The sequence below is a fragment of the Schistocerca nitens genome, chromosome 5 (assembly GCF_023898315.1).
Source record: "Schistocerca nitens isolate TAMUIC-IGC-003100 chromosome 5, iqSchNite1.1, whole genome shotgun sequence".
Lineage (NCBI taxonomy): Eukaryota > Metazoa > Arthropoda > Insecta > Orthoptera > Acrididae > Schistocerca > Schistocerca nitens.
Genome location: NC_064618.1, coordinates 750,838,117 through 751,367,957, shown reverse-complemented (window position 1 = coordinate 751,367,957; position 529,841 = coordinate 750,838,117). Strand labels below are relative to the sequence as shown.

At 42.2% G+C, this 529,841-nt stretch overlaps 1 long non-coding RNA gene, 1 other non-coding gene and 1 pseudogene across 3 annotated transcripts; 2 read left to right on the top strand and 1 right to left on the bottom strand.

Annotated features, from left to right (window-relative positions):
• The first annotated feature begins 72,108 nt into the window (after nucleotides 1-72,108).
• On the top strand, nucleotides 72,109-72,183 carry Trnal-caa (transfer RNA leucine (anticodon CAA)). Its single transcript has one exon. It is a non-coding gene; the product is annotated as a tRNA-Leu (tRNA).
• A 100,747-nt stretch (nucleotides 72,184-172,930) lies between these two features.
• LOC126259716 (uncharacterized) lies at nucleotides 172,931-512,322 on the top strand. 2 transcript variants are annotated; one of them, XR_007546554.1, is made up of 3 exons: nucleotides 172,931-173,072; nucleotides 512,044-512,114; nucleotides 512,265-512,322. It is a non-coding gene; the product is annotated as an uncharacterized LOC126259716 (long non-coding RNA). The 2 variants fall into 2 exon arrangements; XR_007546553.1 differs by lacking the exons at nucleotides 512,044-512,114; nucleotides 512,265-512,322 and adding exons at nucleotides 179,010-179,104; nucleotides 263,443-263,728.
• On the bottom strand, nucleotides 386,021-386,138 carry LOC126261050 (5S ribosomal RNA; annotated as a pseudogene).
• Nucleotides 512,323-529,841: the final 17,519 nt, after the last annotated feature.

The following is a 529,841-nucleotide window of genomic DNA, read 5'->3' as shown; positions in this document are numbered from 1 at the left end:
ATCCCTTCCACAAACAACGTATGGATTGACAGACAGAGACTATATGTAAATGTTACCTAAAAGCGGTATATAGTAGTAATATTACATTCTTTGTTTTAACATATGTAAGCACAATTATAATTATAGAATATATGAAAAGGTTTTCTTCAACATGTATATTATTTTGTGTAATATACTTTTCTGCTTTTCACTATTCACGGAATTTCAGTTGAGTGATTCTATTTGAAATATTACGTATGATGTGCATAGTATTCACTCATTTTACTTAGACAAAAACGTGTCGATCAATAGCGAATATTGCTTCTTGTAGGATACTGATCCAATGAGATCTGTATGCATGGACACTCACCTGTTTCCGAATACCACGAACCCTTTTTAACGCCTCGATAAGCATTTCTTTTGACAGGTGCTTTAGAGCTGTGCAGCGATTTGACGTGTTGAAGAGGAGAAGGTATCATGTTCCGTTTTCGACTCAGTTCATCTGTGTTTTGACTGCGATTGTCAGTCGCCTATGGTGAGGGCATGACAATTTACTTTAAAATGTAATTAAACACTGAGGTACATAGTTAACTATTAGTACTGAGTGTCAGTGCATTCATAAGTATTGTTTGCTCAGAAATGCGGCGTACTGTGACACGTTTGTCTACGCAAACTAAGAACAATTCTGCGAACTGTTAAGTAGGCTAGGATTGTTAATATTTAAAAAAATCGGGATCTGATATATCGATATTTAATAAATTATCATTATCAGATTTCGACATAGCAAAGAAAACTATCCCTATATCGATGTATCGACGGAAAGAATAGCGACGTACCGGCCTACAAAAACACCGGCTGCACTTTGTAAATTGAAACGTCCCCTTTGAACAATTTATACTCGACTGTGCTTAAACTGACGCACAATATTTTTAGCGCAACGCAATCTGACTTTCAATAATCTCTAGAAGAGAATGGCCCTGACTAACATTAACCTGTACTTTTCACAAATCACTTACCTCACAAAAATCTTCGCTGCTCAAGCTACTGCAATACAGCGAGCGCCACTACTGCCAGCTAAATAAAAGATTCAAACTATGGAAGGCACTAACTACTGATAGGGATAGTTAGCAAATGAAAGATATTAATAGAGAACAAACAATGTATTTACCTTGATATCATCATATATATAGCAGTTCATGACAAATTACAAAACTCCGCCATCTCTCTCCCCACATCCACCACTGCTGGCGGCTCACCTCCAACTGCGCAACGCTACGCGCTGTTCACAGCCAGCTGCCTAACACTACAATGGCAAGTATTACAACAATGCAAAGCAGCCACATACTGCACATAGCACAGCCAGTGATTTTCATACAGAGGTGGCGTTACCAATAAAAAACCTAAACAGCCTACTTACATAGCCCCCATGCTCCCCACAAAAAATTTTACAAATTTTGTTGGGCACTGGCCAATACATATTTGTTAAAAAAAATTTTCACAATTACAATAACAAAGAAATCAAATGCACACACTTATTGATACAATGTTGGTCAAAAGCTAAACTTTCTCACAGTCCATAAAGACAGTCCTAATCGTTCATCGTAAAACCGCCGTTTCTTTTCTCAAAGTCTGAGCAGTAGAAGAAAATGCACACGAAAGTAGTGGATTTCCATGCAGTCTTGAAGAAGTAGTGTTGTCCTTCCAACGGAAAGACCGTGCTGACTCTTGACATGCAGGCAGGTAATGGGCCACAACAGAGCAAACCCACAGCGGAGTCAATCGAAGTTTTGAAGAATATCGTTTGGTAGGTCATCACAGAGCAGACCCACTGTATTCCTGGTAGAGATTACGGTATTGGTGGGCCACCAGAGGTGCAGACCCACTGCAGTCCTTGTAGAGATAATGGTATTGGTGGGCCACCAGAGGTGCAGACCCACTGAAGTCCTTGTAGAAATAATGGCATTGGTGGGCCATCAAAGATGCAGACCCACTGTAGTCCTTGTAGAGATGGCTAGCAGCCATCCGTTGCGACTGTGCAGGTGCACAATCACCATCGAAGAGTCTTGCGGAGAATATAGCAAGTCCATAAACCACCACTTGTGCACTCACAAAGTTTTTGGAATTGTCCTTAGAACCAGCAATGCTGTTATCCAGTCCCTTGCTGAATTATTAACACACATACAAACACTAACAGTCCCTACTTCTCACATATTGTCCATATACTATGACCAACAAAAACGTGTGCAGTGAAATGTAACTTACAAGTTGCTTAATTTGATGAACTGCTGTCAATTACAATTTTATAACATAAGAATACAATTACAAAGGTACAAAATACATCATTCAAGAACATAAGAATACAGATAACATTTGTAGTACAGGCTTTACAACAGAATAGAAATAAACATGTACATCAATGTTATAGGAATTTTGACATAAGTTCATACATAAAAGATCAGAATAACTTTTGAAACATCAACTTCACACCTAAGCATTAACACAGACCAGAATAAATAATATCTAAGCATATTTACAAGTTAAATAACATATTATTAATACCAATTATATTTGAGGATAACAGTATTCCTCATCATAGTGAATAGTATTAGAAAAAAAATTCTATGAAACTACACAGAGACAGGAAGAAAACAAATACACAAGGGTACACAAACACATAGGGGGATAACACAATGGAAAGGACAGGGTTTGTTTTACTGCAGTACTTTGCAAAAAAAACTTTCTTTACTTCTCAGAGATCTCCCTTCGTTCTTCATTATTTCCAAAAAGTCCTATCTATACCTGTTTTCTGTATTCTATCCATATTTGTTTCAAAATAATTATGGCTCATTGTACAATACTCATTTTGGCCCAAATATTTTTTTATATACCTTGTCGATGCATTGCTTCCAATTCATCATAGTTAGTTTCTTATATAGTCTACCCTCTCTTAAGCTAACTTAAATCTACTGAGCTCAGATATATATACCAAGGGACGAGGCAATGCAGCATCACATAAAACAATTAATATAAACAGCAATGAAAAAAAACGCAGATTTGCGAAGCAAGCAGCATTAAGAAATTAGCAAAGCAATTGTAATATTACAACTAATCTAAGGCAATGTGCAGCAAACAATAAAAATAAATCATTAGTAAAACTGGCTTAACAGAATAATACAAAGTCAAATTCAATAACACTATGCCTGGCAAACAGCAGCAACTTATACCTAAACATGACATAGCTCAAGCAGAAAAAATATTACAGTAAAAATGGCCATGTTTAAAACTTACGTCACATCTTAACACTAGAGTGATGCATCACAAAAACTTACTCTACGAAAAAAATTACCAAGTAGTTGAAAAGAAAATTATGTATGCAGTTCCTGTTATTAGTCCCTTCTTATTGTTCTTTCCATTCCAAGAGCTCCTTTTTCGAAGAATGTGGGTCATAAAATAATTATTTGATAGATCTGTTGACAGAAAGTGTTCACATTAGCAAATGAAATTTATTTTTTTTCTTTTATAAAACCCATGCTGCAACACAGCTGGAAACTAGATATCAAATGAAATAAGCAACTATGAAAGGCAAAGCATAAAAGTATCATTCAATAGTCATGTGACATTTCATAAGTTAGTAGAAATTCTCACAGCTCTCGTAGAAAGACGCTTGTCGTAATCAGGTGTGCAGATGTAAAAATATTTCTCGTCATTTCATTAGGCATTTCAGTAAATATCATAAATTACGAGCTCCACAGTATGCTTTCAACAAGGAAATGTCAATAGCGAGGATAATGGTCTGCCCTTTTTTTTTTACCTGTGCCGCTGCTCGAAATAATGGCTTTTTCTCCAGGCGTCTGACACACCTGGCCGCTCATCTGGGTGCCCACGACGCATTACGTGCAGGTGGTCACTGAACTTTCTTACCGAAATATTTACGACACCAGTTTCCGCTACAGTGACAGTCTCATATAAAAATATTTCACAGGTCAAGAATTTGGGTTACAAATCTGTAGAAACAAAATCCTATAAATATAACAGCGTCCAAAAAAATTTTCGTCGGCATTGTGATACATTCACGCATTTACACACATTTCATAACTCTTAAAGTACGATTCTCGGTTTCCAACCAGAGTCCCTAACTTCTATTGATTATTCATATACATATAAACACGTAATCACATTCCTTATATAGCATCAGCTTATTGATCATAAACATACCTCAACAGCATAATACACATCGTCGTCATAAAAATAACATCATAACATCTCAGTCAATTCTCAAAATCGTCGTAGCTTCCTCCAATAATTTCAAAACCTAAAAAATTCTCTGCCATTTCAATAGTGTCATCTACCTCAAACGTACTTTAAAAATCATGATCCCATACCAAATACATCATTCAAAGCTCACGTAGTATCACAATGGTTCTGAAAAAATATGAACAGTTTACAAAGTACAGACAAAATACAGTTTCATAAGTGTGAAGTTATCCAACTGTGTAATTGCATAAACATCTGTCACTGACGTAGTAAAAAGAATGTTTGTTTCTCTGTCAAATAATCAGATAGCTGTGTAATTCTGTGTTAGAGAAATATGGTACCGATGTGTAAAGTTGTATAAGCAAATACCATATTAGCTAGGGCTCCTTGTGCATGCCAAACACATGGTACACAAAGTAGGCGTGTACCCCCCTGAGGATTAATGTAATTATACCCTCAGGTGTTACAGATTATTGCAATGGAATGAAATGTATCACGGAAAAACTTTATATCATTGTACTTCAAGTATCTTTAAAAATAAATGTTTTAAGTACAACATTAATCACTCAAATGCGTGTACTGTAGCGCTAAACTGTGCGTCTTGTTGTAAGACAATCTCTGTGAACGTCTCGTAGTTATCGTCCTCCGAAATATTGGATATTTAACTTCAAACATTGTTGTATGGTAACAGATTCTAAGTCTGACAAAGCTTACTAGCAATGTAAAGTGAAAAGTTATATAGCCAAGACAAAGTTAAAAAGCAGATTATCTTTCTATAAACGGTTTTACATGTGAAATGTGGTGTAAACCTTTACTCTTCCTAGTACGCAGAGTTTCAACTTCAACGCAATTATCATGTGGTATACGTCGGATTCTGTAAGGTCCATTGTAAACTAGAAAGAATTTGTGACTCAAGTGTTTCTTCTTATGTGACAATGAATGAGCTTTAATGAGAACTTTCTGACCAATATACAATTTCTTTGCATTTGCTTTACCGTGTAGTTTTCTCCTTTTGTCTGCTGCAGATTTTATATTTTTAAGAGCCAAATCAATTATGTCTTTGTGTCGAAGTTTACGTGTATTCGGGAAAGGTACAAGCTCTCTGATACTGTTCGGTGGTTTTTCATTCTTCAGTACAAGAGTAGGTGGTAAAGCAGTGGAATCATGAGGCATTTCATTCAGCACGTTTTGAAATAAGTGTAAATATCTGTCCCAATGCTGATGCTTTCTGTGACAATAAAGTCTGCAAAGCTTATTGATTTCTTTCATAATCCGTTCGGAGGGGTTACAATGTGGTGAGTACAATGAAATAAAAACAGGTTTGATTTTATGGTTGCGAAGCATGCGTGACCAAACAGCAGATCTGAATTGCGGTCTGTTATCTGAAATGACTTTACTAACGTGTCCAACTGCACGTAAGAAATTTTTAACGAAGGCGTTGGATACAGACCGTCCAGTGGCTTTACGTAATGGTGTGAAAGAAACAAATTTTGAAGTAAGTTCAACAGCGACTAGAACGTACGAAAATCCATTAGATGTTCTGACAAGCGGTCCCAAGAGATCAACAGCAGCAAATTCTTTTAATTTAGAAGGAATGATAGGAAACAACGGAGCACGATGGGAGATAGTAGATGGTTTCGCCTTTTGACAAAGTTTACAAATAGACAAGACTCTTCGAATTCTCTTTTCCATATTGTTAAAATATCAAGTCGTTCGAAGAATATGATAACATTTTCGTGGGCCAAAATGTGCGTAGCTGAAATGAATGTACCAAATGAGCTTATTAACAAAATCGTCAGGAATGCAAAGTACCCATAGCTTATCATCAACAGTGCAGCGTTTGAACAGTATGTTGTTTCTAACCAGATAATAATGCCGAATCTGAGTGTGTGTCTTTTCATGCCATTTGCTTTTGATATCTTTCCAAATCGGATCTTTATCTTGTTCATGAGCAATGTCCTTTAAAGATGTGGTGATGAAGTTTTCAAAGGCGACTTTCTGAATGTAAAGAATACTGAAATTTTTCTCAATGTTGCCTTCTGTGTTACTTTTCTCAATCCCAGCCGGTGCGCGTGACAGCGCGTCCGCAACAATGTTCTCCTTGCCGGGAATGTAGACTATTGTGAAGCGGAATTCTTGCAGAAACAATGCCCAAAGTTTTAACCTGTCATGGTTTAATTTTGAAGACATAAGAAATTGTAATGCACGATGATCACTGTATACTTTTACGTGCTTACCAGAAAGAAAGAAACGGAATTTGTTAAATGCCCAAACGATAGCTAAAGCTTCTAATTCAGTAACGGAATAATTTTTTTCAGATTTCGTTAGCACTCGGCTAGCAAAAGCAATGGTTTTCTGAACAGTAGTGTCATTTTCTATGGCTTCTTGAAATAAATGGGCACCAAGTCCGACTTTAGAAGAATCCGTGCTAAGGCAGAAATCTTGTGACAGATCTGGATGAGCTAGTATTGGCGCGTTAAGTAGAGATTCTTTCAAAGAATTGAATTCCAACTGTGCTTCTTCGTCCCAGTTCCAAATAGTATTTTTTCCAGTGAGAGAACAAAGTTTTGGTGTAACAAGAATTTGCATATTCAGAAAACGACGGTAAAAATTTACGAGACCTAGAAAACTGCGGACTTGTCTTTTTGTGGATGGAACTGGAATGGCTCTGATTGCTTCTAACTTTTCAGGATCCGGCTGAATGCCTTCAGAAGAAATAATATGTCCCAAAAACCTCACCTTTGACCTACCGAATTCAGACTTTTCCAAGTTAACTGTAATTCCAGATTCTGCAAAAATACCTAACAAACTGTTGAGGATGCGATTATGTTGTTCCCATGAAGCTTCTGCTATTAGAATATCGTCCACATATAAGGTGATGTGACGTTTTAAGAACTCAGGTAATATGGAATTTAGCCCGCGAATGAATGCTGCTGAAGAAATGTTCAAACCAAAAGGAAGTTTCCGAAACTGATAACAAACGCCGAAACAAAGGAAAGCTGTGTATTTTCTACATTCTGGATGAAGTTCGATCTGATAAAAGCTGGATCTGAGATCAATGGAAGACAACACGTTTACACCATTAAAATTTTGAAGAAGTTCTTCCAACGTTTGCGGCCTGTCTGTTTCAGGAATAATGATAGTATTGATTTGTCTCGAATCTAAGACAAGCCTGATCGATCCATTTTTCTTCTCAACAACATGTAATGGATTGTTGTATGAGCTTACTGCAGGCTCAATAATGCCCTTGTCAAGCATAGATTGTACTTCTGTTCTAACACGGTCCCTATAATGCGCCGGAATTACGTATGGTCTAACACAAAATTTAGTATGCTCACAAACACGAAATTGGTATTGAAATCCCTTGATTGTTCCTGTTTTGTGAATAAAAACTGTGGAATGTGCTTGTAAAATCTCAAAAAGGTCTTGCCTATCATTGTCATTACAATCTTCAATTGTTTGAATTTTATTCTGAATTAACTCATTAGTATCAAATGCGCCGTCGATATCACCCCTGTCAGTACCTGCAGAGTGATTGTTAGTGTCAAGTTCCGTCGAAAATTCCGAACTGTTGTCTAACAGGAGGTAAAGCCGATTAATTTCTTCGTCATGGTTTGAGAGCCAATCTTCAAATTTCAAAGCTACTGACTTACCTTCTTTTCCTAAACTTATTTCAGCATCGTGAAAGCTTAAGATTGCTTTGTATTCATTCAAAAAGTCTACTCCCAGTATAATTTCCGTCGACAATAATGGAACAATAAGAAAGTTCATAGAGAAGCTGTGGCTTTGACAAAAGAATTCTAAGTTGGTTTGTTGGCGTACATCTACACTTTTTCCAAAGATTGCACCTTGTAATTTAATCTTACGTAACGGAAGTGTGGGGCAATCGTTCGATTTGTTGCATTTGCTAAAGGCTGTTTCACTAATTACTGAAATGGGACTGCCAGAGTCAACTACTGCCGTAAATTTTACGTCATTTACTGTAATGTGAATCACAGGATATGCAATGTTGTTATGTTTTACGTCATGTTCTTGGAGTAAGATGTCCCTAATGTCTTCCATTTTTACGTAATTACTAGCTATGGCAGCTGCGTCGTTAGTCTCATACGAACGTTTTGTGGCTGCCTGCGGTATGAGTCATTGCCTATTGTCTCTTTGTTGGCGCGCGTCGTTATTGGGATTTGGAGACCTAACTTCTACAAATTCACCGTGACGAGAGGGCCCTGCCCTGTTTAAATCCCGCCAGTTCTGATGCAATTCAGGTCTGTCGTTACGATCACATCGTCTGTCGTCATGTTGGTAGTTCCTGTAGTTTCTTTCTTGTCGGTTAAGTGGTGGAGAATTTCTCCCTGAATCGTAACTGCGCGCTGGACCGTTGCGTCTAAAGTTATTCTGTCTCCCGTAATAATAATTGTTTTGGTTCCCATATTGTCTGTTTCTCTGATTGTCTCTGTGATAGTCATTACCGCGGAGAGGTGATCTTTCCCTGTAATTATTACTACTCTGCCAACGGTTGTTATATGGGTGGTGTCTGTTTTGGTCACGATTTACGTTATAAGAATAGCCTTGTCGTGTATTATTTCTGTCATCGCGGAATTGTGACAGATATGACCTGTAATTGTTGTGTTCCTGTTCTCGCGTTCCGCGATTGTCAGTGTCAATTTCCAGTTCTTGTAACAGTCCCTGAAAAGCTTCAATGTTGTCTTTGCAACGTCCTGCCAAAATAATATGTCGTAAATGTTCAGGCAGTTTGATTAAGCAAATTCGGATGAGTTCTGAGGGGCTGTATGGGTTTGAAAGATACTGATTCTTATGCAACATGTCTTCAAAATATTTCATAAGACTGGAAAATTCAGATTGTTCGAAACGTTTCATCATTATGATGCTATGTTTTACTCGGTCTTGTGTAGCTTGAGACCAATATGCTGAGAGGAAGGCATGATAAAAATCTCCTTCACTGTGACAATCGTGAATGACCGATCGCATTCTTACAGCTGGTTCATTCTCCAAGTAGCCACACATAAATTCTAACCTGTGCTCCAATGACCAGTTGGGAGGAAAACAATGAGAGAATTGATGGAGCCACGCTTGTGGATGAATGTCGTTGGCAGAATTCTTAAACGTTTTGAATTTACGTGTAGTAATGAACAGCTTATAGTCAAAATCATCATGTCGGCGAGTCGCATATCGGTCATTGTTAGGTCGTGTCGGCCGTTCCATCTCAAAATTCGGTGCACATTGCCAGTTTGTTTCATAACTTCCGAAATGCCCTGTGTTATTATTTTGCGTCTTTTCCGTATTTCTAAGTCCCTCTTCCCGTGTTGGGGCGCGAGTGTCCTCTGAAATACGTAATTCTTGTATTACCTGTGTCAGCTGATCTTGTACTTCGCGGATTTCTCTTTGGTGTTGCGTATTAATTTGATACAGATTTTGTTTCAGTTTCCTAATTTGTTCGCTCTCTTCTGTGTCATTAAAGACTACCGGTTTTGTGTCATTCAGATTATCATCTACCTTCGTAGATAAGTTAGTGACCTGATCCGAAAGTTCGGCTACTTTCTCCGATAGTGTACTTATTTCCTCAGTGTGTTTTTCTGAACCAAATTTCAGAGTATTTACTGTGTCCTTTAAATTTTCATGAGTTTTTGCAAGTTGCGTAACCGAATCGGTAGATGCAACTGAGTCAATTTTAGCTTGCAAGGTGTCGTGATTTTCATGAACAATGGTTTGCGGTTCTTTTATGGCTGCTTCGTGATTCAGTAATGCATTTTCATGACGCGAAAAAATAGGTTGGAAATGCTCACAAATTTGTGTTTTTACGTCATTACAGACTTTTTGACATTTCGATTCAATGTGATGTAACTCAGTAGTTAAATCCTCACGTGTTTGTTCAAGAGTTTGCTCCAATGAGTCTAACTTTTTAAGATTTTGTTCCACTGTGTCTAACTTTTGAAGATTTTGTTCCATTATGTCTAACTTTTGAAGCTTTTGCTGTGTTTGTCTCTGATTTTGTTCCATTTGTTGCATTAATTGCAATAATAATGTATTAGTGTCTGGAATCTGTTCCTCTATGCTTTTCGGCAGTGCATTTGCACCGGCAACATTTACATTTTGACAAGCAGAAATTGTGTCTTGACTTATTTGAGAAAACGGTGAGGACCCAAAACCTGAATCTACAGTATTTGCAAAATTGTGTCCTGTCATTCCCGATTCCTGAGGCGAGCTGTTGCCGACCGATCGATCGATAATGCTTCCCTCTTCACTAATTGTTTCACTGTCTATGCCATTGTTTGCCGCAAGCTCCATTTCCCTATGCGCAATTACCAAATTACTACTTTGAATATTAGTTAATTCATTACACGGTGGCGCTAACACACTGCTTTCGTCTTCGCTGTCATTTCTCAATTTACTTTGGAGCCTAGTGTTACGTTTTTCACACGCCATTATTGTCACAATATTTCACACGACAACACAGAAAAACACAATTTGAAGAGCAAAAATAAGAGAACACATTAACATAACACTGAAATTAATATCTAGTTAATTGCAGCTGCGAAATACTTGGTGCAAATCTACATGCATGCCACACCTGTTTTACTGTACAACAATGAAAGACTGCAACTACAAAGGAAATTCTCTACAATTACGCGCTAGCAATAAACAAAATCTACACTAATTACACAAACTACAAGAACAAATGAGAAGATTCCAGTGAGGTATCCTAGGCTAAGGGTCGACATATGAAACGTCCCCTTTGAACAATTTATACTCGACTGTGCTTAAACTGACGCACAATATTTTTAGCGCAACGCAATCTGACTTTCAATAATCTCTAGAAGAGAATGGCCCTGACTAACATTAACCTGTACTTTTCACAAATCACTTACCTCACAAAAATCTTCGCTGCTCAAGCTACTGCAATACAGCGAGTGCCATTACTGCCAGCTAAATAAAAGATTCAAACTATGGAAGGCACTAACTACTGATAGGGATAGTTAGCAAATGAAAGATATTAATAGAGAACAAACAATGTATTTACCTTGATATCATCATATATATAGCAGTTCATGACAAATTACAAAACTCCGCCATCTCTCTCCCCACATCCACCACTGCTGGCGGCTCACCTCCAACTGCGCAACGCTACGCGCTGTTCACAGCCGGCTGCCTAACACTACAATGGCAAGTATTACAACAATGCAAAGCAGCCACAGACTGCACACAGCACAGCCAGTGATTTTCATACAGAGGTGGCGTTACCAATAAAAAACCTAAACAGCCTACTTACAAAATATACTACCGGTTTTAGAGCTGTATATTTAAGTAGTGATTTAATAATAGATATTCTGTAGATCAACAAGCTAGCAGTCTGCCTATCTCCTTAGAGCAAGAATTGAAAGGAAAACGATGGACGTTCAAGATTGTCGGTAACCACTTCGCTGACAATGGTAACTGCATGTCAGTGGCACAATAAAAGGTGCCAGTTGTGTCCCTCTCTCGATTTCGTCACAACTTCATGTCGACTTCCCTGTTTTTTAGTTTCTGCCACAGCCAGCGACCTAGCAGTTCTGTCAAAACTGTGTGGTGAAGTTTCTGTTGGAAGCGCCGAGCACCGATTACGTCAGCGTTTCCTCCCATACTACTCTGTACACCGCAGACCAGTCTGGTCGTTTAGATTTTTGTTCATCATTTTCGGCAACCGTTTTTGAAGAATGCCTATATGAGGAAATAGCACAATAGTTGCGTTTAACGCAACTGGTGTTCTGTTTCTTCGCATCGGAAATCTTGTTACTCTATTCTCACCACCATCCCCATTGCAATCGGATTTCTGCTTTTGTGCCACGTATACTTGCTTCACACAGTCAAACAGAAAGACTGGACGTGATGAAAGCTCAAAATACAGCAAGACTTCTTCAAACAGTGAAAGTAAATTTATGTTCTACTACAATTACAAAAAGAAAAACAGCTTCAAATATTTACTGAAAATTGTGGAACAAATATGATTTAAAATAAAAATATCTGCACTCGACACTGCCATTTTCATATCGCTGTATCGTCGGAAGAAATGTCGCAGATACTCACCCATATCTTTTGGAAAAAAATATCAAGGGACTGTAAACAACTGACATTACCGCTAACCTATGCAGCCAGTGCCATCGCCGTGTGGATAAAATACGAACTACATCAAGCTTCCCCCCTTACCAAGGCTTAGCTATCGCAATGTACTGTTGTGTTTGAAAATACTAAATTTTTGACACATGAATACCGGCACGTGCATAAAAAAACAGTGCTTTCCTGGAACACTGACCACCGTTCTCACTATCGGTGGCTTAATAATTAAGCAGAACATAGACACTAGTAGCGAATAACACTATTTTTCTACTGAATATAGTATGGTTGACGTCGCACCAGATGAATATTTAACCACGTGTGCTATGTTTCCAGATGTTCTTTGCGCACCTCAGGTTATGAGAGACTGTGTTCTAGCCAAACGAACTTCCTTTGGGAAAGGGTACTTCCAATCCTTGTCATAAAACATGTTATTACGGTTCATTTTTCATCATGCTTCAAACACTGCCCGCAAGTGGGCCACTTAATCTCTCCTAGCTGACGTCACTTCAGCTACTCTGTGAACAACAATCGACGTTGGTATATCTCCAGACACTACCATTACGCTTTAGGTCTGTAAACTGATGGGAGAATTAAATATTTTCTGGAACATTGTTCTAGCTACCGACCTGGCGTCCCACCATCTGCCTGTCATTTGTAAATGTGAGCCAACGCCCACACAACCAGTATCGTGGTTCACAATGTTTTTGTCCACACATTAACTGTTATGTATGAAGTTTCAGTTTAAACGTGAATAACTCTTCTCGTTTTTACTGTAATGGACAAAATCAATATATCTTAGGAGACTGTTTTATTACTTCACTCACGATTGGCCAGCAATGACGCAATGTTGGAGCCAGGCGAGGTATCGCTATTTTCATCCTTCAATTGATATATTGTTTGAGGTTATACTTTTGATTTCACTAAAAAAGTCACAAGGCGTAAGATCGCATGATCTCGCAGACAATTCCTGGCTGTCACGCAAAGAGATAAGTTTTTGAGAAAACTTTTCATTCAGCTGAGCAATCGTTTCGCGGGATGTGTGACATGTCGCACCATTTGTTGAAACCAAAGATTATCATTTTCAACGGAATGTATATTTCGGTAAACGTCGCCGTTCACAGTGACGACATCTTTCTCGTCATTTTCAAAAAAGTACGGGCCGATCGCTCCTCCTGCCCATAACCGCCACTACACAGTCATGCGTTTTGGATACATCTCATCTTCCACAGTCACTCGCGCACTTTTGTTACACCAAATTCTGCTATTCTGCTCACTGATGTACCCACTGAAGTGGACGAGGAACTCATTTGAGAAAATTATTGTTTTTGTGAAGTTCTCGTTCTCCGCTTGTCAAGCCAAGAGCCATTGAGCAAATCGATGTCTCTTCGCATGATCTGCAGGCTTCTACTCTTGCGTGAGTTGAATCTTGTACGCATCGATTTTCAGATCTTTTAAAAGGAATCCATGCACTGAACTTGGTGATGAATTGAGTCGTTGATCTCGTTCGCGAACCGATTTTCTGGGGCTTACGGTCACATTGTCACGCACGACAGCAATGTTTACTTATTTTCCAACAGTACGCGAACGTCCTGCTTCTTAACTTTTGAAACAGAAACCGTGGTCTCAAACTTTTGGATTAACTCCCGAACTGATGATTCGGTTGGAGCAGCATTACGTCAGAGTGTCACACGCAATTCACGACCGGCTACCGTGGGACTTTCACTGTTTTTGTAATTTATTTATTTATTCGTATGGCTAGGGCCCCCCGTCGGACAGGCCATTCACCTGGTGCCGGTCTTTCAATTTGACGCCACTTCTGCGACTTGCAGTCGATGAGGATGATAGGATGATGATGAGGACAGCACAACACCCAGTCCCTGGGCGGAGAAAATTCTCCGACCCAGTCGGGAATCGAACCCGGGCCCAGAGGATTGACAATCCGGCACGCTGACCATTCAGCTACCAGGGGAGGACGCAGTTTTTGTAATAACTTTTTGTCACTTGAATACGTTGCTCCGTTGTCATATGCTTCATGAAGAAAATAAATATCAAACACGAAAGTTATCAGGTTACTAACAGGAAGGATTGAAAATAACAAACATGAAAAAATCACGGCTGTCGACCGTCGTATGGCAAAACGGCACAAATTTCAAATTCGTCCTTACTTCTCGGGTACCCGGTACTTCACAGAAAGTGACATTTTAAGATGTACTTTATTTTAATTAAGTTGATGAATTCGGCCGTGAGCTAAATAAAGTTTGCTGCTTACTTCAGGTGCAGGATGGTAAGTAGCGTGGCCACTGCGGGCTTAAGAGGTTAAGAGAATAATTCATTGTATCCCTACCAGTGTTGACAACAAAGGAGAGAGCGCAGCTCGCACCGACCAGATACTATGGTATAAATGTGAAACGGAAGCGAATGCCCATTATAAAGACGGTCGTCTTCAAATGTGGTACATCTTTGAAGGAAGTAATACGAAATCGAATTAAGGCGGCAGTAATACAGCGCAATGAGCAAACGAAAAATGACATTCAAAACATTTAGCAAACATTTGTGAATGTATCTCACACTGCAATTACTGTTATTAATTAATTAATGTACTAATCATGTAGGTTACCAGTGAATAATAACTTCAGTAGGGAGATGTGGTAAAGTGGCCAGGATGGGAAAAATGGCCACTGTACAGTTTTTTCTATGAACAGTGCTGCTGTCTGTTGAGAAGTAGTGAGACTAGTGACGAAAAAAAAACAGTCACAACGCCAAGAAGGAGCTGTGCAACTTGCATGAGAGTTGATAGGCGTTTTTCTATGTCTAGAAGGTGCACCAGTCGTATAAGAGTGGTGCTAGTAGCTCTACTATGAGGTTGCAAATCAGGTTTATTATAAATACACGTTGTAACGGTCGTGAACATTGGCCTTTGAGACTGGAAATGCTGAGATGATATTGGTCAAGAATGCCTTTAAGGCGACAAAGACACCATTCTCACCACCTCACTGAGTTTGAACGAGGTCGTGTAACAGCGCTACCAGAAGCTGGATGTTCATTTTGCGTAATTGCAGAAGGACGAGGCAGGAACGTAGCCATTGTAGATGAGTGCTGACAGCGGTGGCCACGGGAATATAAGGTCACAAGTAGACTGGACTCCAGATGGCTACGTGGCCTTGCCGAGAGGGATGGCCATTGTATTCGGCGTATGGCTGTGGCACGTCATACTACATCTGCAGCAGCAATTTGAGCTGCAGTTGGCGTCACAGTGACACAACGAACTGTCACTTCAAGTATGCCTCCGAACCAGACGCCCTGTAGCGTGCATTACACCAACCTCATTGCGACTTCAGTGATATCAAGCGAGAAGTTATTCGAGGGCAGGGTGGATGTCTGTTGCGTTTTCTGAAGAAAGCTAGTTCTGCCTCGGTGCCAGTGATGGCCGTTTGTTGATTAGAAGGAGGTGAATGGCGGGACTTCAACCAATCTGTCTGCTTGCTAGACACACTGGACCTACACATGGAGTTATGATCTGGGGTGCCATTTCGTATGACAGCAGGAGCACTCCCGTGGTTATTCTGAGCAGCTTAACTACAAATTTGTACGTCAGTCTGTTGATTAGATCTTTCGTGCTGCCATTCATGAACAGCATTCCCGAGCGTGCTTTTCATCAGGATAACGCTCACCCACATACCGCTGTTGTAGCGCCACGTAACGTGTATCCACAGGACATGTGGCCTGTAATTGAAGACGAGTCATGATGATCTCTCCATTGGCAAAAGATTCCGGAATAGTCCCCCATTCGGATCTTCGGGAGGTGAGTGCCAAGGGCGAGGTTACCGTGAGAAAAAGATTGAATAATCAACGAAAGTATAACGTTCTACGAGTCGGGGCGTGGAATGTCAGAAGCTTGAACGTGGTAGGGAAACTAGAAAATCTAAAAAGGAAAACGCAAAGGCTCAATCTAGATATAGTAGGGGTCAATGAAGTGAAGTGGAAGGAAGACAACGATTTCTGGTCAGATGAGTATCGGGTAATATCAACAGCAGCAGAAAATGGTATAACGGGTGTAGGATTCGTTATGAATAGGAAGGTAGGGCAGAGGGTGTGTTACTGTGAACAGTCAGTGACCGGGTTGTTCTAATCAGAATCGACAGCAGACCAACACCGACAACGATAGTTCAGGTATACATGCCGACGTCGCAAGCTGAAGATGAACAGATGGAGAAAGTGTATGAGGATATTCAAAGGGTAATGCAGTATGTAAAGGGGGACGAAAATCTAATAGTCATGGGCGACTGGAATGCAGTTGTAGGGGAAGGAGTAGAAGAAAAGGTTACAGGAGAATATGGGCTTGGGACAAGGAATGAAAGAGGAGAAAGACTAATTGAGTTCTGTAACAAGTTTTAGCTAGTAATAGCGAATACCCTGTTCAAGAATCACAAGAGGAGGAGGTATACTTGGAAAAGGCCGGGAGATACGGGAAGATTTCAATTAGATTACATCATGGTCAGACAGATATTCCGAAATCAGATACTGGATTGTACGGCGTACCCAGGAGCAGATATAGACACAGATCACAATATAGTAGTGATGAAGAGTAGGCTGAAGTTCAAGACATTAGTCAGGAAGAATCAATACGCAAAGAAGTGGGATACGGAAGTACTAAGGAATGACGAGATACGTTTGAAGTTCTCTAACGCTATAGATACAGCAATGAGGAATATCGCAGTGGGCAGTACAGTTGAAGAGGAATGGGCCATCACAGAAGTTGGGAAGGAAAACATAGGTACAAAGAAGGTAGCTGCGAAGAAACCATGGGTAACGAAATACTTCAGTTGATTGATGAAAGGAGGAAGTACAAACATGTTCCGGGAAAATCAGAAATACAGAAATACAAGTCGCTGAGGAATGAAATAATTAGGAAGTGCAGGGAAGCTAAGACGAAATGGCTGCAGGAAAAATGTGAAGACATCGAAAAAGATATGATTGTCGGAAGGACAGACTCAGCATACAGGAAAGTCAAAACAACCTTTGGTGACATTAAAAGCAATGGTGGTAACATTAAGAGTGCAACGGGAATTCCACTGTTAAATGCAGAGGAGAGAGCAGATAGGTGGAAAGAATACATTGAAAGCCTCTATGAGGGTGAAGATTTGTCTGATGTGATAGAAGAAGAAACAGGAGTCAATTTAGAAGATATAGGGGATCCAGTATTAGAATTGGAATTTAAAAGAGCTTTGGAGGACTTACGGTCAAATAAGGCAGAAGGAATAGATAACATTCCATCAGAATTTCTAAAATCATTGGGGGAAGTGGCAACAAAATGACTATTCACGTTGGTGTGTAGAATATATGCGTCTGGTGACATACCATCTGACTTTCGGAAAAGCATCATCCACAATATTCCGAAGACGGCAAGAGCTGACAAGTGCGAGAATTATCGCACAATCAGCTTAACAGCTCATGCATCGAAGCTGCTTACAAGAAGAATATACAGAAGAATGGAAAAGAAAATTGAGAATGCGCTAGGTGACGATCAGTTTGGCTTTAGGAAAAGTAAAGGGACGAGAGAGGCAATTCTGACGTTACGGCTAATAATGGAAGCAAGGCTAAAGAAAAATCAAGACACTTTCATAGGATTTGTCGACCTGGAAAAAGCGTTAGACAATATAAAATGGTGCAAGCTGTTCGAGATCCTGAAAAAAGTAGGGGTAAGCTATAGGGAGAGACGGGTCATACACAATATGTACAACAACCAAGAGGGAATAATAGGAGTGGACGATCAAGAACGAAGTGCTCGTATTAAGAAGGGTGTAAGACAAGGCTGTAGCCTTTCGCCCCTACTCTTCAATATGTACATCGAGGAAGCAATGATGGAAATAAAAGAAAGGTTCAGGAGTGGAATTAAAATACAAGGTGAAAGGATATCAATGATACGATTCGCTGATGACATTGCTATCCTGAGTGAAAGTGAAGAAGAATTATATGATCTGCTGAATGGAATGAACACTCTAATGAGTACACAGTATGGTTTGAGAGTAAATCGGAGAAAGACGAAGGTAATGAGAAGTAGTAGAAATGAGAACAGCGAGAAACTTAACATCAGGATTGATGGTCACGAAGTCAATGAAGTTAAGGAATTCTGCTACCTAGGCAGTAAAATAACCAATGACGGACGGAGCAAGGAGGACATCAAAAGCAGACTCGCTATGGCAAAAAAGGCATTTCTGGCCAAGAGAAGTCTACTAATATCAAATACCGGCCTTAATTTGAGGAAGAAATTTCTGAGGATGTACGTCTGGAGTACAGCATTGTATGGTAGTGAAACATGGACTGTGGGAAAACCGGAACAGAAGAGAATCGAAGCATTTGAGATGTGGTGCTATAGACGAATGTTGAAAATTAGGTGGACTGATAAGTTAAGGAATGATGAGGTTCTATGCAGAATCGGAGAGGAAAGGAATATGTGGAAAACACTGATAAGGAGAAGGGACAGGATGATAGGACATCTGCTAAGACATAAGGGAATGACTTCCATGGTACTAGAGGGAGCTGTAGATGGCAAAAACTGTAGAGGAAGACAGAGATTGGAATACGTCAAGCAAATAATTGAGGACGTAGGTTGCAAGTGCTACTCTGAGATAAAGAGGTTAGCACAGGAAAGGAATTCGTGGCGGGCCGCATCAAACCAGTCAGTAGACTGATGACCAAAAAAAAGCGCCACATGCTCTACAGGGTGTCGACGTTTTGCCTTGACCTGCTCGATTACCAGATCTATCTCCAACGGACGATATCTCGAGCGTCATCCCCAAACAGTATTAACCATCCCTGTATAAATCATACAAGTGCAAAAGGCATAGAACTCCATCCCGCAAACTGACACCTGGCACCTGTACAAAACAATGCATGCACGTCTGCATACTTCCTTTCAACATTCTGGGTGTTACTGCGGTTATTAACGGGACAACATGTAACATTTTCAATGGTTTATCTAGAGCTTACATTAAACTGTGATCTCGCATTTTTAAACATTTAGATATGTTCCCAGAACATCATTACTCTACAGTAATTATTTTTTGGTAAAGCACTTTCTTCCGTCAGTCTATATCGCCATTGTTATCACTGATACTGACAGAGGAAGATGTTTCGTTATCTTTTAGTAAACATTTTATTATTTTGAGTTGTCTTATGTATGGAGAATAGTAAGTTTTAACAATGTCAGTGTTCAAACAAAGTATTTTAACCTAGAATTGCGGTTCTTTGTTATTTCTTTCAGTTTGATAGTTCCATCTGTGAAACAGTAATCACGACACGACGTGCGACAGGGATAAGTGGCCACACCACTCGTGGAGAAAAGTAGCGAAGGTGTTTACCCCAACAAGAGTTACTTACTTTCAAAAAACACTCATAATACAATAGATGAAACTGCCTCCTAAACGCTTTAACATACAAAGGTATCATCTGCCATTCCATCCCTTAAATTATTCGAGCCGACCATTGTGAACGAACGGTTCTAGGCGTATCAGTCCGGAACCGTGCGACTGCTACGGTCGCAGGTTCGAATCCTGCCTCGGGCATGGATGTGTGTGATGTCCTTAGGTTAGTTAGGTTTAAGTAGTTCTAAGTTATAGGGGACTGATGACCTCAGATGTTAAGTCCGCCGGCCGGGGTGGCCGAGCGGTTCTAGGCGCTACAGTATGGAACCACGCGACCGCTACGGTCCGGTGATGACCTCAGAAGTTAAGTCCCATAGTGCTCAGAGCCATTTGAACCATTTTGTTAAGTCCCATAGTGCTCAGAGCCATTTGAACGATATGAATTATAATTATTCGAAGCCGCCTCTATTCCGTTATATCTGACATAATACAAAAGTCTGATTGGAAATGGTCTACTGCAGCCGCTTGATATTCTTTCAGATACTAGGTCGTGAAGACACACAGAAAACTACCGTGAAATCTAAGAAACAAACATGGAGTTCTATATCATTGTTACTGGTCACATCACCCGCTACGGAACAGAAAATTGGTCTCTATGTAAGCCTTCAGAAAAATTCATGTGGTTCCTGTATATTACTCTCTTTTCCTCATAAAAATTCTTCGATTGATACCTTACGATATGTAGATACAAAAGATAAGTTATCAATTTAGTAACAATGGTTTGGTGAAAATTCATTCACATTATTTAGCGGTTTGAGGAAAAGGACAAAATGAATTTGTAGCCTTCGCACTAGTCCTAGACACAGGTAAGGCAAAACGAAAGAAACATAATGTTTACCTGTGCCTCCTGCGTTATTATTTTATTGTAATAAAACTTATTTGACATTAATTTTAGAAGCAGGGATCCTGGTACATCAGTTGCAACGAATTGCACCAGTTTAATAGGATAGATTGGGTGTAGTTCTCCTTTCCTTCATTAGTTCAAGGGTATTGCTTTTTGACAAAACTGACATGCACGCAACACTTGTTGTGTATTCATTATTTTATCCATTGTGTGAAATGTGTAATTAAATTCAGGCGATCCTATGGGGAGAGATGTGCTTTTCGGCAAGGTCACCTAATACAGATCTTTCTGACATCCACAGGAGTATGTTGACGGTTCAGCCGTAATCTCACACAGGGGCCGATCTATGACAACCTGCTCTTTGACAGAGTCCCTTATGTCAGTGGATTTCCCCATTTCCAGCCCACATCGTTGCTGGAATGTTTCCTCATTCGTTTCTGTTCCGCTACAGTATTTTCCTTACCACGGCATGTGCCTGCAGTGCCACCTGGCAACATTCAGTCTCGCTATGGGCAGTGGGCATAATGTTTTGGACTCACAAGTGTACCTCACTTACATTAAATAACAACTGTAGCGACGTGAATGGCATCAGGAAATAGGAATATAGCCTAAAAAAAGTTGCCACATCACGCAAATTAGTGCACTACCAAAGAGAATGTTATGCACTTAATGTTTCTCATGTTTTATTCGATTTAAACGGTAAGTAATAGTGAAACCAACCTCCCCGGTAGCCGCACGGTCTAACGTGCTGCTTCCTCAGCGGGAAGATGTGCCGGTCCCCGGCACGAATCCGCCTGGCGGATTGGTGTCGAGGTCCGGAGTGCCGGCCAGTCTGTGGATGGTATTTAAGGTGGTTATCCATCTACCTCGGCGAATGCGGGCTGATTCCCCTTATTACGCCTCAGTTACAATGTGTCGGCAGTTGCTGCGCAAACACGATTTCCACGTACGCGTACACCATAATTACTCTACCATGCTAACATTTGGGGCTACCGGGGGGGGGGGGGGGGGGGGGGGGGGGTGTCCACTGGGGACCGAAACGCATAATAACCTAATAACCCTATGACCCTGGGTTCGGTGTGGGGCGGCGGTGGGTGGACTGCTGTGGCCTGTTGTGGGGTTGTGAACCACTGAGGGTCACGGCGAGACGAAGCCTCTCCGTCGTTTCTAGGTTCCCGATTTAATACAATACAATACAATAGCGAAGTCAAGTTTTTGGAATAATAAATGTATTCAGCATGTACAATAAATAATATAAACTCAGTGGTTCGTCTCCGTAGCTGAGTATGGCTGACTTCCAGGCAGAAGACGCTGGTTCAATTCCCGGCTCTTCCAGGGTTTTTCGTTGGTGAGAGGGCTGGAACGGGGTCCACTCGACCACGCGATGCCAACTGAAGAATGAATGAGAAGCAGCGGCTCAAAGATTTACAAGTTCGACATCGATCAGAAGAGCAGTGTGTTGACTCCACGTCCTTGCACAATGTATAGAAATAAAGCCATTGGTTTAGGATGACACAGCGGTTGGTCGCCCCCGATTGTCCCGTCTGTGTTCATAATGGATGAGTGTTGCATTACCGATAGACGCAGTAATCACCAAATTATGGGCCAAGTTTTAAATACCAAAATTATGGCAGTTAGGACCTACCTTGCTAATCATAAATCATGATCACTCTATCCTTTTCAACAGTTTTGAACGGTGGGTGTTGTTTACCTACAAACTTTACGCGCGTATATCGTAGGGGTGGGATTGGAAGCAACGGGTAACCTAATATCCTCGCTCATTGGTCTGTAATTAAGTCCACGCCTATGTAAATGTGCTTAGGATTACTTATAGAGCGTGCGCTTCATATTAATGCGAGGAAGGAACGCGCTGCCTGCATATATGCAGCACATTCATCCTGGTAAAACCTCGACATTATCATTCCTGCTGCGATGGTCGTATTAGATTGTACAAGTTCGAATAACTCGGATAAATTCAGTTCTACTAATTACGTGGACAAAACTTAGCCGGTCGTTTTGGCCGAGCGGTTCTAGGCGCTTCAGTCTGACATGGTGGATGTGTGGGATGTCCTTAGGTTAGTTAGGTTTAAAGTTCTAGGGGACTGATGACCTCAGATGTTAAGACCCATAGTGCTCAGAGCCATTTTTAAAGACTTTTTATTTGATCAGAATTACAGTTCCTTTATTCTGCTCTGGGTCGTTAAATGACAAAGATAGTCACAACTACTTGTCTATAAGGTTTGCATTCATTAGTAATACCAGTTATGTTCATTATTATCAGTAATCTTATTCAAATTATTTCTTTGGTGCACTGAAGCAACTTGACTTGAATACTATTATTTACGTCACCGAAGCGGTATTCTGTGTATAAATTAAATTATTTTCATAGAAATGATTATCATTATTCGTATGATAAACTTTGTGTATGTACTAATGTGGTATGAAGGTGCTAGTAATTGTGAGTGAGTAACTGTCGTCATTTTAATTACAACTCTCGGGGCATCGTCTGAAAAACAACGTTCTCAGTACAACGTCAAGTGCTTTGCATTTTTTCATCTGTTTCTCGCAGCACCCTATTACATTTCTATATTTCTAGAGAATTAAACAAATTTAGAGAAATTTGTTCCGTATTTTCGGGAATTAAAATGTATAGTATTGTCATAGACATTTAGCCGTTTAATTTCGATCACTCTTCATCCGAGTCTGACAATTAAAATAGGATCAGACTGCGATTCATTTATTAGTGCCTCTCCTGTCAAAAGTACTTGAGGGTAAAGGGTTGCGAATACTGACAGTGTCTGGTGACTGGCCATATTCATTGCATGTCCGCGTATCAACAGTTGATTCTATTTCCTGTAGAACCTATAATTAAGATAGGGATAGGAGAGAGTCGTCGCACCACATCATGAATTTTCCACAGTCGTCTCCAAGTTATTTTCTTTGCTGGGTACTGGCACAGTCTGCTGCTGCGAAGCATCATAAGAGAGAACTGATACAAAGCATCGTTAACAGTACGAAATTTCGTATACTAGGGTAACTGTACATAGATCTCGTGTAAGAGAGAGAAATTTTTTCACATTTACGCTAAATATTCAAATTTTATTTTGAATGAAGAACTAGAACTAAAAAAGTATATTGAAAATTTTCGTGATATTTTATTACAAAGATGAAATAAGTTATGATGGCAGCTCTTTGCTATTTTATTTTTTATATTCTTTGGATATTCGTGTGACTAGCACTCCATGTACCTACCTTAGCATAATAAGACATTCTTCTTTTTCTTGTGTCGTCTCCCGCACTGGCGCAGGCGCATTGTTACTAACGGATTTGTTATTTGGCATGGTTAGTTCATAGAGCGGTCGGATGCCCATCCTGTCGCCAACACGTTACCTTTGCATACCATCGCATTCCATCAGAGTTCTCACCACTCTGTCACACCAAAACGATACTATATGCTTTCTCTCATAATGGATACCTAGCTGAACGTCCTGAACGGTTTGTGACACCCAAGATGTTCGCCGTAGATCCTGATGGTGCGAGCCTTTGTAATCATTGTGGCGCGCCGTTTTTCATTCGATGTTCATGGTGCAAGTTAATGGTTTGTTTTCGGTATTTCTTGAATGTCGACGATACCCATTTTGTCAGGTGTAATACATGCATTCCATTAACGGTTGATCTCTGCACCTCCATGACACTCATTTTCCTCGCCCTCCTGATGGACGTGGTGAATCATTAGCAGCTAATATTTGTTCTGTCGTAATTGTTAACACAACGTATCAAATGAGCCTGACGAAAAACTGAATTTGAGACCTCGCACTCAAGAGGTACCTTGTCAGAAATTACCCCTTAACAATCTTGGAAATTTTGATAGTTGAGTTCGGGTGCAGCTTGTATCTCATCAGAGCAAGCAGAGGAAACTGTAAATACTGTATTTAGAAAGATTATTGACAGGTTCCCTACAAGCAGACTCTCACTTAATTGTAAGAAGACGCACCATGTTCACTTCTGCACAACAAGAGCGCGTCATTACAGGTAAGTACAAAGCACGAGCAAGAAGCAGTAAGCAAGGACGACTATATATAGGGTGGTCGATTGATAGTGACCGGGCCAAATCTCTCACGAAATAAGCATCAAACGAAAAAACTACAAAGAACGAAACTCGTCTAGCTTGAAGGGTGAAACCAGATGGCGCTATGGTTGGCCCGCTAGATGGCGCTGCCATAGGGCTAACGGATATCAGCTGCGTTTTTTTTTAAATAGGAACCCCATTTTTATTACATATTCGTGTAGTACGTAAAGAAATATGAATGTTTTAGTTGAACTACTATTTTCGCTTTGTGATAGATGGCGCTGTAATAGGTACAAACGTATAAGTACGTGGTCTTGCGTAACATTCCGCCAGTGCGGAAGGTATTTGCTTTGTGATACATTACCCGTGCTAAAATGGACCGTTTACCAATTGCGGGAAAGGTCGATATCGTGTTGATGTATGGCTATTGTGATCAAAATGGCCAACGGTCGTGTGCTATGTATGCTGCTCGGTATCCTGGACGACATCATCCAAGTGTCCGGACCGTTCGCCGGACAGTTACGTTATTTAAGGAAACAGGAAGTGTTCAGCCACATGTGGAACGTCAACCACGACCTGCAACAAATGATGATGCCCAAGTAGGTGTTCTGGCTGCTGTCGCGGCTAATCCGCACATCATTTGTGATAGATGGCGCTGTAATAGGTACAAACGTATAAGTACGTGGTCTTGCGTAACATTCCGCCAGTGCGGAAGGTATTTGCTTTGTGATACATTACCCGTGCTAAAATGGACCGTTTACCAATTGCGGGAAAGGTCGATATCGTGTTGATGTATGGCTATTGTGATCAAAATGGCCAACGGTCGTGTGCTATGTATGCTGCTCGGTATCCTGGACGACATCATCCAAGTGTCCGGACCGTTCGCCGGACAGTTACGTTATTTAAGGAAACAGGAAGTGTTCAGCCACATGTGGAACGTCAACCACGACCTGCAACAAATGATGATGCCCAAGTAGGTGTTCTGGCTGCTGTCGCGGCTAATCCGCACATCAGTAGCAGACAAATTGCGCGAGAATCGGGAATCTCAAAAACGTCGATGTTGAGAATGCTACATCAACATCGATTGCACCCGTGCTATATTTCTATGCACCAGGAACTGCATGGCGACGAATTTGAACGACGTGTGCAGTTCTGCCACTGGGCACAAGAGAAAGAACGGGACGATGACAGATTTTTTTGCACGCGTTCTATTTAGCGACGAAGCGTCATTCACCAACAGCGTTAGCGTAAACCGGCATAATATGCACTATTGGGCAACGGAAAATCCAGGATGGCTGCGACAAATGGAACATCAGGAACCTTGGCGGGTTAATGTATGGTGCATCTCATAGACAAGAATTAAAGATTATCTGGGGTGAAGCCTTCGTACAACATGAATCAGTAATATATACATAATAATTATATACATTTACCTCAACATCTTTTGCGAAGTCGTTATCTGATTGTCAACTCCCATAAAACTTCAAAACAATACATAGCAATACTACACATGTTGACAACCATGTAAATATCTATATTGTCCTGCAGTATAACATACCTTACAGTTTCTACACCATTAGGCATCGTCAAAAGTAAAAATCCAACAAGAAACACGCATTTCCAAACATAAAATCTTTTACAAACATCTCATGTTGGCGCATAATACTCTCACAAGGCTCGGTTGTAAACCGAAGGCAGCTGCCTTCACGTACCAAAGATAGTAAGTAACGCTGTACCGTTTGTATCAAAGCCTCCAACGATGCTACTGTCTACTCAGCGGTGTTAGGTTTTATTGTGTCTTATTGGTCATTCTATATGGATACCTTTTGTAAAAATTACGTTACAGATCAAGGTGAAGAACACTATTCGCAATCATCCGACATCGTATTCAGAAGCACCGAGACACGTGGTGTTAAATGTATTGAGAGTTGGCAATACTCTCTTAGGATTTAATGGTTGGCTACAGCGTGCATACACAAGCTCTGGAATCTAAGATATTGTTGTCGCGTTTCGCAGCGCATGGATTAAGTAGTAGTAGTAGCAATTTGGAGGCCAGTGTAGGGGCCCGCCTGCTGTCGTGCGCAGGTGTGTTGGGCGAGGGGTCGTCGCGGAGCTGTCGTGCTACCGTACTGCCGTGTCCGCCAGCAGCGATTCAGGATTTGGTATTTAGTTGATATCTTTTTATAATTTACAGCGCGCTTATTAATTTAAAGAAAAGGGTTTGTGTATGTGCGTAGCAGCAGACGGTAATTTCGATAATGATAGGAGTTGAATTCTTAAGGGAAACCATTGTTAGATTAAGTATTGATTTTTGTCATTGATATCTTTTGTAATTGTCAGGGAATTGTTTCCCTATGTATTATATTGAGAAGTATTTCAGTCTGTCCCAAGAGTTTGATTAATTTGTAATATTGCTTTAATGCCACTGGAGGCAGATTTACAAACGAAGCGATTGTTCAAAGTGCTTCTAGCGTTTTGTTAATTGAATGAGAAAGAATCGCTTTCAGAATATAGTTTTTTTTGTTTGGGTTATCATTTATCGAGTGTAGATTTGACAAAACCCTTTCTCTTGAATTATATGTAGTTGTAGTAAGCAGCAGCAGCAGCCGCAGCAACAGCAGGAGCCGCCACACAGAACATGCATTGCACTCAGCATGAATAATAGGTTTTTTTTATGTTTTTGTTAAATAATGGAATGCAGCAGATCAAGCAGTGGCAGAAGAAAGACCAAGTAAGTTATTTGCTGCGCACAGGACCAATAAAAAATATAATAAAGTTTTGGCGATTTCTGTAATAGTAAAGTTAACAAGAGTACAAGCACGAGATTCTCAGTAGAAAACATGAGATAAGAAGATAGAGCTAGCAACATCCACCTGGCGACGTTGCCAGGATACGTGTTTATTTTTTTTTTTTTTTTTTTTGAGACTTAGATATGCTTCGTCTTTCTACTGCCAACTGCAAGCTTACGCAACAGTAATCATTAGTGGAATCACTGCATTTGATCGCTTGCACACTGCTTTGTATTAACACAAAATTTTATTTCAGCAATTTTGTCTTTGAATTTGTTGGTGCATTGTGTAATAGTTAACTGAACAGTGGAATTTGTAGGATAGTGGTGTATTTTAGTGACATGTTTTCGTTCGTATTGCGACAATGAGGACGCGAGCACAAAAGAAAATGGAAAATAATGCAGATTCTACTGCAAACGCGAACGTAGGTACGGTTGCGAACATGATTATAGGAGCGTTTTCAAACGCAGTTTCCGAAAATTCGGAACAGAGAGTAGAAAATTCTTTTGAGAATATTGAGATCCGGGAATTTTCGAACAATACTGCGGAGAATCGGAATGTAGGCGATCATTTGCCAACAATGCGTGATGAACAACTGTGTGCTACACGCAACTTAGGACATGACAATACAGTGACGCAAACAGAACGCATTATGAGAAATTCCAGCGTTGCTTCCGCCTCAAAAGTGCAGAGTAATATTGTTTTCCCCACTTTCGGTGGAAATTCAGGTCTGGTTGCCACTCCGATAGAGCAGAGTAATTTTGCCTTTCCTTCTGTTAGTGGAAATGCAGGTACTGCTTCTGCTTTAACAGAGAAGAGTAATGTTGTACTCCCTGCCCCCAGTAATGATATTTTACAATTATTACTGAGTAAACTCACTGAATTTAATGACAGACAGGAGAGTAAACTCACTGAATTTAAGAGTAAATTCACTGAATTTAATGACAGACAGGAAAGTAAACTCACTGAATTTAAGACTAAACTCACTGAATTTAATGACAATAATGCAAATAATTTCAAATCGCTTCAGAACGAAATTAACGAGAATCTCACATTGTTTCAGGGTGAGGTGAATGACAGTTTAAATAGTAAATTTGAAGAAATGACCAGTCAGTTGAAAAGTCAGCTACGTGAAGAATTCAAATCAGATATTAATAATGTTGTATCCCGACTTGATCACGTACAAAATGTTGATATTGTTGATGTGAAATGACAGACGTCACAACAAGAACTGTAAGTAGAGGAATTAGCGAAAAATGTTGAGTCATTGCAATTACAGACCATCAATGAAGTTTCAAAGATAGAAACTCCATTAACGACAGTAGCTAAACAGGTAGATGAATTACGCATGATGACGGAACTGAGTAGCTGGTTAGATACGAGGTCAGATGACACTCAGCCGGTACCGATCGCTGATACTGAAGAATTTCGGTCTCTGCAACGTTTTAAACAAGGGCAGATGACAATTAATCAGCGAAACAAACGTGACGTAAAAAATATATACAGGAACAGCTTGCCAGCATCGAAGAAAAGATCGATCGCAGCAATGACACGGGTAGATCCGATAATTACCAAATTGGTAATGACAATGAGCGCGTTAATTATGGAAATGCCGACCACTTTTCTCGTGGATATGATACGTTTGCGGGACGTAATGAAGGAAACGTGAGTCATGCTGTAAAAGAAAACTCATCCGCTAAGAAAAATGACGAGTTTGACTATAAGCATTTTCTCACAGTTAGGAAATTTGAAATTTTTCGGAATGCTAGTCATGAAATCCACCTTCGAGAGTGGTTGCAACAATTTGACTATTCTTTACCACCAATATGGCCAATTGGCCACAAACTGGAATTCATTTGCAGTTATCTTGAAGGAGAGCCTGCAACAAGAATGCGCTCAATAGTACGTGTCACACATATGGTGATTTTTATCACGCATTCTTATCTGCTTACTGGTCAGAGACTACACAAGATCGTGTAAAACATTACATCATTATGATGCAAAGTTATGAGCAGTCGAAATTTTCAACTCCAGTGCAATATTTTGAAAACATGATGCGCATGAACAGATATTTAACGAATCCGTACAGTCAGTCGGAATTAATTCGTATCTGTTTGACAAAACTGCCGATCAGATTACGCCACATAATTCTGGCAGGTAGGTGCAAAGCTTACTTGGAGGCATTCCAAGCTCTTTTGCAAGAATTAGAATTTGACAACTATGAAAACACACAAAGAGATAATAGTAATCAGTATTGGGAAAATAATAATCCGCGGCGTGACCGGAAACGCGTATGGAACTCGGACGAACCTCACGCGTACAGGGAGGAAGAAGATAGGCGCGACATGCGGCATCAACCGTATAACACAGATCATAGACGCTAGAGAAATGATTTTTATGATCATAGGAACTCTCAGTACAGTAATAGAGATCGCGGAAATGAAAATTATTTTAGAAGGAATGGTCGCGGTAGGGCCAACCGAAATTGACGCGGACACGCAAATTACAATTCGGAACGCGGTGCTCATGCAGAATACAGAGCATGGAGCCCACGTGATAATTATGGTCATAACAATTATGAGAACCAAAACAGTTACGATGAGAGGGCAAATCAAAATTGGCAGAATCGCAGAAATTCCAATTTAGAGCGTGGGGGCAATGTAGACTCAGACCACCCAACCCAAGCAATAATTCGCGGCAATACGAGCCGGCACAAGAACGACTAGCAACAAGGACTACAAACGAACCGTTTGTAGCGGCGGAAAGCCGACACACAAATTATGTTAACTTTGCTGGACTGGAGGACATTGGAGACACATTATTACAAGAAAATGATAACAGCGAAATTATGTATGTTCATCCAATTATAAAAATCTCGGTAGGAAATATTCTACTTTCAGCTGTACTTGATTCTGGCAGCCCTGTGAATGTAATTAGCGAGTCAATGTTTAAGAAGTGTGAACAGGCATCTGTTTGTCCAACCTTGCCATTATTAAAGGCCAAATTAAAGGGAGTCATTCAAGGAAAGAGTGTAGACGTACGCAATCAGACTTCTTTAGTTTTCAGGTGTCAAGGACACGAGTTTTGTGCAAATTTCTTAGTAGTCCCTCTTTTATCAACAGAAATGACTTTGGGTGTGGAATTCCTAAGTGAATATAAAGCAATGTTAAACTTTTGTAATGCTGAGTCATGTTACGAGTCAATCAAATGCTAGTCACGCTGAAATTTCAAGGATGGCTAACAAAGGAGGATGAGGAAGTGAATTATCTGCGTTTTCTCTTTCGGCTTGAGGCACAACAGTCACTGAATTTGTCTAATAGTTGCACAGATAACATCACTACGTTTTACTGTGAAACAGAACAACCCATTAGTACAGAACAATTAATTAAAAGGAAAGTTTACCGAGATGAAGTAGCTCCTACTGCAGGCACTGATGAGTTATTTGAAATATTACAAACAAATTGTGAAGTTTTATCTCACAAGACAGGAACAATACGTAACTTTCTTTATGAATTCAAGGTCAAGGAACATAATAAATTTTTTGTACCACCATATGTCATCCCATTGACAAACAGAGACAAAGTCAAACAAGAAATACAATCCATGTTAGAGCAGGGAATCATCGAACCTGCTGTGAGTTCATATAACAGCCCAATACACGTGGTTGAGAAAAGGGATAATTCAATTAGACTGATTCTTGACTCCGGACAAATTAAAACAGTAATCCAACCTGAAACCGATTGATCACAGACTCTACATGAACTACTGCAAAAACACCATGAAGTGGTAAGTGTAGCATTACAGAACATCAAAAAAGCTGCAGACAGAAGAAAGAAGCTGCATAATCCACGAGTCAACGTCAAGAATTTACAGGTAGGTCAAAAATTATTGCTTGGATCACATGGACTATCTCATAAGGGAAAATATTTGAGTAGGAAGTTTTTCTTGATGTATGAAGGACCCTTCCGTATACGACGCATTGCACACACAAACGCTGTGGAACTTGGGACAATACGAACACACAAATCGCGAGGTCTTCATCACTTATCACACATTAAAATTTTCAAGGAATAAGGCCCTAGGGGGTTTACTGATCTTTAGCAAATATATGTTAGGTAAGCATAGGTGCCCCAGCCGTTACAGTATATTCTTCCGATTTTATTTTTCAGTACTGTTTCATAATCTTTGATTAACCTGTTTATCTATTAATCTTTTACTATCAATCTATCCTGTGTGAAAGACCAAGAATGAATGAGTCTGAATGATTTGTATTGTTTGAGAGAATGAGAACTTTGCAAAGGACATTTCTGACGAGAGGACTATACCAACTGTTGACATCTTGCGATTGTTCACTGAAAGAATGAAATTTTCGTGACTTATTTGAAGGAAAATGCAAGAAATAACTATGTACGTTTTTAGGGAGAAATAACATGAAATAACAGAAACTGTTGACATTATCTTCAGGTAAAAATATAGTGTATAAGTGGCTCTGAACTGAGAAGGTATAGTTGATGGGCAATAGTTGTTGTTGTTGTTGTGGTCTTCAGTCCATGCTACTCTATCCTGTGCAAGCTTCTTCATCTCCCAGTACCTACTGCAACCTACATCCTTCTGAATCTGCTTAGTGTATTCATCTCTTGGTCTCCCTCTACGATTTTTACCCTCCACGCTGCCCTCCAATGCTAAATTTGTGATCCCTTGATGCCGCAAAACATGTCCTACCAACCGATCCCTTCTTCTACTCAAGTTATGCCACAAACTTCTCTTCTCCCCAATCCTATTCAATACCTCCTCATTAGTTACGTGATCCACCCACCTTATCTTCAGCATTCTTCTGTAGCACCACATTTCGAAAGCTTCTATTCGATTCTTGTCCAAACTGGTTATCGTCCATGTTTCACTTCCATACATGGCTACACTCCATACAAATACTTTCAGAAACGACTTCCTGACACCTAAATCTATACTCGATGTTAACAAATTTCTCTTCTTGAGAAACGCTTTCCTTGCCATTGCCAGTCTACATTTTATATCCTCTCTACTTCGCCCATCATCGGTTATTTTACTCCCTAAATAGCAAAACTCCTTTACTACTTTAAGTGTCTCATTTCCTAATCTAAATCCCTCAGCATCACCCGACTTAATTTGACTACATTCCATTATCCTCGTTTTGCTTTTGTTGATGTTCATCTTATATCCTCCTTTCAAGACACTGTCCATTCCGTTCAACTGCTCTTCCAAGTCCTTTGCTGTCTCTGACAGAATTACAATGTCATCGGCGAACCTCAAAGTTTTTACTTCTTCTCCATGAATTTTAATACCTACTCCGAATTTTTCTTTTGTTTCCTTTACTGCTTGCTCAATATACAGATTGAATAACATCGGGGAGAGGCTACAACCCTGTCTCACTCCCTTCCCAACCACTGCTTCCCTTTCATGCCCCTCGACTCTTATAACTGCCATCTGGTTTCTGTACAAATTGTAAATAGCCTTTCGCTCCCTGTATTTTACCCCCGCCACCTTCAGAATTTGAAAGAGAGTATTCCAGTCAACATTGTCAAAAGCTTTCTCTAAGTCTACAAATGCTAGAAACGTAGGTTTGCCTTTTCTTAATCTTTCTTCCAAGATAAGTCGTAAGGTCAGTATTGCCTCGCGTGTTCCAACATTTCTACGGAATCCAAACTGATCATCCCCGAGGTCGGCTTCTACCAGTTTTTCCATTCGTCTGTAAAGAATTCGCGTTAGTATTTTGCAGCTGTGACTTATTAAACTGATAGTTCGGTAATTTTCACATCTGTCAACACCTGCTTTCTTTGGGATTGGAATTATTATATTCTTCTTGAAGTATGAAGGTATTTCGCCTGTCTCATACATCTTGCTCACCAGATGGTAGAGTTTTGTCAGGACTGGCTCTCCCAAGGCTGTCAGTAGTTCTAATGGAATGTTGTCTACTCCCGGGGCCTTGTTTCGACTCAGGTCTTTCAGTGCTCTGTCAAACTCTTCACGCAGTATTGTATCTCCCATTTCATCTTCATCTACATCCTCTTCCATTTCCATAATATTTTCCTCAAGTACATCTCCCTTGTATAAACCCTCTATATACTCCTTCCACCTTTCTGCCTTCCCTTCTTTGCTTAGAACTGGGTTTCCATCTGAGCTCTTGATATTCATACAAGTGGTTCTCTTCTCTCCAAAGGTCTCTTTAATTTTCCTGTAGGCAGTATCTATCTTACCCCTAGTGAGACAAGCCTCTACATCCTTACATTTGTCCTCTAGCCATCCCTGCTTAGCCATTTTGCACTTCCTGTCGATTTCATTTTTGAGACGTTTGTATTCCTTTTTGCCTGCTTCATTTACTGCATTTTTATATTTTCTCCTTTCATCAATTAAATTCAATATTTCTTCTGTTACCCAAGGATTTCTATTAGCCCTCGTCTTTTTACCTACTTGATCGTCTGCTGCCTTCACCACTTCATCCCTCAGAGCTACCCATTCTTCTTCTACTGTATTTCTTTCCCCCATTCCTGTCAATTGTTCCCTTATGCTCTCCCTGAAACTCTCTACAACCTCTGGTTCTTTCAGTTTATCCAGATCCCATCTCCTTAAATTCCCACCTTTTTGCAGTTTCTTCAGTTTCAATCTGCAGTTCATAACCAATAGATTGTGGTCAGAATCCACATCTGCCCCTGGAAATGTCTTACAATTTAGAATCTGGTTCCTAAATCTCTGTCTTACCATTATATAATCTATCTGAAACCTGTCAGTATCTCCAGGATTCTTCCATGTATACAGCCTCCTTTCATGATTCTTGAACCAAGTGTTAGCTATGATTAAGTTATGCTCTGTGCAAAATTCTACAAGGCGGCTTCCTCTTTCATTCCTTCCCCCCAATCCATATTCACCTACTATGTTTCCTTCTCTCCCTTTTCCTACTGACGAATTCCAGTCACCCATGACTATTAAATTTTCGTCTCCCTTCACTACCTGAATAATTTCTTTTATCTCGTCATACATTTCATCTATTTCTTCATCATCTGCAGAGCTAGTTGGCATATAAACTTGTACTACTGTAATAGGCATGGGCTTTGTGTCTATCTTGGCCACAATAATGCGTTCACTATGCTGTTTGTAGTAGCTAACCCGCACTCCTATTCTTTTATTCATTATTAAACCTACTCCTGCATTACCCCTATTTGATTTTGTATTTATAACCCTGTAATCACCTGACCAAAAGTCTTGTTCCTCCTGCCACCGAACTTCACTAATTCCCACTATATCTAACTTTAACCTATCCATTTCCCTTTTTAAATTTTCTAACCTACCTGCCCGATTAAGTGGTCTGACATTCCACGCTCCGATCCGTAGAACGCCAGTTTTCTTTCTCCTGATAACGACGTCCTCTTGAGTAGTCCCCGCCCGGAGATCCGAATGGGGGACTATTTTACCTCCGGAATATTTTACCCAAGAGGACGCCATCATCATTTAATCATACAGTAGAGCTGCATGTCCTCGGGAAAAATTACGGCTGTAGTTTCCCCTTGCTTTCAGCCGTTCGCAGTACCAGCACAGCAAGGCCGTTTTGGTTAATGTTACAAGGCCAGATCAGTCAATCATCCAGACTGTTGCCCCTGCAACTACTGAAAAGGCTGCTGCCCCTCTTCAGGAACCACATGTTTGTCTGGCCTCTCAACAGATGCCCTCCGTTGTGGTTGCACCTACGGTATGGCCATCTGTATCGCTGAGGCACGCAAGCCTCCCCACCAACGGCAAGGTCCATGGTTCATGGGGGGTGGCAATAGTATAATTAGGAAACCTTCTAACTGACACTCGTTGTGATTTATGAGGTAATTTGAAGAGTGATGATTTATGCGGATTTTCCATGTTTATTAGTTTGCCAGGTAAGGTGTATTATGATTTATGGACCAATCATGAATAGTGTGACACAATGAGGAAGCACTTTGCAGACATTTATAGAACAAGAGAAGGTAAGAAAGATACACTTCTAAACGAAGAAACCCACAATGGTATTCTATGAAAAAAGATATAGCTTATACACATTTTCGTAAAATTTAAGTCACAGTAATGTTAAGGTAGAGTACACACTTACTTAAAATCGAAGTCGCAGTAAAGTTAAGACTTAGCTATGGGTCACGAAAGGAGTTCTGATACAAATACACAGCAAAGTGTTGAATTGTGTGATGAATGAGTGCCAAGAATTTTTTTTTTTTTTTTTTTTTTTTGCTCCGTGAAATTGTGGAATGGTAAGAATGATAGTGTTGTTTCTCTTCTTATTGTTGTTAAGGTTGAGTTTATTGCATTTCCTACAGGAAACATGATCGCAACGGAAGTTTTCTCCATTGCAGAAACGAAAACACTTAACGTGACGTAATTTTGTGTAGTAGACGGTATTTTCAGATCGGAGCGTAGCACGCCTACCGTTAAAGATCGCGAGAAGAAAGACGTTCCGGAAACAGTCGGCCGTGACAAAAACACCGAGCTATGACCTAGATAATTATGTCGTGCATTAAACGATTTCTTTTCTCTTTCCAGAGCGAAATGACTCTTACGCAAGAGGCGAGAGTATCTGTCGTATTTTATGAATGTGTAAATAGTAGTGTAATATAAGTCAATTTATCTTGTGTTTTTCTATTTCATGATTGTAATTTAGTGATGCAGTGAAGATTCCAGCACGAGGTTAATTGGAAGGTGTGATTTTTCTCTTGTCATGTCATAAATTTATTTTTGGCACCTTGATGAATAAAACATTTCTTTCAGTTTATACTGGACAGATGGAGGGGTTTTGTGTGTTGTATTTTGTAAATAATTTTTTTTATTATGTACTTTGTATGTTGTTTCTTATTCTTGTTCTTTGTGACCGTCCAAGGTATGGCCACACAGATTCATACAAAGACTAGAGAGGCCTCCAAACAGAGACAATGAGGATTCCATATAGAAACGATTGAGACGCTATACCACAGACATTGACGTTTGGCATCAGAAATATTGACAGTCATTACAGACTAATAAATTTGGTATAACTTAGCAATTAGAGTGTAAAAAATTCTGACGCAAAGTCACGTAATTATTCTCTAAATTTTGTACATATTCATGAACTGATTTGGCGAGCCGTTGGCTAGACTTTTTCTAAATGATTCTGTAACTTTTATTATATATAATAGCATCACTATGGAATTACTTCTCTATTTGCAGGATTATTTAAATATTTTATAACCAAAATGTACTTAACAATTATTGTAACAAGTATTTTAACATTCTTTTTCAGCATCACTAGTAATGTAAAAATAGTAGGTAATTAGAGTTCGACGGCACAGGATTTATGCCTTGAAATTAAAATGATATTTTTTTGTGTGGTGCCACATTTGTAATGATTCGTGGTCACAATCAAAACTTTGCCACTGTTATTGGCCAAACTAATCGTAAGAAAATTAACTTGCCACCGTGTGGTGAGCCTCATATTATGACTGAATTGAAAAATACATGCCACAAATCGTTGATTGTTGTGGCGAGAAATTTAAAGAAAATTGACTTTGCCACCGTGTGGTGAGCCTCACATTATTAGTGACTTGAGATGTATGCCACAAATCTGTAATTGCTGCGGCAATAGAGTTAAAGAAAACATTTAAATGAGCTCAGAGCTCACATGCCTGTTTATATGGTATAATATTATTCCTTCATTTCTGTAATTAGGTTAGAGATATCGTATTTTAAAGGGAGAATCTATTTTCCATAAAATATGACGTTTTCAGTATACAGAAATACTACATACGTTTGAGGAGGTGCTTATGCAATACGCAGTGACGTGTGGTTGTCAGTGGACACGAGGTCCCTGAGTCTGCCAACACTGTCAAACTGTGTCATCCTGGGAGAACGGACGTTACGTATGGTTGTAAGTGGACACAAGGTCCCTGAGTCTGCCTACATTGTCAAACTGTGTCACCAGAGGAAAATTTGACTTTAGGTGTGGTTGTCAGTGGATATGAAGTCTGCCTACACCGTAAATTAACTGATGTTGGAATGTTAGTGTGGTTCATATTAACAGAATCTTCCGTCGGTTCTTGGTAGAACAACATTATAATAATAAATGAAAAGCACCAGTTTGCTTTTGTTCTACAATATTACTTTTATTGCTAACCGGTTTTCGGCTTACAAGGCCATCTTCAGATATTTACTGAGTATTATCACCAAAGAAGTTAAATGTTAGCAGACAACATTCGAAGAGAAGTAACACATCTAGAGTGAAGTAGAAACATACAGTGAGTAACATCTTTGCAATGAAATGGCAAAAACTGAACACTACATAAATAACAATGGAGTTGACAGGAAAACCTTTAGCACAAAATAGGAATAGCATGCCTACATAACAGTTTCTATTAATAAACAAAACTAATAAAATAAGATAAAATTAGTACTAGCCAAGGCTGCATCAAGAGGTATGAAACATGGAGAGTGATACACAACCAACTAAGAAAGAAGAGACAGTTGTCAATGTAAATACAGAATACGTAAGGAACTTAAGAAATATCGATAAGATAAACAGAAATTACTAAATGCAGGAAAATTGAGGTGTTTGAGGGAACCTACAGTTTCAGAGTGTGGTGGTACTGCATTTTAACATTAACATTATAATCAAAGCAGTGGCTGTGTACCAGTTTTCATTAAATAAATGAGCAAAGTAAAATATGAACAGTATTTGATGAGACAACTACTACGGGCGTTAAACATGGACAGTAATGCAAGTACAAGTTAAAAGGAAACCCTTAACTATTGAAACTGTGGCCTATGTGGAATACAAAGACAACTGCAACAAATAAAACAACTTAATGACTACAGGAAAATGGGAATATGTAGGAGGAGAGAGTGTGGGAAGTAATGAACATCAAAGATGATTATATGAAGTTCAGGAGAGGGGAAGTGTTGAGTTGTGTCTGGTCATTTAGGATGAGATCTGGACTGTGAGCAAGATGTTTGTTAATTTCCAGGGCTTCCAGCAGGTCGAGTTTATGGCCTTTGTTTGCTAAGTGAAGTACATGGGACACTGGCTGGTAGTTGTGACCCTCACTCAGTACATGCTCAGCAAATGCAGAGTCTGAATTCTGCAACCTCCAGCTGCGTTCATGTTCAGCCAGCCTAGTTGATATGTCTCTGCCTGACTGACCAATGTAAAATTTGACACAATCAGAACAGGTGATTATGTATACCCCACTGTTGGCTAATAACTGGATCTTGTCTTTGCTATTAAAAAAACACTGAGCTGGGTAGTGAAACTAGAGAACTGTACAACAAGAAGTCCATGTTGGGTGATGTATTAGGTACATTTACGTTTATCAAAGGCACTTTCTGGTGTAGGCCCTACTGTTTGACGAAATATATATGGATATCATTGGTTTAGTTCTTAAAAAGAAAGAGATTGTACTTAAAACATGAAAAGAAATTACCAGATTTAGTAAAACAGAAAGGTTGTGTTAAAAAATGTGGCGGGTAAGTGTTAAGTGAGCAATAAAACCTTTTACTCAAGGGAGAGGCGCAACCAAAGCGATTGCAGATAGTTTAAAAATGACGGGAGAGGAACAGTGTAATTTAGTACATAAGGCAAATAAAATAATTGGAAATGAATTTTCAAGCAGGAGGATGAGCGAAAGTGTTAAAATAAGTAAATCTGAAACTGAAAGAAAATAAAGCATTGCTGGTGAAACTTGACAAAGGAAACATATCCATCATCATGAAACAAGTCGATTACACGGATAATGTCAATAGTTTCTTTTTCGAGCACAAAGTTGTACAAGTGAATTGTGACTACACTAGTTTGAAAGAAACGCAGTTTTTGTTTACTGAAAAAGAAATAGATAATCGTACTGCAAGTAATCCAGAATTTCCGCACCTGGACGGTGGGAAAAAGACCAATAGCAGTGAAGCCGAAGAATGGGTGAGGCCCGTCGTCACTGGGAGAAAGGGACCAGTATCAAAAGTAATCGAACGATTAAATGAGATACTTCTTCAATGGTATGCTTATAATGAAACCTTTTCGGTTAAAAACGGTGGTGAGATGGAACAACTGATAAAAGAGAGCAAATTAAGTCACGGTGCAAGTTAGATGCAACTAATTTGTATACAGCAGTGCCAGTTGAGGAAACGATAGCCATTTTAAACAATTTGCGGGATCATGGTAAGATGTCTGACAGTGAAATGGAAGAATTTAATAATCCTACGAAGTCGTCTTATCGTTCAATTACTTTATGTTTTACGTACAGTAGAATTACCTAGCAATTGGTTGCGCAGGTTAGATTGCGGACAACTTCTTGAATGCGTACGATACAGCTTCTGTAAGGAAAAGATTAACTGCTGTGATCAACTATATATGTACAGAAGGTATGTTGACGATATAATTATAATGTATCAACGATCCGAGGAAGAAATAAATGAACTGGCGAGTGACCTTAAAAAGATGCTTTAGAATACAGCGTTTATATTAGAGTACCAGCAACAAAGATTTTTAAATTATCTTCTTTTGAGAATCGCAATAAGAATAACAGTTTTGAGACAGGAACATTTAGAAAATTCACGTACACAGGTGTGGTATTTTACAAGACCTCATGTCACCTCCATAAACATATAACAGCATTCTTCAAAAACACTATGAATAGAAAGGAAGATGAGATTTTTTGTGGTGTAAGAGAGGACTGCGTTAGCATCTTAAATGAGAAGACAGAAGGTCCAAGGAGCACTTCTGGGCCCATTTTAGCGTTGTCCTCCTTGGGAAGCACCCAAAAAGTTATTCTGTTTAATAGTGTTAGGTTTTAACGTGTCCTATTGGTTATTTTACATGAATGTGCACTTTGCAACAAAAGTGCAGTTTTGCTGGGACTTGATACACTGTGTGATCAAAAGTATTCGGACACCCCCACAGACCTACGTTTTTCATATTAGGTGCATTGTTCTGCCACTTACTACGACATCAGCGACGACAGTAGTCTTTAGACATCGTGAGCGAGCAGAATGGGGCGCTCCGCGGAACTCACGGACTTCGAACGTGGTCAGGTGATTGGATGTCATTTGTGTCATACGTTTGAACGCGAGATTTCTACACTCCTAAACATCCCTAGGTCCATTGTTTCCGATGTGATAGCGAAGTGGAAAGGTGAAGGGACACATACAGCACAAAAGCGTACAGGCCGACCTCGTCTGTTTACTGACAGAAACCGCCGACAGTTGAAGAGGGTCGTAATGTTTAATAGGCAGACATCTATCCAGACCATCAAACACGAATTCCAAACTGCTTCAGGACCCACTGCAAGTACTACGATAGTTAGGTGGCAGGCGAGAAAACTTGGATTTCATGGTCGAGGGGCTGCTCCTAAGCCACACATCACGCCGGTGAATGCCAAACGACGCCTCGCTTGCTGTAAGGAGCGTAAACATTGGACCACTGAACAGTGGAAAAAAGTTGTGTGGAGTGACGGATCACGATACACAATGTGGCGATCCGATGGCAGGGTGTGGATATATCGAATGCTCAATGAACGTCATCTGCCAGCGTGTGTAGTGGCAACAGTAAGATTCGGAGGCGGTGGTGTTATGGGGTGTTATGGTGTGGTCGTCTTTTTCATGGAGGTGGCTTGCACCCCTTGTTGTTTTACATGGCACTCTCACGGCACAGGCCTACATTGATGTTTTAAGCACCTTCTTGTTTCCCACTGTAGAAGAGCAATTCGGGGATGGCGATTGCATGTTTCAACACGTTCGAGCACCTGTTCATAATTCACGGCCTGTGGCGGAGTGGTTACATGACAATAACATCCCTGTAATGGAGTGACCATCACGGAGTCCTGACCTGAATCCTATAGAACACCTTTGGGATGTTTTGGAACGCCGACTTCGTGCCAGGCCTCAACGACCGACATCGATACCTCTCCTCAGTGTAGCACTCTGTGAAGTATGGGCTGCCATTCCCTAAGAAACCTTCCAGCACCTGATGGAACGTATGCCTGCGAGAGTGGGAGCTTTCATCAGGGTTAAGGGTGGGCCAACGCCCTTTTGAATTCCAGCATTACCACTGGAGGGCGCCACGAACTTGTAAGTAATTTTCAGCCAGGTGTCCGGAAACTTTTGATCACATAGTGTACATTATTTAAAGATTTTACGATGGACAGCAGCATCACTGGGGGTTGTGGTGTACAGGATGGATCTCCTTAGAGTCGTCAGACGCATTTTCTCCGGTGTTTCGGCAGATATTTGCAATCTTGTTTCTCTAAAGTGGTGCTGGTGTCAGCCCGAACAAGTGCTGCTCATCACGCCTTTCATGCGGTGGCCAGCGTCTATGGAAAGCGTCGGTTTGTTGCCCATTACGAACAAAATGATTTTTAAAGCGGAATTGTAAGTGTCCATTTGACAGAGTGGTCACAGATTAGTCTAGTCTGATTTTAGTTTCAGCAATATGTGTTAACAGGGCAATAAAACACGACTAATGACGAGTACTCCAGCAGTACCCCAGCAGTACTCCAGCACCTCCCCGGCCCGCGCTGACTGCTAGGCCATGCAGAAGCCTGCTGCTCCCAAGTGGAACTCCTCGTAGCACCACCCTCAGATTTAGTAGTGAAATGGCCCGGTGGATAGCCCGTCGAAAACTGAACACAGATCAAGCATGAAAACCGGAAGGAGGTGTACCGAATTGTGAAAAAGAAAGCAAAGTACAATCAATGAAAGTCCAAGTTCAAGATGTGGAACATTGAGGGAGACTAAACAGGCACTCCGCCGTGGTTGTGTGGTCACGGTGTTGGACTGCAAGAACTTTCCGTCCGGACATTGACGTGTCTGCCCTTCTTCTGTAGTCGTGGCAATTGTCATACCGAAAAATATTATGGTACGGCATTGCCGGCCGGAAGGCCCCATCCAGGGAAGTTCGACCCCGCATTGAGGCACTCATGTGCAGGTGAAGATGATGAAATGATAATGAGGACAACACAACACGCAGACCACGAGCGGAGAAAATCTCCAGCCAGCCCGGGAATCGAACCCGGGCCCGTGGCATGGGAAGGAACCTCTTTTTTATTTTTTGTTTATTTTTGTTGTGTAATTGATCAGAGGCCTTCTGCGCCCCGCTGTTAATATGTTGAGTCACGTCTTCTCGAAATTGATGTGTTCCGTTTAATTCTTCAGAAATGTTCATTGGTTCAAACAGGAAACCTTCTTCTCTCTTGGCTGAACACATTCCAGCTGCGAGGCGGGTCGTGGAAAGCAATCCCAAGGAAGTTCGAGAAAAATTGTCTGTATTTTGGGTGACGGACAACGACTTAATGACGGTCATTGAGGTATGTCCAAACATCGAGTACAGAGTAACCACTCAGCTAAGCAAGCGGATGCCGTTAGATTATACAGAGGTTGTAGAATATGAGGCATGCGGTAAGAGTATAACACCGTCGCAAGTAAATGTGATAATTAGTAAGAGCAGGTCAGATCCTGCATACAACTCTTACAGAACTGAAAACAGCAAATAAACGGGTGTGAACTGTCTACAACAAAGGAATTCGAGACACAAAATTTCCAAGACAGGTTGCAACAGTCTTAAAATGTGATACCTGTGTAGAACATTTAGGAATTACGTACGTCTGGAGATCCCTTCCTTGCACGTTCGTGTTGCAAACTGACATTACATGACGACAAAGACACAAATTTGAATATAGCAAACAGACACGTCAATGACCGAATGGACACATTTTTTTTATGAAAAAAATATGGGGAGGATGGAGATTTGAACACGGATTTCTCGGGCAGTAGTCCAGCACTATGAGCAAAGAGCCAGGAAGTCGGATGCGTTCAACATTACTCGATGTTGCATATCCCTATCTTGAACCGTTCACTGATTCTATTATGCTTCTTTTTTCACAGTTCAGTACACCTTCTTCTTGTTTTCCTGCTTTTTCTGTGTTCAGTTTTTGACGGGCTATTCACAGGCCCTATTACCATTAAATCTGAGAGGGGCGTGATGGGGAGTTTGCCTTGTCAGTGGTCGCAGCTGGATTCCGCTTATTCGTCGTGTTTTACTGTTCCTATTAATACGTACCGGTAAAACGAATATCGCACTAGACTAATCTGGTAGCGCTCTATCAGAGGGGCACGTAAAATTCCGATAACAGTGATTGAAACGAGAAACTAACCGACGCCATTCCGTCGACGCTGAGCGACGCATGAAACATGTGATGAGCAGTATTTCTTTGGGGTGACACCAGATACAGGTTGCAAAAACAAAATCGCAAATACATGCCGAAACACCAGGGAAATTGCGCCTGACGACCCTTAGGAGTGATACTCGGTATACGTTACAGGATCGCATTATCTTTGGCAGCTGAAGTCATCTGCCTTTAGTATACAACTGTGCCTTGTGAGAGTATTGTGCACCAACGTGAGACATTCATGGAAGAGTTTTATGTTTGACAACGCATTTTTGCTGATGGCTAATGGTATGGAACTTTAAAGTATGTTACACTTCAGGACAATACAGGTATTTGAATGGTTGACGATATGTATAGTATTGACACGTATGGATTCGTTTCCTTGTTTTTTAGCACTTAAAAATGAGATAACGTAGTCGTGAAAGATATTGGGTACATATAGCGCACAATGAACAACTGATGGTTACATTCGCAGTACTGAACTCTTTTAACTTAGATGCACTATCTCTCAAGAAATTTGTTTTAAATATTCCTTTACAGTTCGGAAGAAATAATGAAAACCATAATTACAATATTAGAGGAAGGATGGCCTTTATTACTTTTCATTAAAACAGACTTTACCTAAGAAAGGGCTGAATGATGTTCAAATATGGCTCCAAGCACTATGGGACTTAACATCTGAGGTCATCAGTCCCCTAGACTTAGAACTACTTAAACCTAACTAACCTAAGGACATCACACACATCCATGCCCGAGACAGGATTCGAACCTGCGACCGTAGCAGCAACGCGGATCCGGACTGAAGCGCCTAGAACCGCTCTGTCACAGCGGCCTGCAGCAGAAGATGTGCTACCAAAATCCTTGACCTCTTGTCCAAAGATATTAAATGCCAAATAGATAGCAAAGCTAAATTTTAAAGTTGGCTAAGAAGGTTCCTTCTGGACAAGTTCTTCTATTCCATAGAAGAGCTTTTATTTATAAATTAGTGGCTTATTTATTGGAATATCGTTACAACTTATTTGTGTTATCAAAGATCGTTTTTTTTTACGTAAACTCATCTGCAAATGGTCAGCATGCAACCGTATTTAAATAAGAATTAAGTGAAAATTCTGTAAACTAATTCGTTCCTCGTTAGTATGGTATATCGTACAGATTGCTCCATGGACTATGTAACTAACTAAGTGACCTGAAAAATTTGTCAACACCGACCACCTCAATCAAAAGTGAATCACAAAAATTGTTTGACATAGTTCGAACCATTTTCATGAAATCTTCTGGCGCTCCTTGACTGAGCAGTTTTACATTTGCTAATGAAAATACACGTCATGTATGTTGTACAGTACTGCAGAACATTCACAGTTTGTATTTGCACTGATGTACATAATTGGGTTGTTGGATGACACAAACAGTGAAGTGATCAAAATGAAGGATCAGTGCTCACGGGGAATATAGTAAATTAACTAGGAAGTATCTAGAGTTCATTTTTGTTTCGGACTTCCAGCCAATTCAAGATAAAGAAACTATGGGTTGTCCCAGGTAACGAATTGTTGCAAGGTAATGAATTGCATAACTGCTTTGCAAGTCATTGTACTGCATGAGATAGGAAATTTCCAGGTCGCACTCAGCTAGCGGTGCATATTCTGCCAGTTATCGCTTTCCATTATCATATCTTGCAGCTGAGAGAATATACTGCGAAATTAGCGAGCCTGAGGCGTATAGCGGTTGTTTCTACGTGATAGTAGGTGCAGTAACAGTAAACACAGGCACAATGTGTATTCAGTTCACGGTTCACCGTCCTCCTACACAACCCACTATACCCCTGGTGCATGTGGGGTAATCGTAAATATGTAAACTTTCAGTTATAGTCAAAAATCTTTCTTTTCGAGTGTTAAACTACTGACTTAAAAATTTTGAAGTCTTTGAGTGGGTCCAAACTCGCAACCGTATTAAACCAGAAATGGCATGAAAATTACGACGTCATAGTTACAAGTGCAACAGTACATAAATATGTGCAGGTTTCTTGCAAGCAGAGATTGTCTTGACTACGTCAGGATACGGCAAATGAAATACTTTCAGTGGTCGATTGGAAAAAATCGGGCGAATCTAAATTAGAAATAAAAGAGAGAGAGAGAGAGAGAGAGCGATGAAGCAGCTGGTCTATCTGCGGCCATCCATTTTCGCCACAGTACTTTCTCGCAATCACCACACTCACTACGTACTAAGATTTCTGCAGTGATGTTGATTTTTAGGGATGGTTGACGCCATAAACTCATTACGGTGTACGGAAGTGAGAATTCAAATCAGATGCTTTGTGCGGATGTAGCACTGGACGTCCTGCATAGCAGCTGACAGCAACTTTTTTTCTTCACAGTTTCTTTGAGGATGTTTTCTCAATGCTTGCTTGCTGTACCTTGGGCTCGATAACATTTAGTGAATTTCACGCGGAAACGAAAAATTTCAATATTTAATTTTAATGTGAGTTTTTGCATGAGTTCTTTTTATTGCTGGTGGTTTTGGAGGCTTAGATAAACGTAGATAGGACTCAGCTGCATCAAATTTGTACCGACTTTATGAATTTTGCCAAACGAACAACTTCGAATTCCAGTTGTTCCCGAAATGTATTATCTGCGTTAACCATTGATTATGAACTAGAATTGATATTTTGCTTATTAATTAATATGCCACGTTCAACCACGCAGAAGAAACTGCGTAATTTTTCATAATGATAGGTATCATGGGCAATATACTTCAGCTTTTAACGGTTCTTCCTGACAAACGTACAACTACACGATTCAGATAGTAATATGACCTTCACGTTGTTTTAGTAATGAAACAAAATTCTATAATTTAAACCACCGTCACAATAGTGAGTTTCCTTTTTTGTAATTTTCCAACGTCTGTAGGCGGCAAACATATTAGGCGACTGTACTACAACTATAACGGAATAAATATTATTATCCTTTTATGTTGAAATACATGACTCATTACTGTAAATTTAATAACTTTTCATGTATATTTAGTGATGGCAGTATTTGAGAATCATTTTCAAGACACTGAATGCCCTTAGCATGTTGATGCCCATAATGGTTCAAATGGCTCTGAGCACTATGGGACTTAACGTCTGAGGTCATCAGTCCCCTAGAACTTAGAACAACTTAAACCTAACTAACCTAAGAACACCACACACATCCATGCCCGCGGCAGGATTCGAACCACGAGCGTAGAGGTGGCGCGGTTCCAGACTGAAGCGCCTAGAACTGCTTGGCCATACCGGCCGGCTTGATGCACATAATGAAATAATTTCACAAGAGCCACTATGTTCAAATGTTTAATCGTTATTTTTCCTTCTATTACGAGATAGTTTCATTAAAATTTCCTTATCGCTTACACTTTTTGCAGTTGTGCTGTTTTTCTGGAAAAGGAAACATTAATTGAAACCGTATTCAACTAGACACATGTGGTAGTGTATATAAAATAATTCTGTTACACCAAGTGTAAGTTGTTTATGTGTTACACATTGGTTGCCTTTCAACGGTAAATTGTGACTGCTAAGATTGTTCATTGCAGTTTTTTTTATTGGTCACAAAATTAGGCTAAAATTTTCACTATAGTGTCATTTGTGTCTAGCGAAATAAAAACACTTTCTCGGGGAGTAACTGATATTTTAAAGAAGTCAAAGAACTATCATCGTACGCAGCTATGACTATTTGGAATATTTATTAATTTACACGTTTGAAGACGGCGAGGGATCCAGTTTGAAATGGCTCAAGATAGTTGATATTAAATTACTGGATTGCACTGTGACTGGCTCCTGCACGGCTGCAACAAAACGACATCCAGAAGATGCCAGTGGCAGATGACGCCCAGCGACGAATGGTCCTTTCGACCGGCCACCCTGTCACAGCCACCAGGGCGCCCACCAGGGGTGTCCGTACCCGTAGCCGACGCCCACCCAGACGCCAAAGCGGAAGAAGGGCCTTCGGAAGTGTGGGGGGCGGCGCAGCCGGAAGTAGAACGTCTCCTGCGGCTGCAGCGCCTCCGCCTCCTCCTCTGCCGGCCGGCACGTCACCACCGCCACCATCACCGCCGCCAGCACCAGCACCAACACCAGCGGCTGCACCTGGGAAAGCACTGCCGATCACCACACAAACCACTCATTACAGTTACATATACAGCGACGTATCACTTGGCGCCCCATCCCCTCGGACAGTCATTGCCTTTCCTTGAGCTCTCGGTAAGACAATAATAGTCCTGCATCTACTGTTCGTATTTTTTCCTTTAAAGTAAGTACTGCATAGACATTGCTGAGGCCTTTAAACGGACGAGAAAGTAATAAATAAAGTGGAAGCTTACTTCAAAATTCTTTAGGGATTCATACTGATGGGAATTTAAATTGGGAAAAAACATATCCTAAAACAACTTATTTCAACCACATTTGAGATTAGAATCATTGCAACCCTCGGAGAGAGGCAAATCAGTAATTTGACATATTTTGCATATTTTCATTTAATAATTTGATGTGAAATAATGTTCTGGGGTAACTCATCTTTAAGAAAGAAAAGTCTTCATTGCACAAACACATGCTGTAAGAATAATATGTAGTATCCGCCCACGATCATGTTGTAGACATCTGTTTAAGGAGTTGGACATTGTGGCTATTCCTTTACAGCATATTTATTCCCTCGTGAACTTTGTTGTACACAATCGACTACAGTTCACAATGAACAATTCTATACATAGAACTATTACTACACCAGAATAAAAAAGATTCATTACGTCACATTAAGGTTGTCTCTAGCACAAAAATGGGTGCACAATGCTCCAACAAACATTTTTGATCACTTACCCAGTGGTGTAAAATGTGTGACAGACAGCAAAGCAAAATTTGAAAACAAACTGAAAAAGTTTCTCTTGACAGGTCCTTCTATTCCGCAGAATAATTTCTGTTACTGTAGTGTGGAAGAGGTGGTGGGTAGGAATAACTCATTCACATCTCGGTATACCCTTTTTTGTAATAAAAAATAAAAGAACTTAGACATGTTCACAATGTAACCCTATATACAAATTAATTTGCACTGTGAATACAAAACGACTCTTTCCACATCATTACGATCTACGTGCAAAATGACCCATATAACACGGAACTAACTAACAAACACTTTCTCAAGCACGATTGCGTTGCCTATCAGCTGTAGACCTATTTCATTGTGCTATCTATTAAACTGAGTGGAAAAAATAAAAATATACTTTTTTGTTTAGTAATGGCTCTTTTTATATTCACAGGTTAAACGCAAGACACTGTTCAATAGCATAAGCTATGTGTTAAACAGGAAGAAACCCTCCCTTCCTATCTGAAACAGGAAGCTGAACTGACACTGTTTGCTCATGATACAAGCATCATTATTAATCCGGTCAAAGAAACTCCAATTGAAAATGATACGAATAAGGTCTTCGGAAAAGTTATTAATTGGTTTTCTGCAAATGGGCTTGCTCTAAACTTTGAAAAAACACAGTACATCCAATTTTCTGCTGCAAAAAGTACAGTTCCTTCAATAAATGTAACACATCAACAGAAGTCAGTAGACAGGGCACAGCATACTAAGTTTTTGGGTGTACACTAGATGAGAATCTTAATTGGAAAATTCATATTTTGGATCTTCTAAAGCGACTAGGTTCAGCAACTTTTGGAATCAGAATAATTGCCAATTTTGAGGATATAGAAATTATTAAGCTGACATACTTTGCACATTTTCACTCTCTGATGTCATACGGAATAATATTTTGGGGTAACTCAGCATTTAGACAAAAAATATTCACTGCTCAAAAGAAAGTGGTTGGAATAATGTGTGGGGTTCATAGTCGCACATCTTGTAGGCATCTTTTTAAAAGACTGGGAATTCTTACAACAGCCTCACAGTACATTTACTCACTAATGAAATTTGTTCTCAACAACATGGACCAGTTTAAAAACAACAGTGACATTCATGATTATAATACCAGAAAAAGAAAGACTTACACTATCCTTTACTCAACCTATCTTTGGCACAGAAAGGGGTAAAATATGCTGCTATAAAAATTTTCGACAAATTACCAGATGAAATAAAATGACTGACAGACAGCAGTAATAGCTTCAAAAATAAATTGAAATCATATCTCCTTGATAACTCCTTCTATACCATGGATGAATTCTTGAATAGGAATAAATAAGAAACTTCCTGGCAAATTAAAACTGTGTGCCCGACCGAGACTCGAACTCGGGACCTTTGCCTTTCGCGGGCAAGTGCTCTACCATCTGAGCTACCGAAGCACGACTCACGCCCGCTCCTTACAGCTTCACTTCTGCCAGTATCTCGTCTCCTACCTTCCAAACTTTACAGAAGCTCTCCTGCGAACCTTGCAGAACTAGCACTCCTGAAAGAAAGGATAATGCGGAGACATGGCTTAGCCACAGCCTGGGGGATGTTTCCAGAATGAGATTTTCACTCTGCAGCGGAGTGTGCGCTGATATGAAACTTCCTGGCAGATTAAAACTGTGTGCCCGACCGAGACTCGAACTCGGGACCTTTGCCTTTCGCGGGCAAGTGCTCTACCATCTGAGCTACCGAAGCACGACTCACGCCCGGTCCTCACAGCTTCACTTCTGCCAGTATCTCGTCTCCTACCTTCCAAACTTTACAGAAGCTCTCCTGCGAACCTTGCAGAACTAGCACTACTGAAAGAAAGGATATTGCGGAGACATGGCTTAGCCACAGCCTGGGAGATGTTTCCAGAATGAGATTTTCACTCTGCAGCGGAGTGTGCGCTGATATGAAACTTCCTGGCAGATTAAAACTGTGTGCCCGACCGAGACTCGAACCCGAGACCTTTGCCTTTTGCGGGCAAGTGCTCTACCATCTGAGCTACCGAAGCACGACTCACGCTCGGTACTCACAGCTTCACTTCTGCCAGTATCTCGTCTCCTACCTTCCAAACTTTACAGAAGCTCTCCTGCGAACCTTGCAGAACTAGCACTCCTGAAAGAAAGGATAATGCGGAGACATGGCTTAGCCACAGCCTGGGGGATGTCTCCAGAATGATTTTCACTCTGCAGCGGAGTGTGCGCTGATATGAAACTTCCTGGCAGATTAAAACTGTGTGCCCGACCGAGACCCGAACTCGGGACCTTTGCCTTTCGCGGGCAAGTGCTCTACCATCTGAGCTACCGAAGCACGACTCACACCCGGTCCTCACAGCTTCACTTCTGCCAGTATCTTCTGCTTAAAACTTTCATTTTTCCCATTACTCCCCATATACTTGAAATTTGGTCAGGCATCTGAAATTACACCTTGAATTAACTTATAGTAATAAAATTACGATATTTCTCACTGCACACTGTGTATTTTTACAATATTTCTAAAGAATTTTATGAGATTTATACCCCGTTTCAAAGAAGTTCCACAAGTTAAATCAAATATCTTTAATTACTTCATAATTGAAATAAGTGTCCTAAAAACTGTCTAAACTTGATCATTTTACACAGAGCATCCAGTTCAGGGAAAAGGATGCCGTCATCTTCATAGAGGGTGATTCAGCTGTCCTTACTGATGTCTTCTTATGCAATCCGCAATGTTATATCTGGCTTTCATAAACCACGCGTGACATTTTTATTTTCACTCGCTCGCCAGGCGCAAACTATTAGTTCTACAGAAAAAATGAGCAGAACCTTTCTTGTAGAAAATCTAATGGAGTTAAATTTTGCACTGGGATAAGTTCTCGCTGGAGGACATGGTTTCCCAGTTATCAAAGAACAAAAAACGTTTGATTGGGCTCTTACGCGACTAAAAGTTTGGCTGTTTTGTTAACAGTATTATTTTAAACGTTTCCTTGATTGTAATGAAACAAAAACTACTTTTGTAAACGTTACGCTAGAACTAACTACGTTGCCAGTCCTAATCAAACTTAACTCTTACAAGCACAGTAGTTTCGTGGTTAGAAGCCCAATAACGACGTAATTGTTCTTTTATGCCGTTCAAATTCACAAAACTGCAAGATAAAATTTACACAGACGTTAGTATCACAAATTGTAACAGCTCGACTAAACCGCTGGCGTAATAAGGCCAGTAAATGAAGAACATAAAGATCGAATATGGAAAATAACTCGTGCAGTTTGCAAATATTTGCGTAGTGGAAGGAGACTGGGGCTGAATGTGGGAGAGATTGCATCGGAAGCTCACTTTGTCACTTTTATACGTTTTTCTTGCATAACTTCAGCGAAAATTTATTCCAATATATAATTAATTTTCCTACATTAAATTTGTTACAGAAACGTCCTGTTCATTTCTTCTGTAGGGCTAATTGTTTGTGTGTAGCGAGAGAGATAGAATATGAAAGTCTCACATGTCGGTTTTGAAGTAGGGGCAGCTGTATCACCCTATATATATCCAAAGGTTCTCTATGAGTTGATCCATTAGAAATGGTTTGTGAAAGCCTACGACTATGAAAATAAATGGTTCATTTATAAATAATTTGTCTTTACCAGTCATGATTTTCTGTAATTTATACTTTACAAGACGCGTTTCTGGAAACGATTCATATTTTCAAGTGCGTGGTAGACAGACAGAAAGGCACTTGAAAATGGGCATCATTTTCCGACATGCGTCTTGTAAAACATAAATAATAGAATATCGTGACTGGTAGAAGAAAAGTTATTTATAAACCAACCCATTGCTTTCTACAGTGCTCCACTGTGCTGCAATATTTAATAAACTAAGAGAAAAAGGGATAAAATCTCTAAATCATCCATGGCTCACCTTGGGTCTCCACATGGCGTCGGATCTCTATCCAGCTCTGCCGACTACTACTAATCACGTAACGACAGCCACGCCTCGTTTTATAGAGCGAGCGTGTTGTCACAGCCGGGATTTTCTAACGGACTTCCCCACGGCTTTTTATAATCGTCCGCTGACTTTGTCCAGTCACTTATAGGTGTCACCTTGGATATAGATCGCCGTATTATCTGGAGAACTCGTTTTATACGCACAGCATTCCATCTCCGAAAGACTGTCACTGTTTACCAGTACATTCAGTGTCACCGAGCGAATGAATAAAAGGTCAGGTTCTCACAACCAAGTTTCTGATTTCGATAAGCAGCACGTGAGTGAATTAAGACCCTTGTACGTGTTGAATATTGTACTTTTTCTGAGAATGTTAATAGTAACCCAAGAACACTGCAGATGATGAAATTACCTATAACGAAACTGAAAGTAATAAAAACTGCCAACTATTCAGTCACATCTGGATGAGGCTTCAAATTGGAGCATAGGTGGTAAATTTTCTCCAAATTTTCGGAAATGTAAAGTTGTGTACTTAACAAAATGAAACAAAAGAAAATAAAACGAATATCCTGTGGCCACATTATCAGTAAAATACAACTGGAATAAATAAAATCGTACAAATTCCAACAAATTCCAAGACTTTGTACCGGCATAAAATCGAACGATCACATAGACTCATTCTTAGATAAAGCAGATAGCACACCTCCGTTCGCGTAAATACAACTAACAGGGTATGTTCACTGCAGAGAAAGAATGGCAGCGCAAATAGTCGCTGATTTGTTGGCCTACCGCAGGGAGTCACGGAAAAGAAGGAAAACTTTACCTGGCATCTGGAAGATATACGTCAATTACCCAGAGAAAACCTAAACACTAAGTGAAGACCCAGCACTTAGTAATCTAGTAGTATAGTACAGCATCCCACGGATCGTTCCCGAAGGGACTGCGAAGACGAGATTGATTACAGCACGCACAGAGGCATTTAACACTTTTCACTGGCTTTCGGAATGTGCCCTTACAGTCATCCCAACACTGTAAATGTTATACTACAGTCTGTTTTGAAAAATCAAAGCATACATGAGTTTAAGTTTTTGTATTCAGATACGAAGTTAGAAAGGCTTATGAAAGGACTGATTCCGATATACAACAAATTTTACATCCGCAGTATACTGAAACAAGTAAACGAGGCGAAAATGTAAGACAGGTTATACAGAGGTGGTATGCTATTAAAAACTCACTGGTATAACACAATTATAGTCCCTAGTGAGATATAAAGTGCATCACTGGCACAGGAAACTTTTTGAGACAGGTTAAAATACGTAAATATTAAACCACTTCATGAGAGAGGTGACAAGGCAGACTTAAACAAGTGTCGTCTAGTTTCCTTACTGACATCTATTTCCAAAATGTTCGAAAAAGTAATGCACTCAAGATGAGTCGCACACTTAAGTGGGAAAAATTTGCTTAGCATATCACATTTGGACTTCAAAAAGGTTTCTAGACTGAGAATCCTATTTATGCATTCACTCATCAAATAGCACAAGCCTCAGATAATAATATATCGCATGTTGGTACTTTTTGTGACCTCTCCAAGGTTTCTGATTGTATAGAACGTGATACTCTCTTAGAAAAACTGTAGTTTTATGGAACTGATAGCTTTACCGATAGCTGGTCCGAATCACACTTGAGAAACAGAATGCAAAAGGTTGCGCTGAATAATTCATACAGTGTCGGGAAGGTAGAGAATTTTAGTGACCGGTATAAAATCACAAGGGGAGTCGCATAGGGTTCAATTTTGGGCCCACTTCTATTTCTTATTTGTGTGCTTGACCTTACACTTAACGTTCAACAGGCGAAACTGATACTTCTTGCAGACAATACAAATGTTATATTGAATCCCATTAGAGAGAAAGCTACAGAAGAGTTAGTAAATGATATTTTCCAAAGGTTAATTAAACTGTTCTCTGAAAATGGACTTAATTTAGAAAAAAAACACACTACATCCAGATCTGCACAACAGTCATACCAACAGCTGATGTGGTACATCAGCAGGAGTCATTAAGTAGGGTAGAAAGTTTCAAATATTTAGTTGTACATACTGATGAAAATTTGAACTGGAAGAAGCATATTAATGAGCTTCTAAAACAATTTAATTCAGCTACTTTTGCTCTTCGTATAGTTGGTAATCTTGGAAACGGACATATCAACCTCCTGTCGTATTTTGGATATTTCCACTTAATAATGTAGTACGGAATAATTTTCTTGGGTAACTACTCAATGAGAAAGAAAGTATTGATTGTACAAGAGCTAGCAGTAAGAGTAATACATGGTGTTCTCCCACGGACCTCATGCAAGCACCTCTTCAAGAAGCTAGGGTTGTACAAGAGCGAGCATTAAGAGTAATACATGGTGTTCGCCCACGGACCTCATACAGGCACCTCTTCAAGGAGCTAGGCTCTTTAACTGCGCTGTCACAATACATATTTACGCTAATGAGATTCGTCGTAAATGATTCATCACAATTTGAGAATAAACGTAATGTACATACCTACAACAAGAGGAAAAAATTACCTTTATTACCCATTATTAAACCTGTCAGTTGCTCCGAATTCAGTATGCAGCAATAAAAAGTTTCGTTCATTTGCCCAAAAACATAAAATGTCCGATAGGTAGTGAAGCTAGTTATAAATCTAGTTTAAAATCATTTCTCCGGGACAACACTTTCTACTCCTTTGACAAATTTCTACTTAAAAACTGGCAGCCAGGAAAAAAAGTGTTGTTGCATGAGTAGGAATGAAATGATATGTCCATTAATGTTAACACTCATCGTGTATACATATCGTGTAAACTGCCTCTTTCCACAGCATGTCGATAAACGAATCGTTCAAATCATCTATGGAATATGTAACTAATTAGCTAACTAATTTATACAACAAAAAATGATAAATTGCCTTTGGTACACATCTTGGATACTTCCAGTTCATTCCATTATTATGACTATGCATCTAAATCAGCACTAAAATATTCTTTTGTATGTTCTGTAAGACCTTTTTCAAAAGCTTCGGATAGAGAATTGAATATATCTGCAGGTCTATAAATACAACTTAGAGAGAGCATGAGAACAATATACAAGAACCAGATTTGCATATTACAGCCATACATATAGACAAACCAGTATTCAGACACATATTTATGGGCTAAGCGTTCAATATCCTGCTGAGTAGCACATGGGAACCTAACCAGTTAACTGTGCTTTGATCTTCCCCTAGCATTCTAATTACTAAGAGCATCACATTAGCACTGCAGAGAGCTATATCTGGATATTGGCACTGTTAACGAACTTGTACAGTATTTTATATATGTCTATATCGTTGGAGGGTAACAAGGTTTGGAGGCTGCTTGGAATTATGATCAAGAACCCGAAGATTAGTTGCACGGACTTTTATGTAATACATGTTCCGACGACATTGTCGGAATATATAGTTTGGATCTTCTTCCTATCCACAAACACTCAGAAGAGTGGCTCCTAAGTACACCTGATAGAAATGTTTGTTGAACTTGCAATAATGAAATTTCCGCCGTGCCTTAATTGCCGTGAAGCTCCTCGATGTTTGTGTCTTATTATACCATGGTACTCTTGGAATAGCGGAATAAATTACTGCGTAGTGATTTTGACTTGAGATGTTCTCGACCTTTCGTCATGCCAGTTCGATGATATTTTACACGTTCACTCCGGCGCTAAGAATTGGGTTCTGGCAGTGGAGTGGTGCACGTATTCATGATTTCCAGGATCTGGTGGCTCTGCTTTTCCTGTGGGACGGCGGTCGTATTCAAACGCTCTGGGCTGCTACTTTGATACACTAAACACTTATTTTCAAAGTCTGTTCTTTCAAAACAACTAGAGATTCCATAAAGTAAGTTTACACTAATTTAATCACAAATTATGTGATATTTCATTTGTTCACAAAGTCCTCTTGTCGAAAGGTCGCACAAAACTGTATCCACAGCTGTTCGTTGCACCACGCTCATACGTTAGTGTATTTCTGGTACCATAATTGGTACAGTCGAGCGTGAGCCACCGGCGGTGCACGCCGCCTGATGGGAAACATAGCGTGCGGGTTGTCAACAGGCGGCCCTCGAGTCGGATCTGGTCCATTAGTGGTTTCAGTCCGGCCCACGGAAGAAACGCTTGGCTCGCCTCGCGTTTGTAGATCATGACGCACACGGCTGCAAGTTAAGTTATTTAGTGTTACAGAAACAACATACACCTATGCTGTCGGTAACCACAAGTATTTTTGGACAAATTTTTTGAAAAATATTTGCTACTAGTCTTCGTGGACATTGACACACTAAATTTCACGCTCTCTAATGTCATGCCTATGGGCAACAAGCGAAAACTTCCTCCTAATCGCTTTTTAGATCCGAAATTGCGTTTTTGTGTATTCTTTTTACTGGCATTAATTAAAATAATCCTTGTCCGTTGTAGACGTTTTAAAACTCTGAAACTGTAGGTAGTTTGTAACGAATTAGCTGCAACTTTTCCATGATGACATTTCAAGATACCTGTTATTCCATTTTCAGATTTTGACATTTATACGCATCGTAAGCATTGTTTCTTTACTAATGACATTGTAGAACTTCGTAATGGAAATATTTAAGACAGCTGTTGTTAAAAGTCGTAAGTAAAGGTATTGTATTCATGACAAGTAAATAAATGTAAACATCTGAAGTTGGATAAACATAAACCGAACGTATTCTCAAAAACTGCTATTTCGAAGAATAATTTGTATGCGTGGTGTGTCGGGAGAGGAGTGCCATTCATATCGGTGCCTTACCCCATAAATATTAACGTCACGGAGGCTGTAGCTTTGAATTTATGCCCTAAGAGCGCTGCTATAGCGTCACCTGACATGGTGGACCGCGAGCTGAAGTAACGATGTTAATCAGGCCTGCAGGTCACGACACGTGGCCCATGCCGGGTCTAGCGTATGCCACCGGTGGTACGCGCCAACCTGAACTTGTTAAGTAGTCATTTTTCCCTCGTTCCAAACGTAAATGGAAAGGAAAGATATGATAATACGTGGTACAATAGGAAGAGTGGTTCTCAGAAGCTGCAGATGTGGGTCAAATGTCATTTAACTACGCTTAAGGACAGAAAGTAACTTGCGTTAAGTTTGCACAAAGCAACTAAGAGTTCATTTTTCATACACTAGCTATACACTGCGGGATGTGACTGACAATCCAAGTACTGAACAAATCTGACACGATGTCGAGGGAGCCATGAGCATCTTGAACCATACTCCGAACAATCCCGTTGAGTTTTTGTCGAACGTTGATCAGCCATTGCAAGTCATGTGATTTAGTGCTTAACAGATTGTGAAACGTTGCATACCCCTCTTACCCGGAGCTTATATGACGTAGGGCGAAGTTCGAACAATTCCAACTAAGCAGCTGCGGCGACAGAAACCGTGCAGCATTACGCGTGCACCTGGCAATGACACTGCGCAATTAGTTGAAGTTACATTATGTCGCAAGTCCGCTTTGAACGCTTGAAAAATAGGATATTTTCGTGATTCGTTTCCAGTAAAGTAAAAATGTGTACTAAATCTGATGACATAATTTTATTGGCCGGCTGGAATTGCCGAGCGGTTCTAGGCGTGACAGTCTGGAACCGTGCAACCGCTATGGTCGCAGGTTCGAATCCTGCTCCGGGCATGGATATGTGTGATGTCCTTAGGTTAGTTAGGTTTAAGTAGTTCTAAGTTCTAGGCGACTGATGACCTCAGAAGTTAAGTCCCAGAGTGCTCAGAGCCATTTTTTTAACATATTTTTATTCTTTAATAGTTTTGTCATCAAGAAATAATTTTTATGTCCACATCGGTCTTTCCCTGTAATTGCTGTACCAGGTGAAAGGACCCCTTGCAGTCGGAACACGGGGCGTTGGCTGGAATTCACGAAACCCTCCTTTTGAACCTCTAACAGAATAATTTCGGGTAAGACATTTCCAACACCTTTTCAATCGGCATACATACTACGACTGCAAAATATTAAGCTGTAAGAAAATAGTGACATTTTGAAATATATGAAATCTTTTTGCCCAAAAAGTCAATACAAAAGCGTGCACTGAAAAGTGGTTTGAAGGTATCTCGAAATGGCTACGTACGCTGATAGAGAATTCAATTTACAATTCTGGCATTAAATTCAGATCAAAATCGTTCGTAGCGTTCTCAGGTTACGTTTCTGGTCAGTTTGAAAAATGCGGTTAATGGTTTGAGTTATATGTTTTGTAGTTAAGTTAAACATACACAGTCAGCGATCGTTGGACAATACAGCAATCCTTCCAGATCCAAAAAGAGGTCCTCCTCTATCTTCTTTGTTTCCATGGCGGTCCTGCAGCCGTCTTTGGCAGCTTCTGTCATCCGCTGCTCCGCTCGCTAAATGCGGTTTTCGCCGCGCAGGATTAGCCGAGCAGTCTAGGGCGCTGCAGTCATGGACTGTGCAGTTAGTCCCGGCAGAGGTTCGAGTCCTCCCTCGGGCATGGGTGTGTGTGTTTCTCCTTAGGATAATTTAGGTTAAGTAGTGTGTAAGCTTAGGGACTGATGACCTTAGCAGTTAAGTCCCACAAAATTTCACAAACATTTGAACATTTTTTGATGCGTTTTTAGTCCTCTTTTGTGCAGACGCTGTAATGGGCTGGTACCTTCTCAAGTTAATGTTCATAATTTCCATAATGCCTTTTAGGCTACTGTTGAAATTGCACGTAGCCTTATTTCCCGTTTTGGATGGTTTTTGGTGATAAATATATTGAAAAATCCGCCTTAGTTGCGAAAATTTTCTGGTCTTTACCCAGGTTTCGGCTAGAATAATCTAGCCTTCTTCAGAAGCATAAAATTACCACCTACAAAAAGCGTGAATTACCGCCTTTTGCCGCGCTGGCCGCTGCGAGACGTGCAAGAAGAGTGTTAGTGAAGTTCTGGACGTACCGACAGGGAGGTGGAGCCATGCCGACTGCAGTTAAGTGGCCAACTGTGCTAGGTCCTGGGAGAGTCCCTCAATACTTCTTAAGCGATGAGACAGGCAGCCAAGAGTTGCATTCACTTCACGAGATGGTTACTCTGACTAGTGGCAGTTTACACACATGACCAATAATCATTTGCCGAATCTTCCTAACGTGCGATGACCGATGCAACGATGGAATAACACACCCAAGCCAGAACTGGAGGTCAGCACTACGTCTTCAGACTCCAGTGTTTAGGTCATCCGGAAGCAGAAAGGAACCACTACTACCAGAGTAGGAAGAAAAAAAAAGTAACACCACCTGGCCCGCAAGTAAAGGAAGTTGTCGACCTACATGCTTTACCGGAGAGCAGCGGCAAGGTGAGGAAAAGTACACTGCCGTAACATACACTAAGCTCTACGACAGGTAATTGGGGTGTTAGCGGCCACTAGGCAAGAAAATTCCCACTGGTTGAACTTCAGAAATAATACCATATAGGATGCAACAATTAATAATAACAAGTGGAGGCAGGCTAATTAGGTTCGCCTTCCCCTAACGCTCCACTCGCTGCTCTTCGTTTTGGCGACACTGCGAGTAGCCACACGCAAGCAAATGGCGAAATCTCACAATGGTGGAGGTTTCACTACTTGAATTAAGGCCCACTCAACTTAAGCTTCCTGGGTTTGATTGACAACGAGGTTGTACCCCTCGTGACTACAGCCCTTCCATCCGGCAGTGCATGCGTGCCACCAGTGGTCCCAGTGTGTTCCCGCGTACGCGGAGCAGGCTGCTCGTCCGTTCCCAACCGAACTGCCGACTCACACGATACGGAAATACCACAACGTCGCCCCAAAGATAGAATCACAGTTACTAGATAGCGATAACCGCCTCTGCTGCCACTAGCGGACAGACAATGCTTGCAAACGGAGTGGCACCAATGAACACAAGAAGAAGATGACAACTGTAACTATACCAACTAAACGATGCCAACCTAACAACGGCACCAACGCGAGCCGCAGCACGGCTCAACCTGCCCCCCCCCCCCCCCCCCAAATACAAACCCAGGGGCAACCCAACTAGTAGTCTGTTGTTGTTGTTGTTGTGGTCTTCAGTCCTGAGACTGGTTTGATGCAGCTCTCCATGCTACTCTATCCTGTGCAAGCTTCCTCATCTCCCAGTACCTACTGCAACCCACATCCCTCTGAATCTGCTTAGTGTATTCATCTCTTGGTCTCCCTCTACGATTTTTACCCTCCACGCTGCCCTCCAATGATCCCTTGATGCCTCAAAACATGTCCCACCAACCGATCCCTTCTTCTAGTCAAGTTGTGCCACAAACTTCTCTTCTCCCCAATCCTATTCAATACCTCCTCATTAGTTACGTGATCTACCCACCTTATCTTCAGCATTATTCTGTAGCACCACATTTCGAAAGCTTCTATTCTCTTCTTGTCCAAACTAGTTATCGTCCATGTTTCACTTCCATACATGGCTACACTCCATACAAATACTTTCAGAAACGACTTCCTGACACTTAAATCTATACTCGATGTTAACAAATTTCTCTTCTTCAGAAACGATTTCCTTGCCATTGCCAGTCTACATTTCATATCCTCTCTACTTCGACCATCATCAGTTATTTTACTCCCTAAATAGCAATACTCCTTTACTACTTTAAGTGTCTCATTTCCTAATCTAATTCCCTCAGCATCACCCGATATAATTTGACTACATTCCATTATCCTTGTTTTGCTTTTGTTGATATTCATCTTATATCCTCCTTTCAAGACACTGTTCATTCCGTTCAACTGCTCTTCCAAGTCCTTTGCTGTCTCTGACAGAATTACAATGTCATGGGCGAACCTCAAAGTTTTTACTTCTTCTCCATGAATTTTAATACCTACTCCGAATTTTTCTTTTGTTTCCTTTACTGCTTGCTCAATATACAGATTGAATAACATCGGGGACAGGCTACAACCCTGTCTCACTCCTTTCCCAACCACTGCTTCCCTTTCATGCCCCTCGACTCTTATAACTGCCATCTGGTTTCCGTACAAAATGTAAATAGCCTTTCGCTCCCTGTATTTTACCCCTGCCACCTTAAGAATTTGAAAGAGAGTATTCCAGTTAACATTGTCAAAAGCTTTCTCTAAGTCTACAAATACTAGAAACGTAGGTTTGCCTTTTCTTAATCTTTCTTCTAAGATAAGTCGTAAGGTTAGTATTGCCTCACGTGTTCCAACATTTCTACGGAATCCAAACTGATCTTCCCCGAGGTCCGCTTCTACCAGTTTTTCCATTCGTCTGTAAAGAATTCGCGTTAGTATTTTGCAGCTGTGACTTATTAAACTATAGTTCGGTAATTTTCACATCTGTCAACACCTGCTTTCTTTGGGATTGGAATTATTATATTCTTCTTGAAGTCTGAGGGTATTTCGCCTGTCTCATACATCTTGCTCACCAGATGGTAGAGTTTTGTCATGACTGGCTCTCCCAAGGCCGTCAGTAGTTCTAATGGAATGTTGTCTACTCCCGGGGCCTTGTTTCGACTCAGGTCTTTCAGTGCTCTGTCAAACTCTTCACGCAGTATCTTATCTCCCATTTCGTCTTCATCTACATCCTCTTTCATTTCCATAATATTGTCCTCAAGTACATCGCCCTTGTATAAACCCTCTATATACTCCTTCCACATTTCTGCCTTCCCTTCTTTGCTTAGAACTGGGTTGCCATCTGAGCTCTTGATATTCATACAAGTGGTTCTCTTCTCTCCAAAGGTCTCTTTAATTTTCCTGTAGGCAGTATCTATCTTACTCCTAGTGAGACAAGCCTCTACATCCTTACATTTTTCCTCTAGCCATCCCTGCTTAGCCATTTTGCACTTCCTGTCGATCTCATTTTTGAGACGTTTGTATTCCTTTTTGCCTGCTTCATTTACTGCATTTTTATATTTTCTCCTTTCATCAATTAAATTCTATATTTCTTCTGTTACCCAAGGATTTCTATTAGCCCTCGTCTTTTTACCTACTTGATCGTCTGCTGCCTTCACTACTTCATCCCTCAGAGCTACCCATTCTTCTTCTACTGTATTTCTTTCCCCCATTCCTGTCAATTGTTCCCTTATGCTCTCCCTGCAACTCTGTACAACCTCTGGTTCTTTCAGTTTATCCAGGTCCCATCTCCTTAAATTCCCACCTTTTTTTCAGTTTCTTCAGTTACAATCTGCAGTTCATAACCAATAGATTGTGGTCAGAATCCACATCTGCCCCTGGAAATGTCTTACAATTTAAAACCCGGTTCCTAAATCTCTGTCTTACCATTATATAATCTATCTGATACCTTTTAGTATCTCCAGGATTCTTCAAGGTATACAACCTTCTTTTATGATTCTTGAACCAAGTGTTAGCTATACTAGTAGTCTAACCAAACTTAATTTGATTAAGATGTACCTGGTATTGCTCACCGTTTCGGTTGTCCTTAACCAGAAGATTGACTTGGCCTAAAATACGCATAATTGTACACAGACCCAGAAAGCGGGGAGTAAACTTACCAACGTCGCCAACACGCACCTTCCTCCCGGGAAAATTACGGACATACACTTGATCAGCCGGCTTACCTTTGAAGGCTCGTCGATTTCGGTTATAATGATCGGCTTGTATTTTGTGGGCCCTGAGAATATTGCGCTTCACGTGATTCCAGTTTTCCTTGACCTCCTGAGGGGTAATGTCCGCAGGAATTAGATCTTGAATCCCCCACAAGTTCGAAAAGGGTGGGGGGGGGGGGGGGGGGGAAATTAACAGGATAAGCAAAGATCAGGTAAACTGAGGTAGCCTTCAAAGCCTCATGGCTGGCGGTATTGAAGGCAAAGCTAAGCCAAGGGAGACTGGAATCCCACTAACTGGGAGACTTCTGATGAAAGATAATCAGTGGAGATTTAGGGTTACGATTGACCCTTTCCGCGAAGGAGCCCTGCAGATAATACGGAGTGGTAGTCACGCGCTTCACACCACTTTGAAAATAGGAGACCTTGAAGGGGTCCGAAAGAAATGCCAGCGCATTATCACTAACGATTTGCTTAGTGGTCAAAAACAGTAGATACGTTAGTTAAATGCGCAAAGGTGGCAGCAGCAGTCAAATTACGACTCGGAAGAAGCCAGGTAAACCTCGAAAACGTGTCGATAATAACTAATACGTACCGATGGCCTCCTTTGGTGCGAACTAAAGGCCCCACATTATAAATATAGAGCTTGTCCAAGGGGCAGGATTCGCGCTGAGAACTCAGGAAGCCCTGTTGAAGAGTGTTCTTCGTTTTGGCCACAAGACACAACTGACACCGGGAAACAATCTCTCTAAAGTCTCGGTCCACAGACGGCCAAGTCAGATGATCCTTAATCTTCTGCAAGGTCATGTAGGTTCCAAAATGCCTGTCAATCAAAGAGTTGTGAAAGTAATGGAAAACCAGCCGTACATTGGTTGCTGGTAGACAGATCTTAATCTGCCTGGCACGTCCCACTCTTTTACACAAAATGCCTTTGCTGATAACGTATTCATCCAAACGTTCTCCCACCGGAAGCCGTTTCTTAACGGGTCCCCAAGGGGGTCCTGATCCTGATGGTCGGCAATGTCACTAACCAAATGAGAAATACCGCCTAACACGACACAACTAAGATTGCCCTCCGAAGCTTCTTGGCCTCCCTCACTACATGAATGTTCAGTAAAGATACGGCTGAGGACGTCTGCGAGCACATTCTCAGTGCCCCTAATGTGTTTAACATCGCACTGAAACGCCGAAATGCGAACCGCCCACCTCGCTATACGGCCGGTTTTACGCTGTCTGCCTAGCACCCAGCTTAGAGCTTGCTTGTCAGTCTCTAACTGAAATACTCTATGTTCGAGATAAAAACGGTACCTCTTCAGCACGAACAAGACGGCCAAAGCCTCACATTCATAAACAGAATATTTGAGCTCGGCGCTGGTTAACCGACGAGACGCGTATGCTAATGGCTGCCTTTGACCCTCGAACTCCTGGAGGAGGACTGCCAAAATTCCCGCATCAGATGCGTCGGTTTGAACAATAAATTTCTTATTAAAATAAGGCCCTCCGAGAACCGGACGATTGGCAATAGCTGCCTTAATGTGATCAAACCGGCCTCTTGAGCAGGTCCCCATTCAAAACGCACTCCCTTTCGGCGCAGTTCATTTAAAGGAGCCGCCAGCTGAGCAAAATTAGGGACAAAACGCCTAAAATAATTCGCCAAGCCTATAAACCTGGCAATCCCACGTTTATCAGTAGGCGCCGGGAGAGACCTCATTGCCTTAGTCCGCTTCTGGTCAATGCCAATACTGATACTAGATGACCTAAGAAGGGTACCTTCTGCCTGGCTAATATCACCTTACTGGGTTTAACAGTCAAGCCGGCCCCCTGCAACCTAGCAAAAACTTGCTGGATATGTTCCAAATGCTCTTGAAACGAACGACTATAAATTACCAAATCGTCCAGATAATTATAAACATAGACTAATTTCAAGTCAATAGCAAAACCAAAGGGGGCCCTGTTAAACTCAAACAGATTCCAATCAGTACAAAATGCCGTAACGTGTTTACATTCTTCGGCTAAGGGAATCTGATAATAGGCCTGATTCAGATCGAGCACAGTGAGCCAATTAGCCACGGTAAACCAAGTAAAAGGGTTATGAAGATCAGGTAAAGGAACGATTCTAGGATAACCTTCGTATTTAGGCGACGGTAGTCAACAACAGGCCGAAAATCCCGCACCTGATTCTTAGGGACGAGAAATATAGGGGAGGCATAAGCAGATGTAGAAGGCCTAATAACTCCTTGTTCAAGCATTTTGGAGATCTTTCCCCTTAGTATCTTCATCGTAGGAGGTGAGAGACGATATGGGGATAGCCTGACGGGAATATGGTCAGATAGACGAATATGGTAGTCAAGAATATTAGTAACACCCAGTCTGTCACAGAGAAGCTCTGGGAACCTCTCCAACGAATCCCTAATTCAGAGGCCTGCTGGGAAGACAGATGGGTGAGATCAAATTCACTAACCTTAGTATCAACAGCCAGCATTCCCGCATCTCGATGCACCTTATGTTTAGCACATTCACAGAACCCAAATTTATGAGCAGAAGCGAACTTAAAGAAAAGGGTGTACCCGGAATAATCCAAGACAAGGCCAGTTTTACCAATAAAATCACACCCCAAAATCAAATCGACCGGCAGCTTCTTAACCAAGGCCAAAGACAAGGGCTACAAGAAATCGCCAACCTAGGTACTCCTTCGGACCTAACCATGCAGAGGCAACAGCTGCCCGTTGGCAGCCCGACATCTCTGCACCGGATGAGGGGCCGACCTAAGCCTCACAAGATGGCCAAGTTCAAGGAACCATTCCAAACTTAATAATTAAAAGGAGATATAGGAATCCAAAAGGGCACAAATAGGTTCGCCTCCTACTCGAGAACAAATATAAGGCAGAGGCGGTGATGATCGAGCAGCGACACGGGCACACCAGGGTTTAAAGGCTCGATCCCGGTGTTCCTGCCAAGACGGGCGTCATTTATTGAACGCAAGTACGAACTAAATGCCCTGTCCGAACGCACCTGAAACAACGCCGCGATTCCGTTTCAGCAGACTCAGCTGATGTAAATAATCCGGCACTCTTCTCGACAACGCCCACGGGCTGAACCTTAACTTCACAGCATCTGTCGTCCGAGAGCGGCAACATGAATATCGCTACAAAGGCGGCACGAAGTTCCTCCCAAGTGGAGGGACGAACACGAAAAACAAAGTGTGACTTATCCGCCGCTCGCATCCCCCTCACGACAATAGAAACTAACTCTTTTTCTGGCAAGTCAAATAACAAGGCCAAACAGGGTCGTCTTGACGCTCTGCTACCAGCTGAAACGTGGTACCAAGGATGGCAGGATTGGATTGCGATTGTGGACGGGGCTGTAATCAATTACTGTTGGTTAGTTTACTTTTCAATCACGTACACTTTATTTGGCAACAACAACAAATAAAGGGTGATAATAAATTAATAAGTGATGCACGGCTGAAGGCCTTAATAACAACAAATTCAAACTATTTTTCGGTTGAAGGCCCCATTAGTAATAATTTAAAAACTGTTTCACGGCTGAAGGCCAGAATAGCAATCTTTTAAGAACCAGTTAAACATCTTCAACAATCAATTACAGTTATTAAAATTTTTTTAAAGAACCTTAATCAAAATATCACTGCTAGAATACAATTGTCTAATTAAAATTTTAAGACAAGTAACAATCACGGCTGAAGGCCTTAATGACAACAACTTCAAAATCTGACCAAACCATGGTGAAGAGGAGGGGGGGGGGGGGGCGGAGAACGACAGACGTTGCTCCTGGGATCGACCTGGGAGACTCGCTCAAAAATTCCCAAGTGATGAGACAGGCAGCCAAGAGTTGCATTCACTTCACGAGAAGGTAACTCACACTAGTGGTAGTTTAAACACATGACCAATAATCATTTGCCGAATCTACCTAACGTGCGATGACCAATGCAACGATGGAATAACACACCCAAGCCAGAACTAGAGGTTAAATCAAATGGTTCAAATGGCTCTGAGCACTATGGGACTCAACTGCTGTGGTCATAAGTCCCCTAGAACTTAGAACTACTTAAACGTAACTAACCTAAGGACAGCACACAACACCCAGCCATCACGAGGCAGAGAAAATACCTGACCGCGCCGGGAATCGAACCCGGGAACCCGGGCGTGGGAAGCGAGAACGCTACCGCACGACCACGAGATGCGGGCAACTAGAGGTCAGCACTACGTCTTCATACTCCAGTGTTTAGGTCATCCGGAAGCAGAAAGGAACCATTACTACCAGAGTAGGGGAAGGAAAAAAAAAATAACCACCCAGCCCACTAATCAAGGAAGTTGTCGACCTATATGCCTTACCGGAGAGCAGCGGCAAGGTGAGGAAAAGTACACTGCCGTAACATACACTAAGCTATACGGCAGGTAATGGGGCGTTAGCGGCCACTAGGCAAGAAAATTCCCACTGGTTGAACTTCAGAAATAATACCATATGGAATGCAACAATTAATAATAACAAGTGGAGGCAGGCTAGTTAGGTTCGCCTTCCCCTAACGCTCCACTCGCTGCTCTTCGTTTTGGCGACACTGCGAGTAGCAACACGCAAGAAAATTGCGAAATCTCACAATGGTGGAGGTTTCGTTACTTGAATTAAGGCCCACTTAATTTAAACTTCCTGGGTCCAGCTGACAACGAATTGGTACCCCTCGCAACTGCAGCCCTTCCATCTGGCAGTGCATGCGTGCCGCCAGTGGTCCCAGCGTGTTTCTGCACTGCACGGACCTGGCTGCTCGTCCGTTCCCAACCGAACTGCCGACTCGCACGACACGGAAGCAGCACAACGTCGCCCCAAAGATAGAATCACCGTTACTAGATAGCGATAACCGCCTCTGCTGCCACTAGCGGACAGGCAATGCTTGCAAACGGAGTGGCACCAATGAACACAAGAAGAAGACGACAATTGTAACTACACCAACTAAAAGATGCCAACCTAGCAACGGCACCAACGAGAGCTGCAGCACGGCTCAGGAACAATACCTGACGACATTAACAGCCTAAAAGTAGGATAAATTACACATCAAAAAAAGTTTTGCATCACCTCAGTTCCGAGAACTCTGGAACCTGTACAGAAAACTGGAGTAGAAATCAACGTATACATCATTTCCTCCCTCATGAAAACCACACATTGCATGTTGTACCACCATACAGCGAGACCTTCGGCGGTGGTGGTCCAGGCTGCTGTACACACCGTTACCTCTAATATCCAGTACCACGTCCTCTTGCATTGATGTATGCCTGTATTCGTCGTGGCATACTATCCACACGTTCATCAAGGCACTGTTGGTCCATATTGTTCCACTCCTCAACGGCGATTCGACGTAGATCGCTCAGAGCGGTTGGTGGGTCACATCGTGTATAAACAGCCCTTTTCAATGTATCTCAGGCATGTTCGATAGGGTTGATGTCTGAAGAACATACTGGCAACTCTAGTCGAGCGATATCGTTAACCTGAAGAAAGTCATTCACAAGATGTGCACGATGGGGGCGTGAATTGTCGTCCACGAAGACGAATGCCTGGCCAATTGCTGACGATATGGTTGTACTATTGGTCGGGGGATCAAGTATCACACAGCTGTTACGGCACCTTCCATGACCCCCAGCGGCGTACGTCTGCCCCACACAATGCCAACCCAAAACAGCAGGGAACCTCCACCTTGCTGCACTCCCTGATCAGTGTGTCTAAGGCGTTCAGCCTGACCAGATTGCCTCCAAACACGTCTCCAACGATTGTCTGGTTGAAGGCATATGCGACACTCATTGGTGAAGAGAACGTGATGCTAATCCTGAGCGGTCCATTTGGCATGTTGTTGGGCCCATCTGTACCGCATTGCATGGTGTCAAAAAAAAATGGTTCAAATGGCTCTGAGCACTATGGGACTTAACTACTGAGGTCATCACTTCCCTAGAACTTAGAACTACTTAAACCTAACTAACCTAAGGACATCACACACATCCATGCCCAAGGCAGGATTCGAACCTGCGACCGTAGCGGTCACGCGGTTCCAAACTGAACCGCTTAGAACCGCACGGCCACACCGGCCGGCATGGTGTCATGGTTGCAAAGATGGACCTCGGCGTGGACGACGGGAGTCAAGTTGCACACGATACAGCCTATTGTGCACAGTTTGAGTCGTAACACAACGTTCTGCGGCTGCACGAAAAGAATTATTCAACAGGGTGGCGTTGCTGTCAGGGCTCCTCCGACCCCCGTGGGTAGTGGTCATCCACTGCAGTAGTAGCCCTTGGGCGGCCTGAGCGAGGCAAGACATCGACAATTCCTGTCTCTCTGTATCTCCTCCATGTCCAAACAGCATCGCTTTGGCTTTGGTTCTCTCTGAGACGCCTGGACACTTCCCTCGTTAAGAAACCTTCCTGGCACAAAGTAACAGTGCGGACGCTATCCAAACGCGGTATTGACCGTCTAGGCATGGCTGAACTACAGACAACACGAGCCGTGTACCACCTTCCTGGTGGAAAGACTGGAACTGATCAGCTGTCGGACCCGTCTGTCTAATGGTTTTTTACATCTTTGGGCGGGCTTAGTGACATCTCTGAACAGTCAAAGGGACTGTGTCTGTGATACAATAGCCACAGTCAACGTCTATCTTCAGGAGTTCTGGGAACCAGGGTGATGCCAAACTTTTTTTGATGTGTGCAGAATGTCAACGGTGCATGTTGCAGGAGCCTAGTGAGAGTCGTTTACAAGATATCAAGATATTGTATAGCGCAAAGTTTATATATCGACACTTGTTTGTGCCATTTATCCTGGACAGATGTTAGATACGATGTTGTTATGTTTGCTTACAGCGTGCTTTTATGTTCCTTGAATGCATTGGGACTTGCTAGTCAGTTAGTGTTTGGAAGTCCAAGCAGTACGTCGTGAGTGGATGATGGGATTTATGAGTGCAGAAAAAACAGACCTGCTCAATGTGTACACGCAGCGTAGGAATGACGTAGTTCATTCCCGTACTGAGTATGCGGCAAAATATCCCAGTAGATATCAACCGTCTCAGCAATTACTTATCAACCTCTTCAACCTTGAAAGTAATAGCGTAACGCCTAGACAACGTTGTTTTTTTTTTTTTTTTTTTTTTTTTTTTTTTTTTTTTTTTTTTTTTTTTTTTTTTGTCATCAGTCTTCTGACTGGTTTGATGCGGCCGCCACGAATTCCTTTCCTGTGCTAACCTCTTCATCTCAGAGTAGCACTTGCAACCTACGTCCTCAATTATTTGCTTGACGTATTCCAATCTCTGTCTTCCTCTACAGTTTTTGCCCTCTACAGCTGTTAGATCTACAGCTCCCTCTAGTACAAATGGAAGTCATTCCCTCATGTCTTAGCAGATGTCCTATCATCCTGTCCCTTCTCCTTATCAGTGTTTTCCACATATTCCTTTCCACTCCCATTCTGCGTAGGACCTCCTTATTCCTTACCTTATCAGTCCACCTAATTTTCAACATTCGTCTATAGCACCACATATCAAATGCTTCGATTCTCTTCTGTTCCGGTTTTCCCACAGTCCATGTTTCACTACCATACAATGCTGTACTCCAGACGTACATCCTCAGAAATTTCTTCCTTAAATTCAGGCCGGTGTTTGATATTAGTAGAATTCTCTTGGCCAGAAATGCCTTTTTTGCCATAGCGAGTCTGCTTTTGATGTCCTCCTTGCTCCGTCCGTCATTGGTCTTACACCCTTCTTAATACGAGCACTTCGTTCTTGATCGTGCACTCTTATTATTCCCTCTTGGTTGTTGTACATATTGTATATGACCCGTCTCTCCCTGTAGCTTACCCCTACTTTTTTCAGAATCTCGAACAGCTTGCACCATTTTATATTGTCGAACGCTTTTTCCAGGTCGACAAATCCTATGAACGTGTCTTGATTTTTCTTTAGCATTGCTTCCATTATTAGCCGTAACGTCACAATTGCCTTTCTCGTCCCTTTACTTTTCCTAAAGCCACACTGATCGTCACCTAGCGCATTCTCAATTTTCTTTTCCATTCTTCTGTATGACAACGTAACAGAAGGAAACAAGTGCCAACAGAAGAGAAGGAAATTAACATTCTTGCTGCGGTTGCTACTGATCGCACGTTAGCTCCCTCGCAATGGCACGAGGAAGTGGCCTGTGTCTGGCAAGTGTCCTACACATTCTCCATCGACATGGGTTCCATCCCTATCTCATCTCTCTCCATCAAGAACTGCATGGACACGATTACGAGAATCGCCGTGTTAACTTCTGCCCATGGGCATTAAGACTGGGTACTCCAGATGAATCACCTATGTTGTTTAATGATGAAGCTACGTTTACCAATCATGGCCAGGTAAACCGCCAAAACATGCACTATTCGTCTGTCGACAATTCTCGTAGACTTCGCCACGCAGAACGTCAGGGTCCAAAATGGTTCAAATGACTCTGACCACTATGGGACTTAAGATCTGTGGTCATCAGTCCCCTAGAACTTAGAACTACGTAAACCTAACTAAGGACATCACACACATCCATGCCCGAGGCAGGATTCGAACCTGCGACCGTAGCGGTCACGCGGTTCCAGACTAAAGCGCCTAGAACCGGACGGCCACACCGACCGGCGTCAGGGTCCATGGAGTGTAAACATGTGGTGTCGGATAGTGAACCATCAGCTCATAGGCACGTTTTTCATAGACGGGACACTGAACGCGCATAGGTATTGCAGCCTCCTAATAGACCATCTTCCATGGATGCTGGAAGACGTTCGTCTGCAGACTATGAGGAATCTGTGTACCAACATGATGGCTATGAAACTTCCTGGCAGATTAAAACTGTGTGCCCGACCGAGACTCGAAATCGGGACCTTTGCCTTTCGTGGGCAAGTGCTCTACCAACTGAGCTACCGAAGCACGACTCACGCCCGGTACTCACAGCTTTACTTCTGCCAGTATCTCGTCTCCTACCTAGTTTGGAAGGTAGGAGGCGAGATACTGGCAGAAGTAAAGCCGTGAGTACCGGGCGTGAGTCGTGCTTCGGTAGCTCAGTTGGTAGAGCACTTGTCCGCAAAAGGCAAAGGCCCCGAGTTCGAGTCTCGGTCGGGCACACAGTTTTAATCTGCCAGGAAGTTTCATATCAGCGCACACTCCGCTGCAGAGTGAAAATCTCATTCTGGAAACATCCCCCAGGCTGTGGCTAAGCCATGTCTCCGCAATATCCTTTCTTTCAGGAGTGCTAGTTCTGCAAGGTTCGCAGGAGAGCTTCTGTAAAGTTTGGTAGGTAGGAGACGAGATACTGGCAGAAGTAAAGCTGTGAGTACCGGGCGTGAGTCGTGCTTCGGTAGCTCAGTTGGTAGAGCACTTGCCCGCGAAAGGCAAAGGTCCCGAGTTCGAGTCTCGGTCGGGCACACAGTTTTAATCTGCTAGGAAGTTTCATATCAGCGCACACTCCGCTGCAGAGTGAAAATCTCATTCTGGAAACATCCCCCAGGCTGTGGCTAAGCCATGTCTCCGCAATATCCTTTCTTTCAGGAGTGCTAGTTCTGCAAGGTTCGCAGGAGAGCTTCTGTAAAGTTTGGAAGGTAGGAGACGAGATACTGGCAGAAGTAAAGCCGTGAGTACCGGGCGTGAGTCGTGCTTCGGTAGCTCAGTTGGTAGAGCACTTGCCCGCGAAAGGCAAAGGTCCCGAGTTCGAGTCTCGGTCGGGCACACAGTTTTAATCTGCCAGGAAGTTTCATATTAGCGCACACTCCGCTGCAGAGTGAAAATCTCATTATGATAGCTATGCTGCCCATAGTGCACGAAGTATTATATCCTGTCTTCACGAATTGTTTCCAAATCGTTGAATTGGACGCAGAGGACCTGTACCTTGACCGGTCCGTTTCCCGGATGTGACGCATGTAGACTTTTTTCACTTGGGAAAGCTGAAAGGCGCTGTCCACATGGAGATAGCAACAACGCCCGACGATATACTACAATACATCACTGCAGCCAGCTCGGGTGCATCCGCTGAAAAGCTAATATATATGCACCAGTCGATCTATACCAGACTGGAAGCATATATTGCCGCTAATGGTTGTCATTTTGAACACAGTCTGTGATGGCCAATTGTCTCATTACTGGTCAGAATACACAAAGCTATTGTATGTACTTGTTCTTTAGTGTGTGCAACGACAAGTGTTGTATAATTATCGGTGTGGGAACGTTTCAAAATACAGGGCGAGTCAAAAGTCCTTGGACACCTTCATAAGTTGGAAGATTGAAGGGAAAATTGAAATGTGATGATGTTAACATAGGTTTGATGTGGGGCCGCAAATTTTGGAGTGAATGTCATTCATGGCCACCATCTTGAAATTCGCCATTTTGGATTCAAGTCATTTTTATTAAATTGGAAGGGGGGTGTATGACACATCAAATAACACTCGTTTGAGCTCTGGAATTTAATGGTGTAATTTGTTTTTGTCTATCTTGTACAGTTTAGAGGTTATTAATGTTGAAAGTTGGGAAATTAATTAATGTTGAAAGTTGGGAAATTACCTGCATACCAAATGCTACAACCCATGTTCTACGTGTTGTCCATCCCGTGCAATGCACAACTGTAGTCGCCGCAACCACATTAATAACCTCTAAACTGTACAAGACACACAAAAACAAATTACACCACTCAATTCCAGAGCTGAAGCGAGTGTTATTTATTGTGTCATACACCCCCCTTCCCATTTAAAAAAATGACTTGAATCCAAAATGGCGGATTTCAAGATGGCGGCCATGAATGACATTCACTCCAAAAGTTGCGGCCCCACGTCAAACCTATGTTCTCATCATCACATTTCAATTTTCCCTTTAATCTTTCAACTTATGAAGGTGTCCAAGGACTTTTGACTCACCCTGTACATCTCGTAAACGACTCGCGCTAGACTCCTGCAAAAACACCACTGATAATCCAATTTACCCTAGCTTTATTTTGTTGATGTCAGTGGGCATTCATTCAAAATGGTTTCTGCACAAAAAATACAGTTTCCAAGTATTATTGGAATCTGTTGATTGGCTAACAGTAAGAGCCCTGACTACCAGTCCATTCTGTGAAAACCGTATATCAACAGTACTTTCTATTTCCGCAATATTTGTGGTGCAAGTTTTAGGTGATTCACACTGTATAATCTCCAAAGCCAGTGCTGCCACGTGCCGTGTGTGAGTGGTTATTGCATGTGTACGTTGAACATAGAGAACTGTCACATTAATGTAGCTGGACCGTACATATTATTCTAAGTACAAGTCATTACTCTCCCCACTCCAGCGAAATACGGCTAAATTGGTGGCTGTTTCTATGTCACTAATAACTGCCCTGTTCTTCAGAAAGACTCCGAGACCCGACCGACGTTACGGAAAATGTACACTACTAGCAATTCATACACCGCCCCCAGCATGCTGAAGAAGTCCTCTAGATTGCCCTTACACATCTGCAACATTATCGCTAATTTCACTACCGAAAATAAATCACCAAACTATACAACTCTTTATCAACGGACTATGCCCTTCTGTTTTGGTTTCTCTAATGGAGTATTACGATATCGTGGTGCCAGGGATTTCAGTGCGTACCAAGACTGCACACATGCCTCGGCCAACAAAAATTAATTAATTACTTTATTAGAGGTGATAATCAAAACATTATGCTTTCGGGGCGAGAGATCGTATTTCCTTGATGGCTGTAGTTGTAAAGCGTTCGGATGAATCTTTGCTGGAAGTATGGGAGGGAGGAGGATTTTGATTTACGAACCCGTAGGAAAAGAAAATCGAGGAGCTCTTAGATGATCATCAGCTTGCCTTTAGGAAATGTAAAACGATCAGAATGGTAGTTCTGAAGGTACGCTTGATGATCGATGAAGAAGTTAATATAAATCAAGACACGTTCTGGATTTGTTGACCTAGAAAAATCGTTCGTCAATGTAAATTTTTAAAGATGTGAAACTCTTTGAAAAATGAAAGTAAGCCATAGGGAAAGGGGTAATATGCTTTATATACAAGAATCAAGAAGGAAAAATAAAAATGGAAAACTGAGAACGAAGTGCTCGGATTAAAAAGGGTCTTAGTTAATGAAGACAGCCATTTGGCCCTGTTGTTCAGTGTGTACATCGGAGGAAGAGTAAAAGAAACAAAAGAACGATTCAAGAATAGGATTAAAATTGAAGGTGAAAGGCTGTCAATAATTCGATTCGCAGATGATATCGCTATTCCCAGTCAAAGTGAAGAAGAATTACAGGACATGTTAAATGGAATGAATAGTCTAATGAGTACAAAATGTGAATGTAGAGTATATCGGAGAAGGTTGAAAGTAAGGAAGAGTAGCGACAAACTTAACATCAAAATTGCTGACCATGAGTTACACGAAGTTAAGGAAGTCTGCTACTTCGTAAACAAAATGACACATAACAGACGAAGCAAGCCGGGCGTACAAAGTACACTGCTGGCCACCGTAAATGCAACACCCTGAAGGAAGCATCCGAATCAAGTGAAATTTACACCATAGGTTTGCAGCGATGAGATATGCAACTGATTAGAATTTCAGCGCAGACGCACATGACGCGTGCCTGTGGCGCCACCTCATAGCGCCATTTAAGGCTTGGCGATTTCGACGAGTGTACGTTCGGCACGTGTGTTTACCTTGTGGTTGTTTCACAAGACGATCAGTTATGCCTGGTAGACAACAGCGAACATCGTTTGATCAAGTATCCGAGTTCGACAGAGGAAGGATAGTGGCTTACCGAGATTGTGGATTATCATACAGAGAAATAGCTAGTCGTGTTGGACGAAACCAAACAACTGTAATGCGGATATGTGACCGTTGGATGCAGGAGGGTACGACGGACCGACGTGGTCGATCGCATTCACCTCGGTGCACCACTGCACGTGCTGATAGGCAAATTGTGCGCATGGCAGTGACGGATCGCTCAGTGACATCCCGAACCATAGCACAGCACATTGCGTCTGTAACGCATCATCCAGTGTCTGCGCGTACCATTCGACGCCGTTTACAGCAGAGTGGTCTGTCCGCAAGACGTCCATTGCTTTGTCTACCATTGACGCAGAACCACAGACGTCTCCGTCGCCAATGGTGTGATGACAGACGGATGTGGACGGCAGAATGGAATGACGTTGTCTTTACTGACGAGGCACGCTTCTGTCTGCAGCACCACGATGGTCGGATTCGAGTGTGGAGACACTGTGGAGAGAGGATGCTGGACAGCTGCATTATGCACCCCCACACTGGTCTTGCACCGGGTATTATGGTATGGGGCGGTATTGGATATTATTCTCGCACGCCTCTAGTACGCATTGCCGGTACTTTAAATAGCCGGCGCTACATATCCGAGGTGCTGGAGCCAGTTGTCCATCCTTACCTTCAGGGCTCGGCCACAGCCATATTTCAACAGGATAATGCGCGACCACACGTGGCACGCATTGTCCAAAGGTTCTTCGTCAATAACCAGATTGAATTGCTTCCCTGGCCGGCTCGCTCTCCGGATCTTTCGCCGATAGAAAACATGTGGTCCATGGTTGCTCAACGAGTGACCCAGATTACATCCCCAGCTGCCACACCAGATGATCTTTGGCAACGTGTGGAAGCTGCTTGGGCTGCTGTACCCCAGGAACACATCCAACGTCTCTTTGACTCAATGCCGAGACGTGTGGCAGCGGTGATCTCCAACAATGGCGGCTACTCTGGCTACTGATTCTGGCAGGAACCACATGTCACAGACGTCTGTAAACGTAATCATTTGATACTTGGTCAACATGTTATCTACAAAGTAAATTTTGTTGTGCTACCTCTTGTCTTTCTTGGTGTTGCATTTACGGTGGCCAGCAGTGTAGATTAGCAGAGGCAAAGAGGGGATTCCTGGCCAAAAGAAGTCTGCTAATCGCAGTATTAAACATAGGCCCTAGTTTGACGCAGAAATTCGTGTGAATAAGCTCCTAGAGCACTATGGCGTTGTATGGTAGTGAATGACGAACTATGGGAACACAGGACGAGAGAGAAACCGGATTACATCTGCTGTTACAGTAAAATGTTGAAAATTAGGTAGACTAACAAGATAAGGAATGAGGAGCATCCCCGCAGAATCAGCGAAGACAGTAACATATGGAGAACACTCAGAAGAATAAAGGATCGGATGACAGGACATGGGTTAAGACATCAGGGAATAACTTCCATGGCTCTAGAGGAAGCTGTAGACGGGAAAAATTGTAGGGGACGACATAGGTTATAGTACATCCAACAAATAACTGAGGACGTAAGGTGCAAGTTCTAACCGGAGATGAAATGTTTTGGCACAGGAGAGAAATTCGTAGCACGCCGCAACAAACCAATCAGAAGACTGATGACTCAGAAATAAAAACAAAACAAAAAAAAAAACAAAAATAGCGAGTTCGTCGTTGGAGATCGACTTGAGTTCAGATTAAATAAGGATTTGGAACATAGGTGTGTCCTTTCCAAGGGTACATCCTCGGATTTGGCTTTAACTGTAATTGTATCTCCGGTTCAACTGCCCTGGCAGTAGTTTTTCTGTCCTCATTTGAAGCAATCAGTTTCGGAAGTTTGTGAGAAGCCACTGTGAGTGAACCAGCTTGGTTCTCCCGCACCTGATCATCATGGAACATTTACAATGGAGACAAGTGATTAGCAGTGACCCTGAGGCAATATTCTGAGAGCAAGATTAACACCTTCTTGAGATAACGCTACACTAGTTCTCGAGTCAATCTGAAGCAAATTACTCAGAGTTCCTATGAAGCCCCTTGCTTGGCTTCCCTCAGCTACACTCCTGGAAATGGAAAAAAGAACACATTGACACCGGTGTGTCAGACCCACCATACTTGCTCCGGACACTGCGAGAGGGCTGTACAAGCAATGATCACACGCACGGCACAGCGGACACACCAGGAACCGCGGTGTTGGCCGTCGAATGGCGCTAGCTGCGCAGCATTTGTGCACCGCCGCCGTCAGTGTCAGCCAGTTTGCCGTGGCATACGGAGCTCCATCGCAGTCTTTAACACTGGTAGCATGCCGCGACAGCGTGGACGTGAACCGTATGTGCAGTTGACGGACGTTGAGCGAGGGCGTATAGTGGGCACGCGGGAGGCCGGGTGGACGTACCGCCCAATTGCTCAACACGTGGGGCGTGAGGTCTCCACAGCACATCCATGTTGTCGCCAGTGGTCGGCGGAAGGTGCACGTGCCCGTCGACCTGGGACCGGACCACAGCGACGCACGGATGCACGCCAAGACCGTAGGATCCTACGCAGTGCCGTAGGGGACCGCACCGCCACTTCCCAGCAAATTAGGGACACTGTTGCTCCTGGGGTATCGGCGAGGACCATTCGCAACCGTCTCCATGAAGCTGGGCTACGGTCCCGCACACCGTTAGGCCGTCTTCCGCTCACGCCCCAACATCGTGCAGCCCGCCTCCAGTGGTGTCGCGACAGGCGTGAATGGAGGGACGAATGGAGACGTGTCGTCTTCAGCGATGAGAGTCGCTTCTGCCTTGGTGCCAATGATGGTCGTATGCGTGTTTGGCGCCGTGCAGGTGAGCGCCACAATCAGGACTGCATACGACCGAGGCACACAGGGCCAACACCCGGCATCATGGTGTGGGGAGCGATCTCCTACACTGGCCGTACACCACTGGTGATCGTCGAGGGGACACTGAATAGTGCACGGTACATCCAAACCGTCATCGAACCCATCGTTCTACCATTCCTAGACCGGCAAGGGAACTTGCTGTTCCAACAGGACAATGCACGTCCGCATGTATCCCGTGCCACCCAACGTGCTCTAGAAGGTGTAAGTCAACTACCCTGGCCAGCAAGATCTCCGGATCTGTCCCCCATTGAGCATGTTTGGGACTGGATGAAGCGTCGTCTCACGCGGTCTGCACGTCCAGCACGAACGCTGGTCCAACTGAGGCGCCAGGTGGAAATGGCATGGCAAGCCGTTCCACAGGACTACATCCAGCATCTCTACGATCGTCTCCATGGGAGAATAGCAGCCTGCATTGCTGCGAAAGGTGGATATACACTGTACTAGTGCCGACATTGTGCATGCTCTGTTGCCTGTGTCTATGTGCCTGTGGTTCTGTCAGTGTGATCATGTGATGTATCTGACCCCAGAAATGTGTCAATAAAGTTTCCCCTTCCTGGGACAATGAATTCACGGTGTTCTTATTTCAATTTCCAGGAGTGTATAATCCTTTACACCTTAGGTCCATAATGTCCCCTGTAGCTTGGATATTATTGCAAGTAAACTCTTTCTAATTTTTCACGGCAGCTTTAACAGCTGATTATTCTTCTGCAAATGTACTAAACCTGAGACAAACATGGGCCTTATATGATTGCATGATGAATATCCACCGGGTAGCTCAATCAATTGCTAGAATGTTTCCGCGCGTTTACGAGTAGTTTGCTTATCCTAGGGTTCCCTGGTCTTTCAGAACGCAGTAATTTCAAGAAGCAAATAAAGTTGTTATAAAAGGGTCCATCTAAACCGATTAGTACATTATCTATACATCTCTAGTCTAGAATAAATAATTCACTTTGCAGCAGAATGTGCGCTACTTTTGAAACAACTTGGCAGATGTCGTGTGAAACAGAGCTATGTTCTTATCCAGTGAGCTCTCCAGAGCTGTAGCAGAATGAAAACTTTGAGTTCGGGTCGTTTGTCGTGTCTGGATATCTCAATATAGTAAAGTACTGCCGAAAGGCAAGGATCTGGGTTTACTTCCCGGCCAGAGAAACATCTGAATCTGCCAGAAACAAGCCAAAGATGTTTAGTAAGGCTATTCTGCAACAGCCGTATATTAAGTTAGACAGCAGAGACAGCACAACACATGTCCATTCCCTTGAGAAGTCAACGTAGACACTTACCGAATAAGGTCACTGTTTAAATGCTTCATACCGTCCCGTAGATACCCCAGAAAATTGTGAACTTCGTTCAAGGATACAGAATAACTCTTCGTCTCGAAGCCGCCAGTAAAGAATTTCCCTGTGCGGCTAGTCCCGGCGGAGGTTCGAGTCCTCCCTCGGGAATGGGTGTGTGTGTTTGTCCTTAGGATAATTTAGGTCAAGTAGTGTGTAAGCTTAGGGATTGATTACCTTAGCAGTGAAGTCCCATAAGATTACACACACATTTGAACATTTTTGAAAGAATTTCCTTTGAGCTGAAACCCTTTTATTTGCATGACCGACGATCAAAGAAAATTCGTGGAATATTTTACAGTTCTGACTTTCTCTTCGAACCGACGTATTTTGCGAGAGATACACTCCTGGAAATTGAAATAAGAACACCGTGAATTCATTGTCCCAGGAAGGGGAAACTTTATTGACACATTTCTGGGGTCAGATACATCACATGATCACACTGACAGAACCACAGGCACATAGACACAGGCAACAGAGCATGCACAATGTCGGCACTAGTACAGTGTATATCCACCTTTCGCAGCAATGCAGGCTGCTATTCTCCCATGGAGACGATCGTAGAGATGCTGGATGTAGTCCTGTGGAACGGCTTGCCATGCCATTTCCACCTGGCGCCTCAGTTGGACCAGCGTTCGTGCTGGACGTGCAGACCGCGTGAGACGACGCTTCATCCAGTCCCAAACATGCTCAATGGGGGACAGATCCGGAGATCTTGCTGGCCAGGGTAGTTGACTTACACCTTCTAGAGCACGTTGGGTGGCACGGGATACATGCGGACGTGCATTGTCCTGTTGGAACAGCAAGTTCCCTTGCCGGTCTAGGAATGGTAGAACGATGGGTTCGATGACGGTTTGGATGTACCGTGCACTATTCAGTGTCCCCTCGACGATCACCAGTGGTGTACGGCCAGTGTAGGAGATCGCTCCCCACACCATGATGCCGGGTGTTGGCCCTGTGTGCCTCGGTCGTATGCAGTCCTGATTGTGGCGCTCACCTGCACGGCGCCAAACACGCATACGACCATCATTGGCACCAAGGCAGAAGCGACTCTCATCGCTGAAGACGACACGTCTCCATTCGTCCCTCCATTCACGCCTGTCGCGACACCACTGGAGGCGGGCTGCACGATGTTGGGGCGTGAGCGGAAGACGGCCTAACGGTGTGCGGGACCGTAGCCCAGCTTCATGGAGACGGTTGCGAATGGTCCTCGCCGATACCCCAGGAGCAACAGTGTCCCTAATTTGCTGGGAAGTGGCGGTGCGGTCCCCTACGGCACTGCGTAGGATCCTACGGTCTTGGCGTGCATCCGTGCGTCGCTGCGGTCCAGTCCCAGGTCGACGGGCACGTGCACCTTCCGCCGACCACTGGCGACAACATCGATGTACTGTGGAGACCTCACGCCCCACGTGTTGAGCAATTCGGCGGTACGTCCACCCGGCCTCCCGCATGCCCACTATACGCCCTCGCTCAAAGTCCGTCAACGGCACATACGGTTCACGTCCACGCTGTCGCGGCATGCTACCAGTGTTAAAGACTGCGATGGAGCTCCGTATGCCACGGCAAACTGGCTGACACTGGCGGCGGCGGTGCACAAATGCTGCGCAGCTAGCGCCATTCGACGGCCAACACCGCGGTTCCTGGTGTGTCCGCTGTGCCGTGCGTGTGATCATTGCTTGTACAGCCCTCTCGCAGTGTCCGGAGCAAGTATGGTGGGTCTGACACACCGGTGTCAATGTGTTCTTTTTTCCATTTCCAGGAGTGTATATCTAAAGAACAGTTCCGGTTTATTGATGCCCACAAAATTTCTTCGTGTTTCGATCGTCGCTTTGTGAGGAAAAAACGCTGTTTTTCAACGTTTCGCCCACTTTTTAGATCGTTATAAATTCACGGCACATACTGAATAAACCAGTCACTTATCTTGGTAGCTTGTTAGAATCCTGTTCTTTGCCGCACCGCACTAATATGACAGGGAAAGCACACGCTGAAATACAGATTTTATGGGTTTCACGCTCCCCCCCCCGCTCCCCACCCTTAGAAAAATAGTGGTAATCCTGTATTCATTTAGCCAAGTAATTGTTTGACTTTCGAAATTAAAATTGTATGCCGCTTCCATTTCATACTACCTTAAGTCACTCGAAATATTCAACGTAAAAGCAGTGCTGACGACGAATTGCTGCGTTTAAATATTATTTTTCTAAATGCAACAGTTTATGTAGATATAGAGTGGCTTGCGCAAAAAGGTATTTTCGAAGGAGAATTTTTTTAATAACATAATTATATATTCATATAGCTTAAATTCTATTTGTTTTGAAATCGAAACCGTTTGCTGTACTACGCGAAAGTTCATGATTTGACACTGAGGTGATCAAAGTCACAGGATAGAAGTATGGCGGCAATATTGCCTACAAAGGTATAAACGGGGGCGGCATTGGTGGAGCTGTCATTTGTAGTCAGGTGATCAATTTCTAGAGGTTTCCACCGACATTATGGGCGCACGACGCCAATTAACAGACTTTGAACGCGGAATCGTAGTTGGAGCTGGACTCACGGGACATTCCATTTCGGAAATCATTTGGGAATTCAAAACTCTGTGATTTTTACATTTATTTACGTGTCGTGAACGTTATGTCTTTACCAACGACGTTGCAGAACTTTGCAACACAAATTTTTAAGCCAGCTATTGTTAAAAGTCGTAAATGCAAAGAAATTATGTCCACGATGAGTAAATAAATGTAAACTTCAGAAGATGTAGTGAACATAAAATGAATGTACCCTCAGAAAGATGTATTTTGAGCATTTTTGTAGCTCAAGTGTCGTTTAACAATCCTTAAGGACAGAAAGTAACTTGCGTTAAGTTTGCGTAAAACAATGAAGAGATCATACATATTTCATACGTTTTCTGTACACTGCGAGGTGTAGCTCAGAGCCCAAGTATTAAGCACATCTAAACGACATTGAGAGAACAGTGCGCATCTTGATCCATGGTTCGAGCAGTCCCGTTGAGTTCTTGGCGGCGGTTGGATGGTCATTACAAGTCATGTGATGCAGTGGTTAACACACTGTGAAACTTTGCATACGACTCTTACTCGAAAGTTCTATGACATCGGACAAAGTGCGAACGATTGCAACGAAGCAGCTGCGCGACAAAAACCTTGCAGCATTACCCTTGCACCTCCGCAACTCCGCAACGTGTTAAAGTTACGTCAGGTCGATATCCATCTTTGAACGTTTGAACAGAAGGAGATTTTCGGGATTTGTTTCAAGTAAAATAAAAAGTAATGCTAAATCTGATCATATAGTTTTATTCCTTGCAGATTTGTCGCCAAGAAATAATTTTTCTGTCCACGTCCACGCACTCTGTGTAACGGCTGTATCAGATGGAATGACTCATTGCAGCCGGGAATTACTGAAGCCTTCCTATTGACTTGTAGGAAAATAATTTCGTATAAGACATTTTCAACACATTTTCTATCGACATGCACAGGATAACTGCAAAATATTTTCTAAGAAAATGCTGATATGTTGAAACACATGTCATTTTTTTTTGCCCAAAAAGTCGATACAAAAGCGTGCACCGAAAAACGTCTTTTGAAGATATCTCAAAACAGCAACGTAAGCTGACATAGAATTCAATTTAGAAAGTCCGCATTATATTCCAATCAAAATCGTTCGTACCGTTCTCGGGTACGCTTCCCGCCAATTTCAAAACTAAGGCTACGATAAAAATGTGGTTAAAGGTTTGGGTTACATTTTTTGTAATTAAGTTAAACATGCCTAATCACTTTAAATATTATTTTTCTAAATGCGACAGTTTATTGGGATACAGAGCGGCTTGTAGAAAAACGCATTTTCGAAGGGGAACTTTTTTTAATAACTTAATTACAACATTTACAGCTTGAGCCTTATTTGTTCTGAAATCGAAACCGTTTGCTGTACTGCGCTTAAGATCATGACTTTACAATTAGGTGACAAAAGTCATCGGATAGCGGTATGCACATGTACAGATGGCAGCAGCATTACGTACACAAGATATAAAAAGGTTGTGAATTGGCGCAACTCTCATTTGTACTCAGGTCATTCATGTGGAAAGATTACCGACGAGATTATGACCAGACGACGATAATTAACAGATTTTGACAGCGGAATCGTAGTTGGAGCTAGACGCATGGGACATTCCATTTCGGAAATCTTAGAGAATTCAATATTCCGAGACCCACGGCGCAAGAGCGTGCTGAGAATACCAGAATTACCCCTCACCACGGACAAAGCAGAGGCTGGCGGCCTCGACTTAACGTCCGAGAGCAGCTGCGCGTGCGTAGAGTTGTCAGTGCTAACAAACAAGCAACATTGCGTGAAATAACCACGACGAACGTATCCGTTAGGACAGTGCGGCGAAATTTGGCGTTAATGGACTGTGGCAGCAGACGACCGACATTGATACCATCAGCACGACATCGCCTGCAGCGCCCCTTCTGGGCTCCTAATCATATCGGTTGGACCCTAGACGACTGGAAACCCGTGGCCTGGTCAGATGAGTCCCGATTTCGGTTGCTAAGAGCTGATTGTAGGATTCAAGTGTGGCTCAAACCCCACGAAGCCATGGATCCTAGTTGTCAACAGGCACTGTGCAAGCTAGTGGTGACTCCATAATAGTTCGGGACGTGTTTGCACGGAATGGACTGGATCCTTGGTCCAACTGAATCGATCATTTACTGGAAATGATTATTTTCGGCTACTTGGAGACCATTTGCAGCCATTCATGATGTTCCCAAACATGTCACCTGGCACAATTGTTCGCTATTGGTTTGAAGAACATTCTGAGCAATTCGAACGAATGATTTCGCCACCCGCCGGCCGGAGTGACCGAGCGGTTCTAGGCGCTTCAGTTTGGACCGCGCGACTGCTACAGTCGCAGGTTCGAATCCTGCCTCGGGCATAGATGTGTGTGGTATCCTTAGGTTAGTCAGGTTTAAATAGTTCTAAGCTCTAGGGGACTGATGACCATAGATGTTAAATCCCATAGTGCTCAGAGCCATTTGAACCATTTTTTTTTTCGCCACCCAGATTGCCCGAGATGAACTCCACCAAACATTTATGGGACATAGTCCAGAGATCGGTTCGTGCATAAAATTCCACACCGGCAATACTTTCGCAGGTATTGGGTTACAGAGGCAGCATGGCTCAGTATTTCTGCATGGGACTACCAACGACTTGTGGAGTCCATGCCACATCTGTCTGCTGCACTACGCCGTGCTAAAGGAAGACCGGTACGATATTAGAAGGTATCCCATGACTTTCATTACCACAGTGTGTACCAAAATAAGTAAATACGTCCCTTAAAACTTCCGGGCTGATAGTCAGTGGTCGAAGTATAGAACTCTCCCCTGACGTTTCGTCTCCGACTGCGGGAGACATCAAATAGCTCTGAGCACTATGGGACTCCACTGCTGTGGTCATCAGTCCCCTAGAACTTAGAACTACTTAAACCTAACTAACCTAAGGACATCACACACACCCATGCCCGAGGCAGGATTCGAACCTGCGACCGTAGCAGCAGCGCGGCTCCGGACTGGAGCGCCTAGAACCGCACGGCCACCGCGGCCGGCGTTCGCGGGAGACATCCTCGGAGGTACAGGGGCGAACTGCGAAGAGAACGCGAGGAAGCGCTAATTATATAGGCAGTACTGAGGGCGCCACTGTCGATCCCGTCGCGTCGGCTATGAGATTGTCTCTGGTAATGCCAACATTCTCCATTGAAAGTAATCGATCGTCACGCTTGCGGTGCAACGCTGACATACAAATTTTATCCAGTTTAACACATTCGTCTTTCCCGTTAAAATTATTACTGTGTTTATCAATCTCAATAGCCTCTCTTTACATGCGGGACGGAACGTTGGGTCATAAGGTGAATAGAAAGGCCACACATACTGATCGTTATCTACATAAATATTCAAACCACCACCCTAGACAAAAAAGAGGTGTATTGAAAACCTTGGCAGACAGGGCGTACAAAATTTGTGAACCTGTTTATTTAAAAGATGAGACTGAACATCTACGGTCAACTTTCGTGAAGAATGGCTATTCTAGCAAGGATATAGATCGAGCACTTCGTTCTAGGCAGAGAATCAGGAGCAACGACGAACAACAGTCGCCCAAGGGCAAAGTTTTTCTTCCGTTCATTAGTAAGGTCACAGATCACATTGGGAAAGTTTTAAGCAAGTATGGAGTGGAAACTTTTTTCACACTCACCAGGAAAATAAAAGAATATTCGGCAAAAGATGCACGACACCCTTTGGCTACACCGGGGGTATATGAAATTCCTTGTAGTTGTGGACAGGTCTATATCGGTACTACAAAGAGAAGTGTGAACACCCGTCTTGTTGAACATAAGAGGAATTGCCGACTGGGTCACATGGATAAATCGGCCGTAGCGGAACATGTTTATCAGGAAGGTGATCATGAAATAGGCCGGCCAGGGTGGCCGAGCGGTTCTAGGCGCTTCAGTCTGGAACCGCGCGACCGCTACGGTATATGTTTTTTTTTGGGAGGGGGGGGGGGGTGCAGGCAAATCTTAAAGTATGGCCCGGTAACCGCAAGTTTCAGCTATCACCATTTTGTCCTAAATGAATGAAGCACGTCTTCGCTATTTTCGCTCGCCACGGTATTGGCAACATTCACTGAAAAGTAAATTTTGACTAGGGGTGATGGGTATGCCTATGATCTTTTAACTTTGTGATTATTTTGTAGACGTTCCTTTACTAATTTTAATTTTCACTAAATGTGGTGGCACTATACTTTGCTTTTTACCACGTAGGTTACACCTGATGATGCAGCATTAGGCCACGAAACCGGTTGAGTTTTAATAAACAACCATTTTACCAGCTGTTACCACCAGGGGGGGGGGGGGGGGGTACTCGAAACCGCTTCTGCTATCTGTGCACGAATCAAGGCCAGATCTAAACTCCCATATGTCGTTGTCCTTGTGTCACAACCTCACAACCTGCACTCATACGTTACGTATATTGCCGTCCAGAAGAGACAGAAGGACGGAAGGACAGATTTAGTGAGAGTCGATGGCCTGATGTTTGCGAATAAATACGAAGCAGCAGAGTCTGATTTCTTAACAGATATGATACAGCGTTCCTTCGGACATGCATGTATGCATGCATCGTAATTTTTAATAACACAGGCACTGCTATTTCGTTTTCCAAAGCGTAGCTGATACCGATATCTCTGTAAATAATTTAGCTATGAAAAAAGACTATACGTCGTTTAGTAAGGACTTTCACACACTTCATCTGGATGAAAAGAGAATTACGATGTATTAAACGGTAGCACATCTCAGCTGAATCACCAGATGTGTAAGAAAATCCGGCTAACTGTGAGTAGGACTTACGCATCGACGGTCCGGTAAAAATTTAATTATGATATAGAAAGTCCATCCACTTCGGGAATCGAGCATTTCATGGATTTTCACCTTTTATCGATATCGATACTGGCAAGATATCAAAATACGTGACATACACTGATGAACTAAACATTATGACTACCTGCTTAATAGCTAGTTTGTCCGTCTTGGACGAAATACATCACCGATTCTGCGTATCAGGCATCCGACAGTTTGTTTACAGGTTTGTGGAGATAGGTGGCATTAGATTTCTACGCACAGTTCATGTAACTTGCAAGAATAACGGGCCGCTAATTCGCTTATGCGGTGATGGCGCCCTATAGCGTCTCAAATGGGATACATGGGATTAACATCAGGTGACTTTGATCGCCGAGACATCAACGTGACTTCACTATAATGTTCCTGAAACTACTGAAACACGGACAGTTACACTACTGAAATTGGCATCACCGTCGGGAAAAACATCAAGCATGAATGGACGCAGGTGGTCCGCAGCTGTCAGTGTGTCTTCGATTACTACTATGTATCCCATACAAGCGCAGGAGAATGTCTCCCATAGCATAATACTGCTCCCAACAGCCTGCGTCCGTGGGGCGCTGCACGTTTTGAGCCGCGTTCAGATCGGTGACGGCGTTTGTGAAGATGATCATCGAACTAGTGAAGTAAAAATGTGGTTCACCCGAAGAGCCGACACGTTTCCATTGCTCGACAGTCGAATTCCGATGGTTCCGTGCCCACCGACGATGTCGTTGAGTCAACATATGAACACCTAGGTCTGCTGCGGAGCTCCATGTTCAACAATGTACGGTGAGCGGTGCGATCCGAAACACTTGTGCGTGCTCCAGCGCTATAGTCTTTCGGAAGAGATGCCGCATGAGCTCCATGTCTCCCTACTTTAGAGAGAAGCAAGTAGTAGTAGTAGTAGTAGTAGTAGTCTGTGAAGAGTCGTGGACGTCCAATCAGTTAGCAAATAGTGGTAGTTTCACTGCCCTTCTACCTCTTTCCGTAGATGCTCAAGACAGCAGCAAGTGAAAATTCCATCAGCTTCGCCGTTTTCGAGACACTCGTTCACAGACTCTGAGTAATAATAATCTACCCTTTATCAAAGTCGCTTATCTCAATGGGTTTTCCCCCCTGAATTAGAGTTTATCACATTTATTAGCATGTAAATGAACTCGAATGCTGAAATAATTTAATGAAATTGTGGCCCTGTCATTATTGTAGTCAATTGTGGATGGGTGATTAATATATCAACACAGGACTGATATTTCATAAAAATTATGGCACAGGTTTATTGATCATAAAATAGGACGAACAATACAAGTTAAGTGTGATAGCAAATAAATCGTGATATATTCGCAACACACATAGATGCAACACTGGGTGGTGATTGATTGCCAGAGACCACGGTTTGTTTGTTTGAACTATTTACTCTGGCTCAAAACATTAATAATGTAAACTTAAATTATCTAACGGTAATAGACTTTGATGAATTTATGCTACACAAAGGTTACACTATGTTGGCGCCCTAACAAGCTGAAGCAGCTATACTATACCACTTTCTTGGTGTATAACGCTGTGTCAAGTGATGGTCGTGATTCAAGTATCTGCAGAGCAGCGACGTGTGGCGTCTGTGATTGATTATCGCTGGCACGAAATATGCAAAGCAGTGGCTGGCTAGCTGTTAGGTGCAACACAATTACTCCAAAAAAGAGCCCTGAAATATCGGCAGATTCCAGTGTGTCCATTCGCCAATCATGCCATGGACCAATGTGACTTACTTATACGGCAGTACGCACAGGCAGATCAAAAGTCAAGGTGGCAGACCCGACATGAATAAGATTGCCCGTAGCACAGTGAGTTGTATGAGATGACTTAGCTCTAAACCTGTCGGTACACCTATGTTCTCATCACAGGCTCCCCAGTCAAGGCCAACGCTAGTGCAAAGTCACACTCAGGACAAGTGTCCCAAGTGCAACCCATTCGTAACAAGAGTCAAAACCAGAATCCTCTCCAGACTGGGGTCTGAATCAGAAGACCAAGTTTCTCCTCCTCTCACTTTCCGTCAGACATTGGTGAACTCCCAAAACGCACTCAGGCAACCACCCCCACAAGGGTTTCTCGCCAATTACAAGATTCCATGAGCTCTATGTCTCCCTTCTTTCAATCCTAATCAAAGTTTTATGGCTGCGTGCCGGCCGGAGTGGCCGAGCGGTTAAAGGCGCTACAGTCTGGAACCGCACGACCGCTACGGTCGCAGGTTCGAATCCTGCCTCGGGCATGGATGTGTGTGATGTCCTTAGGTTAGTTAGGTTTAAGTAGTTCTAAGTTCTAGGGGACTTATGACCACAGCAGTTGAGTCCCATAGTGCTCAGAGCCATTTGAACCATTTGAATTTTATGGCTGCCTGGGCGTGGCAACCATAATTTGGATATGGAGTAAGACGTGACCAGGTTGTGACTAAAATCTGGTGGCAGGAAAACGATTAGTAACAAATAAGCGCCAGCTAGTATGAAACAGTTACTTAGCTTTACTGACAGCGAAGAGTGTACCGTAGATACAGTTCCAATTAGTGTCCAAAGAATATTCCTGATTCGTGGCCTAAGTCGTTATACAATACTGAATCACACAGCGAGCTAGCTAACCAGACAACGAACGACGGCACTGACGACTGCAACGAGCCGTCTGCAAGACCCCCTGACTCGGGGCCAGCGCTCCTGTTATATCGTGTAGCTGGAGGGCACTGTAGACCCCAGCTCAGCAATGGCGCGTCTTCGGTCGGCGGCAACGCCATGCGCCGCCGGCGGTCGCGACGGGAAACTTTGGCAAGAGAGGCGACGGTAGGGCGCGCGCGCTATTCGGTTGGGTCTGCGGATACAACACAAAGTTAAGTTCTTCTCCTTTCTGGAGGAGCTGCCACTCCCTGATTCATAAATTCCCTTGCAGAGAGAAGAAGATGCTGTGCTGCGAACTTGTTTATTCCCACGGCCACTTTAGGCAGCATGTTTTGAGTTTCTGGTTAGACCTAAAGTGAACAAAATATTTATCATGGAGATCATTATGTGGATGGCCAAAGGTTACAGTGTGTCTAACCTGGGGCCATGGCTAAACTAAGAGAAATTCTTGTGTCCCAACATTAACCATTTCAGAGCTGCCATAAATGTTGCATTCCATTCTAAAAGTGATTTCTAATGCCTGAGGCTTTCCAAAAACTCGGCAGGTAGAGGTACAACAACACTTGACGGCTCCCTCGTTAGCATCTGGTCCACGGTGAACATGGAAACACGTGAATTTTTATGGTCGCTATCCCTGTTCACAAAGGGCGTTTACAAACGCCTTAGCTGGGCAGCCTAAATTTTTCTCGCCCCTGCCCCTACCGTGGCTAGGTACTCAGTTTTTCCGCCTCTTTGGCTGAAAGCATTATCTACACACAGATGTGATAAATTCTTGTGACCAGCATTCTCTCTCCGATAAATGTTTCGAGGTGTTACTTTCCCTAATAGCTGCACGTGGCTTCTAAGGCCCAAACGTGCACAACAAGATTCACTGTTTAGTGACCAAACTGTCTGATTGTTCTCAATTTCAGGAAGTATGATTCGAAGAAGAGCCACCATAAAGATCGTGCATACATTAAGAGTGTACTCGTACATGCTCCCATCAACTCCTGCACGTGTTGATAACTTCCTGTTGTCTCACAAAAATGATGTCTAGGTGTAAACACATTTAAGAGTAGCCTTGAGTATTAAAGATAGTGACGCAGTGAGTCATCCTCTCTCAAAATATTTAAGGAAGTACCAGTGCCTTACAGAAAACATAGAAAAGAGGACTGTAATTAGTTTAGTGGCTTCTCACTTCATTTTTGAGCCAGCTGAGCGATATCATCTGCATTTGCATCTACATCTATACTACGCAAACCCTGGTAAAGTGAATAGATTGCAATTACTTAATCTTGTCTTGGCAGTGCCTACGGGAGGGATACACGGGTGGCGATAGTTTATTCCTGGTTCTTAAACTTCGTAAGTAGGCTTTCATGGAATGGTTAGCCTCTGTCATCAGGTGTCTGCCATTACACGTTTTTCTGCATTTTCATGATACTCTCTTGTAGGCCAGATAAACCTATGGACATTGATGCTGCCGTTTGTATGTTTTCGACATTCCCATATGGCATACATAGAAGGTGATTACAAACAGTCAGATAACTTTGTAAAGGTTTTAAATGGTAGGTTGTGCTGAGAAACAATTGTTAAGAAAAAATGCGATACGCTGTGGCATTTCCCGGTTAATTAGCATTATAGTTAGCCAATTAGGCCATCGCACACACAGCTTTAAGTGGTCCGCCAGATATAATTAGTGTCAATTGTCCTCTTAGCGTAGATGATAGCACACGAAACTGCTCAGTGTTTGGCTTCGATTCGATCCTTACTACCGCTCCCTGTCCAATTATTGTATCATTTCTTATTTGCCTTTAGGAAACCAAACGAAGAACATATTTGGCGACACCAGCTCCTTTGGGCTGCTTGAATTTGTGTGCGTAACAGCCTGACAAGCTAACACCAAAGATAATTAAGTCGAAAACGGAGCAGCGTATCGAGGGTTTTTCTTAACACTTATTTCTTGACACAACCTACCCTGTAACACTTACCTGCTTTTCGAACTGTTCTGAACACCTTGTACATTCACATTTCACACATTCCAGCAATATTCTAAAATGCGTCACATACGTTTGTTGTTACCAGTCACCTTTGTAGACTGACTGCATTTCCCGGTATCCTACTAATGAACCAATGTCTGACGCCTGATTTTTTTGGAATTTCTGCCCCATGTTTCATCCATGTTTTATTATATTTCATAATAAATTTAAGAAGGCTTACGCTGCTGCATGCCAGCAAGCATTTATGGTCCTTAATAGTCCCCACCCCATGAAGCGACCGATGCTCACACAACGCGGGAACGGAGTCGTGAGCAGGAGCCGTGTTGTACTGAAATGTACCGAGAATATGGTCATTCACACTACGAGGCTTGGCATCAAACGCATAATTTTGTTTATTAATATTAACTGTTTAAATGTTTGCAAACGACTCCAACTAGACTGTGGACATTATGCAAACAGACAGCTCCCTAACCATGATTTCACCAACTCCGAAATCAAGCTCACTATTTAATTAGAACTTTATTTAATACTGTCAGTTTTTGACCGAGTAAACCGATCGATCAGAAATGCTCCCTGTGCAAGCAGACGCGAAACACTGACGCTAGCTGGTTACACAGACTTGGACTAGTTTTTGGATAGGCACCACGTATGTGTAGCACACTGAATATATGTTTCACATAAAAGTGATTTCGCGAGTACCTCGGAGAGTTTTTATTTGCGAATTCGCGAGTGCCCGTCTTCGAACGGTTATTAAAGTAGTGTGGAAATGCTTTTATAAACTTGCAACGCCGCTGAATACGTTCAAGTATTACCGATACACTGGCACTAAAGAATCTTTTTTTCCTTATTTTTTTTATTATAAAATAAGGTTTCTTCCTACTATTTCGAGACTTTCATTAAAGTAGTATTGAGATTTTCCATCTTGTCATTCCATCACTCGCAGTCGATTTTATGCACGTTTGGAGCCACTACCTGAGGAGAAGACCAACTGGGACATCGAGATAACTTTGCATGACGGTTAGCAAACCTCTTGATGGTGAATAAGGGAACTGGACCTTCTCTTTACGAGTTGGCCAACGTAGCCTTCCACATGCAACAGCAATTCAAGAGGAGTAACTCGCGCTGTTAGCGTGTCTGATGCAGTAATGAGTTGAGCTATTAGCACTCCTTATCTAGCCCTAAATAATTAATCAGTTTGGTAATGGAGTAAAATCACGATAAGAGCTGCTACAGCTTATCAACGAATGAGTCTATGTGGCGATTCCACTTCATATACCTCCAAATTGTTACTCAGTTATTTGTATGAGACGACTGAATCAAACTGTCACTCGTTATTGCTGTCATAAGACGCTACGCAGTTAAGTTTTAAGAAGTGCAGAACTTCACATTCCTGAACTGCTAAAGCGGGTTTCCTCTTTGTAATCTTATCAAAATCTGAATATTTGTGTAGCTTTTGTCAAACAGTGCATACCTAGATCTGACTGATTATTGTGCACATTTTTTTCGAGCAGTACTGCTTAAGTTAACTCCATTGTCTCTGTTAATGACATATATATATGACTCTGTTTTCAACAGACGCAGGAGCTGCCATCCGCCGAATCAACTCAGCGATGTCTACAGAAGACTGTTACGAAGGACATACCGGAATGCATCTCCGGCACTGACAGTTTAGCAAAACAAATTGAATACCTCAAATCTGCGTTCAAGTAAATTACGGTAATATTCCGCTTCGTCAAGATCCTCCCTATTCTTTCCGTTACATTTTTTGGGCCACTCAGTGTACCGCAAACCCACGCACACGGACCGTTATTTGCACCGGGATTCGAACCACCACCCACAACAGAAGCGGGGTGTTATCAAGACGTTAGCGGACAGAGCTAGAAATATTTGTGAACCTGAGTTGCTCGACGCTGAGATGGAACATCTCCACAATGCACTAACGAAGAACGGATATTCGTCCGCCGAAATAAAACGTGCGTTGAGGCAGCCACGCAGAAATCATACTGACGTACAGGCTACTGCAAAATCTAAGGTTTTCCTGCCGTTTGTCAAAAATGTAACGGAAAGAATAGGGAGGATCTTGACGAAGCGGAATATTACCGTAATTTACAAGCCCACCAGGAAGATACAGGGCCGGCCGAAGTGGCCGTGCGGTTAAAGGCGCTGCAGTCTGGAACCGCAAGACCGCTACGGTCGCAGGTTCGAATCCTGCCTCGGGCATGGATGTTTGTGATGTCCTTAGGTTAGTTAGGTTTAACTAGTTCTAAGTTCTAGGGGACTAATGACCTCAGCAGTTGAGTCCCATAGTGCTCAGAGCCATTTGAACCATTTTTTGAAGATACAGGAATACCTTAGGCCTGCCAAGGACGCTCGCAAACCATTGGAAAAATCTGGAGTGTATAGGATCCCATGCAGCTGTGGTGATGTTTATGTGGGTACCACCAAAAGAACTGTTTCTAAACGTTTGGAAGAGCACAAGGGAAATTGTAGAAGAGGAGAAACGGAACGATCAGCTGTTGCGGAGCATGCTTTCCGGCCTGGTAACCACAATATTCGTTTCGAGGAGACGCAAGTACTAGCGGCCACGAGCGGATACTACGAAAGGCTCTACAGGGAGGCAATCGAAATCGCTAAACACCCAAATAATTTCAACCGAAAGGAGGAGGGCGTCAAATTAAACGGTATATGGATGCCGGTGTTAAAGAAGATGTGTACCACTCGTCCACTACTGGGTGATGGCAACGGCGATCGACGGCGACGGACAGCGGCCAATTGCACTGACGTTTTCAAAACACGTGACGTCACGCCGCGGCGCGGGGGCGCGCGGACACGGAATTTAGCGGCAGTCAGTAGCGAGCCAGTGTGTGTTGGACCTTCCATCAAGCTACGGACCCCCTTGAAGATGTCTCCCGCAGTCGGAGACGAAACGTTGGGAAACAATACGGAATTCATCAACCGACCACGGCATAACAGCCCGGATAATTATAATGGATATGAAAGGTAGATTCACCATGCTTTGGAGTCTGAGCAATCGCCGGAGCACAGGAAGACAGATATAAACCAACTGACTTCATTACTTATTCTGGTAACGGTCCTCCAAAATTAGAAAGTTTTGAAAGTATTTAACATCAAGATGTTGTTCCTTCCATCAGCCAGAATAGCTAGTTCCTGGTTTCTGTCCCTCTGGGTCCCAACAACATGAACAAAACTTTAACATTTTTTACATAACTAAAGTTTATCAGCATAGTAAGGAACGAATACAAAAAGAAATTGTCAAAAAGTAAACAATCAGTTGTTTTAAGGTTGTGATTGCCCTTTGAAGTGTAAATGTAAAATTTTCACAAAATTAATCTTTGTTATCACAGCGTGCAAAGAACATAAGATGAAATTGGGAAAAGGGAAAAAATCAATTGTTTTAAAGAAGTGGTTTCACTTTTGACTGACTGGGAAATGCCGGCCGGGGTGGCCCAGCGGTTCTAGGCACTACAGTCTGGAACCGCGCTACCGCTACGGTCGCAGGTTCGAATCCTGCCTCTGGCATGGATGTGTGTGATGTCCTTAGGTTAGTTAGGTTTAAGTAGTTTTAAGTTCTAGAGAACTGATGACCTCAGAAGTTAAGTTCCATAGTGCTCAGAGCCATTTGAACCATTTTTGACTGGGAAATAGAGTAATCACCATCCATCATTTCCTGTGATATATTTTTGGCAAATTCGCTTATTCCTAGACAGTATCCCAGATCTCGAAACTTCCATGAACTCATAGTGCCGAAAACAAATGATAGTCCTCAATAAGAAGCAAAAATAGTCATAAAATGTAATACATTTTGTATCACAACTACATACTATCCCAGTGGTTTCATTGCGAGCAATAGAATAAACTAAAATTTTCGTTACAATAACTTACACATACTTTTCCTGTCAATGGTCTCCATAAAAAAACGCATGGCCGAATTTCCTACAGTCACGCAGCACTGTCTCCTCGCCGACTATTGCTTTAAACGCCATGACTAAATACTACCATACACTACACCTCATTAGTGTCTCGCAATAGTAGCAGTGGTTCCATGCGATAGGCACTGGTACTGCAAAAAAGAAAAAAAATGCCCACTGGGGCTCGAAGGATTAAAAATTATTTGGGACATGTAGAGAATTCCAAGTTCCTGTGGCAACGCTTATATTGGCCAGACAATTCGTCAGTTCGTAAATTCCGGAATAGGCCTGTGAAACATCCGGAGAAATTCCCCCGTTGGCCAGACACTGTTCGACTGAGGGTCACTGGATTGTTTTTGACGCGTTTCGATATTGGGACTTTCCTGAAGGAGATAGAAATCAGATAATATCAGTAACGATGTAATGAATTTTCCTTAAGCAATAGATGGAATCGGAATTTAACATGTGTCGCGTCACGCCTGTGATGCGGTCAGTAGATCTTACAAGGGATTGGTCAGACTTGTCATATCGAAACCTTTGTTACTTTTTTTACCACTGTGAGTTAAACTCCGTACCCGTTATTTTAGCTGCTAGTATGACCTGGAAGTCTGTAAAAAACCTTTATGAAGTAAGACATTTGTCGCGTGGTTTTCGCTCTTGTAACTGCCTATAGTCAAGGCTGACCTTTCTCACTACGTTATACCAACGGCATCTAGGGAGAATGTGGCGTTAGCGACGCGCCGCTCTCTTGCCACAGCAAGCGTTGATTCGCTCCGTGAAAGAGATAGTAAGATAATTAAACCTTCGTTCACAAGTACAACCAATTTGTTAGTTACAACATTCTTTCCAAATTGCTATGGAATAGACACTTCTTTCCATATTGCTGTGGAATAGACGCAAATAAATATACGGTTTAGAACGCGTCAATTTTATTTTTTGTAATTACCGCAAAAATATGAAATATTGATGTACTGTTCCAAACACAATTTTTTGTGCACCAGGAACATACAAGTAAAGACGTTAGTCTGTGAGTCACTGACGTTATTAGCCGTCTGTAGACCAAACTGGGCCAAACTGGAATATCCGTATATGTGGAGGAGTGCCACGCATATTTGATCAAATTTTGAAATCGTGGAGAGGAAAACTGACACTCTACTACTGATTTCAACTTGAGAGTATTGTCAGGGTGATAGATTGGAAACTGCAATGATCTGTGTACAACAATTTCCTCTGTTAGTTATCCGTAAAATGCCTTCCACTAGCGGAAAAATTCTCTTGGATCATGTTCATAGTGCCGGATGGAATCTGATGCATTTCTGCCTCTTTGTCAGGTTGAGCTCGAAATACAGCTATTAATGAATTAGAGCTTTTATGACCTGACCACGAATGTAAAAGGAGAAGAGATTTGTTCCCGCGGAAAGAAAGAAAAGCATCACCCATAAAAACTATAACTTTTTCATTTACCATTTCTCCCGACTTCGATGCGCCTACCGTAAGACGTCTGAGTAGAAATTTGTTCTGTTGACGCGTGGTCCAAAACGTCCAGTTGATTCTTGAAGACATACATACATTTTAGGCTGTTATGAACCATCCAAACTAATTATGGCCATTTTAGTGTACGAATGTGTGAGTGCAGTCGTGGACTGCGCAGTCACCTCTGTATGTTTTTTCCTCTTTGAGTGACAGTGTTCTTCTAGCACGCATTTCTTTTTGAAAAGCGGACTGATCTGCATTGCAAACGTAAGATTCACTGAAACTAGCAATCTTATGCTTTACATTCGTAATAAAAGCTTCTATCATTTCCATCCGAATCACTTCACTTTCCGGCCGGATTCTCGACACAAGTTTCTTACCACAGTTTTATGTGAACTTTTGACGCGACTAATCCAACTTCGAGAAGCCGTAAATTCTTTAGCGACTATAGTGTTGGCAGTACCTAACGTCCAATCACGTAAAGTTGTATCGCTGACGCCAAATGACTTTCGCCTGGCTTCGCGCACTAACTCCGCTGCAATTTCTAGTCGACTCTTACGTCGTCCATGAACTTCCTTTTTTCATGTAGACAGTTCACTTGCAGAACGGACGAAACGATATTTAGTTTGAGCCGTACTAACAAGTAGGCGTTTCTTAGCACTGCTGTTCAATCAACGCATCAACGCTTTTTCTTTGTCTGATAAGGTAATTTTACTTCCTGCTGTTGCTTTCGGAGATAAGAAGCGCCAAGCAAGAAAAACAGCCGTTTTCTGACGGCACTTTCACTGGAAGAGTCTTCGTGAGTACAACTCTAGTCTCCATAAGTACAACTTTCTTCAGTTTCTTGCCGCCTGTGGATTCGCAGTCTACAGTATTAAGTGTTTAAGTCGTTTCTAGCCATATGTCTGCGCTATTCACATGCTAGTCCAGAACTTTAACTGCCATTTCGCACGTCTCATAGTCTTCAAGCGTGTTTTCTGGTGATGGTTCATTTGGCGTCTGTTGTGAGCAAGCAGAAAACACTTAAAAGAGTTCACCATCACTTCTGAGGGGAGGCTTAATGTTCAGCGTAAAGCAGTTTTCGGAGTGTAGAAGTACAGAATATCTGTAACTAGCGTCGGAACGATATGTTTCGAAATACGTACCAGAAATTAAAAGAAGTGTATCCCAGAGAAAGGAATATTAGTATCCCTTTTTCACCAAAACCTTACAGCGACTATCCTCTTTGGTGAATGCTACTGTAAGGCAGCCACACTTCCCGACTACGTGCGCAACGTTCACGTGACCAACAGTTCACTACTCGCGATTTGCAGGAGTGGCCAGCCTTCTCTAGAAGCACCAAGCAAGAAAAGCAGTCTTTTTCTGACGGCATCTAACGCATGCACCATGAACTTCCTGTGGCCTTTGGCTTCATAGGGTGCTGTTTCGTATCTGGAAACGGCACCTACTCGTAACGCCGAAATATTATGTCAGATTGTATTCGGAATCTGATAAAATCTGCAAGTGCAAACCAGTGGTTACTTGTAACAGTGCTAGGTGATTTTCTGTCCTATTCTGTTTCTGTACTGAGCATGAGAAACGAGCATATATGTGCAGATCACCATGTCCCAAGACATGGGACAAGTTATATAACGTTGAGGTGGAACTGTACGAGTTTTGTAATGTCACTTCCTGTTATTCTATGTTGAGGATAGGTTCTGTGATATTTCTGCAGTGTGCTACATAGGGTTGAACCAATAAGAAGCATGAAAGCTCTCCACGTCATAACCGAACACCAAACATGCCATATTGTGTTTGTCATTTTCAGTTGAAGTCTGTATTTGGTCGGTTTTACACTATAACGTACGCCCTAGGAATATATAGGCCCACTGAGGATCTCTTGAAAAAGCATCGTTATGGGTATGGTTTGTTGTAATGAAATGACAGGAAACGTTATATTGGTGGTTAACATATGCGTTTATATTGAAGTTTTTATTCATGTATACTAAGACAGAACAACAATGGATACAGGAGGAAATGTGCATTTTAATGAATTTTATGCAAGTCCATTGTCGTAAACAAACTGTGTCGTAGTGTTACAACATCCCCTGTTATTAACGGACTCTTCGATTTTTTCGCCCAAATTTTCCTCCTCCGTTTATTTCTAACCCGGAAAGAATAATTCTACATTTTTGTGTTTAAATCTATTGCGAATTGTATTTTTTGAAATAATTACAATCTTAAAACTTATTTTCTTGAAGAACGACTTTTTTACAGTTGGTTGTGCTGAATTTTGTGAATATTGGATCGCCTGACCTTCCAAATTGTAGCAACAACCAATGACAAGCCTACTAATTTAGTAGGTTGATGCATAAGTTTAATAAACGCAACAGACACACGTAACAGAGGCTGTAGCCATTAAAAATATATTCTCCTTCGATATTTACAACAGTCTTGTCAATGCTGGGATAACTGTTCCGTTTCGTGACTGTGGAAATCACGAGGTCTTGAGGCGAAGAACTCGTCGAGCTATGTTTGGAGCGCGTTTTCATCCGGGAAGGAAGTTCCTTGAAAGCTGTTCAACAGAGAGCGGAAAAGGAGAAAATCTAGTGGCGGAAGATCAGGTGAATCAGATGGGTGTGTAATGACTTCCCTACCCAACTCCTGTACAGTGTTTCTTGCCAATCTAGCAGGGTGTGGGCGGGCGTTATCGTGGTGTAGCATCGCTTCACGCAGTCCTCCTGGTCGTTGTCTTTGGACTGTGTCTGCAGGAAGCCTCAGTTGTTGATATTAAATGTCAGCAGTGGTAGTTACACCTAGGGCTACCAATTCTTAGTACACCTCACCGTCACTGTTCCACAAGATGCTTAATATTATCGTTTGTAGATGCACGCAGTTCTTTTTATGGGGAGTTCTTGATTTGTTTGGGCTCAACAATTCCTGTCGTTTCCTTATTTTAGCACAAAGACACCACTTCTCGTCAACGGTAACGATTCAGTATAGAAATGGTCGGCGTTGTTCACAAGTCAATTAAAAAAAAAAAAAAAAGTGTGTAAATTCCTAAGGGACCAAACTGCTGAGGCCATTGTCGCCTTTCCTTACACATTACTTAAACTAACTTATGCTAAGAATTACACACACACACACCCATGCCTGCGGAGGACACGAACTTCTGGCGGGAGGGGCCGCGCAATCCATGGCTTGGCGCTTCAACTCGCGCCGCCACTCCGTACGGCCACAAGCCAACTCTTGACGAGCAAGTAGAAAGCACATATGGGCCCCTACTGATTTTTGTGATTTGGGCTCATGGGATCCCCATACTCTGATGTTTTAATCTTCCCCTTTGCATGCAAATATCGCACGATGGTGGAATGATCACTGCCATTTCTCCAGTATACTGACTTGGATCATTGTGGATTAATGCTTTTAAACGATCTTCATCAAACCCTGAAGGCCTTCCTGAACGTGAAGATTCACTAATGTCAAAACGATCCTCCTTAAAACGGGAACACCATTTTATTGTTGTGCTCTGTCCAATGTCATTATCCTCATACATGGCACACATGTTTCTGGCTACCTCTGCTTCTGTCACCCTTCTGTTGAGAAGAATATGTCGGAAATTTTCCGATTCTCCACTTGACACTCCATTTTCTAGAGCCCACAAATCACTCATTATCTCCAAATGACAACATGAAAACTCAAACAGCAACAGTGAAATACAAATAAAAAATGACAATCAATAAATAAACCCATAACAACTGGAATACTAACATGCTAAACAAAAACGCTACGAATTTATGCACCAGCCTAATACATTTTTCTCCAGTATCTGCAGTTTGATTCAAGTTAAACATGTTTGAAAGCGAAGAAGATTCATCAAAAACTCATCCGCAAAAGAAGTTTAAAACTCAAGGCAAACATCACCAAAACCAGGCTCTCTCAAGAAATGTGAAGAGACAATGTTTACCCAGAACGTTGTGTCCACCGATGTACTATCGATATAAAACCGTCCAGGCGATATCAACGTTATCTGGAGAGGAATGACTGCTAGTGAGACACACACAGAGTGCGTGTAGTATAAGTGAGCGTGGTGTCCATCTGTAGAATGGGGAAGGCGTGCAGTCTATTTGAATTTGACCGAGGGCAGATGGTGATGGTCTGGAGGCTTGGCATGAGCATTTTGGAAACTGCACGGCTTGTTGGGTATTCAGGGAGTGATGTGGTGAGTGCCTTCAACGCTTGGCGAAACCAAGGTGAAACCACATTCAGACATCACGAGTTGAGCGGCTACCCTTCATTACACATGTCAGACATCATAGGCTAGGCAGACAGGCAAAACAGGACAGGCAGCAAACTAGTGGAACTAACCTCACGCTTTAATGCTAGGCAGAGTACAAGTGTATCTGAGCACACAGTGCACCAAACACTGCTAACGACGGGCCTCCACAGCAGACAATACATAAATGGTCCAATGTTAACACCACAACATCGGCAACTATGGCTGAAATGGGCATATGATCATTGGCACTGGATGTTGGCACAGTGACAGTATTAAGTGGTCTAACAAATCCTGATACATACTTCATCATGACAATGAGAGGGTGCAAATCCATTGACACGTGTACTGTAGGATGGAGAAAGGCTGGTGGCAGCTCTGGAGAACATTCACATGAGCATCCATTAGTCCAATAGAGCTCATGCAAGGCACCATGATGGCCAAGGAGTATTGTACACTGGTTGCAGACGACATACGAGGTGCGGCTAGAAAAAAACCGGACTGATGCTGGAAAAAACATTTATTTACAATTATTTACAATTTCATGTTATCTCCTTCAATGTACTCTCCTCCTCGGTCTCTACACAGCTCCATACGAATTTTCCACTGTTCATAGCAATGCTGCAGATCATTTTCGGTAAGTCCATACATTACTTCCGTCGCTTTTTCTTTTACTGCTTCAACAGTCTCAAATCTAGTTCCTTTCAAAGCTGACTTGACTTTAGGGAAAAGAAAAAAGTCACAGGGGGCCAAATCAGGTGAGTAGGGTAGATTATCTAAGATGGGAATGTTGTGTTTTGCCAAAAACGTCTTCACTGACAACGCACTGTGAGCTGGGGCATTGTCTTGGTGAAGGATCCATGACTTTTTTCTCCACAAATCGTTCCGTTTTCTCCGTACTCGCTCACGTAGGGTAGCCAGGACGCTAATGTAGTAATGCTGATTCACTGTTTGTCCCTCTGGTGCCCAATCAATGTGCACAATCCCTTTGATGTCAAAAAAAAACAATCATCATTGCCTTGAATTTCGATTTTGACATTCGTGCTTTTTTTTGTCGTGGAGAACCAGGAGTTTTCCAATGCATCGATTGGCGTTTAGTTTCGGGATCGTAAGTAAAAAACCACGATTCATCGCAAGTAATAACATTTCGTAAGAAGGTGGGATCACTTTCAATGTTTTCCAGGATGTCAGAACAAACCATTCTTCGGCGTTCCTTCTGTTCAATTGTGAGACACTTTGGAACCATTTTTGAACACACTTTGTTCATGTTGAAACTTTCATGAAGAATCTGCCTAACACTTTCCTTGTCAACTCCTGTTAACTCAGACACTACTCTGATAGTTAAACGGCGATCTTGTCGAACAAGTTTACCGATTTTTTCAATGTTTGCATCAGTTTTTGCTGACAATGGTCTTCCAGTGCGAGTGTCATCACTGGTGTCTTCGCAAGCCATCTTTAAATCGTTTAAACCACTCAAACACTTGTGTTCGCGATAAACAATCGTCGCCGTACACTTGTTGTAACATTACAAACGTTTCACTTGCAGATTTTCCTAGTTTGAAACAAAATTTGATGTTAACACGCTGTTCTTTCTGTACACTCAACATTTTCCGACGCACAGACAAAACGCCAACTACTTAAAACAGACGCCACGGGCAGACTGAGTGCAGGAGGCAGATGAAACTCGAGCAGTAGGCGGAGCGAGAGTCACGTGACAGGCCACGCAACTTTCAGCCTTATTGCATTCGTTTTATTGTTTCACCAGTACTAGTCCGATTTTTTTCTAGCCACACCTCGTACAATCCTTCATGGAGGTCATCTTTCCCAGCGGCAGTGGCGTTTTTCAACAAGATAATGTGCCATTTCACAGGGCCAGTAGTGCGATAGAGTGGTTCAAGGAACATAGTGGCGAGTTCCAGTTGATGTGCAGGCTCCCCCAACTCACTAGATTTGAACCCGATCAACCATGTCTGGGATGTGATTGAACAAGGTGACAGAGCTCATCACCCCCCTCCTTGGAATTTATGAGAATTAGGTGACATGTGCGTGCAGATGTGGTGCCAGTTCCCTCCAGTGACCCAACAAGGCCTCATTGCTTCCACACCATGATGCATCGCTGATGTTATACGTGCCAAAGGTGTGCGTACCAGCTATTAATCAGGTGGTCATAATGTTCTGGCTATCAGTGTAAGTGAGGACCATCCAAGAGACAAGAATTTTGTACTCCCTGTATCAAGCATTTTAGTATTTCATATGGTGGACAAACTGACCTGAGGTAACATGTCCAATACAAAGGGCATCAAATTAATCGAAAATGTACTTCTGTGAGTTCACATGTACTAGCAAGCTATTTTCTTAACTCAGACAGTAAAGACACATGTGAAACAGCCTTAGTGTATCATGCAGTCAAACATAATCTAAGTTATTTAAGTCTGGACAGTGGAAGCAATCTTGTGTCCTGTATTTTTAATGGTTGTGCAAATGCTTCCAAATTTTCATGTGGATGCACTAAAGCAGAAATGATTGTGAAGAATTTTCTTGCTCCTAAAATTGTTAAAGACTCTGTGTCTACTTTAAGTTCTCCAGGAAAGTTAAATGTCTTTAGTAAAAGACAGTACCAATGTGGACATTGTAAAAAATAACATTTCACATATCAGTTGCTGAGAAGTAAAAACCCTAACTTACTAAAAGCTAATATTTCTAATCATATCATCAAGTAAATTTGCTGTTGAAAGATTAGATATTCATCTTGAAAATTTAGCTTATAATGTATAATTACTTCTGTCTCAGCAAAAAGAGGAGAAGAATTAAAATCACTCTTTAATTTGGAGGGGACTGATTTTGAGGCATGTCCCAAGTAGGTGCCTCTAATAACACCAGTCACTTCTAGACAGCTTCAGAACTGGGAGGCAGTTAAAAAGTTACTTCAGTAGTACACCTGTCTGTCCAAAATCACTGTCTAACATTTTCGTGGAAGATGTCCCAGAGGAAGAAGAGTTACCTCAAACCTACTTTAGTTTCTTAAGTTCTTGTAAAGTTGTGAGTCAGCTGGAAATGATTGCTAAAGCAGTAGAATGGTTTGACTTAAATGTACTAGAGGCACACCAACAACTGAGACTTCTCAGTTCTAAAATTCAGTAGAGAAAGAAGACAAATGTTTGGTAGAAAAGTGAAGGAACTCTTAAATGTACTGTGTATGCCATTACAAAAAATAATTTCTAAAGATCTTAACAACTATTACAGCAATATGCTTTAGTATCTGCACAAAAAGTATAATATGGGGGATGACAGTCCCTATGCATCCCTTGCAGCATTTTATCTTCAGGAAAGTGTAGAGTTTAAAGTTTCTGGAAAGGCTGTAGAATTATTTCAGCTAACTGAAAATATCTCCATAGGTGACATATGTGAAGAGTCCAGGAGTCAAGACTATCTGAGCAGCAGTATAAACAAATTTGGTGATTATGTTGCAAACTGGCTTAAGTTCTTTTCTTCATTACCTGAGAAAAGTGTACAAAATATTTCCAAATTAGTAAGATCTTTGTTCAGTACACCTGGCTCCAGTGCATTTGTGGAGTGAATATCTTCATTCATGAACAATAAGTGGCATGGCACAAGAAACATTTGCTCTACAGATCAAGGCAAAACTCCAGGTGATGGTGAACTTTGAAAACATGCCCTGTTCAGAATTTTTTAAATTTGCAAATAGTGGTATTCAGTTACTAAAAAGTGCCAGAGGTTCAGTGAAATACAACTGAAATCAATCTCACTCTGACTGATAAGTCCTTGAAAATGAAAAATATGTACCTTCGTGTTCTACAGATGTGTACATTCATGCTTTTAATATTTTGTCTAGTCTATTAAATGTGCAGAAGGGCTGCATATTTTTTGTGATGTACTATGTATGCATATTTCGGTTTTGAAAATACTGTTATGGACAAAGAATGAGTCATCACTCTTTTTTTATTTTACAAAACCTGGCAACCCTAGGTTTACAAGCCATGCACAGCTGACAGCTGCCACTGGAAAGCACTAAGGTTGCAAATCCCATGAACTACCATGTTCCATGTGATGCAGGCACAGTGTCTAATGAGGATGGACTTACTGTCGATGTACATGTTAACTTTAGCTGCCTTGTCCCATATGAGGTTGGTTTAAGCGACATAAACATTGATAGCAGCTTAACTGTCACACAAACTTCCTCATAAAGGATAATCTAAATTTACCCAGAAGGTTTAACAGAACTAATGCCCGATTTCTTCTGCATACTTCCATTTAAGTTCATTAAGCTTTGTAAAAACCATACTGATCTGCTACAAGCCTAACAGCACATCTCTCACTTAATTTGATGGCTCTTGTTATTCCTTCACAAAAAGGACTTGACACACTGGAGTAACACTCTAGAATTTATTCTTCGGTAAACTGAACTGCGTCTTCAGTGGTGACTACAGTATTTATTGATTGGCATTACTAATGTTCCCCTATTACTTTTCCCAAAATAATAATGTTTACTTCAAATGCATTACCAAGTTTTTGGTGATTCAGGTAGCATAGTACATTATTCTGTTAAAATTATATATATGGAGACTCAAGATGTATGTGGGGGAAACAGTATACATATCGGAAACAATATGTGTAATAGTTTAAATGCCCTACTGTTATGGTGGGGGTGGGGGAGGGAGCAGCATGGGGGTCCAGAGCTTGTAGAGCTAATAGGTGGCTCCCGTATGGCCAAATGGTGCTGTCTAGTGTCATGCTCATCTTGCACACTTTCTTCCTTAGGGAAAGATGAGGGAGGGCAGCCAGCTGAAGTGCTGTTGCCAAACTACGTCCAACGCAGGGTGACTTGCTGAGAGCTGGAGCTGCCAATGACATATGGTGATGTAAATTCAGGTGTCCAAAGGCTCAGTGAAATGGGATAATAGTTTTAGTTGCATACTGCAAGGTAACTTCACCACACACAATGTCCACAGGGCTACATCTGGAAGCACTTCAGGGTCAATGAGGGAGTACAGTCTGCACCAGACATCTGCTAGTGATATGTTGCCCATCTGTTCTTCATATATGATTTCACCTAGCAGAAGCATGGGAGTGCTTTGTTGCAGCAAAGTGCAATGAGCAGAGTGCAGTGGTAATGTTCCAGGTGCAGTGTCACCTGCGGTCTTGGTGATGGTGCAGAAGGGGGTTGTCAGTCCACACACAGAGCATGGCAGGAGTGGAGGGTGACCAGCATGGATGCAACGGCCATAACTGTTTGAAATCACAAATGCAAACAGTCTGAATGATACAGTCTGAATGATACAGTCTGAATGATACAGTCTGAATGACACAGTTCTTGCATGAAACATGGATCACACGCCAGATAGCATTTCAGGGGCAAGTAATGTTCATGTTTGGTAGCTGCTAGTCCTTGTGGCAAAGTGATTGTAGATCTGTAGTTGCTGGAGAAAGTGGTACCTGGGGTTGGCAGCATTGCATGATGTTCATACCTTGGTGACATTGTCTCATAAGGGTTAAGTTCATGCACTGGTGTGTTTATTGCCAAGACAAGATGATTTCGTGGCTGTGTTTGCACAGATGAACATGCTTTGTCACACATATTATATTCTGTGCAAATGGTATTGATGGAATATAAATAAATAAATAATAAATGAATGGTTAATTTGTCCATAATAACTTTTACAGTCATGATCATACACAAAAACATTAAAAATCCTTGATTGAGTACAATCATTTAGCCATTAAATGTTGCTTTAAGTTTGTCATAATGTTTCCATTTAACAGTTTTGTATTATTTGGCAATTTGTTATAAAAATGTCATCCATCAGAAAATGGACTACAATATGTTGCTCTGTTATTGCTAAATTTTATGTGGTAATTCTCACTTTCTCTTATATTGTAATTATGGGTTTCACTCTTGATTATTTTCTTTTACAATCAGTAGGCCTATAGTGCTGAGAACATACAGTGAATACACTGTTAGTATGTTATATGTAATGAAGTATTCTCTACAGGACTGACATTTACTAATATTAGCTATTATCCTAATTGCTCTTTTCTGGTCTCTGGAAGCCCTATCCATGTATACCATTCGTGCCCCAGTCAAAATCTCGATACTGTATCATAGGTGGAGTGTATGATTCCAAAATAGATTTATCTCGAGACAGGGGGTGCTATTATGCTAGAAAGACATTTTAGCAGATAGATGTTACAGGAGATTTTTTTACACATAAAGCTGATGTGTTCCTTCCATGTAAGATGTTCATGTACTATAATACCAAGGAGTTTATGTTTATCAATTGCTTCAGCTGATAACTCTGGCTCAGTATCCACTTGCCTTGATTTATAATTTAGCAGAAATTCCATGAGAATTGTCTTGTCCTTTTTTAGTGCTAATTTGTTTTTGGTGAGATATTCCATGATGAGGCTAATGTTCTCTGTACTATTTTGCACTGCTAACTGTTTTGTAGAGTCCCAACTTTTGAAAGAGGTGTCATCAGTGTAATTTACAAGGTTGAATTTTGTGGAATACTTATATCACTGATGTACACAATAAACAAGAAAGGCCTGATATTGCTTCTTGGAGGGATTCCACAGTTAATAATTTTATAAGATGATTTTACAGTTTGTGTATGTCCCCGAGTTATATGGTACAGCTTAACACATTATCTGCTGTCAGCAATGCAGGATATTATCAAATTTAATGCCACTCCTCTGACTCCATAAGTTTCTAAATTATATGGCATACTGGAACAATTGACAGGCCCAAAGACCTCAGATAGGTGTAAAAATGTGCCAATAACCTACTTTCCATTGTCAAATTTATCCAATGCTGCTTGAAAAAAATGTAGCTACAGCTGTTATTGTAGACCTGTCCTTCCTGAAACCATGCTGAGAGCTTTTTAGCAGATTGTACTAGCAGAAAAATGATTCAAGTTAATCAAGGAGTAGCTTTTCCAACAACATACTAAGTACTGATTATTTTTTTATTTTTTTTTTTTTACTATATCTTCGTCATTTACCAGCCATGGCTGGACAGACTGCGTCATAAATACAATGTTTATCAACTAACATTTATACAACACCATATACAAAATTTATATTACAAATAAAAGAAAATATTTATGCAGTGCTCAAAAACACATAGAACATAGCGGGAATGAAATATAACTAAACAGGAAAGTAATACTTCATAGCAGCAAATGAAAGTACCATAAAGCAAAATGTCACACACCCAAAGTTTCATTTTGGCAAAATATGTACTTTAAGTAAAACACAAAATTAAATGTGTAGTTAACATAAGAAGAAGATTAAATTTAGGCGAAATTATATATAAAACACAACAATATTTATTATGTTGTCCATTCAGTAGAACCGCTGTTGAAAAACTCTTCCAATGAATATACTGGATGTTGTTTCATGTCCTGAGCAATTTTTTTCCGAAATAATTCAGGTGGCAGGGATTTCACTTCTGGAGGCAGTTGATTGTACATTTTTAGGGCGACTGTTGGAAAGCTGTCTTGTGTACTTGATAGGCGACACCTTGGCACTTCAATGTTCCTCTTACAGCGAGTGTCATGATTATGTATTTCTTGTCTTATGCTAAAATTCCCTTGATTTTCTTTTATATACATGAGGCAGAAAAACACATACTGGCTAAAGACAGTCATTATGCCTAGCCTGGTGAAAATAGGCTTACAGTGGTCCAGTCTTTTGCTACAGGATATGATCCTGATGGTTTTTTTTTGTAATAGCAACACATCTTTGCTGCCTGAGGAGTGTCCCCGCAACAACAGTCCATAGCTAATGTGGCTGTGGAAGAGTGCATGGTAGACTATTGTGAGAAACTGGTCAGTTATTACCCTCTTCAGCTTCCTCAGGAGGTATATCACATGAGAAAGTTTGGTGCATACATATGCAGTGTGATCATTCATGGAGAGTTTGCTGTCAATCTTGAAGCCCAGTAGTCTGACAGTCTCCATGTTTTCTTGGTCTTCAATGTTGGTTAGACTGCATATCAAATGTTGGGTTTTTTCTTCATTGATCTTCATTTTGTTTATTACGAACCATTCTTTTATTTCTTCAAACATCAAATTTGATGCACCAAGAGCTTCTGCGGCTGTATGTCCTTTGGCAATAAGGGTAGTGTCATCTGCAAACTGCAACATTTGACTATTACAGCTCATATCATTGACATATATGAGGAATAGGAGAGGTCCTAAGACTGATCCTTGGGGCACTCCATGTTCCAGTTTTTGTTCAAGAGAAGTTGTTCCATGCACTGATACTACCTGCTTTCGGTTTTCCAAATAAGATTGGAGTGTTGATAGAACAACACCTCCTACACCATAGCATCTTAACTTGGCTGTTAGTGTTGTGTGTGAGATGCAGTCAAAGGCTTTGCTGGGGTCACAGAGTGTCAGTGCCACACTCTCTCTCTCTTCAAAACTCTGTCGAATTGTTTTTAATAAGTCCAGTGTGGCTGTCACTGTTGATCTCCCTTTGCGGAATCCGTGCTGTGTGTTTTGGAATAAGTTGTTTTCCTCAAAGTAATTTAGTACCTGGCGGTGCATCACAGACTCAGTAACTTTGGCTAGTACTGGTACCACTGAGATTGGTCTGAAGCTGGACACCTCACAAGGATCCCCCTTCTTATATATTGGTACTGTGCGCACCAGTTTAAGGAAGTCTGGGAAGACACCAGAAGATAGACATTTGTTTATTGCTATGGCTAGTGGCTGAGCTAATTCTGCAATAATTTTCTTTAGCAGTGTGCAGGACATGCCATAGATGTCTACACTTTCTGAGTGTTTGTAGGAGTTCACAATTTTTATCATGTCTTCAGCGTGTACTTCCTTCCAGTTTTGAATACTGCAACTGTCTGCATTTCTTATGTTTCCGGTTGGATCTAGGTCAGAGTGTGGAATTTCACTCACTGTCTTTTCCACTATCCTGACAAAATATTCATTGAAGTCATCAGGGCTACACGAATTTAAGCAGGAGGTAGTCTTCTTTCTGTTCTCATTTACAAGATTCCAGGCAGCTTTACAAGGAGTTTGGGCCTCTTTAATGTATGTATCATTATATTTCTTTTTTGCTTCCTCTACTGCCTTCCTATAAGCTTTTTTGGCTTTTAGGTAGTTGCGGTGATGTAATTCTTTAGCTGGAATGTCTAAAGCTGATTTCATTCGGTCCTTGCACATTGTTACAATACACTTCAATTTATTGAGCTCGGCGGTGTACCATTGTTTCACATTGATAACTTTCTGCCTGCCTTGTGATTTGTCCAGAGGATTCTTCACTGGTCTTACCGGGAACATGTCATCAAATACTGCTTTTAAGGTTTGGAACAGACATAAGAAAGAATCACTGCCTACTAACTCTGCAATTTTCTGCTGCCAGTTTACACAAGATAGAGCTGCTTTGAGATCATTTAGTCTCTCTTCTTTAACAAATCTTCTTTTGAATGTGTAATTTGAATGCCATGTGCTTATCTGCGGTTTGCTCCTCATACTGGTTTCCATTACTGGTGCACAGTGATATGCTATCATAGGTTCAACTACACTGAGTTTATAATCCCAGATGTTGAGGTTGGTGATTATGGTGTCCAGGCATGCACCACCCCTTGTTGGGAGCTTATTTGCAATAAACAACCCATAACTGGTAATTAATCTCATAAAGACCCTCTCTCTGGCATCTCCATCACCTACGTGTATGTTAAAATCTCCACACAGTGCGATTTTTGACTTTAGGCGTGTTAGGTAACACAAACAGTTCTCCATATGTCCAATAAAATTCTCAAAGTCACCATCTGGTGGATGGTACACAGAAACAACAACAAAATCAATATTTGTTAATAACAGTGCAGCTAATTCAAGATCAAAATCCACACAAAAACTGCTTAAATCAATTTCCTTGATGCTATGATCTCTGTTGGCATACACAGAGACCCCACTGTGGGTTGCAGTTCTTCGAAACCAAGCACTGGCCATGTCTAAGTATTCAACAGATTTATAGAAACCACCTTCTGCTTCAGCTAGCCAGTGTTCACAAATACATAAAACATCTGGTTTAATTTCTTCTATAAAAAATGATAGGAGATCCATTTTGGTTCTTATGCACTGCACATTTACACTTGCAATGATTATAGGCATATTCAGTACTACAAACATTCTTGTGCAGTGATCCTTGATCCTTGTTTTTAACTTCATAATCTATTTTATTGGCATAACGGATGGTCTCCGGAACAAAAAACGCTTAATTACATTTTTGGGCCATACAGCAGTGTCCATTAGCTTGTCTTTTAGATGAAAGTCTACACCAATCTTAAAACTACTATTTACACCCTTAGATTCCAATTTTTCTACGTGAAAGTTGCTATGATCTGGAAGGATTTTCTTCAAAAAGTTAATTACGTTTTCTGCTGTCGTTCCACTTTTCACCTTTCCTAAATGAAACCATGCTCTCTTTTCCCCATACAGCATTCCTTGGTCATCACCAGTGCCTATTATTTTATTTTTCCTGTCACTAACACTTGAATTTCCAACTACTGAGATGGCATTTTTTGCAGGAGTTGATCTGATAGTCACTGTCTGTGGCAGTTTTGCATGGTATATCTGTATTTAGCGCTGTATTATTTGTTTGTTGTTCTGCAGATGTTGTGGGGGATTTCTTGTCCCTATGGCGAAAACTTCTTTTCCTAGAACTTACTACACGCCACTCTGTATTGGGTGAGAGTTTATTTTCTGAGGAATCTGCAGAGTTGTAGAGACTATTTTCGTCTTTATTAACGCCAGATACTGTTTTGTTGACCGATACACTGTTTACATCAAAACACTCATTTGATTCCATGATATCAGTTTGATTACAATTTACGGTTGGAGATTTTTCGTCTGGAATGATCTGTTTTCCTTGTTGTAGAAAGGGATTTGAACAGTTTCTGTCACTACTTACATTATTACAGCATTCATCAGCGCCGTTTTCTCGATCACCAACAGTTGTTTTGGATGTGTGAGTCGGGTTGCACAACACATTAACCACAATATGGTGTTTATGTTTATCTGCCGCCAAATCCGTTTGTTTACCAATGTTTTCCTGTACAAATTCACTTACTTTGCTATAACCACTTTCCAAGGAGTCAGCACCGTTTACAAGTGGTTTTTCACATATGTTTACGTTATATTTTGGAGACTGCAATTCTTCAATCTTAGAATCAGCACTGATAATTGTATCCAGCTTTTTATTCATTGATAGGTTATCTTCCGATATTTTATTTGTTAACTTGAGTATATTTTGCAAGTATTCTAATAATTTTACGTCACCGTTCACTTCAATATCACTTTTGTGTTTCTGCACTTCAGGTTGATGTAAATTTTCGCTACTTAACCTCTTTTCGCAGGACACACAGTGAAACTTAATTCGGTCTTTAGAACACGCTACTGTACGAGCTTCACTGTTACTAACGCCTACACACTCGTTGTGAAAGGATTTATTACACCATAATCCACAAACTAGCACTATATCTGTCGTTTTAATAACTTTTTTGCACGCTTCACGTGATCGAACAATGAAAGAGGCCTATAATTTTGTATATTGGTAATTATTCCCTTTCCACTGACTTTTAACAAGTCAGGAAATGAGCCCTGACTGAAAGATCTGTTTATTAAGTGCTGTAGGTGCTTTATTCATTCATCGCTCCAGTCTCTCATAAATTTGGCAGAAATGTCATCCTAGTCACTGAATGCATTTGATTTTAAGTTGGAAATGATTTCCAATTCTGTAACATACCTCAGGAAGAATGCATTACTACTGACATTGCTGGGATTTAGAACCTGGGGTTGGTCAATCACATCAAACTGAACCATGGTTTAAAACTGTTTATGCCACTGGCTCACAAATATAAACAGTGCAGAGTGGCAAAATAATGAAATAGGCAGAAAAACAGGGTATCACTGTGGGTATTCATGCACTACACCCAGTGAAGAATAGAATGAATCCCCACTTTTGACTGAAGTACACTTTTATTGCATGTAACTTGGAACAGAGTAACATGAAGCCATAAAAGTAAGCAAATATGGCTACTGACTAATTTAGAGTCAAAGAAGCTAGCCTAAAGAATGGATAGCTACAGATGGTTTGGCTATTGATAGTCATCAAAGGCTCTTCATTGACTACAGGCAGGACTTAAGAAGTGATTCTTTCTACTAAATTGTCCAAAGAAAGTTTTGTTTCTGTTAATGTGTTACTAATTTGCTCATTTAAATAGTCAAAACTGGAATTAATTGTTGATACTAATGAATTTTTCACATCTAATCTTGATTCATTTAATTTTAATTCCACTACTAATAATTGATTGTAAGTTATTTTTAACACATGGCTAGAGTCAGAATGGCATTCAAATACTGAATAAACAGTGTCTTTATTTGTATCTATTGGCTTGCAGACACCCTTTCTTAATCAGTGAAGAACTTCTCTCTTACAGCCACATTGACGTAATGTAATTTTGTCAACAGACTGATTTACTTGTACTTCCATACAGTACCTTACGGCACCAAGATCCTATGCCTCTTATCTGGCAGATAAATCATCTTGTATTTGTTTTCTCCTTTCTGGGTTTGCTGCAGCAACTCTAATGTTGTCTACATAAATGAGTGATAGTACTGGATGTTCTCCTACTCTGTCTACAAAGATGTGCACAATTGAATTTGTGAGTTGCAATCCAGTTGATGTTAAGGTTGCATTCAATTTGGTACAGTCCACAAATGGATTTTACACTTTATCACCAGACTTCTATGTTTGGAGCATGTTACTTGCCTTCTTGACCATATGTTTATCTTTCCCTGCATCTTTCATCATTTGTAAGAAGTTGACAAGTGAGTCTGGCTGCTCCATGAATATTTCTATGTCAGTTTCACCAGTGAGGAATGCAATGGTGATATTCAGCTGTGAGATATGCAAGTGAGACTTGACAGACAGGGCCATAAGTTCTTGCAAGTGGAGAATGTGATTCCACAAAGACAACTTCATGCCATTGGCTGAATCCTTGTCCAACTGTTCTTGTGGTTTTTTTTTTTTTTTTTTTTTTTTTTACTTAGCAAAGATCCATCACTTCTTCATTTATTCCTCAAAACAGTCCTTCAGTCAAATAACACTTTCATTTGTTGACCTGTCTACAATGTTCCAGGTATTGTTTTCCATCAGTGACCTGATTTTATCATATATAGCCTCAAACCACACTGAATGATCTCAACCACATACTTCATCAATGAAACTGCCCTCTGTTGCATTTGAAATGAAGTTAGCATCAAGAATTGAAACATCTAGTGAATCTATGCCAGGAACAGACTGCTGAGCAGGAGCGACACTTGAGGAATTATTGCCTTTGTCAAGAGATAAGTTACTGTCAGGGTTGAATTCTTGGCTGGTGGTGACTGGAAGCTCATCTTTATCAAAGCCATAGTATGATTCATCATCTTATGATGGCTCCGATTTCATGTTTGTATCACCATTGAAATTACCTCAAATGGAATTCATGTTGATACTTACTCTTGGGTAATGATATTGTTCCTTTTTTACAGAAGTCCATACAAGTTTGTTTGGGCTATAAACTGCCATGATCAAGGAACTTTACATCTCTTGACATATGAATCTCGTGATCTCCTGGTACTCTAACTAAATAAGATTTATGGAAGGTTCCTTGGATAATCAAAATTGGTGGTACCACCTTCTTTTCAATAATTTTTAATCTGATTTTTGGCTACAGATTATGAGATTCGTGTTTCCAAAATAGTTATGCTATATATTGGTGCATTTGCTGAACCTTGCAACCTTCCAAATTTATCCATAATGTAATATTAATTTTCCATGTCTCTTTGAGTAAATGTTGTGTTACGAAAATTAGTCACCCTATCAGTTCTATTTTAGATGAGTTACAAGAAAGACACACAATTCAGATATTTTCCAAAATATTTCACAACTGTTTGTGAAAAATGAAACACTCAGTAGCAATGGTCTGCAACATGCCATGATAACAGGACATAGAGAACAACGGAACCATAATAAGTGATTTAAATGGCATATGTAGGTAGGCCCAATAATGCCCTCTTTTGTGTGACTGGACAGGTTAGTATTATGCAATGTTCATTTGGTGCAGAGCCATTGTTGGAAATATTTACCCAAGTGCCACTATGCCTCACCAACATCACAGAGCAGAATAGTGGGATGTAAGAGTGTTCTTGTTCGGCAGAATTATTAGTCTCAGAATATTGGCATGTAAGGGTGTTCATATGGGGCAGAATTATTAGTCTCAGAATACTGATATGTAAGAGTGTTCATATGGGGCAGAATTATTAGTCTCAGAATATTGGCACATAAGAGTGTTCGTATGAAGCAGAATTAGTGGTCTCCAGAAGGTGGGAATTGTCGTTCCTCAACATCGTGACTAATACAGGGCACGCTGCTTTAAGAGTGATGCATATATGGAACCAGTGGGGACAAGAGGGCTGTACACAGTGCCTACAGAGTGCTGCATAACGCTAGGTTACCACTGAGCAAGATGATCTCAATCTTGACCCTTGGGCATATGGGACAAAACAGCTTTTCCATAATGTTGGAATAAAATTAGAGCACTGAAACAGGTGGTGACATGACTATGGTGATGGTCTGGTGCCATTTTCTGTGGGCTGGACAGATGGTACACATGCCATTGCATCAGCTTCCACTAACCAAAACCTACTAACGCTGCAGACTGCAATGGGCATGTGAAAACTGACACTGATGTGCTGAGTGGCAAAATGTAATGTTTTTGGATGGGTACTGTTTCAGCTTGTCCTAAAGTGATGGCTGCATATGCGTTACACACCAACATGGTGAATGCAATCTGGCAGACTGTACTGATGAGTGGCATAGCAGACAAATGTCAAGTGTGATGGTCTGGGGCACCATTGCCTGTAACATGTCACCTTCCCTCCTATGTCTTGAGGATAATCTGAACAGCTACTGCCACTGCCACGTGATGGAGGTTTTACAGCTCGAGATACTGCCGCTCCTGCAGGCCATATCATATAGTATATTTCAGCAGAACAACACCTAGCCATATAGTCCTGTCCGTTCACCTGACGTTTTGCCCATCGAATGTGTCTGGGGTCTGGTCAATCAGTAACTTTTTCACTCAGGTCCTGTGGCCACAGTTGATGATATATGGACACATCTACAAACTGCGTGGCAGACCATTCACCACCAACATATTCAGGCACTCTTTGATTCCATGCCCCATCATCTACTGTCTCTGATTGCAGAACATGGTGGCATTACTTTGTACTGAATTTCCACAGTGACAGTAAATCTAATCATTTATGGAGTGTCATATCTCTAATTGGTGGAATAAATTTCATTGTAATCACATCTCTCAACCTTGGTGTTTCACTTTCTGCAGAAAGTAGTTTTTTGTGTAACTGTTCATGAAATTTATTTATTCAGTATATAAAAAATTATTGCTGAGATTCAACAACATATTTAAATTTTCATAATTACAGTCAAATTGTAGAAAAATATTTACTGTCTTTTATACATGGAATATTTAAAATTTTCAGAATTTATTTTTCATTGTTATTTAAAACAATGTATGTTATTAATTTCATCCTTATATTTTTGTAAACTTCAGAAAATGTATCTTTGTTTAATTTATTCACCACTGAAAAATAGTGAATCAGTACAAATATTAATTTGAACCATTACCCTTTCTAGAACATGTGAGAAAGTCATGTTCTAGCCTTTTGCGACCTGTGGGCCTGATTGACATGATTTCTTAAGTTCCCAGGTTAATTTTTCACCTGATGCAAGAGCAACTCCTGTAGCCTATAAAATCTTAACTGCAGTGTCTGTGATGTTTACATTTTTGGGATAATGCACTGAGATGAATGGCACCTCTCTCCAGACATGCTACACCAAAATTTCTCTCTCAAAATATGCTTTTAAAAAGTACTTTAGATTTGTGTTCATCACATTTTCAGATGGTTATTTATGCATAATGAATATTGCTTCTTTATTGAATATTGTTTCTTTACCAACAAAGTGTTAAAAAATTGATCCCAACATAGAAGTAAAATTCTCAGTCACTTGTTCAACAGCTCGCTAAGATAGGGCATTTTTCCTGATAGAAATGCTATTGTTAAACCATTGCAGAAAAAAGGGGATAGGTCTGATGCCAACAGCTACCATCCAATCTCACTTCTGACAGCTTTGTCCACAATTCTTGAAAAAGTAATGGATTGAAGACTAGCTTCACATATTTGTAAAAATAAAGTACTAACGAAATGCCAATCTCATTTTCAGAGAGGCTTTTCAACAGAAAATGCTATATATGCTTTCACTGATTAAATAATAAATGCTGTGAATAACTGGGCATCACCAATTGCGATTTTTGGGTGATCGCTCAAAGGCTTTTGATTGTGTAAAACATGGAATTCTTCTAGATAAGCTGAAGTATTGTGGTGTGAGTAGGTAAGTGCACAAGTGGTTTGATTCATATTTAACTGGAAGAGTACAGAAAGTTGAAATAAACAATTCATATAATGCACAAAAGTCAACAGATTCCTCAAACTAGGGAGGTATCAAGAATGGGGTCCCACAAGGTTCAGTCTTGGGTTCCTTGTTGTTCTTAATATAGTTAATGACTTACCACTATATTCACAAAGATGCAGAGCTAGTCCTTTTTGATGATGATACAAGTATAGTAATCACACCCAACAAACAATAATTAGCTGAGGAAATTGTAAATAATGTCTTTCAGTAAATTATTAAGTATTTCTCTGCAAATGGACTCTCATTAAATTTTGATAAAAGAAACTATATAATATTCTGTATAGTAAATGGTGCAACACTATTAGCAAATAGAGAATGTTAACAGAAGTCTGTAGCAAAGGCAGAACACTCCTAATTTTTTGGTGTGCATGCATTGATGAGAAATTGAACTGGAAGAAACATGCTGATGATCTACTGAAAAATTTGAGTTCAGCTGGTTATGCTATTAGTTTTGGTTATTGCAAATTTTGATGATGAATGTATAAGTAAATTAGCTTACTAGCCTATTTTCATTCACTGCTTTCATATGACATCATGTTTTGAAGTAATTCATCATTAAGGATAAAGGTATTCATTTCACAAAAGTGTGAAGCCCAGCCTAGATCATCTTGCAGACATTAACTTAAGGAATGAGGGATATTCATAGTAGCTTTGCTATACATACATTCACTTACAAAATTTATTATTAATAACACATCCTAACTTTTCATAGCTTCAGCATCTGCCCCTGGTAGCTGAATGGTCAGCGTGACGGAATGTCATGCTTACTGGCCCGGGTTCGATTCCCGCCTGGGTCAGAGATTTTCTCCACTCAGGGATTGAGTGTTGTGTTGTCCTTATCATCATCTTTTCATACCCATTGACACACAAGTCGCTGAAGTGGCGTCAACTTGAAAGACTTGCACCAGGTGACCGGTCTACCTGATGGGAGGCCCTAGCCACATGGCATCATCATCATCATAGCCTCAGCACTAAGAGAGAGGCTTATCTTCACTACTTTGGGTTAAATCTAACTTTGCCACAGAAAGGGGTGAATTAAGATTCCACAAAAATCTTTGATCACTTACCAAATAGCATCAAAAGTCTGATGGATAGCCAACCAACATTAACAAAACAAATTAAAAGAATTTCTGAATGAGAACTCCTTCTTAGACAACTCTTTTTCAGATGTAAATTAGTAATCTTAAGACTAAAAACAAAGCAACACATTTCAGCTAATTCATTATAAATTACCTTCACTGTTGACTGTTGCAGTGTTCTAATACAGCCACAAAGAACAAGAATTATTTATTAATGTTTGTACAAGAAAGGATAGAAAGACAAAATACACAAATGAGATACACAGATCCAGTCAACAAGCAATTATAAGTAACTCGGCAATTTTTAGCTACAGGCATCTCATTCAAGTATTTGAAATTCAGATTGCTAGTATTCACAAACACTAATAGGAAGCATTTTTTTAAATATTTGTCAAAAAATACTTATGATGACTGAGCGCATAGGAATGGGTTGTTTCTGCAAGACTAAATAAATGCTATGTGAATGCCTCACTCTCTCGCCAACAGATTTCTTCTCAGGCCAGACTGAAACAAACCATGGGCCAGATCCATCCTGTGGGCTGCCAGTTGCCTACCTCTGTTCTAATATATATAAATAAAACGTGTGTCCATTCAGTCAGTCATGGTACAGTCACTGACAAGTTCACATCTGGCATGTATTTTGTGTGCCAAATTCTCATTCTTTGTCTCAACCTGCAGTTGGCTACATGTATATGCAAATATTGTTTCTTGTTTCTACATGCAATCTCTCTGAAATGTGTTTATCATGAAAAATACACACTAACAGAGAAGTTCTCTTTAGTATAAAATGTGTTTATGAGAAATTTTGGTGTTCGAACAAGAAACCAAAACATGAAATAAAATATGATATAATGTCTGTGAAAAAGCTTCTCTACTATGAAATTTAAAATGCAAAACCTCTATGTTTGTCTATACAAAGAAGACAATGATCCTCAAATTTGTAACTACCACAAGGATGAGTATAAAATTTTAGTCATAAAATTGTTCTTCTGTGAAATTTAGTTAATATCATCATTTTCCTACAATGTTAAGCATGTACTGAAGTGGCACAGTCTAATGCTAGAAGAGTAGGTATTTGATTCATAACTACAAGAGTGATTGTTTTGTAAAAGGAGGCAAGGGTGACATTTAGTGCCCACACATGATAGGCTTTCAGACATTTCGAATGGAGTAAAAAATCAATTCTTTGCCTTCCCCTTTTTTTATTGGAGGTATATCCAGGATGAAACATCTTGATAAAACGTCAAAGATGAGGTAGACCAGGTTTTATGTTTAACCACTTCTGATATGAAGTTACATGAAACAGTCTTTTAGTTATGTAATGACTTCAGATCTAATTACTTGTGTTCATGACTTTGGCCCAAAATAACTGCAGTAATCCTGACTTTGCAATAAGTTACGTGGAGCACCAAAAGGTTCTTTTGCCTGGCAATATCATTCTACTGGATAGAACTATTTGATAACACTGTATTCCTGCTATTCTGAGGACGGAGTTCATTCTTTCATTACCATCATCTGGCTGAAGTGATTTAATATTAAGACCAGTCTACATCAAACCAGTATGGGCCCAGTTTATGTGATTGGCAAAAGTGACATTTTTTGAGTACACAAAAACTTAAATTCATAAGCTGAAAAGTGCAGAAATAAAAGTTCGTTAACCTGATGAATATGGCACATATGACTGCTGCACACAGAGTTTGACTAGAAATGCTTTCACACAGTAATTGTGTAAAATGCCTGTATTGTCAAACCACAACCAAACAGACCCATCATACGATGGTAATTATGAGTGGCAGAAATACTAACGCTTTCTTGGATGACAAGAGACAGTGCGGTGTTGGGTTACATGACTCACATGTCTGTTCCAGTTGACTTACACATTGTGCATGCAGCCGATCCTCTTCTTTGGGTTATCAGCTACGTCGCTCTTGTAGTTTAATTCTTCTCCAAAGACTATTATTAACCTGCTCTATATTCTTGCAATAAATTATGTACTCATTGGCTCTTGTCAGTTAAACAACAATATATTTTCAACTCTCATCCCAAAGTAACAATTATTATGTACAAATTCCAGCAAGCCAGCTGGTTCCAAGATAAATGTTAGAATCTACTACACATTTGTACAGTTACATACATTCTGCTACATGCAGAGCCAAGACATAAAGTATGAATTTCTATATAACACACTCTTCATCTGTCTCTTTAACAGTCCTCATGACACCACACACGATGGAACATTATTCATATACTCTTTGACTTTTTGATATAACTTCCAAGGTGCTGTTGGTAACCACCTGTCAGGGCTGCTCATCTGACACAGCTCCTGACCCATCATGAGATCTGTCCTTCCTGCACACACAGACATGTGTGGTGCATTAAAAAGGCTCTCTCACCCTTGTCATTAAAATAATGGGTGTTTGAGACAGTGGAGAGCCAAGTGTTTCTAGAATTTACCCCAAAATTCTCGAGGCACTACAAAATGATTAGCAATAAACTTCACATCAAAATTCAGGATCACAAAGTATAGGAAGTTAAGTAATTTACTGAGTTTCTCCTTAAATTTTACTGTAGCAAATTACAGTTCCAAAATTTATCATTTGTTAGTTATAAAAACTGTTAATGCACTATTTTTAATCAATTTTTTAGGAGTTAACTCTATGATGATGTGCAAGTTTTTACTTAACTTGTAGTTGGCTTTAGCACCAAGGAGCTATGAAGTCTGTATAACCTTATTAGTAAAGAAGTAGGTCGCAAGTCTTTGCACAGGAATGAGCGAAGTTTTTGTGGTTACTTTTCACACATTCACTTCCCACTTTTATTTGCAGTTCTTCCAATTCACTAGACACCTCACAAACCTTTTCCACACCAGTTAAAGTTACAGTCTGCATAAGGAAAACTTCGTGTGTAGTTTTTTTGTTCACAGTATTCATAAGAAAAAGTCTCAAACAGTTAGTCACCAAGGTCAGAATACTGGTGATGCCTGTGGCACTGAAACCACAATGTATATCAATTACACTTTGTTCTGAAAGGATCTAGAATGTTATGAGTCAAAATAAAATTTTATGAACTTCTGTTTCTAAGATTTGATATAATTCCCAATGTTTCAATATTTATTACAAATAAAAATCTTTGCAACAATTATAAATGTCAAAGGTGGTTATGAAAGTAACAAAATAAATTTCTTTAGTTTTTTTTTTTTTTTTAAATTATATATGTTATGCTATGACATTAATGTAACATAATGTCGATTGTAAGTTAGTAAAAAATTTGTTCATTTCCTCATGAAAGACGTTAAATGATTTTAAAAAACTCGATGTTTTACAAGTTTTTAGTGATTGCCTTTCATAGGCAAATGCTCTACTGACTGAGCTATCCAAGCATGGTTCATGACTTGTTTTTGCAGCTTTACTTCTTCCAGTACCTCATCTCCTATCCTTCAAACTTCAAAGAAGCTCTCCTGTGAAAAATTCATTCTGGAAACACCCTTCAGGCAGTGGCTAAGCCATATCTCTGCAATATCCTATCTTCCAGGAGTGCCAGTCTTGCAGGTTTTGCAGGAAGGCTTCTGTGAAGTTTGGAAGCTTGGAGATGAGGTACTGGTGGAAGTAAAGCTGTGAGGATGGGTCATGAATCATGCTTGGTTAGTTCAGTTGGTAGAACATTTACCCATAAAAGGCAAAGGTCTTGAGTTTCAGTCTCAGTCCAACACACAGTTTTAATCTGCCAGGAAGTTTCATGAATCAGGTACTTTACATCTGAAAATAGTTGTAAACATGTTAAAAAATCAAGTGGTATCATATATTTCTGAAATGAAGAGAAATTTCATGAGATCCTGACTCATCACAAATTCTCCTAGCTTGGAAGCAAAATAACACATAATGGATGAGCAATGAGAACATTAAAAGCATGTTAGTGCTGGTTAAGTGCATGCCAGTGGAATTATTCCACTTTGTGCTCTGTCTGCAACAGCATTGAAGCACTATGCCTTGTCCTGGCCAAGAGAAGTCTGTTAGTATCAAACTTGATCTGAGGATGAAATTTCTGAGAATGTACATGTGGAGCACATCATTATATAGTAGTGAAAGATGGATTATGAGAAAACAGGAAAAGAAGATAACCACTGCATTTCAACATCTACATTTGAGATGTGGTGCTATAAAAGGATGTTGAAAAATGGGTGGGCTGATAAGATAAGGAATGATGAATCAGTGAAGAAAGTAACAGAAAACATTGAGAAGATGAGGGGGCAGAATAATACATTATGTCTTAAGATATCAACGAGTAACTCTGATGGTACTAAAGGAGCTGCAGAGGGTAAACAAGTAATTGATGTCATAGGGTGCAAATACTGTTCTGAGATGAAGAGGTTGACACAGAAAGGAATTTGTGGAGAGCTACATCAAGCCAGCCAGAAATCCGAAGACCCCCACCCCCTCCCCCTGACCAAATATAAGTTCATAGTATCGTTAATAAATGCTGAAGTGTTTCTATGTAAAATGTTTTTTGGAAGTCAATTAATACTGCATTTACCTGATGGCGTTCGGAATTCCTTGTGAGGAAAGCCTGAGCTGGTTTTCAGATGACTGATGTTCTTTGAAAACATGCAGGTTGGCATAAAGGAGGTCTTTCTGCTTTGCAAGCAGTTTGCATTTGTGCTTAGAATATGTCCTCTGCCTCTACAACAAATAAATGTTGACCAGCTATGTACAGGTGCTACATCAAAAGTACTGCATCACATAATCATAAACAATGACTGGATCACAATGTTTAGAGAGAAATTACAGGAAGGACACTGGGGAGAAATGGTTAGTATTATGATCAGGAGGACAGTTTTGTGATGTGAAGCCTTTAGCTCCGATTGTTGCAAACTCCTTTATGGAGACTTTTGAGGATATTACCATAGACATCCACTTTAAGAGCTAGTCATTACTAAAGGATAGTACAATTGCATTATTATTAAATGTTCTGCATATACGAAATTGTGCTATTGTTCATTCACTTTACCTTTGTCATTTCTGTTTTCCCCCGTGTCCATCATTACATATATATTTCAATTATATTTGTCATCTTCTGAAAGCTTCTCCTTCTTTTAATCTTGCAAAAATATGACCGTGGACTTCCTTTCCTACATTTCAATTGTAGATGCAGGCAGCTGACTCCAGGGAACACCAGTACCTCTCAAGATGATATAAAACTTGAAGGAACTTCCTCCCAACTTGGCCCCACTTCACTTTAATAAAAATACTTACCATAATACTGTTATTAAGTCTTCTCTTATTAAAAATTGCATATAATACAAAACAATTGTAGCACATCATACTCTGGGCAATACATCTTAACCATCCTTCTACATACGTTAGAGTGAAACAAAATAATGTATAAAAAAATGAATTATGTTTTTTGTTCATTTGTCTGAACCTTACTGTGCATTCATAATTAGTGTATTTGCTGACGCTTGTGGTTGGTTTTTGATTCTGTCATTGTCACTGTTTCATTTTTTAATAAATTTTACCTTTACAATATCTGGTTGGTCTTTCACCATGTACTTACACAATTGATGACTCATTCACCATTTGACCCCAAGGACACAAAAAACTTGACATGTTCTTCAAACATCTCAAAAGCATTAATGGTAATTTCCAGTTCATTACAAAAATGGAAAAAGGTGATGCCTTACCCCTTCCTGACATTCAAATCTACCACAAATGAAATTGATGCCTTGGCCATATCTTCTACAGAAAATGAACACATACCAATCTATAGTTTGTAATGTCTCCTTTCCTTCCAGCTTCCTTTTGTGGCTTTAAATTTACAGCGATCATGCCAAACATTATGGCCACTGACCTACTTAGATATAAACCAGTCCAGGCAACACCAACTCCACCTGCTCAAGAATGACTGCTAGTCTGACATGTGCATGATGCATGTAATACCAGTGAGTGTGCTGTCCATTTGTAGAATGGGGAATGTAAACAATCCATCTGAGTGACCAAGAGTGAGTTATGATGGCAAAGAGGCTTGGCATGAGCATTTCAGAAACTGCACAACTTGTCAGGTGTTCACGGAGGGTGCGGTAAGTATCTTCAACAATGCCAAAACCAAGGTGAAACCACAGCCAGACATTGTGGAGTCAGGTGGCCACCCCACATTACAGATGTTGGATACTGTAGGCTGGGCATACTTGTAAAACAGAACAGGCAGCAAACTCTGGCACAGCTAAAATCAGATTTTAATGCTGGGCAGAGCACAAGTGTACCTCAACACACAGTGCAATGAACACTAATGATGGGCCCCTCACAGCTGATGACTCATGCACGTGCCAATGTTAACACCACAACATCAGCAACTATGGCTGAAATAGGCAAGTGACCATTGGCACTGGATGTTTGCACAGAGCAGAGTGATGCATGGTCTGATGAATCTTGACACCTTCTTCATCATGCCAATGGGATGGCATGAATCTGTCATCTTACAGGGGAGCAGCTACTTCACATACATACTGCGGGATGAACACAAGGTGAAGGCAGCTCTATTATGCTCTGTAGAACATTCACATGGGATCCATGGGTCCAATGGGGCTTGTGCAACACACCATGATGGCCAAGGAGTATCATACATTGGTCACAGACCATATACTCCCCTTAATTATGATCATGTTCCCTGTCAGCAGTGGCATATTTTGACAAGATAATGCACCATGTCACAAGGCTAGAAGTGTGATGGAATGGTTCAAGGAAAGCAGCACCAAGTTCCAATTGATGGGCTGCCCCCCCCCCCCCCCCCCCACTCACCAGATATGAAACTGATGGAACACATCTAGGATATGACTGAACGTAGCTGATCGCCGCCACCTACACTGAATTTACAGGTGACTTGTGTGTGCAAATGTGGTGCCAGTGACCTATCAAGGTCTCATTGCCTCCCTGCCGCACTTCACTACTGCTACTATCTATGCCAAAGGTGGACTTACCAACTATTAGATACGTGGTCATAATGTTCTGGCTGATCCGTGTATGTATGAGAGTAAAATTTTATTGAATAAAAGACACACCACACTGTCAGAAAAAAAAAGAAAACATATAGTTATAAAATTTGAACAGAAGTATTACATCCTTCACTCTTTTCTTATGGCTTAAAATGGTGCTGTAAGAAATTATGTCTTTACTCATATGAGTCTGATTTCAGTCTCAGAGAATAGTTAGCTCCAGACCCAGAAGCACTGTTGGAAAGCAGAGGGCTGGGTCATATAATACAGTGTTATTGTAATTGTCATTGCAAAGAAAATGTTTCAATATTGTTATTGATAATAATAATAATAATAATAATAATAATAATAATCACAATTGGACTTGGACTTCATTAAAACATAGACTGCTGGTTTCACTTACAGATACTGAAATGGGGAAAACAATAGCATGCTTATAGCGTGTGACCATTGTGTCACTGACCTGACTATTTCCAGCTAACTTACAGACCAAGAATTAAAGAAAATGAACTTTAGTGTGGGGATGTAGAGTTTCAAACCGTAGTACCAAAATAAAGAGAAAATATTCTAAATAACATTATACAATATGCATGTTACGGAAATGATACAACTTCAAATTATCGAGGCTCAAAGAAAGAAATGGACAAGAAGTTATTATTTACATTTCTATCATTGTAACAAAAAGGGATGGTAAGATCTCTTTCACAGATATTTAAATACAAAGATGAACTTGATTTTCTGCTTAAAATAAAAATTTTTGCTACAGCTTGCACACCATCAGCCATCATTGCATAGTACAGAAGCACACTGTTACATTGGTACATTTTGTAAGAATGATATCAGGTGCTAATAATGTGCCCTGTGAACTGAGATATCTACACAGGTTCTTCAGGAACAATGCTACAATCATCACCAAATAAATGAAATGACCTCAAACCAGAATCTCAATGAGATCAACCAGGAGCAAAAAAGGAAACTAGCTTTTTTGTCATGCTGTGGCTTTGTATTTGGCAAGATAAGTCACCTGCTGAAAAAAACACAAAATCAAATTGATCTTCACGCCTCTGTCAAAAATTCACAATTAATGAGACCAATTCAAAATACAGCACGTATCAGAACACTTAGGGTTGAAAAGATATCTAGTGAGTGTAGTCACTCTTACATTGGACAAACAGTGTGCACTGTATAACCTTGCAGTAAGGAGTACTGATGTTTTATAACCTACACTATCCTCAAAAACCTGCTTTAGCTGAATATGCTCTAGAAACTGGTGACCAGAAAAAATTTGACAAAATCTGTATCATGGTTCACTCTAATGGCTTCTGGAACTGTGTAAAGAGGCCATTGGAATAAAAAAAAGCTTCTTGAAGCTAAGAGTGATGTGGGAGTCATTGTTCATTGGTTTTAAATGGGTGCATCAAACCTGGAGTCAACATATACCCATGTATAATGATGTCATGAATGGCAGTAATGACACAGCCAAGAGCAAGGGTACATAAGGGCATACCAGCAGCCAGTCAGCTGTCATTCCACTTGATAATGGCCAGTGAGCACTTTGTTGTTTTATGTTATTGTATAACTGTATAACAAAGACCAAGAACATTTTATTCACTAGCAAGCTGTGCACATGAATGGCCACCACCAAACTGTATCCAAGTGACAGCTGGACAAGCCAGTTGCTGAGCAAGCCACCCAGCACAATGTGCTTGACTTCAATGATTGCTTCATAGACTGTGCCATTGAGATTCTTCCCCCCAACACCAACTTTTCTGAATTCCATATGTGGGAACTCTCCCTGCACCTATCCTTTCCACAACCCACCTTGGCCTTAATTATTGCTAGCCCCTGTCCTCCACCTACTATCCCTTACCCTGTTCTTGTTCTAGACATCTCTATGTACATTTAGAAGTCATTGTTATGAAGCTGAATAATACTTAACAGCATATTTTTCAGCTAGTCACATAACTAAGTAAATGCATGTTTATGTATTATGAGAAACAGCAATGTTATAAAGCATTTCTAAATTGGATGATGTAATGAGCAAATATTTTAATACTCATTTTGTGAATTACTTGTGGCTCCAAACTTCTTTTTGTCTAGGGGATGATGTAAAGGTCTAGGTTTGCTGAATGTTAGTGAAGATACTTATTCACATTTTCATCACATTTTCTTTTATTTCCCATCCAGGTTTGGTAAAACAATGAAATATATGCATCAGTTTTCTGTGCATCACTAAAGAGAGTCAAATTTCGTCAAACACAGATTTCATACTGACCACTATCCTCAAGCAACAAATTCATAAAAAATTCCAAATGCTTATCCACTACAAATTACTGTTACTAACATAAAAAGTCATACTTGGCACACATTCTGTCCACAGTACAAAGACTAATTTACAACCGTGCATCTAAACAAAGGCTGTCCCACATGAGCCCAAGATGAGAACTAAGTACTTTTCGTGCGTGTGACAAATTATATTTGGCAATAGACAAAGTCATACATGCTTGGTCTCTTGTGGGCCTATTATTGACCCAGTGTAAGTAGGATTGTCTTAGTAGATTTTGAAGTTCAGTGACACTATGTTTGTGTGTTGTTACACCAAAATCTGAATTCAGATCACCACCTATTACAATATCATAATTTATCCATCTAGTTTTGCCAAGTACATGTAACAGCTGGTCCAGTTTCTCTAGATTCTCTAGAAATACACTGATAATGCCCTTAGGTGATCTTTACAGGGATATTACTGATAACTTAAAACTGTCTAGAACTACACCAGCAGCTTCAAAGTTCATCACACAAAAAAATCTAGATCCAATCTACTGATTGAGCATCTAAGTGACTTGTTAACATAGATTGCTACACCACCTCTTAAATGCAATTTTCTGCAATAGCTATTGACTATATTATAATTATCAAATTTAACATTTGTCACTCTCAGTAGCCCAGTGTTCACTCAAACACAAAATATCAAACACATTTTCTATTCCAAGATTATTGACAATAAGTTCCATATCCCTCACTTCTTGAATGTTAAGATAGAATATTTTAAGATCAAACTTGTCTTTCCTTACAGATGTACCATTATGGTGAGGGGCTATTTAATCTCCTGCACTATTTATCTTATGGGTTTCTTCTCCTTGCTGCCTTCAACTAAAAAATCATTTAGACAGAGAGGAGGAACTGTTTTTCACTTGCCCACAACACTTGATACTGCTACAGCTCGTTGAACTCTATTCCCTTCTTCATGTTCATGTCTTGATTTCAATGACTGGGTTGCACATAATTTTGAAACAGAGTTTTGTAAAAATAATTATGTACACAACAGTGACAAAATAATAAGCATTTTATATTTTCTTTCAAATGAATGGTCTTTGAAAATTTGTGTTTGATCTTGAAAAACTATAATAGTTATAGGTAATTAAGTATTATGAGAAATTTTGTAAGCAAAATGTGAAATGCAAAATATATGCCATTTATGGTTAAATAAATCAAATGGAAATTATAGGATAATTTACTTTTATTTTTGATTTTAAAAGAAGTTATGTTCCAAAGTATTACAGAAAAACTTGGAAAACTGTGAAATTTAAATAAATATTTTTGTAAAATATACCAGTCCCTTAGGCTGCCTCTTGTGCCAGAGACTTTTAATTATAGGTTAAACATAGCTGTAAAAAGAATGAAATCACAAATTTCATCAAACAAGATAAGTATCATGATCAGTTATTATTTGAAGACCCCACATGATTCTTGTTTGTTATAACATGACTTTTGTGCTGCCAGTACACATGAATTATTTCTCCTTCTCTCCTCTCCCCTTTGCCCACTTCCAGCACAACCTTCTCACACAGTATCTAGCAGCTTACTGTCTTGTCCACACCATATCCCTGCGTACTCCCAGAGTTAGCATTAGCATTAGCATCTTCCCCTCACCCCTATCCTGTTATCCTACTCTGCTATCCCCCCCCCTTCCCCCACCCACCCACCCACCCACCCCAGGAAAGATCACTGCTCACTTCAGACACTGGCACAGTTGGGGCTTAGCACCTGGTGACAACAGTGGTCAGGTGCATGTGTGAGCTATGCAAGTGTGAAGGTGTGTTTTATCTACATCTGATGGATGACATAATCCGATGAGTAATAATACCTAGCAGTCTTTTTTCACTGTACCTGTTTGTCACTCAGTGCCTCCCCCATGTGGTGAGAGGCAATCTATGCTTCTCTTATTTCCATTAGTCCATCCCAGATTTTCCATCATTTGGCGTGTACAAACTAGATACAGTAAATTATTCACTTTTTAAATTATTTTCACAGAACTTCTGAAGTGTTAGTTGATTTGTGCATCTGATAGCTTTCTTCTGAAATTTAAAAATTTCTTAATGTGTAAAGTTTCTGTATCTAGTGTATAGGACATTTTCTTCATCACAAATGTATTCCTACTTAGTTATGTCAAGATCTCGTCAATATGATTTCTTCATACCAGGAAATCGGCCACATCTATTTCCAAGAACCTATTATAGACTACTTCTTGTAGGCCTGTAATTTGAACACTAAGAACAAAATCCTCTGTATTGTCAGTTCCATTTGTTCAAAATTTTGAGCATGTTTTATTTTGTCTTCCAAAATATTACTTTCATTTAACTGATTTAATTGTTGAGACTGCAAACATCTCTGCCATTTAATCTGTCAGTTTAAATGACAATTCTGTAACTGTCTCATGAGAACAATTTATGTAATAATTATTCTGTTTTCTCTTCATTATTACATTGTTTTTCAGTAGATAAGTGAATTCTCTTTAGATTATTAACAGCAGTTTCTGATTTTGGCTTCAATTTTTTATTTTATTTTTGATGTCAGTGAAGTAGACAATACACCTAGACACCTTAATCATAATCTAACCTCTTACCAAGAGAAAGGAGAGTATTATAGCAATCTTGTCATGCTGACAACTATAACATTCAGATCAGTTGCACAGAGACAGCTTGACAGAGCAGCTACTGATCATTGGAAGACTGAGGTAAATATAGTGCATCACTCTTCCTTCAGACATTCTGTAGTACCCCTTTGCTGTCAGATACTTTATTTTCTTTTTCAGGTTTTGACATAGTAACAATGCAGAAATCTCCCCTTTTTGTGGCAACATAATAGAATATGGTCCAAGTTTTAGACACACAAGTATCTGCCTCATCATGATTCAGTTCAAGGCATTACAGGTCTCTTCAGAAAATAGCATGGACTAATTGTTTCAGCTGACTTTACTGCACACTGCACATGCCTGTGTTTAATTTGTAACTGCCAGAAGTTTCTTTATTGTATGCCTGTTAGTTATTGTTCAGTGCCATACTGAATAGAATGTTGTGTTGCACTGTTTGCAAATTTTGATATGGCAGAGTTAAAGGAACAACACATCTGCATTAAACTTTGCATGAAACTCAAGAAAATCTTTGATAATGTCTCAGATTTAATTAAAACCTGTACTTAAGACACAGCATGCAATGTTCAGTTTGTAAGTCTTTTTAATTACTGTTTGAGATTTTCTCTTAAGTTTTAAGCTAATTTCATGATTAAGTCTCTATTAAAAATTAGTTGTTGATGATGAAAAACCCAGTTCCTGCTTTTTTCTTATGACACCTCAAAAGCAATCAATGGAAAATCCAGGATGGAATAACAATACAACTTGGGACAGATTGGTATTCACCACACAGAGCAGGTGTTGAGCACTGGACAGGTCCATTTAGAAGTAAACTGTGTGAGATACAGCCATGTGGGATACCTCCACTTGCACATTTTCTATTATGGATGTAATGCATATGTCATACACACACAAAATTACCAAATTCAGCATTTAACTAATTTCATTATTTGTAGTATATTTTACCAACTGCTGATGACAATAGTATATTAGCTCATAATTTTAATTTTAATACCTGTAAACCATTTTAATAACAAAAGTCAATTCTGCAAAAACTTTTTGGTTTTATGGTTAGCTTAACATATTTGAAAGCCCTAATTTTCCTTTTTCAAGCTAATGTTTGACTTTGCACAAAAATCTGATATTTTAAGTTATTCATATTCAAACTTTACATACTCTGGAATGTTCTGGTTCAGAGGAACTGGCATGAGCAGAACATAGGCTGTGAAGTGAAGTGACTTGTGTTGTGAAGGCATAAAGATAATTTAGCAGTGACACCTTTTATTAACAACACTATTATAGAGCACAATCTCTAAAATATTAAGTAAAATTCTTTTAGAACAATTATTTCAAAAGAGCACACTAATATATAAAAAATCTTATTTGTTTCAAAATTAGCAGTAATAATTTCTCAAATCAATAACACAAAAATGTTCAGCGAGAGACATAGCATTAGACATAACAATGGAACTAAATCACTCTATATGTACACTACAAGTCTTACAAATCATAAGTAGTACCAACTCAACAATGCTTGAGACCCTCTGTCAGAGTACAATTAACAGGCTAACACTAAATTCCTTACCTAAGAGGCACAAAATATTCCAATTAAAACTTAAATTACAGATGGTAAATGTAACATAATTAACCACGTACACAGCAATGTTGGCATAGTCAAAATATTACACTAGCAGAAAAACTTCCTCATCTGCACACATCATTGAATAATATGAATAACGTAATATCATACAAGTGTGACAAGCCCTTAACGTAGCTAAAGCACAATTCTGAAAGATATCATGACATCACAAACAGTACCATGAGACAAACAAAGTAGGTAAGATCACTGTGCTAATAATATTGTGTCTACAAGTATCTGTGGCAGATGGTGAACAATGATCTGCTGAGTTTCAAAATACACCATGCACACAACTAAATGAATCCACTGTGGTAAGCGACAAAACCAGTAACAACTAATATACATAAAAATAATTAATTTTTGAAAATGTAATATAATTGGATGTATAAAAGTTTACTCACCAAGAGGTGGCAGGAAAAACTGTGTATAACAGTTATGGCCATGTGCATGATTTCAGAGACAGTGGCTTCTTCTGGCATAGGGTTTGAAGGGGAAGGAAGAGGAATGAAGGCAAAGAACTGGTGAGATTTATGAATTGAGATAGATACAGAAAAGTCACCCAGAACCTGGGTCAGGAGAGGCTTACTGGATGGGATGAGAAGGAAAGACTGATTGTTGGGGATTGCACTGGATGAGATTTGAAAGCCTGAGAGCTTCAAGGTGGACGATAGAGTAATAAGTAAGTTAGAGGTTACTGATAAAACATTGTACAAGAATTTATAAGAGCAGAAAGCTAAATGCATTATACATGGCAGACAAGGGAGGTGGGGGGCCAGGAAAGATAAATAGATCAGGAAAATAAGCAAAGAAAAGGAATAGTTACTAAAATTAAATGCTGAGACCAAAGAAATTAACGTAGTTTTAGGTGATGTGGATGGTGAGAACCAAGGACATGTTGTAATACTAGTTCCCATCTAAGGAATTCTGTGTAACTGTGGGAGAATCCAGATGGCATGTTTGGCAAAACAGGCACTGAGATCACGACTACCATGTTGCAGAACACGTAGAAGGCCAAACAGTGTTTACATAACAGCCGGTACATGACATATGTTGTGTCAAAGGTAGCTCTCCCTTTGATAATGTGTATTTTGCCGGTTACAGCACTAATATAGGTGGTGATACAAGGCTGAATATGGCAAATCTTACAGCAGGGACAGTTACATGTATAGAAGCCATAGGATAGGGAAATGGGTGCAGAGGGAGCATAGAGCCTGACCTGGATATTGCAGAGATTAGAGGGGGGGAGGTGGGAGGGGAGGGGGAAGGGGCCAAAAGCTGTTCTAGTGGTGCTGGGCAAAGTATAGGGCATGATTTTTTTCATGTTTTTGTGCATCTGTTTTTTGTCAAAATGCACTGATCGGTTGTTACTGCTATCTCCTGCATACTTTTATTTCCCAAATACAGGAGATGTTATTTTTCCCAATGACTTCCTCTCTCTGTTTGCTCTGTTTTTAAGCTTTTGTCTGTTTTCATGACTTTTCCATTAACATTCCTAATCACAATTTTGTCTGTCATAAAGTTCACTTTTCTCATGAGAAATTCTTGCCCCCTAGTCTGTCCATATGATTTTTGTTTGAATTTTTCTGCACTTTTTCAATTTCATTGATCATTTTCCTTTATTGTCTTCCCTTTTTCTCTCATTTTTCTCCCTCTGCTTCTTTTTCACCACTCCCATCATCTCTAATATTCCAAACACTCCTCTCTTCTCATGACAGCTTTGATGCTCTGCATGCCCGGTACCATGGCAGGAAGAGACAAAGTAACTCTTTCAAAATCCATTGTTACAGTTTTGTAGCCCAGATTTTTCTGTTTGTCATAATATCAGGTTAATAAGGTGAGTGTGGAATGACTTCCCAACATAACTCCCACGTAACATTTTTTGTCAGTCTAGAAGAATGCGGGCAGTCATTATTGTGAAGTAGCATCACAACACACAGTCTTCTTGATTGTTGTTCTTGGACTGCATCTGAAAGATGTCTCAGTTATTGACAATAAATGTCTGCAGTGATGGTTATGCCCTGGGGAAGCAATTCATAGTATGTCACATTGTTGCTGCTCCATGTGATGCACATTATCTTTTATGGAAGTGCACAGGTCTACGTATGAGAAATTGCTGCTTTGCTTGGGCTCAGCCATTCCTTTCTTTTCCTTACAGTAGGATAACGACAAAACTTCTCATCACCAGTAATGATACAGGATAGGACTGGACAGTGTTGTTCACAAACCAATTGATCATGAACAAGCACACATGCACATATGACCACCCCCTGTTTTTTGCAATTTTGACTTAAACCAAATCTGGTTTTTGAAGCTCCCCCATTGCATGAAAATGTCACACAATGGTGAGACGATCACCTTTCATCACATTTCGCAGTTCTTGAGTACACTGATGTGGATAAGTGTGAATTAATGTGTTTCAGTGATCCTTATGAAACCTCAAAGGTCTTCCTGAATGTGGAGAGTCACTAATGTCAAAACGATCTTCCTTAAAATGGGAAAACCATTTTCTGCTGCTCTGTCCAATGGCACAAATGTTTCTGGCTGACTCTGCTGCTGTCACCTCTCTGTTGAACTCAAACAGAAGAACATGTCAGAAATGTTTCAATTGGCACTCCATTTTCTACCATCCATGGCAACATTAACTATCTCCAAATGACAAAATGACAATATTTAAACTCAAATGGCAGCAGTGAACTACATATAAAAAATGAAAATTGATATATAAACCCATAGCAACTTGAATACCAACATGAAAAACAAAATGCTACAAACTTATGCACCAACCAATAATTGTACACACAATGGAATAATAATCATCATTTTCATCATCATCATCCTAATCAAAAACAGCAGTCATTTTATACCATGTCCTTTGTAATAGAAGAGTTCAAATATTTTGTCACTTGCATTTGCTAATAACATGGATGTTATTCATGTTCTTGGAGCCATTATGTGAGGCATCAAACAAAATTTGGACTGGGCTGAGGATTTCTTGATAGGGAGCATGAAGCATATTATCTTGGATGTAGAGTCACTGACACATGTGGAAAGTACTTTAGACTGGCCCCAGGAAAGTGGGTTTGGACCTCTGCTCTTCATTCGAACATTAAATACCTGGCAGACAATAGTAATGGTAGCTTCAAATTTTTTGCATAATTTTGATGTATTTAACCCTTTGTGATGATGTGGTTTCATTTGAGGTCACCCATGATATTTTGATTTTGTGGCAAGAGCACAGTGGCTCATTCGTAACCACACATCTGGATGTAGATAGTGCTGCCATCTAGCGATGAAAATTTGAACTATGTCAATATTTCTCAGGTGGTTGCAGTTAGCTATTCAAATATAAGTGCCATTATTGTTTGTGGTGTGCTGGTTCTCTTTTTCTTGATTTGTGATTGAATTTGTCTTCGAAATGTAAGTTTCACAAATGGAACAAATTCATAATACTTTCTTACATAAGTATATGCTATATGTATTGCAACAATAATAAAAATCATGTACTTTTTCCGTATTTACTCTGGTGGTTTCATTTGAAACCACTGCAGCTGCAGAGGTAGTATTAGAAGCTTATCATTTTTTTTTAATTTCAGTTTCGCAAAATGTTTTCTCACAAATTAAAGAATGAGGAAATTCTGGTGTGTCTTTTAGAAGAAATTCCTTCTGATGTGGTCTCTGAGACTGACAGTACCAGTGATAATGAAAGTGATATTTTGGCTGAAGACAGTGTCTTGATTCACAAGTGCCAAGACCAGTGACATATAATGTTGTTTCTGAAAGTGAAAATGATAATCGTTCTGAAAATGACAGTGATTACAGTTTCAGTTCTGAAGATAACGTGTCACTAATAAGGTCTGTGAATTTTACATGGGCAATGGATGACAGTATGACGCATTCTGTCAATTTTTTTAGAGGAAGTTGGTGTCAAAAGAAAACTGAAAACTGAAGGTGAAGGTATGCTGCCAGTTGACTTCTTTTTATATCTATTTGTTGGCAATATGCTGGAACACATAGTATTCCAGACTAATCCTTATGAAACTCAGAAAGGTAAGAATTACAGACCTCTTGAAAAAGATGAACTCAAGATGTTTTTGGCTACAAATATTTTAATGGGTATCAAACAACCTTGCGCTGGTCATCATACAACGAACTCAGAGATCAGTACATTTCTTCACTTATGTAATTGAAAAGATTCAGATGGATTTTATATCATATATGTATAAATGACAATGCCCTCATGGCACAAAAAGGGAATAAATGTTACAACAAATTGTATAAAATTCTACCACTAATAAATCGATTTCTGACAAGGTTCAAAGAATGTTATGATCCAACTAAGGAGCAATCTGTTGACGAATGCATCATGAAATTCAAAGGGCGAATATCATTCAAACAGTATATGCCTCAAAAGCCCTTTAAGAGGGGGTACAAAATATGGGTCAGAGCTGACAAAAGGGGATATATCTGCCATTTTGAGGTACATGTACTAGGAAATCAGATGGTGCAGTGGAGAAATGTTTGGAAGAGAGGATTGTAAGAAATTTGTGTGAAGGCTTAGAAGGCAAAGGATATCACATATCTTTTGACAATTTTTTTTACTAGTGTTCCACTTTTGCAGACACTAAAACTTTATGGTATGCTAGCCTGTGGTACCATTAGAGCCCACAGAAAAGGACTTCCTCCTCTGAAACTGGACAAAAGTTGCAAAGAGGAGAAAGTGACTGGTTAGTTCATTCTGATGGGATTGCATGCATGAAATGGAAAGATAAACATGTTGTCACATTACTATCAACAATTGACTCACCTGTAACTTTGAAAGAAGTTGGTAGGAAAGAAAAGGATGTCACAATTACAAAAATACCTTGCCCACAGATAGTGAAATCTTATAATTCAAACATGGGATGTGTAGATAAAGCAGACATGATGAATAGTTTCTATGCAATTGACAGAAAATCTAGATGCTGGTGGCTCAGACTGTTTTGGTATATGATTGATATTTCTATTGGAAATGCATTTATATTGTTTTGACTAACCAAGCAGAATGAAAAGAAAAAGCTGAAGGAATTTTGGTGGTGTGTTGTAGCTGGCCTTGTAGGATCCAGTGTTTTCAAAGACAGTCCTAGTTGCCCAAGTGCATCATCTGAACCATGCACCAAAAAGTGTAAAACTGTTGTTCCAGTGGAAAAACGCACAACAGAATCAAAACATCTGCCAGTACAAGGCACATTGAGGTGATGTGTACACTGTAGCACAAAAAGTAATCCACATAGAAGCAGATGGACATGTTCTTCCTGTCAAGTTGCTTTGTGTTTATCAGCAGAAAGGAACTGTTTTGTGCCCTATCACGGAAAGTAATGAAGTTTATAGTGGTGGTCTCATTTGAAGCCACCGCATTTAGTGTGCAGTGGTTTCATTTAAAACCACCCTGTACCTGCTAAAATACTGCATGAAAAAATGTTTTTCACATTTTTCCATAATATTGTATGGGTTATATCCTAATAAAACCAAAAAAAATTTAAAAAAATGATTTCATTTATTTGGCATCTGAAAGGGTTAAAGGTAAGGAAATACTGTCTGAAAGAAGCTGCACTGTTATTCAGTCATATCTTGATTAGATCTCAAAGAGATGCTTTAAATGTTCAGAAATGTGAAATTGTGCAGTTGACAAAATGGAAAAATTGAGTACAATATCAATGAGTCACAACTGAAATCAGTCAGTGTGTGTCAAATAAAGGTGGGACTATTCCACTTACACCACTCTTAATGAAAACTTTTTTTTAACATCATTTAACAAGTAGCACGTATTCAGTAGTTACACAAAATAATTAAATTCTTATTCATGACATACTTCATTATTATTTACTGTGTAATTTCTTCTTCCCTGATGATAGTAACAGCACAGTCTGTTTACCAGAAATTATTTTCTCTAAAGAAATATTTGTGATTGACTATATATGCAAACCATTTGAAAGTAGATTTTCAAGGTTTCTAAAATTTATTTGTTTCTTTATGGTTATGTCACATTTTAAAGCCTTCATGTCCCTCTTTTCAACAAATGTTTTAATTTCTCCAAAAGCTTCAATTTTAAGTTATTCATATTCAAAATGTTCTTGTTCTAGAATGTTATAATCTCAAAATTCAGTACTATAGTGTTGTAGTTTTTATTTTTCTGTTTCCACCAGCATCTAGATTCATGCTTTCTGTTAAATAGTCTGTTAGTCTGTTAATTATCCCAATTAGCAAATTTACTTTCTCAAAACTTTTTTTGCAAACTTTGGGAATCCTCTTTCACGGTACTGCTCTCTTATAAAATAGAGCCAATAACTTTGTCATTTGCTGGCATACAGCTTTTAGCTAAACAAAGTACTCCTTTGCCTATTGTATCTTTGTGTCCTCTAATTTTTGTCTTTTATGTGGGTAATCAAACAATTTGTAATTTCCTGTAATACAAACACCCATAATTAGGCATCACGCACAAACCTTTGGTAGTTACAAAGCACACAACCTATGTTTTGTCATGTAATTCTCAGTTCAAGCCCAGTAGTCAATATATAACCATCTATGTAATACAGTCAGTACCGAGCAGTGAACTTGTGCACCATCTGCCTTTCATTATTGAGATAAACCAAATACAGAGGGGTCCAAAAAAAAGGTATCCGCTGTTTAAAAGTCCATAACTTGCAAACTAATTGACAGAGTTGTCTCATTTTTGGTGAAAGTGTAGCTTAAAGTCCATCTTAAAGATATCACTGTAGGTGTTTGAAATGGTCACCATTAACATCCACACACAAATGATGCCGCCAAACTGCAGCACGAACTACTGACTGCAACGTGTTCAGTTGGATATTTGCACATGAATGTACGATGGATTCTCGAAGTTCATCCAATGTGCATGGCTTTTGTTGATAAATGATGTCCTTTAGTGTTCCCAACAGGTAAGAGTCCAGAGGAGTTAGGTCTGGGGAGGATAGTCCACAGCACCTCTATGGCCTATGCATCTTCCTGGTAGATTTTTGTTGAGATACGCCCTAACATGAATTTGGTAGTGGCCTGGGGCACCATCTTGTTGAAAGTAAACTCTTCTGTCTCTATACAAGTCTAAGATGGCAGGTAAAATGGATGTCTGAAGCTTCTTAAAGTACACCTCACCAGTAACTGTGCCGTCAAAGAAGAATGGCCCAATCCAGCCCCGGTAAGACAACCCACACCACACATTTACTCCTGGAAACTTCACAGCTTTGTCTACATGGACGTTCAGATTTTCGGCAGTCCAGTAGATGCAATTGTGGCAATTTACTGTGCCATTGAGTTTGAACTGTGCCTCATCAGACCACACAATCATCTCTGCAAAGTCTTCATCATTGCACACCATGTTGGTAAACCACTCGCAGTACTCCATACTATGATCTGGGTCATCCTCATTCGTTGTGTGTAGCAATTGTGGGATGTAGCACTTCCACTTTGCTGTCTTCAAAATTCGCCAAACACGTGAGCGACTCACTCAAGTTTCACGGGCACACTGTCTCACAGACTTCTGTAGTGAGCGAGTGAATTGTTGTACCACACAACGGGAGTTAGCTGGACTTGTTATTGTTAGAGGTCGTCCAGATCATTGTTTGTGTACATCTTTAACACAGCCTTCAGCTTCAAATTTGTCTCAAATGCGAGGAATCGTTAAATGTGTTGGTGGCTCTGTTTGATACTCTTTTCGCCATTGCCGTTGAACCTCATTAATGTTTTCGTACTTAAAATACCACTTCAAAACTGACTTCCTTTAATTGAATGTAAGCCTTGTGTCAGTCATGTTTACTCGAGTAACTAGGTGCAACTAAGAACAAAACACTGACTATCTGGCGACAGACATCTGACAAAACAAAACAACGCAATACACCGCTTGTGTGGCGATTGTCAGAACTACAAACTATTACATTACCAAATATGAGACAACTCTGTCAATTAGTTTGCCAGTTATGGACTTTTAAACAGTGGATACATTTTTTTGGACCCCTTGCATTTTGTTACTTGTTTCTAAAAATGTGAAAACCACTCATTCAGTACCTAAGAGTGAAAATGTGAAGGTTATGTAATTATCAGTAAAGTTCCTGTGTTGTTTTCTGCCAGTGCACAGTTGTTCAGGTATAAAATTAGTAATTTGCCACATTAAAGCTTTGTTCTGCAACTCTTAGATTAGGTGACATGATAACCTCAGATAAATTAGCTGTCTAAATTCATGAATCCAAGCTGATCACTGATATTTTGATATGCAACAATAAACTATGAGATGATTGAATACTAATTTCTGTAAACTTGCTATATATTAGTTAACAAATGTTCACTAAATCCAAAACCACTGTAAGACTCTTCAAGAACCAATTGCAAGAGACATAAGAGGTATAATTACAGGTCTATATCACTTCAAACTTGTGCAGATACCTGGATCTAGCAATTTGCGGGGATGTGAAATAGAATGCTCACATAAGCCACGTGACAAATGAAGAACATTGGAGGATACTGGGGAACTGCAGTCAGCCTACGGGTAGATGCTTATGAAACACTTACGTGACTCATCCTAGAATAATGCTTGAACATGTGAGACTCTTATCCCATAGGATTAACAAAGGATATTGAACATATATGTAGAAGGGCAGCACAAATGGTCACAAATTTGTTTGACCCATGGGAGGATGTTGCAGAATTGCTGAAACCATGACTGGCAGACACCTGATGTTTGATGCCAGTAGTCTGATGAAAGTGTACTTACAGAGTTCTAAAACCAGTATTAAGTGAGGGATATCCCCCCTCTGTGCCACTCCCATAAGGACCACAAGGAGAAAATTAGACTAATTGCAGTATGCCTACGGAAATTTAAGCACCAATACTTCACATGCTGCATGAATAAAATTGAACAGGAAGAGTCGTTAATATTTGGTACATTTGGAATTACCCTCTGCTATGCTCTTTGCAGGGATTTGCAGTAAATGTTTCTAGACCTAGTTGCAGTTTGAATCAGTTAGTCACCAAACCCAACCAACTACTCATTTTGCCATTGCATAGGAGCTATTCAACATTACTATTGAAATACAAGCACTGCAGGAGGCATGTACTTGATTTGTTCTTTAGCATCACTTGTACTTCAAATTGTTCATTATGCTTTCATACTGCATTACCTGGTATCTTGTGACGTGTCCACTCAAATATGCCTGCTGTTATGTTCCCATTTCTACTTTTTATTTTGCAGAAAATAAAAATAAATGTTCAATATTTGCTGAGTTGGTGAAATAAAACAAAACAAATATAGGCTGTAAACACAATATCTCTAGAGAAAATGTGATTCATGAGAGACTTCTTGCACCTCATAGTACACTATAAATAAATCAATTAAAATAACATTCTACAAACTCTACACATGAAATCAAAAGACAATAATTGTTTATCAGCATCATATATGTATATGTTCATAAGCAAACTGTGATTAAATGTATACAATCAATGTGAAACGTTACGAGTCTTTCTGAAACTGAATCACCAACACACATATATAACTTTGGATTTGTATTTACATGTAAACTATCATGTTTATACCATCCTACTGATAGAGATGCCACACACTTTGTAAAAGATACAGGAATGCAACAGAAGACAAGTATGTGCCTTGAGAAATGAAATAGTGAAGGCACGGGAGAACTAAATAGGCAAAAAGACAATACCCAGTAGAAATTCTTTGATGATACACACAAGATATCACATCTAACTGATGAAAAGAGAAAATATAAAAATACAGTAAATAAAGCTGGCAGATAGGGATACAGATATTTCAAAAATCAGATTGAGTGGATGCAAACTGATAGGGAGGAATGGGTTGGACAAGAAATACAAGGCTTTGGAAGCATGAATGATCATGAGCATAATAGATGGAGTATATAAAAATTAAAAATACATTTGCAGGAAAGAGAGACAGCTATATTATATTAAAGAGCTCAGATGGCAGGCCAGTACTAAGCAAAGAGGTGAATGCTGAAAGGGTTGAAGGAATACACAGAGGTTCTATGTAAGCAAAACACATTAGAAGACAGTGTCATAGAGAGAGAGACAAAACAATTCCACCTGGCGTGCAATTACTACAAGACAGATGAAATACCTTCAGAGTTCAAGATGAATGTGATAATTCCTACACCAAAGAACACAGGTACTAATGTTTGTGAATAATACTGGATCATTAATTTAATAAGTTATGATTCCAAAATAATTATGTGAATTATTCACAGAGGAAGGGAGAAACTACTAGAAGCTGGCATCAAAGAAGATCAGTTATGTTTCCAGAGAAACCTAACAACAAGCAAGACAATACTTACCCTATGTCTTGTCTTAGAAATAGGGTGAAAAAAGGGAAACCTACATTTATAGTATAGAAAAGCAGCTGTAGTAATATCAGAGGCACAGATGGAAAGCCAGTACTAAAAAAAGAAGGGAAACCTGATAGGTGGAAGGAATGCATAGAGGGTCTATACTCTGTGTCCCTCTTAAAAGTTGTTAGGTGCATTTTCTCTGATGTTTTAAGAAATATTTGCAATTTCGTTTCTGTAGTGTGTAGCTGAAGTCAGCTCAGTGTCAAAGGATAGTATCAGTTTGTTTCCCACATTAAAGGGGAGTTTTATGTGCCCATTTGATAGAACAGCCCCACATTAGTCTAGTGCTATATTCATTTTAGTGATATGTATCAACAGGGACAGTAAAATGGGAAGAATAACCAGTACTGTGGAGCGGCCATGTGCCACCACTTCAAAAATTATTTTCTTTCTAAGAAAACAAACTGTTACTTTCCATTGATACTGGGTGTTGCATGAAAGATGTGATGAGTAGTGTCTGTTTGGATGACTTCATCTACAAATTGCACAAACAAAATAGCAAATATCTGCCAAAGCACCAAGGAAAATGCACCTGATGACTTTTAGCAGAGACACCCTGTGTAATAGAAACAAACACAAGTATGATATTATAGAGAGAAGAGGAAATAATTGTAGATGAGATGGGAGATATTATACTAGAGATGAATTTGAAAAAGCACCAAAAGACCTGAGAGGAAACAAAGCCCCTGTAGTCGATGAAATTCCTTCAAAATTATTGAGATCCTTGGGAGACCCAGCCAGGACAAAATTATTCTGTCTGGAGTGCAGGATATGTAAGACAAATGTAACACCCCCAGACTTCAGGAAGCTACAGAGTAATTTGAAAAAGCACCAAATGACCTAAGTGGAAATAAAGCCCCTAGAGTAGATGACATTCCATCAGAATTATTGAGATCCCTGGGAGAGCCAGCCAGGACAAAATTATTCTGCCTGGTGTGCAGGATATGTGAGACAAGTGTAACACTTGTTACCTCTGGAAGAATGTAATAACTACAGTTCCAGAAAAGGCAGGTGCAAATACTACCAAATCATCAGTTTAATTTTTAGAATACTGATATTATATATCTAGAGAATAATGTAAAAAATAGTGGAAGCTGAAGTTGGGGAAGATTGGCTTGTGTTCTGTAGAAGTGTGGGAACATGTGAAACAATACAACTTATCCTTGAAGACAGGTTGAAGAAAGTGTTTGTAGATTTAGAGAAAGCTTTTGGCAGTGTTGATTAGACTACACTCTTTGGAATTTTGATGCTATCAGGAATGAAACACAGGGTACAGAGGTTATTTACAACATGTACAGAAACCAAACTGCAGTTATAACAGGTAGTTGAAAAGGGAGTGGGTTTGGGTAGTAGTTTCATTTGTACATTGAGCGAGAAGTGAAGGAAACCAAAGAGAAATCTGGGAAGGGAATTACAGTTCATAGAGAAGAAATAAAAATTCAAGGTTTGCCAGTGGTAATGTAATTCTGTCAGAGATGGCCAAGGACTCACAAGAACAGCTGAACTCAATGAATAGTGTCCTGAAAAGAGAGAATAAGATGAACATCAACAAAACCAGGCAGTTTTATGGAAAGTAGTGAAATTAATTCAGATGATGCTGAAGGAATTAAATTAAGAAATGAGTTACTAGAAGTAGTCAATAAATTCTGATATTTGGGAGGTAAAATAACTGACAATGGCTGAAGTAGAGATGATATAAAATGCAGATTGACAGCACCAAGAAAAGCAATTCTGAAAAAAAAAAATAAACATATTAACAGCGAGTATCAGTTTAGATGTTAGGAAGTCTAATCTGAAGAAATTTGTCTGAAATGTGCTGTTGTATGGAAGTGAAACATGAACAATTAGCAGTTCAAACAATAAGAGAATAAGTAACATAAATAATGAGGAAGTACTGAATGAAAATGGAGAGAAAAGAAATACACTGATGGTTGGTTGGTTGTTTCGGGGGAAGAGATCAGACTACGAGGTCATTGGTCTCATCGGATTAGGGAAGGATGGGGAAGGAATTTGGCCGTGCCCTTTCAAAGGAACCATCTCGGCATTTGCCTGGAGCGAGTTAGGGAAATTACGGAAAACCTAAATCAGGATGGCCAGATGTGGGATTGAACCGTCGTCCTCCCGAATGCGAGTCCAGTGTGCTAACCACAAATACACTGATGAGCCGAAACAATTATGATGGTCACAAGCTTAATAGCCTGTTGTCCATGTTTGGAACAAAATACATAATTGATTCTGTGTATCAGGGATCCAACAGTTTGTTAGTTGGTTTGTGGAGATATGTGGCAATAGATGTCTATGCGTAGGTCACATAATTCACGTAAATAATGGGCCACCGTTTTGTGTGTGATGTTGTGGTACCCGACAGCGACCCAGATGGGTTTCATAGGATTTATATCAGACAAATTTCGTCGCTGATACAACATGAGTTCACTATGATGCTCTTCAAACCACTATCGCATGATTCTGTTGAAATTTGACATCACCATAATGAAGACATCAAGCAGGTGGCTCACAGCTGTCAGTGGTTCTTTGATTACTACAGCAGGTCCCAAGCAAGCACAGGAGAATGTCTCCAGCATAATATTCCTCCCACCAGCCTGCATCCACAGTGTGCTGCATATTTCAAACTGCCATTCACCTTGATGACAGCAGTGGAGATCACCATTGACCTAGTGCAGCAAAAATATGATTAACTCAAAGAACTGACACATTTCCATTGACAATGTCAAATCCCAATGGTCCCATGCTCACTGCGATCATAACTGGTAATGTTACTGGGTCAACAGATGAACATGTAGGAGTGATCTGCTGCAGAGCACCATGTTCAACAATGTACAATGGAAAGTGTGCTCCATAAAACTTGTGTGTGTAACAGCATTGTGCTCTTTCATGTGACATACACTGTCTATTCTAATGTACAGAGCGGAAAAGCCTCCAAACCACACATTCTGTGGAGAGTCATGGATGTTTGATCATTTAATGCTTCTAGTACTTTTACGGCCCCTCTGGCTCTTTCCATAGATGCTCATAACAGTAGCACATGAATGTTTGACCAGCTTCACTGTTTGCAAGATACTCACAGGTTCTGAATAATAATAATCTGCCCTTTGTTGAAGTCTCTTATCTCAATGGATTTCCCGATTTGCAGCCCATATCTACACTAGGGCAATCCTCTGTCCATCTCTAATCTGCTTACATTGCTTACATACATTTGTTACCATGCCATGTGCTCACAACACTACCGGGTGGCATCCAATGTCATACTGGGCAATGGTCGTTATGTTCTGGCTTATCAGTGTATGATTCACCAAAAGAAGGGATCAGTTGACAGGAAACAACCTCACGCATCAAGGAATTACCAGTTTGGTAATGGAAGGAATTGTGGGTTGAATACAGTAAGCAGGTTCAGATGGAGGTAAGATGTGGCAGTTACACAGAGATGAAGAGGTTTACCGGTATACAGGATGGACAAGCATGGACAGCAGTATCAGTCTGTGGACTGGAGTCCATGAGAAATACTCAAGAATCCATCAGCAATAATTTTTCTAAGCTACTTCCTTCAAAACAGCTTAAATTACTGAAGATCCTTCCACTGAATCTGCCTGGCATGTGCCTTTTCTGATAACTGGATTTCAGTTCACTCTGGGTGTGTATCCATAGGTGTTTTATACTTGTGACTATTTTCAGTGATTTATGGGTCCTCCTGATTATATTACATTTGAGTACAATGAGATTGAAATGCCAGTCTCTACAGATAGATGTCTTCAATCTTCTGTAGTTTTGACTTCATTGTTGATACCAGAATGAGTAGATGGTAGAGCGCTTGCCCGCGAAAGGCAAAGGTCCCGAGTTCGAGTCTCGGTCGGGCACACAGTTTTAATCTGCCAGGAAGTTTCATTGTTGATAGTTTGTAAAAGTTTCATTAGCTAACAGTTCATTGTGGGAAATCAAAAAATTATGACTTGGTTGCATTTCTTTGTGTAATCAGTTATGAAGCATTAAATTTAATATGGTAACAATGAATCGTATGGTATTTAATTATAGTACTTAACTTTCATTTTCTTCTGGCATCAACAATGGAGATGTGTAACTACTAACCACATATTCAACAGAATCTGCTCCAAAGACAAATCTTCTAGCAACTACACCTCTGTCAGCAGCAGACCCTTCACCTTCCCAAGCAGCAGTGTTTGTCACCATAATCTGATGCATCAATAAAATTGTAAATAGCAGCTGCAGTTACAGAGTCTTAACTCGTGAACCACTATCAACAGAAAGTTGTCCCAAGAAATTCAATCATTTTAATATGAAACAAAGGATTTCTGCAGGAGGTTAAGCAGATTGTGCCTTAGCTTTTTGAGATGAATGTCCTTGCTACCCACCAGCAACCACAGTCCATGTAGTTGGCAGCCACATTGTGCATTGACATAGCAAGTGGCTACCAAACAGTGCCAACTATGCCCAAAGATTTCCAACATTGTGCACCCGGAATGTGGCAGTCATGTTGTCCTTCATTCCAGCATACAATTGCTGAACAGCACCGAGCATCTCAAAGGATGCCTAACACTACCACCACTGGCTATCACTCCCAAATGACAAATACACATTGTGACCAGTTGACTTCAATAGATTGCTGAGTGCTGCCCATCTTTCAGGATACTGAGGCAGCAGACAGACTGTGATTTGGTGCTGGTTTCATGCTCACTTCAGAAACACATCATGCAAGTGCTCTTCTCCTTATGAGCACCCACATGCCACACATGACCTTCACCAGGTTTTAGATGTCACGGCCTTATCAATGTACACCAACAGCCAAACCAGGTTAATGAAACCACCTTGTTTCCACCATCTGCCTTTCGCACCAGCCACCTCTATGTGCACAGTCATCATACTCACCAACATTTTTAATTGGACATGGTGTCTGAGATCAGTGCAATTCTGAATACCACTTCCCTTCCTTACGATGCAGATATCACATTGCAACATACAGATCTATTTCTCACAACATAGATCTTGGTAATGACAAGACTTTCTCATGAATTTTCTTGCAAGCTGATGTGAATGAACCCTTGATAGGGGCGGATATCCTATGCCATTTCCATTTGTGCCCAGCTCTATGACAGGGAGTGCTCCACTGTAGATCATCTGGTGTCATTCATGGTACCATTGGAAGATATCCATCACACATTGCTCCGCAACACACAGGCAGCTCCACATCCCCTGTGTATAGGCTTCAGCCATCTCATTACTCTTTCAGGGATCAACTGGTGGCAATCAATAATTTGAAGTGGTGCCAGAAAGGAACATCTCATATTGCAAGATGACAATTCCTCACTACAGGAGTTACTGCATAAGCAGTGCCACCAGTTGGTGGAGGCCAAACTTCAGCTTTCTTCATTATAGCCTTCACCTATTTCCACCACAGTGCACCTTCTGTCACAGGATTTAAGCTTCATGGATGCCTGGCATAAAGTGGAGGACCTACAAGTCAGAGTGTAGAACTTCTTTAATGACACTGGGGATGATAATGAGTGTAATTACCTTGGAAAGTTACTATCTCAGATGCTGCTAGCTTTGGACTCAGTGGGCACTAAAGGTGATGCCCACATATGTCACAACAGAAGAAGAATCATGGACACGATTCACAGTGTGTCAATCAGCTGGAATCTTCACAGACATCATTGCCTACCCACTAAAATTACCCTGATTCTGCATCTACAAAACACATACAGGTTAGTGCAAGTGCAACCAGTGACAGTCGTAGTGAACCCCGTATGTGTGCATTTGGTGTTCCCTAGCCATTGACCTATCATGGCATTGAGGATGATACAATACATAGAACTGAAACTACAGAGGGCTGCCTGACTTTTAAAAGGCACCACGTCTTTTTTCTAACAAGTTACAGATGCAAAAACCATGCAAATGACTGATTAACCAAAACCATTCTATGCCCTTGGAACAGTGTGTGACCTTCCCCAGTTCATTTGGCTTCAAAAAGAGACAATACATTTCAAATGTGTGGAGATCATAGGGCTCTCCATATCCAGACTAATCCTGATCAGTATCTGGTACCAAATATCCAAGAGTTTTCACATTCTTTATCCAGTGCATCAGTTTTCAGTATTATAGACTGCCTGAAGACTGACTTGCAACTATTCATGGCAATTTAGCACATTCCTAAAACTACTATTATTACCCTCTTTAGGGCATCTGAATTCTTACACAGGCTGTTCAGATTGAAAAATTCAGCACAGATGTTCCAGAGATACGTTGATTCCATATTGTGCAAGCTCCCATTTAACTTTCTGCGCCCAGACGACATGCTCATTATTTATTATTCAACACAAGAACAGGAAGAAAACCTCCAGCAAGTTTTTCAAGCCCTGGATCAGTTGGACATATTAATGAATAATGAGAAATGTCAGTTATGATAAAACATTGTAAGCCATGGGGTCATTCCATATTGTCAGAGGGGATTGGGCCAACAAAGGTTAGGACAGAATTAATTGAGCTGATGCCTAGGCCACAATTTAAAAGAAATTATGAGATTCTTAGGTGACATTTCACATTCATGTAAATAATTAGCTTCTATTTGCATCACATTCACAATCTGTGGAAATCCAAATTCCTCTAATAAATGAAATGTCACACTAAAACACAAAAGGGAATCAAAGATGGGCTGTGTTTAGAGGCAGTGTTATGAACTTTTTTTGCTTATCAAGTGACCATGAATTACTAGCTCTGTATGAGGTGCCAGATACTTTAAGGGAGATATGAAGGGTTGACTCGTAACAATTGTCACTGATTATTGACTTTTGGTTCATGCTATCCACAATTGTAGTCAGGACATGTCCCCTTGCCACTACAGACATCTATTGAACAGTTTTAACCAATATCGGGCATGTGAACAGAGAGGAAAATGTGGTGGCAGACTATATGTCTCGAATTCATGCTCTTAGTACGCTAATTGATTTCAGTGACTTGGCTGCAGCACAAGAACAAGACAAACAGTAACAGGAGCTACTACATGACTGCAACATGCACTCACAGGTGCAACATTTTAGGATACCTGAATCTCAAGTCTAGCTATGATGTGATACATCACAGGGCAGGCCACATCTCTTGGTCCCAAAGTCATTCAGGAAAATAGTCTTTTACAGCTTGCACAGTCTGTCACACTCAGTGGTTTTCCCCACTCTGAGGCTAGTTATGGAGTGGTTTGTGTGGCATGGGGTCAAGCCAGAGCCTTCACTGGTACAAAATGTTTAATGTCATGTAACCTATATCTGTGCACCATGGCTAGTATTTGTTCACAAACAGTCAAGTGAACACTGTCACAACATGCTACGAGATGACACAGCTCATGCCACCCTTCAGAAACCATATTCTGGGATCTTCAAGATCCTTCAAAGGAGAGAACAGACACTTCCCAGCTTAATAAAAGGAAAACCTTCAATAGGATCAGACCAATGCCTAAAGCCCACTTGGGTACTGACAGAGGAAGAACATGACAACCTTCCTTCACAACCTTTAAATACATCTGATTCCAGCTCTGCTGGCATGAAACTTCACACACTTACTATCATCCGCACAGCAAGGTTGCCATCTGTTCACCTGCTCCAAGCATGGAGCCAACAATGGCCCACCATGCTCCTGTTGCATCAGACCTCTTCACCTTCCAGCATTTCTCAATGATTATATGCCAGAGTTATATTCCAATCCTAAGCCCCCTCACTATGCATTGCTCCACAGTTGTGAGGGTTATACGAGGGGGGGGGGGAGGGGGGCGAAGGGAGCCACTGTGGTGGTTTTGACAAGATCCATCGACCAACAAATGGATAATATTATGTGAATGAGTGATGTCTTTTCTTTCATACATGTCCAAAGGAACAGACACCACATGGAATCTGCAGCTACAATAAATTTTATACAAACTGAAGGTGGAGGTGGAAAAAGGAAAGGAAAGTGAAGGAACTAATGATACCAGCTGCTTTGGGGCTTAATGCAGAATCAGTGGCAACAAGTGAAAATGTGTACCACATCATGATCCTGACCCAAGATCTCCTGGTTCCTGGGCAGTTGCATTAACCACTGCCCCACCCAGATACAGAGCTTTTCACAAATGAACAGACTATCTCAGAACCCTATCTGGCTGACCCACATTCCCATCTAGTGGCACAATATGCAGGCCCTATTTATGTCCTCCACGCTCGCTAATTTTAGATTCCTGTTGGAGGTCAAAAGCGAATGTGATCTCCACTGAAGATTGTGGATTAATTACACATTGAGGTACATAAATTGTATGAATTTATGGTCTCCATTCTTTTGGACATGTCCAAAAGAACAGACTCCATTTGGAATCTGCAGCTGTGGTACATATTATGTAATTTGAAGGTAGAAGTGGGAAGAAGGAAAGGAAAGGGGTTTTTTAGGTTAGAAGGCCTCGGGAAAGTACGGGGTGGGCTGCAATCACAAAGGGTGTATGGCAAATACAGGACGTGCTCGGATCAAGGAACAGTCGGAATTGTAGTTGTAAATTGTTGTAGTTATGCTGGGAAAGTCCCTGAGCTTCAAGCGCTAATAGAAAGTGCAGAAGCTGAAATCGTTATAGGTACAGAAAGCTGACTAAAGCCTGAAATAAGTTCTGCAGAAATTTTTACGAAGTCTCAGACGGTGTTCAGGAAAGACAGATTAGGCAGAATTGGTGGTGGAGTGTTTGTGTCTGTCAGTAGTGGTTTATCTTGTAGTGAAGTCGAAGTAGATACTCCGTGCGAAATGGTATGGGTGGAGGTTATACTTAACAGCCAAACTAAGTTAATAATTGGCTCCTTCTACCGACCCCCAGACTCCGATGATATAGTTGCTGAACAGTTCAGAGAAAATTTGAGTCTCATAACAAATAAATACCCCACTCATACGGTTATAGTTGGTGGGGACTTCAACCTTCCCTAGATATGTTGGCAAAAATACTTGTTCAAAACCGGTGGTAGGCAGAAAACATCTTCCGAGATTGTCCTAAATGTTTTCTCCGAAAGTTATTTTGAGCAGTTAGTCCATGAACACATACGAATTGTAAATGGTTGTGAAAACACACTTGACCTCTTAGCCACAAACAATCCAGATCTAATAGAGAGCATCATGACTGATACAGGGATTAGTGATCACAAGGTCGTTGTAGCTAGGCTCAATACCATTTCTTCCAAATCCACCAGAAACGAACGCAAAATAATTTTATTTAAAAAAGCAGATAAAGTGTCACTAGAAGCCTTCCTAACAGACAATCTCCATTCCTTCCGAACTGACTATGCAAATGTAGACGAGATGTGGCTCAAATTCAAAGATATAGTAGCAACAGCAATTGAGAGATTCATACCTCATAAACTGGTAAGAGATGGAACTGATCCCCCGTGGTACACAAAACAGGTCCGAACGCTGTTGCAGAGGCAACGGAAAAAGCATGCGAAGTTTAGAAGAACGCAAAATCCCGAGGATTGGCTAAAATTTACAGACGCACAAAATTTGGCACTGACTTCAATGCGAGATGCCTATAATAGGTTTCACAATGAAACATTGTCTCAAAATTTGGTAGAAAATCCGAAGAAATTCTGGTCATATGTAAAGTACACAAGCGACAAGACACAGTCAATACCTTCGCTGCGCAGTGCCGATGGTACTGTTACCGACGACTGTGCTGCTAAAGCGGAGTTATTGAACGCAGTTTTCCAAAATTCCTTCACCAGGGAAGACGAATGGAATATTCCAGAATTTTGTAAAGGATGAGCCAGACAATAAGGGATTTTACTTTATTATATGAGCCTCCAACCGGTAACTTCATTTTTCCATTGCGGCCAAGCCACGGCCGGCAGTGTTAGCTGCCTGTAAATTCTTTCGTCCCACGGTCTAGTAACAGGAAGTCAGCACCGAGAAAGGGCACCTTGTTCACGCGCCTCTCTCGTGTGCTGACGAGGTAACGCCGTCCCAGGCGTCGCTTAGCAGGCAACGCTCTGGAAAGTTCCCTGCCGCCCGCACGGTTTGCTCGGTCCTGACCAATCAGGGTCGAGGAAGCCGCGTGGTGTGTCGAACATACCCGGCCGCCCGTCGCCGGGCCCGCTCTCTTGTATTCTTGCTCACCCGCGAGTCGGATGCACGCCCTGTAGTATTGAACATCTCCCGCTTCTCCCGGTGCTGCGGCACTGTGGACTTAGTTTTGGCAGACAACCACTTTCGGTGGCTTCGCGAACAATGTTCGCCAAATTATAAGCTCTGGCTCACCCTCACCTCCCTAGGCCTATGTAGCCCCTTTTCATCATGCTTTAGCCAATAAATAGCCTTTCTCTAAAATTTACACTATTATTCCATAACGCCCACCGCCTGCCCATACCCGCCATCCTGTACAACTGGTGTCAGAAGTGGGATTCGAACCCACGCCCACAAAAGTGGACTGCGAATGATATGGTATACGGTAAGGTTTTTGTGCAATTGGCCGAGCTTCTCCGGTGAACAAGGTGCCCTTTCTCGGTGCTGACTTCCTGTTACTAGACCGTGGGACGAAAGAATTTACAGGCAGCTAACACTGCCGGCCGTGGCTTGGCCGCAATGGAAAAATGAAGTTACCGGTTGGAGGCTCATATAATAAAGTAAAATCCCTTACTGTCTGGCTCATCCTTTACAATTTGAAACATGAACAGCTGCTAGCATGAGTTTCTTAGAAGTAGATAACTTAGGGGTTGCGAAGCAACTCAAATCGCTTGATACAGGCAAGTCTTCAGATCCAGATTGTATACCGATTAGGTTTCTTTCAGATTACGCTGATACAGTAGCTCCCTACTTAGCAATCATATACAACCGCTCGCTCACCAATAGATCTGTACCTACAGATTGGAAAATTGCACAGGTCGCACCAGTGTTTAAGAAGGGTAGTAGGAGTAATCCATCGAACTACAGACCTATATCATTGACGTCGGTTTGCAGTAGGGTTTTGGAGCATATACTGTATTCAAACATTATGAATCACCTCGAAGGGAACAATCTATTGATACGTAATCAGCATGGTTTCAGAAAACATCATTCTTGTGCAACGCAGCTAGCTCTTTATTCGCACGAAGTAATGGCCGCTATCGACAGGGGATCTCAAGTTGATTCCGTATTTCTAGATTTCCGGAAAGCTTTTGACACCATTCCTCACAAGTGACTTCTAATCAAGCTGTGGGCCTATGGGGTATCATCTCAGTTGTGCGACTGGATTCGTGATTTCCTGTCAGGAAGGTCGCAGTTCATAGTAATAGACGGCAAATCATCGAGTAAAACTGAAGTGATATCAGGTGTTCCCCAGGGAAGCGTCCTGGGATGTCTGCTGTTCCTGATCTATATAAATGACCTGGGTGACAATCTGGGCAGTTCTCTTAGGTTGTTCGCAGATGATGCTGTAATTTACCGTCTAGTAAGGTCATCCGAAGAACAGTATCAATTGCAAAGCAATTCAGAAAAGATTGCTGTATGGTGTGGTAGGTGGCACTTGACGCTAAATAATGAAAAGTGTGAGGTGATCCACATGAGTTCCAAAAGAAATCCATTGGAATTCGATTACTCGATAAATAGTACAATTCTCAAGGCTGTCAATTCAACTAAGTACCTGGGTGTTAAAATTACGAACAACTTCAGTTGGAAAGACCACATAGATAATATTGTGGGGAAGGCGAACCAAAGGTTACGTTTCATTGGCAGGACACTTAGAAGATGCAACAAGTCCACTAAAGAGACAGCTTACACTACACTTGTTCGTCCTCTGTTAGAATATTGCTGCGCGGTGTGGGATCCTTACCAGGTGGGATTGACGGAGGACATCGAAAGGGTGCAAAAAAAGGGCAGCTCGTTTTGTATTATCATGTAATAGGGGAGAGAGTGTGGCAGATATGATATGCAAATTGGGATGGAAGTCATTATAGCAAAGACGTTTTCGTCGCGGCGAGATCTGTTTACGAAATTTCAGTCACCAACTTTCTCTTCCGAATGTGAAAATATTTTGTTGAGCCCGACCTACATAGGTAGGAATGATCATCAAAATAAAATAAGAGAGATCAGAGCTCGAACAGAAAGGTTTAGGTGTTCGTTTTTTCCGTGCGCTGTTCGGGAGTGGAATGGTATTGAGATAGTATGATTGTGGTTCGATGAACCCTCTGCCAAGCACTTAAATGTGAATTGCAGAGTAGTCATGTAGATGTAGATGTAGATGAATAAATGATATCAAGTGCATCAGGACTTTATGTGGAATCAACAGCAACAATGAAAATGTGTGCTGGACTGGGATTCAAACCCAGAATCTCCTGCTTGCAAGGTAGTTGTGTTAACCACTGTACTAACCATAAACAGTGCTTATTACAAATGTTTGGGTGATCTCAGTATGCTCCCTGGCTTCCCCACACTCCCACCTATGCCACCAATCTGGTCCCCATCCATGACCTCCATGCTCGCCAATTTTGGCTTCCTGCTGGAGGTCAAATGTAAATGTGCATCCTCACTGAAGGTTGCGGATTAACTGCCCACCAAGGAGTCTGTTCTTTCAGACATGTCTGACAAACACCATGCAGAATCTACAGCTGTGTTACATACTACATTATTAACACAACTGCCTAGTAAGCAGGAGATCCTAGGTCTGGATCTCAGTCCAGCATACACATTTTCACTCATTGCTGCTGATTCTGTATAAAGTCCCAATGTAACTGATATCATTAGTTCCTTCTCTTTCCTATCATTTCTCCCCCCTCCACTTCCAGTTTACATAATACGTATCACAGCTGTAGATCTCACATGGTGTCTGTTCTTTTGGAAATCTCTGAAAGGACAGACATCATGCATTAACATAACTGATTCACCTTCATAGGTAATTAATCCACAGCTTCCACTGCAGATGCACATGTAAGTTTGGCCTGCAGCGCAAGTCTAAAATTAGTGATCATGGTGGATATGGACAAGGACTGCGTATCAGCAGTGCTTGGTGGGAGTGGGGGTCAGCTTGGGAGTGTACCAAGTTAGTCCATGCATCTTTGATAAACACTGTGTCTGGGTGGTGCAGTATTAACACAGCTGACAAGTAAGCAGAAGATTCCAGGTTTGAATCCCTGTCTGGCACACATTTTCACTAATTGCTGGTGATTATGTATAAAATCCCAATGCGGCCTGTGGTGATAATGGATCAGAGGATATCAAAAGCTGTATCATAAAAAACAGCACCTCCTTGAACCCTAACTGGATTAGAACCATCCATGTTCAACTACTTAACTGACTACTCCGATCTGTTTCCCCTAAATTTTCTGCACCTGTAAATTTTGTCTTAACTGTAACTGGGAATACTTTACTTTTCTTCAGTATGGCTGAACATTACATTCACACATGCAAGTAAAAACCCAAAAACTATAACATTCTGAATGATCACCCATTAGCCCAAGTTAAATGGATTACTACTGATAAGATTTTCTCCTAAGCAAACTGAATAACTCTGGTTGTGTTTCTATCTAAAAATGCAATAGTGGATAATGCATAACATGCAAAATTCATCAGCAGAGCACAATAATCCACATGAGATCAAATGCAAAACAATAAAACAAGCAAATGCAGATAAATACTTACAAAATATATAAACAACAAAGCACTGGCAATTAAAAGCAAAAAAAAAAAACTGATAAAATTGATTAAATATTATCATGTTAACTGAATCCACCATTGCTTCTTGATAGAACAGCATTATAATAAATGAAAAGCACTAGTTTGCTTTTGTTCTACAGTATTAATTTATTGCGTGAACCAGTTTTCGGCTTACAAGGCCATCATCGGACACTTTTTGACTACTGTTGCCAAAGTAGTTACAATGTTTGTAAACAGCATTGGAAAAGTAGTTACACATCTAGACTGAAGCACAAAAGCACAGTAAATGATATCTTTGACAGTGTGGTGTATGGTAAAAATCTGAACAACAAATAATGTAAAGGGAGTAAACAGGAAAAACTTTAACACACATGTGGAAACTTATGACAACATAACAGTTTATCTTAATAAACAAAACCAGTAAAATAAAATAAAATTAGTTCTTCACAAGACTACCTCAGGAGGTACAAAACAAGGAGAGTGATAAACAAACTATTTAAAAGAAATAATTATCAGTTGTAATTACAGAATATAAGAATAACTTAAGCAATATAAACAAGATAAACAGAAATGAATAAATGCTGGAAAATGGAGGAATATGAGGGAACATACAGTAAATGCCACCTCTGAGAGTGTGGTGGTACTGCAGTTTTCCAGTTTTTGTTTGAAGTTTTTTCCTCTTTACTCCCTTTGTATTTGTTTATTGTTCAACTTTTTACTTTTTTCATTGCATCACCACCACTCTGTCAAAGATGTCATTTATTGTGTGTTTATGCTTCAGTCTAGATGTGCAACTACTTTTCCAATGTCATTTACAAACATTGTAACTTCTTTGGTGACAACAGTCAGTAAATGTGTGATGATGGCCTCTTATGCTGAAAGCCAGTTAATACAATAAATTAATACTGGAGAACAAAAGCAAATTATTGTGTAACTTTTACTTCATTGGTAAAATAGCAATATTGTTTTACCATTATATGAACTATGTTGTAAGTCTGTGACTTAGCAAAATTATTATGATTATGGAAACAAATAAGTTAATGGATGAAATCAGGTCTCAACTGTTATTCTGAATGTTATTATGACAATAAATCAAAACAGACTTGCAGTATGACACTTTATGAATCCATAAAATTAATTACTATGAAAGTTATTCTTGCTTATGCACATTGAGCTTTTACATCACTGATTAGAACAAAATAGTTTGTTAGTCCATGCTCATCAAGTGTGTGATCCAATAATGGCCTAGTCTTGCTGGGCTCCTTGATTAGGGAAACCTATTACAGATTTAACACGAACACTCAATGTTTGCAGGATTAACTCCAGTTTGCATCTTTGCATGGCATAACAAATGTACGACATGCTTTTTCTCCATTAACATGTGACGTAATGTGATGTCACAATGTTTGTTACACACATTAACAATCATTTTCAAGTTTATGATTTACGATCACAGCACAACACTTTTCACAATATATCTGTTGGCAGTACTAAAGTAAATCAAGTCAGTTGTACTCTAAATCATTACTCTGTTGTTTAAACAGAACAATAAGTACAGTGCATAGTTGTCTATGCAATCGCTTCAATCACATGGTAATCAGCACATCGTACATTCACAGTTAGAGTTCTTCATATCAATATGTGATACAAAAATGTATAACCATATTTTCTGTTTGGTTTCACAGTCTGTGGTATGCACTAAACAGATTGTGCTGTCTTCAATTGAAAACAGTATCTTTATGGAGTGCACATAGCCTACCAGTCTGTATACCTAAGTTTTATTTTTAATGATTCAAAATTTGGTTTTCTTAAGGGCTCCGATGTAGTGAAAGCTGTTTGCACAATACAGTGAGAATGTACTTAATTTATTAGATTACAAATTAGAGGCTACTGGCATTTTCTGTGACCTACCAAGACCCTTTGACTGTGTGGATCACAGCATTTTCTTAAGTAAATTAGAATATTATGTTGTTATTAGCAGTGCTGCGTGCTGCAAAATACCTGTGCAGCAAGCAGTCAGTCTTCATCTGAGTGGGAATTAATTACCAATGGTGTTCCTTAAGGTCTGTTGCTTTTTCTTGTGACCATTAATGACCTCTCCGCTGTTACATTGCCAGACGCTAAGTTTGTTTTGTTTGCAGATGATACAAACTTTGCAATAACTAGCAAGTCAAGTACAGATTTAGAAATGGCTGCTAATCAAATTTTCACTGACATTAATAAATGTTTTAAAGCTAATTCACTGTCACTAAACTTTGAAAAGACTCACTATATGCAGTTCAGAACCGGCAAGAGATTTCCTTCCCACATTTGTATAACATATGAAGGCATGCATATTGAAGACACTGATAGTGTTAAATTTCTGGGATTACAACTAGATAATAAATTCAGTTGGGAAGGGTACACCACAGAGTTCCTGAAGAACCTAATCAAGTCTGTATTTGCAATGAGAATGATGTCAGATGTAGGAGACATAAATGTAAAAGAATCTACATACAGGTACATTGCTTGCTTTCATTCTATTGTGCCATATGGAATCATATTCTGGGGTACTTTGTCAAAGTGAGTAAAAGTTTTAGCATGCATAAGTATGTAATAAGACTTTTCAGGTGTAAATTCAAGAACATGATGTAGAAACTTGTTCAAGAAACTTTGTATTCTAACCACTGCTTCTCATTATGTGTATTCCTTACTGAAATTTGTGACAAGTAATATATCTATATTTCCAACCAATGGCTCAACACATAACATCAATATTAGGAATAAGAACAATCTACATTATGACCTAAAATCACTTACCTTGGTCCAAAAATGGGTCCGATATTCAGGAACACAAATTTTCAATAAACTACCAGCAACATTTAAAAACTTGGTTTCAGATAACACACAGTTTAAACCAAGATTGAAAGACTTTTTGATAGGCAACTCTTTCTACTCTATAGACAAATATCTTAACAGGGACTGTTAAACCAGCTTAAGGTAAAAATGTATGTTTGATTTCAGTTTTGACAGAACTTGGTCACAACAACCAAGATTAGGTATTTTGTGTATGATAAATTTATTAAAAGTGCATAACTATGTTTCATTCTGACAGTGTATTAATTCTGTACATATTAGCAGTTCCAGTTTACTGTAATGTTTTCACCTACTGTGACAATCTCCTAACAAATGATCAGGGTAGTGAGTATTATATTCAAATGTTTTATGTTTTTTTTATTCTTTCTGACTTGTTCTACACCAATGAGAATCATCTATGTATTTAACCATGGTGCACACAGAGATCATAAATGCAGCACTGTCCAAACACTGATATTTTTCACTAGCCACAAACATGACGTCCAGCAGCACATAAGCAGCATAACAGTCACCTCCACTCTCTTCCTTTCTCCCAACTCTTTCTTGATGCCTTCTCTTTTGACCTATCAATATGATTCTACAGCACTCATGCACTTCAGTTCACATAAAATTTCCAAATATTCTGATTATACTAGTTTTCACTTTTATATGAAAGCACAGTTTCACATTACTTTGTTCACAGAAAATGAATCATATATAATGTGAACAAATAAGAAAGTACACAACATCAAAATAATTGAAAATAGCAATCAAATTTGCAACAATTACATATGTAAATAAAAACATATTTATAACAGGAACGAAATTTACAAAACTAATTCTGAAATAATCTTTTCAATCTATGATGGAAATAAAGTAGTAAAGAAGTAAAGGAAAATATAGTGAAAAAGAAAATTGTATAACACTCTTTAGAGTTATCTTCACAAGCTGCTATCTTTAGCTTCTTCCCTCTCCTTTCCTTTCTCCCCCCTCAACCTTTAATTTACATAAAATGCTGCACATTATGCATGTTTTCTGCTCTTTTGGACATGTCTGAAAGAACAGACACCACGTATTCATATAAATGATTTGCCTCAATGGGCAGTTAAATGACAATCTTCAGTGCAAATGCATATTTACATTCAAACTCCAGCAGGAATCTAAAATTAGCAAGCACGGAGGCCATGGAAAGGGATTGCTGATAGGTGGTGCTAGGTGGAAATGAGTGTTAGCCAGGGAGCATACTGAGGCAGTCTGTACATTTGCAATAAACACGGGGTCCAGGTGGCACAATGGTTATCACAAGTACCTGGTAATCAGGAGATTTTGGGTTTGAATCCTGGTCAGGCACACATTTTCACTCATTGCCACTGATTCTGCATAAAATCCCAATACGGCTGACATCATTAGTTCCTTCCTTTTCCTTTTCTCTCTCCCCCCCCCCCCCCCCCTTCCCTCCGCTTCCAGTTTACATAAAAACAATAACAGAAACAATGAGTAAGAATTTATCTCCACAGACATTTTTGTCTTTGTCTTTCTGTTTTCTTTATGAAATGTTGTCATGTGCTTTGGTGTAATGTGCTATGTAATTATTCCATGTGTAATCACATCAATAAAATTTGTAATTCATAACAATATTATGTGAAAATCATTCTACATACTCTCCTCTACCTAATTCCTGCAGCTTCATTAAATCTGTCGTGAAACTCTCTTTGCTTTAACGATAGTTTTATGCCCCATCTGTTAAATCATCCTGTGTCCTCCCCTTCCCTCACAATATTGCTCAGGACATAACTGGCTACAGTGAACAGTAAACTACTACTGACTTTTATTCATTGTCACATCACATTTTCAGCTTGTCTTGAGTACTAGAACCAAGTACATTGCCCTCAATGGAAATTGTTCATCAGAAACAAGGGTATAATCAGGTGTGCCCAGGGAAGTGTGATAGTACCGCTCCTTCTGTATACACATAAATGATCTAACAAATAAGGTGAGCAGGACTCTGTGACTATTTGCTGATGATGCTGTAGTTCACAAGAAAGTCTCTTCTTTGAATGACTGTAGAGCGATACAAGATGACTTAAACAAAATTTCTATTTGTTGTGATAAATGGCAACTTGCTCTAAATGTAGAAAAATCTAAGTTAATGCAGATCAGTAGGAAAAACTATTCTGTAATATTTGAATACAGTATTTGTGGTTTGCAGCTTGACACAGTCATGTTGATTAAATATCTAGGCACAATGTTGCAAAGTGATATGTAATGGAACAAGCATGTCGGGATGGTAATAGGGAAGGCAAATGGTCATCCTTGGCTTATTGCCACATTTTTACAAAAGCACAACTCATTTATAAAGTAGACCACATATAAAATACTTGTGCAACCCATTCGTGAGTACTTGGGGTACACATAAGGTCAGAGTAAAGAAATACATCAAAGCAGTACAGAAAAATGCTGCTACAGTCATTATTCATAGGTTCAATTGACATGTGAGTGTTACAGGTACAATTTGAGAACACAAACGGGCATCACTGGAGGGAAAACAATGTTCTTTTTGTGAAACACTCTTGAGAAAATTTAAAGAATAGGCATTTGCAGTTGACTGCAGAATTATTTTACTACTACCACCATACATTTCACATGTTGTCGTTATGGTCTTCAGTCCAGAGGCTGGTTTGATGCAGCTCTCCACACTACTCCATCCTGTGCAAGCTTCTTAATCTCTAAGTAACTACTGCAACCTACATCCTTCTGAATCTGCTTAGTGCATTTATCTCTTAGCCTCCTCTATGATTTTTACCCTCCATGCTTCCCTCAAATACTAAATTGGTGATCCCTTGATGCCTCAGAATGTGTCCTACCAACTGATCCCTTCTTTTAGTCAGGTTGTGCCACAAATTCCTCTTCTCCCCAATGCTATTCAGGAGTTCCTCTTTAGTTATATAATCTACCCACCTAACCTTCAGCATTCTTTTGTAGTACCACATTTTGAAAGCTTCTGTTCTTGTCTTATCTAAACTATTTATCATCCATGTTTTGCTTCCATACAGGGTCACACCCCATACCAATACTTTCAGAAAAGACTTCTTGACACTTACATTTACACTTGATGTTAACAAATTTCTCATCTTCAGAAATGCTTTCCTTTCCAAAGCCAGTCTACATTTCATATCCTCTCTACTTCTCCAGAAAGCAAAACTCATCTACTACCTTAAGAGTCTCATTTCCTAATCTAATTCCCTCAGCATCAAGTGATTTAATTTGACTACAGTCCACTATTCTCCTTCATGTTCATCTTATATCCTCCTTTCAAGACACTGTTCATTCCGTTCAATTGCTCTTCCAGGTCCTTTGCTGTCTCTGACAGAATTGCAATGCCATCAGCAAACCTCAAAATTTTTATTTCTTCTCTATGGATTTTAATTCCTACTCCCAATTTTTCTTTTGTTTCCTTTACTGCTTGCTCAATATGCAGATTGAATAACGTCAGTGATAAGCTACAACCCTGTCTTACTCCCTTTTCAATCACTGCTCCCCTTTCATGCCCCTCGACTCCTATAACTGCCATCTGGTCTCTGTACAAATTGTAAATAGCCTTTCGCTCCCTGTATTTGACCTGTTGCACATTAAGAATCTGAAGGAGAGTATTCCATTCAACATTGTCAAAAGCTTTATCTAAGTCTACAAATGCAAGAAACGAAGGTTTGCCTTTCCTTAACCAATCTTCTAAGATAAGTCACAGGGTCAGTATTGGCACTGCACATTCCAACATTTCTATGGAATCCAAAATGATCTTCCCTGACATCAGCTCCTACCAGTTTTTCCATTCTTCTGTAAAGAATTTGTGTTAGTATTTTGCAGCCATGACTTATTAAACTGATAGTTCAGTAATTTTCACATCTGTCAACACCTGCTTTCTTTGGGATTGGAATTATTCTTAAAATTTGAGGGTGTTTCATCTATCTCATATATCTTGCTCACCAGATGGTACAGTTTTCTCATGGCTGGCTCTCTGAAGGCTATTAGTAGTTCTAATGGAATGCTGTCTACTCCCGGGGCCTTGTTTTGGCTTAGGTCTTTCAGTGCTCTGTCAAACTCTTCAAACAGTATCATATTTCCCATTTCATCTTCATCTACATCCCCTTCCATTTCCATAATATTGTGCTCAAGTACATCAACCTTGTATAGACCCTCTATATATTCCTCCCATCTTTCTGTTTTCCCTTCTTTGCCTAGTACTGGTTTTCCATCTGAGCTCTTGATATTCGTTCAGGTGGTTCTGTTTCCTACAAAGGTCTCTTTAATTGTCCTGTAGGCAGTATCTATCTTACCCCTAGTGATATATGCCTCTACATGCTTACATTTTTCCTCTAGCCATTCTTGCTTAGCCATTGTGCACTTCCTGTCGATCTCATTTGTGAGACGTTTGTATTCCTTTCCACCTGCTTCAATTACTGCATTTTTATATTTTTTCCTTTCTGTGTATTCTTTAAATTTTCTCAATAGAGTCTCTTCTGTAACCAAAGGATTTCTAATAGCCCTTGTCCTTTTACAAGGCGTGTTTTTTAAGTAAGTAAAGTTTTGCCACACCACGACTGCAGCGCTGCGGTCGGCATTCTGCACATGCACACTGGGTACCTACATCTGTTGTCTATGCACTGACGACATTACAGTCTGATTCTTCCTTGTTTACATTGTGTACTGAATGTTTAAAATGCCTCCGATAATCATGAGTCCTGCCGACTGTGAAGTACAGGCTGTTATAAGATTTCTTAGTGCTAAAGGCCTAAAAGCGATCGATATTCATCGTGATATCTGTGCAGTTTACGGAGAAAACATTATGAGTGATGGAATGGTAAGAAAGTGGGTGATAGCATTTAAAGATGGCCGCACAAAGGTGCATGATGAACAATGGAGTTGGCGTCCTTTAGTCATTAATGAAAGTTTGGTGCAGGAAATGGACAATTAAGTGAGAGAAAACAGACACTTTATGATTTCCTCCTTGCAGGATGACTTTCATAATGTTTCTCGTAGTGTTTTGTATGGCATTGTGACTGAGTACTTGAATTACCGAAAATTGTGCGCATGTTGGGTACCATAAATGTTGACGGATGTGCACAAAACCAAATGTTTAGATGGTGCATTGACTTTCCTTGAGCTGTACCACAATGACGGTGATTATTTCTTAAGCCATATTGTTATGGGTGATGAAACATGGGTGGCCTGTGTCACACCAAAATCAAAGCAACAGTCCATGGAATGGCGGCATTCAGATTCACCCAGAAAAGTGAAGTTTGAGCAAACAATTTCCGTGCAGAAAGTCATGAGCACAGTTTTTTTGGGACAGAAAAGAAGTATTGCTTGTGGAATTTCTGCCTCATAATGAGACAATCAATGCAGCAGCTTACCTTCCCTCTTTCCTGACGAAGCAACCATTGGTTGCGAAAGCTAGAATTTTGTAGTATGAATGTGTTTGTTTGTGTTTCTATCGACCTGCCAGTGCTTTCGTATGGTACATAAAATTATTGAGATATCTTAGCACATCTTTTTATAATTTCAAAATGATACTTACTTAAAAAACACGCCTCATACCTACTTGATCCTCTGGTACCTTCACTATTTCATCTCTCAAAGCTACCCATTCTTCTTCTACTGTACTTCTTTCCCTTGTATTTGTCAGTCATTCCTTAATACTCTCTCTGAAGCTCTCTACAGCCTGTGGTTCTGTCAGTTTATATCAGGTTCCATCTCCTTAAATTCTCACCTTTTTGCAGTTTCTTCAGTTTTAATGTACAGTTCATAACCAATAGATTGTGGTCAGAGTCCACATCTGCCCCTGGAAATGTGTTACAGTTTAAAACCTGGTTGCTAAATCTCTGTCTTACCATTATGTAATCTATCCTCTTCCACGTATACAACCTTCTTTCAGGGTTCTTAAACCAAGTGTTAGCTATGATTAAGTTATGCTCTGCACAAAATTCTACCAGGCAACTTCCTCTTGCATCCCTTACCCTCAGTCCATATTCACCCACTACTTTTCCTTCTCTTCCTTTTCTACTATTGCATTCCAGTCCCCCATGACCATTAAATTTTCATCTTTTGCTTAAGGCCTGTGAATACAAGATAAGAAAAATTAGTGTTTGTGTTGAGGCATATAGATAGTCACTTTCCCCTCACACCATTTGCATGTGGAACAGTAAAGGAAAAGAAATGTCTTGTAGTGGTACAAGATACCCTGCACCATTGCCGGCCGCGGTGGTCTAGCGGTTCTAGGCGCTCAGTCCGGAACCGCGCGACTGCTACGGTCGCAGGTTCGAATCCTGCCTCGGGCATGGTTGTTTGTGATGTCCTTAGGTTAGTTAGGTTTAAGTAGTTCTAAGTTCTAGGGGACTAATGACCACAGATGTTAAGTCCCATAGTGCTCAGAGCCATTTGAACCTTAGCCTGCACCATTAGCCACATGGTGGGTTATGGAATATGTATGTAGATGTAAATGAATCATGTCAACTGTATAGGTGATCCCTTTCTTCCCACATGTGCTACACAGCAACAGTTTCCTATCCTTGTTATCATTCCTTATAACATGTATAGTTACCAATACCATAGCAGCCTTGTAGCCCCTGAATTCATCATATCCTTTAACTGAAGTAGATAACTTTAGGTGTATTCATCAACAGAAGATAAAGATATTAACCTCTTGAGCTGAATGTCATTTTTGGATAAGACATTATGTACAATAGCTCCTGAATCCCTGTCCCTCAAATATATACTTTAATTGCCTGTATCTCATAGGGTGAGTCAGCGAATAGTAATCTCCTCCTGTTACACAGAAAATTCCAACATTCTCCATGGTTTTCCTGAAGTAGTTTGCTTCAAGGCAAGTGATCTAGAAAAACATTCATTTTCCACGTTTGATCCAACTTTGGCGTTTAAATTCATCAATATTATTTCATATTGAGAAACTATTAAAACCTTACTAGATATTATTGAATACAATAAGTGCAGTGTCACATTGGCAACTTCTCTATCCTTCTTGTACATATTCCAAATAATATCAGAATTTTGGTGCTATTCACTATTGGTTTCATGTAACTTTCTGTTCCTAATGTTAAATAACTATTACTACCATTCCTGTCCAGGTCTAGGTTTTCCACAGTTTCCATAATTATTTTTCAGCTTTTGTTTTACAAAAAGTAACTTTTAGAAAAATATCCTTAAAAATTAATATCACTGCTGCTCATGTCTTGAAATTCTCTTAATTCATAGAGTGGATATACTTTCACTAGTTAAAGGACTTGGGCCAAAGATAATTAAGAAGTTTGTTAAAACATTTTAGACCCTATACCCAGGATGATGATTCAATTAAAATCTAATACTTGATGGAAGAAAAAGCTTGTGACAGTGAGAGAGAATGCACTGTTGTTTAAATCAAAGAACTCAAAACCAGAGGATGTGTGTAAATTAGTAGATTGAAAATATTGTTACAATTTTCCTTAATTCCAAGGAATTGGGTTACAGTCAATGTCTATTAAAATTTCAAACAATGATTCATGTTAAATGCCCTTGTAATTTGACTTGAAAATCAGGGCAAAAGTTCCTGATATCTTCTCCATTCCAGTGCCTGGAGCAGTCATGTCTACCACACTGAGTACAGCACCACCAACTGACTGGGCCATGCACAAACATTTGCACAGGATTTCCTTCCACATCTCATCCAGCCTACAAGAGCTCATCCATCACTGCTCTCATACCAGCTGTGATGTCTTACATACCAAACTTTTGGTGAAAATTCTTACCACCCACAACCCAAACTGCCACCCTCTTGCCCAGAACAACCAGCTATGAGGTTTCCTGCACCAAGTGTATTCTTGCTCCAGCCAAGAAACCAAATACTGCTTACAGCCCTCCTTTTTGTCTTCCTATTCAGCAGATTTGGCAGCTTAGGATTTCTGGCTGTTCTCAAAAGTGAAATTGTTGCTAAAGGATTAATCAAGACAACACCGGCAATTTCCAAGGGTAATTCTTATGATTTTAAATGTGGTTTTACAAAATATTTACTGTGATGTTTCAAATAGATTTGGTTCATTTCCATTGTTTTTCTGTAAAGAGATAAATAGTCTATATGTACATATTCTTAATGAACATACTCATTATGAATGCTGTCATTACTCTTTGTCAGTGCAGTATATGAAGCAGCCTCAAATGTTGCTCTCTATGTCTCTTCTACAGCAGATGCAGTTCAGTGCAATTTGCTGCAGTAGCTATGCATAGAAAGGCATTAAGAAGTTTTTGTGAATTTCTCTACCTTGATTCATAGAGTCAACATGATTTCAATCCTCTACTTCAAATTAGTGTGTGGCAGCCCATCAGCAACTGCATTAACTTATATAGCAAAAACTCTGGTCACTGGCACAGCTATAGACTGCAGAACAGTCTTTGCAGCAGTTTGGCCTAAGCTTTTGATGCACGTATGCACATGTTTTCTTTGTATTGCTACTGGACAATAAATTGCGTATATTTTGCATTTCCTGTCTCAGTCATTCGACCATGAGTATCCTCATCTGTGTGCCTCTGGTAGTGAATTCAACTCATTTGAATACCAACAAGATGCCATTCAACAGACATGCCACCTTCATTTCATGTCCCTCCCTGGTAGCTAAGTGGTCAGCGTGACAGAACATCATACCTAATGGCCCAGGTTCGATTCCCGGCTGGGTCGGAGATTTTCTCCGCTCAGGAACTGGGTGTTACGTTGTCCTTATCACCATCATTTCATCCCCATCAATACACAAGTCACCGTCGTGGTGCCAAATTGAAAGACTTGCACCAGGCGAATGGTCTACCCGAAGGGAGGCCTTAGCCACATGGTATTTCCATTTTACCTCAGCGTCACATGAAAACCACTTCACCTATAAGGGGCATTTGAAAAGTCCATGCAAAGTCCCAGAGATGGCACCACCAGCACATATTGAGGCCATGTTTAGTTAGTAACATCTTTGGAAAGAACACGCACCAAGTTTCAGCCATATTGGTCTATTTCTTTGTGTTTGGTATTCGTGTGAATCAAGGAAGTCGAGTGATTGTCAAAAAATGGACAAAAAATAATTTTGTGTGGTTATTAAACATTACTTTATGAAAGGCAAAACACCTCAGGAGACTAAAGAGAAGCTTGATAAAATTTACAATGACTCTAAACCTTCAATCAGAAGAGTTTATACATGGTTTCAAAATTTTCGGAGTGGCCATATGGGCACAAGTGATGCTGATCGTTCTGGACATCCTGTAGAGGTTACGACTCCAGAAATTATTGATAAAATCCATTATATGGTGACGGATGACAGAAGAGTTAAGGTGCATGAGATTGATAGTGCTGTGGGCATCTGAAATGAACAGGTATATAATATTTTACATAGACATTTGGACATGAGAAAGCTGTCTGCAAGATAGAGCTGTTCATAAAATTAATAACATAACAGGCCCTCCAATCTGGCACAAGGCATGCAGATTAGCTCTGGATAAACTGTGCATGGCCGAGCTGGCTGCACAGGGTGTTTTGTTTTAACTTGAGACAACTAAATGTATCAAAAACAATGCATCACATGAAAAAAAGGTTCTAGTTGGAAAGTTAATATTAGTAAACAAAACATCTGTCTGTGCTATGAATGGCCAATTTCCAACCAACCCTCCTGTATAGGAGGATCAACTTTATATTTTCAGATGGGAAACCCACATCTTTAGCGCATATTCAGATTCTATACCAAAAAACATGTGTAATTTGCTGAAACCATTGTTTTCCATTTGTGGTAGATGGCACTGTAATCAGCAAATTCATGTAAGCCTGTGGAACTGACTTATTTGATACATCGTGTAATCCTTTGTGCTCTAACGGATGATATTTATGTTTGAAATATGCTTTAGCGTTGCAAGTTTGATTGCACAGTACCACATGGTTAGCCATTTCATTGTCTGGTTATAAACTACATTTAACATGATCTAGGAACAATTTTGCGCATGGAACAGTTTTCCGTTCACATCAGGATGGCTGAGATCACTGAGCCCCTTGCCTGTCACCATTATGGTGCTTGATTTCAGTGAGTCGCCTGGCCTCTCACCATTGGGATGCTTGGTTTAGTTGAGTCCCCTTGCCTCTCATGATCAGGGTGCTTGATTTTGGTGAGTTTCCATGGCTGTTGCACCTGTCACTATCACTTCATTAACATTTTACCTTGTTACAATGGCTGTACTTTGTATTGTGCTGATAGCTACATAGCGGCCAGCATGATAGCTGCAGCAGTTAGATGGGAACACATACCAAAATGAGTCACCCTGACAGCAGGATCTGAGAGCAACCATTAAAATCAAGCATTTTGGAACTCACCACAATAAACCCTATAGGGAATGGAAAACTATGTTGCAATACAAACAGCTTATTTACCAGGAATATCAATGTTTATCTTTATTATTTATGTTGTACAATCACATTTGCAACACTCAAGTAAAGTTTAGAGATCATTATCAACTGCTAGAAGACAAAGGTTTACATTTACATTGTAAATGAAATGTACAAAGAAAAGGATCATTCTTAATCGCAAAAACAGGTACTGTTATACTTGATATTTTTCAATTACAGCACAATCTTCATGAATGGGAAACAATGGTTTGACTAAACCACACATATTTTTTGGAATGGAACCCAAATATGAATAAAAATGGGCAGTTCCCTTTTGGAAACACAAAGTTGACTCTGCCCACACAGGAGGGTTGGTTAAAAGGTAGCTAACTGTAGCACAGACAAATGTGCCTCTTACTGATATCAACTTTTCATCTAAAACTTTTTTTGTACAATGTATCATTTTTGAGATATTTGGTTCTCTCAAGTTGAAACAAAAACCCTGTAAATGAGTTATTACATGATGATGTCATCAGATAGTCTGACAGTACTTCGGCATGCCCATTCAACTTGTACCCAAAAAGAATGGTATACATAGTCTGTGCAGTAGCAGGTGTCTCCTTGTTCAGTGTGTTGGGCTGTGGTAAAGCGTCTTGCATATTCCCATGACTCGAGAGGATATCCTAAACATGGCTACTGTCATCCCTTTTGGAATTCCTTTACATGCCATATCAACTCAAAAATGCAGCACAGATTTGGCAGCTGTTCATAGACAATATTTGTATCAACTTTTTCTTTTGCTACACTTTCTTAGATGACTTTTAGCCCTCTATACCTATCAACATGAACACAAAGAGCACCTCAAACAAGATTTTTTTGGTCTAAACAAGCTCACTGTCATAGTCAGTTATGATAAATGCCAGCTGTGACAGTCAGAAGTTAAATTCCTTGACCATTCAGTTAGCAGCAATAGCACACAGGCTACAACAAAATGGACTGATCTCATTAGTCAACTAAAGTGGTCACAGAACTTTTGAGAATTACACCGTCTTTCCCCCTCCCTCATTCACGGACAAATTTCTTTGTATGGATGCCATCACACACACACACACACACACACACACACACACACACACACACACACACCCACACACACACACACAGACTCTCTCTCTCTCAATTTATCACTGAGTCATGTAAGACAGAAAGAGCCTGCTTCAAACAAGAGAAATGAGTCACTAGACTCTTCCAAAAATACACCTTGTTCTTGGATTGCATGGAGTAAATTACAAACTATAATATATTGTGTTGCTCACAACCATACTCCATCTTGAAACTTCCTGGCAGACTAAAGTTGTGTGCCAGATCGAGACTTGAACTTGGGACCTTTGCCTTTCACGGGAAAGTGCTCTACCAACTGAGCTACCCAAGCACGACTCACACCCCGTCCTCACAGCTTTAATTCCACCAGTACCTCATCTCCTACCTTCCAAACTTCACAGAAGCTCTCCTGCGAACCTTGCAGAGCTATTTCTGCGAGGTTCATAGGAGAGCTTCTGTGAAGTTTGGAAGGTAGCAGACGAGGTACTGGTGGAATTAAAGCTGTGAGGAAGGGGCATGAGTCATGCTTGGGTAGCTCAGTTGATAGAGCACTTTCCCATGAAAGGCAAAGGTCCCGAGTTTGATTCTCAGTCCATCACACAGTTTTAATCTGCCAGGAAGTTTCATATCAGCGCACACTCCATTGTAGAGTGAAAATTTCATTATAGAAACAACCACCAGGCTGTGGCCAAGCCATGTCTCTGGAATATCCTTTCTTCCAGGAGTGCTAGTTCTGCAAGGTTCGCAGGAGAGCTTGTGTGAAGTTTGGAAGGTAGGAGACGAGGTGATGGTGGAATTAAAGCTGTGATGATGGGGTGTGAGTTGTGCTTGGGTAGCTCAGTTGGTAGAGCACTTGCCCATGAAAGGCAAAGGCCCTGAGTTCATGTCTCGGTCCGGCACACGGTTTTAATCTGCCAGGAAGTGTCATATCAGTGCGCACTCTGTTGTACAGTGAAAATTTCATTATACTCCATCCTTCTTTTCTGCTTTGTAATTGATCAACCTGATTATTTATTTGTAATAATGTTATGTTGCCTGAACTCTTTAATGGAGTAATGTTTTAAATTTATAGGGTTCCTTTATGTTTTTGATGTCTTTTGGTAGTTTATTGTATATCTTGACTCCTTGGGAAAACATAGGGGTTTGGGTCTTTGCTCTATTATTCTATCTATGTACGAGCAATCACTATATCTGGTACGATGATCATGTATGGATCTGTTTGCTGCACATTGCCCAATTTTTTTCTGTATAAAAACTGCAGTTTGAAATATGTACTCACTTGGAACAGTCAGAATAGCACATTTCTTGAATATCTCAATGCAATGGACCTTTTTATGACTCTTGCTCACTATTCTGTTGGCTCATTTTTGTAGTTTGAACACATTTTCCACATTCTGGGTATTTGGACCTGTAAAGTCTCTTAGCAAAGACATATTATGTAATAAAGAGAAAGCATTATGTGTCATGTTTTGTTCTTGTATAGAATTATGTACTGTATTTTTTATTTATATAATATCTGTGTCGGCAAGTACTGAAACCACCACAGACGACACTTATTAAATATCATTCAAAGATTAGAATATGTGACTAGTATTAATAGTACAGAACGAACATTAATTTCTCTGTCGTCTTCTTGGAGTTACGTGAGTAGGAAGAGCCTGTGACATTATATTGTACGCTTGCGTAGCATTCTTTTGTCAAGATTGTGAGAGGGACGCCATTAGACATAGCTTGGGAAAGGTGTGTAATAACTTGATTTGTTTAAATGTTTTGAATAGAGTTACTTAGTGAAACCTTGCATTATGATTTGTAATAAGCTTGCCTGGTATTTTATCCCATCCCTTTAAGAAATTTTCAGTTATTTAAATATTATTCTTGGTGCAGAGTTGCACTACGAATGAACGAGCCGCTGCCGCAGCGCATTCAAACTGCATTAAATGAAACCAATCATACCGCAAAGAAGCGGGCAGGTAATAGTGAAGTAAAATTATTTCTTTCAGCTTTCGGAATTGCAGAGCAGAGCAGCAGATTTTATGATGTGTTTTACAGGTTGACGCGGGCTGCTGATAATATATTATTAACAGTGCAAAAAGATAATTTACCTTCATAACATAAAAGAAATCTTGCTGTGCGTAGTTCTGGTCTGGCCAACCTTATAGTAAAAACATCTTTTTCTATGACGATAGTTTCATGTTCTCGTGTTAGTCGTGGCACTTATTGGTGTTTTACTGTTAGCAAAAATCCACTGCAAAATTTTGATGTTGAACAATCACTGCGTACTGTAACATCAGTATTGATAATGAAGTAATTTTCATTAACCTTTTCAATAACTATAAAGTAAGGAAGATATGTTGAACTTTATAGCAAGTTACAGTAACGAAAAAATGTTCCTTTAATAGAAAGCCAGATTCAGAATAATAAGAACATAATATATTTTGTTTTGTTGAAAATTAATGATCCAAAGAAAGTCATAGCACAGCATCACTAAAAGGTATTTCGGGGCTCTTTTTGTAGCAACATATTTTATCTCATATATTAGTTGTTACACGAGTAATAGCAAAACAAAGCAAATAGTAAAGAGCCAGCGAAACTAACCCCAGAATATTATGCCATAACAGATGACAGAATGTATGTGTGCAGAGTATGTTGCTTTTCGGCCTGAGCTTTTAGACACTTTGGTTATTAATCATAAGGCAAAGAATGCTGTGCTAATTCTTTCTCTAAGTACTGTGAAATGTTCAGTCTATTTTAACTATCGATCAACATACATACCAAAAAATTTTAAGCCAGCTGCACACTCTGTGGTTTCATTATGTGCTTTAAGTTTTATTGTATTAGTTTTTTGTATTTATGTGGAAGTTCATGTTATTAGTCTTTTCTGCATTAAGAAGTATCTTATTGTTATTTGACTAGCTGCAGATTGCCATAACTGCCTTTTCAGCTTTTACTCCTAACATTCCTCATATCCTATCTGTGATTATTATATTGCTGACATCAACTAATAATACAGTTTCTTCTTGTGTGACCCACAGTGAGAAGTCATTAATATAAACAAGAAACAATATCGGGCCTAACATGCTCCCTTGAGAGACTCCAGTCTTCAAATATTCTTATCTGAAAGTTGTTTCACCATATAATTTGAGCACTTGAAATTTAGGATATCTGCATCCTCTGCACTCTGTCTCCTATGTGAGACCTAAACCATATTTACCACCACCCTTATTCCTAGTGCTTCAAGCTTACCTGGAAGTATTTCATCATCAAATGTGTCACATGCTTTACTGAGGTCTAGAAAAATGTCTGTTACTTGTTCTCCTTTATCTGTGGTTCTAAAACTACTTTTGTGACACTCATTTTTGTAGATTTTGCTTCTGTTCAGTTTACAGACCTGAAACCAAACTATTCTTTGAACAGAATTTGGTATTTATTTAAACAGTCCATAAGCCTGTTTTTTGTAATAGTTTCTGCTATTTTTGAAAAGGAAGACTTTGTAGAATAGAATAGAATTTTCTGTAGCACTCATTTTATGTATGGGAAGAACATGCTTTAGGAAATCAGGGAAGCAACCTAACGAGAATTACTCATTTATCATGTCTATTATGGGTGCTTTTAAGCTGTTAATGTAGTCTTTTAGTAGACGCACTGGAGCTTCAACTAGACCTGTGAACATTTTACTCTTAAACGTATGTACAGTTCTACGATGTTCTCCCCAGTGGTGGGTAGCATCAGCATTGTGTAAGGTACAAAGTTCTTAATAGTAGTATGTAGTACCTTTGAAAGTTATTCTTGCTGTCTGGTTGCTATATTACTAAAGTAGTTGTTTACAAAATTGGCTATGTCCTTAGGCTTATCTATTAAGCTGTCTTTATTTCTAATTGTTATGTTCATCTGCTTTGGCTTTTTGTTTCCAGTTTATTGTTTTACTGTATTCCAAATGACTTTGCTTTTATTGTTTCAGTTCTGTATGGTCTTACCATTTTGGATCCGTTTTGCTTCCTGTAGCCATTTGATGTATTTCATTTTGTATCTGAGAAAGAACCATAAGAAAGCTGGATCACTCTTATTTTCCTTAATGGAACTGAGATACTTGAGAGTTTCAGAGGATTTTCTGATACCTTTTGTCATCCAGATATTTCTGCTATATTCCCAAAAAATGGAATGTTACTACTGTTGCAGCTGATGATTTCTGCCCTGCTTCTGGTAATGATGCTGCTTCCATCCCCAACATCCTTCTCCTTTTGCCCACTTCACTGCATCCTGGATCTTCTGTTGCTACTGACTTTACATTCTCTGTTGTTACCGCTGTTGATGTAGCCATTGATGCTGACACTGATTCCCCTTCTGCCCATGTTATTAAAGTTGCTACAATTACAACTGTTGCTTCAGTGATATATAAATGTAGGAGGTTAGGCTTATCTTTGGTAGACATTTGCTGATTGCATTCTTGAGTGGAGCCTCTTCTGTCTGAGTTTTCTGTTGTCTCCAGAGGAATTGGATTGTTTATTTCACTGTTTATGTAAATAGAAATATTATTTGCCTTTTTTGTTTATGTGAATTCCAGCTTTTGTGAATCACATTCTTTCCAAATCATCTGTATCTAGAAAGAAAACATTATCCATTGATCTGCAGATCTTTTGGTAAACCCTGCTGGCTCTTTGGATTTCCTTGTTCACATAGGACCATTCCATTAGATCATGCCTATTAGTTAAGCCAATTACAATAATTTTTTGATCTTATATTGTGTTTAACAATGTTTTCGGTGTTTGTACAGCTTCTTGGCATGGTTTTTTTTTTCTTTTTCTTTTTTCCATATACACCCACGTCGGCCGGCCGGAGTGGCCGTGCATTTCTAGGCGCTACAGTCTGGAACCAAGCAACCACTCTGGTCGCAGGTTCAAATCCTGCCTCGGGCATGGATGTGTATGATGTTATTAGGTTTGTTAGGTTTATTAGTTCTAAGTTCTAGGCGACTGATGACCTGAGAAGTTAAGTCGCATAGTGCTCAGAGCCATTTGAACCATTTGAACACCCACGTCATGCAATTGCCACTGAGGCACCAAGGCACCGCTCGTATATGCATTAGCAGGCAAACGCTCAACAGGCAAGTGAGATATTGAATGGTATCCATAAATGCAACAGGCATTTGAGCAAATTAGAGACCTACTTTCTCAGGCTATGACGTTGGCACACACACTACCCACTGACACCTGTCAGTCTCTTCTGATGTGAGTGATTCTGTGACCAGAGCAATTCTCCAACAGTTGATAGCAAGAATACAACAACCACACCACTTCTTCTTGAACAGGTTGAGGATCCCAGTGCAAGTGGTTGACTTACGACGGAATTGTCAGTGGTCTATGAAGCAGTATGTCATATCAAATATGATGCTGAGAGCAGGCCTCTGACTACCAACACAAATTATTGGCCCCTGGTACATTCCACCCAGACTCCATCAAAAGATCACTGCACATGGTATTTTCACCATTTAGGTTATATTGTACAGTTCTCAACCAATGTTCAGCATCTCTATGGTGCAGACAATGTCATGGCACCCTATCTCTCTTGGATCAACACAGTGTCATTGAATACTGACTATGACAAACTAGCAGAAACATAACTACAGGACACACAATGATGCAAACTCCTACAAAACACTGCAACCAATTTGCACATAGAATGCCATGCCATGGCTCATTAACACAGGTGTTGTGTAACATTTCACAGAATCATCAACCACTTGTATCACTCAGTATGAGTAGAGTCATATGTGATAAACCACACTGGCTGTTCCTTCTGGGCATACATCCAGCAAGACTTGTCACAGGACACTTTGCGTAGCCAAATGTCAAAAGGGATTATAAAACTTGGACCTCATCATGTGTCACCCACTAATGCTCCAAGATAGGATTGCATGCACAGGCACAACACTGCTGTTGTGCAATCCCTAAAGGGCACTTTTAGCATGTTCACATGGACCTCATTGTGTCCCTCCCAGAATGAGGTGGTATCTGTTACATCCTCACAGCAATTGACAGGGTAACTCACTGGGCTGAGGCTATACCAGTACCTGACATTTCAGCAGAAACCATGGTGAAGGCATTTTCCCATCCATGGATTTCCCATTTCAATCAATTGTCTCCATAATGACTGATCACAACAGACAATTTGAATCAACACTTTTGACCAGGCTCTGACACTTGTGTGGTGTTCATTCAGCACTTCCAAACTATAGCGTACCATGTTTGAAGTTATGGTCTTGTGGAGTACTAGCACGGAACACCTGAAACATTTCTCAGGTGTGACAGAGCAGAGTATGTAGAGGCCCTACCATGAGTATTTTTAAGTGTGTGTTCAGCATATAAGGAAGTTCTCCCCACATTCCTCACAGAAATCATTTATAGAGAACCACTAAGTCTACCAGCAGACTTCACAGAGCCATCTACCACCAACAGATAAAGAGCTTCTTATGCTCATCTACAAGGTGATGTGGCATATTGCTTGTCTCAAGATATGATCTCCACAACCACCTGCTTCACATAAAATATTATTGTAATGTTGAGCAATAACACTGAGAACTTAAATGTGGAAGACAGGCTAACATGCAAGGCAGAGATTACTACTAAAACACTACACATGAGTTAATAAGAGTATAAGGCCAAATAGATAGTGTGAACCAAGGACTTGTTGTAGTGTTAGTTCCCACCTGTGAAGTTCTGAGAAACTGGTGTCTGGAGAAGAATCCAGATGGAACATGTGGTGCAACAGGCACCAAGATCATAACTCTCATTTTGTACAGCATGCTCTGTAGCAGGATATCGTGTGCTGCCTGTGTACACCCTCTGCCTATGGCCATTCATCCTGATTGATAACTGGGCAGTAGTCATGCTGATGAAAGAGGCCAAACAGTGTTTACATAACTTCTGGTATATGACGTGTCATTTCACGTGTGGCTCTCCCTTTGATAGTATATGTTTTGCCAGTTACAGGGCTAGAATAGGTGGCAGTAGGAGTGTGCATAGGGCAACACACAATATCCTGTTGCAGAGCATGCTGTACAACATGACAGTCATTATCTCAGTGCCTGTTTCACCACATACGCCATCTGGATTCTTCCCCCAGACACCAGTCTCCCAGAATTTCACAGTTTGGAACCAGCATTAAAACATGTATTTGGTTCTCACTACCCATATGGCCTTAATTTACGTTAATTCTTTCTGTCTTAGCATTTCTTCACAGTAATTACTCCTTTCTTCACTCCATTTTTGTTTTCTTCCTCTATCGTTTTCTGACTTGTGCACAATGTTTTAGAAGTAATCTCTACCTTGCATATTACCCTGTCTTCTATCTTTAAGCTCTCAGGTTTTCAAATCTTGTCCGGTGCAGTCCCCAACAATCAGTTTTCCCTTCTCAACCTGTCCAGTAAGTGTCCCTTGACCTGGAGTTCTGAGTGACTTTTCTGAATTGTACACCTTTCCCTAAACCTCTGCAGTCCTTTTTCTCCAACCTTCTTCCTTCCCCTTCAACTCTTCTGTCAGAAGAAGGAGCCACTGGCTACAAAAGCTTGTAAAAATTAAATCATTTTGTGTATGTGTGTTCCCCTGCTGCCACTTGGTGAGTAGATTTTTTGTATATCCTTTTACACAGTATATTGCATGTGGATTATTTCTCATATTATAGTGTGACTGTCTTATACTGGAAATGGACTGTGGAACAACAAATTATACATGGAGAATTTGGAAAAGCACAGAATGCAATGTGATATTTTACTACAGGTATATATTGTACAGTATTTAGTTTAAAAGTACATTAGAAGTAAAATATTTAAAACACTTATCAAATACAGTAGTTAAATAAAATTCACTCAGATGATTATCAAAAAATAACACTACAGTTATTTCTACTAAAGCAGTACTGCACTATGCAGTATAAAATATACTACAAAATAAACAGCTATTTTTTAAATCTACAGTTCATGATCAATAAATTGTGGTCAGAGTCCCCATCTACCTCTGGAAATGTATTACAATTTAAAATTTGGTTCCAAAATATCTCTCTTACCTTTATATAATCAATCTGAAACCTTCCAGTGTCTCCAGGTCTCTTCCTCATATACAACATTCTTTTTTGGTTCTTAAACCAAGTATTAGCAATCTGAAATGAAATTTTCAGTCTGCAGTAGATTGCACATTGATATGAAACTTCCTGGCAGATTAAAGCTGTGTATGCTGGACTGAGACTCTAACTCGGGACCTTTGGATACCACAGGCAAGTGTTCTACCAGCTGAGCTATCCAAACATGACTCATGACCCATCCTCACAATTTTACTTCTGCCAGTTCCTCATCTCCTACTTCCAAACTTCACAGAAGTTCTTCCATGAAACCTTCTTTCAGAACTGTTGGTCCCACAAGTTTTTGAGGGAGAACTTCTGTGAAGTTTGGAAGGTAGGAGGTGAGGTACTGGCAGAAGTAAAATTGTGAGGATGGGTAGTGAGTCATGTTTGGGTAGTTCTGCTGGTAGAGCACTTGCCTGTGAAAGGCAAAGCTCTTGAGTCTGAGTCTCAGTCCAGCACACAGTTTTAATGTGCCAGGAAGTTTCAAGTATTACAAATGTTTAAATTACACTCAATGCAAATTCTACAGCACAATGAAATTTTCATCTCCCTTAACTATGTTAATAATTTCTTTAATTACATCATACATTTCTTCATTGTCTTCATCATCTGCAGAGCTAGTTGACATATGAACTTTTATTGCTGGTGTAAGTGTGGGCTTAGCATCCGTCTTGGTTACAATAACACATTCACAATGCTGTTCATAGTAGCTTTCCCACATTCTTATTTTCTTATTCATTATTAAACCCACTCTTGCATCATCCCTACTTGACTTTGTACTTATAACCCTGTATTCCCCTGACCAGAAGTCCTGTTCCTCTTGCCACCAAACTTCACTAATTCCCACAACATTTAACTTCAACCTATCCATTTCCCTTTCTAACTTTTCTAACCTACCTGCCTGATTAAGGGATCTACCATAACATTCCACAATACAATATATGGACTGCCAGTTTTGTTCCTCCTGATGAAGACATCCTCCTGTGTAGGCCACACCAAGAGATCCTAATGGTGAACTATTTTACCTCCAGAATATTTTACCCAAGAGAACATCATCATCATTATTTAAACATACAGTAGAGCTGCATGCCCTTGGGAAAAATTACGGCTGTAATTTTCCCTTACTTTCAGCCGTTCGCAGTACCAGCACAACAAGGATGTTTTGGTTGATGTTACAAGGCCAGATCAGTCAGTCATCCAGACTGTTGCCCCTGCAGCTATTAGAAAGCTGCTGCCCCTCTTCAGGAGCCACACATTTGCCTGACCTCTCATAAGATACCCCTGTGTTATGATTATATCTACAAGGGAGTATCTGTATTACAGAGGCATGCAAGCCACTCCACTAATGGCAGGGTCTGTGATTCATTGGCAGGTGGGGTGAAGGGGGGGGGGGGGGCTTAGGAAATTAAAGGGATGGGACTTGGATAAACTGAAAAAAAAATACAGATTGCTGAAAGTTTCAGTGGGAGTATTAGGCAATGCTCGACTAGAACAAGGGAAGGAATAAAGTAGAAGATTAATGGGTAGCTTTAAAAGATGAAAACAGTAGAGGATCAAATAGATAAAATGTCAAGGCCTGTTGGAAATCCTTGGATAACACAACAGATATTCAGTTCAACCGATGAAGGGGAAAAATATAAAAAAACCAGTGAATGAAGCAGGTAAAAGGGCTGCAGATGTCTAAAAAATGAGATTGACAGGAAGTGCAAAATGGCCTAGCAGAATGCCTAGAGGACAAATGTAAATATAAACCAACTAGAGGAAAATCAAAGAGGCCTTTGGATAAAATGGGAGCAGGTGTATGAATATCAAGAGCTCAGATGGAAAACCAGACCTAAGCAAAGAAGCGAAGCTGAAAGGTGAAAGCAGTATATAGAATTTCTATACAAGGGATTAACCTGAATACAATATTATAGAAATGGAAGAGGACATATTGAAGATGAGATCGGAGATATGATACTGTGAGAAGAATTTGACAGAGTAGTGACACACCTAAGTAAAAACAAGGCTCCAGGAGTAGCCATCATTCCATCAGAACTACTGATAGCCTTGAGAGAGCCAGCCATGATGAAACCCTTTCATCTGGTGTGCAAGAGGCAGAATATCCTCAGACTTCAAGAAGAATGTAATAATTCCAATTTCAAAGAAAGTAGTTGCTGGCAGGTGGAAAATTACTGGACTGTTAGTCATGGTCACAAATACTAACATGAATTCTTTACAGAAGAATGGAAAAACTGGCAGAATCTGACCTCAGGAAAGTTTAGATTCCAGAGAAGTGTATGCACCCACAAGGCAATATTGACTCTACAACTTTCCTTAGAAGTGGGTTAAAGAAAGGAAAACCTAGGTTTATAGCATTTGCAGACATGGAGTAAGCTTTTGACAATGCCGACTGGAATACTCTCTTTGAAATTCTGGAGGTGATAGGGGTAAAATATGTATAGCAAAAGGCTTTTTACAACTTTCACAGAATTTAGGTGACAGTTATAAGAGTTAAGGCTCATAAAAGGGAAGCAGTGCTTGAGAAGAGAGTGAGACAGAGTTGTAGCTAACCCTGATGTTATTCAATCCAAAACCAAAGAAAACTGGAGTAGGATTAAAAATTCAGGGAGAAGAAATAAAAACTTTGAAGTTTGCTGATGATATTGTGATTCTTGCAGAGACAGAAAAGGAGTTGGAAAAGCAGTTGAATAGAATGGACAGTGTCTTCAAAGGAGGGTTGTTGTTTGTTGTGGTTTTCAGTCCTGAGACTGGTTTGATGCAGCTCTCCATGCTACTCTATCCTGTGCAAGCTTCTTCATCTCCCAGTACCTACTGCAACCTACATCCTTCTGAATCTGCTTAGTGTATTCATCTCTTGGTCTCCCTCTACGATTTTTACCCTCCAGGCTGCCCTCCAATGCTAAATTTGTGATCCCTTGATGCCTCAAAACATGTCCTACCAACCAATCCCTTCTTCTAGTCAAGTTGTGCCACAAACTTCTCTTCTCGCCAATCCTATTCAATACCTCCTCATTAGTTACGTGATCTACCCACCTTATCTTCAGCATTATTCTGTAGCACCACATTTCGAAAGCTTCTATTCTCTTCTTGTCCAAACTGGTTATCGTCCATGTTTCACTTACATACATGGCTACACTCCATACAAATACTTTCAGAAACGACTTCCTGACACTTAAATATATACTCGACGTTAACAAATTTCTCTTCTTCAGAAACGATTTCTTTGGCATTGCCAGTCTACATTTTATATCCTCTCTACTTCGACCATCATCAGTTATTTCACTCCCTAAATAGCAAAACTCCTTTACTACTTTAAGTGTCTCATTTCCTAATCTAATTCCCTCAGCATCACCCGATTTAATTTGACTACATTCCATTATCCTCGTTTTGCTTTTGTTGATGTTCATCTTATATCCTCCTTTCAAGACACTGTCCATTCCGTTCAACTGCTCTTCCAAGTCCTTTGCTGTCTCTGACAGAATTACAATGTCATCGGCGAACCTCAAAGTTTTTACTTCTTCTCCATGAATTTTAATACCTACTCTGAATTTTTCTTTTGTTTCCTTTACTGCTTGCTCAATATACAGATTGAATAACATTGGGGAGAGGCTACAACCCTGTCTCACTCCTTTCCCAACCACTGCTTCCCTTTCATGCCCCTCGACTCTTATAACTGCCATCTGGTTTCTGTACAAATTGTAAATAGCCTTTCGCTCCCTGTATTTTACCCTTGCCACCTTCAGAATTTGAAAGAGAGTATTCCAGTTAACGTTGTCAAAAGCTTTCTCTAAGTCTGCAAATGCTAGAAATGTAGGTTTGCCTTTTCTTAATCTTTCTTCAAAGATAAGTCGTAAGGTTAGTATTGCCTCACGTGTTCCAACATTTCTACGGAATCCAAACTGATCTTCCCCAAGGTCCGCTTCTACCAGTTTTTCCATTCGTCTGTAAAGAATTCGCGTTAGTATTTTGCAGCTGTGACTTATTAAACTCATAGTTTGGTAATTTTCACATCTGTCAACACCTGCTTTCTTTGGGATTGGAATTATTATATTCTTCTTGAAGTCTGTGGGTATTTTGCCTGTCTCATACATCTTGCTCACCAGATGGTAGAGTTTTGTCATGACTGGCTCTCCCAAGGCCATCAGTAGTTCTAATGGAATGTTGTCTACTCCCGGGGCCTTGTTTCGACTCAGGTCTTTCAGTGCTCTGTCAAACTCTTCACACAGTATCTTATCTCCCATTTCATCTTCATCTACATCCTCTTCCATTTCCATAATATTGTCCTCAAGTACATCGCCCTTGTATAAACCCTCTATATACTCCTTCCACCTTTCTGCCTTCCCTTCTTTGCTTAGAGCTGGGTTGCCATCTGAGCTCTTGATATTCATACAAGTGGTTCTCTTCTCTCCAAAGGTCTCTTTAATTTTCCTGTAGGCAGTATTTATCTTACCCCTAGTGAGACAAGCCTCTACATCCTTACATTTGTCCTCTAGCCATGCCTGCTTAGCCATTTTGCACTTCCTGTCGATCTCATTTTTGAGACGTTTGTATTCCTTTTTGCCTGCTTCAATTACTGCATTTTTATATTTTTTCCTTTCTGTGTATTCTTTAAATTTTCTCAATAGAGTCTCTTCTGTAATATTTCTTCTGTTACCCAAGGATTTCTATTAGCCCTCGTCTTTTTACCTACTTGATCATCTGCTGCCTTCACTACTTCATCCCTCAGAGCTACCCATTCTTCTTCTACTGTATTTCTTTCCCCCATTCCTGTCAATTGTTCCCTTATGCTCTCCCTGAAACTCTCTACAACCTCTGGTTCTTTCAGTTTATTCAGGTCCCATCTCCTTAAATTCCCACCTTTTTGCAGTTTCTTCAGTTTCAATCTGCAGGTCATAACCAATAGATTGTGGTCAGAATCCACATCTGCCCCTGGAAATGTCTTACAATTTAAAACCTGGTTCCTAAATCTCTGTCTTACCATTATATAATCTATCTGATACCTTTTAGTATCTCCAGGATTCTTCCAGGTATACAACCTTCTTTTATGATTCTTGAACCAAGTGTTAGCTATGATTAAGTTGTGCTCTGTGCAAAATTCTACAAGGCGGCTTCCTCTTTCATTTCTTCCCCCCAATCCATATTCACCTACTATGTTTCCTTCTCTCCCTTTTCCTACTGACGAATTCCAGTCACCCATGACTATTAAATTTTCGCCTCCCTTCACTACCTGAATAATTTCTTTTATCTCGTCATACATTTCATCAATTTCTTTATCATCTGCAGAGCTAGTTGGCATATAAACTTGTACCACTGTAGTAGGCATGCGCTTTGTGTCTATCTTGGCCACAATAATGCGTTCACTATGCTGTTTGTAGTAGCTAACCCATACTCCTATTTTTTTATTCATTATTAAACCTACTCCTGCATTACCCCTATTTGATTTTGTATTTGTAACCCTGTAATCACCTGACCAGAAGTCTTGTTCCTCCTGCCACAGAACTTCACTAATTCCCACTATATCTAACTTTAACCTATCCATTTCCCTTTTTAAATTTTCTAACCTACCTGCCCGATAAAGGGATCTGACATTCCACGCTCCGATCCGTAGAATGCCAGTTTTCTTTCTCCTGATAGCGACGTCCTCCTGAGTAGTCCCCCGCCTGGAGATCCGAATGGGGGACTATTTTACCTCCGGAATATTTTACCCAAGAGGACGCCATCATCATTTAATCATACAGTAAAGCTGCATGCCCTCGGGAAAAATTACGGCTGTAGTTTCCCCTTGCTTTCAGCCGTTCACAGTACCAGCACAGCAAGGCCGTTTTGGTTATTGTTACAGGGCCAGATCAGTCAAACATCCAGACTGTTGCCCCTGCAACTACTGAAAAGGCTGCTGCCCCTCTTCAGGAACCACATGTTTGTCTGGCCTCTCAACAGATACCCCTCCGTTGTGGTTGCACCTACAGTACGGCCATCTGTATCGCTGAGGCACGCAAGCCTCCCCACCAACGGCAAGGTCCATGGTTCATGGGGGGGCAAAGGAGGGTATAAAACAAATATCAACAAAAGTAAAACAAATATAATGGAATGTAGCAAAATTTAATCAGGTAATGCTGAGAAAATTGGGTTACAAAATGAGGCACTTAAAGTAATATATGAGTTTTGCTGTTCGGTCAGTGAAAAACTGATGATGATCAAAGCAGAGAGGATATAAAATGTAAATTGGCAGTGGCAAAAAAGTATTTCTGAAGAAGAGAAATTTGTTAACATCAAATATAGACTTAAGTGTTAGGAAGATTTTTCTGAAGGTATTTGTCTGTAGTGCAGCCCTGTATGGATGTGAAACATGGATGACAAGAAGAGAATAGAAGCTTTCGAAATGTGGTGCTCAAGACGAATGCTGAAGATTAGATGGGTAGATCACACAAGTAATGAGAAGGTACTGAGTAGAATAGCAGAGAAAGAAATTTGTGGCATGAATTAAGTAGAAGAAGGGATCAGCTGATAGGACACATTCTGTGACCTCAAGGAATCATTTATTTAGTACTGTTGGGAAGTGCAAGGGGGTAAAAGTCATAGAAGGAGACTGAGAGATGAATACAGTACACAGGTTTAGAAGTATGCATGTTTCAGTAGTTATTTAGAGTTGCAGAGGCTCATACAGGATAGGGTAGCATGGAGAGCTGCATCAAACCATTCATCAAACTGAAGATCATAAACAGCTATTTACAACACAGTCTGCAAGGTGGTGCAGATTCATTTTACCACTGCTTCAAGGAATTCATCTACCTTCTATTGGTAGGTCATTTCATGCATTTTCTTCCCTGTGTATTGTTTTATACTCATCTGGTGCAACAACTGTATATAGTTTAGTTCACTTTGTCTCTTCATTAATGTAATCACTTTGTTAGTACAGGGTGTGTCTGTGTTACCTGAGTTTTTGATTTGAGTAGTAGTGGGTGACTCAAGGTAGTGGAATGTTGTGTTTGGGCTCATTATTTTCCCCTTCAACCACAGTTTACTTACAATGGAGAGCTGAACTGTACAATACCAGGCATTTGTCATACAGAAGTTACTTAAAAACACAGAATCTGTGACCACACTCAGGGGAAGTTCTGTCTCAATTCAGAGTTCCACATGATGGTGCAATTCCAGCCTGCAATACCATTCTGCTATGGGTTAATAATGTTTGTGAGACGTGTTATGCATTGAAGAAAAAACTGGGAGTCAGTGCAAAGATGGCACATCACCTGAAAATGTTGAAGTTGTGCATCATGCAATTCAACAGAGCCACAACTGATCTGCAAGATGACATGTACAGTCTTTCGGGTTATAAAATGTGTCCTTTTGACATATTTTACACCATCTAAAATTTCCTCCCTACAAAACTGAGATTGTTCAGGAGTTGAAGCTCCAACATTTTGTGAGAAGGTGATATTTTGCTGAAGTAATGAAAGAGATGTTGGAGGAAAAACCTGTAATTGTGATTTTAATGTCAGCTGAAGCTCATTGATAGCTAAAAGGCAGTGTTCAAAAAGGAAACTGTCGTTATTGATCTCCCGGCAACCCTCAGCCACTGTACCAGCATACACTGCATTGTGACAGGATTACAGCATGGGATGGATGAAGGAAATTCCATGTCATTGGGTCTTATTTCTTGAAGAAAATGGGAGAGCGGTCACCATATACTTGGAGCATTATTTGACCATGTTGTGTGAATTTCTCATCCCAGAACTTCATCACCATGGCATAAATCAATGAAATGTTTGGTTTCAGCAAGATGGTGTGACAGCTCACACTTCCAATGTGTGTATGTCTGAAGAAAGGAGGTTGTTTCCTAGGAAAGTGATATCCAGCAGAGGAGATGTTGACTGGCCATCCTGCTTTCCAGACCTTATTTCATGTGACTTTTGTGGGACTTTCTAAAGAACAAAGTGTACATCAGTAATGCACATACTGCACTTCAATTAAAGAATACCATTGAGTGAGAGATTCATACTATACCCCATCACATGTTAGAGAGAGGGATAACAAACTTCACACAGAGGGTCGACAAGTGTGCCAAAAAAGAAGGCCAGTACTTAAAGACATTATCTTTCACAAATAATTAATTACTGTCAAAATTAATGTATGAGATGTAAACTGTTAGTTATTGTGTATCTTTTGAAATAAAACAAGTTGCTATATCTTAAAATATCACTGTGTACTAAAAAAAACCATCAAACAATGCTGATTCACTCTGCATTATCCAATATGTCTCACATAGTGGGAACATCTTCTGTGATCTCTTGTTCTTTTTTTCTTATTCACTCTCATCTTCAACTGCTCTGCTTTACCACTCTCAGTTCATACAGCATCAATAATGTCTTAATATCTATGATGCCTGAAATCAGTTCATTTCATTTCATTTCAGTTCCCCATTGTTCATGACTGCCCAGCAGTTAAAGGTTTCATGATCAATACGGCACTGTGGAACATTATGTTCGAACTAGAGTTCATTGCTGTTGAAACTCACTGAATTATTCACCCGTTGCATTTTTTAAATGAAACACTTGTTTCAGTAATTTCTTATAGTGATCAGATTACTTCTTGCAATGCCAGGATACTGAAAATGCAACAGTCTTCAGATTTGTGGATTTCAAAAAAATATCCATTTCTGTATCAGCATCTACCATTGAAATGAACTGTTCACAGCCATAATGAGCCTTGAATGCTAGTGTGATGCTAGAATCGAGCAGAGAAGAACATCAAGCAGAATCAAGAGCTGGAACTATGCGAGACACTTTAACTGTGAACAGTAGCCCTACAAGTGTGGAAAATGCTAGGGAGAAGAAAGAGCTGCTGCATGGTAGTAGCCACAGCTGACATTTGGGCCCTTAGTTATAGAAAATTTGAGGGAAGCGTTCCAGGCTGCCAGCATATTCAAACTTAATGCATAGCTAAGTCAACTAATTTTACATAATTTTGTGTGGAAAGATAAATATAAACACAAAAGCTGCACGGGGTAGCTGTGCAGCCTGAGGTGTACTGTCATGGTTTGTGTGGCTTCCCCCATCGCAGGTTTGAGTCCTCCCTTGGGAATGGGTGTGTGTGTTGTCCTTAGCATAAGTTAGTCTACGTTAGTTTAATTAGTGCGTAAGCCTAGGGACCAATGACCTCAGCAGTTTGGTCCCATAGTTCTTACCACAAATTCCCAAATAATCACAAATGAAACCAATATCACCCTCATAAACATCCTTCAGAGTATTTGCTCAATATCATGACCAGCAAATCCAAGTAGCTGCAGCTTGATACCAGTTCTTTCACTTGCAGAAAAAGCCAGAACACACATACTGCCACAAAACAACAACAAAGGATGGGGCCCCTCCACGCCCACACCAACGTGGTGACCAAACCAAAGTTCTACTGTCATCTCCGTATAACATGTTAGTTTTTGAATCAGGAGTCACAGGATGCGGGCTGTGATGTTATCCACACGTCTGGGTAAGATTACTCATTAACATGGTCCATCAGGAGATAGAAAGTGGACGAAAGCGATCGAAGGGTAGCGGTTGTAAGGGCAGAGGAAAAAAAGTGCCAAGGCAAGCGCCAAGGGAAAAAAAAACCTCTGCGACAGTAGGACGGATAGTAAGGGCAGTAGCGGCTTGCTATCTGCGACAGTGCATGCAAGGTGTGGTTATGTTAGTGCGAGGTATCGTGCATCGTCACCTTTGTCGTTGCGGAAGCTCGTTGTGAGGCTTGCTGCAGTTGCTGCGTCCCTGTAAAGGTTCAAGGTCGTCATACATTAGTGGGCGATCGGTCATAGATTGGCTCACAGACAGTATAGGGGGTGTGTGTGGCTGGTTTGCGTGATGTGTACTGTACGGTTTCCCTGCGGTTGCCTGTTTTTCGGCGGGTCGAGCATCTGGGGTTACCAGTAGTAGCTGTGTTGTAGGGGCTCGCCAGTACTGTCGTGTTAGCGTGATATGGACCATAGATGTTTAGTTCCTTGCCAATAGTGTCTTTGGTCTATTATGCTTCCATCTATGGTTGCAGTCGTAGTTACCTAGACAAATGATAAACGGGTTGCGCGAGTCTCTCATGTTATTGTACAGTCGTGTGGAGAGTTTTTGGAATACCTGTAAGATGGTATCTAGCCGATATTCCCGGTGACGGTCCGCGATGCGTGTGTAGCGCGGAGCGTTGCTTATGATTTTGAGTACTTTGATCTGTATGAGCTGAAGACGGCGCGCGTGTGGGCGCAGCGTATCCCCAGACAAGGGCTGCGTACGTCATCAGGGTGTGGGGCGGCTGGTGGAATTTATTGTTGTTATTTAAATGTAGAATGTAATGTAGAAAAGATCCATTTCCCGGCCGATGCACCATATGTGGGGCGGCGGGTGGAATTAATTATTATATAAAATGTTTTTTTTTTCCGGCTGATGCACCATATGTGGGGCGGCGGGTGGATTAATTGTTGTTCTAAAATGTTCCTGTTATTTATTTATTGCTGTTGTTTGACGTTCTCAACACTGGCTCTCTAACTACAATATTGGCAACCAGAAAGTGATTAGTAAAGCGTGAAGCCTGTAATTAGAATTCCTAGAGCCCACTTCATCTGAGAAATACATTTATTGCTACAGCTTATAGCTCTGAGGAATTAGGAGATTGTCTGGGATTCATAATCAAAAACGATTCTCTAAAAATGGTTCAAATGGCTCTGAGCACTATGGGACTTAACTACTGTGGTCATCAGTCCCCTAGAACTTAGAACTACTTAAACCTAACTAACCTAAGGACAGCACACACATCCATGCCCGAGGCAGGATTCGAACCTGCGACCGTAGCAGTCGCGCGGTTCTGGACTGCGCGCCTAGAACCGCTAGACCACCGTGGCCGGCAAAACGATTCTCTCTAAAATGTTCACTATATTCTGAAAGTCACAGACCAAAAAGAATCCACACAATCCAACTAACAGAGCAGTTCAGAGTCTAATGCGCTGATGCAACTATAACTGTTCAAATTAAATGTTTAAATGAATGCTCGCCATAATTTGATGATAATGTTCATCAAACGCCACGCTAAATAATTGTAGAATGTCTGTCCCGCGGCGGCACGTGAAAATACGACATACGCAAACTGAAGATAGATCATTAAAGTCATCCCAGAATTAACACTTCACTTGAAAACGATTTCATGGTTACGCGTATCCCGAGTAACTTATTACAGCATCCGAGGCTGTTTATAGCAATGATACCGACGCGACGAGACTCCCGACACAGGTTGTGCGCTCATCAGCGTCTGGAGAGAACTGGGGCCTTCCTTCCTCGCGCAGCGTTCTTATATATAAAGCCGCGGTGTGGACGGCTAAGGGAACGCCTGATCAAATCGGCTCTCCCGACTAGCCGCTGGGCTAGTAATGCACCACTTTAAGTTATCGAATAAATCATTGCTTCCTTTACTGATGGCCGATGAAGCTCTCAATTTAAATGTGCAATCAGCACACAGGCAAGTAATCATAATAAAAGTCTGACATGGCTAAGTCTTTATTATGTGTAAAATGAAGAAATAATTGGCTTCTCGCATCTAGGTTGTGTGGCCGTAATAGCAGTTGCATTTACGGACAGTTTTGTGAAGTTTGGAAGAGAACCGCGTGTGAAATTTCGGCCTTTGTAAAATCCCATGTGGCATGTTTCATATTCGTCTATGGAACATTTGGCGAGCAATTTCTTTATTAGATATCCACTGAAAAAGCACTGAATGTGAAACTCATACGAGAGTAATGACTGTAAATTGCGTGATAATTTGGGTTGGACTTAACTACATTCCTGGCTGCCTTGTGTGTGTACCGGGTTGTCTGAACTGTGAGCTGAGGACAGTGATATTATTCCTTAATAAAATACGGGCTGTTGGCAAGTTTTATTTTGAACCTAAAGAAATAAGAGAATTTGTTACAGAATTTTGACATTTTTCTAAAGAGATGAAACAATTGGCCTCCACCCGAAAATTGTTATAAGATATTACAGGATAGTTTGCTACCAGAGTTTACGAGGACTTTACAGACGTAAGTACTGACGGTGTTTTTCTTCAACGCTGCTTTTAAAGCCATCTGAACAGTACTTATGCAGAGAAATGGCTGGTGGTCAGACGCCGTACTGAGTTAGGTGGAACTTGTGTAGTATACAGTACGACGGGAGACAGTGATCAAACAATTACGCGACATTTGTAACCCGTTGTGCCGCACCTGGCGGCAATTTTCCACAGGATGTTCCTGCTGCCTTGCAAGCATATCAACACAAGTTTGCATTTGTGTTGTAGAAAGAGGATACTGACCACTCATAACATCCTCTCCCTTTTTTCTTGCGGTACAAGACTCTACAGAAAATGTTATAACGAGAGTAGGATTTGTTACGAACTTGGAGGTAGGGAAGAGAGGGCATTACCGTGAACATTTCAGTGATGCGATTGTTCTCATCAGAGTTGATGGCAAACCAAGACTAATAACAACTGTTCATTTATACAAGCTGTCGTCACAAGCAGAAGTTGAAGAGATGGAGAAATTATTTGATGAGTTAATTCATTATATAAAAGAAGATGATAACCTAGTGATCACAGGGATTGGAACACAGTAGTATGTGAAGGAACAGAAGAAAGAGTTACAGGAGAATGTATGCCTGGTGTAGGAATGAGAGAGGAGAAAGGCTAATTGAGTCCTGCAGTAAATTTCAGTTTTCAAAAGCAAATACATTGTCCAAAAATCACAAGAAGAGGCGGAATGTTTGCGAAAAGCCTGAAAATAGGGGAAGATTCCAGCTTCATCACATCATGGTCAGACAGATATTTCGAAATCAAATACTGGGTTGTAAGGCATGTCCAGGAGCAAAAATAGACTTGGACCACAATTTAATGAGGATGAAGAGTGGGGTGAAGTTTAAGCAACTCGTCTAGAAGAATGAGAGAAGAAAGAAATGAGATTCTGAGGTAATGAGGAATGGAGAGATGGATTTAGAGTTCTCTGAGGTTGTAGATACTGTAATAATCAGTACGCCATAGACGGTTCATCTGCAGGAGAATGGACTCTTCTAAAGACAGACAGATGCTGGACAGGCAAACATAGATACAAGAATGTAACTGTGAAGAAACCTTGGGTAACAGAAAGAATATTTAAATTGATTGACAAAACAAAAGTGTACAAAACTGATCAGGGGACATTCAGGAATATGGAAGTATAATTCAGTTATGAAAATTAAATAAATAGAACGTGGAGGGAACCCAAGGTGAAATGCCTTCAGGAGGAATGTGAAGAAACTGAAAAAGAAATGATCATTGGAAGGACACAACAGTCAAAACAACCTTTGGTGAAATTAAAAGCAAGGGCAGCACATTAAGAGTGCAATGACATTTCCACTGTTAAGTGCAGAAGAGAGAGCTGATAGGTAGAAATAGTATACTGAAGGCCTCTAAAAGGGGATTTGCCTGATGATGTGATTGAAGAAGAAATGGGAGTCGATATGAAAACATGAGAGATCCAGTAGGCCTCTACTAGAGACAGAGATTAACAAAGCTTTGGAAGACTCAAAATCAGAAGAGTTAAATAATACTCCTTTGGAATTTCCGAAAGCATTGGGGACAGTGACAACTAAGTGTTCTGGAGACATACCATCAATCTCCTGGAAAAATATCATCCACACAGTCAACTAGATAGTAAAGGCAGATAAGTGTGAAGAATTAGTGCCTAATGAATGAACAGATTTTGCATCCAAATTGTGGACAAAAATAATATACAGAAGCATGGAAAAGAAAATTGAACCTAAGTTGGATGACAACTGGTTTGGCTTTGGAAAGACAAAGGCACCAGAGAGACAGCTCTGACATTGCAGCTGATAATGGTAGCAAGACTTTAAAAAATCAAGGCATGTTTGTTTGATTTGATGGCCCAGAGAAAATATTCGAGAATATAAAAAGGTGCAAGATGATTGAAACTGTGAAAAAAGTGGGACTAAACTATGAGGAAAGGTGGTAATACGTAAAAGAATCAAAAGGAAATGATAAGTATGGAAGACCAAGAAAGAAATATTCAGTATAAAATGGATGTAAGACAAAGCTACAATCTTCCACCCACACTGTTCAATCTATAAACTGAAGAACCAATGACTGAAATAAAAGAAAGGTTCAGGAGTGCAATTAATTCAGGGGGAAGGGATAAGTGATACGATTTGTCGATGACATTGCTATCCTGAGTGAAAAATGAAGAAATATTACAGGACATGTTGCAATGAATGAACAGTCCAATGAGTACAGAAAGCGGACTGAAAGTAAATCAAAGAAACGTGAAAGTAATGAGGAGTAGTAGAAATGAGACAGAGCAATAAACTTACCGTAATTCCACAAAGTAGATGAAGTTAAGAAATTATACATGAAGGCATAAGCAGTCAGAAACTGGGCATCCGGCTCAGGATGGTCGAATAAATAAGAAAGCGTCAGTTCCGAATAATGAACCCCAGAGGGTTTATTCTACAAAAATTACACGTTTGTGGCTCCTAGGAAACCAACTCTGGTCTGTAGAGGTGGCCATTAAGACGAGAATGTAAAGGATAACTTGTTGTTGTTGATGTTGTTGTGGTGTTCAGTCCTGAGACTGGTTTGATGCAGCTCTCCATGCTACTCTATCCTGTGCAAGCTTCTTCATCTCCCAGTACCTACTGCAACCTACATCCTTCTGAATCTGCTTAGTGTATTCATCTCTTGGTCTCCCCCTACGATTTTTACCCTCCACTCTGCCCTCCAATACTAAATTGGTGATCCCTTGATGCCTCAGAACATGTCCTACCAACCGATCCCTTCTTCTGGTCAAGTTGTGCCACAAACTCCTCTTCTCCCCAATCCTATTCAGTACCTCCTCATTAGTTATGTGATCTACCCATCTAATCTTCAGCATTCTTCTGTAGCACCACATTTCGAAAGCTTCTATTCTCTTCTTGTCCAAACTATTTACCGTCCATGTTTCACTTCCATACATGGCTACACTCCATACAAATACTTTCAGAAATGACTTCCTGACACTTCAATCTATACTCGATGTTAACAAATTTCTCTTCTTCAGAAACGCTTTCCTTGCCATTGCCTGTCTACATTTTATATCCTCTCTCCTTCGACCATCATCAGTTATTTTGCTCCCCAAATAGCAAAACTCCTTTACTACTTTAAGTGTCTCATTTCCTAATCTAATACCCTCAACATCACCCGACTTAATTCGACTACATTCCATTATCCTCGTTTTGCTTTTGTTGATGTTCATCTTATATCTTCCCTTCAAGACACCATCCATTCCGTTCAACTGCTCTTCCAAGTCGTTTGCTGTCTCTGACAGAATTACAATGTCATCGGCAAACCTGAAAGCTTTTATTTCTTCTCCATGGATTTTAATACCTACTCTGAATTTTTCTTTTGTTTCCTTTACTGCTTGCTCAATACACAGATTGAATAACATCGGGGAGAGGCTACAACCCTGTCTTACTCCCTTCCCAACCGCTGCTTCCCCTTCATGTCCCTCGACTCTTATAACTGCCATCTGGTTTCTGTACAAATTGTAAATAGCCTTTCGCTCCCTGTATTTTACCCCTGCCACCTTTAGAATTTGAAAGAGAGTATTCCAGTTAACATTGTCAAAAGCTTTCTCTAAGTCTACAAATGCTAGAAACGTAGGTTTGCCTCTCCTTAATCTAGCTTCTAAGATAAGTCGTAAGGTCAGTATTGCCTCACGTGTTCCAGTATTTCTACGGAATCCAAACTGATCTTCCCCGAGGTCGGCTTCTACTAGCTTTTCCATTCGTCTGTAAAGAATTCGCGTTAGTATTTTGCAGCCGTGGCTTATTAAACTGATAGTTCGGTAATTTCCACATCTGTCAACACCTGCTTTCTTTGGGATTGGAATTATTATATTCTTCTTGAAGTCTGAGGATATTTCACCTGTTTCATACATCTTGCTCACCAGATGGTAGAGTTTTGTCAGGACTGGCTCTCCCAAGGCCACCAGTAGTTCCAATGGAATGTTGTCTACTCCGGGGTAACTTAGGGGAGTGGAAGAGCAATGTGTTAGCTGGTCAGGTGCCAGCGAGCAAGAAAGAGCAGCGTCATTGCTCAGTGCCATGTGTGCCCACGTCCGATGCACCACATAACGCTCTCACGCTGCCCCATCAGCTTAGGCGGGTGTACAAAGTCCACTGAAGGCGTCCCTTGTTCAGGGTTCCCTACTGTGATAACCTGAACAGGTTAGCATCACACATTGAAGCCATGGGAGGCTGAGTGTGGTCTGCCCAGTATCCAATTTAGAAGTCTACTGCCTCTACCCTTTCCAAGTGGATGGTCCCTACACATCCTTCCCCCTTTGCAGGAGTTAATGCTGAAATATTTAACAAATATAAAGTGGTGGAAAGCCATGACCCTCTTGGACAGACACCGCATGAGTAGGACCTTATGAACTAAGGAGAGTTTCCAGAATGAGATTTTCACTCTGCAGCGGAGTGTGCGCTGAGTCTCGGTCGGGCACACAGTTTTAATCTGCCAGGAAGTTTCATAAGGAGAGTTTGCTCATCATTGTTATTACCTCACTTCAAACGAACAAGAGTGTAAAGTACATTTCCTTTGCTATGTCTTTGATTCTTTTTTGTTCACTAAACATGGCCTCATCATTTCTCTCCTGGCGCACTCGGATGGGTGGCCTGGTGACAACATAGAGGTGCGGTGCACGGTGGTGATGGGTAGAGCATTGCATGTGGCGAAAGAGACCACGTACCTGTATTGGCATGAGGTAGGCCTCTTTGTGCGGCTGCAGAATGTAACTGCGCTGTGGAGGCGTGGTGGCTAATGATGTATGCTGGAATGATGTGAGACCAAGAAATCTGCAACACTCCGTCTGGCGGGTATAAGTGGGTGGCCCAGGGTGAGCGTTTGCGCAATGAAAAGGGTTACAGGAAATAGGGGTTCTTCCACATGAAAATACATTACTTCCATTAGCGACAAGGAAAGGACTATTTTAGAGCCTGATTACTACCAATTTTGTTCTGTCACTAGTCATATGAAACCAACTTTTATCCGCTAAATACAAGAGTACTGATATCAATCCCAAAAATTCCTTTAAAAAGCACTTCACATGACTAATCTTATAACTATTCATGCATGTCTAAGGGGAGAGGGAGGGGCATGGGTGTCCATTCTTCACCGGTTGTTAAAGTTGCCTGGTGGCTGGCACTCAGGAACAACAGATTGTGGTGGTTTACAGAAGCGTTTACAATAACCAATTTTGTACAAAAATTAAATAATAACACTAAGCAGCACTAGGGCTTGAGGAGAGGAAATGCTATAAGGCATTGTCACAGGTAACACATATTTCTGCCACTGCCAATATTCAATTTGCGCCACATGGCAATCCACATTAATTTGTCCTTTCTCCTGGGCAATGAGATCATCCACGGACTGTAGCAGCCGGCCGGAGTGGCCGAGCGGTTCTAGGCGCTTCAGTCTGGAACCGCGCGACCGCTACGGTCGCCGGTACGAATCCTGCCTCGGGCATGTATGTGTGTGTCGTCCTTAGGTTAGTTAGGTTTAAGTAGTTCTAAGTTCTAGGGGACTGATGACCTCAGAAGTTAAGTTCCATAGTGCTCAGAGTCATTTGAACCATTTGAACGGACTGTAGCAGATGCTCGTCAGTTAAGTTAAGTGGCAGCAACCACCTGTTATAGGAGCACACCTCTAAAGTTAAAACATGTAGACACAGCAGAAATGGTTACAAACTGATCTCGAAGTGATATCCCAACTGAGCGGATAGTTTAAAGGTGGGAGTGATAATGTCATACTGATGATGATGAAGTCCCATACTGCTTGACAGAGCATAGGGGAATGATACGGGAGACCCGCACCGCCGTACTAGACAAGGTCCTAGTGGAGGTGGTTTGTCATTGCCTTCCTCAGACCGTAATGGGGATGAATGATGATGATGAAGACAACACAGCAACACCCATTCGTCTCGAGGCAGGTGAAAATCTCTGACCCGCCGGGAATCGAACCCAGGACCCCCTGCTCGGGAAGCGAGAACTGGGAGCTATTTAATAGCAATCCACTACTGGATAAGGGTACACGGCAGGTTTAGGGTACCATGGTATGGCCATAGTAGACTAAGGTAATTAGCATTTGTAGTTGGGCATGCTTACAGAGTTGGGTTCAATTTCTAATAGCAGTGACTGGTAACACAGTACTTTGCAAGCTGATAATTACCATAAATTAATTGGTGATTTACCTATCCAATTCGGCACTAAGCTTAGGACAGGGTCATGTTAGAAGTGTGTGGGAATTGTGTATTTAACTGAAGAAGATAATTTCTGAATAGGCATCGTATTGGGAATTTTCCATTGAAACCATCGATTCACTGTCAGTTTTCGTATTGTGCACTACATGACATTTCTGTGTTGGTACTGGATTGGAAGTAAGAGTTCTAGGAAAGGTAGAAATTAGGAGTACAAGACTGGCTGCTCCATTGGGAGTTGAGTTGATACCCGATAGGTGAATACTGTGTAAGGCATCAAAGCTTTCTCATCATAACTCGGAAGCAACTACAGGGGTCCTCAGTACTTTTTCTAGGGTGAAGTGCATAGACTGGGAGCGGAAACAAGTGCAGATTATAGAAGTCAACTACGAGTTTACGAAATATGCGGTACAAGCCAAAACCATCGGGGCGAGACGAGGAAGAAGAACATTCTTCTGAATATCAACACATTTATACACGAAGGAAGGTTGCCCTACTATGAAACACTAAATCCGACCATGTTGGTGGTACAAGCCCTACAGCCGGGTATTAGCAACCGATGATGTAGACAAGATGAGAAATTCTACCTGTGTAGTTGTCAGTGTTCCGAGGACACGAAACCACACTGTCTTAGCAGGAGTGTATTGGACTGCACTTAGGGCGAAGGTGTAAAATCAGCAAATAACATTAGCATAACCTGTGTATTGGACACGGGCATTCGAAAAAGGCTCATTTTAAAGATTTCTAAGTTTTGTAGGAAGAGGCTAGGCGACACGATGAGAAGAGAGGCGCAATATTTCAGTGATCTCGGCTGGAAAGGACGAGATAGTGAACCAGTATTGCTGGAAGAGTTTAGCCAGGGACTACTCTCGGTGACGAGTGTACTTTCCAAGTAGCGGATATAAAATAACATGTTACACTCTGTTCAGCTATAAAATTAGTGTTGTGGATAAGAACTCGGAAAACAAATAGAAAACGATTGCATGTCTACCCCATTGATATGTGAGTCCGGTTGAGTTTTTCTGCCAATCGCGCACTGTGGCAAAATCACGTGCGTTTATGTGGCAAAACGTGATGCTGTCATTTTATCCAGCATGCAATGTTACATTTAGCCTTCATAAATCATGCGCAATATTTTCAAATTATCTTGCTCGCTATGCTAAAACCATTAGTCGTACAGTGATCTTGGCTGGAAAAGACGAGAAAAGGCCAGTTCACGCTGTCCGTCACGTCACCGTCTCATCAAGGTGCATTCACACCGTCCGTAACGTCACGGCATGTCAAGTGAGCTCAACTCGCGTGGCTGTCCTCAGCTGTTTTTTTTTCGGCGGAGTGGCGAGTTTCGCAAGAAGACTTTCAACTGTTTTTACGCGTGAAGTGCAGATACACAGAGAGGTAGCTTACCCACGATAATATTTTAGTCCACATTTGCACGAAAATGACATTAACTGGACTCAAATGGTTCGCAGCTTGCAGGGGTAGCTTGTATATTAGAGAAGGAAGACAAGAGCAAAACAACACAAGAAAGTGTGTGGTTCCGAAAATAATCATTACGTAGAATAAAAAGGGAATTTCACACACTATTAAAGGAAGTCGAGGGAGAGGGATCTTAATTTTATGTTTTAGAAAACCGATGCATCAGTTTGTTTTATTTGTTACGTCAAACCGCTCCCAGAATTATTAAATGACATGCAATGTTACAGGTTGCCCTCACTTTCTTCTTCTTCTGTAGTGGTCAATCCAAGGATTGGTTTGCAACAGCTACAATGGCAGCTTGTCTCCATTCTGTGCGTCTTTCAGCTTTTCTCTTCATTTCTTTATAGGTGTTACATCCCACATCTTTCACGATTTAATCCATGTACCTCAGTCGTGGTCTTCCTCTTGGTCTTTTTCCCTCGACATATCCCTCTATGATTGTGTTCAGGAGTCCTTCATGTCTTAATAGATGGCCTGTAAATTGCACTCTTCTTTTAACAATGAAACTCCAGAAGCTTCTCTTCTCACCTGCTCTTTCCAGAACCACTTCGTTTGTGACCTTGTCGATCCATTTTATTTTGAGCATGCGTCTATAGCACCACATTTCAAAAGAATTTAGCTTCTGCTGTTCCTCTGTCTCGAGAGTCCATGTTTCACACCCATAGCATGCCACACTCCACACATATGATTTCAAAAATCTTTTCCTGGTTTCAAGGCTGATGCTCTCAGATGTTAATATGTTTTTCTTCTTGTTAAAAGCAGCCTTTGCTTGAGCTATTCTACTTCTCACTTCTGCCTTGCTCCTTCCATCCCTGGTAATATTACTGCCCAGATAAGTAAATTTATCAACTTGTTCAAGCAGTTCATTGCCTACATGAACTTGGACTTTCACTTGATCTTCTTTGTCGCATGCCATTACTTTTGTTTTTGCTTTATTAATTCTCATATTATATTCTTCACCCATAACTTTATCCATTCTATTCAGTAGGACTACAAGATCTTCTTCACTTTCAGCCAGGACAGCTCTATCATCGGCATATCTTATCATATCTATTCGTTGGCCATGAATTACTACACCCGTCTGTGAATTTTCCCTTACTTTTTTCAGCGCCTCTTCAATGTATACGTTAAAGATAACAGGGAATAGTGCGCAACCTTGCCGGACACCTTTCCGTATCTGCACCTCTTCTTGTTTTGTCCGTCCACGGATAACTGCTGTCTCGTTTTTGTACAGGTTCCATATCATTTTTCTATCTTTATGGTCTATTCCTACTTTTTGAGTACCTCAAACATCTTATCGTATTTAACATTATCAAAGGCTTTCTCTACATCTACGAAAGCTATGTATGTTTTCAGGTTCTTATCTAGTCGTTTCTCTATTATTAGTTTTAGAGCAAATATTGCTTCTCTGGTTCCTCTATCTTTCCGGAATCCAAACTGGTCTTCGGAGAGTGTAGCTTCGACTTTTTGATCTATGCGTTTTAGGATAATTGAGGTTAATATTTTAGAGGCGTGAGTAACTAGGCTGAGTGTCCTATAATTTCCACATCTTGTAGCATTTGCCTTCTTTGGAATTGGGACCATAATGTTTTTCTCAAAGTCTGTAGGAATTTTACCCTGCTCGTACATGTTGAAAACAAGATTATACAACTCCTGATTCAGTTTTGCTCCTCCAGATTTCAGAAGTTCGGCTGGGATATTGTCTATACCAGGCGATTTGTTGTTTTTCAATTTTTTCAGAGCTAGTTCAAACTCTACCTTTAATATAGGTTCACCTATGTTGTGTGCATCTACTTCTGTTTCTTCTTTCATGATGTTTTCAGACAGGTCTGGTCCGCTGTACAGTTTTCCTATATATTGTTTCCATCTTCTTGCAATTTAATCATCGTCTTCCAACATATTGCCATTTTCATCCATCATAGCCCTACATTTGTTTCTTCTGTCTCCAAAGCAATGTCTCACACATTTATAGGCCTTGTCGATATTTCCCTTGCTCATGTTGTCCTCAAATGAAATACAGAGATCATCAAGGTATTTTTCTCTTGCTTGTTTTGCCTCTCTGTTGATTCTGTTTTTCAGACTCTTGTATTTCTCTTGGTCTTCCTTCTTCACAGAATTTTTTAATTTCCTTCTTTCTTCCATCATATTTAGTAGGTCATTAGTGATCCATTCCTTCCTTTTCTCTGTCCTTTCTTTTCCTATTACTTCTTCTGCTGCTTCTAAAATACCAGTTTTTATTTTTTCCCAGCTGCTTTGGATGTCATTGCAGCCCTGTGTATTTGTTTTCTTGTCTGTTTCTAGTTGATAGTGCTTCAGTGTATTTTCGTTTTTCAGGTTTGTCAAATCCCATTTACATGTACTTCTTCTTTTAACGTTCTTGAATTTTAGTCCAGTCGTCATCATAACGAGTATGTGGTCACTTTCCACATCACAGCCTGGATGTGATCTGCTGTCCTTAACTTGGTTTTTAAATTTTTTGCTTCACTAATATGAAGTCAATTTGATATCTGTTAATGTCACCAGGCATTTTCCAAGTATATCTTCTTCTTGGATGATGATTAAAGAAGGTATTTGTAATGCAAAGTTTATTTCTTTGGCAGAATTCTACAAGTTTATCCCCTCTTTCATTTCTTAATCCTAATCCAAAATTCCCTGCCACATCCTCTTCTTTGCCTTCCCCAACAACGGCATTCATATCTCCCATGATGACAAGGTTTTCAGCTCCTTTAATTCTGCCAATTACTTCTTCAAGGTGGTCATACATCATGTCGATTTCATCATCCTCGTGCCTCGTAGTTGGCATGTATACTTGGATTATGATTGTGTCTCTTGGTTTAGTTTCCAATCGGACATAAATTATCCTCTCACTATGTTGAACAAATCCTTTTACTCTTAACCCCATCTCTTTATTGAGGATAATTCCCACTCCTGCAATCCCGGGACTGTCTTGTGCTGTTCCAGTGTGTATGATTCTGTAATCCCCTGACCAATAGTCGCCAGCGTTTGGCCATCTCATTTCTGAGACTCCCAGTACATCAATATCCATTCGTTTCATTTCCATTTTCAAGTTTTCCAGTTTACCACATGTAAGAAGTGAGCTGACGTTCCATGTTGCTATCCTTCTTACATTAATGTTTTTGGATTTTGGTATCTCTTTAGTTGTCCCCGCCCGGAGATCCGAATGGGGGACTATTTTACCTCCGGAGAATTTAACCAAAGAGCTTTCCATCATAAGCTGTTGATACTTGGGATACCCGCCCGGATCTTTAATGGAGTGGTTTCCCGTTGCCTTCTCCATTCTATGCCGTTGGCCACCTTATGGCTCCTCCGCCTTTAGGAGCAGTTTCCCACCCCAAGGGCAAGAGAGTGCCCTTCCTTCTAGCCGCTCATCCGCCCTCCTAGAAGGCCGTTGGCACTTGATAGAAGGTAATCTCCTTATCCCGGGAGATATTCGGCTCAGTAGAAGTATAGGTTGGAAATGGAAGACCCCTAGCCCTCGAAACCTAATAGCGTCAGGGTCGGAAAAGAACAAGAGTTGGCCGAGGGTGGCCAAATAGGAAAGATAAAAGTGAGGAGCCTGGCATAAGTAAGGTTGCCATCACATCCCGTGAAAAATTCGTTTGTTTTAAATTAAGTTTCGTACGTCTCCCTTCAAGATTTATATGTTTTCTTTACGTCTTGTATTTGGCTTTTAACAGTTCAAGTGCCTTATTTGTACTGGGGTTAGCTAGTGAAACAGCATAAATATTCATCACTGATGCCTGCAAAACTGTTTCACACACAATCCAGAGAGCTACTTAACAATAAATAAGCCTGCCACATACACCTATTCAAACAAGCAACTTGCAATATCTGAAGGTTTCGGGTCATTTTTTTTTATGAAACGCTGCAAATGCCTGACAATATACAAATAAATTCCACCTACTAATCACAGTACTTTTCTCTCACTTCAAGTTGCAGCCATATTGCATGCATTTCATTGTAAAATATGAAATGCCTTACCATTATGTACAAACACCCACTTAAAAAATGTAGTACAGCGCAAATAACTTAGTATGCTCATGTCATACAATTCAGACTGTTGCCTCACTCTTCAATTAATCTTTCGTCATGTACTATAAATTTTAACAAAAGAAATAACGAAACGAAACAATTTTATAACAAATAACGAACCAAAACAAGTAACATTAACCACTAAAACCACATCCAAACGAAATATGGAGATCTGTGTATGGCCGTATTTCGGTAGGAAATGTATTGGGGGGGGGGGGGGGGGAGTTCCCTGATCAACAACGAACGGATGACGTCAGCCGTCAAAACTTTCTTGCCGAGAAACCTTAACGGTACCGTGACGTGACGTTATGCGGCAGGACGGCCAGTGTGGATACCATTTGAAATGCTTTGCTGAATGTTTCGACGGGACGAGACGTGACGTGACGTGTCGGCCAGTGTGACTTAGCCTATAGTGAACAGGTATTGCTGGGGAAGATCGCAGAGATATTGCGGCTCTCTTCTTACAGCGTCGCCTAACCTCTTCCTATAAAACACTGTCTTTGAAATACACTTCTTTCGAACGCGCCTGTCCTTTTTATGTAGGAAATTAGTGTAGTTACCTTTTGTACTGGTGTACGTTATCGCTAGAGGCCTCAGTTTCCTAGTTACTCAAGAAAAACACACGCTCACATCCACACTCAGTCCGCATCGGTCAGGATTTCTGATATATTCTTCGTAGCACTCCCTCCTACTTCTGTCCAAAAATTTGCGACTGCACAAATTATTTCCCAGATTCGATCATTTTTGGTCTTCACTGACTGGCCTTATTACGCCACCGGCTTAATAGGGCACTTACAAATTGTGAAATATACGTCTGTGTAAATTTTACTTAATCCATTGAATTTTAACAGCATAAAATAAGCAGTTAATCGTTGTATTCCTCAGGCCTTCTGACTATGAAACTATTGTGCTTGTAAAGGTTAAGTGTGGATCGAAATGTCAACTTAATTAGTTTTACAACAGTCGTTTTTCCGTCATTGCCCTCACGGTCAAATTTAAATCAATAATATTGACGAAATAGCCATCAATGCAGGTGGCGTAGTAGCCCAATGAATAGATACAAAAAAAAGGCCGAATATCGAGAATAGTTCTTGTAGTCTGAGATTTTTATAGTGATGGGAGGAACTGCCACGAGCAACATACTAGAAATCCTGACTGGTGAGGGATAATTGTGGAGTGAAAGTACGTTTGAAGGTCAATTTTGTACGTTTTCCTTGAATAATGAACAACTCAAAAACCCTGACATCCAGCGAATGTACAAAATTCAACTATATTAAGTTTTCTTCAAAAAGGGCCTGCCAGTTTTTTCCGTAGGACTACTAGTTTGCGAGTAGAACGCGAAAGAATAAGAAAATCTGGCGCATGGTTTAGGAAGCCGCATTATTATTGCCGGTTGCATAAAAGGACAGTGGCAGGGGCAGTTGATTACCCTGTATCTGAGGATACGTCGGCAGATTTTTTAAATGTGTCTTTTCTGATGTTATCTTTTCAATCGGTTTGTAGATGTCAAATCAACTGCTTCCTTTGTCTCAACAATTTGTATTAGGTCGCTTTCTTATTTGTTTCTCCGTTTGGCACAAATTTTGTAATTGAGTTCAAACTAACATCTCGAGAGCTAGTGACTTGAGAGTTTCAATTTAGCATAGCCCATAACTTGATAACAATGCAGTTTTGACTCAACATCCTTGTCTGGTGTGTAGCGGAGGATACTTTGCATACCACTGCTATTTCCATCTTTTCCTGTTCCAGTCATAAAAGTTTCGCGGTAAGAACGATTTCATGTAGGCCGTTCAGCTTGAAGCTCTCTAACTTCTACTTTGCACGCTCTTTTCGCGAGATATGCATAGAAGGAAGCACCATGCTGGTGAACACAGGTGAAGAGAAACTGAAATAAACCTGAAATTTACAGCACATCTCTGTTGTAATCTCATAAAAATGTTAAGAATCGTTTGAAAATCTGTGCTTGTCAATTTTTACTATGACAGCTAAAATGAAAAAAATGTAAGGCGTATGCAGTAGGTATTAGTAAGGAGATTAGAGAGCAGTTGTCGTGGACAACAATCAAACAACAGTTAATATAATAATAATAATAATGGCGTGTGACGAGGGCCTCCGGTCGGGTAGACCGTTCGCCTGGTTTAAGTCTTTCGATTTGACGCCACTTCGGCGACTTGCGCGTTGATGGGGATGAAATGATGATGATTAGGACAACGCAACACTCAGTCCCTGAACGGAGAAAATCTCCGACCCAGCCGGGAATCGAACCCGGGCCCTTAGGATTGACAGTCTATCACGCTGACCACTTTTTTTTTTAATTCCACAAAAACAGTAGCAAAAATGGCTACAATGAAATGACATAAATAAGGTGACAGATAATTGCAGTCATAAATTACAGCATTCAAAGAATGAGTCTTTAGCAGTAGCACAATTTAGCACCTTCACTGTCACCTTCAACTGGTGGCAGTTCAGCATGCACTTTTCCTTCTTCTGCAACCTGAGGTTCCTCATCATCATTTCCCAGACCCAAATTAATCATTCAGTAAATCCTTGATGTGTGTTCCTCCAAGAGTAAATTACGTGGACAGAAGAGCAGTCTCGAACAGCGACATCACAAAGTCCTTCACTACCTTGTTATTTTTGTCAGTTCCAGCCTTCTAAATGCATCCTTAGGGAGTTCAAGATCTTCCTTTATATCAGACACCAGATGTTTGTCGCCATATTCTTGTATCTACTGTACTACTGATTTATTTTTCATGTGTGACTTGCAGGAGATGTTCGGGTTGGGAACGTGACCCAACCCATTCCCTCTCTACTAGGAATCCAGTGCCTAACCTATACCCATTATGTTGAAGACAATTCGGAGCATGTTACCATATTTCTTATTGTGTTTCTCATATTTAAGTATTTTCTCGAATTTATTTTCCATATACATCTTGTATTCAATATGTTCATCGTTCCCAATATTGTGAAAAACTTAACTTGTATATTTGCCCATTAACCAAATCACTGCGTTATTTTTTGCCTGAGGGTAGTAACTTTCCTCTGGTCTGAAGAAAATGTTAGTCGGTACATTGTTTGCTGAAGTTCTTGTAATTAGAGCAATTTTCTCCCTGGCCCACCTTCAGTTGATAATCCGATCTCCACATGTGTAACGATGAGGCACACTATCAACGAGGTTGCATTTGCTGCAGAGGTTTGTGTCACTTAAACTGATGGCAAAGAGACGCTCATTAGTGCTGATGATGTTATTGACTACCTTGTACCACGCTGTTCTCACGTCAGACGAAAGAACATCACTACTGATGTTTTTCCAGACCACATTCCATGCTATTCCAGCATATTTAGTTTCTATGTTATTTTTCCTTTCATGTTTTCGTCTTTCAGCTAAAATCGCCTTTGCTGTAACATTTTTGGGGTTTAAAAGCGTTTTGCTGAGATTACTTAGTTCAAGATAATACTCCCTAATGTGCTTTAGCTTAAAATTTATTTTTTGTATATTTATCGGCGGCCCTACACTTTTTGGCCTGACAATATCGTATAGTTTTTCTGTAACGCACCCTGGATCATTACACATTATGCTCCATGTTCGTTTGACATACAATGCCATCGCTTTAGACTTGATGTCGGTTAGACCCATTCCTCCATTGCTTGGATCCAAAACTGCTGTCTTTACCGGCACTCGAAACGATTCCCCTTTCCACAAGAACTTTGCTAAGGTGAACATGATCGTCTTCGCCACCATTGATGGAATGGGGAGAATCTGTGCTACGTAGTAGGCCTTGGATAAAATATACGTGTTGATAAACAGTATTCTCTGGAACTGGTCTATGCTATGTTGACAGTTTTCAATCAAAGCTCCCTTGATTTTTCTTGCCACCTCCGCACCTGATGCGGAACAGTATTTCGCAAGTACCATCTCTAGTTGTGTCACATCTGTTTGGTCTCTGATGATGACGCCTACATCGTCCGCGTAAGCACCTACCACGGTCTTTGTTCCTTGAATGGTAATGGCTGTCAGCCTGTGCTGCAGCTGTCTCAAGAAAGGTTCCAGCGATATAACGAACAGGAGCATAAATAAGGGGCTTCCCTGGGTAACACCCCTTTTTATTTCAATTTGTTTTGTCAGTTGCAATAAAAGTGGTAATCACTTAAGTGAACTAGTCATGCATTAGTTATCTGTTGCACGAGTCGCACATTTTCGTTTTTAGTTTTACAAGTATTGTCATAGCTATTAAAAATTCACAAGCACAAATTTTGAAGACTATCCGTAAGGGATTACGAATCTATATGGTGCTAGAAGAAATTGTTTCATACCTTTTAGTCCTTTTTAAAAAGGGTTTACGAATTTTTTTAAAATAATTTCTTACGGTTTAGCAGTATATTTCCAAGCAACTCCACTGAAACGAAATTTTAAATGTGTTGAAGGAGCATATATCACAGAGAAAGCTGGAAAATAGGACCGCAATTTTGACCGTATGACTCGCCTTCAAATTTCTTAAATCAGTGCGAGGCGTAGCTGTTAACCTCCTACGTAAGAAATAGACGGTCAGTGCTTATTACAAGGAACTCGGTGTACCTCCCGTCGGCCGAACCTTATGAAGCATATTGCCGTAACGGTCTGGAATTAGTGTTAATGGAAGTACAACGCCTCCTAATTTAGTGAATACCCGCCCGGAGGGTTTATTTCAGCCAGTCCGCTTTTGAGGAAGTTACAGCCTGGGAACGAGTTACGGGATGAAAAACAGGTCGGCGGTTCGCGGTCTTCTATAATAGAGATGGCTGTGCGTTCATTATTAATAATTGCAGCAGGCGGAGACGAGAGTTAATTTGCATTCTGCCGGTGAAGCAGTTCGCCACTTAATTCGGTACTCGACGCAGGCAATAAATTTCAGACCACTAGGCTATAGTCTATTTGTGCACGCCCACAGAAGAAAATAAAACTCTATCCTATAGCTAGGAGAGATTACTGGGACGAGTTTCGGCGGCTGTTGTCATCAACTGCCGCTGCGTGGGATTCCTGAAGATACATGAGCACGCATTTATCACTTTCCCAATTCTAACCGTGAACAAACTAATTGGAATCATGCACTCGTAAGAAAGACGAAAGTAATTTTCGCGTGATGTGTCACTGCCAAGTAACATATCTCGATGAAACTTGGACGATACATAGAAACAGTTACTACAGTAGAGAACAGAAAGTAACTGAAAGAAATACGCAATGAGAGGAACAGAAATGACACTTATTCATTCCCGGAAGTCATCGCTATTGACGATGGTCCTCTGGACTTTATAAAAGACCGGACGTGGTTCTTAATAGGGTGTTTGAGGCCTGGTACCAAGGAAGGCAGGATTGGGTTGCGATTGTGGACAGGGCCGTAATCAGTTACTGTTGGTTAGTTTATTTTTCAATCACGTACACTTTACTTGGAAACAACAACCAATAAAAGGTGACAATAAATTAATAAGTGTTCCATGGCTGAAGGCCTCAATGACAACAAATTCAGCTATTTATCGGATGAAGGCCCCAATATCGATAATTTAAAACTGTTTCACGGCTGAGGGCCTGAATAGCAATCTTTTAAGAACCAGTTAACTTCTTCAGCTTGCAATTACATTTATTAAAATATTTTTGAAAGAACAACCATAAAAATCTCACTGCTGGAATACAATTGTCTAATTAAAATTTTAAGACAAGTAACACTCACGGCTGAAGGCCTTAATGACAACAAATTCAAACTACTTATCGGCTGAAGGCTCCAATAGTAATAGTTTAAAACTGTTTCACGTCTGAAGGCCTCACTAGCAATCCTTTTAAGAACCAGTTAAACATCTTCAAACTTGAAATTACAGTCATTAAAATATTTTTTTAAAGAAAACAATCATCAAATCTAACAAAACCAAGGGGGGAGGGGGGGGGGGCGCAGACGTTGTTCCAAGGATCGACCTGAGAAAGTCCCTCAAAACTTCGGAAGCGATGAGACAGGCAGCCTAGAGTTGTAGACACTTCACGAGATGGTAGCCTAACTCAGACTAGTGTCAGTTTAAACGCACGACCAACAATCTACCTAACGTGTGATGAGCAATGCAACTATGGAATAACACACCCAAGCCGAAACTGGTGGTCAGCACTACGTCTCAAACTCCAGTGTTTAGAGCATCCGGAAGCACAAAGGAACCACTACTACCAGAGTAGGAAAAAAATAACAAACACCACCAGGCCTACAAATAAAGGAAGCTGTCCAACTACACGCCTTACCGGACAGCAGCTGCAAGACGAGGAAAAGTACACTGCTGTAACATACACTAAGCTCCAGGGCAGGTAACTGGGGCTTTAGCGGCCACTAGGCAGGAAAAATACCACTGGTTGAACTTCACAAATAATAGCATATAGAATGCAACAATTAATAATAGTAAGTGGAGGAGGGCTAATTAGGTTCGCCTTCCCCAAACGGTCCACTCACTGCTCTTCGTCTCGGCGACACTTCGAGCAGCAACACGCATGCAAATGGCGAGATCTCACAGTGGTGGAGGTTTCACTACTTGAATTAAGACCCATTCAATTTAAAGTTCCTGGGTCCAGGTGACAACGAGGCTGTACCCATCGCGACTGCAGCCCTTCCATCCGGCAGTGCATGCGTACCGCCAGTGGTCCCGGCGCTGAGTGGACCTGGCTGCTCGTCCGTCCCCACCGAACTGCCGACTCACACGATACGGAAATACCACAACGTCGCCGCAAAGATAATACCACTGTTACTAGATCTCGATAATCGCCGCTGCTGCCACTGGCGGACAGACAACGCTTGCAAATGGAGTGGCGCCAATGAACACAAGAAGAAGAAGAAGATGAGAACCGTAACTGTACCAACTAAACGATGCCTACCAACGCGAGCCGCAGCACAGCTCAATGTTTGGTCACCACGAACGGCAACGCGTGTTCTGCAGCGTGCTCCTATGCTTGTCATGAGTTTGGTAGGATTTCTTGTGGTAGGGGGTTCCATTCATTCACCAACACTGCTGCCAACTCCTGAACGGTCGTTGGTACATGTGGACGTGTTGCGCCAACGCATCCCACGCGTGATCGACGTAATGTAACTCGGGGGAACGGACAGACCAGTCCATTCACCGAATGTCCTCTTGTTCCAAGAGGTCCTCCACCTGCGCAGTTGGACCTGTTGCGCGTTGTTGTCCATCAATTACCTTCTGTAGTACACTGTAGCAGTTCTTTCTATTTTGACCCAAGTCTCATCGACTACGTTACCTGGCAGCGACACATCATACGAAAATCGTCTAGTGTTGCATACCCGTGTACAATACGTGTAAGTAATCATTGCTTCCTTTTCATGATTCAAATTCAAATGGCTCCAAGCGCTATGGGACTTAGCATCTGAGGTCATCAGTCCCCTAGACTTAGAACTACTTAAACCTAACTAACCTAAGGACACTACACACATCCATGCCCGAAGCAGTATTTGAACCTGCGACCGTAGCAACAGCGCGGTTCCGGACTGAAGCGCCTAGAAACGCTCGGACACAGCGGCCGGCTTCCTTTTGATGGCGTTTGGCGATAATACATTGGGAATTATGCCCAGTAGTGTTTCTACATTTACTTGTTTATAATAACTAGTATCGCTTGTGGCCGAAATTCGACCCATTGAGTGACTGGACCTGATCTGTGATTAAAAACAAAAAAAATCATCTGTCTTGAAGTGATATACTGCATGTAAAACTGTAGTTCAAATAGTAGCTCCAGAAATGACCGAAACAAATGCTGGATTGTAGCTACGAGTATTCTTGAAATATTTCTTTGATTTCTCTTAAACTGTTCCATCATTTGAAGCGAGTCCTTGATGCAGAGCGTTGGAAAATAAATCTTATGTTAACGGCAGCAAATTAATTTTTACTTATGACAACACAATGTGAATCCGTTGTATCGCATAAAGTAACTTCAGATGCGAAATTATTTGCATTACAAAATCTGCGCTGTAAATTCATCAAACTGCCGTTCAGTGCACATTAAAATTGTCTTTCAAAACAGCAATGGGATTATCATTATCACCGTCCACACTTTTACTATTACTTTGTCTACACAGAAACTGTGTATTGTGTCTTACTGTTTAGAGGCACAAAACGCGTGGGTGTTTTCAGCTCGTTACTAAATGCAAATAAATAGGAGGCCGAGTTGATAGGAGCTGAAGGAGTCCCGGTTGCAGTAATATGCGGTACTGCACACTGTTAGAGAGAAGGATTATTATTCAAGAAACACATAGTACAATGAAGTTAGTTATCTTCAGTAGTTTGTAGGACTGCAGCTGCGGCTATGAATTGACAATCTCGTAACATGGAATACCAGGACCTAATACAACATTTTCTCAGGAACTAAGCCTGATGGGCCCTCCTCAGAGAATCAACGAAAACATTACAGAACTGGCTGAGAGCCGATTATGAAAGTGCGTCTGCCTAGGTTGAAATCTAGCTAACAAGGGAACCTCCCCATCGCACCCCCCTCAGATTTAGTTATAAGTTGGCACAGTCGATAGGCCTTGAAAAACTGAACACAGATCAAGCGAGAAAACAGGAAGAAGTTGTGTGGAACTATGAAAAAAATAAGCAAAATATACAAACTGAGTAGTCCATGCGCAAGATATGCAACTTCAAGGACAGTGTGAGCTCAGGAGCGCCGTGGTCCCGTGGTTAGCATGAGCAGCTGCGGAACGAGAGGTCCTTGGTTCAAGTCTTCCCTCGAGTGAAAGGCTTATTTTCGCAAAGTTATGATCTGTCCGTTCGTTCATTGACGTCTCTGTTCACTGTAACAAGTTAAGTGTCTGTGTTTTGCGACCGCACCGCAAAACCGTGCGATTAGTAGACGAAAGGACGTGCCTCTCCAATGGGAACCGTAAACATTTGATCGCAAGGTCATAGGTCAACCGAGTCCTCCACAGGAAAACACCTCTGATATATTCTATACGATACTGGTGACGGCATGTGCGTCACATGACAGGAATATGTTGTCGACCCACCTAACTTGTACACTTGGCAAATGGGTAAAAAGATTCTTCTACCTTGTCCGATTTAGGTTTTCTTGTACATGTGATAACCACTCTCAAAAAAGTGATGAAAGCATAAGAGTTTGTCACATAAACTGCAACAGTTTCACAGTCGCACAGTTTTATCTGTGCTCTGTCAGATAAATATGAAGATAAAAAATTAAACTTTTCAGTCGAAGGAGGCCTTGAACCAAGGACCTCTCGGTCCGCAGCAGCTCACGCTAACCACGGGACCACGGCGCTCCTGAGCTTACATTATCCTTGATGTTGCCTATCTTGCGCATGGACTACTCGGTTTGTATATTTTGCTTATTTTTTTCGTAGTTCCACACAACTTCTTCCTGTTTTCTCGATTGATACGTGTTCAGTTTCTCAAGGCCTATCTGAAACGTCCCCTTTGAACAATTATACATGACTGTGCTTAACCTGACGCACAATATTTTTGTTAGCGCAACGCAATCTGACTTTCAGAAATATCCCTACAAAAGAATGGCCCTGACTAACATTAAACTATACCTTTCACAAATCACTTACCTCACAAAAATCTTCGCTACTCAAGCTACTGCAATACAGCGAGCGCCACTACTGCCAGCTAAATAAAAGATTCAAAGTACTGAAGGCACTAACTACTGATAGGGATAGTTAGCAAATGAAAGATATTAATAGAGAACAAACAATGTATTTACCTTGATATCATCATATATAAATATAGCAGTTCATGACAAATTTCAAAACTCCGCCATCTCTCTCCCCACATCCACCACTGCTGGCGGCTCACCTCCAACTGCCCAACGCTATGCGCTGTTCACAGCCAGCTGCCTAACACTACAATGGCGAGTATTACAACAATGCAAAGCAGCCACAGACTGCACACCGCACAGCCAGTGATTTTCTATACAGAGGTGGCGTTACCAATAAAAAACCTAAACAGCCTACTTACATAGCCCCCATGCTCCCCACAAAAAATTTTACAAATTGGTTTGGGCAGTGCCCAATACAGATTTGAAAAAAATTTTTCATAATTACAATAACAAAGAAATCAAATGCACACACTTATTGATACAATGTTGGTCAAAAGCTAAAATTTTCTCACAGTCCATAAAGATAGTCCTAATCGTTCATCACAGTAAAATATCAGTCTTTTTCTCAAAGTCTGAGCAGTAAAAGAAAATGCACACGGAAGTAGTGGATTTCCATGCAGTATTGAAGAAGTATTGTTGTCCTTCCAACGAAAAGACAGTGCTGACTCTACATGCAGACAGGTAATGGTCCACAACAGAGTAAACCCACAGCGGAGTCAGTCGAAGTTTTGAAGAGTATTGGTGGGTAGGTCATCACAGAGCAGACCCACTGTAGTCCTGGTAGAGATTACGGTATTGGTGGGCCACCAAAGATGCAGACCCACTGTAGTCCTTGTAGAGATGGCCAGCAGCCATCTGTTGTGACTGTGCAGGTGCACAATCACCATTGAAGAGTCTTGCGGATAATATAGCAAGTCCATAACCACCACTTGTGCACTCACAAAGTTTTTGAATTGTCCTGAGAACCAGCAATGCTGTTAACCAGTCCCTTGCTGAATTATTAACACACGTGCAAACACTAACAGTCCCTACTTCTCACATATTGTCCATATACTATGACCAACAGAAATGTGTGCAGTGAAATGAATGCTTACAAGTTACTTAGTTTGATAAACTGGTGTCAATTACAATTTTATAACATGAGAATACAATTACAAAGGTACAAAATACATCATTAAAAACATAATAATACAGATAACATTTGTAGTAATATGGGCTTTACAAAAGAATAGAAATAACATATACATCAGTGTCACAGGAATTATGACATAAGTACATATACGAAAGATCAGAATAACTTTTGCAATATCAACTTCACACATGATCATTAAAACAAAACAGAACAAATAATGTCTAAGCATATTTACAGGGTAAATAACATATTATTAATGCCAATTATATTTGAGGATAACAGTATTCCTCATCATAGTGAATCTAGCTTAGTATTAGAAAAATTCTACAACATAAGTCTTATCAGATAAACATATAAATATAGGAAAAACATAAATACACAAGGGAACACAAACACATAGTGGGATAACACAAAAGGAAAGGACAGGGTTTGTTTTACTGCAGTATTTTGCCTGGAGATCTCCCTTTGTTCATCATTATTCCCAAAAGTCCTATCTAAGCCTGTTTTCTGTATTCTGTTCACATCCTCTGTCAAAAATAGTTTTTCTCCACTGTACAGTATCCTTTTTTTTTTTTTGCCAAACCATTTTCTGATCGCTTCTCAATGCATTTCTTATAAATTCATCATAGTTAGTTTCTTATATAGTCTACCCCCTCTTAAGCTAACTTAAATCTACTGAGCTCAGATATATATACCAATGGACGAGGCAATGCAGCATCACATAAAACAATTAATATAAACAGCAATGAAAAAAGACGCAGATTTGCGAAGCAAGCTGCATTAAGAAATTAGCAAAGCCATTGTAATATTACAACTAATCTAAGGCAATGTGCAACAAACAATAAAAATAAATCATTAGTAAAACTGGCTTAACAGAATAATACAAAGTCAAATTCAATAACACTATGCCTGGCAAACAGCAGCAACTTATACCTAAACATGACATAGCTCAAGCAGAAAAAAATAGTACACTAAAGATAACAATGCAGATAAGGGAAATGTATAATCACATCTTAATGTCTAAGTAATTAAAGTGGTGCATCACAACAACTTATTGTAAAAAAAATATTACCATGTACTTGAAAAGAATATTATGTATGCATTTACTGTTACTAGTCCCTCCTTATTGTTCTTTCCTTTCCAAGTGCTCCTTTTTTGAAAAATGTGGATCACAAAATTATTATTTAATAGATCTGTTGACAGAAAGTGTTCACATTAGCAAATGCATTTAATTTTATTTTATGAAACCAATGCTACAAGACAGCTGGAAACCAGATATCAAATGAAATAAGCAACTATGTACAAAGTAAAGCATAAAAACATCGTTCAATAGCCATGTGGCATTTCATAAGTAGTAAAAAAATATCTCATCTAGAAAGACAGTAGTCATAATCAGGTGTGTAGACAAACTATTTCTTGTCATTTCATTAGGCATTTCAGTAAATATCAGAAAGTACGATATGTTTCCAAGTAATGAGCGTGTCGCATTTGCGATGCTTTCTACAAAGGAACGTCAATAGCGAGGATAATGGCCTCCCTTTTTTTTTTTACCACCTAATGGCTTTTTCTCAAGGCGGCTGGCACATCTGGCCGCTCACAACGAATTACGTCACGGTCACTTACCTTTCTTAACGAAATATTTACGACAGCAGTTTCCGCTACAGTGGCAGTCTCATATAAAAAAAATTCACAGGTTGAGAATTTGGTTACAAATGTGTAGAAACAAAATCTTATGAATATAACAGTGTCCAAAAAATTTTCGCCGGCATTGTGATACATTCACGCATTTACACACATTTCATAATTCTAAAATACGATTCTTGGTTTTCAACATCCTTTTTCCCTAACCACTACTCATTATTCCTTACTTTATTACACATATACATATTCGTCGACACGTCTTCAATATTTCATCTTAGAAATCCGTAGCATAATCAAATTCCTCATATACGGTAGCATCATCTTATTGATCATAAACATATCTCAACAGCATAATACACATCGTCGTCGTAAAAATAACATCATAACACCTTAGTCAACTCTCAAAATCGTCGTAGCTTCCTCCAATAATTTCAAAACCTAAAAAAGATTCTCTGCTCATGTCAAAAGTGTCATCTACCTCAAATGTACTTTAAAATCATGCTCCCTTACCAAATACATCATTCAAAGCTCTCATAGTATCACAATGGTTCCGAAAAAATATGAACAGTTCACAAAGTACAGACAAAATACAATTTCATAAGTGTGAAATTACCCAACTGTGAAATTGCGTAAACATGTGTCACTGATGTAGTAAAAAAAAATGTTTATCTCTCAGTTAAATGATCAGATAGCTGTGTAATTTGTGTGTTAGAGAAATATGGTACCGATGTGTAAAGTTGTATAAGCAAATACTATATTAGCTAGGGTTCCTTGTGGTTGCCACACACATGGTACACAAAGTAAGCGTGTACCCCCCTGAGGATTAATTATACCCTCAGGTGTTACAGATTACACCAATGGAATGAAATATATCACGGAAAACCCTTGTATCATTGTACTTCAAATATCTTAAAAAATGCATGTTTTAAGTGCGAAATTAATCACTCAAATACGTGTCCTGTAGCGCTAAACTGTGCGTCTTGTTGCAACATAATCTCTGTGGAAGTGTCGTATTTATCATCCTCCGAAAGCTAAGTTCTGCAGAAGTCAATGTACTTACCTCATGATAAACAAAAGTGAAATACTTTGCGTATAGATATTGTAGTTATTATGCTTATTGGCGTGATGAAGAAAGTACTGTACAGTAACGTATTGTTGTGCCACGAAAAAGGCTGTCTCACTGTTGCTATACCACAAAAGTTGCTACTAAAACATGTTTTACTTTCCAGAATAATGCAGAAAAACTGTGCAGATATAAAACAGAAACACCGCAAAAGCAACATTGTAAATTGTCACACATTAGTAGCGTCATGATAAAACCATGTAGTTGTCACATAACTAACCACTGTGTCGTCTGGTATCTCACAGAAAATACTTTAAATCCAGAATGTATTTTCAAGTAAACCAAAATGTTGCATGTTAACAATTTCTAAGTCTGACAAAGCATACTAGAAATGTGAAGTGAAAAGTTTTATGGCAAAGACTAAGTTAAACAGCAGATTATCATTCAATAAACGGTTTTACATGTGAAATGTGGTGTAAACCTTTACTCTTCCTAGTACGCAGACTTTCAACTGAAAAGCAATTGTCATGTTTTATACGTCGGTAAGGAATGCTAAATCTTTTCTCAAGGTTAGCGTCTGTGTTATTTTTCTCTGAGCCAGCTGGCGCAAGCGGCTGCCTGCGGTGCGAGTCATTGTCTGTCTCTTTGTTGGCGTGCGTCGTTATTGGGATTAGGAGACCTCACTTCTACAAATTCGCCTTGCCGAGAGGGCCCAGCTCTGTTAGAATCCCGCCAGTTCTGATGAAATTCAGGTCTGTCGTTTTGTCGGTAGCTTACACAGTTTCTTTCTTGTTGGTCACGTGGTGAAGAACTTCTCCCTGAATCGTAACTGCGCGCTGAACTGTTGCGTCTGAAATTATTCTGTCTCCCTTGATAATAATAGTTCTGGTTACCATATTGTCTGTTTCTATGATTATCTCTGTCATATTCATTACTACGGAAATCCGATCTTTCTCTGTAACTATTATTCTGCCAGCAGTTGTCATAAGGGTGGTGTCTGTTTTGGTCACGATTTACGTTATAAGAATAGCCTTGTCGTGTATTATTTCTGTCATCGCGGAATTGTGACAAATGTGACCTGTAATTGTTGTGTTCCTGTTTCCGCATTCCGCGATTGTCAGTGTCTATTTCTAATTCTTGTAACAGTCCCTGAAAAGCTTCAATGTCGTCTTTGCAACGTCCTGCTAAAATAATATGTCGTAAATGTTCAGGTAATTTGATTAAGCAAATGCGGATGAGTTCTGAGGGGCTGTATGGGTTTGACAGGTACTGATTCTTGTGCAACATGTCTTCAAAATATTTCACAAGACTGGAAAATTCAGATTGTTCAAAGTGTTTCATCATCATGATGCTATGTTTTACTCGGTCTTGTGTAGCTTGAGACCAATATGCTGAGAGGAAGGCATGGTAAAATTCTCCTTCACTGTGGCAATCGTGAATGACCGATCGCATTCTTACAGCTGGTTCATTCTCTAAGTAGCCACACATAAATTCTAATCTGTGTTCTAACGACCAGTTGGGAGGAAAACAATGAGAGAATTGATGGAGCCACGCTTGTGGATGAATGTCGTTGGCAGAATTTTTAAACGTTTTGAATTTACGTGTAGTAATGAACAGCTTATAGTCAAAGTCATCATGTCGGCGAGTCGCATATCGGTCATTGTTACGTCGTACCGGCGGTTCCACTTCAAAATTCGGTGCGCCTTGCCAATTTCTGTCATAATTTCCGAAGTGTCCTGTGTTATTATTTTGTGGCTGTTCCATATTTCTAAGTCCCTCTTCCCGTATTGGGGCGCGAGTGTCCTCTGAAATACGTAATTCTTGTATTACCTGTGTCAGCTGATCTTGTACTTCGCGGATTTCTCTTTGGTGTTGCGTGTTAATTTGATTCAGATTTTGTTTCAGTTTCCTAATTTGTTCGCTCTCTTCTGTGTCATTAAAGACTACCGGTTTTGTGTCATTCAGATTATCATCTACCTTCGTAGATAAGTTAGTGAACTGATCCGAAAGTTCGGCTACTTTCTCCGATAGTGTACTTATTTCCTCAGTGTGTTTTTCTGAACCAAGTTTCAGAGTATCTACTGTGTCCTTTAAGTTTTCCTGAGTATTTGCAAGTTGCGTAACCGAATCGGTAGATGCAACTAAGTCAAATTTAGCTTGCAAGGTCTCATGATTTTCATGAACAGTAGTTTGCAGTTCTTTTATGGCTGCTTCGTGATTCTGTAGTGCATTTTCATGACGCGAAAAAATAGGTTGGAAATGCTCACAAATTTGTGTTTTTACGTCATTACAGACTTTTTGACATTTCGATTCAATGTGATGTAACTCAGTAGTTAAATCCTCACGTGTTTGTTCAAGAGTTTGCTCCAATGAGTCTAACTTTTGAAGATTTTGTTCCATTGTGTCTAACTTTTTAAGATTTTGTTCCACTGAGTCTAACTGTTGCTGTGTTTGTCTCTGGTGTTGTTCCATTGTGTTTAACTTTTGCTGTGTCTGACTCTGATTTTGTTCAAGCGTTGTGTCTAACTTTTGTAGCCTTTGTCCCATTTGTTGCATTAACTGTAATAACAATGCACTGGTGTCTGAAACACGTTCCTCAGTGCTTTTCGGCAGTGAAGTTGCACCGGCAACATTCACATTTTGACAAGCAGAAAATGTGTCTTGACTTATTTGAGAAAACGGTGAGGACCCAAATCCTGAATCCACAGCATTTGCGAGATTGTTTCCTGTCATTTCGGATTCCTGAGGCGAGCTGTCGCCGACCGATCGATCGATAATGCTTCCCTCTGCACTAATTGTTTCACTGTCCACGCCATTGTTTGACGCCCGCTCCATTTCCCTATGCACAGTTACCAAATTACTACTTTGAATGTCTGTTAATTCATTACACAGTGGTGCTGGCAAGCTACGCTCGTCGTCACTATTATTTCTCAGTTTACTTTGGAGCCTAGTATTACGTTTTTCACACGCCATTATTGTCACAGTATTTCACACGACAACACAGAAAAGCACAATTTGAAGAGCAAAAATAAGAGAACACATTAACATAACACTGAAAATAATATCTAGTTAATTGCAGCTGCTAAATACTTGGTGCAAATCTACATGCGTGCCACACCTGTTTTACTGTACAACAATGAAAAACTGAGACTGTGCTTAGACTGACGCACAATACTTTTAGCGCAACGCAATCTGACTTTCAAGATTCCCTACAAAAGAATGGCCCTGACTAACATTAAACTATACCTTTCACAAATCACTTACCTCACAAAAATCTTCGCTACTCAAGCTACTGCAATACAGCGAGCGCCACTACTGCCAGCTAAATAAAAGATTCAAAGTACTGAAGGCACTAACTACTGATAGGGATAGTTAGCAAATGAAAGATATTAATAGAGAACAAACAATGTATTTACCTTGATATCATCATATATAAATATAGCAGTTCATGACAAATTTCAAAACTCCGCCATCTCTCTCCCCACATCCACCACTGCTGGCGGCTCACCTCCAACTGCCCAACGCTATGCGCTGTTCACAGCCAGCTGCTTAACACTACAATGGCGAGTATTACAACAATGCAAAGCAGCCACAGACTGCACACCGCACAGCCAGTGATTTTCTATACAGAGGTGGCGTTACCAATAAAAAACCTAAACAGCCTACTTACATATCCACTGTGCCAACTTGTAACTAAATCTGAGGGGGGTGCGATGGGGAGGTTCCCTTGTAAGAAGTGAACGAGGCACACTCCAGTTTCGTCGAGCTGCACAGCCCGCTAGAGTGCGATGTGCTCGGCAGACGACGGGCTGCCAACCTTGTGTTGGCGCGGCGTTGTAGTAGTATCTGTGGCAATGATACTACACTGTGTTTCTCTAGCTGTTCGTCTTTCAGTCCGACCCGTTGTGTTCTTTTTCGGGGCATACCCTAAAACAAATATAGTTTCCCTATAATAAAGGAAATCGGAGCTATTCAGATACTGAAAATAGGAACATTTCAGATTTTGTGGCGTAGGCGGCACACGACCACAAAGTTAGGTTAATTTCCTCTTAGACGAAAGTAAGTGATAAAACAATGCTAATAAACAACTTTTGCTGCCCTCGACGGCTTCGTTACTACGTTTCGCTTTCCACTGCTGACAACATCAACGACGTAGCAGTTGTGGCATTGTAGCTGTGCGGCATGCGTGTGTGTTGCAGTAAATCAACTATCTGCAACATTTAAACACGAAAACCTTTAGTACGTGATTTCACGAAACGTTGTTATTTTCGTGTGTCATTTCTCCCTTGGCACCTAATCGGTACGCAGATCAGAAGTTGGTAGCACCACAATTTCGATGTTCAAGTATTGGAGATTTTAATGCGTGATAGAGAAGGTAGCATCAGAGTTATGAATGTGAATGCATCTAATACCTTTTACCACTCCTGATGGCTATATTCACACATGATTTTTTTTGTGCACCTCTACGGCAAAGTACCTTTCGAATAATACATTTTTCACTGAGCTCCTTGTATAATTAATTTTAAAAATTGGTACTTCAATTTTCATTTTCGCTTACTAATATCATGATTTATAAGGGTTGTGTTCATTTTTAAATTAATATACGTATAATAATAACGATTTGTTCTATTTGCCTGGGCACCATTGCACTTAGCATCTGAGGATCTTGCCTAGCAAGCAAGGCTGCGTGTTCTAGCCCTGATGAGCCAATCCGGACCGACTGAGCGTCGTGCCATCCTGTCATCCTCTGCCAACAGCGTCAATGGATGCAGTGTGGAGGGGCTAGGCTCAGCACGCCACACTCCCAATCGTTGACGGCTTTCATGATTGTCGGCATTTTTGACTTTGGAGCCGCTACGTCTGATTCGCGTAGCCCCTCTGATGGCCTCATGAAGCTGAGAGCACCTCGTTCTAGTTCTTATATCAAGGAAAAACTCCCTGTTGCAGTACCAGGAATCGAACCGGGATCATCCGCATAGCAGCCACACAGTGAGCAACAGAGGTGGATTAGCATGTCGTTCAATTATGAGAACAATTCTGTGCTTCCTGTGGGTAATCCTTCCTCTATTAATATGATAGTCTCCACTGTATTCTGCTCTCCTTGACATCAGTTTTCCTTATTCAGCAGCAGTTTGTCATTCCAAAACAAGCGGTTGCCAGTAATCTATAATCGCCCCTGAGGCATTTACGGTGCATTTATCGTGTTTACGGAGAACACCTCTTCGGAAGTATCTGATCGGAACGGATAAAGATTTTGGAACACTTTTTAGCAGCGAATGGTAACTAGAGAACGATATTAAGATTAGCGATGAATGATACTAACCACCATGACAGAGAAACTAAGCAGATGTAAAACTTTTATAAAAGAAAGTAACCATGCATCAAAATTTAAATTTAAAAAATTATATAATTTTAATAAACATAAATTCAGGAAACAGAGTTTACTGAATTATCTTTGCAAAAGATAATGTAGGGTATCATATGGAGAAATCGTAATGGCAACCCATGCATACGAAAGAAGCGCTATTCGTTAAAGCTAAAATTATTTCCAGAGTCAGTTACAGCTGACGCATTTCCCAGAAAATCTTAGTTCTTGAAAGGTGAAATCGGTGAACAGATCCCAACTGTTCATCCATTCTCTCGTGCATAAGCCTGGTGTTGTATTTGAGTCCACAACAAACAGAACTTCTGTTGTTGTTGTGGTCTTCAGTTCAGAGACTGGTTTGCTGCAGCTCTCCATGCTACTCTATCTACCCCGTGCAAGCCTTTTCATCTCCGAGTAACTACGGCAACCTACATCCTTCTGAATCTGCTTTGTGTATTCATCTCTGGTCTCCCTCTATGATTTTTACCCTCCAAGCTTAACTCCAATACTAAATTGGTGATCCCTTGATGCCTCAGAACGTGTAATACCAACCGATCCCTTCTTCCAGTCAAGCTGTACCACAAATTCATTTTCTCCCCAATTCTATTCAGTACTCCACATTAGTTACCTGATCTACCCATGTAATCTTCAGCATTCTTCTGTAGCACCACGTTTCGAAAGTTTCTGTTCTCGTCTTGCTGAGCTATTTATCGTCCATGTTTCACTTCCATACATAGCTACACGCCATGCAAATACTTTCAGAAAGCACTTCCTGACACTTAAATCTATATTCGATGTTAACAAATTTCTCTTTTTCAGAAACGCTTTCCTTGCAATAGCCAGTTTACATTTTACATCCTCTCTACTTCGACTCTTACCAGTTATTTTGCTTCCCAGGTAGCAAAACTCATCTACTACATTTCCTAACATAATTCCCTCAGCATCACCTGACTTAATTCGACTACATTCCATTATCCTCGTTTTGCTTTTGTTGATATTCATCTTATATCGTCCTTTGAAAACACTGTACATTCCGTTCAACTGCTCTTCCAGGTACTTTGCTGTCCCTGAGAGAATTAAAATGTCATCATCAAACCTCAATTTTTTTATTTCTTCTCCGCGGATTTTAATTCCTACTCCAAATTTTTCTTGTGTTTCCTTCATTGCTTGCTCAATATACAGTTTTAATAACACCGGGGATAGGCTACAACCCTGTCTCACTGCCTTCTCAATCAGTGCTACCTTTTCTAGCCCCTCGACTCTTGTAGCTACCATGTGGTTTCTGTACAAATTGTAAACAGTCTTTCACTCCCTGTATTTTACCCCTGCCACTTCAGAATTTGAAAGAGAGTGTTCCAGTCAACATTTTCAAAAGCCTTCTCTAAGTCTACAAATGCTGTTAACGCAGGTTTGCCTTTCCTTAACCTATGTTCTGTGAGAAGTCGTAGGATCAGAATTGCCTCGCGTATTCCAACATTTCTACAGAATCCACTCTGACCTTCCCACTGGTCGGCTTCTACCAGTTTTTCCATCCTTCTGTAAAGAAATCGTGTCAGTATTCTGAAACCGTGACTTATTAAACTGATAGTTCAGCAATTTTCGCACCTGTCAACACCAGTTTTTTTTTGGGATTGAAATTATTGTATTCTCCTTGAAGTCAGAGGGTATTTCGACTATCTCATACATCTTGCTCACCAAATAGAACAGTTTTGTCGTAGCTGGCTCACCCTAGGCTATCAGGGGCCTGGTTCAAATGGCTCTGAGCACTATGGGACTTAACATCTGAGGTCATCAGTCCCCTAGAACTTAGAACTACTTAAACCTAACTAACCTAAGGACATCACACACATCCATGCCCGAGGCAGGATTCGAACCTGCGACCGTAGCAATCGCGCAGTTCCGGAATGAGCGCCTAGAACCGCTAGACCACCGCGGCCGGCGGCTATCAGTGGTTCTGATGGAATGTTGTCTACTCCCGGGGCCGTGTTTAGACCTCGGTCTTTCAGTGCTCTATGAAATATAAAATTCTTCAATGAATTACGTATTCATGCATGAGGATATTCCCGCCGCACCCATTCAGAGCAGAAGGTGTACTGAAATATACCTCCAATATTGAAAAACTAGACTATTAAAAGCGAACAAGACACAAAATGCTGACAGAATTTCTCTTAGATTGTAGATTGAATACGTTGTGCAATTACACCCATTTTCTGCCTCTTATTTATGAACATACTCTCATGGAGTAAATTGTGCCAGGTGATAGGAAAATATTACAAGTCACTACTGTTTACAAAAAATAGTAAGTAATGCAGATACGGAGTCAGAAGCCGATATCACTGCTCAATAACCCAGATCGCAGATAACGTGGTGAGTCCAGACAACGTTGTCAAAAGCTTTCTCTGAGTCTACAAATGCTAGAAACGCAGGTTTGTCTTTCCTTAACTTATCTGACTACAAGTGTTGTTGACGATATCAAGACTGACAGCTAAATGACGATGCTGCCCGGAGGTCGATACTGGCCTGTGATCAGATGGAGGCAGGTGGTGTTGATCGAAGGCTGAGAGACTTAATAACACTTTGGCGTGGGCTAAGAAACTTGCAGCTGCAGCACAGCCGAGATTTTCACAGTTCCCTTGTTTCTTCGAACTCTTTGGGTCCTGGAAGGCTAATGTACAGCAGGTAGTTTTGTGGGCAGCGATCCGTGATGTTGGCAAATCTTCAATGCTGATTTCGATTTCGTTACTGACAATAAGCACTGATGGCTGATGAAAATCGACCCCAAAATATCGACGTTTTTAACATCGATGTTAAGTGATATATTTATAGAATACCGTAAAAAATCAACATATAAATACTATTTTTTTAGTCATAAGTCTTGTGACTGGTTTGATGCGGTCCGCCGCGGGTTTCCTCTCCTCTTCATCTCAGAGTAGCACTTGCAACCTATGTCCTCAATTATTTGTTGAAGCTATTCCAGTCTCTGTCTTCATCTACACGTTTTACACTTTACAGCTCCTTCTAGAGCCATGGAAGCTATTCCTCGGTGTCTTAATAGGTGTTCTACGATTCTGTCCTATCTTCTTGTCAGTTGTCTCGACATATTTCTTACCTTTTCGATTCTGCACAGAATCTCCTCATTCCTTATCTTATCGGTCCACCTAATTTTCAACAAGCGTCTGTAGCACCGCATTTCAAATGCTTCGATTCTCTTCTGTTCCGGTTTTCCCAAAGTCCATTGTTTCACTACCATACATGCTCCAAAAGTGCATTTTCAGAAATTCCACCCCAAAATTAAGGTCTAAGTTTGATACCAGTAATCTTCTCTTGGTCAGGAATGCCCTTCTTGCCAGTGCTAGTCTGCTTTCGATGTCCTCCATGATCCGTCCGTCACGGGTTATTTTACTGCTTACGTAGCACAATTCCTTAGCTTCGTCTACTTTGTGACCATCAATCGTAATGTTGCTAATCTCCTAATCTCGCTGTTCTCATTTCTGATACTTCACATTACTTTCGTCTTTCTTCCATTTACTCTCAGCCCATATTCGGTACTCATCAGACTGTTCATTCCATTAAGCAGATCACACAGATAACAATGTCATTAGCGAATTGTATCATCGATATCCTTTCACCTTGAATTTTAATTCCACTCTCTAACCTTCCCTTTACTTTCATCATTTCTCCTTCGACGTGTAGACCGAACAGCACGGGGCGAAAGACTACATCCCGGTCACACACTCTTTTTAATCCGTGCATTTCCCTTATTAACGTGTCTTTATATTAATTAATCTTACAACCATCATCGTCTGCCTCTCTGGTGCGTTTACCTTCCTCATAGCGAAACTGATCGTCACCTAGCGGATCCTCAATTTTCTTTTCCATTCTGCTGTATATTATTCTTGTCAGAAACTTGGATGCGTGAACTGTTAAGCTGATTGTGCGATAGCTCTCGCGCTTGTCAGCTCTTGCACTCTTCGGAATTGTTTGGATGATATTTTTGCGAAAGGCGAATGGTATATCGCCAGACTCATATATTGTGCACACCAACGTAAATAGTCTTTTTTTTTTGCCACTTCCCCCAGTGATTTTACAAAGTCCGACAGAATTTTATCCATCCCCTCTGCCTTATGTGATCTTAACCTTTCCAATACTCTTTTAAATTCTCATTCTAATATTGGATCCCCTATCTCTTCCCTGTCGACTCCTGTTGTTTCTTCAATAACAACAGTCAAATCTTTCCACTCATACAGACCTTCAACATACTCTTCCACCTATCCGCTGTCTCCTCTGCATTTAAAAGTGGAATTCCCATTCCTCTCAAATGTTACCACCCTTGCTTTTACCGTCACCGAAGGTTGTTTTGATTTTTCTGTATGCTGGATCAGTCCTGCCGACAATCTTTTTTTATTATTTTTTATTTTATTTTTTTATTACATCACGTTTTTCGTGCAGCCATTTCGCCTTCACTTCCCCGCACTTCCTATTTATTTAAAAAAAAATGGTTCAAATGGGTCTAAGCGCTATGGGACTTAACGGCTGAGGTCATCAGTCCCCTAGACTTAGAACTACTTAAACCTAACTAACATGAGGACATCACACACACCCATGCCCGAGGCAGGATTCGATCCCGCGACCGTAGCAGCAGCGCGGTTCCAGACTGAAGCGCCTAGAACCGCTCGGCCCAGCGGCCGGCTACTTATTTCATTCCTAAGTAACTTTTATTTCTGTATTCCTGAATTTCCCTGAACATTTTTGTACTTCCTACTTCCATCGATCAAGTGAAGTATTTCTTGAGTTAACCATGGTTTCTTCGCACTTCTCTTCCTTGTATCTATGTTTTTCTTTCCAAAATCCGTGATTGCCCTTTTCATAGATGTCCATTTCTTTTCAGTTGAATTATTACTGAGCTGTTCAGTATCACAATATCTATAGCCGCAGAGAACTTCTAGTGTATCTCTTCATTACTTAGTACTTCCGTATCGCACTTCTTTGAGCACTGATTCTTCCTGACTAATCTCTGTAACTTCAGCATACTCATCATCGCTACTAAATTGTGATCTGAATCTATAATTGCTCCTGTACCTTAGAATCCAATACCTGATGTCGGAATCTCTGTCTGACCGTGACGTAATATATCTGAAATCTTCCCGTATCACCCGGTCTTTTTCAGTTATACCTCTTCCTCTTGTGGTTCTTGAACGGAGTATTCGTTATTACTAGCTGATATTTATTGCAGAACTAAATTATTTTTTCTCCTTTCCCACTCCCAGCACCAAGGATTATTTCCCTGTAACTTTCTTCTACTTCTTCCCATACAATCGCATTCCAGTCCCCCATGACTGTTAGATATTCATCTCCCTTCACGTGTTGATTTATCCGTTCTATATCCTCATACACTTTCTCTATCTCTTCATCTTTGGCTCGGGGCGTCGGCATGAACGTCTCAATTATTACTGTCGGTGTTGGTTTGTTGTCGATTCCGATGAGAACAACCCTATCACTGAACTGTTCCTGTTCATAACGAATCGTACTCCCGTTATACCATTCTCTGCTGCTGCTGCTGATATTACCCTACACTCATCTGACCAGAAATCCTTGTCTCAAATCCTTATCTCCTTTCCATTTCATTTCACTGATCCCCAATCTATCTAGATTATTATCATTTCCGCTTTCAGATTTTCTAGCTTCCCGACAACTTTCAAGCTTCTTATATTCCAGGCCCCAACTCGTAGAACGTTATCCTTTCGTTGACCATTCAGTCTCTGTCACACTGTCATCTCCCTCTTGGCAGTTGCCTCTGGGAGATGCGAATGAGGGACTATTCCGGAATCTTTTGCCAATGAAGAGATCATCATCACACTCTTCGATTACAGGCCCCATGTCCTGTGGATATGAATTATGTGTCTTTAATGCAGTTGCTTCCATTTCCTTCTGCGTCCTCATGCAGCTGATCATTGCTGATTTTTCCGCGTTTAGGAGTAGTTTCTTACCCCATCGCAAGAGAGTGCCCTGAACCTCTGTCCGCTCCTCGACCCTTTTTGACAAGTCCGTTGGCAGAATGAAGGTGACTGCTTTTACCGGCCAAAACTGATGACTTTTTTTTATATTCAAAATTTAAGCGCTTATTGGATTCGAGCCCAGGAATGAGGACGTTTTGATTGTTAATCAAAGACGCTACCACCCTCCCCCCTATCCCCGGATTTTTTTTTAAATCTCATTTTGTTCGATATTGTTCATTCCATTTGTTCGGGGCCGACGTCCCATGACACCCGTTCAAGTTCATGAGTGACCTATTCACTCAGTTTTTTTTTCATTGTAGTGGGCTGTTAACCCTCTGACCGAACCAGCTGAGCTACCGTGCCAGCTATCCCTAGCGCACAGGTTCAATCGACAACTTGAGAGGCACTCGCCTTGCTCATACTGTGGCATCAAGCAGTCAGGCCTGCAATATGAGTGGTCTGCCAAGCGTGTGGACTCATTCTTATTTATCGAGTAACATGAACTCTAGTACTCACAATTAAGTTACAAGTTATTCTCCTGTTTGAAAATTACGCAACGGAAACGCACATCTGACTTTTAGTAATTTACACAACTCTGGCTGTTCACTACGCACTGGCAATACCACATTTTCTTTTTAATTTAACGGCTTTGATCAACACGTGGCCATCGCACTGAATATGAATGGCGCACACATTATAAATTCTGGATATCATGACAACATACAATTCGAAGGAAAAGGCCACCAAACTTTTTCTTTTCACTATCTTATTTATTCCGATAAATTCTATAACCTAAACACACAAATTCTATAACCTACAACAATAACACATGAGAAATTCCGCCCAGAGGGCATGGCTTTACATTGGTGATTCTCTATCTTATGGTCTCGTAATTATTTAACGCTACAGTGCACTTTCTGGATAGGATGGTGGATCTTTTGCTATATCTCACACTTCGACACTCACAACCATCATCACGAAACTTTCCTCCAGACCGAGCGGTACAAAAGGAACATGCATAACCCACTACCTCTGAAACTACCTTGCTACTCTCCCATGCAAACCACACATACTTAAATTACATGACATACAGCACACTGCAACATGGAATACAACACAAGGAATAGTCACAACATTATAATCACATCACTTTCAGCTTTCCCACTTCAATTAGTATTCATCCCAGTTTCACACGACACTGCCCCACTTCGTAACTTTTCTTTCCTACTACGAACTCTGGAGGATATTCGCACGTCTTCCTGTGCAATGCAAGCCAAGTGGCGTTGCTGGATAGACGGCTGACTCACCTTGGTTCTCTGTCAGAGTATTATAGTTTGAATCAAGCGTCACACGGAAACATAACACGCAAAGTAATATTAAGAACATATTCATCACACACGCGAGTCCTCAACTGATACCATGGACGAGTACTTCTCTTTATCCGTTGTCTCATACACAGATTGAGACTCACACAGTAATCACCACGTGGAAGTACTCGTCTCTAATTTCAAGTCCTGCACACGCCATTTCTTAAATATTTCCAACTTATAGTACACACGCTAGTAATTCAGCTTAACTTAAGCACTCGGAAGTATTTCAACTTATTGCTACACGTGGTTTCATTGTGACCGTTGGTCACTTCCGAAGATTACTACAATCCCCTTAATATTACCTGCCTGACATTTAATTCTCCCCACAAAAGTTCCTGAAATAGAGAAAGTATTATTCTAAACTACTCTTAAGTATTTCACATGCATAACATGTCTACACTCTTTTGTCTTTATGGAGCACATCTGAGACAGGTCTTACCAACACTAGATCCAGCGGCAGAGTGCTGAAACATGGCCGTTCTTCAGGTCCTCTCGCACCTCTGCTGAAGTGGCGGAGCACCTTGCTACCGTATTGGTCAGCCACATTTCAGGTGCTCAAAGCTCCGGTAAATTTAATCTCTGGTTCCACCAAAGGTGGCCAAAGGATCGTCTCAAAGATGATCATATATTCACATTCACTATCTGCGGTTAGCAGACGACCATACATTCATTCATTTCACAGATCTCACCAAACTGGATGTAGGGATTTATTTTGTGGGAGTGCACATGTGATCAATTAAATAAATAAATTGTCATTATTTCCCACACTGGTATCCGGCTTCGCTGTATTAATTGAAATTGAGTTATTATTAGAAAAAATATGTTGTACTGGCAAGAATAGCGAAGAATGTTGTACCTATTTTCAATGTCGAGTGGTACTGTACCCTTTCAAACTAATACTTCTAATATCATATTTATTAATCAATAAACACAGCGATAATCAGCGTTACTTATCTCATAACTTTCTGAATATAGTCTGTTAAAATTAAAAATTATGAAATAAGTTTCCGTTTCAGTCTGCTGGTGGAGAGCATATCGTGTTTTTGATAATAGTCTTTCAGAAGCTGACAATGTGGCTATGCAGCTCAAATACTTCAGCTTTTTGTAGCTTTGGATAGGTGTTACCGATACTGCGATTCCATAATTGTTGAATCTTGCTTAAGATCTAGAAGGCGATCTTTTACATAATAGCCGGCCGGAGTGGCTGTGCGGCTCTAGGCGCTACAGTCTGGAACCGCTTGACCGCTACGGTCGCAGGTTCGAATCCTGCCTCGGGCATGGATGTGTGTGTTGTCCTTAGGTTAGTTAGGTTTAAGTAGTTCTAAGTTCTAGCGGACTTATGACCTCAGCGGTTGAGTCCCATAGTGCTCAGAGCCATTTTTTTTTTTTTTTTTTGCATAATAACAGAAAATATGATCGTAGGTCTGTGTCTGTTTCAGTTAAAAACTGTTCTTTTATTGCGCTATTTTACAATGTTCACCCATAAATGAAATTTGGTTACATTGTTTTCCTGTTTTCCTGTAATTCGTCAACGTGGTACCCATCCTCAAAGACAGTCGTTTCAACAGCTCCAACAAATCCTTGATGATTTAGAGTGCCTTCTAAAGCACCTAGAAAGTCTATGTTCTTTAATCGAGGATCGAGCAACTTTGATATGGTTAATACATTACTATGTTCGGTTATTAACAGGCGCAGAATGGCGGCGCGGTTCGAGGCGCCATGTCACGGATTGCGCGACCTCCCTCGGGCATGTATGTGTGTGTGTGTGTGTGTGTGTGTGTGTGTGTGTGTGTGTGTGTGTTGTTCTTAGCATGTTTAACTTAGTTGAAGTAGTGTGTAAGTCTAGGGACTGATGACCTCAGTAGTTTGGTCCGTTAGGAATTCACACACATTTGAACATTTTCAGTTATTAATAAGCTTTTTTATGTTTGTTATGATGTTACTTTTCACATTTTCTCCAATAGCCTGCATTGGTTGCATGTCAGATATTATTACATTCAACATACAAGTTATCAGGATTACTTTACTGCTTGAAGCGAATTTTGCTTCGCAGACTTCGTAAGCAATTACTTCTACAATCCGCAGAATGTCACAACAATCTGCCCGATCTGAAATATCTGCTGCTATTAACCTAGGTGATGCAGTTGCATGACAAATAATTATATTATTTTTCGCTGGATGCAGCTGCAAAAGCCGGCCGAGCTGGCCGAGCGGTTGTAGTCGCTACAGTCTGGAACCGCGCGACCGCTACGGTCGCAGGTTCGAATCCTGCCTCGGGCATGGATGTGTGTGATGTCCTTAGGTTAGTTAGGTTTAAGTTAAGTCCCATAGTGCTCAGAGCCATGTGAACCATTTTTATTTATTTATTTATTTATTTATTTTTTGCAGCTACAAAAATCTTTCAATCATACAGAGGGTGATTCTGTGGTACTGTTACAAACTTTCAGCAATGATAGAGAGGGATAAGTGTATCAATCTGAGGAAAGGCGCCCTGGTCCAGAAACGACCGAGTCGAAAGTTCTAGTCAAAAATCGTTCTGATACCTCTCAGGGTGGAATACATGTAGATTTATTGTTGTTGGCGAGATTGTAGGGTAGGCAATCCCGCCAAGCACTTACTTGTATATGTCGGGATAATAACTCAGTCAATCCATTGCAGATGTCGTACGGTGCGCTAACATGAGATGTCCTGATGTAAATGTCTTTACTGCAGTAGACTTCAGTCTTTGTCTGCATATCGAAGTGCTAACATCGACGAAGCCTTACCGAGTTGACTCGTACCTGGTGGCATAACTTGCACACATGATTTCCGTGCATGGGCAAGCAAATGGAAGCAGCAGAGAAGTGGAAAGGTTGTACAGTACCAAATATCTGCATAGAAAAGTCCGATTCACGTCATGTTTCCAAGACTGTTCCAACGATTAAACGAGGTAGGGTAACTACTACCACAGTACAACGACCGAGGAAGACGACAAACAACACGGACTCCCGACTTAAAAAAATGCAGTGCTTGGTCGAGTGGAAGAGGCGCCTGCAATGAGCACTCGATCAGTTTCGTAGAATACCGCGTGGCGAGTATTACGGGAAATTCTGCTACACGACTATCATCCACACAAGTACTTGTTTTGACTCCTGCTGACTTCGAACCTCGTGTCGTATTCAGTCAGGGATTCTTGCAGCGCCTTATGCTCGATCATCACTCTCACGCGTACGTACTTACGAATGAAGCTTGTTTCATCGGAGACGGAATGAAAAATAGTCACAGTAGTCACATTTAAGAAGTTGCAGTTGTGAAGAGCCGTCAACACAGATTATCCATCAAGGTGTGATAGACATAGTCAATGTTTATGTAATAGGCCCGTTTCTTCTTCCTCTCGACTTAAATGCACCAGAGTACACAATGTTTCTCAGAGAAATACAGCATAGGTTCGTGGAACATATCCCACTTGTTATTAGTCGACGGTTGCGTTTCCAACTCAACTGAGCTCCACCTCGCTTTGGACTGAGGATTCGAGAACACCTGGATCAGATATTCCCTGAAATTTGGAAATTTGCGATAAGGTCTTGAGGGACCAAACTGCTGAGATCGTCGGTCCCTAAGTTTACGCACTACTTAATCTAACATAAACTAACTTACGCTAAGGACAACATACAGCCATGCACGAGGGAGGACTCGAACCTCCAACGGCGGGTGCTGCGCTGACCGTGACAAGGCGCCCGAGACAGCGCGGCTACCCCGCGCGGCTCATTCCCTGAAAAGTGGATAGGTAGATGAGTTCCTGTTCCGTGGCCAGCACGTTCCTCTGATCTCACCTCACTTGATTTCTTTCTGTGGGTCCATGTAAAAGGCTTATGTATGAGACGCCTTTCAAGTCTGAAGAGGAACTCCCGGGAAAAATTCTCCCTGTCTGCGGCATTGTTCGAACGACAACAGGGATATTACAAAGGGGACGACAGAACTTTGTGCGACGATGCCGTTCTTGCACTGACGCTGGAGGACACCATTTTAAATCACTGTTGTATATATAACGGCTCGTGAAACCTCTGCAGGTAAATATAATTTATTATTACTGTACCGTAGACTTGGGGTTTTCGGCCTCTCTGACATCAAGTTACGTGCGCCTTTACCGGTCCATCTACAGGGGAAATTGTCTGAGGGTACTGAGGAGTATTCAGCGCGAATTCTGTACGTCATGATCACGGTTCGGAAGTTGGGCCCTTAGTTTGAGCGCAGCGCCAGGCTAAGGCGGAACTTAAGAGGATTTTCGTTATATCTTACATTATGTAAAACGATGAATTACGTCTAATGGGTACTTCTTGAATTACTTTGAGCACTGGTCCTCTTCTTATCGCATGATATTGTACTATATTTTGTTTATAACCACATTAAAATCCTTTTCGCAGCAGTAATCAGCTCAGGGAGTTTATCAGTCTATTAAATAATTTTTTTTTTTTTGCTATCAAATTGAGCATGTGGACAAACCCCGATATATTACTTTCTCTTCCAAATGACAGACATCCTGAGGCAGAGCTGGATCACACGGCAAGGGGAAGAAGAGATCCGGGACTTTCCAGGACACGCTGGAGGGAACTGTGAAGCCGGAACAAGAAGCATGCCTAATCCATGACAATGAAAAAGCTACCGGTACTCGTTTAACCATTGCACTGATGATATTAGGCATGTTCAGAAAAATATTTGTTTAAAGTATGGCCAGCCGCTGTGGTCGAGCGGTTCTAGGCGCTTCAGTCCGGAACGGCGCGACTGCTACTGTCGCAGGTTCGAATCCTGCCTCGGGTATGGATGCGTGTGATGTCCTTAGGTTGGTTATGTTTAAGTAGTTCTATGTTCTAGGGGACTGATGACCTCAGATGTTAAGTGCCATAGTGCTCAGAGCCATTTGAACCACTTTTTTAAAGTGTGAAAATATTCTGGTGTTGGTGATAAGAAACCTAGTTGTTTCACCAGCATCAGAGGTCGATATTTTGTCTTTAACTTCGATGCTACGATGTTTCACAGATTTTCCTATCGGTTTTGATAGATCGATGGTAAAGTTCGCAAAAAATGGTTCAAATGGCTCTGAGCACTATGGGACTCAACTTCTGAGGTCATTAGTCCCCTAGAACTTAGAACTACTTAAACCTAACTAACCTAAGGACATCACACACATCCATGCCCGAGGCAGGATTCGAACCTGCGACCGTAGCGGTCTCGCGGTTCCAGACTGCAGCGCCTAGAACCGCACGGCCACTTCGGCCGGCTAAAGTTCGCACATCGATATTATACGTATAACTATCGATGATCATAGAACAACAATAGCAGTCAGAGGCCATACTGCCACAAGCGACTTTCTTGGTAAGAATACTGGGACAGGTGGACTAAGGAAAAGTAGACATTACGCCACGGCCACGACGAGCCACTCCTGCGTCATAGCCTTGCTTGAAAAAGTGTGGCTAAGTAGACGGCAGTGTGTACGTTAGATTCAGCTGTATCCACTAACTTTCATTTTCATCTATGGTAAAATTGTCATCGATCCAAAAGTTGGTTTGAGACCAAAGCGTTTTGCTATGTATAGTATTATTGGAAGAAGTATGCTATTATCTTCCTCCACTGTTTGAACTGACTTATCCAGCCAACTACAGGAGCCCTGCAGTCTACACATTCACAACACACTCTCGCTTGGAACAGCAATCAATATAATCAGAAAAAATGTATGGATAGTTGATATAAATGGGACAAAAATGTAATCTGCAAATGAATTACAGGAAGATAACTCTGCAGCGACTGTCTGAATTTCCCAGGAGAATGAAAGAACTACTTATGCAGCTAACATTTCTGATTGAATCGTACTGAGTCTTCAATCTCTCGCAGAAGTATTGAATTCCAAAGTGAGGGTAATTCTAACAGTTGTTGTTCAAGATGAGGTACGAGACCACCCTCCCGCGCTGCAGCGGCTGTTTAGGTCTGTATCATGTGCCTGGCAGAGCGATAGCCCTTTTCATTGTCTCTCATGTGGCGTTGTGGCGCCGTCGTCCTAGGTGCCTTACCAGCCTGTTGCTGGAGGCTCTTGCACCTCACACTGTCTCATCACCCATCCCGCTTTTGGACGTCCCCTGCCCTTCTTTTGCTTCCGCCACTTTTTCCTCGACCTGAACCACGTCCGTACGGTGATAAGGCCAGTGCACTTGACATCCACACATCCACGAAGGCGACCTATGGCTTTCCTTAGCAGCGCAAGTCACCGAACTTGGTTGAGGGGAAGCATCCCCACGTCCAATGGCCTGCTGTTTGGCTATCGTTGAGCGCTCCTTATCCTGACACTGACGTCTAGTCTGCATCATACCTTACTGTCAATAGGAAGCAAGTATGCCGGTCACGCCTTCACGGGATTCGCCCCGCAGACACCCCGTTGCCTGTCGCTTGTGATGGTTTGGACACAGGCGAGCATTAGTCCAGTGAAACTGTCAGAAAAAAAGCCTGTACCTTTAAATCGTGGAAATTGTCACCAACTATTCTTTGTTCGAAATTTGAAAAATTGGTATTTTCTGAGGCGCTGTAGCGCCTTAGATATTGGGAGTAGAAAAAAATGGCAAGAATCAAATTTGTAGAGAATTTTATGCTCTTTAAAAAAGAAAATAGACGTTAAAGCGATAGGAGCAAATGAAACTGAGATATTTTGAAAAACTGAAAAAAGTCCGAAATTTTCGAATTTTTTTGACTGCAGAAAGTTTTCCCAAGAGAAATTTTGTTGGCAAAACTCGGTTTTCTAATCTTTCCAACCATATGAACGAGTTGAAAAAATAAACTCTTCTACCCCACCTTTTGCAAGGTATATCTACTATTTGACTGGACTACATCGCCTCGTGTGCGATCGCCGAGAGGGGTCTGGGTTTTCCCTAATTACCCGTACGACTTCTCATCAGAGACCTACTCAACTGCTCCTCTTTCCGGCCGCGGGATACATCCCGTAAGCGAAGACGAACTCTGTGAAGTGGATTTGTGGACACGCAGCACACTACTTGTTTGCTGATGGCGAGAGAAGTACCCCTGATTTTTGCAGTTCCTTAATGAACACCACTGTGCAATTGTCGGCAGTCCAAAATACAGATAATTTTTCTCCAGTTTCCTTTGCAGTTTCTTCAAAAATGGTTCAAATGGCTCTGAGCACTATGGGACTCAACATCTTAGGTCATAAGTCCCCTAGAACTTAGAACTACTTAAACCTAACTAACCTAAGAACATCACACACACCCATGCCCGAGGCAGGATTCGAACCTGCGACCGTAGCAGTCCCGCGGTTCCGGACTGCAGCGCCAGAACCGCTAGACCACCGCGGCCGGCGCAGTTTCTTCCTTAACCCACCCCAGATCAGGGGTGTTTCTGTCATGAAGAGTTTATCCCCGTATCTTAGAACCGATGTATTCTCTAGTCATCGAATTGTTCTCGGAATAATTATACGTCGATAGTCTCAATGAGTCTGACGTCTTGCTGCGCCGTCCTCCTCCCGACGCAGGTTTCCTGCTATTCTCGGTGGTACTAAAGTTAATTTAAAAAAGGAAATAAATAAATTAACCAGTTCATTGTACCTCTTTCCTACGTTCCCCACGCTTCCCTTGGTTTCCGGAGGGTGGGAAAGGCACATAGTGGCCAGGCCTCGGTTTGTAACCCCTGCAGACTTTTCCTCCACCCCACACTTTGCGCCCCATGAAGGTTCCCATAAAAAAAAGGAATGGCGTCTTTGATTAGTAATCAAAACATCCTCGGTCCCGGATCGAAACACGCCACTGTTTAAATTTCGATTAATAATCAGCATGGCGGCCGAAGACTTCCAGCATGAGAAGTCATCCTCACTCTGCCAACGGCCTTGTCAAAGAGTGCGAAGGAGCGGACAGAGATTCAGGGCACACTCTTCTGTTTGGGGTGGGAAACTGCCCCAAAAGGCGGAAGAATCAGCAATGATCAGCTGCATGAGGATGCAGAAGGCAATTCAAACCACTGCGTTAAAGACGCATAACGTCTATCCACAGAACATGTGACCTGTAATCGAAGAAGTGTCATGATGATATCTCCATTGGCAAAAGATTCCGGAATAGTTCCCCCTTTCGGATCTCCGAGAGGGTACTGCCAAGGGAGAGGTTACCATGAAAAAAGGTTGAATAATCAACGAAAACGTAACGGTCTACGAGTCGCGGCGTGGAATGTCAGAAGCCTGATCGTGGTAGGAAAACTAGAAAATCCGAAAAGGGAAATGGTAAGGTTCAATCTAGATATAGTAGGGGTCAGTGAAGTCAAATGGAAAGAAGACAAGCATTTCTGGTCAGATGGGTATAGGGTAATATCAACAGCAGCAGAAAATGGTATAACGGGAGCAGGATTCGTTGTGAATAAGAAGGCAGAGCAAAGAATGTGTTACTGTGAGCAGTTCAGTGATAGGGTTGTTCTTATCAGATTCGACAGCAAACCAAGACCGACAACGATAGTTCAGGTATACATGCCGACGTCGCAAGCTGAGGATAAAGATATATTAGGATATTGAAATGGTACATACAGTTTTAGGGTAAGTAGGAAGAGAAATGGGTACAGGAGAATATGGGCTTGGGATGAGAGACGAGAAAGACTAATTCAGTTTTGTAATAAATTTCAGCTAGTAACAGCCGAATACTCTGTCCAAGAACCACAAGAGGGGGGGGGGGGGGGGTATACTTGGAAAAGGCCGGGTGATACGAATTATTTCAGTTTGATATCATTGTCAGACAGAGATTCCAAAACAAGATACTCGGGGGAAGGCGTACCCAGATCACATCATAGTAGTGATGAAGAGTAGGCTGAAGTGCAAGAGATTAGTCACGAAGAATCAATACGCAAAGATGAGGGATATGGAAGTACTGAAGAATGACGAGATACTCTTGAAGTTCGCTAAGGCTAGAGATACAGCAATAAGGAACAGCTCTATAGCCAGTACAGTTGAAAAGGTATGGGCATCTCTTAAAGGGGAAATCGCAAAAGTTGGAAAGAAAAACATAGGTACAAAGAAAGTACCTGCGAAGAAACCATGGGTAACAGAAGAAATACTTCAGTTGATTGATGTAGGCAGGAATTCAGAAACGCAAGCCGCTGAGGAATGAAATAAATGCTGGGAAGCTAAGACGAAATGGTTGCATGAAAAAAGTGAAGAAATCGAAAAGAAATGATTGTCGGGAGGACTGATTCAGCATACAGAACAGTCAAAACAACCTTCGGTGAAATTAAAAGTAGGGGTGGTAATGTTAAGACTGCAACGGCAGTTCCACTGTTAATTCCAGAGGAGAGATTGAATGGGTGGAAAGAGTACGTTGAAGGCCTCTATGACGGGGAAGATTTGTCTGTTGTAATAGAAGAAGAAACAGGTATAGATTTAGAAGAGATAGGGAATCCTGTTTTGGAACGAGAATTTAAGAGAGCTTTGGACGACTTATGATCAAGTAAGGGAGAAGGGATAAATAACATTCCATCAGAATTTCTAAAATCATTGGGGGAAGTAGCAACAAAACAACTATTCATGTTGGTGTGTAAATGTAAGAGTCTGGCGATATACCCTCTGACTCGGAAAACTACCAACCACACAATGCCGTAGAGTGCAAGAGCTGACAAGTGTGAGAATTATAAAACAATCAGCTTAACAGCTCATGCATCCAAGTGGCTGACAAGTATACAGAAGAATGGAAAATAAAATTGAGGATTTGCTAGATAACGATCGGTTTGGCTTTAGGAAAAGTAAAGGCACTGGAGAGGCGGTTCTGACGTTACAGTTGATAATGGAAGCAAGAATAAAGAAAAGTCAAGACACGTTCATAGGATTTGTCGACCTGGAAAAAGCGTTGGACAGTGTACAATGGTGCAAGATGTTCGAAATTCTGTATGGAGGGACGGGTAATATACAATATGTGCAAGAGGCAGGAGGGAATAAAAGGAGTGGACGACCAAGAACGAAGTGCTCCGATTAAAAAGGGTGTAAGATAGGGATGTAGACTTTCACCACTACTGTTCAATCTGCACATCGAAGAAACAATTATCGAAATAAAGGAAAGGTTCAGAAGTGGAATTAAAATTCAAGGTGAAAGGATATCAGCTATACGATACACTGATGACATTGCTATTCTTAGTGAAAGTGAAGAAGAATTACATAATCTGCTAAATGAAACGAACAGTCTAATGAGTACAGAACATAGATTGAGTGTAAATCGAAGAAAGATGAAAGTAATTCGAAGCAGCAGAAATGAGAACAGCGAGAAACTTAACATCAGGATTGATGGTCACGAAGTAGATGAAGTTAAGGAATTGTACTACCTAGGCAGCAAAATAACCAATGGTGGACGGAGCAAGGGCGACATCAAAAGCAGACTAGCACTGGCAAAAATGGCACTCCTTACCAAGCGAAGTTTACTGGTATCAGACATAGGCCTTACTCTGAGGGAGAAATTTCTGAGAATGTGCAGGATTATGTAGTAGTGAAACATGGACTGTGGGAAAACGGGAAGAGAATCGATGTATTGGAGATGTGGTGCTACAGACGAATGTTGAAAATTAGGTGGACTGATAAGGTAAGGAATGAGAAGATTTTGTGCAGAATCGGAGTGGAAAGGAATATGTGGAAATCGCTGACAAGGAGAAGGGACAGGATGATAGGATATCTGTTGAGACATCAGGGAGTAACTTCCATGGTACTAGAGGGAGCTGTGGAGGTTAAAATTCCTGAAGACAGAGATTGAAATACACCCAGCATACAATTGAGGAGACGAAGAGGTTGGCACAGGAGAAGAATTCGTGGCGGGCGGAATCATATCAGACAGAAGACTGGAGTCTAAAAAAGAAAAAAAAGACTGAGTTGTTGGGAAATATGCCACTTCTTTACGCGGTAAGAAATGATACTGGGCTCTCTTTACGAGAATAGTTTATATGGTTGTTGTGAACCGCTGGATCATATACCGAAAGATACATGGAGCAAGCTCTCTGGATTTATTGGAGTTCCGACGATCTCTTGCTGTCTATTATCTGATAATGGCTACCATACGCAGAGTGGGACGTCCCTTATCAACACCAAGAGGAGCATTCCATGAAGTGAGATATGATGGAAAGGACCACTTTTTGTCAACACGTAATTCCCGAAGACGTTGTCACTTTGCTTGTCGCAAAGGCGGAGCATTAACATTTGTAAGAAATGTAACATTACCAGTTGTCGCAATTGCTTTGAACCTTCTCGCACAAAATAGGATGGAATAATGTAACAGCATAAATATGTAGCTAGACCTGCAAATCATTAGATTTTAAAACTAATAAAGCTTGTTCTTCAAAATTGTATGATATTTGTAACACAGAAATATCATAACAATGAAAAATATAATGAGTATATGTAATTTTGGTTAGTATATATAATTTACCTTTTCAGATAATAAAGCTGTAATGATTTACTTATGAAAATGAATATTCAACAGAAATACCAAAGTCTGAATGTTTGTATAAACATGAGATAGGCTACTGTCTTATCCCAGTAATTTATTTGTAGATCATGCAGTTCTGTTCATCTGAGTACTTTAAAAATAAATAAAGAATCTATTTACGTTTTTTGACATTACTGCACTAAATATACTGAAGAAACATTGTCATTTCTCAAAAAAATATACACTGGGTTGTAATGGGTTAAAGTGAATGTACTCTCAAAAATGCGTGTTTTTATGTTTACTTGGTTGCTGAGATGTGAGAGGAAAGGGGTGCCGTTCATATATGTGTATGTGACTCCATAAACATTAATGTCACGGACGCTATAGTTTTGACTCGATATGCTAGGAGAGCTGCTGTCTTGTCACGTGATGAAGCGGCCTGAGAGCTTAAGTACGTGATACAGGCACGCGTGTCACCAGAAGCAGCCCTTGCCCATTCCACAAACTGCAGATTAAAGACTGCCTTGGTGCATTCGACGTCTTGTGCTATTGTGTCTTTCATTCCAAAGACTGCTTTGATGCCAGTCTATGCTGTCCAAGCCTCTTCGTCTCTGCACAAGTGCCGCAACCCACACTCATTCGAACCTACTTATTGTACTCAGTCCTTGGCCTCCCTGCACAACTTTTACTCCTCAAACATCCCTCCATTACTAAAATGATAATGTCTTCATCATTCAGGATGCATCCTATCAGCCGACCCCTTCTTTTAGCCAAGTTGTGCCACAAATGTCTTTTTCCCGTGTTCAGTTCAATGCCTCCCCATTTTTGATTCGACCTACCCATCTAATCTTCAGCATTCTTCTACATCTACATGGTTACTCTGCAATTCACACTTAAGTACATGGCAGGGCATTCATCGAACCATTTTCATACTACTTCTCTACCATTCCACTCTCGAATGGCGTGTAGGAAAAAGGAACACGTAAATCTTTCCGTTAGAGCTCTGATTTCTCTTATTTTATTATGATGCCCATTTCTCCCTACGTAGGTGGGTGTCAACAAAATATTTTCGCATTCGGAAGAGAAATTTGGTGATTGAAATTTCGCAAATAGATCTCGCCGCAAAGAAAACCACCTTTGTTTCAGTGACTGCCACCTCAACTCGCGTATCGTATCTCACCCCTGTTACGCGATAATGCGAAACGAGCTCCCCTTCTTTGCACTTTTTCGACGTCCTCCGTCAATCCTACCTGGTACAGATCCCACACCGCGCAGCAATATTCCGGCAGAGGACGGACAACTGTAATGTAGGCTGTCTCTTTAGTGGGTTTGTCGCATCTTCTACCAACAAAGTGCAGTCATTGTTTCGCCTTCCCCACAATATTATCTATGTGATCTTTCCAATTTAAGTTGTTCGTAATTGTAATTCCTAGGTATTTAATCGAATTGACAGCCCTTAGATTTGTGCGATTTATCGTATACCCAAAATTTATCGATTTCTTTTAGTACCCATGTGGATGACCTCGCACTTTGCTTTGTTTAGTGCCAATTGCCACTTTTCGCACCATACAGAAATTCTCTCTAGATCATTTTGTAATTGGAATTGATCGTCTGATGATTTTACTAGACGGTAATTTACAGCGTCATCTGCAAACAATCCAAGGGGGCTGCTCAGAATATCACCTAGATCATTTATGTAAATCAGGAACAGCATAGGGCCTATGACACTACCTTGCGGAACGCCAGATATCAGTTCTGTTCTACCCGCTGATTTACCGTCTATCACTACGAACTGTGACCTCTCTGAGAGGAAATCACGAATCCAGTCACACAACTGAGACGATACTCCATGTGCACGCAAATTGATTAATAGTCGCTTGTGAGGAACGGTACCAAAAGCCTTCTGGAAATCTAGGAATATGGAATCGATCTAAGATCCCTTGTCGCCAGCACTCATTACTTCATGGGAATAAAGAGCTGGCTGTGTTGCCCAAGAACGATATTTTCTGAATCCGTGTTGGTTATGTATCAATAAATCATTTTCTTCAAGGTGATTCATAATGTTCAAGTACAGTATATGCTCCAAATCCCTACTGAAAATTGAGGTCAGTGGTATGGGTCTGTAATTCAATGGGTAACTGCTATTTCCTTTCTTGAATATTGGTGTGACCTGTGCTACTTTGCCGGCCGCGGTGGTCTCGCGGTCTAGGCGCGCAGTCCGGAACCGTGCGACTGCTACGGTCGCAGGTTCGAATCCTGCCTCGGGCATGGATGTGTGTGATGTCCTTAGGTTAGTTAGGTTTAAGTAGTTCTAAGTTCTAGGGGACTGATGACCACAGCAGTTGAGTCCCATAGTGCTCAGAGCCATTTGAACCATTTTTTGTGCTACTTTCCAGTCTTTAGGAACAGACCTACTCTGTAGGAATCAGTATGGGTTTCGAAAAAGACGATCCTGTGAAACCCAGCTCGCGTTATTCGTCCACGAGATTCAGAGGGCCATAGACTCGGTTTCCCAGGTAGATTCCGTGTTTCTTGACTTCGGCAAGGCGTTTGATACAGTTCCCCACAGTCGTTTAATGAACAAAGTAAGAACATATGGACTATCAGACCAATTCCTAGTTAACAGAACGCAGCATGTCATTCTCAACGGAGAGAAGTGTTCTGAAGTAAGAGTGATTTCAGGTGTGTCGCATGGGAGTGTCGTAGGACCGTTGCTATTCACAATATATATAATTGACCTTGTGGATAACATCGAAAGTTCACTGAGGCTTTTGCGGATGATGCTGTAGTATATCGAGAGGTTGTAACAATGGAAAGTTGTACTGAAATGCAGGAGGATCTGCAACGATTTGACACATGGTGCAAGGAATGGCAACTGAATCTCAATGTAGACAAATGTAATGTGCTGCGAATACATAGAAAGAAAGATCGTTTATCATTTAGCTACAATATAGCAGGTCAGCAACTGGAAGCAGTTAATTCCATAAATTATCTGGGAGTAAGCATTAGGAGTGATTTAAAACGGAATGACCATATAAAATTTATCGTCGGTAAAGCAGATGCCAGACTGAGACTTATTGGAAGAATCCTAAGGAAATGCAGTCCGAAAACAAAGGAAGTAGGTTACAGTACACTTGTTCGCCCACTGCTTGAATACTGCTCATCGGTGTGGGATCTGTGCCAGATACGGTTGATAGAGGAGATAGAGAAGATCCAACGGAGAGCAGCGCGCTTCGTTACAGGATAATTCAGTAATCGCGAAAGCGTTACGGAGATGATAGATACACTCCAGTGGAAGACTCTGCAAGAGAGACGCTCAGTAGCTCGGTACAGGCTTTTGTTGAAGTTTCGAGAACATACCTTCACCGAGAAGTCAAGCAGTATATTGCTCCCTCCTACGTATATCTCGCGAAGAGACCATGATGATAAAATCAGAGAGATTAGAGCCCACAAAGAGGCATACCTACAGTCTTTCTTTCCACGAACAATGCGAGACTGGAATATAAGGGAGAACCGATAGAGGTACTCAAGGTACCTTCCGCCACACACCGTCAGATGGCTTGCGTAGTGTGGATGTTGATGTAGATGTAGAAGTGAGCTGTTGTATATGATTGCTAAGAAAGGCGCTATTGTGTCTGGTAAACCATCTGGACTGGAAGACTTGCCTTTCTTAAGTGACTTGAGTTGTTTCGCAACACCTAAGATACCTACTTTTATGTGACTCATGCTAACAGCTGTTCTGGTTTCGAATTCTATAGCACTACACGCAACAGCTTCTGTTTTCTTGTCTGAAATAATTATCGTCCACGTTTCACTTCCATACAACGCTACACTCCAGACAAATGCCTTCAGAAAGATTTCTTATCTCAAATTGGCATTATATGTTAAAGAATTCCTTTGCAAAGAGGCAAAATTGCAACTAGTCAGACCACACTACGCGCCTCCAGTCACCTATTGTTACCTACTGTCCAGTTTCAGTGTTATATGATTCCGTGAGTACGTGCAGCTTTGAGTGTAGCTGAGAGAAATTGCTTTTGCTAGACACTCGACCCTAAATATCAGTTAAATTGTTGGAATGTAGCCCCATTCACTGGCGCCAATAGCTCGTTTTCAATTTAAAACAGGTTGCCATTGACAGTGTGTGACACCGGTCTCCACCTTCCTGTTGGGTAGAAGCTTTAACGACCGCTGTTCTTAAGGAGCGTAACATGGCTGCGAGTGTTACACTGTTCCTTGGACAGTCTACTTTGATACACCAACATATCGGGTAATTTCATTCTCGGTGTAGTCATGAGCAACTTTCAGCCATTCTTTGACGTCTCCACGTCGACCGGTCTCACTGCGCTGATATCATGCAACCATGCGGTACATTCACACTACTTTACTGCTATGATATGCGTCATTGGTAGAGAGTCACATGACAGCCTGGTACCAGTTCTACACTATTTCCAGCCCCCCATAGCCAACTTTGCGCCCTCCTAAGATGGTTACTAATATTTTGTTTGATGTGCTTGAGCCATGCATGTCTCGTGTTCGTGCAGTCTCTTATTGAACATCCTGTTTTTGCCGTACTGCCACCTCGTTATGTTAGTTTCAATTACTGATGTCACTAAGTTGCTACTTTGCCTGCCCGTGACCAGCAGCAGCAGCGCTTATCGATATAAGCCCTGCCGTATTATCTTTGCGGCACTGCTGTTACTTCCCGGTAGTCGTGTGTCGTGAAGTCAGTTGGAACGCGTCAGCAGTTAGTTCGGCCCTGGCAGTGTTTGAGTTGGCACGCGGCACAATTTCAGTCGGGGCGCGGCAGCAGTGAGGTCTTGACCGCCATGACTTGCTCGACGGTTGCCGACACACATGATCTGAGTGGGGATGACTTTTGGTTGGTCGTCGGTCGGTCGTCTTGTCGGACGACGTGTATTTGGCTGGCGATCGCTTATGGGTCGGCTGTGTGTGCCGACTTGTGATTCGTCCTTGTTATCGTACAGTCACTGCCGTTAGCATTGTCTAGTTCTGCGTGCAGTGTTCGTGAAACGGTGTGTAGTTTGACAGCCCCGTGTATGATTGGTTGTGGGTGCCAATATCTTCTACGTTGTTCCGTTGAACTCCCTGTTCTGTCCTGGTCGGGTGAAGTAGAAGTTATTTTGTCGGTGGGTCCGCTGACTGTCGGTCGGTTGGGTTGTCGGATCGTGAGTGGTTGACCCGACTGCCTGTCTCACCTAAGCGACCGTTAGTGTTTGAATTACAGGCCGACCCTCGAACATCTGGGCGCCGTTGTGTGTACTGCCTTATTTTTTAAATTTGTTCTTGTTGTTGGCACTTGTATGGCTTCTAGCCGGTTTTGTGTTTTAAATTAGAGTTGTTTTACTCTTAAGGCCTTCAGCCTAGTTTAAAGTACTGTTTCACGTAAGCCCTTTGGCATTAAAAAAATTGAGTTTTTAAGTATTCGGCCTTCAGCCGATTTGAATTTAACTTGTTTACTTCAGCCTATTGAATTTTTAAGTCTTCGGCCTTCAGCCGGTTTGACTTTCAGTAATTTGTTCTTAAGGCCTTCACGTAAGGACTTTGGTATTTAAAAAAAATAATGTTTTGGAAAAGAAAATGTTCAAATGTGTGTGAAATCTTATGGGACTTAACTGCTAAGGCCATCAGTCCCTAAGCTTACACACTACTTAACCTAAATTATCCGAAGGACGAACACACACACCCATGCCCGAGGGAGGACTCGAACCTCCACCGGGACCAGCCGCACAGTCCATGACTGCAGCGCCTTAGACCACTCCGCTAATCCCGCGCGGCAATGTTTTGGACTTTTACGTGTTCGGCCTTCAGCCGATTTGAATTTAACTTGTTTACTTCAGTCGAACTAAAGGACTGTTTTAAGATAAAGCTTGCCTTTTAACTTTCTGATTATGCTTGCATTTTATTTTATTGGCCTTCAGACGTTTTTAAATTAAAATGGCTTTCAGCCGGTAATTAAGACCCAAAGATAAAAGGTGTGTGTTTCAAAAAAATTTTTGGGCTCTTGTAATGTTTGATCAAAGAATAAAGTTGTATGTTCGAGTGTAACTGAAAGCCGCTTGTTTTGGCCCCTTTCCACAATTTAAACTTCCTGTCCTGTCGAGCGGGTTTAGCAGGGCGTCTCAGTGCTGATAACCGTTATCAGAATGAATAACATGAGACATATTGTTTGATTAATAAGACATGAGCAGACAAACAAATACTGACTGTCGTCGTCGTGGATGAGATTCGTGTTTTATATTGCAGTAAACAGTAGCTTGGAACAGAGGGAATGAAACCTGCTGACAGATTAAAGCTGTTTGTCAGACCGATTCTCAAACTGGGTAGCTTTCCTTTTCATAGCAACGCTCCTGTCGACTTTTGTTTTCTTTTTTGAGAGCAATTGCTCTACCGACTTTTTTTAACATCATATTTTTAAAATTATTCTTGTTAGAAAAAGGCGGTGTAACAAATAATAGACATAAACTGCTTCTTTCAGTAGAAAACAATAATGGGCTGTGACGATTTTCGTGGCCGCACTCGCCGGTCCTGTTGTTCCTCATGTTACAGCCAGGAACTGAAAAGTAGGAGAGAAATCAAAACGCTTTGAAAAGCAAACATCTCAAAGTAAGCAAAATACACTTTTTTTGAGTTTGCAGTTCATCCAGCGGGCTCTCTTCACTGACGTTTTCTAGAATAAGTAAGGAAAACAATTCTCCGTTGGTGGGTGAGTATAAGAGCGGTCCTCTCTGGCACTCCTGCCTCCGGGCACCACATCTCGTAGAACTGAGGGAGATAACTGTTTCGTCATGGTCAATGTATGCAACGTTTTCGTGTCCAGACCCAGGTTCTCATAGCTGGGACGTCCAAGCTGAATGGAGGATCTCGTAACTCCCCCCCCCCCCCCCCCCCCAGGAAATTAGAAAAGTATTATTGTATTTCGGGTTGCACACAATCACCGTATGTCGTTCATCCAGGTGGATCCAGATGTGTAGCGCATTCTTCAGGCCTTCGTCAAGGAGATAATGCACCACTTGGGCTCGTAGCCATCTAACCGTGTTCGTCTTGGCTCGTGTGTAGTACGTTCTGCACGAGAAAAAATAACAATTGTAGAGTCAATAGCGTGTTGGGCTAGGCCGAGAAGGAAGGAAATCATCTTCATCACTAGATGCGACACTTCCGCAGAGAGGCACATAAGTCGGTTGGCGTCGTAGCCTCTAACGTGACATATCTGGCACAATGGTGAGTTCAGCATATTGATGGCGGGAAGACGAAATCCGGTGATTTTTTTTACTATTAACTACCATATGCCATTGTTCGTGTTTCTGTGTCAAGGTTGATTTGGCGAATTGACGGCCATATCACCAGACAGTGTATTATGGGGCGCCGTGCTTCCGGAGGGTTTAGGAGGCGTCTGCTTCTGAGTATTCGACAGATGTCGCGTGTTGTCACCAGTCTATTGGCCGGTAGATCTGTAACAACGTAGCTATCTCCAAGCAAAAAATCTCTGATATGATGAAATCGTCACAAATGTTCTTCACAATCACCATCGCAGTTCGAGGATCTTGTGGCAGTTCGTCTATCAAGCTGTTGTCTACCATACGTTTTCAACATCGCACGGAGATAAAGTTCCAGTGTACGGTCATGAACGACCCCGAGGCCTTCTCTACCAATGGGTAAGGTCAGTGCATCGTACCGGATGTTGAAGAGTAATTCCGTGCTGGCGAAGTAGCCAAATACTCCCATTACGCGTCGAGCACCGTCTTCAGCACTGGAAGAATCTGAGCGTAGTGGGGGATACGGGACGCCAAATAGGTATTTTATAGGCAACCACTTGAACCATGTCTAAGGTGTCCAAGTCATTCGGTCTGTCCATTTCAGACAGCTTGGAGCAACCTCTTGAAGTTGATTGCTACCCTGCACCGTACATCATTTGTGAACACGAATCCCATACACTTCATACTGCCCCGTATCTGAAAGGGTGCCATGCAGTCAGCAATAGTCCAGTACCAATATTCATGGTCACCAATTTGTCTACATTCGTACGGCTACATGTAGCGGCACCGTATCTATTGATCCAGTCCAATGCTGCACTTGCGTCGTTGCCAGCCTGTACGACCACGACCGCGAGCCTGCACCACCAGTAATAGGTCGTCTGCGTACACCATGCACTGTACAGTGTGTCCCTGTATTGTAAGTCCTGTCAAGTGTTCGCGAAGGCCGCTGAGTAGTTGAAGGGCCAGCACATGTATGATTGAGGGGAACGGATATCCTCGTCAGACTGATCTCGTAGTATCGGCCATTAACAAGCACTTTAGAAGTTGCAACCTGGTGTTCCGCATTACAGAGGGGATCAGGTTGTGGAAAGGGGCCAAGGTGAATTACTGTTAGTTACTCAAGAACAAAAACTTCATTGCTCGCACCAGTGCACAGTTTTGTCTTTAAAACAACAAAGATCAATTCACGGCTGAGGGCCCAAGTAACTCCTCCAGAATAAGTTTAAATGATTCCTTTTAAAACACCAGGATTTAGAGTAACGGCTGGAGGCCATACTTAAATAAAATTGCAATATCTTCTCGGATAAAGGACCAAATAATATTTCAGATCAGCTAAGGAAGTTCTTTAGAAGCCAAGCGTTTACAATTTTCGGCTAAAGGCCATATTAAGGAAAATTCAAATAAATTCTTCGGCTGAAAGCCCAATAAAAAAAATTATATAGTATAAGAGAGGCTTTAAAGATAAGCCTTTACACAGTACAACAAAAACATCTTAAGGAAACTTGAAGTATCTTGTCGGATGAAGGCCCAAACAATTACTCAAGAATAATTAAAGACCACCTTAAGATAAACATTTACAGAACACGGCTGACGGCCGTTTCAAGAATTCAAGATAATTGAAGTGAAACCTTACAGACAAGGATTTACATATTAAAGCCACAGATTCTGAAACAAACACGGCTGAAGGCCTAAATACAGAGCAACAAGAATTTTAAATGAAACGCAGCTGAAGGCCTAATCTTAAAATAGTTCTCATGAAGTCGGCTGAAGGCCGTATAATAAACATAAAACAGACCATATTAATACACGGCTGAAGGCCTGGAACGGTACCTGCGACCAAATAAAACTACAATCATAAACGACAAACAGTGGTGCTCAGAAGTGTTCCTAGGGTCGGCCTGGAGTGGAAACTCTAACAACAGTTTAGGTGAGACAGGCAGCCAAGCTAACACTAAACAATCGGGTGGCAACACGACCTAGGGACGGCTGAAGAACCAACCAACAGCCTGATCAATTCCATCAATTCCGTTCCACCTGACACACTCGCTCCTCTATTTCGACCGATCAACTGACTACTCCAGTACGCAGACAGCATTCATCTGCTCAGTGGAAATCACAGAAGCTACATACGGTACCACGTAAACACACTTGCACAAGAACTCGAACAATCGTAAAAGCAATCAGTGTGGGACAACAAGGACGAATGAATTCGACACACAGGGAGTTTACACAAGCGGCTGGCAACCAAATACACGTCGTCCTATGAGACGACCGACCGAACGACCAACCCCGGTCGTTCACACTGAAGTTACGTGTGTCGGCAACGGTTGGGCGAGTCTTGGCTAACCGAAGCGGATTGCAGCTCCAACCGGACTCAACTCGGTGTCCGTTCGGAATTCGGAGACACGGCCACCCGGGCACACTGGCTCTGACCCAACCATGCAGAGGTAACTCTTGCGCATTGACCACGACATCTCCGCACAAGTAAGGAACCGACCCACGTCCGGCAAGATGACTATCTGACGAGGCCCAGAAACGGCCAAAGAACCAAATACACGTCGCCCGATGACCAACCGAATGACCAACCAACAGTCGTCCCGCTTCAATCTCCTCCCGTTTGACAGTTCATGTGTGCCGCCAGCGGTCAGCGAGCACTGGCTGTCCGTACCTCACTGGCCTTCCGTCCCCGCCTTCACTGCTGCTGCGTCCCGACTGAGCTCCCAACTCACCACGAGCAGGAGATACTATCGGTCGCTTCAAAGCTCTTATCGATAAGCGCTGCTGCTGCCACTCACGGGCAGGTGCGACAGGAACTTAGTGACGCCAGTAAATCGAATAAGAAAACGAGGCGGTAGTATCGCAAAGAGAAGATGACAAACAATAAAGAACATGAACACGAGCTGCGCAGGGCTCAGAGGTGGCTCTGCACAGTAGCCGTATCAGCGTGGAGAGGTAGGGCTGTGGGAACTTTACTTGTGTCAACACTTCCGTAATACATGTATGGCTGACCCTGTCAAAGACTCGATCAAAGTCTATGGATGTCAGAGCTTCGGGTAGCCGAAATGCTTTCACTAGTGCGACCGAATCGCGGTATTCGTCGAGCGTCGTCTGGATGTTGCTGTTGCCGCCAAGAGATGTCATCAAGTAACATCACACGATGTACTATTCTTGTAAGCCTTGCCGCCATAAATCTGGTAAACGTGTTAAAATCACAGCTGAGTAGCTGTAGTGGGCGGTAATCTCCAAGTTATGTGTCACCTGAAGGTTTAGGTACTGGAACGATCAGCCGCTCTACAAAGGCAGGCAGAAGTGGCACGTCGGGAGACATTAGTTCGCGGCAGATTTCATTCCAAAAGTGGTGAGAGATTCGATAAAGAGTCAAGAGCGCACCTTCTGGCATTGCGACTTATTGCCCCCCTTATCTATAGCTTGTACCACTTCGTCCTCGTTAATTTCCCCCAGTAGTATGACTTCCGCCTCCCGATCGAGCGCCACAAAGACCGTGTGAGTAACGTCTTGTAGGGGCGTCCTGTAGTGTTCTTTTGCGGTGTATAATCGGTTTTAATGGTTATCGAAGGCATTTGCTATGTCATGTTGTGTCGTCAGATACGTGCCAGCCTTTGTGTCAGTGACATGTCTTAGAGTTCAGTGGCGCCGCTTATGTTCATTAATAACACGGTGCATCAACGGGCGTTCGTTCGTGACTCGAACTAGTGACCTCGGCGGACCGCTGCTCCTTCAGATGAGAATCTATAATACCAGTGAGGTTTGCCTTGGCTCGTTGTACCACCACCTGTCGTTCAGGAGATGGAGCCTGTCTGGTATAGTCTCGTAATTCCGTGAAATAGAAGTTTAAAGTCTGCCGTCTCCATTGTAAGTGTTCTTCCCGCAACGCAAACAACGCCCGCTGTATCGACATGCTGGTACAGTAGAACCACCAACGTAATGTTAGGGGGATACCCGTCGACGCCCTTCACAAGATTGACAAACTTTGTAAGGAGAGCGATTAAGTGTAAGTTTTTTCAATTTTATTTGACTTCACTACAGTAGTCAAGTACAGTACAGTAAAGTACAGTAAGTTTACGTGACTAGTTTCTGTGAAGCTCAGTCACCATTATCAAATGTAACAAGTATGAAAGAAGTCGGATATTGATTCTGAGAACCTGATATACAGGGTGTAAACGGTATAAGGCGCCAAAATTATGCAGATGGCACATCTCGCAATGCTTGACAAAAAAGTCTAGTAACATGTTTGCGTATTTCCTACGGTTGTCCCAGGAAAAAAAAAAAAACAGTTCGTCTCAGGATAATGGTTTTGGAAAAGTAGATACTTGGCCGTGCACGTACGTAAGCAATCGGTACCTGTTATTGCCCGCTGCGCGTATTGACATCGCGAGCGTAAATCGTAAACACATAGGCAACTGCGGCCTGATTGGCTGCGTCATTGTAATACACCGAGCGACGACAGTAGGCGAGTAACCTGTGCAGATGTTATTGCAACTCTGTTAACTGTTAGGATGGAAAGGAGCTTTACTATAGCTGAACTATGCGTTAAGCATTTAATTTATAGCGAGGCAAAAGGTGTTGAGAGGGCAGCTGTACGAAGTTATCGAGAACGCTTCCCACAACGACGACTTCCTGCACGAAAGACATTTGCTGCTGTGCACCAAAGGTTTGTGTCATTGTAATTCTCTACTTGTATGCCATTATTATGCATTTACATCTTAATAAAGTACAGTAGTTATCTGCACATTTGTATATTTTCGTCCGTATGCGAAACGTACCTTATGTTCTGATATGCTTTCCGTTTTTGTTACATCATGACAGAATACAACTGACGAGTACGTATTTAATTTCCTTAGTTTGAGAGATACCGGCTCTTTACTGCCCCGCGCAGAAGGCAGAGGCCCACAACGCACCGATCGTACATTGAAAGCTGAGGAAAGAATTCTGGACTGCATCCAGGAGGATCCTTCTCAGAGTACTAGAAGCATCGGCCATGTGGGTATATCGCATACTGTCGTTCATCGCACTTTGCAAGATGAGCGTCTGCAGCCTTACCACATTCAACGCGTACAAGCATTGGAAGAACAAGATTTCCCTCCACGACGTGAATTCCCAGAGTACTTTTTGTTACACAGTGCGCAGCATGATTTTGTCAACAAAATACTCGTCACAGATGAAGCGTGCTTCACTCACGACGGAATAACTAATTTCCATAACATGCACACGTGGAGTGTACACAATCCTCGCCACGTAGTGGCAACACGTTTTCAGCGACGATTTTCCGTAAATATGTGGGCGGGTATGCTCGATAATTACAAGGGCAGTTCAATAAGTAATGCAACACATTTTTTTTTCTCGGCCAATTTTGGTTGAAAAAACCGGAAATTTCTTGTGGAATATTTTCAAACATTCCCGCTTCGTCTCGTATGGTTTCATTGACTTCCGACAGGTGGCAGCGCTGTACGGAGCTGTTAAAATGGCGTCTGTAACGGATGTGCGTTGCAAACAACGGGTAGTGATCGAGTTTCTTTTGGCGGAAAACCAGGGCATCTCAGATATTCATAGGCGCTTGCAGAATGTCTACGGTGATCTGGCAGTGGACAAAAGCACGGTGAGTCGTTGGGCAAAGCGTGTGTCATCATCGCCGCAAGGTCAAGCAAGACTGTCTGATCTCCCGCGTGCGGGCCGGCCGTGCACAGCTGTGACTCCTGCAATGGCGGAGCATGCGAACACACTCGTTCGAGATGATCGACGGATCACCATCAAACAACTCAGTGCTCAACTTGACATCTCTGTTGGTAGTGCTGTCACAATTGTTCACCAGTTGGGATAGTCAAAGGTTTGTTCCCGCTGGGTCCCTCGTTGTCTAACCGAACACGGTAAAGAGCGAAGGAGAACCATCTGTGCGGAATTGCTTGCTCGTCATGTGGCTGAGGGTGACAATTTCTTGTCAAATATTGTTACAGGCGATGAAACATGAGTTCATCACTTCGAACCTGAAACAAAACGGCAATCAATGGAGTGGCGCCACACCCACTCCCCTAGCAAGAAAAAGTTTAAAGCCATACCCTCAGCCGGTAAAGTCATGGTTACAGTCTTCTGGGACGCTGAAGGGGTTATTCTGTTCGATGTCCTTCCCCATGGTCAAACGATCAACTCTGAAGTGTATTGTGCTACTCTTCAGAAATTGAAGAAACGACTTCAGCGTGTTCGTAGGCACAAAAATCTGAACGAACTTCTCCTTCTTCATGACAACGCAAGACCTCACACAAGTCTTCGCACCCGAGAGGAGCTCACAAAACTTCAGTGGACTGTTCTTCCTCATGCACCCTACAGCCCCGATCTCGCACCGTCGGATTTCCATATGTTTGGCCCAATGAAGGACGCAATCCATGGGAGGCACTACGCGGATGATGAAGAAGTTATTGATGCAGTACGACGTTGGCTCCGACATCGACCAGTGAAATGGTACCGTGCAGGCATACAGGCCCTCATTTCAAGGTGGCGTAAGGCCATAGCATTGAATGGAGATTACGTTGAAAAATAGTGTTGTGTAGCTAAAAGATTGGGGAATAACCTGGTGTATTTCAATGCTGAATAAAACAACCCCTGTTTCAGAAAAAAATGTGTTGCATTACTTATTGAACTGCCCTCGTACATTATTGGGCCCTATGTTTTACCTGCAAGTTTGACTGGTAACTATTACTGAACGTTTCTAGAGGAAACATTGTTACCAACGTTGTTAGAAGACATTCCGTTAGGCATAACATGTGGTTCCTCCACGATGGTGCTCCACCCCACATTGGTCACAGAGTACGCAGATTTTTGGATAGTCGATTTCCAGGACGATGGATCGGGCGTTCGGGCCCACGTCGATGGCCAGCACGCAGCCCTGATTTAAATCCACTGGATTTTTACTTTTGGGGCCATATGAAGAAACTTGTTTATGCTGAGCCACTAAATAATGTGGACGAATTGACACAGAAGATTTTAGATGCTGCCAATACCATAAAGGCCAATGTGCATGTGTGTGAACGAGTGCGACGAAACTGGGTTCGCCGTAATGAGGCATGTGTAGAAGCGAATGGTGGACATTTCGAACATTTATTGTAGCATTGGTGTAAGAGGAAACGAAGTAATGGGTTTTCTTTTCGTTACGATGTTGTTGTACAGAAGGAAAATAATGTGAATTTAGTATTCGTTATGGCATTGCCGTAAAAAGGTGAAACAGTTGATTGTAATAAATGCACAACTATCTACTTGGTGATTGATTGAATTTGTACTAATGGAAATACATTTTCTTTGATATTAGCTTGTCATTACTACTACGACCTTCGTTATCGACTTGTTGAGAAACAGACTGGTTGTATTCAATTCACGTAAAGCGAATTACACATTCTTGACAACCCAAAATCCGTTCACATTCCTTTTTTCGGTACCACCTGATTATCACACCACGTCGTTGTACACGCCTAATGATTTCAATCCTCTGGTCGGCTCGTTGCCTTTCTCTGGCCGACCCGTCATTGTAGGCAATAAGTTCGGTACGCCGTGTACTGTCGGTTGACTACGTAAACAGAAATGCATATACTATCTATCCTACGAACATTAGGTTTTAATAATACAAAAATAAAGTACAAGATACAAGAAAATGTCATTAGACTTTTTTGTCAAGCACACCGAGATGTACCATCTGTATAATTTCGGGGCCTTATACGTTTACACCCTGTATATGTAACATGTAACCACAATAGGAAACAATACTGTACATTTATCATGTTAAACTAAACTTCACTGTGCAGTGATGGTAACGAAGCAACCTTTGCCATAGGAGACAATACTGAAAACTTAATCACTTAAAGGACGCTAGGTAAAGGTAACATTTGCGACAGGGAATGAGATGAACAATATAGTCCAATGATCAGAACAATAATAATGGTAGTCCACAAACCCCAAAGAACATCCTTAATGTATGTTACATGAATATAAAAGTCATCAACTAAATTTCGAAAACTGCATAATGAGGTTTAATCTGACATGATAAATGATGTGTCGGGAGCTGGGCCAACACCTTGTAGATAGAGGTGGCTTAAAGGGCACGCGAGACTAACGCAGACGGGCGTGAAGTACTGGAACAGGATACGTAATTAATGCTATGAAGAAAAGAACGGAGCTTCTCATATACTTATCTTTAATGTCTTCTTGTACATCTCTATGGTGCACACAAGTGAGACTCTAATTACAATCACTGTAAGGCTAATGGCGCCTTGCTAGTTCGTAGCCATTAACTTAGCTGAAGGCTATTCTGTCTCTCGGCTAATGAGAGAGAAAGGCTTCGTACGTCTAGTCGCTAGCTCTGTCGTCCGTACAACTGGGCTGAGTTCGAGTCAGTCTCTCGAGACCTGCCTTGTGGTGGCGCTAGGTTTGCGATCACACAGTGGCGACACGCGGGTCCGACATGTACTACAGGACCGCGGCCGATTTAAGCTACCACCTAGCAAGTGTGGTGTCTGGCTGTGACACCACAATAAATTTACAGTATTGCTTCCTACCACAAAGGTGTTGTGGTTAGATGTCACATACATTTCAGGTTGTTATAATTAACAGCCGACTTATTTCACACTTGTCACATTTGATAATGGTGACTGAGCTTCACCGAAACTAGTCACGTAAACTTTCGGTAATTTATTGCGGCTATGGCTTGACTGCTGTACTGTACTGTACTGAAGTCAAATAAATTTGAAAAGAAATTTGCCAAACTTCTTCCGTAGTTAGGTGACACTCTGGGGTTTCAACTGGAGCCACATTCATTATCCATAGGCTACGGCTTTGCCACACCTGCTGTCTTCAGAGAGTGATACACCAAAAGGTCGGTGAAGGCCGCTGGCCATAGTTCTGCATGGATGTCTGGTTGGAGGCGGCGCGCGACGTAGACGTGATCGATGCGGACAGTGGAGTGACTAGTTACATATGTACGTCCGGTTCGGTCTCCATGGACATGTTCCCAGGATCTACCAACTGCAGATCTCTTACCACCGTTGTCAACTCTGGGCACGGGTTATTATGTGGGTTACCGATCCTTCTCCGTCAGCGCTCAACTGAAGCCGCCGCCGAGGGTGTAACGAGCGTGCTGTCCTAGAAAGGGCGGGGCTATTTCTTCCGCGAAGAGGCGTGTTCGTTTTCTTCGTTAATCCGGTTCTGACGGCGCCCAAGAAGTTGATAAGCCGCATTCTAAGACTGTCACAGTCATTCCACAAGCCGATGTTAGATAGGTGACGTCCTCCGTCACGATATATCCTTTAAAGAGTCTCGCTATGCCACTACTGCTTCCTGAAGCTGGTGACATCAAGCTGTCATAACCAAAGAGAGACGGGAATTCGTCGACGTATACTGTAAAAGAGCGATATACACTCCTGGAAATTGAAATAAGAACACTGGCGACAACATCGATGTACTGTGGAGACCTCACGCCCCACGTGTTGAGCAATTTGGCGGTACGTCCACCCGCCCTCCCGCATGCGCACTATACGCCCTCGCTCAAAGTCCGTCAACTGGACATACGGTTCACGTCCACGCTGTCGCGGCATGCTACCAGTGTTAAAGACTGCGATGGAGCTCCGTATGCCACGGCAAACTGGCTGACACTGACGGCGGCGGTGCACAAATGCTGCGCAGCTAGCGCCATTCGACGGCCAACACCGCGGTTCCTGGTGTGTCCGCTGTGCCGTGCGTGTGATCATTGCTTGTACAGCCCTCTCGCAGTGTCCGGAGCAAGTATGGTGGGTCTGACACACCGGTGTCAATGTGTTCTTTTTTCCATTTCCAGGAGTGTATAAACTGAAGAGCCAAAGAAACTGGTACTCCGGCCTAATATCGTGTAGAGCCCCCACGAGCATGCAGAAGTGCCGCAATACGATTTGGCGCGGACTCGACTAATGTCTGAAGTAATGCTGGAGGGAACTGACACCATTAATCCTGCAGGGCTGTCCATAAATCCGTAAGAATACGAGGGGATGGAGATCTCTTGTGAACAGCACGCATCAAGGCATCCCAGACGTGCTCAATAATGTTCGTGTCCGGGGAGTTTGGTAGCCCGCGGAAGTGTTTAAACTTAGAAGAGTGTTCCTGTAGCCACTCTGTAACAATTCTGGACTTGTGTGGTGTCGCATTGCGCTGCTGGAATTGCCCAAGTCGATCGGAATGCACAATGGACATGAATGGATGCAGGTGATTAGACAGGATGCTTTCGTACTTATCACCTGTCAGAGTCGTATCTAGATGTATCAGGGGTCCCCTATCACTCCAAATGCACACACTCCACACCACTGCAGAGCGTCCATCATCTTGAACAGTCCTCTGCTGACATGCAAGGTCCGTGGATTCATGAGGTTGTCTCTATAACCGTACACGTCAATCCGTTCGATACAATTTGAAACGAGACTCGTCCGGCCGGAAACACGTTTCCAGTCACCAACAGTCCAATGTCGGTGTTTACGGGTCCAGGTGAGGCGTAAAACTTTATGTCGTGCAGTCATGAAGGGTACATGAGTGTGCCTTCGGCTCTTAAAGCCCATATCGATAAGTTTCGTTGAATGGTTCGCACGCTGACACTTGTTGATAGCCCAGCACTGAAATCTGCAGCAATTTGCGGAAGGGTTGCACTTCTGTCACGTTGAACGATTCTCTTCAGTCGTCGTTGGTCCCGTTCTTGGAGGATCTTTTTCCAGCCGCAGCGACGTCGGAGATTTTATCTTTTAGCGGATTTTTGATATTCATGGTACGCTCGTGAAATGGTTGTACGGGCAAGAACCCACTTCATCACTACCTCGGAGATGCTGTGTACCATCGCTCTTGCTCCGACTATAACGTCACGTTCAAACTCACTTAAACCTTGATAAACTTTCATTGATGTAATAACTGCGTCGGACTGTTGCCGTCTGCCGGCCGCTGTGGCCGAACGGTTCTAGGCGCTTCAGTCCGGAGCCGCGCTGCTGCTACGGTCGCAGGTCCTGATGACCTCAGATGTTGAGTCCCATAGTGCTTAGAGCCATTTGAACCATTTCTTTTCTTGTCGTCTTATACAGGCGTTGCCTGTTTACTTATCACTATATTTGAATACGCATGATTAGCCCAGTTTCTTTGGCGCTTCAGAGTATACCTGCCGCATGCTGCATATCGTCTTCATCCGTAACCGTATGGTATTAGTATTAATGGATGGGATGCGGAACGCCTGTTGCTGTCCTACTGGTTGTGGGGCAGACATATTAGGCGCACATTGGCCTTGACGGTGCGCCCTCAGTTGGTGGCGTCAATGAGCCGACTATTGTCAGTTATAAGGTGGGCTCTGTGTGGGTTGTCGCCTCAACGTGATACCCGCACTTGTAGGCGGCTGGATATCTTCGCCGTCATTGGCGAATCTTGTGGACGTGTCTTATCGTCAGCCGTTACGGCAATGTCTTCTTCTAATATGCCGAGTTCTGGGAGTTCCTGGAGATCTGCCTTAAACGTCTCGCTGGTGTGAGAAGGTCATCGCATTCGGTGGTGTAACATCGGTCGTCGTCGGGGACACCAGCACACTCTATTGTGGCGTCGTCATTGTCTGCTTGTTTGTCTTCATCTTCTCCCGTACGGAGAAAGCAATCGTCCGATGATGTACGACAACTTTTCTTTCGACTTTTTGGTGACCTGTGTGTGCGTTGTCGTACTTGCTTCTCCATAACCGAATATTGTTTGGAAGCTCCATAATCTTGAAAATCGGAGACGAAGGCGGCCATCGGTACCATCAGCCGGCCATATTCGTCTCAGTTCCTGCGACAGTGGACTTCTGTGGCAGCTGCTGAACGGGACGTTCCTCGCCTGACATGTTGGACGTGTTGTAATCCGCCTGTGTCGACTGTCCCAAGGGATCTTCCGTCATTGGTACTGGGGAATGTGCAAAGGAGACCTCTTCCCGAAGACGGCAGCATACATCGGAGGCATGGATGCTGTCATGGGCGGGAGTACACTTCGCCTGTTGGTACTTGCCAAGCCTCCAGGCACAGAAAGTGGGGGGGGGGGGGGGGGAACTGACAGCGGAAACCGAGAAAGAAATACAGCTCAAGATTTAACCGGGAGGTACAGCCTCCCGTACCTGTGTTGTGCCTACGGTAAGAAGTCTTTAACTCGGCCCACCACTGTAAGTGCACGCTGATATCACAGGGTCTTTTTGTCCAGGTGGCTTAGTAACGAAACGAGTACTACTGACACGATGTGTCTATCGTCACCATGCGCTATGTGGCAACAACACGAGTCACACAGCTGTCGCAATACTTCGCTGAGGTTTTGTTGGATCTCAGTCGGCGAGAGAGTGCTGAGGCAAATATACTGGGTGATTCAAAAAGAATACCACAACTTTAAAAATGTGTATTTAATGAAAGAAACATAATATAACCTTCTGTTATACATCATTACAAAGAGTATTTAAAAAGGTTTTTTTTTTCACTCGAAAACAAGTTCAGAGATGTTCAATATGGCCCCCTCCAGACACACGAGCAATATCAACCCGATACTCCAACTCGTTCCACACTCTCTGTAGCATATCAGGCGTAACAGTTTGGATAGCTGCTGTTATTTCTCGTTTCAAATCATCAATGGTGGCTGGGAGAGGTGGCCGAAACACCATATCCTTAACATACCCCCATAAGAAAAAATCTCAGGGGGTAAGATCAGGGCTTCTTGGAGGCCAGTGATGAAGTGCTCTGTCACGGGCTGCCTGGCGGCCGATCCATCGCCTCGGGTAGTTGACGTTCAGGTAGTTACGGACAGATAAGTGCCAATGTGGTGGCGCTTCATCCTGCTGAAATATGAATTGTTGTGCTTCTTGTTCGAGCTGAGGGAACAGCCAATTCTCTAACATCTCCAGATACTGTAGTCCAGTTACAGTAGCACATTCGAAGAAAAAGGGACCAAAAACTTTATTGGTTGAAATACCAACGTTTAATACACCACCTATCAGGAGGTTTAACACCATACTTCGTTCGAAATGCACACTGAACAACTGTCGTCGATTCACTTCTGCCGTACTCAATAACACAAAAAGCTTTCTGTTGAGCGGTCGCCATCTTAGCATCAACTGACGCTGACGCCTAGTCAACAGCGCCTCAAGCGAACAAATGTACAACTAAATGAAACTTTATAGCTCCCTTAATTCGCCGACAGATAGTGCTTAGCTCTGCCTTTTGTCGTTGCAGAGTTTTAAATTCCTAAAGTTGTGGTATTCTTTTTGAATCACCCTGTATTATTTGATTGAAGGCTTCCGAGTTTTCCCAGTTTCTGCCGACTGACTGCAGCGAGAATGAGCTAGAGTACTTCAGAGTATTTGATAAAATAATAAGTGAAATGAAAACATACCTCACATGCATCACACCCTTTGGTTCGGCATTAATTTTGTGACAGGAAGGCATATAAATGGAAAATTTGTATAGTTCCTAGGAAAATGTGCAGTTGGTTCTGGTGCCAAATCTACACTACATCATACTCCGCAAGCCACCTAGTGGTGTGTGGCAGAGATATTCATACAGTGCTAATGAAATAGCTTTAAAGTTCCAGGTTGAATAGATGATGTAGAGCATCGCTTTTGGACACATTTTTATAAGTATGTGTTAAGAGATGCGTTCCCAAACATCGACATGATTTTGAGGATATTTATGACAGTGTCAGTGACTGCACCATTCTGTCAACGCAGTTTCAGCAAACTGAAATGATAAATCGGGTACGGGTGTGGGAAAAGACTGTAAACATTAGCTAGCTTGGCTACAGTGTATTAGACAGTTGCTAAAATTGACTGCAATGATGTAAACAATAAGTTTACTTCAATCAAAGCAAGGAAAGGCGAAGTAAAACTTCAATATAAGCATTCCAGTTCCTCTACTGATAATTGTAGCAATTTTTATTTCCAATAAGTTATTTGTGGCACTACCAATTATTAGTGAAGAGCAAATGAAATCTGTTTTGATTACACATCATACAAAACCCATAGTACAGTAGCCGCTATAAACGCTAAAGTATAAATTTTGTTTTAGTTTCAATATTTTTAGAAAGTTTATACAATTTTCAATATATTTGCCGCCCCAGTACCCCAGGCCAACACCCCATACGTCAGTTAACATTAAAGCAAGGTATTGTTCAGTGAGCAGCAAGAAAGATTATTTACAGTACACGTGGTGTCCCAGGAGGAATGCTCAATATTCAGGGATCAGAAAAAAAAATGGTTCAAATGGCTCTGAGCACTATGGGACTTAACAGCTGAGGTCATCAGTCCCCTAGAACTTAGAACTACTTAAACCTAACTAACCTAAGGACATCACACACATCCATGCCCGAGGCAGGATTCGAACCTGCGACCGTAGCGGTCGCGCAGTTCCAGATTGTAGCGCCTAGATCCGCTCGGCCATTCCGGGCGGCTCAGGGATCAGACAGGAATGATTATTCGAAGCGTATGTTAGTAAAGATGGGTTCTAAAATTCATAACTTAAGAACTATGAGCACTTCATATTCGCCATTGTGAAACACATCTCTTCTGGTGAACAAATGCTGATAGCTCTTAAAGTATGCATTTTAGAGCCGATGTTTACTATACAATTTTTTCTTGTTCTGGATCATACTTCCTCTTCGCATAACCTGGAAATCTCCCAGAGCTTGTAGTAGAAAAGTATTGTTTCACAGTATCGAAGTTGAAGAACTACTCATAGCTCTAAGGTACGCATTTTAGTGCCCTTGTTTACTAGACTTCTTTTTACTTTGAATGATCGTTCCTGTTATATCCCTGAATACAGACAATTCCTCCTGCAACAGCGTGTATAAATGTGACGTAGAATCAATTGCAAACCTATACTGTGTTCATTTAGCGCCTACACAAGAACCAATGGACATGCGAAAAGACTAGGAGAAATAAAAGTAAGTTATATAGCACAACTGTTTAATCGTAAATAGTAGAATAACGTAACTGTACTGCCGGAAAACATTACATGTCTCATAGAAAAGAAATTAATTGATTGTTTTTTACTAACAAAATTAAAAATAGCATTGCTGACAACTAACAGATTTAAGTCAGGACACTTCTCCCCGTGGTGACTTTGGCCTAAATCACATGTTGTGGTTTCTTAGAACTAAGCATTCTGGGGCATCCATTACTGAGGATACAAATAAAGTCGACTGTCACATAATAAAATATTGTGCGTCATGAATCAGTGTTTTACGTGTCTTGAACTGAAAGAAAATTCAAAACTAGTGGTGGACGAAATGTTATCTTCGTTTTTACAGTTTGCAGTCGAATATTTCGTGCAGTAAGTGCGAAGGGAAACTGGATCCATACGATACGGTATAGTTCTGGACGATTGCAAGCAGTGATGGATATCCGAGATCTCGCGCCTGCGCCTTTTGGTTGGCAACTCAGCTGACGTCTGCACCCCACGCTACCTTTGGTTGCCTATACGTAGGCGTTCCCTGTCCAACCCGGATCCAAAGGCTGAAATTGTCTAAGTACGCTCAATTATGGTAACAGGTATTACTGCTTTATTCTACGCCCTCATGCTTCAGATGTTTATTGACATACGTGTCTTTATGCAGTCTATTATCATCAACAGATCATTTTTACTGTGATGTAAGCTTGAAACAAGGAGGAAAATAAAAGTTAAGACGTTGATACAAAAGCATATAATTACTTGTTGGTCAAACATCGCAAGGATTCATAAACAGTAAGAACGGTACGTTCACCACATATTCTAGCAAAAGCATTAGGTGATGTCAAAACTAATGGGGCACTGCTGCTTTACATCTGAACGCGGCACACGATGTACAAGCTAGAAACACTTCTGTTATTTCCTGTAGCATTTACATTTAATCCTTCGTTCGTTCCTATTTTGTGCCTGCCTGTTCACTGCCTTAACCTTTATAAATTGATGTAGCCAAACTCCGTACTACATACAAAGAAGGCCAATGTTGGCTTGTCCGCAGCTCGTAGTCGTGCGGTAGCGTTCTCGCTTCCCATGCCCGGGTTCCCGGGTTCGATTCCCGGCGGGGTTAGGGATTTTCTCTGCCTCGTGACGACTTGGTGTTGTGTGCTGTCCTTAGGTTAGTTAGGTTAAATTAGTTCTAAGCTCTAGGGGACCGATGACCATAGATGTGAAGTCCCATAGTGCTGAGAGCCATTTGAACCATTTTTTTTGATGTTGGCTTGCCAAGTAACTCAAAATACAAAGAGAAAATAAGTACTTTGGACTGATGGATACACATAACCAGGAAGAAGTGTAGCAAGATAATCAAAACTTTAAGAGAGGCAACGTATCATTGATGCTGAGGTCTTCCGTCGGAGACTGGTTTGATGCAGCTCTCCATCTTAGTTTTCCTATGAAAGTTTTTTCATCTCTGCATAAATTCTGCGACCTGAATCGATTTGAGCCTGCCTGCCGTAGTCTTTGTCTCGCTATACAATTTTGACTCTCCACACTTCCACCCATTACCAATTAGCGATCCGTTCTTTTAGTCAAGTTGCGGCAAATATTTCTTCTCTCCCTATTTCTATTTAGTATCTCCTCATTATTTATCCGTTCTATGTATGTAATTGCCAACGTTATTCTTTAGCGCCACATTGATAATCTAATTCTCAAAGCATCACCTGATTTAATTAGACTACTCCCTACTACCACGTTTCACGTCTCTACGCGACTACAAACAAGAGAAATATCTTAAGAAAACACCACCATGAAGTTATATTAGATGTTTAAATATTTCTCTTTCTCAGAGCTTATCTTGATATTGCCATCTTGAATTTTATATCCTCTCTACTTCTACCATCTGTTTATGTTGTTTCCCAAATAGCAAAACTCATCTGCTACTTTTGGTATCTCATTTGCTAATCTAACTCTCACAACATCACCTGATTGAATTAGACTATTCTCCACTTCCTCTGTTTGTCTTTTGTTGTTATCATCTCATAACCTCTTTTCAAGACACTATACATTTGGTTCAATTGCTCTTTTGAGTCCTTTGCCGTCTCTGATGAACTGCAGTGTCATCGACACACCTTTGTATGTCTTCTCCCAAATTCACTCAGTTTCACTTACTATTCGCTCGATATAAACTGCTGCCAAAAAAAAGTGAGGCACCCAAAAGGGGAAGAGGAAACGATCTCATTGGTAGAGAGCGTATGCGATATTTTAGTGATTACAAAATCGAGCCAAATTTGGAAGGAACTTGGCAGTATGTCTCTACTGACCAGTGTCACATTGCGTCCCTGGAGGCATGCACTGATTGGGATGGAAAGGATGTCATGAAGCCGGTGTATCCTCTCATGCGTCAAGCTGGCATACGACTTTTGTTAGATGGCCCTTGATATCGTGCATACTGGCAATGAGACTAAGATGACGCCCGAGACGCTATCGGACGTCATAGTAAATTCGTACACGTACACACGATCGGTGGGTATGTAAGCGATTAGAGTTGAAAGTAAAACGGCCACTGAGAGGATTAGTCATTCACGTTTAGTGTTTTTACTAGGCCTGGTAGGCTATATAATAGTTGTGAACGTTGTCAGATATTGAGGATTTGGAGAAGTGATGCACACGTGTGAGACAGTGTTATCAGCACCTGAATAAACTTCTAACAGGCCTCATTGTTGGTCTCCATTTGACCGGCTGGTCGAATCGTCCAATATCGAGATCCGTGGGGCATTCGGATCGACAGTGTACCGATGTTGGACTGCATTGGAAAGTGATGGCACGCGTTCTCGTCGTCAAGATTCCGAGCGACCGTGTCTGACAACACGGGAGGGTCGCCGTATACTGCACCAAGCACGTGAAACCCTTGACGTCCGCACCTGTCATCTGAGAATGGACTTCCAGCAACATTTAGTGTCTTCCCGCAGAATTTCTCGGAGAATAGCGGTAGCGCAGTCTCCCGCTAACAACACAAACGGCTACGTTTGGAGTGGTGTTGTGATCGGGAATCGTGGACTGCTTGTGAGTGGGGTCGCACTGTGTCCTGCGATGAATCGTGGTCCTGCAGTGCCGCGGATGACCATCGTCGACAAGTATGAAGGCGACCAGGGCAAAGTATTCTTCTTCTGAAGTTTTCGAGAGTCACAGCGGTGTTACTGCTTGCATCGTGATGTGGGGAGCCATACGGTATATCTTCAGGTCATCGCTGGTAGCGACTGAGTGAACTCTGGTGACACAACGTTACATCAAAGACGTCCTGCGTCCTCACGTGTTCCACCTCGTGCGACAAGACCGCCGTGCCATTTTTCAGCTGGACAGTGATCGTGCTGCGCGGGATTAGCCGAGCGGTCTACGGCGCTACAGTCATGGACTGTGCGGCTGGTCGCGGCGGAGGTTCGAGTCCTCCCTCGGGCGTGGGTGTGTGTGTTTGTTCTTAGGATAATTTAGGTTAAGTAATGGTTCAAAATGGCTCTGAGCACTATGGGACTCAACTGCCGTGGTCATCAGTCCCCTAGAACTTAGAACTACTTAAACCTAACTAACCTAAGGACATCACACACATCCATGCCCGAGGCAGGATTCGAACCTGCGACCGTAGCAGTCGCATGGTTCCGGACTGCGCGCCTAGAACCACGAGGTTAAGTAGTGTGTAAGCTGCTTAGGGACTGATGACCTTAGCAGTTAAGTCCCATAAGATTTGACACACATTTGAACATTTGACAGTGATCGTGGCTCTGTGAACTGTCTGCGTGATATTAAACACGTGGCCAGCAGGATGGCCAGATACGTCGCCGATGCAACATATGTTGAACCAACTCACACGTCAGCTCTGGCCCAGTATCAGTATCCAGGATACCAAGTATCAGTTGTAACAGTTGTGGGCTAGCCCGCCTCACGAGGGGATACAACGGCTTGACGTGACACACAAATGAATCAGTGCATGGACTGAGACCAGACGAGGTGCAAAACCATACTAATACGTGAGCTCAAACCTCCAAGTTCTTTGAAAATTTTAGTCGACTGTGCGATAACCGAAATAGCATCACATACCATCTCAACCTGTGAATTTTCATGTCGTTTCCTGTTCCTTCCCCTTATGCCTGCCTCTTTTGTTTCAGGCAGTGTACAATGAAGCTGTGCAGCACCTCTACAGAAAATACTTCTTATAGATGCAGTCTGGTTTCTGCACAAGTTGTTTGTTTCGCTGCCTGCACTTTATCATTAATTATGTTTCGAGCCGGCCGGAGTGGCCGAGCAGTTCTAGGCGCTACAGTCTGGAACCGCACGACCGCTACGGTCGCAGGTTCGAATCCTAACTCGGGCATGGATGTGTGTGATGTCATTAGGTTAGTTAGGTTTAAGTAGTTCTAAGTTCTAGGGGACTGATGACCTCAGAAGTTAAGTCCCATAGTGCTCAGAGCCATTTTTTTATGTTTCGAAAATAAATAATACTTTCACTTATCAGTTCCTTCCTGATATAAGTAACGGTCAGCAAATATCATTGATTTGCAAAGCGGCGAGTTATTTCTAAATACATGTATGACTTTTGCCTATTTTAAGGAATAATTTTTGGTTCACTATGTCTCCAGTTCTTCGCTCCCTCTGTCGATTACTATAAAGTGAATATTTTCTGTATGATACCTACCAATAAATTCCTGGACTCGTTTTCCTGTTTTATTCCATTTTCCTAGGCTATATTCTCTTAACGTCATCTCTTATTAATATTTTGTCTCACTGCCGTGCGTAGTGTCCGCGCAGTTTAGGGCGCCATGTCACGGACTGCGTGGCCCCTCCCGCCGCAGGTTCGAGTCCTCCCGTCCTCCCCCAGTAACGGGCATGTGTTGTTCTTAGCGTAAGTTAGTTTAGGTTAGTTTAAGTAGTGTGTAAGTCTAGGGACCGATGATCTCAGCAGTTTGGTCCCTTAGGAATTCACACACATTAACATTTTTCGGTCTCACTCAGCTATTACGTGTTTTTAATTCCACTAGACTTTGTCTGTTTTTAGCCGTAAAGGGGGACGAAAATCTAATAGTCATGGGCGACTGGAATGCAGTTGTAGGGGAAGGAGTAGAAGAAAAGGTTACAGGAGAATATGGGCTTGGGACAAGGAATGAAAGAGGAGAAAGACTAATTGAGTTCTGTAACAAGTTTCAGCTAGTAATAGCGAATACCCTGTTCAATAATCACAAGAGGAGGAGGTATACTTGGAAAAGGCCAGGAGATACGGGAAGATTTCAATTAGATTACATCATGGTCAGACAGAGATTCCGAAATCAGATATTGGATTGTAAGGCGTACCCAGGAGCAGATATAGACTCAGATCACAATATAGTAGTGATGAAGAGTAGGCTGAAGTTCAAGACATTAGTCAGGAAGAATCAATACGCAAAGAAGTGGGATACGGAAGTACTAAGGAATAACGAGATACGTTTGAAGTTCTCTAACGCTATAGATACAGCAATAAGGAATAGCGCAATAGGCAGTACAGTTGAAGGGGAATGGACATCTCTAAAAAGGGCCATCACAGAAGCTGGGAAGGAAAACATAGCTACAAGGAAGGTAGCTGCGAAGAAACCATGGGTAACAGAAGAAATACTTCAGTTGATTGATGAAAGGAGGAAGTACAAACATGTTCCGGGAAAATCAGGAATACAGAAATACAAGTTGCTGAGGAATGAAATAAATAGGAAGTGCAGGGAAGCGAAGACGAAATGGATGCAGGAAAAATTTGAAGACATCGAAAAAGATACGATTGTCGGAAGGACAGACTCAGCATACAGGAAAGTCAAAACAACATTTGGTGACATTAAAAGCAACGGTGGTAACATTAAGAGTGCAACGGGAATTCCACTGTTAAATGCAGAGGAGAGAGCAGATAGGTGGAAAGAATACATTGAAAGCCTCTATGAGGATGAAGATTTGTCTGACGTGATAGAAGAAGAAACAGGAGTCATTTAGAAGAGATAGGGGATCCAGTATTAGAATCAGAATTTAAAAGAGCTTTGGAGGACTTACGGTCAAATAAGGCAGAAGGGATAGATAACATTCCATCAGAATTTCTAAAATCATTGGGGGAAGTGGCAACAAAACGACTATTCACGTTGGTGTGTAGAATATATGAGTCTGGCGATATACCATCTGACTTTCGGAAAAGCATCATCCACACAATTCCGAAGACGGCAAGAGCCGACAAGTGCGAGAATTATCGTATAATCAGCTTAACAGCTCATGCATCGAAGCTGCTTACAAGAATAATATACATAAGAATGGAAAAGAAAATTGAGAATGCGCTAGGTGACGATCAGTTTGGCTTTAGGAAAAGTAAAGGGACGAGAGAGGCAATTCTGACGTTACGGCTAATAATGGAAGCAAGGCTAAAGAAAAATCGAGACACTTTCATAGGATTTGTTGACCTGGAAAAAGCGTTCGACAATATAAAATGGTGCAAGCTATTCGAGATTCTGAAAAAAGTAGGGGTAAGCTATAGGGAGAGACGGGTCATATACAATATGTACAACAACCAAGAGGGAATAATAAGAGTGGACGATCAAGAACGAAGTGCTCGTATTAAGAAGGGTGTAAGACAAGGCTGTAGCCTTTCGCCCCTACTCTTCAATCTGTACATCGAGGAAGCAATGATGGAAATAAAAGAAAGGTTCAGGAGTGGAATTAAAATACAAGGTAGAAAGGATATCAATGATACGATTCGCTGATGACATTGCTATCCTGAGTGAAAGTGAAGAAGAATTAAATGATCTGCTGAACGGAATGAACAGTATAATGAGTACACAGTATGGTTTGAGAGTAAATCGGAGAAAGGCGAAGGTAATAAGAAGTAGTAGAAATGAGAACAGCGAGAAACTTAACATCAGGATTGATGGTCACAAAGTTAATGAAGTTAAGGAATTCTGCTACCTAGGTAGTAAAATAACCAATGACGGACGGAGCAAGGTGGACATCAAAAGCAGACTCGCTATGGCAAAAAAAGGCATTTCTGGCCAAGAGAAGTCTACTAATATCAAATACCGGCCTTAATTTGAGGAACAAATTTCTGAGGATGTACGTCTGGAGTACAGCGTTGTATGGTAGTGAAACATGGACTGTGGGAAAACCGGAACAGAGAAGAATCGAAGCATTTGAGATGTGGTGCTATAGACGAATGTTGTAAATTAGGTGGACTGATAAGGTAAGGAATGAGAAGGTTCTACGCAGAATCGGAGAGGAAAGGAATATGTGGAAAACACTGATAAGGTGAAGGGACAGGATGATAGGACATCTGCTAAGACATGAGGGAATGACTTCCATGGTACTAGATGGAGCTGTAGAGGGCAAAAACTGTAGAGGAAGACAGAGATTGGAATACGTCAAGCAAATAATTGAGGACGTAGGTTGCAAGTGCTACTCTGAGATGAAGAGGTAAGCACAGGAAAGGAATTCGTGGCGGGCCGCATCAAACCAGTCAGTAGACTGATGACAAAAAAAAATAAAAAGCATTAAGAGGTTTGCAATGTAGAACTACAAACCTGATGTTCGTTTCGTGTTGTTTTTCAAATAATTCATTTGTTGTTGGTCTGCTTTCTTAACTTTGTTCAGTACCATAGACTATTCAGGATCAAAGTATACAGATAACTTTGGTTTAGAATCTACTTTATTTGAAATGTTGCCATGAGTTGATAAAAAGAATTTCATGTGATACTGTTGGCTAAGACAGCTGGAGGTGTGGGGTAACTCAAATAGTCGCAAAGGATAGTTTCATTGGGCAAATTGATTCCCCTCGTGTGTGTGTGTGTGTGTGTGTATGTGTGTGTGTGTGTGTGTGTGTGTGCGTAGGTGGGTATTTGTATGTCATAACTAAACATACATTTATAGTATGTGAACCACCTCATGGAGTGTGGAGGAGGGTACCTTCGTCCCATTATCAGTTCCGTCCTTTCCTGCTCCATTAGAGAGTGAGTCAACCGCCTCTGTAGCTGGGGTTATGTGGATTCGAGAAGTCCTAGGTAGGTTTCCGAAGATATATGAAACTAGATGTTTACGCACAGTTCACACAATTCCCTTAAATTTCTGTCCCGAGTTTTGTGATCGAAGAGTTGGGACCTATTACCGTCGCACAAGTGTTATGTCAGAGTTTAGATACGGTGAATCTGGTGGCTAAAGCGTCAACGTGAGTTCACTATCATGCTCTTCAAAGCGTTGTAGCTCGACTCTGGCACTGTGACATCCTGCTGGAAAAATTTTCACCATCAGGGAAATTATCAAACACGAAGTGGTGTATGTGATCCCTGATTATGTTGACATAGTCGGCAGTTGTCATGAGGCCTTCAATTACTACCACAAATCGCAAGGAAGTGCAGCGCCATAGCATAATAATGTCCCCACCAGCCTGCATTCATGGTGCAGTGCATATTTCAAGCAGCTTTTCACCATTCCCAACACGTCCATCGGCCTGGTGCAACAAGAAACTTGATTCATCCAACCAGACGTACCGTTTCCAAAAAACAAAAAAAAAAAAAAAAAACGAAAAAAACAAAGAAAATGTTGAAATGTGTGTGAAATCTTATGGTACTTAACTGCTAAGGTCATCAGTCCCTAAGCTTACACACTACTTAACCTAAATTATCCTAAGGACAAACACACACATCCATGCCCGAGGGAGGACTCGAACCTCCGCCGGGACTGTTTCCATTGATCCACGCTCTGATCTCCTCGATCTCAACAAGGGAACACCTAGAGATCGTGTGCTGTGGACTCCTATTCAGCGATGTACACTCAACGGTGTGCTCTGAAACACTACATCAGCATTGCAATCTGTGGTCACATCCGCCACTGATCGGCGCCTATCTTGATTTACAGGGAGGGAAAGCCACCGCCCCCCACGTTCTACATAGCCGAACAGCTTCGTTGTTTCCGTGCTACTTGTTCCCAGAACCCATTTCTCAAAGAGCTCACATTTACTGCCCATAAAGTAGCTAAAATTATTCCCCATCCGTCTCTGCTCCGCCTACGAACATTTCTTACCGCATCACGTGCCCACAACTTCACCAGGCGTCATTCACTCACGCGGTGGTTCAAAATGGTTCAAATGGCTCTGAGCACTATGGGACTTAACTTCTGAGGTTATCAGTCCCCTAGAACTTAGAACTACTTAAACCTAACTAACCTAAGGACATCGCACACATCCATGCCTGAGGCAGGATTCGAACCTACGACCGTAGCGGTCGCGCGGCTCCAGACTGTAGCGCCTAGAATCGCTCGGCCACTTCGGCCGGCTTACGCGGTGGATAGTGGTCATTATGTTTTGGCTCATCGCTATTGGAGGGTACAGCGAAACTCTTTGGTGTGAGTGCTGGATGAGTGTGTGAAGACTGTAGCGTCATGTTTGAGTTGTCGATAACATTGAAAGTAAAAGAAAAGGGTGGGTCAAACTTGGAGCCAGTTGTTTCTAGCAAATAGTGCCAACAATCCCAGCTGATGGACAGATCACCATCAATTGCGTCATATGGCTTGCTCCGTGAGATATTAAGGAGAAGTTTAGAATTCATCATAGTACATTGTCGTATGTCTGGTGCTGGTGATAGAAACGTTACACCATTTCAAAATCTGCTAAAGTGTAAAAGAATTTGTCGTTGTTCTTGACAACAGCTAATACTGTGAACAGTTCATCAGACGGGAGTGTAAAATTGGGTGAAGTACAAATACTTACCTTCTTGTTTTCTTCTTTGCTGCAACAGCTGATTATCGTAGATAATCTGAAGTTTTTCCGATATGCAGACTTTAAGTGCATTATGCATAATAATGAAGTTTACAGACGCACTGATTTAAATGATACTGTTTATTACCACGTTAGTAGGACCGACGACAAGCATAGATTCCGCCTCAAAATTTACAGTATACATTATGATGGATTAATTGTTATAAACAGACTTTAAGTGAATTACAATTAAAAGTTTTACATTGAGTTCAAAATTCGGATGGGAAAATACCTCTAATTCAAATGGTTCAAATGGCTCTGAGCACTATGGGACTTAACTGCTGTGGTCATCAGTCCCCTAGAACTTAGAACTACTTAAACCTAACTAACCTAAGGACATCACACACACCCATGCCCGAGGCAGGATTCGAACCTGCGACCGTAGCAGTCGCACGGTTCCGGACTGCGCGCCTAGAACCGCGAGACCACCGCGGCCGGCATACCTCTAATTCACAGGTACGTGTTTTTAGATACAAAGGTCACAGTAATTTTTATATTTTCGTAGCGAAATACGAGATGTTCAGTTTAACAACTATTCAGTTACTTCTTTCTTTCCTTATGGCCAAACTAATTAATACAAAGATTACCTGCCATATAATGAGACATGAAATTAAATTTAGAATTTCGTGCTACAAGTAAAACTTACTTTGGTTATCAGAAAGTTAGATTTGTTTGCATTTGATAATAATACCCTCACCATGAATTTTACAGTTTTAACATATTCCTGTAGCTCTGAACATACGAAAAGTTTAAGACCATTTAATAGAAATACATGTGGGTTAATATTGCATTGAAATATGATGGTTGTAATGTCTGATAAATTACATTCGATCAGTAATTTTTTGCGATTCCGTTTTTGCGAATTACAGAAGAGCCATATACTCTTATTCATTGCTAAAAATGTCAGCAACTCATTTCAATTCGTAGAACATTATTAAATAATTATTATTTCCGCAATATTTCCCTAAGGTGATTTTTACTCATATTTGGCTGGTTTGTATTACTGTCTTTTGCATTCTTTGTATCTACGCTTACCTGTAATTGCTAGTAAATTCAGTATAGACCGTCCGGCTAGCCGCGCGGTCTAACGCGCTGCTTCCCGAGCGGGAAGGCGTGCCGGTCCCCGGCACGAATCCGCCCGGCGGATTACTGTCAAAGTCCTTTGTGCCGGTCAGCTTGTGGATGATTTTTAAGGCAGTTTTCAATCTGCCTCGGCGAATGCGGGCTGGTTCCCCTTATTCCGCCTCCGTTACACTATGTCGGCGATTGCTGTGCAGACACTGTCTCCACGCATGCGTACACCATAATTACTCTACCACGCAAAGATTTGGGCTACACTCGTGTGTTATGCTGTTATGACACGTTCCCGAGAGGGGGAGGAGGAGCAGTAGGAGGGGGGGGGGGGGGTCCACTGGGGCCGAACCGCACAATAACCCTGGGTTCGGTGTGGGCGGTGGTGGGGTGGGTGGACTGTTGTGGCCTGTAGTGGGGTTGTGAATCACTGAGGGCTATGGCGGGACGAAGCCTGTCCGTCATTTCTAGGTCCCCAGTTCAATATACAATACAAAAAATTCAGTACAGCTATCAGTATCTGGAAATCAGTATTTAGTAAACGAATATTTTATTTGTGACTTCGGATGTGGTTGAAATCAGCTGTTATGCTTCATGATCAGAGTACACTATCATCTTTCCTCGACTTTTTCTTGCACCACAACGATTCGAACCCGCAGCCGCAAGTCGAGAGGCAGAACAGCCATGTGCGTTAGTGACTTCTGCAGTAGAAAGGACTAATTTCTCACCGAAGAAAGTATAACACTCTGAAACATCTGTATAATTTTGGAATCGAAGAAAGTACGATTCACAGGGTTAATTTTGGCGCGGCTTTTCAAATACATGCTACCGATACATTCTGAATCACATACTCAGTAGTATTACAATTATTTTTTCCCAATCCTCAGTACGTGTGTTGCATTATAACCCATTGATTACGAGTGCTGTTTTTCTCACGATAATTTCGATTGTAATTAGAATAATGATGCATTTTTCATCATTAGCGGCAGTATATTTTGGCTTTGATTACTTGGGTTGCAAGTTGATTGTCTAGTAGGCGTCTGTAGTGAACTTTGACGTCAAACAGCGGTAGAAACAGCCCTCAGATGTATGCTTACAGGTAGTGTACTTATTAAACTCCTTTCTGTCCAACATCGGCAACCTGTCATTTGAATATGTTTCCCACAAAAATAAAAAAAGGATAAAACCTTACACCTCAGCATTCTTCCCGCCAGCTTGTAGGTGAAGGGTAGAGTTTGAGTGCTTCTGCCACTAGTTTTGAGTGGATTATGAAATTTTTTCCCAGCGAGATAACATAATTTTTATGGTATCGTCAAGTTTTGAGCTGTATTGAGATTTTAGGCAGTCCTTGTGTAGCGCTATGCATGTAGTTGTGTACTTAGAACCGGTCTGTATTATTAATTACGTAACTAGGACCGATCTTCAGTGTCCAAACCAAAATAAATAAAATACACTAACAAACTGCCTATTGGCTTATGTCTCACCGCGAGCTATTTCACGTGGAATGGCGATTTCTACGAACAGCTGGAAGGCGTCGCCATGGGTAATCCTCTTAGTCCAGCGGTGGCCAACTTCTTCATGGAACAATTCGCACAGGCACTGGACTTGGCGACTTGCAAAGCTAAGGTGTGGTACAGATACGTCGATGATACTTCCGTTGTGTGGAGCCATGGTGAAGAACAGCTCGCTGACTTCCTAAGACACGTGAACAGCCACCATACAGACATAAAATTTACCATGGAAGTAGAAAAGGACAAAAACAGAAGCCAATAGGCAGTTTGTCAACAAGTGGCCACGAAAGCCTTAACAATTTTGAAAATACGCTAACCTAACCTTCCTCTCGTGCATCTGGACAGTTTCCTTGTTTTGGGGGGTGCACTTGAGGAAGGACCAGGTTTCGAGACCCGGAAAGGTCGCCTCCATTTTTAAATTCGTGACAATTCCAAGCGCCTCTGGAGGTATAATTGTGTTAATGGGGTGCACTTGTGCTTTCTGTCCAGGACAACAAGGGTTCGAGTCCTAACTAACCTAAGGGCATCACACACATCCTGCAAATTCCCAGATGGGGGTGGGGGAGGGGGGATGGGACTTCGGCACTGCTCTGGGACAGAGAAAGTCCCATCAAAATTCGAAATTACCGCCAAAATTTGAAATTCTCATCAAAATTGAAATTCGTTCCAATAGAGTAGGAGGGGGTGGGTTGGGGGGTTGGGGTGGGAGGTGGATGCAGGGACCCATGTGCTGGCTGTCAAAAACAGATGATGTCATCTGTGGTTGGGGGTGGGCGTGTTTTTGGGGTTATTAATTGACCAATTTAATTAAATGCATATCAATTTGATATCAAAATTACGCCAGTACTCCCATCTCCCTGTTACTCACACTAAGTCACCATTGTGTACTAGTGTTATCCCTTTATTTTCATATTGTTTATCGCTATTTTAAAGGTTTCTAAATTTTTTAGTGTGAACTTCAGCTTAATCAAATATTTTGTGAGCCCCTGTGTTCCGGTGTAGCTACAAGCGCCGGCACAAAGATGAAGAGTGCAAGAGAACATAAGGGTGTGACACGACGTCAACCAATAGTACGCTGACTAGGACGTCACCACGATAGGAGCGGCCTCTAGACAAAGTGAATACAAGCGCCGCTCCTGCCGGTCCCGGCTCGATAGTACCAGACTGGGACTCGCAGACCAGTGCAGTACTAGGAGAGCACTACGATAGCAGTAACGTGTGATTCACATCAGTTGCTTACATGGACCTTGCATACAGCAAAGGACTTTGATTGCTTGCATGTCGCCCATCGCTTGCGATACCGTTGTAAATTCAAAGTATTCTCAGTCTTATTATTTGTAATAAAGACTATTAATGTGATTTGCTTGAATTATTGTATGTCCCTACCAAACTCATCCACCCTCACCGCCCTACGCTTCCTCCACAGGCCGTCCTTCTTCTGCGTGAATCCCGCAGGCTCTACCGCTCCTTCCTCCGCACTCGTGACCGGGATACTCTCACCCGCCACCGGCAATTACAGCGACATATCCGGAACCCCCTTACAGCAAAGAAACGCCGGTACTGGCGTCAGACATGCACACGCCTCAACTCCACCCTCCCTGTCAACTCCTCCAAGTACTGGTCAGCCTTCCACCGCCTGACTGGTAGCCATCCCACCCCGCATTACCCCATCATCCATGACGACCGCCCCTTTCCTGACAGCCTCAGTAAGGCTAACCATTTTGCTTCCCACCTATCCGAGGTCTTCTCCATTCCTGACGATCCCCAGTTTGATTACTCCCTCTTCCCCACTGTCCTTGACCGCACTGACACCTCGGTCCCCCCACTCGCCCCTAGCTTCCAGTACTTGGATCGGCTATCCCCATCCGACATCAGCACACCCATCACCATGCAAGACATCACACTCGTCCTCCGCTCCAAACGCAACACCGCCCCTGGTCATGATGGCGTCACCTACCGTCACCTCAAGGAATCCCCTCCATCCTTCCTGTCTGTCCTTGCTACCCTGTACAATGTCCTCCTCTCCACTGGATTTTACCCTGACCTGTGGAAGACTTCCCGTGTCCTGCTGTTCCCTAAGCCTAACAAACCCCCCTCTGCTACCTATTCCTATCGTCCCATCTGCCTCACCTCCGTGTTCAGTAAGGTCTTTGAGGCCATCCTCTCTCGCCGTATCCACCGCCACCTTAACCAGCACCGCCTCCTTCCTCTTACCCAATGTGGCTTCCAGCCTTCCTTCTCTGCTGACGACCAGCTCCTTAACCTTACCCATCTTCTTTCCCTCCAACTTAACTCCTGTCGCTCTGCTATCTTTGTTTCCCTTGACCTCCAGAACGCCTATGACCGTGTCTGGCATCCCGGGCTCCTTTTCAAACTCCAGACCTATGCTCTCCCCATCAACTTCGTCCATCTCGTTGCTTCCTTCCTCTCCCATCGTCCCTCCTATGTGACTATCCACAATTCCAACTCCCGTACTTTCTACCCCTCTGCCGGCGTGCCCCAAGGTTCTGTCCTTTCCCCTCTCCTCTATCTCCTGTACACTGCTGATATGCCCAAACCTCCCCCTCCTGTTCATCTTCTCCAGTTCGCTGATGACACTGCCTTCCTAGCCCTTTATCCTACCCTTCAACGGTCCCAACGTACTCTCCAAACCCACCTTGACCAATTCACCGCTTGGTGCAACCAGTGGTTCCTCCGTGTTAATCCCTCCAAGACCCAGGCGATCATCATAGGCTGCACCACCCGCTCCTTCCGCCTCCATGATTTCTACCTTACCATTTATGGCCGTCCTATCCACCTCACTCCTACCTTCAAATACCTTGGCCTCACCCTCGACCGCCACCTCACCTGGACTCCCCATCTCCTTACCATCCAAAACAAAGCTCACAACCGCCTCTACCTCCTGAAACTCCTGTCCGGCCGGACATGGGGTCTGCATCCTTCCACCATCCTCCACTCCTACAAATCCATGATCCACCCCATCCTTTGTTATGCCAGCATCGCTTGGATTTCCGCCCCTCCCCAGTTCTATAACGCCCTCCAAATCCTCGAACGCCATGCACTCCGCCTCGCCTTCCGCATCCGCCTTCCGTCCCCCACGCGCATCCTCTATGACCTCATCCCCTTCCCCCACCTTCTCCTTTTCCTTGAACACATCCGCACACTATATATTGTCCGTCGCCTTGATCCCCCTCACCCCCTGGTGTCTCCCTTCCTCTCCACTCCTGACCAGTTGCCGCGCCTTTACCGTTGTGTCCCTCCTTCTCTCCATCTCCACACCCTCCATCTCCTTTCCCAGCACAACTTCCACCGTCTACCACTCCCGGATGATGAGCTTCGCCCTGACATCTACCCTTCCTACCAACTCTAGCCCCCTCTTCCTGCCTCCTCCTCAGGGCTCCCTCTCCTCCCCCTCCCTCCTTCTGAGCGGATTTCCCCTCCTACTCCCCCTCCATCTCTTGTGCCTTCTTTCAGTGTCTCTGCGCTCCCTCCTGCCCTGTCTTCCCTTTTCCTCTCCCGCCCCATGTGTCTCCTGCCTCTTCGTGAACCCACGGTTGCCCCTCCTCTCTTCATCCCGCCGCTTCCCCAGCTGCCCCATGCTCTCCCCTCCTTTTCCATCCTCTCTGACCTTTCCCTCGGCAGGTCCCACCACCAGGTGAAAGGAGAATAAAACTACCAAGTTTTATTCTTCGTCGTGTGTGCTCCAAGTGGGTTTTAAGTGTGTTGTTTCGGAGTGTTTTTAATACTGTGGCTGACTTTTAACCTGTGCCTGCGCATCCAGTGACTTCTCTGTGTTTTAAGAATCGCCAACTGTGTTTTTTTTAACTTTCTGGTGACTTTTTTAACTGTCCCCAATGAACGTCTACATATCAGTGTATTTTTACCTCCATTTTCTCCCCTTACTCTGTTTTATGTTCCCCTTTTTTTACCTCCTTATGTATGTATTATTTTATTCTTGTTTTAGTTGTCATGTCACTCGGCTGAAGAGTGGCGGATTGTGCTGCTGACAGCCCTCCCCTGCCCATATGGGGCAGGGGAATGAAATCACAATAAAGAAAAAAAAATTATTGTATAGCATTCCAACTCCCGTAAACTCGATCCTCCTCACCCACTAGTCTCCCCGATCCTCTCCCGCCCCCGCCCGCTGCCGCGCCTGTACTCCCACATCCCACCCGGTCTCCATCTCTCGACCCTCCTTACCCTCTCCCGAGGTGGCTTCCACCAGCTCCCCCTCCCTGATGATGTCCTCCTCCCCTCCATCTGCCCCTCCTATCAACTTTGACCCTGCCCCACCTCCCACTTCCGGTGTCCTTTCCTTTAGGTACCCTCCCTCCCTTCTCTTCCCTTCCCTTCTCTTTCCTTTTCCCCCGTCCCCTCCCTCGACCTCTCTGCCCCCGGGCTTCCCCTCCCCCTTCCTCCCTTCCTCCCTCCCCCTCTCTCCCCTGCCCGTGGCATCTCTGCTCTCCCCTCTCGCTCTCCCACTCCCCTTCCTCCTCCTCCTCCTCTCTTGGCAGGTCCCCGGACTCGTACACGCTCAGTGAACATTCGCGCGCCGGAGATCATCGCCGTCAGTGTTTCGTGTGTGTGCCTTCGTTTGTGTGTAGTGTTGTTCGCCGTCACGCCACCACCGTTCACATGCCGTCGCCATCATCCATGTTCTGTGCACCGTGTCGCCCAGTGTTAGTGATGTTTCTCGTCCAGCGTGAACGTCTCCATGTTTTTTCGATTTTTAGTGTCTACATTTTTTGCCCACCGTTTTTACTGTCTACTCTGTGCCACCTTTATGTACTACTTGTTGTCAACCTCAAGGCTGAAGAGCGGCGTATTGTGCTGCTGACAGCCCGCCTTTGTATAAGGTGTTTAAAATCACAATAAAGAAAAAAAATAGCATTCCGAGAACGAAGCATCCTTTAGGCACTCTATACGAGACGAGTGGGCAGGACCCCACACCCTGAAAATGAAAATTTTCTCTTGTGCGTGTAACGACTGCTGTCATCGATACACATGTTACTGATTGTTGCGTGAACTTAAATCTGATTATAACCATTTGATTTTAGAAATAAGCTGTCCGCTTTACTGTAATTTCGCTAAGATGCATATTTTGATTAACGGCACATTCGGCTCACCAATCTGATAACATTTCTCTTAAGTTTTCATTAACACGATATATTCAGTTGCAATACTGGTGATTAATTGTACACTTTTCCTTATCATTTCGGGCAAATTTCTTCGAAATCGATGTCTTAGCGGCAAATCGCATGCACACAAACACGATCGATTATGGTATATACCGGACAAAGTGGGAACGTTACGGGTTGTGTACATATTTTCGAGTGTATGATATAACCCGCCAAGCGGAATTTACACGTCTACAACGTTTCCGCTGCCCCGATAAGGGATTACCACACAGGTACTCCTCTTAATCAAAGGGCTCCACTATTTCGTTTATGCTCTTGTAGAGGTGTGCTTGGGTATTGTCGCATAGGGAATTCAATGTGTACGAAGACTGCGGCTGTGTATCTGCAGACAAGTAGACATCAACTGATACAGTCATTTCTGAAAGGGCCTTACTGCAGATTTTGACAAAGTGAATTAAGAACGGTACCAGGTTCTATACACATAGATACTCCTTTCTGCAAGGAAAGGGCTTTATTCCAGACATTGTAAATGTGTTTTTGGTAAATCGTTACAGCAACGTCATTTTTGAAAGGGCTTTACTCCTGGGATAATGCCCTTTCAATAGTGATCAGTTTCGCATGCCATCAAGTCATAATGTTAAACGATACTGCTAAATTGTATGCGTAACGAAACGAATAATGAGTCTGTAATGTATGTATACGATGAAGGCACTGCGAAGAAAGGAGCAAATGAAATGTTTTCCTTCCGATTTGATTATATAGAAGAATAAGTACCAGAATATGTCAAGAAGCTAGGTTTGTTTTCCGATAGTTTCGCTGGACGGCACGAGAATAACTAAGATTCTAATCTGCGCATCTTTGATGAACACTAAACATTTGGTAAAGAGGAACAGTTCTTTTTATCCGTGGACATTCGTGTAACGTATGCGGTAGGAACTGTTCCATGTTGGAATGGATAAAGAGCTTATAGAGAGTATAAGATTAAATAATATTGTGAAATCATTGCAAGTGCTTGCAAACATCGTACGCTCACCATAATAATAGAAACGGAAGATATCCACAACTTGGTCGCCGATATGCTACAGGGAAGGGCTGTTATCGAACTAATCAAAACGATGACATGTTCCAGGATACCAGAAAGTCAAGTTTCAACCATGTTCCGTTATGCATTTTGGACAGCCGGGTGTTGTGGCTTCTAAATACATACGATTACACAAACATAATTCGATTTTATGTTTCTGGAAGTGTCTGTTGTTTTCAATTTTGGAAAGGCTTACACTGGACCAGTGGCTGTTAACAGGAAAACCACAAGACAATCGACATTTGCTTGATCATATTCCGTATGAATATCGGTATTTCTATAGTGATTCTATGAAATGGCCTCTATGTAACAGTGCTACTGCTGCTGCTGCTGTCTTGATGACTAACATTGTATGTACTTTCATTAGAGTTATGATACTGTGAAAATATGTGGGAGAAAAAAAAACTTAAAACACTACTATCTTGTATATGAATTACTTCCTCAAGCAAAGAGCCTTCATCTTCATTCCAAGATTTAGGAAATACTTTATTGCAAAAAGATTGAAAAATCTAGCAACTGCAGTTATGGCAAAATATCCATTTTATTCTGTTCTTTACACACGGGGAAGCCCAGTCTGTTACATTCTGTATGTTCATCTATAGAATGTTTTCCTTCTTTCCTGAAAACTTAAAATTTGAATTAAAGAACTTTCAAAAATGACTGTATTAATTTCGTAGCTATTTTTTCGTGTTCATTATTCAGTGTGACTACTTTTTCGTACCAGCAGTGATCAAGATTTCCCAACATGTCATTCCTTATTATGAAAATGGTGGGGTTTTGTGCCCTATGACCATGTGAAATGGCAGGCGCTGCATTCGCCTGATAATGTGAGACATGTCTTCAGTCACGTGGATCTGCAGTTAGGACGGATTGCGAAACCACTCGTGGCAATGAGAGAGACAGCACACGCCAAGTGAAGCGCCTAATAAGATGGGAAAGCAGTTGCGATGACCTCCAGAACACTGCGTGACATCTCAAGGACAGCAGATCCAGAACTAAAGCCCAGTGCTGCAGTGGAAGGGCACCAGGTGTGACGTCACTATCCACATTGTCCCGTCTCCAGCACACATCAGACTGAAGTTTGCATGATTTGAGAATGGCATCCCTACTGAATGCTGAATCAACGATTAAACTTGTTTAGCACGCCGAGCAACACGTTGCACACCCGTTATTGATTTTCCTACTCGGGTGGTAAAGGATAGCAGCTCACTGATAGATAACTTCTTTATAGACCAAGATAAGTTTAACCAGATAAATGCTCAGCCTGTTGAGAATGGTCTTTCTGATCATGGTGCACAGCTAGTTACAATATATGACATAGCTCCATTCGGCAATACTAAACAGTCCTCCAAAGTAGTACGTTCAGTCAACGATTTAACAATTGCAAATTTCAGGGAAAGCCTACAGCAGTTAGACTGGGATGAGGTGTACCGTGAACCTGATGCCAATTTAAAATATAATTTATTTCATGACATTTTTGTAAATGCATTTGAAAACTGCTTCCCCAAGAAAATAGTTAAATATACTCGTAAGAAACCTTGTAACAAACCATGGCTTACTAAGGGTATAAAAATATCTTGTAACCGGAAAAGGGAAATGTATCTGACAGCACGAAAGAGTAGTGACCCAGAAACTATCAAAAATTATAAAAACTACCGTGTTATATTAAGAAAAGTTATTAAAAAATCCAGGAGTATGTGTATCATGTCTGAAATCAGCAACTCTGATAATAAAATTAAAACAATTTGGAATATTATTAAAAGAGAAACAGGTCAACCAAGAGCAGAGGAAGACAGTATTACCATCAAATTGAATGAAAAATTTACGAACAAAAAGTCAGATGTTGAAAATATTTTTAATAATCATTTTCTAAATGTTGTGGATATAGTAGGATCCAGGTGTTCATTAGAAGATGCTAGGCTGTTAATGGAAGAGGCCATACCTATGCAATTTGATACAATTGAAATCTCACCCACTTCTCCCTCTGAAATTAGGAAAATAATAAACTTGCTTAAAAGCAAAAACTCACATGGAATTGATGGCATTTCCAGCAAAATACTAAAAGCTTGTTCTCAACAGATAAGTAAGATTCTCAGCCACCTGTGTAATAGCTCTCTGGAACAGGGCATTTTCCCTGATAGACTGAAATATGCTATTGTTATACCTTTGCATAAAAAGGGGGATGGATCTGATGTCAACAATTACCGTCCAATCTCCCTTCTAACAGCTTTATCTAAAATTTTTGAGAAAGTAATGTATTCAAGAGTAGCTTCACATATCTGTAAAAATGAAGTACTAACAAAATGTCAGTTTGGTTTCCAGAAAGGTTTTTCAGCAGAAAATGCCATATATGCTTTCACCAGTCAAATTTTGAATGATCTGAGTAACCGAACACCACCCATTGGGATTTTTTGTGATCTCTCAAAGGCTTTTGATTGTGTAAATCACGAAATTCTGCTAGACAAGCTCAAGTATTGTGGCATGAGTGGGACAGTGCACAAATGGTTTAATTCATACCTAACTGGAAGAGTGCAGAAAGTAGAAATAAGTAGTTCTCGTAACATGCAAAGATCAGCACATTCCTCAAACTGGGGAACTATCAAGAATGGGGTTCCACAAGGGTCAGTCTTGGGTCCTTTGTTGTTCTTATTATATATTAATGACTTGCCATTCTATATTCATGAAGAGGCAAAGTTAGTTCTCTTTGCTGATGATACAAGTATAGTAATCACACCTGACAAACAAGAATTAACTGATGAAATTGTCAATACTGTCTTTCAGAAAATTACTAAGTGGTTCCTTGTAAACGGACTCTCACTGAATTTTGATAAGACACAGTACATACAGTTCCGTACAGTGAATGGTATGACGCCATTAATAAATATAGACCTTAATCAGAAGCATATAGCTAAGGTAGAATATTGCAAATTTTTAGGTGTGTCCATTGATGAGAGATTAAATTCGAAGAAACACATTGATGATCTGCTGAAACGTTTGAGTACAGCTACTTATGCAATAAGGGTCATTGCAAATTTTGGTGATAAACATCTTAGTAAATTAGCTTACTACGCCTATTTTCACTCATTGCTTTCATATGGCATCATATTTTGGGGTAATTCATCACTGAGGAATAAAGTATTTATTGCACAAAAGCGTGTAATCAGAATAATAGCTGGAGTCCACCCAAGATCATCCTGCAGACATTTATTTAAGGATCTAGGGATATTCACAGTAGCTTCTCAGTATATATACTCTCTTATGAAATTTGTTATTAACAACTAAACCCAATTCAAAAGAAATAGCAGTGTGCATAACTACAATACTAGGAGAAAGGATGATCTTCACTATTCAAGATTAAATCTAACTTTGGCACAGAAAGGGGTGAATTATACTGGCACTAAAGTCTTTGGTCACTTACCAAATAGTATCAAAAGTCTGACAGATAACCAACAAGTATTTAAGAAGAAATTAAAAGAATTTCTGAATGACAACTCCTTCTACTCCATAGAGGAATTTTTAGATATAAATTAAGAAAAAAAACAAAAAATATTTAAAAAAATAAAAAAAATAAAGAGAAACAAAAAACACAATAAAATAAAGTTGTTATATTAACTTAAGTATGTTGTTAAATTAACCTAATTATGTCATGTATTGGAAAATTCGACTCGTTCCACATCATTACGAAATATCGTATTCATGATCCATGGAACTAGTATTAATCTAATCTAATCTAATCTAATCTCAGCCACACTAGTGCCGTGTTACACTGAGCCTAGCCTTGAAAATAGCCTAATTTCGGCGAAGAACAGGTCACACAATTTTCGTTAGCTATACCATACCCAGTTGAAACCACACACTGATGATTTGATTACGCAAGGCTCCCAAATGGTTCAAATGATTCCAAGCTCTATGGGACTTAACATCTGAGGTCATCAGTCCCCTAGACTTGGAACTACTTAAACCTAACTAACCTAAGCACATCACACACATCCATGTCCGAGGCAGGATTTGAACCTGCGACGTAGCAGCAGCGCGGTTCCGGACTGAAGCGCCTAGAAACGCTCGGCCACAGCGGCCGGCAGATATGCATGCAAACCTGGAGACACGCTGCCATCACCGTAGAAGACGGAAGCGTCCATAGAATCATTGTTAAAATGTAGGAGATGGGGTAACACTTCCCCATAGAAAATGTTGAAATAAACACCATTGTCGATGTTCACGTTAACCCGAATCAATTGGCCTGATTCACGGTACGAAAACTGGCCTCTTAAACTCGTGAAGACCCTCCGGAATGAACAACACACTCTCCACACACTGCGAATTAAACATCCTCATTACAGCATCGGTGTACTCGATGCCCCGCATAATTTGGCAACAGGCAAAATAGCGACTCACCGGTCTACTCTACGCGGTTCCACTCCCCTATTGTCCTGTTTCTTTGTTGTCTGGCCTACTGAAGACGTGCTGCCTTATGTGACGCGAAGGATCTAATGGCAATAAACAAATGTGACCTCTTCGAAGCTGTCCACGTCGAAACTGGTATCAATGACCATGACGCAGCCCAGGCAACAGTGATTGGCACACTAAGAAAAGGATAACTAAAACAAGCGGAAAAATACATATGTTCAGTAAACTAGATAAGAAATCATAGTGTCATATCTCAATGGGAAACAAACTTTCAGAAGCATGTTGAGGAACTATGGCTCAAGTGTAAAAGAATGGTTGAACATGCACTGGATAGATACATGCCCAGTAGGGCATTGTATAATGGGAGCGAACCTTCATGGTGAAGTCATTGTAAAGAAACTTTTAAGGAAAAAGTGATTATTGCATAATAGGTGTAAAACAAAGCATACGCTATATATAGAGAGATATTGAATGAAAAGCGTCTGGCTGTGAAGAGAGCAATGCCTGATGCCTTCAATGACAACCATAGCAGATTATAGTCAAACGATATTTCACAAGACCCAAAGAAATTCTGGTCGTATGTAAACGCCGTTATTGACACCAAAGTTAGTGCCCAGTCCCTAACAAATGACACAGGAACTCAAACTGAGGGTAGCAAGGCAAAAGGTGAAATGCTTAACTCCGTCTTCAAATGATCGTTTACTAAGAAAAATCCAGGAGGATAGCTCCAAATTTAATCGTCGTACCACTGAAAAGATGAACGAAATAAGTATTACTGCCAGCGATGTTGATAACCAGCTGAAATCGTTGAAATTGAGGCAAAGCTTCAGGGCCTAATGGAATCCCTGTCAGATACTATGCTGAATTTGCGACTGAGTTAGCCCCTCTCCTAACTATAATCTATCGTAGATTTCTCGAAGAAAAAACCGTACTCAGTTCTTGGAAAAAAAAAAGCACAGGCCACACCCATCTACAAGGAGGGTAGTAGAACTGATCCACAAAACTACCATCCAATATTCTTGACATCGTTTCGATTTGTTGCAGAATCTTAGAACATATTCTGAACTGAGACATAAGGAGGTGTCTTGAACAGAATGATCTCAGTGCCAACCAGCACGGATTTCGAAAACGTCGACCATGTGAAACCCACCTCACAGGTTTCTCACCTGACATATTGAAGGCTTTGGATCAAGGCAATCACGTAGATTATTTCTTGATTTTCGAGCATTTAACTCATTACCGCACCGACGCTTATAGCCAAAAGTATGATCATGTGGGTTATCAAATGAAATTTTTGACTGGACTGAGGATTTTTGGTGGGAAGGACGCAGCATGTTATCTTGGATCGAGAGTCATCGTCAGATGTAGAAGTTGTGCCCTAGAGATCTGTGCTCTTTACATTGCATATTAATGACCTAGCAGACAATATTAATAGGAAAGTCAGACTTTTTGCAGATGATGCAGTTATCTATAATTAGGTACTATCTGAAAGAATCTGCATAAATATCCAGTCATATCTCGATGCAGAAAATGGCAACTTGCTTTAAATGTTCAGAAATGTAAAATTGTTTACTTCACAAAACGTAGTATCCTATGATTATAATATCAGTGAGTCACTGTTGGAGCCGACCATATAATACAAATCCCGAGTGCAACTCTTTGTAGGGAAATGAAATGGAATAATCACATATTCTCAGTCATGGGTAAAGCAGGTGGTAGACTTCGGTTTATTGGTAGAATACTGGGGGGGGGGGGGGGGGAGTGCAATCAGTCTACAAAGGAGATTGCTTACAAATCATTGGTGTGACCGATTCTAGACTATTGATCAGGAGTGTGGAACCGTATCAAATGGGATTAACAGGGGATATTGAGAGTATACAGAGAAGGGTAGCACGAATGGTCACAGTTTCAGTACAACGATAAACCTGTCCAAAGTTGGAAATTTTACTTTTTTATTTGATTTTTTTGTTTGATCTGTGGGAGAGTGTAACAGAGATAATGAAGGAACTGAAGTAGAAGACTCTTGAAGATAGATGTAACCTACGCCCTCTCTTTTTTTACTATCAGTCTCTCCGAATCGCCCCCTCTCCAATCCAGCATCACGAACGTCCAACTGCGCAACCGTGCAAATCTCGCTTTTATCCTTCTAGCCATTAAACTAAGGTGACTAGACTTCCTCATTTTCTAGGGACAGTTTTCAGTTTTCTCGCTTTGTCCTCAGTTCCTTTCCTTTAAAACTGATTTGAGGAAAACGAAAGTCGTAAATTTCTTTTTTTCCCTCAATTTTAAGAAAATGACAGCTAATTTATTTGGGAAAAGACGGTATAATTCTTTCCCCATGCCGCTAGTCTCGGACCCTTAGAGACAAACTTAGAGGCTGACACCAACTCATTTTTATGTATGGGTACCTGTATGTTGAAATAGAAATACCTGTACGTGATCGATTATTTATAGGAAATAATAGTAGAACTAAAAACATCAACAGAACCACTGAATGCAACTACACTTGGGCGATTATCTGCAGACAGAAAAACAAAAAGAGGAGTTGAGGGTGGTAAGGTATCAAGTCGCAATACGATCGCAAGCCAGCGCACGTGCCCCGTTCCAGCGCTCGAAGGATTCGAATAACGGCCATGCCTGTTTCTGTTTTCTACTCACAAGGGAACCTCCCTATCGCACCCCCCTCAGATTTAGTTATAAGTTGGCACGGTGGATAGCCCTTGAAAAACTGAACACAGATCAACCGAAAAAACAGGAAGAAGTTGTGTGGAACTACACTCCTGGAAATGGAAAAAAGAACACATTGACACCGGTGTGTCAGACCCACCATACTTGCTCCGGAAACTGCGAGAGGGCTGTACAAGCAATGATCACACGCACGGCACAGCGGACACACCAGGAACCGCGGTGTTGGCCGTCGAATGGCGCTAGCTGCGCAGCATTTGTGCACCGCCGCCGTCAGTGTCAGCCAGTTTGCCGTGGCATACGGAGCTCCATCGCAGTCTTTAACACTGGTAGCATGCCGCGACAGCGTGGACGTGAACCGCATGTGCAGTTGACGGACTTTGAGCGAGGGCGTATAGTGGGCATGCGGGAGGCCGGGTGGACGTACCGCCGAATTGCTCAACACGTGGGGCGTGAGGTCTCCACAGCACATCGATGTTGTCGCCAGTAGTCGGCGGAAGATGCACGTGCCCGTCGACCTGGGACCGGACCGCAGCGACGCACGGATGCACGCCAAGACCGTAGGATCCTACGCAGTGCCGTAGGGGACCGCACCGCCACTTCCCAGCAAATTAGGGACACTGTTGCTCCTGGGGTGTCGGCGAAGACCATTCGCAACCATCTCCATGAAGCTGGGCTACGGTCCCGCACACCGTTAGGCCGTCTTCCGCTCACGCCCCAACATCGTGCAGCCCGCCTCCAGTGGTGTCGCGGCAGGCGTGAATAGAGGGACGAATGGAGACGTGTCGTCTTCAGCGATGAGAGTCGCTTCTGCCTTGGTGCCAATGATGGTCGTATGCGTGTTTGGCGCCGTGCAGGTGAGCGCCACAATCAGGACTGCATACGACCGAGGCACACAGGGCCAACACCCGGCATCATGGTGTGGGGAGCGATCTCCTACACTGGCCGTACACCACTGGTGATCGTCGAGGGGACACTGAATAGTGCACGGTACATCCAAACCGTCATCGAACCCATCGTTCTACCATTCCTAGACCGGCAAGGGAACTTGCTGTTCCAACAGGACAATGCACGTCCGCATGTATCCCGTGCCACCCAACGTGCTCTAGAAGGTGTAAGTCAACTACCCTGGCCAGCAAGATCTCCGGATCTGTCCCCCATTGAGCATGTTTGGGACTGGATGAAGCGTCGTCTCACGCGGTCTGCACGTCCAGCACGAACGCTGGTCCAACTGAGGCGCCAGGTGGAAATGGCATGGCAAGCCGTTCCACAGGACTACATCCAGCATCTCTACGATCGTCTCCATGGGAGAATAGCAGCCTGCATTGCTGCGAAAGGTGGATATACACTGTACTAGTGCCGACATTGTGCATGCTCTGTTGCCTGTGTCTATGTGCCTGTGGTTCTGTCAGTGTGATCATGTGATGTATCTGACCCCAGGAATGTGTCAACAAAGTTTCCCCTTCCTGGGACAATGAATTCACGGTGTTCTTATTTCAATTTCCAGGAGTGTATAAAAAAAATAAGCAAAATATACAAACTGAGTAGTCCATGTGCAAGATAGGCAACATAGAGGAGCGTCTGAGCTCGGAAGCGCCGTGGTCACGTGGTTAGAGTGAGCAGCTGCATATCGAGGGGTCCTTGGTTCAAGTCTTCCCTCGGGTGAATATTTTAATTTTTTTACTTTCGCGAAGTTCTGATCTGTCCGTTCGTTCATTGACGTCTCTGTTCACTGTAATAAATTTAGTGTCTGTGTTTTGCTACCGCACCGCAAACCGTGCGATTAGTAGACGAAAGGACGTGCCTCTCCAATGGGAACCGAAAACATTTGATAGCAAGGTCATAGGTCAACCGATTCCTCCACAGGAAAACACGTCTGATATATTCTATAAGACACTGGTGACGGCATGTGCATCACATGACAGGAATATGTTGTCGACCCACCTAGCTTGCACACTTGGCGAATGGTTAAAAAGATTCTTCTACCTTGCCTGATTTAGGTTTTCTTGTGTATGTGATAATCACTCCCAAAAAGTGATGAAAACATAAGAGTTGGTCAGATAATAATTGTCTGAAAATAAAAAATTAAACTTTTCACTCGAGGGAAGACTTGAACCAAGAACCTCTCGCTCCGCAGCTGCTCACGCTAACCACGGGACCACGGCGCTCCTGAGCTAATACCGCCGTTGAAGTTGCCTATCTTGCCATGGACTACTCAGTATATATATTTTGCTTATTTTTTTCATAGTTCCACACAACTTCTTCCGGTTTTCTCGATTGATCTGTGTTCAGTTTTTCAAGACCTATCCACTGTGCCAACTTATAACCAAATCTGAGGGGGGTGCAATGGGGAGGTTCCCTTGTCAGTAGCGGCTCCTTTGGTATTGAGGTAGCTAGAGGCAATGTCTTTACTTTCGTCAAGGTAATTGAAGGTTTATTAAGGAACTATTCGGTGTTTCAATTTTTCCTCTATTTCACTTTTCCTCTTCATTTGCTCAGTTTGTATTCTGATCTGAAATTAATTTTTTTCTACTCTTTACCACCCCTAAAATTTTTCCGCCCTAGGCGGCCTCCTGGTCTTGCCTAATGGTAGAAACGGCCCTGAACAGCGTCAGACACGATAGCTCCTTTCTGCTATTCTAATGGAACGGGGATAATAGATACTGAGGTTTAGTGTGAGGTCCTGTTGTTGCGATGAAAAGTGACGTGATAACCCCTAGAAAATTGGAAATCTACATCCAGGTTTGGCGGGGGTTTGAAGACAGACAATAGCTCTTTGTGAAAGGGTAGGTGGAAACCGACACAGCGGATTCTGCCGACTGGCTGGCGCCAAACTAAGACTGTTGTTACCCTGGGTGCACGAGGTAAAGGTCCACCCTCCCTTGCGTGCCTTCTAAATACTGGGTTCCAACAAAAGAGGGAGTGAACGAATCCCATCGCTACATTTTAATTGAGTATGTTAAAAGTAATTCCTAAATTCAAGACGTACAAGGAGTGGACAAAAATATGAAAACACCAAATACAAGACATTACCATGCCCAATACGGTGCAGGAAACCCGTCGGCATTCAAAACAGCTTCCAGCCGTCTCGGTAAAAATGGTTCAAATGGCTCTGAGCACTATGGGACTTAACATCTGAGGTCATCAGTCCCCTAGGCTTAGAACTAATTAAACCTAACTAACCTAAGGACATCACACACATCCATGCCCGAGGCAGGATTCGAACCTGCGACCGTAGCAGCAGCGCGGTTCCGGACTGAAGCGCCTAGAACCGTTTGTCCATAACGGCCGGCGCCGTCTCGGAATCGATGAATAGAGTTCTTGTACGATTTTCAGTCGGATCTTATACCATTTTTCCTGCGAAATAGTGGCACGTTTAGGTAACGATAATGGAGGTGGATAGCAGTCACCTCAATAATATTGAGGTCAGCTGATTGGTGACCACGGGAGATACGACCATCCTCGTGCTCACAAAACCAGTTCTGGACGATGCGAGCTATGAATAGGAACCCTGTCGTCTTGGAACAGCGATCACCACTGGTAAACAAATATTATACCGTGGGATAGACCTCATCAGCCAAAAACGTTACATAATCATTCGCAATAACTCGACCTTGCATTGTATAAGCTCTCTCCCGTGTAGCACTTGGAACCTGCTCTACATCTCCGTCTAGTACCATGAAAGTCATTCCCTGATGTCTTAACGGATGTCCTATGATCCTGTCCCTTCTCCTTGTCAGTGTTTCCCACATACTGCTTTTCTCTACAATTCTGCGCAGAACCTCCTCCCATACAATGCCTTGCTCCAGACGTACATTCTCAGAAATTTCTTCCTCAAATTAAGGCCTATGTTTGATACCAGTAGACTACCACGGTATAGCTGCCAAATAATCACCGAAGCCTCGTCACGTTTCACTCTTGGCGGCAAACAGCGAATATGCCATTCGTAAACTCGGCCAGAAGTAGGAAACAATATGCAGTAAGATTCATCCGACGAAACATCTTTCTTCCACTCGCCCATAGCCCAGGTCATATGCTTGAGGTTCCACGTTTTCCTGTTACAGGCATACGCATCACTGTTGAATGGTTTTGGAATTCCAGCTTGTCCTGCAGTTCCTTCTTATGGAGCTCCCTTGGTATTGTCTTGGTGCTGACAGAATTAAAGAGTACAACATTCAGTTCTACAGTGACTTTGGCGCTGTCGTCCTCTTATCTCTCGTAACAATCCTCTTCAATAACCGTCTGTTACGCTCACTTAACACACACTTTCAGCCGAGTTGTGACTTAGCGGATGATGATGTTCCGCTTCTCCTGTATGCGGTATAAACCTTCGGTACTGTGCCCCCTGAAACGCTAAACATGTCGGCTACTTTGGTTAACGGAAGCACCCACCATTGGAGCACCAACGATCAGTCCACATTCGAAGTCACTTAGCTCCGGCCGGCCGCAGTGGCCGAACGGTTATAGGCGCTTCAGTACGGAACCGCGCTGCTGCTTCAGTCGCAGGTTCGAATCCTGTCTTGGGCATCGATGTGTGTGATGTCCTTAGGTTAGTTAGGTTTAACTAGTTCTACACTACTGGCCATTAAAATTGCTACACCAAAAAGAAGTGCAGATGATAAACGGGTATTCATTGTACAAATATATTATACTAGAACTGACATGTGATTACACTTTCACGCAATTTGGGTGCATAGAGCCTGAGAAATCAGTACCCAGAACAACCATCTCTCGCCGTAATAACGGCTTTGATATACCTGGGCATTCAGTCAAACAGAGCTTGGATGGCGTGTGCAGGTACAGCTGCCCATGTAGCTTCAACACGATACCACAGTTCACCAAGAGTATTGACTGGCGTATTGTGACGAGCCAGTTGCTCGCCCACCATTGACCAAACGTTTTCTATTGGTGAGAGATCTAGAGAATGTGCTGGCCAGGGCAGCAGTCGAACATTTTCTGTATCCAGAAGGGCCCGTACAGGACCTGCAACATGCGGTCGTGCATTATCCTGCTGAAATGTGGGGTTTCGCAGGGATCGAATGAAGGGCAGAGCCACTGGTCGTAACACATCTGAAATGTAACGTCCACTGTTCAGAGTGCCGTCAATGCGAACAAGAAGTGACCGAGACGTGTAACCAATGGTATGGCGATGAATACACGCTTCCAATGTGCGTTCACCACATTGTCACCAAACACGGATGCGACCATCATGATGCTGTAAACAAAACCTGGATTCATACGAAAAAAACATGTTTCGCCTTTCGTGCACCCAGGTTCGTCGTTGAGTACACCATCGCAGGCGCTCCTGTCTGCGATGCAGCGTCAAGGGTAACCGCAGCCGTGGTCTCTGAGCTGATAGTCCATGCTGCTGCAAACATCGTCGAACTGTTCGTGAAGATAGTTGTTGTCCTGCAAACGTCCCCATCTGTTGACTCAGGAATCGAGACGTGGCTGCATGATCCGTTACAGCCATGCGGATAAGATGCCTGTCATCTCGACTGCTAGTAATACGAAGCCGTTGGGATCCAGCATGGAGTTCCGTATTACCCTTCTGAACCCACCGATTCCATATTCTGCTAACAGTCATTGGATCTCGACCAACGGGGGCAGCAATGTCGTGATAAGACAAACCGCAATCGCGATAGGCTACAATCCGACCTTTATCAACGTCGGAAACGAGATGGTATGCATTTCTCCTCCTTACACGAGGCATCACAACATCGTTTCACCAGGCAACGCCGGTCAACTGCTGTTTGTGTATGAGAAATCGGTTGGAAACTTTGCTCATGTCAGCACGTTGTAGATGTCGCCACCGGCGCCAACCTCGTCTGAATGCTCTGAAAAGCTAATCATTTGCATATCACAGCATCTTCTTCCTGTCGGTTAAATTTCGCGTCTGTAGCACGTCATCTTCGTGGTATAGTCATTTTAATGGCCAGTAGTGTAAGTCTAGGGGACTGATGACCTCAGATGTTAAGTCCCATAGTGCTTAGAGCCACTTGAACCATTTGAACTTAGCTCCTACATAGTGCAATGACTACACAGAACACTGTTATGATCACGGCTGACACTTACAACGTACTGAGGACACAGCACAGGAGCCGTTCATGGTTAATTACGACAGCACAACGAGGAGGCGTGGCTAGCAACTACATGTATGTTCAACCATGCATTCCTTGCGGTGTTTCCATTGTTTCCATACGTTTTTCCAGCACGTGTGTAAGCGAAAAGGGTCTGTCTCACACTAAGATTAATTACCTTTACAAAGACAGAATTATTACAAGATGACATTAGAAGCTATGGCAGCGTGGAGAAACATACTGTCGCCTGATGGGCTGGCACAAACAGTCGTTGTGCGGGCCATTCTGGATACAGCACCGCTCTAAAACATCACAGGGTTCTGGACAGTCGGAAGCGGCAGATACATAAGATTTTGTCATCAATATGTGTGAGCTGGCGGGTATCTTGGAGTATAGTGGCGCACAATGCTGAGACGTTATGGATCGAGTTCCTTGCTCCATTAGATTGATTTGCCCTGAATAGGTACAATCGTCTGTTGTCCTGTGTTATAAATATTGTTCCAATAGCTATTCTGATTGATTGTAACATTAAATAGCATTTACGGTCAACATTCTCACAAAATATCTGCTTTTTTGGTAATTAACGCTAAAAAATCATTAAATATCAAGATCTGCTCACGTGATCGAAAACGCTCTCTTATTGGCTGATGCTCTGATGACGTCACACGCTGGGAGTACGACGAAGCTATACTTGTGTTATAATAGCGTTAGTCGACGTTACGAGGTTCTTACGTATTTTAACTGCAAATACTTCAGCTATTTAGTGGTCGTAAACGCAGTTACAGCTTCTAAGTAACAATAAAACAGAATTTTGTGGACGCTGATAGTGGAAACCTTGCTAAAGTTGTCGCGTTTATGTTCCCCATTTAGTGTGGCGATATGTGCAACGACGGACATTTTTTCTCTGCTCCCTGCAAGATCATTAAACCCTCTCAAAACTAAGGAATTGTGGAACTTTTGCAAATGGATCCGTATGTTATAAATAGATTTTCGATTATCAGTCACGAGCTAGCAACCAAAACACAAATTATTCTTGGTAAAACTTAGTGCCGATTTCCTGGATGGAAAGAACTTAGAAAAAGTACTGCATCCATCATGCATTCCATGGTGCAATGGATAACGCATTCGATTGCAGTGTCAGAGGACACGTGTTTTTAAAAGTTTTACATGAAATACGAAAATAGCGTTAGCAAAATCTGATGGTAGCAGTTGCTTCGATTGTGGGATGCATTATACAGAGCTTCACATTATACTCTGAGAAACGAACAACAGAGAATAAAGGCATTTACTTTGCGAACAAACAATTCAATTTTTTGGAAAGCATTGCTAGTAGTGAAGATATAACCATACCCTCACCGGAAGTGAACAGTAACGAAATCCTAGACACAGAATGGAATATATACCGCAAGGATAGGATAAACGCCAATGGTGGAGGAGTATTTATAGCAGTAAAGAATTCAATAATATCCAGTGAAGTTATTAGCGAATGCGAATGTGAAATAATCTGGGTTAAGTTAAGTATCAAAGGTGGGTCAGATATGATAGTCGGATGCTTCTATAGACCACCTGCATCAGCAACCGTAGTAGTTGAGCGCCTCAGAGAGAACCTGCAGAACGTCGTGAAGAAGTTTCGTGATCATACTATTGTAATAGGGGGAGACTTCAATCTACCAGGTATAGAATGGGATAGTCACACAATCAGAACTGGAGCCAGGGACAGAGACTCTTGTGACATTATCCTGACTGCCTTGTCCGAGAATTACTTCGAGCAGATAGTTAGAGAACCAACTCGTGAAGCTAACGTTTTAGACCTCATAGCAACAAATAGACCGGAACTTTTCGACTCCGTGAATGTAGAAGAGGGTATCAGTGATCATAAGTCAGTGGTTGCATCAATGACTACAAGTGTAATAAGAAATGCCAAGAAAGGAAGGAAAATATATTTGCTTAACAAGAGTGATAGGGCACAAATCGCAGAATATCTGAGTGACCACCATCAAACGTTCATTTCTGAGGAAGAGGATGTGGAACAAAAATGGAAAAAATTCAGAAACATCGTCCAGTACGCCTTAGATAAGTTCGTACCGACTAAGGTCCAAAGCGAGGGGAAAGATCCACCGTGGTATAACAATCATGTACGAAAGGTACTACGGAAACAAAGAAAGCTTCATCATAGGTTTAAGAGTAGTCAAATCATAGCTGATAAGGAAAAGCTGAACGAAGCGAAAAAGAGCGTAAAGAGAGCAATGAGAGAAGCATTCAACGAATTCGAACATAAAACATTGGCAAACAATCTAAACAAGAACCCTAAAAAGTTTTGGTCATATGTAAAATCGGTAAGCGGATCTAAATCCCCTATTCAGTCACTCGTTGACCACGATGGCACCGAAACAGAGGACGACCAAAGAAAGGCAGAAATACTGAATTCAGTGTTCCGAAACTGTTTCACTGCGGAAAATCGTAACACGGTCCCTGACTTCAGCCGTCGCACGGACGCCAAAATGGAAAATATTGAAATAAACGATATCGGAATTGAAAAACAACTGCTATCACTTAGTAGCGGAAAAGCATCCGGACCAGACGAGATACCCTTAAGATTCTACAGTGATTATGCTAAAGAACTTGCCCCCTTTCTATCAGCAATTTATCGTAGATCGCTGGAAGAACGTAAAGTACCTAGCGACTGGAAGAAAGCGCAGGTCGTTCCCATTTTCAAGAGGGGTCATAAATCAGATGCGAATAATTATAGGCCTATTTCGCTTACGTCAATCTGTTGTAGAATAATGGAACATGTTTTGTGTTCTCGTATTATGACGTTCTTAGATAATACAAATCTCCTTCATCATAACCAACATGGATTCCGCAAACAGAGATCATGTGAAACTCAGCTCGCCCTATTTGCCCAAGAAATCCACAGTGCCGTAGACACTGGCGAGCAGATTGATGCCGTATTCCTGGACTTCAGGAAGGCATTTGATACGGTTCCGCACTTACGTTTAGTGAAAAAAATACGAGCTTACGGAATATCGGACCAGGTTTGTGATTGGATTCAGGATTTCCTAGAAGAAAGAACACAACATGTCATTCTTAACGGTTCAAAATCTGCAGATGTAGAGGTAATTTCGGGAGTACCGCAGGGAAGCGTGATAGGACCTTTATTGTTTACAATTTACATAAATGACTTAGTTGACAACATCGGTAGCTCCGTGAGGCTATTTGCAGATGACACTGTTGTCTACAAGAAAGTAGCAACATCAGAAGACTCGTACGTACTCCAGGAAGACCTGCAGAGGATTAATGAATGGTGCGACAGCTGGCAGCTTTCCCTAAACGTAGATAAATGTAATATAATGCGCATACATAGGGGCAGAAATCCATTCCAGTACGATTATGCCATAGGTGGTAAATCATTGGAAGCGGTAACGACCGTAAAATACTTAGGAGTTACTATCCGGAGCGATCTGAAGTGGAATGATCACATAAAACAAATAGTGGGAAAAGCAGGCGCCAGGTTGAGATTCATAGGAAGAATTCTAAGAAAATGTGACTCATCGACGAAAGAAGTAGCTTACAAAACGCTTGTTCGTCCGATTCTTGAGTATTGCTCATCAGTATGGGACCCTTACCAGGTTGGATTAATAGAAGAGATAGACATGATCCAGCGAAAAGCAGCGCGATTCGTCATGGGGACATTTAGTCAGCGCGAGAGCGTTACGGAGATGCTGAACAAGCTCCAATGGCGGACACTTCAAGAAAGGCGTTACGCAATACGGAGAGGTTTATTATCGAAATTACGAGAGAGCACATTCCGGGAAGAGAAGGGCAACATATTACTACCGCCCACATATATCTCGCGTAATGATCACAACGAAAAGATCCGAGAAATTAGAGCAAATACGGAGACTTACAAGCAGTCGTTCTTCCCACGCACAATTCGTGAATGGAACAGGGAAGGGGGGATCAGATAGTGGTACAATAAGTACCCTCCGCCACACACCGTAAGGTGGCTCGCGGAGTATAGATGTAGATGTACAACGAGGTGTAGGACGGTGAGGTTATACGGAGAGATACAAAGCGCGTACAAAGTTCAGGTGACAGAAACGTAAGAACTGTGACGTCTGAAGTAGATTTAGTTCATCTTTCCACGAGATGATGAAACTGCAAAAGTTTAAACAACAAGGATCCTAGCAAGACAGTACAAGGATTGAGAGTTGGCAATACTCTCTTAGGATTTAAAGGTTGGCTACAGCGCGCATACACAAGCTATGGAATCTAAGACATTGTTGTCGCGCTTCGCAGCGCACGGATTAAGTAGTGGCAGTTTTGAAGCCAGTGTAGGAGCCCGCCTGCTGTGGTGCGCACGTGTGTTGGGCGAGGGGTCATCGCCGAGCTGCCGTACTGCTGTGTCCGCCAGCAGTGACACAGGATTTGGTATTTAGTTGATATTTTTATATAATTTGCAGCGCACTTCTTAATTTAAAGAAAAGGGTTTGTGTATGTGCATAGCAGCAGATGGTAATTTTGATAATGATAGGAGTTGAATTCTTAAGGGAAACCATTGTTAGGCAAATAGATTAAGTATTGATTTTTGTCATTGATTTCTTTTGTAATTGTCAGGGAATTGTTTCACTATGCATTTAACTGAGAAGTATTGCAGTCTGTCTCAAGAGTTTGATTAATTTGTAATATTGCTTTAATGCCACTAGAGGCAGATTTACATACGAAGCGATTGTTCAAATAGCTTCTAGCGTTTTGTTAATTGAATGAGAAAGAATCGCTTTCAGAATGTAGTTTTGGAAAAAAAAGAATTACGTGTTTGTGTTATCATTTATCGAGTTTAGATTTGACCAAACCCTTTCTCTTGAATTACATGCAGTTGTAGTAAGCAGCAGCAGCCGCAGCAACAGCAGGAGCCGCCATACAGAACATGCGTTGCACTCAGCATGAATAATAGGTTTTTTTATGTTTTCGTTAAATAATGGATGCAGCAGATCACGCAGTGGCAGCAGAAAGACCAAGTAAGTTATTTAAGTTATTTGTTGCACACAGGACCAATAAAAAGTAAATAAATTTTAGGCGATCTCTGTAATAGTAAAGTTAACACGAGTACAAGCACGAGATTTTCAGTAGAAAACACGAGATAAGAAGAAAGAGCTCGAGACTTTCAAGATAAAAACATAAACACAGTTCTAGTATAGTAAAGCGTGTGTAATCACATTAACTGGAAAATATCTTTTCGAGCGCAACGTGTGTGAACAGCAATTGCAAATGTAAGAGCATGTAAACAACAAGAAAAATACAATAATATTCTGATAATCAAAATATCCACGGGTGTGCTGCCGGTCTATAGTGTCCAACGGGCACAATATTTCGGCGATCATACATGTCGCCATCATCAGGTGAACTGACGGACTGAGCTCCTGTGAACGTGCCGGCACGGAGATCCGTACGCTAAGGCCGCTCAGAGGGAACTGGGTTCGGTCGCGGCGGCGGACGATTTAAATACCCTCCGCCCGCGGCGCGCTCCCTCCGCCGTCCGCGCCCCGCGCCACGGTCGCGCGGTGGAACAGATGCGACGGCGTCAGAGATGACGTCGGTGTGATGGCTCTGTCCGCCGTGGTCGTCACAACTATACGTTTTCTCGATGTACTCTTGATTAACCCGATCGCTGGTTCCCAAGCCTTGCTAAGATTATAGCCACCAATGACGACCTCATAAACCGCGACTGTGGCTATAATCTTAGCAAGGCTTGGGAACCAGCGATCGGGTTAATCAAGAGTACATCGAGAAAACGTATAGTTGTGACGACCACGGCGGACAGAGCCATCACACCGACGTCATCTCTGACGCCGTCGCATCTGTTCCACCGCGCGACCGTGGCGCGGGGCGCGGACGGCGGAGGGAGCGCGCCGCGGGCGGAGGGTATTTAAATCGTCCGCCGCCGCGACCGAACCCAGTTCCTCTGAGCGGCCTTAGCGTACGGATCTCCGTGCCGGCACGTTCACAGGAGCTCAGTCCGTCAGTTCACCTGATGATGGCGACATGTATGATCGCCGAAATATTATGCCCGTTGGACACTATAGACTGGCAGCACACCCGTGGATATTTTGATTATCAAATACGCCGGGAGAAACTCAAGAATCACAATAATATTCTGCTTCTGAGCTAAGTTTTGTAACTGTAATTCAGTTTTCATGTAGGACGACTGTCGTGTCGTTTTACAAATAAGTTAAAATGTGGTTTCGGGTTAGATTCGAAATAGCGATATGTAGACATCGTCTTATAAAATTCGACCGTTTGCTGCTCTAAAAACTGCGCTACCGAATAACTGGGTGTAGTTAGGGAAAACGGCAAGTTTCACTGATAGTTTAATTTCGTTGAATGACGCTATCCTTCGTCTTTACAGTGGAAGAGCATATCTCCGAGATAAGCTAATGTTAACTTCATTGTACGTCGACATGGTGGCAATTTGCCGGCACAGTGCAAAACATTTTACGCATCTTCTCATTCTGTAGAACATTCAAAAACAACTTTTCAGGAGTTGTAGATTTATTTGTACTGCATGGTACTACACATTATCTGCAGCCCGTTTCCGGAAAGTAAATCCCAAAACAAGACATCGCTTATAACACTAACTTGCGGTGAAACAAGCTAATGTTACACTCTGGGAGGATTTTTAAGGTTGACAGCGTGTGTGTCTAATGGGCAATAGTATCGGAGTATAATTTTGAATTTGGTGAAAGCAATAGGAAAAAAACCAAGCAGACTTTAATCTTGGGAGTTAATGGAAGTGATAAAATCGTAAGTGAATGAAAAAACATGAACGGTCGCCAGCCCAGATAGGCTTATTAATTTGGAATTATACGTTTAAGAAAATTGAATATTGGCTATTGAAGTTACTTTCGTTGAGATTTTCCTTTGAATAGCAAACAGGATACAAACTGACACAGTGCACTCTGAACTGTATGTACCAACAGTTATCAACAACGCACACGTATGTAAATTGTAAGAAGTAATTTTGCACTAAGCTCATGCTAATGACAGCTACACTCAAGTGCATTACTTAATCAAATACTGAAATGTTACTTCAAGAAGTGCAGAACTAAATTTGTACATGAGGGGCTTTTATCTTAACTGACAAACAATTAAAAAAAGATGAATAATGTCATAAATACACTCTTTAAGCTCCTTTACATACATCAGGTTTCCTTAGCAACAGTAATGGTTCATTTTTTTCCTAATAAGTGGAGAACATGATGGAGACCCATAAACTAGTATAGTTTCTCTAGTCAACTCTCTCTGATTATTACAGTAAAAAAAAGACTAATTCAAAAAGATAATCATTCAGTAGTTCATAACCGGGCTTAATTAACTTCAAATAGGATCCATTCATGATAGAAATGAAACCACACTATTTTTGAAAATGAGCTTAACTTATTTGCTTTTCTATCACCTGCGAAGCAAGTATTTTAGACAACAATATTTACACAATCTTGCACTGTATTCCTACAACACTATACTTTGTAGTAAACTAAGGATACTTTAGCAAAATCCTATCCGACTTCACTTATGTGGTTTTAACTTTAATTTTTACTACTCCTTTTACATTAGGCAAATAGTCACCTCAAAACACTTGAATGCAAGAATTGTTCGTTTAAATCGGGATACTCGCTTTTAGTAACACTTACGTGAGGACCCTGCTTAGGTTCATGATCAGGATAGAAAGTATGGTTCTGGACACAAATTTGTTTTTGCGATTATTATTCAAACCACACACAAATTAACTGGTCCATGCCCATATACATTACTGAATGTACGAAGTTAGTGAAGTAGTGGCGAAGATTGGTGGTAAGCGACATGGCGGCTAACTGTACTCACGGCTCTTGATGTTCGCATGCTCTATAAACTCTCTTCTTAGCCTCGGATTTTCACCATATTAGAGCCATTCCTTTTTGCCGATAATACCATATAATAGCCAAATCCATATCCGAGGCAAATCCATTGTAAAGCAGCTTCCAATCACCTCTCTTAGCACCGTCGAAGTGCACCGTGCTACGGCTAGCCACATACTGCGTACCGTTCACACCAAGGAGCCGCTCAGTTCGACCGCCAAAACCAACTTTTACGTCGCGCCATGCCACTTCCGTTGCGTAGGGACTTCCCTACATCTTTTATACAACACAAATATAAGTGCCCTAAGCATGAACCAGCTTTCAATAAACATTTTCTTTTTATGAACATACACATATTATAATAATTTATATTATAATAATTTATCATTTCAACAAATCATTTTGATTTTTCATATATACATTACAAAATTCTAATTATCCTGTAACAAATCAAGTACTTTAAATAACAAAGAATACACACTCCATAATTGCAGATACACAGTTACATAATATAAACCTACTTCCAATCGATATGTGTGTTATACGCTGTGAACTAGCGATATGACAGTGGAAGCAGCGACCTAGCCAGTGACGGCACAGGCATCACAGGACTTGGATGGAGCGTTTTAGAGGGCGTTCAAATTATTTGGATTTAATTTCCGTTTTTATAAAAAAAATTCTGAAATTAAAGAGGGAATAAAGCATGTTAGCGGCATAAAATATCATAATTAATCATTTAAGACAATTTCCAGAAAAGAGTCAAATATCCTATTGTTGCATTTGCCATTTTAGTGTGTACGGATAGCACAAGATATAAATACTGCTTCTTGAAAGCAAATCAGTAACGTGTGGTAGTTGGTGTGTGACTATTTTAGTAAAGAATAGTCTTATCCTGACTAACCTTTGTCTATTCCATGTTACGGACCAGATGACAGCCTTGTCATCTTTATTAGTTCCTGCCGAACTGTTAACATGTCGTGTACAGAGTGTTGGATGCGTCCATTGTGCGGAGGTTTAGGTAAAAGTTGGGTCAGCTGTGCTTGAGCAGTACAATGCAGATCTCGATCTGCTCGATTCCACGGGTTAAGGAATCTGCATGCACAAGCACAATACAACAACAGCTTGACTAATGCCACAGATAGCTAGACTAACTGGTTACTTGATGATCAAAAAATCTTGTTTACTGACTCGTTTCGGGCACTCAATTGAGTTGTGATGTTCACGGCTGATATCTGTGATTGCATACCCTACATATTATTTTGGATAGGGTCCGCCGTTAGCAAAACACAATTTTGTTTTTTAACCCAAACATGTTTCACTGCAGTTGCAGCATTTTCAGTTGGCTTTTATTTTGTGGCTGTTAAAGATAAAGAATTTTCTTTACTGTTTGTATACATGTAACAATTAGTTTTTAAATAAAAATTACGGATATTTCAAAAAACACATAAAATTATGAATTAATACCTTTTTACCACATGGTGTGGTTTTACTGATGTGTTGTATTTCTACAGTGACTGTTTTGTTTCCCAATTTGTCATGTGCAACCACTTACACCTTAAAGTAGATAAATTGTTTAACCCAAAATTGTGTGTGTGTGTGTATTTACATTATGTTTCACTTACGTTTTCTTTTTCCTCATCTTCATCACTTTCAAACACTATATATTGAACTGTCACAATTTATCTGCTTTAAGGTGTAACTGGTTGCAGATGACAAAAAAATGGTTCAAATGGCTCTGAGCACTGTGGGACTTAACATCTGAGGTCATCAGTCCCATAGAACTTAGAACTACTTAAACCTAACTAACCTAAGGACATCACACACATCCATGCCCGGGTCAGGATTCGAACCTGCGACCGTAGCGGTCGCGCGGTTCCAGACTGAAGCGTCTAGAGCCGCACGGCCACACTGGACGACTGCAGATGACAAACTGTGAATCAAAACAGTCACTGTAGAAACACAATGCATCAGAAAAACCACACCATGTGGTAAACATATATGAATTCATAATTTTGTGTGTTTTTTCAAATATCTGTAATTACGATTTAAAAACTAATAGTTACATGTATACGAACAGTAAGGAACATTCTTTATCTTTAACAGCCATAAAATAAAAGCCCACTGAAGATGCTGCAACTGCAGTAAAACAAGGTTTGGGCTAAAAAACAAAATAGTGTTTCGCTAAAAGCGGACCCTATCAAAAAACATATGTATTGTTAAGCAAACACGGAAAAAAGAGCTTCAACCCCAAGACGATTATTCCATACTCATGTCGCACCTTAAGACAACAATTTCCAAAACCTTTAACGCCACAAGCAACTTATACCACTGCACCATTCTGTCCAATGTTATTTATAAACCGTCTTGATTGAAAAAAAAATGTTTATTCACATGACCGATTTTGGTTCCTCTTGAACCATCTTCAGATCTGTAACAATAATGACACTACTTTACCATTTCACATATGCAAACTTTTTTCATCCTATCCAATCAACATCAAATGTACCAGAACGTAGCTGCAATTTCGGTTACAGGAGTAACCCGTCCGTACACAGCAACCTTCACATGCTGCGTCACATAAAACTGGTTGGCAAAATGAACGTCATTTATATTAATTATAAAACTATTACCGACAGGTGGCGTCTGGTACATTTGTTACATTACATATGCACATACTGTATTAAGTAGATTTTTATAATTTACTTTTATCTCTAAAAATACTTAATTAAAATCTGTAGATGTCAAGGAAAAAATCTGTGCTTGTCAGTATTGAAATACACAGTAAAATTATCATTTTTATACGATCTAGAAACAAAGGGCGATTTCTATATCCATGGCGCTGGTGTACACTTGTTTCCCTCCATGGTCTGCTTCCGTGGTTCCCGACATTTCGGTGTTGTGCCGCGATCCGCCCAGTCGTATGACGGATTATAAATAACATTGGAAAAACCGGTGATTGCGGTTATCCAATCAGACACTATGTCTGTTTCTGCACCATTCTGTCACTTCTTCATGTCTTCTTGTTCTGCTGACTCCTTACAGTCGACTGACACATACACACCACATCACTGCCATGTCTTACGTCAATTGACGTCCTGGGATCAGTACCACACCATTTACAACGTTCCAAAACGAGCGGTGTGCTCTTTTAAGGGAGTTACTAATACAGGGTGGGTCAAAAAGGACTTTATAATCTTTGAATGACACAGAAATTTTGTAGAGATATCTCACAAAATCGATAGATGTGACATTCTGTAGAAAACAAACTCAACTTTGATTCACGTAGTGCATCAGCACACCATTCCGCCATCAGGAGTGCAACCGTAGTGCACAGTTAAAATGGCAAATGTCACTGGTGCGAACGGTAACTTCTGTGTGTTGTTTCAAGAAACGAACTCTGCAACAAATGTTCTGCGTAAATTTCGAACCGAATACGCTAAAGAACCTCCAAGCAGGCCTACAATTTTCTCTCGGCGCTAGAACTTTGTTGAGATGTGTTGTTCACTGCGACGTGATAAATCACCAAGTCGCCCGATTTGCTGCAGCTAGCGTGGGAAGAAATTGATTACCGGTGGGATATTTGCCGCAACACAAACCGTAGTCAGCATCGAACCAAAATGCATTTATCACTTTCATGTGAAACTTGAGGTTGTTTGCTACAAAGTGACACATCTACCGATTCTATAAGTTATCTCAATAAATTTCTATCTCATTCCAAAGTTTTTGACTCATCCTATGCATTTTTGCGGTGAACCTACAAACACTCGCCAGATGTATGCATTGCGCAAGAAAGCGATTGTCGTTTCCTACAGCCCCTGGCAAACCTCATTTCCATTTCTAAATTGCTTCTAGTATCTTTACATGTTCATGCTTATATTGTTTCCATTTTTGCATTAGAATCAACTGTCTTTTGGCGAATGTGGTTCGTGAATTATGTATAATAAAATCATAGAGCAAGCAAATTATTTTCACTATTTGTATTTGGGCAGCGGCATTTCTTTTAATTACCATAAAGACATAAATAATAAAACAGCAACATTACATGGTGTCTACGGAACAATAAAAAGAACATCAAGCAAAAGGCAACTAAAGAACGCAATTGAAATTCTATAAAACACCGGCGGTTCATGCGCCACTTTACGGATCTGAGGCTTGGATAGCAAACAAGGAGGAAATGAACCGAATAGTGACGTCAGAAATGAAAAATCCTCAGAACTTTTAAACGATGTAAACTAGAAGTAGACTAAGAAACGGAAATATTAGAAGTCAGCTTAAAATATTGTAATAAGAGAAAAAGTCAACTCATATTAGTAGAAATGGAAACAACGTGTAGACAGGATGCAACATGGCAGATATCCTAAACAAGTTTTGCAATTTGTATCCAAAGGGGTAAAGGAGCTCGGATGCTGAAACAGGAACAGGTTCTTCGAAACACAATCAATGGATGTAGGTGATTATGATGATGATGATGATGATGAATTGTTATGCCCGTGCTTGGCAATGGAAGTTAGGAAGACCTCTGCACACAGTCGCTTTATTTCTTTTAACAGGAACTTACTATTGGAGTAATGTTAGATGGTACATCATGACTGAACTACGATGAAAGGAACGTATATTTGTGTTGTAAGATATAAAGCAGTAGTGCAAAAATTACGAAATTTCGGGTAGCCATTATTGAACAATTCATCTTTTAAGTGCTATACGCGTCTATCTAACCGTCTCTCTTTTTGCGGTTGAAGTCTTATATCCGCGAAAAATGAGATTAAGTACAAGGCGCTGAACACGAAATAAACACACGTGGTTATCTATGTTAGTTAGTATTTTACTAATCGGCGTGAGTATCAATTTGTATATAAGAAAATTGTACATCTTAAGAATGTTCTGTGTGTTTAACGGATGGATTTTCTTGTTGCTTAACTATCCTTCGGTAATACTGGTTGTTATGCAATTCATTTCTGGCTAAGAGGCCACAATGTAACTAATGGAACGAAATTTTTGGTATACTTTTCATACCCACATTTCCCCGTTAGGGACTGAAGTTTGGAAAATGATTTCTCGGTGGGTGCCTAATTTACATAACGGATGTTCTATAAAATTTAATGTTTCTAGCATCAAAAGCTTAGACTGGATATTCATATTATTAGCACCTACGGCACTGAAAAATAAGTTTACTGGAAGCCATGACGGAATTTCTGTAACTTCTTACGTTGAATAAGCCACGGAATAGCTCCTTTCCTAGATCTCATTCATAGACAGTCGCTTGCGCAGCGAACAGTCCCATCTGACCGGAAAAGAAAAAAGTGTAAATAGCCGGATGCAGAGAATTACACAACAATATCGCTGACCTCAGTCTGTATCAGTATACTGGAACATAATCTAAGCTCAAAAGTTACATCGTTCCTGGAGCGAAGCAAACTTCCTTCAAAGAGTCATTAAGTTAAGAAAAATCATTCGTGTGAAATATATCTTGTTTTATTCATATACACCTTGCAAGCAGGAGATGCAGATGAAAGGGTAGATCCTGTCTTACTAGATTTCAGAAACGTATTGCACACGGTCCTCCATTGTCGAAAATTAAGCTAGGTATAGTTGTACACACTATCTTCGCTCAAAGAATAGTTGACCAATAGTGGGTTATACCGGGTGGCGAATGTTCCACATTAACGAAAGGAAAATCGAGCGTGTCTCAAAGAAGGATAGTAAAATGTGTAATGTTTAGAACCGAGAGAAACGATTTGTCAGATATGATCAGCAGTTTCGGGACGTAGCTGTTGTAACAGGGAAGTATCGTTGTTGCACGATCGTAAAGGAGCGCTTAGGCAAAATTTACACTTGGTGTAATGAATGGCAGCTCTCATTAAATATATGTAAATGTAAGATAATCCTTACAAAGAAAAATAGCCCGGCAGGCGTTTCGAGGCGCTTCAGTCCGGAACAGTGCTGATGCTACGGTCGCAGGTTCGAATCCTGCCTCGGGCGTGGATCTGTGTGATGTCCTTAGACTAGTTAGGTTTAAGTGGTTCTAAGTTCTAGGGGACTGATGACCTCAGATGTTAAGTCCCATAGTGCTTAGAGCCATTTTGACAGTATCTCATTACGACATTTGAGCGCCTCATATCTTATAAGTATATAGTGAGAAATTTAATGGGACGAGCATGTGAAATCAGTATTACAGGAAGACGAAAGGAAGACACAGACTTGTGGGAGGGGTTCTATGAAAGTGCAATGCATCTTTAAGTAGGTCGCATACGAGATGATAATGCGATCATTTCTGTCTTTACAGTGTTTGAAGTTCTTATCAAGTCACCGTGGCAAGAAACCGAACGAATTCAGAGACGCTCTACTCGGATCGCAGAAGGTCAGTGTAGCCCCTACGAAATTGAGAGATCGTCGGGAAACTTAAATAGTAATCCTTGGAAAAGAGGCGACGCACCTCTCGAGAAACACTGTTGGGTAAATTTTGAGAACCTGTATTCTAAAAAGACAGTGCGACAGTTTATGAGGTTTGAAGCATGTAAGTAGACATTTTTCCCTCGCTCAATATGCGAATGGTATAGGAAAGACAGTTGTTAATATCGGGACGCTCTACACTCTGACACGCACTGTACAATGGTTTGCGGAGGATATGATTATATAGATTTACATTTACAAACATTGAACTATAGTTAATCCTCTTAGAGGTTGAATTCTGAAATTTTTTCTATGCATCAAACAATACACTCTCCACATTTCGTGTCTGTAGAACGAATGGTTTGGTCGGGCGTTGGTCCTTTCATCGTATGACGTAGCACCCCCATAAACAAATCATTCCTCAGTGGAATGTCCAATAAATATTACAACCAAGTTTCATGTTTCTGCGATCAACTTGGCATCAGACTTTGATCTCCTTTATGTCCCCTTAGGAGCTGAACTGTGAAACATTTCTTAGCTAGCGCCTATTTCTCACACAGATTGTTTCTCCAAATTTCATGTTTCTGTCACTTGTTGACTGGTAGTTATGTATCAGATTCTTACTTTATACATGGTGTTTGTAAAGGAATCGTCATAGTTTGTACAGTAGATTGAGCGGTGTGCAGGTAAAAAGACGACTATGTGAAACCCAGAGAGAGATGGAGAACACTTAGAGACGTCCCCAGATCTCCCTCTGCCTGCTGTCATTTCTGCAGGAGGCAGACAGCTCGCCCGAACGCACGAACATTCGCGAAGGATTGTCGTAATTTGTACGAGTTTGGTCTTTACAATGCAAATGCTGGGCACCTAGTAAACACATATCGTGATTCTGTAGATAGTGGAGTTTACTGCTGCCACGATATCATCGCTGAGAGCAACAATGACAAACTGAGAACTGATTTTAATTCGTGAAAACTAAGAAACTGATCGAATACCAAACCATGACAACTTTGACATACAGTTTTATTGTTAGATTGGGTGAAAAAAAAATTTCTGTCGCAAATCCTTGGAAAGAATCCTTGCACTAACAAAGACTAACAGTCACATGACTATCAAATGCAGATCTAAGTAATAAAAAACGCACTCACTAGCGTGTAACGACAATGCTATATGTATGGATCAAAGAAAAAACAATAAACTGTGTAACGACCTTAATGTAATTTTTTGCGGAACTGGAAGCTGAGTCAGGTCCTAATTTTAAACTATGCGGCACATTAACGAACAAGTCGTCAATCTGTGACTTTTAGGAGTTTTTCCACGCTTGCTTAGGCAAATGCCGGTCCAATCGTCGTCCCAGAAAATGCGATACACAAACAGAACACGATTAATTTCACGTCACTTAGATGTTTCATATGACGTAATTTTTCCTTAGCCTTTCAATTAGGCTCGTGAATTTGTTGATACAGATGTAGAATATGAATGTGTTAGTAACTGTCGAACATAACGTATTGACCGATGCAGAAAGTTCCCGATTCATTAAGGTCGTTGGACAGAATATGATGACACTGGATTATGTACTTAAGATCCTGATAGTCATCTCATACGTTACTACACCCGGCTTTTATGCAACCTTGAGAATGATTTGACATGGTTATAGGTGGTACCCTTAGTCTTCGGGATGGAATACATTTCATTTTGAGGTTTATGTTCGGACTTATAGGCGGCCTCTTATATTTTTCTCTTTCTTCCTTTCCTTTTTATTCGTTCGATTCCACTTGGTACAATCCTACATAATTGTATAGGACTTATATGTAGGGAGATAGACATTTTTTGATATACAGAGATTGAGAATCTTCTTTGTTTCTATGACTACATGAGGCAACTACTGTCGTTGCATTAATCCACTCAGCACAGTACAGAGTGGTCTTACATAGGGGTTCTAATAAAGTGCCGACGGTGACCAAGTGTTTGATGATTTTTATAGTACGATTTCATTGGTTTAATTCGTAAATGCAATTGGGTTTTAAGATAAACTCTTTCATGCTTTTTATCGTTAGTATTGCGGCAGCTATTTGTCGTACCACACATAATACGACCTAGACTACACATATGTAACTTATGTATTCTGACATGATTTTGTCATATTTTCTTGTATTTTAATTTATTTTATTATTTATTCATATTAGTTAATTATAAAGAAAAATTCTTCCACTGGACATATGATTGTATGCAGTACATTTGATTGTTGTGTTGCATGGCCTATTAAAACTACGTGGTACGAATTTATGAATAATAGCGCATACATATGTTCATCTATCGTGCTATATTCGAGTAAAACAGTGAAAATTATTGACAACAGCATGACATAGGCAGAAGCATGTTTGCCCTAATGTTACATATAGTTTTAATGATACACAATATGTCTTTTTGAGCCACTTACATAGTTAACATGATAACTGTCAATTGTTAACCTATGTTCTATTTTTTTTGTAATAGTACATTTGTTCTACTCATTGTACAGGGGCCTGAAGATGGCATCAATGTAATGCCGAAACTGGTAGCACATAAGAAGTTCATAAAATAAATTTCTACAATACATACGGCTGTTGGTATGCTAGCCGTTGTTCCACGGTCCATAATGGATCAACGAAGATAACGTATTTCATTGTCGTATATTATCGGTCTGGAGCTCGTTACTATGTTGAATGCCTTAGACTAGGCTCAAGGAGCAGTTTAAATTGGAAAGGACACATGAAACTAATCGAAGGTAATGCAGATGCTAGACACAGGTTCACTGGAAGAATCCTCAGGAACTGTCGTCCGCTCACAAAGGAGCTAGAATAGAGAAGAAAAGAAATAGAGAAGATCCAAAGAATAGCAGCATGTTTGGTTACAGTTCCGTTTGGTTAGCGCGAAAGCGTCACAGAGATACTCAGCCACTTCAGTGGCAGACGCTGCAGGAGAGGCGTCGTGCATCAAGGCGTGGTTTACAGTTGAAATTCCGTGATCGTACTGTCGTAGAACAGTCAAGCTCTATATTTCTTCCTCCTACGTCTTTCTCGCGAAAATACCACGAAAGCAAATTTAAAGAGACCCGAGCTCGTTCGAAGGCTTACTAACAATGGTATTTTTTTTTTTCTCCGCGGACCATTTGCGGCTGGAACAGAAAGGGGGCGGGGGGAGGTTGGAGTGACAGCTGCAACCAAAGTACCTTCGCCGCACCCCATAAGCTGGGTAGTAGTGTATAGATATAGCTAAATACTAAGGCAGACTAGTTGAACAACCAGATAATTAAGATTAAGTAGGCCGTTGGGGAGTGTTCCAAGTAGGGCCGAACAGTCGAGGAGAGATGTGAGGGAAATCGGCGACGCACACGACCAGAGTAGCCGAGCTTATCATGCCGTCAGCCACTTGGTCTGTCATCTTCGTAAAGGCAGTGGATATTTTCGATTTTCGGCGTACTAGGACGATGTCTGCAAATACATGCCCAGCAGACGTTGCGGTTGGTGCTGTGAGCGGATTTCCGGCACGAATTTCGATAACTGGTTGGATCTGATACACTGAGAACATGTGGGAGCGCTGCCATCATTACCATACGAAGTCGATCAGGTCAATTGTCAAAAATTTGTTTCATTTCTCTATACGTCCATCGTTTCAGCGATGGTTGGGGGACTCGGCTGTTCGCTGAAGATGTCAAATCAAACACCTTTCAGCCGTCTAATTTCGAAACTTATTTTATTTGGCTACCAGTTTCAGCGATTTACTACGCCATCTACAGGTCCTGTGTACAGACAACTGTAGCAGTGTGAAATAGATAAGAAAAAAAGTTGGTGGTACAAGTCTTATACAGGGTGGTCCATTGATCCTGACCGGACCAAATATCTCACGAAATAGGCGTTAAACGAAAAAATTACAAAGAACGAAACTTGTCTAGCTTGCAGGGGCAAACCAGATGGCTCTATCGTTGGCCCGCTAGTTGGCGCTGCGATAGGTCAAACGGATATCAACTGCGTTTTTTTTAATAGGAGCCCACGTTTTTTATAACATATTCGTGTAGTACGTAAAGAAATGTGAATGTTGTAGTTAGACCACTTTTTTTCGCTTTGTGGTAGATGGCGCTCTAATAGTCACAAACATATGGCCCACAATTTTAGACGAACAGTTGGTAACAGGTAGGTTTTTTAATTAAAAATACAGAACATAGCTACGTTTGAACATTTTATTTCGCTTGTTCCAATGTGATACATGTACCTTTGTGAACTTATCATTTCTGAGAACGCATGCTGTTGCAGCGTGATTACCTATAAATACCACATTAATGCAATAAATGCTCAAAATAATGTCCGTCAAACTCAGTGCATTTGGCAATACGTGTAACGACATTCCCCTCAACAGCGAGTAGTCCGCCTTCCGTAATGTTCGCACATGCATTGACAATGCGGTGACGCATGTTGTCAGGCGTTGTCGGTGGATCACGATGGCAAATATCCTTCAACTTTCCCCAAAGAAAGAAATCCGGCGACGTCAGATCCGGTGAACGTGCGGGCCATGGTATGGTGCTTCGACGACCAATCCACCTGTCACGAAATATGCTATTCAATACCGCTTCAGGTTCGAATCCTGCCTCGGGCATGGGTGTGTGTGATGTCCTTAGGTTAGTTAGGTTTAAGTAGTTCTAAGTTCTAGGGGACTTATGACCTAAGATGTTGAGTCCCATAGTGCTCAGAGCCAATACCGCTTCAACCGCACGCGAGCTATGTGCCGGACATCCATCATGTTGGAAGTACATCGCCATTTTGTCATGCATTGAAACATCTTGTAGTAACATCGGTAGAACATTACGTAGGAAATCAGCATACATTGCACTATAGATTGCTATCGATAAAATGGGGGCCGATTATCCTCCCTCCCATAATGCCGCACAATACATTAACCCGCCAAGGTCGCTGATGTTCTACTTGTCGCAGCCATCGTGGATTTTCCATTGCCCAATAGTGAATATTATGCCGGTTTACTTTACCGCTGTTGGTGAATGACGCTTCGTCGCTAAACAGAACGCGTGCAAGAAATCTGTCATCGTCCCGTAATTTCTCTTGTGCCCAGTGGCAAAACTGTACACGACGTTCAAAGTGCGATTCCTTGTGCATAGAAATATGGTACGGGTGCAAACGATGTTGATGTAGCAGTCTCAACACCGACGTTTTTGAGATTCCCGATTCTCGCGCAATTTTTCTGCTACTGATGTGCGGGTTAGCCGCGACGGCAGCTAAAAGACCTACTTGGGCACCATCATTTGTTGCAGATCATGGTTGACGTTTCACATGTGGCTGAACACTTCCTGTTTCCTTATATAACGTAACTATCCGGCGAACGGTCCGGACACTTGGATGATGTCGTCCAGGATACCGAGCAGCATAAATAGCACACGCCCGTTGGTCATTTTGATCACAATAGCCATACATCAACACGACATCGACCTTTTCCGCAATTGGTAAACGGTCCATTTTAACACGGGTAATGTATCACGAAGCAACTGGCTGAATGCTATGTGATACCACGTACTTAAACGTTTGTGACTATTACAGAGTCATCTATCACAATGCGACAAAAGTGGTCCAACTAAAACATTCATATTTCTTTACGTACTACACGAATATGTAATAAAAATTGGGGTTCTTATTTAAAAAACCGCAGTTGATATCCGTTTGACCTATGGCAGCGTCATCTAGCGGGTCAACCATAAAGCCATCTGCTTTCCCCCTTCAAGACGAGTTTCGTTCTTTGTAGGTTTTTCGTTTGATGCTTATTTCGTGAGATATTTGGCCCGGTCAGTATCAATGAACCACCCTGTATACAGTGGTAGTATGTAATAACATAACAGTACCAATCAGCACAGTAAGTTCTTTCAGAGGCATTGCATAACATGAAATATTGACCTCCGTTTAGTAGGTTCCTTTACTACGATTATATGACGTTTGTACTTTGCTGAGTAGTTTAAGTTAATACAGTGTGCAACTGTTCTCTTATTTCATTCCTTATTGTATCTGTAACTTTACGTAACGTACTGTACTGGTTGTTATGTTGTTACATAATACCGCTGTATGTAAGACTTTCACCACCCCCCTTTTTTGGCTATCTATTTCATACTTGTATCATTGTTGTCTGTACAAAGGACCTGAAGATCGTGTAGTGAATCGACAAAACAGGTAGCCAAATAAAATAAGTTTGGAAATCAGATAGCTGAAATATGTTTGATTTAACATCCTTGTCATCATTTTGTCTGGACAATCTGAAATATTTCTTCTGTATATAACTCGGGTACTTGTTGAGCAGTGGCAGGTAATGTAGGAACGACAGTTAGCAATCTTACAGAAGCAATGGAAGAGGAGGAAGCGGAAGTAAGTGGAAGGGTAGTGCCTGCCAGAAGTTTCCCAGCTGTTTAAAACGTGCTATATTCGAACTACTTAACAGGTAAGATGACCGCTGTTTTCTGCTTATGTCCACTGAAATGCGCCTTAAAGATGGTGCTAGGGAAGTTGCAGACTAGAATGTGAAGCGAGTGCTCATTTAAACTCGTCGCGTTACAGTCCCACACTCCTATTTATGCTGTTGTTTGTCGGCCGTTTGCAGGCACTTACTTCTGAATTACTCATAATTATCTTCTGCTACAGGCGTTTATTCCGCCTGGTGTTCGCAAGGTATTTAATTTCACCATATTTCAAAAGTTTCAGTGCCTGGGAGCTTGCGTTTTTTCTTAATGATTTTAGTTTTAACGCGAGAACGTCCTACATTTCATACTCGATGAAATACAACTCAAAAGATACCGATATTTTAGCTCATATTATTGCATGCCACGAAGAGAAATAGGATGCGAACTCCGTTTCACTCCGTTATTACTGGCAGATATAAACTGTACGCCAAACCAGTACGGGAAGCCACGGGTTGGTTCAAATGGCTCTGAGCACTATGGGACTCAACATCTGAGGTCATAAGTCCCCTAGAACTTAGAACTACTTAAACCTAACTAACCTAAGGACATCACACACACCCATGCCCGAGGCAGGATTCGAACCTGCGACCGTAGCAGTCCCGCGGTTCCGGACTGCAGCGCCAGAACCGCTAGACCACCGCGGCCGGCGGAAGCCACGGGTTTCTTTTATGTATGCAGTGCTCTTAATTATTGTTCAACCATGCCTCACGGTCGCTCACACAAACGCAATTGTGCCAAGACCTCTCTCGTCAAACTTCAACAAAATTCTTTTGTCCTCCTTGCTGCAATTGCCTGATAGAAGCAAACCGATCAGATACTGTTATACTGGATAACGACACTACTTAGCAAGTGGATCGTATATAATAATTGTGGTATTTAAACGAAGCATTAAATAAATTATGTCTAACATACGTCGAATATGGCGGGAAACGTGACACAGGAAGAAAAAACCGCCAGCAATACAGTAACAGCAAAAAGTCTGACCTATTTTGCAGCCATTCTGTTATTATTCCTCTTTCTTTTTCCGTTTGGCTCATCCAAGGACCAAGCGCCAATTTCGGTGCTTCCTCCTTTCTTCTTCTTCCTTCTCGTTCCTTTATTGTTCTTTCTACTTTCTCCAGTATTCTTTCATCTTATCACTATCTATCCTTTTTCTCTCCTCAGACCATTTTGACCCTGCCTTCTTCTCCCTCCTGCTTTGGAATTCTTCCATTTTTTACCCTTTCTTCTTAAAAATCTCTTTTTCTGTTGCATCTTTTTCACTTGCGTTATTTCCTTCCCAGTCATTCCTAACTTAACTTCTTCATTACTTCTTAATTGCGGTTCTAGGCGCTTCAGTCCGGAACCGCGCGACAGCTAGGGTCGCAGGTTCGAATCCTGCCTCGGGCATGGATGTGTGTGTTGTCCTTAGGTTAGTTAGGTTTAAGTAGTTCTAAGTTCTAGGGGACTGATGACCTCAGGTGTTAAGTCACACAGTGCTCAGAGCCATTTGAACCATTTGAACTTCTTAATTTGCATATCTCTGTATTTCTTAGCTAACCGAGTATTTTTCGAATGACTTCAAGTTTGTGTAATTTGTAATTCAATGCTTAACATTCACTTGCATAGAGACTGTGTTGTAGTGCTGTGTTTTCAAATTTTTAGACAGAGACCTCTTGTTGTAAATGTTCCTTGTTATACCATAGGCTCTCTCCACTTCACGAACTCTTTCTTCTACAGTGTTTTTCTAAGCCATTTCCATGTGTCATTAATCCAAGATATTTGAATTTGTTAACCATCTTCCTTCCAATATCTGTTTCTAGGAATTCTGTAGCATTTTTTATGCTTGCCATAAAATTTGTTTTGTTCTACAGGACTCCTTAAACCTGCTTTATTGCCTATTTCTTCTAAGAGACTAATTTTATTTCTGCATTTGTTAGGTTTTCAGAAAGAATGGCAAAATCATCCGCAAATGCTATACAGTGAATTTCAGTACCTTTGTTATTAATCCCCAGTCTTATTGGTGATACAAGGACATTTCGACTGTCATAATTTTATCAGTAAACTATTAAAATATTCCTAACAAAGTTCCCAAATTCACTGCCCTCTGGAAATGTTATCACGCTCAAAATATTCTTGAGACCGAGAGATAGCTGAAACCGAAGTGAAAAGCTCTGAGACATTTAGAGAGTCGTGGAACGTGTATTGGAAGGCCGTAGGAGGGGTAGTGTTCTTTGTAGTTGACAAAAATTTTGTGTCTGATGAGGTCGAGTTGAATGTGACAGTGAAGTTATCTACTCGCGTGTAAACAGCATAGGTGAAACCAAGTTAACTGTCGGATGTTTTTACCTTCCACCCGATTCTGCTGTGGCTGTTCTGGAGCCACTCAATGAATGTCTATAGTCAGTAGCACATAAACACTCAGATCATGCATTGCTAGTTGGAGGCGAATTTAATGTCTATGGATTCATTTTTAGGGGTAGACAGACAGACAGTCAAGCGAAGTATTTTTGAACACGTTTTCTGAAAAGTATCTCGAGAAGCTAGTTCGGTATCCCACAGATAATGGCAGTGTCTTAGACCTCGTGGCTACAAACAGGACAGTCCTTATCGACAACGTCAGTAAAGAAACGGGGATCAGCAATTATGATGTCATTATAACAACTATGTTTACGAAAATTAATAAGTGAAGAAGGCTAGGAGAGTGTTTCTACTAGATAGAGCAAATAAGCAGTTACTATGCCGTAGCCCGATAGACCCAGGTTCTTTTACGAGGTATTACTCCCCCTCCTTCCCCCTCCTTCTCCTTCCTCATCACTTGCAAGGTGAGGCCACGTGCTTGGGACCGGCATTGACTGAGATCCTATTATTATTATTATTATTATTATTAGCGAATAAGTCTGTTAGAACTATGCAAAGTAAGTTACTTACAGATGGGCATCCGCCTTTCTTTGTGGCCATATTTCTTTGCTCCTCTTCCTGTGGGCTTTCTTTCTCTCTTGAGACCACGTTGTTCCAGGCTGATTCTTTGGGGTTATCCTCTTCGTCAGCTTGCCATTTTTAAACTTAATGAACTTTGGACCGGTAAATTTTGCGGTTTTGGACGTCTTCTGGTAAACTGCCGACAATTTTAGATTAGTTTTGATCTCGCCAGGCCATTTTATCATGTCCATTTTGGCTTTACCCCTGTTGGCATAGAATTCGACCATTTGTCTTGTAAATCTGCCTTGATTCACTCTTTTAAGGCGCCCGTATATTATTAAAGTGCTGTTTCTGATGTCATTAAGGATATTGGTGTATTGTTGAGTTCTGTTGTCTCAGGTCGATATCGTTCGTACCCAAGTTTTGGACATATAGTTTTTCTCGCGATCTTGCCTTCCTTTTTGGCAATGTTTTCATTGTCTGTTACCCTGTTCACAATTAGTGTTTTTGATCCATAGAGGCGTTCTGGTTTAATAACTGTGTTGTAATGTATTAGTCTGGCGTCCTTGGAGATACATTTATTGTTGTAGATACTGTAACACCAGAGCTCTAAGGCTCTAGTAATTTATTTTGCCTTTTTGTTTTATTTAACATTCTGTAGTTAAATTGTTGTAAATATTATTTGACTGTATCGATACCATAAGAATGTTTGTTTTTTCCTTTGTAAAAACTTTGATGTCCTGATAAAATACTGTGTAATGTGTAGTGGACTGACAAGGCTGCCAGTCCACAGAGACGGGTAGCCGAAAGGGCACACGTACACACACGCCGACTGGCGCGAAGTCTGGAACAGGATACGTGATGAATGTGATAAAGATAAGAACGTAGCTACTAGAACACTTAACTTTTATATCGTCCTTTGGTATACAGCATTCTTGATGATACAAGTGAGACTATCTTGAGATACATGCAACGTTACAAATGGTTAATGGCGCCTTGCTAGGTCGTAGCCATTAACTTAGCTGAAGGCTATTCTAACTGTCTCTCGGCAAACGAGAGAAAGGCTTCGTCAGTGTAGTCGCTAGCAACGTCGTCGTACAACTGGGGCCAGTGCTAGTCAGTCTCTCGAGACCTGCCTTGTGGTGGCGCTCGGTCTGCGATCCTGACAGTGGCGACACGCGGGTCCGACATGTACTAATGGACCGCGGCCGATTTAAAGCTACCACCTAGCAAGTGTGGTGTCTAGCGGTGACACCACATAATGTATTGTCTTTATTAGTTAAATTCTTTGCCTCACTTGGAGGTAGACAAAACTTATTATATATAACTGAAACTTTGTCAAATAATTTTATGTTGAACCGTCAATATGTGCAAATAATATGTTTTGTTCAAAATGTCTTGTTAGTTTGTGTTTGCTGATCCTCACTTAGGATTCTTAGTTCTTTATATGTAAAAAAGGCGTTGTGGTTCCTCTCTGGAACGGAAATTTGCAGCACGCACAAAATGTGGTTGGCAGGGATAGAAAGGTGGAACCAAGAGTTAGTCGAAGACGAACCGAACCGCCAACAGCTCCTGTGAGGTGTATTGTACTGGTGCCGAGAAAGGCTTTTTTTCCACTGCACCAAAGTCTTGGATGGATGGATAGATGGATTAAGTACCTTGTTCTGTTTCTGGAAATCGTATTCAACAAACTGAGGAACGTCTCCACCAAGAGAATGACAGAACTTACCATTACCAACAGCAAATCCACCTGCCAAGATGTACTCGCCACCACATTGCGCAATCACTGAAACGAAGTGGAAGAATTATAGATTTGTAAGGTGATGGATCAGCATTTTTCGTGTGCTGAAATAGAAGGTAACTCATACCTGCATTTATGTACGTACCTTGATGTTTTCCTGATCACAATACATCTTAGGTTCCTCTCCGGATTAACTATGGTTACCGAGTGTTCTTGTTGTGTAAAATGAAAGTCATAAAGTAAAACAGTTAGTAAATTACTTTTATTGGAAATTTGGTAAAAAGGAGTATTTAAATTTGCTGTGGAATTTGGTAAAGTTGAGGGAGGCAGTAAAGGTAGTTTTGTGAGAGCCTCCTAGTATTTGAGATAAATCAATTTAAGTTTTGTGGGCTTTTAAAATCATTTGCTCAATTACTGACTTTAAAGTTAAAGACTGTGATGATAACGAAAAGGCAATAGACCATTTTGAAGTTAGTTTCAAATTAAACGTTATCAAAGATTGGTTTGAAATGCTTTTCCTAGTAAATAAATTTGTTGCGCATCTTGTTGAAATAGAACCACAGGTGAGTCAATGTTCAAAAAAATATGTACTGGTTTGCTTTACTCCAGTAGTGAAGAGTGGTCAAATGCACAAAGTTACTTGATTATAGAAAGTTCTAACTGCTCTTAATATTTATGTAGAATTCTGTGCTCATTGTGTTCTAAAAAGTGTAATATCAGTTTATGGGCACCCACTTACTGTTTTATCCTCACTGAAGGTAAAGTTGCTATGAATGTCATTATCCATGAGAACAGTTACTTCTTTGCCTTTAAAGAATAGTGGGAATCTTATTGCATGTGAATATTATTTAAATTTGTACTGTGCAGAAAATATCTGATGATGGAGGACTAGGCCCATGCCAAATTTCCAGTTTAGTAGTGACTTGCATGTGTAGTATTGATGGAGTTATTCAGTTAGGCAAAGCATTTAATACTGATGAATGTAACAGTGTCTTTTGTGATTGTGAGAACGTGAACATCTTGCTGCTACTTCTTTCACCCACTACACCGTTTGTTGTGGATTGTGACTGGTTTCATTGCTGTGTCTTTCCACTAAAACTGCTTACTTTTTCTAAAAAAAAGAATGTCACACATTTCTATGCCTAATTAGACTGGCGACCATATTATTTATCATTAGAGCAATTTGATTAATGAAAACAGTTTCTTAACAGTATCTGTTTCTAGTTGTGTATTTACGTAATTCTAAATTTCATGTCCGATAGGCAACCTCCTTTAGGCATTTCACGCTCAAAACTACAAAAATCCTTACAGAGGGTAACACTGTTCTCTTTCTGTATACCATAATTGGTTAAAAAAATAGTTTCACGACGTAAATAAAGAGCAGTACGAGTGTTATAATACATTTGGGTAAATCGAGATTATAATTTCCATTTTTTGACATTTGTTTTAGTTTGCTTTTGTTTCGGTTCAGTTATCCTTAATGGTTTTACCGAAATATTTGCCGGCCGCGGTGGTCTCGCGGTTCTAGGCGCGCAGTCCGGAACCGTGCGACTGCTACGGTCGCAGGTTCGAATCCTGCCTCGGGCATGGATGTGTGTGATGTCCTTAGGTTAGTTAGGTTTAAGTAGTTCTAAGTTCTAGGGGACTAATAACCACAGCAGTTGTGTCCCATAGTGCTCAGAGCCATTTGAACCATTTGAACCGAAATATTTAAATTGTAAAACGAGCTTAATTTTGTTATATTTCGTCCCCATTAGTTTTGGTGCTTTTTGTTGCAGTCCACGTACTCTGTCTTTTCAAACGATAACCGGTGACCGACTTCGTCCTTAGAGTTCGAGCTGATTTTGTGCTGATGATGTGTCGCGAGTTAAGACGGCTAGTTTGTCTGCAAATTACTGTCATTAAGAATAATTTCACAAGCTTCTGATTTACTTAAAATATTTAGACGCCAGGAAATCTAGCTATAAATTATTTATGGGGAGGAACCTATGCTGGTGGTGCATTGCTAGTTTACGTCGGTCGTTTTGGTATGTTAAATAACGACAGTGTTTCAATCAGTGGTTTAAAAGAACATAATAGCTGCATAATTCCACGCTACCCGTTACACGAAAATCTGCCCCCCCCCCCCCCCCCAACCCGGAAAGGTAAAGGTTTTCAGAATACCTGCTTTATTCTCACCACCAATGAGGAAAGCCTGACAGAGTAAGGTGAAATGTGAAATGCCACTGCATAGAGAAACTTGTCGGGAGAATATTACTTTATTTTAAAAAAATTTAGGACACGGCTTGTATTAGACTGGACTGGACAGTGCTTCACACTGAGCAAGCTACAGTGCCCACACTAACTGTGTAAATGGATTTTTTGTCACAGCAAATCAATCGTTGCTCAGAATAAAAGTAGTATTTTATCAAAGCGGTCGTTGAAAGCTGCACATATTTAAAATGTTTCATTGTATGTACAACAGCTAAATTCTTTAATTCGTTATTTGGTCTGTATTTTGCCGTCTTCAGATTACATGAAACATGCAGCGCTGGTCAGCTTTAATATTTTATATTGCCTCAGAATGGCGCAATGTAGACCGAAATCGGTAAGTGAATAATAAATAAATTCCAAGTGCAGCTCAGAATAAAGTTGTTGACCCTGAACTGCACGTACCTGTTGCCCGTACATGCAGAATTTGTGGAGATTCTCGTCGATAACGGTGCAAACGCTGATTTGTGCAACAATGATAACAACAAACCACTGGAGCTTGCTATGAATCTTGTTCTCGGTAATATTTTTTTCAGTGGACAAGTCACGTTATACAATCAATAGTTTATCTTGTTGCAGCGAAGTGGACTATGGTGGTTAACTCACACTGAAACTGCACGCTGTCGTTTTTCGTTGCTATGTTGTTGGTAATACCAACACACCAGAAGAATACTTGAGCCAATAGTTAAGTATTCCAGTCTATATTTACGAATGAGGGAAGAACGATATAAAGGGACGAGTGAAATGGTTTTATGCATGGTATTTTCGTATCAGAGAATATAAGAACACTCCTGTTAGCTGCAACTGAAAGACCAAGAGTAGTCTTCATTGTAGTACATGGCACCAAAGTAATCGGTTCACACACTTGTTTCTCAGCCGTGTTGCCCGGAAACCGGGACCTGGTTTCCTCACGAGCCAACACACGTGACTTCCGTAGCGGTACTCATTCATCATGACCACTATAATGACATCTCCTTGTATCCGGTCGCGGGACGCTCATTAATTTTCCGCCCCGAAGAACATCCGACTGTCCACTCCATGTAACTGTGTAACGACTCGTCAGTAGGCACAAGACGCTGGAAATCCACGTCGGTGTTTGGATGAAAAGCTTCCTTTGGAATACCGAAGTCGTTTTACGATACCTGTTATACCAACATCGTAAAGGAATGCACCAGTATAATATTCCTTCAGATAAGCGAATGATGCGCATCCTGTAGTCATGAAACAGCTGCGTAGTAACAAAATGTTTCATGAGACTGAAAAAAGACTTAGAAAAGTATAGTATTTAAGAAGATTCGGAGGTCAGAAGGCATACACAGTGTGAGGGACATAAACTGTTGACATCAAATACTTCTAGAGCCATTTAAGAAGTTGTTATTCGTTCCAACTCTGATGAATTGTAGAGAAGTCCTTGCTAATCCACGTAAAGTCACTTGTCTAACAGGGCTGATTACAGTGATGTCGATATCGACTGAGTCATTTTTAATATAAAGTAACTGTAGTTATTATGTTGGTATTAATATAGACTTGTAAGCGCCAAATTCAACGACTCTTTCTTCTCCAAAATACACTGATGTGTAAAAAGTAAGGACGAAAGCAAGTTTCTTATGATGTGTCACTGCTAAGTAACATAGCAGGATGAGACTTGGACCCGTTATAGTACAGAAGGTAAATGAAAGAAATACGCAGATGAAAAGAAGTAAGCTTTTATTCAAAGATAATAACTACAGTGGAGTCACCGCTTTATTAAACAACAATGGACGTATCCTCTTCTAGTAGTAAATAGGAGAAAGTGCACCATTTAAAACTTCAATATTTCTCTGTATTGCGCATTAAACCGGTTGTTACGTTATGCTGGACTGTCTCATTGGGCATACGGGCCGTTCCGGCATGATGCTGACAGGGTTTACAGAGTCGAAATAGTGAATGGAATGAATAAAAACCTGCCCTTTCTTTTTATACCGCTATCGCAGCAGCGCAAGATTCTATTTACTCCGTATTGAATGCGACATACTTACTTACTTGGAAATCAGTCAGATGTTCAAAAGATCGAAAACCTAAGTTCTAAACGCCGAAATTACTCGTAAGTATTTAAGAATTACATGGAGTGATATGTTCTTAAATTAATCTCTCTAAGATCTACGATATGAGCAGTATTTTAAAAAATGTTGATACAGATCCGTCTGTAACTAATTTCACTACGAGAAGAGGTTATAACTCGTTCTGTGTGAATTTTGTTACGGCTCATCTGGGTGAAAAAAGAACTGCACTATTTTTAACAATGCCATAAATGTGTGGTTAACAGCCGAAGAAAATCATCCAGTGTATCTTAGATGATTTGTTGTAAAACTAAAATATCTCTGGTAGTCACGTGGTAGATAACCTTTCTATCCTTTTTAAATATTTGATTATTCGCTACATAAACATATTACTAGTTCATCGACGTTTTTGTCTAAGCTACTTTGAATGTTTTTGTCATATTTCTAATGAGACACTATTGTATTCTAATTTATCTCATTTTTGGTTCAATCTGTGTAAGACAAAAATTGACCTACAATTGAGGTGAGACGTCACCCAGCGACCTCTCATGTACAAGTCGGCAGTGTTTTCAAAATGACTTTTCTGTAAGCCTACAACTTCCTCTGAAGACAGGAATCAGTACTGAGTCTTGTTCTTTTCTGACGCAAGGTCGAGAAGGCTGGATTCAACCATATTCTATCCCAAGTCGTGTTTCTCGGTTTAGCGAAAGCCTTTGATAATTTTCATGCTTTCTTCTTATAACGAAAATATTTGCCAAAGGAAAGTGACATAAAATATATGTTTTGAATGAAGTCAGCTTACCAAACAGAGCCCCGTAGGCCTCTGTCCAACCGGAGATACAGCCCGAAGCGGCAGTAGCCCGGAAGTATGTGGATGATCTGCTAAATAAAATCGCCGAGGGTTTTTATAGACATCGTAGCTCCATACAGGTAGGTCGCCACATTAGGACTTTATTCTAAATGCAGAAATACCTGTAACTGATCACCTAACTGGTCACCACTAATTTCAAGAAAGCTAATTTGTTAAGAGTGACTTGTAGACGGGCTTGTAGAGATCAGCAGTGAGTGCGCCAGAGGGATATCGCGGAGTCCCAACAAGGGGACATGCGAAATGAAAAGTGCGCGCAAAATGCCGTGGCTGCTACATGCCGTTCTAAAATGAAGCCTACATTCACATTTTTTCTAAATTTTAAGCGGTGCCACTCCACGCCCACACTTGCAAGGTGCCCATTCAAAAAGACCTATTGGCACCTCTGCTTTCGTTAGTATCCAAAAAGAATGCCGCCGAAAATGCAGTGATTTATTTTCGCCTGGATTTTTAACCATTTGTAAATTCCAGAGAAGCGTAACGAGTGTTGAATTTTGAGTAAAACCTAGACATTTCTTGCCATGTCAAAATTTGCTTCTTCTGCCAAAACACAGTGGAGTTTATTCTGTCTCACATCACTAACATATTGTGCAGACACAATTGCGAGAGAATTCTGAAACAGTGGTTTATTAAGTTTATTAAATGAGGAACCAAGGAAAATTAAAGTAAGTAGCTTATGAAAAAGCGCAGCTTCTGTACAAAAGAAACTGTAACGTCTTCACATATATTGTTCCAAAACCCATAGGATTTCTCGTTTCACCAGCTGTCGATGGCCCTTAAAAATTATATTCTTTCACAAAAAAAAGTATGTAGTTATTGGAATAACACGGTAGATAAAGGAGTATAATAAAATAATGAGATGGTAAAATACTCTCGTCCTTGTATGCTACCCTTTGCAAAAATCTCATTTCGATATCCGAAACCCTTTATGAAATATAAAGAATGTTGCAGATATTTCACTCTGGCTTTATCGATGGCGCGGCGGGATCGCAAATGAGTGTACTACATTAGATCAGTTTTCTCGAGATTGGTGACAGTTAGGTACCTCTACCCAAATCTAAAGGAAAATTCAATATGTTAGCTAAATTTCGTATGCAAAACATATTATGTAATATACACAAAGCGCAAAATCATGGCTACCCTTATTTTTCATTGCACACTTTCCCAAAATTCGCACAGTGTCTTACTTTCGCGTAAATATGACAATACCTATGGCCATTAACGAAATGGTGGACGCGTCATCATGAACCTGACAGATAAAGCTATGAGCAATGCAAAAATGATTTTTTTTTTTTTTACCGAACAGTTTCTGTAAAATCATTTGAGAAAGATAGCAGGTTGCGCGCCGCGATTATGTCATCGCTGACCGGCCGAAAGGTGGGAAACACTTACCAGCCTTTTGAACAAACGAATGAACTCTCCCAGCTCATTGGACGAAAACTGGTCACCGTGCATCAGCCACCATACCCTGCGCTAGCTATAAACCCCGAGCACGCATATACCAGCCTGGCTTGGTCGGTAGCTTGATAGTGTTTGCTAGCTCCCAGATTCGGAGCAGCAGGTTATGCTTCGGTTGGATTGAAGCACGTGTGAATGCCCCATATGCGGTAGGGTGATGGCTACAGTGATGAAGTGTGGTGTTTAACCGTAATCATTTCTGTGTATCGTACACGACCAGTTGACCGAAGTCTACAATCATGTGGTCAAGTGGGCCTCAAACACTCGGTCTCTAGTTTGGGAGGCATTCATGTGGGTGCTCGGTTTGATGTGTGGCATTTAATGAAGGACATTTATTGTCAGCGGAGATGTTATGGGAATTTGATGAACATGCTTGGATCCTATTTAATTGAGTGAGCTTTGACTCTGTTAAACTAGTTGTGAGTGATTCGTAACGGTACAAGAGGCCACCATCACATTTTTATGTAGGTATTTTTATGTGCTATGAACAATCTGGTTATTTTAAGTAGGAAGACGTGCTTTAGAAGTTCATAAGTTTTGTTTAAGAGCTACATGCCAAATCACACTCTGATGTGACTCGAATGCTTTTGTAAACATTTACCATTTAATATGTACATCGTCAGTTGCGAGTGGAGTGTTGAAGGATGAAATTATTTTCGGCATGAATTTTCATTCTCATTGCTTATCGGCTGTGCGCATTTTTCTTTGTGTATTCATTTATATTGGTTGTTCTAACTCTGCTCCCTTATGTTGTATTAAATTAGGTTGTTAGTGTGGGTTGCTTTCTTAACTGAATTAGTAAGTCATACGATCATGTTTCAGAATCCACCTGTGACTGATGTACCAAGCTGTCAGATCAGCCCGATTACTATAGAAAAAGCGATTGTTTTTCAGTAATTCAAATATTTCTTCGACCTGTTAATTTAAAAAGAACTGTAAAGATGTAATTTCTAAAATAATGATTTTGTTTTGCCTTTAACCTCATATTGAAAGCTGTTTCTTTAAATTGCTCCAAGTTTCCTTTGTTAATACCTCTACGGATTAAAGTTGAGGAAGGACTCATATTTTGTATCCTAGCACTTTACCGCTTCCTGCTCCATGTATTGCTAACTTTTCGGACAGACTGGTTGACTACCAATGCAAGCTGATAGAAATCACATTCTGACACGAATTTAACCATCTTCGGCAGCAGAAAACTCACAATAATGTAGTACGCTATTGAAATGTATTAAAGCAGTCAGACTGGTGCTATCTGTATCTCAATCTCTTCGATTTTCTTGTTGATATGTGGAAATGGCACAAGGCATTATATGAGCCCATAGTGAGCATTCCACAAGTGCAAACCCAGTTGCGTATTATTGATTTCTATTACTGTGTGGTGAATTTTATTTTATTTTATTTTATTTTTTGTATTATACGTATCAGAAGTTAATTATCGCAAGAGGTTGAGAGCAAGGGTTTGCTGTATTCATATGCGTTCTGGTATCGTGAATTGTTGCTTAATACCGTAGATTGATTTAAAGGCCACACTTCCACAACTCTGATCCATACTCCACTTCCATACAAGTCCTGCGCCCACACTACTAATGATAAAAATTAAGAATAAGTGAGCTCTCATTAATTATAAGCTGATACGAAAATGTGCATCGGCACAACTTTCTCAATTTGTACAGGACTGTATAACAGAGTGTGAGTGAAATAGCGTGGCAATTGGAAACGTACTTGGTATCTCAAGTGATGCATTGCCTACAACATAAATGTTGCCACCCAGTGTCACAGGGACACGGTGCCAACGCAACATGGCATTTCTCTCAACAAGAAATTAAACATCCAGTCTGCGTGAGTGGCGCATTGGTAGAAAAGCACATTTTCCGGGTTTGCTGCGGACACAATTCTGCTCTGGTATTGGTAACAGTTGCCTCACATGTGGGAGTGAGATGGCGTGGCAACTGGATACGTACTGCAAAGTTGAAGTACACGGAACAGTACAACTGCTGCGGGCAACACTTCTAAGGTCAACACAGATTCGCCGTGAGATTATATCAGTATGTGGACCCAATGCAATCACAAGTCTGGCCGTTACGAAATGGTAACAATATTTTGACCAACGTCCCACAGAAGATGATGATGATTGGTTTGCGGGGCGCTAAACTGCGCAGTGATCAGCACCCGTACCAAGTCCTGATTTTTTACACAGTCCAATTTTTACACAATCAGATCTAGCCACTGTCACGAATGATGATGATAAAATGATGACAACACAAACACCCAGGCCCCATGTAGAGAAAATGCCGTACCCGGCCGGCAATCGAACACGGGACCCCGTGATCAAGAGGCAGCAACGGTAGCCGCTTTTTTTTGTTCTCATTTTGTTCGTTGAATTTGTTGGTGGCGGACGTCCGATGACACCAGTTCAGGTTGTTCGTTGATCCATCCACTCAGTTTTTTTATTACAGAGGATAGCTAATCCCTCTGACCGAACAAGCCGAGCTACCATGCCGCCACCACTAGATCACTTGCTGCGGACTGCCGCACAGACGATAGTCATGCTAATCATTTCCATCTTTCCGGCAAATTGAGAGAACATCTGGGTGGGAAAGAGATTTTCCAACAATGAAGACGCGCACACAGTGGTTCTAAAATGGCTCCGTGACAAAGGGGTGGATTTCTAACGTCGAGGAACTGAACAAGTGGTGGAACGTTCAGACCGTTATTTACAGAGATTCGGTGACTGTGTTGAGAAATATTGTGTTCAGCGGTTGGACATAAACGTGGAAACACTAAGAACACCACACATTACCACGTCTGATACAGCATGGGAAAAGCTTTGTGACTCAAAATAGCTTCCATTCGTATTGTATTCAAGGAAATCTTACACCAATCTCCATGCAAAATACGCCCGTAGAAGTGGATAGCGATCACACAACCTTCTCTCTAAAGTAGACAACAAAGGTTCAATAAAACTGAGATAATGTTCTGACAAGAATTTAATCATTTTAGATAACAGAGGCCAGGGGAGATTCAACAAGTCATCCTTATGTTCGCAAAACTAGGTCTCGACGATGCAAGCTGCGTGGACAGGGCCCTTATCATTTTGGAGCACAGAATCACAAATATGTGAATGGCTCGAAGACTTCTTAAGTCAGGGCTTCACAACATACGTGCTCGCGGAGCAAGCTGTGAGCAGCAAGGCGCGAGCACTGAGCAGCGCGAGCACGCTACCCCCACTACGGGACCAGAGCGGAGAGTGGGGAGAGTCACGTGGGGTACACAACAGCTGCCGCCAGTCGATGTAAATCACCTGCAGGGATATCACTCACGAATTATTACTGCGACAAATGAAACAAATAAAGGAGAATGTACACGTGCCACATAATTTTGTTAGCTTAGTGTATGCCTTACCATCTGTAGATACTGAAACTAAGAATTCCACGACAATCCTATATTTTCAACACTTTCTTCAACACTGCTTAAAATATCACCTCCGGTTGTAGTGTTCTTCATGGCTACTACATCGAGGAGCTCCTCCCTCACCTGAAGATCTCTATTAACACCTCTAATAAATATGGCAAGCTGCGCTGTTCCAGTGATATCAACACTTTCGTCCAGAGCTAGAGAATACGCCATAAAATCTTTACAGCTATTTGCAAGCTGGCTCTGGACGTCGTCTGCCATGTCCTGTATGCGACGCATAATGGTCATGTTAGATAATGGCACAATCCGAAACTGTTCAACTTGAGAGGGACACAAATGTTCCGCTGCAACTACCAAACATTCCTTTATTAAATCGTCATCAGTTAAGGGGCGCAGGGATTTTGCTAAAAGCAAAGCAATTTTGTAACCCACTCTGAGAGCTGCCTCAGTTGATTTTTCTTCGTCGTCCAGATCTTCGGATAGCTTCCTTTTAAGTTTAATAACTTCCTGTGCACGTTCTGGTCAATCTCATTTTCCACGTCCGTAGTCTTTCGTGTGGTACGACATATAATGTCGCTGCAAATTAAATTTCGTAAAAGAATTCAGCGTTTTGTGACATATTAAACATTTTGCAACACCATCTTTTTCTGTATACAGATACAATTCCCCGCAATGGGGGCTGAACTGCGAAAGCATAGTTGGGGTTACACAACGGCGACTTGACATGATTCTTAACCAGCGAAGTGACTTAAGAGCTGATCGTAGTACTTTAAACGTTACACAGTCGGCGCGAATTCAATAGGCACGCTGCGGCCCTATTCAAACGTGCGCGCGCATTTCCCCTCCCTCCCTACTCCTTGCAGCTGCTCGCGAGCACGTTCCTGAGCAGACGCGAGTACTCGCACTCAAAACCGGCCAGTTGTTAAGCCCTGTCTTAAGTGATAGAACTCAGTATGTCGTCCTCGACGGCGAGTGTTCATCGGAGACAAGGGTATCGCCAGCAGTGCCCCTCGGAGGTGTGGTAGGACACCTGTTGTTCTCTATGTACACAAACGATTTGCAGACAGAATGGGCAGCAATTGCTGATGATGCTGTGGTGTACGGTAGGGTGTCAAAGTTGAATGACTGTAGGAAGATACAAGACGACTTAGACAAGATTTCCGGGAATGTAGGTGGTTACTGTTTAACGTCCCGTCGAGAACGAGGTCATTAGAGACGGAGCGCAAGCTCGGGTTAGGAAAGGATTGGGAAGGAAATCGGCCGTGCCCTTTTTTAAAGGAACCATCCCGGCATTTAGCTGAAACGATTTAGGGAAATCACGGAAAACCTAAATCAGGATGATGGGCGACGGGATTGAACCGTCGTCCTCCCGAATGCGAGTCCAGTATGCTAACCACTGCGCCACCTCGCTCGGTCAAGATTTACGGGTGGTGTGATGAATGGCAGCCAGCCTTAAATGTCGAAAAATGTTAAGTTAATGTGGATGAGCAGTAAGAACAAACCTGTAATGTTTGGATGCAGTATTACTAGTGTCCTGCTTGACACAGTCAAGTCGTTTGAATACACTACTGGCCATTCAAATTGCTACACCACGAAGATGACGTGCCACAGACGCGAAATTTAACCGACAGGAAAAAGATGCTCTGATATGCAAATGATTAGCTTATCAGAGCATTCATACAAGGTTGGCGCCGATGGCGATACCTACAACGTGCTGACATGAGGGAAGTTTCCAACCGATTTCTCATACACAAACAGCAGTTGACCGGCGTTGCCTGGTGAGACGTTGTTGTGATGCCTCGTGTAAGGAGGAGAAATGCGTACCATCACGTTTCCGACTTTCATAAAGGTCGGATTGTAGCCTATCGCGATTGCGGTTTATCGTATCGTGACATTGCTGCTCGCGTTGATCGAGATCCAATGACTGTTAGCAGAAAATGGAATCTGTGGATTCAGGAGGGTAATACGGAACGCCGTGCTGGATCCCAATGGCCTCATATCACTAGCAGCCGAGATGACAGGCATTTTATCCACATGGCTGTAACGGATCGTGCAGACACGTCTCGATCCCTGAGTCAACAGATGGGGACGTTTGCAGGACAACAACCATCTGCACGAACAGTTCGACGACGTTTGCAGCAGCATGGACTATCAGCTCGGAGACCACGGCTGCGGTTACCCATGACGCTGCATCACAGACAGGAGCGCTTGCGATGGTGTACTCAACGACGAACCTGGATTCAAGAACGGCAAAACGTCATTTATTCGGGTGAATCCAGGTTCTGTTTGCAGCATCATGATGGTCGCATCCGTGTTTGGCGACATCGCGGAGAACGCACATTGGAAGCGTGTATTCGTCATCGCCATACTGGCGTATCACCCGGCGTGATGGTAGGGGGTGCCATTGGTTACACGTCTCGGTCACCTCTTGTTCGAATGACGGTCCTTTGAACAGTGGACGTTACATTTCACATGTGTTACGACCCGTGGCTCTACCCTTCATTCGATCCCTGCGAAACCCTATAGTTCAGCAGGATAATGCACGACCGCACGTTGCAGGTCCTGTACGGGCCTTTCTGGATACAGAAAATGTTCGACCGCCGCCCTGGCCAGCACATTCTCCAGATCTCTCACCAATTGAGAACGTCTGGTGGGCGAGCAACTGGCTCGTCACAATACACCAGTCACTACTCTTGATGAACTGTGGTATCGTGTTGAAGCTGCATGGGCAGCTGTACCTGTACACGCCATCGAAGCTCTGTTTGACTCAATGCCCAGGCGTATCAAGGCTATTACGGCGAGAGGTGGTTGTTCTGGGTACTCATTTCTCAGGATCTATGCACCCAAATTGCGTGAAAATGTAATCAAATGTCAGTTCTAGTATAATATATTCGTCCAATGAATACCCGTTTAGCATCTGCATTTCTACATCTACATCTACATCTATACTCCGCGAGCCACCTTACGGTGTGTGGCGGAGGGTACTTATTGTACCACTATCTGATCCCCCCTTCCCTGTTCCATTCACGAATTGTGCGTGGGAAGAACGACTGCTTGTAAGTCTCCGTATTTGCTCTAATTTCTCGGATCTTTTCGTTGTGATCATTACGCGAGATATATGTGGGCGGTAGTAATATGTTGCCCATCTCTTCCCGGAATGTGCTCTCTCGTAATTTCGATAATAAACCTCTCCGTATTGCGTAACGCCTTTCTTGAAGTGTCCGCCATTGGAGCTTGTTCAGCATCTCCGTAACGCTCTCGCGCTGACTAAATGTCCCCATGACGAATCGCGCTGCTTTTCGCTGGATCATGTCTATCTCTTCTATTAATCCAACCTGGTAAGGGTCCCATACTGATGAGCAATACTCAAGAATCGGACGAACAAGCGTTTTGTAAGCTACTTCTTTCGTCGATGAGTCACATTTTCTTAGAATTCTTCCTATGAATCTCAACCTGGCGCCTGCTTTTCCCACTATTTGTTTTATGTGATCATTCCACTTCAGATCGCTCCGGATAGTAACTCCTAAGTATTTTACGGTCGTTACCGCTTCCAATGATTTACCACCTATGGCATAATCGTACTGGAATGGATTTCTGCCCCTATGTATGCGCATTATATTACATTTATCTACGTTTAGGGAAAGCTGCCAGCTGTCGCACCATGCATTAATCCTCTGCAGGTCCTCCTGGAGTACGTACGAGTCTTCTGATGTTGCTACTTTCTTGTAGACAACCGTGTCATCTGCAAATAGCCTCACGGAGCTACCGATGTTGTCAACTAAGTCATTTATGTAAATTGTAAACAATAAAGGTCCTATCACGCTTCCCTGCGGTACTCCCGAAATTACCTCTACATCTGCAGATTTTGAACCGTTAAGAATGACATGTTGTGTTCTTTCTTCTAGGAAATCCTGAATCCAATCACAAACCTGGTCCGATATTCCGTAAGCTCGTATTTTTTTCACTAAACGTAAGTGCGGAACCGTATCAAATGCCTTCCTGAAGTCCAGGAATACGGCATCAATCTGCTCGCCAGTGTCTACGGCACTGTGAATTTCTTGGGCAAATAGGGCGAGCTGAGTTTCACATGATCTCTGTTTGCGGAATCCATGTTGGTTATGATGAAGGAGATTTGTATTATCTAAGAACGTCATAATACGAGAACACAAAACATGTTCCATTATTCTACAACAGATTGACGTAAGCGAAATAGGCCTATAATTATTCGCATCTGATTTATGACCCCTCTTGAAAATGGGAACGACCTGCGCTTTCTTCCAGTCGCTAGGTACTTTACGTTCTTCCAGCGATCTACGATAAATTGCTGATAGAAAGGGGGCAAGTTCTTTAGCATAATCACTGTAGAATCTTAAGGGTATCTCGTCTGGTCCGGATGCTTTTCCGCTACTAAGTGATAGCAGTTGTTTTTCAATTCCGATATCGTTTATTTCAATATTTTCCATTTTGGCGTCCGTGCGACGGCTGAAGTCAGGGACCGTGTTACGATTTTCCGCAGTGAAACAGTTTCGGAACACTGAATTCAGTGTAGCAATTTTAATGGCCAGTAGTGTATCTGGGTGGAACGTTGCAAAGCGATATGAGATGGAGTGACCATGTGAGAACTGTGGTAGGGAAAGCGAATAGTTGACTTCAGTTTATTAGGAGAATTTTAGGAATGAGTGGTTCACGTGTAAAGGGGACTACTATAGAACGCTGGTGCGACCTGTTCTTTGGTACTACTTGAGTTTTTGGGATCCGTAACAGGTTAGATTGAAGGAAGACATGTAAGTAATTGAGAGTAGGCTGCTAGATTTGTTGCTAGTAGATTCGAACAACACCTAAGTGTCACGGAGATGCTTCGGGAACTCAAATGGGAATTTCTGGAGGGAAGGCGACTTTCTTTTCGAGAAACGCTATTGAGAAAATGATGGCAACTGCATTTGAAGCTGACTGCTGAACGATTCTGCTGACACCAACATACATTGCGCATCAGGTCCACGAAGATAAGATAGGAGAAATTAGGGCTCATACGAAGGCACACAGACAGTAGCGTCTCCCTCGCTCTATCTGCGAATTGAACGGGAAAGGCAGTGACAAGTTGTGGTACTGGGTACCCTACGCTACTCACCGTACTGTGGTTTGCGGGTAAGTGTAGATCACCACTGGGGGCTTTGTACACATTGTACCATGGGGTGGACCTGATCAGCCAAAATGGGCACATAATCCTTGGCAGCAATACGCCCTTGCACAGTAACCATGGCGCCCACGGAACGCCACAGTATGGCTGCTCAAATCATCACCGAACCTCCACCGTGTTTCACTCTTGGGACGTAACCCCTACCAGAAACTGGAAACAGTGTGAAACAAAACTCTTCCGACCAAATGACTTTCTTATGTTCCCTCATAGAGCAGGTTTTATGGCTTCGTCACTCCGTTTTCCTGTTATGGTCCTTTGCATCGCTAATGAGTGGTTTTAGTTTTAGTCCTGCAATTTCCAGCTTGTAGACTTCCATTCCTGTTGTTTTGGTGCTGACATGGTTCCTGAGTGCGACTTCAGTTCTACAGGGACTTTTTCAGCTGTCGTCCTCCTATATTTCGTCAAGTCTGTTCAATGGCCTTCTGTCACGATCACTGAACACAACTCGGCCCACGTTGCGACTTAGCGGGTGACATTTTTCCGCTTTCCCTGCGTGCGGTATAAATCTTAGATACCGTGCCATCTCAGAAACTTCGTCTTCGTTGATTACGGATGCAGACGCCATATAAGCACTCACAATTTGCCCACCTTTGAATTCACTTAGCTCCGATACAATACACACACAACTACACAGAGCACTGCTCTCACCAAGACTGACATTTCAAACGTGTTGAGGACACTGCACGGGTGGCGCTCGTCGTCAAATACAACAGCGCAACCTTCACGCTTGTCTAGCATGTTCAAGCAAGCATTTCTCTTAGTACTGACACACACACACACATCAAAAAAAGGTTTTCTATCACCCCGGTTCCCAGAACTCCTGAAGACAGAAGTTGACTGTTGATATTGTATCACAGAAACAGCCCCTTAGACTGTTCAGATATGTCACTAAACCGGCCCGAAGATGTAGACAACCCTGCATGAGCAGCTCCTATTAGATGGAGGGGGTCCGACAGCCGATCAGTTCCAGTCATTCCATCAGGAAGGAGGTATACGGCTCGTGTTGTCCGTACTTCAACCATGCCAAGACGGTCAACACCGCGGTTCGATCGCGTCCGCATTGTTATTTTGTGCCAGGAAGGGCTCTCGACAAGATAAGTGTCCAGACGTCTCGGAGTGAACCAAAGTGATGTTGTTCGAACATAGAGGAGATACAGAGCTACAGGAACTGTCGATGGCATGCCTCGTTCAAGCCGCCCAAGGGCTAATACTGCAGTGGATGACCGCTACCTACGGCTTTTGGCTCGGAGGAACCCTTACGGCTACGGTACCATTTTGAATAATGCTTTTCTTACAGCCACATGACGTCGTGTTACGACTCAAATTGTGTGCAATCCGATACATAATGGGCAGCTTCACTCCCGACGTCCGTAGCGGGGTCCATGTTTGCAACCAAGACACCATGCAGCGCGGTACAGATGGACCCAACAACATGCCGAATGGACCGCTCAGGACTGGCATCACGTTCTCTTTACCGATGAGTGTCGCATATGCCTTCAACCAGACAATTGTCGGAGACGTGTTTTGAGGCAACCAAGTCTGGCTGAACGCCTCAGACACACTGTCCTACGAGTGCAGCAAGGTGGAGGTTCCCTGTGTTTTGGGGTGGCATTATGTGGGGCCGACGTACGCCACTGGTGTTAATGGAAAGCGCCGTAACGGCTGTACGATACTTTAATGCCATTCTTCGACCGATAGTGCAACTGTAACGACAGTATACTGGCGAGGCTTTCGTCTTCATAGACGACAGTTCTCGCCCCCATTGTGCACATCTTGTGAATGACTTCCTTCAGGATAACACATCGCTCGACTAGAGTGACCAGCATGTTCTCCAGACGTGAACCCTATCGAACATGCCTGGGATGGATTGAAAAGGGATGTTTACGGACGACGTAACCACCAACCACTCTGAGGGATCCACGCCGAATCGCCGTTGAGGAGTGGAACAATCTGGACCAACAGTGCCTTGATGAACTTCTGGATAGTATGGCACGACGAATACAGGCATGCATCACTGCAAGAGGACGTGGTACTGGGTATTAGAGATACCAGTGTGTACAGCAATCTGGATCACTACCTCTGAAGGTCTCGCAGTATGGTGGTACAACATGCAATGTGTGGTTTCATGAGCAATAAAAAGGTCGGAAATGATGTTTATGTTGATCTGTATTCCAATTTTCTGTACAGGTTCCAGAACTCTCGGAACTGAGGTGATGCAAAACTTTTTTTGATGTATGTAGTAAGAGGCGATTTATACGCTGAAATATATCAAGACATAGTGCAATGAAGGGTTAATATTGTAGGACTAATTTATGTATCAGCGTGGCCATATTTTCATGAGGTATAGTTAGATACAGTCGGTAGTGTGGGATTGTGCAGCCAATTACTTCGATAATGTACGCGTCTTTCGAGCAATTTTCACCTGCAGATGTATGGCAGTCTGAGTCAGAGCCTAAGAATTATGCAAATCTGCAAAGATGTTTGTCTTTATTCTTTGTACTTAATCAGCATGTTATGTAACGTGGTCCATTACATCTTCTGAGGAAGACAATTTCAGAATTATCGAAAAGTAGGTCAAGGATTTCAATAAACCTTAAAGATGTTTGTCTTTATTCTTTGTACTTAATCAGCATGTTATGTAACGAGGTCCATTACATCTTCTGAGGAAGACAATTTCAGAATTATCGAAAACTGGGTCAAGGATTTCAACAAACCTTTATTTACACTTAGTTGGCTGATTTTCTCAGCCTCTCCAAATCTAGTAAACAGTCACAATAGGGAACTGTGGTACCAGTACATACGACATGGAGAATGAGTACGATTGTTTACTATCTTAGTTTCCCCAAGGATGAACGAAGATTAACCGTGTGGCTCCACAATTTGAATAGGAGAGGGTTTAGTCCATCAATATACTATAATTTTTGACAAATTGCAAATCTGTTGCATGTCAGAGTGAAAGGTGGCTACACTGAGTCACAGCGCCAGAGATTGCGCCAAAGAGTATTATTCCGCCGCCTCCACTGGCAGTGCTTGTTCAGAAGTTGTGGTGGTTAGTGCTTTGCTGAGAGGATGTCGATAGCTGTACTAGTTGAGGTCATGTCGTGTTATTTAATTAATTCAGTGTAATTGGTATTTAAAATATCTTGTCTTATTGAGGAAGAACCGTGCCAGATGTGTACGTTGAATCACACTTCCATACACAGAACAGTTACACTTGTGCTTTATTGTTCCGTAGTTTTTGTTTCGTAGCTTTTATAGTTTCTGGGGACTTAATTAATTAATTGTGGTAACGGAAATTTCCTTTCATTCTTTGTTGTTATTCTATGCAGTCAGATTGCGTACTAATACTAGTCAGGGCCAACCGTTTACGAGACTTCGTAACCGGACATACAGCTACTAAAATTAAAAATATTTGCATTCTAAATAATTAAGCCCCCATGCACGTGGCGACCCTGCCAGGATCGTCCCTTGGAATTCTTTTGATAGTAAAAATAGCAGACAGTAGTATTGTTGTAGTAATTTGTAGTTTAGTAATTGTAGTCTATATTGCATGTGTAGATTTGGTAATGAACATTTGTAGTTGTCTTGTCTTTCTTTTAATGGTATTTTTGCAGAATTTAATTTTTGATGTCTTGTATACGCATTTGACAATTTTGTGCAATTAAGAAGATTTCAATTGTTCGTTAATTGTGTTTGAGGGAAGCATTTCGTGTGAATGGTATTGTTGGTGATAAAGTGTCATATTGTGTGTAATTTTCGTATAGTGACGAGTTTTGTATGTTTTGTAAATGATTACGCAGTCGATGAAAAAGGCAAAAATAATGGATAGTGAGAGTGATGAAATTGTTAACGTGGCGAACTCGCCAACACAGGAGAACAGTATGATGAATAAAGAAGTAGAAAACAATTTAATAAGCAGGGAAAATAGTCTAGAACCAGTTCAAAACTTTTCACAATTAAAGAATTTTCAGAATACGAGATTAACGACAGAAGATTCTGGAATAGTATCGAACACAGATAGCTTTACAGCTATGACGAAGGAAGCTGGTTTTGCGGGAAATGTTAGGGGCGAAAAAAATTTCGAACCGGTTAATATGGAGCAGTTGATGGGTGCTATATTAAATTTGGGACCACGGATGGGAACAATGGAAACACAGTTAAGATCTGAATTAAAAACAGTGGGATCATACATAAGAACAATTAGAACTGAGATGGGAACAATGGAAACACGGTTAGACTCACAAATAGGAACAATTAAAACAGAGATGGAAACGATGGAAACACGGTTAGACTCACGAATAGAGACATGTTTCAAAAACATGAAAGATGAATTAAAGAAAGAAATTAGAGAAGAAGTACAACCGATTTTGAATTCTCAGAATCATAGATTAATTGCAATAGAAATTAGACAAAAGGAACAGGATAGAGAACAGGAAGAAAGAGATCGCGTGATAGTACAAAAATTTTCAGAGTTAAATTTACAACGTGCACACGATAAGGAAGAAATATTTGAGAGAATCGAGGAATCCGTACCAAATGACAGAATAAATAATGTAACACAACAATATGAACAGTTAACTACTAAATGTGTCAATACTGAAACCCGAGTCGCGACACTTACGGAAGACGTAAATAAACAGAAAGAAAAAATAGGTGACTTATCGGAAAGAGTTGAGGAGATTTCAGATAAATTGACGAGTCTTAGTTTAAATGGGGACAGAGATTCGGATGATATAGCTCCATTGCCATTTGCAGAAACAGAAGAGTACCAGAGCATAAATAAACATGTTGAAAATCAGGGAAAATTTAATGAACGCGTTAAAAGGGAATTTGAGGCATTACGAAAGCAAGTCAAACAAATTGAAGGCGAAATCGTGGGAAAAGACAACATAAGAAATTTAGAATCACAGATAGCAGAGGGCTTTGAAGAAAATAATTTATTTCATTTACGAGATGCAAGAAGAGTGCGCCAGGCGCGCGAACTTGACAATAATCGACATTCGGACTGGGACAGACGCGGTAGGCCTTTGTCGCCACGAGGCGAAAACTTTGACTATAAACACTTTTTAACTGTTCGGAAATTTAAGATCTTTCGCAATTCTAAGGATGACATACATTCATGTTCATGGTTAGATCAATTTATGTACGCACTTCCACCAAACTGGCCACTAAGTCACAAACTGGAATTTATGTGCGGCTATTTAAGTCCTCAGGGGATTGACTACACTAAGTGAATATGTGCCGTAGCGTGCACAGGGCCCCGAGCTGTAGAGGTGCTATTTCCCTTTTAGTTTTCTGCACCGCTACCTACTCTTTTACTATCCTTTGAATCTATCAAACAACTCTTCAACTATCAATCTATCTAGAGAGTCGGTAAAGAATAACCTGATATGACTATTTTACCCAAAAGTTATTTCGGAAATTACCGTTTGGACTTACTATATTTTCTGCAGCATTCATTCGTGGTTTAAACGAAATTTTACCTGTTTATCTTCGTGACAATACCACTTCATATGTTGACGATATTCTTATTGCTAAACGTTCTTGGAGTGAGCACAACAAAATTTTTGATTCATTATTACATATTTTTGCAAGAGTTGGCATTACAGTGAACTTGGAAAAATCTGAATTTGGTCGTTCTCAGGTGAAATTTCTTGGTCATATTATTTCTACAGAAGGTATTCTTCCTGATCCAGAGAAACTAGACGCTATTCGTAATTATGCTGTTCCTACTACAAAACGTGATGTTCGTAGTTTCCTTGGTGTCTGTAATTTTTCTTAGACGCTTTGTTAGATTGGACAATTTGGCCACATCTCGTTTATGTGAACTATCTGGAAAGAATTCTAATTGGGGATGAGGAAGCTCAATCAGAATTTGAACAACTACGCGATGCTTTAGTTGCTGCTCCACTTCTTTCACATCCGGATTTATCTAAAGATTTTTGTTTGGCGACGGACTCATCATACAAGGGCCTAGGTGCACACTTATTTCAAGAGACAGAAGAAAACGGCGTTGTAGTACAGAAGACTATTGCATTTGGAAGTCGTGGTCTCTCTAAATTAGAAAAGAATTATTCGATTACGGAACTTGAAGCCTTTGCTGTTGTATGGGCTTTCATAAAATTTCGCATATTTTTGTGTGGCAGACATACTAAAGTTTACACCGATCACCGAGCTCTGGAATTTCTTATGTCAACAAAATTAACACATGGAAGATTGTCACGATGGGCGCTGTATTTACAGGAATTTGATTTTAGTATTGTTTATATACAGGGTTCTTCAAGTATTATTGCTGATGCTTTATCACGTGCACCTATGGGTTTGAAACAAAGTGCTGAGGAGGACTGCAAAGAAAACAATTATTGTTTGATGTATATTCAAGGTGTTGCGTTTGAAAATTTTTTTTCGTCTTCGCTCCAGTACATCGCTAATGAGCTAAATAAGGATCCAATCTGGAAGGACATTAAGGAGAAGTGGAGGAGAAAGGAAAGCGTAGCGATTAGACAATATTATTTAGTTCGCAATGATATTCTTTTTAAACGAAAATCGGTCGACAACTCTGTTTGGTTAGTTTGTATTCCTGATGAGTGGGTTAATAAATTGATTTGGTATACACATTTCAGTTATGCACACTTTGGTCCCAGAAAATGCTTTCATAAATTACGAGAAAATTGCTACTTCAGTAATATGGAAAAACGTATTCGATCTGTTCTTGCCAAATGCAAATTATGTCAAAAGGTTAAGCCGCCAACTATTTCTCACAGAGCACCGTTGTTTCCTATCATTCCAGCGAAATTAAAGGAGATGGCTGCAGTCGATTTGTTCGGTCCAGTGGTTCGTTCTACTAATGGTTTTGCGTACATTTTGGTGGTAGTGGAATTGACATCAAAATATGTGTTTTTTACACATTTGCGCAAAGCAACAGCTCGTTCAGTATCTAATGCTTTTATCCAACATTTTCTTAAAGAAGTGGGTCATGTTGATAAGGTTATATCAGATAATGGATCACAGTTTCGCTCTAAAATTTGGCTTCATACTCTATGGCGTCGTAAGATTAAACCAATTTTCATTTCACTTTTTCACCCTCAATATAACGCTTCAGAGATATGGATGAAGGAAATCAATAAATTGTGTCGACTTTATAGTCATCAGAATCACAGAACTTGGGATCAGTATCTACATATTTTTCAAAACATTCTGAATGAACTCCCTAATGATTCAACTTCTTTACCGCCTCTATTGATATTAAAAAATAAAGCACCGACAAATCGCATTTCTGAAATCGTTCCTTTTCCGCCTTCACGAAAACTGCGGCATTCTGAAGTTGTCAACCTGGCTCTAGAAAATATTGCATCTGCGGCTGCTAGAAGAGAGAAATCAGCTAAACGTCCGGTCGTTTAAAAAACTTGTCAGTTGGTCAAAAGGTGTTAATTAAGTCTCACCGTTTGTCTCACAAAGGAAAGGGCTTGTGTTGCAAATTTTTTCTGCTTTATAACGGTCCATATAGAGTTCGCAAAATTATTCATGATAACACTGTCGAAGTAGAAACTCTTAAATCTCGGCGCTCTAAGGGAATACATCATATATCGAATGTTAAAATTTTTGTGGAATGGCATACTTTAGAGAAACTAACAGTTATACGTAAACACACGGAGAGTACAAGGATACCGCGCCGTGTTCCGGCGGCACATACTCAAAGCAACAGTCAAGTCTGCGCGGCGCACAAGGCAGTCGTTGACCGCAAACAATTACTTCCTACGTCACGCGTACCTACAGCTGATCGAGCGCTCAGTGTGAATGCACTGACAGCCGTAAACAAATACACAGTCTAATTTCTCTCATTTACTTCAGTATAAAGCTATAGTGACTTGATAAATTATGTTATTAACGTTCAGTATTTTTCAGGATACGGTTGTATAAAATATTTAAGAACTTCAGGTAAATTGCGTGTGTGTCCGACGTTAAGAGGACTAGCTATTGAGAAAATTTCAGGGAGAATGTAATTTCGAAGAAGAAACTAATAAACTAAAAAGGTAACTATTAATTGAGTTCATTTTCAGGTAACAGATTTCCACTTACGTACGTACTTTAGACGTAATTTGCTACTCGCGATTACGTGATTTATACTTTGTGCTAAATTTTATGTTCTATGAATTACTTGTGAAGCGACGTGCTTGCGTACATTTGCTGATTTTTGACAATGGTTTATTAATGAACAGGGTTGTTACTTGTGTATATTATGCATCGCTTGGCTGCTATGCTTTTTCACTGATCTCACTTTTTTTATTATGTGCCTGCTGTGCTTATTTATTTAAATTATAATTGTCACCCGATTAATTGTGCTGATATAGTTATGTATGTAGGTTATACATTGTGATTTATCTGCTTTCGCCTTCATGTTTACTTATTAAGATTACATATGAACATTTATTTGCTTATGCTGATATGATGCTAATGACCTGTTTATTATGTAAGATACATATTTGCTGCCTTGCGTATGGATTGCATATTTACACATTTCTGTTTTGTTGTCATAACTACTCTTTAATTTGTATATAGAAATGCTGATATACAGTGTACGAACATGGAGTTTAGGTCACACTATGGTATTAATTATAGATTGTTCGCTTGGCAGAGCATCGTTGTAGGGATTGTGCTACATCCATTTATTGACATTCTGTTCTCTGCTGCTATATTTACTCGCTATTGCATGTTTTGCTTACGCTCAGTGCTTTATATGTTAAGATAAGACAATGAACTGCTATAATTCTACGAACGACATTGGTACAAGAAACTTCATTGAAGTCACATGAGCTGGAGGTTTTATGGAAGCTGTATAAATTATATGCTAATAGGAAGGAAGCTAACGCCATGACATACCAACACTAGGTTTAGACCATTGACAGTTATTACACTGCATTCTTCGTGAGCAATTGAAATAGCAAGTGACACTTGACACAAGAAATACTCCACATGTTTGCTTCTGTTTTGCTATGATTCTTGAAGTTGTGTACATACTGTGAAATATTATGATCATTCACACTCCGTACTCGTACTTACTTACTGAGAGTTATTCAAACTAAAGGCTGTTAGAGGCCATGTATGCATTTCTTTTATTTAATGATGGAAAGATAACCAAAATGTATTTTATAATTCATAATGAGTAGAAGATTTGGGTCAGATGGATTACACAGAGGTTGTGTGTGGACATTATGTCTTCGGATTGTATGGGATGATGAATTGAAGTTTGCACTAGGATTTTATCTGTACTTGTTCGAGGAGACTGACTAGAGGAAAGAGTTGTTATGGAAGTGAAATGATATTGGCGATAAGGTTTATATGTGTCGACGTATTGAAGAGGTATTATTGAGGTATTGAGATTGTGTGAAGTTAATGATTATTGGAGTTTTGGTGGACAAGAGGTAAGGTAAATGATATTGATGATAAGGTTTATATGTATCGACGTAAGAGGTATTATTGAAGTATTAAGTTTATGTGATGCTGATGATTATTGGAGTTTTGGTGGATAAGAGGTAAAGTAAGTGAGGAGCATATTTTTTTGTTGGTTTATATGGAACAAGGAGGATGAAGATGGCAGACTAGAACACTCAAGTGGAAGGAAGATTGTCTACACACACACTTTGTTGAATCACTAAGCAGTATATACTGTTTTTGGAGAGAGGAAGTAATTGCATATCTTGGCACACTGACAGTTGTTCAGCAACCATACATTTGATTTGGCTTGGCAAACATTGGTCTTGACATGATGACTATGACGTTGACTAACTATTATTGACTGTTATACACTGTTGCCACTACTACTTGATACACATGTTGAACATCAAATTTTGACATAATTGCATTTACACAGTTAACACTATTCAATTACACAATAGTACTTAATATGTGGATGAAAGATGAGTGAGTGCGTTTTGTGTTTTCCTTTCCTAATCCCAAATAACTGGTACCGACCTATCTCCTAAATATTATTTTACTTGTTTGTTGCGGCTTGCACTGACACCCATAAATGTTATAGGTTTACTGATATTTGTGTATTTGTAATATTTAATATGACAATTATCTGATATCATTTGTGTGTTTATTATAATTTGTATGTTTAGTGTAAGAGCATTGATGATAATTTTGTAAAAGCAATTGTGTGTGCATTCAAACTGTTGTTCGTGCTTACACGTATTAACATTAATGGGTGCCACTTGGAAATGTTTAATTTGTGCTAATGAACTCTGATGAATTGTCTGATTAGTGATAGTGAATATTATGGACTGTTACCTGCACTTGTTTAATTACTGCTGATGAACTGTCTAATTAGTGATAGTGAATATTATGGACTGTTACCTGCACCTGCTCAACATTGCTGGGTGCCACTGGTGGAACTGCTTCTACTGAAATAATGTCACTTGTTGTTGTCTGCACCTGCTCAACATCGCTGGGTGCCACTGATGGAACTGCTTCTACTGAAATAATGTCACTTGTTGGTGTCTGCACCTGTTCAACATTGCTGGGTGCCACTGATGGAACTGCTTCTACTGACATAATGTCACTTGTTGGTGTCTGCACCTGTTTAACATCGCTGGGTGCAATTGATGGAACTGCTTCTACTGACATAATGTCACTTGTTGGTTTCTGCACCTGTTCAACGTTGCTGGGTGTCACTAATGGAACTGCTTCTACTGAAATGATGTCACTTGTTGCTGTCTGCACCTGCTCAACATTGCTGGGTGTCACTAATGGAACTGCTTCTACTGAAATGATGTCACTTGTTGCTGTCTGCACCTGCTCAACATTGCTGGGTGCCACTGTTGGAGCTGTTTAAATACTGCTGATGAAATGTTATGAGACTGTTATTTGCACCTGTTGACCATTGCTGGGTGCTACTGTTGGAATTGTGAACTACTCTGAGGAGTCCTACTTGTTTATTGAACTATTGACAAGATTTTATGTGAATATTTGTATAAACTGATTTTTTGTGTATTTACTGTTTATGAAATGTCATGAGACTCTTACCTGCACCTATTCGTCATTGCTGACGCTATTGATTGAATTGTTTAACCACATGATACTTGTGTAAACTATTATGTAAAATCACATGTATGCAAGCATTTCTATTCCTTACTGTATTTTATATATTAGGTTATTGAAGGGTCAGTACAAAGCCAAAATTTATCTAGTTACGTGATATTTACTTATTAATATTATCTTTTATATTTGTCTGTATTTTTTTTGGACGAATTTGGTGGTATTTTCACCACCAATGCTGTCAAAAATACCATCAAATTCTAGCCCGTGGAGGAGGGGCATATGAAAGGTGGCTACACTGAGTCACAGCGCCAGAGATTGCGCCAAAGAGTATTATTCCGCCGCCTCCACTGGCAGTGCTTGTTCAGAAGTTGTGGTGGTTAGTGCTTTGCTGAGAGGATGTCGATAGCTGTACTAGTTGAGGCCATGTCGTGTGCAGTTGTTATGATGGGCTAGACAGCAGATTTTGTCCGAATGGAGATGTTGTAATGATCAGAGTGTATTTTTAGTCAATATATATGAAGGTAAAAAACATTTTTTTATTTTTTTTTTAATTTCCTAACTAACAATGCCTCTTGGTCACAGGTTCAGCCAACAAAGCATCTGGCTTGTGTTCATGTATTAGACTGTAATTCGGGTTTCTATTTGCAATTATAGCATTTCAGTTTGATTTAATTAATTCAGTGTAATTGGTATTTAAAATATCTTGTCTTATTGAGGAAGAACCGTGCCAGATGTGTACGTTGAATCACACTTCCACACACAGAACAGTTACACTTGTGCTTTGTTGTTCCGTAGTTTTTGTTTCGTAGCTTTTATAGTTGCTGGGGACTTAATTAATTAATTGTGGTAACGGAAATTTCCTTTCATTCTTTGTTATTCTATGCAGTCAGATTGCGTACTAATACTAGTCAGGGCCAACCGATTACGAGACTTCGTAACCGGACATACAGCTACTAAAATTAAAAATATTTGCATTCTAAATAATTAAGCCCCCATGCAAGAGATCCTAACTCGTTTTTTTTTCGTAATACTGTCTCGGTGGTGTACTAGGAAGTCAGTTCACAATGCCATCGGAGCATATTTTATTAAAACAGAGTGAGCCTTGCGTGGTTCTTGTTCCCGTCATTATGTGTTTTACACCCTGTTTTCAACGTACTTCCACCTCACTACGTTAATTTAAATTACTGTCACGGAGTTGCTCCTTTGCCTGACCGTGATATATCCCCTCTCGTAGTATCTTTGTTTGACTGCTATTGCTTCCCGCTCGTTGTAAGAGAGTTCCGGTCGGGAGTTCGGGTCGGAGAGTGGGGCTTGCCAGTCAGTTGGAACGCCTCTGGAGCGTACTCCGGACCTGCCAGTCGGGGAGTTGCAATGACGCACTAGTGCAGTCGGGCTGGAGCAGCAGATAGGCCTGCGTCGGCATGGCTCGCCCGGCCATTGCCCCCACACACCACTTGAGCCGGGACACGGGCTTGGTGGATCGTAGGTCGGTCGTCCAACCGGACGACGCGCTTTGGCTCACCGATCGTTCTTGAGTCGGCTGTGTGTGTGTGTGTGTGTGTGTGTGTGTGTGTGTGTGTGTGTGTGTGTGTGTGCGCGCGCGCGTATCGACTCCCAATTTGTCTTCGTGGGTTCTTAGTTACTGTTGTGTATTATTCAGGTCTTCGTGCAAGTGTTCGGTTCAAATGGCTCTGAGCACTATGCGACTTAACTTCTGAGGTCATCAGTCGCCTAGAATTTAGAACTAATTAAACCTAACTAACCTAAGGACATCACACACATCCATGCCCGAGACAGGATTCGAACCTGCGACCGTAGCGGCCGCTCGGTTCCAGACTGTAGCGCCTAGAACTGCACGGCCACTCCGGCCGGCTGCAAGTGTTTGTCAGGTTGTATGTGTACTTGGCGTTAATTCCATTGACGACGATTTTAGATGTTGTTGGCATTCTGAGGCAGTCGGGCGGTTGTTGCGAACGAGGGAAGTTATCTCCGTGCGGTGCAGTCGGCTGGGTCCATTGGCAGCCCCTGAGCAGTGACGGAGCGTGTGTGGAGCTGTGCGATCGCTACGAGCTACGTGGTTCACCGACCCGGGACGTCGAAGTTGAGTAGTGGCTTCCACTACCCAAGCCACGTCCTTTCATGTTGTGGTGGTTCGTTTCGTTGGTTTGCTGTTGGGGAGGTTTTCCTGTGAGCAACAGCGAGTATTTCTACTGAGACGCAATGCGGTGCACAGAGATTCATCAACACGATGAAGTACATAAATACCTTGATAAATATCTGTGACTTTCCCTTTTTGCCATAAAATAAAAAGCGACAGGTGAGCTATCACACATGGCGCAAACCTACCAAATGTACTTACATTTATCTGTTCAAGAGTTAAAGCCAAGTTCATTTCAGTAAATGCATACAAATCATGCAATTCGAAAGCAAATTATGGATAAAAAATTGAAAAATTTTTTGTATCTTATTTCTGATTTTGGGATGTTGAATTCAGAAGTGCAACCAGATTTCCTCTATCACGTCGCATTTCTGAGATGCAAAATAAAAATAAAATAGAATTTACTTTTATCCTTAATGCGAGGTGAACGTTATTAAAACCAAAGTATGATACATTGTATCAGAAAATTATCCAGACATTTAAATAAAACATCAAAATAACAAGACTTGCGCGGAAAACGGACTAACACTCAAATGCAAAAGCTTAGAGATGTACCCGTCTGTTGCTGGGTACGGGAACTATCAAAACAGACATTGGTCTCACCCCTAAATATCACATTAGGATACTTACGTGTGGGGATAATGTCAGTTTTGATAGTTCCCGTACCCAGCAACAGATGGCAATACGCATTCTAGGCTTTTACATTTGAGGGTTAGCCAGTTTTTCCGTGCATGTCTTAAATCATAATGTTGAACAAAATGTCACATAAAACTACTGAAAGAGAAACTATAATTGGAAATTCTAATGTGTTACGTAGTTTAATATTAATTTATTGGAGAAATGGGATTGGGAAGCTTTTCTTTTTACGATGTGCTAGCAGTTTCTGCAAACAAAATGTGACAGAAGCTCATCACTGGGGGTACTGGCGTCCCTGACAGCGATGTTCCGTGGTAATAATGTCTTGGAGGAAGCGTTCACCCCGTTCATTGCAACAATAACAAAGATCTACAGGAAAAAAATGAAAATGCGAATGTAACAAGTGTATTGGTTGCGACATTCTGCATCTCATCTTTTTGTAACTGCCCAGCAGTTCACTCATATAGAAACATATTCTCTTCCTTTCTGTTGCCCAAAACGCCCTTAACAGTAGGCTCCAACCATGTAAGTCGACGTTCGTAAGTGAAGCATCAGAGCTCTTATCGATCAAACCTTTTTTATGTGTCACCCGATAAACACTCTTCCTTTCAACTTTGCCTCCGTGACCCTGCGAGAAGAATAAAATATTTTGCGTCTACATCTTGTGGGGCGGCGGGTGGAATTAATTTTTTTATAAATGTAATGTAGAAACACTTCCCGGCCGATGCACCAATTGTGGGGCGGCGGTGGAATTTATTTTGTTAATATATAATGTAGAATGTAAAACCAGTTCCTATTATTTATGCTGTTGTTTTGCTGTTCTCAACACTGGCTCTCTAACTACAATATTGGCAACCAGAAAGTGATTAGCAAAACGTGAAGCCTGTAATTAGAATTCCTAGTGCCCACTTCATCTGAGAAATACACTTATAGCTACAGCTTATAGCTCTGAGGAATTAGGAGATTGTCTGGGATTTATAATCAAAAACGATCGTGAAAAAAAAAACAACAAATTTGCTATATTCTGAAAGTCACAGATGAAAAAAAAGAAAAAGCATCCACACAATCTGACTAACAGAGCAGTTCAGAGTCTAATGCGCTGATGCAACTATAACTGTCCAAATTAAATGTTTAAGTGAATGCTCGCCATAATTTGATGAATATGCTCATCAAACGCCACGCTAAATATGGTAGAATGTCTGTCCCGCGACGGCACGTGAAAAACGACATACGCAAACTGAAGATAGATAATTAAAGTCATCCCAGAATTAACACTTCACTCGAAAATGATTTCATGGTTACACGTATCCCGAGTAACTTAATACGGCATCCGAGGCTGTTTATAGCAATGATACCGACGCGACGCGACTCCCGACTCAGATGGTGTGTTTTTCAGCGTCTGGAGAGAACTGGGGCCTTGCTTCCTCGCGCAGCGTTCTTAATTATAAAGCCGCGGTGCGGACGGCTAAGGGAACGCCTGATCAAATCGGCTCTCCCGACTAGCCGCTGGGCTAGTAATGCACCACATTAAGTTATTGAATAAATCATAGCTTCTTTTGCTGATGGACGATGAAGCTCTCAATTTAAATGTGCATTCAGCACACAGGTAAGTAATCATAATAAAAGTTTGACGTGGCTAAGTTAAATTTTTGGGCGAGAGAATTAATTTAATTACACTGCACACAGTAGACGAGCTCTGAACTTGCCCTTTGGAGATACGCTATGGCTATAGTTTTATAGTTATTCAAATGAAACTTCTCACATCTTTATGGTTATAGCGGATCTCCATTCTACTTAAATATAAACATCCTAGCCTTATTTATTAGCCTACTTAATCTATCTTGCTTCCTTAATTTTTAAGACAAAAACCAGAAAATTATGAATTTCAACAAAAATTTTAATTTGTGAGATCCAAAGTACTGTTGCTATTAAATTATTATGGAAAAGGAATCTAAATATAAATTTTTAAGTCTCTAGCTCTTTTCCGTTGCGCCAATGATTTTTACAGAAAAACGTCCAAATTTCGAAAATGGTTTGAGTTATCGAACTGATATTCAACACACATTAATTTAGTTTTATTCCTGACTTGCTAGAACCGTTTCAGGTTATTTACTTGATTTTAAAAGTATTGCGCAACGTTTATGACGTCAGAGCTAGTTACAGCGGACTGGCTGGCACACAATGGAAAGACGGCGTGAGTAGGCTGCTTCCCTACAATCTACACGGATATTCAGCAGTCCGCCCTTTGATGCGTGGCAGATGGTACCCCGTACCACTTCTTGTTGGCTCCTTTCCTATACCACTCGCAAACAGAACGAGGGAGAAACGATTATCTATTTGCCTCTGTATGAGGCCTAATTGCTCTTATCTTCTTCCTTACGCGTAATGTATATAGACAACAAAATTGCTCTGCAGTCTGCTTCAAATGCTGCGTCCCTAAAATTCTCAATAGTGTTACTCGAAAAGAATGTCGTATTCCTCCAGCGATTTCTACTTGAGTTGGTTGGTTGGTTGGTTGGTTTTGGGGAAGGAGACCAGACAGCGAGGTCATCGGTCTCATCGGATTAGGGAAGGACGGGGAAGGAAGTCGGCCGTGCCCTTTGAAAGGAACCATCCCGGCATTTGCCTGGAGCGATTTAGGGAAATCACGGAAAACCTAAATCAGGATGGCCGAACGCGGGATTGAACCGTCGTCCTCCCGAATGCGAGTCCAGTGTCTAACCACTGCGCCACCTCGCTCCTACTTGAGTTCCCAAAGTATCTCCGTAATACCTGCGACATGTTCCAACCTATTAGTACTAATTCTAGAAGACCGTCTCTGAATTTCTTCGATGTCTTCCTTTAGTCCGACCTGGTACGGATCCCAGACACTCGAGCATTACTCAAGACTAGGTCACACTAGCGTCCTATATGCGGTTTCCTTTACATATAATTCAAATAACGAGGTTCACCATTCGCCTTTCCTACCACAATCCTCACATGATGGTTCCATTTCATATTACTTTGCAAACGTTACGCCCGGAGATTTAAAAGACGTAACTGTGTCAGGCAGGACACTACTAACGCTGTATCCGAACATTACAGGTTTGTTTTTCTTTCTAATCCTAGTTAACTTATATTTTTCTACATTTAGAGCTGTCTGCCATTCATCACACCAATTAGAAATTTTGTCTAAGTCATCTTGTATCCTCCTACGGTCACTCAACATCGACATTTTACCGTACATCACAGCATCATCAGCAAACAACTGCAGACTGCTGCCCACCCTTTCCGCTGAATCATTTATGTAAGTACAGAATAATTGCATTCCTATGAAGCTTCCCTGGAGCGCGCTTATCGGAAATCTATAAATACGGAATCAGCATGTTGCCCTTCATCCTGTGTTCGCAGTGTATAATGTGAGAAAATGGCAAGTTGAGTTTTGCCGAGCGATGCTTTCTAGAACCACGCTGCTTCGTGAACATAAGCTTCTCCGTTTCAAGAAAATTTATTGTATTCGAACTGAGAATAGCCGGCCGATGTGGCCGAGCGGTTCTAGGCACTACAGTCTGGAACCGCGCGACCGCTACGGTCGCAGGTTCGAATCCTGCCTCGGGCATGGATGTGTGTGATATCCTTAGGTTGGTTAGGTTTAAGTAGTTCTAAGTTGTAGGGGACTGATGACCTCAGAAGTTAAGTCCCAAAGTGGTCAGAGCCGTTTTTGAACTGAGAATATGTCCAAGGATTCTGCAGCGAAACGATGTTAGCGATATTGATCTGTACTTTTCTGGGTCCGTTCTTTTGCCCTCCTTATACGCAGGAGGCACCTACGCTTTCTTTTTCAGCCGTTTGGGACTCTGTGCTACGCGAGAGATCCACGATACATGCAAGCTAAGTAAGGGGTCAATGCCGTGGAGTACTCTTCGAAAATCTGTATTAGTATTCCAACCAGACCTGATGACTTACTTGTTTTCAACTCCTTCAGTTGTTTCGCTACGTCAGGAATGCTTATTACTACGTCGTCAAAATACGGGAGCCTGTTCGATGGTCAAACTACGCTACATTTGTACAATTCTCCTGTGTAAACGATCTCTTGATCGTGAAATGTAAAACTTCATCTTTCGTTTCTCTGTTTTCAACTGCCATACCAGACTGGTCAATAGGTGACTGGAGGGAAGTATTTGACCTTAACGATTGTACAAAAATGGCTCTGAGCACTATGGGACTTAACTTCTGAGGTCATCAGTCCCCTAGAACTTAGAACTACTTAAACCTAACTAATCTAAGGACATCACACACATCCATACCCGAGGCAGGATTCGAACCTACTACCGTAGCGGTCGCGCGGTTCCAGACTGTAGCGCCTAGCTCGGCCACCCCGATCGGCCAACGATTTTACACAGGACGAGGATTTCCTCAGGTTCTCTGGCAGATTTTTCGCTAAGGTATGACGGTGGTAGCTGTTATATGCTTCGTGAGTAGATCCTTTCACAGACGCACGAATTTCTACTAACTTTTGCTTGTCACCAGTTTCGGGTTCTCTTTTGAACAGAGTGTGCGACAACCTCTGCTTCCCCAGCAGTTTCCGAATCTTGTTCTTAAACCATGGTGGGTCTTTTCCGTCCTTAATCCACTTACTAAGTATTGTCAGACCACGATTTGGAATCTGCTTAAACTTTGCCCATAATTCCTCTACTCCATGTTATTGGAACTAAGTGGAATCAATTTATAGTCTAAGAGAAATGCTAAAATTTGCGTATCGGCTCTTTCTTGTAGAAATACTCTGCTGGTCCTCTTAACTGGTTTATTACCTTTCGTAACATGGTTGCTATGATGACATCATGATCGCTAATACCGGTTTCTATACCGACGTTGTCGATGAGGTGTGGCCTCTTTGTAGCTACGAGGTCTCAGCAGATACTGCCACTGTGCGTGGGCTGCCGGACTAGATAATTTTCAGAAAATGTGTTCAAAAGTGCTGCATGCTGTCTGTCTATACCCCCCCCTGCGGGTCCGGGGTAAGAATAGGCCCGAGGTATTCCTGCCTGTCGTAAGAGGCGACTAAAAGGAGTTTCAACCGTTTCGGCCTTCCATGTGATGGTCCCCCTTGGGGTTTGACCTCCATTTTTCAAAATTCTACAGAAGTACGAGCCTTTTGGGGAAGGACACCTTATGTGGTGCACCACTGGTCCTAAGTGCACTAAGACCTTGGCACTCAGCATTGCACCAGCGTTGTAACCATACCCACTATTCCTCAAATTGGGCCTAAACGCCTGATGGGTTGTCCAAGTTACGCCCATAGTGCATCTCCATCTGCACCAGCGATCATGATGGACTTTCCATGGCACCAGAAATCCAGCACGGTAGCCAGCCCGTTGTGGTGGGGTCGTCATGTACCCTCTAGGTTGTAGCCCCCTGACAACACAGGGATCGTACTGCCGATACCTGAGCTGCACCCTCCCCACGTCGGCCAAGGAGTAGATGCCCGTCTCCTTGGGGCATCAGGACTCCCGGCAATGGTCATCCTGCCAGGTGGCCCTTGCTGCGGCTGGGTGGCGCCCGTGGGGAGAGCCCCTGGTCGGAGTGGGTGGTATCGGGGCGGACGTTTCGCAGATGAAACGTCGACACGTATCAGGTCGCTCTGCGGCCGAGTCTTTCAAAAGAAAAGGTACCGTTTGTAGCTCTGGTTCTCCTGCCCTTTCCGCCTTGGCCACTCCATGGGAGGAGGGACAGGCCCGCCGGCTTGGGGCGAAGTACTTCCCCCGCTATTTGGTCTGTTCTCGAACCGATGGGGTGACATTCGCCACCTCCAAGCCCATGTTCTTTGTTCAGCACATTGAGGACATCTTCGGGGAAATCGAGGCTCTCAGCAAGATGCGTTCAGGGTCCGTTCTTATCAAGACCACCTTCGCCACACAGTCGGCGGCGCTCCAGGCGTGCGACCGCCTAGGGGACATCCCAGTATCCATTGTCCACATCTGGCACTAAATAGAACGCAGGGGGTTATTTTTCATCGTGACCTCCTGCTACAATCTGATGAGGAGCTCAGGGCCAACCTGGAGCGCCGAGGCGTGCATTTCGTCCGGCGAGTCCAGCGCGGCTCCAAAGACCGTCGCATCGACACCGGGGCCTTTATCCTCGCCTTCGAGGGGGACGTTCTCCCGGAGAAGGTAAAGGTGATGTGCTACCGGTGTGACGTGCGACCTTACGTCCCGCCTCCTATGCGCTGTTTTAGGTGTTTGCGCTTTGGGCACATGTTGTCACGGTGTGAGGCTGAGCCCCTTTGTGGCGATTGTGGACGTCCTCTTCGTGAGGAACATACATGCACCCCACCACCTCGGTGCATTAATTGTCCTGGCGTCCACTCGCCTAGATCCTCAGACTGCCCCACATATCAGAAGGAGAAGAAGATACAAGAAATCAAAACTTTGGATCGGCTCTGTTATTCTGAGGCCAGGAAGAAGTATGACCGCCTCCATCCCGTGCCATTGACCACTTCGTTTGCCTCAGTTGTGTCCACTCCTTCCGCAGTATCCTCACCCCTATCCTGTCCTCCCTCCGCCTCCTCCGCCCATCAGGGGGCTCTGCCTCCGCCTCCCAAATCCCTCCCTTCCAAATCCTCCTCCCCCATGGCCCCCACCCCCTCTGCCCCAGGGGCCACCCTTCCTCCTCCTCGTGCCCCCACGCCACCTGAGAAGCGATCCTCTTCTCAGGCGTCCATCGGGGAAACGTTCTGGACCCCAGCTTCCGAGGTCCGGCGTTCCAAAACGGACCCTGCACGTGAGGACCTTCTTCGGGTCCAGCCCTGTGCCTCCTCGGCCTTCCAAGAAGGCCTCCAAGAAGAAGTCTCTATCCCCCTCTCCACCCCGGCGCGTTTCGTCTGACGCTCCATCCGTGTGTCGCTGCTCCCGGCCGTCCTCAGTTTCGCCGGGACGCTCTGCTGCCAGGCGCTCAGCTGGCCTTTCGTCGGCAAACGATGCTGCCCCTACTACACAACCAGGGACAGCGGCCGTAGCTGGCGACGAGTCGATGGAACCGGATCCGCCTCCCGTCGGTTGTAGCGTTGTTCCCTCGCAACCTGGCCCTTCGCGGCCGTCGAGGTGACCAGCTCTTCCCCCGTCTCGTTCGCCCAACTTTTTGACTAGCGATGGCGTTGTTTCATTGGAACATAAGAGGTAATCGATCTAATCGGGAGGAATTACAACTGCTCCTCCGCCTGCACTGTCCGCTCGTCCTTGGTCTCCAGGAAACCAAGTTGCGCCCGACTGACCGTATTGCCTTTACCCACTATACCTCGGAGCGGTATGACCTCACCCCTGTGGACGGTGTCCCAGCTCATGGTGGGGTCATGTTGCTCGTTCGGGACGATGTCTATTACCATCCCATCCCATTGACCACCCCACTCCAAGCAATAGCTGTCCGCATTTCTCTTTCTGCTTTTACTTTTTCAGTTTGTACCATCTACACTCCACCGTCATCTGCTGTTAGTCGGGCTGACATGATGCACCTGATCGTTCAGCTTCCCCCGCCGTTTTTATTGTTTGGCGACTTCAATGCCCATCATCCCCTTTGGGGCTCTCCTGCATCCTGTCAAAGAGGCTCACTCTTGGCGGATGTCTTCAACCATCTCAATCTTGTCTGCCTCAATACTGGCGCCCCGACATTCCTCTCGGACTCTACTCATACCTACTCCCACTTGGACCTCTCGATCTGTTCTACCACTCTTGCCACTCTGACACCTATTCGAGCGACCACTTCCTCTGTGTCGTTCGTCTCCTGCACCACACCCCATCCCCATGTCCTTCGAGCTGGAACATACTGAAAGCTGACTGGGGACTTTACTCCTCCCTGGCGACCTTTCCGGACCACGATTTTCCCAGTTGTGACAGTCAGGTCGAATACCTCACGGCTGTTATCATCAATGCTGCCGAACGTTCAATTCCTCGTACTACTTCTTCTTCACGTCGCGTTTCCGTCCCCTGGTGGAACGAGGCTTGTAGGGACGCTATCCGTGCTCGACGACGTGCTTTACGCACTTTTCGCCGCCATCCTACGTTGGCGAATTGTATTGAATACAAACGACTCCGAGCGCAATGCCGTAGAGTCATCAAAGACAGCAAAAAAGCTTGTTGGGCCTCTTTCACCAGCTCCTTTAACAGTTTTACTCCCTCTTCCGTCGTTTAGGGTAGCCTGCGCCGGCTGTCGGGCATTAAGGCCCACTCCTCGGTACCTGGCCTGACCTCAGGTAATGAGGTTGATCCTGTGGCTGTCTCCAACGCCTTTGGCCGCTTTTTCGCGGAGGTTTCAAGCTCCGCCCATTACCATCCTGCCTTCCTTCCCAGGAAAGAGGCAGAAGAGGCTCGGCGACCTTCCTTCCACTCGCTGAATCTGGAAACTTATAATGCCCCCTTTACTATGCGGGAACTCGAACGTGCGCTTGCACTGTCCCGGTCCTCTGCTCCGGGGCCAGATGCCATTCACGTTCAGATGCTGGCACACCGTTCTCCGGCGGGCAAAAGCTTCCTTCTTCGTACCTACAATCGCGTCTGGACCGAAGGTCAAGTCCCCATGCGTTGGCGTGACGCCGTTGTTGTTCCTATACCCAAACCCGGGAAGGATAGACACCTTCCTTCTAGTTACCGCCCCATTTCTCTTACAAGCTGTGTCTGTAAGGTGATGGAGCGCATGGTTAATGCTCGGTTAGTCTGGATTCTTGAATCTCGACGGCTACTTACTAATGTCCAATGCGGCTTTCGTCGCCGCCATTCCGCTGTTGACCACCTTGTGACCTTGTCGACATTCATCATGAACAATTTTTTGCGAAGGCGCCAAACGGTAGCCGTGTTCTTCGACTTGGAGAAGGCTTATGATACCTGTTGGAGAGGAGGTATCCTCCGCACTATGCACAGGTGGGGCCTACGCGGTCGCCTGCCCCTTTTTATTGATTCCTTTTTAACGGATCGAAAGTTTAGGGTACGTGTGGGTTCCGTATTGTCCGACGTCTTCCTCCAGGAGAACGGAGTGCCTCAGGGCTCCGTCTTGAGCGTAGCCCTTTTTGCCATCGCGATCAATCCAATTATGGATTGCATTCCACCTAATGTCTCAGGCTCTCTCTTTGTCGATGACTTCGCGATCTACTGCAGTGCCCAGAGAACATGCCTCCTGGAGCGCTGCCTTCAGCGTTGTCTAGACAGCCTCTACTCATGGAGCGTGGCAAATGGCTTCCGGTTCTCTGAAGAGAAGACGGCTTGTATCAACTTTTGGCGATATAAAGCGTTCCTTCCGCCATCCTTACATCTCGGTCGCGTTGTTCTCCCATTCGTGGACACAACTAAGTTTCTAGGGCTCACGTTGGACAGGAAACTGTGTTGGTCTCCACATGTCTCTTATTTGGCGGCCCGTTGTACACGTTCCCTTAATGTCCTCAGAGTTCTTAGCGGTTCATCTTGGGGAGCGGATCGCACTGTCCTGCTTCGCTTGTATCGGTCCATAGTCCGATCGAAGCTGGATTATGGGAGCTTCGTCTACTCGTCCGCTCGGCCATCCCTCTTACGCCGTCTCAACTCCATCCACCATCGGGGGATACGTCTTGCGACCGGAGCCTTCTACACTAGTCCTGTCGAGAGTCTTTACGCTGAAGCTGCCGAGTTACCATTGACCTACCGGCGCGACGTACTGCTGTGTCGGTATGCCTGCCGGCTGTTGTCTATGCCCGACCACCCCTCTTACAAGTCCTTCTTCGCCGATTCTCTCGACCGTCAGTACGGGTTGTATGTGTCTGCCCTGCTGCCCCCCGGAGTCCGCTTCCGTCGCCTGCTTCGACAATTGGATTTTGCCCTCCCTACCACCTTCAGAGAGGGTGAGAGCCCGACACCACCTTGGCTCCAGGCTCCGGTTCATATTTATCTCGACCTCAGCTCACTCCCGAAGGAGGGTACTCCGGCTGCAGTGCATTGCTCACGGTTTGTCGAACTTCGTGCTCGACTTGCCGGTCACACCTTTATTTACACCGATGGCTCCAAAACTGACGATGGTGTCGGCTGTGCCTTTGTCATCGGGGCCGCCACCTTTAAATACCGGCTCCTCGACCAATGTTCCAGCTTTACGGCCGAGCTTTTTGCTCTCCATCAGGCCGTTCAGTATGCCCGCCGCCACCGCCATTCATCGTATGTACTCTGCTCTGACTCACTCAGTGCTCTTCAGAGCCTTGGAGCTCCCTATCCGGTCCATCCCTTGATTCAACGGATACAGCAGTCCCTCCATTCTTTCGCTGATAATGGTGGTTCTGTCAGCTTTCTGTGGGTTCCCGGACATGTAGGAGTGCCTGGGAATGAGGCTGCGGATGCTGCAGCCAAGGCTGCAGTCCTCCTGCCTCGGCCAGCCTCCCATTGTGTCCCGTCATCTGACGTTCGTGGGGATGTATGTAAGAGGCTTGTGTCGTTGTGGTGGGATGCTTGGTCATCCCTCCAAGGAAACAAGCTCCGGGCAGTAAAACCGCTCCCAATTGCTTGGACAACATCCTCCCGACCATCTCGGCGCGAGGAGGTCCTTCTGACCAGGTTGCGGATTGGGCATTGCCGGTTTAGCCACCGCTACCTGCTCTCCGGTGACCCAGCCCCGCAGTGCCCTTGTGGTCAGGCATTAACAGTGCGCCATGTTTTATTGTCGTGTCCCCGTTTTAGTCAATTTCGTGTTGTCCTGTCCCTGCCATCTCCTTTACCGGATGTTTTAGCTGATGACGCTCGAGCAGCTGCTCGTATTCTGCGTTTTATAACTTTAACTGGCTTGTTTCAAGACATTTAACCTTTTTACTTATTTTATCTGCATCTTCGTCAGGTCCTTCTGGTGTCCCCCCCATCCCCTTTTTACCAGATTCCATGTGCTCTCACAACAGTGACTGGGCGCTAATGACCTCAGCAGTTGAGCGCCCTTAAACCCAAAAAAAAAAAAAAGTCTGTCTATACCCCCAGCAATGAATCCACAGGCATCCCAGTCTATACTCGGTAGGTTAAAGTCGGCTCCAACTAGCACTGTCTGATCCATGTATTTACGCTTTGCTGACCAGACATTCTTTGAATGACACTAGAACTGCACAGCGGAATCGAATGGCCAGTAAAAACATCCAACAAGGTTTCACCTTTCCTGTTATAGGTGACAATGTAACTACACTGTTACACTCAACTTCGACCTCGATAGAGACAATATTTTTGTAAACTGGAATGAACGTTCTCCCTCGTACGGCCTCTAATCCGTCTTTCCAATATACGTTCCATGACTCATTAAAAATCTCAGAGGTTTCCAATTCGTGTTTCAGCCAACTCTAGGCCCCGAGAGTAATTTGAGCACGATAACGTTCCTAGAGGGTGGTATTCTTGGGAACTTTGTTAATATTACTTCGACAATTCACTGACAAAATTTTGAAGTGTCTTTACTCTGAGCGCGATCAGACTTCCCTTACTGTGCATCAACTGGTGACTGTTCGTCAGAGTGCCTCAAATTACCGTCTAGCCTAAAAAACGTCATGTGCACTCCCCAAGTACTCTGCTACCCGAGTTGCTGCCACCTTTGTGAAGTGGTGAAGTGCACCCTGATCTGTCAAGGGCTGGTGTGTCCTACAAATCCCCAACCGATAACACAGGTATAGAAATCTGAAGCCAAGACCGTCACAGAGTCGAGGAAACCTTTGGTTGAGATTCTCCACTCGGCTACAAACTAAAGGACCCCGATCAACTCTGGGAACAATGCTGCAAACTGCGAGCTCTGCTTGCACCCTGCGTGTGAGGCCAGCATCTTTCACCACTTCCGCCAGCCTCAGAACCCAAGTGACAGGTGTCGTTGGTGTCGACGTGAGCCACAACTTGCAGACAACTGCACCCTGCACGCTCGACAGCCCCAGAAAAGGCCACCTCCACATCTCGTACGAGGTCCCCCGGTAGACATACCAAGTGAACATAACTTTCATTCCTGCCCCGAACGTTTTCTGCCTAATGTGCTCCATAATGCTCCTAACATTGGAGCTCCCGATAACTAGTAAACCCCTGTGTGCCTGCTCGGGCTCTGCTGAAGGAGCAGCCACCCGTTCACTCACGGGGTGGCTGGGCGAGGGCAGATGAGCAACTTTCCCATTTGCCCTCTGCCTCAAGCAACGCAAACGCGTCACCACCCACCACTCACTCTGCGGTATGGGCGGATCCACCGCGTCCGGCACGCTAAATCCGTCGGCACACGGACCGTGCATCCGAACGTTGAGCGTTCAGCGTGCCGAGTTTCTGACGTCATAGCGTGGAATAGCACGTTCGGGAGTCTTTCCGAACGTGCAGAGCAATATCTGGCATGTCAGATATTCTGAGCGTGCGTCTGAGCGTTGACCAATGAGATGGCACAACGCCGCCTACGTCACAAGCACGCCGTCTCCCTTCAGAACAGAGTTGTGAGGCGCCATATTGGCATTCATTTCAAGCCTATATGTACATATGCCGTTCCGAGCACCAGCAAATTGAGAATCACTGCAAAACCCGTTGTTAACTGCGTTATTCGTTCCAATAAAATAAAGAGAAACATCATATTCGAGGCAAAAGAATTATTGTAACTTGCGTATTATGAGAGTAGGCTATTTGAAGGCAGCGACACACTGAAGATCCACCAAAAACGCATTGTTCAAGGTACAATTTGTTATAATTAAATTTCAGTTAATAAGGTGTCTACGATTAAGGTTTTGAGCATGGGTAACATAATGTGATTAGAGGCTCTACATGTGTTGACGGTTTAGCGTAATGAGTAGCGTCACTATCCCACAACAAGAATTTTATTGACGGCGATGCTTCATTACTTGACACTTTCAATTATTTTCCCTTAAGATTCGCGTTTTTATTAGGTTTTGATACTTTATTACTAGTTTCATACAAATATATACTACAATATTTGATGTTATGTAAATATAAGTGCACCTTTTTTTGAGGAGTGACTTTGTTCGATTGGCTTTATCTACAGGAAACTTTGCGCTACTTGTATAAAGATATTTTGCTCCTTCTTCTTTTACGCTTCGTAATTCACATGTTGCAAAGATTCTGCTACTGTGTAGGAACAGTTATCAAGTGAGACTGACCTTCTGATTTTTCTAAAATGTGGGAATGATGAAATAATGTTCATCTTATGCGGAGAAGCATTCCAAATTTGTACCGCACTGTTTGTAATGGAACTTTTATGAGCCTGTGTCCTTATTGATTGGACATGGTACTTTCCTTTTCGTGGACGAAGGAGGAAATGTGCGTTTTAATAGAGCTATCGTGGGAATTTTACGCTCGCCCGTTGAGTAATCAGTGTGATTTACGAACTAGAAACATCCCTCAACTGACGCTGGAGTGCGTTGCGATCGCGTTTACCACGTTGTGGCCCACGTACCGTATGCACAAGTCGCATCGTTCCTGAGCGTTCAGCAGCACGTTGAACTCGGCACGCTCAACGTTAGCGTTCGACAGCACGGTCCGTGTGCCCACGCCTTAAGAGGTGCATCGGTAGCAGAGCCCGTTGCTGAAACAAGCGACACCCGAGGCGTCCCATGCGACGCGACAGATTCTCCGCCACCGCTGCACCCCGAGGCAGCAGCTTGAAGGTGACTGACCTTAGCCAAAGGGGCGTTCATTTGTTCGCGAACTGCTGCAAGGTCAACCTGCGTCCGCACACAGCATGCACGGGTCATACTCATCCTAGCAACAATAGCCGAAGAAGTAAACTGTAAAAGCAGACAAATCCCAGATACGCAACTTGCTACCCTTCTGATGTGTCACCAAAGAACGATGGTGCTTTAATGAGCTATGTAGTTAGCCGTTCAGCAGAAATGAAACCTGCGCTACAGGCGGCCCGAATTTACCCTTACAAAATGCGTGTTTACACCTCTCAAAAGGAAACACGTACGAAATTTTAGAAATATATTACGAGTAAAAGACATAAAAACAGTTATTAAACTAGCAACTCTGTAGACGTGTATCAGCCGGGAGCTGGCGCCTGTTTATCAAGAGCCTTTGCATTTTTTTTCACCGCACCTAACTTAATTTGAGCGAAGGAACTACGATTGATTTTACTTGGCAGGTGACGGTTTGTTGTTAACACTCTCGTTTCCTACAATATGCATTTGTTTCATAGGTCGTTCCTTAACGTTATAGTAGCATTTGATGCTTCATCTCAACCACAAACACAGAAATCGACACTGTTTTGTGACACCAGCCTGTAAATCTGTAATTAAGGCAACAACTTTAAAATCACAGCGTACCATCCACTTGTGGTCCTCCTATTTAATTCCCTCCCGTTGCAGGAGTACAATATTATGTCCATCCTTCTTAACCACTGAACGTGGCAAAAGTGCTGACGGAGGTTTATGGCCATTTACATTTCGAATGTAAACTATGTGAACAAAAGTATCCGGACACTCACAAAAACATATTTATTTCATATTAGGTGCATTGTGCTGACACCTTCTGCCAGCCGCCCTATATCAGCGACCTCAGTAGTCATTAGACATCGTGAGAGAGCAGAATGGGGCGCCCCGCGGAACTCACAGACTTCGAACTTGGTCAGATGGTTGGGTGTCACTTGTGTCATACGTCTGTAGACGAGATTCCCACACTCCTAAACATCCCTAGGTCCACTGTTTCCGATGTGATAGTGAAGTGGAAACGTGGAGGGACACGTACAGCAGTAAAGCGCACAGGCCAGCCTCGTCTGTTGACTGACGGAGACCGCCGATAGTTGAAGAAGGTCGTAATGTGTAATAGGTAGACGTCTATCCAGACCATCACACAGGAATTCCAAACTGCGTTAGGATCCACTGCAAGTACTATGACAGTTAGGTGGGAGGTGAGAGAACTTGGATTTCATGGTCGAGCGGCTGCTCATAAGCCACACATCACGCCGGTAAATGCAAAAGACCCCTCGCTTGGTGTAGGGAGCGTAAACATTGGACGACTGAACAGTGGAAAAACGTTGTGTGGAGTTACGAATCACGGCACACAATGTGACAATCCGATGTCAGCGTGTGGGTATGGCGAATGCCCAGTGAGCGTCATCTGCTAGCGTGTGTAGCGCCAACAGTAAAATTCGGAGGCGGTGGTGTTATAGTGTGGTCGGGTTTTTCATGGAGGGGGCTTGCACCCCTAATTCTTTTGCGCGGCAATATGACAGCACAGGCCTAGATTGATATTTTAAGCATCTTCATGCTTCCCACTGTTGAAGAGTAATTCGGGGATGGCGAATGCATCTTTCAACACAATCGAGCACCTGTTCATAATGCACGGCTTATGGCGGGGGGGGGGGGGGTTACACGACAGTAACACAGTAACATCCCTGTAATGGACTGGCCTGCACAGAGTCCTGACCTATAGAACACCTTTGGGAAGTTTTGGAACGCCGACTCCGTGCCAGGCCTCAACCACCGAAATCGATACGTCTCCTCAGTGCAGCACTCTGTGAAGAATGGCCTACCATTCCCCAAGTAACCTTCCAGCACCTAATTGAACGTGTGCCTGCGAGAGTGGAAGGTGTCATCAAGGCTAAGGGTAGCCCAACACCATACTGAATTCCAGCATTACCGATGGAGGGCGCCACGAAATTGTAAGTCATTTTCAGCCAGGTGTCCGGATACTTTTGATCACATAGTGTATAATAAAATAAAATAAAGTCACGGAGAAGGTAAAAAAATATTCTATATAAGTTTAAATATTTCGAAAAATATCTGTGTTCTTACATTAAGGATATATTTTGATTCTACAAACAAAAATTTATAGGAACAGATATATCACACACCATATGCAAAACGGCTGTTAACCACTGATTATTAAGGTGCCTGTGAGAGGTGTGTACAAAATCAGCGATACTTTTGAAAGTCAGCCGACCGCGGTGGTCTAGCGGTTCTAGGCGCGCAGTCCGGAATCGCGCAACTGCTACGGTCGCAGGTTCGAATCCTGCCTCGGGCATGGATGTGTGTGATGCCCTTAGGTTAGTTAGGTTTAAGTAGTTCTAAGTTCTAGGGGACTGATTACCACAGATGTTAAGTCCCATAGTGCTCAGAACCATTTGAAAGTCATCTGTCTGTACAATAAATGTACCTGAGTAGTCATAAAGTTTTAATTGTTCCCTCGAAAAAATGAGTTTATATAATTCGTGTTTTGCTTCTTTGGAGCTACGCGTCTGCAGTCCTGGTACACAAGCGAATCCTCGCGTCACAGTACCGTTGTACGCCGTCACAGCAGCCGAAATGAAATGGCGCAGCCATCTGATAAAGCGGAGTAGCGCGCGATCATTCGATTTCTTCATTTCAGGAGGAAGAATGACTAAAGACACCATCATTAATTGGAGGGAGTATCCAGCAAAAACTCACGATCATATGACACAGCGCACAGGTGGCGCACACGTTCGAATGAATGTGCTCGAGCAAAAGTGAATGATGAAGAACAAAGTGGCAGTCTATCGCTCTGTGAAGAGCCAGAGGTTGCAAGAGGAAGTCCTGATTCCCAAGACCAGCGTATCACACTCCAGGGAATAGTGTAAAACGTGAAAATCGGCCGTAGATCAGTTTTCAACTTTTGACGCACATTTTGATCGTAATAAATGTTGCCGACTACTCAAACACATCCAAAACGTCCACGGAACTGGTGCGAAAGGTAAATGCAGAGCTGTGTCTCTAGCTGCTTAATCATCGTGGGCGAGAGCTTGGTGCAGAAACAGGAACGGCAAAAAGTGCATTCACCTCCACCTAAAGAGACGAAGATCCAATCATCATCGGATAACGTGATGCTGTGTGGTTTTTGGCAAAGCCAAGGTGTGAGGCTGACAGATCTCCTGACGAGAGGCCGTCAACACGAAACATCGCAGGTAGCTGTACAACATCTCAGTTTTTCTACGCAGTGCACAGTCAAACATTACGTTCCCTTGGGTTGTCAAATTTTACGTCACCGCCCTTATTATTCTCACTTGGCGCTCAGTGGCGCCTTCTTCCTTCCCGAGATCAAGAAGCGATTGTGTTTCAGGGATTTACAAAAGTTTAAGGAGGTGATTCATGAAGAGTCAAAAACGAATTCAAAAGTCGGAAAGTCTCCGACAAGTCACTGGAAAAATGTACGTATTGTAATGGTTCAAATGGCTCTAAGCACTATGGGACTTAACATCTGAGGTCATCAGTCCCCTAGAACTTAGAACTACTTAAACCTAGCTAACCTAAGGACATCACACACATCCATGCCCGAGGCAGGATTCGAACCTGCGACCGTAGCAGCCGCGTGTTTCTGGACTGAAGCGCCTAGAACCGCTTGTCCACAGCGGCCGGCGTGTCGTATTGGAGGATGATTGTGCAGTGGAGGACTGCAACATTCCACAAGTATTGTCGGAGCAGTTTCATGTTTTGTGTAGATATTTAAAAGTTCCGAACTACCCAACGCAATGATCTTCAGAATCTGCAGGGCTCATATCTACATCAACGTCTACATATTTAATCCGCGAGGCACCGTAATGGTGCTCATCGTATGGTACCACGTGTCACAACTAGTCATTCCCTTTCCAGTTTCATGACTGTATATATGCTTCCGTAGCAGCCCCAGTTTCTTTTATCTTCGTGGTCTTTACGCGAAATTTTCTTTAGCGGCAGTAGAATCGTTCTGTCGTAAGCTTCAAATGCCGGTTCTCTAAATTTTCTCAATAGAATATCGTGTTCCCTTCAGGGATTTCCATTTGAGTTCACAAAGTGCGTATCTCCGTAATATCTGCATGTTCATCAAACCTACCGGTAACAAATCTAGCGGATCCAAAAACTCGAACAGTACTCAAGAATGGGTCGCCCAAGTCTTATACACATAGCCTTCTTTACACACTTTTCTAAAATTCTCCCTATAAACGTAAGTCGGCCGTTCTCTTTCCGTAATACCGTCGACAGATACTCGTTCCGTTTCAAAACGCTTTGCAAACTTTACGCCTAGGTATTTAATCGATACGACTGTGTAAAGCAGCACACCGGAAATCTTGAATTCAAACATTACAGGATTATTTTTTCTACTCATCCGCGTTAACTTACATTTCACTACATTCATAGCAAGCTGCAATTCACCACACCACCGAGAAATTTTCTGTAAGCCATCTTGTATCCTCCTACGGACACTCAAAAACAATACCTCCCCGTACACCACAGCATCACCAGCAAACAGCCACAAATTACTGCTCATCCTATCCGTCAGATCATTCATATACGTACATAGAGAACAACAATGGTTCAAATGGCTCTGAGCACTATGGGACTTAACTGCTGAGGTCGTCAGTCCCCTAGAACTTAGAACTACTTAAACCTAATTAACCCAAGGACATCACACACATCCATTCCCGAGGCAGGATTCGAACCTGCGACCGTAGCGGTAGCGCGGTTCCAGACTGTAGCGCCTAGAACCGCTCGGCCACTCCGACCGGCAACAACAATGGTCCTATCAAAATTTCCTGTGACACTCCTGTCGACATTCTTGTCTCTGATGAACGGCCACTCCGACCGGCAACAACAATGGTCCTATCAAAATTTCCTGTGACACTCCTGTCGACATTCTTGTCTCTGATGAACACCGGCCGTCAATGAAAACGTTATGGGTTCTTTTACATAAGAAGTCTTCGTGCCATTCACGTATCTGGGAGCTTAATCTGTATGCTCGGATCTTCGTTGACAGTCTGCAGTGGGGCACCGTATAAAACTCTTTCCGCTTAAGGGCAAACCTCACGCTGTACCAGTGTCATGTAACATTGGGGGTAATGTACCGGTGACGAAAGTTATGGAATCGCGGTATGCGCCTATGTAGATGGTGGTAGTATCGTATACGCGAGGTATAAAAGGGCAGTGCATTGGCGGAGCCGTCATTTGTTTCCGAGCTGATTATGGCCGCAAGACGGGAATTAACAGACGTTTAACGCAGAATGGTTGCGGGAGCTGCCGGCCGGAGTGGCCGTGCGGTTCTAGGCGCTACAGTCTGGAGCCGACCGGCCGCTACGGTCGCAGGTTCGAATCCAGCCTCGGGCATTGATGTGTGTGATATCCTTAGGATAGGTAGGTTTAATTAGTTCTAAGTTCTAGGCGACTGATGACCTCAGAATTTAAGTCGCATAGTGCTCAGAGCCATTTGTAGGTGGAGCTACATATATGGGACATGGGCAATCGTCAGGGAATTCAATATCCCGATACCCACAGTGTCAAGAGTGTGCCAACAATACCAAATTCCAGGCATTACCTCTCATCATGGACAACGCAATAGCCGTCGGCCTTCACTTAACGATCGAGAGCAGCGGCGTTTGCATAGAGTAATCAGTGCTAACAGAAAAGCAACTCTGCTTGAAATACCCGCAGCAATCAATGTGGGACGTACGGCGAATGTATCCGTTAGGACAGTGCGGCGAAATCTGGCATTAATGGTCTGTGGCAGCAGAAGACTGAGGCGAGTGGCTTTGCTAACAGCACGACATTGCGTGCAGCCCATCTATTGGGTTTGTGACCGTATCGGTTGGGCCGTAGACGACTGGAAAACCGTGACCTGGTCAGAGGAGTCCCGATTTCAGTTGGTAACAGCTGATGGTAGGATTCGACTGTTGCGCAGACCTTACGAAGAGTTGTCATCAAGGCATTTTCCAAGCTGGAGGTGGCTCCATAATGGTGTAGGCTGTGTTTATATAGATGGACCGGGTCCTCTGGTCTATCTGATTGGATCATTGACTGGAAACAGTTACGTTCAGCTACTTGGAGACCATTTGAAGCCATTCATGGGCTTCATGTTCTCAAATAAGGATAAGGATGACATTTATGTGGATGGCGATGCGCCAAGTCAGCGGGTCAGAATTCTTGGTTTGAAGAAAACTGTGGACGATTCTAACACCCGACATGAATCCCATCGAACATTTGTGACATTTCATGCACAAACTCCTGCACCGGCAACACTTACGCAATTGTGAACAGCTATGGAGACGTCACGGCTCAATGGTTCTGCAGAGGACTTCCAATGGCGACAAAAATTCTATACCGCGAATCTGAATCCACACTCCACAGACACATCTAAACCGAAAGCCGACACCTTCGTCTGTTGAGCAACAGAAAACGAGTGTGTGCGCCGGATGGGACGGCGGCAAGGAATTCCTACCTGACACCGTGCCCGGAAGCCGGCGGGAGCTTAGCTTGATGTGTTGCGGTGCGTTAGCGCTCTCCGGCGCTTTCAGCCACGGCCGGCATTAAAAGTCCATTACACGGCAGGCACCTCGCGGCTGTTTATACGCACCGCTGCTCCCATCCAGCTTGCGAGTAGCTGTCGCAAGAAGAGCCACCCACTGGATCAGCGCGGCCTAGGTGCTTACTCTCCTTGTCTGCAGCACACCTCGCACAGACTGCAAGGAAAGTGCAGTGCGGCAAAAGCGGGCACTTCCCACGGCCGTGGAGAATACACGGGAGCTGATAACTGTTTCTTTTGGTTCTGCATTAAGGTGTCAAGTAGCCTTTTCTAGCGATACAAATGTACTGAGAAGTACATTTGCCTATCGAAGAGCAAAAGACAAACACATTACTACATCTACATTCCGGTGAATGTGGGAGAGTACCTCTATCATTTTGTCCCTTTCCTGTTTCATTTGCAAATGTCCCCTGGAGAGAACGACTATACATAAACTTCTATATGAGCTCTAAGTTCTCTGATTTTCTGGTCGTTGTCATTTCGCGAGATATTTGTTGTAGAAAGTAATACATTGACATAATGGAGTTTGTTGCACAGTGAATACCGAATAAATGCTGCCGAACTCATATTCCACCATTTCAATACCTCGCTGATATGCTGATTAAAATTTCATCACCGAGCGAGGTGGCGTAGTGGTTAGACACTGGACTCGCATTCGGGAGGACGACAGTTCAATCCCGCGTCCGGCCATCCTGATTTGGGTTTTCCGTGATTTCCCTAAATCGCTCCAGGCAAATGCCGGGATGGTTCCTTTGAAAGGGCACGGCCGACTTCCTTCCCTAATCCGATGAGACCGATGACCTCCCTGCCTGGTCTCCTTCCCCAAAACAACCAACCAACCAAAATTTCATCTTTAATTATTATTATTTTGAGCTTTTCCTCATTACAGAGGCGTACCTCCAAAATAATAATTTACTCGGAAATTACAATACAAAGAATAAACGTTCTTAAACTATATTTTCAAAATATTCCTCCAGGTGTTTCGATCTTGTATTTCCTCTTCCTCTGCGCCCATCCTCCTCATTGTATGCTGTACATTTTGGATCCAGGTGGTCATAGGTCGTCCTCTTCTTCTTCTCCCCTCCGGTTCCCACTGGCTTTCTCCATTCGTCGTCCATGCCCGTACCACTGTAATTTCTTCCTATTCATTACGTCATATATTCTTTCTTTTATTTCCATTCCCCTTATTATTTCGGTGTTCCTTATCTTTTCTTTCCTGGAGATTCTTGCCGATCTTCTCCAGAATTCCATCTCTAGAGCTTATAATTTTTTAATGTGCTTCATGTTAATTGTCCAGGTCTCCGTTCCATACAGAACCACACTCTCTAATATGGATTTGTATATTAATTTTTTAGGTCTGCTTACATTCCTGCTCCATAAGACTGAGCTAAGCATCCCAATGACCTTCCGTCCGCCACTAATTCTTTTATTGATTTCTGACTCTGATTTTCCCTCGATTTCTAAAATGGATCCCAAATAACAGAAAGTGTTTATCTTCTTGATTTTCTTTCCTTCAATGTATAGCTCATCTGAATCATTAGTCAAGTATTCTGGTTTTTGGTAATTAATCTTCAAACTCCAAGTTTTTTATGCTACTGCTAGTTGATTGCACATATAGTTAGCATCCTCTCCACCTTGTGCTACGAGAGTTTATTCTCAGTATTTTTAGTATAGATGAAAAACATTCCTACAGATGAAGAATGGTGTGCTTATATGATGGCTGATAGCATGTCTAACATAACCGAAACTTTTCAATTGTAAAAAGCAGCATAACATGTCCAGGGGATGTATACGTGTAGCACATCGCCGTCTTTCGGGCTTTTGAGAAAGTTTGAATTATTGATTTGAGGGACATGGAAAGCTGGTATGGACAGTTTTGTTTAAGCAGTAGATCTATTCGTGACGAGATTAACTTAGGACAACAGTATGCCATGAAGAGTATTCTCAGAAAGACAACACTGAGAGAACGTCATAGGTGTGTTCGATTGGCCCTGACGACAGACGTTTGACAACATCTAAAATCCAGGCATAGAGTGTCACCACAAACTTTGCCGAACGGACTGCTAGAAACTAGATTGGCATCTCGAGTTGGCATGCGTTGTGTACCACTGGGATCATGCCACTCCTGCCAGCAGTTATGCTTTGACCAACTTTTGACAAGTTACAGATGTAATGACATTGTTGCACTTACATACCAATTATAGTGTAAGTATAAACTGAGGATGGTTGCTGTTGTTATTGTTGTGGTCTTCAGTCCTGAGACTGGTTTGATGCAGCTCTCCATGCTGCTCCATCCTGTGCAAGCTTCATTTCCCAGTACCTACTGCAACCTACATCCTTCTGACTCTGCTTAGTGTATTGATCTCTTGGTCTCCCTCTAGGATTTTTACCCTCCACGCTGCCCTCCAATGCTAAATTTGTGATCCCTTGATGCCTCAAAATATGTCCTACCAACCGATCCCTTCTTCTAGTCAAGTTGTGCCACAAACTTCTCTTCTCCGCAATCCTATTCAATACCTCCTCATTAGTTACGTGATCTACCCACCTTATCTTCAACATTCTTCTGTAGCACCACATTTCGAAAGCTTCTATTCTCTTCTTGTCCAAACTACTTATCGTCCATGTTTCACTTCCATACATGGCTACACTCCATACAAATACTTTCAGAAACGACTTCCTGACACTTAAATCTATACTCGACGTTAACAAATTTCTCTTCTTCAGAAACGATTTCTTTGCCATTGCGTCTACATTTTATATCCTCTCTACTTCGACCATCATCAGTTATTTTGCTCCCTAAATAGGAAAACTCCTTTACTACTTTAAGTATCTCATTTCCTAATCTAATTCCCTCAGCATCAACCGATTTAATTTGACTACATTCCATTATCCTCGTTTTGCTTTTGTTGATGTTCATCTTATATCCTCCTTTCAAGATACTGTCCATTCCGTTCAACTGCTCTTCCAAGTCCTTTGCTGTCTCTGACAGAATTACAATGTCATCGGCGAACCTCAAAGTTTTTACTTCTTCTCCATGAATTTTAATACCTACTCCGAATTTTTCTTTTGTTTCCTTTACTGCTTGCTCAATATACAGATTGAATAACATCGGGGAGAGGCTACAACCCTGTCTCACTCCTTTCCCAACCACTGCTTCCCTTTCATGCCCCTCGACTCTTATAACTGCCATCTGGTTTCTGTACAAATTGTAAATAGCCTTTCGCTCCCTGTATTTTACCCCTGCGACCTTCAGAATTTGAAAGAGAGTATTCCAGTTAACATTGTTAAAATCTTCCTCTAAGTCTACAAATGCTAGAAACGTAGGTTTGCCTTTTCTTAATCTTTCTTCTAAGATAAGTCGTAAGGTTACATTTCTACGGAATCCAAACTGATCTTCCCCGAGGTCCGCTTCTACCAGTTGCTAGTCAACCGAAACCGGCTTCTTGTAATTGTCACTACATTATATTGCCATTAAGGCCACTAAAATTTGTAGTTAAGCTTTCTGTCGTACAGTACTTGGTTAGAGCACGAAACAGCGTATTTCAGCAGCATCATGCAAGACCACACACCGCAGTTCACGCCACAAACGCCTTGAGAAATATACGAATCCTTGACTGACTTACCTAATCCCTTGATTTGCAACCACGGAATATGTCTGAGATAGATGGGAACAGATGTTTTTTCATACCGGCTTCCAGCGAGTAATCGTCATGGAATCACATTGTGTGTGTTTCAGGCGTGTCAAGAAATTGCGTGTTTCCTTGCCATAGCGAATACAAAAGTGGATTCATACCCGTGGGCGTCACAGGTCATACTGACGTTGATAATTCACATCAGTTGCCAGTGGAATGTGAGTTTCGTCATTTAATACATTATGTATTAAATGGTGGATGTATTTGATGAATACCCGACAGGTGCTTCTTGGTGCAACACTTTCCGTTTCTGTCAGTCCATCTTCTGGAGCTTCTCATGCAACGCAGGCTGTCGACATGTCAGCATGATATACAGCACATCTCTTGTGGCGTCTACCGCCCGTGCTCGATGAGCTTCTCCGTAACGAACTTGAGCTTACTAAATGATCCCTTCAAGAAACCTGCTGCTCTTCTTTGGATCTTTTCTGGATGTGAGAGTAGTCTGGACTGAATCCGTTGTTCTCCTCCTAGTAGAGTTAAACGCCAGAATACAATGCAGGCAGCGAAAAACTCTTGCGTGCTCTATAAAAGTAGCTGGACATGCTGATGGTAAATGCTTTTTTAGCAACCTCCCTCAGCAAAATATTTCAGTTTCTCCTTTCTGCAAAAGGAAGATTCATCTTACAGCAAAGTTTAACAAAACTCAGTACAAGAATCAACCAGGAAAAATGAGAATGGAAGACCAAGGACGATGAGCTCGGACTGACAAGGGTTTAAGCCAGGGATGCAGCATTTCGCCCCTAGTCTTTAATCTATACTTCGAAGAAGCAATGATGGAAGTAAAAGAAAGATTCGAGACTGGGATTAAAGTTGAGTGTGAATAGATATCAATGATAAGAGTCCTGTTGACACTGCTGTCCTCAATGAGAGTGAAGAAGAATTACAGGGTATGTTGAATGTGAAACGTCCCCTTAGAGAAAATACGAATGACTGTGCTGGTACCCCTCTTACGTTATTTGATTTTCAAACAGCTGAGCAAAACTGAACGTACTCAGACAGTTCTCTCTTTACTTATTCTGATCATCACTAAACTGACACACAATATTTTTAGCGCAACGCAATCTGACTTTCAATAATCCGTACAAAAGAACGGCCCTGACTAACAATAACCTCTACATTTCATGAATCACAAAAATCTTCGTTATTCGAACTACTGCAATACAGCGAGCGCCACTACTGCCAGCTAAATAAAAGATTCTAGCTACTGAAGGCACTAACTACTGATAGACATAGTTAGCAAATGAAAGATTTTGATAGAGAACAAACACTGTACACAGCTGGCCACCGTAAATGCAACACCCTGAAGGAAGCATCCGAATCAAGTCAAATTTACACCATGAGTTTGCAGCGATGAGATATGCAACTGATTAGAATTTCAGCGCAGACGCACATCACGCGCGCCTGTGGCGCCACCTCATAGCGCCATTTAAGGCTTGGCGATTTCGACGAGTGTACGTTCGGCACGTGTGTTTACCTTGTGGTTGTTTCACAAGACGATCAGTTATGCCTCGTAGACAACAGCGAACATCTTTTGATCAAGTATCCGAGTTCGACAGAGGAAGGATAGTGGCTTACCGAGATTGTGGATTATCATACAGAGAAATCGCTAGTCGTGTTGGACGAAACCAAATAACTGTAATGCGGATATGTGACCGTCGGATGCAGGAGGGTACGACGGACCGACGTGGTCGATCTCATTCACCTCGGTGCACCACTGCACGTGCTGATAGGCAAATTGTGCGCATGGCAGTGACGGATCGCTCAGTGACATCCCGAACCATAGCACAGCACATTGCGTCTGTAACGCATCATCCAGTGTCTGCGCGTACCATTCGACGCCGTTTACAGCAGAGTGGTCTGTCCGCAAGACGTCCATTGCTTCGTCTACCATTGACAGAGAACCACAGACGTCTCCGTCGCCAATGGTGTGATGACAGACGGATGTGGACGGCAGAATGGAATGACGTTGTCTTTACTGACGAGGCACGCTTCTGTCTGCAGCACCACGATGGTCGGATTCGAGTGTGGAGACACCGTGGAGAGAGGATGCTGGACAGCTGCATTATGCACCGCCACACTGGTCTTGCACCGGGTATTATGGTATGGGGCGGTATTGGATATTACTCTCGCACGCCTCTAGTACGCATTGCCGGTACTTTAAATAGCCGGCGCTACATATCCGAGGTGCTGGAGCCAGTTGTCCTTCCTTACCTTCAGGGCTCGGCCACAGCCATATTTCAACATGATAATGCGCGACCACACGTGGCACGCATTGTCCAAAGGTTCTTCGTCAATAACCAGATTGAATTGCTTCCCAGGCCGGCTCGCTCTCCGGATCTTTCGCCGATAGAAAACATGTGGTCCATGGTTGCTCAACGAGTGACCCAGATTACATCCCCAGCTGCCACACCAGATGATCTTTGGCAACGTGTGGAAGCTGCTTGGGCTGCTGTACCCCAGGAACACATCCAACGTCTCTTTGACTCAATGCCGAGACGTGTGGCAGCCGTGATCTCCAACAATGGCGGCTACTCTGGCTACTGATTCTGGCAGGAACCACAAGTCACAGACGTCTGTAAACGTAATCATTTGATACTTGGTCAACATGTTATCTACAAAATAAATTTTGTTGTGCTACCTCTTGTCTTTCTTGGTGTTGCATTTACGGTGGCCAGCAGTGTATTTACCTTAATAATGTTCAAAAGTCATCATATACGGGTTATATATCTGTCAATTCATGACATCCATCTTTACAAATTTTCTTTTTCTGGCGGACACACGTCCAGACCGTCCGCTTATGGTAACCTCTCAAAACTCTGGCATCTCTCTCTCCACATCCACCACTGCTGGCGGCTCACCTGCAACTGTCCAACGCTACATACATACGTACATACACTGATTTTTATAAATGTATAGACAGAGGTATAAAACGTCAAAAGTACTTACAGCGTTTGCCGGATTGTTCTGTTGATGAATATACTCTGCTCTTTGAATATGATAAGGTAATTTATTTAAAAACCGTTGAAACAATTTCACTCTAATAATCCCATCCCTTTAGCTATTGTGGGCATCACAGACAGTTTCCAGGAATTCAGCCGAAAATTTTATGAAGAGTCTGACAAGGAATCCATCGGGCCTTGGATACTTCTTTAGTTTTACCAGTTTTTTCCAGCTTCTCAGCGTCACTGACATTAATACCTACATTACTCGTACTTACAGGTGTGTGGGAATTACACTAGGAGACTGCTCCTGGATCTTCCATTGTAAAGCAACATTTGAAAACAGCGATTATCGTTTCCACTTTTACTTTGGTACCCTGAAAATCGGTTTCCGTGTCGTCTGTGTGTAAACACTAAATTTGATACCGCTGATAGCCTTTACATATGAGAAGATTTCCTTTGGGGTTTGTGAGGGATCTTACAGTACGATTTTGCTTCTGCAGTCATTGAAGCGAAACGCTTGGTCTTAATCGAACGGAATCGCTGAAATGGCAGAAAGACTCACGACAATTACTGTGAACTGAACGGGAAAATTTATGTTGGAAGTGGGTTGCAATCGTGATATCACATATTCTTCATTGGATGTTGGAAACCTAATCCAATGAATGACCTCTGCGTTCTGTACAGAACACTCCCTCCAACAAACGGTTCAGGAAGTATTAGGTCGAATCAAAGCTTCTTACGGTGAGACTATAGTCCGGTAGTATCCTACTGCAACTACTGTCAGAATAAAAACTAGCTCCAGCAGAAATCAGTATGCCACATCTTTAAGAAGATGAAAAATTACACTGTGGGTTCGAATGTAGCGTGCTTCAAAATGAGTACACGGGTTTTAAGGCTTTGTAGCATTTATTACACTCAGCTTACAATTGTAAATAATACGTCAAGTGAAAGCGCAGCTCAAACGGTTTTGTTTGTATACCCGTGCTCAAAGAGTGGTTGAAGAACCTATTGAACAAGTGAGAGTCTTTCACGCGTAGTCCCAAGAAATCAGTTCTGAACGGTAATCGTGAATAAAAAAAATACCAGTATCGTCTGTGTGGAGGCTTTTAAAAAATGGCTCTGAGCACTATGGGACTCAACTTCTGAGGTAATTAGTCGCCTAGAACTTAGAACTAGTTAAACCTAACTAACCTAAGGACATTACACACATCCATGCCCGAGGCAGGATTCGAATCTGCGACCGTAGCGGTCTCGCGGTTCCAGACTGCAGCGCCTATAACCGCACTGCCACTTCGGCCGGCGAGGCTTTTAAAGAGACGCTAATAGCCGGCCGGTGTGGCCAAGCGGTTAAAGGCGCTACAGTCTGGAACCGCGTGGCCGCTACGGTCGCAGGTTCGAATCCTGCCTCGGGCATGGATGTGTGTGATGTCCTTAGGTTAGTTAGGTTTAAGTAGTTCTAAGTTCTAGGGGACTGATGACCTTAGATGTTAAGTCCCATAGTGCTCGGAGCCATTTGAATTTTTGAGACGCTAATAACTAAGTCCTCATTGTTTGTAGTTGTTACAAGCTCTAAAGGCTGAAGACTACGTTTTAAGTGCCCACTTTGCAAGCGATATGTTGCTGCATGATGCAGATTTCTTGGATCGTGTACTCTTCACTGATGAATCGAGATTCCACCTAAGTGGAAATGTGAACACACATGATGTGCACATCTGGGAGTCAACAGATCCCCACGAGGTGGTACAGTTGCAACGAGAGTACCCTAAATTGAATGTTTTTTGTGCAGAATCCCGGCGGAAAGTTTACGGGCTTCTTTCTCGGTGAAGCAACTGTAACTCGTTCTTGTTATTATCATCCTATGGAACTATGAGTCTTTCCTCAATTGGAAGAGATTGAACCACAGAACTTTATTTGGTAGCAAAATGGTGTGTCGCTTCACTGGCATCTCAATGCGCTATTGGTTAAACGACCTTGTACCCGACCTCTGGATGGGTCGCAAGGGGCCGGGTTTGTTTTGCGTGACCTCCAAGTTCACACACGATATTATGCACTGCGATTTTTACCTTTGTGGCTTCATAGAAAATGAATGCGCCTCAGCTACCAACTGATCTACCCGACTTTAGAAACAGCATTTTTGGAACAATTACTCCAGACACACTCATCAAGGTTTGGGATGAACTCGCCTATCGATTCGATGTGCGACGAATGGAGGCCACATAGAACACTTGTTAGAAAAACTGTATGAGCTGGTTTTTCATTTGATGTATTATTTATTATTGTAAGTTGAATGTAATACATTTTGAAACACGCTGTATTTGAACTTCTTGGAATGCTGAATTGTCTACGTTCCTGGGTCAACAGGCCGAGAGTACAGCTGCACATGTGGGATTTCTACGAAGATGGAGACAGTTCACGTGGTGTAGCGATGAAGAAACAGAAAAAAATTCGAGGAAAGTGCTGTCATATCCCAATGCTGGTGCCATGGACACTCTTGTAAAGCCGGCCGCGGTGGCCGAGCGGTTCTAGGCGCTTCAGTCCGGAACCGCGCGACTGCTACCGTCGCAGGTTCGAATCCTGCCTCGGGCGTGGATGTGTGTGATGTCCTTAGGTTAGTTAGGTTTAAGTGGCTAATGGCTCTGAGCACTATGGGACTCAACTGCTGAGGTCATTAGTCCCCTAGAACTTAGAACTAGTTAAACCTAACTAACCTAAGGACATCACAAACATCCATGCCCGAGGCAGGATTCGAACCTGCGACCGTAGCGGTCTTGCGGTTCCAGACTGCAGCGCCTTTAACCGCACGGCCACTTCGGCCGGCGGTTTAAGTGGTTCTAAGTTCTAGGGGACTGACGACCTCAGATGTTGCGTCCCATAGCGCTCAGAGCCATTTGAACCATTTTTGAACTCGACAAAGTGGCAAATTCTCTTGTTGATAGCCCTAATGTTGCTATTGGAAAGCAGTTGGCTACGTTCCAGTAACGGAGTTTCACTCTCACCGTTGTATTTCATCGTCACGGGCAGCACGATAATAAAGCAACGCAACAACTGTCTACCCGCATTCATCATCCGCGTTTGTTATGCGTACTGTGTGAGTGGGTGGGTAGGTATTTACGAGTTTTAAACGTAAGTGTGTTAAATCGTCTGCACACAGAGGGCGTTCCACTCCTTTTGCACGCCAAATCTTCTACTTTGAGATTCGAAACTAATCGCGAGAAATTAATGTTTTGTTTTTTATTCGCGTAATTGACACCTTCCATTTGGAATCTGAGCTCAACGTGAGGACCGCCGATCTCAGTGCATGCATTACAACGGTGCGCAAAATTTTGGCACATTCTGTCAAACGCCGCTGTTGTTTATTGTTCAGTGAGACAGAAACAGGGGCTCCGCCAGTCAGTTTCCCTTCAGTTTCTGCTGACGTTTCGGCCACCAATAATTTTACGTAACCCATAGTAAAGTAATCTAAGAATTGTGTGTATTCCTTTTCTTTTATGGCTCTAGTCTCCTTGCTATGCTGGGATATGTGGTATTGCCTTGACACCATGGAGACAGTACTTGCTGTAGCAGCACTAGCTGCTAATTTAAGCAGACCTGGCCAGCACTGTTCCCACCCGCTTTTATTACCCATTTGCTTTTACTGTGGGTGATATTTATTTTATTCAGCTATACCAAGTAAAATAGCAACAGCAATAACTTTCTCAAACATGACGCCAATTAAACTGAAGGGTACATGTTTTTGGACACGGAAATAGAGTTGGTAATATCTTTGAATATTTTATGCAATTCAAGTGATGCTTCTGTACTTTTCTTAATTCTTTTGGAAATACTGCAGTACTGTGAATACCTTTGATAAATAATTCGATACTTTTGAACACGGTAGGCTAAATACTGGTTCACTGTTTCGTTTTAATGACCCTTAAGTAAAACTGTCCACTGTGATTGACAGTTTCATATTAATGCATGCTAAAAACTTTTTTTAGATTTCCAACCACAGCCATCTTGAATTCATTTTTGAATTTGCCACCATCACTATCTCGGATTTTTTAATTTCCGCCTCCACCACTACCACCACCACCACCACCACCGCCACACACATCTTGCTTTGTGACGTCACTGTTATTCGACAACAAAGTGACAGCCATCTTGGATTGTGACGTAGCAATACCACATACTTCAACACCGCATTCAAGTGCAAAGTGCCCCAGGTAGTACCTTGCTGTACTACTCATATCATTGTTTTACCCTAGCTCTATACTTCGCAAAGGGAAGGACACCTGGCACATAACTAATGTGCCACGTACTGTCACTCAACGAGATATCTTCGAAATTTTTAGGTTTGAATCCAGGATACTTGCACTCAGCCTGGTAATCTTGAGCTGTTCCCCACCAGATGTTCTCGTCTTGTTGGCCGAACGGAGATTTTTGCTCCGCCAGGATTCGAAATAAATTCGGGCCCGTTGAGGGATGACGGTTGCAAATACTGCTGTTGAGAACACCATTGCGTGACTGTGCGACAAGGCGCCATTTCAGTGGGGTGTATTGTCAGCAGCATGAGACAGTCAAGTTATGAGCCGAGAAAGCGCCAGCCAGGCGAGATATATGGACTAATAAATACGTAACACGTATGAGCGGTTGCAGCGGCACGCAAGCCGCAGTAAAGCATAGGTAACTGTGGGCGCGTAGGAATGCAACGGTCGACAGCCGGCGCAGTTAATAGCGGACGGCACTGCCCAGGCGCCCTGCACCGCACCGCATTGCGCCTGCGCGCTGCATAAGTAACGGCGGGACGGCCGGCCAAGGGCGGCGGACCAAAGTGCAAGGAGAGCAGAGCGCAGCGCTGCGGCTCCCACGCTGCGGGCAGAACGGGCGCGAGCCACGCCCAAGACGGCCGGCCGGCACTGTGCATCCTGCAGCAGCAGCAGCTGCTGGGGATGGCAACGTACGGACCAAGCCCAAGTATGGTCTCCGTGTGAGGCTCTCTCGGTCTGCACAGCCCGAACACAATTGTGCGATATACAGGGACGGTTGCTTGAGTCAGTGATTGATCGGGAGTTGCCCAACAGCTGATCCAATGGTCTTGGGTTCGATCTACGATCACTCTTATAATTTTTATCTGTCACCTCCTCTTTCACCTCTGGCAATGTTCGTTCGGAGTATATACACTGCTGGCCATTAAAATCGCTACAGCACGAAGATGACGTGCTACTGACACAAAATTTAACCGACAGGAAGAAGATGCTGTCATATGCAAATGATTAGCTTTTCAGAGCATTCACACAAGGCTGGCGCCGGTGGCGACACCTACAACGTGCTGACATGAGCAAAGTTTCCAACCGATTTCTCATACACAAACAGCAGTTGACCGGCGTTGCCTGGTGAAACGTTGTTGTGATGCCTCGTATAAGAAGGAGAAATGCGTACCATCACGTTTCCGACTTTGATAAAGCTCGGATTGTAGCCCATCGCGATTGCGGTTTATCGTATCGTGACATTGCTGGTCGCGTTGGTCGAGATCCAATGACTGTTAGCAGAATATGGAATCGGCGGGTTCAGGAGGGTAATACGGAACGCCGTGCTGGATCCTAACGGCCTCGTATCACTAGCAGTCGAGATGACAGGCATCTTAACCGCATCTTGATCACTGAGTCAACAGATGGGAACGTTTGCAAGACAACAACCATCTGCACGAACAGTTCGACGACGTTTGCAGCAGCATGGACTATCAGCTTGGAGTCGATGGCTGCGGTTACCCTTGACGCTGCATCACAAACAGGAGCGCCAGCGATGGTGGAATCAACGACGAACCTGGGTGCACGAATGGCAAAACGTCATTTTTTCGGATGAAACCAGGTTCTGTTTACAGCATCATGATGGTCGCATCCGTGTTTGGCGACATCGCGGTGAACGCACATTGGAAGCGTGTATTCGTCATCGCCATACTGGCGTATCACCCGGCGTGATGGTATGGGGTGCCATTGGTTACACGTCTCGGTCACCTCTTGTTCGCATTTACGGCACTTTGAACAGTCGACATTACATTTCAGATGTGTTACGCCCCGTGGCTCTACCCTTCATTCGATCCGTGCGAAACCCTACATTTCAGCAGGATAATGCACGATCGCATGTTGCAGGTCCTGTACGGGCCTTTCTGGATACAAAAAATGGTCGAGTGCTGCCCTGGCCAGCACATTCTCCAGATCTCTCACCAATTGAAAACGTCTGGTCAATGGTGGCCGAGCATCTGGCTCGTCACCATACGCCAGTCACTACTCTTGATGAACTGTGGTATCGTGTTGAAGCTGCATGGGCAGCTGTACCTGTACACGCCATCCAAGCTTTGTTTGACTCAATGCCCAGGCGTATTAAGGCCGTTATTACGGCCAGAGGTGGTTGTTATGGCTACTAATTTATCAGGACCTAAGCAAATTGCGTGAAAATGTAATCACATGTCAGTTCTAGTTTAATATAGTTGTCCAATGAATACCCGTTTATCATCTGCATTTCTTCTTGGTGTAGCAATTTTAATAGCCAGGAGTGTATAAACAGAAACCGCCCCCCCCCCCCCAACTCCCTCTTCATCCTCACCCCCCCCCCCTCCCCAACTGTAGAAGATACAGTTCAACAACGGGTGGAAGGGAAAGGCATACCATGCAAAATTATAATTATATAGGCAACGGAGAAGAATAAAAAAACAGCAATCGATCGCGAAATCCGTCAATGTATTACGGAAGATCTAGATTTCAACTATTGCTAGCGCTAAAAATTACAAAACAGGAGAATCAGTTACAAATATGAGGTAGATGACACTATATCGTAAGAACAAATACAGGTATAAGGACCACACAGTTACGTATAAGAACGGGTGACCCTAGCCAGAAGTGTCACATAGTCAGAAATATTGGTGCCACAGAGAGGGACATGAAATTCACAGTCCTCAAACCAATCACAAAGCGCAATCACAAGAAAACACAAAGATTTATTACATATATCCCCAAAACAAGTTTTAGAAAATCTTTCGCAAAACCGGCCTTCCAATAGCTACCAATAACAAATATAATTAAAAACTTTATACAATCTTTACAAGAGCGTACGGCATGAAACAAGTTAAGTAAAGATGCTTCCTTTTAACTAAATAACAAATAGCCCCAGATAAATATAGACAACAAGCATAACTGCCCACAAATTTAACAAAGAATGGCTCTGAGCACTATGGGACTTAACTGCTGTGGTCATCAGTCCCCTAGAACTTAGAACTACTGAAACCTAACTAACCTAAGGACATCACACACATCCATGCCCTTGGCAGGATTCGAACCTGCGACCGTAGCGGTCACGCGATTCCAGACTGAAGCGCTTAGAATCGCACGGCCACTCCGGCCGGTAAATTAACAGGAATTTACCTGGACTACATCCCCATCGGTAAAACAAGCAACAGTACATAATATTAAATAACAAATTTAAAGTAAAAGAGCAAATTCCCAACGGGAACCTTAGTCCAATAAACAGACCATGTTGTTGTTGTTGTGGTCTTCAGTCCTGAGACTGGTTTGATGCAGCTCTCCATGGTAATCTATCATTTGCAAGCTCCTTCATTTCCCAGTACCTAATGCGACCTACATCCTTCTGAATCTGCTTTGTGTATTCATCTCTTGGTCTCCCTCTACGATTTTTACCCTCCACGCTGCCCTCCAATGCTAAATTTGTGATACCTTGATGCCTCAGGACATGTCCAAACTATTTATTGTCCATGTTTCACTTCCATACATGGCTACACTCCATACAAATACTTTTAGAAACGACTTCCTGACACTTAAATCTATACTCGATGTTAACAGATTTCTCTTCTTCAGAAACGCTTCCTTGCCATTGCCAGTCTACATTTTATATCCTCTCTACTTCGACCATCATCAGTTATTTTGCTCCCCAAATAGGAAAACTCCTTTACTACTTTAAGTGTCTCATTTCCTAATCTAATTCCCTCAGCATCACCCGACTTAATTCGACTACATCCCATTATCCTTGTTTTGCTTTTGTTGATGTTCATCTTGTATCCTCCTTTCAAGACACTGTCCATTCCATTCAACTGCTCTTCCACGTCCTTTGCTGTCTCTGACAGAATTACAATGTCATCGCCGAACCTCAAAGTTTTTATTTCTTCTCCCTGGATTTTAATACCTACTCCAAATTTTTCTTTTGTTTCCTTTACTGCTTGCTCAATATACAGATTGAATAGCATCGGGGAGAGGCTACAACCCTGTCTCACTCCCTTCCCAACCACTGCTTCCCTTTCATGCCCCTCGACTCTTACAACTGCCATCTGGTTTCTGTACAAATTGTAAATAGCCTTTCGCTCCCTGTATTTTACCCCAGCCACCTGTAGAATTTGAAAGAGAGTATTCCAGTCAACATTGTCAAAATCTGTCTCTAAGTCTACAAATGCTGGAAACGTAGGTTTGCCTTTCCTTAATCTTTCTTCTAAGATAAGTCGTAGGGTCAGTATTGCCTCACGTGTTCCAACATTTCTACGGAATCCAAACTGATCTTCCCCGAGGTCGGCTTCTACCAGTTTTTCCATAGAACAACGGAATTCCAATTATATAGTAATAAATTCCGCTGAACTCGCTCGTGAAATCCCTTTCAAGTAGGACTATAACAATATTTAGGCAGGAAAGACAGTTATCTTAATAATCAGTTTAAGTTCGACCCAACATTGGGCACACCCCAACGATTGACCCACCCGAATACAAGAGTGACCCAACTACTAGAAACAAGGGACGCACCTTGGCGCAGCCATAACGTATTATTGACAGAAATCTCCAAATAATTATGAGATAGAATACTGAACTTCTGTCAACGGCCGGCCGCAGTGGCCGAGCGGTTCTAGGCGCTTCAGTCTGGAACCGCGCGACGGCCACGGTCGTAGGTTCGAATCCTGCCACGGGCATGGATGTGTGTGATGTCTTTAGGTTAGTTAGGTTTAAGTAGTTCTACGTTCTAGGGGACTGATGACCTCAGATGTTAAGTTCCATAGTGCTCAGAGCCATTTGAACCATTTTTTTCTGTCAACGACTGGGGGCGAGCTGCGGCTCTGACAGGACACAGCCAAGTAGCCCCGAGCGTCACCAAGACGTAGCTGGCCGAGCTAACGGCGTCCGAACATATTTCAATCAAGGCGCCACCCCCTGTATTGGTCAATCCAGACAACCAAACCGAAGGACGCAACACAAATCCTCTTATTTCAGAGCTCTGCCCCCTTTAAATTTAATACCCTTAACACCTGAAGGACCTCAAACAAATAGCATGGAAAATATTTACCTCTTACAGCTCATTATTCTTTACGCTTACAGGTAGACCCCAGTAACAAGCGTAAGTCTGGAGAAGTTAACGGCCTGCCGAACTAAGAACATAAAAACCCACAATGCAAGACACCAAAGTAACGGCCCCTTCAAACGAAGACCACAGAATAAATCATGAGATAATCAGGTATCGTTACAAGCATACTGTCTTAACACTAAACATGGCCTGCGCACTAGCCTAGAATGACTCATGCAGCCTTCACGCTACTCACGCTTAGTACTCCCGGCACTGAGCAGTCTTAACACCACTAAACAACATATACCGGAACCAAGAGTGAATTCCTTATTCCCGCCACGGTGGGAATAGCACTCCGTCATCAGGCCACAAGTGGCCCATCGGGACCATCCGACCGCCGTGTCATCCTCAGCTGAGGATGCGGATAGGAGGAGCGTGTGGTCAGCACACCGCTCTCCCGGTCGTTACGATGGTTTTCTGTGACCGGAGCCGCTACTATTCGGTCGAGTAGCTCCTCAATTAGCATCACGAGGCTGAGTGCGCCCCGAAAAAGGGCAACAGCACATGGCGGCCCGGATGGTGACCCATCCAAGTGCCGGCCACGACCAACAGCGCTTAACTTCGGTGATCTGACGGGAACCGGTGTATCCACTGCGACAAGGCCGTTGCCCCCACGGTGTGAATAATCACATAGAAATCACTGTTTCCGGCTGTGAACACAAATTACGATCAAACTGATCACAAAACACAACTTCGAAGAAAGAGCAGATGCCCACAGTTAGTAGCTGCAAACGACGAGAGTCACGTAGCATACATAGGCATCCAGCATCAGGTAGTGCAATATACACACTTGCTAGTGCATTGGAGGCCATCACCACCAGCCCGCCGCCGACACACTCCTCATATCGTAACACAGCGCCGCGAACACCAGCGCTTCTCCGTAACGGTCACTCCAAGACTCTCCAACACAACATATACCCAAGCAACGGGCAAGCACGACCACTAAGGCCCCGAAGCGGAAAAGCGAGAGAACCACAGCCGGAAACGCCGAGCTTAAATAGCGGCCAGAAGAATAAAAACCAAACAGAAAACGGGCATGGCAGCTCGAACTGGATTACTGCCCTACTAGATAAGAGAATCACTTGCCACGCGACTCCCCCAAGACTCGTAGAGGTTACAGAAGTCTAACATGTACTGAAGCCACTGCTTACATCGCTGCACAGGAGCCATTTGGTACCCTCTATCGAGGTGCCGGTTGGTAACTGCGTAGTAGTAAAGCTACAAAATTCAATTTTTTTTCTGATAAGTACTGCACTGTGAAACCACAAGTAACAGTTAAATATGGAAAGCACATCACGTGTGTGGAACCGTAAGTGTAGCCCGTTGAATGATATTAACTACAGGATAGAATGTCATGTAGTTTTGCTTTACAAACTAATGGGCATTTTGGACTAGTGTTACCTGTTGTTACATGATATGTAAATGTGTGTCGCTTATGTCTGTAATTATCTTATGTTTTTCCTTCAGTCTCCTGTTTTGTAATTTGTAGTACTGAAAGATGACCATATAATAGCTGAAACATAGGTCTACTGTAATAAAACGTCGGATTTCGCGATCGATTGATGTTCTTTTCTACGTTGTCTATATTCAAAGATCGCTGCGCCGACTGAATTTCAGTCGGATTACAGTTACACGTTATCCTCGAGATATATGTACGCGATCCTCACGAAGTCACCTGAAAATATATATAATATATAAAATATATGAAGATGGCATTTGTTCCCAAAAAAACAGATACCATTGATGACCGTGCAGCTTCTCTAGAATGAAATGATAATTAAATCGAAACCCTTAGCTGACGACAGGAGTTTCTGATATACATTAATAGGAACAGCGGAAAATGTCTGCCCCGACCAGGACTCGAACCCGTGATCTCCTGCTTACATGGCAGACGCTCTATACATCTTTTTTTTTTTTAATCTCATTTTGTTCGCTCTCGTTCGTTGCATCTGCTCGGTGCGAACGTCATAAGACACCCATTTAAGTCCACCGTCGTTGGTCGATTAACTCAGTTATATATATATATATATATATATATATTACAGAGGGCAGCTAACCCTCTAATCGAACACGCTCAGCTACTGTGCCGGCAATCTGAGCCATCGAGGGCACAGAGGATAGTGCGACTACAGGGACTTATCCCTTGCACGCTTCCCGTGAGACCCACATCCCCAACTGTACATTCGTAGTGTTCCTAATAGATATTTGCCCAATCACTCATTACTCGCACCAGACTGAGCTGACGAGTCCGGTAAGAGTTCGGGCAAGGTGTTCGCATTCGCACAGAAGAGGTCAATGGCCGGGTAGCCTTTAACTATACAGGGTTATTACAAATGATTGAAGCGATTTCACAGCTCTACAATAACTTTATTATTTGAGATATTTTCACAATGCTTTGCACACACATACAAAAACTCAAAGTTTTTTTAGGCATTCACAAATGTTCGATATGTGCCCCTTTAGTGATTCGGCAGACATCAAGCCGATAATCAAGTTCCTCCCACACTCGGCGCATCAATGAGTTCGAAAGCATCGTTGATGCGAGCTCGCAGTTCTGGCACGTTTCTTGGTAGAGGAGGTTTAAACACTGAATCTTTCACATAACCTCACAGAAAGAAATCGCATGGGGTTAAGTCGGGAGAGCGTGGAGGCCATGACATGAATTGCTGATCATGATCTCCACCACGACCGATCCATCGGTTTTCCAATCTCCTGTTTAAGAAATGCCGAACATCATGATGGAAGTGCGGTGGAGCACCATCCTGTTGAAAGATGAAGTCGGCGGTGTCGGTCTCCAGTTGTGGCATGAGCCAATTTTCCAGCATGTCCAGATACACGTGCCCTGTAAGGTTTTTTTTCGCAGAAGAAAAAGGGGCCGTAAACTTTAAACCATGAGATTGAACAAAACACGTTAACTTTTGGTGAATTGCGAATTTTCTGCACGAATGCGTGAGGATTCTCTACCGCCCAGATTCGTACATTGTGTCTGTTCACTTCACCATTGAGAAAAAAATGTTGCTTCATCACTGAAAACAAGTTTCGCACTGAACGCATCCTCTTCATGAGCTGTTGCAACCGCGCCGAAAATTCAAAGCGTTTGACTTTGTCATCGGGTGTCAGGGCTTGTAGCAGTTGTAAACGGTAAGGCTTCTGCTTTAGCCTTTTCCGTAAGATTTTCCAAACTGTCGGCTGTGGTACGTTTAGCTCCCTGCTTGCTTTATTCGTCGACTTCCACGGGCTACGCGTGAAACTTGCCCGCACGCGTTCAACCGTTTCTTCGCTCACTGCACGCCGACCCGTTGATTTCCCCTTACAGAGGCATCCAGAAGCTTTAAACTGCGCGTACCATCGCCGAATGGAGTTAGCAGTTGGTGGATCTTTGTTGAACTTCGTCCTGAAGTGTCGTTGCACTGTTATGACTGACTGATGTGAGTGCATTTCAAGCACGACATATGCTTTCTCGGCTCCTGTCGCCATTTTGTCTCACTGCGCTCTCAAGCGCTCTGGCGACAGAAACCTGATGTACGGCTTCAGCCGAACAAAACTTTATGACTTTTTCTACGTATCTGTAGTGTGTCGCGACCATATGTCAATGAATGGAGCTACAGTGAATTTATGAATTCGCTTCAATCGTTTGTAATAGCCCTGTATATGAAGATGGTGTCTTTTCCCGAAAGAACAGATACCATTCATGACCGTGCAGCTTCTCTAGAATGAAATGATAATTAAATAGAAACCTTTAGCTGCCGACAGGTGTTGTTGATATACATTAATAGGGAGATCCCGGGTTCGAGTTCTGGTCGGGGCACACATTTTCCGCTGTCCCTATTAATGTATATCAACAAGACCTGTCAGCAGCAAAGGGTTTTGATTTAATTATCATTTTATATATAACATAATTTTATACCGATAAGAATATGTTAATACTATAGCGAATGTAAATTTGGATTTCATTCTCCGTGTGAAATGGTTTGTCTTTAAAATCAAAGGATACATACTTTATCAATGAGCCAAGACTACAGAAACGATGGAAATCTGTGTAACCTTTAGCGAAAGAAGCAAAAACGCTTACTTCAGTTATTCTCGCTTTATGAAGGGGCCTTATCGTCGTCTAACTGTCTTAACGTAAGCAGACATCTTTCTTGTGCTCTCCTTCCGGTTTAAATAGAGCATATTGCTACGACTCTGCATGTGTGACTTGTTTAGTAGTATTGGAACTGATAACTATGTTGACAACATATATACCACATAATTCTGTATGAGTTTTTGATTTTTTTTTCATAGGCCTTAAGGAAAATGTTGGTGACGCATTATTCGAAGGTATAAGGTGTTCTCTCGTTACTCAACTTGTATCGCTAAGCAGAATCTCCCTGCACTTCAGTTGCCGATCGTTTCTCTTCGTTCCTTGCGTACGTTTTTAAGCAAGAATTGTTCTCAGTTTGATCGGTCAGTTAACTTCGAACAAGGCGTCGGCTATCGCTTCATTGGTCTGATCGAAAGAGCTCCACAAGAAGACGACTAACTGAAAATGGTTCAAATGGCACTGAGTACTATGGGACTTAACATCTGAGGTCATCAGTCCCCTTGACTTAAAACTACTTAAATCTACTTATCCTAAGGACATCACACACATCCATGCCCGAGGCAGGATTCGAACCTGTGACCGTAGCAGTCGTGGGGTTCCGCACTGAAGGGCCTAGAACTGCTCGGCCACCGCGGCCGGCGACTAACTGAAGTATTGCGTTAAATGAGTAACCAGCTGATACTATCAACTATTTTTTATTGTCTAATGTTTTTGGTCAGTTTCGTCGTCATTGGGGGTTCCTCACATGGTATAATGTCACGTCGAGTTATAGTGTTAAAGTCGCATTATATCATTGCCGTGACTTTCTGAGAAAAGTTTCATTTAAAATATCCCAGTTTAAATCTAAAAACATGAAGAGGAGCGCTTCAACCACTTCCAATAGGAAGATGCCTACTAAAGTACTGTGGTATTCAGACAAACCTTTGAATTTATCTCAGTCTTACCTCAAGATAAACCGTAGTTCAAACTGAGGAGACGGTGGCTTACACATTTTGAAGAAATTCAGCAGACAAAATCTGTCACCGTCTATAAAGTAACACGCTGATAGCTTTCGAGCGCTATAGATGCAGAACTGTTCTCGGGTGGACATCTGAACATCCCCGCAGTCAGGATTTGTGGTTGTGAGGAAATGACAGTTAGTTGTATGGAATTAGCGCAGTAACATGGGGTGGCGTGGAGATTTGTCAGAAACAGGCTACCGCTTTAGGAAGTACATATCACCCCATCGTGAAAGAAGTTGCCAGATTTGTTGCTGTATCAACGCGGGCTCTCCAACGTGTCTACAACGAATGGTGTACCAGTTGCAGCCGTGTACGACGACTTAAGACCACTTGTAAGTTAGTTAGTTAGTTACGAGTTCCATTGATCTATAGCACGGAAAACCGTTATGATGTGGAACGTGTCAAATGCACAAGAGATTCCCACAGGAAACAAGCTTTTTTCTTTTTTTCTTTACATTATAGTGTTATACCTAAATATTTCTATTATCTATCCCATTCCCTTAAACGGCACAAATGCATATATTATATCTCCATATTTATTTACTCATTTTCAAGAATTTATCTATAGTATAGAAGAAGTTGTCAATTTGTTTTTGAAACTATTACTGCTGTCTGTCAGACATTTTATTTCAGCTGGTAATTTATCAAAAAGTTTTATAGAAGCATATTTTACCCCTTTCTGTGCCAAAGATAGGTTAAGTAAAGGATAGTGTAGGTCTTCCTTTTTTTCTGGTATTGTAATCATGAATGTCGCTGTTGATTTAAAACTGGTTCATGTTGTTGAGAAAAAATTTCATTACTGAGTAAATGTACTGTGAAGCAGTTGTAAGAATTCCTAACCTTTTAAACAGATGCCTGCAAGATGTGCGACTTTGAACCCCACACATAATCCTAACTACTTTCTTTTGAGCAGTGAATACCTTTTGCCTAAGTGTTGAGTTACCACAGATTATTATTCTGTATGACATCAGTGAGTGGAAGTATGCAAAGTATGTTGGCTTACTAATTTCTACATCCTCAAAATTGGCAATTATTCTGATTGCAATAGTTGCTGAACCTAGACGCTTTAGGAGATCCAAAATATCAATTTTCCAATTAAGATTCTCATCTATATGTACACCCAAAATCTTAGCATGCTTTACCTTGGCTACTGACTTTATTGAAGGAATTATTCTTTTTGCAGCAGAAAATGGAATGTACTGTGTTTTTTCAAAGTTCAGAGCAAGCCCATTCGCAGAAAACCAATTAATAACTTTGCCAAAGACCTCATTTGTATCATTTTCTATCGGACTTTCTTTTACTGGATTAATAATTATGCTTGTATCATCAGCAAACAGCATCTTGTTTCACATAAGAAGGGAGGTCATTCACATATATCAAGAACAGGAGGGGACCCATGATCTAACCTTGTGGAACACCTAATGTAATTTCACCCCAGTTAGATGAAGTGGCAAACTCCTTTGAATCACTTGAAGTTAAAAGGTCCTAAAGCAGGGACCAGAGAAGAGTGTCACGCTTTGTGAATGACAGTTAGTTTCAATCCCGAGAGAAATGACTGCTGTCAGTGATCATGATGATGTTTGGTTTGGAGGGTACTCAACTGCGCGGTCATCAGCGACCGTACAAAGTCCCAATTCTTATACAGTCCATTTTTTCATAATCCAATCTAGACACTGTCACAAATGATGAAGATGGTGATGATGAAATGATCATGAGAGCACAAACACGCTGCTGTCAGTGAATGCAAGTGAATTTTAACCAGTTTGAGAGAGAATGTTGCAATTAATGGACATCTAGAGTTGGGTATATCCGAAAACGCCATCTTCAATGGAACGAACAACATAGAAACTGAAGGGTAGCGAGCTGGAGGCGCATAGTGTTTTCCGACCAGTCGTGATTTTGCCTCGTTTCAAACGTAGGAAGGCGACAACTACACTGACCACAAAATCATGAGCTTAACCTACAGTGTGTGGTTTCTGTGGGGGATGCAGCTCATGTCAGAGGTGATTTTATGAAGTTTTGCGGGTATTTTTCATACAATGTCTAGGTGCCAGTCATTCATGTTTTCCTGGGCGTGTCTCAAGGTGTTTGTATCATTCTCGGTGAACAAGTGCGGCACTCGGTTCTACAATTTCATGATACGCATGGTGCGCACCCTCTCGTCTTCCACTGTGATAACAGTCTAGTTTACAAGGCTGCATGCACACGTTCTTGGTTTGCCTACTGACCCACTAAATCACTCGATGTTAATCTAACAGTGGGTGTAGCGTAGCACTGAACATTACTCCGATTCGGTAGCTTAACGGTATCCAATCATCAGTGAGTTGTAAACAGCAAAATTAAAAGGTGTCAAGAGAGCTGCGTGTAGCTGAGAACGAGTTCGGCATTCTAGTCACTCCACGGAGAACTTTTAGAAACCCAATTAATGTAAAAATAAGAGATCTGAGGTCATTGCTTTCGCATGCCTTTCCCTGTACAACTGCGAGGGGCCGTTTTTTCTGAAAGCAGTTTCGTGTTATTCAGGATTCCAATACACCATATTATTCCCCACTCTTTTGGCTACAAAGCCGTATTTTTCAACTAATTTCCGTACAGTGCCAAGGCATCACGCTACCTTACGGGCAGGGGCTGCATGTCCGCACTGTACCATCCTACTGGGCGACGTCGGAGGCAACGCCTTGTTGCATCAATAACCCCACCGTCACCATGTACTGCTTACAGCGGAATTTATCCGTCATTGGGCCGAACGGATGGTCCTTCGTTGCTCTTTATGGTCATCTGTTAGGCCAGGGCTTCACAACATACGTGCTCGCGGAGCAAGCTGTGAGAAGCAAGGCGCGAGCACTGAGCAGCGCGAGCACGCTACCCCCACTACGGGACCAGAGCGGAGAGTGGGGAGAGTCACGTGGGGTACACAACAGCTGCCGCCAGTCGATGTAAATCCGCGGCCACCTGCAGGGATATCACTCACGAATTATTACTGCGACAAATGAAACAAATAAAGGAGAATGTACACGTGCCACATAATTTTATTAGCTTAGTGTATGCCTCTACCATCTGTAGATACTGAAACTAAGAATTCCACGACAATCCTATATTTTCAACACTTTCTTCAACACTACTTAAAATATCACCTCCGGTTGATGGCTACTACATCGAGGAGCTCCTTCCTCACCTGAAGATCTCTATTAACACCTCTAATAAATATGGCAAGCTGCGCTGTTCCAGTGATATCAACACTTCCGTCCAGAGCTAGAGAATACGCCATAAAATCTTTACAGATATTTGCAAACTGGCTCTGGACGTCGTCTGCCATGTCCTGTATGCAATGCATAATGGTCATGTTAGATAATAGCACAATCCGAAACTGTTCAACTTGAGATGGACACAAATGTTCCGCTGCAACTACCAAACATTCCTTTATTAAATCGCCATCAGTTAAGGGGCGCAGGGATTTTGCTAAAAGCAAAGCTATTTTGTAACCCACTCTGAGAGCTGCCTCAGTTGATTTTTCTTCGTCGTCCAGATCTTCTTCGGATAGCTTCCTTTTAAGTTTAATAACTTCCTGTGCACGATCTGGTCAATCACATTTTCCACATCCGTAGTATTTCGCATGGTAAAACATATAATGTCGCTGCAAATTAAATTTCGTAAAAGAATTCAGCGTTTTGTGACATAGTAAACATTTTGCAACACCATCTTTTTCTGTAAACAGATACAATTCCCCCCAATGGGGGTTGAACTGCGAAAGCATGGTTGGGGTTACACAATGGCGACTTCACATGATTCTTAACCAGCGAAGTGACTGTTAAGAGCTGATCGTAGTACTTTAAACGTTACACAGTCGGCGCGAATTCAATAGGCACGCTGCGGCCCTATTCAAATGTGCGCGCGCATTTCCCCTCCCTCCCCTCCCTCCCTACTCCGCGACCTTGCGCTGCTCGCGAGCACGTGCCTGAGCAGACGCGAGTACTCGCGCTCAAAACCGGCCAGTTGTTAAGCCCTGTGTTAGGCGGTGAGGAACACAGCGGACATACAGCTTTGAGTACCGCACCTGGTGGACGAGTGTGTCAGCACTACCAATAGAGACGTCCAGTTGTGCTGCGAAGTTTTCGATTGTGATCGGTCGATCACCTCGAACGAGAGCGTCCGCACGTTCCGACACTGCATGAGTCACAGCTGTGTACGGCCGGCCACCACGCGCGGGAGATCAGACAGGTTTACGTGACCTTGTTGCGACGGTGACAGCCGCCTCGCCCGACCCATCGTGCTTTTGTTCACTTCTGGGTCTTCGTAGACATTCTGCACGCGCCTTTGAATATCTGAGATGCTCTGGTTTTCCGCCAAAAGAAACGCAGTGACAGGTCTCTGCTTACAAGGGAACCTCCCCATCGCACCCCCGTCAGATTTAGTTATAAGTTGGCACAGTGGATAGGCCTAGATAAATTGAACACAGATCAATTGAGAAAACAGGAAGAAGTTGTATGGAACTGTGAAAGAATAAGCAAAATATACAAACTCAGTAGTCCACGGGTCGCATAGGCAACATCATGAACAAAATGAGCTCAGGCGCGTCGTGGTCTCGTGGTAGCGTGAGCAGCTGCTGAACGAGAGGTCCTTGGTTCAAGTCTTCCCTCGACTGAAAATTTTATTTTCTTTATTTTTGCATAGTTATTATCTGTCCGTTCGTTCATTGACGTCTATGTTCACTGTAATAAGTTTAGTGTCTGTGTTTTGCGACCGCATCGCAAAACCGTGCGATTAGTAGACGAAAGGACGTGCCTCTCCAATGGGAACCGAAAACATTTGATCGCAAGGTCATAGGTCAACCGATTCCCCCACAGGAAAACACATCTGATATATTCTATACGACACTGGTGACGGCATGTGCGTCACATGACAGGAATATGTTGTCGACCCACCTAACTTGTACACTTGGCGAAGGGGTAAAAAGATTCTTCTACCTTGCCCGATTTAGGTTTTCTTGTGGATGTGATAATCACTCCCAAAAAGTGATGAAAACATAAGAGTTTGTCACATAAACTAAAAATAAAAAATTAAACTCTTTAATTGATGGAAGATTTGAACCATGGACCTTTCGTTCCGCAGCTACTCACGTTACCACGAGACCACGGCGCTCCTGCGTTTTCTCTTTCCTTGACGTTGCTTATCTTGCCATGAACTACTCAGTTTGTATATTTTGCTTATTTTGTCACAGTTCCACACAACTTCTTCCTGTTTTCGCAATTCATCTGTTTTCAGTTTTTCAAGGCCTATCCACTGTGCCAACTTATAACTCAATCTGAGGGGGGTGCGATGGGGAGGTTCCCTTGTTAGAACGCACCGCCGTTACATGCGCCATTTTGAAGCTAATGCATAGCGCCGCCACCTATCGGAACTTCATGAAACTATAGGGGCTGATGCGGGATTATTCCAGGATGTCCCACAACAAATTCCGCATTTTTTATCCGAAATTGGCCGAAAAAATCGTGTTGCATTACTTACTGAAAACTCCTCGTAAACATTGGAAATTCGTTGTAAGGTCTTATGAGACCAAACTGCTGAGGTCATCGGTCCCTAAGCTTACACACTGTTTAGTCTAACTTAAACTAACTTACACCAACAGCGACACGTACACCCATGCCCGAGGGAGGACTCTAACCTACGACGTGGGGAGCCGCGCGGGCCGTGACAAGGCGCCCTAGGCCGTGACAAGACGCCCTAGGCCGTGACAAGGCGCCCCAGACCGTGCGGCTACCCCGTGCGGCCAACACTCCTCGTACCTTCCAAGAAGTGTAGCGTCATTACTTGCCGTCCTGGGTGTATAGACAGTGAGCATGCAGGAGGAAGAATATCATGAAAATGGAGAGCAGGACTCCACGGAATGCCAGATCTGCGACAAGAGTTTTCTAAGAATGAATGACATGTCACCTGGCAAGACAAATCTGTGTACTACTACTCCTAAACAAAAGAGATTTTTACTTTTGCTACTATTCCGCCAGAAACCCGTGGTCTAGGGGTACCGTATCTGATTCGTAATCAAAAACATCTTCGGTCCCGGGTTCGATCCCCGCCACTGCCTAAATTTTGATAAATAATAAGCATTGGCGGCCGAAGACTTCCGGCATAAGAAGTCAGTCTCATTCTGCCAACGGCCTTGTCAAAGAGGGCGGAGGAGCGGATGGAGGTTCAGGGCACTCTCTTGTCCTAGGGGTGGGAAATTGCCCCTAAAGGCGGAAGAATCAGCAATGATCAACGACATGAGGATGCAGAAGGCAATGGAAACCACTGCATTAAAGACACGTAACGTGTATCCACAGGACATGTGGCCTGTAATTGAAGAAGTGTCATCATGATCTCTCCATTAGCAAAAGATTCCGGAATAGTCCCCCATTCGGATCTCCGGGAGGGGACTGCCAAGGGGGAGGTTACCATGAGAAAAAGATTGAATAACCAACGAAAGGATAACGGTCTACGAGTCGGGGCGTGGAATGTCAGAAGCTTGAACGTGGTAGAGAAACTAGAAAATCTGAAAAGGGAAATGCAAAAGCTCAATCTAGATATAGTAGGGGTCAATGAAGTGAAGTGGAAGGAAGAGAAGGATTTCTGGTCAGATGAGTATCGGGTAATATCACCAGCACCAGAAAATGGTTTAACAGGTGTAGGATTCGTTATGAATAGGAAGGTAGGGCAGAGGGTGTGTTACTATGAATAGTTCAGTGACCGGGTTGTTCTAATCAGAATCGACAGCAGACCAACACCGACAACGATAGTTCAGATATACATGCCGACGTCGCAAGCTGAAGATGAACAGATAGAGAAAGTGTATGAGGATATTGAAAGGGTAATGCAGTATGTAAAGGGGGACGAAAATCTAATAGTCATGGGCGACTGGAATGCGGTTGTAGGGGAAGGAGTAGAAGAAAAGGTTACAGGAGAATATGGGATTGGGACAAGGAATGAAAGAGGAGAAAGACTAATTGAGTTCTGTAACAAGTTTCAGCTAGTAATAGCGAATACCCTGTTCAAGAATCAGAAGAGGAGGAGATATACTTGGAAAAGGCCGGGAGATACGGGAAGATTTCAATTAGATTACACCATGGTCAGACAGAGATTCCGAAATCAGATATTGGATTGTAAGGCGTACCCAGGGTCAGATATAGACTCAGATCACAATATAGTAGTGATGAATAGTAGGCTGAAGTTCAAGACATTAGTCAGGAAGAATCAATACGCAAAGAAGTGGGATACGGAAGTACTAAGGAATGACGAGATACGTTTGAAGCTCTCTAACGCTATAGATACAGCAATAAGGAATATCGCAGTAGGCAGTACAGTTAAAGAAGAATGGACATCTCTGAAAAGGACCTTCACAGAAGTTGGGAAGGAAAACATAGGTACAAAGAAGGTAGCTGCCAAGAAACCATGGGTAACAGAAGAAATACTTCAGTTGACTGATGAAAGGAGGAAGTACAAACATGTTCCGGGAAAATCAGGAATACAGAAATACAAGTCGCTGAGGAATGAAATAAATAGGAAGTGCAGGGAAGCTAAGACGAAATGGCTGCAGGAAATATGTGAAGACATCGAAAAAGATATGATTGTCGGAAGGACAGACTCAGCACATAGGAAAGTCAAAACAACCTTTGGTGACATTAAAAGCAACGGTGGTAACATTAAGAGTGCAACGGGAATTCCACTGTTAAATGCAGAGGAGAGAGCAGATAGGTGGAAAGAATACATTGAAAACCTCTATGAGGGTGAAGATTTGTCTGATGTGATAGAAGAAGAAACAGGAGTCGATTTAGAAGAGATACGGGATCCAATATTGGAATCGGAATTTAAAAGAGCTTTGGAGGACTTACGGTCAAATAAGGCAGAAGGGATAGATAACATTCCATCATAATTTCTAAAATCATTGGGGGAAGTGGCAACAAAACGACTATTCACGTTGGTGTGTAGAATATATGAGCCTGGCGACATACCATCTGACTTTCGGAAAAGCATCATCCACACAATTCCGAAGACGGCAAGAGCTGGCAAGTGCGAGAATTATCGCACAATCAGCTTAACAGCTCATGCATCGAAGCTGCTTACAAGAATAATATACAGAAGAATGGAAAAGAAAATTGAGAATGCGTTAGGTGACGATCAGTTTGACTTTAGGAAAAGTAAAGGGACGAGAGAGGCAATTCTGACGTTACGGCTAATAATGGAAGCAAGGCTAAAGAAAAATCAAGACACTTTCATAGGATTTGTCGACCTGGAAAAAGCGTTCGACAATATAAAATGGTGCAAGCTGTTCGAGATTCTGAAAAAAGTAGGGGTAAGCTATAGGGAGAGACGGGTCATATACAATATGTACAACAACCAAGAGGGAATAATAAGAGTGGACGATCGGGAACGAAGTGCTCGTATTAAGAAGGGTGTAAGACAAGGCTGTAGCCTTTCGCCCCTACTCTTCAATCTGTACATCGAGGAAGCAATGATGGAAATAAAAGAAAGGTTCAGGAGTGGAATTAAAATACAAGGTGAAAAGATATCAATGATACGATTCGCTGATGACATTGCTATCCTGAGTGAAAGTGAAGAAGAATTAAATGATCTGCCGAACGGAATGAACAGTCTAATGAGTACACAGTATGGTTTGAGAGTAAATCGGAGAAAGACGAAGGTAATGAGAAGTAGTAGAAATGAGAACAGCGAGAAACTTAACATCAGGATTGATGGTCACGAAGTCAATGAAGTTAAGGAATTCTGCTACCTAGGCAGTAAAATAACCAATGACGGACGGAGCAAGGAGTACATCAAAAGCAGACTCGCTATGGCAAAAAAGGCGTTTCTGTCCAAGAGAAGTCTACTAATATCAAATACCGGCCTTAATTTGAGGAAGAAATTTCTGAGGATGTACGTCTGGATTACAGCGTTGTATGGTAGTGAAACATGGACTGTGGGAAAACCGGAACAGAAGAGAATCGAAGCATTCGAGATGTCGTGCTATAGACGAATGTTGAAAATTAGGTGGACTGATAAGGTAAGGAATGAGGAGGTTCTGCGCAGAATCGGAGAGGAAAGGAATATGTGGAAAACACTTCATAAGGAGAAGGGACAGGATGATAGGACATCTGCTAAGACATGAGGGAATGACATCCATGGTACTAGAGGGAGCTGTAGAGGGCAAAAACTGTAGAGGAAGACAGAGATTGGAATACGTCAAGCAAATAATTGAGGGCGTAGGTTGCAAGTGCTACTCTGAGATGAAGAGGTTAGCACAGGAAAGGAATTCGTGGCGGGCCGCATCAAACCAGTCAGTAGACTGACGACCAAAATAAAAGAAAACTATTCCGCCACCTGACGGCAGCCACACGGCTTTATTTGCTGTTTTTTGTTACTGTTACAATTTTCTCATATGATTTGACTGTTGAATTTTTATGATTTATTTTTTTGGGTTATGTTGTCAGTTATGACCAAACATGGCGCCACCATCGCTACTAAACTGAATCTGGCGTGAATGTTCACCTCGAAGTTTCATGTTAACATTTTTTCCCCAGTCTCCTTACGGTTGTTACGTACGTAATCATTATATCTACGTGCAGCATGTTGCTCCTAGGTATGTTTTTGCCTGAAGTACCTAGCGTGTGTAACTGAGAGTTTCTCGTGTATTTCATTATTCTTGTTCTGATTTATAATTTCAATGTATCTTTACTATTTTATCACACATTAGAAGATTGCTAAGTCCGGAACTCGTATTATTACGAGCGTTAAAGTCAATCTATTCTTGAAGCTTGACTTTTTGATTAGCGCCCAGTTCAACCTTTACGCAGTGTTACTGTTAATTTTCATCATGATAGCCTGTCTCCTGTGTGACTTCATGTCGCAACTGTGTTAATTTTTTTATACGTCGTAGTACCGGATTGAAAGAACCAGAGGTTGTAGAGAGCTACAGGGAGATCATTAGGGAACGATTGACAAGAATGGAGGAAATAAATACAGTAGAAGAAGAATGGGTAGCTTTGAGAGACGGAATAGTGAAGGTAGCACAGGGTCAAGTAGGTAAAAAGACGTGGGTTAATAGAAATCCTTGGGTAACAGAAGATATATTGAATTTAATTGATGAAAGGAGAAAATACAAAAATGCAGTAAATGAAGCAGGCAAAAAGGGATACAAACGTCTCAAAAATGAGGACAAATGTAAAGATGTAGAGGCGCATATCACTAGGGGTAAGATAGATACTGCCTACAGGAAAATTAAAGAGACCTTTGGAGAAAACAGAACGACTTGCATGAATATCAAGAGATCGGATGGAAACCCAGTACTAAGCAAAGAAGGGAAAGCACAAAAGGTGGAAGGAGTATATGGAGGGTCTATACAAGGGCGACGTTCTTAAGGACAATATTATAGCATTGGGAGAGAACGTAGATGAAGATGAAATAGGAGGTATGATACTGCGTGAAGAGTTTGACAGAGCACTGAAAGACCTAAGTCGAAACAAGACACCGGGAGTAGACAACATCACATTAGAACTAATGATAGCCTTGGGAGAGCCAGGCCTAACAACACACTTCCATCTGGTGAGCAAGATATATACGACAGGCGAAATACCCTCAGACTTCAAGAAAAATGCAATCATTCCTATCCCAAAGAAAGCCGGTGTTGACAGATGTGAAAATTACCGAACTATCAGTTTAATAAGCCACGGCTGCAAAATACTAACATGAAATGTTTACAGACGAATGGAAAAACTGGTAGAAGCCGACCTCGTGGAAGATCAGTTTGGATTCCGTAGAAATATTGGAACACGTGAGGTAATACTGACCCTACTACGTCTTAGAAAATAGATTAAGGAAAGACAAACCTACGTTTCTAGTATTTGTAGACTTAGAGAAAGCTTTTGACAATGTTGACTGGAATACTCTCTTTCAAATTCTGAGGGTGGCAGGGGTAAAATACAGGGAGCGAAAGGCTATTTACAATTTGTACAGAAACCAGATGGCAGTTAAAAGAGTCGAGGGGCATGAAAGGGAAGCAGCGGTTGGGAAGGGAGTGAGACAGGGTTGCAGCCTATCCCCGATGTTATTAAATCTGTATTTTGAGCAAGCAGTAAAGGAAACAAAAGAAAAATTCGGAGTAGGAATTAAAATCCATGGAGAAGAAATAAAAACTTTGAGGTTCGCCGACTGCATTGTAATTCTGTCAGAGACAGCAAAGGACGTGGAAGAGCAGTTGTACGGAATGGACAGTGTCTTGAAAGGAGGATATAAGACGAACGCCAACAAAAGCAAAACGAGGGTAATGGTATGTAGTCGAATTAAATCGGGTGATGCTGAGGGAATTAGATTAGGAAATAAGACACTTAAAGTGGTAAAGGAGTTTTGCTATTTGGGGAGCAAAATAATTGATGATGGTCGATGTAGAGAGGATATAAAATGTAGACTGGCAATGGCAAGGAAAGCGTTCCTGAAGAAGAGAAATTTGTTAACTTCGAGTATATATTTAAGTTTCAGGAAGCCGTTTCTGAAAGTATTTGTATGGAGTGTAGCCATGTATGGAAGTGAAACATGGACGATAAATAGTTTGGGCAAGAAGAGAAAGCAGCTTTCGAAATGTAGTGCTACAGAAGAATTCTGAAGATTAGATGGGTAGATCACATAACTAATGAGGAGGTATTGAACAGAATTGGAGAGAAGAGAAATTTGTGGCACAACTTGACTAGAAGAAGGGATCGGTTGGTAGGACATGTTCTGGGGCATCAGGGGATCACCAATTTAGTATTGAAGGGCAGCGTAGAGGGTAAAAATCGTAGAGGGAGACCAAGAGATGAATACTCTAAGCAGATTCAGAAGGATGTAGGCTGCAGTAGGTACTGGGAGATGAAGAAGCTTGCACAGGATAGAGTAGCATGGAGAGCTGCATCAAACCAGTTCTGGACTGAAGACCACAACACCAACAGTACCGTATTGAGTAATTTATATTTTGTTATGAGAATAAATAAGTGCATTTAAGGGAACCAGTATTGTCATTACTTTTCTCTTTAAATATGTTCGTCTAGGTTTCTTTGATGGACCAGTTTAAAAATTCTGCAATATTTTCAAAATTCACTATATACATTATCACAATGGAATTTCAATGCGCACCATTGTGTACCGTCATATCTATGTTGTACTCACTTATGTGGAACAATAGAAAATATTTATTTGACTCGGTCCTTACAGACGGCGGAATGACGAACCACAAACAAGAAAGCCGACGATAATCTGTCGACTGTCTTCCTCGCCAAGTTGACGCCGTTACCAAGACAGGAGGTAGTGTTCACACGGAATCAGCGTGATGGCTCCTGGCGGTGTTTAACTTTTGCCCGACGTGGTTACTTTACAAAAATCTTGATTTGCAGTTCTAGGACTCGTTCACTTCTTTACTGAAACGCTACCACGCTACGTCATACGATGATTCTGAATCGGTAGAAGAGGCCAAGCCGGCTGCTTTCCTGCCATACGGTGGGACGGCGAGCGCTAAGTTAGGACCTGTGAAGCATAGACGTGGGCTGAGGCCTGTGTTCCGGCCTGTCCCCAAGATTCAAGATATGCTGCGCCCTTTAACTTCTGTAGTCCTGTCTTCTTCTGTGCGTGCAATATTATGGTATATTGTAAATTTTTAACTGTCGACCGTCAAACTACAACTGAATGAAACAATTTTCAACAAGCAAAAATTAACAATGCTGCGCTCTGTTAAAGACGACGTTGTTCTACGCCTGTCGTATGTGAATGGTGTCTCTTTTTTTTTCAGGGGGCTGTACCGAACACAAGCGACATATTAAATAAAGGGAGCTAGACAAGTGAGCCACAGCCGAGCATTTCCTTGACTACGGACACAAAATACAATCTGAAAGTCGAGAGTGTTGGCTCATGCTTCAACATACTGGGGTTATGGTACAGGGTGTTTCAAACATGACCGGTATATTTGAAACGGCAATAAAAACTAAACGAGCAGCGATAGAAATACACCGCTTGTTGCAATATGCTTGGGACAACAGTACATTTTCAGGCAGACAAACTTTCGAAATTACAGTAGTTACAATTTTCAACAACAGATGGCGCTGCGGTCTGGGAAACTCTATAGTACGATATTTTCCACATATCCACCATGCGTAGCAATAATATGGCGTAGTCTCTGAATGAAATTACCCGAAACCTTTGACAACGTGTCTGGCGGAATGGCTTCACATGCAGATGAGATGTACTGCTTCAGCTGTTCAATTGTTTCTGGATTCTGGCGGTACACCTGGTCTTTCAAGTGTCCCCACAGAAAGAAGTCACAGGGGTTCATGTCTGGCGAATAAGGAGGCCAATCCACGCCGCCTCCTGTATGTTTCGGATAGCCCAAAGCAATCACACGATCATCGAAATATTCATTCAGGAAATTAAAGACGTCGGCCGTGCGATGTGGCCGGGCACCATCTTGCATAAACCACGAGGTGTTCGCAGTGTCGTCTAAGGCAGTTTGTACCGCCACAAATTCACGAAGAATGTCCAGATAGCGTGATGCAGTAATCGTTTCGGATCTGAAAAATGGGCCAATGATTTCTTTGGAAGAAATGACGGCCCAGACCAGTACTTTTTGAGGATGCAGGGACGATGGGACTGCAACATGGGGCTTTTCGGTTCCCCATATGCGCCAGTTCTGTTTATTGACGAAGCCGTCCAGGTAAAAATAAGCTTCGTCAGTAAACCAAATGCTGCCCACATGCATATCGCCGTCATCAATCCTGTGCACTATATCGTTAGCGAATGTCTCTCGTGCAGCAATGGTAGCGGCGCTGAGGGGTTGCCGCGTTTGAATTTTGTATGGATAGAGGTGTAAACTCTGGCGCATGAGACGATACGTGGACGTTGGCGTCATTTGGACCGCAGCTGCAACACGGCGAACGGAAACCCGAGGCCGCTGTTGGATCACCTGCTGCACTAGCTGCGCGTTGCCCTCTGTGGTTGCCGTACGCGGTCGCCCTACCTTTCCAGCACGTTCATCCGTCACGTTCCCAGTCCGTTGAAATTTTTCAAACAGATCCTTTATTGTATCGCTTTTCGGTCCTTTGGTTACATTAAACCTCCGTTGAAAACTTCGTCTTGTTGCAACAACACTGTTCTAGGCGGTGGAATTCCAACACCAGAAAAATCCTCTGTTCTAAGGAATAAACCATGTTGTCTGCAGCACACTTGCACGTTGTGAACAGCACACGCTTACAGCAGAAAGACGACGTACAGAATGGCGCACCCACAGACTGCGTTGTGTTCTATATCTTTCACATCACTTGCAGCGCCATCTGTTGTTGAAAATTGTAATTACTGTAATTTCGAAAGTTTGTCCGCCTGAAAATGTACTGTTGTCCCAAGCATATTGCAACAAACGGTGTAGTTCTATCGCTGCTCGTTTAGTTTTTTTTGCCGTTTCAAATATAACGGTCATTTTTGAAACACCCTGTATATAGGAAGCAGCTGAGATTCGAATAAACAGCGACAGTTTTAACAGAGACCAGAAGCACATACCTCATAGGACGTGAAGATGGGTATTGGATAACGCAACGAAGCAAAGACGGGTTCTTTACGCTCGTAGGGAGGAGGGAGCGGCAGTTTCAAGCGTGGTCCCAGCAGCTCGCACCACTTGACTTCGCTCGGTACCGCTCCGAGGCCCACGGGAAAGACAGACCGCGGCGTGTAGATCACAGCGCAGGGCTTACGTGTGCCAGCAGCCGTCTGTGGCAGCGAGTGAGTAACTATTTCTAACGAGTTTAACAATTCTTGACTGCATAAGCTAAGACCTTTAATGGGTACCTTCTTAATTACGTATTGATTCCCCGTGGGCCGTGCACGGAATTGAGAGCCCGCGAAGGGTGGCGGACAAACCGACTAGTGTGACATCAGAAGTTCATTGAGGGCCCGTATTTCTCGTGGGTCCCGGTACCACGGTGCGCCAGAGCTGTTAAGAGTTGTCCAACTCGCCTTCCACACACGCAACATTCCAGCCCTCTCCAATAGGTGCCTTTATAAGCGGAAAACTGTACCAGACCTGACAGTCGGCGGTTTTTATTGCTGAAAACAATGGAGGTAATAGCCTTCAAAAGCTTGAATATTTAATTCAAACTGGAATGGCTCGAAAACCGAGAAAATTTTAGTCTTTTTCATTGTACACAGGCGCCTGTGGATAATCTGCTATTTCGTGGAAACTGGTGGTATGCAATACAGAAATTGTAACACGACAACTCTGTGAAGGATCAAACATTTTCTACGTGTTTTGAGAAGTTTGCTTCTATAGTTGTGCTGAATATTATTCTTGTAAATATGTTGTCAAGTTACAAATGCTATTAGTTATTTGAGAAAGAGAATAGACATGGAATGTTAACATTTTGTAAGTAGACACGCTGGCCTAGTCAGGGAAAAGCTATTGTCAAAGAGTGTAATAAATTGTAAATGCATTATCGCTGGGCGTGCGAGCGCGCCAAAAAAGGTAGAAGTGGGGAGTAACGAGGAGTTGGTTGTGTGTGTTCTCCGGTGTGGTTATGCAAAAGGGCGGAAACAGGAAGTCTGTTTCCGAAGTGCGGAGCAGTGAAAACGGAAAATGTTGTTTTGGCGGATCTTTAATGGTTTAACTGGCTCTGAGCGCTATGGGACTTAACATCTGTGGTCATCAGTCCCCTAGAACTTAGAACTACTTAAACCTAACCAACCTAAGGACAGCACACACATCCATGCCGAGGCAGGATTCGAACCTGCGACCGTAGCGGTCACGCGGTTCCAGACTGAAGCGCCTAGAACCACACAGCAGTATTGGGACAGGGCCGGTCCCATTCCAATCCCGGTACCATTCCGAAGTACCGTTATCCATGATGGCGGCCATGACGTCAGAGACACATCCCCCGGCCTACATGTACGCGATAGGCATGAAATGTTTTCATAACACCGCCACCATTCCAAAGCACCGTTATTCAACAACAACAACAAGGTCGCACCCAGTGTATCCACCACGTGATGCGTGTCTAGTCTCTGTTGCCGTAGCGAGGTGTGTGAGAGAGAGAGTTAGCGCCATCTCTCTATGTCACAACCCCGCGCTTACATACACGCGCTAGGCAGGACCTATACAAATCAGTGCACGGTCCACCTCACTCTCACACTGCTCGTATACTTCGTTCGTCCAGTACTTGTCACGTCTTCGTAATTAAACGTGCAAAAATGAAGCGTTCAAGTGTAACTCCACTCTCTAAGGATACGATATTACTTATTGCCTAAGCCACTTCCTCTTACGTCATCACGTACAATACATTACAATTATTTTACAGAAATATATTTCCTAAAAAAAATTTTCAAAACAAAATTATAAAAACAATCATGATGGTCTGTTCCTGTGGATAAAATAAACGTTTATTAATTTAGTCATCCCATCACCACATGGTCTCTAACTACTAATTTCTCTATTTCTACTTTCTACAGTTGACGTCAACATGCTGCTACTACTATATGCCGTGACCTTTTATAGTAAACTCCTTTCCCTGGCGTCGCTCAGTTGCTGCTATTATCTGCGAACAATTAAAAACATTTGTTGCACATTATTGTAGGATACTGTAACTCCGAATTTCTCCGATACCCCTTTGATGTTGTGCTTGTTTGACTGGTTACGGCATTGGTCTTCCGCTCCTAGTCTGCTTCTGTCTGTAACGGTAGGCTCAATTCAACGTCATGCTTATCTGTTGAACAAAACAAGAGTTAGTTTTGCACGTTACAGCAAGTAAAAATCAGTGATAGTGGTCAAGGTTCATGGCTGGACTTGAGAGCATCTATCTTTTGTGGTGACCTTCATTATCATCCTTTAAACTGACTGGCGTGTTGTTTTAGCGTCTCCGCTTAACTCAAATAGTTAAGCCCAGACTCGGCTAGCGTCTCTACAACACTCCTACGGCCCAAATCATCAATAAGCTCTGTCGATCACGCTATTGCGTGCGACCAGCCACCTGATTTACGTCTTTCTACGACGGCTCAAAACTCGCCTTTTCACACAACATCCTCATCGCACCCATTACGAATTATCCAAATTTGGTGCGTCCCTATCGCCTAATTTCGATTGACTGGCCACCGGATAGTCGTTTCGATCACCGTACTCACACTATCAACACAATTGAGATAACAGGTGCGTCTCGAACACTACTGCGTCGGACAGACCACCTCATAATTATCACCCGAAACACCCACAATCGCCATACACCGATAACGCAACGGGTGGGTCCTGAACACTACCGCGTCGGACATCATACCCTGCACTCGTCTCAAGAAACGCAACACATTCGGTGGGACGCAATATCCACCTACCACATCACAACACGCTCAACACACCCCAAATCCATCCACCACAGATCCAGATTTTATCCTGAAAGCTCTCCTGTCCAATAGCCTTGCCATAAAATTTTGTATAGGAAGTTATCTACATAAGATAACCCCTTCTATAATTAATCTAATACTTCTAAATATTGTTTGTGTCATAGCTGAAGCAAATTTTCTATACTAAGCGACCCAGTGGTCCCCATACAACAAAATTGACCATCAAACACATAATATACACACAATCCATACCAAAATAAGACAAGCACATGGAAATAGGAAAATAAATACACACAACATAAAACAAATAATCACAAAACATAAATAAAACGCTGCCTACATTAATACAAATAAACATCGCCAACAAATCACAAAAATCTGATCTAATTATACACTACTTTGTTCCCGGCCGCGTTCTTCCGCTGCCGAGTGTGCCGCCCTAGTCATTCTTGTCTGTTTTGCGCAGTTTGCGTACGGACAGGGTTCGCCGGACGTATTTTGATTATTTGTGTAGGTTCTGGATTGCGGTCTTCACTCGCTCTCCAGTTCTGCACTGGTTGATCCCTTCCCTTTTTACTAGCTGGTTTCCAGTTATTATTACCCTGGTTCGACCTACGTTCCTGTGGCGGATAATGTTTGTCCTCTATTATCGCGCCACTGTGGGTTGTTTCCCCTATTGTTACCGTTACCGGCATAGTTATTCCTCATCTGGTTTCTGTTTCTCTCTATATTCGCGTCTTGGCCTTCCTCATGCGGTCCCCTTTGCTTCTTCTTCTCACGCACCTGCTGGTCGTTATAGGCAAACTCCAGTTCCCTAAGAATGCCCATAAATGCTTCTACTTCAGTTCCGCATCTGCCAGCTAGCGTCTGCTGATATGTAAGTGGCAACTTCATATAGCATACGCGTATAATCTCCCCAAGGCTGCACGGTTCGTCCAGATACTGATTCTTTTTCAGCATGTTCTATAAAAATTTCACAACACTTCGGAAACCTGAGCTCTCGATGTCGCGTGTCTTGAGGATTTCTTGTTTAATTCTGTTTTGGGTCTCCTTTGACCAATATCTGCTCATAAATGCGTCGCGGAACTCTTGGTATGTTCTGCAATCTTTAGCAACACTACGCATACTTTCCGCTGATGCACCTTCCAAGAGCGCACACACAAAGTCAAGTTTGTACATTAACGGCCACTGTGGTGGTAACGTTAGATCAAACTGTCCAATGAACGTTTTTGGATGTAACGTATTATTATCATCCTTATAGTGCTGGAACTTGTGTATCGACAGAAAGTGTTTATAATCAAACTGCCTAGTTTCATCTTTATGCTGTGGCGTTTCGATGTTTTCATAAACTACCTCCGTGTGCGCCTCCTGGATATCCTGTGGCTCTTGCAAGTGCGAGGTGGATCGCCTAAGCGGGTAGCAATTGCTTGCGCCAGTTGTTCTGGTACTGAACTCCGCCTCCGGCAAATCACTTACTACACGCGGTACCTCCGTACGTGTGCCTCGCGGTTCATAGCTGCCATGACGTTCTAACGGTCTGGTTTCCAGCATGCATGCTTCATTATCACGTCGGTTCACAACTCCTGTGACAGATACTGTGTCCCGTTGCCGTACTTCCGAGGTTACCTCTTCCGTGGATACTGTCTGAATATCGGCTCCAGTTTGTCCTGTATTTGTAAAAGTTCTGTCGACTGACAGTCCCTCTACCCTGCTCTCGATTTGTCGTTTAAATTCGGCAAATTCTGCCATCAGTGGTGCCTCTCCAGCTTCCTCCTTCCTGCTCGACACGGTTTCTTCAATCTTTTTCACTCGTGTCTGCAGCATACTTATAACAGTTTTGCCGACCTTGGTCTTGTTCTCTGTGTCCTCCTTCGTTTCTCTCGCTATTCTCTTGGCTCTCCGCGCAATTAATTTCGCCTCATTAGCGGTTCTTTTCGCTTCGGCTATCTCTCGCTCTAACTTCTCACGCAACGCTTTTACTTCATCCTTCACACCGCATGTTTCACGCTTTATGATGGCAAGCTGTGTCCGGGTTTCCTTTCTACACTCATGTATGCTGCTGTGTGTTTCTTCGCTGATTCTTTCCAGACTAGCTTGCCTCTCCTTTCTACACGTTTAAATTCTTTCCTTCATCACTTTCGTACTAGCGTCTATCTTCTGCATCATACGCTCCAAGAAACCAGCGATGCCTGAACCGTCTACCGCCAAGTCTCCCCTTTCCGCATGATAACTACTGTCATGACTTGCAGGTGATCCCCTGCTCATTCTTCCGTCTCCTGTCGAGTAAGGTCCAAACCCTGCTCGGTACGACAGTGTCGGACTGCAGTCTTCGACATCTCCACAGCAACAAAGTTTTCATTGAAGTTGGTGGCAGGCTTAAAATTTGGTCTGGCTATACATTTTCTCACGCCCTAACGCCATTCCCATGCGGTTCTAATAACAATATCGCGTTCGTTTCTTACATTCTGCATAGTTTTCCCTAAAATGGAATTATTCATTAATTTATAAAAGTCTTTTGCAAAATCATTACTCGCGACCGCCCTCTTTTCGGTATTTAGTTCTATATACTCCTTCAACCAGGGGGATTGGTTGTAGGAGATTACTTGGGTGAGTTTAATGAGCTCCATTCCTAATCTGAGGCATTGCTGGAGGTTACGATAGTGAATAATATACCTCTGCTTATCACCAACAGTGGCCAGCAGTTTAGGGATGGTGCTTCCTCGTGGAATTTGTTGCTCTGGACATAACGGCAAGTCGCTTGTCTCTCCATGCAAATTATTAGGGTACGCGACGTCTGCCTCAAGCACATACCCTACATCAGAATCGGCCGGAAGACCCATTATCTGTCCACTTAATCCCTTCAATTCGTCTTCAGGCACCCACTGGAACCCGGCAACCGGCAGCGGTTGCTTCATAGCATGCCCATATAAATTGTTAACATCTAAGTACAAAATGTAACTAGAATCAGGGATGCGTTGTACTCGACACCCATCCGCGGGTTATTTGCCTTGGCGTGCCTGTGAACACATTGACAAAGTCCGCCGCGGATCCCTCGCTCAAAAAATAGAAGCATCGTAGCATCAGTCAAAAGTTCAATGTTGCAATCCGTTTTTTTGAGCATAGCGACCCAGTACAACCCAGGTGCCGTGTAATAAAAGGCAGGGTCCAGAGAGTGACGCGGAGACGGCTACTCTGCATTATATATGGGGTGACAATGGCGTTATTTCTCGGAGCACATCGATTGCTGAGTGGTACCGAGAATCCACCTTGAGCGCTATTATGGCCCGATTTTCCGAGATGGAAATACGTGGATCCGCTAAAGCGCTCAGCAGTATACCACACCTCGACATCCATATACATGTCTATGATCCAATGAATGGAGGGTCCAGTTATATTAAACTCCCTACAGATATTGAGAAAAAGCAGGCGTGCATTAATGTTCAAAATAACTATGATAATGCGTGTTTTACATGGTCAGTCCTGGCTTGCATGAGAAATTACAATTACTAACATCATCCCGAGCGTCCCAGCAGTTACAAAGTCAAAGATACTAAGAGACAGTATAACTTTGACGGAATAGAGTTCCCTTTAAGAATCCAGGACATACCTAAGTTTGAGGCTCAGAATACCGCAATATCGGTCCACGTTTATGGCCTGGAGAAGAAAAGCAAGCCAGATGAGCAGAACAAGCATACAGTAGTAGGCCCCCTCCATTTCTCAAAATTTGCAGGTGAGCGAGAGTTGCATGTCAACATGCTGCTCTTCTCCGAACGTGATAATTATCACTACGTCTGGATCAAAGACATGTACCGACTGCCCGCATCTCGTGGTCGTGCGGTAGCGTTCTCGCTTCCCACGCCCGGGTTCCCGGGTTCGATTCCCGGCGGGGTCAGGGATTTTCTCTGCCTCGTGATGGCTGGGTGTTGTGTGCTGTCCTTAGGTTAGTTAGGTTTAAGTAGTTCTAAGTTGTAGGGGACTGATGACCATAGATGTTAAGTCCCATAGTGCTCAGAACCATTTGAACCATTTGAACCATGTACCGACTCATTTCCTCCCAGTTAAGTAAAAATGAACATAAACAACATATTTGTATAAGGTGTTTGAATTATTTTTCATCTCAAGAGTTATTAGCGACACATCTATTAGATTGTGCATGCAAGGACCCGGTACGTGTTGTTATGCCCACTGAGGAAAATAACTTCATTAAATTTAAAAATGCTCACCACCAGCAGCGTTGTCCTTTTGTTGTGTACGCCGATTTTGAATGCTTACTGGCTCCTATTACTCATTGTGAAGGGAACCCCTTAGCCTCACACACAACCTTCACACAAAAACACGTACCTTATGCGGTGGCGTTCCAAGTTGTATGCGCATATGATTGTAAACTTAATAGCTATCAGTCTTATGTAGGGGACGATCCGGCGGTTTGGCTTCTCACTGAGCTTGAAAAAACCTTCATGGCAAGTTCACAGGCTCTACAGCATTAATATTCCCATGACCAAACCAAAGGAAAATGATGACTTGTATGAAAAGGCTGTTAATTGTCATATTTGCGGGCTGGCCTTAGATAGAAAAGCGGAGACTCCTCGTAGAAACCATTGTCATCTTACGGGTAAGTTCCGCGGTGCAGCCCACAAAGCATGCAACTTGAAGTATCAGTTACCTACACACATACCCGTCTTTTTTCATAATCTGAGCGGGTATGACGCTCATTTTCTCGTTGAGCACTTGGCTAAGTTCGGTATGAAGAATGATCAGGTCAGTATCCTGCCTGAAAGTGTTGAAAAGTACATTTCTTTTTCAAAACGAATGACGCCGAAAATTACGCTCCGCTTCCTTGACTCTCTACGATTTATACAGACTTCGCTCCAGAAACTGGTTGAGACTTTACCTCGGAATGATATGCATATCACTCGATCTGCATTTACCGGTGAGGAAAAGTTTCAACTTGCGACGAGGAAAGGAGTTTTCCCGTACGAGTATCTTGATAGTATGGCAAAACTCAATGAAACCAGGCTTCCCGACATAACTTCTTTTACCAGTACTCTCACAGGCGATGCCATAACTATCACAGATTATGAGCATGCCGTTAATGTCTGGCAGGAATTCAACATCCCCAATTTGGGAGAATATGCAAGGTTATACATGGACACGGACGTTCGTTTGCTTGCAGATGTTTTCGAAAAGTTCCGGAGTGTATGTATGACCACGTACTCTCTGGACCCTGCCATTTATTACACGGCACCTGGGTTGTCCTGGGACGCTATGCTAAAAAAAAAAAAACGGATTGCAACATTGACCTTTTGACTGATGCTTCGATGCTTCTATTTTTGAGCGAGGGACCCGCGGCGGACTTTGTCAATGTGTTCACAGGCACGCCAAGGCAAATAACCCGCGGATGGGTGTCAGGTACAACGCATTCCTTGATTCTAGTTACATTTTGTACTTAGATGTTAACAACTTATATGGGCATGCTATGAAGCAACCGCTGCGATACTGTCGTACCGAGCAGGGTTTGGACCTTACTCGACAGGAGACGGAAGAATGAGCAGGGGATCACCTGCAAGTCATGACAGTAGTTATCATGCGGAAAGGGGAGACTTGGCGGTAGACGGTTCAGGTATCGCTGGTTTCTTGGAGCGTATGATGCAGAAGATAGACGCTAGTACGAAAGTGATGAAGGAAAGAATTTAAACGTGTAGAAAGGAGAGGCAAGCTAGTCTGGAAAGAATCGGCAAAGAAACACACAGCAGCATACATGAGTGTAGAAAGGAAACCCGGACACAGCTTGCCATCATAAAGCGTGAAACATGCGGTGTGAAGGATGAAGTAAAAGCGTTGCGTGAGAAGTTAGAGCGAGAGATAGCCGAAGCGAAAAGAACCGCCAATGAGGCGAAATTAAATGCGCGGAGAGCCAAGAGAATAGCGAGAGAAACGAAGGTGGACACAGAGAACAAGACCAAGGTCGGCAAAACTGTTATAAGTATGCTGCAGACACGAGTGAAAAAGATTGAAGAAACCGTGTCGAGCAAGAAGGAGGAAGCTGGAGAGGCACCACTGATGGCAGAGTTTGCCGAATTTAAACGACATATCGAGAGCAGGGTAGAGGCACTGTCAGTCGACAGAACTTCTACAAATACAGGACAAACTGGAGCCGATATTCAGACAGTATCCACGGAAGAGGTAACCTCGGAAGTACGGCAACGGGACACAGTATCTGTCACAGGAGTTGTGAACCGACGGGATAATGAAGCATGCATGCTGGAAACCAGACCGTTAGAACGTCATGGCAGCTATGAACCGCGAGGCACACGTACGGAGGTACCGCGTGTTGTAAGTGATTTGCCGGAGGCGGAGTTCAGTACCAGAACAACTGGCGCAAGCAATTGCTACCCGCTTAGGCGATCCACCTCGCACTTGCAAGAGGACAAACATTATCCGCCACAGGAACGTGGGTCGAACTAGGGTAATAATAACTGGAAACCAGCCAGTAAAAATGGAAGGGATCAACCACTGCAGAACTGGAGAGCGAGTGAAGACCGCAATCCAGAACCTACACAAATAATCAAAATACGTCCGGCGATCCCTGGCCGTACGCAAACTGCGCAAAACAGACAAGAATGACTAGGGCGGCAAACTCGGCAGCGGAAGAACACGGCCGGGAACAAAGTAGTGTATAATTAGATTAGATTTTTGTGATTTGTTGGCGATGTTTATTTGTATTAGTATAGGCAGTGTTTTATTTGTGTTTTGTGATTATTTGTTTTATGTTGTGTGTATTTATTTTCCTATTTTCATGTGCTTGTCTTATTTTGGTATGGATTGTGTGTATATTATGTGTTTGATGTTCAATTTTGTTGTATGGGGACCACTGGGTCGCTTAGTATAGAAAATTTGCTTCAGCTATGACACAAACAATATTTAGAAGTATTAGATTAATTATAGAAGGGGTTATCTTATGTAGATAACTTCCTATACAAAATTTTATGGCAAGGCTATTGGACAGGAGATCTTTCAGGATAAAATCTGGATCTGTGGTGGATGGATTTGGGGTGTGTTGAGCGTGTTGTGATGTGGTAGGTGGATATTGCGTCCCATCGAATGTGTTGCGTTTCTTGAGACGAGTGCAGGGAATGATGTCCGACGCGGTAGTGTTCAGGACCCACCCGTTGCGTTATCGGTGTATGGCGATTGTGGGTGTTTCGGGTGATAATTATGAGGTGGTCTGTCCGACGCAGTAGTGTTCGAGACGCACCTGTTATCTCAATTGTGTTGATAGTGTGAGTACGGTGATCGAAACGACTATCCGGTGGCCAGTCAATCGAAATTAGGCGATAGGGACGCACCAAACATGGATAATTCGTAATGGGTGCGATGAGGATGTTGTGTGAAAAGGCGAGTTTTGAGCAGTCATAGAAAGACGTAAATCAGGTGGCTGGTCGCACGCAATAGCGTGATCGACAGAGCTTAGTGATGACTTGGGCCGTAGGAGTGTTGTAGAGACGCTAGCCGAGTCTGGGCTTAACTATTTGAGTTAAGCGGAGACGCTAAAACAACACGCCAGTCAGTTTAAAGGATGATAATGAAGGTCACCACAAAAGATAGATGCTATCAAGTCCAGCCATGAACCTTGACCACTATCATTGATTTTTACTTGCTGTAACGTGCAAAACTAACTCTTGTTTTGTTCAACAGATAAGCATGACGTTGAATTGAGCCTACCGCTACAGACAGAAGCAGACTAGGAGCGGAAGACCAATGCCATAACCAGTCAAACAAGCACAACATCAAAGGGGTATCGGAGAAATTCGGAGTTACAGTAACCTACAATAATGTGCAACAAATGATTTTAATTGTTCGCAGATAATAGCAGCAACTGAGCGACGCCAGGGAAAGGAGTTTACTATAAAAGGTCACGGCATGTAGTAGTAGCATGTTGACGTCAACTGTAGAAAGTAGAAATAGAGAAATTAGTAGTTAGAGACCATGTGGTGATGGGATGACTAAATTAATAAACGTTTATTTTATCCACAGGAACAGACCATCATGATTGTTTTTATAATTTTGTTTTGAAAACTTTGTTTAAGAAAAGTATTTCTGTAAAATAATTGTAATGTATTGTACGTGATGACGTAAGAGGAAGTGGCTTAGGCAATAAGTAATATCGTATCCTTAGTGAGTGCAGTTACACTTGAACGCTTCATTTTTGCACGTTTAATTACGAAGACGTGACAAGTACTGGACGAACGAAGTATACGAGCACTGTGAGAGTGAGGTGGACCGTGCACTGATTTGTATAGGTCCTGTCTAGCGCGTGTATGTAAGCGCGGGGTTGTGACATAGAGAGATGGCGCTAACTCTCTCTCTCACACACCTCGCTACGGCAATAGAGACTAGACACGCATCACGTGGTGGATACACTGGGTGCGACCTTGTTGTTGTTGAATAACGGTGCTTTGGAATGGAGGTGGTGTTATGAAAACATTTCATGCCTAGCGCGTACATGTAGGCCGGGGGATGTGTCTCTGACGTCATGGCCGCCATCATGGATAACGGTACTTTGGATTGGTACCGGGATTGGAATGGGACCGGCCCTGTCCCAATACTCACGGCCACACCGGCCGGCGGATGTTTAATATGGGCAAGCTATGGCATTTACTGGGCACAGTACAAATGCAGCAAGAGTAATTCACTTAACATCAAGAGTATCGTGGGCCCTTTTTATTGGCTATGGTATGGCAAGGAGATCAACCTGTGCCCTATTTTACCGCTAAATGAAGCCACTCGACAAACCAAAGCCATCATGAAGTGAAGTAATGTCTAGATTTTTTATAACTAGGAGTGTAACAGACTGACCTGCGTAGTTGGAATTTTATTGCTGAAATAACAATGTTTTCTTGCGTAGTGTCACTTAATAATTTTGCTGAATCTTTATCCAAGTAGTATCCATCCTATCCCTTTGTGTGAACCGAGATAATCAGAAACTGAACTGATAGTGAAATGAACATTAATTTAGTACATTATCAAAACTTAATTTTTCAATTTTTGGACATTTGCGTTTTAATGAAATCTTTGGATGTAGTATGAATAATGTCAGAATTAGATTGCTACAAAAGCCAGTGTTAATTCATTTTCTAAAAATAGAGTAACTTTTCATAACAAAAAAATTGGTAGTAAAACTTTATGTAACTTGGGACACTGAATTTCACTGTCAAAGCAAAGTTGTAATTTATAGCTTGTGGCATAATTTGTAGATTTTATTACAAAGAAATATCATTCTATATTCAAACAAACCTTCTGCTTGCTACAATTACGACAGTCACTTTTACGTTGGGTAACGTAACAAGACGTTTCTGTCCAAAATCAGTAAACAATCTTACTTTGTTCAAATAACTTACGGGTTTGCCGCCGGCTGACGTCGTCGAACACCGCCGATATTTCGACAGGAGCACACCCTGCCATTCTCAAGGCACAAATGCAAGGAAGAAGAAATGTGCTAGCAAATTTAATACCTCGGTTCACAGAGGAGAAACAAGGATGACACCACACACAGAACGTCAACACAAACAAAGATAACTAACATCATAAATATCGATAGTTACTATTAATCAACAGGTGAGGTAGCACTAATTCTGTCGCTCTGTTTTTTGATGAGAGACAGAGCCGGATTCCAAGCAGCATTTAAACAAAATCCACCATCTCTGTTAATAAGGTTGCTTGATAGTCTGATTTCAACAGCTTCCTTAGTAACACTATCCCAATAGCTGGATGTGCAAGCCAGAATCTCCGTGTTGTTCTATTCCATAGGATGACCGGTGTCAAGGCAGTGCTCTGCAATAGCGGATTTGCTCGGCTGTTGTAAGCGTGTGTGACGCTTATGTTCAATACACCGGTCTTCCACAGTCCTGATTGTCTGACCAATATATGACATGCCACAACTGCAAGGAATACGATAGACTCCAGCCTTATAGTGACAGGCAGATCAAATGTGCGTTGCGCCATCAGCCTTCTGTGCAACGTATTAGTGACGATAGCAACGAAGTGGCACCTCAGTGTACGGTATTTTTACCTTACGCAGGAAGAATTTCCAACAGGATTGGCCGTATTTTTCGGAAATAAGATGTGAAATGTGTTTTTCGACCACCTTCTGAGATTAAGGCCCTGTTAGCGTCCGTAAAAGATGATCTTGGTTTGCGTAAGGCTGGGGTCTATCGTATTCCTTGCAGTTGTGGCATATTTCTGATGTTGGTTATCTTTGTGTTGACACTTGTTCTGTGTTTGGTGTCTTCCTTGTTTCTCCTCTGTGAACCGAGGTATTAAATTTGCTAGCACATTTCTTCTTCCTTGCATTTGTGCCTTGAGAGTGGCAGGGTGTGCTCCTGTCGAAATATCGGCGGTGTTCGGCGACGTCACCCAGCAACAAACCTGTAAGTTATTTGAACATTCAATTCGCCGGGAAAAGTTAAGGTCTCACAATCTTACTTTAATTGAACTTACAAAATTAATGTGGTATGTTGTATGTGTTTGCTATTTGATTATTATCTGACTACTGTGACATGTGTGGTAGAAAGTACTTGGAATTGTGCTTCAGGTACTGTTCCTACGTCATGACGTCAATGACTATTCTTACGTAAGAGTGCTTACGAGTATGAAGTTAAGTTTCAATTTAACTATTCTTGCTCCGGTGAAGACCTGGCGACCGTTGGTTATTTCATTAATGACGTGCTTTGAAGACCTTTTTTCCAAGTTTTCCACTAACTACTCTTAAGTAAAAATTAGCTCACGTAATAAAAACATATACAGTTAACCGAACTTTGTTTCTAAATCGTCATTGCTAGAGTACTGAGCAGTGACGATTCAGTTATAACTTCATCTACTTCTCTCGCTTTTGTATTATTCTTCGGAGTAGATGCCTTTTCCCCACAGATCAGGGACTTCAGGTACACGGTCATATAGAAAAGTCTAATTAGCTGGAGAGGTGGGAGGGTTATAAAATGACTTACAACTATAGCGCAAAATTATGGTTTTCGAAATCTGAGGTAAAAGTTGCACTGTTCTCATCTCGATGACTGGTTTCAACAATTCAGTACCTGGGCATGGTCCCATTGAAGGTTGGTATACAACTGCATTATTCTGAGCTTAAAGGAGACTTCTCCAGCCAGTTACAGTGGCGACTACAGTTCAACGTACATTCCAAACCGTTGTACAGCTTGACATTTTTCATATTTTTTTGTTTGAGCCATCAGTCTTCTGATTAGTTTGATGGGCCTGCCACGCATTCCTCTGCTGTGCTAACCTCTTCATCTCAGAGTAGCACTTGCAACCTACGTCCTCAATTATTTTCTTTATGTATTCCAGCCTCTGTCTTCCTCTACAGTTTTTGCCCTCTACAGCTCCCTCTAGTACCATGGACGTCATTCCCTCATGTCCTATCATCCTGTCTTGTCTCTTGCTAGTGGTTTCCATATGTGCTTTTGCTCTCCGATTCTGTGCAGAACCTTCTCATTCTTTACCTTATCAGTCACCTAATTTTCGACATTCGTTTGTAACACCACATCTCAAATGCTTGAATTGTCTTCTGTTCCGATTTTCCCACGGTTCATGTTTCCCTGCCACACAAAGCTGTGCTCCAAACGTACATTCTCAGAATTTTTTTCCTCAAATTAAGACCAATGTTTGATACTAGTAGACATCTCTTAGCCAGAAATGCCCTTTTTGCCAGTGCTAGTCTGCTTTTTATGTCCTTTCTCCGTCAGACATTGGTTATTTTCCTGCCTACGTAGCAGAATTTCTTTACTTCATCTACATCGTGACCGTCAATCCTGATGTTAAGTTTCTCCCTGTTCTCATTTCTGCTACTTCTCATTACTTTCGTTTTTCTTCGATTTTCTCTCAGTCCATATTCTATACTTATTAGACTGTTTATTCAGGTCACCAATTTTTTTAAACCTAGTGCTGGTCTGGAGCAGGTGACAGAGGATTTAGGATCACTTTGCAAAGATTTCACTAAGGAAGACACCGTGGTTATAGTGGGTGGGGCAGGTAACAGTATTGACAGAGATCCTGGGTACAGTATAGAGTGTGACCTGGCGAAGATTGCGTCAGCATCGAAGCATACTAGTGTTGAGTTTGTATCTGTTCTTGGGCGCCATGACCGACCTCATTTGAACTCTTCTGTCAAGAGAGTTAATTTGGAGCTGGAACGGCTGCTCATGTCGGGTGCGGGGTCACACATTGGTGTGGTTCCTGTTGATTCTCTCAGTAGGTGGGATTATACTAGGCATGGCCTTCACCTCAACAGGAAGGGGAAGGGTAAATTGGCTGGGGAAATAGCAGGAAAGTTAAAGGGGGGAGGCACTATCATGAGTGGTAAAATACCAGTGGTTATAGGATTCAGAAAAGACCCTTTTTTAGGGTAGGGAGGACAGAAAGAAAGCAAATTTTAAGAGAGGTTAGAACTGAGACAAATCTTCAGTTTGAGAAAGAAATCAAAAAAACATAATTCCAGCTTATTACATCAGCATAAACAGCCATTGGTTAAGAATTTTCAACTGTCAGTAGATATTTTAACTCCACCCAATCTTAACTCAGTCAATGAGAAATGTCAGCTATCTTTATTGCATCAAAATATTCGAGGACTGAGAAATAAAATTAATGAATTAACTATCTGCATAGATGAATTAGAGTCTTCAAACCCAGCTGACATAATCTGCCTCTCTGAACATCATGTGACCACTGGTATAGAACTTTTAAGTGTTACAGGGTTTAGGTTAGCATCTCACTTTTGTAGATCAGAAATGGAGAGGGGAGGAGTTGCCACATTCATCAGGAACTGTCATAAATTTAAGAACATAGACATTCATAAATTTTGCCTAGAACAGCATATGGAAGCATGTGCAACAGAATTAGAATTTCACAAAAAATCCTTCATAATATTAAGTGTATATCGAGCACCTGCAGGTAACTTTAATCTGTTTGTCAACCACCTTGAAGCTGTACTGGCCCATTTAACAACCAAAAACAAAGAAATAGTGGTTGCTGGTGATTTCAATGTAGATTTCCTTAAAGACTCTCCCAATAAGAACTTGTTTGAGTTAGTAACACTATCATTCAACTTAATTCCCACAGTAAAGTTCCCCACTAGGATAGCCACTTGCTCACAAACAGCCATTGATAATATCTTTATAGAAAAGTCCAATGAACAAAATTATATTACAAAACCAATAGTCAATGGCCTCTCAGACCATGACATGCAGTTCCTTCTGTTAAATGTTAATACTGAACAGGATATAAAATCTGTTAAATCTGAGCTCAAAAGGGTAATCAGTAAGCCAAAAATTGATTATTTTAGGACACTCCTCAGAGACATTCACTGGACTGATGTTTACAGCGTTCATGGCATGAATGAAAAATATAACATTTTTGCTAATAAAGTGCTTACCTTATTCGAACACTGCTTTCCCCCAAAACTTACCAAGGTTAGAGCAAAGTCTACAAAGAAGCCATGGATTACTCGAGGAATAGGGGTATCTTGTAAAACAAAAAGAAAACTGTATCTGTCACTCCGAAACATTTCCAATGTTGATGCTATAGCACATTATAAGAAATACTGCAAAATATTAAAGACTGTAATACGGATGTCAAAGCAAATATATTACAAGGAAAATATAGTCATATCAGATAACAAAATAAAGACAATATGGGATATAGTGAAGGAGGAGACCGGTAGAACCAGGCATGAAGAGGAACAAATAGCATTAAGAGTAAATGATACATTGGTGACAGATGTGTATAGTGTTGCAGAACTTTTTAACAAACATTTTATAACTGTTACTGACAAGATGGGGTTGTCAGGTTCGGTAGATGCTGCTATGGATTACCTTAGACCAGACATTTCAAGTAACTTCCTTAATATGAATTTGACCCTCACTACCCCAACAGAAATAATGTCCATCATAAAATCTTTAAAATCAAAAACATCTAGTGGGTATGATGAAATATCAACAAAGTTAATTAAAGAATGTGATTCTGAGCTAAGTAACATATTAAGCTATCTGTGTAACCAGTCGTTTATTAGTGGAATATTTCCTGAATGGCTGAAATATGCTGAAGTTAAGCCACTGTTTAAGAAGGGAGATAAAGAAATAGCATCAAATTTCCGTCCAATTTCACTGTTGCCAGCATTCTCAAAAATTTTCGAAAAAGTAATGTACAGTCGTCTTTATAACCATCTTATCTCAAATAACATACTGTCAAAGTCACAGTTTGGATTTCTAAAAGGCTCTGATATTGAGAAGGCTATCTACACTTACAGTGAAAATGTGCTTAATTCATTAGACAAAAAATTGCAGGGAACTGGTATATTTTGTGATTTGTCAAAGGCATTTGACTGTGTAAATCACAATATCCTTTTAAGTAAACTAGAATATTATAGTATAACAGGAAATGCTGCAAAATGGTTCAAATCTTATATCTCTGGCAGGAAACAAAGGGTGTTATTAGGAAATAGACATGTATCAAGCTATCAGGCCTCATCCAACTGGGAACTAATTACATGTGGGGTCCCACAAGGTTCCATTTTGGGGCCCTTACTTTTTCTTGTGTATATCAATGACCTTTCATCAGTAACATTACCAGATGCCAAGTTTGTTTTGTTTGCCGATGATACAAACATTGCAATAAATAGCAAGTCAAATGTAGTCTTAGAAAGATCAGCCAATAAAATATTTGTGGACATTAATCACTGGTTCCTAGCCAATTCTTTGTCACTAAACTTTGAAAAAACACACTACATGCAGTTCAGAACTTGTAAGGGGTGTCCCAAGAGTATATGTCTAACATACGATGACAAGAAGATAGAAGAAGTGGACAGTGTTAAATTCTTGGGATTACAGCTTGATAATAAATTCAACTGGGAGGAGCACACCACAGAACTGCTGAAGCGTCTTAACAAATCTCTGTTTGCAATGCGAATTTTGTCAGACATAGGGGATATAAAAATGAAAAAGCTGGCATACTATGCTTACTTTCATTCCATAATGTCATATGGGATTATTTTTTGGGGTAATTCATCAAGCCAATCTAAAGTTTTCCGGGCACAAAAACGTGCAGTGAGAGTTATATGTGGTGTGAACTCAAGAACATCCTGCAGAAGCCTGTTTAGGGAACTAGGGATACTAACTACTGCTTCCCAATATATTTATTCCTTAATGAAATTTGTCATTAAAAATATATCACTTTTTCAAACCAACAGCTCAATTCATGGAATCAATACTAGAAATAAGAATAATCTTCACAAGGATTTAAAGTCACTTAGTCTTGTACAAAAAGGTGTGCATTATTCAGGAACACACATTTTCAATAACTTGCCAGCAGCCATAAAAATCTTAACAACCAATGAAATTCAGTTTAAGAGAAGCCTAAAGGATTTATTGGTGGCCAACTCCTTCTACTCCATTGATGAATTTCTTAGTAAAACCAACTGATTTGTATATAAGTACAACATAACTTCTGCACAATTTCAGAGCCGTAATGTGTTCATTGAAAATTTGTGTGTGTGTGTGTGTGTGTTAGTATAATCTAACTTCTGCACCATTTCAGTGCAGTAATGTGTTCATTGTAAATAAGTATTACAGTAGTTGTATTACCTTATAAATAAATAAAAAACTTTTTTATTTTAAATTCAGTGCATTAGTATTTGTAAAATTACTCTTAGTGTTCATTAAAAAATGACGATCATTCCACTTGGGACCTGTGGAATGGTACATTAGCTTATTTGTTTTAATTGTAAATATTTGTCATGTATTGTTGTTTTTCTGACATGTTCCACATCCTGGAGGACCTCCTCACTACGGATCAATTGGAATGAAAGTAAATCTAATCTAATCTAATCTTCAGTTCAGCACATCATGTCATTCTTTTCACTTTCATTCAGGATAGCAATGTCATCAGGGAATCTTATCATTTATATCCTTTCACCTTGAATTTTAATTCCACTCCTGAAGCTTTCTGTTATTTCCATCTTTGCTTCTTCGATGTACAGATTGAACAGTAGGGGCGAAAGACTACATTATGTCTTACACCCTTTTTAACCCGAGCACTTCGTTCTTGGACGTCCACTCTTATTATTCCGTCTTGACTCTTGTACATATTGTATATTACCCGTCTCTCCCTATAGATTACCCTATCTTTCTCAGAAATTCGAATATTTTGCACAATTTTACATTTTCTAACGCCTTTTCCACGTCGACAAATCCCATGAACGTGTCTTGACTTTTCTTTAGTCTTGCTTCCATTATCAACCGCAACGTCAGAATCACCTCTCTGGTGCCTTTACGTTTCCTAAAGCCAAACTGATGCCATTTAACACAACCTCGATTTTCTTTTCCATTCGTCTGTATATTATTCTTCTCAACAACTTGGATGCATGAGCTGATTGTGCGGTAATTCCCGCACTTGTCAGCTCTTGCGGTCTTCGGAATTGTGTGGATGATATTTTTTCGAACGTCAGATGGTATGTTACCAGACTCATACATCAACGTGAATAGTCGTTTAGTTGTCACGTCCCCCAATGGTGTTAGAAATTTTGATGAAATATTATCTAGCCCTACTGCCTTATTCGATTTTAAGTCCTCCAAAGCGCACTTAAATCTGATTCTAATACTGGATCCCTCATCTCTTTTAAATCGACTCCTGTTTCTTCTTATATCACATTAGACAAATCTTCTCACTCATAGAGACTTTCAATGTACTGTTTCCACCTAACCACTCTCTACTCTGCATTTACCAGCAGGACTCCTGTTGCACTCTTAATGTTATCACCCTTGCTTTCAATTTCACCGAAGGTTGTTGTGACTTTCCTCTATGCTGAGTCAGTTATTCCGACAATCATTTCTTTTTCGACTTCTTCACGTTTTTCATGCAGCTTCCCTGCACTTCCTATTTATTTCATTCCTCAGCGACTTATATTTCTGTATTCCTGAATTTCCCTGAACTCTTTTGTACTTCGTTCTTTCGTCGATCAACTGAAGTATTTCTTCTGTTACCCATGGTTTCTTGGCAGCTACCTTCTTTGTACCTATGTTTTCCTTCCCATCTTCTGTGAAGGTCCTTTTCAGAGATGTCCATTCCTCTTTAACTGTACTGCCTACTGCGATATTCCTTATTGCTGTATCTATAGCGTTAGAGAGCTTCAAACGTATCTCGTCATTCCTTAGTACTTCCGTATCCCACTTCTTTGCGTATTGATTCTTTCTGACTAATGTCTTTAACTTCAGCCCACTCTTCATCACTACTATATTGTGATCTGAGTCTACATCTGATCCTGGGTACGCCTTACAATCCAGCAGCTGATTTCGGAATCTCTTTCTGGCCATGATGTAATCTAACTGAAATCTTCCCGTACCACCCGGCCTTTTTCAAGTATACCACCTACTTTTGTGACTCTTGAATAGAGTATTCGCTATTATTAGCTGAACTTTATTACAGAACTCAATTAGTCTTTCCCCTCTCTCATTCCTTGTCCCAAGCCCATGTTCCCCTGTAACCTTTACTTCCTTTCCCTGCAACTGCATTCCAGTCACGCATGACTACTAGACTTTCATCTCCCTTTACGTACTGTATAACCCTTTCAATATGCCCATATACTTTCTCTGTTTCCTCATCTTCAGTTTGCGACGTCGGCATATATACCTGAACTATGTTGTTGGTGTTGGTTTGCTGTTGATTCTGAAACGAACAACCCTATGACTGAATGTTTACAGTAACACACTCTCTGCCCTATCTTCCTGCTCATAACAGATCTTACGCCCGTTATACCATTTTCTGCTGCTGTTGGTATCACCCAATACCCATCTCACCAAAAATCCTTGTGTTATTTCTGTTTCACTTCACTGAACTCTACTATATGTAGCTTGAGCCTTTGTATTACCGTTTTTAGATTCGGAGCTTTCCTACCATGTTCAAGATTCTGACATTCCTCTTTTTTTTGTTATTGAATCTTTTTTTCATGGTCACCGCCCGCTAGGCAGTGGACTCCCGGAGATCCGAATGGGGGACTATTCCGGAATCTTGGCCATTGGAGAGACCATCATGACACTTTTCTTTAGTTACAGACCACATCTCCTATGAATATAAGTTACGTGTCTTTAATGCAGTTGTTACCTTCTGCATCCTCGTGCCGTTGATCATTGCTGATTTTTCCGCCTTTAGAATGAGGGAGACTTCTTATTAACTAGTTGCAGGTCTACTGACATCGGCCGCCACAAGCTACAATCAAATCGTGCTTTTAATTATCTGTAAAATGATATCTGTAAAGAAAAGGTGACCATGGGTAACAACAATTTCTTAAAGCTATTAATTTTTTCGAAGCCAATCGAGCTGAGTAGATAATAAATCAACGGCTAAAGACAAATAATTATTGTGAGTGGCCTACGTGGTGAAGCATTTATTTTACAATAAACTCTATGAAGATAACGTTCATGTCAATGTTTAATATCAGAAAAGTAGGGTAATTAAGTGTAGCTGGGAAACCATGTTTCACTTTCAGGTATGCGACCAGAAGAAATACCGCTAATACAGATTTCCCCCTCTTAACACCCTCGGTAATGATCTTCCAATCGCTAAGGTTACTTTGGAGGCCAGTTTCAGACATTATAAAATTAATGAGAAACGAAAGGGGTAGTCACAAAGTCATTACTAGACGTGAAAGAAAAGATAAGTGGAATAAAAAGGTCTATAGAAAATCGTGAACAGACCACTAGACATTTTGTTTGGCAGTCTGACCCTCACTGAGCCACCTGTGATGGGTCAGTTGAGCTACTGTCATACCCCTGTGAATGTGACAATGATCCCCAATTGGTTGGACTGGCTTACAGTCATATTGCTGCCCATGGGCTCATATACTTGAATAATATTGTAGTGAAACAGAAACTAATAGGACAGTAGCGACCGTAGCAAATAGTGACACGAACCACTGACCGAAAATATCACCTAGTTATGATAAAGCTCGCTACTAACATATACATGAACAAAAAATAATCGCAGGTTCTATTCGACGTTAAAAAATACAGAGAGAACGAAAACTGACAATTATTAACACGGAATAGTTCTAATCTAACACTTAAATGAGCGCGTAGCATAGGTCAATGGGACCAAACTCTACCCCAAGTCACTGCCTCTCTGTCTGGCCAGGCTCATCATGGACGCAACTAAAGTACGAAAATACCAGATGCAAAACTGCCACCAGAAGAGAGGAGGACTTAGTATAAAAATAAATGACTTACTCCTGGCAATCACTGAAGTTACTTATTACAAGTGTCAAGTATTTTTAATTTACAGTGATAGAAAAACTGTGAAGAATTTGATACAATTATGAATGAAATTTGAGTTGTCATTCCAGCAGTAGTCTGATGCCTACCACATCGATGCACATATGCAGTCGGTAAGTGACCCTCAACACCATTTTGGTATGAGGACCTACTGGTTGTAAATGAACACGATAGGCGTTATAGAATATGCACTGAGCAATGCGCGTGGGACATGTGTTTGTAAATTGGTTATGCTCTAGACCGACACTGCCCATGTTACCTTGAAAAACAATACCTTTATGGATGTCCATACCTCTTCAACTGAAATGCCATGTTCATTACCGCAGCATCTATAGCATCAGTGCAACTCATCATTCCTCATCACTTCAGATTCCCACTTCTTCGCACGTTCTCTTGAACTTCAGCCTACTCTTCAAAGTTGCTTTGTTGTGATCTGAGTCTATATCTGTTCCTTGGTACAATCCAATATCTCTGTCTGACACTGATGTAATCCAATCTTCCCATGTCGCCAGCGTTTTCAGCGTATACCTCTTCCTCTTGTAATTTTTTGACAAAGTGTTGGCTAATACTAACTGAAATTTATTGCACAATTCAATTAGTATTACCCCTGTCCTATTCTTACTTCCAAGCCTATACTCTCCCTTAACTCGATCTTCAATTTCTTTCCCTACTACAGCATTTCAATATCCCAGAACTAGATTAACACTGCGGTCGCAGATTCGAATCCTGCCTGGGGCATGGATGTGTGTGATGTCCTTAGGTTGGTTAGGTTTTATTAGTTCTAAGTTCTAGGCGACTGATGACCTCAGAAGTTAAGTCGCATAGTGCTCAGAGCCATTTGAACCAAGCCAGCCATCTAGATTGACATCTCCCTAGACATATTGAATGATAGCTATAATATTCACACCTACTTCCCCACTTCCTCATTTTCTGCGTGTGACGTTGGCTTGTATATCTGATTTATTGTTGATGGCCTTTGTTTGCTGCAGGTTCTGATGAGAACAACCCTGCCATTGTTCACAGTAACTCACCCTCTGTCTTAGTTTCGTATTCATAAAGAATCTTAATTCCATTACACCATTTTCTGCTGCTGTTGATATTACCCATTATTCATCTGAGCAGTAATCGTTCCTCCCATTCCAGTTCACTAAGCCTCACAGTATATAGAGCTTTTCTTTTTCGATTTTCCGATTTACTAGCTTCCCTACCACGTCCAGACTTCCGATGTTCCACAATCCGTTCCGTAAAATGTTAAATTATCGTTGTTTATTCAGTCTTTTTCTCACGGTTGACCGTTCCCTGCCGGAAATCTGAATCGGGGACTAATCTGAAATCTTTTGCCAATGGTGAGATCATCATGATACTTTTTCAATTGCAGGCCACATCTCCTGTGCATACACATTATGTGTCTTTAATGCAGCGGTTTCCATTGCTTTCTTCAGCCCCATGCAGTTGGTCCTCGCTGATGCTCCCATCTTGCTGATTCTCCCACCTTTTAGGACCAGTTTACCCCAAGGACAAGAGGTTGCCCGAAACTCTGTCCGATTCACAACCCTCTTTCACAAGGCTGTTGGAAGAATGAGAGTGACTCTTTATATTGTGAGTCTTTGGCCGCAACTGCTTACGATTTTTATGCAAAATTTAATCAGTGACTGGGCACTAACTGGAGCCCAGGACTTGTAGTTTACTATTTAAAAACGCCACCCTAACACGCTAACGCCATATGCGGATGTAACTGAATGATCACCCAGGCCATTCTGCACATCGTGATGTCCAAGAACTGAACAAATGGTTCAAATGGCTCTGAGCACTATGGGACTTAACATCTGAGGTCATCAGTCCCCTAGAACTTAGAACTACTTAAACCTAACTAACCTAAGGACATCACACACATCCATGCCCGAGGCAGGATTCGAACCTGCGACCGTAGCGGTCGCGCGGTTAAACACTGAAGCGCCTAGAACCGCTCGGCCACTCCTGCCGGCTAAGAACTGAACACCCTGTTTCTTTGAAGATGGATAGGACACCGTTGTCCTCAGGAAACGCCTCATTTAACACCAGCAAATATCTTTTTGTGAGTGCAACTAAAAAATCTTGTTTGTGCCACTAAACCCCCAACCCTAGATGACTTCCAACTGCGCATCGAGCGAGCTTGTCACTCACTGATGCCAGCAACTTTACAACTCGTTTACAGATCGTTTATAAGTTGTTTTGAGTTGTGCACTTGTTGGAAAACCTCACTTAAATGAACGGGCGAGTTGTGGCACCCCAAAAATATTGTACGTTCTGGGTTGGTGTGGCTTTTCGGCGGGCCGCGGCCCATCGGCGGCCATGTGGTGCCGAATGTTAGCCGGGGTCCAGGCCGACAGTGTGGCTGGGAATTCCACGGTGATGCTGTGTCGATGAAGGAGACATACCGGGATTGCCAAAGAAGGCGGACTTTGTCAAACCATAATGGCAGACATTTCGCAGTTCATACAGAAATTAACAGTAGCCAGAGGTATCATGATACCTTAGAAACAAACGTGTACGTTACCATTATTTGCTCGACGATTCTGATGGTGTAATCAGATTTTCAATATCTTTATTAGTTTAAAGTTTAATATCTGACTGTAAATTATACAAGTAACACCCAGCAATGGATTTGAAAAATCTAAACGGTTCATCCAAGTTTGTCGATCAACGTGTCTTTAGAAAGCTATTAGTGTAAACCTAAATTGGTATAAATTACAGGCATGTAACTTGAATAGTACATGAGTTATTGGAGGTCAAATTGGCCAATTACTATCGATCGCGTCAGGCCATAAGTACTCCACAATTACACGAAAAGACGGTAGCAGCATGCTTATAAATATATTTATTCATCTGTGTCTTTGTTTATATCCTATATATACTATTCACGAAAAAATTGGTCAATTATTTACTGTGTTTTAGAAAGTACAGAGATATTAGGCTACTGGCCTACCTTTTGTTTCTATTCCTTTGATATATGTTTATTTGATTTGTTTATGTATTTATTAATGTGTGTTAGAGCGTGTTTATGGTTCAGTCGTAGGAATATTTATTTAATTTCAAGTTATTTAAATGTAAATCCAGTATTTCGAATGTGTTTCAAAATGTTTGTGAGTGTGTGTTGGTTTGGAGACATGATGGGAGCTCTATCGCCAGTCACAGCGCTCGTTACGAAGGGAGGCGACTACTGAAGCGAATGGAGGGGAGTTGTGAACAGGGAGGCACGAGGGACAGTGGGACAGGACACGGAGATAGTCCTGGACAGTACGGGAGAGGAGATGAGAGAGTGCTGGACACTACGGCGCGGTGGACACATGGCTGGGGGAGATTTCGTAGTATTTTGTAGTGCCGACTTGTGAGATTTCAGTGGCTTCTACAGGCAAGATGTAGGATGCATTTAGAAGTGAATATTTCGGGAGCTATGCTATTGTTCATAACTAATTATGTGAAATAGGAATCTATTGTTTCCCTGTTATTCAACTTATATTTTAATTAACTGCTGGACGTTCGACACCGGTGTTTTGTAGTAATAAACAGCGTTCTTATAAGTATGTCTACTGTCATACTCATCATTTTGTAAGTAGGCTGTTTAGGTTTTCATGTTGGTAACGCCATTTAGCGCTCTATATGAAAATCACTGACTGTGCTGTGTGAAGGCTGTGGCTGGTTTGCATTGTTGGAATTTGCTATTGTAGTGTTGGGCAGTTGGCTGTTAACAGCGCGTAGCGTTGCTAGTGTTGCCAATTTAGCGACTTTGTCGCTAGAAATGGCGACTTTTGCCTTCGTCTTAGCGACAAAAAAATCTTTTTAGCGACAAAAATTATTTAGCGACTTATCTGGCGGCTTTTTGAGTACTGTCGACTTTTGGAGTACAAATCAAAACTATTTTGGGCCAGTATTTTCATTAACAAAACATTTTTAACTATAGAATGGGTATTACACTGACTTTGTTCTAGATATACTGAGTTAAATTCTTAGCAGATCATGTAGCATTGTTCAGCATTTAGTAAACCTGAATGTGGGAATTGCCTACAGAGTAAGAAAACCTTGACTATAGAACAATTCATTATTCATTGCCCACTAGCCTGTTATCGTCGATAGCGTATCGATATATAATTCTTCAACGTTTGAACTCCCTTTACTTTTCGAATTGACAAAAAACATACGTGATATTAAGTATAATAAAATACATTTCTGTCCAGCAACCTCTAATATTTCGAAACGTTGAATCGCAGTCAAATTATTACCACATGCACAGTGGTAACGCAAGAACAATTCGGTGGGGGTATCTCAGATATTATTACGTTTTAAACAATGAATAATAGGACAGATATCGAGTTACCGCGTGGGTAGATTGTTTCATGACCATGTATTTTCAGTGATGATAAATTGGTGAAACTTATGTTGTGGTGGCTTGCATAAGGGGTTTACCGCAGAAGAAGAAGCAGTACGCTCAAAAATATCGGGATGCGTGGGAAGCAGAACCTGAATTCAATGGGTGGCTGAAACCAGTCGTTGGAGACATATCCAAGGCAAGATGTCAAGTATGTGCAACAGAGTTTTATGCTAAATTGTGTGATATTAGAAGGCATTCGAAAACTATTAAGCATAAACAAAAAATTGATTTAAAAGAAACACAAACCACCTTACCTGTGAAAATTGTTCCGAAAACTACAGTTAGGATAGCAAGCAGAGCGGAAGGCGCCATTTCCTTATTTATTGCTGAACATTGTTCTATTTTAGCTGTAGATCATTTAGGAATACTGTGCAAGAAAGTGTTTTCCGGTGATGAGGGCGCTAAAAACATGCAATTACATCGTACAAATTGCACTAACGTTATAACTGAAGTTTTGGCTCCATATTTTACACAATCATTGGTTGAAGATATAGGTAACCAAAAATACAGTGTACTAATAGATGAATCCACAGATGTATCAGCATCTAAAATGCTAGGTATCGTTATACGGTACTATAGTGTAAACAACCAAACCATTAGATCAGCATTTCTCAAACTCGCTGTAGTAGAAACTGCAGATGCAAGAAATCTGGCTGCTGTTCTTGTGAATTCTTTGAAGGATCTCAAACTTCCAATCGCTAATATGGTAGGAATTGGCACAGATAATGCTTCTCAATGGTTGGAATAAACAATGGGCTTTTCGAACGACTCAAGAGAGAATATGGTTTGAAGCCTTTGGTATTGATCCGTTGCATTTGTCACTCTCTTCAGCTTGCTGTTTCGCACGCCTCAGTGAATACCATACCTAGAAACACAGAGTTTCTTGTACGGGAAACCTACAATTGGTTCTCCATTTCACCCAAAAGACAACAGGAATATAAAAAGGTTTATGAGGCAATAAATTGTGGAAAGCCACTAAACATTTTGAAGGTCTGTGCAACACGTTGGCTTTCAACTGAACCAGCAATACGAAGAATTCTGGAGCAGTGGGAAGAACTAAAGCTACATTTTTCACTTGTCATGGTTCAAGACATCTTTTGAACAAGATGTATTGTGACGACTCAAATCATCTTTACATGTTTCACCTTAAACATGCTTTAAAAGACGTACAAATAGCAATAAAAGCTTTTGAAGGAGAAGACAACGACCCCACTAAATTACTAGATACACTTGTATTTTTCATGCAGTCACTCGGACAAAACATAGTTTTTCACACTGTTGATTTGTTGACAACACCAGTTCCAAGCGAATGTATGTACGCAAATCCGAACCTTGGCTTTATGTTTGAACAGAAATTGTCTGAGTCAAGTTTTTCTGAAGAAAATAAAGTTTATTTGAAGAAGAGATGCATTCAGTTTAGTCAAACTCATAAAAAAATTCAACAAATACTGCCAAGTAACGTTACGATCCTGAAAAAAATGTCAATGCTGAATGTTGAAGAAACACTAAAAGTGAATAAAAATAATGCTGTAGCGGATGTAGCCAAAGAATTGGGTTTTAGTGGCGATTTCATAGACGGTATGCTGCAAGAATGGCATAATATCAACTTCATTTGGTGGAATAACTCTACTGACACTGTTCGATTTTGGAGTGAGGTTTTGCAGTATAAAAATGCCGCAGGTGAGAATCCTTTTTCTTTGATTTCACAGCTAGCAATCATTGTTCTATGCCTACCACATTCAAATGCAGAAGTGGAAAAAATATTCAGTTCTATGAACATTATAAAAACTAAACAACGTAACAGATTATCGTTAAAGACAATTAATGCTTTGATCATATTGAGAGACCAGCTGAAGAAACAAAATAAAGATTGTGCATCTTTAGACGTACCATCAGACATATTGGAGCTTATTGGAACGGACAAAAGTTACTCTTTTGCGACAAAACCAGTCTAACTGCAACATCATCTTTTGAGCGACGTTCAACCCTCTACATCAACTACAGTTCTGTCAGAGCATGAAACAGAAGAGTTATTCGATCTTCTGAGTGACGACGATGAATAGCTCACATACCGGTATGTATATATTTTGTAACCTAATTTGAGTTCTTGCTTTCTTTTATTACAAATATCGTTGTATATTTCTAGTATATTTGACTACTGTGATTGCAACAACAATTTATGTGTTGCGTCAATTATGATCACATGTTTAATTAAACGTTAGCGTATTTTATATGTACGTTGTTGCAAGCGATGCGTCATTTAATTAAGACAATATAGCAATTACGTATGAGACCATTTTTATTAAAATTTTATTACCCCCCCCCCCCCCCCCCAACTGGCTTGTTGCACAATTCACAGCACGAAATTTTCAGTACACCCCTAGTAAAATCATTTTTAGCGACTTTCTAGCGACTTTTGATATTGAATCTAGTGACTCGAGTTTTTTAGAGTTGGCAACACTGAGCGTTGCGCAGTTGGAGGTGAGCCGCCAGCAGTGGTGGATGTGGGGGGTGAGATGGCGGAGTTCTGAGAGCGGATGATCTGGACGTGTGTCCATCAGAGAGAGAGTAAATTTGTAAGACTGGATGTCATATATATATATATATATATATATATATATATATATATTGACTTTTGAACACTATTAATGTCGATACATTGTTTTTTATCAAAATCTTTCATTTGCTGACTATGCCTATCAGTAGTTAGTGACTTCAGTAGTTAGAATCTTTTATTTAGCTGGCAGTATTGGCGCTCGCTGTATTACAGTTTGCGTAAAGAAGATTTTTGTGAGGTAAGTGATTCATGAAAGGTGTAGGTTACTGTTAGTCAGGGCCATTCTTTTGTAGGGATTATTAAAAGTCAGATTGCGTTGCGCTAAAAATATTGTGTGTCAGTTTAGTGTTGATCAGAATAAGTAAAGAGAGTAATGTCTGAGTACGTTCAGTTTTGCTCAGCTGTTTGAAAAGCAAATAATGTAAGAGGTTCAATCAGCACAGTCACTCATAAATTTTTCTAAGGGGAAGTTTCAATTTAAAGTCGTAAGAATAGGACATGCAGATTTTATTTAATCGCAATCTTTCATTTATACATGTCTATTCATTCTAAATTAGCAATTTTCGAGTGATAGGAACCTTCATCCATTCGTTTCATGTGTATTTTCATATTGTATACTATAGACTCAGCAGTATTTGGCCTGTAATGCGGCAACTACGTATCCCAGCCCACAGACAACGAAAACAGCCAAAACTTTGAATATTTCAACTTTGGGTCAGAGGGTACGTAGCTGAGGGTCACAACATCATCACATTTCATTTTGTTTTTGAAAGCCTCAACATCATAACACAAACAATTATGTACGGCATTTATTATCGACCTTTAAAACTCTGAACGTATCTTGCCCTATAACTAAAATTGAGAACCATTTGATTTAAATTTATTTTTGCACTTTTGAAAGAAATACATCACTTGCACAATAGATAAAAATAATGTTGCATTTAAAAAAATACATCTTGTTTCTGTTATTCTCTGGAAAACAAGTAAATGAACTATGTTCATAACTCCACAGAAAGAGTGACGTTTCTTACTTTCGCCTATCTAAAAAAAATATTCCTTTAATTTATTGTTTTGTAAGTCTACCTCTGTAGCTGAATGGTCAGTGTGGCTGTGTGCTATGCGGAGTACCCAGATTCGATTCCAGGTACTGCCAGGGACTTTTATTTGGTGGTAGGACTGCTACGGGGTGCAGTCAGCCTCGTGAGGCCAGCTGAGGAGCTACTCGACTTATTAGTAGTTGTTACAAGGTCAAGATACCAGAAAATGAGCGGGGCAGCAGTACGAGGTGTGGCTAGAAAAAAACCGGACTAGTACTGGTGAAACAATAAAACGAATGCAATAAGGCTGAAAGTCGCATGGCCTGTCACGTGACTCTCGCTCCGCCTACTGCTCGAGTTTCATCTGCCTCCTGCACTCAGTCTGCCCGTGGCGTCTGTTTTAAGTAGTTGACGTTTTGTCTGTGCGTCGGAAAATGTTGAGTGTACAGAAAGAACAGTGTGTTAACATCAAATTTAGTTTCAAACTAGGAAAATCTGCAAGTGAAACGTTTGTAATGTTACAACAAGTGTACGGCGATGATTGTTTGTCGCGAACACAAGTGTTTGAGTGGTTTAAACGATTTAAAGATGGCCGCGAAGACACCAGTGATGACACTCGCACTGGCAGACCATTGTCAGCAAAAACTGACATCAAAGGGATTGTGCACATTGATTGGGTACCAGAGGGACAAACAGTGAATCAGCATTACTACATTAGCGTCCTGGCTACCCTACGTGAGCGAGTACGGAGAAAACGGAACGATTTGTGGAGAAAAAAGTCATGGATCCTTCACCAAGACAATGCCCCAGCTCACAGTGCGTTGTCAGTGAAGACGTTTTTGGCAAAACACAACATTCCCATCTTAGATCATCCACCCTACTCACCTGATTTGGCCCCCTGTGACTTTTTTCTTTTCCCTAAAGTGAAGTCAGCTTTGAAAGGAACTAGATTTGAGACTGTTGAAGCAGTAAAAGAAAAAGCGACGGAAGTAATGTATGGACTTACCGAAAATGATCTGCAGCATTGCTATGAACAGTGGAAAATTCGTATGGAGCGGTGTAGAGACCGAGGAGGAGAGTACATTGAAGGAGATAACATGAAATTGTAAATAATTGTAAATAAATGTTTTTTCCAGCATCAGTCCGTTTTTTTTCTAGCCGCACCTCGTATGCTGACCACATGTCCCTCCATTCCGCGGCTGATGAGGTCACGGGCAGTGTGTGACACGGCAGTCAGTTGGGCCCGTTTGTGCCGTCTAGGTCCAGAACGCGGAACTTTATCTTAGCTTATTATTTTGTAAGAGAAACACCTCATCTGAAAGAGCCTTTATATTAAATTGAAAGTGCAGTGCAAAGGTGGCGTTACCATCTCAGAGAAAATGATTACGCTAAGCCATGTATGTGTATACTGACATGTACATCATTATTTCTGATAGTATTACCAAAGTTCAGATTCAGAAATGCAACGACTGAGTTAGCTGACCGTTGGGATGGGTTGCGGTGATGGTTGATAGAGGTCAGGAGGTCGATGTACCGCCACTCCGGCGGGCGACGGTGAGCACTGGTAAGGTGAAGAGATGCTTGTTCGATGCCCGGTGAGATGTCAGAGAAACAGATATTATTAGAGTATAACAGTGGTCGGGGCGTCGCACATTGGGACCAAACAACGCGAAGCGGGCCAAAAGTCAAAAGCGTTATAAATTTGGCCGAAAGGCAGAACTCGGGGTATTTCGGGCTTGCTCATTAAGAAACCGAAGTCAAAATTTGAGATAAAGACAAAATGACAGATCTAACGAGAACCACTGTGAAAGTGCGAAATAAATCCATACACTACATGATACAATAATACATGAGGACAATCGGTTGATTAAAAGTTCATGCATCGTCATCCGAAGAATAGTCCGATTTATGTAAGTCTGCAGGCTGATGAGCTGATTCAGTTTTGTAATCGCTGGACTATTCTGAACTTACTGGTATATGTGAGACAGTTAACAATAAGACTGCTCCTCGGAGCAGCGACTTTTAGTTTTCTCGGGTTAATTCATGCAAACTCGAAATAAACGAATCAGATGTGGATAATAAGTGGAATATTCTGATCTGGGAAATTTTTCTTTTGAATTTTTCTCGAAACTTTTTAAAATATTTATTTCTATATTCTACAACGTCTTCAGACAAGTCCCCTGTCGGCAATATTTATGGGTTTATTACGTCTGCGCCTTGAATTAATACTTTTTGTGCCGTAGTTAGCATGTAGAACCACAGATATAACTGTACGAAGTATCGAACTGTCTGTGAGGCATTGCAAGAAATCGCACCAATAACGCAACTGCAGCTAGTTGCACCAAGTCAGTTTTTTCTTTCAGTAATAGCTCCACCTACAACTTGCAATCAGTCCGATCGTAGAGCGGTAGAGAACTTACGAATTTTTGTCTGTGCGTTTAAAATTTTCCGTTATACTCTTCCGGTCATAGTCGTAAAAATCATTCGTTCACTGTTATCACATACAGTATGACTATTAATTTTGCGATACACAGTTATATTCTACTTAGTTGCAGTTGCTAATTCGATTTTTTAGATTTAAAACTGATTCATTTTTAGAGACTTGGTGTTGCTCTTGAATATAGTGCTGAAGTCTTTGCTTTCTGCACGACACGTCTAGCTAGATTGAGGGTCCCCTTTCAATTGAATTACAGTGACGGGTATAAGGAATAGAAGATACTGAGGTCTAACCCATACTATAAATGTCCATAATTTCAACGTTAGTTTTCGACATTTAGCTATCTTTTGGGGATTTGACCTCACTGTGCATTGCTCTGCACAGCCACTGCTAGTGGGTCAGACGCAGCACTCAACCGGCTTGCGGGTGCTGTCGTCAGAGCATGGCCAGCATTGTGCCTGTGATTGACGTCAGAGGTAGCAGGGCGTTCCTCCCACATGTCTGTTGTACTGCTTAGCAACGCTCACGCATCTCAGCACGGTGCGCACTGTGATGCATCGGACGACACCAACAGGCAGCAGTGGAGTCTGCCCACAGGACTAGAAGTGGGCTGCAGCGAATCCGCTCACACTTGCGATGGTGGAAGAGCTGCTGAATGTCCCCAGACTCACACTGCAGGCCACCAGGAGGCCTGTAGGAAGAAAGGCTCTCAGTACATCACAACGGAGTCGACTTGAACAGAGGTTCTGAATGACTGTTCTTGCAGTCTGAATAAGTCTTCCTACCTCATAGAGCATTGTCACCACAAAGATAAATCTCTCTAGCTATGACACCATTTTGCTTTATTATTTCCAGACGGTTTACTGCTTGGACTATAGTGTTGCTCAACACTCCTCTACTCCGTGGCTTCTGGCATTATCTACCAGGAACGATGTCTTTAATTTTTACCTGCCTACATCAAGTACATTATTTTGCTACATTTCAATATGAATGAAATGTGAAGAAAGCTTCTGCTCCGTGGCTGAGTGTGGAACTACGCCAAATTTGTATTAGTAATAAGACTGTAAAACTGTCTTATCTGTCTTTCTGCCTGATTGAACACGCTAATCTCCAAAACTAGAAGAAGTTTTATGAGGTTTTCACAGGTAATGTGGACACAGCTCGGCGCAAGGTATAGGCTTCACTTCATCAAAATCAGATCACAGAAAAAAATTTCGTGATTTAAGGTTTTCTCTACAACTGTCACGTCTGTTTGTTTGCTGTTTGAACACGCTAATCTCCAAACTACTGAATTTTCATGCGGTTTTCACAGATAACATGAGCTTAGCTTGAGGCCTTATATGGGCTTGATTACATCAGAATCGATTTCAATGTTCTCCAGCAGGAGAAGTTAAACAGTCTTGTTAAAACAAATGTAAAATAGTTAAGCTGGAGAGCCACTAAATACCTTTCTTACAGAATCAATAAAATAGAGTAACATGGTTAAAAGTTTATATGTGTTGTGTAGCAGACAATGAACTGTCAAATCGCAAATCATACATAGTATTTGTGACGATAGTCAAACAACATACTGGTGACATTAAGCACGCCTATATACAAAAAGGCCGCAGCTCGTGGTCTTGCGGTAGCGCTCTCGCTTCCTGCGCACGTGGTCCCGGGTTCGATTCCCGGCGGGGTCAGGGATTTTCCCTGCCTAGTGATGACTGGGTGTTGTTGTGTCGTCTTCATCATTACTGTCGGAGGAAGGCAATGGCAAACCACTTCCGCTAGGACCTTGCCTAGTCAGCGGTGCGGGTCTCCCGCATCGTCCCCTACGCTCCCCACATACAAATAATGCTGCAAGAAATAAACTATCAGTGTCAACAAGGATGTACATCTACATCTACATTTATACTCCGCAAGCCACCCAACGGTGTGTGGCGGAGGGCACTTTACGTGCCACTGTCATTACTTCCCTTTCCTGTTCCAGTCGCGTATGGTTCGCGGGAAGAACCACTGTCTGAAAGCCTCCGTGCGCGCTCTAATCTCTCTAATTTTACATTCGTGATCTCCTCGGGAGGTATAAGTAGGGGGAAGCAATATATTCGATACCTCATCCAGAAACGCACCCTCTCGAAACCTGGCGAGCAAGCTACACCGCGATGCAGAGCGCCTCTCTTGCAGAGTCTGCCACTTGAGTTTATTAAACATCTCCGTAACGCTGTCACGGTTACCAAATAACCCTGTGACGAAACGCGCCGCTCTTCTTTGGATCTTCTCTATCTCCTCCGTCAACCCGATCTGGTACGGATCCCACACTGATGAGCAATACTCAAGTATAGGTCGAACGAGTGTTTTGTAAGCCACCTCCTTTGTTGATGGACTACATTTTCTAAGCACTCTCCCAATGAATCTCAACCTGGTACCCGCCTTACCAACAATTAATTTTATATGATCATTCCACTTCAAATCAAGGCTGTCTGTCCTAAAGTATGAACAATGGGACTGGAGGCACGACTAGGCAGCGTCTGCATACCTTCATGAAGCGAGGAGGCTCCAAGTGCAAGAGCTGTCTAGCTTTTGCTGGCCATCCTGTATTGCAATGGCAGAAGGCGCTCATAGTCCACAGCCGGTGGAGGTGTGGCTCAGAGAGCACGCTCCATTGGGTCCTCCAGATCCCCCCAAGAGTTCGCGTCTGACCGAAACTTGCAGTTCTGTTGCCAACATGAAGACACCTATAGGTTGGTGTCGATACGTGATACCACATAAACTATAAGTCTGCAACACTTGAACGATAAGTACGCACTGAACTTAATACAAATTTATAAAATGATTAACAAAATCATTGTAACAGGATTTTACTCCAGGTCAGCAGTGGGTGAGTGGTTCTCTGCTGGCGCTGGTCGTGGAGCTGCAAAGAACACTGCCAGTCAAATGATAAAACACTTAAAGGATGAACACGAGCAGACATAGTTCAGCACATCTGATACGGACCACTACAGGTAACAGAAGGTGATCCTCAGCACCCCGCGTACTGGTATGGGCGTGCCGACGCAAGGGTTTCCAGCAGACAGTAGGGGCCCTGGAGACCACAGTATGCTGGCAGATGGTGCCTGGTAATTGGCGGGTGGACGTTCGGTAGCGAGTCTGCGTTCCTGTGCCGAAGTTGGACACTAAGGCAACGACGGTTGGTTCGCGGCCAGGCAGAGGTAGTGTCATTGATGCAGCGACGACCAACTTGAGCTTAGTCTCATCAGACGGCTCAGCTGTGACGACTTGATGATGGCCTAGTCCTGCTGATTTAAATCGCAGTTCCACGTGCTGTTTGTTGCAGGAACCCGCCCTCTGTATCGAGGCTGCGTCGAAATATCTGGAGCGTGGTCGATGGCCTGGTGGAGCGTAATAGGTATGTCGGTCGCTCATGCGACAGGAGTCCACGTGAAATCTCTTACGCGGATGTGCCAGCTTGGGAATCAGCGTCTGCTGGTGCTACTGTTCTGGCAGGGCATTGTCCGGCAACTGTAGCCTACTTTCGGCTGTTGGGCTGCGGTCCGGCTATTGGTGTTTGAGCCATTACAGCATTTAAACCCACAATAAACCATGGATCAACTTTTAAGCAAATGGACATATAAAGATAACATCATTACTATGTAAAGGTGGCTACGAGTTTCTGGGGGCTCCATGGGCCACTTTAACAGCGGCGATACGTTGAACTGTTCAGTATCCTGGAGACGAGGCCGGCTGGTGAACTGTCGTTAGCAAGAAACACAAGTAAGTGAGCTGCACTCGGGCTTCGATAGCAGGGACTTAATGCTGCTGATCAGAAGGCGTGCGAGGGGCCACAGCGAGTGTTTACATTTTGACTTTCTGTGCAGAACCGTGGCTGTACTGTATCTAGGTGGTAAGTCAAATCTAGAGTGTGAGAGCTAATAAACCTTGATTGGTGATGTCACTCTCTTTCATGATTCTGTAACAAAAGTATGTTGTTGCTCTTAAGTTTAACTATTTACATTTGTTTTGCTGAACCTGTCTTACTTTTGTTGGAAACTCTTTGTACATTACGAATGCTCCACAAAATTTCGGGTACGGCATGCGAACGAGAAAGTACTTGAGCTCGTGATATTCAGCCAGTTAAAACGATATGTGTTCTTTCACTTAGAACTTGCAGTTAGGATCATACCAGACCACATTATTTTTTCCATAACCGTCGCGATGCGGTTGATTGTTGTTCTCCCGACACGACACACGAAATCCTTTGGATAAACATTGATACTGCGTCGTGAACACTGAAATTAAACACAAAACTTGTGTGGCAAACATTTTCAATTACTTCACCATAACTTATAAGATAGTGCTGCAGCCACAGCGTCAACACAACACTCCGCCCGCGCTCCACGAAAGCTACGCCACGACTCCCCACTGTTGCTCTTCGCTCAGCAGAGAGGCGACTATCGATACTCAACGTACAATTCTGTGCTTGCATACTGTCCGATTCTTATTTTCAAGTTTATTTACCAATGATCTGAGACTGTTTCACTTCTGAAGATATGGGGTATAAACTGTTCAACATAATGCATCTCCCGTTCCTAGATTACTGCTAACCGCAATAATTCATCAGCCAGGATGACAGGAGATTCAGTTCACGTAATGATTCTGGATATACCCTTATATGGTGAGAGTAATGTGGTGTGAATTCCTAAGGGACCAAACTGCTGAGCATCGGTCCCTAGACTTACACGCTACTTGAACTAACTTACGCTAACAACAACACACACACGTCCATGCCCGAGGGAGGACTCCAACCTCCGGCGGGAGGGGCCGCGCAATCCGTGACATGGCGCCTCTTGTAACCTCCCAACAGATAAATCCCGTAACCTCCCAATAAAAATGTGACTAACCTCCCAATCAAAATGTGACTCATACATAACCTTTCAAAAGAAAAATCGTAATGCAACCTTTCAATAATTAACTGACAATTAATCTAAACTGGTAAATCTGGACGTCAGCAGTGCTGCGTCATGGCCCTAAAAAATCATTCTGAATAAACTGAAAATTCTTACCTCAATGATGTCGCCGGATAAGCCGTATATATCTGCTCCTACGAGGAATTTTTCTGGCACAGCCCAGTGCAATGCTGGCGACTAGATTTTGTTATGTATGAAAAAGAACTGATTTTCCTTACGACTGTCGGCATGACTATAGATAGGAGAAATTAGTAAAAACTTTAAATTCAGATGAATGACTGTCAAATGTTATCTTTATAAGAAAGAGTGTTATTGAAAGATTTTTTGAAAACATTTACATGGGACTTTGATATAACAATAGTATAAAAATCAATTGTAGCAATTAACATATGCGCACGGCAATAAAGAACAACAATTTTTGCTTTTACCTTATACTATATCGCTCAGGCACCGCCATCGTTCTCCACCACCGGCCCTGGTAATTCCATAACTCTACTGCTCTTCTCGAGCTACAAAACACCACTACTGGACTGCATTGTCCACAAGTGGTCTCTGTGAGCTAAACAACTCGACAATTGCTCTTTACGAGCGACCTGGTCCAACGACCGACTGCGGGCAACTACCACTGCTGCTGCTGCTGCCGACACCGCTCTCTGGTCTGCGATTCTCTTATAGCTTACATATCGCAGGCAGTGCGTGAGCAATCCATCGAAGTTACATCTGCTCGAGTGCGCTAGCAATAAATTCCTTAGTCACGGACCTTTTACACTCTAGCCTCGCCGCCAGTCCGCGCGACTATGGTGAGAGTTGGGAACACATAGTGCACTCAAGAACACTGTCGAGACGACAGTCTCGGTGGTTCAGGTGTTATGGTGTGGGAAGGTGTAATGTTACGTGGGCGTAATGACCTCTAAATCCTTGAAAACGGTGCACTCATCAGTCAATGTTTTTATGACACTGTGTTCCTTCCAATTGTCCATCATTTCAGGCATGCATTCAACTCTGATTTTACGGATGACAGTGCGCACCCGAATCGAACAGTGTGGGTGGACGACCTATTGGAACAAAACGGTAGTCGGTGAATGGACTGGCCTGCCTGTAACCCCGACTTCCCATCGAGTACATTTGGGATAAGTAAGAGTGTTGCTGCAGTCCCACATGCACCATCGACCATCCATCAACTGTCAACCGCATTGGTGGAGGAATGTATCTCCTTACCAAGCTTATGGTAAGCATGAGAGCACGTTGCAGAGCATGCATTACTGTCTGTGGTGATCACACATCGTATTAGAGATAATTTCCCGTCATTTGTAATGTCCAAAAAACCATCATAAATCGCAGTGACTTACGCGTAATTATTTTCTTTGAATAAATGTGTCATTTATGTTCGTCTCAATGTGTCATCCCACATTTTATTATCACCCCTGCAATTTCCCGATCTCAGAGATGGCATTAATTTTATATGAGTATGTCATCTGACTGTATTTCATTAGTTGCTTGTCTTGAAGACAATTTCTGGCGCCTCAGCATCGTTTTACACTTTCTTGCTTGGTAGCGTTCCTCCTGATCGTATAGATTACAAGAGGTTGTGTCAGCTTATGACGTAACATTTGATTTAAACTACAATGTTACGAATGTTTTCTTTAAATGTTTGTCGTTTGATTCATTCCTTGTCCTTATCTGATTTCTAAATACTTTTCAGCAAATTATTTAGAGCAGTTGTTCTATGTCGGTCGTCTTAATACGACTATGCAAATGATCGGCTGCCAATGTCGCAGCACGATCGGTATTAGAACCCATATCCATTCAGAAGTTCCATTACGAAGTCCGATTACGTTTTTCGAGCATTATTTCATTACTAGCTCAATACTTCTAGCTCTACTACTTCTAGCTACTACTACTAGCTCTTTACTTCTGTAAAATATCTGGGAGTATGCGTGCGGAACGATTTGAAGTGGAATGATCATATAAAATTAATTGTTGGTAAGGCAGGTGCCAGGTTGAGATTCATTGGGAGAGTGCTTAGAAAATGTAGTCCATCAACAAAGGAGGTGGCTTACAAAACACTCGTTCGACCTATACTTGAGTATTGCTCATCAGTGTGGGATCCGTACCAGATCGGGTTGACGGAGGAGATAGAGAAGATCCAAAGAAGAGCGGCGCGTTTCGTCACAGGGTTATTTGGTAACCGTGATAGCGTTACGGAGATGTTTAGCAAACTCAAGTGGCAGACTCTGCAAGAGAGGCGCTCTGCATCGCGGTGTAGCTTGCTCGCCAGGTTTCGAGAGGGTGTGTTTCTGGATGAGGTATCGAGTATATTGCTTCCCCCTACTTATACCTCCCGAGGAGATCACGAATGTAAAATTAGAGAGATTAGAGCGCGCACGGAGGCTTTCAGACAGTCGTTCTTCCCGCGAACCATACGCGACTGGAACAGGAAAGGGAGGTAATGACAGTGGCACGTAAAGTGCCCTCCGCCACACACCGTTGGGTGGCTTGCGGAGTATGAATGTAGATGTAGATGTAGAATACCGATACAAGACCTTTAGTTATCTTTTAACGGTCACGCATCATTGTGTTGAAGATGAACCGCCAATGCAGGTTTCGCCGATTTTGATGGAATCCGTCGTAGTTGTTCATTCTCACTTTTACTTGCCTTATTCTTGCAAACCAAAATTTAAAAAAATTACATACAGAGTAAGAGCGATTGTAACTGCGTATTTGTTTCATTTTCTTTCTGCACAATACTGTAGTACTTCTTTCTACCCATGGTCCAAGTTTTTTTCGAGCAATCATTCGTAGTAACACATTACGTGAAAGTCACTTCCATTCTTAAGTTTTACACACCAGTGTAGAGGTACGCTTTTATGAGGATAGGAAAGGTGTTCACCCGTGTCTTTGATGAAGCGACATTCCAGGAATTTACATGAAATGGTTTAGGAAAACCACGGAAAAACTAAGTCAGGATGATTGAGGAAAGCAAATTCCATCTTCCAGAACACGAGGTCAGTGTCCCAACAACTATAATGTCTCATTCTGTTGCCCATTGTGGTACAATGGTTTAAAGACAATTTTCTCCAGATAATTCGTAGTATGAGACATAGTTTTTTTTCTTCGTGGCTGCGTTCCCGAAATTACCTTCACACCCACCGGTATTTCGGCCCCGTAAAAAAAGACGCAACGACTTCTGTAAGCGAGGAAGTCACGAATACAGTCACAAATTTGGTCCCATATCCTGGAAGCTCCTGTTCTGTTCACTAAACGACAGTACGGCCTCTGTCTATCGCCTTCCGGAAGTCATGGAACACGGCATCAATAGCGGTGCCTTCGCTTACGGCGCTCTGAATTTCATGGACGAACAGTTACAAAATGGTTCAAATGGCTCTGAGCACTATGGGACTCAACTTCTGAGGTCATTAGTCCCCTAGAACTTAGAACTAGTTAAACCTAACTAACCTAAGGACATCACACACATCCATGCCTGAGGCAGGATTCGAACCTGCGACCGTAGCGGTCTCGCGGTTCCAGACTGCAGCGCCTAGAACCGCACGGCCACTTCGGCCGGCGAACAGTTACAGAATGCCGCTGTATAGCAGTTGGCGTGGTTACGTAAGGTTTTCAGCCCTCCTCAACTGATAAAAAACGATCGTCAATTGATAAAATGACCGTAGTCAACGATGGATGTCATGTCTTTGTTAAGTTGGGAACTGTACACAATCCCGATTAAAATATGCTCTCGTCGGCCTATGTCAAGCAACATAATATCCCTCATAGATGTTATTCATGGAAGTACTGAGCCCCGTAATAAGAGAAGCTGACATGCTTATGTGTATTGCCACGAACTTAGCAGCTGACAACGGAAGTTGTGAGCGTCCCGTGAGTTGTCGGAGCGTGTGTTGTGGCTGCTGTCCCGGTACTTACATACGCCAACATAGGCCGACAAGAACACATTTTAATCGGCGTAGTGTACATTTCGCGACTTAACACAGGCATGACATTCATCACTGACGACGGTCTTTTTATCAGTTGACAACGGTTTTTTTATCAATTGAGGGGGACTGAAAGCTTTAGGTAGCCACACCAATTGTTTCTCTGCTGCATTCTGTAACCTATGACTGGTATTTATATTTGCACCAGCAGCTGCAACTTGAAAGTTGCGAAACCCGTAGTGTAGGTTTATAAGTGATCTGAGCCAATACAGCTACAGCGGACCATAGGCCATTCCATTCAGTTTCAAAAAATTTGGCAATTTGTGGTAGGGTCTTATGGGACCAAACTGCTGAGGTCATCGGTCCCTAAGCTTACGCACTACTTAATCTAACTTAAACTAACTTACGCTAAGGACAACACACACATCCATGCCCGAGGGAGGACTCGAACCTGTGACGGGAGAAGCCACGCGGGCTGTGATAAGGCGCCTCAGATCGCACGACTATCCAGTGTGGCATTCATTCAGTTCATTTTAATAGTGCTATCACCTGTATCTTAATACTGTATGAATTGTCAAGCAGTCATATAGAGTGAGCTGAGTTTCGCAAGATCCCCGTTAATGGAAACCTTATTCAGTATTTTAGAGGATATTTTCATTCCCCAATAAAGTGATAAGTCTTCAGCATCCACACATCACTACCACAATGACTATTGTTTTCGATGTTGACTTCGCGGCTAGTACTGACAAGGAGTTAAAGTAAGCATTAGTGTCGTCGCGCGTGAAGACTCCAGCAAACGCTCCGACAGTCCTGTCAGTGACGCCTGAATAGTCCGCTGGAAGATCGGTAACTGGAGTGTGTATGGGTGGGATCCTTCTGATCTCCAGAGTACAACTGATCTGGCGGCCGGAGGAGGAACTAAAACTCGTTCGTCCATCCGGCAGAACTGAAGAGTGCGAAGGCGCGCCGGAGCATGCGTGGGTGGGGTGGGGGACGGGGGACGGGGTGGGGTGGTGGGAGCGTCGGGGGGGGGGGGGGGGGCAGACTGGCCGACCTGAAATTCCGCGATGTAGGTGCCAACCAACGGCCGTTTGCGGAGAAACTCTTTAGTGATGTGTTGTTCGAAACCGAAGGTGGCAGTTTACACGGAAGGTACGCAGTTGTTCGACAAGTGCCTCCTTACTATCAAGCACTATCACAAATTTCTCCGGTTCCCTCACATCGCTATAGTGACAACTACTATGCCTCTCCGAGTTCGAGCAGTTCACAATCCTCTGAATCCACTCTAAGGCATTCACCCTACGACACAGACTCAGTACGTTAAGAACCGTTAGTTAAAGTAAGACTATTTTCATCGCAACGTTCTTTTTAAAGGAAAAGTTTTCACGATTTTTAGTAAAATTATTCTGCTTTGTATGGAATACATTGAATGATGGCGAGTGCATACAAATATTTATATTTCCTTTAAAATAAGATAAAACTTTACGATTACGTTGAATGAATGTCTGAGTTGTGGAATGGATACAAAACTCGAATTGTCGTGTACCGTATTGTAACTCCAAGTGGTGTGCTTACTCCGTGTTCTTGCTAGCAAAACGTTACGCGAGTTGATTGGACAATGCAACTCCCTATACCAATAATCAAATACTGTCACTGCAAAATTCATTCAGCCCCCTTAGGCACTGATCCTCTTGCCCTCTTCAAAAATGATAACTTTGGTCCCTGTGCAAATAACAAATAAATTAAGTTGTCTTAACTCTAAAGCAGCAACGGTGGAATGCAATATATTCTGGTCTCTCACAAAAAATATGAATATGATAGCTACTGGATCAGAGCTGTGCAATGCTGGCTGTAATACTTCGAAATGCACGTGATGTAGTTTTGGCTGATAAATGAAAACATTTATAAACAATCCCACTTCTTTAAAAAACATGTGACCTGGACAGGGAGGCGGTGCTGATTGTGGTGAATTACTAACACTGATCTTTTTAGTAAAATTATATTGCAAGTTAAATTCACTTTTTCAAAAACATCAGACAACTGAAGTTACATTACTCACAACTGATTCACAAGCTATGAGATTCAAACAGCAATTATTATCTAAACTCACTAATCCAACCAGTCCGGAACCGCGCTGCTGCTACGGTCGCAGGTTCGTATCCTGCCTTGGGCATGGATGTGTGTGATGTCCTTAGGTTAGTTAGGTTTAAGTAGTTCTAAGTCTAGGGGACTGATGAACTCAGATTTTAAGTCTCATAGTGCTTAGAGCCATTTGAACTAATCCAACATAAATGCAAATCATCGGATTACATATAGCTCTCTCAACAAATCGTAGAAGCATTACAAAAGTGAAATATCTAACTAGTTTTTTTTATTGAATCAGTTCACGTATATTCTAGGGTTACTGAGCAATTACAAATTTTCAGCTAACAAAGTGCTGGCAAAACAAAAATCATAATTATTTAACATCTTTGCATTGCTTGAATGAACATTTGTGCTTCCAAGTTCAACAATAGTGACATACCTACATTAATCTAACGCTTGGTGGCTTCATACAGCACACCACAAAAACTACCTACTTCATCGTCTTTCGCTCACAGACAGCTACCTACAACCGTGTGCGCAGCGCCCTCTTTCTCAATCACTGCAATCTCACAGCTGAAGCAGTATATTCGGCTCTGCGGTCATGCACAGTCAGCGATCCGCATTATCAAGCCTATCAGAGACATACGTGGTTTATCACATTCCGGTGCCACATGCAAATGTGCCCCAGTAGACTCCTTTCCATCATAACGAACAGTAACGTGTCCGCAACTCGTGGTCGTGCGATAGCGTTCTCGCTTCCCGCGCCTGGGTTCCCGGGTTAGATTCCCGGCGGGGTCAGGGATTTTCTCTGCCTCGTGATGACTGGGTGTTGTGTGATGTCCTTAGGTTAGTTAGGTTTAAGTAGTTCTAAGTTCTAGGGGATTGATGACCATAGATGTTAAGCCCCATAGTGCTCATACCATTTTTTGAACAGTAACGTACTTTACAAAGGACGAGGAAAAACGCCATGATCACCATCATCAGGACTTAAGTTTTAAGAATTAAACGTTGAAATTTGAATTTATTACATTTGACCTCATTAAGCTCAACGTACTACATACATTTGTATACTCCCTCCTGTAAAACTTTTCTGTGTTGTTCTACTCTGGAGATGCTGTTGTTGTGGTCTTCAGTCCAGAGACTGGTTTGATGCAGCTCTCCATGCTACTCTATTCTGTGCAAGGTTCTTCATGTCCCAGTACTTACTGCACCCTACATCCTTCTGAATCTGTTTATTGTATTTATCTCTTGGTCTCCCTCTACGATTTTTACCCTCCACGCTGCCCTCCAATACTAAATTGGTGATCCCTTGATGCCTCAGAATATGCCCTACCAACCGATCCCTTCTTGGAGATAGACCACGAATAATACATAAGATATGAAAACCAGCAGAACCAGAGCAATAATAATGAACCAACACATCTCAACAAGTGTAGTGTAAAAACTCCTGATTAGTCAGTCGGCTGTCGTCTGAGAGTCACAAACAGATGTTACTCAATATAAGGACAGCGTTGCCCTCTAATATTTCGCACAACGAATATAACGCAAGCCAGTCAGGGGCCGGCAGCTAACCCTGTGTCATTCTGAACAAGTTTTTAAACCTGATTCTAGCTTTGAGAAATTTAATCACATTCCTATATTACACCTCTGGATTCAACCAAGACCACGCCACACATCTATACCGCAAGATGCAGGAAAATTCCTCATGGGCTTCCGTCGCTATGAAGATTGCTTTCCGTCTAGATTGTACAATTCTTAGTTAATAGTTAGTTACATGTTCCATAGATCACTTTAACCATTCTTTTATGGAAATGATGTAGAACGAGTCAGTTTACAGTATATTTATACACGAGTAGTCTTCATATTAATGAACACATCGTTATTTCTAGTCGTGCTCATGCAACTACACTTAATTAATTAATTTATTTTTACTTTTTATTGTTTTTAATTTTTTCTGGCTACCAGTTTTTGTGTATAAGCTCTTCAGTGGAATAGAACGAGTTATCAGATATTTCATGTTACTGGACGAATGTTCGAATATTTTTGTTGGTATGTATTGAACTCCTTTTTGAGCCACTGGGAGCTTTGACAATAGGTAATGAAGGTCACTTTTACTCTAGTGCTGTAGGTACACTATGTGATAAAAAGTATCCGGACACCCCAAAAACATACGTTTTTCACATTAGGTGCATTATGATGCCACCTACTGCCAGGTGCTCCATACCAGCGACCTCAGTAGTCATTAGACATCGTGAGAGATCAGAATGGGGTGCTCCTCGGAACTCAGGGACTTCGAACGTGGTCGGATGATTGGGCGTCACTTGTGTCATACGTCTGTACGCGAGACTTTCACACTCCTAAACATCCCTAGGCCCACTGTTTCCGATGTGATAGTGAAGTGGAAACGTGAAGGAACACGTACAGCACAAAAGCGTACAGGCCGACCTCGTCTGTTGACTGACGGAGACCGCCAACACTTGAAGAGGGTCGTAATGTGTAAGAGGCGGAAATCTATCCAGACCATCAAACAGGAATTCAAAACTGCATCAGGATCCACTGCAAGTACTACGACAGTTAGGCGGGAGAAAAGGAAACCTGGATTTCATGGTCAAACGGCTGCTCATAGGTCAAACTTTACGCCGGTAAATGCCAAACGATGCCTCGCTTGGTGCAAGGAGCGTAAACATTCGACGATTGAACAGCGTAAAAACGTTGTGTGGAGTGACGAATCACGGTACACAATGCGGCGATCCGATGGCAGCGTGTGGGTATAGCTAATTCCCGGTGAACGTCATCTGCCAGCGTGTGTAGTGCCAACAGTAAAATGCGGAGGCGGTGGTGTTTTGTTGTTTTTCATGGAGGGGGCTTGCACCCCTTGTTGTTTTGCGTGACACTATCACAGAACAGGCCTACATTGATGTTTTAAGCATCTTCTTGCTTCCCATTGTTGAAGAACAATTCGGGGATGGCGATTGCATCTTTGAACACGATCGAGCACCTGTTGATAAAGTACGGCCTGTGGAGGAGTAGTTACACGACAATAACATCCCTGTAATGGAGTGGCCTGCATAGAGTCCTGACCTGAATCGTATAGAACACCACTGGGATGTTTTAGAACGCCAACTTCGTGCCAGGCCTCACCGACCGACATCGATACCTCTCCTCAGTGCAGCACTCCGTGGAGAATGGACTGCCATTCCCCAAGGAACCTTCCAGCACGTGACTGAACGTATGTATGAGAGAATGAAAGCTGTCATCAAGGCTAAGGGTGGGTCAACTCCATACTGAATTCCATCATTACCGATGGAGGGCGTCAGGAACTTGAAAGTCATTTTCAGCAAGGTGTCCGTATACTTTTGATAACATAGCGTGTGTACATCACTGTGCTTTCCCAAGTGTGATAGTTGATTTAGGACGAACTTTGCTAACGAATATATGCACTGAGACGGCGCAGCTATAATGCCTACCTCTTCGAAGACGTCGGTGAGTGAACATCACATATTCTTACTAATCGATTTTTTGTAATGAGTTACACCAGAAAATTATTACGTACGACGTTATCGAATAGAAATATGCAAAATGTATCAGGACATTGATAAGTTTTTCGATGATTAACAATTACACGAAGAGCAAAAGTAGCCGAACTTAATTATCTGAGAAGCTCAGCAACATGCGTCTTCCAGTTCAAGTTACGGTATAACTAGTTCTGACCACACACAATCATCTCGATCATCTTCAAATTTATGTAGTTATGTAAGCAACGTTGGTATCTACAGGGTGATTCGGTGATAATGTTACCAAGTTTCGGGGATGATGGAGAAGGAGAAATTTATCAGTTTGAGATAAGGGACCACGGTTCGGAAACGACCTAGTCGAAACTTACAAGCGAAAAACGTGACACCTCTGAAAGAGGAACTCTTCTACTGGAAGTTCTTCCCCTCCATATTTTTGGTGGAAGTAGTATGGACTAAAACAAGAAAAAATAGTCTAGTAACAAGGGTTCTAAAATATATTGCTCAGCTTGCCCTTTTTTCACATGATATTCTGAGAACTATGGATGAAGACCTACAGGCAAATTGCATATTTCTAGATTTACCGAAAGCATTTCACACGGTAACGCATTACAGGCTGTTAACGAAGGTACGAGTATAAAGAATAAGTTACAGACATGCCAGTGGCTAGAAGACTTCTTAAATAATAGAACCCAGTACGTTGTCCTCGACGGCGAGTGTTCATCAGCGTCAACGGTATCGTCAGGAGTGCCCCAGGGAAGTGTGATAGGACCGCAGTTGTTCTCTGTATATGTAAATGATGTGGCGAACGGGGTGGACACCTGCGATTGTTTGCTGATGATGCAGCGGTGTACGGTAAGTGCTGAAGTTGAGTGACTGTAGGAAGATACGTCTCGCGGGGTAGCCGTGCGGTCTGGGGCGTTTGGTCACGGTTCGCGCAGCTCCCTCGTCGGAGGTGCGAAACCTCCCTCGGGCATGGGTATATGTCTTGTCCACAGCGTAAGTTAGTTTAAGTTAGATTATGTAGTGTGTAAGCCTAGGGACCGATGACCTCAGCAGTTTGGTCCCATAGTCCTTACCACAAATTTCCAATTTAGGAAGATACAAGACGACTTAGACAGAATTTCCAGTTGGTTTGATGAATAGTAGCTAGGCCTACATGTGGAAAAGTGAAAGTTAATGAGGATAAATAGGAAGGAAAAATCCTGTAATGTTCGGATACAGTGTTACTTGTGTCCTGCTTGACCCAGTCAAGTCGTTTAAATATCTGGCCGTAGCGTTGCAAAGCGGTATAAGGTGGAACGAGTATGTGAAAACTGTGGTAGGGAAGGCTAATGGTCGACTTTAGCTTATTGGGAGAATTTTAGGAGAGAGTGGTTCACTTGTAAAGGAGACCGCATATAGGACGCTGGCGAGAACTACTCTTGAGTACTGCTCGAGTGTTTGGGATCCGTACCAGGTCGTACTGGAGGGAGTCATCGAAGCAATTCAGATTCGGGCTGCTAGATTTATTACTGGTAGGTTCGAACAACACGTAAGTGTTATGGAGATGCTTCGGAAACTTAAATGGGAATCCCTGGAGGGAAGGCGACGTTCTTTTCGAGAACTGTTATTGAGAAAATTTAGAGAACCGGTATTTGAAGCTGAGTGCTGAACGATTCTAGTGCCGCAAGTACACATCGCGCATGAGAACCACGAAGATAAGGTACGAGAAATTAAGGCTCATACGGAGGCGAACAGACAGTAGTTTTTTCTGTCGCCCTATTTGCGAGTTGAACAGGGGGAAAATGACACGTAGCGGTGCAGGTTGCCCTCCGCCACGCACCGTACGTGTGGAGTATCAGTGTAGATGTAGATATACCTTAAGATGGTTCAAATGGCTCTGAGCACTATGGGACTTAACTACTGAGGTCATTAGTCCCCTAGAACTTAGAACTAGTTAAACTTAACTAACCTAAGGACATCACAAACATCCATGCCCGAGGCAGGATTCGAACCTGCGACCGTAGCGGTCTTGCGGTTCCAGACTGCAGCGCCTTTAACCGCACGGCCACTTCGGCCGGCTATACCTTAAGAGCTATCTGCACTTGTTCAGTGGAAGAAACGTCTTTCATAGTAGCAAAGAGGAAAAACTGCTCAGCTCTTAAGCTATGCACCTCCCATGTTTACTAGACATTTGATCTTGTTTCCTCCAGACTACTAAATCCTACTAAAAATAGAAAGTGAAGAGCTTGTAGTAGAAAAGGTCCACTGTCAGATGTATCAGAACGATTTTCGCTTACAATTCTCGACTCAGTCGTTCCGAATCAGTGCCTCTTACTTCAAATCGGCACATTTGCCCTTATTTGCCCTCCTCCATCATTTCTGAAAGTTTGTATTTCGTCTCAGAATTGCCTCGAATACAGCAATTTACGAATGCTGGAAATGTATTTTTAGTCGTCCAGGGATCACGCGACAGTGATACAGGATTTTTCATTGTAACACAATAAAAGTAAATGTCTCAAAATATGTCTGCATACAATGATTTTTTTAAATTATTCAAATGGCTCTGAGCGCTATGGGACTTAACTTTTGAGGTCATCAGTCCCCTAGAACTTAGAACTACTTAAACCTAACTAACCTAAGGACATCACACACATCCACGCCCGAGGCAGGATTCGAACCTGCGACCGTAGCAGTCGCGCGGTTCCAGACTGTAGCGCCTAGAACCGCTCGGCCACCCCGGCCGGCTTTAAATTGTATTTGTCCTCTGCAACCTGCTGGTGATCCCTATATGCGACCTCGTAACTTGTTTCACACGCTCGAGGTATAATTTTCGTAAGTGCTTGTGATGACGTGATAGTAAAAAAAACTTTGTGTTCTCCAAATGTCTACCTGTAGCTAGTAACATCAGTTGTTAGTCCGCCCGATTGGCCGTGCTGTCTAACGCACGGCTTTCCGGCGGGAAGGAGCGCCTGGTCCCCGGCACCAATCCGCCCGGCGGATTTGTGTCGAGGTCCGGTGAACCGGCCAGTCTGTGGATGGTTTTTAGGCGGTTTTCCATATGCCTCGCCGAATGCGGGTTGGTTCCCCTTATTCCGCCTCAGTTACACTATGTCGGCGATTGCTGCGCAAACAAGTTCTCCACGTACGCGTACACCACCATTACACTCGTCTGGGGTGAGACGTTCCCGGGGGGGGGGGGGGTGCACCGGGGGCCGAACCGCACAAAAACCCTGGGTTCGATGTGGGGCGGCGGAGGGGTGAAGTGGACTGCGGTAGTCATCGTGGGGTTGTGGACCACTGCGGCTGCGGCGGGGACGGAGCCTCTCCGTCGTTTCTAGGCCCCCGATTGACATGCAATACAATACAGTACAATAAAATACAAGATGAGTAGTTGTCGTAAGTCGTTCATAAGAGGCTACTCTATGTCTCCGTATTTCTCTCCCAATGATGCCAGTTGTACGTACTTTCATCCATTCTAAGGTAGTTGTTTTTTCTTGACGTGTGCATAAATTTGTTTCTGCAGAAACCGGAGTTTACACAATGCCATAGGTTGTTAGTTCTGTTTTTTATCACACCCTATTAATACAAGAATTACGAGCGAAACTTCATCGCTGGAAAATATCATCACGAAGGACGATGTCGCATGCTTGCCGGTCTAGGTACAATTGAAGGTGTATGAGAGGTCCAGTCCAATCGGCCGCCAGTGTTCCGGAGGACTGTTCACGCTATAAGGCCGGTATTACACTATCAAATTTCTTTGTCAAAGATTTGATCAAAGATGTGATCAAATATTCCATCAAATATATTTGACAAAGATCTTTGACGTAGCGCTAGAAGGGGTATTGCACTGTCATCATATTTTTCTTCAAATTTCAAGATGGATGACGACAACAACTTGTTATTAACCGCAGCAGTTGCTTGTAGCACATGTGGATGAAAAGCGGGGGAAAAAAAGGAAACATACCTGGGTGAAGCCGTGGGTTTTACGACCACACGATAAAGGCATACAACAAAACTTGTTACGTGAGCTTATAGTGGAGGACGTCAAGTCGCACATCAATTACTTAAGAATGGTTGAGCATACATTTCTGTATGTGCTCAGTGAAGTGTGTCCTCATATCGCAAACCACAATATTCATTTAAGAATTGCTACATCTGCAGAAGACAATCTCACTGTAACACTCCGATTCCTTGCTACAGGAGAGGGTTAGGTCAGGTTAGGTCAGGTCAGGTCTCCAATCTTCTTAATCTATTTTTGTATTCAGGGTGCCTCACGTTGTTAAGCGCCTCATCAGCTTCATACATCTCTATTAATTTTGTAGTTGTCGGCACACGCCAATTATATTTACCGGCAATGTTTATAAAAACACTACAGACGACAGAACGCTGCAGCGATGCTAGCGCTCCAAGTGGCAACATGTCACATTGCAGTGAACAGAAGACAAGGGACTTCTTTGATCAAATCTACAGCGAGGCCCTAGATTTGATCAAATATTGGACGACATTTGACAAAGTTTCCTATTACACCAACAAATATCTTTGACAAAGATTTTTGACAAAGATATTTGACAAAGAAATTTGATAGTGTAATACCGTTCTTACGGTATGGCTTGCCGGAGCGTGTATGGTGCCCTTTAAACAGAACGGGCGAGTGTTGTGGGAGCCTTTTACTGTGTACGAACTGCAGAAGGCCGGTGCGGGTCGCTCGCGTTTATGTCCAGACATGGCACGCCAGACGGAAGCTGTGGCCGGCCACAGCGAGTGCAAGGTGAGTGGCTAGCGCGGCGTGAGGCGGAACCAGTTCCCGGCCGGCACCGCGACCTTTGCAGGACGCCACAGCGCCCCCGGAGGCAGATGCCCGCCGGCTGTTCTCGGCAGGAACGGACCGCCATCAGGGCTACCACGAGACAACACATATCCGCCGAGCTGCGGGCCCACTGTTAAGTATCGCAAATATACCACTGGCCGTTAAAATGATAACACCAGCGATCATAGGAGATAACGAAATTTTACTTGTTGCGCGTGTACAGTACAGTAGGAAAGAACACATGATTCATTTTGGGGTGTTAGAGAGTGAAATTTAGTACAAAGTGTTCTCACTTCTGGCAGTAACAACGATTCTAACCCGGCTGCGCATCGAGTCGTAAAAGCCAGGATGAGAGATGCAGGAGTGTCATTCCATGCTGCTTCTACTCGGTGCCAGACTCAAGCAATCGTAGCGGCTAGAGAGTGGTGCTGTTCAAGTCTCTCGGCAACCAGTGACCGGGTGTTTCCAGTATTTGAGAAATGTTGCGAACCGATTTGCCAAGGCTAGATAGGTCAGGACAGCACCTGTATCTTGAGATCGTGCATTATTTTGTTGAAATATATCGTCACGGAAACTTCGAAAATAGGGCACAACGACCGATATTAAGACGTCGGAGGTGTCAAACCTGCGTCAATATCATTCACTCTGTTACCCAGTCGTACTCCATACCGTCTAGGCAGGAAGTACATTTGATGGTGACGAAAGGGCCGGCTGGAGTGGCCGAGCGGTTCTAGGCGCTTCAGTCTGGAACCGCGCTTCCGCTACGGTCGCAGGTTCGAATCCTGCCTCGGATATGAATGTGTGTGATGTCCTTAATTAGTAAGGTTTAAAAGTAGTTCTAAGTTCTAGGGGACTGATGACCTCACCTGTTAAATCCCATACTGCTCAGAGCCATTTGAATTTTTTTTTTTTTTCCGTGTGTGACAAATTCGTTCTCTTCGGGGCCTCCACACAATAATAAGCCCATTGAGATGCTTTACACGGAAACATGAAGCATTTAAGAAGATTACGTGATGGCTCCCATGTGCCCAGTATTGCAACTCGGTGCACCACTGTTGGCGTACCTTTATCTGCTGTGTGTCATGGAAAGTGGCTAGAGTGGTCTCTGCGTTACAGTCTGTGGTACTCAGGACTTTGCCGCACATCTATGTCGAGTCTTTCCTGACTCAAATCACGTGTCTGTCAAGTGACTGTATGATACTGCACAACCTAACGAACAACATCTCTGTCCTCTCGAGCGCTAGTCGCGTGCGACCGCTGAGATCCTGCATGGCGTTGAGTATGACCCTTCTTAGTGCATAGTTGCACACTCGGATGACAGTCGTGGTACTCCGACAAATGCGAACAGCTGTACAGCTGATCAGTTATCTGCTGACCCTACACAATATGATCACCCCGCTGTCAATACTTTCACAATCAACCAAAATTCAAATGGGATATCCGAATTAGAAATCCTGCTTCTACCAAGCATTTGCGGTTGCATTGAAATACTATCTTCATACCAGTTTTGCACTATTAACCTCGTTTTCGTGGTTGTATTTTTAATGGTTAGGACTGTAAAACAATCGTTCTCTGTCCACATTATCTTATATTTACTCAATGGCACTAGCTGAAGGCATTTCCGCCAAACTGGAACAACGGTGTAATCTTTCTTCACAAGAGAGGAGACAATCTAAATGTAGTACAAAATCTAAAAAGTTATCTCCTTAATGTACAAGATATTTACTAAAATTATCACCAACCACCTGCGTGTTGAGCAAACGAAGGAATAAGCTGACTTTAACAGTGTGTGTACACAAGTGACAAAAAAAGTGGAGCACGCAGAAGGAGAGGAGGAAACGAGATGAAACCTCACAGATTGACAATGTGCGATGTTATTTCATTGTTTACTAAGTCGAATCAAAATTGCAAAGAACTTGGCAATATCAGCATAGTCATAAATACGACGTTGCACCACTTCTGGCCTGGATCCGTGCACCGATTCGTTTGGGAAATGTTTCATAAGGCCCTTGTGACCTCTCCTGAGGTAAGCTGGTCTACAGCTGTTCTAACAGGTCCTTGGCATCATTAGCATTGGCAAAGGGACAGACGTGGGTGCTCGTTTCATACATGTTCTGTCGGGGACGGATCTGGGGATCTTCTGGCCTCAGAATTACCTCATCATCACGCAGGCAGTTCTTAGAGATACGTGCCATGTGTGGACGAGCATTGTCCTGTTGGAAATTTGCACCACGACACTGTCGCATTAACGGTAACATAAGAACACTTATCATGTCTGTAATGTACGTTTGTGCTGTCAGAGCTCTCCCACTCACTAACAACCATGACCTGACGTCATATCAAAGGACTCTCTACAGCATGAAGCCACGAGTAACACCGCTGGGCCTCTCCAAAATATTAGAAGAATGAGATGTCTCCCCACATCGCCACCATGCTCGCTGCTGATGGTCAATCTGAGTAGGGCAGAACCACGATTCATTGAGAAACTCAATGCGACCCCATCTCAGTAGGGCAGAACCACGATTCATTGAGCAACTCAATGCGACCCCATCTCAGTAGGGCAGAACCACGATTCATTGAGCAACTCAATGCGACCCCATCTGAGTAGGGCAGAACCACGATTCATTGAGCAACTCAATGCGACCCCATCTGAGTAGGGCAGAACCACGATTCATTGAGCAACTCAATGCGACCCCATCCATCCGCAGCCCATGCTTTTCGGTCACGGCTCAACTCCAAATGCAGCCGTTTGTCTTGCGGTATTAACGAGTGGGACAGTAATACCCTAGACCAACTGCTGTTAGTCCGCGACCACTTGTACAATATGACTCAGAATATCACGAGGAATCGATTTAATATTCTCGGATGGCAGACACTTTGGTGAAGAGATTACAAAGTGATTGGTGCAGTATACAATCAGTCTGTCCTATCTAATGGGAGAATAGCTTACGACTGGACGAAATCTTTTCCGGCATCATATGTGCATACAAATTTCCCATGACTACAGAAATACAGATAGGGCAGCTAAATGCACACAATGGCAGGCTGGTCATGCAGGAGCTTCGGAGAGTGGTGGAGGAGAGGAGCCTTGATGTGCTCTGTTTGCAGGAGCCATACTCTCTTGCGGGGAACATAGCTCTTGCTGCCATGAGTTGGCAAGTAGTAAGTTTTGGGGATGACCCGAAAGCCACCATCATAATAACTAACAAGGCACTGCGGATAACAGTGCTCTCACACCTTTCGGACGACCACTGTAACGGTATTAAACTTCAGTCACCAATCGGCGTCATATACCTAATAAATATGTACTTTCAGTACGGTACAGATATTGAAGTGTACCATGACCAACTCACGCAGGTGGCAACGGTGCTGAGAGGAAGAAAGGCAGTTGTGGTGGCGGACGTGAATGCCAAATCCTCCCTGTGGCACAGTGGCACTCGAGATGAGAGGGGAGGCAAGCTGGAAGAGACTATTATGTCTCTACAACTCCTCATTGCCAATAGACCAGGAAACCCCCCAACCTATACGGGAGCGGGAGGCGAGGGAACCAACATTGACATTACGATGATGAGAGCCAACATCGCTGCCAATGTACAAAACTGAATAGTCAAAGACGGACACACAACCAGCGATCACAACTTGATCACATTCACAATCTCAGATCGGGAGTGCCACTGGGACATAGGGTGGGAAGTACAACAAGACTAACTGGGAGCAAGAGAGTTTGACGCTCCGGCATGGCCAGAAGATGACAAAGATGTCAATAAACACGCCGAAGAGCTGGTGAGCGCACTCACCAGGGCGGTGAAGGCTGCTGTACCAGCCAGGAGGAGAGCCGTGGCGGCCTCTCCATCACCATGGTCTGCAGAGCTAGGGCAGATTCGTCAGTTTGTCAAGATTGCGAGGAGGTGTTGTCAGCGAAGTGTCGTCTGGGAGGAAAACCAAAGATGGCTAGAAACATACAGAGAAGCCAAAGAGCAGTTCCAGAAGGAACTGCGAGCAGTCACGCTGAAAAGCTGGGAAAAATACGTGCACAGCCAATTGACTATGGATCCCTGGGGCACTCCTTACAAAATGGTAAGGGAGAAAATCAGGTCGCCAATGGTGGTTTCCACAGTTAGGGATGGAAACCGGATGACTTGGTCTTGGCAGGAAACTGCTGAGGGCCTTCTCCGCTCCCTCCTCCCTAATGACAAAGCTGAAGAAGACACCGAAGAGCAACGCATAATTAGGCAGGCTATGCAGGAAGAATACCAGAATAACACCATGGTTTACCCATTCTCAGAAGAGGAAGTGGCAGCGCATATAAAATCACTAAAGAAAGGAAAGGCCCCAGGACCAGACGGCATCGTCGCGGAGGTGGTGCAATACCTCGCTCCTCAACTGGTAACACCTTTAGCAAGAATCTACAATGAGGCCCTGCGCCTCGGAACATTTCCCACAATTTGGAAACAGGCCAATGTCGTAATCATCAAAAAAGGGCAGGACAAAGATCCGAAAGAAGTGAAGTCCTATAGACCAATCTGTCTGTTGGACTTGTTAGGCAAATTGCTGGAGAGGTTACTAGCTGACAGACTGACGGCACACCGAGTGCTGTGCGGGATGAGCGACAGGCAATTCGGTTTTCGGCAGGGGCGATCTGCGTGTGACGCAATTGCCCTGGCGGCCGAGGTCAGTGGGTCGTCTCCGCACAAATACATAGTTGTCATCATGGTGGTTATCAGTGGCGCCTTCGGCAACCTGTGGTGGCCTTCGCTCTTCTCCTGCCTGCGGAAGAAGGAGTGTCCAGGGCCGCTATACGGCTGTCTTAGGAGCTATTGTATGGATAGAGAGGTCTGGCTATCGTCCCCTAGCGGGCGAATTGGCAAGAAAATTACGAAGGGGTGTCCACAGGGCTCTGTCCTGGGACCGCTCTTCTGGGTTATAAACATGGAGCCTCTCCTGGAGACCTTGGAGAACAGTGTGGATGTGCTAGAGGCGATAACCTATGCAGACGACCTCCTTCTGCTGGTTGGCGGCCGGAGTCGCGAAGATCTCGAACCCAAAATCAATAGGACATTAACAATTCTCACACAATGGTGCCACAACACGAGAATGACCATTGCGCCTAACAAGTCGACATACCTACTACTGAAAGACCAATTTACCAGAAATCCAACAGTAAGAGTTGAGGGCTCACCCGTAATTCGGCATCGCGAGGCCCGGTATCTGGGAGTGATAATTGATGAAAGATGGAGTTTCGCCAAACACATCGAAACTGCAACTCAAAGATCATTAGAAGCGCCGGCCGGGGCGGCCGAGCGGTTCTAGGCGCTACAGTCTGGAACCGCGCGACCGCTACGGTCGCAGGTTCGAATCCTGCCTCGGGCATGGATGTGTGTGATGTCCTTAGGTTAGTTAGATTTAAGTAGTTCTACGTTCTAGGGGACTGATGACCTCAGATGTTAACTCCCATAGTGCTCAGAGCCATTTGAACCATTTTCATTAGAAGCTCTGAACAGTCTCATCATGATAAGACACAGCAGATTTGAATGTACCACAACACCATTCTTGCTTCCATTGTGGGTTACGGATCTGGAGTCTGGGAACACAGGCTCACGAGGGTCGTGGCTGCTATGGCTGTGAGAAGGGTGCAACGCAACATGCTTCTACGCTCCATTGGAGCATACAGAACATCTCCGGGAGGGGCACTACTAACACTCATGGGAGTGTGTCCCCTGGACATCAAAATCCGGGAACAGGCGGCCTGGTATTGGGTGAAAAGGGGAGATGTAGAAAAAACTGAGAGCGTTTTGGGAGTGCGGGTGGAGGATAAGTTTGCAATTAAAAGAAGAGGAGAAGAGGAGAAGAGCTGCGGCAAGAACTCTGGGACAGAGAGGAAACAGGCAGAAGGACTTACCAACTGCTCCCGAACATCGAAGAACGCCTCCAACTTTCGCATTTCCAACCGAGCAAGGGACTGTTGCACTTCCTCACAGGTCATGGACCGTACCCGGCATATCTTTGCCGGTTCGGATTAAGGGCTACCCCCTTGTGTAACTGCGGAGCCGAACAGGGTATTCCGGATCACGTGATCTACGAGTGCCCTATCTTCGATGACGTAGCCAGCGACTTAAGAAACCAGCCACCAAACAACGACACCTATCACATAATCAGAAACCCGACCACATTCGACATAATAAACCGCCTTGCCAGCGAGGTATCAGCAAAGGTCCTGCGAGAATATCGAAGGGAAAATACATGAACCACTGAACATGACATGACTCAATGCGACCTATCCCATTCCGCCATGCGTGGACTGGCCAATCGCCGTGACGGTAGGAATCCGCCACGCTCTGGAATAGGGGGAAGGTGCGCTAACATCCGAATTTGACAACTGCACACAGATAGCGACCTAGTAGTTTGTTAATTTCTCAGTAGTTAGTAGAAAGGACATCCCCAAACAGAACCTGCAGCGATTTTCCAAAGGGCCAGCCCGGTGCCAGGCCCATGCCCACTGGGATTAGCTCAGTGGACACGGCCACATAGTAGGTTTATATAACAACTGGCACGCCTGTAACGCTGCAGGAAGTAGCCTTTAGAATAGCTAGTTAAGAGTAGAAAGTAGACCTTACCCATTAAGAAACCAACTCATTATTTCCTGTAGCATGTAAGTAGACTAAAACTAGAATTAAAAAGTAAAAATGCTGCTAACATTAGTGAAGTGTATTGTAGATATTAAGACCCACTAATGTATAAGGTGGTGGGTTATGATGTATGATATTATTGGATTGAATAAAGAATTTAAAAAAAAATTAATAAATAAAGTGATTGGTGCACAATAGGGCGCCCCTGCATTGCGGTGCCGGCCGGCGTGGCCGTGCGGTTCTAGGCGCTACAGTCTGGAACCGAGCGACCGCTACGGTCGCAGGTTCGAATCCTGCCTCGGGCATGGATGTGTGTGATGTCCTTAGGTTAGTTGGGTTTAAGTGGTTCTAAGTTCTAGGCGACTGATGACCTCAGAAGTTAAGTCCCATAGTGCTCAGAGCCATTTGAACCATTCTGCATTGTGGTGGTCTGGTGGTCAGACACGGTCGTCCGGAACCTCGAGGTCGAGCATACTTGCCCTCACGGCCCCATGCAATCGAACATGAAGACAGTCACATTTCACTACTCCACAAAACTCGATGTTACTCGATTCGACCGGCTGGCTAAATGGACTCCAACAACATGCCCCTTTCACACTGTCAGGTGCGGATAAACGCTGTCTCATCCGAGTGCACTGACAAACCTGATAATAATACTAAAACACGAGCAAGACCAATACACTCTGATTGCCCTTCGAAAAAATGGCTCTGACCACCATGGGACTCAACTTCTGAGGTCATGAGTCCCCTAGAACTTAGAACTACTTAAACCTAACTAACCTAAAGACATCACACACATCCATGCTCGAGGCATGATTCGAACCTGCGACCGTAGCGGTCGCGCGGTTCCAGACTGAAGCGCCTAGAAACGCTCGGCCACACCGGCCGGCTAGGTAGCACGAACGCAGTTTATTTAGCCTCCGACAGGCGCGATAAGCAGACAAACAAATCAACAATTTGACAGTGCAATTAATAAGACCAGCTGCTTCCGAAGAACAACAGGTCCTATCTCCAGTGACACATCGGGAGACAGGAGTCAAGCTCCACCGTCGCTCACTAGTTTGGACGCGCCATAGCACTCACTGGTTGGTAACGCAAGCATCAAGCGCTTCTAGAAACCGTATGCAAGGTACCTTAATACACACACAACAAATATAAATACACAGGCCAGCTCAGGCTGTTAATAATCCAGACAACTGCAAAAAAAAAAAAAAAAAAGAAAAAAAAGAAAAAAAAAAACCTGAGATGCCCACACATCAAATGATGCCTCTGATTGGAAATGGTCTCTAGGCTAAATAACTTTTAAGGTCGTCAAGAACATAGAAACGTTAAATAGTGAAAATATACCACTCATGCTAGAGACTCTGTGTCTACGTACACTGTAAGCTAGAATGCCATCGTCTGATAGTGTATCTCGGAACTATGTCAAGAAATGGAAAATACGTATCAGGTTATTGGGAAACAATTTTCAATTTTTACGAAAGATATTATTTATATAGTCTAGGTGTTGGAAAACAAATAGAATAAAAATAATTATCATGTTCGCTAATGAGCCAAGATTTCGATACATTGTTGGTTGCGTTACGTCTACATCTACATTTATACTCCGCAAGCCACCCAGCGGTGTATAGCGGAGGGCACTTTACGTGCTACTGCCATTACCTCCCTTTCCTGTTCCAGTCGCGTATGGTTAGCGGGAAGAACGACTGCCGGAAAGCCTCCGTGCGCGCTCGAATCTCTACGAAGTTACAGAGTGCAATTCTGCACCTATGGAGCCAAAACAAAAATTTTATTTCATTAACCGCAAGACGCTAGGCCATTTACAAGATAAATTAACTTAAGGAGAAGAACATCAGAAATGTAAAATATAAGAAAAATATACCAAGCTTGGAAGTGTACCTTAATACGAAGTTACATATCCTCGTAATGGATTGCAATACGTTAATGATAAAAATGAAAAACATAAAAAATTTAACAAGGAATCAGTTGAAAAGTAATGTATTACTGCGATCAATTTTTTTTAAATTTATAAATGTATCAGCTTTCTTAACTTCGTCACTTGATGATGTTACGTCTTTCTACGTGTTTTACTCCACCCTGTGTAAAACTCATTTTAAAACATTAAAATATGTTAAATTACACAGGGTTCATAAATTAAGATATCGCTAACTTTTACCACAGTTTCTCGTAAAAGTAAAAAAGCTGATATTTTAATGATTCTAGAAACACAACTGATGTGTTCTATTGGCATTATTGGGAAGATGGGACTCTCAGGGAGTGGCTATGGATGAGGAATGGGTTTCACCGATTTGGAGCAAGAAATGAAGAGTAGAGAGTAGAGTGGTAGAGAGAGTCTTGGAAATATTTGGAAAAAATGAGAGCACTAGCAGAACTTTTTATTTTAAGCACGAGAGTGGTTTTGGCTCCCAAATCCATTGTCTACTGGTTATATGGCAGACATCCTGAAAGAACACAGAATGGGAAGGATGCGGATGGAAATGATGGGAATGAGGTCTCAAAAAAAATTACTGGAAAGAGAGGAACAACAATGGGAAGAACCCCTAATATACAAAAGAAAATGAGTGTTCTGTTAAAGGAGAAAGTGGCCAAGAAAAGGAAGTTAGTTACAATTTCGTCTAAGTAAGGTGTAGAGACTGTGTAGACGCGGTAGTGCACGGCAGTAAGTTATCAGAGATCCATGGCGTAAAATTTGTGGAAATCCGAAGGTGATCAGTGGAAGAGAGGAGAAGAGGACGTTAATAACTTTAAGCAGACTTCTAGTGGTGCAGGGAAGAAGACCACTGACCGATAGACAGCATTTTGGCGAAGTTGAAATGCAAGCAGTGTTGACATAAGAGAGAAGAGGTCGGCGTATGGCTGTATCGACGCGAGGTATGGTGGAAGACTGCAATCCTCATGTTCGTCTGACTGGTAGTTTTAGCCTATCGTGGGCGTTTTTATTTAATGGTTACTAAGTACGGTTTCCATATTAGTTTACAGGTGAGAGTTAGTCCCAGGAATTTTTGTGTGTTAGCTAAGTCATCGCGAGTGATTCTTTCTATAATCATTGCCTGGGTCTTGCAATGGTCGATCTGGAACAGGCAGGTGGATTTGACAGTATCATTGGGCTATTTATTTATTATTACTTATAATTTCGGCAAACACCACGTGGCAACCATTGTTGGAAGTATTTTCACATGGCTACAGAAAGTTGTAGACAACTATTATTAATACTAACTTCAAGATTTGAAATTTAGGCGTTGTAAGAATTATTGAAACTAATCATAATGGAACTAGAAAATTTAAGAAATATTAAATGAAAAGGAAAAGCAGCCGAAACCCTTTAAACCAAGATACTACATTTGTTTAATTATGTACACTACCATCGCAACAAATGACTTACTGACAGTTCCTGATCTTGACCATTGAAAAACATCTCGGTTAACGAAGACATCTTCATCAGGAAGTTCTTGTTGCGGAATCCCACGTCCAACATTCATCCTATTATTACTTACTTCCATGTGAGTGAATCCCCGACTGCCAAGGACACCAAGCCAGATCTCTAGAACCGTAGTTCCATGAATCCAATACCATCCGCCAACAGTCTGGAACGCACTACGCCATCCGTTAGACAGGGGTACAGGTGGGCTAGCGCTGTCGTCTGCAGTCCCAGAGGAGTCAACTAATGGAATCGTAACGGATTCATCATACCAACCCCGTCACCCTCCATATCCCCCCCCCCCCCCCCCCGCCTTCCAGTCAGCTCTTGCTGGGAGACCCACAGGAATCACCTGTAAGTTCCTATTTATTCTGTCGGTTCTGCCACTTTGTTGCTCACTTAGCCACTGCTTCTGGCCGTCCTCAGTGTAGAAATTAATTCCAGCGTCGGTGAGTCCTCGGTGATATTCATTCATTCATTCACAGCATACACTTCAGCATTATCACTCACAGTTGGGTTTCTTTTAGATTAAATATTTTCTAAGTTCCCTCCGAGTTATCATATTTGCCACCTCGTTCACAAGATGCCATTTGTCTTTGTCTCTGACAATATCATTTATTGTACGAATGCCAGTTACTTGAGACCGCTAATTTTGGTAGGTTATGCAATATGGTCTGTTGTGCAATATGGTCTGTTGTACCAATGTCGCCACATGTTCACTTATTTGTCGAACGTTTCTTCATCTTGTGTAAATATTCTCGGTATGGTCCACGGACTGTAAGGCAGCGAACCATGTCTCTAGATGGATTTACACGGCTCATAAGCATCTTCTTGATATTTGGAAATATGCCATGTACCTTGCGATATGTTGTGATACTGTCCAAGTCTCTCTGTGCATCAAGCGCTTTTATTATTTTAGTTATTGTAAGATTCCCTTCGCGAAGCCATTAGAAAAACTCTCTGCATCTGACAGTAAATCCAGTGGACACACTCCTAAAGTGACTAATAGTGGCTCCCCCAGTTTTGTCCCGTAGGATCTGTGGGCCTGAGCAACACACTCCTCTTTGTAAGCCTTAGGACTGACTTGTATCAGTTGTATCGCAATTTGTATGCCCAGTCGCTGGAGGCAAATACTACGACAGCAGTGAGGAATGCATCATGACAGAGTCTAACAAGTAAGCTGTTGCAAAGGGGTCTTAAAGTCATTGATGCCCAGTCTTGCCAACTTGTGCATAAAATGGTTCAAATGGCTCTGAGCACTATGGGACTTAACTGCTGCGGTCATCAGTCCCCTAGAACTTAGAACTACTTAAACCTAACCAACCTAAGGACGTGACACACACCCATGCCCGAGGCAGGATTCGAACCTGCGACCGTAGCGGTCGCGCGGTTCCAGACTGTAGCGCATAGAACCGCTCGGCCACCCCAGCGGGCACTTGTGAATACTTTTGGTAGCTTTCTGATGTATCTGAAGTACAAGTGTGTGAAAGTTACACTACTCGTCCAAGTACATGTCCACGTAATTAAATACCTCACTGCGTCCCACCAAAATTCCCGCAATTTTCGGAGTAGGATAGTCTTAGTTGCCAGATTTTAATTTATCATCTGAGCAACACTTCTGCTACTGAACAAACACACGTATTCCTTTCCAGTCTGGCTTTTGAGTTCTCTGCCACCACAACTAGCCTGTCATTGGCACAGATAGTTACTCCAGACACTAGAGCGCCGGGCTGCCTGGAATGCGGTGTGTATACGACTAGGAATGTGGTGTCATCGGCATGTTGGAGGTATAGACACAAGGGGGGTGGCGTGAGATAACATCGCTAGGGGGCGTTATTTCTTCGCTTCTCTATTGGAGAGTGAACATGGGCTCCTGTTGGAAGCCACGTCCCTACCAAGGTGGGGTAGACTTGCATCGGACACAGCCTTTGTCGGCGCTGTATATTCCACAGGCAGCGCCTGCAGGTCTGGCGGGTCAGTGCTGACAACATCGTAAAGGCGGCCGCTCCAGGCAGCTGGGACCAGGCTGCGCCCTCTGCTGGGGAAGACCTGCGAGTTCTCCATCACTCGGATGACTCATTTTTCAAGGATTACAAATATTTAGCCTGCCGTTGTGGCCGAGCGGTTTTAGGCTCTTCAGTCCTGAACCGCGCTCCTGCTATGGTAGCGGGTTCGAATCCCGCCTCGGGCATGGATGTGAGAGATGTCCTTAGGTTAGTTAGGTTTAAGTAGTTCTACAATACTGGCCATTAAAATTGCTACACCACAAAGATGAAGTGCTACAGACGCGAAATTTAACCGACAGGAAGAAGATGCTGTAATATGAAAATGATTAGCTTTTCAGAGCATTCACGCAAGGTTGGCGCCGGTGGTGACACCTACAACGTGCTGACATGAGGAAAGTTTCCAGCCGATTTCTCATACACAAACAGCAGTTAACCGGCGTTGTCTGATAAAACGTTGTTGCGATGCCTCGTGTAAGGGGGAGAAATGACATTGATAAAGGTCGGATTGTAGCCTACCGCGATTTCGGTTTATCGTATCGCGACATTGCTGCTCGCGTTGGTCGAGATCCAATGACTGTTAACAGTATATGGAATCGGTGGGAACCGCGCGACCGCTACGGTCGCAGGTTCGAATCCTGCCCCGGGCATGGATGTGTGTGTTGTCCTTAGGTTAGTTAGGTTTAAGTAGTTCTAAGTTCTAGGGGCTTATGACCTCAGCAGTTGAGTCCCGTAGTGCTCAGAGCCATTTGAACCATTTTTTTGAATCGGTGGGTTCAGGAGGGTAATACGGAACGCCGTGCTGTATCCCAACGGCCTCGTATCACTAGCAGTCGAGAGGACAGGCATCTTATCCGTATGGCTGTAAAGGATCGTGCAGCCACGTCTCGGTGCTTGAGTCAACAGATGGGGTCGTCTGCAAGACAATAACCGTCTGCACAAACAGTTCGACGACGTTTGCAGCAGCATGGACTATCAGCTCGGAGACTATGGCTGCGGTTATCGTTGACGCTGCATCACAGACAGGAGCGCCTGCGATGGTGTACTCAACGATGAACCTGGGTGCACGAATGGCAAAACGTCATTTTTTTCGGATGAATCCAGGTTCTGTTTACAGCATCACGATGGTCGCATCCGTGTTTGGGGATATCGCGGTGAACGCACATTGGAAGCGTGTATTCGTCATCGCCATACTTGCTTATCACTCGTCGTGATGGTATGGGGTGCCATTGGTTGGACGTCTCGCTCACCTCTTGTTCGCATTGACGGCACTTTGAACAGTGGACGTTACATTTCAGATGTGTTACGACCCGTGGCTCTACCCTTCATTCGATCCCTGCAAAACCCTACATTTCAGCAGGATAATGCACGAACGCATGTTGCAGGTCCTGTCAGCACGTTGTAGGTGTCGCCACCGGCGCCAACCTTGTGTGAATGCTCTGAAAAGCTAATCATTTGCATAACACAGCATCTTCTTCCAGTCGGTTAAATTTCGCGCCTGTAGCACGTCTACTTCGTGGTGTGGCAATTTTAATGGTCAGTAGTGTATTAAGATCTGATCCAAGGTGAGTGAAGTTTTTCTTACCGAAATATCGAAGTTCTTTAGGGAGAATACCATTTAGGGCTGGGAAAAGATAATTATATTTTAGTTTTCGGGTGATTATTCTACTGCACAAGGTACAGAGAAGTTTCTAATCTAATGCTAACATGGCAATGAGCAAGTTAACGCTGTTTTGTTGGGACACGTTTGTGCGCTATTTTGCATTGTCTTCCTAATTGATGTCACAGTCAAGAAAACTTTAAGACAACAGCTGTTAAAAATCCAATCTAAAAAAATGAAAGCTGGAATGCACCTCAGGCAGTAAGAATTCCTTCTATGAGAGCAGGGTCTGATAACGGCAAGAAACTGCTAAAAGCAAAAAAGGAAAAATGTGCATAGGCCTACTTCTGATGTCATCATTAGTGTTCTGCCCGAACACAGGTTTTCACTTGGTAACTGTATGCTCTGATGTCTTCTGCCATCCTTTTCACGTTCGCGTGATTTCCGCTACCCTTTGTGTCATCTATCATTTGTATCTCCTTCTTCCCCTCAATTTCGTCTCACAAATTAGACCTCCTAGAGCGACTATTAGCAAGCACTCACGTCTCAAAGAATGCCGCATCCAGTTCCTCCTTTCTCTTGTGACCTGCGGCAGTCTGATGAAGATGAAAATTGCCTGTCTATTTACTGCTTGAAACAGCACAACCGGTCAAAAGGAAATCAAGAGTATGTCAGTGCCTTAGATGTGAAAGGTGGGCTCTCGCCGGTTGTGTCACAGAAGACACATTATTTCTTGTCCGCAGCTCGTGGTCGTGCGGTAGCGTTCTCGCTTCCCACGCCCGGATTCCCGGGTTCGATTCCCGGCGGGGTCAGGGATTTTCTCTGCCTCGTGATGACTGGGTGTTGTGTGCTGTCATTAGGTTAGTTAGGTTTAAGTAGTTCTAAGTTCTAGGGGACTGATGACCATAGATGTTAAGTCCCATAGTGCTCAGAGCCATTTGAACCATTTTTTGAACATTATTTCTTGTGCGCTTAAATTGCAGCTAGGCAATGATGACGAATAGGCATTAACATTAAAACTTACATGTAGGCCGTATTATGATAACAGCTGAAAGTGTGCAAAAAAAAAGTTTACTGCCAGCAAAATCGTTGTGTTTTACGTGTCAATTGATGTAATAAAGGTGGTAATTTGGTTTACTGCAGCGAAACATATTTTGAAAAGTATGGTACTGTGTTTTGTTTACCCATTATTGTGTTCTATCATATGCGTAAACGTGCCCCCATAAGTGAATAAGCCTGCCCCATGCACGGGGCACGTTTATCCAGTCTACATGAGCCTATTGGTTGTTTCATTTCGGCAAGGTGACCAAACAGCGAGGTCATAGGTCCCATCGGATTTGGAAGGATGCGGAAGGAAGTCGGCCGTGCCCTTTCAAAGGAACCATCCGGGTACATGACCCTATATAAAATTACTTTGCACTCTTGTACACAATGTTATAGGATCAAACAGTTTCAAACAAGAGAAATCTAACCAAAAGAAAATTAAAAATTACCCAAAGATATCCGCGTAAATGTGTCCTGTCTCCTCATTAAACTGTTCATTCCACTGTGCAGATGCCGCAATCCTTCTCCACTTTTACTGAGGATAATAGCGGCATCAGCGAATTTTATAACAGATATCCTTTCACCCTGAATTTTATTACCTTTCTTTTATTTCCGTCATCGCTTTTTCCGCGTACTGGTTGTACAGTGGAGGCGAAAGACTGCGTCTCTCTCTTACATCATTTTTAATCCGAGCGCTTCGTTACTGTTTATCCAGTGTGATTGTTCCCTCTTCTTCTGTCACATTAGACAAGTCTCCTCCCTCATAGAGCTCTTCAATGTTCTCTTCCACAAATCCGCTCTCTCTTCTGCGTTTAACAATAGAATTCCCATTGTACTCTTACTGTTGCTAATCTTACATTTAGTTTCACCGAAGGTTGTGTTGACTTTTCTACACGCCAGGTCTGTGCTTCTAACGATCATTTATTTTTCGAGTTCTTCACATTTTTCCTGCATCACTTCCTTTTTATTCCACTTCTAAGGTGTTTATATTGCTGTATAACTGCCTTTCCCTCAACTTTTCGCTACTGTCTTCATGCTTCGATCAATTGAAGTATTTCTTCTGTTACGCATGGTTTCTTCACAGTTACCTTCATTGAACCTGCATTTGTCTGTCCAACACCTGTGATTGCACATTTTAGAGATGTCACTTCCTCTTCAACTGAACTGACGAACAAGCTATTCACTATCGCACTATCCAAATTCTTAGATAACTGCAAACTCGTCTCATTATTCCTCAATACCTTAGTGTCCCACTTCCTTCCACACTCATTCTTCCGGTCGTTTATCTTAAGTTTCAGTCTGCTCTTCATCATTATTAATACGTAATCTGGGTCTACATCTGCTCCTGGGTATGCCTTACGCTCCCCTATCTGATTTCGGGATTTCTGCCTGACCATAACGTAAACCAGCTGGAATCTTTCCGTATCTCTAGGTCTTTCCCAAACACACCTATTCCTCTTACCTCGCTATTATCGTTTCCGCTCTCATTCCGACTGCCAATCCCACATACTGCCGTCACCCTTCCTTCTATTCCCGCCTCCATAACCTCGTTCCAATCTCCCATTCTTCCGGTCATTTCTCTTAAGTTTCAGTCTGCTCTTCATCATTATTAATACGTAATCTGGGTCTACATCTGCTCCTGAGTATGCCTTACGCTCCCCTATCTGATTTTGAGATTTCTGCCTGACCATAACGTAAACCAGCTGGAATCTTTCCGTATCTCCAGGTCTTTCCCAAACACACCTATTCCTCTTACCTCGCTATTATCGTCTCCGCTCTCATTCCGGCTACCAATCCCACATACTGCCGTCACCCTTCCTTCTATTCCATCCTCCATAACCTCGTTCCAATATCCCATTCTTAGTATATTTTTATCCCCCTTTGCCCGTGCAATATCCTCATATCCTTTCTCTATATCTTCATCTTCTACTTCCGACATCTGCATATATACCTGAACTACCGTTCTTTCCGTTAGTTTGCTGACGAATCTGACGATAACTGTTGTGCATTGGCAGGAGACAAACCCGCTAAATTGAGAGGAAGCCGAAAGGCACGCGTTTAAGCTCACGCAGGCTGGCGTGAGGTCTGGAACAGGACAAGGTAATTAGAACAGAAAAAAGGAGGTAACTGGTGGAATACTTAACTTTAATCCATTAATGTTGAACGTAGCTCTTGTCTGTACATTATTTACAATATCAATAGTAACTGATAATGGCGCCTTGCTAGGTCGTAGCAAATGACGTAGCTGAAGGCTATGCTAACTATCGTCTCGGCAAATGAGAGCGTATTTTGTCAGTGAACCATCGCTAGCAAAGTCGGCTGTACAACTGGGGCGAGTGCTAGGAAATCTCTCTAGACCTGCCGTGTGGCGGCGCTCGGTCTGCAATCACTGATAGTGGCGACAGGCGGGTCCGACGTATACTAACGGACCGCGGCCGATTTAAAGGCTACCACCTAGCAAGTGTGGTGTCTGGCGGAGACACCACATTTCTCCCCCGCAAATCGGCGTACGGTGGTGTTATAAGGCTTCCGCCCGCCGTGGGGAGGACCCCATGTTGACGTATGCGACGAGGTGGGGAGCCTAACAACAGGCGAGGCTGTGCCACCCGCACCCTGCCATTCGGTCCGAGGGGAGTTAGGAAACGCCTGAAAACCTGCTCCAGGGTGCACGCCAACATGCGGTGTATGCGCCCGCAGAGAGACAGGAGGGGCCGAAGGGTCGACCTCCATCGGGCCGGGGCACCCGACGGGCGAAGACGCCATATGGTCCGGAGCGAGCAAGAGGTCCATGTCGGAGGACAACTGGTCACGGAAAGCGATCGTCGGCGCGTGACACAGGGAGGCGCCCGGCGGTTGCAGCGACGCGTCCACAGCGGGCGTCGCCGGCGGGAGAACAGGCGGCGGCGGCGGCGCGTCGCCATGGGGCAAAATGGAAGGCAGCGTCGGTAACACCTGGGGCTGATGCGAGCCAGTAGATGGGTCCCCAGGGCGCTGACCGGACGGCACCGTCGCTGAAAGCAGACGGCGAGCGGCAGATCCCATGCGACGACAGAGGCGCAGCTGGTTGAGATGCCGGCGCACCTCACCAGAGGCCCCCAAAACCAGATACATAGCGCGGCCTAGGCAGCGAAGAATGCGCCCTTCGAGCCAACGCCGTGAACCTCGATAGTGACGATAGTAGACAACGTCGCCTGGAGCAAAAGCAGGCGTCTGCCGCTGCACAGGAACCTGATGCGGTGGATGTAGCAAAGACATCAAGGTTCGATGAGGACGACCGTGGAGCAACTCAGCCGGCGAGCGACCATCTCGGGGCTGAGAGCGATACGAGGACAAAAAGAGCAATAACGCGTCCTCCCGAGAATGCGACTCTTTTAACTTCAACATCTGTGACTTGAAAGTCCGGACCAATCGTTCAGCGGCACAGTTTGAGTGTGGCGAAAACGGCGCGGTTGTCGGATGTTGAATACCATTGGCCTTGCAGAATGACTGAAATTCTGCGAACATGAATTGTGGGCCATTGTCGGAAACAATAGTCTGCGGAAGACCTTCAATGCAAAAGATAGCAGATAATGCTTGGATGGTGGCAGATGACGTCGTGGAAGACATCCGAACAACAAAAGGAAAATTACTGGATGAATCTACCAGAACCAACCATCGAGCATTCCAGAATGGACCAGCAAAATCGATGTGTAAGCGTTGCCAAGGGGAAGTGGCTGTTGGCCATGCAAAGAATTTCCGCGTGGTGCGGATTGTTGTTCGGGACACGCCATGCAAGAAGAGCACATAGTCGTAATCGCAGCATCGATTCCGAACCAAGTACAGTGCTGGCGAGCAAGTTGTTTCGTTCTCACTATACCCCAATGTCCGTGGTGGAGAAGCTGTAAGACAGAGGACTGTAACGAACGTGGAACCACGACCCTGGACTGATCATTATCAGAACGCAACAGCAAAACACCACGTCGTACAAAAAGTCTCTCCTTGTGAGCAAAAAATCGGCGAACCAACGGATCCTCGATCCGTGACTTTGACAAGGACCATTGCGTGGCAACAAAACGCAGAACGGTAGCAAGGACAGGGTCGGCAGCTGTGGCTGTAGCTACACGACGAAAATCAATCGGAAACGATTCGACCACGTCATCGGTTTCCGCATCAATGAACATGCAATCAAGTTCGGAAGAATCGAATGCTCTATCCTCAGCAACAGGTAAACGGGACAACGCATCGGTGATTCCGTGCTTAGCAGTGGACCGACACAAGATATCGTAGCGGTACTGCGAGAGGAAAATAGACCAGCGAATGAATTTCTGCGCTGTACGTGGAGGTACATGCTTGTTCGGATGAAAAAGCGATGTCAAAGGTTTGTGGTCTGTGATGATGGTAAAGTGACGACCATACAAGAAATTATGAAACTTAGTAACACCAAATACGAGAGCCAATGCTTCTTTCTCGATCTGTGAATAATTTCTTTGCGCAGACGAGAGCAATTTGGACGCAATGGCAATAGGGCGATCGTGCGATGCATCTTTGTGCGCAAGCACAGCACCGATCCGAAAATCCGATGCATCCACCATCAACAAAAGGGGTTTCTGGGGATCGAATGGCGTAAGGCAAGTATTGGAAAGCAACGCCGATTTCAACTGGCGAAAGGCGCGTTCGCATTCCGTCGTCCAGACGAACGGAACACCTTTACGGCGTAAGCGATGAAGCGGAGCTGAAAGGGAAGAGGCGTGGCGCACATAGCGATGATAATAATTAATTTTTCCCAGCACACCCTGTAGCTGCTTCAAATTCTGCGGCGAAGGCAAGTCTTGTATGGCACGTTGGTGCTCGGGACTGGGATGTACGCCTTGGGCATTGAGTACATGTCCCAGGTATGGTAAGTCACGAGCAAAAAACACACATTTGTCCTTCCGCAAGAGAAGACCATTTTGTCGCAAGACCTGAAATAATGTTCTGAGATTGGCTAAATGTTCTTCTTCCGTCTGTCCGGAGATCACGATATCGTCCAGATAGTTTGCTGCAGTAGGGACCGACGCACAAACAGTTTGCAGATATTGCTGAAACAATGCAGGGGCGGATACACACCCGAATGGCAGTCGTTTGAATCGATACAAACCAAGATGCGTGTTAACCACCAAAACGCGCTGGGATTCTTCGTCCACCGGTATTTGCAAGTACGCATCTGCTAGGTCCAACTTCGAAAAATATTTACCCGGGCACAGTTTGTCAAAAAGATCTTCCGGGCGGGGTAAAGGAAAAGTTGCAATCACTAGTTGTGGATGCACTGTTGCCTTGAAGTCCACACAAAGTCTCAATTTTCTGGAAGGTTTTGGCAAAATTACTAACGGTGATACCCAGAGAGGAAGCCTGCACACGTTCAATCACACCTTGTGATTCCAAATCGTTTAATGTTCTTGTGACCTCATCACGCAATGCGTGGGGAACATTGCGCACTCTGAAAAATTTCGGTTGCGAGTTGACTTTCAGTTCCAAATGTGCTTTATAGTTCTTAGCGCAACCAAGGCCCGGTGCAAAAATGTCTGCAAATTCTTCACATAGACGAGAAACACTGTCTGAAGGCAAAGTCTGGTTCACTGATAGGACCTGATTTACTATAGACAAGTTAAACAACTGAAATAAATCGAAACCAAACAAGTTCACTGCAGAAGAAGAACGAAGGATGTACAATGACACAAGTTTTGTTTGTCCTTTGTATGTTGCAAGAAGGCTGCACTGTCCTAACACAGGGAGCCCATGACCTGAATATGCAGTTAGCTTAACATTTGCGGCACCCAACGGAGGTGTGCCCAGCTGTTTGTACGTGCCTTGATTGATCAGTGAAACTGCAGCTCCGGTATCGAGCTGGAATGGTATCACTTTGCCGTTAATGTCCAAGCCTACAAAAAGTTTATTGTCCTGCTGACGACAAGAGCGACTGTCTTGTGCAACGTGAACTGACACTGGTACAAAATCACTTGTGACATGACAGGATTTCCGTCGATGTCGACGCACACTATTTGTGGGATGAACACAGTCACTGTTAGAGAGAGTGGCACTGGGAGGAGTGGAATGAACTACATGAATTTCCATGGGCGAAGTTTCACGAGCCGGAGTATCCTTGGTTCGAATTCGGCGCGAAGCAAAGGGCCTGGAATGGTTGTGAGTGTCCAATCTGAGCTTTTTCTGGAAAACACTCTGAACATGTCCTTTTTTATTACAGAAAAAGCAAATAGCCTGGCGTGACGGGCAATTCTCACACGAATGTCCAGTAGCACACCGCGGGCATGATTTTAGCACTGCATTTGCTTGCCTGCACGGCACACATGGCTGAGAGCCAGGTGTCAGCCATGCGGCCGGGGGCGAGGGCTGTTTACTGCTCTGTGCAGCTCGCCCGGTGGGCCGGTTGATGTGACACACAGCTGGTGAAGTTTCAAATGATTCCTGAGCAAAGTCAAGTGTGTCCTGCCGATCCAATATGTCCATCACTTGTTGAAGGGAGGCATTGACTAGTTTCAAAATCTGTTCCCTTATACGAACATCAGAAATGTTCTGTGCAATTGCATCATGGACCATAGTATCTGAATAAGGGAGTCCACATTGACACTCAAAAGCACAATCTCTAGTAAGGCCTTGCAAAGTTGCAACCCACTCCCTATTAGTTTGACCTGCCGTATGTTTTGTACGAAAGAAGGTATACCGTTTAGCAATTACATTGACTGATTCTTTGAAATATGCATCTAATGCAGACAAAATTTCGTCGTGGGACAGAGTTGCTACGTCGCGTCGGGGAAATAATTTCACTATCACACGGTACGTATCCACGCCTACGGAGGAAAGGAGAAAAGGCTGCCGCTCATTACCTTGAATTCTGTAGGCGGCGAGATGGAATCCAAATTGGCGTGACCGCTCCGTCCAGCTTTCCAGTGCAGCATCAAAAGGACGAAAAGTTGGTGCAACCGCATGTTGTGGCTGCGTTAGCGGTGGAGCGGTGGCCGCCGCATCAATTTGCATTGCACGTTGACCCTGGACGAGCTGTCCAAGGGCATCCAGTAAGACCTGCGTCTGCTGATTCTGTAAGCGATAAAATTCGGACAGTACATCTGGAGATTGTGGCGAAGCCATTACACAAGTAAATCAGGGCAATATCGATAAGAACGTGGAAAACCTCGTCGCCAAAATTGTTGTGGATTGGCAGGAGACCAACCCACTAAATTGAGAGGAAGCCGAAAGGCACGCGTTTAAGCTCACGCAGGCTGGCGTGAGGTCTGGAACAGGACAAGGTAATTAGAACTTAGAAAAAAGGAGGTAACTGGTGGAATACTTAACTTTAATCCATTAATGTTGAACGTAGCTCTTGTCTGTACATTATTTACAATATCAATAGTAACTGATAATGGCGCCTTGCTAGGTCGTAGCAAATGACGTAGTTGAAGGCTATGCTAACTATCGTCTCGGCAAATGAGAGCGTATTTTATCAGGGAACCATCGCTAGCAAAGCCGGCTGTACAACTGGGGTGAGTGCTAGGAAATCTCTCTAGACCTGCCGTGTGGCGGCGCTCGGTCTGCAATCACTGATAGTGGCGACACGCGGGTCCGACGTATACTAACGGACCGCGGCCGATTTAAAGGCTATTACTTAGCAAGTGTGGTGTCTGGCGGAGACACCACAATAACAATCATACCACTGAACTGTTCACAGTAGCTTGCTTTGTGCTCTGATTTCCTGTTCATAACGAATCCTACTCCTGTTATATCATTATCTGCTGCTGTTGATATTACCCTATATTCGTCTCACAATAAATCCTTATCTTCGTTTCGTTACACTAGATAGAGCCTTTGCATTTCCCTTTTTACATTTTCTAGCTTTTTAGTTTTCCTATTACTTTGAAAATTCTGACATTCCATGCTCCAACTCGCAGAATGTTATCGCTTCCTAGGTCATTGAATATTTTTCTCATGGTCATCTCCCACTAAGCAGTCCCCTCCCAGAGATCCGAAGAGGGGGACTAATACTGTATCTTTTGCCAAGGGAGAGATCATTTTCAATTACAGGAAACGGGTCTTGTGGATACTGGACCAAGGACGTTTTGATTACTAGTCAAAGAAGCTACTCCTAGACCACGGGTCCACAAATAAACAAATTAGTACCTGTATCTTCACAATACACTGTATGCACACAGACACTGTGACCATCGATGATGCTTCCATGCCCCGACAAGCTAAAATGACGATATAATATTAATTACCCTGTGCAGGAATCTCGAATTGTACGAGTATAAAGGTTGTGACTACATGGCATATGAAAGTTTGGTTCGGTCCTGGAAGCATGTTGGTATAGCCAAAGTGGTTAAAGCGACCCTTCACGATAAACGGGAAATCCAGTTTCTAGTATCAGTTCGGTACAGATGTCCTTGCAATTCTGAAGGACATCGTATTGTGAAAACATAGACGCTGAATAAACACAGACACTAGCCATCAATGACGTACTGTCATGACACTTCTTCAATTATAGACCACATGTCCTATGAACATACGTTACGTGTCTTTAATGCAGTGTTTTCCATGCCTTCTGCATTCTTATGCCGTTGGTCATTGCTAATTCTTCCGCCTTGGGGGCAGTTTTCCACCCACCCCCAGGATAAGAGAGTGCCCTGAACCTCTCCCGCTTCTCCACCCTCTTTGACAAGGCCGTTGCCAGAACTAGGGTGAAGTCCTTGGCCCCCTTTGCCGCCGATTTTTATTCCAATTTTAAGGAGTGGCTGCGTTCGAACCCTGGACCAAGGACGCTTTGAGTGTTAGTAAAAGATGCTACCCCCCTTTTTCTCGTTTTGTCCGTTATTGCTCTCGTTATTTGGTCTGGACAGACGTCATAGGACACCCCTTCAAGCTCATCGTTGAATACTTCACTCAGCTTTCTTTTTTCTTATTTTTTATTAGAGTGGGAAGCCAGCCCTGTGATCGAATAGCTGAGCTACCGTGGTGGGATCCTAGATCATGGGTGCACCGCTGAACACAATATATGTACCAAAGTCCCACTACAAATCCGTGCTAATGATATGGGCCTGTAATTGAGCAGTGAGAGCGTACAGACTGTAGACTGTAGCAGGAGATTAGAGCGGCAGTTTCTCGCAGCAGACCACGGGGCTGGCGGTTGCTACGGGGCCGTGGCGAGCGGCTAGTGTGTACGGGGCGTTGGGAAATCCCGAGTGGACGACGTCAGGGGCGCATATGGCCGTGTTTGCGCTCTTGGAGGAATTTATATGCCACAGAAAAACTGATAAAAACAGAACCAAGAGTGACACGGAGGTTGAGTTGGCTCTCATGGACAGAAAAATATGTAAAACTAAATTATCTAGACGCGCCACAAAAATATGTAATATTTTAAAAGTTATTGTTGTCTAAGAAATTGTAAATTTATGAAAGGTCAAAAGCTAATACATCGGCAATGCTTTGGCCGATTAACATGAACAAAGTGTCTACGGGTGAGGCCAGTAGAGTTGCATCAAGCAATCATTTAGCGTAAACTGTACCATTTTTGAATGAGACGTCTGAATATGGGATTCGACTGAGGGAAACTGTGTTTTTGGTAATAAATAAATTTAAAGAGACGAAACTAACGGCAGCATTCTAAAGTTTAAAGATGTAGATGAGTAATTGTGTATTTTTTTTTTGTTTATTTATGTTAAGTATCAAAAATCCGGGAAATGTAATATCACGCCACAAGAACGTTATTTGTTGAAAAACGTTGGGAGATACAGAAAACTGGACCTAAAATCGTTATTGCCCATAAAATTTCCATATTATTCGATTTATCATGTATGTTTTTGTGTTTAGTTTTAGAATATTCGTAATTTTAGTCAAACATTGTTTTGAGTTAGGCAGTCGTTTCGAGGGTGCATAGGACGGCCATCTTTGATGACTGGGGAGTTGGATCTGATCGGCGCTAAGTGCCGGACGTGCCACGTATCTGGGGGTAGTAGTGGGTTTGTAGCCACGTTCGAAAGCGATCATGTGGAACGCAATATAGTGGTTTAGGGCTGTAGAAAGAGTGTATTTTGTGAATTGCGAACAGATTGCCGAGTGCTGTCATCACGACATATGAATTTTATAGTGAAGTGTTGTAGCATCAGGCCGTCCTTACGTAAAAGCCCCTCAGACGGCAATTAAGTGTTTAGTGAATACACTGAAGAAAAATAAACCACCTGTTCAAATTATAAATCAACGTGAGTGACTCAATATTTTAAATTTCACCGCAATACCTGCCTGAATCTGTTTTTTGTATTTTATTTCCTCTTAAAAATTAAGTTTTATGACAGGCATGAGCTAGCACCCAACGACGGAAAACGTAGCCAAACACTGAGACCAGCCACATCTCTGGGCCGCTCGATTACGCTGAGTGTAACAAATATATATATATATATATATATATATATATATATATATATATATATATATATATATATATATATATATATACTATTCAAACTTCAATGTGTAGCGCCCCCCTTTCCTATGTGTTGGTGTGACCTTTTCAACTTTCGAGCATTAGGTACGGATATTTCGTGGTGAGAGCGGTTGTATATGACTGTTAAGCAAGGAGCTATTTCATCAACATACTCTGAAAGGAACCTACTTAGTGTCAATGTGGACCAGAAAACTTGCACTTATTAAGTTTCTTAAGCCGATTCGATACACCGACGATGTCTTGTTCCTAATTACTCGTATTGGCAATAGCGGCGTTGTCGTCAGTACCGCCGGCCGCGGTGGCCGTGCGGTTCTGGCGCTGCAGTCCGGAACCGCGGGACTGCTACGGTCGCAGGTTCGAATCCTGCCTCGGGCATGGGTGTGTGTGATGTCCTTAGGTTAGTTAGGTTTAAGTAGTTCTAAGTTCTAGGGGACTTATGACCTAAGATGTTGAGTCCCATAGTGCTCAGAGCCATTTGAACCATTTCGTCAGTACCTTTACCGTTTCCATCAGGCAGTGAAGATACTGATTGTGTCTTGCCGTTGGTACACTCTGCATACAACCAGAATTTCTTTGCCATTTTCCGACAGATCTGGAGACGGAGTTTCGTTATGGAAACTATTTAAAGCATCTCGCATTGTACGCCACACTACAGTCGAACATTTGGAAACAATTGCAAATGCTGTACCGGATGGTGGCATCGTGTCGCTTGGGATGTCGGAGACTGTTTTTATTTTATTTTATGAAGAAAACAGTGTAGATCGCATTATTTAACTGTAATTACCGGTGTCAGCCAAACAGGCCATTTTCGGATCCAAAGTACAAAACGACGGTTGCTACCAACGGCGTCAGGCTGTGCGTGTCCTTACAACAGGATAGTACACATGGTACATATGGATGTTACACTACTGGCCATTAAAATTGCTACACCACGAAGATGACGTACTACAAACGCGAAATTTAACCGACAGGATGAAAATGCTGTGATATGCAAATGATTAGCTTTTCAGAGCATTCACACGAGGTTGGCGCCGGTGGCGACACCTACAACGTGCTGACATCAGGAAAGTTTCCAACCGATTTCTCATACACAAGCAGCAGTTGACCGGCATTGCCTGGTGAAACGTTGTTGTGATGCATCGTGTAAGGAGGAGAAATGAGTACCGTCACGTTTCCGACTTTGATAAAGGTCGAATTGTAGCCCATCGCGATTGTGGTTTATCGTATAGCGACATTGCTGCTCGCGTTGGTCGAGATCCAATGACTGTTATCAGGATATGGAATCGGTGGGTTCAGTAGGGTAATACGGAACGCCGTGCTTTATCCCAACGGCCTCGTATCACTAGCAGTCGAGAGGACAGGCATCTTATCCGCATGGCTGTAAAGGATCGTGCAGCCACGTCTCGATCCCTGAGTCAACAGATGGGGTCGTCTGCAAGACAATAACGTCTGCACAAACAGTTCAACGTTTGCAGCAGCATGGACTATCAGCTCGGAGACTATGGCTGCGGTTATCGTTGACGCTGCATCAGAGACAGGACCGCCTGCGATGGTGTACTCAACGATGAACCTGGGTCCACGAATGGCAAAACGTCATTTTTTCGTATGAATCCAGGTTCTGTTTACAGCATCATGATGGCCGCATGCGTGTTTGGGGATATCGCGGTGAACGCACTTTGGAAGCGTGTACTCGTCATCGCCATACTGGCGTATCACCCGGCGTGATGGTATGGGGTGCCATTGGTTAGACGTCTCGCTCACCTCTTGTTCGCATTGACGGCACTTTGAACAGTGGTCGTTACATTTCAGATGTGTTACGACCCGTGGCTCTACCCTTCATTCGATCCCTACGAAACCCTGCATTTCAGCAGGATAATGCACGACCGCATGTTGCAGGTCCTGTACGGGCCTTTCTGGATACAGAAAATGTTCGACTGCTGCCCTGGCCAGCACATTCTCCAGATCTCTCACCAATTGAAAACGTCTGGTCAATGGTGGGCGAGCAATACGCCAGTCACTAATTTTGATGAACTGTGGTATCGTGTTGAAGCTGCATGGGTAGCTGTACCTGTACACGCCATCCAAGCTCTGTTTGACTCAATGCCCAGGCGTACCAAGGTCTTTATTACGGCCAGAGGTGGTTGTTCTGGGTATTGCACTCAAATTGCGTGAAAATCTAATCACATGTCAGTTCTAGTACAATATATTTGTCCAATGAATACCCGTTTATCATCTGCATTTCTTCTTGTTGAGCAATTTTAATGGCCAGTAGTGTAGTTTTTGATCTGAATATGTTCTAGTTTGGCCGAAAACTGCTATTTACAGCCGAATAAGAACGATCTACATAGGTGTCTTCGTGAAATAAATGTTGTGACTCGGCAGAGTAAATGCAGCTACTAATTCATTTCAGTTGTTCCTGTCGACATTAATGGAAACTGTGGTGTCACCGCTAGACACCACACTTGCTAGGTGGTAACTTAAATCGGCCGCGGTCCTGTAGTACATGTCGGACCCGCGTGTCGCCACTGTGTAATCGCAATCCTAGCGCCACCACATGGCAGGTCACAAGATACGGAATAGACCTCGCCCCAGTTGTACGGACGACATAGCTTGCGACCAGACCTACCAAGTCTTCCTCTCATTTGCCGAGAGACTGATAGAATAGCCTTCAGCTTATTCCATAGCTACTACCTAGCAAGGCGCCATTTGTATCAGTGCTTATAGCTTACTACTATTCAAGAGATGTATTCCAACAAGAGAATAAAGTTAAGTATATTATTCCAGCTACGTACTTTTCTTCTTATTCATTAATAAGTCTCATGTTCCAGTACTTCACGCCCGTCTGCGTTAGTTTAGCGTGCACTTTCAGCCACTTCGATCTACAAGGTGTTGGCCCCGCTGCCGACACATCAGAAACATTTTCATCCGCAGCGTGAGAGGACAAAGAGATACGAGAAGAGCACACAATGGAGGAATATACCACAGAACATAATGGAGTCGTTTCCACGGACGACACAGCACAGCTGCCACGGGGGGACGCATCCATCAGCTGGGCCTCTCTCCGGAGAAGGCGATTGTATCTGGGCCCGGGTGTAGGCGCTCGCAGGCAGATGCGTGGCGCGGGGCGCATCCTTGACCCGCAGCGTCCACAGCTCATGCCAGGCACACACGAGCAGATGGACGCGGGGGTGATGAGAAGCGACCGTATCCGCACAGCTCAGAGATTGCGCAGCTTTCTGCCAGACTCAAACGAGCCGCAGTGCCTGCCGCGCGGAATAAATCTCCACAGTGTGCCCTCTGGTTCTGCACGTCCACGGTCGGTCAGGATCTCCCAGTCTCTTCCGCCCTCAGCCGGCTGTGGCCACCTAACCTCGAGTTCCGTCCTTCTACAGGGTTATTACAAATGATTGAAGCGATTTCACAGCTCTACAACAACTTTATTACACTCCTGGAAATTGAAATAAGAACACCGTGAATTCATTGTCCCAGGAAGGGGAAACTTTATTGACACATTCCTGGTGTCAGATACATCACATGATCACACTGACAGAACCACAGGCACATAGACACAGGCAACAGAGCATGCACAATGTCGGCACTAGTACAGTGTATATCCACCTTTCGCAGCAATGCAGGCTGCTATTCTCCCATGGAGACGATCGTAGAGATGCTGGATGTAGTCCAGTGGAACGGCTTGCCATGCCATTTCCACCTGGCGCCTCAGTTGGACCAGCGTTCGTGCTGGACGTGCAGACCGCGTGAGACGACGCTTCATCCAGTCCCAAACATGCTCAATGGGGGACAGATCCGGAGATCTTGCTGGCCAGGGTAGTTGACTTACACCTTCTAGAGCACGTTGGGTGGCACGGGGTACATGCGGACGTGCATTGTCCTGTTGGAACAGCAAGTTCCCTTGCCGGTCTAGGAATGGTAGAACGATGGGTTCGATGACGGTTTGGATGTACCGTGCACTATTCAGTGTCCCCTCGACGATCACCAGTGGTGTACGGCCAGTGTAGGAGATCGCTCCCCACACCATGATGCCGGGTGTTGGCCCTGTGTGCCTCGGTCGTATGCAGTCCTGATTGTGGCGCTCACCTGCACGGCGCCAAACACGCATACGACCATCATTGGCACCAAGGCAGAAGCGACTCTCATCGCTGAAGACGACACGTCTCCATTCGTCCCTCCATTCACGCCTGTCGCGACACCACTGGAGGCGGGCTGCACGATGTTGGGGCGTGAGCGGAAGACGGCCTAACGGTGTGCGGGACCGTAGCCCAGCTTCATGGAGACGGTTGCGAATGGTCCTCGCCGATACCCCAGGAGCAACAGTGTCCCTAATTTGCTGGGAAGTGGCGGTGCGGTCCCCTACGGCACTGCGTAGGATCCTACGGTCTTGGCGTGCATCCGTGCGTCGCTGCGGTCCGGTCCCAGGTCGACGGGCACGTGCACCTTCCGCCGACCACTGGCGACAACATCGATGTACTGTGGAGACCTCACGCCCCACGTGTTGAGCAATTCGGCGGTACGTCCACCCAGCCTCCCGCATGCCCACTATACGCCCTCGCTCAAAGTCCGTCAACTGCACATACGGTTCACGTCCACGCTGTCGCGGCATGCAACCAGTGTTAAAGACTGCGATGGAGCTCCGTATGCCACGGCAAACTGGCTGACACTGACGGCGGCGGTGCACAAATGCTGCGCAGCTAGCGCCATTCGACGGCCAACACCGCGGTTCCTGGTGTGTCCGCTGTGCCGTGCGTGTGATCATTGCTTGTACAGCCCTCTCGCAGTGTCCGGAGCAAGTATGGTGGGTCTGACACACCGGTGTCAATGTGTTCCTTTTTCCATTTCCAGGAGTGTATTTGAGATATTTTCACAATGCTTTGCACACACATACAAAAACTCAAAAAGTTTTTTTAGGCGTTCACAAACGTTCGATATGTGCCCCTTTAGTGATTCGGCACACATCAAGCCGATAATCAAGTTCCTCCCACACTCGGCGCAGCATATCCCCATCAATGAGTTCGAAAGCACCGTTGATGCGAGCTCGCAGTTCTGGCACGTTTCTTGGTAGAGGAGGTTTATACACTGAATCTTTCACATAACCCCACAGAAAGAAATCGCATGGGGTTAAATCGGGAGAGCGTGGAGGCCATGACATGAATTGCTGATCATGATCTCCACCACGACCGATCCATCGGTTTTCCAATCTCCTGTTTAAGAAATGCCGAACATCATGATGGAAGTGCGGTGGAGCACCATCCTGTTGAAAGATGAAGTCGGCGCTGTCGGTCTCCAGTTGTGGCACGAGCCAATTTTCCAGCATGTCCAGATACACGTGCCCTGTAACGTTTTTTTCACAGAAGAAAAAGATGCCGTAAACTTTAAACCGTGAGATTGCACAAAACACGTTAACTTTTGATGAATTGCGAATTTGCTGCACGAATGCGTGAGGATTCTCTACCGCCCAGATTCGCACATTGTGTCTGTTCACTTCACCATTAAGAAAAAATGTTGCTTTATCACTGAAAACAAGTTTCGCACTGAACGCATCCTCTTCCATGAGCTGTTGCAACCGCGCCGAAAATTCAAAGCGTTTGACTTTGTCATGGGTGTCAGGGCTTGTAGCAATTGTAAACGGTAAGGCTTCCGTATGATTTTCCAAACTGTCGGCTGTGGTACGTTTAGCTTCCTGCTTGCTTTATTCGTCGACTTCCGCGGGCTACGCGTGAAACTTGCCCGTACGCGTTCAACCGTTTCTTCGCTCACTGCACGCCGACCCGTTGATTTCCCCTTACAGAGGCATCCAGAAGCTTTAAACTGCGCGTACCATCGCCGAATGGAGTTAGCAGTTGGTGGATCTTTGTTGAACTTCGTCTTGAAGTGTCGTTGCACTGTTATGACTCACAGATGTGAGTGCATTTCAAGCACGACATACGTTTTCTCAGCTCCTGTCGCTATTTTGTCTCACTGCGCTCTCGAGCGCTCTGGCGGCAGAAACCTGAAGTGCGGCTTCAGCCGAACGAAACTTTATGAGTTTTTCTACGTATCTGTAATGTGTCGTGACCATATGTCAATGAATGGAGCTACAGTGAATTTATGAAATCGCTTCAATCATTTGTAATAGCCCTGTATATTACAGGGACTTGGAATGCTGCAAAATGGTAAAAAAATTACATTTTCAGTTTTTAAGCCTGTGAAGTGCAAGTGAAGTGATCTTATGGCATTTATTGGCCGGGATATCCCTTTCGGGATTCGGCCGCCGTATTGCAAGTCTTTTTAGTTGACGCCACTTCGGCGACTTGCGTGTCGATGAAAATGATGATGATGGACACACAACATCCAGTCCCCTGCTGGGAATCGAACCCGGCCCCCTTTGCGCGATAGGCGGTAACGCTACCGCTACGCTACGGAGGCGGACAGCCTGTAAAATATTGTTACATTTTGTGCAATGTGACATATTTTCTTCGATGCCTAAGGGTGCAAAATTATTTAAAAAGCGCTAGTAGCGCAGGAACTGATTTACAGACGCCGTTTGTGGAAGGGATTGTGCTGGAATTTCTTATCACTCTCGCAGTATAGATAAGTCTCCATAATAATAGCATACTGTAATTCCGTAATGAAGATTACATCCCAATGCCTGGTACTGAAGCACTTAAGCCAATACATGAACTTAGTACGTCCTGATCATCTCAGTAAATATCTTCTTGGTTGTACCCAGAACAAAAGTCTCATTCGACAATGTCGTTCAACAAACTCATATACATCCATGGTCTAGGGGCAGGCGGCACAGTAGCTCCGCGTGTTTGGTCTGGATGCCCATTTGAACTAGAGCACGTGTCATGTGACGTCCAACCAAACTTGTAACCAACGAACAATACCGACCAAATGGATGGCAAAAGAAAGGGGGTAATGTCTCTGATTAGCAACGAAAATGTCTTTGGTCCAGGCTACAAACCCCATCGCTGCTTAAATTCTGAATAAAAATCTGCAATGGCGGACGACGTCTTCCGCCATAAGAACTCACCCTCATTCAGATAACGGGTTTGTCAAAGAGGGCGGAGGAGCAGACGAGGTTCAGGGTGCACTCTTGTCCTTGGGGGTGTGCAACTGCCCCTAAAGGCGGAAGAATCAGCAGTTGTCAACAGCATAAGGATGCAGAAGACAACGGAAACACTGCATTAAAGACAGAATGTGTATCCACAGGACATGTGGCCTGTAATTGAAATGTGTCATGATAATCTGTCTATGTGCAAATGATTCCGGTAGTCCCCCACTCGGATTAGCGTGAGGGGTGTCCCAAGGGTCCGCAGCTCGTGGTCGTGCGGTAGCGTTCTCGCTTCCCACGCCCGGGTTCCCGGGTTCGATTCCCGGCGGGGTCAGGGATTTTCTCTGCCTCGTGATGACTGGGTGTTGTGTGATGTCCTTAGGTTAGTTAGGTTTAAGTAGTTCTAAGTTCTAGGGGACTGATGACCATAGATGTTAAGTCCCATAATGCTCAGAGCCATTTTTGGTGTCCCAAGGCAGAGATGACAATGAGAAAATCATTGGATAACCAACGGAAGGATAATATGAAGATGGTATATGTTCTTTCGGACATGTCCGAAAGAACAGATACCATCGGTGACCATGCAGCGCTCTAGAATGAAATAATAATTAAATCAAGACCCTGCGCTGTCGGCAGGCGTTGATATGCATCAACGGGGACAGCTGAAAATGTGTGCCACGACCGGGACTCGAACCTGGGGTCTCCTGCTTACATGGCAGACGCTCTAGCCATCTGAGCCACCGAGGACACAGAGGATAGTGTGATTGCAGGGATTTAGTCCTTGCACGATCCCCGTGAGACCCAAATTCCCAACTTAATGTCCACACATTATATTCGTAGGCCTAAGTTCGGCATGTGGGTCTCACGGGGAACGTGCAAGGGATAAATCCTCTGTGCCCTCGGTGGCTCAGATGCCTAGAGAGTCAGCCATGTAAGCAGGAGATCGTGGGTTCCAGTCACGGTCGGGGCACACATTTTCAACTGTCTCCGTTGATGTGTATCTACGCCTGTCGACAGCGTAGGGTTTTGATTTAATTATCATTTCAATGGAAGATAAAGTTCTACGAGCCGGGGCGTGGAATATCAAAAGTTTGAATGTGGTAGGGAAACTAGAAAATCTGAAAATGCAAAGGCTCACTCTAGATATGATGGGTGTCAGTGAAATTCGAAGGAAAGAAGATAGTTTTCTGGTCAGCATCGGCGGAAAATGGCATCAAGGGAGTAGGAAGGTAGGGTAGATAGTGTGTTACTGTGAACAGTTCAGTGACAGGACGGATCTCATCAGAACCGACAGCAAACCTACACCGAAAACGACAGTTCAGGTACGTATGCCGACGTCGCAAGCTGAAGAGAAAGTATATGAGGATACTGAAGGGGTAATTTAGCAGGCAAGGGGAGAAGAAAATGTGACAATTGTGGAGGAAAATGAGAGGCGAGAAAGTCTACTTGAGTTCTGCGATGAATTTCAGCTAGTAATATCAACGACTATGTTCTAGAATCACAAGAGGTGGAAAAGTCCGAGAAATACGGGAAAATTTCAGTTATATTACATCATAATCAGGCAGAGATTTAGAAATCAGATGTCGGATTGTAAGGTCTACGCAGGAGCAGATATAGACTCATATCACAATTTAGTATAGATAAATAGTTAGCTGAAGTTTAAGAGACTTGTCAGAATAAATACGCAAAGAAATGGGAAACGGAAGTACTAAGGAATGAATAGATACGCTTGAAGTTGTCTGAAGCTATAGATACTACGATAAGGAATAGCTCAATAGGCAGTTCAGTCGAAGAGGAATGGACATCTCTACAAAGGGCAATCACAGAAGCTGAAAGAAAAAGGAACATAGGTACAAAGAAGGTTACTGTTCAGATACCATGGAGAACAGAAGAAATACTTCAGGAGGAAGTACAGAAATGTTCAGGGAAATTCAGGAATGCAGAAATACAAAACTCTTAGGAATGAAATAAATGGGAAGTGCAGCAAACAAAGTTGAAATGGGTGCATGAGAAATTTTGGAGAAATCGAAAAAGAAATTATTGGAAGGACTGCGTCAGCATGCAGAGAAGTCAAAACAAGCTTCGGTGAAATTAAAAGCAAATGTGCTAATATTAAGAGTGCAACGCAAATACCACAGTTAAATGCAGAGGAGAGAGCGGATAGGTGGGAAGAGTACACTGAAGTTCCCTATGGAGTAACTTCTGTTACCGATGCTTTCTTCGCAGTTTTGTATGTTTTCCTTCCAGCTTCTGTGACCGCCCTTTTTAGAGATGGCCTCCTTACCGAGCGAGGTGGCGCAGTGGTTAGCACACTAGACTCGCATTCGGAGGACGACGGTTCAATCCCGCCTCCGGCCATTCTGATTTAGGTTTTCCGTGATTTCCCTAAATCGCTCCAGGCAAAAGCCGGGATGGTTCCTTTCAAAGGGCACGGCCGACTTGCTTCCCGTCCTTCCCTAATCCAATGAGACCGATGACCTCGCTGTCTGGTCTCCTCCCCCAAACAACCCAACCCCAACCCAGCTATTCCTTACCGCAGTATCTATAACCTTAGAGAACTTCAAGCTTATCTCTTCATTCCGTATTACTTCTGTGTCACACATCTTTGCGTGTTGATTCTTTCTGACTAGTCTCTTAAAATTTAGCTTGCTCTTCATTACACATACACACCATATCATAATCCTGCAGCAGAATGTATCGCTAACTACTAGTCCAGGCGCCATTTTTCCATGCTTTGAGGTTCGAATGGTTTAATACTGTGCCTACGTTAGTCTCATTCCGGCATAACGTACGGCGTGCAGATATGCAATTGTGTGGCATTGTTTTGTGCAAACCAGATGGAAGGTGATTCTGAATTATAAGGCTCTGTTGTTGTACATTATAGAATTAGCAAGTGATTCGTGAACTGTTACTGCCGGCTGGTGTGGCCGAGCGGTTCTAGGCACTTCAGTCTCGAACCGCGCGACCTCTACGATCGCAGGTTCGAATCCTGCCTCGGGCATGGTTGTGTGTCGTGTCCTTAGGTTAGTTATGTTTAACTAGTTCTAAGTTCTAGGGGACTGATGACCTCAGATGTTAAGTCCCATAGTGCTCAGAACCATTTGAACTGTTACTCGTCAGTTTGCCTTGATTATCCATGTCAGCTGACGGAGAGACAAGTCAAAAATAAATTTGCTGTCATGGGCAGTTTAATTGCGGGAGGGCGTTCCTGGATCGACGTACCTCCTAGACAGGGCTGCACGCCCAAAGTTCAGCGCGTGCAAACGGAGATGAAGCGAGCCAAACGCCATATTTGTCACCGATGAAATGCGTTGCCCTAGATTGACACTGACGACCATATCAAGATTTGGCGACGTGCCAGTCGCGTGACACGCCAAGTTCTTTGTTTGTGCTGTGCCGACAGGAACAATCTCTTTTCACACACAGCGTACGTTCGTAAGTGTGGAATGTCTGCTTCCACAGCTGCCTAAATTTCAGTAATAATACAAATATTATGCACAAAACTTGACATAATTTGTCAGTATGGAGTAATCAGCGATCCTTATGACTAGAAAATACGTTTATTTTTAGTGTTGTTTTATTATGTCATAATAATCGGTTTCGTATAGTGTATCACATCTTGAGATAATAAAACAGCGTTAAACAGACGGAGAATTAGTGTGTACTGTACTACACGGCGTTGTATTCCGAGGTCGTGAACACAAGAGTGTAGTAAACATTGTGTCTACCAGCTCTTGGAATGTCCACAGTGAAGCTGGGTGGTATTAAGAATAAAGAGGGCGGATTTCATTGTATCCGACTCCAGTTGCTAGAGCCTCCAGTACTTCCTCATTGGAATTTCGTATGGACATCAAAAACAATTTAAACCACTCGAAACCTCGTTTTAGTTTGAGTGTTAACAGCAGGCTTTAGAGGTAAAGAGGGGTGCGGGGGTGGGGTGAGGGGGAGTAGCTGAGGGAGATTTAAGTGTACTTTCACGTCAGTAGCGCTAGCACAAGGAAAGAAGTGGCTTAAAAAACATTTCTTCAACCCATTGCTCATCAGTCTGGGAATCTTACCAGGTTGGATTAATAGAAGCGATAGAGAAAATCCAACGAAGAACGGCGCCTTTCGTCACGAGATCGTTTAGCAAGTGCGAGAAAATTACGGAGATACTGAACGAACTCCAGAAGCATCACAGAGATATTACGTGTTGAAACTCTGAAAAATTGCATTCCACGAAGAATCGCTCTTCCACATATCTCACGAAATGAGCTCGATCACAAAATCATGTGGAGGTTTATTCTTCCCTCAAACCCCCAGCGAGTGGGGCTGAAGTACCAGGAGTACCCTCTGCCACACACCGCACACACCGTAGGGTGACCCGCGGTGCAGATACAGGAGTCTGATGGAAATGTACTTCTTATCCTTAGGTGGCTGCCGCGTTACAGACAAATGGGGAAAACGAAAAAAGAGCTGCCCTCGGTGCAGATCTTCACTTCATTGTGTGAAGAAGCTCTAGCCGCATGACCGTAAGTATGAGAGAGCGGCGAATATTGTTAGAATGAAGGATACACTATGCATCAGATGTGCATTACTGTGCAGAACTAAACTGCAATTAGATGCAGCTGTCCCGCGTTCGTCCTGATCACCTGGGGTGATCCACGTCGTAAATATCAAGGCGACTGTCTGAAGAGTTCGTCATTCACTGGCCTTGAGACGAGGTCGCAGCGTGCGCAAACGGCTCTCTTCCAAAGGAACACTTCTGTTTACCTCTCTAACCACGAGGCTGGGATGCAGCGAGAATGCTTTGGCGCTCCGTGCTGTCGGGCGGTATTGTTTTCGTTCTCGCGCCTAATCCATCACGCCGCCGCCTGGCATTTTCCTGATTGAAAGCTGCTTACGGACCAGGTTATGCACCTGGAATCTCACCTCACCGTGACCTTTCGCCGATATGCGGACCGCAAGGCCGCATACCTCTGGAGGCCAGAACCGTTCAGACGAGCTCCACGCCACACTACACGTCAAAATCCATCGCACGCGCACACACACACACACACACACACACACACGCGCACACACACAGAGAGAGAGAGAGAGGGAGAGAGGGAGAGTGGGAGGGGGTGGGGGAGGGGGAGGGGGAAGGGGAGGGGGGGGGGGAGAGAGAGTAGTTCAAAGGAGTCAGCAGCGTATTTGGCCGCGCCAATACCACGGAAGTTGCTTCCGGATGCCTTGATAAGTAATATCTTGTCTCTTCTTACAGTCAGAAAGAGTTCGCGTGACAAAACTGCCCAGTATTCATTGCGTGGCTATTTTTCGCAATATGACAAGTTTCACTGAGGTCTGTCAACTCATGGGTAGTGGACGTGCAATTTACTATACTTCTCTGGATCATCGTTATGTACTAGGTCACCTACAGAGGAAACGAGACTAATAATGCTAACTTGGTTAGTTAGTTATTTATGGATTCCTCCGTCGCTTCTTGATAGAACAATTCCATATTGAGGGTTGAATAACACTTAGGCGGTTTTCTGTTCTACTAATTTTTATTCGTATGAACGAGTTTTCGGCTTATTGGGCCGTCTTCAGATAACTACTGGCTATTGTTTACAAGGAGCTTGTGTTCTTACGAACCAAACATTCTGGACTAAGATACAACGCACTTACATGCGATCTTCAGTTGTGGTATTGTTTTTGGAATTGTCAAACGGGTCCTTTGACATTTTGTTCGGTAAAACTGTTCTTTAACATAATAAATCACATTTTGTGGTTTGCCAGTACCATGTATGACAACAATTAGAATTATTTAGAATACAAATTATTACAAAATTACAATTTTTTGGCATTTGTTGTGAACAGTTGCAAAAAAATGGTTCAAATGGCTCTGAGCACTATGGGACTCAACTGCTGTGGTCATCAGTCCCCTAGAACTTAGAACTACTTAAACCTAACTAACCTAAGGACATCACATACATCCATGCCCGAGGCAGGATTCGAACCTGCGACCGTAGCAGTCGCGCGGTTCCGGACTGAGCGCCTAGAACCGCTAGACCACCGCGGCCGGCTGAACAGTTGCACTGGACATTAATTGTTGGTTGTACAACAGTGATGTGTATTCTATATAATTTTAATTGTTGTCGTACATGGTACTGGCAAACCATAAAATGTGATTTATTATCGTAAAGAACAGTTTTACAGAACAAAAAGTCAAAAGACCCGTTTAACAGTTCCAAAGACAATACCACAACTAAAGATCGTATGTAAGTGCGTTGCATCTTAGTCTAGAATTTTTGGTTCGTAACAACACAAGCTCCTTGTAAACAATAGCCAGTAGTTATCTGAAGATGGCCTAATAAGCTGAAAACTAGTTCATAAAAATAAAAACCAGTTGAACAAAAAACCGCCTAAGTGTTATTCAACCCTCAATTTGTTAGTTAGTAATTATGGTGAATGTGCCGCTGCCCCTCATAGTACCCAAGTACATGCTATCGTTTCTACAAATGCAACAAACATTTACACAGGTCGTTTTCAGTCAGTGTTGCCCATCTGATAGTAGTAAGTAGCATTTTCGGTGTTACAGGAGTAAGTGGAAAAAAGAAGGAAGGAGTTTTGATGTAACAGGCACTGTGATAAAGTTGAAACAGAGAAAGTTCAAGTGTGTAGTCAGACTGTAACCTTCTAACCATCTACACATGTCTACATGTTTAGTCGACAAGCCACCTTATGGCGTTTGCCGGAGAATGCCTGTATACTGTCCTCATTCCCTCCTTTTCCTGCTCCTGTCGCGGATGGTGCACTCGAACGATTCTAAGCAATCCTCCGTGTGAGCTCGGCTCACCCTTATTTTACCTTCATAGTCTTTTCTCGAGATATACCCAGGAGGAGGCAATAAATTGGTGACCTCTTCTCGAACCTTCCGCTCACAGAATTTTAATAGTAAAAGACACTGTGATTGATTACGCATCTCCCGTAGGGTCTGCCATTGGAGATGGAATTGCATCTACGTGACGCTTTAAGCTTACTAGAATATCGTATAACAATACGCGCTGCTCTTCTTTGGATCTCTATTTCCTCTAAGAGTCCTATGTGTTAAAGGTTCCACACTCACGAAAAATACCTATGTAAGGTAGGACTGTTTATGTAAAGTTGGAATGTCATTTTGATTTTTGTAAGTTATCGACGTGAATGTCATAGAGAGAGAGCAAGTTACGTTACTGATAAACAATCTTTGATCTTTTTGTGGCACAGTCTTTGTCTCTGCGAAGTCTGAGACATTCTTAGTTGAAGTGTGGTAGATGAAGGACGTATTCAGCAGTGCTGTGTTGACTTGTGATTGTATCTATTAGATGAAGAACGATTTATTGTAAGGGATAGCAAGATGTGATGTATGAATTGAAAGAAGTAGTTTGAGGTAAGACTTCAGCACTGCTCACTTAATTTGTAGAAATGATTATTGGCAACTAGTCAACTTTGTTCATTGTTCAGAGCTGAAAGAAAGACCACCCCACTCCCCTGAATCGTTCATTAAGATTTCAACAGATTCAACTATTCGATTTTTATAGAAATTCTCTGCTAACATTGTACCCTTTTTGAATCATGTTCACTTTGTGAAGCATACTATTGTTCAGAACAATGTTATGTGTAAAGATCACGGAAAGTGTCATTTTGAATAGTCTAAAATCACTGTCTTGGAATATCATTTCATAGCAATAAATTCTCTCCCCATCCCACTGCTTATCATTAAGCATTACCACATTGCACCTTGTGGTACGCAACATAAATAGAAAGCTAGCTTGCCTCTGCCTGCTTGTGTTTTCCTGTTATACTTTCGAGAAATCTGCAACATTTGCCTTACGCGAGGCAAATTTTGATTAGGCCCAGATAATTCTTTTACCTCAGTTGCGCATTTAATATAAACTAGCTGACCCGGCGAACTTCGTACCGCCTAACAGTCAATGAATGTCGTGTTACATTTTAGCTGAACTAATTTAGGCTTCGATGAACGTAATACAATGATACAAAATAATATTAATATACACTCCTGGAAATTGAAATAAGAACACCGTGAATTCATTGTCCCAGGAAGGGGAAACTTTATTGACACATTCCTGGGGTCAGATACATCACATGATCACACTGACAGAACCACAGGCACAGAGACACAGGCAACAGAGCATGCACAATGTCGGCACTACTACAGTGTATATCCACCTTTCGCAGCAATGCAGGCTGCTATTCTCCCATGGAGACGATCGTAGAGATGCTGGATGTAGTCCTGTGGAACGGCTTGCCATGCCATTTCCACCTGGCGCCTCAGTTGTACCAGCGTTCGTGCTGGACGTGCAGACCGCGTGAGACGACGCTTCATCCAGTCCCAAACGTGCTCAATGGGGGACAGATCCGGAGATCTTGCTGGCCAGGGTAGTTGACTTACACCTTCTAGAGCACGTTGGGTGGCACGGGATTCATGCGGACGTGCATTGTCCTGTTGGAACAGCAAGTTCCCTTGCCGGTCTAGGAATGGTAGAACGATGGGTTTGATGACGGTTTGGATGTACCGTGCACTATTCAGTGTCCCCTCGACGATCACCAGTGGTGTACGGCCAGTGTAGGAGATCGCTCCCCACACCATGATGCCGGGTGTTGGCCCTGTGTGCCTCGGTCGTATGCAGTCCTGATTGTGGCGCTCACCTGCACGGCGCCAAACACGCATACGACCATCATTGGCACCAAGGCAGAAGCGACTCTCATCGCTGAAGACGACACGTCTCCATTCGTCCCTCCATTCACGCCTGTCGCGACACCACTGGAGGCGGGCTGCACGATGTTGGGGCGTGAGCGGAAGACGGCCTAACGGTGTGCGGGACCGTAGCCCAGCTTCATGGAGACGGTTGCGAATGGTCCTCGCCGATACCCCAGGAGCAACAGTGTCCCTAATTTGCTGGGAAGTGGCGGTGCGGTCCCCTACGGCACTGCGTAGGATCCTGCGGTCTTGGCGTGCATCCGTGCGTCGCTGCGGTCCGGTCCCAGGTCGACGGGCACGTGCACCTTCCGCCGACCACTGGCGACAACATCGATGTACTGTGGAGACCTCACGCCCCACGTGTTGAGCAATTCGGCGGTACGTCCACCCGGCCTCCCGCATGCCCACTATACGCCCTCGGTCAAAGTCCGTCAACTGCACATACGGTTCACGTCCACGCTGTCGCGGCATGCTACCAGTGTTAAAGACTGCGATGGAGCTCCGTATGCCACGGCAAACTGGCTGACACTGACGGCGGCGGTGCACAAATGCTGCGCAGCTAGCGCCATTCGACGGCCAACACCGCGGTTCCTGGTGTGTCCGCTGTGCCGTGCGTGTGATCATTGCTTGTACAGCCCTCTCGCAGTGTCCGGAGCAAGTATGGTGGGTCTGACACACCGGTGTCAATGTGTTCTTTTTTCCATTTCCAGGAGTGTAGATAGAAATATAAAAGTATTTTATTTTGATGAATAATGATGAATACATACAGAATGAGAATAAAAATTAAAAAAATAATAATAATTAAGTATTTCAAACACATGTAAGAAAAAAATCATTGAAAACTGTGTTGTGCAGGTTGGGATACACTCTGATTAATTCATTAATCGGATTTTCGTTCAAGCACCTTGTGGTAAGCGACATTCTTTGTTTTTTGGTCAGGCGCAAGAACAAATAACGCGGATGGTTTGCCGACAAGTGAGCATGCCACGTACAATTGACCATGAGAAAAACACGCATTTTCTAGATTGAGGCCACAAATAGTCAAGGATTGGCCCTGTGATTTGTTGATCGTCATGGCGAAGGCAAGACGAATCGGGAATTGAATTCGTTTAAACTCAAAGGGCATATCTGTTGGGATCATCGGAATCCTTGGAATAAGAACTTCCTCATCTTTAAATTTTCCTTTAAGTATCGACGCGTGAATCACATTGCTCATCAGTTTTCTTATCACCAAACGCGTTCCATTGCACAGTTTTGGTTGGTTTGAATTTCTAAGCATGATGACTACCGAGCCAACCTTCAGTTGTAAATTGTTCGGTGGTAAACCAGGCACATCCAAGGAGTTCAAAAATTCAGTTGGATAATTAGTGGCTTCTTCTTCGTTTGTTACACAGTCGATAGATTTGAATGAATACAGAGTACCTACGATTTGATTTTGAATTATAAAATTGAGGTCATCTACATCTTTATTTTTAGCCGCCAAAATTGCTCGCTCACTTAACCATTTAGTATTTTTGTGGTTAGCAATGATATCCGGAAATACTTTGTTGATAAGCTCGTCTTTTGATGAGACGAAATTGCAAAAATTTGGAGGAAATGAAATCACACCGCTCGATTCGTCAACAGGAACACGGCCATTACCGATAGTCAGCAATTGCTTCGAGAAATCATCAGCAGATAGATCGTTCAACAATGCAACTCTCATATTTACAGACAGTTGAAGTTTGTTTACATATCGCCACAGATTTGATGCTTTGAGGCAAGCGTTTATTTCGTCGGCAGCAGTAGATCTTGGAATTACTGGTAGTGTTTGTCGGAAATCGCCAGATACTAACATCATTGAACCACCAAAACATCTCGAGTCATTGCGCAGATCTTTTAATGTTCGGTCTAGTGCTTCCAATGCGCGTTTGTGCGCCATTGTGCATTCGTCCCATATGATGATTTTTGATGCTACTAAAACTTTGGCCATTGCGGAGTGTTTCGAAATGTTACATGTCGGTTGTTCAGTAGTTTGAAGGTTTAATGGCAATTTTAACGCTGAGTGAGCCGTACGGCATCCGTCTAACAATGTGGCCGCTATTCCAGAAGAAGCAATTGCTACCGCAATTTCGGATCTCGCACGTACAGTGGCCAAAATCAATGACATGAGGAATGTCGTCCCAATTCCACCGGGGGCATCCAAAAAAAATAAGCCACCATTTCCATCATCAATTGCATTAATCAGTGTATCATAGACTTCCTTCTGCTTAGGATTCAACAGTGGTACATTCGTTTGAACTGATTGGATTAGTTCATGTGGATCATATTCACGTTCACGTTCCAATTCTCTATTAAATGCGTCATTCATTCCGCGATCTGGCGCTGGCATTCCTAACCTAACTAACAAACTGCCGCACATGAGGTAACACATATCTTCGATCAAGAGCAAAGCCTGGTTATGCATCTCCTCATTCGCCTCAAGATCGGGATTTCTTGAGCTGGCACGAATTCGATATAAAATGTCTTCTGACATGTTATCTTTGTATTTGTTCCACAGGTCACGTGGGTTCTATGGGAAGCATGTCGAAATGATGATAGCAAATAATGTGCGTATCTGACTTGGAGATGCAGAAATAATTGCTTCAGCGATTGTCGTGTCCCAATGAGTATCGTTTTCAAGCAAATTCAGCTCTTGACATGCTGCACGAAATGTGGGGCACACTATACCATTAACAGTTCGTAGTGATTCAAATGATGTTGGCCCTCGAACATGTACCAGCAACAACCGCAAATAGAAACATTCATCATTCTTCGGATGAACTGTGTAAATACGACCAAGAGCATCAGCAGAACGCATATCTGGATGACCAGGAACTGCATCGCCTTGCTTCCGACATTGAAATTTCTTCGATGTAGCGTTCCAAGTGTAATAACGTGGCATTTCCGAGTAAAGCAACGTTCGTGCGACCGGATCGTTTTGACAAATCGCAAAGAAACTGGTCAGTGTTGTCGCTGGAGGTGTTTCGGCACGTTGAGCAGCATTCGACGCTGTGAAATATACTCTCTGACCGTTCTCTAGATGCACCCCCAAATGTACAACAGTGGGATAACGTTCGTGAATAGGGAATGAGAATATACGCCAAATTGCTTCATTGCAGTTCACATATCTACCAACTTGATAGCGCGTGATTTCATCGTTGATATTGGATGTTTGGATACCAAAAACCGCCATGTCGCTCCCTTTCGTGACATATTTGCAAATGTATTTAATAGATTTGACCGAATTGCAACACTCAACATTACAATGTGCCTTGAATGTTTTGGAAAGAAGTGGCGAATATGGAACAATCCAACTGTTGTCAACTATGAAATCGTTTCCTTTCACTTTAGTTGTGATAGTTCTACCATTATCATCGGGCGATCGACGCCAATACAATGGATAACCATCGTTGCCTGTAATGGTCTCTGCCGTGAATTTTCACGGATACCGTTTGGAACACTTGCCGTCGACCATGCACGGTGATTGGCGGTTGATAGTGCCACATGGTCCATGAATCATATTCGTGATTACAACATCATGTAGGTCTGGATCGGTTTCAGGAGCAGGAATCTCCGCACATATGATGTCATCTACACTCCTGGAAATGGAAAATAGAACACATTGACACCGGTGTGTCAGACCCACCATACTTGCTCCGGACACTGCGAGAGGGCTGTACAAGCAATGATCACACGCACGACACAGCGGACACACCAGGAACCGCGGTGTTGGCCGTCGAATGGCGCTAGCTGCGCAGCATTTGTGCACCGCCGCCGTCAGTGTCAGCCAGTTTGCCGTGGCATACGGAGCTTCATCGCAGTCTTTAACTCTGGTAGCATGCCGCGACAGCGTGGACGTGAACCGTATGTGCAGTTGACGGACTTTGAGCGAGGGCGTATAGTGGGCATGCGGGAGGCCGGGTGGACGTACCGCCGAATTGCTCAACACGTGGGGCGTGAGGTCTCCACAGTACATCGATGTTGTCGCCAGTGGTCGGCGGAAGGTGCACGTGCCTGTAGACCTGGGACCGGACCGCAGCGACGCACGGATGCACGCCAAGACCGTAGGATCCTACGCAGTGCCGTAGGGGACCGCACCGCCACTTCCCAGCAAATTAGGGACACTGTTGCTCCTGGGGTATCGGCGAGGACCATTCGCAACCGTCTCCATGAAGCTGGGCTACGGTCCCGCACACCGTTAGGCCGTCTTCCGCTCACGCCCCAACATCGTGCAGCCCGCCTCCAGTGGTGTCGCGACAGGCGTGAATGGAGGGACGAATGGAGACGTGTCGTCTTCAGCGATGAGAGTCGCTTCTGCCTTGGTGCCAATGATGGTCGTATGCGTGTTTGGCGCCGTGCAGGTGAGCGCCACAATCAGGCCTGCATACGACCGAGGCACACAGGGCCAACACCCGGCATCATGGTGTGGGGAGCGATCTCCTACACTGGCCGTACACCACTGGTGATCGTCGAGGGGACACTGAATAGTGCACGGTACATCCAAACCGTCATCGAACCCATCGTTCTACCATTCCTAGACCGGCAAGGGAACTTGCTGTTCCAACAGGACAATGCACGTCCGCATGTATCCCGAGCCACCCAACGTGCTCTAGAAGGTGTAAGTCAACTACCCTGTCCAGCAAGATCTCCGGATCTGTCCCCCATTGAGCATGTTTGGGACTGGATGAAGCGTCGTCTCACGCGGTCTGCACGTCCAGCACGAACACTGGTCCAACTGAGGCGCCAGGTGGAAATGGCATGGCAAGCCGTTCCACAGGACTACATCCAGCATCTCTACGATCGTCTCCATGGGAGAATAGCAGCCTGCATTGCTGCGAAAGGTGGATGTACACTGTACTAGTGCCGACATTGTGCATGCTCTGTTGCCTGTGTCTATGTGCCTGTGGTTCTGTCAGTGTGATCATGTGATGTATCTGACCCCAGGAATGTGTCAATAAAGTTTCCCCTTCCTGGGACAATGAATTCACGGTGTTCTTATTTCAATTTCCAGGAGTGTATTTGATCTGGCCGAATTCTGTCTACTAACCAAATTAGAATGTGAGCATGCGGTAGGCCTCGTTTTTGCCATTCGACTGAATACATCCAGCATCGAGTAATCCCAAAGACGTGTTGCTTAACAATGTAATTTATTAGTCACCGAATTTTTTGCTTGAAAACCCGTGCGGTGATGTCGTGTCGATCACTTGATGTTTGTCCGGGAAGCAGCAATTGAATAATTTCCATCCATTTCGGATTACATATAAATGGAATGAATAGATCTGGCCGACCAGAATGACGAACATATGTCATTGCATCTTGCGCATATTCATGCATATGACGCGGGCTACCTGTGTTTGTCGCTGGTAAAATAGTCAATCGACTAACATTTTCTGAATCTCCTTATGTGCTTATTGCATCGCGTAAATGAATATACTCTTCCGAACGCAATTTAGCTTGATTCAACCGGATGAAAGTCAGGCGCTCCGTTTCGATTTTAACGTACATGTCAACGCAGTATTGTTGAAGCAGTCGACGAAATCGCAACAAATAATTGTCAGAATTTTCACGAATCATCAAACGATATGCGTAATAATTCATCGAACTAACCTTCTTGGTAGTTTCCTCACCTGAAACAAATACAGTAAAAATTGTATTTTAGAACCCCTAATAGGTTAACGACTCTTACAGCTACTCTCTACTAAATTAGGAGTGACAACTTTTTTTGTGTACCAAAAGCAAACAGAATAAAATGTATATCAAGCTAAAATGAAAACAATGTTATTGATCTTACCATTCAATGGATTAATCATTTTGATATTAAAGTGATATCCATCGTCTCCTTGCCAAAACATCAGAGGGTATTGTAACGCGTCATATGAGCGGTGTGTTTCATATATTCTTTGTAGTTGCCCAGTATTGCGTCGTCTAAGCACAATATCACGTGTTTCCAAGTTTTCACCAACAATCGGGATTGCCACTTCATCGATTGTTGGAGCATTAAATGTGCGTTCATGTGTTCCAGGTGGTCTTTTATCTGCTCTGATTACAACTTTATAGTCATCACTTGGCATGCGCTCTAAAGCAGTCTTGAACAGCCTGACCAATGCATGATGTTCATGAAGCATTTGCTGCAAATCTTGGAGAATTGCTCTTTTCGTAGCTGTGTTGATCCCTTGACGCCGGTCAAGTTGTTCTTCCATATTGCCCATGAAGTATATTTGCAAGAATTTGTGCTGTGCACCTTCAATAGGTTGCAATGATCCAATGCGATGGCAAATCTGGCCTTGAATCTGTAAATTCAAAGCCATAGTTATAGTTAGATTTACAAACACTTTTTTCTTCAAATATTAACATACCATTTTTATTTTAGAGACAAATACAGAAATCTAACAAACTACATTCCAAAATTTTTTTACAATCATAGAAAATAAAGTTTTTAACGTAAATTACCTTAAATGTCGGATTATATCCGTGTTCTTCCATAATTTCCGCCCCAAATGACGTCATTTGGAAACAGCCATTGTATTTTTGAGTGTTCGCTAGAAAATGTCGTGATTCTAGTGTTTCGCCATAAAGCAGGGAACGCAATGGCTGTGGTGGCGGGACCACTAATGGCAATGTCGCTTTACCATTAAGGCAGCACAAACCAGGCGTTTCACCAGCAAACTTCAATGCGCCACAATGCTGGCAAACAACGTCCATTGGACCAATGCAAACTAAACGATGCAAGCTGTAGTCGATGGTGCAATCATATCGAAACGCTGCTCGATTCAAATCAATACTTGAACCATTTCTTCTTGCACTTCGAAGATTATTCCTCTGTTCATCTGTACGATAAGCTCGACGATTTCTCGTTTCTATTCTAGCCGTTTCACGGGCTGCCTCTCTTTGCTCTTGTGTTTGAGAAGCACGAATTAAGGCCCTTCTTTGCTCCATCCTAACGCGGCGCTCTTCTCGGGCAATTTCTCGTTCTTCATCAGATAATTGACTCGCGATATTCCGTTGCCTAATTGCATTACGGCTCCGATGGGAAAGATTAGATCTTCTAGGACGCGGCATTTTTATTAATAGTAATACTGAATATGCACTCGCACAAAACCACATAAAACAATCGAGACATAGACAATAGCCTATCAGGAAAAATCATAGACAACCTATGAAAAGACATTTACACTTTTGTTAACCTGTAGAATAAATCTTTAATTAATTTAATAAATAATTTACACAAATTAATGTCTAAAAGAAACAAATATAACAGTACCCACCTGAGCTTTCGAGACATTTTACACAAAATAAATTTCTGAACGCACACATAAATAGTTGTTACAGTATTTGACAGGATTGGACAACAAATGTTTGACATGTAATAAACAAATGAGCATTTATTGAAATGATTAAGTATTCATTACACATTTCTGAACGCACGCGTAATATTTTTCAATCTTTTTTTTTTTAAAAAATACACATAATAGTTTATTCATCCATTTTAAATAGTTTATGAACGCATGCATAAATGTCAATCATTACTTACAGATTTTGACAAAAAAATTTGACAGCTCCGAAACTAAAGAACTTTTAGGGAAAATAACGCATTTTTCAAGTATTCGTCAATTTTTCATTATTTTTAAGATGTATTCTGCTATTCGGGGCGGAGACAAATCCAACAAATAAAAACCCATGAAAATTTTTATTCGTCAATTTTTCATTATTTTTAAGATGTATTCTGCTATTCGGGGCGGAGACAAATCCAACAAATCAAAAACCATGAAAATTGGTCCAGCAGATCTCGAGTTATAAGTGTTGTAACAAACCCGTTTATGTTGAATGTGCAAATGGATAGGAAATGGTACGACCAACTAACGATTGTAGTATAGAGGACGAATGGTCGACTTCAGTTTATTGGAAGAATTTTAGGAACGTGTGGTTCAGCTGTAAAGCATACTGCATGTATCATACTAGTACGACCCATCCTCGAGTACTACTCGAATATTTTGTATCCGCAGCAAGTTGGATTAAAGGAAGACATCGAAGCAATTCGGAGTCTGGCTGTCAGATTTTCTGCCAGTAGTTTCGAACAATACGCAAGTATTATAGAGATTCTTCGGGAACTCAAATGGAAATTCGTGGAACGATCGTTCTCTTCGAGGAACACTCTTGAGAAAATTTAGAGAACCGACATTGAATGTGAGTGCAGAACGACTGTACTGCTGCATGTGAGTGCAGAACGACTGTACTGCTGCCAACGTACACTTTGCGTAAGAACCAAGAAGATAAGAGATGACACTGCAAAAGTCACTACAGAACTGAATGCCGCATTTGCGAATCCAAAATAACCTGGACTGTGGAGCAACGGAAGAACGTCATTCGGTCGCACGAGTCTTGTTTCGCACTATTTCCAAGTTCTGGCCGAGTTTACATCCCAATAATGAAAGATGGCGGACGTTTGGTGATTGTGGTAGTTGTGGTAAGTTCTTATGGGACCAAACTGCTGAGATGATCGGTCCCTGGACTTCCATACTATACAGGGTGGTCCATTGATCGTGACCGGGCCAAATATCTCACGAAACAGGCGTCAAACGAAAAAACTACAAAGCGCGAAACTTGTCTAGCTTGAAGGGGGAAACCAGATGGCGCTATGGTTGGCCCGCTAGATGGCGCTGCCATACGTCAAACGGATATCATCTGCGTTTTTTAAATAGGAACCCCCATTTTTATTACATTTTCGTATAGTACGTAAAGAAATATGAATGTTTTAGTTGGACTACTTTTTTCGCTTTGTGATAGATGGCGCTGTAATAGTCACAAACATATGGCTCACAATTTTAGACCAATACTTGGTAACAGGTAGGTTTTTTAAATTAAAATACAGAACGTAGGTACGTTTGAACATTTTATTTCGGTTGTTCTAATGTCATACATGTACCTTTGTGAACTTATCATTTCTGAGAACGCATGCTGTTCCAGCGTGATTACCTGTAAATACCACATTAATGCTATAAATGTTCAAAATGATGTCCGTCAACCTCAATGCATTTGGCAATACGTGTAACGACATTTCTCTCAACAGCGAGTTGTTCGCCTTCCGTAATGTTCGCACATGCATTGAAAATGCGCTGACGCAAGTTGTCAGGCGTTATCGGTGGATCACGATAGCAAATATCGTTCAACTTTCCCCACAGAAATCCGGGGACGTCAGATCCGGTGAACGTGCGGGCCATGGTATGGTGCTTCGACGACCAATCCACCTGTCATGAAATATGCTATTAAATACCGCTTCAACCGCACGCGAGCTATGTGCCGGCCATCCATCATGTAGGAAGTACATCGCCATTCTGTCATGCAGTGAAACGTCTTGTAGTAACTTCGATAGAACATTACGTAGGAAATCAGCATACATTGCACCATTTAGATTGCTATCGATAAAATGGGGGCCGATTATCCTCCGTCCCATAATTCCACACCATACATTAACCCGCCAAGTTCGCTGATGTTCCACTGGTCGCAGCCATCGTGGATTTTCCGTTGCCCAATAGTGCATATTATGCCGGGTTACGTTACCGCTGTTGGTGAATGACGCTTCGTCGCTAAATGGAACGCGTGCAAAAAAATCTGTCATCGTCCCGTAATTTCTATTGTGCCCAGTGGCAGAATCGTACACGACGTCCGAAGTCGTCGCCATGCAATTCCTGGAACATAGAAATATGGTACGGGTGCAATCGATGTTGATGTAGCATTCTCAACACCGACGTTTTTGAGATTCCCGATTCTCGCGCAGATTGTCCGCGAGTGATGTGCGGATTAGCCGCTACAGCAGCTAAAACACCTACTTGGGTTTCATCATTTGTTGCAGGTCATGGTTGACGTTTCACATGTGGCTGTACACTTCCATGTTTTCTTGAATAACGTAACTATCCGGCGAACGGTCCGGACACTTGGATGATGTCGTCCAGGATACCGAGCAGCACACACAACACACGCCAGTTGGCCATTTTGATCACAATAGCCATAGATCAACACGATATCGACATTTTCCGCAATTGGTAAACCGTCCATTTTAACACGGGTAATGTATCACGAAGCAAATACCGTCCGCACTGGCGGAATGTTACGTGATACCACCTACTCATACATTTGTGACTATTACAGCGCCATCTATCAGAAAGCGAAAAAAGTGGTCCAACTAAAACATTCATATTCTTTACGATCTAACTTAAACTAACTTACTCTAAGGACAACACAGACACCATGCCCGAGGGAGGACTCGAACCTCCGACGGTGGAGGGAGAGGGTGGGCGGTGGGACCCGCGCGAACCGTGTAAGGCGCCCTAGACCACGCGGCTACCCCGCGCGGCGTTTCGGTAATGATTTGAGCAGCCATATCGTACTCCATGGGCCCCATGGTTACTCTGCAACGTCGATCTACTGCCAATGATTATGTGGACCATTTTAACTGATCAGGTCCATCCTATGGTACGATGTTAGTTCCCCAATGGTGATGCTGAGTTCCAAGAAGGCAGGACGCCTGTTCACATAGCTCACGTCGTCCAGGACTCGTTTTGTGAGGATGAATTGTCGCACCTGCCCTTGCCACCACAGTCACCCGATCTTAACATTATAGAGCATTTGTGGTCTAATTTGAACAGCAGAGTGTGTGAATGCTATCCCACCTCCATCCTTCTCTTGCCACTATATTGGAATAACGGGTTAAGATTCTCTTAAAAATCACACAGGACATGTATTTATCCATTCTTCAATGCCAGCGGGTTTCTAACACCGTATTTAGGCGTGGTAATGTATTATGTTAGTGGTGTTTCAATGTTTTTGTCCACCCCTGGTATAGCAGTATCACCGACGAACAGCCACACGGTTGCTTCTGACGTCATTTATACATACTGTGAACGGCGATATGAACAGTAATATTGTTTTGAGGTAGCTCAGAATTTAGTTTTACCTCTGAAAATTTCTCTCCGTTAACAAGTACAAGCTATGTTCTGTTTTCTTCCAACTCCTGAATCCAGTCACAAAGCTGTCTAATATCCCATACTCTTGTGTTTTTTTCGTTACACGACAGTGTGGAACTCTGAGTACACATCCTGGAAATCAAAAAATTGCATCATCTGGCTACTGGTACTTATTTCCTTCTGGAGCTAGTGGACGAATGCAGCGATCTGAGTACCCTCTGAGCATTATTTGTAAAGATCCATGTTGATTGCTACGGAGGACGGATTCGGTTCCCATGATGTCCAATCGCCTTTCCTCTGTTGATAATTTTAGTTTATTTTCTATCCTGCATTTTGATTTACAGGGTGTCCCAAAAATGAGGCGACAGACTTTGAGGAGTTGTAAAGGGTGCCTTGAAGAACAAATCAAGGATAGTGGAACGCCGCTTCCTTTGGACGAGAAATGAAGAATATAAAAATAGTACCCCAAAGCCCAAAAGTCCCAAAAATCAAGTTCCAAATTTCATAAATGAAAAAAAAGAGGAAAAAACAAAGTCCCTTTTGGAATAAAGTTGCTTGAATAGTAGCACGTAGTTAGAAAAGGAATTCAGTACTAAGTAGCTAAGTGTTTTGAAAAAGAAAAAAGATAGAATCCTATTAGTTTCAAAATAAAATTATAGTAGATCGCAAAGTACCGTAATTAGAAATCACAGAGTAGGAGAAACGATCTCAAAAAATGGCTCTGAGCACTATGGGACTTAACATCTATGGTCATCAGTCAAAAACGATCTCAAAGAATACTCCTTATGCGTGCTCTTTGAGAATCGTGTGTAACACCTAAGAAAGAGCCATGCATTGTTACTGTGTTACGATAGTTTGCCGGAGCAAGTCGTACCTCAGCGTGTGCTCGTATACGAGGGAGCGACGAGCATGATTTTTGAACGCTAAAGATTTGCGATCTACTACGACGCATTGAACTTGTAAGAAGTAAATCAGTAACTTCAAATGCGATGTCACGTAGAATCCAGATAGTGAAAGATTCGAAATTGTCTTAAACTGAATATTTTCAATAAAACTCTGGACATTACCAAAGTCTGGACATTGCCCAAACGTACAAACTATTAATGATGGGCCGATATAGAAACTAAACTTTGAAACAGAATTGTGAGAAAAGAATTAACTTTCGTAAAATCAGTTAATGGACTGTGGAACTTGCATAATATCTTGCACTGAAGTATACGTCATTAGCTCCACCCAGATAGGGAAAGCTACTTCCTTATGGCAATGTTAGGATGTGAAAATAATGCAATAAACCAACATTCAGTGTTATTACTGCATTAATAACTTCTTTCAATCCGTTCAGTATTGTGTACTCAGTAAATAATTATCTGTGCGACGACATTGATTGTCCAAGGAACGCGGCGTGCATAAGTACTCTTTACCGCATTAACAAATTATCGCTCTGTTACGAACTATTAGGCTCAAGTAAACTGAAAAGCTTCAGTGGAGGTATTGGTGTTGTGTATGTACTGAAGCTATGATTAATACTGCAATAGGAACTGATACATCCCTACGTGTAGCTGTGTTTAAATACGCCGGGGAGCACGTAATTGCTTGACCTGATCGAGACAAATAATACGAACTCGTTGGGATTTCAGAGCAGCCCAAATAGATTTTTATATAACGTCAGTATATACAGCTCCTTCCCCCATGAACCATGGACCTTGCCGTTGGTGGTATAAAATAAATAAAATAAAATAAAATATTACATTATTAATTATGTATGTATGATAGTGATTGGTTGTAATTAATATTTGCTTATCTGGAACGTGGACGTTTAATTATTAGGTATCAGACGCTTGACAATGGCTTTTTCGTAAATGTAATGTTATTCGTAGTTGACTGTGAAATAAGACTCAAATAATCGGACTTCGTATTTAAATCGTTTCCAAAGACTGCTGCGGTAGGTGCGGACTCATATCTAAATCTCAATATTAGAATAATTTGCCAGCCATGTCAATACGTCGTACAGAGGTGACTGTCTACTAAACATAAAAAGTTAGCCGGCCGCGGTGGTCTAGCGGTTCTGGCGCTGCAGTCTGGAACCGCGGGACTGCTACGGTCGCAGGTTCGAATCCTGCCTCGGGCATGGGTGTGTGTGATGTCCTTAGGTTAGTTAGGTTTAATTAGTTCTAAGTTCTAGGGGACTTATGACCTAAGATGTTGAGTCCCATCGTGCTCAGAGCCATTTGAACCATTTGAACCATAAAAAGTTAACACAGTTAGTTAAATCAGATATATTCAACGAATAAGCCTACAGTTAAATAATTCTACTTACTTTCATAAATATAAATTCTTTACAGAAACGAGTGCCTAGTAAGATTGCAACTCGCAGTGTTCTTATACAACATCAAATATGGCGGTGTGCCAGTCAATAAAATATACGTGCTTCCCGCACCACTTATCCAAGACCTCTTCCTTCTTAATGAAACATAAGAGTATCGTAATTGTGTTTTTGTTTTATCAGCGACATAGCGCTGCAGTTCTGTGCCATAGGCTTTATTTATTTGTCAGAGATTAATTATTTAATTAAGATTTCGCGTTTCCGAAGAAACTCACGCACGGCATGCAAATGTGCCTTTATACTGCCCCCTGAATTGCGAGGCGAAAGGACACACCTGCAGGCGAGCAATTCACCTAAAGGCACAAGAAAATCTAAGTTATCTACAACTATTTACATGACTTAACATGACTTACATTATACTGTATATTATATACAAAATTTGAATGACGTGCGTGCGCCGTAAAAGTTCTTATGTTGGCCAAATAGAGTGCGCGCATGCGCAGAAGCGTCTGTGTGACTCAGGCACTGCCGTTATATCGTAAATTTAGATCACGCGGCACAGTATTGCAGTTCATATTGTTCGTATGTGCGCGTATTTCTTAGTCGTTGCACAAAGAAAATATTCCACCAAGATTACATATGAAGACTACATTCTATGACAGGTAACTTAGTTTTAAAATTACAATATTTGTTATAATACAATACAACTTTAGATTGTTGAATGTTCTTAGTTACATAGTATTGCAATGAAATGCTTCAAAGAAAAATGTCTTTTTGTTTCAGGTGCGTTGACCTATACACATCGTGTCGTTATTACAGTTTATATTCATCTGCTGCACAATAATTTTTCACAGGTTAGTGTCGTCGTGGTAAAGTTTTTTTTTTTTTATCACAGTAGCATCGCTGTATAACAACGTGATTGATACATAAGCATGTCCATTTCCTATTTCCATTATAGTCGTTGTGATGCAGTTCGTTGTGACAAAAAGCATTGTTTATTACAGATCAGACGTGACCCGTCGAGTAATTGGTCCATATGCAGTTCGTTTTTATATTCCGTGGAAGCTTGGTTGCAGAACCTCGGACGGCACATAGCTGGCGTCGATCCTTGGACAGTCCAGGTAAGTGTGTCCGTCACATTTCGAGAACATTCCGTTCCCTGAAGTTCCAACCAAAATTCTTCCACTCGTCGTGTGGTTTTCTGGACAGGCACGTTGTGACCATTTAATCCAGTTAACATCTTGAAGTTAGATACTGTAGTAATGTCACTGGATGATGCACCAATTACGCACTTCACATTTTCAGTTTTTTGCTGAATATAGCTCACCTAAATATTCGTAGTTACTAATCAAAGAAATCGTTCATCGCGTTTACAAAGGTACGATGCATGATGAATGGCATTAACAGTTTCTTTCACATAGGTTTCTGCGTAGTTGCAGACTTAGTAATGTTCGTTAATGTCCGTGAACAGTCGTTCACTATGCAATTTTTTTTTAAGTTTTTCACATTTTGGCACTCGTTATGGTTCAAATTTTCACATAGTAACAGTTACACTATACATCATTTTTTAAAAAAACATAAGTAATCATACATATACACGTCACATATTTTCTTAGCATGAACATAATACAGTTACACATAAACATGTTTACATCATCATTACATAGCTATAAATTATTACATTGTGTCACATTTGATTACATGAATTGCAGATATTTACGTCCTCTTTAACGGTTTTGCTGGGATTTTATCGATGTTCTTTTGTGATGTCATCTGAAATTAAGATAGGTTAGACACAACATTCATTACATCAGTAGGCAAGACCAGGCGTTTTCACTACTCAATAAATATTCAAAATAATAAGAGACGGAAAACTGTTCGATTCCTCGCGTTTTGTGCGTGTGTGTATAGTGTCTGTGTGGCCTTGGCTACTGGTAGATGCTTTTCTTGTTGAGAGATGTGCGTCTAATCTATTTCTCGAAGTAAAAGAACGCTTCACAGATGACGTCTGTCGGTTCGTCAGGTGTCATACCAAATCAATGGTACCTACAGTCACAAATGTTCCGTGAAAAATTAATATATCATTCACTGCTACGTAATCATAAATTTTACTTTAATATTACGTCTTCTCGGTGGTGCCGCGGCGTTGAAAGGAAAGTTCTTCTGTCTTCAACTGCGTCACCGGAACCGCTGAAATGAAAATTTCTATACTACTTATTATCTGTGTTGTAGCAAACAGAGTTTTGCGAGTTGCTTAGCAATGTTTTCATGGGTATGATTTTGACATTATTTAGCATGAAATGCTCTAAGATCTCGGTGTGCGTATAGCCCAATAATTTTGTTAGTTCTAGGATGTTGTAACAGATACGCACCAGGATGCGGTATGTTAACAATTATATAAGGTCCTTCATATAGCAGACGCCACTTAGCATTGCGTCGTTTGAGTGCTACAGATTTATGATGAGTACGAAGTAATACAAGCATTCCTACCTTGAATTTTTGTTTTCTTTTTATTATGTTTGTGTGATGTTTGTTTCGTATCTGTGCGTGATGTGCCAGTGTAGTCAATACTTCTTTTATTTTCTGTTCAGGTGAGATTTCCTTGTCTGACAACTTAGGTAATGGTTCTATCCATTGATCGTTCTGTTTGCAACTGAACATGATCTCGTTAGGTGTGTAATTTGTATTGTAAATATTTAAGTTATTGTGTACGTCTTCGAAAAGACTTAGGTAGGACACCCAATTAGTATGTTTTGATGAAATATAGGTCCTCATGAATCGGTTTAGTTCTCGGAAAAGTCTCTCAGTCGCGTTACATTGTGGACTAAACTTTGAAATAAATATACTTTTAATGTTATTGTCCTTCAAGAAATTTCTCCATTTGTACCCAGAGTAGTATGCTGCATTATCTGACAGAATTGCTTTAGGTTTTCCCACGTGCGTCAGGTAATCACTTGAGAATCTTCGTATTATAGCATTTGCAGTGGCGGATTTTAAAGCATAAAGTTTTACATGTTTAGAAAATATATCGTAAAAAGCTAAGATATATTTGACACCTCCAGAGCTTGCTGGATGCGGTCCACTGATGTCAGTACATAGAATTTCCAGGGGTTTACTCGGTAAAATAGAATGTAAATCTGTTTTTGTGGATAAATTCTGAGGTTTTGATTTTTGACATATGACACATGTTTTCAGTTCCCTGTAAATTTTTCTTCTCATATTGCTAAAATAACAGTATGTGCTGAGCTTTGCCAAACACTTTTTTGTCCCATAATGACCCCAAACTAAGTGTGTGTGCCAAATCAGATTACGTTCAGACTCTTTGGGAATGCATACACACCAGTTAGTAGCATTTGGATGTCGGCGATAAAATAACACATCATTGTGTAACTTGTAATACCTAGTCAAAGGATGCTTGTGTTTTTCTACCAGTAATGTTATTATCTTATACCAGTGAGGATCAGATTTTTGTAATTTAGCCATGTTTCTGCACATATCAATATAATATTGGTGATACTGCTTGTCTTGCATTAAGAGAATCCTGTAGTCATTTATATTTTCTAAGTCACTGTTGGTTTCATTCATACCTTGTGGAAGTCTAGACAAAGCGTCGGCAATGGTGTTGTCCTTACCTTTTATGTACTTAATTTCAAAAGAGTAGTTCTGAAGTGTAACTGCCCATCGTGATAGTCTAGGATGTACAAGTTTACAAGTTAACAAAAATGTCAGGGCCTGGTGATCGGTATAAATTACTGTATGTTTTTCAAATAAATAATAATTGAATTTCTTGAATGCCCAGACTATGGAAAGTGTTTCTGACTCAGTAGTGGAGTATGTACGCTCACATTCAGTTAGAATACGACTTGCAAACCCAATAATTCTTATCTGTTCCTTTTCTTTATTCTTTACAACTTGAAATAAGCAACAGCCCAAGCCAGTACGTGAAGCGTCAGAAGTCATACAAAAATCTAAATTGAAATCTGGATGGCTCAATATGTTTGCATTCACTAAAGCATGTTTAATTGTATTAAGGTCATTCTGGCACTGTTCCGACCAGATCCAAACTTGATTCTTTCTGAGTAGATTTAGCAGATGTTTACTGTTCAAAAGTGGTTGTGGTAAAAAACGTCTGAAAAATGAACATAGCCCAAGGAATGATTTTAACTGCTTTTTAGTTCGAGGGCTAAGAAAGTTTCTGATAGCATCTAATTTACTGGGATCAGGACGTATGCCCTGTGAATTAATGATATGTCCTAAATATTTTATCTCACTACAACCAAATTTTGATTTTCTAAGATTGGCTGTGACTCCAGCTTGTGGAAATTTTTCTAAAATTCTTTGAAGTGTGTCAACGTGTTCATTCCAAGACTGTGTAGCTATCAGTATATCATCTACATAGTGTGTGACTGTCTCAACTAAATCATCGCCAAGCACGGTATCCAGGGCTGTAATGAATACCCCAGAACTGACATTCAATCCGAAGGGTAGAACACAAAACTGATAGGTTCGCCCCCCGAACATAAAAGCAGTATATTTGCGAGAATCAGGAGTGATACCTACTTGCCAAAATGAATTAGCGAGATCTATTGTGGAAAAATATTTTGCATCTAGAAATTTCTGTAATTGCTCTTCTAAATTTTCGGGTTTTGTGTGAATCGGTAAAATTATTTCATTAATTGCTCGTGCGTCTAACACTAGCCTAATGCTACCATTTGACTTTTTGACAACAAGTAGAGGACTACAGTAAGGTGAGGTGGATGGTTCAATGACCTTCCAGTCTAACATTTGTTTTAATTCTTGCCACACAGCAGGTCGTTGAGATAACGGTACGTTATATGTCTTGTGGTAGAAGATCTTGTGAGGCTTAACTTTAATCTTGTACACATACGTGTTGATAACACCTAATCGTTTGGTAAAAACTTGTAAATATTTGGATAACACTTCCTGTAGTTTTATACGTTCATGTACACTGAGAGCTGTAGCTTCATTTATCTTATGATCAAGCAATGTTTTCAAGTCCATTAGCTCTGTGTCAGATGAGTGTGTTTGCATGTCTTGAATGTCATTGTCAAGTACTAACTGAACCTTGTACCCTGTACAGTGTTTGTCATGCTTTAGAGTTCTCCTGTCCAAATCAATAATAATTACACTGCCTTTATCATTTAAAATGCATTTACCTTTGGAGAAGTCTATAATGCAGTCCTTCTCGCTCATAATATCTATTCCTAATATGCAATTTGTCACAAGGTTTTGTACAACCAGGAATGGCCATTGTACGGTTCCATTCCCTATTTTAATGTTTACAAAAACTTGCTTCGTAACCCTACATGACTTATTACCTAGAGCAGTAGTTATTTTACAGTTTTGGGCAGGAAACTCAGGCACAGGCTCCAATTCACACATCTTTTTATAGAAATTAAAAGACAAAACGCTCACAGCTGCACCTGTATCTAAGATAATAGTAGTTGGAATCCCACCTACTACACCAGTAGTAGATGCTAAAACAATTTCATTTGTGTTTGAACGACATTGTGTACTGTCTTGCAAAAGTTCATCTGATATATTGTCATTGTGGTTGTATCTTATAAATAAAATAGGTAGTTTTTGTTTAGAATTATTAGGCATATCATTATTTTGTTGTTCAATTGTGGTGTCAAATAACTGATTAACATTGAAGTCGCCCCCCAAGAATTCTTCAGCCACGACCCGGGGCATAGAAGTGACTGTTTCTAGTTTGTTTGATTAGCATTTGTATTAGGTACTGACACAGATTGAGGTTGTGCATCAGGTGTCACTTCTATTATATTCACATTCGGGTATTGCCTGTTATGATCTCCAAACTTTTGCGGTTGTTGTTGCAGTTGCGCATTATGACTTACCTGTCGGTCGTAAGGTATGCTCCAATTTTGTCCTGGTAGCTGCTGTGGTATAGCAGTGTTTGAATGAAAGTATTGATCGCTACGAGTCCAGCCTTGATGCTGCCCTGGCTCGTAGTTATTATTATTTCTATTTCTGTTTGTGTTTGTGTTTTTGTTGTTACATTTGTATCCGTTGTTACCGTTGTTGTTGTTATTACCGCGGTGCCTTTTGTATGGATTGCCGCATGGAGTGTTATTACTGTTGTAACTGTTGTTTGTATTGGAATACGCGTGTTGATTTTGATTTCCGTATTGAGACGGCATGTGAGTTTGCTGTTTTTGCTGTACCGCGTATCCAACTGTGGGCGCGCCAGAATTGAGTTGGCAAGCCTGCATGTTTTGCATACCACTAGTATAAACATTGTGGCTGCTGTTTTGCCGCGCGAAGCGCTGATTTTCTAGTAACATGTCAACCGAATCTAAAGCTGTTAAAAAATAATCTGGATCGTCATCCGGAATATGTAAGAGTTTTTCTTTAATGTTGAAAGGCAATTTGGCCTTCAACGCACGGAGTATATCACGTGTTGCGACTGGTTCGTCCAAAAAATGTCCCATGTTCAAGTATTTTTCAAAATATCTGCGTAAGTTACCATTTTTACTGTTAAAAGTTTCAGGTTCTAAAATTTGTCTTCTGAGTCGCTCCTGGACGGATTGCGACCAGAATTTGTTCAGAAAGGCACGCTCAAACTCACTGTACGTGGTACATACGTCAGCTTGACTGTAAGCCCAGACAGCTGCATCGCCTTGGATGTAACCGACAATATATGAAATCTTTTTCCGGTCACTCCAAGTGCGTGGAAATGCGTTACTAAAAGATTTAAGAAAAATCACCGGATGAATGGTTCGTCTTTCTGGGATAAAAGCCTGAAATTGCCTGTGTTTTATTAAGCTTTCTTCTTCCTTTGCATTATGATATGGATTTGTTCCACTGTAATTACTGTAATGTTCAGCTGGCGAGTAATTACGATAATGTTGCTGTGGTTTACCATGATAATAGCTTGTGTTTGTGTTTGCACGTTGTGGTATGTGTTGTTGTCGTGGTGTGTTTTGTTCTTGTGTGTATGTTGTGTGCGGTGTGTGTGCGTCAGACTCGTATGTATATTGGTTTCTGAACTGTACATTTTGACTGATATTTTCGTTACATTCAGACTGTGGTTGATCGGTGAATTGTGTCATTGGTGCAGTGACAGACTGTACTGCGTCACTAATCAGCTGTTTGTTATTAGTGATGTATTCCGCTACGGAGTCGTGCACAATTGTTGGTAAATTTTCACGTATGCATCTATCAAAATGTTTGTCTTTGTTCTCTACCCAATCATGAAATTCCTTATTAATATTTTGAAAATGAGCTGTGGCATCAGATTGTAAGATGTCAGTCAGGTGTTGTTCAACATCGTCAAATTTATTCTGCACGTCAGTAATTCGTTTTTCAAGGTTGTCGTGTACTGAAGGATATGTTTGAATTTGTTCAGTAAGAGCTTCACACGTGACATTAAGGTTTTTTACTTGTGTCTGTAAAAGTGCTACGTCATTTGTAGTCTTTTCTTGTCTCGTATTAAGCTTGGAAAATTTCGTACTGAGTTCAGTCATCTGTTTGGTCAGAGTGGCTTCTATAAGTTCTACACGTTTACATAAAGTGTCATTACCTGTCTTGATTGCTATGAGATCAGATTTAATTTCGTCATTTTGTGTCTTTAACTGTGACTTTAAGGTTGCCATGTTTTCCGCGTTCTGCATCCTTAAGGTTGCCATGTTTTCCGCGTTCTGCATCCTTAAGGTTGCCATATTTTCTGCGTTTTGTTTCATTATCATTTGTAACATGTTGGCAATGTTTACTGTTTGCAAAGTCTCTGCCCCCGCCGCGTCATTAGACGTGACGTCATGTATTAACATGGGCTCTGACTGAGACTTTGAAATTTTTGTGGTGGACGGCCTATTGTCAAAATTTCCGTTAACACTTGCGTCAATATTTGACGAATCGTCACTACCGGTTGCTGTCGTAAAGTCATTTTCTAACACTTGTCTCTCGTCCGAGTCGGATTGTGTCTGAATAGTATGTCTTTGCTGTTCCATCTTTGCGTATTGTTTTCTAGTTATGACCATGCCACACGTGATATATGTTTCAAGAAAATAATGTTTGACACTGGTTTTAAAATAAAATGCAGTTGAGCATGAATCGCTCGTAGCAACAATGGCTGTTTGTTAATTTAGAAATGTAAACTGAATATGGGATTATTGTTAATGGCTGCTGTCCATGTTACAACGTATCGTACAGAAGTCGGCCATATTGTACAATCGTGTATTGGTATTGTTGCAGAAGTTATTGTTTAAGGAAAAGTACTGAGAATGAAATTTATCACTGAAAACTGCTACGCGCGAAAGAAATACTACAGAATCTACTGAAGAGCTAATACACTGAATTATGCGTCTGGTCAAGCCTGCCAATGCAAAGATGCTGCGTCTTACCTTATTTTGCTGGAAGCTTCATTGCGTCTTCCCGCAAAATTTTATAATTGGCAAATATCTTCAGATTTTTGTTATTTCTCATATAGTCAAGTCCAGGTCCAGAAAGTTGATTTTTCACATGAAACAAAGAGAACAATGTAACAAATGACAAAATAAAAAGTCCGACACGCAGTCGCCAATATAAAATAAATAAAATAAAATAAAATATTACATTATTAATTATGTATGTATGATAGTGATTGGTTGTAATTAATATTTGCTTATCTGGAACGTGGACGTTTAATTATTAGGTATCAGACGCTTGACAATGGCTTTTTCGTAAATGTAATGTTATTCGTAGTTGACCGTGAAATAAGACTCAAATAATCGGACTTCGTATTTAAATCGTTTCCAAAGACTGCTGCGGTAGGTGCGGACTCATATCTAAATCTCAATATTAGAATAATTTGCCAGCCATGTCAATACGTCGTACAGAGGTGACTGTCTACTAAACATAAAAAGTTAACACAGTTAGTTAAATCAGATATATTCAACGAATAAGCCTACAGTTAAATAATTCTACTTACTTTCATAAATATAAATTCTTTACAGAAACGAGTGCCTAGTAAGATTGCAACTCGCAGTGTTCTTATACAACATCAAATATGGCGGTGTGCCAGTCAATAAAATATACGTGCTTCCCGCACCACTTATCCAAGACCTCTTCCTTCTTAATGATACATAAGAGTATCGTAATTGTGTTTTTGTTTTATCAGCGACATAGCGCTGCAGTTCTGTGCCATAGGCTTTATTTATTTGTCAGAGACTAATTATTTAATTAAGATTTCGCGTTTCCGAGGAAACTCACGCACGGCATGCAAATGTGCCTTTATAGTAGGGAGGCTTGCGAGCCTCAGCGATACAGATGGCCGTACCGTAGGTGCAACCACAACGGGGGGGGGGGGGGGGGGGTGTATCTGTTGAGAGGCCAGACAAACATGTGGTTCCTGAAGAGGGGCAGCAGCCTTTTCAGTAGTTGCAGGGGCAACAGTCTGGATGATTGACTGATCTGGCCTTGTAACATTAACCAAAACGGCCTTGCTGTGCTGGTACTGCGAACGGCTGAAAGCAAGGGGAAACTACAGCCGTAATTTTTCCCGAGGACATGCAGCTTTACTGTATGATTAAATGATGATGGCGTCCTCTTGGGTAAAATATTCCGGAGGTAAAATAGTCCCCCATTCGGATCTCCGGGCGGGGACTACTCAAGAGGACGTCGTTATCAGGAGAAAGAAAACTGGCATTCTACGGATCGGAGCGTGGAATGTCAGATCCCTTAATCGGGCAGGTAGGTTAGAAAATTTAAAAAGGGAAATGGATAGGTTAAAGTTAGATATAGTGGGAATTAGTGAAGTTCGGTGGCAGGAGGAACAAGACTTTTGGTCAGGTGATTACAGGGTTATAAATACAAAATCAAATAGGGGTAATGCAGGAGTAGGTTTAATAATGAATAAAAAATAGGAGTGCGGGTTAGCTACTACAAACAGCATAGTGAACGCATTATTGTGGCCAAGATACACAAAGCCCATGCCTACTACAGTAGTACAAGTTTATATGCCAACTAGCTCTGCAGATGATGAAGAAATTGATGAAATGTATGACGAGATAAAAGAAATTATTCAGGTAGTGAAGGGAGACGGAAATTTAATAGTCATGGGTGACTGGAATTCGTCAGTAGGAAAAGGGAGAGAAGGAAACATAGTAGGTGAATATGGATTGGGGGGAAGAAATGAAAGAGGAAGCCGCCTTGTAGAATTTTGCACAGAGCATAACTTAATCATAGCTAACACTTGGTTCAAGAATCATAAAAGAAGGTTGTATACCTGGAAGAATCCTGGAGATACTAATAGGTATCAGATAGATTATATAATGGTAAGACAGAGATTTAGGAACCAGGTTTTAAATTGTAAGACATTTCCAGGGGCAGATGTGGACTCTGACCACAATCTATTGGTTATGAACTGCAGATTGAAACTGAAGAAACTGCAAAAAGGTGGGAATTTAAGGAGATGGGACCTGGATAAACTGAAAGAACCAGAGGTTGTACAGAGTTTCAGGGAGAGCATAAGGGAACAATTGACAGGAATGGGGGAAAGAAATACAGTAGAAGAAGAATGGGTAGCTCTGAGGGATGAAGTAGTGAAGGCAGCAGAGGATCAAGTAGGTAAAAAGAAAAGGGCTAATAGAAATCCTTGGGTAACAGAAGAAATATTGAATTTAATTGATGAAAGGAGAAAATATAAAAATGCAGTAAATGAAGCAGGCAAAAGGGAATACAAACGTCTCAAAAATGAGATCGACAGAAAGTGCAAAATGGCTAAGCAGGGATGGCTAGAGGACAAATGTAAGGATGTAAAGGCTTATCTCACTAGGGGTAAGATAGATACTGCCTACAGGAAAATTAAAGAGACCTTTGGAGAGAAGAAAACCACTTGTATGAATATCAAGAGCTCAGATGGCAACCCAGTTCTAAGCAAAGAAGGGAAGGCAGAAAGGTGGAAGGAGTATATAGAGGGTTTATACAAGGGCGATGTACTTGAGGACAATATTATGAAAATGGAAGAGGATGTAGATGAAGATGAAATGGGAGATACGATACTGCGTGAAGAGTTTGACAGAGCACTGAAAGACCTGAGTCGAAACAAGGCCCCGGGAGTAGACAACATTCCATTGGAACTACTGACGGCCTTGGGAGAGCCAGTCCTGACAAAACTCTACCATCTGGTGAGCAAGATGTATGAAACAGGTGAAATACCCTCAGACTTCAAAAGAATATAATAATTCCAATCCCAAAGAAAGCAGGTGTTGACAGATGTGATAATTACCGGACAATCAGTTTAATAAGCCACAGCTGCAAAATACTAACACGAATTCTTTACAGACGAATGGAAAAACTAGTAGAAGCCGGCCTCGGGGAAGATCAGTTTGGATTCCGTAGAAATGTTGGAACACATGAGGCAATACTAAGCTTACGACTTATCTTAGAAGAAAGATTAAGAAAAGGCAAACCTACGTTTCTAGCATTTGTAGACTTCGAGAAAGCTTTTGACAACGTTAACTGAAATACTCTCTTTCAAATTCTGAAAGTGGCAGGGGTAAAATACAGGGAGAGAATGGCTATTTACAATTTGTACAGAAACCAGATGGCAGTTATAAGAGTCGAGGGGCATGAAAGGGAAGCAGTGGTTGGGAAAGGAGTGAGACAGGGTTGTAGCCTCTCCCCGATGTTATTCAATCTGTATATTGAGCAAGCAGTAAAGGAAACAACAGAAAAATTTGGAGTAGGTATTAAAATACAGGGAGAAGACATAAAAACTTTGAGGTTCGCCGATGACATTGTAATTCTGTCAGAGACAGCAAAGGACTTGGAAGAGCAGTTGTACGGAATGGACAGTGTCTTGAAAGGAGGATATAAGATGAACATCAACAAAAGCAAAACGAGGATAATGGAATGTAGTCAAATTAAATCGGGTGATGCTGAGGGGATTAGATTAGGAAATGAGACACTTAAAGTAGTAAAGGAGTTTTGCTATCTAGGGAGTAAAATAACTGATGATGGTCGAAGTAGAGAAGATATAAAATGTAGACTGGCAATGGCAAGGAAATCGTTTCTGAAGAAGAGAAATTTGTTAACATCGAGTATAGATTTAAGTGTCAGGAAGTCGTTTCTGCAAGTATTTGTATGGAGTGTAGCCATGTATGGAAGTGAAACATGGACGATAACCAGTTTGGACAAGAAGAGAATAGAAGCTTTCGAAATGTGGTGCTACAGAAGAATGCTGAAGATAAGGTGGGTAGATCACGTAACTAATGAGGAGGTATTGAATAGGATTGGGGAGAAGAGAAGTTTGTGGCACAACTTGACTAGAAGAAGGGATCGGTTGGTAGGACATGTTTTGAGGCATCAAGGGATCACAAATTTAGCATTGGAGGGCAGCGTGGAGGGTAAAAATCGTAGAGGGAGACCAAGAGATCAATACACTAAGCAGATTCAGAAGGATGTAGGTTGCAGTAGGTACTGGGAGATGAAGAAGCTTGCACAGGATAGAGTAGCATGGAGAGCTGCATCAAACCAGTCTCAGGACTGAAGACCACAACAACAACAACATACTGTATACAGCTCTACCACTAGTTAGATAAACTGCGACGTTATAATAGGAATACGTGTTCGGAAACGTCATCCAACGAGCTTCAGAGTGTCGAAGTTACAGGTGCCAGCATCTGCCTTTAGGCGACCCCTTCGGTAACAAATGGACCATAGGCGAAACGTCTAGCAATAGCCGCAATTGATTGCTATGGTCGTCAGTGTAGAAGATGGAGCTAAATGCTGGACGCAAAGGCCTTGTCTTCTATGTACACCGTGTCTTAATGCACACCGAAAAACATTGGAGATTGTAAAGGGTTTAGTTTATTTTTCTCCTGTATACCGGAAAACTTTGCGAGTTTTAGAGGATTCCAGGAGCAACTGCGGATGGAAACCCGTGTCCGAAACCATCCATCTAGGCAAGAGAGCGTCGCATTCATAAGAGACAAGGCCTCTCTACGCAGCAACTAACTACGTCTTCTCCACCGGCGATCGTGGCAATCAGTCTCGATCACTGAATAACAAACAACATTGCGAGACGTTTCGCCTACGCCCGCCAGCATACGCGTTTGCTGGCGAAGGGGCACGGGCGTCTGTACCTTCGACGTTGGATGACGTTTCTGGACACAGATTTCTATCCTCGAATTGTTCCTCAAGACACCATCTAGAACTATTAGAGGTTTGTCGCAACATTCTGTTGCCCCATGTATGTGATACTGATGTGCGTCCGACGACTGAAAGGAGGAATCGTTATACGATGTTTCTCAGTGAAACAATTATCGAGAAAGGAATTCAGTTTTTCAGCCTTCTCTCTGATGCGCTCCATTTCCATGTCATTATGGTCTCTCACTGCCAGGACTGATGGCTTTGGTGGATTTATTGATTTAAAAAGACCGAAGCGATTATCTCCTATAAGATCAGTACAACTTGGCTTTAGAATTTGTTAAATATTTCACGCATCGCTCTACCCGCTTTCATTTTTATTCGTTCAGTGTAATTTTTTTCTTTTTTTTTGTTAAGCTCTGCAGTGAAGCTATCTTTGTTTGTTGCACCTTCTGAACCACATGCCAAATTCAGAAGAACGCAAAATCCCCAGGACTGGCTAAGTTTCACGGAAGCTCGAAATTTAGTGCGGACGTCAATGCGAGATGCTTTTAATAGTTTCCACAATGAAACACTGTCTCAAAATATGGTACAAAACCAAAAGAGGTTCTGGTGGTATGTAAAGTACACCAGTGGCAAAAAACAGTCAATACCGTCACTGCGCGATAGCGATGGAAATGTTACTGATGATGGTGCCACTAAAGCGGAGTTACTAAATACAGTTTTCCGTAATTCCTTCACGAAAGAAGACGAAGTAAATATTCCAGAATTCTAAACCTGAACAGCTGTTAGCATGAGTGACATAAAAGTAGATATCTTAGGTGTTGCGAAACAACTCAAATCACTTAAGAAAGGCAAGTCTTCCGGTCCAGATGGTATACCAATCAGGTTCCTTTCAGAGTATGCAGACACAATAGCGCCTTTCTTAGCAATGATATACAACCGCTCTCTTGACTAAAGGTCTGTTCCTAAAGGCTGGAAAGTAGCACAGCTCACACCAATATTCACGAAAAGAAATAGGAGTAACCCATTGAATTACAGAGCCATATCACTTACCTCAATTTGCAGTAGCAAAGTAGTGATTATGAATCACCTTGAAGAAAATGACTTATTGATACATAACCGACACTGATTCAGAAAATATCGTTCTTGTGCAACACAGCTAGCTCTTTATTCCCATGAAGTAATGAGTGCTGTCGACAAGGGATCTGAGATCTTTTCCATATTCCTAGATTTCCAGAAGGCTTTTGATACCGTTCCTCACAAGCGACTATTAATCATATTGCGTGCATATGGAGTTTCGTCTCAGTTGTGTGGCTGTATTCGTAATTTCCTCTCAGAGAGGTCACACACAGTTCGTAGTGATAGACGGTAAATCATCGAGTAGAGCAGAAGCGATATCTGGCGTTCCACAAGGTAGTGTCATAGGCCCTCTGCTGTTCCTGATTTACATAAATGATCTAGGTGATAATCTGAGGAGATCCCTTAGATTGTTTGCAGATGACATTGTAATTTACTGTCTAGTAAAATCATGAGACGATCAGTTCCAACTACAAAATGACCTAGAGAGATTTTCTGTATGGTGCGAAAAGTGGCAATTGTCACTAAAGAAAAGTGCGAGATCATCCACATGGGTACTAAAAGAAATCCGATAAATTCAGGTTATACGATAAAACGCACAAATCTAAGGGCTGTCAATTCGACTAAATATCTAGGAATTACAATTATGAGCAACTTAAATTGGAAAGATCACACAGATAATATTGTAAGGAAGGCGAAATAAAGACTGCGCTTTGTTGGCAGAACACTTAGAAGATGCGACAAACCCACTAAAGAGACAGCCTATATTACACTTGTCCGTCCTCTGCTGGAATATTGCTGCGCGGTGTGGGATCTGTACCAGGTAGGATTGACGGAGGACATCGAAAAAGTGCAAAGAAGGGCACCTCGTTTCGTGTTATCGCGCAATAGGGGTGAGAGTGTCACTGATATGATACGCAAGTTGGGGTGGCAGTTACTGAAACTAAGGCGGTTTTCTTTGTGGCCAGATCTATTTACGAAATTACAATCACCAACTTTCTCTGGGTAGGGAAAAATGATCATCATAATTAAATAAGAGAAACCAGAGCTCGAACGGAAAGATTTAGGTGTTCCTTTTCCCCACGCGTCATTTGGAATTGGTAGAGAAGTAGTATGAAAATGGTTCGATGAACCCTCTGCCAGGAACTTAAGTGTGAATTACAGAGTAATCATGTAGATGTAGATTTAGATGTATTGGAAAATAGCCAGTAGGCCTAATCTTACGTCAAATTTACAAATTTCGTAGCCAGAAGACTCCACCTCCAAGCACCTTCCAATGCTGCAGGAAGCTCTCTGACTCTACCAAAAAATTTAGTTCTCCGTCGATGCCCCTCTCCCCACTGCTTGGGAACCCGGTAGAAGAGTGTAACAGTGCTGGAAGCGAGAGGCTACGGAATGTAAGGCATCGTGCAGAGCGCGGACAGCGTGCCGTTTCTCCTAGAAGCACGACCGCGGGCGCGGATTCTGGAGCAGGGCGTGGGTTCAGAGGGCGCAGCGCAAAGCGGCTTCAGCCACGCCGGAAAAGAAAGTGAAGCGGCTGCGCTGCGACGGGACGGGACGGGACGGGCGAAAGCGCGCGTAATCTGCGCACCGCATCTGCGCCGGTGGGCGTGGCTCCGGGTCACCGCGGTCGCGCGCTGTCTCTGCCGCGCCGTCACGCGGGGAGCTGCTGCCATCTGGGAGCAAGTGGACCTATTACCTGTGCCTGCGTTACGTAATCGACTCCCCATCACTTCTTACCATTCGTCGTCCGACCCTCAAATACTCATCTGTAAGAATAAGCTCCTTTCGTTGGTGCGTTTGCAGTACTTCAGTATGACCAGGGTAAGGCAAATCTTAAAATATTTTCTAATAGTGCCCCTACCGGCTTCGGCAGCAACTGTCATCATTCCTGATGAGTTCAGTCACGTGGTCTACGTCTGCATCTACATGATTACTTCTAGTGGCTGCTGTTGTGTAGGAGCCCAAGAGCACATGAACACCCTAACTTTCGACTGTTTATTTTTCTTTGGATGCTGTTAAACGTAATGGACGAGGGTCACTCCAAAAGAAATGCACACTACTTTTGTAAAAATACCGTTTTCATTCTACATGTGTGAAAGTTTCACAGTGTGTAGATACATCCTTCCCGCTTGTTTTCAAAATTAGTTCAACCTGTTCCCGTGAGTGGCGCCGTCACAGCTTGTCTTCAAGATGGCTGCTACACTTGACGTTCGTCAGAAGAAATGTGCTCTCATAGAGTTCCTCTGCTGTGAAAACGAGACAGTGGGAAACATCCACAAGAGGTTGAAAAAGGTGTTTGGAGATGCTGCTGTCGATCGCAGTACAGTTAGTCGATGGGCAAGCAGGTTACGTGATGAAAGCGGGCACGGCAATATTGAGGATTGTCGTCGCAGCGGCAGGCCTCGTACTGCACACACTCCAGACAATGTGCAGAGAGTTAACGAATTGGTGACTGCTGACAGACGCATCACAGTGAACGAATTGTCACACTACGTTGGGATAGGGGAAGGAACTGTTTGCAGAATACTGGAAGTGTTGGCGTTAAAAAAGGTTTGTGCCAGGTGGGTTCCAAGGATGTTGACAGTGGCTCACAAAGAAACAAGAAAAACGGTATGCAGCGAACTTTTGGAACAGTACGAGAATGGTGGAGATGAATTTCTTGAAAGAAGAAACTACAAGCTCGACTGAGTCGTGTTCGACCACATCGGCAAAAGCATGATGTGTTGCTGTTGCACGACAATGCACGACCACATGTCAGCCAAAAAACCATGGAAGCGATCACAAAACTTGGCTGGACAACACTGAAACACCCACCTTACAGTCCTGACCTGCCGCTACATCTACATTCTCCATCTACATTTATACTCCGCAGGCCACCCAACGGTGTGTGGCGGAGGGCACTTTACGTGCCACTTTCATTACCTCCCTTTTCTGTTCCAGTCGCGTATGGTTCGCGGGAAGAACGACTGTCTGAAAGCCTCCGTGCGCGCTCGAATCTCTCTAATTTTACATTCGTGATCTCCTCGGGAGGTATAAGTAGGGGAAGCAATATATTCGATACCTCATCCAGAAACGCACCCTCTCGAAACCTGGCGAGCAAGCTACACCGCGATGCAGAGCGCCTCTCTTGCAGAGTCTGCCACTTGAGTTTGCTAAACATCTCCGTAACGCTATCACGGTTACCAAATAACCCTGTGACGAAACGCGCCGCTCTTCTTTGTATCTTCTCTATCTCCTCCGTCAACCCGATCTGGTACGGATCCCACACTGTTGAGCAATACTCAAGTATAGGTCGAACGAGTGTTTTGTAAGGCACCTCCTTTTTTAGTGGACTACATTTTCTAAGGACTCTCCCAATGAATCTCAGCCTGGTACCCGCCTTACCAACAATTAATTTTATATGATCATTCCACTTCAAATCGTTCCGCACGCGTACTCCCAGATATTTTACAGAAGTAACTGCTACCAGTGTTTGTTCTGCTGTCATATAATCATACAGTAAAGGATCCTTCTTTCTATGTATTCGCAATACATTACATTTGTCTATGTTAAGGGACAGTTGCGACTCCCTGCACCAAGTGCCTATCCGCTGCAGATCTTCCTGCATTTCGCTGCAATTTTCGAATGCTGCATCTTCTCTGTATACTACAGCATCATACGCGAAAAGCCGCATGGAACTTCCGACACTATGTACTAGGTCATTTATATATATTGTGAAAAGCAATGGTCCCATAACACTCCCCTGTGGCACGCCAGAGGTTACTTTAACGTCTGTAGACGTCTCTCCATTGAGAACAACATGCTGTGTTCTGTTTGCTAAAAACTCTTCAATCCAGACACACAGCTGGCCTGATATCCCGTAGGCTCTTACTTTGTTTATCAGGCGACAGTGCGGAACTGTATCGAACGCCTTCCGGAAGTCAAGGAAAATAGCATCTACCTGGGAGCCCGTATCTAATATTTTCTGGGTCTCATGAACAAATAAAGCGAGTTGGGTCTCACACGATCGCTGTTTCCGGAATCCATGCTGATCCCTACAGAGTAGATTCTGGGTTTCCAAAAACGACATGATACTCGAGCAAAAAACGTGTTCTAAAATTCTACAACAGATCGACGTCAGAGATACAGGTCTATAGTTTTTGCCTCCACGTGACTATCATCTCTTTGGGAAACTGAAAGACTCTCTACGCAGAACAAGGTTTCAAGATGATGACTCCCTTGTGCACGCTGCCAAACTGTGGCTGCAACAGGTTGGTCCAGAATTCTACTGTGCGGGTATACAGGTGCTAGTCCCAAGATGTCGTAAGGCAGTTCAGAGGAATGGAAATTATGTGGAGAAATGAAAATATTGTTCCTAAAGGATGTATCTACACACTGTAAAACTTTCA